The 566,797-nt window shown below is 39.4% G+C and overlaps 17 protein-coding genes and 1 non-coding gene across 37 annotated transcripts; 11 read left to right on the top strand and 7 right to left on the bottom strand.

Annotated features, from left to right (window-relative positions):
- Positions 1-5,463: 5,463 nt before the first annotated feature.
- Positions 5,464-53,294, top strand: nkd2b (NKD inhibitor of WNT signaling pathway 2b). Its single transcript, XM_088601216.1, has 10 exons — positions 5,464-5,805; positions 5,933-5,959; positions 6,100-6,185; positions 45,399-45,459; positions 48,275-48,402; positions 49,062-49,157; positions 50,044-50,191; positions 50,640-50,724; positions 51,153-51,280; positions 52,030-53,294. Exons 1-10 carry the CDS (start codon positions 5,781-5,783, stop codon positions 52,635-52,637), a joined length of 1,392 nt encoding a protein of 463 aa, XP_088457342.1. The 5' UTR covers positions 5,464-5,780; the 3' UTR covers positions 52,638-53,294.
- A 30,777-nt stretch (positions 53,295-84,071) lies between these two features.
- Positions 84,072-127,201, top strand: plekhg4b (pleckstrin homology domain containing, family G (with RhoGef domain) member 4B). Of its 3 annotated transcripts, XM_088601209.1 has the most exons (24): positions 84,075-84,340; positions 95,802-95,999; positions 97,072-98,380; positions 103,761-103,967; positions 105,351-105,474; positions 108,653-108,746; positions 109,600-109,686; positions 110,021-110,137; positions 111,184-111,282; positions 111,906-112,048; positions 113,824-113,962; positions 114,640-114,762; positions 114,884-115,075; positions 115,836-116,671; positions 117,041-117,290; positions 117,438-117,527; positions 118,137-118,361; positions 119,224-119,394; positions 120,748-120,925; positions 121,050-121,166; positions 123,714-123,983; positions 124,097-124,314; positions 125,777-125,839; positions 126,699-127,201. In XM_088601209.1, the coding sequence occupies exons 1-23, from the start codon at positions 84,272-84,274 to the stop codon at positions 125,819-125,821; spliced, it is 5,301 nt and encodes a 1,766-aa protein (XP_088457335.1). In that variant the 5' UTR covers positions 84,075-84,271; the 3' UTR covers positions 125,822-125,839; positions 126,699-127,201. The 3 variants fall into 3 exon arrangements, with proteins under 3 accessions (XP_088457338.1, XP_088457335.1, XP_088457337.1); XM_088601211.1 differs by lacking the exon at positions 125,777-125,839; XM_088601212.1 differs by lacking the exons at positions 124,097-124,314; positions 125,777-125,839 and having other exon boundaries at positions 84,072-84,340.
- A 154-nt stretch (positions 127,202-127,355) lies between these two features.
- On the top strand, positions 127,356-132,893 carry lrrc14b (leucine rich repeat containing 14B). Its single transcript, XM_088601213.1, has 2 exons — positions 127,356-129,440; positions 130,302-132,893. The coding sequence occupies exons 1-2, from the start codon at positions 128,536-128,538 to the stop codon at positions 130,951-130,953; spliced, it is 1,557 nt and encodes a 518-aa protein (XP_088457339.1). The 5' UTR covers positions 127,356-128,535; the 3' UTR covers positions 130,954-132,893.
- Positions 132,894-133,284: 391 nt separating this feature from the next.
- LOC148651203 (uncharacterized) lies at positions 133,285-142,701 on the bottom strand. Of its 2 annotated transcripts, XM_088601215.1 has the most exons (8): positions 142,461-142,701; positions 140,690-140,869; positions 139,962-140,072; positions 139,153-139,209; positions 137,790-137,897; positions 135,116-135,234; positions 134,354-134,399; positions 133,285-133,976 (listed from the first exon to the last, which is right to left on the bottom strand). In XM_088601215.1, coding segments are annotated over exons 2-7 (558 nt in total). In that variant the 5' UTR covers positions 140,852-140,869; positions 142,461-142,701; the 3' UTR covers positions 133,285-133,976; positions 134,354-134,398. The 2 variants fall into 2 exon arrangements, with proteins under 2 accessions (XP_088457341.1, XP_088457340.1); XM_088601214.1 differs by lacking the exon at positions 134,354-134,399 and having other exon boundaries at positions 142,461-142,695.
- Positions 142,702-145,738: 3,037 nt separating this feature from the next.
- On the top strand, positions 145,739-152,279 carry LOC148651202 (uncharacterized). Its single transcript, XM_088601208.1, has 8 exons — positions 145,739-145,812; positions 146,551-146,600; positions 147,794-147,955; positions 149,418-149,516; positions 149,827-149,883; positions 150,455-150,577; positions 151,073-151,189; positions 151,767-152,279. Exons 3-8 carry the CDS (start codon positions 147,794-147,796, stop codon positions 151,833-151,835), a joined length of 627 nt encoding a protein of 208 aa, XP_088457334.1. The 5' UTR covers positions 145,739-145,812; positions 146,551-146,600; the 3' UTR covers positions 151,836-152,279.
- A 3,012-nt stretch (positions 152,280-155,291) lies between these two features.
- uqcrb (ubiquinol-cytochrome c reductase binding protein) lies at positions 155,292-158,982 on the bottom strand. The gene is made up of 4 exons (XM_088601207.1): positions 158,830-158,982; positions 157,627-157,698; positions 156,374-156,540; positions 155,292-156,009 (listed from the first exon to the last, which is right to left on the bottom strand). Exons 1-4 carry the CDS (start codon positions 158,846-158,848, stop codon positions 155,932-155,934), a joined length of 336 nt encoding a protein of 111 aa, XP_088457333.1. The 5' UTR covers positions 158,849-158,982; the 3' UTR covers positions 155,292-155,931.
- Positions 158,983-159,313: 331 nt separating this feature from the next.
- On the bottom strand, positions 159,314-165,935 carry mterf3 (mitochondrial transcription termination factor 3). Of its 2 annotated transcripts, none has more exons than XM_088601206.1 (8): positions 165,791-165,935; positions 164,540-164,838; positions 163,866-164,018; positions 162,424-162,613; positions 161,597-161,744; positions 160,865-160,936; positions 160,604-160,765; positions 159,314-160,203 (listed from the first exon to the last, which is right to left on the bottom strand). In XM_088601206.1, exons 1-8 carry the CDS (start codon positions 165,793-165,795, stop codon positions 160,009-160,011), a joined length of 1,224 nt encoding a protein of 407 aa, XP_088457332.1. In that variant the 5' UTR covers positions 165,796-165,935; the 3' UTR covers positions 159,314-160,008. The 2 variants fall into 2 exon arrangements, with proteins under 2 accessions (XP_088457332.1, XP_088457331.1); XM_088601205.1 differs by having other exon boundaries at positions 165,888-165,923.
- A 59-nt stretch (positions 165,936-165,994) lies between these two features.
- On the top strand, positions 165,995-191,517 carry ptdss1a (phosphatidylserine synthase 1a). Its single transcript, XM_088601204.1, has 13 exons — positions 165,995-166,420; positions 168,995-169,086; positions 170,149-170,193; positions 170,517-170,641; positions 171,318-171,476; positions 175,137-175,288; positions 177,389-177,530; positions 179,306-179,418; positions 180,862-180,927; positions 183,752-183,851; positions 183,961-184,029; positions 185,617-185,683; positions 187,061-191,517. The coding sequence occupies exons 1-13, from the start codon at positions 166,110-166,112 to the stop codon at positions 187,153-187,155; spliced, it is 1,536 nt and encodes a 511-aa protein (XP_088457330.1). The 5' UTR covers positions 165,995-166,109; the 3' UTR covers positions 187,156-191,517.
- Positions 191,518-192,262: 745 nt separating this feature from the next.
- On the top strand, positions 192,263-194,390 carry LOC148651198 (E3 ubiquitin-protein ligase NHLRC1-like). Its single transcript, XM_088601203.1, has one exon. It carries the CDS (start codon positions 192,333-192,335, stop codon positions 193,572-193,574), a length of 1,242 nt encoding a protein of 413 aa, XP_088457329.1. The 5' UTR covers positions 192,263-192,332; the 3' UTR covers positions 193,575-194,390.
- Positions 194,391-196,235: 1,845 nt separating this feature from the next.
- On the top strand, positions 196,236-300,316 carry kif13a (kinesin family member 13A). 7 transcript variants are annotated; one of them, XM_088601195.1, is made up of 41 exons: positions 196,236-196,612; positions 196,885-196,975; positions 231,607-231,619; positions 233,039-233,099; positions 238,072-238,164; positions 238,986-239,166; positions 240,604-240,771; positions 246,423-246,510; positions 247,185-247,319; positions 248,441-248,553; positions 250,052-250,163; positions 251,261-251,473; positions 252,679-252,789; positions 253,148-253,282; positions 257,269-257,399; positions 264,851-264,937; positions 266,117-266,292; positions 268,368-268,578; positions 270,008-270,170; positions 271,902-272,045; positions 273,747-273,896; positions 276,401-276,565; positions 276,825-276,998; positions 278,599-278,750; positions 279,203-279,335; positions 279,752-279,898; positions 281,368-281,400; positions 283,795-283,894; positions 284,864-284,990; positions 286,024-286,079; positions 286,431-286,555; positions 287,765-287,941; positions 288,627-288,719; positions 290,186-290,338; positions 291,909-291,986; positions 292,310-292,354; positions 293,077-293,188; positions 294,551-294,702; positions 295,552-295,671; positions 296,990-298,115; positions 298,968-300,316. In XM_088601195.1, the coding sequence occupies exons 1-41, from the start codon at positions 196,552-196,554 to the stop codon at positions 299,183-299,185; spliced, it is 6,123 nt and encodes a 2,040-aa protein (XP_088457321.1). In that variant the 5' UTR covers positions 196,236-196,551; the 3' UTR covers positions 299,186-300,316. The 7 variants fall into 7 exon arrangements, with proteins under 7 accessions (XP_088457321.1, XP_088457322.1, XP_088457323.1 ...); XM_088601196.1 differs by lacking the exon at positions 281,368-281,400; XM_088601197.1 differs by lacking the exon at positions 295,552-295,671 and having other exon boundaries at positions 196,237-196,612.
- A 3,357-nt stretch (positions 300,317-303,673) lies between these two features.
- Positions 303,674-329,923, top strand: nup153 (nucleoporin 153). Of its 2 annotated transcripts, none has more exons than XM_088601193.1 (22): positions 303,674-303,830; positions 309,178-309,406; positions 311,357-311,605; positions 312,255-312,388; positions 312,656-312,784; positions 314,759-314,875; positions 315,195-315,239; positions 315,320-315,373; positions 316,411-316,557; positions 316,641-316,693; positions 317,001-317,130; positions 317,774-317,890; positions 319,622-319,720; positions 320,209-320,293; positions 320,596-320,721; positions 322,210-322,839; positions 323,835-324,023; positions 324,879-325,769; positions 326,217-326,540; positions 327,195-327,464; positions 327,685-327,862; positions 328,770-329,923. In XM_088601193.1, the coding sequence occupies exons 1-22, from the start codon at positions 303,753-303,755 to the stop codon at positions 328,858-328,860; spliced, it is 4,365 nt and encodes a 1,454-aa protein (XP_088457319.1). In that variant the 5' UTR covers positions 303,674-303,752; the 3' UTR covers positions 328,861-329,923. The 2 variants fall into 2 exon arrangements, with proteins under 2 accessions (XP_088457319.1, XP_088457320.1); XM_088601194.1 differs by having other exon boundaries at positions 303,676-303,830; positions 309,181-309,406.
- A 3,101-nt stretch (positions 329,924-333,024) lies between these two features.
- ndufaf6 (NADH:ubiquinone oxidoreductase complex assembly factor 6) lies at positions 333,025-350,857 on the top strand. The gene is made up of 9 exons (XM_088601191.1): positions 333,025-333,618; positions 335,733-335,832; positions 338,890-339,012; positions 340,148-340,204; positions 340,588-340,690; positions 345,033-345,166; positions 347,782-347,883; positions 349,320-349,376; positions 350,644-350,857. The coding sequence occupies exons 1-9, from the start codon at positions 333,425-333,427 to the stop codon at positions 350,770-350,772; spliced, it is 999 nt and encodes a 332-aa protein (XP_088457317.1). The 5' UTR covers positions 333,025-333,424; the 3' UTR covers positions 350,773-350,857.
- Positions 350,858-385,121: 34,264 nt separating this feature from the next.
- Positions 385,122-388,589, bottom strand: LOC148651194 (histamine H2 receptor). Of its 2 annotated transcripts, XM_088601190.1 has the most exons (3): positions 388,459-388,589; positions 387,184-387,327; positions 385,122-386,696 (listed from the first exon to the last, which is right to left on the bottom strand). In XM_088601190.1, exon 3 carries the CDS (start codon positions 386,499-386,501, stop codon positions 385,479-385,481), a length of 1,023 nt encoding a protein of 340 aa, XP_088457316.1. In that variant the 5' UTR covers positions 386,502-386,696; positions 387,184-387,327; positions 388,459-388,589; the 3' UTR covers positions 385,122-385,478. The 2 variants fall into 2 exon arrangements, with proteins under 2 accessions (XP_088457316.1, XP_088457315.1); XM_088601189.1 differs by lacking the exon at positions 388,459-388,589 and having other exon boundaries at positions 387,184-387,595.
- Positions 388,590-405,737: 17,148 nt separating this feature from the next.
- On the top strand, positions 405,738-436,443 carry plekhf2 (pleckstrin homology and FYVE domain containing 2). 7 transcript variants are annotated; one of them, XM_088601185.1, is made up of 3 exons: positions 405,738-405,903; positions 415,930-416,078; positions 430,421-436,443. In XM_088601185.1, exon 3 carries the CDS (start codon positions 430,431-430,433, stop codon positions 431,175-431,177), a length of 747 nt encoding a protein of 248 aa, XP_088457311.1. In that variant the 5' UTR covers positions 405,738-405,903; positions 415,930-416,078; positions 430,421-430,430; the 3' UTR covers positions 431,178-436,443. The 7 variants fall into 7 exon arrangements, with proteins under 7 accessions (XP_088457311.1, XP_088457310.1, XP_088457312.1 ...); XM_088601184.1 differs by having other exon boundaries at positions 415,927-416,078; XM_088601186.1 differs by lacking the exon at positions 415,930-416,078 and adding an exon at positions 410,930-411,070.
- A 45,470-nt stretch (positions 436,444-481,913) lies between these two features.
- On the top strand, positions 481,914-516,630 carry LOC148651192 (T-cell differentiation antigen CD6). The gene is made up of 14 exons (XM_088601178.1): positions 481,914-482,138; positions 494,170-494,247; positions 498,606-498,920; positions 499,806-500,120; positions 500,456-500,764; positions 503,753-503,809; positions 504,854-505,000; positions 507,782-507,898; positions 508,819-508,932; positions 509,574-509,648; positions 510,673-510,801; positions 511,980-512,069; positions 514,051-514,203; positions 515,515-516,630. Exons 1-14 carry the CDS (start codon positions 482,087-482,089, stop codon positions 515,664-515,666), a joined length of 2,103 nt encoding a protein of 700 aa, XP_088457304.1. The 5' UTR covers positions 481,914-482,086; the 3' UTR covers positions 515,667-516,630.
- A 995-nt stretch (positions 516,631-517,625) lies between these two features.
- On the bottom strand, positions 517,626-525,580 carry cfap418 (cilia and flagella associated protein 418). Of its 2 annotated transcripts, XM_088601179.1 has the most exons (6): positions 525,347-525,575; positions 524,254-524,356; positions 523,806-523,861; positions 523,628-523,693; positions 520,379-520,474; positions 517,626-518,683 (listed from the first exon to the last, which is right to left on the bottom strand). In XM_088601179.1, exons 1-6 carry the CDS (start codon positions 525,496-525,498, stop codon positions 518,524-518,526), a joined length of 633 nt encoding a protein of 210 aa, XP_088457305.1. In that variant the 5' UTR covers positions 525,499-525,575; the 3' UTR covers positions 517,626-518,523. The 2 variants fall into 2 exon arrangements, with proteins under 2 accessions (XP_088457305.1, XP_088457306.1); XM_088601180.1 differs by lacking the exon at positions 520,379-520,474 and having other exon boundaries at positions 525,347-525,580.
- A 352-nt stretch (positions 525,581-525,932) lies between these two features.
- On the bottom strand, positions 525,933-526,014 carry trnas-aga (transfer RNA serine (anticodon AGA)). The gene has a single exon. It is a non-coding gene; the product is annotated as a tRNA-Ser (tRNA).
- Positions 526,015-532,520: 6,506 nt separating this feature from the next.
- On the bottom strand, positions 532,521-555,405 carry mylipb (myosin regulatory light chain interacting protein b). The gene is made up of 7 exons (XM_088601177.1): positions 555,153-555,405; positions 553,245-553,435; positions 539,963-540,148; positions 538,337-538,534; positions 537,721-537,885; positions 535,466-535,889; positions 532,521-534,194 (listed from the first exon to the last, which is right to left on the bottom strand). The coding sequence occupies exons 1-7, from the start codon at positions 555,237-555,239 to the stop codon at positions 534,015-534,017; spliced, it is 1,431 nt and encodes a 476-aa protein (XP_088457303.1). The 5' UTR covers positions 555,240-555,405; the 3' UTR covers positions 532,521-534,014.
- Positions 555,406-566,797: the final 11,392 nt, after the last annotated feature.

Below are 566,797 nucleotides of genomic sequence, written 5' to 3'. Positions count from 1 at the left end.
TCAGACGAATAATTTCTGTTCTAGTGGTCTGCACAGATCAACTGCAATGTAATAGATAGGAAATACTGCAAAGCCACAAAGCTTCCAAAGATTTCCTAAGTGCTTATAAAGACAATGTCCTCTGCTCACCAACAGTAAGACTGCCTGTCCAACATTATTCCACTATGCAATGTTGTCCTAGAGCAAAATGAACATTATTCATCACATCACCACATCAACACTTTTCTCACTGGTTTTGATTCAAGGCATCTTTCAATAGCATCAACAGGACAATGAAATGCATTATAAAACAAAGGGTTAACAAGTCAAAATATCTGGCAGCTTTCACCTACAAAAAAACAGAAAGACTGAGGGCAAATGTTGTCAACGACATCATGGAGCTCTTTTAGAAGAGGTCAGAAAGTGGAGCAGCGTCAGTCAGTTGGCTGCAAAGGAAGATATGGAGGTTAATTCCACACTGGAAATACTCCACTTTTCAGCTGTGAAGCCCTCCTTAGGAATGTAAAAAAACAGAGAGAAGAGGGGTGCCGAAAACAAAAGAAAGAAAAGAGAATATCTGGGGGTTCAGGTGGCAGAAAGAGCAAAATGTAAATCTGACATAAATCCCAGGGGGAGGTGTGAGAGGCAGCTGTTTGTGAAGTGAAAGGATTTAAAAAGAAACAGGTGCATCACTGAGAGTTGGGAGAAGGTGTGAAACCAATCTAACAACGATTTTGACCTCCAATCTCTTTCTTGCAGAAGAGTCTTTGCATCCCTGTTGAAGGACACAGAGAGGTCAGTGTAGTCATGCTTGGAAGAGGTAAATGCGGGCTATCAGCCCAAAGAGCTCTTTGATCTTTACAGCTCTGGAATTGTGTTCCCTGAAACAGCGGGACAGCCTTCTTCCTGTTCCACCAACCTACAGTAAATGGCATGGCACGTTTATAAAAGATGCATTAGTTGAAATTCCTGGACAAGCACGGTACCCTCTGAGTGGCAAGATCTGTGGTGTTAGATAAGTATTTGGAGGATATGCCAAAGATTCTATTGCAGTGAGACATTCCTGGAATGGGTGGAGGTTGTGGATATGTAAGAGATCTCTGGGAAAGAAGGTTGTGCAGGTTAGGTGGTCAGCAGTATGAGATGGATGGTCTGTAGGTCTGTAAAAATGATTCCAGCTGAAGGGTCAATCCATAAAATGACCTTGTATTGACAGGGTGTTGGGGTGAAAAGGCAGGACAAGTGAAGTATAGCTGTGGCTGGGGTTGATGAAGGAAGAGCTGTATTTGACTCAGGTGAGGGCCCTGTCAGTTATGTGGAAAGGATATCCCCTGTCAGTGAAAAAGCAGTTGTGAGGAGCACTTTATCATCAAAAATGTTCAGCTGTTTAAATGGCTCCATGTGGTTTTTTTTTATGAGTGTGGTCTGTCATGCTAGTTTGTTATTCCAGCAGAAATATTTTTTAAAACCTTTTTGCCAGGAAGTGTAGGTGGTACCACAGCACATATTTTCTAACATGATTATATATCATTGTAGTAAATAAAACTAGTCTTCTTCTACTCATTATCTCTTATTTAAGATTTGGTACATTTAATCTAAATGAGTTAAACTGCATATTAAACAATAATGCTAACAAAGAAATAAAGCACACATTGTGCCAAAAACTATTAATAGCCAAATAATGATGACCAAATGACCATTTGTCTCTGTGTCAATAAATTAGATTTTGTGTGAATATTCACCAGACAAAGTATTAGGAAACCCTCACCAAATAACCTGTTGGGCCTCTGTGAGCAATGAAAACAGTCGAAACAGAATGCGAGATGCATTCCACAAGGTTTTTAAATATTTGCAAAACAAATATAATCTTTCTATTTAGATGATCCATTCATCTATCAGAATTGATTTCAGTCATGGCTGGGTTGTGGGTATGTTGTGTTGAGATTAAAATCCACATTCCAACAGTTTTACCAGTTTCAAACACGAGGGAGATATGGGGATTTTCCTGAGCAAGATAAGGATAGGGCCACTGAAAAGATCCATTCATTTGACTTTCTAATATTTTGGCCAGTGTGTGCATATGCGTGCCTTCTGCTCAATTTGGTGCTTTACTGAGCTCCTTCTTTTCTTTCACACATGGACTCCAGCAATCTCAAAATCCACATAACAGGAACTCAGGAATGCTGAGCTTTTATGGGAAACAGAGTTTAGTCACAAGTGAAAACCAGAAAAATTACCAAGGGAACATTGTGCTCTTTAAAATGCTCCTTCGATTTTTTTTTATCCTTGCAGATGATTGCACAACAATGGTGGTAAAAAATGTTTGTCACTCTAGTGAAGTTTACCGAGATATACGTCTTTGAATACATTTCACTCTACTGCTTGATTCTATAGCAGCAATTATTTATTTAGAATATGTAGCTTTTTAATAAGAAGAATAATAAACAGCTTTTACAGAGCACTTCTACCCAAAGGATCCCAAAGAGTTTTACACATATGAGAACAAGAGAGAATGGGAGGCAGGCCAGTTTGTACAAGCTCAGAAGATAATTTAGCCAAAAGACAATGGTTAGCATCACTATTTTTATGGACAGTACAATTGGATTTAATTACCTTAGTTTAATGTATTGCAAGATGGCATCTGTGCCTGAAATGGGGCCAAGGATTGGAAACTGTGGTTAAATGGGAAGAATCTCACCTGCTGGACCACTAACACCTAAGTCCTCCCATCCTAGTACTGAACCAGACCCAGCCTTGCTTATCATTCAAGAGCTGACTGTCTTGAAGGACCAGGGAACAAAGAAAAGACAAATCAGCATGATTGATTTATGACTCGTGGATCATCATTCTACCGTACTAAAGGTACCTGTCTGGAATTGAATGAGCACTATTGAACTGGTTGTGTTCAGTGCATTTCCATAAAAACACTATCTCTGTACCTTGCGGGGTGCGTAAGTAGCGTACAGTGGTACAGGATATCGTTACCCATTAAGTTCCAATAAAATCAGAGAGCAATCTCTGATTCTAATGCCCCAGTTTCCCTGTTCTTCATGGGATGAGCTCTCCTCTCTCCACCACATCCAGGATTCGATCCTGGTTGTTTAAAGGCTGTGAGAGCAGGGGGTGAGCCCTGTTACATTTAGATGTTTATGTTAATGAAGTTATTTTCATTTCAAAATATACTTTGGAACACCAATGGCAACAAATATGACATCTTGCAAGCATGAAGTGTATTAATCAAACCTTGTCAAACCCTTACTCATTTTATTTTCCCTTTATTCACTTCACAGAGTCTTGAGCAGTTTACAAAAACACAACATGGCCGTTTTGTTCAGAATAAATAACATTAATATCAACTAAAAACAATCAGAAACTATCATTAGAAATTATTACTCACCACATGGGCCTACTTCATGCCCATATGGTAATCAACAAGTACTCAGAAATCCAGAGTGCAGTTCCATGAGTCCTGTTGCTAGGTCATCCTTGTGACAAAACAGAGGATCTTAGTGGGTGTTTGCATGGATCCTGAAGAATGAGAAGGCAGAATGTTTGATCAGAAATAGAATAACCCTTATTTGCAATGCTGACTTTAGATCTTAGTCCTGCCAAGTGTCAGTGAAAAGAGGAAGACCAGACTTCTTTGAGGATTGCTGAATGGAGTGTAACAGGTTTCTTACCCCTCTCATAACTTTCAAGCAAGCCAAAGGTGAGGGATCACCCCTCAGCTCCACATTTTACACTCAGAGTCTCAGTACATACACTTGTGGAGCAGTAACAGTACAATAAGCAATACGTCATTTAGAGCAGCTTACTCTGAGTGTGGGTGCCCATGTTGCTCCTACAGGAGTCCATGTCCACTAGAGCCCAGACTCCCCATCTCCCATCTCAGTGAGCCAATAGTATTTCCACAGAGTGCAAAATTGTGTGGAGGCTGCTGATAATGACAGATGCTTGAGCATTCAGTTCTGAGCTTAAACTGTGATGCATGCTGTTTAACCAGTAGTAAAATGCTTCTGACCGACTGGCACATAGCAGCCAACTCCTGCATCTCCCCAGACTCTCCACACTCCTAAAGACTACCCCTATTTATACCCTCCTCCTGCGTGACTCTGGGAGAAAAGAGACTCAGATCTCCTCTTGAGTTCAATCAGCCCACTGGCTGTCCCTTCATTTACAATATCTCAAGAACATAAGAGAGGATACAAACGAAACGGTCCATCTAGTCTGATTAGTAGTTAGACGTTAATTGATCCAAGGTTCTTATCCAGCGGTTTCTGAAAGAAACCAGGGAATCAGCTTCAAAAACATGGCTGGATAGCTTGTTCCACTCTCCCACAACCTTTGTGTAAAGAAGTTTCTCCTGGACATGGTTTTAAATGCACTTTCTCACCCTCTGGTCCGTGTTTCAACTTGTTTGTGTCTTTGAGGATTTTGAGTACTTGGATGAGCTTCTCATAGCTTTCTGTTCAAGACAAGAAAGGTTCAATTCCTTCAGCCTGTCAGTCTAGAGACATTGTCTGTCTCCCACAGTGCTGTGTGACCAGTTCTGAGATTTGACAGTTCAGCCACACACCCTGCCAGAATTCTGACTATGACTATGACACAGACTATGACACAAGGTGTTCAAAATTTCCTTGAATCAGTAAGACACTAGTGGAGGGAATAAGGGAGGGAGTGGAATATCTATATCTTAGAAAGCAAACACTGCATTTCCGAATATAACTTATTTTAGGTGTCTCCAACCTGACTCCTGAGATTTATCAAATTAAAAATGTAGTTAATTTTAATAGAAAGAAATGTTAAATAAATTAATATATTCTTATTCGAACAGATGGTTTGATTAACTGATAATAATAATTATTATCATTTATTATTATTTATAATTTACACGTCTTTCAAAATCTTTAGCAAGAGATTACCTGTAAAACTAACTGGACTGGTTGTCAAGGACCAGAGTAAGAGACCCCTGCCTTAGCCTGTCTCCACTTATTGAACGCCTGTGACTAGTTAATGTTTTTTTGTAACTGGTTTGCTTTGGGTGGCCGTTTTTTTATGTGTGATACTTGGTAAAATATGAGTTATTCATATCGGCAATGAAACAACAACAACAAAACAGATTTTCTGGAATGTTTGTTAATGACAAACTTAATGTTTGTCGTCGGTTATTCTCAAGAGTTGTTAATTAAAAGGATGAAGGCATTTAAATGCGCTATTGCTGTCCTAATTTACGGAAGACTTCAAACATCACTTCTGCGTCGTGAATTAAAAAAAAACTGCAGAATGTTTGTAGTTGCAACATACAGTACACGCAGAGAGAGCAAACCGGGAGAAAACAACACAGGGACATAAAGTATGTGTTACAGACCAGTCCGTTTCTATTTTCTACACTGATGAAATGTCTCCTTGCTAACACCAAATTTAAATTTGTTGCTCAGCATAAAATGAACTATAGGAGTCACCAGGTGGCGTTCTCAATACTGTCAGTCAGCCTTCCAGCTTTGCTGTGCAGTGTTCAACTGCGCTTTTAGTTGATCAGAATTAGCTTTGCAGCAAGTCGCGACGCGAGTGTCGGGGTTATTTCGGAAATCTCTCTCCTTCTGACTTGATGTGTGAACCTTTTTCCGTTTAGCGGAGTAGCACCTGTGCTGGTTGTTTGTCCGAAAACAACCCGGCTCCGATGGTTTAAAAAGATTTCTGGGATTTGTTCGTTGGGATCTGCATTTCTAACACCAGACCAAATGACCATCCTCTTGGTGAAGGGTTGCTCAAGGAACTTGTAGCTGACCAAAAGCCAAAGAATGGGGAAACCCCAGTCAAAACACGGTGAGATACAGTAGCGTCATAGTATGCTGTGTATGTTTTAGATTCTTTAAAAGTTAAACGATTGATTTTCACGTTTTAAATGTGTAATTCCTTTCTTTTTTCTTTCCATGCTTCGCTGGGCAAGTAGCGTGTAAACAGAGAGAGAATCCCGAAGGTGAGCGGTCTCTGTTTATCGCCACTTACTATGTGATATATTTACGTTGACTTAATATGAAACGTTAATAGATGCGTTACTCAGTTATATTGTGTTTTCTCTGCTTATGCGTTGTATACATCCTTCTATCCTTGTATTAGGACACAGTTTTGTGGTAAACGCACGGAGGGGTTTGGAAGAAGGCGAGAGGTACGGCGCTCCAGAGCACAAAATCAAAGACGGACAGGTAGGTAACTAAAGCGCAGTCTTCGTTTGAAAAATAGTTTTAGATTTTATGCCGTATTTGAGCGGAAATGTGGTAAAAGCTGTGGCACAAAGCGTGAATGAAGATAGTACACTTGTTTTAGTATCCGTTATTTTAAGCATGCTTATTAATGGCAACAGTTCCTAGTTTTCCATGTATTGATGACAAATATTTGTAATCTTAATATAATTAGACAAATACCTTTACCTTAAGGAATTCGCAGGTGGGATTACAAAACAAGGGAAATTGATCATTTCAGTTTATAAAGAAGTTTAACAGTACAAATCACCGCCTTTACTCAGTTCAAAGGGTACACTGCATAACTAAAACCGATGATAATAACACAATTCTGACAAAAATAACTAAACTGGCCAAAAACCAACGACCAGTTTCAAGTTCAAGTTTTTGTTGATACTTGAATTGTTCACCTTAATTCTTTACAAATGAGTTCTGTGCAAATCCAAATGGGTGTATAAAACGAGAGACTACCTTCTGTCTAGGTTTTGTGTTGATTTGCATGCAGGTCTTCTGGTGTGTGGGAGACTAACTTCTCCTCCTTTTTAATTACACTCCAATAAAGCATCTCAAGCATTAATTGAAAAACTTAAAGATTTCCCAGAAACATTTTTGTTTTAAGTGAATAAGTAGATTCAGATTGCTGAAAATGAATGTCTAAAATTATCTCCTAATTACTGCCTATTATGTGTAAAGAGGTCCTATTAAGAAACCACACTTTCAAAAAAAAGTTTGCCTAGGGTGCAGTTTCGTTCTATAATTATAAAAACATCGCTGTGTGGTTGTGAGACTGGACTTGGCTACACTGTTATAGACTGTCATAGATGGGTCTCTGAGGAGAAGATGAAATAATCATGTTTTTGTTGAATTACAAATTCTTCACACAATTACCATTTATCCTCACAATTCCATTAATGCATGAATTGTGTTTTAAAATGAGACTACCTATCTCCAGTTTCTATGGAGTTCCATATCACCGCCTAAAGTTTACACCACAGAATATGAGAGACCTTAGGTCCACAGATCTGTTGGTACAATAATAGATCTTGAAGCCTTCTTCAAATTAAATGAACAAGAGCTGGCTGTGCATTTCAAGTGGGCTTTGAGAAGAGGACTTTCATTCAAGAATCCCCTTGTGCTTAATTGCTGCCTCAGAGCAATGGGAGATGTTTTTGCTGCTCTTTCATGGAGATGGGCATTATTAAAGCTGAAATGCATTTGGTATCATTGGAATGTCGTAGAAGCATCATGAGGTGTATTCCAGTATACTGTTTATACATACTGTAGTATGATTATAGTGTGTACAGTATATTAAATTTAGATATATTGCATATTTTCTGCATCATCATAAGTTTCTGTTCAAAGTTGGAGTATGAATGAAGGCTTCCCTGCAATTCTTCTGATAGCCTCATCTAATCTGTTTCCCCAAAGTTTTCTTTTGTCACTTTACATAAAGTCTTGATGACATTTCCTTACATTTACTGTATACAGAACTATTTATCCCCAGTAGTTGGCCCAGCTTTGCTTGGCTTCTGAGATCTGGCAAATTCAGGCTAGGGGGTGATAATGCTGTTGCTTCTATCTCTATACCCATGTGCCATGTGAGTGTGTCTGGATGTTAGTGCGTCAGATGAAGTAAGGCCGGGGAGTGTCAAGCTCATCGAGGCCCTGTGAATATTTTGAAAATGGTAGGCTGTCACATCAATACATTAGAACCCTTTCCCCATAAGCAATGCTTGAGAACTCTAAGTTATACTCTCTGGAGTATAGGACCTAACTTGAAAGGGTAAGTTATAAGGGGCAATGACTGCGGTCAGCTATATTTTTCATTTTAGCAATATTGGAGTTGTATGTCACTCACTTCCTTTATTTTTATATACAATCTGGCTTCGCTGTGGTACACTGTTGAATATCAGTATGATGAAACAGCTAAACACTACCTAAGTCTGTTTTTTTTCTGGTTATTATTATTGGAATTTCATGGAAACTAGTTGACATTTCAATCTTGGGATATGTGGGCTGAAATTTTCATTTTGCAGCCAGTTTCAAGTCCTGCTTTGCACTCTCTCTACTGTTGTATTTAATATGGGTTGGTTGTGAATTTTGTCACTTTAAAATGTGGGAAAACTTAAGTATGGATTGAAAGATGGCACCCTGGCTGGATGCACAGATTCTTTTGAGTGAATCTGAATTGGGACTTTTCACAGTTGTTTGTTTTTAAAAAAAGGAGTTTAATAAAGCATTAGCAGTGGACTTTCACAGGCACGCATTACTGATTTCTGATGCTGACATTTAAAAGTAAATGATCGAGCTGAATGAGATTTCCAGGCTCCTAGCACACAGCCAAATGAGTTGGCTAACTTCCCTTTCAAGCAGCAGAATGAACCAGATGCTTCAGAAGAGCTCCTTGGAGATATCTCAACACCTCGTCTTGCCAGAACCAGATTGCTTTCACTGCTCACATTAAGCATTACCGCAATGGCATACAGTATCTTCCATATTTGTATAGTGTAAATCATGCAGTGGTAACAGTCATCCTTCCATTAATTACAATGGGATACTTTATGCCAAGCCCCTCAGATTCCTATAGTTTGCAGCTATATATCTTACCAAGGGTAGCCTGGTGCTACTCACATCTTCTACAATATGAGCAGTCTTGAATGTTAAATGAACCTCATAGCAATGCCTTGAGGCACAGGGACCACATTTTCACGTAAAGATCCTTTGCAGTAAACGATCAAAAATGAGCTGCATTAGTTTTCATTTGGTCATTTCTTTGTGCTTCTTAGTGGTTTTATGGTCTTATCTTTAAGTCCTAGAACTCTCAATTCTATTATAAAAGAGTAAATACAGGCTCCTAAGGCCATATCTGGTAAAATCCTCCTGCAGGAGTCGGAAAACCTAGAGGTCACGGTTTTGAATTTAGCTGTGCTCCTCTCTGGCTATTGCCGAGATTTCCTGATGGTAGACGCCCACAGAGGGATTAGGTGTGAAAGCCCTCAGCCTGCCGCAGTGCAGCATGGCAGAGCAGCAAAACTTCCTTGGTCCTCCACTTTGCAGTCTGTGCTTCTTCCTAAACGAGCCGGTAGCTCTAAATTGACTCAACATAGTAAAGGTTTTAATTTGGAGTGCAAGGTTTCCTGTAGTCCAGACATTACTGGTTTGAAGTAGGGTGGAGGTGTACAGCCCCATTCCTGGAGGGCTGGAAGGTTTCTGGCTTTCTTTACATCTGAGCCCATAATTACTGAATTTAAGTCTTATTTGCTTAACTGGACAAGATGAGGGCTTTCCTTGTTCTTAAGAAGTTGGAGATTTAAAGAGGATTATAAAACCTGCCTGATGGCCCCTGAGGACTGGAGTTGGACCCTTCTGAAGCAGGGCAATGCCTTTGATTGTGTTTCCCCGAGAGCATCTCTTGTCACAAGCAGAGAGGTGGTTTCTTATTTGCCTTGATATCATTAGCTTCCTATACAATAGCAACCTCTGCAGATTTCATACCGGTGACATGCTGCCTATTCTGTGCTGGAATGAGGACTCTGGTAAAAGTGAGCTGAGCTGATCGGGAGGGGGTCTACAGAGAGTTCGGCTTTAAAGACGCATCGTCTGTATTCTGCTTCTCCTGGTCAAGAACTGCATTTAATTCATAAATTGTGCTTTGTTCTCCATTCATTTTAAGAAGTATGTCTTTGCATTTTTTATACATTGAAATGGTTCATTTGTTTCCTGCTGCTGAAACATTGCTTTTTATTTGAAAGATGAGTGGTATTGAGAATTTTACTTATTGATCAAAGACCGCTTGCCTCAAATACAATGGACTACAGAGTTTTACGAATGTGAGTGACGGGAACTCTTAATTAAATTATTTGTCTCTCAGTGAAAGTATGGACTAATTCCATTCACATATCGCATTGTTCCCTCTTGAATTTGCATTGAGTTTGTTTAGTGTAGTGTAGCTGTTCCATGAATTAGTGAAAGATTTTCAGTGATGGCTTTCGTGGTAAAAAGAAAAGACCCTTTTAGTGTTTTGATATTTGTGCCCTATCCATGCCACACCAAACTTTGTTAAACTCAAATTCCATTAACTTATTTCCTTCCCTTTCACTTCAACCCTATCCTACCCCCACTGCTATGTGATTCCCGCCTTACAGTTTATGCCAAGTGTTGTTCCATGGAAGCGATGACATCAGGTTTTCATTATAAATTATGTTCTGTAAAAAATTAATGATTTGCAAATCCCATTTGTTTTTCTTTTGTTTCACTATTGTTTTTAGTGCTTTTCCACGGGGGACATTTATTAGAAGCTGGCTAGTGTACTTGTGGGCTCCAAACCCTTGAAACATTAATTAACCCCTTTGAAACATTTTGTTAAATTCAGAACAAAATTTAATAATTGCTCCATCTATCCAGGAAGTATAAAGGCATTAAAGTGATGTTTTATGCATTCATTACACAAATTGAGTATGTCTCTTTGAGGCCTGCAAAGTGATGTAGGAAGGTCTGATTCCTTGATAACAAGGTTTTGTACCCTTCAGTCTTGGTCATAATTGAATTGCTGTAAATGTTGTAACGGCACAGTAAAAACGATAACTGCACTTCGATTATGTGATGGATAAAATACAACTTTAAAATACTTTTAGGAGACTCTGCAGTGTGGCAGATATTCAACAAAAAGATGGTATAGAGTCCACAAAACTGAGAGAAAAACAGAAACAACCTGATGTCAGGTCTTGAAGTTATTAGCTTCTAAGGCTTAGCTTTTTTTAGGGGCTAAATAGTTACTGATGCAAGTGTACAGTAGTTCAGCGTTGTCTGCAGAGGTCAGAATCCAGAGGTAGTTTCCCATGATTAGTTAGAGATCATATCAAAATACATGGCTTCAAAGCTAGCTTATAGAACATTGTACAAAATGGATTCATTATCAGTTTTTATTAAATATTGCTCTGGAATAAAAAGTATATTTAGAATCTAGACAGTTTCATTTGAAATTGTCCTGGATGTCAGGATGTCAGAAGGAAGTAGACAGCTGAAGAGCATTTCATTTTGGAGTCTTTGAAGTAAAATTGGCTCTGTTTCAACTAAAAAATATTCAAATTGTAGCTGAAATAAATGTTAATAATATCTTATTCATCCTGCAAAGTTGGTTTGAACCAAATGCTAGCCTCATGAAGCTTAATAGAGGCTAAGTCTCTGGCATAAATCAAATTTGCCCCTTTTGCATAATTTTGAGCCATAGATGTCAGCCCAATGTCTGTGTGCTTTTTTTTCTTTTGTCCATAAAACAAATGAGTTTTAATAGTTTTAAAGAATATTAGTGTCATACAATACTGCCAGGCCAGTTGTCTTTGCTTATAGTCTAGTTTCAGGTTTCGACTGATAGCATAATGAAATTACTGGTTTGTTTCCTGGTCAGGTCACTTGTGTTGCTTTTTCTTTGAGAAGTAATGGAGAGAATTGAATTCAGCATTTGGCTTCACCAGTTAAAAATAACGATTACAGCACCAGAGATCCTTTCTGAAGTGCAAGGCTAGCTCCCCCAACTCCCCTTTTCAAAGGTTCTTAAGTAAACGGGCTGTGGGTTACTGTGAGGGGAGCAGAACTGTTTGAGAAACAATCTGCATTGCAGGTCTTGGTCAGGAAGTCACAGGTCATTGAAAAGATCAGCTGTCTGTGCATCAATAGCCCGTGGAGCCCAAAGAGAATATAAATTACACCAAGAACAGAGAATTTAAAGAGTGCATTTTTGTTGTTTTTTCACTTTTTCAAATGAGAAAGGGCTTTAACAGACTTTTTCCTTGTAATTACCAACATATGTCTACTTTTAAACAGACTAAACAGTTTTGCAGTGACCTGCCTCTTTAGTTGATAACCCCAGTTCCAATCTTTCAACTAATCTGATATTGTAGCACATCTAAAACATCCTCTGGTCAACGTGACACACCAAATGAAATCTTTTTATTCAATTACTGGAAACATATTGAGACTTAATTTTTAACTTCTAATTGTAGGACATGGTAGTTTCTCTTACGCTAATGGGTATTGTTATGGAAAATAAGCCTTTTAACAATGCCATACTAAATTGCTGTTAGTGTACTTGCTACATTTTACACTTATTGCCAATTGTTAAGAAATTTATACCGGAGTGATGGAATGTTAAATATTCCACTTTCTCTTTGAAGCTCATTTTAAATCTAGATTAGCCAGGTTTGTTCCGAGTTTTTGAGTAATTAACAAGTTTAAAATCCTTGTTAGTGTATTGATTTGTCCAAGTTGCACTAGGAACAGATTAGAACAAGCGTTCTGTGTGTTTTGGCATTTGAATAGGTTTGTCAAGATAGGGGGTTACTTATTTTCAGGAGGAAGGGAGGATCCTGTATCTTGTTTTTTCTTTCTCAGAGCACAGTTAGGTAATCGGATTCCACAGCTGTGTCACATAAACTTCAAAGGGCCAAGAGGTGAATTATTGGAGGCTTCTTCTATCAGTGGAGCCTCAGTGTCCAGCCCACATTACAGCTGCTCCACCTTCCAGTCTCCTTTGCCCAGGGAAATTAAATGAAAGGTTTTTTTGGTCTGGGTGGAGGGGAGGATAGGTCTTTCGGTGGGCTTTATTTTGGGCACAAGACGTTTCTCACTTCATGAAAGGTTTTTGTTGTTGGAGCAAGAAGTGAATAGCTTTGCCCGTTATGCTGTGCTTTTAAGACTGTAATTATTTGTGCCCCGCAGACAACCAACACTTACAGTATTTGAAAAGATATGTCTACTCTATGAAACCCTGTCTTTCAATGTGTATATTTAAAACTTGTTTTTCTTAAAACACAAAGGAGTAGTCTGGCTTCAGAAATGTTCAAAAGAGCCTATTTAATTTCGTATTTCCTAATTTATCATAAAGCCTATTTCGGAAATACTGTGTAAGGCAGTATTGTAGTGCACAGAACCAGGCAAGTCTTTTGAAATATTTTAAAATACTTTCTGCTTTTGTGTTGCACAACCTGAGGTTTGTTTTCTTTGACTGTATTAGGTAGCTCTAGTTTTGTCTCTATTCTTTTCACTATAGACTGTGAACATCTTCAGTGTACGTAAACCTTTCACTGAAAAAATATTGCTTATCACTGTAGTGGCCTACTCATTTCAGTGAAATAAATCTTAAGACGGATGTTTTGACAGCTTTCTGTTGAAAGAAAAGTAGAGGGCCTTTGTGGACACACACCCAGTAGATTCAGTAGCTCATGTTTGAGAAGAAGTCTGAAGATTCATATACTGACAGATTAGCACAGGTGCATGAGCCACACAAGTTATGTCTTCCCTTTTGGCAGTGAATGGAAATATTTGCTTTGAATAACAAGAGGTGAACGATGAAGAAGAACACAAACCAGGAAGGCATACACAACGCCTCATCTATCTAGTAAAGTGCAGCGTCACATGGAGTAACAGAGTTCATCTCAAAAGTTCAGAGCGTTTTGCTTTATCACCAGTTATACAAATCCAGACAATCTTATTTAAGCAGAGAGATTTGCGCTCTCCATGAAGTCAGATCTATGTGGTATATTCAGTAAAGCAAAGTGTCTTGTAACGCAACCACAATGCCATTGCTATCTTCATAAAAAATACTTTGCTTTGCAGGTATGGTAAAGATCTAAGAAAGTTATCCATATGTAGTACCTATCTCTTTATTACCAGATCTGAGAATAGAGTACTCGTTGATAGGTAAAGCAAATGCCTCTGTTGTTTTCGCCATGTCCATCAGCACAGCTCAGTCTGGAGTGCAAACACTGAGCTTTTTTTACAAAATGGTCAACGTTTTGTAGGCTGTTCTCTCAAGTGCCAGAAAAGGCAGAACTCAAGTTATAAGATGGAAAGAAGCTTAAATATCCTTCCCCATGATACATCAGAAGCCACAATATTGGTAGTATTAAAAATACTACCAATATATTTTGGTATTAATAACTGGTATTATTAATGTTTTAAATGTTCTTTTATTCTTTCATCTTTTACTTACATCCTCAGTGACACGGATTGTAACAAATACTATTGAAACCATTAAAACTTCTGTATTTGGCAGCTACACCAATATATATTCAAACGTAATTCCTAGATAAGTCACATTCTTTCAGAAAAGAAAGAAAATCTCAATTTAAGAGGGTGTATTTACAAAACTTAAGATCTTGGTAAACTTTTTTTGCAAGCCGTGTAATTTATAAAATGCTTACATAAGATGTGTCAAGGGGTAACACTAGACAGAAGAAGAATACATGTATATAAAAGTTTTATCCAGATATGTGCCTGTACTGAAGATGTGGTAATTGCTCATTGCAGAGGAGATCTGTCTCTGAGCACTAGCACATCTTTTAACTTAAAGTTTAAATTTGTCAGCTAGTTCTATTTGCTTTGGAAAAACTACAGGATATCTGGATAATTTAAAATGTCACAGTCAATGATGTGTACTCTTTAAAAAGCTGGGAAGTTAATTCTTCCTACTTCATTACTTTTTGTGCTATTGTAGAAATATTTGGTTCAATGAAAACAATTCATTGATGTTTTTTAGGCATATTTTATCAGTCAGAGAGCTAGAAATATTGACTTGGTGTTTAATGAGGATTAGACATTTTGTGCCTTAATTGCAGTTATTGTAAGGTCGCTTTCTCCTTTGGGTTGAGTTGGAAACATGAAGGAGAGATCATTCTGAAGGGTGGAGAAATAAGCTGTGTATTTAGGGAGGATGTATTTCTGGGGTGGGGGGTGGAGGGGGGGGGCGTGTTAATGTGTAAGTGTTTATGAAGAGTTTGAGTCAGTGGGAGATTTGCTGCTTTTTGAAACTGGCTCCACTAGAAGGGGAGCTGCTAGCTTTCATCTTTGAATGAAAAGCATGTGGCTGCCATCCAGAACAGCAGTGTCTTTCATCACTGCAGCCCCAGACATCTGTTCTTGGTTTGTGCAGTGAAAATCCAGCGAAGAATGAAGGGGCTGTTGAGGGGGAGGTGGTGGGGGGGGGGGGGGAGCATTATAGAAAGTACCTTCCTAACCACAACATTGGGAGCAGTATACCATAAACAGGTAGGGAGAGACATGTGTGTGAAAGAGGCTGGTTGCCCGCTCTGAGACTTAGCCATTTCCTGAAAGCAGATCTTACAAGACATTTTGCAAATAGCCACATGCAAATCGGACGCGTCCCTGTAGTCACCTTGAAGGGAAATGCTGGCCGGCTTTGAAATGCGATAGTTTAAATAAACTCTGGCTTCTGTGGATTTCGAAGGGGGGCAATGTTTCAAGGAAAGGCTCTCTATAGTGCAAGCAGATTGTGTTTATTTATTTGAGGGTATTTATATGGCAGGCACTTTGAAGTTTGTTTGCTCACTTCCAGTAAAGCCCTGTTGCTTGTCGAAGTGTGCTTGTCAGAGGGAGAGGAAGGGAGGCATGTTAACCTGTCTGAATAGGGAATACAACTTTGAATACACAAATGATTTAGCTACCTGCTTGCCTTAAAACTAGTTAGCGTTTTAAGGTAGAATCATCAAGTGTTTGTCAACTTAGCATAAGAATGACTCTAACCTTGTTCATGGGTTTGTACTGCTCAGCATGCCACAATGGGCAGAGTATGTATGTATGGGCAAAGTTTGTGTTGGCTGCTTCTTTTGATAATAATAACCTGATTTACATATTCTGCCCCTGTTGCTAGAAGCAAGGTCAGTTTGCAAAGTAGTTCTGAACTGTGGTAGCTCAGCTGTTTCTCCTTTTCCCTGTTTAATTGCTTTATGGACATTATTTTAGCAAAGAGATATACAGGCTCCTTACCTTAAACAAAACTTACAGCACAGTATCCTTTGTATTGGGAGAAAAACAGAGGTTAACCCCCCCCCCCCCCCCCAGTCCTGGAAAAAGATTTAGGTCTGGGACCTGCTGAACAGTCCCTTTGAATACTGAGATTTGCGTTTGGAGAAATGTCAGTGGCACCAATTAGGGTTAGTCATTTACTTATCAAACATTTTAACATCCATAATTCAATAAAATAAGTTCAATATCATTATACGTTATCATGGTTTTTGTTTAAGATGGGTTAATGCTGTTACACTATATGAAAAGCTGGAGAACAAGTCTGCCTTCTAAGTGCTTATTTATAGCCAATTTTGTTCCAGAACCACACCTTAATCCAGATGAAGCTCTGTCTTCAGTGAATCACTGTGGTGTGTCCAAAGATTTTTTTTTCTTTGTAGCTCTTAAGTAGTTTAGTCATTCCTTTCAAAATCCATGTACAAAGCTAAGCATTAGAACATATTAAATGCTAAAAGAAGTGGTCTGGCAGTATGAGTTTGTTTTATTGTAATGGCAGGTGTAAACCTGAACTGTTCCAGTCACAGAGCAGATGTTCCTTAAAGAGCTGCTCAGTGATTGAGAAAAGAAGTGTTAATCACTAAGAAAGCCTGTGATGGGATGAGATTCAGTATTTTCATATAATGTCAGCTGTCTTCAGAAACATGGCATTCCAAATTGGTCCATTAAGCTACTCTATTTGAGAAGTGGCTAACAGGGACCCAGTTCCATATTCAAAGAAAATTATCTCAAATATGGTTCCAGAACATTTTAAACAAAAGCTTTAGAGATCTCCAAAGCTTGAGTTTGCAACCAACTGTCTACTCTTTACCTTATTCCAGTGGAAGGGAAAAACTTGTTTTTGGTATTCTGACTGGCAATGAAATGCACAGTTCATGACTGAAATATTCTGCTCCACACTGAAGAATTCTGAAGAATTTTATCTGTTACTTTATTTTTTATGCACCAGTAATTGTAAACACGCTAATACACCGTGCACTGTACACAAAAGAAGGCTTTATAAAGCAGTGCTTTTACAATGCTAAAGATCTGCCTGTAGTCTTCATGAAAAAAAAACCTTTCGTCATAAAGAAACCATGAAAAACATAAACAGGTTTTTTATCAGCTGAGATGATCTAATCCTGTTTATCACTGCAACACATTTTTTTAGATAATTTTTTTATTTTGGTTCTAACAAGGAACATCAAGATAGCAAAATACACAAGAAAGGATGCAAGACATTTTCCCAACCCTCCTCAGACCCCAGTGCAATCAGACCTGCACCCTTGTCTCATTTATTCTAGTTGCAAGTTGCTCCAGATGTTCAGAGTGGCATCGCTAGCCTTATGTATTCTGGTGGTAGAAAGTGCTAGAATCATGCATGATGTCTTCGAAATATGACAACCAATTCTGTATCGGCAGGCTATGAGGAAGAAGCCAGTCTTGCACGTGATCATTTTTTAAAAAGTCCATAGTTATTCAATTTATCTGCTGTGAGACTTAGATCAGTACACTACAAATCTTGAAGATAGACTGACAGCCATTTCCAGACTGCAGGAAATACTTTCTCTGTTGTTAGGTTGCATTTTAGGATGAACACATGACAGACAAGATGCTATATTTTCAAAAACTAGGTCCACAGAAATAAACATGTTTCTGGAGCACAAAGATGTATATCATGTAATGTACATATAATGTAATATTCTAAAACTAATTGCTTTTCTAATTTGACCAGTGTTCAGTGCTGATCTGAAGGTGTGAGTTACGTGAATTTGCAACAAGCTACCCAGCCATGTTTTCAAGAAATGACTGGATGGCATCCTTGGGTTGCTTAACTGATGGCAGTCAAGTGAACTAAACAGGCTGAACAGCCTCCACTTGAATCATCAAAGATTACGCTGTAGTTGGATTGTGAAAACAAATGTGGTTTTGTGCATAGTCTTTTCTAACACTGATATATACAGTAGGGACACATTATAGAACCATTAAATAAGACTTACAATGTGGTCTTTGTGTGTGTCAGTCCATTACACCTGACTTCTCAGCTTACAGTAGCTCAAACCTTTTTTTTAAGGAGTCCTGAAGTTGAGGCTCTGATGTCATATGGCATTAGTGAACAATCATTCATAGATTTTAATGGGTTTTGAAGTCCCGCCCAGTCCTGCCCCACCCCTCCAAACACACACGCACAGAGCAAGTTGGGGATACATAAGGATCCCAGACATTTGCAAAAAAAAACAGTTTGTCTTTTAAAATCCTTTCCAATGTTTTGTGATGCTTCAAGGAAATCCAGGTTGCTTCTGCAAGTGAAGTCACTCTTTCTCTGGACCAGAATTTCCACAGCATTGTCCACGATACCATACTAAGGAGGTGCTGTCCTTCAGATGAGGCACTGAACCCAGGTCCTGATTACTAGATCATTGAAGGTGATCCCAGGACCCAGTTTGTAAACTGAGAGATGCCAGTATTCATATCCTGATTACAATCCACTTTGGCTACAGGTGCCAGCTCCTTGAGTGTTGCATGTTTTCAAGGAGCCCTAATATTTTTAATCTTGTTATTAAAACTGGGCAGAATGCATTTTCGCTTTGTGCATTTTTGAGAAATTACAGTAGGACTGCACTTGCACAATGCTAAATAACTCTGATGTCTGCTCCTGTAGTTAGTTTATCTGACAGTTAATTATGGTTCAGTTGATTTCTTGCTTAGCAAATTATTAGTGAATTGGAAGCAAGTGACCTTTGATCTCAAAGTGTCTGCTGCCAACCCAACAGGAGTTGTATGTTTCGTAAAAGGAGAAAATAATTTGGAAAACCCCAGCCCCACAAAAAAGGAAAATCCCAGGATCTGTACTTAATTTGTCCTCTGATTGTAACGAAAATCAGTCTTTCAATGATGTTAATTGTGGCAAGGATTTCACCAGCAGCACCAGAGCAAAATCCAAGAAAGACCAGGCATTTCAGCAGCAGCTGACATCTGCATGGCTCATGTTTAATAATGGACAAAAAGTCAGGAGTTCAGTCTCTAGAAAGGTAGAATCTGCATTTCTCAAGGAGGGTTTGTTGGCTGTCGTACATCACAAAATTTCCAGGTATGTGCAGCGCCATATTAAGTGATTCGGAACGAGACAATACTTCCAGTGGCATGAAGCAGTCCTATTAAATTGTAAACAAGCAGGTTTGTGAATACATCTCTTTTAATCCAAAAGAAATATTGATTTAGAATCTGAGACACTTTTGCCGATAAATAGAATGGTCATGTTGGAAATTTTCTGCGGTGAAATATCTGCTGCACAACCTGTACTTATTTGCTTGTACATCACATTACATATAGAAAATCCTGTAGCTAAGGTCACTTTATTAGCCCTATACAATTTCTTGCATTAGGAATTTGTCTTTTCTCATACCCCAACCTGCTCTCCATGAGACACACAGACAGGGGGAGAAGCTTGGGGACAGAGCACAGGGTCAGCCGTTTACAGGGCACCCCTGGAGAAGTTGGGGTTAAGGGCTTTGCTCAGGGAGTAGTATTTCTCTGCCAGCCACAGGATTTGAACCGGCGACCTTCCAAGCACAGGCGCAGCTCCTTAGCCACAGAGCCACCACTCCGCCTGTACCTATAGCTATTACGGTGACTAGTGGGCAGGAAGGGCCACACCATGTTGCAGTTCGTTGGAACACTTGTTCTTGTCCGTGGCGAGTCCAGGGGGTTACAACAACATGGAGACTCATAGTACTTTCACAAAGTTCACGATTTTGTGCTTAATTCGAAATTCGTACATTTTTCTATGCTGTCAGTGAATTTATTTTGTTACCGAGGCTTAATAACCGATCTGGAAAATTGGGGCTGCGGTTCAGGGGCTAAGATTCAGTTGGCGAAGCAGTCGCTAACTTGGTGCTTTTACTTGCCGATCTAGTGTTGAGATCGTAGTCAGACCTACTGTACTGACATGAATCCTGTAACCTGTAATCCTGGATGAATCCTGTACCCATGTCCTCCACCCGTCACGCTCAGAAAGGCAGTCCCTCAGTGTCCGCGGGGCTCTTGGCATCACCCGGAGGAATTATTGGTTCTCTCTGACCATACTCAATCCCATAAGCACCTGGTGTGCCACAAAGCTTGCTGGGGTTTGGAAAGGAACATCATGGGATTCCTTCAAGCCCACATCAAACATTGCTCAGTGTTAAATGGACATTTACTGATTTAGTCTTTTGAACTTTATTAGGTCCTTTTTGAACTGTTCCTTTGGTTTGGTTTTGCATTTCTGTGGCCCTGTTCTTGGTGTGCAGGTGCTAAATTGCATGATAAGAATCCTTCAATGCAGGTTTTTTTATAAATTCATACAGAGGTGAAGATTCTATAAACTTATGCATGATCATTTTTAGCCATTATGCAATTCTTGTCACTCTAATGTGAATAAAATCTGCAAAATGTTACCTTTACTAACCTTACACTATAAATATTCTAATAAATTCCTACTGCTTCCAGTAGTACAGATTTGCTACAATTTCTTAATAGCAAATAAAACAGAATTATACCAGTACCTTATTCAAGGCAGGGGAAAAAAAACTTTCCTCTGTCTTTCTTGCTAAATGTGCTCTTTGGAACATTTATGGTTACCTTCAGGAAGTTTGGGAAGCTTTCCAAATCATCTTGTTACTAAGCAAACCACATTGCGTTTTCAGCCACTGTAACGCTTTTGGAACATGCTTCTGGTCAAATGAATGTCTAATTTTCCATTTTTCATTTCCTTCTTATACATTGCTTCCCTGTATAATTATGAGTAGGAGAGTTGTGCACTTCAGCTGATATTGGTTGTATGGCACTCCAGTGGAATTAGATTGTTACCAGTTGACATGATGCGCTGTTTCAACAGAATGCTGCTTTGAAAAGAATAGTCATTTTTGACACGTTTGATCACCCTGTATAGATGGATCTGCACGATGAAAGCTGCTTTTCTCTGTGCTGTCTGCTTCCGTGCACTTTGGATCATTCCTTCAAGATGCCTGCTTTGAAGATAACTGAGGAATGTATGAGTGGCGTGTAGAGATTAAGCTTTGTCAGAAAGCATACTTGGAAAATGAGTATCTTTCCATGGCACCTTTCGCGATGAGCAACAAATCTTTTGCAAAGGCACCACCTACCACTCTGTGCTTGACAGCCTTTTCTGGTCATGCAGTAGCCTGGCCTGAGCTTGTACCTACTTCACCTCTGAGGGGAAAACATTTTGGATTCAAAATAAGATGTGAAGGGACATTTGCTTTATTGTAGCTCCACAAATCGACAGTTATTTTGCTGTGGAAAATTCCATGTAAAAAAACCCGCTAGAAGTTCAATTGTATGCTGTTTTTTTTGCAGTGTTGCCCTCTTCAGGGTGGGGGTTAACTGTTGTATTGGAATTTAGAATAAAACGCCCATTGCTTAGTTTTGACATTTCCGGCAAGATCTGTTGGAAGTTATTCCATGTTTGATCTTCTTGACTGTCCAGCCAACAAAAACTCCAACAGACTTCAGAGTTATTACGTTTTAGTGTGTAAGATATATTTCCACAAAAAACAGTTCAGTTTAGAAAGCTTTATTTTGCAACCAAGTGGATTTAATTCTGCATGTCTTCAAGCACTGGATGGATATTTGTTTTAATGAATTACATTCCATGTTTTGTATAAATGGCTCGACTATGAATTGAAGGAATTTTGGTGAAGGAAATGGAGGAGAAGTCAAGGAAACCTTATGAAGTGGTGAATAGTAGAGTACCTTTTTATACAAAAATGCAAACATCCTTCATCTTAGTTGTCTTGACTTTGGGAGATCTATGGTTTAGCTTAAATCTTAACCAAAAGGTTAATTTTACATTTCAAACGAGACTTCTTGTTATAAAAGGATACATGCAAAATATCTACAGTAATTTTAACCACCTCTGTTATGAGAGATCTGTTCTAACATTTTAAATTGAATTCAAGCAGAAATATATATATTTTGTAGTTGTGAGTATATTTCGGTAAAACTTCTGCTTTTCATTGCTTGTTTGTAAGAGTTGGGTAGTTAAATTCTGACTATTTTCTACTTCTGGGGTTGTACAGTCTGGTCACTCTAAATCTTCCTCTAAATTCTGGAAAAAAATGCTGTGAAATGGTTTCTCACCTGATCTGCTGTGTTGGGGGCTGTGGGCGCACAAAGTCTAACTCCAGGTACATTTTGCATGTAGTAGTGGATGAAGTGGGTCTCCTGTATGTAAAGGGATTTGGGCTAAAAAGTACTATTTAAATGCTTGTATAATTAATAGATCAAAACTCACAAAATAATATAAGGCTGACCTGTAAGCCCTGCTGGGCTGTGGATCTCTGAAACCAGGACTGGCCACCTTTGGACTTTAGTTGCATTTACAGCACATAAAACTGAAATAAAAGTACTGAGTGGATCTTTTCCTCGTTACAGCCAGCAAAGAATTGCTCTTAAAAACAATTTAAAGTAAACAATGATGTCATACTAAACAGCTACCACCACAGCCAGCAGGGGTGTGCATAACATCTCTCAAACACTCCTATGCACATATAAATGATAAAGCATAAATAAATCTGTTGCAGATTAAGTGCTTTTCACCAGCCTTAAAGGAAACCGTGACTAGAAAGTTAAAAAAAACAAGCCCGCTCAGATGAAAACCTTCTCCTATTATTGTAATGGCCCCTTCCTGGACCCCAGCTGCACATATGTAGGTATTATTCAGGTCATAAAACTACGTTGTCACATCTGAAACTGTTTAGCTGTTGAAATAGAGACTTCAGCTTCAAAGCATTCAGTAGTGTTTCCAGACAGCACTGGGCTGGCACATCACCTTGAAATGAAATTCCTCTCAGATGGAGAGCATGAGGAAAATATGCCTTTTGTTACTTAAATGCTCTTTTTTATATAGCATATATATATATAGGTATCTGTGTAACACACATGGCTTGCAGTTCATTAAGAAAGAATCATCAAGGAGTTCTGTAAAACTGAATCGTGCGTGCTAGATTAAAAGGACTTGATGTTTTCTTTATTATATGTCTTTAAGAATAGGATAACATGCTACTCAACAAATTCTTCCAAGGAAAGACGAACAATAAATTTACCTTTTTGTAGTGAAACATTTCTGCAGTTCACATAGAAAAACTTGGCCTTGACCAATGAGGCAACATGTTTCTTACTTTAAATCATGCTGGGTGATGGGGAAGTTTACTTGGAATAATTCATACCATGGAAGACATCTGCAAAACATACCTACAACAGACTGTGATGTAGCTGTTTCTCTAGGATTACGAGGACTTAATAGGAAATATTAAACGGCAAGTTCACTTACCGTAACAACACTTTTAAATTAAAATTCCAATTGATCCATTATCCCTGACTAGCCTGGACTTCCTGTTTTAGAATTAACAAGCAGGCTGAGGTTGTACATGTACAGTAAGTCAAAACCAATATAACAACTTATGGCTTAATGCATAAACCTGCACTTCACAAATATCTGCCCTTTCCACAACTAACATAAGAATGGGGCCACAGTCAATGAATGTAAGTATTGTGATGTTCATCAGTATACTGCTGTATGTGGATAATGTGTTCAGAGTATCCCTTTCTTTCTTTAACCTACCCTTCCACAAAGTTACATGCATTCTTCCGTTGCTGTCTGGTTGCTTTATTATTAAAGAGAAATGGTAACACAGGAATGTCTGGCGTTATTAACCCTTTACTGTGAATGTTGACCCAGCATGTAGGTGTAAAGAAACAGAGGTTCCCCTGTTAAAAAGAACAAGTACAGGGACTCAAAAGGAATGATCAGGTCCATCTGTTAATTTGGGCTTTTAAAGTATTTTTTTTCCTAGTGCAGAAGATTCCCATCATTTCTTCATATAAGGATAAATGCCTTTAAAATATTACCAGCTAAATTAAATAGTTGCTGAAACTTGAACACAAACAGAAAGGCTTTTCTTGTAGAAAATATGTGAAGTTCATACATCAAAGCTCCCATTTAGGATCTCTTTTAAAACCAAGGGTTTAGGACACGAAAGTCGCTTCACTCTTCTCTTTGAAAACGTACTGTTCTTCCTGCTCTGTTGTTCTTTCAAATGGCGTTCCTCATGTAATTGCACAGAATAGAACAAGTTGAACTAAAGAGATTTTTGCAAACAAAGAATCCATATTAAGAATTCCATAAGTCCTCATTCCAATGGTATTTCCCTTCTTGGATTCTTCTTGGGTGATTTTTGGATCATTCAGTTGCTAGCAGCAAACTTGGCAACCTTTAAGTTCTTCTAAGCAGCCTATAACCTTCTATGTCCTGATTTGCATTAGATGTTTTTCAGAAATAGAATGCTTTGTTTTTGTCACTTGTGTTCCGAATTAAAGACAGTCTGTTTCAAGTTTTCTAGGCATTTTGTAGTAAGAGTACAGTAACCTTAGGAAAAGTCACTTTTTCAAAGGGTGATTGCTTACAAAGCAAAATACAAATGCAAAACAATGCTCTTTTCATCTGCCAGCTTATCGTTTCAAATTTTAACACAATATAAGAAAGTAATGGGCCTACATATAAAGCACTTAGCCCAGCTCCCTCATGCAAGACGGATAAGGGTTTTACTGATGGTATCTCCCAAGGAATGTGAGTGTATCATTAAATGTGTTGAACTCTTACCCAGATGTGTTGCAAGAACTGAAACTGCAGCCAGATCTTGAGTTATGAGAAAATCTACTTGACCATTTTGAAATGCTTTTTAAATATGAAAATTCAGTCCTGCATCCTTGCTACTTTACATTTACCAGTTCCACTGATGGGGCTGTCCTGGTGATATACCATGACAGCATTGTTAACTCAGCTGTTCTTGGTCTGAAGATCTCATCCAACCATTACATGAATAAGCCAGGGTGTAGGAATTGACAAGAGGGTGGGGTCGCTTGTTTCAGACTCCCAGGAGCCTTTGCACAAAGAAGTGTGTTCTCGGTTTGAAAAGCATTTCCCTGTAGTTTTCAGTAGTATTTCTGTTTGTGGTTCACTGTTGTCCTTGAAGATGAAATAGGTTATTTTTGCTTCCTTTAAGGATTTTATCAATCGGATCCCCTCGTAGTCTTCTCTGCTTCAAACTTCAATGATTTTAGCCTGTTTGTACTGTATATGAGATTCTTTTCTGGACAGATTCCAGAGCAGCAATTTCTTATAGTGTATCGATGTGGCCAGAGGTGTGCACAACATTATAAATGAGGTCTTAGTTGTGCACAGTGTATAATACCAAAGTACATACGTTTCTGTATTATTGGATTGAATTGGAATGAGAATTGACTTGGTGGTCAAATCCAGATCATTTCTTCCTTCCTACAGTAATTATTTAGAACACGTACTGTATGTATTTTTTCTGGGTAACCACCAGTTTGAATTTCTAAATTTTTTGCCGTGTATATATAAAGATAAAGGAAAAAGACAAATAATTGCTTTATTTTTCATTGTCTTTGTCTGAAAGGGGCTATCTTGCAGTCTTTGCCAGAATTTATTGCCTCTGCTCCAGTAATGCCCTTTTACTGCCTTTGCAGTTCCACTGAGTCTCACCCCAAGAGGCTTTTCCTGCCATAAGAGCTGGAACACAGACTGACATTTTTTTTGTTCATGGCAGTATTTGCCAGGCAATTATTTTTGACAGTGTTTTTAAAATTGTTCCCTGAAAGTAGAATTTGGAGCAAATATTGGATATTAACCGCATAGCCTTTGCAATTAAAAAAATGCATAAAATGGAACTGGAAAATCAGTGGTTTTAACATTAACCCTGAAAGTGTCAACTGATCACATAAATCCTCTCCAGCTGTGACTTTCTGATTTTCACATGGATAACCAGTAAGACCTCAGAGGCTAAAACACATTTGAGGTATTTCTCCTGTGATTTTAACCGAACACTTTTTAAAGCAATGTACAAAGTTACTGAGTAACCTTTTGACGATTGTTTTCAAATTAACCTTAATTAGGCCTTTCGTATCTTTAGTGTTCGATTTATTTGATTCCTGAGTCAAATGTTTCCAGTTTCATTCTTAACTTAAGACGCATTCTTGAGCAGGTGTAGGTACATGATTTGAATCAGTTAATGTTCTTGAAGGGGAAGTTCTTTCTTGGTATAAGATGCTGTGTCTGATAGAATTTCAATTCTGCATTTTTACTAAGGAAATGTGGCGCAATGCATCCCAGATGGAATCTGAGTGGCATTATATATCCGATCATAAAGTGCACCATTATTTCAAAACTTAAACAGAGTGGTATATCAGGGTGTAGGATCATAGTGAGCAGAATTTTGAAAGAGATAAGGTGATTGAATGATCAGGGTATTGGAAAGAGAGTGCTGATGAGACTAGTGTCTTCAGGAATGCTGCTGAACTGGAAAATTATACTGAGATTTCCACTTTAAATAGCACAACAATGATGTGATTGATGTGTCAACGAAAATCCCATGGAGATCCATTTTAACAGCAAAAGCTGTATTTGTATTGTGTGAAACAAAGATTCCAAATCCAACAGCTGTATATCTAAAGGGTTAGACTATCATCATTCAGAAGGGAGGGGGTCAGGCATGCTTGATGAGGTGTATCACTACCCTGGTTAGACAGGAGACCATATCTGCACTCCCCAACTAGGATATTTCAGTCTTACTATACAGTACAGTATGCACAGTAACCCTTAATGGAAGGTGGGAAGCACTCATTCACACAGTGCAAAACAGACTCTTCACAGCTGAAAGCTTTCAACAGTTATTGTAGATCTCAAATGATTTTGAGCTATTGATGAGTTAAGTTTTTTACAGTCAGGGAGCTTTATCTGGCTCTCTCATAGGTACATTCATGGTTTTGGGATGATGCTCAATTTACCCTTGAATGTTGCTGAAAGTTTGTGAGGAAGTAGGTTTCAATGTATGCTGGGTTTGATTTGTCTCAACATGGCTCAATCAGAGGTCCCACATTCCGGTCCTGTAGGGCTGTTGTTTCTACAGGTTTTTAACTCCCTTTAAAGCTCCAGCAGTTGAGGAGCTGGTAGAGGCTGTTACCTTGGTCCAAGTAAGCCAATAACGGCATGATTCGGGTTAAGAGCCCACCTATACCATCTGTATAGGAATAGGACCAGGGACCTGCTTACTAGACACTTAAAAGTGGTTTGTGTTGTGGACTCTTGTCTTCTGGGACTCAACATCTTGAGAAAGCTTTCCTGCTGCAGTTTTGCAGATTAAAGACCCAGCATGGGTCACTGGAGTTTTATAACTTTATAATATTCTCCAGGCAGTGACAATGTTTACAACTGCAGATGAGTAGTGTGTAACAGGATTGAAAGAACATGTGGTGCTAAACCATCTTAGATGGATTCCTGGCCAAATATTATTCTATATTTGTGGTGTTATTTAGCTTTTGTTTAAGTCATATGTCACATGGAATTGGGGTTTGTGCCTGAGAAGATCTTCCAGGCAACAGGTTTGACAATCTGTTAATATATAAAGTGTGATTTATTTATTAAAATTTATTTGTGAAAAGTTTAGCAGTTGCATTGGAATTAAAATATTGGTAGGAATGTTATGTCAGCCTTTATAGCAGCACCTAACTAAAAAGCTAGAATATGGTGTGGCTGGAATATATGATTGTTTTTGCTTGGATAGGGATGCCAATGTTTAATGTAGTTCTTCAGGATAAACAGAAACAAAGTAAGGAAACAACTACATTTTGTAAATAAATCTTGAAGTGAAAAGGGCACTCTAAATATTCCAGTTCCCATATACTAACCATACTTTTAGAGATACTAGTCAATCAGTTTCTCCTGTAGAGTTTTAAACACCACTCACAAGAGAATAGTGCCAAGGTATGCCTCAGGACGTGAGATTTCAATATTGGGGTTTCCAGATCAAATGGCTCTGGCTGTATATTAAGATGGCTGAAATCCTTTACATATGGCATGACTAAACATAGAACCTTAGCAACAATTTATCCAAATATTTTTAAAGGCTACAAATAGTTCTTCCCCCAAGTAACATATTTCCTGTCAATTAAAATGGTCAGCTGATATAAGAATCATAACAATTCCACTGTGTATGCCTTATTTAGGAATTCTAAAATGTTGCTTTTTTTGTTCAGATTGGTATGGTATTTGGGGTTTCTCCCCCCTGCCTGAGAAGTCATCTGGACAGTTATTTGTACAAGCCTTAGGAACAGCCGATAAGCACAGCTGGGCAACTGTACCAATTCAACAGTCAGATATTTTGCTTTGTTTTCATACCATACACACAGTATGTGTACAAGATTCTAAAGACTGGGAACGCCACGAGCTACTGAGTCATGTACTATATTACGGAAACTTGTATTGTCCGTCTTTTCTGTTTCCTGTCCATAAAGGTATATTTTTAGTCAGTCATAGGAAAGGAGGCTGGTGAACCTGTAGTGACCCCTGTTCAATATCATGGTGTTGAGGAACTTCGCAGCTTGGAGTTAAGCCTGTTGCTGTACGAGTGTAAAAAAATGAACTCCTGCAAAAGCCAGACATGGTTAATGGAATATACTGTACCTATTGTAGGAAATACTGTTGGATTTTGGGCAAATTACATAGTATTTAGTTGCTGTAAGGATGATTATGACCACCAGTTTTAATGTAAAAATACAGTGAATAGGAGGCACAATTCTGAAGGCTCTGGAGCAAAGAGAAACAGGAAGTGATGGAGAGAAGCACTTCAACATAGCACCATTGGAGATAAAAGGTCGTAATGTACCATGCATTTTTCTGCCTTTGCAATTTTGTTCACAATCATTTCAGAAGCTGTAAACTGTGTACATAGCCAAATAGTAGAAAGGACAAAAGAAACAGCTGGAAACCATGTGAGAAAAAACTTAAAATGTGAAAAGAATGAGCAAGAAATTTACTGAAGATATATTCAGTATGTAGGCAGTTTTGTATGCCTAACATACCAATCACAGAGTCAGATAAAAGCATTATCGTGGGTGAATATGTGGGTAATGCAAAGTTCCTATCAATAACACCCCTATTTGAGCGAATGCCAAACCGCAGCTTTGCGCTTAGTCAAATTTCCTGTGTACATTTACTCTATAAAAACAGCTCCTCAAATTTCACATTTTGCTCAGTTTAACCTGCTGTCCAGCTCACTGTCATGAGCATGAAATCAAGGATTAGCAACCAGTGTGTATTTAATGGGTATACGCACATATGGAATATGCACCGAAAACAGAGGGATCGAATGTCTCTAGACTTGTTGGACTACTGTACAGTGACTAATAGTCCTGAACTCTTCAGGGACCAACTATGAGCCTGAGTCATGTAACACTGTGTGGCAGATGTGCATGTCTCTGCCATAGCCGTTTGGGATGCCTCCTGCACTTGCCTTATCTTTTCTTATCACCAGCTGAAAAGATTAAAGAGGCTGTGGAAAACAGGGATGAAATCTGAGCCTTTACAACAGACTGCATGCTTAACTGAACATATTCCCAAGGAATTAAAAAACGGTGCAAAATTAGCTGTGAATATTGCACATATTCCTGCCTAGTGTGAATATGTCATGAGGTCAGTCCTTAGCCATCTGTTATACAAAAATATTTCATTGCACACAAGATTTACCTATTAATCGCAGTGTTTTTCTCTTTTCTTAATGTAGGACTGCATGGCTTCATATTCTTACTGTTTAATGGTACTGCTGAAAATGTGAGGACTGCTGTTTTGGAGATTCAAATTTGGAATCTTTTTATATATTCTTATATATTCTTATATATAAACGTGTATATTCTTCTTTGCATGTGTGTACCTAGTCTACAGATTTTTTTACATTGATTAACGACTAGGCATTTGTGGCTGGACCATGGTGGACTGGAGTGGCTTTGATTCTTGCATAAGTACTCATAAGTAAACTTCCCAACTGTAAAAAAACTGTCCGTCAGGAAAACCGAAAGTAATGGTACTGCTAAAAAATGGTGAGGATGGAGGTTTTAGAGAGGCAACACAATGGGAGTCAGATTTTAATTAAATTTCACATTCCTGAGCTTTAGTATAGTTCCAGTGACAATTGTTAAGTTTTGACTTAAAGGTTTTAACTGCAACGGAATATGAACATTGCTTATAAGTGTCTTGCATTATTGATTAATACTGGAATAGTCAGCACAGACTGTGACCTAATTAATGCAAAGTGATGCATTGGAGCAATACTCTATATAAAAGCTGGTAGGATAAAATTCTAAACCCACTAGTTACTTTGTCACTTTGATTGCAATGAAAACATCTTAGTGCCAATGACCAAGTTTGTGTGATGCCTTCGTAATCAGTGTCACTTTCTTCCTTGGCTCTCACAATGCTGTTTTGAAGTTATTCCAATAAATCATTTTCCACAAGCCTCATTGGAACATGTTCAGTGAAACAAAGAGGATTGTGCTGATTGTGTCTTATCTGTACACAATGTGAAAAAGTCTCATGCTCTGGCATTGGCTTGGAATTTCTGGTCCAGGGAAAGAAGTGTGCCACTTTTTGGTTTCAGGATTCTCAGTTTATAATTGGAAGGCTGTGGGTTCAAATGCCAGGTGACACAGTGCTGCTGTACTTCACCTTAATTGCTCCATTAATAGTTGCTAATGTTTCATTTGGCTGAATGAATAGGTGCTAATTCAAATTGCTTTGGCTAAAAACATCACCCAAATTAGTAACTGTTTTGTCCTTCTAATTGCAACACTTTGTGTGCTCAAGTGCTTTGAGAACAAAAGAATATAAAAACAACCATTTTAGAAACTCATTGCATTAGTACAAAAACAAGCAGTGTAAAAATAAAACTATTAATATTCCTTTATTTTCTTAAATATTTGGTAATATTAGTCGCTTACAAATAGTCTTTATTTTTACTCCAGATAATTTTCCAGGCTGATTTAACGGAATGTGTGTGTCTGTCAAATATGCGCTAAAGCAAAGACATTTTCAGTATCTGGCTGTATGCACTTTTTTTGCAGTTTCTTTTAAATCTAAATTTAGTGATTTCTGACTTTTTCCGCTGCCTATCTTGCATGTTTCAGGAAACATTTACCTTTCCACTGTTGTTTGACTGTTTATGCAGCACATTCCCAATCAATGAGACAGGGTTTAAACAAAATTTTGCTTTCTAAATTTAACTGTGCTTGCTTTTCTGAATCGCAGCTAGTCCGCATTAAAGAGTACATGATGGTAGAATCATGATTAAAAGTTGTTGATCCTCCTGCCCCCTGAGCTAGTTACTACTTTAACCACTATACTTGCATCGTCCCACATAGATCAGTGCTCCTTCTGTTCAGCTGTAGCCTAACCAGTTTGTCCAGGTAACAACATCCAGTCATCTTGAGCTTTAACAAACACTCTTCAAAGAGGAGGGCCAGAAGTAGAGAGGACTTCATGCTTTTTAAGAGCTTAGACTGTGAAAGCTGTTTTTGTCTGAATTTGTAGCAAACATGAAGATGTGCAGAAATATAACAGCTATTTTTAAATGTCCTACCAATGTTTTGGTTCTTTTGAATAATTTGGTAGGAGCATATCTATGCTGCTGCAACAGAAAAAACATGTACAGTACTTTGTTGCTTGTATGCCTGATTACTTGATGAATCCCAGCTGGAGGCGGTCATCGCAGATTGAGTAGCAAAGTGTCAGTTGTTTCTAAGGTTCATTCATGGTCTGTGATCCGCCTCAGGTACTGGAGTGTTGCCCCCCTTTTTAAAGGGCCTCTGGAATGTGGAACAAATCCTTTAAGCTTTATCAGCTTTTGCATTGCGTTTACAATACCATTGGCATTGTAGGCAGGCTGGGGGCTGGGAGTGGACCTCCAAGAATTTAGCATGAGAGCCAGAAACAGAGCGAACATCCTGTTTGATTTGAAGCTGCTTTCCCACACTGCCTTTGATATGCAGTCTTTATTTTCTGTAGTTTTTCCCCTTTTGTAATCCCTTTCCGTTTTATTTTTGAGACAGTTCAATATTATCAATTGAAAATAGAACGTGTGAATTGGCACAGTTTATCTCTCATGATAATAGTATTATATCCGTTGTTGTCATTTGTCATAAATGTTCTTTTGGCAGTTACTAGCCTTTTCTTTTTTATAGAATAATGTATACTGCAATGTGAATTCAGACTCACCAGAAAGAACTTTATTAAAACTCCTCCACTGTTGTTTGCCTCTTTGTACAGCACATTTGCAGTTAATACAATAGGAAACTATGAAGAATAAACCTTCCTCCAATCATTTGTGGGTCTAGGCAAACTTTCTTATTGGAAAGGGACAGGAGTGGGGTTAATATATGCATGAAATATGATGATGCATTTAAAGTACTAACAACATTTCCTTTTCCCAATGCCATTGGGAATGGAAAAAACATAACCAGCCTTTGTGAGGCTGCCATGGTGATATGGTGATATGCCCCAGTTGCAGGGTGATATGCCAGCAGCCATATCACCCTGCAACTCACAACTGGCAACCCACTGAAGCTAAGCAGGTGTGAGCCTGGTCAGTACCTGGATGGGAGACCTCCTGGGAAAAACTAAGGTTGCTGCTGGAAGAGGTGTTAGTGGGGCCAGCGGGGGGCGCTCACCCTGCGGTCCATGTGGGTCCTAATGCCCCAGTATAGTGACGGGGACACTATACTGTAAACAGGCGCCGTCCTTCGGATGAGATGTAAAACCGAGGTCATTAAAAATCCCAGGGCGCTTCTCGAAAAGAGTAGGGGTGTAACCCCGGTGTCCTGGCCAAATTTCCAATTGGCCCTTACTAATCATGGCCTCCTAATAATCCCCCTCTATGAATTGGCTACATTACTCTGCTCTCCTCCCCACTGATAGCTAATGTGTGGTGAGCGTTCTGGCGCACTATGGCTGCCGTTGCATCATCCAGGTGGATGCTGCACATTGGTGGTGGTGGAGGGGAGTCCCCATTACCTGTAAAGCGCTTTGAGTGGAGTGTCCAGAAAAGCGCTATATAAGTGTAAGCAATTATTATTATTATTATTATTATTATTTGTGTCATATATCCCACATAAGACTCCATCTTTCTCTTATACATACATACTCGCAATCCTATGGCACTTGAAGGACTGGTTTAAGTAAATAACTTCCTTCTGAATCTGATTGAAGTTGATGGGTCCAACTAGAAGTAACCAAGTATGAGGAACCACTGCCAGCTATGCTGTGGTGTTTATTCTAGTTATGTAATAACAACAAAAATGAATTGCCCTTATTATGAAAACACTTTTAAATAGTTTTTTTTCTCATTGTGGAGTTCTACATGTCTGTTGTCTTTGTTGAATTAATAACCACATCTAACTTCATTAGTCCAATAAGGATGTGTCCTAAGCTAGTTAATAGTTTAGTGTTCCAGTATTAAAACAGTACTAAAAGCGCAAGAGAAATGCTTTGTTTTTGTTAATACTAACAGCAACAACAACAATAAAACTGTAGATGAATTGCCTTCTTTTCCTGCTTATTCATTTTGTATATTTAGCCTGTTCTAGCTCCCTGAAATGATTCTATATTTATAAATCAAAGGAACAGGACTGAGCTCCTACTATCATTGTGGGGCACACGAAGTACAGAAGAAATCCTAACAGGACATCAAAGATTGATATGCCACTAATGTAGGCTTACACATTGCACTAAGCAGCTGTTGTTTTGCCGTGACTAAAGAGAATTTAGAATCACTTCATGTGAAGCCAAACGCTTGACTCTATTTAACTGCCCTGCACAGGGTATCTGAAAGACATCCTTGTGCAGTCCAGATGACATGACCTGGTGAAGATTTTTACTTAGATGTTTACAAAGCTGCTTTCAAGCAGACCACCAAAAATAATTTACAACACGTAAATTCTCTAGGAGAAAAAAAAAATGGAATTATAACAGACACCAAGTACAATGCCCATCATGGTGAACACAGATTAATCTTAATGACACTAGTTTTGTTCTTTCAAATGACACTTTCAGAAGAGCTTTTCTTCTATAATCTTAGCTTTATGCAAAAACACAACTAACTATATATGAATCAGACGTTCAGGACACCTGAAGAAGGCTCCATAGCTGAAACATCGTGTCTCTTTTCTTAAACCTTTACCTGTTTCATATATGGATCTAGCCCCTCTTAGCTTATTCATCCAAATATGACATAAGTTGAATAAGTTTACATGACAGTATTTTGTAATATCCCTTTAACACCTGCATGGCATCTCCTTATCTGATTTGGAAAAGCTTTTGAATGTTATGCGTTTTTAAGATGGTTATGGAGCTGTGTTGTTCAGAAAACAACATTGTTCTAGTCTGCACCATTTCCTTAAAAGATGGATTACTGACCTGCCAATAAAAACATAAAATGCCACCACTGTTTGGATTTTTTTTTATTTCACCAGTATTGAATTACACCAAGAGAACCTCACCTTATGTGACAACAGTTCTTCTTTTAAAGTTGTTTAGCTGTGCTAACTTTCAAATACTGAAAGAATTGATAGTAAAAAATACTTATGAAACACACCATAAAAGTGCAATTGTTTATGTTTTGTACATTTTTGTTTTTGGAAAATCAATTGGATGATATTCCCATTGGCTTAGTTCTCAAGAGCATTTTACAATTAAAATCATTCATTTAATTCAGTTTATGGCTAAACAGTGGAATAAATACAAAGGAACAGGTAAAGGTTTATTCCATGCTGAAAGGTAAAGAAAAGAAACAATTGTGGAGCTTCCTTCAGGTGTGAGGGAGAGAGGGAAAGTAGCAAATAATTTAGGCATCGGAGAGCTAAAGACTGAGAGGGTAAGAAGGGGTAGAGAATAGTGAGGACATTGGCAACAAGCAAGTAAGTTAGTATCCAAACTCAAAGAGAACAGGAGGAGAGGTGTGGAAAGCTGAAATCTGCAAACAAAAAGGAGGATTTCGTAGTATATATACTATATTACTAATACTATAAGTAGTAGAAATAATGCAATTAATAAGAATTACACAAAACAAGAATATTCAGTTTGAGCAGTTTTTCATAATTGCTGAAAGCACTTTGTACTGAACCTCAAATAAAAGCTGTCAGCTGTCCTGTTTTGTGAAAGGGGGGAATTTTGCCAGCATACAGGTTTCAGCTCAGTGGTATGTTTTTAATTATTATGTAACTGTATTGGCATTTTCAGTTTTGACCACCCACCAGCCTGAATTTTCCTGAAACATCTGCTTTCAAGAATGAAGGGGTTTTAAAGCTACAGGTCCATTGCTAAACATTGGGATCTCAAAATAGTTTTGAGGCATTACAGATTATCAGTATTTCTGGTTTCTAAGCCCAGGAAAAGCACTTAATGAAAGTTTTGTTTTTAACAGGGGAGGAAATGTATCTTTATCATCCAAAACAAATCTCTTCTAGGGCAAATAAGAGATCAGGATTTATTAGTTGTTATCATTATTCTTATGGTATATTGCCTACACCTTTCGGATAAGATTTTATATTATTTTTAGTGATGAATCTGTACGTTCTAGCTTGTCCTGTTGTGGTAAGATGATAAAAAATGAAAGTTTACTTTTCTATTGAGTTTACATTTTACCCAAAAATGCAATGAAATGAATGGATTTTGATAGTCTTTTGTGTGAAAAACTCTGCTAGTTCAAAAGTATCCTTTTTACCATTTTACAGTCAAGTCACCTTTGGCACTAGAGATGTTGATTATCAATCAGTTTTACGAGCTGTATCGTCCCGGGACTTTAATAATAGATCTTATGTCCTCAGACGATGTAATAATATATAAATCCTTTGTGTAGAGTCTAATTGCTACATAGTAATGAATTATTTTTTTTATTAAATATTTTCAAATTAAATTTTTAAATATGCTTTGTGTAGCACCCCACAAAAGTGCCATAAATAACTTTAAAAGAGCCTAAAATAATCCTTGGAGTTTCCTTTCCATCTGATTATAATTTACAAAGAGAAAAGAAGCCTTCAAGAAATAACCACCCTTGACTTTTCTAAGCCTAGTATAGTTATATGCTAAAAGACTATACAGTATATATGGTGCATTTGAATTGGTCCAAAAGAAGAAGTGTTGTCATAACAGAGTTGTGGCCATTAAGGCGAGAACAATGTTTTTCTCAACCAGGCTGACTCCTGCCAGGAAGAGTGCTGGCCCAAAAGCTTTGATCTTGGAAGAGGAGGAAAATAAACCAGTGGGAAAGGTGCTTGGCTCACTAGGGTCAACAATGAAGGAATTGGGAGACCACAGGCTTTCTCTTCATAGGAAATTACTGGTGAAAACTGAGTTGTACACACTCCCCTTCTCTTCCTTCCCCCTACCTTTCATTCACATCTGGTTTTGTGTTGGAGAGCTCAGGCTCCTCTGGAAATAAGACTTTTTGTTTTTTAGTGGGTTCTCGTTCTCAAGTTACATTCAGGAGTCCTGAATAAGATATTTGTTGACAAAGTAGTGTTCCCCCTTGCCACACTTAAAGCCCTTGGCCTGAGACAATGGCCCTTTCTACAGTAGGTATCCGGAGCTTCTTTGACATCGTCACTGGGTCAGGAAGCTGTCAGCCACAGCAGTGATTCTCCTCTGTGACCTGCTGTCAGAGCTCAGATACATACTGTACATACTGTCTGTTTCAAGCTGATGCATATTTCCAGTCATTCCAAAAAAATCAAACTTGATTCTGACCTGTTCTAGAATTGAAAAGACGTCAGTGATAACCAATTAGCTGCAGACCCCTCTGTATAATTTTGTAAGCTCTAATAGTAGTGTTTGAAATAAAGGAAATGCAGACAGAGTTGTATGAGTGATAATAATCAACACGAATCTTACGGGTAAATCTTGCTGAATAAGTGCTGTATCTCTTCATGGTATTTTTTTTTATTCAAACTTTCAAACAAGCAGAAAGATTTAAAACAATATAATGTCTCTAGATTCTCAATTAGGATTGTTTTCAGAAAGGCCTGAAGGAGTTTAAAAATGGATGTCTTTTGTTCCTTGGATATTAAAGTCATTATGGGAGCCTGCTTTGCCTACAAAGGCATTCCTTTCATCATTGTGTCATGCACCTCAAACTGGCCAACGTAAGCAAAATGTCTGCCTTTGATGCTGTTGATCTTTAGGTATTATATAAAAATAGAAGATCCTCTGTAGGACGGCATGAAGGGTAAAATCAAAGGCATTACGTACATTTCCATCAACACCAGAGTTCAGGTCTGAGCAATGTACAAATGTGGTAGAAAATTATAAAATGTTTAAGTAGTGTACTAATTACTACTGTGTGCTTGAACATGTGGGTGATATGTGACAAGATATTTGACAGTTCATTAAAATTGTAGATGGACTAGGCTATAAATAAGATTTTTCGATTAAATTCAATTCATGTTTTGTGTTGAAAGTGCATAGTAAATATCTTGAGAACTAAACCGTTTCCATCAGACTAGAGCTGTTGCATTTTTTAAAAAAGAAATGCATTTCTGTACCTTCCCCTGACCAATCATTTATTATAATAATAATAATAATAATAATAATAATAATTGCCTATTGCCGCTGACACATATACTGCTGTTTCTGGACACTCCATTCAAAGCACTTTACAGGTAATGGGGACTCCCCTCCACCACCACCAATGTGCAGCCCCACCAGGATGATGAGACGGCAGCCATAGTGCACCAGAACGCTCACCACACATCAGCTATCAGAGGGGAGGAGAGCAGAGTAATGACGCCAATTCATAGATGGGGATTATTAGGAGGCCGTGATTGGTAAGGGCTAGTGGGAAATTTGGCCAGGACGCCGGGGTTACACCCCTACTCTTTTCGAGAAACGCCCTGGGATTTTTTAATGACCGTAGAGAGCGACCACAGGATGTCTGAAAGCGTGCCTTAAAACACAGATTGCCAACAGGATCACAGTTCTGCTGCTGAAAAAACAAAGTATTAAAACTTGGGACCTTGTGCTGTACATCATAAACTAACATCATAGACTGAACAATGACTGTCTAGAACCTTATAGTGCTTTGGTGGCCCAAGAGATCCAGTGATATGACAACATCATAGCCTTGAATGAAATTAGAGGAACATGGAAGTGGCTAGACTTTCTTCTGGAAGGGAAAATCCAAAGACGAATGTTGGTTTAATGGATTTGGAGCCATCAACATTGAAAAACACTCAAACGCTAATTAGCAGGGGACCCAATAGGCTCCTTTTCTACAGAAGATAAATTCAGATGATAAATCCTAAAGGAGAAGAAAACTTTTTATTTGGTGATTTTAACAACAAAGAAGTTTACTCCGGTAAGCATTTGGAAAGGAGAATGTATGGGCTCATCAACAACATTTTGTTAAAATACCAGATACAAATCTTTCTGTCCAACATTAAAGGTTCAAACACTGGCAACTGATTAACTTTATGATGTGTGCAATCACAAAGATGTCCACATGAAGTATGCAAGAACAGGTGCTTGAAACTGCTGGAATATTCAGTTATGTCTGTCAAAAATCACTGAAGCACTGAAGGATCTGACCAAAAGAAAACGTTCTGAAGAATGCATTAGTGAATTAGCTCTCAAGGCACAACAAGCCACAGAATAGTGTTTATACCACTTGGAAAGGATTCAAGACAAATACTGTCACTGGAGCCGAATCCGACTCCTGTGGAGTGTGTTGTTAAAGACCCTATGCGTGACGGTATAATCCGGAAGTGTCTGGAGAAGCACATCAGGGAAGACAAAGCAAGGTTAGATCGGGTCGACAGACGGGGCGGTGACCGGGGAAAGGCCGAGCCAACAAATCCAATAAAGTCCAATGGGGGGGGGTCGTCAGAGCGCAGTCCAATGTCCAATGCCGGGAGGTCCCGCCGAGACGAAAACAGTTAAAAACAGGAAACGGGGAACTAGGAACACAGAAGGTTAAAACCATAATGGGACAAGGTGCTCCAAGCCCCAGACTCAGAGGTCAGGACGTTTGGGGATAAGGCCTTGCCCTCGGATTCCTCCTGAGCCCAGTGGATAGGCAGACCTTCAGACGTCCATCTTCCAAAGCTGAGCCTGGAACTACGGAGACACCGGGCTTAAATAAGGGAAAGAGGATGAGACACAGGTGAAACTACTTAGCTAAGAACAATACAGAAAAAGGTAGGAGCGCCCTCTAGAGGAGGGATGAAGACTGTGACAAATAACTTTATATCTGGAAATTAGTTGCTTGGATTTTCAACGAAAAAACTTGGTTAGTTGGAAAAAATGACCAGGTGAGTATACCGATCTGAAGCACAAGGCTTTCTGTGTACGGAAGAGGAGTCCAAACTCCATGTTTGAAACCAAGTCGAAGAAGCTGAAGGTACAGGTTAAATGGAGAAATTGTGACAATGTGGTAGACAGACCCTACAAAGGAAATTCAACATTTTCAATATAATCAATATTCATTAAAATTACTAATCGTTATTTACTATCCCAAGGACCAGTACAGGACACAAGACCTGGGGAAGTGGAAGGCATGATCTAAGAAAGTGGGGCAGTGAGCATCTTTTGGAAGGAGCAATATGAAGACCTGTTCAATCAAGAATTCTTTGTCAACACTTGTATTCAGTTCTGTCCTAGTGCACACAATTAGGAACAACCTTGGATCTCTGCCAAAGCCTAATGCACTTATAAGTCATCACACAAATGAAAAACAAAGCACAGGAGGTTATAGGGTTCTAGCTGAAATTAAGAACTGTGGACGGGAACCAGCAATACACCTCCACATCAGGCAGATCTAGAGAAAAAAATCATAATCCTACATTACAAAGGTGCCATGTTTGTGACAACTGAAAAATGGAACAACTCTGTGGAAATTAGAGGGATCATTCTTCTGTCCATTGTAGGCAATGTCTCATTCCTTTTGCTGCTCTTTAAGAGAGGCGTTAGCTGACCTGACTTTTATAGCAGCATGTCAAATAAAGAATTTTGGGATTCTGTATTTGACTAGAAAGCACACCCTTTCTAGTATTATGACTGTGAATCATGAGGGTTTTTTTTAGATATTGATGTCCTCCAAACCGTTTCACTTTATGGAAGCAGAAATCTTCACTAGTGGGTCCATTACATATCCCCTTGAAGTTTCTTACCAATTGGATTGGGTCTAGCCCAGAAAATATGTATTTTGATCTGAGGAAACGTCTTAATGTTTTCTAGTCCACAAAAGCAAAAGTGTCTTGACTTGGATGTCATGTGAAGAGTGTACAGAGAAACCGACAAACCTACAGAGCTTTGTTACTGAAGTTGTTGTCTTTCAGTGCTTATTAACCCATTCTGTTGGTTTATAAATATTAAGGCCTTATAAAAAATGTGGCTCCAAAAGAACCGCTTTCATGGGTCTTTTTGATGCCCCGTGCAGAGGTGCTGACTGAAGTGCAGCTCCTTGAATATGGCTTTCTGACGGATTGATAAGCCATGCCTGGTGTTGTGTGACAGGAAATGTAGAAACAAAGATCTGTAGTGTTCTTAAATGATGAAGACTGGGAGGTCGAGGCAGGCTAGAGAGCTGCCTGGTGTCACCTGGTTTTTAGCAATGAAAGCTTCGCTCAGTAACTCAATCCTACTTGAAAGACTGTCAAAAGGCTGGGCTGAAGGATGCTTGGCAATGATGCTGCATAACATAAGAACAACCAGCCAGCTCCTTCTGTACTTTGTTTTCCAAGCGTCTGTCACTGTTTGCATGGTGTCTGATGCATGTATCAGTTGTACAATACAGTTCTTCACCTTTTTTGTGCTTTCTCAGGCTTGTTGCTACAGATCTGGAAATATAAACTTCTGCGTTGAACTCCAGCTCTGGCTTTCCTTAGTCTAATCTGAATACCATGCAATTTGATAACCGCAGAGGGTGCAATGGGTGTGTATAAGACAATTGGATGTGTTTTCTGTTGTTGTAGGCTGACTGTATTCAAGAACCTCATTGTTCACACAACCTGAGAATGAAAAATAGATTTTTAGCACAACTTCGTGTGGATTTCATTTGCATAGTTTTAAGTGAATGTAGTGACCGATGAAGCCAAAACAATATAGTTATTGAGTCACACTGCCACAGCTCTTTTTAGAACACATTTTGACAAGAGGAAGCCTTTGTCAGCCCTCGATGTCTGCTAAACATTTTTCAATGTGAGACAGTGCATAGATAACCAAATCTCCCGCTTTGCAGTATATGTGCAATATTGCTAATCTAGGTCATTTAGCAATAAAACAAGTTTCACTGCTCTCTTTGGATGGGAAAAATAAGAACCCCCCAAAAATTCAAACTTTAAAACCATGCACTGATGCAGTCGAAAGAGAATAAAATACATAATGTTATGGTTTATTTGAGGCTTTAAGTATAACTGACAAGGCATGTGAAAATATGCTAAATTGTACAGATTAATTTCAAAGTCAATATTTTAATATAACTTTTGTAAGTTTTATAATACTCATATCAGGAGTTGTGATTAGTACCATCCAAAACATCTGGGTTGCGAAAGCATAAAGAAAAAGGAAGATAATATCCCATAAAATATAGATTTAGGTTGGTCTTATAACACTCGTCAATAAAATCAGCATGAATGCATGATCTTCTCCATTTGACTTGTCTTCCAACAGTAAATTTAAAGTTATATAAGAGCAACCTGGCCATAAGAATATATGAATATTAGTAGCCTACGAATGGTGTTTGCTAGTTGAATTGTTTGACCAGAAAAATATAATTTTAAAAAAACTGACAGGACAACTATGGATTTAAATTTATGGGTGTCGCTCTAGTTTTAAAAAAATCCATTTTTTTATACAGTATATTAGTTTTTATTGGGGAAGTATACATATAAACAAAAACAAACGAGCAATTTACTACATTATTATGAATATAACAGAAAGTGTATCAGTTTTACTCATGGGCAGTCTGGCTTCCTAAAGAACTTAATCTACTTCATATTTTTCTAAAGATCAAAACATTTTAGTTCAGTTTTCCTGAGTTTGTAAGCCATCAGCTGTTGTGCACCCTGTGCTATTTAGTTTTATTGATTTTAGAACTAGGAAAGATAAGAATGATGAATATGCTAATGTTTTAGGTCTAACCTGAAATTATAAACTTTTCTATATCTGTGATTGTACAGTATAACTGGTTTGGTAACATATTACTTGAGCTCTATCAATCTGCTTTTTTTCTGTTATAAAGACCATGGTTGCATTTGCACTTTGAGAGCTTAAAAATAAAAGTACATCTTATTGTTGAGTGCCATATGCTCTGTTCAGTGTACAATGGCATCATCACAACCAACAGTGCTTCATTGTTAATGAGATGGAAACCCTCGTACCCTCAGGTTTATAGCTGTTCTCGGTTAAACATATGGCTTGCACATTTGTGCTTCACAACAACCCAGTGGGCAATATTATTTAATTGTATACTGAGGCACATTAAGAACACAATAAATACTTTTGGTTCCAGTGCTCATTTGTTTTGTTTTTTAATGCTTCTCAGTATAAATGACACATGACTTGATGCAATTAATTTTACAGTAAAATCTGAGTTAAATGCTGGAAGCATACAGTATTAAAAATAGGACTTTCTCTTTCTCATTAACCTGTTCTGGACACTTTTCACTTTATGATCACGTTGTTATAAGCAATGTTTTCATCAAGCAAGATTCACTTGTGAAGAGCTGTTCATATGTTAAATTTAACAGCAATGTAATTTTCTCATGATTATGACATTTCAAGTTCTGATTTTGTACAATGGGTGTTTCAGTCGTAAATCTGATCCATCTGCTCCCTGGGTAATAGTAAGGTAAGGGGTTGTGATGGTATGAAACAATCTTGCCAACCATGGTGTTGAAGCCAATGCAGGGCTTCTTTAAAAAAAAATTGATAAATTACATCTTCACATCATTGAGGAACTAGCAGTTAGATGAGCTATTTGGGCCAATAGGGATATATTATGAGCCCTTTTATTGATTCCATGCTCAACTACTTTATCAGTCTTATTCAAAGACGCATTTTTAAAGAAGTAGAAAATAGCCACACTACTATTGTCGTCTATAAGTTTGTGTTGACTCATCTTTCCCCTTAGTGTAACTGTTGTGCAAAAGGTTGTGGATGTGATCCTGATTTTAAAGGCTGTAAACTTCGGACGGTGCTTGGCCCAAGGACTGATCCTAGGGGAACACCAGATATTTTTGCCTTTTGAAGTTTTGTTTTCACTTTGAGAGAGGAATTTTCTTTATTCAAAATCCTTGCCATTGAAAAACCAAGCAAGCAGTGATATGAGACACACATCTGGGATACCCTGGCAGAATCAGTATAGTGAACTAGCAAATAAACATGAACTAAAGACATCTTCTGTAAAATGTAAACGTGGTGTATTTTTTATCCTTTCAAATATAAGAGAAATATAAAATTTTAAACTAGCTTCGAAACAAATCAGTTGGCATTGAGTGTATTTGTATTTGTTTTAATGTCTTTTTAATTTCTAAATTTGAAACCAAAAGCTAAACCGTTTACCCCAGATTATAATCCAGTTTCCACCCTAACACCACCTCCTTCCTTCCAGTCGACTTGCGTAATTAGAGAGGGCTTGAATGAAAAGGGGTCTAGTGTTTAACTTGCTCTAGAAAAAAAAAGTTGCAGGGAGATCTCCTGCTGGGGTCCTTGATTAATGGCAGCTGTTTTTTGGAGGCTCGGAGACAAGCCATTAACCTCTGTTTTAGGGAGAGCTGGACTTTTCACTGGCCTCTGAAGGCAGATAATTGTATGACATGATGGAGTCTCACCATGGCGGGGGAGGAGGTAATCAAAGAAAACAGACTTTGCTCAGATGAGGTTATGTCTCTGTGTTTCACTGATGCTTTTATCCAGAGCCACTTACATTGGTATCCATTTGACTGTTTATTGCAGTAATGTGCAATAGCAGTGCCCATCCGGGACTTGAACCCACAACCTTCCGGATACAAGTCCTAACCTTTAGTCCATGTTGCTGCCTGCAGGCTCCTGGCTGCTTCCCAGGTTGAATTCCATTGTGCCCCAGCCTGGCCACTGGCACATGAGCTCCTACTCAAGATGGTTAAGGGAGATTATAGGGTTAGGTTTCAACTGAAATTCCTCCAAAGCAGAAAGTAATTATCACTTCTAAGATTGGTAACTGGTGCTATCAGACTTAACACTGTCATTAAGCTTTTAAGATGTATAGGAGTGTATTTTGTTTTCGACTGATGAAGCAGGCAGATGTTCGTTTTTGCCTTTATTGAAATGCATTTATGTATTGTAAAATGTAATTATAGTAAATAAACTTTATTTTTATCGTTAGAATTTCAATGATTACTGCCTGGAAAACATTGTATTACAACTACATGCTGGAAAAAAGGGGAAACAATTATGAACTGCACTGTATTTTAAGTAGCCCCTATGTATTTAAATTGTTTTTATACAATTGTACAATATCATTTCAATATTTTCAGTTCATTCTGCTGTTTTTCTTAATAAACTGTGATGATTTACCACAGTCAATACCAATGCAGTGAATGTAGATTTAATTTAAAGTGTGCAGATTTATAAACCCATTGCTGCCTTTGTAGGACACAGAATGCTGTATTTTGTAACTGTGAAATCCATTTCCTGTATCAAAGGTCAAAATACAAAAGTGACATTTCAGGTTTGTAATGCTGAATAGATCCCTTTTGAGGAATCCTTTTTCAAGGAATTGCAATTCAGTTACTTGCAGGTTAGATTTTGCCCATTAGAAAGGGTTGCTTGCAGAGATAGACAGTGCATCATCTCATAGTGGTCATAGACTCAGCACAGTCCCATTTCACACACACTGGCTTCAGTCTTTTATACACATAAAGCTTTGTTTAAAACTTTTTAGTTGTTTTTGTATTTGATTCATGATCTACATTTTGACCAATTATAATGCTATTAATCAGACTGTCACTGATGTATTATAACATTTTAATCATCAAACCTCATTACACTTTGGCAAATAAAACCATAATTGTACTTTTTCAAGTTGATAAATCATGCACTGTGTCAAGTCAGTTTGTCTTGTGTTGAAAAGATGTTACACAACAGGCCTTTTTCTCTCAGAAAAGCACAGCTCTTTCCCCTGTGAAGTATGAATAGCTAAAGCCAAATGCGGTGAACAGTTTTCAAGGAGGATGAAGATAGAGTACATATGGCTCTTTGGATATAAAAGATTTCTAAAACTTGGACCAGGCTTTAAAGATTTGGCTGCAGTTGCAATCTTCTGACCCAGACAGTGAAACACAATAACCATGCAGATGTTCAAAGAGTTTAGTGGGACTCATTCCCAGTTCTCACATCTCAGACCTTTCGGTGTAGGAAATGCTTATGCCTGAAATGTTTGTTTTCATTGTGTCTGTGGTTGAAGTCCTGTAGATTCACTTACACCCTCTCTCTCTCTGCAGGAGTTACAAAGTGGAGAGCTGAAAGATGGCCAGTTCTTTGAGCATCACTGTCCCCTAGAGGGTAAATAAAAAATTACAAATTTCTCTGTTTATTTTTTTCTTTTACCTAATATTACTCAACTATGCAAATTCAAAGAAAATCTTTAGAGACAGAGTGCGTTAAGGGAGAAACTCTGTTGTATTTTATTGATCAGTTATGAAGTTAAGATTTTAATTTCACTATTATGAAGGAAACAGCTGAACAAAACAGAAATACTAGCTATTATAATAATAGGTCATAATGACTTAGTTGATGGTGTCATTTTCTTAACCACATGTTTTTGTGATGAAAATAGTAATTATTACTTCTAAGATTAGTAACTGGTGTTATCAGATGACACTGTCATTAAGCTTTTAGATGTACAATATAGCAGGGCTTTAACTGTATTTTTCTGTCTGTGAATGATGAAATGGGCAATGTTCATATTTGTCTTTATTGAAGTGTATTTAGTATGTATTGTAAGGTCTTTTTTACAGTAAATAAATGACAGTTTTATCATTAGAAATGATCAGAATTATATCCCTTCATTGCTTCATTTCAAGGGCTCACATCAACCTCGTAATCTTATCTGCATAAAGTTACATACTGATAAGGATGCATGCTTGTCTGAATGTTTAATTATAAAATTGTAATGGTGACCTAGTTTTTAACAAAGTGGCCTTTTGTGGGCTTATAGTGGGGGATTTGAAGGACTTGCAAAAGAATTGGTTTGCTAATTGTGTCTCATAAGAACATTGGTTACAAACGAGAGGAGAGTTCAGCCCAACTAGTTTCATTTTGATTATTAATCATTTATTTGGAATCCATTCATGTTTACAAGTTGGCTGGATACTTGTTCCACATTCCACAACTCTTTAGGTAAAGACATTCTCAATATTGAATGCAGTTCCACATACAGTAGTTTTCACTTATGTTTTAATGTTGATTCCGAAGAAGTACACTGGATAGTAAGGATTGGTAACAAGTGTGACTGTTTTCAAAGGTTTGTGGTTTTTTTGCCCTTCCACAATGAATTTAAATGGTTATCAAGCAATTATTGTTTATTCTGTAAAATTCTAAAAAATAAAGAAATATTAAGAGAATGTTTAGGGAATTGCTTATTTTTTAAGAACTCCTCATTACACAAATCCAAATTTATTTATTGAATGCACTGGATATGCACATCTTATTTGTTATTCAAAAAACATCCTCTTCCTGATCAGGCTAATTATGCTGATTCCGAAAACAGGGTTACAGTTTAGCTCAGTGTAGCACATTTTGTAGTTTAGTTTGTGTCAGATCCTTTGAGTAAAAGGTCAGCCACGGTTTTTAATACTTTTTTGTTAAATAAAATTGTTTCGAGCCGAGTCAAACCCATTGATGCCGGCAAGGAAAGGGAAAGGGTGCGCAGTTGGAATATCTTTTAAAATAAAATTCTAAACTAAGAGAAAATTCACTTCCTCGGCATTTGCCCTGTCATGTTCTATCACACCCATCTGGAAAAATATTAAAGACTGCATTTCCATGAAGTGTTTTTCCATTTTATAGAAAGCCTTAAACAGGGTTTTGACATGTGTACAGCATGGATATTAGCTGTGCTAGCATGGAACTTTTAACAATCTGTGATATTGTTGTTCCTGATTACTTCTGCTTACATATGTGCCCATTTATTACAATGTGTTACAACCAGTTGTTAGTTTGTGTGTAGTAAGTGCCACATTTAAACTGGCACTTTTCCATCCTGTTTGGTTTTCTTCATGGGTTTTTGGTAGTATTTCTGTTTAAATGGTAATAAATGAGTACTGTACATATTCAGCGTATGTACAGTTTCAAAGCAGTTTTGCCTTGTGCCTTGTGCCAGTTTTAAAGAAGAATTCCTCACCAGCTGGCTGAGGATTTTTCTATCTAAATGAAATACCTGATATAGGAGTGAAGCAGTAAATTTCTCTCCCTTTACACATCCACACCATGGGCATCATGCCTCTCAGATAAAAGCATTTGAAATAGGCAAAACATATTTAATGAAAATTCAGATGAATTAGAATGACTCTGGGTGAACATTCCAAACATTAGAAAAACACCTTAAGTGCGTTCAGAAGTTTGCCACATACCATAGTGTAGGAAGTTTCTTATTTTCACTTCACTTTTTATCCCAGATATGCTGCAGATATGAGCAGAATTAACATAAAACACAGAGAGCAAGCTGTGACACCATTCTGATTAGAATGTTTTACAGTGGAATCTGCCAGGATTCCCATAAGATTCCACAGCTCTTTCATCTGGAATGCTCCCAACACCAAAAGAACATTCCTTTATTCCTAATGTTTTAAAAAATGTAATATACAGGTATGATCAATAGCTCAACTGCATATTAATCTGTAGAGATTTTTTTTTCTTGGTGAATGCAGGGTTACAACTACTAGCAAATCTGATGTATGGGCTGAATGTCCTCCTCTTGTTGATATGCATTTCAGTGTTATTAGTGAATCCCGTGGGAATATGGTGTTCAAAACCAAGATAGAAAAGTGGAAATGCTGTATAATTAAAAAGAGTGTTAATTACAGAATTATTCTACAGGTTAAATAAAACACCAAGTCTTATTTAGTTTGAAAAACTGAATATAATTACTGCTTTCATTAAGTACTGTATATGAGAGTTAACAGTTGAGTGACCTAAATAAGGCAAACAATGACTTGCTGGTCAGTGAAAAGAATCAGAATCGCTTTTATTCATCAGTACGTGCCAGGTACAGGAATTTGCCTTGGTACATTTGGAACCTGCTGAACACAAAATCCACACAGGTGCAAAAGGAGCATTAACATTATAAAGGTGCATGAGCTTGTGTTTTGTGCTGCAGTGGTGCTACCGCCAGAGAAAGCTGAGGGGTGTGAGAGTTACACCCAGTATATTCATCAGGAGGATGGGGAGAAAGAGATCACGAAGGACCTCTGTAAAGGGAGTGGAAGAAAGAGGATCAACCTAGATGTAAGTTGAGATGTCACATTTCCAAATGCTAGTCTGTCTTACAGAAGGAAGAGCCCAAATTGCTTGTGAACATCAGTAAGAAATGATGGATTTATTTTCTGTAATAGATGCTTCCCCCTCCAGTTTTTACAAATGACTAAAGGGTTTTCAATTAAGGTAATTTGAGTTATATAAACAGAAAACCTGGCAGTGCAATTACAACCAAGACAGATGTCCTTCCGCTTTTATATAGGCTTTGTATATTTATTCCTTCTTCAGAATGTTGCTCGCTCTGTTCTTCAGTAGTCTAGATTACACTCCCACAGTTTATTTTTCTAATTACAATCCAGTTACAAGATATTGCCGAACTGAAGTGCCTGCCAAAAGACCTGTAACCGAGAATTGTGGTTAAAATCCTTTCCTGGAGCAGGAAAAAAGGCAAAAACAAAGTGCAGGACTTTTTCCAGGCGCAGGTGATCAGAGTTAAAATGTTGGCCTGAAATTCAATCTTTGTCCTGGATCTTGCGGAAAGTTTTATAAAAGCTAAATCAAAATAAACTCAGCCAAATAAAATCGAACGTATCAGGATTGCACAAAGGTTCCTTTTGTAGAGAGGAAGAATTATTTCTTCTTTGCGGTCTCTTCCCAGTGGAAATGAGAGTTTATTTTTGTGTTCCTAGGAGCTGGAGTGTGACGTGTCTGTGGAAGATGACAACAGGCAGGAGTGGGTCTTCACGTTGTATGATTTTGATAACAGTGGGAAAGTCACCAAAGAGGTGAGGTGCTGCCCTAAGACTCCACATAAGACATTCAAAGTTTCCCTTTTTCTGTGTAGGAAGCCATGTTTAACCAAACCTGGTTAAAATTCCAACTAGATACCTGTCCTTATAGGTATGTTACCTTTTAGTCATGCTGTTTTCTTGTTACAGTGCTTTGTGACAAGTATTGGGGAAAAAAAAAACATTTCAATGCCATTTTTAGTCCAAAACAAATTGGAAAAACCTAAATCTTAAAAATTCTTGTGGTTTTTGTTTTTGAGTGAGACACTGGACTGAAACTTGGAAGAGTATGGTGAGGTACAGAGTTTGTCTCTAGGCACTCTGTTGTACCATTGAGCAAGTACATCAGCCCAGTTGATCCAGAATACCTTACTGAATAAATGAGTACCAGTGTTCTTGGCAGGGGGGTTGTAAACTCTTAAATGAACGAGTTCGAGTGCCCCCATCCTGGGAAGGAGTCCTACATTCCCAGCCCACTTAACACTACAGAAACTGGGATAAGATCCAGCTGGGTGAACCACCAGGCCTGAGAATTTAGAGAAACTGAAAAAAAAAATGCTCATTATTTTTTATCCTGGATGTATACCACAGACCCAGTTTATTGTAATGGGTTTGTTTCCAAAATAGCCTCAGCTAAAACCTGGAATTAAATTAAAGAGAGAAAAGAAATGCATTATATACTGCATCTCAAACGTTTTGAACTCCTACAGATACAGACTCTATACAGACACTGAATATTTTTTCAGCAAATAATAATTTGGGGCCTTAAGAAGAGGTGCCAGTTTATTCTATATATATGTAAGCAGTCTTCATTGAAAGCCAATAACATCCTGAATCTCACACACGAAAGACCAATGTTGCACCATTTGCATTTGCATTGCAGGACATGTCCAGTTTAATGCACACCATTTATGAAGTGGTCGATGCCTCAGTGAATCACTCCTCCAACAGCAGCAAGACGCTGCGAGTGAAGCTGACTGTCACTCCCGAGCCCTCTGGCAAGAAGAAGGACGCTTCTGGACCTGGGCTCGGTATGTTGCCCTGCCAGGGGTGTGATTTCCTGGTTGATTTGCATTTGGCTGATCATTGCTTTGTACTAGGCCATTAAAGAGGCTGTCCGTCTGCTGATTATTGTGAGCTGTTGGGTCCTGCAAACTGTGTGTGCTCTGGCACTGTTATTGTTGGCACAAAACTACAGGAAGCTGCAATTTATTGCACCAGTCCTGCAGTTTTCATAATATTTTGTAACTATTAAGGATTTCTATTCCCAAGAAACTATCAAACTTTTTGTGATTTTTATACTAAGACCTTCGTATTTTTTTTACCAAGTGTATATATTCTCATTGGGTGTAGAGATGAGTTACTGCTATAGGCCATGTGTAGCATGCAGAATTTTAATCTTTGAGGGTGTTGAGGTGTCATTTTGTAAGGTACCAGCTTTTGGCTAATCTTCCTCTTACTCCTGTGCTTGGTCTCTAGATCGGGAAGCTGCCCGCTGCAGAGGTGAACCTGCACACCTGGAAGATGAGCGCTGTGGGGACAGACGACTTTCCACTCAGATCAGGTAGTGGGATGTGCTGGGTTTGCCGTGTGGGAAAATAGAAAATCTGTAGATAAGATCGCTTTATTGGCCATATACAATTTCTTGTATTAGGAATTTGTCTTTTTCCCCAACTTGCTCCCCATGAGACACACAGGCACACAGACAGGGAGAGAAGCTACCGTGCCCCTGGAGCAGTTGGGGTTAAGGGCCTTGCTCAGGGGCTCAACGGAGTAGGATTCCCCTGCCGGCCGCGGGATACGAACCAGCAACCTTCCAGCCACAGGTGTAGATCATTTTAACATCAGTGGCCAGTTTACAAAATGGGGGGGGGGGGGGGGGGGGAGAAAATTATTGTGCATTACCAAGGGCGGAAAAGACAACTGTAAAGGAATGGCATTTTTAAATTTCTCGAGTTAAACAAGGGGGTGTCCTCTCTGGTTTTCCCACAGAAAACCGAACAACGATCAGCCACCCCACAATGAAGGCAACCACTACTGTGTGGATGAGAACACGGAAAGAAGAAATCATTACCTGGACCTGGCTGGGATAGAAAACTATACATCCAGATTTGAAGCAGGTACAGCTCTAAAATGCAGTCCTTGGGATATACAGTATATGAACTGTTAAAAGGATTGTGTATCCAGAAACAAAATATTTTTAACTATTGGGTCATAAACTTTGTATTGGTTCTGCACTGCTGTATGCCTATTAGAGGGTGGAGGTAGAAGAAAATGTATTCTTTGGCTGAGTGGAGGTATTATTTTAACTATGAGAATAATTAAAACCACAGACCTAAATCTCCACTTTTGTCCTGCTCTGTCAGGGCATTATGGGAAATCCTATTACTTGTCACAATCCAAAATACTCATCTAATTAATGAAAACTGTTTTGTTTCTTTTAAAAACACTGCACCAAGTCACATTTATGTCCCACATGAGTAAACGGTCTGCAGACCTCAGGTAGTTGACAAAAGGAACATTTTTGACATTTAGCCTTGAACAACAAACATTCCAGTGTCCTGGAGTTCCTTCCTTCTAAACGTGATCATTTGTTGCAAAGGAACAAGTACTATGTTTTCTTTCTTCTCTTTTCAGCATGGAATAAACCTATTACTTGTTCCTTTGCAGCCTACGCATTCTGACGCAGCTACCCACGTGATCATCTGTTGTTATATCTATTTTAGATGGCACTTAATCACACATCTAGACCAACAAGTGCTGTCCAGTTCACAGGGAAGGTTTCAGTATTATTGGAGTTGAAGGAAATGGAATAGAGTGGAGACAATTCAATATGAACTTGGTTACCACAATAACAATTCTCTTTTAGGGTCCCCACCACTGCAACTCAGACAGGAGCAACATGGGAAGAGTTCGCATTCACAAAGCCGTTCGCGGTCTCAGGAGGCCGAGGCTCACAACATCCAGCACCGCCGGTCCCAAGTCCTGGGCGATTACTTCCCTCTGCTGGGAGACCCCTTGAACAGGGGCCTGGAGGGGCAGCTGAGGGGGAAAGGCCTGGAAAAGCAGTTCCTGAAGTCTCCCAAAGGCACCTCCAGGGGGCCGGGAGTTTTGGGAGGAACTGGTGGGGGCAAGTCGAGCAAATGCCACACCTACTACGCTCCCCACGCCACCTCACAGGCTGGAATCGGGGGGCAGGATGTATACCACCTCCAGCCTCAGCAGCAGCCCCCGCCCTCGGTACAGCTGCCCCAGCAGCACAGCCACAAAAAGCTGCGACCAAAAGGAAGGGAAGTTCTCTCCCCCTCAAAGGGCAGCCACTGCCAGCCGGCCGTGGTGGAGCAGGAGCCGAAGCGCGATTATTCGGCGGCCCTCCACAATGGGGGTTACATCATGCCCGTGGTGCAGAGACACGAGCATCACCACCACCATGAACACCATCACCACCACCACTACCACCACTACCACCAGACATGACCGCCACCTCCTGCTGGGACACGCCAGGAATACAGCACTGCCACCTTGTGGGAACGGGCAGGGAAAACCAGTGTCCAGACTAGAGACCTCTTCCGCACACTTCTTCTCATGGTTTCATTTACCAGTCAGCCACCCTGTGGTGAAAGCCTTGGAAAGTGTGGGACAGCAGCTGGATATGAAAATAACCCATTTAAGCGCGTTTATAGAAAGCGTTCGCTCGTTATTCAAAAACGTTATTGAAAGCATTCGCTCGTCAAACCTATGAAAAGGGTTTCCAGATCCTCCTGCTGGAATCTTTCACACCTTGTAGAAAACAAAATTGGTGCTACTTGTATAGTTCTTGCCGAGACGGAAGTTGTGATCTTGTTTCTTGTCCCAGAAGGATGAGAGTAAATGTTGAAAGCTGTTTTTATGATTCACCCCAATTTGTTTGCTCGACAAATGGATCTCAGGTGTCAGGTGTTGCAGGTGGAAGCCTAGCATACTGTAGACTGCTGACTTGGACATTTGAAACTTGTTAATCACCACTGCCATTTAAATGCAAAATATCTTTTTATATATAAAAATCTACAGAAATATACATATATAACTTTATGTAGTTATATATTACATATCACTGTGTCTTTTATGTATTTTAATAAACTTGATTATTAAAAATAGTGTTCTTTTTATTTTATAGAGTGAAATGCCTTATTAAATGCAACAAGATTTTAAGCTTAGTATTAGTAAAGTTATTTTTTCATTCACTGCTGTTGTGATGTTTTTGATCAAATCTGATGGCATTAATTTGCCCAGTTCTGTTTCTGTTGTCCCCTCTCTATCACATGGAGTGCTGGGCGTCCTAAGTGGAAGAGGTGTTCAGTTTCGTGTTCTTATGGGCACCAGCATTTTGTTCCTGGAGTGATTTACAAGACCTGCAAGCCAAATTATTAGACCCTGGTCCTGGAGATCTGATCTTGTAGCTCTGTATTCAACCATCAAGTGATAAGGACTTGGATTGTAGGTGTTGTGCGTATTAATACGTTTATTGTTGAAGACAAGACCAGAATGGCAGAACTAACATTTTCAAAGGGTGCTGACATTTCAATTTAAAATTCTCTAAACTTCTTACTTTTATTTAAAAATATATTTTTAGTTATAAAGATCCATTTTTTCTAATTGTTTTTAAGATGAGTATTTCAAAAATTACATCGCAAAAGGGCTTAAAGGATTTGGCCCCTTGTTTCTATCGCTATCTCAGGGGTAGCCCCTCCACCAATCTGTAGTGAGCATGACTTTTAAGAAAGCAGGTAGACCTACAGTATATTCTAATAAGCATGTTCCAGGCTCCTGAAAATCATTATATCAGTGGCAAATATACCTCCGTCGATGGTGTGTAACCTTGTATATATTTATAATTGAAGTGCACTTAGTATAACTTGCTACTTACGTTCAGTGGCTTGCAAATTATATGTATTTCCACAGAATCATACTGTATCTATCAAGCAACCATATGAAAAACAGCATATGAAATGTCTAGGTTTTGTAATCTAATGTAATTATTCAGTCCCAGTCCTGCTCTGTTGATTTCATTCCAGACTGGACACTTCAGGACTTGAATTGAATCACTTAATTGGTTTATATTAGCACTGTTTCCAGCCTTGACTCCTAGTTCATAAGTTACTTATGAACCAGGTATAGTGCAGTACTCAAGCACCAGGTGTCAATAGTATTGTAAATTAAACAGCACTAAAATAATGAGCATTATGGAAAAATAAAGTCTAAGGATACATGATCTGGGGGACAAAATTCCTGAAGATATAAAAATAAATAGCAACAAACCGTATTTCCATTATTTAAATTTTTATCAATTATTTTAACTCCTTGGCAATCTATGCCTTGAAGTTAAAACATTAACAAGGTAAGACAAGACAAACTTTTTTTATGTAAATGCCCTCATTTTTGACGCTTGTCATTTTGATTGATACACATGGACAGATTCCTTCCTTTATTTGGCTGCTATGCTCTGTGCTCCAGTTACAGTAAAAAGACAAATGGCATGCTGGATTTTCCTTATTACAATAACCAAAGTCACATGTACACAATTGCTCGTGGGTTCATGAGCTGTCTCCTGGTCGCTTCATCCTTCATCCCCAGTGCTCCCTCTTCACTTTTGCTATTCCTTGTACTTGACAAAGGCATCTTCCATGTTGTTCCCTAATAGATTTCAAATACTTCAGGGGTGATAAGGAAACCTTTAGTCTGAAATGAGAGCACACAAATTTCTTGGGTGCCGTATGATAATTACAATACATGACTTCCAGATACTGTATGTAATGGATGATGTTCCTAAAATAGCTCAGTATTAGCACTGGTTTATTCACGGTAAACCTTTCATTTAATATTGTTTTGCCCGGCTTCTCCTTTTGTTTGACACCAACATGAATTGATTACAATGTACATCATTATTTGCCTAAGCAGATGAAAAACCTTGTTGCTAAGACTTCATTTCAGTTCACAGACCCCAACAGAAAACCATCTTTTACAATTTTGATTATTTCATACTCCTTTTATATATCTGTGCACTCTGTCATACCAATATTTTTACAGGCATTACAATGTATAAAACAGAACTACAGGATCTTATGCATGGCAATATAAGGATTATAAGGGGATTGTCAACCTGGTTTTTAAAAGAGAGGTTTTGCTTAAAAAAATTAAGAGTTTTTTTAACAAGCAGCAAAAGTAATAGAAATGCACAGAGCATGTGATATGAAAGTAAAAATTGACTATTGAATCCAGACTTCTTCTGGTAGGAGCAGAAGAGAAATAGGTTGCTGATATATAAATAGAACAGTTCTGGAAATCTGGAAGCTCTGTAAAAGGATGTAGACAGATCAGTGTCATGGTGAGGAGAGGTAAAGTACAGAATATTTTGGCTTGGGAAGATCTTTGATTTTCAATTCCTTGACACATTTTTTGAAATGGTCTTTTTCCTCCTTCAAATCAAAGAAATCTGTTTATTATAACTCAACTCATAACACAGTAAGGGTCTTGCCCAGAGTTCTTGCAGCCAGCCCCAATACACGGTTGTACAGATTTAAAAGCATTTCACTGTCAGGCCTCCATTGCCATCTACTGGTCATGTCCATTATGTGCAAGGAGGTTCTCCTAAACTCATCTGTGTTCTCTGGGATGCTTTCTCTGGCAGTAGCAGTTACACCTTTTAATATCAAACTGCACCTTAAACTATGACATTTACATTCCAAATCATATTTCTAAAATTGTTTTGGTTTTTAACATACTAGTGCAGTATTTGTATTGAAAGTGTTGATGTTGGCTGCACTAAATGGTGATTTAGAAACTAGCTAAGGATGAACTGCGCAACTTTGAATCAGGCAGAGGTATACTGGTACAGATGGCCCATTTAATGTGTAACAAAAGCAGATCTGCATTAATTTAGAAGGTATCCCAAATCCAAGTGTGTGGGTGACATACTTCCCCACACACTAGCTGATTTATCTCTCTTCAGGCTATTTGCATCCTCATCTTTCCTTGAAGGATGACTCAAGTGGCCAGAAAGTACCAAGACTCTGTAACCAACCCAGCCTCTTTTGATACAGTTTAGGGATGGTGACCTAGCTGATGTGCTATACAGTATGCAGATTTCTGAGAAGAGCACCATCTCAGAAATGTAACTTTTCTGCTTTCCCCCAGGCATGATGCCACTGTCCCATGGTGATCTTCCCAGAAATATGCTATGAACATAACTCTCCACTTGACTTTATACTCAGCTACCCAAGAGATTTGGGAAACCCTTTTGGCTGATGTTCAGGCTGCCTGTGACACAGTGGGAATTCTTCAAACTTTTATTCTATAAAAACTAGAAGAGCCTTTAACAGTAAATCTGACCTGATAGTACATTAAGTGATTTTATTACTTTAATTTATTTATTTTTGAAGGGGTCTTTCAGTTGACTTATTCAATATCTTTTACAGTACTTATTTATAACTTCAAGGGTTTATGATCCAAAATCAAGTGAGACTGATTGTGGAAAGAAAGCTAAATGGGCAAATATTTACCAAAATGGTGGCTTTGCGGTTGGGACAAACACTAGGTGGCACACTGATACAAGAATCTGATGTCATAGGGCACTGAGTGAGACAACTGTTCATCTCTGCTGAATTTGTAATGTGACACTGCCACAGCAAAGTAAAAATCAAAAGCGTGACACAACCATATCAGTCTGAGTCCAGTGGTGACTGGGATGAGAGCAAGTCTGGCACTGAAAGAATGATTTTGTAAGCAGAATTTGGTCACAGGTGACTTAAGAAGGGTTCATGGGCAGTGAAGGGTTCATGTTTGCTGTGAACTGTCCCGTGCACTCTATATTAACGGATAATTATCTCTAATACGGTATGTCTGCATTTATCTTCAATTTATGTCATGTTATATTAAGTAAGGTTAGGTTAACATAACATTCAATAGGCCTTTGTCAAAACAAGTATTATACATGCTTGATCTCCGATGGGAAACATAGTAAGACAGTGGTTAGCATTGCTTCCTTGCAGTGCCGGTGCTCTGGGTTCAATACCTGGGGTTCTATCTGCGTTGAGTTTGTATGTTCTCCCTGTCTTTGTGTGGGTTTCCTCTTGGTGTTCTGGTTTCCTCCCACAGTCCAAAAACACATACTTCTGGGACAGGCGGTCCCTGGTGTGAGGGTGTGTGCCCTGCTATGAGTTGGAGTCCGATTCAGGGCGACTTGCACTAGTTGCATGCTTTGACGAGCTCCAGGTTCTCTCATGACCCTGTACTCATAAAACAGTTAGAAACTGGATGTATGGATGAGCACCACATCATTTGGAAACTAGCGAAAATAGTTTCCTCTGTCTCAGCTGAAATGAGACTTTCTTAACTTGAAGAAATGTTGTTGTAAAAGGTTAATGGTTACCAAAATGTTTTTCTAACAACAGAGTTCCAGTACACCGAACATAGAATAGAAGTTAAAGTTTGGTCTGTTGTCATTATACAAGAGTTCACGAGTCATTGTACAAGAGTACAAGAACATCTAAATGGAAGGGATTTATAAATTAAAATTATTCATTGCAGAAAAATGCTGTATATCAGCTGCAAAAGTATTATATAGGTTACAAAATACACCACCTCATCCCACCAAGATGGAGATCCTTGTGTGAACCACAATCCCAAGAATGCTATGGGGAAAGAGTGGCTGCTCATAGTCACCTGACCGGTTGGAAGAAGACAATTGGTCAGGCGATGATTTAAAAACTAGGAAACAGAGGCTTTGAAGGCTGGTTTGATTAGATGTTTCCCTCAGAGAAGGACTGGTTGTTGGACTGTGGAACCTACATGTGAGTTTCTGAAAGATTCTTGGAGAAAGATGTGTTTTGAAGCTTGTAAGCAGCTTAGCTGCCCCACTACATCAAGCGGAGTAGGTCTAGTTAAGGGCACATATTAAAATGGAACAAAAACTGTGAAGGATGAAGTTAAATGAATCCAAGATGATAATGGACAGATGTCTAGTCAATGAGGAGGTAATGGCTAATAAACTAAAAATAACTACTCAGGTAAAATAAACAATTAGAACTAAAGAATTACCTATACAGAAATAAAATGTTAGGACAAAATCAGCATGGATTTAGAAAACTGGGCTGGACCAACCTGTTATATTTTTCAGAACAAGCAACAGCAGTAATGGAGATGTATATGATATTGTATGGGATATTAAACCTTTTGATAAAGTTCCAAATAAAAGATCAATTCTGAAATTGCAGGTTTTGTTTTGTATGTAACTTTTCCTGCTATATGTTATTTATTTGGTAGGCTTCTATTTGCAGCCAGCCTTACTCTTGGCTTTTTGATGTCCTAAGTACTTGGGGTGTTCTGCAGGGACCTCTGATGGGACTTTTACTATTTGGTTTGCATATTTCCTCTTGGTCAGATCACGATCATGGCCTTGTGTTTCACTGGTACGCTGATGACACTTAGATCTACAAGCAGTCTGAATCTTCTACTGTCATTGTAGTGTCTGCACTTTACAGGTGTTTCTATTCTTAAGATATAGATGCCAAAGAAATTTAACTTAACTTGCAAGCTACCATCATCTTTGTAAAGCTGGTGACTTCAGTGTTGTTTTCTGTGCTGAAACGATTCCCTTGAGGGAATTGGAAATTTTGGTGTTACCTTTATCCCTGTGCTGTAATTTGGCAATAATAGTAGTTTCATCACTAATGTATCTTTCTTCTATCTGTGAAACATTTCTTGGTTAAGTCCCTAGCTCTGTCAAATAGATGCTAAAATATTGATACACATCTTTATATAATTAGGGAGTACTATAACACCTTACTTACTAGATTATCTACTAAAGAAACAAGCATGCTTGTACAGTATGGCCAGAATTCTACAGGTGAAAACTACTCTGCATTAGCAAATGCCTGTTGTCTGTAATTCTGTCGTGTCTTTTGTGAACCAAAGAGTGGATTTAAGGTCCTGTTCACTCCTGAAGACTATTGTAAGGGTTAATTGTTTGAGTAGACTTCAACACTTAATCTGAGATCTGCTGATTCTTTCTGTGCTAAAAATCAGGCTCCACACATGTAGCTGTCGATCTTTCTCATGTGTAGCACCATGTCTGTGGGAGTCATTGCTCAAACACTGAAGGTGTCGATATTAAAATGTGCTTTAAAGATCTATGTTTTATATAAACTTTTAATGAGTGTATATATTATGTTGTTCTATTTACAGTTATTTTAATAACTGTTATGTTTCATACATGCATTATAGTACAATACTTAGATTTTTTTTTAAAAGAGCCTTTAAACAGAATGCATTTCAGCTATTAAATGGTTAGTGAAGGAGAAACACTTTCTTCCACGAAGTTGTGACTGTCAGGAACAGATTTCCCAGTCAGGTGATCAAGGCACAAACTTTGAACTCTTTAAGGAAGTGCTGGAGATAATTTTAGATTAGCTTTGTTGCAAAACTCCCAAGACTGGCCAATGGTCACTTCTCATTTGGAAGTTTTCTTGTGTTCTAAATTTGTACCCCATTTCCTGAAATTAATATAAATAAAAAATATTTAACCTTCACACAACAAACTGAGATCTACAGACCCTTCCCTACACGGACACCTTCATGAGAATATTTGAAAATTAGTCTATTGTTATCCTCCACTCCTTTCCCTTGATGAAGTGAAAACAACTCAGTTCTTTAATTGCAAATTTCAAACTAGGGGTATTTTGTATTCAGTCCCATATCATTTTTAACCCAGTCTTTTGTCACTATATAAATAACACTGTTATTCAATTTGCTTTCAGATCCCATCCATTTGTATATTTTCAAATAAAAGGCTCACAGTGTCTAATTAAACCCAGCTGTGAAGATATGCTTTAAATTGTTTATATAATAATAATAATCATAATAATCATAAACTTTATTTTATATAGCACCTTTAAAGGTGGCTTCTCAAAGCACTTTACAGCATGACAACAACAATAAATAAAAAGAATACACAAGATAAAACACAATTACAATATGCAGAGGAGACCGTGGATGGTAGTACTAAGAAAAGCAGAGGGGTGAAGAATGGAACCAGTTAAGTAAAGGCTTTTCTAAAGAAGAGGGTTTTGAGTCTGGATTTGAAGGAGTTTAGAGAAGGTGACTCTCTGATATCCTTGGGGAGAGAGTTCCAGAGCTTGGGGGCATAACAGGAGAAGGCCCTGTCATCCATACAATGTAGATGGGCTTGGGGGACAGTAAGGAGACCAGAATTAGAAGAGTGAAGGTTGTGAGGTGGGGGGTAGGGCGATAATAGTTCAGACAGGTACTGAGGTGCCAAGCCATGCAGAGACTTATAGGTGAGCATGAGGATTTTAAAGTCCACACGGAATTTGACCGGAAGCCAGTGCAAGGACTCCAGGATAGGAGTAATATGATCATTTGTACTAGACCTGGTCAGGATTCTGGCTGCTGAATTTTGGACATACTGCATATAGATTACTGGCAACTGTAACTAAGGAGGCAAACTAGCATAAGATACTCCTGCAACTGCAGAGCTCTAGAGATAATGAGCTCAAATGGGTGAGACACTGTTTTAGCTTTATTTTAACAGCCTTTCTATTAATATGATCTCTCTTATATTGTGGTATTTATCATTTAAAACCAGGGTCAGTTAACAGAGAGCAGTAAAAAAAGATCATTGCACTCCACTCTTCATTAAAAGAATGGATTTATTTGTAATGCTACAAAATTAAATGTCCTGCTGTTAATTGTATGCTTGAAGCCGCTGACCAGAAACAACAATCTCCGGACTTGGTTCATGTCTCACAGTGATTTTTGTGGCTTAAGAAACAGGACATTTCCAGTTCTATGACATTACAAGCAAATTCATTCTTTGATAAAGAGTGCAGTGCCACTTTTTTTTTTCCGTTCCCCATTGACTGACCCTTGGTTTGGAATTCCTCTATCCCATGTGAAATTCCCAGCATTGCTATTTTCCTGCTGTGACCTGTGTGGGATTAACTATTAAGCTCGTACACTTGGGGAAAGCTGTCACTGATGCTTCATGCCTCATTATTGTGTTCTGCTGGTAGTGCACTGAGTTGTGGGCCATTCTTTCAGTGGAGCCCATCAGTGATTTGTTCAGGGCAAATAAGAAGCCCAGCAGTGGCAAACAAAGAGGCCGTGAAAGGAGAGGGAGGGTCAGCTAAATGCAAATATCCACTTTCTGCTCCGGGAGCCCTCCCCCGACATTGACAGCTGGCAAACCTCCATCCAATATAGTGGAAGAACAGGGAGTTACTTCTGCTAAGTCCCCGTAACAGAATGCAAGTGTCGAACTGTCTTGCAATAGATCCATTATTGCTGGTAATTTGATCGTGGAAAGGATAACCTTTAAATTAATGAGTGGTAAACAAGGCCGGAGATGGACAGCCAGTGACCTTTTCCAAGCGTGAGAAGAAGGAATTTGCCTCTTTCTTGCACCTGTGGAAGAGTTTTATAAAGGTAAGAAGAAAGATGAGGAGAGCTTTGCCTTAAACCAGTTTGTGATAATTTAACTAAGAATGTTGTGTACCCAAAAATATAGATTTAGTATTATATTTGTTCAAATGTTTTTGGAATGTTCGGCTAAGCGAAGCGTTTTAGAATGTTATGTTAAGTGGTGCGTGTATTTTTCTCAGTTTCTCACTTTTTTTTTTATCTGAGAGGCTGCTGTAAAAAGGGAACTTATCAAAGAGCAATCAGATTCCTATCACATACCGACCGTAAATTGTATATTTTGTTAGTGGCAATAAATGGACAAATAAATAATTTCTTCTAAAAAAAACAACCATTAATGCATTAAAATCCCATGTGTTAGTGACATGAAAACATTTTTGGAAAACTTTGGTGGAAAGACAGTTATGTTTTCATATAACTCCCATTTGTTTATCTTATGTTGCACATAGATGCTTTGTGTGGTTGTTTTGTTGAACTAAGCTGCTCTCACTGGGGGAAACTGATTATTTCAGTGTGCTGATACTCTGACTTTCAGCAGAAGGAGTCCTTGAGAAAAAACAGTACAATACAAAGACACAGTGGGAGTTGTCTCCAATGTAGGATGCAAAAGGCAGAGGAGTGGAGTTTTAGGATATTAATCTTTGCTATTTAAAAGACTTGCTTTCAAACCAGTTCAGGCAAGAAGATGGTAATAAATGGTTCAAGACAAAATTAAATTCAGGGGTGATTCAGGCTTTGTGAATATGACTGTTAGTGGCAGGCACTGCTGATCCTTTATGATGATGATATCCGAACGGGATATTCACTATTAGTGCATGACAAATTGATTTGTTGTTAGAGTATATATATATAAAAAATGCAATCTGAGCAACAGATACACATTTTACATACCCTTTGTGTGCTGAAATGATCTGCAGTTCTGTGTGGCTTGAGTAAATGTTTATGAGGTTTTCCAGCAGAAAAGCTTCTCTTTAGAAGCACATCAAAGAGGCTTCAACATGAAGGCTTTCTCAAACAATTGCTTCATTCTCTCTTTGCCCCCAACTCCCCCTCCCCTCAGCACCACCAATTTCCACTTGATTAAACTCCAAGCTTCTTGAGTGAATCTGGAGGGAAAATGGTTGACTAATTCTAAGACTGGAAGTCCAAACAAAGCCGAGAGATTCTTTTCACTCTAAATCAAACTCAGAGGGGCAAAGTCTTCATTGATTTTTGACCAAGGGTATGCAAGGGAAAAAAAATAAAAGCCAAAAGAACCAATAAAAGTTTAAATATGGAAGTTTAGAGGTTTTTGTCTTTTGCCACAGATCCCAAAACATACCCTGCTAGATCCTCCATTAAGGCCTGTACATATGTAATCATCACTGAAACAATAACCGTTTGCATGGTAGACCTGGTTTTGTATGGCCGAGGAATGGACTTTACCTATGACCATAGTTTTTCTAATATTTTTAGAAATGGCTGCAAACAGTGAGCAGGAGTCACACAATGCAAGCACTGAACTATTATCCAGCGAGTTGCTTTTCTCGAACAGTCAAAACTAAAAGCTTCATGTGTGACTGGAGAATGGTGTAAATACAGTGAATTGCATCACAGAGCATTGTCCCACACATCAGATCCCATGTCCATTTAGAATGACATGTGGAGTAGGTTAGACGCAGCTGTGCTTGTGCTGGAGCTTGACAGGTGGCACTGGTCCACAACTCCAGGAATCTAAGAACATCACGAGAGGTCAGAGGGCGACTGCAGCTGAGAGCCGTTTGTGCTGTTCATGTGGTCCCAGCCCTCCTCATTGGAGTCCCATTAAAATAGCCAAAGGGAGAATTTACTTAGGAACTTGGCTCACCTTTTGACATCAACACACGTGGTGGTAAAAGTTCACAAGACAGTTCCTGTGTGGTTTCAACAATGACAGGGCACCAATGTATTCTCCCGTCTTTAAAATAAGAGACTTGAGTTTGGTGCTATTTGGAGGGAAGCGGTCAAAAGCAACAAAACGATTAACTTACAAAGACTGCGGAAGAAGAACACATGAAGAAGGCTCAACAGCTGAAACATTTCTTTAAACTTTTCAACATGGAATTAACCACATTATGTGCTCCCTTGTAATGACCATTTAAAAAGCTCTAAAAAAATCTAGAGCTGGACATTGCTGTCCTCTGGCTAGATGAGGGAAATTGCACCACTGAGGTTTTCCACATTCCTTAAGTGCAACTGAAATGCTTGTGTCAACCTGATGTATAAAAGCCAAACAATATCAGTAGTGTAAAACTGCCCTGGAACACTACCAGAGGCATTTAACAATGCTCTTAGAATTAAATATCTACAGGGTACTTTGCATTTCTATAGAACCTTTCTCTCTTTCAGAGAAATATACATAAACTAGGACTGTTGCCAGGTTTGAAAGAAAAGCATGTAGGAGAATGAGTTGTTTTCCCATTTTCAACATAAAATCATTTTTAGCTTCAAGCCTAACAAAAATTACTCCCTAGGCTTCTCCAGGGTTCAAGGCAACATTACATCCATCCTGAACTGAACAAGCTGCAGGCATTTCGGAATCTATACCTTACCAGTCATCTGTGTGAACGTCTTGTCAGGTCACACCTACAAGAACGGAAAAGCAGAACATTACTGTGGAATACTGTGCAGTATGATTTAAAATGGTGAAACATCAAGCAAACAAAACTTTGATAGTGTGCACGCTAGCAAAAAAGAAGGAAAGCAGCAACAACAACTACTATCTAAAAAACACTGTACAAATTCCCTCCCTCTTGCTCTGGTTGCTTAGCAATACCGGGCCCGTGTGGCTCCTGAGAGCAAGGACACTGAGATTATTATAGTCCCTTTCTTCACTCAGGCAGTTGCAGTGATTTTTCTTATAACTACTGTCGTCCGTATAGTAATAGTACACAGTTTTATGATTTTAAAAAACATGAAAAATAAAGACTACAATCAATGTACTAATTTTTTTTTTTGAGTCAATTTTTTGAGGCACCAGAAATGTGCTACACAGCAGCACATTGAGTTTATCAGAATGGACTTTGTCATGTTTGGAACAAATTAATTATGCATGGCAGATGACATTCAAATAGCTTTTATGCTGGAATATGTTTTTAAAAAACTGAGTATGAGGGAAAAGGAGCATTTTGAAATTGAGCATTTTGCATTTTGAAATTGTCTGGGGACTGCAGGCATGTCTTAAGGAACACATTCTTACACAAAAGAGGTTTGTTCTAGACTAAACAGCATTGTTAAGCCTGATAATATGAGAAAGAACTGTTTCAGAAGGATTTAAACAGGAAAATATAATTATACTGATAAGAAGTGGGCCAGATAAAATAAACACTATAAAGCGCTGAGTTTTGTTTAGGAAGGTCATCTTTAATGCAAAAAATAGCCTTGAAGGTTTATACTTGTATTTACTGCCTCTACATCAGCTGGTCAGGCATGGCAACATTTGTTATATTCTTGCAATATCGAGGGGAGGTCCGTCGACCTACAGTATCAATCCAGCATTTGGTAGTTCGTAGCCAATTGATCCAAGGTTTTTATCCAGTTATTTCTTGAAATAATTCAGGTACTGGTTTCAACCACATGGCTGGGTAGCTTGTTCAAGACTCACAAACAGATGTTTAAATGAAATGAAGTTAAACAATTCTCCCCTTAAAAATTATTATTAGCCATTCTTTTGTCATTTTTAACCAATTTTCCGTACTTATCTGTACCTATTTATACAGCTGGGTGTTTAACTGAAGCAATTTGAGTGAAGCACTGAGAGCATAACACCAGGGGACCTCAAATCACAACCTAATTCTGTCCTACTGTACAACTGAGTAGTGTATATAACAAGCATTTGTTTGATTTAAGACATTACAAAGAAAAAGTCATGTGATTGTGTTTAGTTTATAGATTGAGGCATCTTGTAAGAAAATCTTTTCTCTCATAATGTATTTTTAAAACTGATGTTCTCAAAACATTATGTTGATATCCTGTAGCTTTAAAGTTCTTTATACATTTACCCTTACCCTTAAAATATCAATCAATACTGGGAAGATTTTCCATTAACTTTGAATCTAGTGTATCATCAATGTGGCATGAACAGGCATTTATTTGTTATCAAATTAAGATCTCCTACATATACCCTTTAAGGCATGAATTATACATAATCTTTGACACAGCAGAAAAAAAATATTAACATAATTAGCACCAGTTAGGACATGCAATTGTGGTTTATTTGTGAAGTGTTTGGAAGTACTGTAAGCTTAATACATATTCATTAAACTATATTTGTGATTTGATCACAGAGGTTTAATCAGAAGTGAATACCTAGTGCATGCCAAGTAGGTGATTTAAAAGTACTATATTTCAGTCTTCCAGTGTACTTATAAGGCCTTGCGCAAAAGCTGAGTCTTAAAGAATTTGATTCTTTTGCTCATATCGAAAATCAGAGGAAAGCAACATTTTTATAGAAGCCCTTGGGGTGGAATAGGTATTAAATATTGCATCTGTGCTAGCAAAGCATTCTTGTGTGACACTGAAATATTTCCACAGGTTCTTTTCTTCTTACTCCACTTTAGGGAGACTTTGCATATTTAGTTCAGTTCTGACATATTTAGAAATTGGCATATAGTAACAACAGATGCAACAACAACTAACTACACAAAGTAATTTTAAAATATAGATTAAAGTTGGACTCCAGCAGCATAAAATATTCCTTTATTTTAATATTAAAAACAATATAGTTACTTTTCTCATTCTTGCAAAATAAGATTACCAAAATAAGCCTTATTTGTCATTGTCTTTGTTGATTTTTCCTGAGATATTCCCCAGCCTCCTGAGAGGTACAATTAGTCTCATGGAAACAGGAAAGTACCACCCCTTCACTCTCTGCTGACGTTCACAAGTCGGGGGGAAGCATATTAAGCACACTGTACCAGTGAACGAACATAATTTTACAGAAAGTTTGTCATGTTTCCACTCTGAGGAAGTGTGTCACGTCACTGAGAAAGACTTGGATTTCTTTTGCTCCAATGGAAAATGCCACAAATGTTTTTTTTTTTAAATTATGCACCATGTACATAAACAAGGAAAGCAAGGAATTCACACGGTTATAAATCCATTGATTCTAACCCATTAGTATTACTTTTCAAGAAGTATTACAAAGCTTCTTGAAAGAGCAGTAATTCAATTACTGATATGAAATCAACTGAAAATTAAAGCTTTGAGCTGTCCTTCAAAGAAGACATTTTAAAAGATAGTGAGACCAGAGTATTACTGAATAATAATCTGAATCTCTATAACATATACCACGATTCCAGTATTTACTGTATTTTAATCCTCCAAGACATTTGAGGTATACAGTAATTACCATGAACTAACGCACAATTTTCAGTTACATAACAGTGAAGCCGGCTTACATTAGTCCGTACAATAATTTCTAACTGCAAATGCATGATACTGACTGGATGTTTCAAGACCTCTGCTTGTAGCAAGGCAGAATACTGAGATGCACCAGCCATTCTGTGGTAATGAAAGGAAATTAATTCGAGCTTTGCCTCTTTAAAATGTTTTGCTGGAATTTGGGTGATGGGAAGTCAAGCTTTTCTTCAGCCATTTAGCAATAAGAGTCTCCGCTGTTACGATCCCTTGCATTTATGCAGTCTTTTGTGTAACTCAAGCATTGGCAGGGCATTTCCAAGTGTGTTTTTCATGGGCACACACTGTTGCCCAAAGCTAATTGGTCAAACATTCGAATGACTGCTTAGTGTTTGGTGTGAACACTTCACAAAGTGTCACTGCTGATGGCTGAAAAGGAATAAAAGGCAAGAGTTGTAGTCCTTTCAAATATATTTCTTCTCTCCGTAACTTCTCTCTGTTACAATCAAAGTACAATAGTTCATAAATTAATTTAAAAATAAACAGTAGTGGGGAGTATGGCTTCTTTCACTTCTGCCACTAAAGTGGGCTACTATAATGATACTGTATGTTTTGTAAAACCCTTTTCTGCTAAGACTTGTCTTGTCCAAGCTGGGACAGTGTTTGTAGCAGAGCTACTCTGGACACATTATTTGAGGTACAACCACCCTACCCACATGTCTTCTGACTGTGGGAATAAACCTGAGTACACTTTAAAATACCGTGGACAATGGGTAGAATGTACAAACTCCATACAGAATGTGCTCAAAGCAAGAACTGAACCCAGGGCCCAAGAGCTGTAAGCTCCCAATTTTTGCTCTCTTACATAGCTTTTACCTATCAGAGCAAATTGGCTTTAAAAAAGCCATGTTTGTGAAACTTTTTTTCATCTGTTGCATAAAAAAAATTGGTGCACATTCTCTTTTTTTCTGTTTTAATATTGACACACCTCCATGCACCACATTTAGGGAGGAAAAATAGTTATTAAAGTTTTGCTAACCTAGACAGAAACATACTGTATGCTGCACTAATTAAGAGGTGTAATGGTTTTTCAAAAAATATTATAATTACAACAGAAGACACCAATTACAATTTGTTTTATGACATACAAATATATTCCTTTGCAGTTGAATTATGTGATTCATTTACACTGAATGTTTACATGCCCCTGGCAAGTTGTCAAACATGACAGATTTTTCAGCAAGTCTCTAATTTGTCTCCAAGGTATACAAATTAAAGAGCTTTCCTGGTGCCAGGTGTGCGGAATATGTATTTGGGTTCTCTTTCTATTATTGTTTGTCTCACATTTAAAGTTTCTCTCTGTGCTCTGTAGGATAGTTAGTGGTTCCGTTTAGTACTTCTCTCAAACCAGATAGCATAAACTTGTGTAATTGCCTGTCTTCTCTTGTTTCTCAGACTTTTCTCTCACGTGTGCATACATGGGCTGTTGTGAAATAACTACCCATGCAAATTAGCTTCTTAGTATCAGTTGAAAAAACAGAGTGTGTAACAGTATTTTGCCACTAATAAGGACCCCTATTTTAGTTTTCCATTTCCTCAAGGGGCACACTAAAATTAAGGACAATGGTCTTAAACAATTCCTCAGTGTAATCACCATGTAACAGCTTGCACACCATCCGTTACAAAGTGTTATTTGAGTTTTAAAGTGATTCTGTTTTTTTTTTTTTGGTTCCCATCTTTCAGAAAGTTTGCCATGTCTTCAAGTATAAAAAAACAAAAACTCTGTAATGGCATTTAAAAACCTGGCTTTCCGTGAACGACTTTCAGAAAGGCTATCAAATTTCAGCTGAGGAGGGCCAAGTCACCTGCTTTGCACTTGTGGGAGAACATGGGTAAGAGGCTAACACAATAAAAGGCTGAGAAAATTACCACTTTTATTGATTTAAAGGCAGGGCATCATTCTTGAAGCCACCTGGGAATGTACACCTGGGAACGTTTGGAAATGATGCTTTTAATTCCATGGCAATCTGCACTGACATCTGTTAATTTCCAAGTGAAACTTCTGCCTGTGAAAACCACAGAGACTGAATAGCAGAGGGAACGTGGGGTGATCAGAGGACCTGCAGAATAAGTTACTTATCTGAATTAGAGTGCAAAGAATGTATTTATCTGTTTAATAGTTTTACTAATTTATCTGTAAGTGTTGCATTTTCTGAATGTCGCACATAATGTTTAGTGTCCGTACATAACCTAATTAGAAACATACAGTTTCATAGACTGTAGATTCCATCTTCATCCATATATCCAACTGGTATCCCATTCTAGGTGAGAACAATCCTGTGCTTCCTTGGTTGTGCCCTTTGCTTCCAGTGTTGTGTATGGGCTGCTACAGCTCTCAGTGGGACAAACATTCTGATAATGGGTGCTCATATGGAGATGTACTGTATACAAGTGATGCGATTTTTGAATTCCTCTTTACAAAAAATATTCTTTGCATTTTAAACATTAAAACATGCATTCATCTCAGATTTAATGCACATCATAAAGAAAGTCACTGATGTTATATTTAAAAATCTTTCACATTTCATATACACAGTGTTTATCAATAGCTGTCACTCTACAGGTGTCATACTGTACTTTGGATTTGCTTAGGAAAAGTCAGCTTTAAATGGTTTTGTTTATATTAGAATGACAAATGTACAAATCTCCCCCTTTTGACTTCCCTGTTTAATTGTGCGATAAAAACATTTAATTTTCAACAAAACTTGAAATCGTTAGCCGCAAAAGAAAGTGTGATGTACGAACAGAGCAGACTTGAAATGTTAGGCTGATAAACAAAAATCTCAACAAAGGAATTAATTTATTGTATTAATGTATGTTATACTGTTGTATTGTAGACTAGAAGATGGCACAATACACAGCAGTACTTTTTATAGAACAATAATGAAGGTTACAATCACTGAAGGTTACGAACATTAATCTCTTACACACTGTTAGATTGAGATGTTTGAAGAGTAGTTTGTAATTAATTGATTGATAAATTAAATGTAGTTGTTATCACTCTGGATTATCATACGAGAGGACTAACAGCTGCGAAGTTCTGCTTTACCTCTGTTGCCCTAACTTGTAAACCTCAATGAGGTTGCTTCCCAAAATGCTATTAAAATCACAATCCGGCCCCGTCTCCTTCACATTCATTTTTCTTTTACATCTCTTCTCCACCTGTGCTGCTCCCCCTTGCTGAATTTCACTCTGCGTGGGGGTCCTGACTTCCTCGTCCTGTGGCCAGGTGCTTGGGCTTCAGCCAAGCCAATACCTTTCGATAAGCGTTTGTAACCCCTTTTCTGCAATGTGTTTTGCTTGTTGTTTCATTTTCATCGTGTTCTTTTTCAACAAGCATTCCGTAACATGCAGTATACTGTAGTGTACATACTGTATATCTCAAATGATTAAATCAAATCTAATTTTTACTAACACAGCGACCTTACTCTAACACAAAATAATTTATCAACATAAACCTGCACAACTACCTATAATATTAAAAAATCAGTTGCTTGCCTATTCTACTAGTGTGAGTGAAAATGCGGCCTAATAGTCGACGAGGCATTTCAGGGGGCATCTGAAAGAAAAATGTACTGTTGACAGCAATCCTTAGTCTTTTAGAGAAGTATGATGCATGTATGAAAGAACAACCTCTGGGCTATACTGAAATGGGTATCAGAACAACAGTGTGTGGACGCACTGTTGGTCAAGTTAGATCAAGATATCAATAATGTTGTGAAAGTTTATACCAAAGAAAACAACTTGGATAAAATGGGGATGCCCACTTCTAAAGCTGAAAGAATTTTGATATTCAGAGGGCTTGAAATATTTGGGGGGCTAAATTTTGTATAAGAGTAGTGAAAGAAGCAGTGTTACTGATAGACAATTTCTGAGTTATGTCACGAGAATCAGTCTCCTTTGATCTGTTGAAAACAAGGAAGCTATTCTGATTTTTCTGTAATATTTCTTTTTTTATGTGAAGACCACGACACATTTGTTAATCTTCCCATGCATGAAAAGGGTCTTGCTCTGTTACTGAATGCTACTTGGATTTGTTTCTTAATTTTAAGGAGTCTTTTTGTCTCGATAAGAGTGCCATTCACTTAGAAATATCACTGACACTTGCTTAGTGGTTTGTTTCTCAAAGTTCCATGTAAAAATCACTTCTGCATTTACACTGTACTTAATTTGTTTCCTACACACATGCCGTGAAGTTAAGAGATGTGTGGGTTGATTTTGTCTTTTTACATCAGGGTTTGGAAATCTCATTTAAATCTTTTCCACTTCTTCCACACATTTTGTTCATTCAGCCCTTTCAAATGTCAGTAACAAAAAGGATGATTCCGGCTGTTTTTCTGTTTCCAGGCTGATATGTTTTCTATTGCATGATAAACAGCACTGTTTATAATATTCTCATCAACATTCCTTACAATATCCTAGGTCATAGCACTTTTGGCCTCAAGTTTTCTACAGCAAACAAAGTTTCCAGTGTTACAACACATACTTTAAAAACATGACTGAAGTCTCATAAATAAGGCAGATGTTTTTTTTATGTGAGAATATAATAGTATGAATACATCATGTTTTGGTATTGTGTTTTTTTCAAAGATAAATGAATACCTATTCCTACACATTAATCCATCCTATTTTTTAGTAGAGTAATAACCCAGAGTATAGAATGCATGCATATAAATGGGCAACTGCTGTATTTGAGAAAACAAATTTTATAAGCCCCATTTACTTCATGTATTCTTTTCATCACCTCTTTTGTTTATTTCACTTTACATTCACGTTACTTTTGAACCGTTTGGTTTATTGCTTTGAACACTAAAACAACCAAATTGAAATATACTTTATGAGTACAGTATATCCAGCTATGTATTGCGTACTACAGTAAATGAAGATAATGTATACCTATTGCTCACAACTGAAAGATAAAAACAGAATTCTAATTTCTAAAAGCAACGTTTTATTTTTCTTTTGTTTGAATGACTGGATGATCCTTTAAGCACCAATGTGTGAACTACCCAAAAGACTGGAGTGGTCTTCTCTTGTTCCTGACATTTCTTGCATCCTTGTGGTCATTCTACTGCCACAGCTCTGAGCTGTAGATTCTAAATGTTTAGAATAAACCAAAGCTTTTTTTTTTTTCACTTTAACCCCTGTCTCATACAAATAAAAGAAAACACACAAACGTCCAAAATATGACAATTTTCTCTTTTTTGTGGACTAAACGGATTTATACACGTACAGTATGATACCGGTGTGGCTCCACTACTGATTTTATTTTTTTTATTTTCATGAAATAGTTACATTTCCCCTCCGATTTTTAAAGACATTTAAAATATTTTTAAAGACAGATATGGTAAAATACTTGATGCTTCACAACTTGCAGTTGTTCTAAAATGTTACACTTTGGAAATGGGATCCTTATTTTATTAGCGTGGCGCAGTGGCTAGGGCTCTGAATTCCAGACCAGAAAGCCGTGGGTTCAAATCTTACATGATACACTGCTGCTGTACCACTGAGCAAGATTCTCACTCGAGTTGCTTCAGTAAAACATCTGCTGTACTGTATAAATAAGTTCTCTGCAGGTCATGGTAAATCACAATGTAATCTTTAAATAGGTAAATCAATTGAGAAATGATACACCGAAGTGTTAAATATAGCCACACGATTCTATACGGACTACTCCAAAAACAAGTGAATTCTAAAACTGTGCATTTTTGTACATATTCAGCACTCCCTCATGGTTTAAGAATGGTGGAGAGGAATCTTGATACATCTTGACAGAAACTGATAAAACAGATTAAAAACAGGAAGGGTGTGAAGATATAGTACAGTGGAACACCTTTGTAAGGGCTGTGATGGATGCATCAGACTCCTTTGAAACTTTTGGGTTTCTCAATGAATTTGACTTTTACGTCCGAGTTTACATGTATGCAAAATTGACTTATAGGAGTACCCCCAATCAAGGATTCAGTTGAAAGACTTCTCTCTGGAGCTGAGAAGTTCAGCTTCTCTTCTTTCACCTTTGAACTGATCACTTTTAGTGGATTCTGTTCCAGAACTCTCAAATAGAACACCACTCTACCAGGTAATGTTTCTTTGATGTTTCCCATCCATGTAGTGGCAAATGTGTGCCTGAACAACTGGTCTCAGCCCAGGATAGTGGAGGCCTCCCTCTCAAAGTATTTTAATACACAACAGGATGAAAGGAGAGGGTGAGACACAGGTCAGAGCAAACAGACAAACAGATTTTGCAATCTTAAAAACAGTAACAAGGACTCTCCCATTCATGGGAATGTAGCAGATGGAGCCAGCCCTGAGACTAAATAAAGAATGTCACATTTTTCAGGATAAGGTTTCAGCCATTTTTGAGACGTCCATACCTGAGCCTGGCCAGGCACTCTTGACAGCACAGGAGCCACATTGTTCTAAGGGGAAGGTAATACAAACTGAAAAGTTATCAATCGAATGTCAAAACCAGCTACAACGATTTTTTCCATAGTTGTTTCAGTCATTTTACCCTAAAGTGGAATCTCCACCTTAAATTCTTACATTGTTTCACCCAAAGAACTATATTATTAAGAAAATGCATGTATTTCTACAGCAGGCTGCTTTAACATGTTGTACAACGCACAGATTGTTAAAACTACATTGTATGGTATTGAGGGCATCCTAATCATAATGTTTCTCTGTTATCTGTTAGAGACCATGATTCCCTTATCTAGTTTACAGCGTCATTAGTCTGAAAAATAACTGCTGCTCTCTAAAGAGAAAAAAAGCAACAGCATAACTTTCAAGTTGGAACCTGTTTGGTTATCTTATTATGAGTGTCCCCTGAGGTTTTCTAACAAGAGTGCTACCAAAGCACTCTAGAACTGATATCTCATGTATACTACTGAACTAAAAATGAGCTTTTTATCACTTATCTCACTGCATTTAACCTAAGGACCTTAAACAACTTAGCTCCTTATATCGTAGTAAATGCTGCACTCCCTCTCTGCACTAAACTGCATTATATTAAGCATTGCGTGATGGAATTCTTTTTTTCACATTTTCTGCATTTCGCTGTTGTGTTATTTTGTTTTTTCTGTGACACTTTTGTGTATGTTTTTTGATTTTGCTGACCCAATGAAAAATGAAACCTGTTTTTGTTTTCATATTGCTGAGTTCTTCTAGCTGTGCATTTGGCAGTGAGGAACTGGCTCAGAACATAATGTAACATCTTAATAAACAGATAATATAAAGTTGTTTCAGTGTATAAACATTCACACACAAAAATTCTAAGAGTTATGACAAAGTCAATGCAGAAAAATAAATGTAGGATTTTTCAGGACAGCACTTTACACAGAGTTCTGGGAATTTCTCTAACCAGATTGTTGGAACCCTTTCCAAGGGCTCTTTTAATCAACAGCTTGATGGGATATTTGATTCATGAATCTACAGTACTAGCAAATAAACATGCGAGAGTGGCTGACTGGCTATTACATTTCTAGACTTTGTAATGTCTTTCTGTCCATTCAGTGCTTTTAACACAGAAAACAAAGTTTCTTGCTTTCCTTTACAAAAAAGCTGAATGTGATCCTTGGATCAATTAGTTACTAACTACCAAACCAGCCACATGGCTGCTCTAATTTATAATCATTCCTAGTTTCTGCTGTTCTTATTACAGGTAAATATCATTATCATTACCGCATCACATATTCTTAAACAAATGTCATTTTAGAATTCACTTTCTGTTAAACATGCCAAAATTAAACAAGCTATTGCAGTTCATATGCTGAGTCTTTTTGTAGTTACTTGATAAAAACAAACACAAATTCTATCAATTTATGATATGTATTAAATAACAGAGTATGAAGTGGGATGTTGGTGTGTAAATTGTGTCCAATGTACTATATATAATAACCTGATGTTTAACTATTCACACCTTTGGTGAATTTCCCCAACTAGTTAAATTAGTATACTTATATTGCCAGCAACCCTATCACCCTGCAACTCACAACTCACAACCTACTGAAGCTAAGTTAGTGTAACCCTGGTCTTTACCTGGATGGGAGACCTCCTGCGAAAACTAAGGTTGCTGCTGGAAGTGGTGTTAGTGGGGCCAGCAGAGAGTGCTCAACCTGTGGTCCCTGTGGATCCTAATGCACCAGTATAGTGACTGGGACACTATACTGTAAAAAGGCACCGTCCTTCAGATGAGATGTAAAACCGAGGTCCTGACTCTCTGATGTCAAATTTCCCACTGGCATTTACTAATCATGGCCTCCTAATAATCCCCATCTATGAAATGGCTTCATTACTCTGTTCTCCTCCCCACTCACTGACAGCTGATGTGTGGTGAGTGTAGTGGTGCACTATAGCTGCTGTCGCATCATCCAGGTGGATGCTGCATATTGGTGGTGGTGGAGGGGTGTCCCCATTACCTGTAAAGCACTTTGAGTGGAGTGTCCAGAAAAGCGTAAGTGTAAGGAGTTTTATGATGATTATTATTTGATGTTTGATTTGATACTACTAATTTTCTTCTGGAGAATCCAAGGACAAGTGAAAGACCTTAGAAAACACAAAGTATCTGACACTTGGCCTGAGAATCTGCCCCAACATTAAACACCTAAATTAAAGTTAAACATGAGCCCATACCATGCAACTCATTCACTCCCAATTTACTGGGTGTGATTTCAAATGCTGTTGACAGTGTTGTTCTCTGTGCATGGGAAACAACTGCCCTGTGTTCTAATCTCGCACGTAGGCCTAATGAAATGAAGACAAAATATCTTTTACTGCACTTGAGCGAAACAAGTTTTTAAATCGGTAGTACACAATGCCTTCATGCTCTTGTGGGACATGTCCTGTGCCGAATTACTGTTTGGAAGGGAGTAACCCCCTTGCAGGTCCTTAGGGGCCCCAATGTGTGTTCTCAAGTATCTGTGAGGTGGGAAGAGTTACTGTTTGCCTTGATTCACTCTCATTATTGGCACAGTTGCACAACAACTGACAAGATACGATTTCATTTATTCTGCAACATTCTTTCATCAAGAGATTCTATGTAAATAACAATAAACTGTAATTAATGTGGGGGTATTGCAACACTCATTTTTACAGCATTCTAGCAAAGTTTCTGCAAAAGCATAAAGCTAAAGTTGTCACTTTACAATTGCCACCCCGTGTCTTCATAAACATATTAAGAATTTTAAGTTGTGAACTTGAGGCAAAGACCACATCCACAACATTTTTGTAATTTTTCATTAATTTGTGTTTTTGTCTGGCAAACAATTGCAAATGTTCCACACTTTGTGCTTTTAGAAGGTAATCTTGTTCTAATGGTTTTTTTATTTGTTTTTTTCCCCAGACTGTTGAGATATTGTCAGTTATCTTATAGGCAAGAACATTACAAATTGTTAGAAATAATAAGAATACATTAGAAAGGAACCTGCAATAAGAGGTAAAGCATTACAGATTGATGGGGTGCTCTCATATCCCCAGGTATCTTAAGGAAATGTTGTTTATTACAATGTGTTCTTCAGAGAGCAATCTGTTCGCTGCATTCCCAGATCACATGCTACCCATTACCTTTTACTGACAGGAATGAAGAATTCTGATCAGACTGCTGTTATGGAGAGATGGTACTTAATCCAAGAAGTATACAAAGTAGTTTAAAACCTCAGTAAGACTTAAACAGCAGCTATCAAATCAAACCAATTATCACTGCACAAGACAACTTGTAATCACCCCATTATTATCTCTGCATAGCTAGCTCAACAGCATTCTTGCATCAGCATCAGCAATTGCCTATAATTTCTCCACATACTGTAATGTTTATATGTATCGTCATACTGTATTTTCAACACTGTTGAGTTGAATTTCTGTTGCTGATTTTTTTTGCAGCCAGGAGTAAGTACAGATTTCAACAACAGACTTACAAGGGCTCTGTGATGGCTTCTGTCTTAATTTGTGGACTAAAGTTCTCAGAATAATTATTCATTTTTTTATTTCTGCTTCATAGTAACATGCTTTTTGGAGATTACTGTTACTCTAGACATAATCATTCAGATCATCAGCATACAACTCTGCAATTTCAATATCCTTGAAACAAATGAGTCGCTAAGGAGATAAACACAATAATGAATTTTCTGATTTTCGATTTTTCATCTGATTTATTAACCTTGTACAAAGTACTAACTATGTACTCAAATTTGTATTTTTGAGAAATGGTTGAGTTCAAATTCAGAGATAAGATCAGTCAGATTCAATGATGATGCTCATCATGTGGATTTAGTTTCCATTTCTTACATTATTGATGCTTTCTCAATTAGTGTTACATTACATTTCTGATTCCAGTTCACAAATGTAACAATCTCAACAACAAAAATAGCAGTGCAGAATTCAAATCAGGCTAATGTATTGGGAAAGTGTTAAAGGTGTTAATGGGAGTGAGTGTGTTGTACTTTAATTCCACTTGCATGTTCAGATATAATTACTATTTGAAAAAGACTAACCAGCTCCACTCCTGAAAAAGTAGTTTTACCTTCCCCCTTCCCCACCCCAAAAGAAGATCAGGAGTTCAGAAAGATGGGCACATTTCACCGTCCATGTTGCTGTTAGATGTATTGTGACTTTGGTGTGACATTCCACAGTTTGCTGAAGGTGTGAACAAGGCCCAGACCACGCTGAGATAACACTGCTGAATAAACAGAAGGACCTGGTGGCTATTTCACTCGAGCAGGTTCTCATCACAGCCTTTGGATAATGACATACTAGCTGTTTTTCTTACAAGTAAAAACAGGACCCACTCTGATGTATAAAATACATAGCTGTCTATGGCAAACAGATGGCTGGACCTGGTCTCAAAACAGATTACATCTCAGATGACTTCCAGTGGTTTCCATAAATCAGGACGCGAGATGTGCATGTTTTCTTTTCCTTTGATATCTTTCGGTAGGCACAGGTTTTACAAGAGAGAAGATTCGATAATTTAATGCTGGTTCTGGGAAGTTTGTCGCTGCTTAGACTGGGCTCTTGTATGTTTCAGGAGTTGAGTGACTAATAATGTTTAAACTTATAATTACCAGGGAAGTAGGAAGAATTCCAGAGGGATGCCTTGCTGACAGTGTCATTTTGAGTTTATTGGCATAGTACTGTAAATAACAGCCTGTCCTAAGGATATAACATCATTGCCAAAACAACAGATAGACTGTGCTGGCGGGATATTCATGCTTATTCTGTGGGTGATCTTCATCGCTGAGGACACAAATAAAAGTCCATGTTATGTGTTGTTCCTTTGTGAATTCACACTTGGTGAATTATACAATTAATTATTGCTATTCCTGTAACCTCTCCTATATAAAATTACTTCTTCGTACAAAAATCTCTATGCATTGGCTAGCCTTTCTTTGCCAAGAGTGAGCTACATTGATGCAATTGCTATAAATTGCTATAGTAAAGAAAAGGGACACGTTCCTGGGACATTTCCTTATAACAATATAAAAGGAGGATTTTGACATACTGATTTTATGACAGTGTATTTATTCATTAAGGTTCAGTGTTAATGATAATATTTCCGACGCAGCAGTGTTTGGGTGTTTTTCATGAGAAGATTATTTTCTACCTATTGAAAAAATAGGTAAGATGGTTTTTGATCTACTTCTAAATACACAATATTTTCATGTGTTAAGGTGTTTCTTTCTTTTTGTATGAATTGATTCCCTCTAGGAAATCAATGTAATATAAAAGTCACACTTCAAGTTCATCCAACATTTTGTACAACAACATTCAAACTGAAGTGTTTGACACATTACTGCACACAAATCTTATAAGAGTATTGAGAAATTGTTAGTTAAGGGGGAATTGTTATTTACAAATTAAATTAACATTTTAAATCCTTTCATATGAAGATGTAGAGTTAGAATGGTTTACGAAAAAGACTAGTTCCCTTCAGATCTTTGTCTTTTTGTACAATCTTTGGTTCATTCCCATGAAATAAGACGAGAAATGTGTGTAACTGTGTAAATGACTGGAGAGAGTTTACTTCTCTATACACTCCTAAAAGGGTTGATAGTGTGACATTTCTAATATCTTTTCTAAATGTTGGTTCATTTATATTAACCAAAAAAAATCTTTAAAAAATTAACAAAGTGCTACAGCTCCCTTCAGGAACATACAGTATCCAATGTGGTGCACAAGGTCTGCTGGTTTAAATCCCGAATATGCTGCCAGTTTAATGTGTTGCGCAGAATCTCCCAAAGGCTGATGCACCACTGGCAAAATGTCATGATATACCAGTGATCCTCAGCTCCAGTCAGTGCTGCGAAATTGTGACTGCAGCTGTAATCATTGTGGCTGTTAGTCTCCTGTCCCATGTGAAAGCCTTGCTGTTTGCACTCAAGGATGACCTGCCTAGTTTGTTTGGGAAGTGCTGTGTCCCTCTCCTTAGCTGTATCAGTGATTAGGTAGAACAAAAAGAGCAGAAGCTGGCTAGTCCAAATTTAGTTGAAGTATCTGTTTATTCCTGGTGAAGGATGTGATATCCCAGAAACACAGGAATCAGCAGGGCAGAACATTCTAGACAGAACACCAGCCTACCCCTGAGCACACACACACAAATGTAACAGCAGACAGGGAAGCCTTAGAGGTACCAAGTACTGTAATCTAGTCAGCATGTCTAAGCTACTGTAGGCCACTTTCCTCTCACAAGCCATGGTTATGTCATCCAGGTTAATTGACATGTTTAACTTGTTCTTTGTCCTTGTTTGTGTGTGTCCTGTCACGGACCGACATCCCATACAGGCTTGAACCCATCTTGCAATCCATGTCTGCCAGTTTGGGCTCCAGCCCACTGTGACCCAGTGTGGAATGAAGCAGTTATTGAAAATGGATGGACAGACACCTTGATGTAATAAATGACTGAATTATCAAGTGTTGTCATCTTATTGTAATATACTCTTTCTCACTTCGGTATTCAGCAGTCCCTAACAAAATAACTATTTTTAATTTGAACAAGGTGAGCAGGATTTTTCACAAAGGTTCCTGCCGTGTGAAAATAAGAACACCACAATGCAGTTTTAAACTCCTGTTTTCCCAGCCCTTCCTGGCTTTTTAAGTACAGGCCATGTGCATGTCTGTTTGTGTTAAGCCACCAGGCTCTGAAGTGTTTGTGTCTGCTCCCTTTTATGCTCATTGTACCGTAGTTGTGCCAACAAAGCTGCTCCATTTAAAAATGCATGGCTCTGTCAACTCTGGTGTAGACAACCCTTCAGAGCTAGTTTGTATAAGAACTCTTACTTCTATGGAATTTGCTTTTACGTTTTAAAGATACCTGGAATCTCCTTTGATTGACAGTAGCACAATGAAACTGTGTCTTGACAGCGATATGCAGATAATTCAGGACAGCAAAACAACAAATATATTTTCACAGTGCAATATTCGCCTTTAGACAAGCTTAAACTGTCAGTTTTCTCTAATACTTTAGTTGTTTTGCTTGCATCATGTAGTGATTTGGGATTTGTTTCTAGTGTATTTTATTTTTCTCGATGACAGGTGAAATATAACCTCCTTCTTCCAGTTTGTGCTACTATAAACCAGACACCCTAGAACATAGGTGCAAGAGGGTTCTTATTTTTTGTACCTTTTTAAGTAAGGGTGGTAGATCATGCTGCTTTCCTCTTGAATGCCTCATGGGGCTCTGATCATTTATGGTGGATAGTTTTGTATGACACTGCTTTAAATAGTCACAACATAGAGGTATACAATCAAAAAACCAAAGATAAAGCACTGCTTTTATCTAAATAATTAATCCTGATGTTCTTAACAAAAACACTGTTCCTCATGGGAGAGTTAATTGGCTGTCTAAAATCTCTTAAATGCTGTTTACCAGCAGCATCCGGAAATCCTGTTATTGTAAGTTATCCTCTTGAATATAACCTCTTTGTTGCACAACCAATAAGTGATGTTTGTCATTTTTTCAGTTGGAATACATTTTTATTCACTATATTTCCCATTTGGAATTTCTTATTGACCTTTTTGTGATTTCCAAAGATATCCTTATAAAAGCAGAATCAAACAAACAACTTCTAGTTACTGTGTAACTGAGGTAGCAGCATTGCAATTGTGTTTCTGAGCAGCAGTTCTAGGTTTCCAGCTTCACTCATACTAGATAAAAGAGGAATCATGTTGTTCAGAAATTGCATTGGGATTCTACTTAATTTGTTAGGCTGTAATTATTAAGTAGATTAACTTAACCATGGAAAGCAAAAAGTATTCTCTTCACTTTTGGGTTAAAAAAATTAGATATTAAAAATCTCTTAATCTCCATAAAATAGCAGGTTGCAGCTCCTAGCAAGCAACTAAGACAGACTGAATGGCTTACTCTCATTTTAACATGTTTTTATGTCCCAACATCTGATCTTCTCTAAATCATTCTCCCTTGAAGGTATTCTTTCAAAGACAAAAACACTATGTAAAAACAAACCCTTAAATATTAAAGCCCCAGCTTTGAAAAAGAAGTGAATACTAAAAAGACAATTTTAAGATAAATATTGATTTGTGGGGGAAAATATCAAATGCAGCCATAATAAATATTTTAGAAAATATTGTATTTCAAATGTCTCTACAATGTTATGTTGAGTATAAAGTAAATGATAGTATTTAATTATGTAGCAGTCAGGTAACATTGAAACTGTTTAGTGAGCATGTGCAATGGTATCCTTTACTAACATTATTTTAATAAAAAACTAAATACAGTTTTGCTGTTCCTATATCAGTAATAACATGAGAAAATTAATTTTCAAGGGTCTGTGGGACAGTGGAAAATTTCTATTGATTGTAATCTAAGCAGTGCTGATAAAGGAAATGACTTTCAAAATACCAAACAGAAGAAAACATTAAATCCTAAAAAAGAGCACAGCTGCTATTGGAAAATGCATCGTTCATATTCCCCAGGTCTCATGGCTCTGGGTGGATTTATGTTAGATTTTAAGATTATGAAAATGCAGCTTGTAGTTCTTAGTGAATCGGTTTATCTGATGGAAGAGGGAAGCAAGCTATTTTTATCTTTCACGTGATTGGAGTTGTGGTTCAGGACATATAAACATACACTTCAAAAATATAGTTAGTTCTTCTTAAAGCTTACTCCACATAAGGAGCAGGATAACTCTTTTAATACCATAAAAAGCCAGCAGCCATATCACTCAGCAACTCACAACTAGCAACCCACTGAAGCTAGGCAGGTATGAGCCTGGCCAGTCTCTGGATAGGAAACCTCCTGAAAAAGCTAAGGATGATATTCTGACAAGGAGGAAACTCCCTCCTAGAACTGTAACAGTTGTTAAGGCAAGTTGTGGACCTACACATGATTAAAAACAAATCAGTGTGCATGCAATATATGTTGATTTATTAATATAAAAATATATACTTATGACATTTGTGATATTGAAAACAAATGGTCAATTTTAAGATGCATTTTCTTTGCGCTGATTTATTATAAAAGTAAGCTGTAGAATCCTGCTTTTTCTATTGTTGAGAACAGTCAAGGAAAAAACACCAAGAGACTTGACCTTCCCTTTAACTCTGTTGATAGCTAGACATCTCTCCCAAGTCCATAATACTTACGCAGCATTTGAAAACTTTTTGCTGCTCTTGGGCAAGGCAGCGAAATGTAGCCTAAACATGTAAAAAGTATTTCAGCCTAGGGCTACAGCTAAATTTGGAATGACAGGGCTTGTCTGGCCTCCTGCCAGAGCACTTTGATAACAGCACAGAGGTGAGTCATGCACTGCAACCTGGCAATATAGGCACATATACAAAAAAGAAGACAAAATATTTTTACTCTTTTGACAAAAGAATTAACAATAACAATGTGTGCTGACCAAGGATATGTTTTTCCCCAAAGTGGTTTAACATCAAAATAGCACCAGGAGTAGTGTGATCAGTTTCTAGAAATGTCCAGAAAATATATTTTGTTCCTGCAGGAAAAACAGTGATGCACTGCAGTGACGCATTGTCCTTATAAAAAGGGCTTATTGTTGCCCAGCCTAACCAACCTAATTTTACATCTTCTAAATCCACTATTTACTCATGTTCGTGTTTCATATCGTCAATATGTGTACAAGAAGAAAAAGAAAACATGTTATACTGATTTTCCTGCTAGGAATTCCTGCGATCTTATCAGGTAGCCTGCTTTAGTGCCATTTGTGAGACCGAATGAATTAAGAGGTGCAGGTCAGTGTAAACGCATTGAAAAACTGTATTTGGTCATTTTCCATTTGTTATTAGAAATAGCTATATACAGTATCACACCTGTGGTTTTATTTTACATGTCATAATTAAATCTCCTATCTCATCTGATTTCATCATTTCTTCTGCTGTGTTAGTTTGATATAAAAATGTAGGATAAAAAAAAGGATAGGTAGAATTAAAAAAATAAAATTTTTAATCTTTCTTACAATTTTACTTACAACAACGAGTTCTTTAATGTGTCATTTTGTGTTTTTAACTTTTATTTTGAGTTGAACATAAACTCCATGGGTTGAGGAACAAATCGTGTTTGGAAAGCAATACTGTTTCCTTTTTTTCCCCAAAATTCTGGGGAAGGCATTCTGAAATATTCTCACTTTTCAACTTGACAAACCTGTTTTTGCTTTCGTCTATTAATGTTGTTTTTTTAACTTTGTCAAATAACGCAGTCTTTCTATAGGAAAGGTAAGCGTCCTGAGAAAACTGTTGATTTATCTGCTCTGTACTGCTAGATATATTTGTCCAAATCAACGACATTGTTCAGCATTGTGCGTACTGAGTCATATCTCCTTTGGGATTCCAGGGCCTTTTCTTTTTATAAGATCAGCAGTATTAGCCGAAACCCAAGTCCATTTGTTTTTAGCACAAAAGGGAGAGGCAATCACAGTTCCCCTGCAGGGCATGGTGATCACTGTAGCATTGTTCGGATGGTGGGTTGTGTGCTCTTCAATGGTGAAGGAAGTTGCATCAGTATGCATAATGAAGCAGCAGGGAGTAGCTTCTGCCTCAGAAACAGTGCTGCCTCTCTCACGCTCTGGCAGGGCTTTTTCATATTCACAGCTCAGGGCAGCTCAGGCAGAGAGTGTGCTATGAGACACACACAGCATGAAAAGAGGACTAAAGTGAGACTGAGAACAGACCTGTGACATTGCTCTGGATCTCATCTGCTGGGCTGGATGGCGGTGGTGTGCTTTACCTTTTAAATGCTGTTGCTTATCAATATGAACAACAGAACCAGAATCAGGACCTGTGATAATTACCTGAGCATAAAGGTAAGCTGCAAACACCTCCCGTGGCTGTCCGTTGTAAGCAGGTTTTTGTCGATGCCTACAAAATAACATCAGTTTCACCAAGTGGTTTAAATCATTGGGTTCTTAAGATACAAATTATGTCTGAATAATTGTACTGCTGTGGAGTTGCAAAACAAATAGGGTCACTGGGATGGTTCAATCTGAACTACTTTTTAGTAAAACTAAAGGCAACGAGAAGCACAAACAGCTTTGTTTTCTGTCCATAGGAGAAAAAACGCATATTGTCACTAGTTGACGGGAAGAATTTCACTTTTCACAGAGACTAAGCAGCTGGAATGCAGGGCTTTATGAACTAGTGCAACTCAATTACACATATAAGCCTAGACACCATGTCTCACCAAAAAAGTGCCTCAAAACACTGTCTCTTTAAATTTAACAAATGTTTCAGTACTGAGGGCCAGCAGTGCAAAGGGAGACCTGATGGATCTTGCCTTGCTTTCACACTCAAAATCACACAAAGAGAGTTGTTTGAATTCTTCCCCGTCTTTCATTTTTTCTTTAAAGGAACAGTCTACCTGTCATGTCACATACTTATCTCGGTGTACCTTTTCACACGGCCCATCGAAGTGAAAAACGTCTGGGTCTGGTTTTTGCTCATTGATCTTTCACAAATGTTTAAAGTACACAATTTATTTAGGATTTTTGTTTCTTTAGAAAACAAACCTTTTTTTTATTTCACAAGGTAGTGCATGCACATAGTTTCCAAAGATTATTTATCAATATGTTACAACATATTTTTCATATATTCTGGAAATTCAGAATTAATTAAACTTGTATGGATTTCCAGTTTTAAAAGAACCAAATGTGCTTTAGGCACATTTGTAATTATTATAATTGTTTGTTTTAAAACCAATCTCTTTAACCATAAGAAATGACTTTGTTTTAACTATAAGTCAAGATTCATCAGCGTTTAAGATCCCAGTTAAAGGAGATTAAACTTTATGTTTATGTTTTAAAATGTGCAGTTATAGAAGAGGTGACTATAAATCATAAAATTAGGAATTTGAATGAACAATACTTTACCAGTAGTGTGGCTGTGGGCTCAGCATATATCTTATTAAGTGGGTCATGATGTGACATAATCATCAAGTGGCATTTCGTCACAGATGAAACATTATATTCCTTTTCTTATTTATATGGGCTTTTTGGGAAGACATCGGGCAGTTTCGTTGGCTACCTTCAGTCAGAGACAGGTACCTTTAGATGTTCTCCTACTTAAAGCTACCATTAGGCTTACAAATTCATTGTATTTGTGACCTCTTGTAAATGAGAGTATTGGCAGGGATGAAGTGTATTGAAAGGTAGCGTTGTGAGTAATGACATACAGTAGATACCCAAGGCTGTGGAAAGGGCTGATACAGCTCTTTTGTGAATCTTGCTAATGCTGTGCTGAATGTATTGGTCCATAAGTACTTATTCATGACACTGGGACAAATATTTTTTAAAGCAGTCAAAAAATAGCAAAAGAAAGTTCTGCATTAACAACAGGTACTGTACTTTGGATGGTTTCATAAAACAAAAAGCAACGAAGAAGAAGATTTTTGCCTACTATTTTTCTACAGGTGTTATATGTGTCTTTATTACCCTTAGGTTAATAAAGAGGCTTTATTGAGGATTTGTTTGTTCTTGTGCAAATTGCAAGCAAATTATGTGATGAAGGAATTAACTCTTCTTTTTGTACAACAGAATCAGTATAGAAAACAGTATGTGATGCCGAATTCACAAACCACTGGGAACAGGACACCCAGGGGAAAATTTATACGGACAACCCTTGGTCAAAATTATGAACTCACAGATGTTTTTTGAGTTTTGAGGACAGCATATCAAATAAGCAAACAAACTGCACACATTTTGAAGTATAAATGACTAAAAGGATCAAATGTATATTCATTTGTACACGAATATGGATGGACATAAGAAAATGTGGATGGATGTTGGATGGACAGATATCTGGATGGATAGATAGAAATGGGTGGGGTGGGATGGACAAACACCTTTCAGACCTGTAAATCATACTGAAATCCATCTAAGAAAGGGTTCCTCCATAGTTGGAACAACTGGCCTATGAAAATGTTTGAAAGAAAGAAGGATGGGTATGGTTTTCTGATATTTTTCTTTAAACTTGCATTGTTAAGCGCCTTGGGGCAACCTTGTTGTGAAAGGCACTATATAAAAAGGAATTGAATTGGATTGAAACTCCTCCACTAGATTTTTGTTACACTGTTGCAAAAGAACTAGCCAGCAATGCTTGTTACATACTGTATTATATTTTGCCAAGGTTAATAGACTTTTGTAACTTTAGCAGTTTATGTCCTGTACTGGTCAAAATTTAAGTTAGATCTCCAGTTGTGCATTTGAATTTGACAACCTGTGTGAGCTTATATACAGACCCAGTATCAAAAACAAGTGTTAATCTGCCTTCGTAATCAAAGGTGGCAGCACAATGAAGGTAAAAACCACATAATTATATTAAATTTAGAAACAAAGCAAAACTGTGTCATATGTATAATTTTGTAGCATCTCAGCTGCTACAGAAGTGAGAACAAAAATCGTGACTTTGGAAACCCAAATATAAAAAAAGGGATTCTCTTATGTGATTTGTGAGCACCTTTTTCAAAACTGCAGTAGCCTAACAAATGTACAGTAGACAATGTTCCAGGGAGAAGTAACCCTTTGGTTGAAAAAGGAACTGTTGTAATAACATGAACCAAGAAGGGACTCTGTGGCACTGGACTATAAAGTTCAAGATCTGCACCTGGTGTCACAGTACAGCCAGTCCTGGTTTGTCGCTTTAGAGTCCAAGTTTATTAGCAAAACACCTGACCACAGGAAATGGAATGAGCTGAGCTGATAAACATGCACGTCAGTGAGAGCAACCCTGCCAGAATATTATTTCACAAACTAAACTATAACATTCACTCTGTCCACACTTCAGCTCAGCACATATTGTGTGCACATTTAAGTTCTTTTACAGTGTAAAAACATTTTCTCAGTTTTTTCATGATCTGTTATTGTTTTGTCACTGGAAATCACTCCCATTCTCTGCTGCAAGCAGCTCTCAAATAGTGGATTTCCTGGCAGAGTCACTGCTTCCTTCAGATCCATCCCTAAGCCTCCAGGATGATCCAGGTCACACTATTATAATGGCCACCCCAGCACTCTGACCCTTTTTCCTCTTTGGAAATTCTGCCGTTTGCTGTTTTTATTAATCTAGTCATAGTGACACTGAAGGGCGAAGCTGTGCCCAACAAGCTGACAACAGCTTAGTTTCAGTCAGCAATGTGTCTTCGAACTGCGTTGCTTTTAAATTTACTTTAATGACGCAGGTTTCTGCCCCCTGTCTGATGAGCTAAAGCAGGCTCACCACACTTGGCACTATGTGCTTTAAAGTTTTCATAGTAGGTGTCGTCTTTTCAGTTCCTTATGAAATGTGATAATTGAATCAGAAATTACACCATTTTTTGTGATCTTAGTTGTAGGTACTGTGAAAATGGCTTCACTTTATAAAGTATTAAACTGTTTCATATTAAACCATGTTACAAACTGCCAAACCGTTCTTTACTCCATAATTGTAGTATTTTCACAGATGTCGTACACAGCTCTTCGTGCTTTTCAGAGATATTTACAGGAGTGGCCAGATGTACAGTTCTGGTTGTTTGCTTGATACAGTGGTTTAATAAGATGCTGATCATTGGAGAAGTGTCAATCTAGTACCCTTTTTTTCTCTACCAGTTAGATTGTGGACCTTGCTTTTAGAATTTAGCAACAGCTTGAACATATTATAAACCATGTGAATTATGTTTGTGTGGGAATTAGTTTAATTAAAATCTACAAAACTGCGGCAACAATTACTTCAATTATAACTGGAAGGTTTAATTAACATCTATAAAACAATAGTAATGATTCACATCAATTATTACTGAAACATCTCCTGTTCCCATGGTCTGTATGGAGAACTCAATCATTACTATTGTTCTTGAAGCATAGGAACTAAGGTGGAAACAACATGCACAGACTTCCTGTGCATCACAGTTAGACATAATTATAATTCTTTCATATGAAAAAGCTCTGTGGACTTCTGCTCATTAGTGTAAATAGAAATGAAAAGGTGGGGATAGGATGGCGATGATTTTGACTTTAAGCATAATCAAGTATACCAACGTACCACTGCTCCTGTTAGCTAGAATGCACACTGTGGACGACTGACCAGGAAAACACCCTCCTCATTCAAAGGGAGCACAAACATTTAATGGAAAATGGCTGAAGAATGTGTTTCCAGAGGCTAGAGCTTTTCTTTTCGGAAGGCACATCACTCTGTCTGACTTTAAAGTGCAGTGAACTTTTTGAGTCATCACTGAATTGCAATGGAGAGAGTCTGTCATTTGAATGCAAGCTTTTCTACAAATCATGAAGATGTTAGATTTAAAAAGAGAATCCCCAGTGTGCTGTAATTGGTAATCAAGTGTTTTGTCTGTGTTTCATTAAGAACAGAAATGGTAAGAAACACATTGTGCAAAATATGTTTTTAATGTAAAAATAGTAAAACCCTCTGTGGTATCCAAAACAAAGACATCAAAAAGAGAATCAAAACATTTACGTCTGTATGATTTTTTAATTATTGTTTCAGTGTAGACCAGAATAATCGAATGGACTTGATTAAAAAAAAAATGATATAATATATAATATTAACTTAATTTATCTTTACAAATTACAATCTTTATTTCACCTGCAGATTCCCTGTATTGTAAGATGACAAATCTTTAACACTATACAGTACATTATACAGAACATATTCTCAATATTTATGCTGTATACATGTGTCTAATTGACATAAGAGGAACTATAAAGAAAGTGCTTCTTTACCAGACTGTGTCTAAATAATCAGAATGACAGAAATGCACAAGTAGATATGGTATTTTGTTATTGTTATTACATTGTGTTGTGATTCAGTAAAGGTCATACCAGTGGTGTACGAACATCAAATATTCTTGTTCTCCAGTAGCCACTGTACATGGTTAGTTGCACTTGTGGTTACAAGCAGCCTGTTTCTTTAAAAAAAAGAAAAGAATTGTTCCCAGACCGTCTCTGGTTACACTTCGGTTGATACTGCCATGAGAACCAAGCCTGTGAGGTTTTATTTCACAGTAATGACATTGTACATAATACACACATCTATATCTTTTTATGGCTCGATCAAAGACATTGTATTAATGAGACTTTTGCCAAGGGCATTTGTTAGGTTATAGTACTTTATTGTCTTTTCTCTACAGGACTATGGTGCTGCCATGAGGTGTTGCTTTCTTATGGTTGGTTAAAGCTGCTGCCCATACAAAGCGAGCAAGTTGATAGCTTAACTCTTATAGTTTTAGCTCCTTCCTCAGACCACATTGTGGGAAATACATATTTAAGGTTTTTGCATATAAAGCAATGGGAATCGCTTGTGCATGCTCACTGCATAGGATCAGTAATGTTGCTGAAGCAAGTCAGGTGGCAATCAGCTCCTGGTTGAGGTGACGCTTCTACTTGAATTGAAGTCAAGAGCAACCATCACGTTTCATTCTCAATCAGCCTCCAGTGTGCTCTTCAACACAAACACTAAACTCTTCTTCCTCCTACCATGACTTTAAACTTTAAAATTCCATTTAAAAATTAGGAGTGAGTTACCTGTACAAAAGGCTTGCTGCTCCTTGCAAGCACTTACTCAGAGGTGCAATGCAGTTATCCTTAACATTTTTCACATACTGTAGTTGTGCACAGGTTCACAGGTTCCAGGTCTTCAAATGAATCTGGCTCATGTGATTGGAAGTGGATTTAAACTACTCTCTACTTGGTGGAGCTGCTTCAAGCTTCGGTGCAGTTTTAATCCATGATTCCTTGTGTCCCTGACTTCATAAATGTGCCTGGGATTTGATATGGACTGCATTCCTGCCTTGTACTTTGTCAGCAAACAGAATGCAACATGTATGGTGTATACAGTTAATCCTAGTGATGAAAAACTAGACAAAACTCAAGTCATAAGTACATACAGGATGGAGGTTCAAGTGCTTTTGTTGCTATTCTTGTGTGTCTGAGAAGCAGCTAGTAAATATTGAAGCAAGGGAAATGGGTTTTAAAAGAAACTGAAATAAATCAATCCAAGTAGTGCTGGGTAAAATCGTTTGATAAGATAAACATCTGTAAGCAAATGTATGAACAGAAATACTGTGTGTCTTGTTGATCCTATTTGTAATACTGTTTTTCTTAGACTTTATTTTGCAATGCAAATAACCTATTGCAGAGAACAGCAACACCCCCAGATATTTCTAAAGCCAGGGAACGTAGGGTAGATGGGCTGTTTTTTCATCCATTTGCTTTCAATTCCAATAACAATAAAGGAAACCAATAATGTCTTTCGTTCAGTGACTACTGCAGCTTTTAATCATTGCTTTGCACACTTTGCAGAATAATGCTATCTAATGATGTGCTTTAAAAAAATGGGTGGATGGAATTTTGGATTCACTGACTAACTTTACTACCAAACTAGGAAGTCAGGCTGAAATTAAAAATTTATTGCTGCTATACCTCTTGCTCATCTGTGTAGGATTTTCATGTACTATAAATAGTTGGAACTTTAGTGTCCCATTTTCAAGCCACATGTTTGTCAGTAATGGGGGTGTTTCAGTGACTTTACATAAATTACATAAAATTACATAAAGTCTTAACTTATTCTGTCTATAAAGCACATTTGTTACTGACAATGATACAAAACTAATTTTGATTGTTTTTCTCTGAATTTTGGATATTACTTTTGTCTCCATGGTTGTCTGCAATGAAGTACTGTGCTCACACTCATTCTAGGTAGAATGTTTTTTGAGTGAAATCAAAAGTACAGTCGAACCACTTCTTTGTCAGTGAACGGTTTAATACTAGCAAACAAGTTAGTATTTGTTAGGATCTTATTCCTACTAGATTTTCTTTGATCTAAAGCTGTAAAAAGTGTTTCAAATTTAAACATTTCCATTCCTTTCTTTTTTCAAATATTTGCATATAGGTTAAGGTTAATGTAGTGACAATTCTCAGAATGATATTAGGTGTTATAGCCAATTCTGCTAACGTAGGTGGTAGTGTTGTTTGAGCAGCTGTCATGCAGACAATAAACTATTGATTCCTTGCAGTAGAACTGTGGGATATACCACATGCCCAACTACTTTTTCAGCATGCAGACAAAAAATACAAATATAATCTGACCAAAGAAAAATGAACTCTTATCTCATGTGCACCCTTTTTCTCAGGAAGCTACATTCCATCTATGTTTTACTTTTAGCTATGTGATATAATTTCCTATGGAAACTGACCCCCAGAACAAGTTGTTTTGCATTAGTCACAAAAGGCTGGCAGGCACTCAGCTCTTTGGCAGAAAAATGCAGAATCTGTGGCGGGTCTAATATCCCTGCAATTGTACCCTATATGCAAATGAGTTCCATTTCATCTCCCTATTAAAGACTTTTTTTTTCTTGTTAAAGGTTGAAGATGACTTAGAATTTCAAGTAGTTAGACTTTAGCAATTGAAACTAAGTGCATGCAACTACGATATCTATCTTTGGAAAATTATTAAATTCTAAAACAAACTATGATTGCTGCTAATTAGACGATTAATGGGTTGTCAACGATACTATCTACATTACTAAGGATGTTACTGTATCTTTTTCTGGAACAAGCAAGCATTCTCCAGCCTCCACAGTCGAAAAATCTTGGGGGTAATTTCATTTCTCTTTCTACATTTTAGAGTTCTACGTGTTCCTATTTAACCCACAGACTGATGCAGATCCCCCTTGACCTTATTTTGTCGCACTGCTGCTACTATGAACATTTGTATTTCTGCTCCTCCTCCTCCTAACTGTAATACTAATGGAGGTGCCTGACAAGAGTAATTCATCATCCTAGCAGTAGTGGCAAAGAGTAGCTTAGTGTTAATTTTTAGGTTTTGACTGAGAATTTATGTCATTATTCCATGCATTAAATTTGACATGATTAAAGTAATTGAAAACAGGTTCAAAACAGACTGAAAATCAACTGGAATATACAGTAGCCTTCACTTCCCTGTTCTAAATGTGCATTTGCAGGTTGGATATGCTGTGCCCATAAAAATGAAAAACATAATGGCCATGAGAAGTGATATTGGAATAGTCCTTACAAATACTTGTCTGCACAAGCCGAAAATGTGTTGGATTTTCCAGGCCTTTTGTTTCGTGACACTAGCGTCATGCTCACAGGTGCTTCCCTCAAAACCAAGCTGAGGACATTTCCTTGAACCTCCGCTATCCTGTTGTCTGATCTGACGCCAGATGTTTTGGGCCGTCTTTCAAGACACGTGACTCCACAGTCATAAAGAAGTGAAAATGTCGATTCGGCAGAAGAGCCAACGGAGCACTTCTTATCACCGCAAAACAAATACTGAATGGCCATGCAGTACAAAAAAATGAAAAATGGCAGTGACTTGAAGTGAAAAGCAGCTTGACCGTAATGTTCCGTAATTAGCAGAGTTTTAACTGGGAAACCAAACTGGTCAAAGGTACATTGAAAGAGACATCACTTAGCAAAAAATGTTGAAACCCAGGAGCTCTGAGGCAATCAGGATGAAGGGAAATGGTTGAACTGGGTTCAACTTTCAAACAAAACCATAGCCACATGCTGGATTAGTACCATCTGATGGACTGGAATTCTACTTTGCTCCCTGGGCCATAGGGTTCCAATGACCTTCATCAGCATTCAGAAGCGTCTGATGATAGCTGGAAATGGAATTATTGTGGTCTAGCACTAGCAAGGCCTGTTTTTGATCCTGTGCTAAGCAGTGCGTATTAGATAAAAGAAATACAAACTCCATGAAGATTTTTAATTGACAGTAGACCAATAAAGCATATTTATAAACTTCAGCCATTTTTATAAAAAAATCAAACATCTGAATGACTTGAACTAAATCGCAGGGGAAGTGAAACTACACACCTGAAACTCTACAGTACATCCTCCTGTTTAAATAGTTACCTTTGGATACAGTCAGACCCAGGAAAGTCCCCACAGCAGTCCAGACTGAACTCCCTTTGAAGTTACTTTTTTTACAGAAGGGTTTGACAAATGTATGTGGGAGAGCTATTGGCTTTTGCTTTGTTCAGGCTTTTCCTTTACTAATCAAAAGTCCTTGGTAACAGTGTATTATTATCAGAAAAAAAAGATTTACTGAAGCTATGGATAAAAAAAAGTTTTATCTGTCCAAAACTGCATGCACATGTATTACATATGTCAAAACTCTGAAAAACAGTAAAATTTTATATATGAATGATTCTCACACTTTAGTCAGAATAAACACACATTCATTTAATAAGTTATTTCTTCTGTATTAGAATCAACCACTCACTTTCTATAGCATGTATTGTTTTCATTTGCATGTATTTCCTGGTAATGATTTGTGTAAGTACTTTATACAGTAGTTCAAGTAAAGTAGGTAGCTGCGTCAGCATGCGTAGGCAGCAAAGGAATAAGTAAAGGTTTATTCCATGCTGAAAAGAGAAGAAAACAAAACACAACGTTTCGGCAGTGGAGGCGCCTTTGGGTGTGAAGAAGCCAAAGAAGGTTCCACAGCCAAAATGTTGCTTCTTTTCTTCTCTTTTCAGCATGGAATAAACCTTTACTTGTTCCTTTACGCAGTATCTGCACAGTTCTGAAGGCCGGCTATATCATATCGTCTATTCACTCTGCTCTTGTCAGTGTTTCCTCTCGCTCTGGCATTCTGCATCATCTACAATGTCTTACACAATTACTAAATCGTCCAGTCTAAGTCAATGATAAACATAAGAGAGAAGTGTGGTCGTACACCTTCAACACACGAAGAAGTGTTTTCTGCATTAAGAACTGTGACAGGGAATACTGTGCTTCCCTACTGTTCTTTCATCCTTGTTTTATTATTTCATGGTTACATAAATTATTCCTAAAACTCATATAAAACACCATAGACATACAAAACCTTTCCTCACTTTCCCAAACTACGGAGCAAAACACAGTTTTTAAATAAAATCGGTAAAGAAATGAAGCAGATCTGTGTTGCATGTTGGCTGGTTTTAAGTGGGGAAGGGGGTTACAACTAGTGATTTTACTTTTGGACAACATTATGTAGTGTAATCCATAGAACAAGTCTTCTTACCTGCTTAAAAAACAAACATTGTTGCTTTTAAACCTTTTTTACTCATGAAATCACTTGCATTCTGCTGAGGTATAAGGTTTTACTTTCAGCAACCTCATCTGTTGTTTCCATGTTGTCCCATGAGATGCTTTTCAAGCAGGCATTGTTTTGTGCATCTGTAACTTGGTTAGTAAGCGAACTACCAAAGATTGAGACACCGAGTACACCCTCTCCCTTCACCTTCACTATGTTAAACTGAGCAGACAGCCAAGTTAACAAAGGAGGTCAATGTGGTCTTTCTTGGACATTTATAAACCTTACTCAATGAATATTCTTCTGGCATTCTGTTTAGGTACAGCAATACTGTTTTGGTTCAAATATAACCATTTCTAAAAGTTACTGTGGTGGGTACTAGTAAGTAACTAAAAATGTGCTAAAAAAAGCATTGAAATAATAATAGTTTATTTGCACATTATTTTGTCTAATACTGCAGATTTTGGCAGACAAATGTATACTATATTTAAATTAATTTCAAAATCTTCAGATACTACACTATTAAGGTCATGTAATGTATATGCATGTGCAGGCTCATAGGTTCTTAAAAAAGACCACAGTCAATTGATTTGCTATGTCTAAAAGTGAAGACAAACTGTGTGATTTTCAAATATACTGCTGTCTTATGCCTTGTTTTTTAATCTTATCTTACACAATATATGGATCACTTTCTCTTAGGATTGAAAGAACTACCTGAAAGCATTTCATCTTTATTGCAACTCAGCAAAAGCTAAGACAAAGGATACCGTGTGTGAAATATTAAGCACCAAGTGAAGGTTAATTCCACACTGAAAAGTAGAGCAAGCCATGCATAATTTCAGATGCTGAGCCTTCATCAGGTGTGAAGTCATTGTGAGTTAATGATCAATTAAGTAATTGCTTTGTTCAATTTAAAGAACTTTGATTTAAATGACTTTAACAAATGACCTGTTTAATTGGTCATGGTGAAGGAGACTCAACACCCAAAGCATTAAGTTTCTTCTTTCTACTATTGACCTATATCTGTTTCACGTAGCTCGATGTTAGGCACCCAGTTAACAATCCCTTCTGTGAATAATGTGGCCATAAAGTGGATCTGATGAGATCCCAAGATCAACCAATACCTAGCATGAGGGTGTCGATAAATGAAACGCCTCCTTCCTAATCTGAAGACCCTCTCAATCTGTTTCAATACTATGAGCTGCTGAGCACCTTCCCTTGATTTTTCTTGCTCAGGACTCCGAGTCGCTCGACGCCTGCATACAGAACACCCTGTCGGCACTCTACCCACCCTTCAACGCCACCGCTGCCACTGTGCTGTGGCAGCTGTTCAGCGTGGTCGAGAGGTCGTACCGTGGCGACGGGCTCCGCTGCCTGATAGACTTCCTCGTCCCCGCCAAGCGAATACTGCAGGCCATTCAGCAGGAGACCTGCGTAAGTCGAAAACCGTCGGCACAACAGACCCCAGCTTTGTTCTTGGCTCCACAACAGTATGAAAGTGATCTCCCTGATCTTGGGACAGCATTGCTTCAAAGCCTCCTTCTGCAGAGAGTCACATTGAAACGTAATATTTACTCTGAGGCTTTTAATTGTTGTGAGATATAGTTCTGTGAGCAAACCATGAAACCTCATTCCTTCTTTAGTCCTGTGGATAATGCTCACAGGTAAGCAATACTATAATTGATTTAAGGGAGGTTTAATAGCTCTGTTCACCTGCGAGTATAAAATATTTCAACAGTTCAATAGGGCTTTTTGTATTTAGTAGTACATTGGAGCTGACAGTTTTGAAATAAAATTTCTTTGCAAAGTTTTTTTATCTGTAGTCCTTAGGCCTATCCATTGTAAAAAATAAGGCTGCAAGGCAGGTTCTTTCAGTTCTGGTGCACGGGACTCCAGTGTCTCCCAGTTTTTATTCCGGCCTGGTCTTGATTAGTTAACTGAGCATTTATCTGAACTCGCAAATTTAAAATTAAATCTAGCCTAATACATTCCAGGCCCAAAGTATCTGCTTTACAGATCATAGTCACTTACTGCACCTTTGTCATCAAAGAGCAGAGAGGGTGGGCTTGTCCAGGAAGAGCAATCAGAAAAACAGACCAACCAGAATGGTCTCTCTTCCATGTAATTTACAGTCTCTCTTCAAAACATGACAATACATCTGACTTCTTCAAGACTTGACTTCTTGTGGCCAAACCCTGAGGTGTAACAAGGTGTTAATAAATACTTTTTAACCAAGTAAGCACCAGTTACTAACAAATTGCAAAAAGCACTAGGTGTGGAAAAGGTAACTAACGCAACTGAAACTTTTAAACTTTTTTATACTTAGCTGGAGGTTAATTGTTTTGCTACAGCCCCTTTGAGATTTTCCTATTTTCTCTTCTGGTTCCAACATTTTCTTCGGTGTTTACAGTATATCGCATGAATATGAAAAATTAATACAACTGGCTACTATAGAAATAGATATAGAAATGAATATTAATGTCTTTTTTTGTTTTGCTTTTTCCAGGCAAAATTCAAAGGGCTGATTTTCTACCATGAAGGATGGCCTTTGTGTATTCATGAAAAGGTTGTGGTGCAGTTAGCTCCCCTCCACAAAGTTAGACTGAAGCAAGGGGACTTCTACTTTCAGATTGTACCACTGGGGAAGCAGTCGGCAAAGCTGGTCATAAAATGCCTTTCAAGCTGTGTCCAGGCTATTGTGGAGATACCTATTCCAGAAACAATGTATGGGAGTGTCTTCACAACTGAATTCCTGCAAAATGTAACTTGCGAAAAGAGCATTTTCCCACTACAAAACTGTTTGCTGACCACGGGCACTGTTGTTTACAGGACACCTTGGAAAAACATTGTCAACCCATTATTTATCTCCACGCCTGAAACCATAATGCAGAATTGCAATGGCAACTCCTTTTGTGATTCGCAGATAAGCTGCAGCACAGAGGTCATCAGTTTGACAAGTACTGTGGAAAGCCAGGGCTCTCTTGACAGTGTTTATTCAGAAAACCCGGATTCGACGGTGGGGGAAGCAATTTTGCACGATTGTCAGAGGAATGGAGGGAATAACAAACCAGCAGAACAAGAAACCAAACAGGACTCCAACACATCAACAAATGAAACGGAGACAGACTTTAAAAACACAGATGTGATTTCATTGTTGTTACCCAGCAATGAAAACAATAATGGAAGAGCAGAGCCAGTTAAGGCCTTGAAATGTGATGAGAAAAGTGGCACCAAGTGCCTTTCCTTCACCCCAGATCTGAGCAACTTAGGCACCAGAAGGAAACAGCTCAGGGATTCTACGCATTTTGAAACAAGACGCCTGTTTCGAAAATCCTACATGGAGGCCTTACAAAATCCAATGAATCTTGGATCTAGCACAGAATCGATATCTGAGGAAGCTGCAGAAAACCGTAGCAGCTCCCTGGCTCAAGATCCCACTGGAAGAATCTCTCAGAACAATGAGTCTGAAAAACACAGCCCAAAACGGGAGCACCTTGCAAAGAGATTCCCTGCTGGTGAACTGTCAAGGGGGGAGACTCATAAACATCACTGTCAAGTTCCCAGACCCCTTACACCACAGGGAGACCCTGCGTTCGGGGAGCACAAACTGGAAGACAAGCGTTCCAAGTCTCTGGAGAGGACGCACAAAACCTCACAGGTTAAAGGTCACAGGGCACGGTCATCATCCGGGGGGTCAACAAGTCAGTCTCCAAAAAAACTTACAAATGGATATGCCCTGAAACTGAGAAAGCTTGATTTTGAGGGGGTGCTTCCCCACATGGAAAAAAGACAGAATGATGCAAAGGAGGACTTAGGTTTGTATTTCATCCATTTGCTACGCTGGTTTAGATCACAATTCAAAATGGATGTCTGAGCCATTATAATATGAAATACAAAGCATTAAATGAACTTATGCATGACATTTGACAACAGTGTTCATAGGTCGCAGCTTGATCTTCTCATACCTCAGAAACTAAGCATAAAAACATGAGAATGATTTCAAAAGAGAAGATTAATTTGTCCCATCTAGTCTGTTTGTAGTTAAGAACTTATTGATCCAAGGATCTCATTCGGTTGTTTCTTGAGGGAAGCCAGGGCACTGGCTTCAACAACATGGCTGGGTAGCTACCCTGCACGTAAAGAAGCACCTTTGTTCTGAACATTATCTTCCATGTAGTTTCCACTTGCGTCCACGGGTTCACATTTCTGTGTTCATTCTGAAGCCTGCTGGGTGGACTTTAATTGAGTTGTCAATGCTGTTGAGGATTTTGAATACTTGGTCGGGTCTCCTCATAAAGAAAGTTGTGACCTGCTGAACGTGTGGTGGCACTCTTCCTTCTAAGGAACGAAAAATAAACAATTTATCACTGAAAAGTAGAAAGAGGAAACACAATGTTTTGGCTGTTGAATCTTCTTCAAGTGACACCTGACTCCTGGGGATTTTAGCCCCAGTCTCCTAACTAAATTCCCCTATGGAACTGTACAATCTAGCTTCCGTAAAGATCCTCCTAAATTCAGGTAGTGAAGCACATCTTACTTCACCTGTTCTGTGGTGCAGTGTGCTACTGGCTCATGCCTGCCCTCATCACCCAAGTGGGGGATTAACTGGGTCTTCTACAAGAAGATCCTTCCAGATGAAAAGCGCTATATAAATGCAAACAATCATTATTATGTGTTATTTAAAATGTAATTGCTTTCCCTAAGAAAGAATGGGCTTTCGTAACATTACACCCATTTACAGAGAATGCAACATCTATACTGCTGAAAGTGTTACTGCAGGGGTTTCATTTTTTATCATCATAAGTTCCCCAAAAATAAGGTAGAACACATGTAGAGACAATCCTTAAGAAGTATTTCTTGTTAGGCAAGGTTGCATTAGATCAAATGATATGACCTAAGGGTCAAAAATCAAATTTCATTTTTAGCTCCCATTGTTTTGTGGTTACATAGATTGTTTGGTTGGGTGCCACTCCACACTATAATTATTACTCAGAGGGTAAGATGGACTACACCAAGGAATTGGTTTTGAAGAAATTGTGATGTCAGCACATGTAATTCCAGAACATTCTTTTTCATGACCCGTGATAAACATGCAACACTTGTGTGGGCTGATGCAGCAGTAGGCACTGTCCTGCCCTGGAAACTATATCTCATGAGATCAGGCGTGGCCTAATTTACTGTCCCCTTTTCCAAAATACTGTTTTGAAAGCCCCAGGTGTTTTCTGTCAGTCAAGGGAGTTTGGAAAATGACAATAGCCATCCTGCTGCTTTTTTGAGCTCCAGCTTCCGGTAATTGAAAACATGACTATGCGTTATTCATATGTGTCTTCAGTAGTCCTGCCCAGGAAATATGTGTAATTTGGAAGAGGCTTTAAATCTGTTTTCCTTTCCACACAGAACAGAACTGACAGCTTTTCTACCTCAGACCTGACAGCTAACACACTAAGAAATGGAATGTAAATACCATAACTTTGGTAAAATGCAAATAAGAGGATGACAGGAAACATTTGCTCTATCTTGAAATTCTGGCTGATAATAGTTTACTGACCCAAACCCATCTAGTCACTTGATTGAAGGGTGCTTCAACAAGTAGCTGGGCAGTTTGAAGCCTCTTTTGTTTTCTACATGGATGCTTGGTTCATTACTTCAATTCTAATTTTGATGGACTCCATTGCTTTGGTTTTGTGATTTTAGGACTTTAAATATGTTTGCCGCATAGCCTATCACTTCAGGATTAGGGAGATTCAGCTTTATTTGTCCTTTTAATGAGATCTTACTGAACATGCATTCTATGATATAAAACTTAATTAAATTACAAACTTTGTTAAAGTATTTCTACAAGTTTCCCCTTTCACCTTGTTGATAAACCAACAGGTGAATAGAGACTAAAAACACTGTCCTCCTGCCTCAATGTGAGGCTACAGCCCTCTTAAAAGCAAGTCTAGTTCAAGGTAGTTGCGTGCCAATGGTGCACTGAAGGGCTAAGCTCTGCCCCAGGGGCTTTGCTCCATTGTTTTGTTACAGATGGAAGATGAAGTACAGCTTTTCCTGCATTTAAAGGTTACCTGTGACATGCTGTAAAATGAACAAAGATTTCTGAGACTGTGGACACAAACATGTACAGATATGGACATATGCCTTTGATCAATCAGATTCTGATTTTTATTTCGCCATGAAAAAAGCTAATCAGAGCTGATCATTTGTAGTTACAGTATAATAACATTTGTTAAGTATAGTACAAATTGGAATAGGAAAGCACAATTCTTAACTTATTATTATGCAGGCTGCTATTAATGTACTGTACATAATGGTTCATGGAAGTATACAAAATGAAACGCTACAGTATAATATTAATCCAATACTGAATTCATTTGTACATACAGTGTATGATGTTATTCAACACAAATTGTAAGACACCCATTTTTGCTCATTTTTGCTCCTGAAAAACTGTTTGGGTAGAATACAGAATACACAGAACAAAGAATGGGTATGGTTATGAATAAACCAGAATAAACTATGTTAACTCAGGACAGGAAATGATTTCTGGAAAACAATAGGACTAAGCGGCAAAAGTCTGTCTCTTGTCCAAGGCAGTAACTGGAATAATAAGTTTCCAGAAGTTTTAAGAGCATAGAATCTGCTTTCCCATGTGGCAGAGTTTACAGGAAGCTTTCATGGACTAGTAAAGGGCATTTCGCACAACTGCCTGTTCCCTGATCTTTACACTTAACCCATGCTGGGGAAAAAAAGAAAAGAAAAACGTTGGCCATCATCTGCTTGGTTGACCACCAATAACTGACAGATGAAACCTGCGAGCCTATCCCTTGCTTTCATTTTTTTGGAATGTTTCTGTGTCATAAGAGGGACTCTTCAGCTTTTTTGTCTCCTGGCTAGCTTCAGTGCCTTTCAAAACAACTGATCAGTAGGACATTGTTTTAAAGATGCCATCAAAAGAAAAAAGAAATGTATTCAAATGTCTCACAAAGTTGTGAGCACACATCCAGTTTTGCAGAAAATGGTTTTCCTAAAAGTTTGAAAAAACACTATAGAAGTAACGCCACCTCTTCTGAACACCATCCTCCAAATAACACCTAACTGAGAAAACATCTGAAGGCCAAAGTTAGAAACACAATATTCTTTGAATTATCTTCAGCTGCACCTACATCCTGCAACAGAATAGAGACATATTGACACAGTGATGGTACTGATTTTGTTGTATCAGTCAATCAGAACTGAAATCTTCTGCATTGTTAGTCTTTGTTATAACATGTGAACATTACACTAAAAAATGAAGACTTAGAGCCTGAGGCCTGCTTTTTGCTTGGCGTGAGATCCCACACAAAGCCGACTGTTGAAAAATTGGTGAAAAAATGTTTCAAAATGTTTTTAAACTCATACAGGTACCCAGGTACAGCATGTTGATACTGTCATGATGCCGGTCTTTCAGGAGGATCACAAAGTTCTGTACAAAAATAAACACAATAGACATATTTTTTCTATTTGGGGTGATTTTTAAGGGTTCTGAAACATGCAGCACTGTACTATATATTGCCATTTCTATTAACAGCCATCCCTGTTATCCTTTCCTACTTCAGAAATGTTTTTAAACGTAGCAGTTACAAGTCCACAGTGCTCAGTTTCTGGTGTCTGATGATGGGAGACTGTTGGGAGACTGTCCCTCTGACGTTAATTGCAGGTGCTTGAAAAATTCTTCAGGCTTCACTACAATGGAGTAGTTGGTGTTTTAGCAGGCGGTACAGTCTCATGTTGACAGACAACAGACTGGGAGAAACATCCCAGGCACCAAACCAAGCTGAAACATTGAAAGAGAGTGCAAAAGGCTTTTAACTTACATTTAAAAACTCGTCAGGGTATGAACAAGGCAAAGAAAAATTGCAGGCAGGACACTTTTTTTCTGAACTCTTCCTGCAACTTAAAAAAAATGAACACAATTCGCATACTTAATCAAAGAAGGTTGAAAATTCCATAAGTGAGACAACAAAAGACCCATTCATTCTTTTAATAACAGCTCACCAGTATTAACCTGAAGCAGGCTATCCTTATTTGAACATAAAGAAGTGGCTGAATGGAATAGGAGTTAAGAAATATGGAATAGCAGTGCAGTGCAAGTCACTTGACCTAACTAATTGGTACTGTGACGTTCTGGAAATAAAGCTACACTAAGTGACCAATATTATTCTGAGCTGAAGAACCTGCTGATATTAAATGGTGTAATATGAAATAAATCATCAATGAGCATTCTTTTACCTGTTATCCAGGTCTTTCTTCTACTATGAGATTTATTGAAGATGCTTTAAGAGAAGTTAAATTAATAAAGTGATAACATTGGATTTGTCAGATGACACAGATTGTCCTAACGCCAAGTGTTAAGAAAAACACTGGTCAGGATCTGTAATAGAACATTGCCATGTTTTAAGAAAACTCGAACCATGGCAGTCCAAATGAAACATTTGTATAATTAGGTTGCTGGAGTAAGAAACAGAATTAGCTGTTGTGAGTCAAACGCAGTGGTAAGATTTTGAGCTTTTACACCATTTCTGTTATCACCATGTTTCTTTTAACTATATACATTACATTTTAACTTACCTAAACTTTGACCTGATTTAAAAGAATATGCACAGAGTCATTTTTTTTTATCTCAACCCAAACAATAGTTGCCTTGTGCTGCTATTTGAGGGTGTAGTTATTACTCATGCGTGTTTTATAAAACAGTAGGAAATGCCTAATCTTCAGTATAACAAATGGTTTAACCTTTGCAGGATGCTAGAGGTGATACGTAAGCACTGAAACTGTACGTAATTACTCAGAATATGCATTGTGGCAGTGTTGAAGTACTCACAGATTCCCAAAAATGGAACCTCATACATACTGTGTGTGCACTTTAGATAAGGAGAAAAAGAGAAAAAAAACGATAGTAATGAATACTGGCAATGAATACTGGAATCCTGCTTTGCTTCCTGCAAAACCTATTTATTGTTTTCCTTTTTATGCATTTTAGATGTGATTTTATGTTTTATTTGAAAATGTCCTCCTACCTGGAAAGTTTTTGATATATAGGAATGACATTACTGGTGTAATACAGCATAAATACTGTATAAATACAGCATCATATTTGGACTAAACTTTTCAAGTAATAATATTTTGAAAAACAGTCTTTTTTTCTTTTCTCATCAGTTCTCCGTGAGAAAGGTGTAGAAGGGGAACTGGAAAGCAATAATCACAATGGTGAAGTCAGCCAGACCGCCAGCATTCCGAGCAGGTCTCCCAAAATTGAATGTGCAAACATGACTGTGTTATCAGAAGATGGTCTTTCTCATCTACCTAGAGGGGCATCAGAGATCAATCAGGAGCTTCTCGTTTCTGGAGCAGTCATTTTACCAGGTATGTTAAAGCTGTAAATAATACTGCAGTTTTGCCTTGGCTGTAAATTGAATGTAGATTACAGACTACTACAGTCTGTAATTTATATATTCCTATTCCACTATGTCCAGGATTGTTTGACTTGTGTGCTAACTAAACCTACTCTACACTTGCAAGTAGGCAAACCCTTTGTGAGTTGTATTGGAAAAATTACAGTAGACCTCAAAGGTCTATATCAAGACTGGCATGGTTGAACTCAAGATTATTTCAAGGACGTATTATATGACTATAGTCCAGTTCTTAATCAGAGTGTGATCTGCTGATTCGGGCCTTCTTAGTTAGCAGAAGACCAGGCTTCTCTTGTGCAGCAACAGATTTCTGGACCCATTAGAGACTCTGGCATCACTTTCAAAATTTGCTAGGACCTCCATTTCAGCTGTGTTCTTGTTGCGTGCCAATAATAATAATTATTTGGTTATTAGTGGTCCATTGAAACCCAATATTGGGAAGGAATAATTAAAGACATGTCTATATTGTTAATTAATGTATTTTAAAGTACATGTATGTGTAAAAACCCAGAGCAGAACTGCCTGACACTCTGCTGTGTTGCTGATGCCCACATGGACAGATGTGTTGGCTGCAAAAAGAGCTGACCTGCCAATAGAGGCCTCCAAAGAGCCTCTAACTCCTGTAAATAGTCTCATTAGGTGTTAATTATGTATAAGATTAGTGGTAAAGGGTTGAGGGTGGCTTAGTGGCACTGTGATTAGAATTTCTGCCTCGCAGTGCTGGGGCCCTTGGTTTAATTGCTAGAGTGCTATCTGTGTGGAGTTTGTATGTCCTCCCCATATTTGTTCAGGTTTGTTCTGGGTGCTCCAGTTTCCTCCCACAGCCCAATATCATACTGATCATTTGATTGCCTTCTGGAAAAATTGTCCATTGGTGTGAGTGCCTGTCTAATAATTGTTGGTCCTGCAATGGACTGGTGTCCTGTCAAGGATGTACCCTGCCTTGTGCCTGTTGCTTGCCGGAATAGGTTCCGGTTCCCTTGCAGCCTTGAATTGGAAGAGGATAAGCTTGAAATAGATGGATGGTAAAGGGTTGAATTCCACATTCTTAAATGGGCTTATGTAGTGGCATTTATTATTTAAAAAGGGCATGCACAGTGCTATTGGTGTGGGTAAAGCAGTCTGGAAAAAGCATTTGGGAGACTGAAAAAAGCTTTTGGTTTGGTGAGAAACCTGGATGAGTTCTAATGCAAAGCCTCCTCTTTACTTTGAGGGCCATGATGAGTTTGTGATGGCCATCACATAACACTAATGATAGACACCCTTTCTGTTGATCATGCAGTATGTGGATGCATCTTGGTGGACTTTTATCAATTCTTTTTTTATTCTATCTCAGGAAATAGAGACCGTAATGGGCATGCAGTTATGCAGGTCTGCACACGAACCAGGATTTGGCTTAATGAAAACTGCACAGCCAAAGAACTATTTCGCTTGATAATGTATTACTACATCACTCTGAGGTAAGGGAACTATGTCTTATTTTTAACTGCAATGTACTGACTGATGTTGGATCACCTCTGTCTGCTGAATGTTTTTTTTAATTTGTCATGAGACAGTAGATTTCTGATAACTCATTGAAAGAATTTGTGTTCAGGACCGTCAATTTTTGCTTTGGTTGTTTTTGTGATTGTAATAAAGTCTCACATTGGAAGCCACCTTGTGAGAACCTCAAAAATTAAGTGAAGAACTGCAAGAAAAAAAGAGTTACTCTGCTAGAACCATTTCATGCAAAATATTATTTGTTTATGCAGGATAAATTAAACCATTGGCAGGAACACAACATGTGAGGACACTTCTGGATTTACCAGGCCAGGCTAGGGTTAGTGTTAAAAGAACCATCCAAGTTTGACTCCATTTATACTTCTGGTTTCATTTGAAATGAGCAAATTGAGAGGGCTTACACATTGGAATGGGTTTCTTGACACTTTTAATTGGACTCCATTTTGGAATACCATTACGGAAATGTGCAGTGCAAGACAAGCAGCCAAATAAATCAAAAGACAAAAAAATTAAAGACAGGAGAAAAGCATCACTCATCCTAAAGTTCTCTTATGGCAAAAATACAGCAATTAAGCTAAAAAGTGTCTAAGTATTGTTGGAATCCTAACCCTAGCTGGGGTTCAATCTGAGGAATTCTGTAATGCATCTCAGAAAGCTCTCCATTTCTAAGATTTGAAAATATCCCTCAAACCACAAAATATGGGCCTTAAAAAACAAATTCATGGATAAGACATTTTGAAAATATGTGCTCTTCAATATTTTACCTTCTTTGGGCTTTTGGGCTATGTTTCATTCAGTTGAAAGATGCTGTAAAATGGTATTTACATGAGCCACGGTACGGTTAGGGTTACAAGGACCATCCAATTTTGACTCCATTTGTACTTCTGGTTCCACTTGAAATAACACAATTGAGAGAGTTTACACACTTTTAATTTGACTCACCTTAACCATGTGCAGAGCAATAGAAGCAGCCAAATATATCCGAACAAACAAATTAAACGTTAGAAATGATCACTTTTCCTAATGTTCCCTTGTGCCAATGAATACAGCAATGAAGCTAAAATGTGTCTAAGTACTGTTGGAATTCTAATCCTAACCCTAGCTGTGGTTTAATCTGAGGAATTCTGTAATCCGTCTCAGAAAGCCCTTCATTTCTGAGATTTGAAAATGTCACTCAAACCATAAAATATGGGCCTTAGACATGCAGATCCATGCTAATAACCTTAAGAAAATGTATCGTCTTCGATATTGTACCTTCTTTAGGGTATTTTGCAAACAGTGGAAAAATGGTATTTACAGAGTATGCTTACCAGGCCAGGATAGGGTTAGGGTTAGAAGAACCAACCAATTTTGACTTCATTTATACTTTGGGTTCCATTTGAAATGAGAAAATTGAGAGAGTTGATACAATAGAATGGGTTTTCTTAACACTATTTAATTTGACTCAGTTTTGGAATACCATCCTTGAAATATGCAGTGCAATACAGCTGCTAAATACACTGTAGATCAGAACAAAAAAAAAAGATGTTAGAAAAGAATTTACTCTTCCAAAAATTCACTTGTGCCCAAGTACTGTTGGAGTCTTAACCCTAACCCTAGCTGCGGTTCTATCAAAGGAATTTTGTAATCCATCTCAGAAAGCCCTCCATTTGATAGATTTCAAAATGTCTCCTAAACCGCAAAATATAGGCCTTAAACATGCAAATCCACACATTAGACTTTTAGCAAATGTATCCTCAAATATTGTACCTTCTTTAGGCTATTTTTCTTTCAGCTGAAAAATGCTGTTAAAATGGTATTTACACGTGTATATGCCAAGCTAGGATTAGGGTTACAAGAATCATCCAATTTTGACTCCATTGATTCTTCTGGTTCCATTTGAAAAGACAAAATTAAGAGAGTTACACAATAGAATGGGTTTTTTTAACACTTTTAATTTGACTCACTTTTGGAATATCATGTGCAAAGCAACACAAGCAGCGAAATATACCAGAACAAAAAAATTAAAGATGGAAGAAAAATATTACTCTTCCTATAGTTCTCTTGTGGCAAGAAATACAGCAATGATGCTAAAAAGTTTCAAAGTATTGTTGGAATCCTAACCCTAACCCTAGCTGGGGTTTAATCTAAGGAATTCTGTAATCTGTCTCAGAAAGCCCTCCATTTCTGAGTTTTGAAAATTTCCCTCAAACCACAAAATATGAGCCTTAAAGATGCAAATTCATGCATAAAACCTTTTGAAAATGTCTCCTCTTTAATATTGTATCTTCCTTAGGCTATTTTTCATTTAGTTGAAATATGCTGTTAAAATGGTATTTGCTGTAGGATCTTGCTGAAGGATTTTTATGGTTTGAAGTTGTTTTTTGAACAATACATGAAGAGCTCATATAATGTAGGAATGCTTCCTTTGACAAATAACTCCAAAATGTGTTCATAATTATACAAAAATATTTACAAGCAACAGGTCTCAGACATCCCACCATGCCAAAAGACCAGATTCATAGTTTATTGGCTTTTTGCCCTCGTAGGAGTTTCGATCTTTTGAGGTCACTATACCTTGCCTGTTAATACATTGTGTGAGTGTACCCTAAAAGATTGACTTGATTTAATTTAAAGCTCAGTCTTTTAATAATAAAAATTAGAACCTGCATATTTGACACAGCTGTTCAAAGCCTCAAAAGCAACTTGTTTGCGAACCTGTATGATTGGTATACAGTATGTACGCTCTGGGATCCAATGAAAACTAATCACAATGAAATGCACTTTGCATTGAACTGTCTGTTCACTTTAGAGACACCTCATCAAAATCTGGACACTTTAAAGAATGCAATTGCTTACTGGTAGAAATACTGTTTTTCCTGCAGATTCAACCTCTGACCTTGCTCATTCTTTTTCACACACAACCCTTCCCACTGCTTCCCTTTAAACATCCCTCTGGCTATGGTTAGTAGCTGGTTGGATTGTAAATGGTACACTGGAAAACACATGGTCACCTAAAAGCAAAGTCCGAATGGTTCTTTCAACAATCATGTTGAACAAGTTTCAGATCAATTGTGGATATTTAAGAAGGCTGGAAGCTAAGTTCTAGTTGAAGTAAAATGCTCTCCTCTGATATCCCCACTTCTTTTTCTTTAACAGAAAAGAGAAGCGTGATTTAGGTCTAACAGTTGTAGTTGATGCCCGAAAGCACCAGCCTATTTCAACCCTTTTCGCAGCACTAACAGAAGTCCAGGTGAGGTTTCAATGCAATATTGCTTCTTCTTTTAAACCTTATTGAAAAAGTACACAGGCTAAAATTAATTAACAGAAGGAGTCAAGACATACTGAAAGGCAGGAAATGTTTGAAACAATTTTAAACTCTTCCAAACATTTCTAATTTTTGACGTTGATTTTCATTGTGAATTTGTTGGTATATCATTCTTCAATGTTAACTTATGATTTTTTTTTGGAATATGATATTTTCTAAAGATTGTGTGAGACCTTCGCCGAGTCTGCCTCTTAGTCTCTCAACTGGTTTTGTAACATTTCTGAAGAAAGAGTCAGTTTTGGCACTGGCTTGTTCCGACTTGTTGGTAAAACCGCAAGATGTTTGAACACCTACTGTATGAGTCATCAACATAACAAGTAGAAGTGGCTTTGTTCATATTTCATCATACTTTAAGTACATTCTTTTACTGCAAGAATGTAGGGGATCCTTCAATGTTCTATTTTCAGAATTTTGCAGTTTGGGATTCCCTTTGGAAGAAAGGGGCAGACCATTGACACCTACCTGTCAATCAAGTCCAACAATTTTCATTTTCCAAAAAGGAAATAGACAGCTTCTATGGGCATTTGAATAATGCAATTTTACAATGGGATAATGCTTATATGCTATATATTGTATAGTCGTCAATCATTTTATATTATACATAACATTTCCCGAAGACTTCGATGTTGTTTACATGATACTGTACCTTCATCACTTCCCATTTGAACAATTATTTACTGCTTTTCTCTCTCAATTAAATGTAAATGGTGTCTTTTTTCTCCACTGATATCTCCTCCTTCTATGCTCTTTTTCTTTTCTTTTTTATGCTGCCTCAAAGACTTCGCTGCCAAATGCACTTTATTCTGTTCTACTGCTTGTGGACAAAGATACAACATGCAAACCTGAAAGAGACACGACTGTACAGGTAATGATTTCCAATAATACCAGAAGCTTTTGAAAAGTAATAATTCATAATCGAATTAATAGTCTTTCATGTGTCTGTAGGAACTGACACATTATAAATAAAACAAATAGAATGTGGACTTTTACAAAACCACAACAACACAACTAAAATGCTGAAACAAATGTGTGTTGAGTGCATTTATCCCAATAAGGCTAAGCTAAGTTTGTACTCCGGGACCTAACTTGATGGCCTCCATACACAGCAAAAACCTTAGAATTAAATGTTGATAGAATTAAATGATCTTGTTGAATAAAAGAGGAGCAGGAAAAGCATGCTATATTTTCTCCTTCCACAGTACGAACCGCTAACGTCCCTGAAGACACTGTACAAACACATAGATTCCAGTCAGCTCACCAGAGAGTTTGATGGGACTTTTCTCTATGATCACAATCAGTGGATACAGTTCAGAAGGGTAGGTGTAATTTACTATATGTAGGTATGTCTGTTTTTCTCTTTACTAGGTTAAAGGTTCATCTGGGTTTGACCATGTTATTTTAAGGGGACGTGCTCAGCGCTGCTTGCTTTTGGAGGGTGATTCTTTGTCACAAACATATATTACTGCCTCTGAGCCTGAGCAAAGAAGATAGGCTGTATTGAAATTGAGACTGCAATTCGTAATGAGTATTCACAAGCGTTGGTGAAGCTTACTTTGAAAAATTAATCTGTTACAGCTACAAGTTACTTGTATAAGACTTTACTTTTTAAAACTAACAGGACAATGGGGAAAATTTATTTTAAAATGTCAACAGTTAAAGTGACCTACAGTATTAATAATTTCAGCTGCAATGCAAGTAATACATTTCCTCTTAGAAGCTACCCCCCCCCAACTTCCCATGAAAAAAGTAATCGCCTACACAGGTAGTTTGTAACTGTAATGGATTACTTTTTAAGTAACTTTTCCACCACCGCTTAACCAATATAGGCTTTTCACATGTACTGTAGCATTCTTTTGCTGTTGAGCAGAAACAAAGATTATACAATCTTTGTACATCTGTCATTTCATCTGCTTGTTCTTGTTAGACTGGTATTTGTCAAAAGAGCTAATGTTTCCAGTGCATATAGCTTCTTGGAAATGTGAATAGGAGCTGTCACTTTTAAAAATGAGGTCCTCAACCAGACAGAGTACTCTGCTTTTGGTGGCAAGATAATACTTCAGAAGTCACTCAATTCCTCAAAAGGTTTTCACCCCTGCCCTGTCACGGGACACTGTTTTGTTCAGTGTTTACTGAAATGTGATCCCCATTAGATTACAATGGTCTAAGATCCTTGGTTTTATATATTGCCAAAGAGTTTACGCAGCCATTTATTAATTAAAGGACCAAACAAAAGAACATGTATGAAGGCAAATCACGGACAATCCAAAAGCAGGCCATCTACGTCTGAGCTAGCCAGTATAAACAATACCAGGCTGTAATGTTTCATAATATTTAATTTTATTAATTGTTTTCTGAATTGCAGAAAATTGAGCCCTTTGCAAGCAGCTGTAATGCTGCCATCTCCACCCTTCAGAGCTCCATCTCAACCCTGAGCTCCCAAAGTCCTCTCTCCACTGCCCAGGTCAGCCAACTCCATATGTCTGAATATCACTTACTATCCTCAACTTGCTCCTGAAGAAGACTGAGCATGGTCAGGTTCATTTGTTCCCTGCCAACCATTAAAAATTAAAAATTAAAAATTAATATGTATATTGAACATGTATATACAGTAGACATTTTAACAAGTGAAAGTGAATGCCGTGCTAAATGTTTCTGTTGTTGACCCTTCTTCAGGTGTGACGCATTGATTCTTGGCACAGTATTATCCTTTACTGGTTCCTTTGCCACCAATGCATGCTGACCCAGCTCCCCACTCAATCATATGCACATTTTAATGCTGGAAAAATCAAAACTAATTACAAGTGCTTTAGAAAACGTTTGGTAATCATGTTTGTTTTTCAGTCTTTAATGTAAAACATACTTTTGTATACATCCAGTGCCTTAAAACACGCTCAGTCCCTTTCAATGATGTTTTAATTACACACTTTACTTTTAAATCAGAACTTCAATGTTCAAATTGAACACTTAGCGGGTGCAAGAATTTAAATGTCAGCAGAACATGCAAAGACAAACCAAAAACCAAACAATGTTGACAGCAGTACTTTTCTGAGTACAACAGTGGAAAATAATCAATGGCTGTTTTAGGAAGTTGCAGAGGTGATCAGCAGACACAGACTCCTCATGAAGAATGTCCTGGATGACAGGCACTTGATCCGGCTCCGACTACAGGGAGGAACCAATCTGGCCAGAATCAAGAAAGAGGAGTTCTGTGAAAGTGAGAATCACAGGTGGGAGACAGCAGAATATAAGGAAGATTGCAAACGAGTGAAGGTTGCTCAGCCTGTTTAGCACACTTGGTTGCTAGTGGTGGATTGATCTGACGATCACACCCATGCGTTTTACATTCACAATATTTATTCATCTCGTAGACGCCATTAGCCAAAGTGACCTACAGTACTCTCACATCTGTTCACTTCTTGAAAAAAGCATGGGTGTTGTCTTTGACAACATTGGCCAAGTAGCTTGTTACAAGCTCCCACAACTCCTTTGTGCATTTGAACAATTGCATGTTGTTATGGCACATCAATGCTGTATATGTGCCCCTGTCAGAAACACATCACTATGTGTACAAACATATCAAGTTGTTTAAAAATATTTGTAATCAGCAAATAACAGCTGAATAACATCCATGCCATTTCAGTAAAGAACATTTTGTATTTCTCTTATTGTAATCATTGATTTGAATTTAGTGGATGAGTAAACGAATTAATCCCTTGCAACAATTAAATAGTAGATGAAATGCTCAACTTAATTTCTTACATTTTAGGGGCATCTTTGAATCTCTGTTCCATCTCACATTAATCCAGGGAATATGGGCTCCAGTTGCCACAAATTTTCCCAATCATCAAAGTTCAAATTTGGTTAATAGATTAAGAACCTTTGAAAGACATATAGTGAATCTGTAACATGAGTATTTTATCGTTGGAGAGTTTTTATTCATTTACAGTATAACCATGTTCTTGTTGCGGAGTTTCTGTGCCTCGACTCAAGATGCCTCTGTATGAATTTCCATTTGCAGGGTGGATTGGAGTTTTAATTAAAATTCTATGTTACTCTTCTCCAATCACAAAGCAGCAGCTCCTTTCCCCAGTGCCAAACAGTAGCTGGCTGAATTTTAAAGCATAGCCTTTCATCTTGTAGTTTAAACTTTATGAGTCCCAGTTACAATTGTTTGGAAACTGGCTGCCATTTTGGCTTTTGATTAGCATTGTAATGGCTGCCACCAACACACCCCAAGAACCTTAAAGAATCAAAAAGCCATTTAAGAGTCTACACTCCTTCACAGTCATGTTAGGTGGTTTTGAATGCCCAGGACTGGTTATATTTTTCTAGCTGGCCCAGACGCTCCAAGATAGCTCACTGGTGAGATTTCAGCTGCTGTTTTTCTTAGCTGGAAACAGCAAGAGAATTGTCAGCTCCCTAGCTTATATGGTAATGTAACTATATAAAAATACATTGCACTGACCTTCGAAAACTGCATTCCTATCATCCACTACATTATTACCTAGGTTTGTGGTATGCAGTGTGGTATAATTATGAGGAATAATCACCATATATTTTCGAAGAGGGAGCTCTTGCTCGTCAAACTTGTTTGAATTCTGCCAGCAGTCTACTACAAAAGAGAAAGGCTGACGCACAACATTTTTGTAGAGATGTGATAATTGTAGATCCTTTAGTACATTATGTCACTGGGCGTCTCCAAGACAGCATTTTGCAGAAAATCTTGGAAAGACCTAAACAAATGCAATCACTAAGAGACGGATGTGCCCATAGACAGCTGGATGTAAATTTAGGGAAGGTAGTTTCAGATAACATGTTTAATCTTCCCTACATTACACAATTTTAGAGTACTCCAACATTAATGTATCACATTATTTGTCCTAAATCACTAAAGCAAGACAATTGTCTTTAGAATATTGTATCTGGGACTGTACAATGTATTTCCCTTAATTTATGGATGATAACTAATGAGCCTCATTTGTCTTAATTTTGGTGTTTACAGGGATGCCATTGATATGGTCACTGCGTTGTACAATCAGGTGGATGAAGAAGTTCATAAGCTAGTAATTCTGTCCAACAAGTCTCTGAAACAGTTGGAGAGTCTCTTGGAGATACGTAGGTTTGAAGAAGGAAGTAACCAGGTAGGACATTGACAACTCTACGGTTAAGATATTCAAAAACAGATGAATGTAAAGTGAAGCTTTTTACACTTGCCAGCCAAAATATGAGGAACAACTGGTCTGAGGTATAGACCCTCTCAGTGACAGGCAATGAGTGGTTGACTTTAGGGACATGAGGAAGACTTCTGTCACCTTCCCCTGGTCAGAAATGTCCACAGACCTCAATTCTGCTGAGAACCAGTAAAACAAATTGATGTTATCTCCCACACATCATTACTCTAATCACAACATCAAGTGTAGGAGATCCTGTTGGAACACTCTGTTAAGACTAGACTTTCAGATAAGATACATATTACATCCTATTCCACCTGCTCTCTCTACTTGCAGAGCCCCATCACAGTATTCAGTGGGGGTTCCCAATACTATGGCTGGTGAGTTTATAAGCCCCTCTATAATAACTTCTTTCATGTTAGTTTCATGGCTGATTTTCATCCTGATGTCAAAAATACAGAAGGAAGCATCCCCGTTTCAAAAGTATTAGAAGTACAGTATATTCTGAGGCAAAGGACAGGGAGCATTAGTTTGAAATTGAAGGGATAGGTTTTTGAAATGATGATGATTTTGTTTGGAAGTTACTGTGAACTCTCCCTGAAATCAGCAAAGTCAATGTGAGGTAAATTTTGTTTTTTTCTCTACAGATAAAATTGTGGTTTTCTGTGGAGGGAGAGAAGTACCTCGCTCCTCTGGATTCTATGACTATGTCTTTAGCTGGTCTGAAGCAGATGCGACAGAGCTTAGCAATGTTTCTCGAGGAGTCTGCAGTATGTATCTATGGTGGAAAAACTGCTTTTTTAAACATACTCCTGTATTATCCTTATTTAACATTGTCCCTGAACATTTGTATTTGTGTGTACAAAGATTAATTGCACCCTGTTTCCACAGCAACATCAGAAAAGGGGGATGCAGCTCATCAAGGAGTCCAAAGCCATCGCTAACACCTCCCTTTTCAAAGATGCTCACCTAGAACAAAAGGTGCAGGACTTTAAACTGCACTTGCACAACACCATTGGCAGAATCGAGAGGCGAAGGACTGAGCTGGAAATATTGGTCAATCTGTATGAGTTTTATGATACGGTAATTTTTTTAATGTCTTGATTCATTTCTTGAGTGTCATTTTTATAGTGTTAGGTTGGTCATAAGAAGTCACACTGTGTAAAATGTTCTAAATCATAAATGCATTCAAATCCAATAAGCCATTGATGTCTGTTAAGAATTTCCAGTCTCTTATTGTGGTTGCTGCAGCTTTGAGTGGCTTATTGTGGTAACAGCTCCATCCTGGCTAATTAGCCTTAAATTTTCTGTTTAGCATAGGAGCAGAGTTGTTGCCCATACTGTATACTGTATGTTCAGTCAGGAAACAGTGTCTTCAGTGTTATTTGTGTAGTCTTAGCTAATCTGCAGAAAGCATCAGTTTGTATGATGGAAGAAATGCCCACTTCTTTGATGTTCAAGATAAATATTTTGCTGAGGCCTTGATATACTACGTACTGTATCTAATACTATGAGAATATGTGAGAACATTCCTCTAACTTGGGTGTATGACATTATATGATGATGTAATAACTCATTTTTACAGACAAAAATATAATGTTAGTGTACTAATTCTGTCTAATATACAACTTAAACCTAAATAATTGCAGGGTAATACGATTCAGGCAGGAGAATTTATCACAATGAAGGCTTTTGATTAACTTTGCATTGATATATTACTTTTCAAAAAATGTTTTCTTCTCTTTTTCCTTAAACCTTCTTTCCAATCCAAACTCAGGAGTCATCTGCCTGCTGCCCTTACATTGTTTGGCTGTTGGTAACTGGAGTTACTCTGTTTTTCTAGGCTGACCAATGGGTGGAACACTGCAATGAATACTTTAGGAAACTGAATGTGGAAGACAGCACTCCCAGGCTCTCTCCAGCAGAGATTCAGATCCTGCAGGACTATCACCGCGAGGCTAAAAAGTTCTCGCCAGAGAATTTCCACACTCTAAATGAAATGGTGTTGAATCTCAACAGCCCCAGCAAGCTGAAGGAGTGGAACAGCCACTGGATGAAATGTCAGCAAACCAGACAGCATCTGGAAGAAGTCTTAGCTAGAGCCACGACGACACCCAAAAGCTGTGGGCTGACATCGCCAGCTGACTCCAAAAAAACTGAAGGAAAAATGGGAGTCAGACAGCCTTCATGTCGACGTGTCAGTGACAGTTGCATAAACCCCACGCAGACTCAGGAGTCCAGAAAAATGAGTCCTCACGGGCGCGAGGATGTCCCATTCTCTAAAAGCCACTCTTTGTTTCTGGCCCCCTTTCAAGCTGGGTCCGAGCAAAGCGGGCCGAGCCCGGCTGTGTTTGACGACACCGATAGCGACTGCACTGTGGACTCCTCTGCCTCCTGCTGGTCGGAACCCGTGTGCTCCCCAGCGGCGCGGCACAGGAAGCAGCCGTTGAAAAAGATGATGAAGAAAAACGTCGGCCATGACGCTTCCTCGAGGGAGAGTAGCCACGGGTACACGGGTGTCTACATTAGGGGGCTGGAAGTGGCCAATAACGTGGCCGCAGAAAAAAAGCTGCAAAGGCCTGACGTGAAAAGCCCGCAGCTGTGCCGGAGCCGCAGCCTGTCCTCCCCTCCCAGAATGCACAGCAGACGCTCTGACGGAGACGTCAGTAAGCAGAGCAGGTACAAGCTCTGTAATTTCCCTTTCTCAGTTCAAAAATCTGGCTGTGATGGCTTCTCCTTCATTGAAAAGAAGCTGGAAGTGCTCTTACTAACTGAAAACTGATTTGTTTTGAATTTTCTGTCTGGAAGTGACTTAGAAATATCAGGAGAATAAATGCTATTTTTAGAAATAGCACCCTCACAAATATCAAGGACAAGAGATAAGCCATAATAATAAGCCATAAATAATTGTAACATCATGTTATCAATTTATTTCCTTTTGAATTTTTTTCATCAAAACCAAATGTAGAACAATGTATTGTACAAGAATACTTATATACATGACTGCATGCACTATGATGTAACCATGATTTTGGTGTTTTAAAACAGCAAAATGCAGCACATTATGGATGAAATGATTTCCACGGAGAGGGAATATGTTCGATCACTTGGTTATATAATTGAAAACTATTTTCCGGAGATGGAAAGGATAGACCTGCCCCAGGATTTAAGAGGAAAGCGCAACATCATCTTTGGAAATATGGAGAAACTGTATGATTTTCACAGTCAGTATTTTCTCAAAGAACTGGAGCACTGTGTGGAGTCCCCGCTGTCCGTCAGCAGCTGTTTCCTTCGACACGTAAGTTTCTCAACTGTGCTTACAAGCTATTATTCACGTATGCTGTAGGTGCATTTCTAAATCTAGTTCCTTATTTACGATGAGCATAACAAAATGGAAATTGAAAAACATCCAATTTTATGATAGAAAACACCTTTTTCTTTGAAGGAGGAACAATTTGGGATGTATGCTTTGTACAGCAAGAACAAGCCACAATCAGATGCTCTGTTAGCCAGTCATGGCAACGGCTTCTTTAAGGTGAGTCCAAATTCGTAAGCTTCATCCTGGCCAGTCTCCTAATGTGATGTGAAATGTAATCCCACAGTGCATCAGGTGTCACTCTACGAGTCCAAATAATACTTTTTACAACGTTTAACTGAAATATGTCTTTATTGGCAAGCTGAGCTTGAAGCCGCTACTAATAAAAATATGTACATCATTTACTTCTTTTGTAAACAAAAAGGGAAAACAAAAATTAAATTAATAAATACAGTTCAAAGCATGAAATTTAAATCAATGTTATGTTCAAATTGTATAATGCACCGCTAAGACTTAATATCGACTGTTATGTACAATTTGCCCACCACACGTTCACAAAAAGATAGTGCTGCTCACAAATCATTCCAGACAAGATTGTCCATATACATTCCTGGACTTTTTAGCTGAAAGTGTGAATAAATAGCAGAAGAAACGTGATCATACAGATAACAACACCCTTAGAAACATGATTCAAGTCAATACAATTCTATCACCAGAAGGAAGGCCATGGCTTTGTAGTAGCCAGAACTGCATTGCAAACATTCAACCTTGAGCAGACTGGTCAGTTTTTCATTTTGTTTCTAATCCTCCATCTGCTATGGTTTCTAGAACAAGCAGCTGGAGCTGGGAGATAGAATGGACCTGGCCTCCTATCTGCTGAAGCCCATCCAGAGGATGAGCAAGTACGCGCTGCTCCTGAAGGACATGATCAAGGAGTGCAGCAAATCGCAGGACCAGGAGCTCACTGACCTGCGGGCTGCCGAGGAGATGGTCAAGTTCCAGCTGCGCCATGGCAACGACCTGCTGGCCATGGATGCCATTCGAGGCTGCGATGTGAGGCCAACTATGTTAATCAGTATGAGTACGGGAGAGGAGAGGTGTGGAGGGGGTGGACTGCTGTGGGTTATCTGGAGAGCTCTGGAGACATATATACAGATATATAATCTTTATTTTTTAATAATAAAAAAACATATGTAATACACCCTTTCAAGAGAGGGCTAGACAAATGCCCAGAAATACATGCAATAGAAGCTCACAGCTCTTGGGTCCTGGGTTTGATTCTGGTGGTTCCCATCTGGATTTTACATGTTCTGCCCATGTTTAAGATAGCATCTGCTAGGTGCAGCATTTCCCTCCCACCATCCAAAGAAATGCAGGCTAGATCAATTGGGGCAACTAAATTTTCCCTGTTTGTGTGCATGGGTGTCTTGCAATGGACAAGGGGGTTGTCTGGACTCAGGCATTTTACTTCACAAACCAGCTCTGGCTCAATACAAACCTTGCTTGGAATGAGCAGCTTTCAGCAAAAGGATAGATAGTTTCCTAAAGACAGATGCCAAATGCGGTCTTCTTATCATGAACTGGAGATATACATTTTTTTAATAGTTACTGCAAAACAAGCCAAGAGACCAGATTGCCTTGAAATCTACATGCTACACAAGTGTTATTTAACTGTTATAGTGAGGGACAGATTTTGAGACCAGTAAAATAAATCTAGACAGCCCGATCCTGATGTAAGAACCAACGCTACAAGAATATTTGACGTTCTTCTCTTACGCCAAGGTCTTCTAAAAGCCGTAGATGTGTATGGTTTCTCCTCAGCCTCAGAAGTCAGCTTTATCATGGGATCCTGTATCCCAAGGCCTGGCAGAAGTTGTGGGTCTGCAGTGCTGACGAGTTCTTCCTTTCCTTCCAGGTGAATCTGAAAGAACAAGGGCAGCTGCGGTGCCAGGATGAGTTTATTGTCTGGTGCGGACGCAGGAAGTACCTCCGGCACGTCTTTCTTTTCGAGGACCTCATTCTGTTCAGCAAAACTAAAAAGATTGATGGGGGATATGACATCTACATTTACAAACAGTCCTACAAGGTACAGGACAACAGAAAGTAAAGCTTCGGTGCAACAGTCTTCTGACAATGTAGTGTGAGACTTTCTTGATGATATTAATGGACAAGTCCAGATGGAGGTCAGCGTTCAAGGCAAAAGCGCAACCGAATTGCTAGAAATCTTATTAACAACTGACAGAGGTTCAGAGCTGGTCTTAATGTTTCAGGAGCTTAGCCTTACATGCTACCGATGTCTTATTGAAAATATGAATACAGACAGAAGTGACTCCTTTCACAGACAGAAAAGAGTGACCTTTGACCCTAACGTGCAGAGAACAGTACAGCACTGTGAAAACGCAGACTTGTTTTCCCTGTCTTGCGTCTCTTCTCCATTATTTAGTAGCTGTTCCACTGAATTTGGTGTCTTTGTGCATCTCAGAATTCGCATATGAGACAAAATAAATACTTTGGGTCACTTTTTGAGAAGTCATCCTTTCTCACACACCAAAAGTTCGTCCTTTTGTTCAGCAGCTTTTTGTTAATTTTTGGGCTTTTTAGGTGAGCCAATCATTTTGAGTACTTCTCACTCCTTTCATGTCTTCAATCATTTGTCCATTTTGCACCTCTTTGACATTCCATTAGTAGTTACTTAGATTAGTAGCTGTCTGATATTATTGTCCAAAGTGAATTACCTTGATACCCAATTAGCTGTGCATTTTCTTGGGGTGATTAGTTTAAATCAACTTGCTCAAGGCTAGAACAGCAGAATAATAAGAATAGTCCTTACATTTACATAGCGCTTTTCTGGACACTCCTCTCAAAGTGCTTTACAGGTAATGGGGTTTCCCCTCCACCACCACTAATGAGCAGCCCCACCTGGATGATGCGACGGCAGCCATAGTGCACCAGAACGCTCACCACACACCAGCTATTAGTGGGGATGAGAGCAGAGTGATGAATACAATTCATAGAGGGGGATTATTAGGAGGCCATGATTGGTAAAGCCCAGGGGAAATCTCACCAGAACACTGGTGGTAACACCCCTATGCTTTTCAAGAGACAGCCTGGGATTGTAATGACCACTGAGAATCATGATCTCAGTTTTATGACTCATCCAATTTTTTTTACAGTTTAGTGTCCCCATCACTATATCAGAGCATTAGGCCAAACAGACCACAGGATGGGTGCCCTCTGCTGGTCCCACTAACATCTCTCCCAGCAGCAACCTTAGTTTTTTCCAGGAGGTCTCCCATCCAGGTATTGGCCAGGTTCAACCTGCATAGCTTCAATGGGCTCCAATTTTTGAGTTACAGGGTGATATAGCTGCTGGCTAAACCCACTTGAAGCAGGACCCAACTCAAGCCCTATCACTATTCATGGACATAATGTTTTGCAGACTGCAGAAATCGGAATGACCGAAAATGTGGGCGACAGTGGGCTCCGGTTTGAAATCTGGTTTCGACGTAGGAAATCGCAGGATACCTTCATCCTACAAGCCAGCTCAGCGGAGGTGAAGGCAGCTTGGACGAACATAATAGGAAAAATTCTGTGGAGACAAGCACTGCGTAACAGAGGTAAATATCTATTTTTGGAACCTCGATCAAAAATCTTTTGAAATTATAAAAACACAATTAAAATAACCTAATTCATGCTGTGCACATGTATATATTATTTTATTATTATAATTTTGTTTTGTAGAGCTGCGAATGCAGGAGATGGTCTCAATGGGAATAGGCAATAAGCCTTTTATGGACATTAAGCCCAGCGATGCTGCAATAAGTGACAGAGCAATAGATTATATCATGAAGGGAACAGGTAAGTTAACTGTTAAGCAAGAACTGTGTTTCTTAACTGTTTTAGCTTTTCACAGTCTTAGCTATCTTTAACTGTAAGCACTGATTGCCCCTGCAATTAGACAAAAAGCCCAAAGAACTGTGTTCATTCTACATATTTGTGCTCTTTTTATATGTGGTTTGTTGATCACTTCAAAGTTAAGTTAAAAAAAATCCCTTTGAATTTCATTTTTTTGTTTTCTTTGTTCTGGAGCTTCAGTACAGAATCCTGGGCAGTATGCAGGTACTTATCCATTTAACCAAAGAAACCTGAACTAGGCTGGTCGGAGGCTTTTAAAAACATTTTCTGCACATAGATGAAGAAATCTATCCTCTATTGTCTGGCTACAGATAGGTGGCATTGCCTGAACATGCTCAGGTTGCAGGTGTTTCCTGTTTGTATATCTATAACACATTTGAAGTTTTTGATGTTTATACATTGAATATTATTGTGTCTGCACACATACAGAACATCTGCTGCAGTCAATGTAAAATGTGTTAGCTATTGAATACACTGCCGAGGTCCCCTATATTCACTCCTGGCCCTGGTGTGTCTGTTGATCCGGAGGGCAGTCTGACAACAAGACCACCGCTAGGGGCCGCCAAATTCAATTATTAAAGACTTTGGAAATACTTCAAAATCTATGTAATGGAATAGTTGTTAATTGTCAGGACTGTTGCGATTTTCCACATGGGATTTGTTTGGCATTTTTATAAAAGGAGTGTCTTTTAGCACATACATGAAGTTGTAACAAAGGGCTAGTTGTTTTAAAAAAGGTAGATAGTGTTGATGTAATGTTTATTAATATCTATGTTTTATTTTGGAGCTGTTCTTACTCATGTTTTAATATCTGATGAAGCTAGCATTTAGCCCTAACTGTTGTTTCATGTCAGGTGGTTATGTTAGAGTGGTTGATGCAAGCAGGCTTTCTGGTACTAAACGTGGGGATGTATCACACATACATTTAAGAAATTCACAATAAATAAATTTTGTCTTGCAGTGTGTGATACAAAAAATAAAGGTTTTAAAATCATAATGAAAATATGTTTTAATGAGTGTACTGTTTTATTATATACAGTAAAAGTTGTTCTATATAAAACCACTTTGAGAATATGCACCTTTAGGAAACTGACAAAATGACACCAACTGCATGTGAATAATGCCTCCGATTAAGTGTTTTATAAAAGTAACAATGATATGAACCAATCATGTTCAAAGAATAAAGACCTGAAATTCATGTCACTTATTAAACATGTATTCAATCTTAAATTATACAATACATCTGAGAAACAAGAAATCTAATATTATACCTCCATAATGAATGATCAGAATGACAATCATTTCATGCTATTATTAACAAGTATAAGTAGCTATTTGTTATTTGTAGTAGCTATTAGTAGCTATTTTCTAACTTGGTATCAGTAGCTAGTATCCATAACCTCAGTGAAATCTTTTAAAGATTGTGATGCCATGGGGGCCACTGTCATCACATGGGCATGGAATATAGGCATGTTACAGTACACAGACACACTGGGAAACAGTTTGGCAGATAACTGTGTTTGTATTTGAAATATAAAATATAAAAGTTAAATAACAAACTATTTGAGCTCCTAACTTTTAATTTCTCTAACTAAATATTGGGGCAACTATTCTGGCACCATCATGTTTATTATTGAATACACTGTTTCAGACAAAAATTAAAATAATGTTTTACCTTACTTGTGTTCTCTTTTAACTTTAACAGGGCCTTTTTTTCTGTTCAATCTCCTCCTCTGATTCTAAGTCTATCTGTAGTTTGAATTCTCTCTTCACTTGTCAGGTCTTCCAATAATAAAGGTTCTCTCTCTCTCCAGTCACAGACCTCCCAGTAGTTTGTTTTCTCTCTCCTGTCTCAGGTCTTACTGCAGTTTATTTCCTTCCTTCCTGCTCAGGTCTTCCTGTGGTCCAATTCATGTCTCCAGTCTCAGGCCATTTTGTAAGATGCTAAAGCAGTCCTAAGCATCTTGAATGCAACAGCCTTCTTTCACTCTGCACTTCTGCCAAGTTGGAGGACACTCACCACCAGCTCAGTACTCAATTTATATAGGCTGGAACAGGGCACTCATCTGTTTCCTGTTCCAGCAATTGCAGGGTAATGCTGGCATTCTCTCACAGCCATCTTAGTGATGCCAAAAGCATCAGTAAACGGGATGATTCATCTGAAAAAGTACTGTACTGCTAGGAAAATGCCCCTCGTGGCATCACAGCATGTATTTAGCAGTTAACTTTGATCAGTGAAACAGATGTGTATACGTACCTTACAAAGGACTACTGAAAGATATAAGTGGCACTCATTTTATCTTATATTTGTTAATGGACTTTCAAGACAAACTACACAAGAACTACACAGTACCTACAGCAGGTATAATCATATAGGAACAAAATCTTCCTTGTAAGATATCCACAGGTATGTTGACTGTGATGTATGTGTTGGGTTACTGTTTAGATCTGGATCTTTTTAAATTCTGTGTTGATTCCTCCTTTTTTCAGAATCCAGAACTAGAGCCTCTATAGCAGTGTCTTCCTTTGACCACTCCACGCCCTTCAAAAGGCCACACTCTACCATCTCCAACAGCAGCACCTCTTCCTCCAGCAGCCAGTCCTCTTCCTCCATCCTGGGGTCCTTAAACCTGCACATATACCCTTCTCCGTCATATGCTATAGCCAACTGCCCGAGTTTAAATCACTGGTCATACGACATCGGAACATGCATTGAAGAAGATGAGCTGGAGCAGGAAACAGGAAGCCAGCCCTCCATGAGTGAGTGATTATTCAATGGGATTATGATGTCTTTCTTTTGCCTGACACTTAAGCATTTTCTGCTCTCCACTAACCCAGGTTGCTTTCTCTGTCTCTTGGTTTCTCAACAACAGTAACCGAGAGTTCTGAAACCTCCTCTCAGTGCACCTCAAGTGACAGCGTGACTGGTCTGAGTGGTCTGACTCTGGCCAGCCAAGCACAAACTGCTGATACTTTCTCTAGTGAAGGGACCTCCTTCCTGTGTTCGTCGCCTCCCTTGCAATCCCCCTCCCCACCACTGTTTCAGAAAAATGAAGATCTCAAACAGCCCAGCAGTCAGTACATCACAGCAGTGAGTATATTTTATCCTTCCAGTTGAATACATCCTTATCTGGCATAGAGCTGCTGAATACCACCTGCCGGAATGCAAACATGTCTGCTTTTTGGAACGGGTGATGGGGGACCTGACCTTTTGTTATTATTATCTGCTGAAAGATGTTAAAACAGTTCTCCCAAGACCACACTTTTTTACGCTGTACTCATACAGATAAATCTGTCCATTACACATACTCTCCTCTCATTATGAGAGGTCATTGGTGTTCATATTTAAACTTCACATAGAACTAACTCATTACAAAAACCAAATGTCCTTTCCTGTGCCCTGCACAACTGTACTATAGTTCAGAATCTCTACCAAGAAAAGAAAAGTGGGCCATGAAGTATTCAAAGACCTCCAAACTAAAATGGAAGATGAGCTTGTCTCTACTTTGTACCATTTTCACCATTCTTGGATATAAGAATGAGATTCTATAACCCCTTCATCTTTAATACTTTATTAAGTTCTTCTGGTTAATACAGCTATTTATGCTATAACGCAATAGTTGTGTTCCTGGAAATCACCAAGAGGATAATATAATACTTAAACATAATAGCAATTTTATAGAAACCATTGGTTCAATGGGAATCAAAGGTATGTTTTCTATAGTAATTGGTCATATTTTAAGTTTGAATGTGTCACGAATGCATAATATGTGTTTTTTGTGATCATTAAAAAAAAGAGAAAAGATAGTTCAATAATGACAAAATTCCTCATTGGATGAAGGAGAGGCAACATTTTTCCTAAAAAACATTTTGAACAATGCTCTCTTCTAAACCCAGTAGCAAAAAATGATATCATATGTTCTTGCATTTCTCTCATATCACTTTATAACCTCAAGCTTTTGTTTCAGAGTAATTGTTTCCTTTTCTTTTCAGTTTTTCCACATGCATTAGCTTCATACTCTTGCCATTCATTATAACAGCAATGTTCTTATAAATGTTTTCGAAGAATGAAAATATAGTGGCTGAACGCTGATACACAACTTTGTTGCTGCACTGAGGCTGCCGCACAATCTACTCTACTCGTGTGACTGATTCCAGTATACTTGAGTGGTATTATAGACAACATGGACCCACTTTATGGGAAAAATGTTCCCTAATCGATCAATCATTTTACAGTCAATTCATGTTATGGAAACTTAAGTTATTGCAGAAATGACTCTTCATTTACTACTGTAGGATAACAATTTAAAATCCCAAAGAATCTCATTAATACAGGTTGATGTAGTTTATTGATTCAAGTAACTAACATGCTATTTCATTGTTGTGCATTAGCAGCTAGACCAGAGGTTCCCCAATGTTGGGGGTGGGGACCCCCACACCTGCTGGTTTTCATTCCAACAGAGCTCTCGGTTACTTTATTGAACCTCTAAGTGACCCCCTAATAAGACAGCTACTGGCCCTAACTTGTTTATCTCCTCGCCTTTTTTTGCCAGAGCAAGACTTCTCATATTACAATAGGCCTCTCTACAGTGGTCTGACTGAAAGGTTTTGGCTCAGTAAGTAATTGGTTTCATCAGCTTTTCTCTTTCTTCTGAGCCTCACTAATGGCCAAAGGACACAACTCCATTCAAAATACTAATTGGTGCACTTGACATGCTTTCATCGGCTATGGCTGCCTTCTGCATGACTTTGTTAACGAAGGGGTTTTATTCTGGTAAAGGGGAGCTAGTGATGTACAAGTCACACCACTTTTAAAACATTTATCTCTTCTTATGTTGTTATTAATGTTTTATGAAACTGTCATGTGGAAACCATTCATAGTGAGGTTAATGCCAAGACTGTGTAGCATGGATTTCAAAACAATTGTGGAAAAGTTATCTCTGTGATGGCTGTATGCTGTTTACCCGTGGTATTAAAATTACAAACTGTTAAAGAAAAATAAAAAACAGAATTGTGCAAGAAGTACTCATTTTAAATACAAGTATACACCAATAATGGGAAATGTATGATATAATGTGAACAATAGCTCAGTGTGGGAGAATGTAGACTTGTCCCCTTGTTCGTGTTGTATTCACACATTTAATCTCATTGCTCAATTGTTTTTCCCCTTATATCTGCTGTGTGGGCTTCTGAGCACCTCTTACTGTAGAGGCTTTTGTACAGGACACTGGATGAGTCCTACAGTCCTAATGATTGCTAGCTTAAATCCATTAGTCTGTGGTCTCATTGACTGTGTCAGGAGACCCTGGAAGTGGCAAAAAATCCTTGTTGTTCTACAGCAACACCCTCACTTCCTCCAGGTGGTTTTAGTAATATCTGTAATTGGTTTTATATGGGTTAATTGACAAGTTTTCAGTTGCCTTTGTGAGATCACCATTTCTGAAATGTAATGCATTAAATCTTTTACTTTCACAGTTATGAAAAGCACCTGTGATGGTTCCTCGTGACGAATAGGAAATTCACAGCTTGAACATGTCAAGAACCACCAAGCTAAAGCTCTTTCCTAGTGGGATTTCTAACATATTGGACTGAAAGACACGTGCAGTGCACATCTTAAAAAATAATAAGAAATGTAAAATTGTTATTATTGTTGTTGTTGAGACTGGTGAACATTTTAAAGAAGATTATTAACTATATTTTGACATTTTTAATTCTGTTATAAATTAAGAATCTAATTTCTATCTCCTACTAAAAACAACCTTCTGGTACGTTATGAAAACTGTATATTGACTTAGTTGCCTAGGTCTTTATTATTGTTCATATATGTGTTTTTTTATCTCTTTTATAAGGAAACAGAAATAGCACAGGACATATTTTTGCATTATGATTAGTTGACAGCTTTGCAACTAATCCAATAATCCTGCAGCAGAAACTGTATCGTTTATCTGTACAGTGTATTAAATAATATTTAAAAAGGTCTCAAGGTGTGTATTAATGTTGCCAAAGCCTCAAAGAGAAGCAGATAATACAAGGAATATTGGTAGATATGTTTGTTCTAATTTGTAAGGCTTCATAGCAGATGTTTTCTCACTTTCACATTTTATATGACTAGAATTGCATGCTGCTGTGTGTTTATAATAATTATAATAATTGCTAACACTTATATAGCACTCTTCTGGACACTCCACTCAAAGCGCTTTACAGGTAATGGGGACTCCCCTCCACCACCACCATAGTGCGCCAGAACGCTCACCACACATCAACTATCAGTGGGGAGGAGAGCAGAGTAATGAAGCCAATTCATAGATGAGGATTATTAGGAAGCCATGATTGGTAAGGGCCAATTGGAAATTTGGCCAGGACGCCTGGTTTACACCCCTACTTTTTTTGGGAAACGCCCTGGGATTTTTAATGACCACAGAGAGTCAGGACCTCGGTTTTACGTCTCATCTGAAGGACAGCGCCTTTTTACAGTATAGTGTCCCCGTCACTATACTGGGGCATTAGGACCCACATGGACTGCAGGGTGAGCGCCACCTGCTGGCCCCACTAACACCTCTTCTAGCAGCAACCTTAGTTTTTCCCAGGAGGTCTCCCATCCAGGTACTGACCAGGCTCACACCTGCTTAGCTTCAGTGGGTGGCCAGTTGTGAGTTGCAGAGTTTATTCATTACATGAAATCACATGAAAATGCACCACTTTACGTGGCATTGTGGCACAGTGGTTAGAATTGTGGCCTGGCCCTGGGTTCAATTCTCAGGGTAATAGTTAGTGTGTAGTTTGTATGTTCTCCCTGTGCTCATGTTGGTCTCCTCCAGGTGCTCCGGTTTCCTCCCACATTCCAAAGACCTACTGGTAGGTTCATTGGCTTCTGGGAAAACTGACCCAAGTGTGAGTGTGTGTGTTTGTGTATGTGCGTGCCCCGTGATGCACTGGCATCCCATCCGGAGTGTATCCTGCCTTGTGCCAGTAGCTTGCCATGTAAGCCTCTAATGTCCACTATGGTCCTGTGCTGGATGAAATAGTTAAAAACAAGCTGTCACAGCTGTCACATTTTATTATATACAGAATGACTGACTTCCAGAGCAATTAGAGAGAGGGTCTCTTTGCACTTCACAGGAAGGTCTCAGTGTCACCATTACGAAGAGTCAGAAATAGAACTCTAACATGTGATCCCTAGTCTGAAATCCTGACACTTAACAGTTTCTAAAAATAATCACACTGCTCCAGGCAATGTGCAGTTAGCTAGCAGCTGATCTGTACTCTCTACATGCAATAGATGCAAATAGAGTCACATGGACTGTGGTAAACAATGAAGACCTTAAAATTTCTCTCCGCAGTGAGTTTTGTGCAGAACAGCCAAAATGCCCAGCAGAACCTGCAGTGCATCTCTCACAATCTGTATGGACTACTTTTCAAAGCTAGTTATTTGGAAGAGAAGGCTGATGTCATTCACGATCTTGTTCAGAACTGGCCCTTGACGGAGCTGAATCTAGGAAAACTCCTGGGAAAAACCGTGGATTGCGAAGAGGATTTAACGGGCTGGACCTGCCGTGGTTGCCTGGAAGCCTGTCTGAATGGCTTGAAAGACTATGTTCTTGGCAGTTCTACTACTTATGCTAAGATACTCCGTTCAGTGGACCTCACTGGAATAAAGGATGTCGAACACCAGTTTTGTAAGTGCAAAACATCTTTGGGGAAATGGGCTCGAACGGAGATGGTAGCCAGAATCTGTTATGATTTACTTGTGGCATTGCAGTCTGAGAAAATTCATCTATCAGTGTTTGACATTTCCATTGACATTGCAATGTACATATTTGTGACCAGTCGGAGTTATGAGATTGTGGTACAAGCCCTCTTACTGAGGTGCCACTGTCCCTTGAAGATAAGATGTGTGGGCTTCAGGGCAGACAGCCTGGCTTTGACAAAACTGTTTTACATCATCAAACTTGTTGAGCCCCTTTCGTTGCAGAAGCTCGAGATCGTTCACAATGTCCCCTTAGAAATGACGCACGTGGAGGTGCTACTCTCACATGTTTCATTTTCGAAACTGAGATCGCTGACTCTTCCAGCCAAGACATTTGATGTTCGCAGGATGGGACCCAATGACGAGGGCGTCTTATCCCATATCGGGGAGCTACTGAGTCATCTCACTCATCTCGTTGAGCTGCAAATTGCGTTTTCAACACTCACTGGTCGAATTCGGAAACTGCTTAGGTAAGATCCCGACTTTCACCTGTTTTCCTTTCTTGATAGTACTGGTATTTCTCATCATTTCGACACTCCAACGAAAACACAGGATAAGCAATGCAGCCCAGAGAGTCCAGATTTAAACAATGATATAAATGCTGATGTAATAGGAGTAAAGACAGACTTTTACAGCTGTAATCCAGGCAATGAAGCAACCATACAAACTGTGACGTTTTCTCTCTGTTTGCCATGTAATTAAAGCCATTTGAAATTCAGTCAAATCAAAATAAACTTCTTCTGATACTATGCTTCCCATACTAGGTGTATGTGAAGTCCTGAGTCCATTAAGGTAACTCATAGATATCCCCACCAAGCAAGTCTCTTTAATGCTTTGGAAATCCATACTGAGAAATCAATCTGATTGTTAAACAGTTATTTCTAATTGAAGTTTCATTATGTTGTTAAAACATCCAAAACATCTGCAGTATGAACATACGCATGTTCCTGCTTATGACAGAAATGGGAGATGCGAGTTGGGAAAAAAAACAGCGATACAATAATAAGATAATTAGTGTAGAATCCAAATCTTCTTTAACATGATTGAGTCCATGGGCATGTCATAAATTTATTGTGACTGTGAATGCTTTATCCGCTGCAGCTGGGTCTTGAAATTTAACATAGCCTATTATTAAAATAACTCCAGCCAATTGAAGGTCAAGCATAAGCTCTGTTAAAACTGAAGTCTTAAAAAACGGCATTAGTTGAGTTATAGTGAATTGCTAAAATACAGCTTATGAGGTTCACAATGCACAGACATAATTACATACTGCTACAAAAGAAAAATGTACTTTAACATAAAGCATTGGTTTGATGCTTGGTTTTTTCCAGCCCGCTCAACACACCACTTCAGTTGCTGGAGGTCGCCAGCTGTGGGCTGAACCACGCGGACATGGCTTACCTGGCCAACAGCATTCATGCCGAAAACCTGGAGAGCCTGGACCTCAGTGGCCACGATGTCACAAGTCTCTTCCCCTCCACTTTCTTCAAGCTCCTGATCCGCGCCTCTCTCACCCTGAAGAGCCTCACTCTGGAGGAGTGCAACATCGAGGACAGCCACGTCAACATGATGATACAGGCCCTGCTGCCGTGCAGGAAGCTGAGGGAGTTCAAGTTCCTGGGTAACCCTCTGAGCTCTCGGGCACTGAGACACCTCTTCACCGTGTTCCCTGATTTCCCTGTCCTCAGATACATTGAGTTCCCGGTGCCTAGGGACTGCTATCCTGACAGTGTGGCCTACCCGCTGGATGAGGCCTCACTGGTTAGATATGATAAAAGGAAGTACGAGGAAATCAGAGCGGAGCTTCTGTTCATTTTGCTCCAGGCAAACCGTGACGACATTGTGGCAAGTACACCCCTTTTCGGCACGTTTGACCCGGATATTCACGAGACGAGCAGTGAGCTTGGGGTTTTCATGCTGCAGTCCTTCCGGGATGCACTCACCCACTTCATGGAGAGCATTTCGCCGCCGGCTGAGGAATGAAGAAAGAATAATAGGAAGTTCCCAGACCTTGGTTTAGACCAAAGGCCCCCCTGTTTTTGTCTCTTTATAGTAGCAGCCCGGGTAGAGGTGGGAGACGTTATTCAACTGGTCCAGTTAAGCCAGTAACGAACTGGTTCAGATCGTTCAGAGCTGAGTTGAGGTGAAAACACGCAGACACACCAGCACTCCAGGACACGGATCGGACATCCCTGTGTTAGAGGCTCACAATACGCATTTCTGACGGCAGGTCTTCAGATGTAAAAGTGAAAAAGACTATTGCATAAAAACATTGGCATTACACATTTTTGAAAACAGTAACATTTTGTATGCACTGATGACATTATTTGCTACTGCTTTTTTTTGTATAATGTTTGTGCAAAGTTTCTGTTACATCATGAAATGTTCCATTCATAAAAACCCTATCATACACCTGGGCCAACTGGCACATTGGCATGGGGACTCCGTGCAGACTTGCTTGGGCTGTATCTCCCAGCCCCCATTGATTTTTCAGTCAGGCACACCCCACATGAGCTCCTTCTTTAATTCCCTGTCTGTTCAGTTTCCGACACTGAGCCAACACTCAAGCGTTTTTCTTTTTTTCATCGCGGTAAGAGCGCTGAGTAGACCGGGAATCCTTTTTCCCTCCTACCGTCGTTCCCTAAGGCTGCATTTATTCTCCTCCCCAGGATGTCCACCTCAGACACGAAGGGAAACTTCGCTTCCCCCCCCATTCCTCCGAGTCCCGCTGAGCTCCTGCACTTGGAGCTCGGCTTGCCATTCATCAGCGTCCCTGTACGTCAGGGACAGGATCATAACCTCCTGTGCTTCTGTTATTATTTGAGACACTTTAAATCAAAGCTTTATCTTCACTGTTGAAAGGAACAGTTTTTTAGAACAGGAGTCTAAAGCTCAATTCCTGGAGGACTGAGTGTCTTCTGGCTATTATTCCAGCCAGAGCAGTCAATTAAACACTTAACCTAATCATTTTCTTGGACATATACAAAATTTGTCTTAAGGTATTTCGCAACCTATTGCATTCATCAACTTCATTAAATGTTACCTATAAAACACCTCAGAGCCTGTTTCACCAACCACATATCAGAGAAATGGAGTGGTACAAATCCCAGCAGACACTAGGCCCTGTTAGCCTTTGGCCTTTTTTCTTGGCATTTGCCTTTTTTCTTGACATTTGTAACAGCCATAATATAATAATCACTTAAGACAAAAATAAGCGTGTTACAGTATAGTTCTGGGAGGCAAGTACTGTATTACATTAAGTGATTAGTACATCTAGGCAAAAACTTCATGGAGTATTTTTATAGGATTGAACAATTATTACATGAATGGCAACATTTCAATCATATAGTAACAGAATCTGAGCATGTTAGGAAGGCTTATTTCTTTGTTAATTCAGGCTTTGGAATTGATATAGTTTATTATTTATCAAACAGAAAAGGAAGAAATATGATTTAATGAGCTTTTGGTTTGATCTGTGTAAGTCTATGTAATCAACAACAAAACTACGGTGATATGTCCAGAGGAGGTGTCTCTGTCAGACTGTCTGAAGACACTTGCTAAGCATTTTTTAATGCTTAAAACTAAGGCATCTACATTGCTATAAAAGGGATGGAATATTATACGTTTTAGTTACCCTATTTTGCATACTTTCCATTGTAGCCATTTCATTAGGTCAAAGAAATTGAACATAATAATTCAAAACATTTGGCAAACCTCTGAACTTAGCCTCTCCTGTATTTCTCTTGTAACAGAGCATGTATTGTATGCTCCTTGGCCACCCATGTTTTGAGAAAAAATGCTTTTGTTGTTGTTTTACTTGCTATATTATGTCAATTGTATTTTGTGGTGAAATGGGGAAAGAGACATGATACTGAAGTCTTCTGGATTAAACTGCCCTCATTAAAAAAGAAAAACCCAAAGAAGGACCATTTTTTCCTCCTCTAAGGTATTTGTTTCTTTGATTTGATTGTGTTAGTCTAAACCTTCAGCAAAAAAAATAGCCTAGTCATTTATCAGAGCTCAAAATGTTTGTTTTTTTTACATTTATGAAGTATGGTACCTTAGAATTTGGAATTTCAGCACCACCAGCTCTGTAACCTTCAGAGTGAAAACAATTAGAAAAACACTGATTAACACATTATCCAGGTGGTGCTACATATTTGTGGTGGTGATGGGGATTATCTGGGCATTACCTGTAAAGCAGATTGAGTTTAGTGTCCAAAAAAAGATCTTTATAAATGTAAGGATTTCTTTCTTTCTTAAATACAAAGAATAAATTGAGAAAGATGTATAAACTGAGGTTGGAAATAGGAATCAGAAACAAATTCAATAATTTTATTTGTAGCAGTTAGTACAGCAAAAAATACAGTGGTTGATATACCAAGCACTGAGCACTCAAATTAAGCAAAGTATTTAACTACAATGATTTTAAGTTGGCGTCATTCTGGAGCCAGGATCTCTTGGGAATGAAATCTTAACTGATCTAGGTTGTTATCCCAAGCCTAACTATTTGTGACTTGATTTGTAATTGAAAAAAAGTGAATCAATTGGGGGAAAGTGAGTATATAATAAAAACTATAATATAGTTTCCAAAATCACAACAAAACAATTTTTATATTCAACATATTTGTCAAATGCCTTAATGTGTCTCCAACACAAACTAGGCCCATTCATCATATTTTCAAAGCCAATGACTCCCTTAAATGGCTTAGTCTTCTTTTTGTTTTATAAAAACAATTATAATTTACACACACTGAATACATCATCTCTCTTTGTAAAAGTCTGAAGGAACATTTATAAAAAATATTAATGGCAGCTTAAAGAAAGAGACCTTCTACTGCATTTGCTTTCTTTAATACAAACCCCTTTTAACAGTCTGAAGCTTTCTGACAATTCAGAGTTCGATGACCAAATGTGCTGAAGTTCAAAGATGCAGGGTGAGCTTCTGTGTAAGGAATCCTTCAAAAGTCACAGAGAATGCAAAAATATTCTACAGCCAAGAGTCTCTGGAGAAAGAGATTCAGCAAAATGTTAGTTTTGTGTATTTACATCTGCAACAGAACCTTTTACCTCTTTACAGTCTGCAATTCTATGCAAACTCTACACAGAAGGTGCCCCAGGCACTCACTGCCACCCCACCACACTGACGACATTAAAGCCTATTTAATTATTTCTAACACTAATTCAAACTCAGGATTGTACAGATACTGACAAGAGATTAAAATACATAAATAAAATCAGATCTCACACCAATCTGAACACTTTTATGGACGTATCTCCTCACAGTATGGTAGCAATAAGTAATAAATCAGGCTGCACAATTAATGAGACAAAGTATTAATTTTCAATGATTTACAAGCACAAATATACAGCATCTACTCACATTATGTGCAGCTATTTATAGAACTGTGAATACCAGTCCCTGTCTTCTATAGAAAACAAAGGAAACAGAACTCAAACCTGCAGCTGAGACATGAATACTGTAGAAATCCATTTCTTATCAATTAACGGTCGTAAACAATCACAAATACTAATTAAATGAGAACCACAGTCCATCACTAAACAAATTAGGGATTTCTTTAGCCTGGTAAATATGACAATATAGGAAATAAAGATTTTCACAACTATAGGTGACCTAAAACCCCTAATTGGTCTGTTCAGTGCTTAGATTGCCTGAATGTATTTTTGTCTGTCAAAAGAGTAGCCCTCTCATGGTGCTGTTTCTCTTCAGACTTTCTCTATTTTCTGACTCTTATCTATTTACTGTATTGTCTAGTTATTTAGTCTTTTGGCCTGCTTTTCCTGTGTACCATCCCCTAGAAGAATGACTTAATAATTTATCATGATCTATTTGATCATAGATAAATATTACTAAAACTGGCTACCTGGACTTGTGGCTCAAATGGCAAAATAAAAGGACAGCTGTGCAAAAGCTCCGAATGATGCTCACTGTCTTACCTTAAAATATGAAGTACTGTGAGATTTACTTAATGATTGTTTTACCTTCTTTATACATAACAATAGCTATTTACACTGAAATCTAGCCTGAAGGTATGGAACAGAAAGTTTTGACACAACACATTTTTGCACAAGATCAGCATTTTGCACAGTTCTGCAAAGGAAAATAAGTAACACCATGACTCACCATTCTGGTGCCTTTATGTGACGAATCTGAGTGCGTGTCCAAAATGTCAACGGAGCAGTAATACACATCTCCAGCAGAGTCAAACACAGGATAACACCCTTAACTTCTGCAGAAATTTTCTGTTTAATAAAGAGTCAGTTCAATAATTCAATACAGAGCATCAAATGAAAACATTAAATTAGACTATAAATTTCAAATAAGAGCATTTGGTGTACCTCTATGAGTCAAGATGGAAACCTTGATTTTGAAATCTTAAAATTCCTCTTTTCACATATAAACAGGAAAAGTGGTTTACTCTCAACATGGCAGGCATTTTCTAAACTCATTCTCTCTGTATAGGAGGTACCCAACCTCATTCTTCAGGGCCCCTGTCCAGCATGTGTTTTTGATTACATTACAAATCCAGATTGGTAAGAACAAAGAAAAGCTTCAACTTCTCCAATTAAGCAAATAATGAGTTTAATTAGTTAATAAAGTGCTTAGGTGGAAGGAAAACCCTCTGTATCCCCCAAGTTGTTCTCCCCTGCTATGTAAAGAAATGGTGACATGGAAATTGATCTAAACCTGGGTAAAGTTCACACTTGTGGTGTGGTACTGTGATATTAGACTTTTTTGGACTATAAAGAGGGCCACTGGATGTCGAGTATCAGTTAAAGGGTTCAGCCTCCAGAGGGCGCTAGTGGCGCCTCTAGAAACAGGCAGGGCGTTGGTCTCACTGGTGTGAAGCCAGACTGACTATGTAAGATCAAGGCAGTGCTCAGTTTAGGTGGAATCAAGGGAGTTGGACGCTCGCTGGCAATATGTCAGCGTATACATCCAAAGCTCACGGGGAGCTAGAACAAACCAGCTTTCGTGGTGAGATGACGGGAGAGTTTTTGTCAGATGACAGATTCTCGCTGACGGGCCTCAAGGAGAAGCTCGCGGAGGGAGTTTTCATTAATTACCCCGGAAAGGGCAACTTACACCACAGTCCCAGTCCAGACAGCCTGATCGAGGGGAGAGTCGGACTGTCTGAGCGATAGACCCTCGGCGGTGAGGTGTCCACTAAGGGTGAGCAAGACACGGGGAACTTCAAGGGACCGGACTGTTGTGGGAAAACGTTAAACCCACGGGTCAGGAGTGAGCGGGCTAGGAGTAGGGAGACCTAGACCTAGACGATTGAGGTTGATGAGAGCAGGGGAAGCTCTCGGCGGAATATCGGCTCACAGGTAAAAAAGACTGGTGCAGAGCGAGACCGGCTAAATGCAATCGTGGGACGAGGTACTTGACACCGCTACTCTTAAAACAGGCAACTGCTTGGTTAAAACGGGAGTTAATGTAGCATATCTCCTCCACGCTCGCATACCACACATGGAGATCCGTTACAGACGAATTTTATAGATGTATGTCCGTTTTTTTTAATAGTGCATCATCTGTTTGTATTAAACTATACATAGTATCTTAGCTTTTCTCATCCCTGGTTCTATGTCTTCTGGTTTTCATTCCAACCATTATTATTGCAATAATCTTACTGAACGTTTCGTTGTTTAAAATTGTTGCTCCTGTAGCTTCTAAATAATTCTTATTGTGTATCGGTTAATGATGTGCAAACGCAGGTGAGACTGACACTAATAAATTCACTCTCATTCCAAAATTCCCTGTTTCAAAGTGAGCCCATTCGTTAAATTCCACCAAATCGCTGATATAATAAACCTGAGTGAAAAGGGAACTGAAGCCCAGTACCAGACACAGGGTACTTACTAATTTCTAACCTTGTTCTACTATTCAAGTACTGCCTTAAAATACAGGCAAACTGTTCAATTCAAGAGCCTGGTGATCCATAATAACATCAAAACTAAGATGAAATGAATCCAGAAGACACAGGGGTCCTCCAGGATCAGGTCTATATTGGTCTCTTTCTGGCAATTCCTCTCCACGTTATTCAGATCAAATGGATGAAACATCAAACAGCTCATTATGGCGGCTGAATGTTGTACCTGAAATGCACACTAGGATATAATCCAATGCTTGCATTTTCATGCCTGTATTTAACAGAGGCAGAAATTCTATCATTCCACTTTATATTGTTGTCTGGACATGTTCTTTGAGAAAAGGTTTTAAATTGTGCGGCATCACTGGTTGTGCATTAAGACTGTAGTATTGCTGTGTTGGGACGGATGTATTTTTAGAAATTAATCTTAACTAAGTAGTAAAAACTGTTTTTCTCAAGGCATAAAAAAGCACTTGGGTCTTAAAAATCGCATCAGAACGAACAGAAGCATAAGAGCAGAGGTGTATCCACAGGACATGGCAGAGATGACTATTGTCTCTAAGAAGACAGTCTTCTGGACGTCCCCAGACAGAAAAAGAAAACATACTGTAATTGCAAACATGACTCTACATGTAATACCAGCAAAACCATCCTGCATTGAATAAGGTGCCACAGAAAAGACAGTCATGTAAAGAATAAAACTGATTGGTCAAAGAAAACTGTCCCCTCCAACTACCTAACTACCAATACTGGATGTTAAGGGCTGCTGTACTGTTACAATATGTACAGTATACATAGGTACCGAAAAGAGCATTTATTTAACGTGCATTTTCAGGAGGAGGAAAGAAAACAATGCTTTACAAAAACCTCTTAGGGTTACTGACCACAAAATGAAGTTAAAATTTACATTCTTGCACTACTTACGTTTATTGAATGTACAGTGTACACGGTCCAAAAAGACAAATCAACTGAGATCACCACCATGCCAAGGCCTGCAATCAGGAAACTTCCAAAGTTCATCCTTAAACAGATCTGCAGAATATAAGAATATTAAGATGTTGCCTTTAATCTCATTGTTGAAACCAATTGAAACCAACGATTTTTTTCCATAGATGATTATTAAAGTATTTTTAAAATCAGGATTAAGCAAAAAAAAAACTAACTCAAGTTAAATACAACACTATTAATATTCAGTTCCTGTTTAGGCAGTGTAAGTTAAATACAACACTATTAATATTCAGTCCCTGTTTAGGCAGTGTATAACACATTTCAATTTCACTGAAACAAACACAGAGGTACTGTATCAGATTCAAGTAAAAACATGTGAAGGTCACTGTAGAGTGACTTCAGAAAACATAACTCAGCCCTAGGGAATATATAAAATGGCTTTGGACTAGTTAAATCTCAAATTCCAGACCATCATGCAGTCTTCACCATTGTAGGCACAACTATTACAATACAAAACTCTGAATTTAATTTAAAGATCAGGGCTTGAACTGTCATTTTCTTTTACCATAGTTGTATAGTATTGGTGAAGCAATTTAATCAACACTGCTTTCATTGCACGCAAATACAGAATCAAATCACTATTACAGAAGTGTTTTATTTACTCCTTTAACCAGCCCTGATTACCATTAATCTTGGACTACCTAGTTTCAATTTAGGTTTACCAGTCCAGAACTGATGCTAATCAAGATCCTTAATCTTCCAAACACAATTTTGTTTTAGTACTGCAAATTCTATTATTGACGAAATAAATAAATGAAATGTATTTAATTCAGGGATGTGGTACATAAGGCTTCATAATGTAATTCACTGATATTAAAGCATGTAAAGCAGTTTGTAATAATTAGGACTAATTTGAAATATGGATATGTGGAGCACATCCAGGTGGATGCTGCACATTGGTGGTGGTGGAGGGGAATCCCTATTACCTGTAAAGTGCTTTGAGTGGAGTGTCCAGAAAAGCGCTATATAAGTGTAACCAATTATTATTATTATTATTATTATTATTATTATTATTATTATTATTATTATTATTATTATTATTATTATTATTATTATTATTATTATGTGATCTACCACTTTCAATGACATTGAATCACAACTTAACATTTATTTTAATTAAAAGATATATTTTAATTATATTCTAACAGTATATTCATATACTGTATTGTTATGACAGCAGACTGTTGTGGATGCCGTATTGAAATTCAAAATTCAGTACCAACCTGTCACAACTTCATTGAAATCAGGGTCATGGTATTTATAAGTGTACAGTACTTACTGGCAGGACTCTGGGAAACATCTTTACCAGGACAGAAAATAAGCCAGAGAAGAAAAACTGGTGATATAAAAACAGAAAAGGTAAACTTCATGCATGCTATACAAGAACATCAATACACAATATTATACACAATCCACACCTCCAAGAATAGTTTTGCTGTCTACAGAAGTGAGAGATAATAAGTAGTGTGAAAACAGGCACCCTAAAGACAGCTTTCTGACTTAAGTCAGACTAGGTCCTGACTTATCTGTTGCTGCATTTGATGTCTTTCTTTTCTCTGCTAAAGTGTCAAAAATGCATACGGACTGTCTGTTAATAAACGTTTCATAAAAAAATAAAACGTTATTTATATGCAGAAAGAGCAATGACTATATTAAACAGATCGCATAGGGTACTTTTTAATAATGATCATTTGAATTTTAACAGTGTAAACTGAAGTAAAAAATCTTTTATTTTGTCCCTTTTTTTGTGGTCTTTTAAATGAAAAGTATGGTACTGTATACCTGTCTGCTTTCTCAAGAACGTGTATGTGTAGTTTTAAAGGACAAAGAACTTGGAAGACAGCACAGGAGGGTTGCTTTAAAATTCTAAAAATATTTCCCAGTGATATAAAAATTATTTTCTATTTGCCAAAAAAAGCAGCTAATTGCAAATAGTAGTAAATCGTAAGTGTGATGAGTATTATCGTAATCATAAGATAAACTCAGTGTCTACAACATGTATAACACACGATAAATGTGATAAAACGACGATCAGTTCAACGTTAATTGCTTATTACTTCACAGAAACAATCAATCACTCAAGCTTACCACAAAACCTGTGACAAAGGGCACTTTGAGTATTGTGACCAGGGAAGTTGAAGATACTGCCAGTACAATGCCCAAGCCAAAGTTCACTGTCCCGATAAGGATTTGAAGAGCCTGGAAAGAGCATGAAAGGCAGACTATACAATAGTGAAATTAAATACTACAACTTGTACAAGCTCAGTTTCTATTTTAAAAAGTAGGTGGTCAAGTGTGGGATACTGTACGCTTACCGTGTGTGTTACTATCAAAAACAAGACAGATCCTGGGAAAATGTCTTGAAATGTGGCGTGTAGCTTTCAGGACCAATTCAAAGGGCTTTGTATTTTGCACGCCACACGACTAACACCTTAAAATCTACAATCTCCATAAATAATAAAAGGTAAACCACTTCTATATATATATACGGTATATACAACGGTCATGGGTAAAAGCAGAACCAGTGTTTAAAGGTGACAGACAAGGTAAAAAATAGGGTTCATTTGTTCTTGAAACGTGTACGTTTCCTGAAGATTTTTAGTATTAATTGCATACAAGTTTGTTTCCTAGTTAGACACAGAACCCCCACGCTAATTTAAAGTGATAAAGTTTTAAGTGACACCAGGTAAAACTGGGATGTCTTTTTAACTCAACATTGAAGAAGGAGCAGTGTAGCCAGTAATTTGGGAGGCTGGTGTTAGGGGTTGGGGCGTCCTCATCCGTCTTTTACACATTCCGGAATGGAAGTTCCTTACTCCTAGTGCCGCCGGTTCTTTATTCAAAAGCATTTCCAGCGGTTGTCTCCTACTGGGAAGCATCGCAGCTGGCTCGTATCTTTTTAGGAGTGTAGTATCCCCCTCCTCTTCATCAGCAAGTTCAATCGTGTCGTCCGTTGCCGCACCAGCAAACGAGGCCATGATGAGAGAGGCTGATGACTAAAGAAAATACTTCACCAGATGCGCAAGCAGTGACTTTCGAGCGCTTGAACGCATTGTAAGCTCAGTGTCATGACAAAACAAACCTGTAGAGGTTATTGTGCCATACTCTGAGGTAAAGCACACCTACGCATACTGTATATGCCCTGAAACGCAATAACTAAAACTATGAACGACTTGCTGTTCACCCCTGCACGCATTACAATTGTTTTCATGCTTCCTAGCAATCAGGTTTTTTTTTTTTTGTTAAGTAATGGTCGTTTTTCCGAAGACGAAAACAAAAACTAGATCATAAAACACCATTTTGCCGATTCCTTCGGTGATTTTCATTTTACAAGGCTCAATCATAAATTGAAAAGGAGGCAAGGAAGCTGTTTTGTCTCATAAACCTCATTTCCCCTGTCAGAAATTTCTGTTCGCAATTCTGAGATCTGAATTGCTACAGATTAAAACAAAATTCCCTTACAGGGTGTGTTAACCTGATCACAAACACCCCACACCTGTTAGCGAGGCTACTGCATCAGTTACAACAGGCTCGGTATCACTCGGACGACAGCCTTAATAATAATAATAATAATAATAATAATAATAATAATAATAATACGCATTCATCGTATGTTCTACGTGAACTGAAATAAATGGTTTTATTCTTTCCCATATCTCCTGATTCTTTGAGATGGTTTTATCCTTTACATCAGAACAAATATTAAATTCTATGTTCTGCTTTTCTGTTTTCACGTGCGGCTATTTACTCTTTTCTCGTTTTAGTCACATATTTTGTGTCATTGTTGTTTTAATGGGCCTTATTACCTTTCTATAAGGAAAGCGTTACATCACTGAACGTCCTATTGTACTTATGTATTTCACTTTATTGTAATGAGTCCCACAGCTAAAGACTAGAGATTGTTCTATGGTGTCAGGGTCTCGGAGTTTTAGCCCCGTATGAAGAAAAACACAGACTTGGGTTTAGAAAAAAACTTTTTGTAACACTTCAACTTTATAACATTACTTCTGAGCTACAGTGATAACAAATGACATTATACATTTTTATCTTACATACACAATTAAAATCCGACTGTACAGCGCTAATGCACTACTTGTGTTGTGTTTGAAGTTTCCAATAAATTATATTTCGTGAAAAAAATCATCATTGATACTTGTCGGTGTCAATTATCATTTTTCATTGTCTAGCTTGTTCTGCGGCAGGTTGTATGCGGAGCCAGGATTGCAACGTAGGACACGAACATTTCTAAACCGCTTGCAATACACAACAGAAAAAAGCTTAATTTACCCTCTGCATTCTCCAAGTTTAAAAAAGTACATTTCGACAGTTATAAAACTGCTAACATTTTAAATAATACGAATTAATAGGGATTAAATCTAAATGAGCGCACGTTGAAAACTACCGCGGTCTATTGTGCGCTTTGAGCGAAAAGAAAATTGAAAATGTGAAAAAATATATAAAACTTATCTTCGCTTTTGTCTAGCAAAATCGACCGGAAAAAAAATCAAACTCTTATCTGTCAAAGTCTTGAATTATGTTTAAAATTACGTAATTGCGCCCAAAACGTGAGTTTTCTTAGAAACTTACTGCAATTGCTGATCTTTTCCACAGCACCACTGCTTCGCTGTCCAGTTGTACTGAAATGACATTATGGCCCCAATCTCTTCTGATTTCCTCTCTACCCACTTCCTCGACTATTCTAGAAGCTCTAAAGGCAGAAAACGTTCTGTGGTTTAGGCCATATACCTGTAATTAGAAGAACAGCAGCCAGCACTGTTTCTAAATGTCGTGTGCTGTCTGAAAGAAAAGCTAATGGGATCTATTTAAAAAAAAGTTGGTGCTGAAATTAGTAAGTACTGTGCCGTGATGGATATCAAATGTTGAGATGAATATTAAAGAGTTGTGAGAGTCAGGAACGAGGTTCAGCGACATTGTCGAATCTAACACCCCCTTCTTCAAGAAATACCTTATGATGAGATCCTCCAATGAGCTAGTAACCAAACTAACTTGTAAATGTATTTTAATTTGAGAACGAGACAAGTAATTTTCTGGATAGCGACTGTGAGGCAGGCTTATCCCCCCTAATACATTTTAGACCAGATATCCCTTAATTCAAGACACTAAAAAAAACGTAGTGGGGGACTGGGAGATTAATTATCGGGTTTAAATACATTTTTGTCTATTTTGTCCCTGCCAATTTAGGAAACTTATTTTGATCAAATTAAAAACTTAAGTTTTAAACTTAATTTAAAAAACTAAAAGTGCAACCCATGAGGAATATTCTTTGCTGAAAATGTAAATGTTGATTTGCTGATCTCAGAACAACATAAACTATCACTAAGTGAATAAGAAATGATTACATTTTCTTTCAAGAATATTACATTAATTACGTGGTAAAGTAAATATACTGTATACTGTACGTGTGATTAGGAATCAAGTCTATATTAGGACACAGTGATATTTTTCAAGTGCTCATATAAATAGCATGATCTTAGTCAGTCTCCTCTTATTAGTGATGAGTCTCATCCTTTTCACAGTTTATTGTACTGTTATCAACGTTCGGGAATCATCAGATTAGGCTGTGTAAAATTAACATTCTACGCAGATTGACAGAATTAATAAATGTCCCACAAATATCGTATTAGCCTGCGCTCAACGGTCCTATTATATTATTAACTACAACAATAAAGAGCCACATGTTTGACAAGTCAGAAATCGATAAGCGCGATCCTAGCAGAAAAAAAAACGTATTTCATGAAGAACAAAGATGCAAAGAGCGCAGTTCTTGTGCTCTCTGATGTGTACAGCGGTTGATTCACTTAACAGATTCACTTTGATGAGGCAGAGAGGAACTAAATACCTGCAGAACGGTTTAAAGTTTCTCAGGGCGGGTAGAATACAATCATCAGTCGTTTTAATGATCCGCACAACTCTAAAAAAATAATCTAACAGAATCGTGAAACCATAAAATTAATTACCGTAAGAGGTGAATTGTAAGAACGAGGTTAAAATGAATGAGCTTTGTTGAGGTTTGAACAGGAAGGCACGTTATTGCATCGGTGAACCGTTAACTTCCAACACACCAGCTCTTCACTTATACAGTCTTTGGACTCGCTTTCTTCCAGTTCCCGACACGAGTCTGTACTTTCTGCTCGAAGACTGTGGAATGATCTTCCAGCTCATATGAGACATACTGTACCATGTCAGTCAGCACTTTCGAATACTTTCGAGCCTAAAAACTCACTTCTATACTGCAGCTCTTAATTCTGCTTCATTATTGGGTGATTAATGCTATTTTTAATTGTGGATTCCCGTCTCTTTTGTTTTTATCGTGCAGTGCCTTGAAATGTTGTACCATGAAATGTACTGTATTAAAAAGATTATTCTGCTACTTCTTCTTGTAATCCTTCACATGTATAGTTGTAATTAATTGACTACATATTATGGAACCAATAGGCCTCATATTTTAGAACAGTTATATATTTGCAAATACTAATAAACAAGGTACAAATTGCTAAGCACAGAATGTCACCATAGTGATTAGTCTATGAGCTGTGCAGATGTTCAGTTAGGGCTCATATGGTTATGCTAATAAGGCCAATGGTTCCAACACCCTTCTACAGAAAGCGATTTTTTCTGAGGTTGAATGAAGTGCGTATCATCTCTACCTCGCCTCATAGCAGCTACACTCTCGCTTTGTCTGATCACCGCAGTGCCCACAAACTACACAGAAGTGAGAAACACGGTTTGGAAAAAGAAGCGCTCTGCGCGCTCCAGTGTCACACCTTCTTCATCTGATCAAAGATTTTTTTATCATATGTATTTCATTTGAGACTTGGGCATGTTTTTTTTTTGGTGTCTGCATTGTTTTAAGCACAAAAACGTAGAGAAGGACAAGTAAATAAATATTCAAACATTCTACAGCTACTCTAAGCTCAAAGCCCTTCAAATGTTGATACCCTATATTCTGGCATAACAAAATACAAGGATGATGAAAAAAATAAACTTTTATGTACGAACGTTTCGATTCAACTTTTAATTTAGTATTTTTTTCAAGAGGCTCTCTTTAAGAAGGGAACACGTAGGGAATAATTTTACGCTGAAAAGGAAACAAAACATTTCTGTTGTAGATCCTTTTTGGGTGTACTGTATAAGCAAGACTCGACTGTGCGGTACAGTATATGTACGAACAATTTAAATTATAACAAAGCACATTATTTTTCATACACCAGAAGGAGTATTCAAACACGAAACGTGTTTTTTTTCTTTCATTATATTTTTACAAGTCCATTTGGACAGATTATTGTTCGCCTACAAACATACCTTCAATTCTATCTCCAAAGTGTACAAAATGTGCCGAAACAATGTAACCAGTTCCATTGAGGACTAAACGAACACTACCATTAAAAGCTAATATGTAATCTACAAAACCGAGAGCCGATGAAGAAATTTTGAAAAGGTATTTTTGTTAAATTATCTGTTAATAATCACATTATCCTGTTTAGGATTTGTTAGGGAAATTGCTTTGACTTCTATTGAGTGCTTGTCGTGGACATGCATATTTCTTTTTGTATTATATATTCAATCCTCTATGGCCAGCATGGGCTTTTTGAAGATACGCACTATTTAATATAGTCTTCTATAGACTTGTGTATATAGATAATATCGTAATTCAGTACACATAATTAGACAAAGTTAGATTTCAATACAAAACTTCGCATAAGTTCTAAAATTGCGTTTCATAGTTTACTGTCTAGAATTCGGACCCACTGTTTATAAATTAATTGAGCGATTTCATATCACTTGGCAGATATTATTTCTGTGTAAAATAAGACCCTTTCCTTATCCCCCTCCTACTGTGATGTAAAAGGTCTCGCTGACTGACTACTTCAATAGAGCAAGAACGGTAACACATGTGACACCAAAGACTTGACTGCAGGTAAGACAATCGATACTTTGTAAATATGTATTTGACGTGAACAAAACCTTCCAAAATCATCAACAAGTGCGTGCGTGACACAGTATTTCCCTTTCTTCTGAATGAGCACCCTATGAAGACTTAAAAGAACAAAAAGTCCTAAAATGTACTTTTACCTTCTTTATGATTCAATGCTTTTTTATAGGATAACTTCAACGTTCAATCTGATTAAGATCTCAAGAAATTTAAAAGTCCAGTTAGACGAAATAATGTTTGCGATCTTAATTTAAGGCCGATTTACATTATTTGAAGTATGTCTTGAACGAAAACGAAACGACTTTACCAACTGGCAGATACAGTATGAGAACCATTTGAATTAAAATGAACAGAATTTGTAGTTTAAACAAAAGTGACAGTACAATACATTTTCAATCAAATCCTTGAACAATAGCGGACTATTGACTTAAAGTATCCAAAACCATAGCCCGACGGATGAGCTAACTGTTGTGTTGTGAATGAACGCTTTTTTGTCAAATTGATTATACAGTAACTGCTTCTGGAGAAAGATAGCTTTACATTGTTTGGTATACAAGCATTACATTTTAAGTTACAATAAACACATTATCTATTCTTTTGAAAGGTCGGAAAACAAAAACGTGTTAAAAGCATGATACGCTACTGCTGTGCTTAAGATGTGTTACAACCACTATGCTTTTGAAATGCTGTAATTTATTCCAAATTTCTCTTCTGTTGCTGTAGGAGTCTATATTAAATAATTTTAATCACGTGGATCCTTCACATTCCCAGAGGTATGATCTTGTCATTCTTCATTTTAATGTTTAATCTACAAATGTGACCACTGTAACATTACCACCTTCAGCATTTTTGGACAGTAGTCTACAATTAGGTAACATTCGGATCTTTATTGCAGTGTAGTAAAACAACAGAAATACAGTATAAAAGATTAAGAAGACTCCTTATTAACATGTATATTGGAAAGCAATGTACTATAGCGTATTCAGAATTTCACCACAGGGTAGTTGTACGGTGAGCTACTGCAGTAGCCTCTACTGAAGACTTATCTGACCAACAAAAGATACTGCGCAACTAAATCTTTCTTGCAGATAAAGGGGACGGTTGACATTTCAGGCTTCATTTTAGGTGTTTTTCACAACAAACCTTTATATTCAACATGCACACATTAAGTGAATGTCCACAATACATAGCCTAATTAGTTTGAGGCGACTTAAATAATTTAAGTATGGATGCCATGGACCAAAGCAACTGTTCCAACGACATCGTGTTCATATATAATCCCCAGAGCACAAACCCACACATCCAGACATTAACGTCTGACACATGCGCTAAATGTATGGACGTTATGCTTAGTACTCGTGGAATTACATTCTACATATGTGTCATTTCAATCAACGAGTAAAATTAGTTTTCATCCACTTTACAGAAGGGAATGAATCCTACGATTTTGTGTCTACTAAAGAGAATTACATCTTATGAGTGGAATAATGTGTACAGGTGGGTAGTTGTGTCAGCATGTGTAGTCCGCAAATGAACAATAGGTTTATTCCATGCTGAAAGAGAAGAAAGAAAACACAACGTTTCGGCTGTGAAGCTTTCTTCGGGTGTATACGTAGAGGGTGTACGAATAATGTGTACGTCAACCATGTATTAACTATATAGGCTAATAACCTACTGTATATTTATTCAAGAGAAACAAGGGAAGGAAAAATGAAAAGTACTTAACGAGGTTAATAGATTTAGTAACGAAAATGAAATATGGGTTAACGCAGGTGGCCACGAGCTGGCGAGAAGACTACACACGTTACGGAAGCAAAAATGACACGCGATTAGTGTCGTGTTTATACCATGATTTTTCCTTTAAAGCTTGCTCTATATAAAAGTATGTACTTTGAGTTTTTTAAAGGTAAAGCCATCTGCAAATATTCAGCTAAAGCATAATGTTTTATTTTTGCACTCTTTGCAGATGGGGGGTCTCACGTACATGTCAGATCATACTATGGTAATCACAATCCCTTTCTCAATGTTCAGCGATGAGACAGAGGATGTCAAGGTGTTGGAGACATTTAACTGCGTCTTTAAAGATGCCTACAAGGTGTTTCTCAAAGGGCAGCCGAAAGCTTTAGGGGTATGATATTTTTTTTTCTTTGCCTTGTTTGGGTTTCAGTATAGGTTTAATTAAATATTCGTCCATAATGGGTGTTATCTAAATAATAAAATATAAAACGCTAGAAAAATGTTTTAATTTAAAACTACTCAACAAGTTTATGAGTATATGTTATTTGCTGGTATTTAAACTGTTGTAGATCGGTCTTTCTAACTTTTTTTCTCATGTGGATTTGGTTGACCGTCCTTTTTCATTGTTGTGGTTGAAGACCGCTTGTTGTTGGCCGATGTATGTCTTGTATTCAATTTTTAATTTTGTTCATGCAGCTTTTCAACTATGCGCCTATACAGTAAGTACATTAACGCATGGCATGAAAGCAAGTCTACATTCTAGAAATGTAGTGAAAATGTAGTTTAGAAATCACATGTATTATTAGAATTACATCACATACATTACATTACATCACATACAAAAGTGCTTTAACACAACCAGATTATTTAAAAAAAATGTTTATCCACAATACTATACACGCGCTGTGTGCGGTGATGCACAGGGATGCGCGTGAACCAAAATATATCATATTAATCAAAATTGTATATAACCTATAGTATAAACTATATACTATATGTTTTATAGACCACTCATATTTCATTATAAAATCTACAGTAGCTACTAACATTGTATATCCATTAACAGCATTAAAAGTACAAAACGCACGTTTACCAATGCCCAATTTTTTATATTTTACTTTGCATTAACAGAAGGGTGGACTGGCGCCCGGACTACTCCAGTGCTTATAATCTTTGGCTTTCAGAAAGCAGAAAATAGTGTTTTTACCGTCTCGCTCTGCAACACGATCGTTTTGTGGAGAACACCACACATTTGCCTGTTTACAACAAGGAAGTTATTTTGTTTGTTATTTTTAACGAACTGGTTATGAATTAAGAACTAGTGACCATTAACTACGAATGTGTCTGTGTGATAGGGAAGGAGGCGTACTGTAGATACTACGTTTTACGCACATTGATTTCTACAGCACAGAAAGCAAGCTTACTAGAAGCGATGTTTTTATTCAACTCGCGTTAACTAATTATAAAAAATCTGTGATTTTTCCCTTAAAATTGTTAAATAAAATTGTACACGGACAGTCCTCATGAACATATACAGAAACACAAGTTTAGAGAAGAGCCAGGCACCTCCAGTCGAGAACGGATGCTGATACAACGTCTAGACTTACTGTATAACACATACACCTAAAGAAAGTCAAATTAAATATCACTGCAGCAGTTTAAACAATGAGAACTATGTTAAATGAACCCTACAGGTGCGTAGAGGAACTTAATGTCTTCCCTCTTATTCCTCTGAATGAATTTGTTCACCTCTTTTAATAAAGAAAAGTTTCAAGTTATAACAGAAATCTAAGACATTTCAGACATCATTGATATTTTTTTATTTTTATTATTTCTCTTCGTTTTAATTTCAGACAGCTCAGATATTCATTGGATTGCTAAGCATCAGTTTTGGACTGTTACTGTATCAGTATGATATAGGATCTCTCTTATCCACTCTTCCCAGTATGCTGGTAAGGAATTTTCTTGCTTTAGATAAGTACCAAAATGATCACTCTGTAGCCTAAATCTGTAACAAAACTATCGCACTTGCGTCAAATGTTTTTTGTTCCAATACTTAATTTTCTAGTTTTCCTTATGTTGTAGAGTAACAACAAATATTCAGATTTCTGAATAATTGTAATACAACTTAAAAAGCTCAAGAAATCAGTGAACCAGAAAGTGGTACGTCTGACACAGCAACTTAAGCGTTTACACTGTATCACTCTTTACACAACATGGTGTTTGTGAGACTAAAGTGTCTGTTTGTTTCTTTTATATAAGTTCATTGTTTCTGGAACTTTGTCATATTCTGCAGGAAGTGCTCCAAACATGTTAGTGGTAAGTACATGCAGTATGGATCTCTGTCCTTTGATAGCCCTTGGTCTCTCCCTTAAGAGAAGTCAAACCAAATGGTGTAGCCTTGTCAGTTTACAGCACTTGTACGTGATTTTCAATCCGAATGGAAAAACCGCTGGTGGTCTTGGATCCTGGATTGACTTTTTGAACCTCATATGCAGAGTATTATTCAGACTTCCATTTTCTGTCAGATCAAATATTACTAAGTAGCGAGTAATGCTGTCTGTTTTTGTAGGTGGAAAACGAATTCGTTTGTCTCTTAAAGGATGGATTATAAGAATTTAAAAAGGTCACAACTGACAGAAGGGCCCATTACCGAGATTATTATACAGTACTCTTGAATAGAGGTCTTCAATTAATCCATACATTACTCCTGTCCGTTTGTCTCAGAATTTCTCTCTTTCCTCTGCTTTGAATTAAACCTTTAGACCCCCGCCAGTAGGATTTACATCTAAAAATGTTTAACTGATCTAGCAGCCAATGCCTGACAAATGTGAATTTATGTCTTTTGAATTTGGGGTTTTCCAACTTGTTTTGTCTCTCATATTTCCAGATGAAGACATCATTCGTCATGAACATTTTAAGTTTCTTCTGGTCTATAGCTGCTTTAGTTCTGACCATAATTAATGTTCCTTGCACACGTCAATCAGACAGCAATTGTGAAACCATCAGAAATGTAAGTGTCACTCCACCAATACTACTTAGAGCAGTGACCTGGTTTTACTAAGATTTCTCCCATCCCAGTAGTAACCAGACCCAGCAATTTTTAGTTGCTGGTTATACCTTCTCTTTCTGGTTACTGCATTTTATTCAAAATGGCTTGCATTCACACCAGCTCATTCAGCAGAGTATTATAGTGGAGTTGGGTGTAGGCTACAGCAACAGCGTCACACCTACGCTTTTAACCCACAACCTCCCAGAATAGTAAACCACACTGCTGCCCTCTTCCTCATGAGACTCTTCATCCTGTTTTCCATCATACTTTCTTCTTATTATGTGTAATTCTATTGCAATGTTATGTTAAAATAATATCTGGTAACGTTTGGTGCATCACCATCATCATCATCATTGTTATAATCATAATCAGTATCATTATTTTGTTTATAAATTGCTGTATGCTGTATGTAATTGCTATATTTTGTTATTGCTGTTTGGTGCTGGTTTGTTTTAGATGATCAGAGGAATACAAATAATGAACGCAGCTCTCCTAGTCCTTGAGGTGGTTATCGATGTGGTGTTGCTGCACTGGGAAAGCAAGGCTGTGTTCCGTCCGCACTTTAATGTTCTGGTACAGTACACACTTTTACAATATCAATAACTGTGTCCCCTCCTAGTACAAAAAAATAATTTAATAGTAATAGTCATGTACAGACTTTGATTCTGAATACCAGACAATTACATTATCTAATTAAAAAAACACATCTAAAATCATTGTCAGCCCTCTTTTGATGTGATTATGTAAACGTTTAGTAGGATACATTTAAACTTTAAAAGTTACGAATTACAAATGCTATCATTACATTTTCAATATACATTCTTACTAACTTACTAATTTACTCCAATCTTGTCTGATTTTAATTTATTAAAGTGTTTTTCACGTTTAATAACATTAAGGATGTTAGTTATAGAAAAAGTTTTGCTCCTGCTCAATTCTTCTCAAACTGAGACTGAAATGACGTCTCAAGTATTCAAAGTCCTCCACTTACTCTTTCACAGGGGACACGAGAGAATAAACACCCGTGAGAGACAGAAGAATAAATTATTCGTGACAATCGTGACAATTTGCAATTATTGCAGCTAACAATGTTGTAGCCAAATGTGGCTGATGATTGATTTGTTAAATGGTTGTTTTTGTTTCTTTTCAGCCTGTGATTTATTTGAAGCAAGATGTAGCTGAGAGATCAACAGCACATCCCAGCTCCTCTTCAAAATAATCGCCTAACTGCGGAACTGTATGGCGCTTTAGAATATTATGAACTGCGCTTGAATGACTGCAGAGAGAACAGGCTTGCACTGTGGACAGTGCTCTTAAAATGCTTTATAATGTCTATATACTGTATGTTTTTATACGTTAGTGCTCAAGCGCTAGACTGTCGCAAAATAATCCAAAATCCTTTGCTCTAAAAGAAATAAAAATTTAAAGGCAGGGCAAAATTACAATACAAAAGAGATTTTGTTTTATTTTTGTCCATTTACGCAGTTCTATCAAAATAGAGATAACTCAATGTTAGCAGGAAACCAGCAAATGTTTCACTGCACCCATCAGTCACCAGGTTATAATCCAGAGAGAGAACCGCAGTAAATGTCTGTAAATAGTGTTATTCAGAAAGACGCTGTTTTAGAAACTAGGAGACGTTCCTTCATTTGCATATTAATAATAATAATAATAATAATAATAATTGCTTACACTTATATAGCGCTTTTCTGGACACTCCACTCAAAGCGCTTTACAGGTAATGGGGACTCCCCTCTACCACCACCAATGTGCAGCATCCACCTGGATGATAATAATATAGATAACGTTTTTCTCTCTTTCACGAAAATATGAGTGAAACGACTTGCTTAAGGCTATAACGACAGTGTCTGAACGGGGATTTTAATCAATAACAACGAGTTGTGGTAGTAAACCGAAAACCCTTTCCACTACTGCACACTGCCACCTAGAGAGACAATGCGATTCTTCACAAAAATTCCCTTTTTCTTCGTTAGGGCCTCATTTCACGGGAATGGGAAATCTCTGGGTGCGGTTACAAAGTGTAGCCGCTAGGTGCCTATACTCTAAATTACATTTCAGCAGGCTTTCCAGGGCAATAAATTAATAAAGGCCCTGGAAAATTAAGGCATCGCATTCCAGTGCGGATTCAGCCACTAGTTTGAATTAGCGAGGATGTATCGCAGCTGAGTTCAACACAACCCCCTTTTTAAAGGAGTGGCTTAGGAACAACTGGCTAGGTTTTGTTGCAAAGAGGGCAAGGGTTGAAAAGTTTGTTGAACAAGGGCTAAGGGTTGTTTTAGATCCCTGCATGTTACTAGTGTGTAGGATACAGTTCTTTAACTGTGAGGAGTTAATACCTAGGAGAGAACAGTATGCTCTTTGCTGCCTTGGGTTAGGAAAGGGTTACTCTGCTATATTCTACAGCCAGTGCTGTGGAAAGGAACTAGAGAGTCTACATATAAACAATTTCCAAAAATGAGGGGTACTAGCAGAAGGAAGTAACAGTGCTGAGCACTTTTTTGAATTTGAGAATCTACCTACAACCAAAATCTCTTAATATATAGGAATGATTGCTTTTAAATGATGTGTAGTGGTAAAAATCTGATTTTTCTCTAATGTCTACTTAAGAACTGCCCCAACTATAGGTATAATAAATAAGCTCTTTTTAAACCAAGGTGCTGTGTTGCTTTTGTAATAAGACATAGCTACCTAGTGTGCTACATACTTGTAGGACATTTGGCCTCCTAGAATTAAAGTAATTGTTGATTGAAATATGGGATAACTGAATAATTATACATGAAATGTATATGTTTCTCAGAAGTAATACCCAACTAATGTTGCAATATCAAATGTATTAATATGAAAAGAGCACTTTTGTCCATGTATGAGGATATGATTTAGAGTTTATCTGTACATATAATTTACTAAAGTTGTTTTTAAGTAAACAACCTAGAAAGTGTTTTTTTTTTTTTATCCACTAGTCAACAAACTTATCCATGATGTGATATTTGATTATGTTCCACAAATCTCAAATGTAAATCTATGGACTGAGAAGAAATTTAAAGAATACCCTTTAACTGCTCACAGAGATATTAATCATCTTTAAACACAACACTCTTTTGCTGCAGCTTTATTTTCAAGTATAGTAGTGTTATTTAGCTTGAATTGAATACATTTTGGTATAAGAATTACATCCAAACATCCAAAAAAGCAGCCTGATCTACTCAATACCAAGGGCAGATCTCATCCATATGTACAGTTCTGAACCATGTCTGTGAGAATTATATAAATGTTGTACATGAATATTTTTTTCCATATGTGCATGATCTCGTGCCTACATTCTTGTCTCAACTTCATTTTAGAAAGACACTTACCTTCTTTAATTTTTTTCTCCTGATTCCTCTTGGGCTGCAAGTGCAACCATAATTTTAGTTCTTTGGCTTTCTTTAGTAGGTCATTATTCTTCATATACAGTACATCTGTTGAGGTTATGACTTATCTAGAGAGAGAGTCCTCTGGTTGTGTGTGAAAGAGGAGCTACAGTACAGCTGATGCTGAATATGCTGATTTAAACTGACTGCACCTTCTGTAGCTTTTAAACTCTTATTCACCTACTTCACATGTAACAGGAAAGAAAATAGTGTTGCAAATGCCCGCAACCCTGTAATGGATAAAGTGAAAATGGATGGATACATTTTCTGGAACGCGAATACTATAGTTATAGCTTATGTACTTTCACAAAAAGGTGTCAATTTGTTTTAAGCCCTGTCCCCAGCAATACAAGCTTGTGCAGTGAGACTTTGCAACTTGCCAATCACATGAAAGCTTATTAGGTGCACTTTTAGCCAATGAGGTCTAGGTGGAACAATGCCTAATCAGATCACCTTTAAAAAGGCCTTCATTCAAAGCTTAGGTCACTGCAAGAAAAAGGCCACACAGTCAGTTTTCTGTGCATTCCATAATACCTTAAATGTCACCAGAAGCAAGGGAATGGGCCATTGGCATACTGCAAGCAGGCATGTCATGTGCCAGCATTTCCAGACACTATGGAGTAAGCCGCTCCATAGTTTAAGCAGACCGGCAGGTCCATCTGAGAGATCATTTCAGATCTGCAACCTGTACTGCTGCTGCTGACAAGACAGTGAGGTTCCATGTTGCTGGCCTTAGAGCAAGGGAACCTGTCAGAGGCCCTCTGCTCACACCTCTTAGATAACATACTTGATCCTCTTCACAGATAAGTCACTCTTCAGCCTGTTTTGCACGGACGGGAAGGACAGAGTGTGAAGGAGGAGGTGTTGTGGTTGTTTTTTTCCATCAGTATATTAGTAAACACTTCCCTGTACAAAGAATGACTTTCTTTGTGGCAGAAAAACAGTTAAAACAAATAATTCTGAAGTGTTTTTCAATATTGGGAGCTTAAAATTATTCTCACACAACAAAACAGGTCAAAGAAGGAAACACTTCAACTACAACAGACATCCCCTCAAACTCTTAAAAGAAATACCTCTATACAGTACATCAGAAATGTTGTAATAACAGATTTGATAACTTAGTATTTCACTTTAAGTTCTCATCTTCACTTACTGATTGGTAAGTTGGAACTAAGAGCCAGCCTGTTCATTATAAACCACATATATAAAACTTGAATGTCCACAAAGTCATACACACAAGAAAATACACTGACAAAGATTTAATTGACACTTTTTCTTCATTCCAGAGTGCAGTCGACAGTATTAATGTTACCTACCATTTCCTCAATGAATAATACCACATTTCTAGTAGACACATTTTTCCAAAAGTGATGTGCTAGATAAAGCATATTGAAGAAACCATGTGCATTATTTTTCCTTCAATGCCCTGTGTACGCAGTCCTCCACAAACTTTAGTAACGTGGTAGGCCTGGAACTGGACTGAAAGTGGCATGGCTAATCTCACAGCTCAATGGCTTTATCTTTTACCGAGTAAGTGGAGATTTACAAAAGGTTTTCCCCAAACATCAAAGTAATTTCATCAATCAATCATAATTGAAAGTAATTTCATCAATCAATCATTATTTAAACCCAAACTGCGAATCACAAGTAGTACAAGAAGTCATCCGATATTATTTTACTGGATGTATTGAAGTTTTAATCATATTTGTCCAGCATTAGTAAAGACATATAATCTCACTGAATTAAAAAAAAAACATTATGGTAGCATGACAATTAGAGCAACTCTAAGAAAGCAAAACTTTATTAATAACAGCTCCTGCGAGAGTCGCAATTCAATATTACAACAGGAAAAAGATGGCCAAGAGTCACTGCCTCTGCTTCCCTTTACTTCTTAGACCACTCCTCCTTCTCCTTCCGCTCTCGAACGACCTCCTTCAGGTATGGCTCCAGGTAATACACTTCCTGCAGAAAAGAGTTTCGGCAATTCATGAACTCTTCCCTGGCCGATAGGTTGAACCTTTTTACATAAAAAATCCACAAGACATAAGAGATGGAGTGTACCACAATGGACAAAACTCATACCATAATTAGGCTTAAGATTCTGCTTATCCACCCAGCCATATGCCAGAGCTTACAAGGTGGTATAACTCAGGTTATTCACACCTTGTGGTTGGGTGAATAAGAATAGCATTCTGATTAGAAAAAGCTTACATATACCATGAGGGTTGCTGATGACAGCAGATTATCAGGTTGCATTTACACTGACGGTTTTCTTTCCTAACAAAAACTGTCACAATATTATTATTCTGTACTGCATGTGGCTCACCTCCTCATACTTAGTCCACTGATCTTGAGGCAGAACCTGCTGCTTCATTGACAGGTCAAGAGCTCTCTTGATGCGGAACATTCTGTCATTGTATACTTGTTCTGGGAGTCGCCTTAGAGCCTCCTTCACGTCACTGTCCTCATAAATGGTGTCATCCCTCATTAGCCCTATAACGAAAGGACGGAGAAGCACAACTCTCAGATTTATTACGTGTAAAGTTCTTAAAAGAGCTGATAAACCATCTATGTTTTTATTTTCATTCCAGCTGAGCTCTTTACATAAATCAATCTCCACCCGAACCAACAAGAATGGTATTCTATGGTTACATAAGAAACGGAACAGAAAAGGCACCTTCCAACAGGTTTAGGAACAGAAAATAATGAAATAGTTCATATGACTTATTATTGTGTTTATTAACGGTTAAATTATTTAACTGGGTGCTTAGGTGGAAGCAAACCAGCAGGCGCGGCCGTCACCCCGATCAGGACCGGAACCCCTGCCATACAGTCAAGAAGGCAGTACAAGTATCTTTCTGCTTAATGCTGTTGAAAAGAATTGTATTCGGTAAAATGTAAGTGCACCGCATTTTAAAACAAAAAGTTGTAACTTACAATTAAGTAGTAACACCCATTCCCATGGGAAGATGAACTGCATGGAATGGTGTGACTGATTTACTTCCCAGCACTTTCCATGCTTTAAAGTCTTTCTAGGCAATTTTCTTTACGGAAAGGTCAGCAAAACTGAACTTTTTCCTTCCGGAAATGGCGATACAAAACAATACAAATGTTTGTTGGTAAATGAAATCCAACTAATTTAATTGACAATCCTGAAGAGCAGTCAAGAGTATCTGCCTCATTTTACTCCTTAACATGTGAGAGTTCATCTACAAAACAAAAATCTATCAATCTACAAATCGCAAAATCTCGAACATTTTCCAAATCTGGTGTGGTTGAGTCACAAAACAGACAGAATCAAGGATGATCCGCATATGCCAAAGTGTTTTTAAGCACGTCTGTCTGATTTACTCAGAACTTCATATTAAAATAAAATGAGGCACTAATGCTTCCAGAACAAAAACCTCAAGATCAGATTGCAAACATCAACAGCTAATTTACTACATAACTATCTTCAGTACAGTTCTGAATGCCCATCATTCATTTCAGTACTACTTATTTTGCACTAAAACAGATAGGAGAGTGTGCATATGTGTATGCACAACTGTAAATCTTCCACTACCTCATGCCTTCACTTACCAAGCTTGTTGAATCCTGCAGCATTGTAGTACCACTTGCGGAATCTGAACAACAACCGGCTTGTTGCTGAAACTGAACAGTAAAAAGTATGTCAGACACTCCTCGAGCTTGTGACCTTTCTCTGGACCTCTGGATAACGAGTTAAGCTTCATTAATTGTAGGATACTATAGAAAACCAGCTGTATTTCAGACACTGATCTCTGGTCTAAGTCTTTAGTGTCATGAATATTTCTGCTTGCCATTCCCCCTATTTTGCAACGTCAGCAAATTTTGCTTGCTAACTACACCTAAATCACTGAATAGATCAGGAAGATGAAACAGCCCTAAAACCCATCTCTGAGTTATACCACTGCATAACTGTATAAGGTTAAGCCCCCTAAAATAATGTCCTGTTCAGGAACACATTACTGTTTTAATGTGAGAATTAATATAGGCTTATATTTCTGGACAATAAGCAGCAGGTTATGGAGCTTTTGGAACAAAAGATACATTTAACTTGTTTTTTTACTTTAAATGTAAGAAAACAGCCTGAGCAGAACCCTATATTATTTCCTGCAGAGAATTAAAAAGTTGCCACAAAACATACGACTACACAGTAAATTAGAATTAGAGTAAATTCCCACTTAAAAAACACAGTATATCTGAAATATGCGATGGGATGCCCAGTCATTGGAAGTGTAGATTTCAGTACAAATCATAGTTACTGACAAATATTACGAAGCCGAGTCATGGCATCATTTCAAAACGATTTAAAAGGGAAAAAATCTAAATGAATCATCTAAATTAATCGTCTCTTTGACATAATGTAAATTCAAATTGAACATATTCTATAAAGTAATTATTAAAATGCTCCACCACAGAAATGTAGCACGCAGTTAATCCCAAGAGCGTCAAGGTCAGAGCCGATATCAAACTATGGAATACGCGGCCCTTATTATTCAGAAAGCACGAACGATATTAAAATTAAGGAAAAAATGCGTAAACCATGATAATTTACTTAAGACAGGAGATACTGCCGCTTGCAATTGCCTGTCTCTCCAGGGACATAGAGGACACTCGAAATACAATCGACAGAGACAAATATCAGCAAACATGAAGGGCGAAGACATTTGCACTTGTTGAAACACTCAAATAGCCCTTCTGTGAAAGGTATACGCGTGCAACAAACTGACAGGTAAATGTATAAATGTCATTTTTGCTCACCCGGTGCCCTCGCCGCCATCTTTACTAGAGAAGGAACCGCGGAATTGTGGGTAATTATGACGAACGGTCAAGCGCGTTCTGGAACGGTACTCACAAATCACGTGGTGTTCACAGGCCGCACCATAGAAGTTCTTTCTTTGCCCAGATTGGCTCTCTACTACAATTCAGTTATGTACCCAGCTCATCCAAAGAAAAAAAATCCTCCATTTATAGAACACATTTTCTCCAAAAGTACTTCACCCACCACTGAAGCGCACAACAGATTAGATGATAAAGTGAGAAATTGATTTATCATTTGTCACCGCTGCCTCCCAAAGAATGCGATATCTCTAAAGCTAGAAATCCGTTTCTAGCTTTCAAGCTTTCAAAAACATGACAACGGTCATTAAAAAAAAAAAATTATCTAGATGAATTTAACCGCATGAAGATATTGTAACCACAGGGGTGCACGGCGAAAGTAAAAATGCGCTCTCTCGTTCTGCAGTTTTACACAGATGTTTATCTTTTAATTGCAAAACAGCATAGAATAAACTCAACCACAAAAAATAAAATATACAACTGAGTAAAGAAACATGACACAAAAACTAGAGACATCAAAAAATGGTTAGGGGTTTCTATTATTTTTGTGAAAGTTCATTGTAATAAACATTTCTGATTTTTGGTATGTTATTTAAAGGATTGTGGGGATCCTCTGTGTAAAACATTGTCTCCCCGTTTTTGGTCTTGAATAGTGTTGAATAGCCTTAAACCTACTTTCCATTTGTGAAAACATATTGGTACCCTAGGTTAATTGGCTTCTGGCTAAAACTGGCTATGGTGCAAGTGTGTCTGTACTGTATGTGTGTGTACCCTGTGATAGGCTAGCATCCAGGGTGTATCCTGCCTCATGTCTGCTGCTTGCTGGTCTAGGCTCTAGCTGTATTGGATGCTTAGAAAATAGATGGATTGTTGGAGTCTAATGTGAACTCCCAAGCTTCACCTCCTCCACTGAAGCCAGATTGTGAGAAAAGACAGATGCATATAATATCCTGGAACATGGCACTACTAGTAACCAGACAAGCACCATGGGCCAAATGATCTCCTCTAATCTGTAGCCTTTCTCATGTGAAGACATATACCTAGATGAGTGTAACTGGATGTGAAAGAAGGGAAGGACGGCTAAATAAAAGTATTTTGCAGTTAAAGTGTCCTTTGAAACATTTCAAAGTCCTCCAGTGATGCCATGGCAACCGCTGTGCAGAACTCCTCATCAGGGAGAGAGACCAGCCTGTCCAATGAGACATAGTTGGGTTCAGTAGGATCATACTGGGCTCTGCCCAGCTGTTTCAGGAACAAATGTCTCTCTTTGATTCTCAGCAGTTTAGCGTTAAAAACCTAAAAAAGACATACAAAAATTAAAACTCAAGTCTTCAACAATAGATAGAACGATAAAAATGAATGAGGCTTTTGGGTGTGTGTACTTCATTGCTCATACTCCTGTGCATACTGTACCTTATGAGCTTGTCATCAGACAATATCATTATTTTATTGTAACCCAAGTGCAAAAAAAGCCCAAATATGCAAAATAAAGTTCACCTGAAAAGAAGCCGTGCTGTGCAAGTCCAATTATATTGAACAATGCATAGATTTGCACATACTCCTGTATATAGCATAAATCAAGTCATCAGAAAACTTCTAGTCTGTAACTTAAAATCTCTTGCAATCTTTTACCCACAATACTAAATAGTATTCCTTAGAAAAATAGTACATTTTAATATTCTACTGTCCAGGTTACCTGAGGGAATTTGACAATCAGCGAATGAGGAATTCCCATTGTGTTATGTAGGTAGTCAAAGATTCCTGTAAGTTTCTTCTTGTTAGCTGTTAAAAGCTTCGGAACTCTGGTAACAATGTGTTGAATTTCATTTTCCTGAAACCCCAACTCGATTTTGCACACCTGCATAAAACAAAAAGTGATTCATAGATTAGGAATGTCGACCAAGGAAGGTTCAGAACATGTAACAGGCCACCATCAACTGGTTTAGACGCGTCTTACTTTGAGGTTTTCTTTCACTGGCTCCAAACTCCCACACAATAACCGTGGAAGACGGGTTACAAGATCCCGTGTCTGAAAAGCATGAAAAATGTAAATGTAAGAAATAATAGACAATTAACACAACTCCACCTGAGACCAATCGCGTACATCTCTGAGGATCTGTCCTTGAACAATAGGGGACGATGTGGGACCACACCCTGGACAGCACACAAGTCCATAGCAATGTACTGTACTGTGCACAATTATTCAGTGAAGTCTCTTCCCAACAATGACGTGATAACATTAAGTGTTAAATGTCTCAGTCCTTTTCTATGTAGTAAAGGAATTCTACACTTCCCTGTGCCCTATAAGCAGATGGTTGAAAGGCCACACCTGTGCCAAATTCAACCTCAACTGTGTGTAAGCAACTTCTAAAAATTAAACATCAAAAAGGTCAAAGACTCATCAGAACTTCAAACTTCTAGAGCACAGATTTTAATCTAAATAAAGCATGAATTTAACTGTTCACAATATACCTCAGTGCAATACTGTAGATTTCCAACATGAGAAATCTGTCAATCCCTTTAACCTAAACGAACACGTTGTACACACACCGAGAAAAATGGTTTATGGGAGGGCTGTTTTCACCCAGTTCAAAAGAAGGTGTGCTTTGGGTGAGGTTTTTTCTTGCCCGTGAACTCAATATTGATACGAGACGGGTCACATTTTTGTGGTCCTGTACACACATCCCACCTTCTGCACGTTCAGCCCAAGCTGTTTCTGGAAGAAGCCCAACCTGTTGTCCAACCTTTCCACACTGAAGTTCAACAGAAAAGGCGCCTCAGACACCATTCTAGCAATCGCTTCGCTGCTGAACTTCTTGACCTTCAGGTATGATACCCTTGAAAGAATTTGAACAGAAACAACATTTTCAGAGCAGTGCTATCACAAAACAATGATAGTGCGTGCACAACGTAAGAGCAGAACTTTTAAAGACGTTTTAAGCGGAAGCTTTCTTAGGTTTTACAGTTCTCTGATCTGTATTTCTGTTCACGTTTCCTGACACTGTTTGATGTTTGAAACATTTGATTACATCTCTTAAGAATTAGGTGCTACATTTCTTTTTTGTTTCAGTGCATATGCTGTAAGAAAACCAGTTTTTAGAGTGTGACGAAGTAGTCCCTCTAATTTGTTGATACACTGTTACACAATAAAATGCCCTCGTGTGCCTAGAGTAGAGGAGCCACATCACAGAGAATGGCCGTGTTTAAAAAAAATCACACCCTTAATGGAGAATAGGAAACATATTTCAAGGTGTTATCCTTAATTTGGAAAAACAAAACAATCAAATACATTTAAAAAACTGGGATGGAAGTTATTTTGCAGGCTCCCAACAATAATACATTTTTATATAACCATGTGCTTGGGCACCCTCTTGTCACACAGAAGCTTTGGACACTGAAGAAGCCAGATTTCCATATCTTCATCTTTTTGAGGTTTCAAGGCTGGCAGCAGCTGTTTAGGCCCTGCACCTCACTAGCTGGTCTTAAGCGGGCTGTTTATTTCTCGGCAAGGCCTACCTCGCCTGCAGCTTCTCCATGCTCTCTGTGAGGATGAAGGGGTTCTTTGTGAGGAAGGGCCCAAGTTTTGTTTCCTCCACGCCCACTTCTTTGAGAAACAGCAGCCTTTCCTTCACATCGGCGTCGAAATCCAAGCGCAGCAGCATGTTCGCGACATTCGGGCGCTGCTCCAGTTTGGAAAGGTCAACACCTAAACAAGGAACAAAAAAAATTATTTCATCGACGTTTACTGGCAGTTTATGGGTATGTGATAAGTTGTAAAGAAAACTACACTTTATAGCTTCTGACAACCATAGTTTGTCAGTGGCTGCTACAGATGGAATCTTATTATTTGTAAGGTATTACAAGAATTCAAGTGAACACACATTTCTGCAGTAAATAACTAGTGAAATGTTGGAGGCATTCTTTCTTAAGGTACTCTTTCCTTACCTTCAGCTGTAAGTACTGAAGCTCAGAAAAAAATGCTACGCTCTTTCAAAAGCTGTTATGGCTATTTATGTCCTTTTCGTTTTCCATTTTCACTGTATACACAATTTCCTAAACATAATTTTAAAACCTCCCTATTAAACCAACAACCACAGCTCTCCACACAAAATAGCCATCTCTACAATGTTGATAAAGAGAGAAGTAAACTTGCACCTGGAATTCAACAAACTTCTGCAAGGAGTAAAATTACCGTCATGTTCTTGCAAAAGCATGAGGCTGTATGGCAGTACTTTTAGGAAGCTCCCTACTCTTAAAGAATTTTGGCTAATGGAAATTCGCAGACATAAAAGAAACATGCTCTCCAGCGCACCAACTGGACAAAAATGGCTTATGGCAGAGCTGCATGGCTGCTGAAACAATGTGTTTCCCACAGTGAAAAGCAATCATCATTGTACCAGCAAAAAGCTGAACTGATGTTGTTAACTAAAGCAGTGAGTTCAGATCACTTTATTGGGCATATACAATTTCTTGTATTAGGAATTTGTCTTTTCACATACCCCAGCTTGCTCTCCATGAGACACACAGACAGGGAGGGAAGCCTGGGGTCAGAGCACAGGGTCAGCCATTTATATGGCGCCCCTGGAGCAGCTGGGGTTAAGGGCCTTGCTCAGTGGCCCAGTGGAGTAGCATTCCTCTGCCAGCCGCGGGATATGAACCGGCAGCCTTCCAGCCACAGGCGCAGATCCTTAACCAAAGAGCAACTGCTCCACCCAGAAATGAGGTACAGAAATTACGTATAGGAGTCAACTGTTATACAGCAGTGATAATGCCAGCAATAGGAGCAAGATACAATAAAGAACAGCATTGCAGCTTTTCTGCCTATTAATAGCAATGGAATGGAGAAACAGGTTATGAAACGCGCTTTAGAGCTCTGCGGGTATCTTCTTGTAATGTCTTTCAGAAAGACCCAGTAATCCCTCCCCTGGCCCCCGTTAAAAGTCCGACACTTCCAGTACCCAGGAGAACAAGTTTGCTGAGCGTCTCAGATTGGTCCACATAGTCCCTCAGCGTGACGGACACCGCAGGCAGCACCGGGTGCACACTGATCTGCACGGCGTCGTCCTCGCTCAGCTCCGCGAACGGAGACAGGGGCGGGGCCGCCTCCAGTTCTAAACGGGGAAAAGAACGCCGGGTCAGCCGTTCGGCACGGACTACATCCACAGGGCTCCACGTCACCCTGAGCAATGACATCGTCACAGCCACAGGACAGGTTTACTGCAGGCTACTGTCCTACGTTGAAGTCACCGCTGAGAAGACCTAGCAAACGTCAAGAGCACAATCAGCACAATAAGTGCTGGGCTAAAATCTAGAGACCGAGAGGGAATAAATCACACCACGTTCATCCAAATTCGTTTTCATTGATAATGCTTAACGGCATATGATGTTGTGCTGCCGTTTCATTGATAAATTATTAATGACTGGTAATATTAAGTGCTTTCGTTTTTCCTGCACAAACACGTTTCAAAAACGAATAAACGCTTAACACAAAAAAACACAAAATACTTGTCTATATTAATAAATAAATGATGTTTAAAGATGAGTAGTTTTGCGTTCTATTTGTTTTGAAAGTTCATTAATACACTGATATGGCGTGTCCCGGTCTATTGGGTTACGAATTGACTGTATTTACCCACGCACTGACTCTTGGGGATTGAATTCGGCTTCACTTCTCCCTGGTGGTGACTGTGGTTAAAAGGAACCAACAAGTTTCCCACGGAACTTGCTACAGCCTCGTTCCCGCTGTTGGGCTGCGCTGTGGTACAGAGCCTATGACCTCTGAACCTCCACCGCCCAGAGCTGAAGGCACTGTCCTGTAGAACAGGGGTCTGCCCAGCCCTTGTGCTGCGCAGCCCCGATGAAAGACTTCTCATCTGCAGAGCCAAACATCTTCGGCAGAGTTGCAGACTCGCAAAAACCATAACGCAATTCCTGGAAAAGACAACACATGTGGGATTGATAAAATATTTAATCACAGGGTGGCTGTAAAAAAAAAATAACGTGGTTACACATTACTCAAAGGAAATCGACGTTTTGGGAAATGATGGCAACCAATTGCAGCCCAGTTTCATTTCACTCTCACTCTGTGCTGTAAGAATCTAAACAGGGTTTATGAAACTATTGGCAATGAACGAGGTGAAGGAAGAAAACCCCAATCTATCCAAAAGTGTAGTGAAGGGAAAAATCTGTCGGTGACGAGTAGCGATCCAGTACGGATCTCGAGAGTGACCCTGCAGCCAGTACAGGTGTTCAAGGTGTTTCTTCAAGAACAGTACAACTGCACATCGGCACTAAAAGGTTTCAGGGTGTGCGCAGCTGCTCAGAAACCCTTTTTACTAAGAAAGGTCATCAAAACAATTATTGAACCTGTTTGTAATTCTTTACAAATACATTTTTGAAGAACTGATTCCAGTAATGCCAACATCGGCCTCATCGCCTTGACATTTTGGAGACGTTCTTGGCGCCATCTATAGAAGTGAGCGTTCATTACATGCAATCACCCCGGCAAACTATTTCGTTTTTCATTTTTAAACACCGACGCATCAGCATTTAAAACACACCTTTTCAAACTAAACAGCAGCAGAAACCCGTAATTATTACTAGATATAAATACATGTTTTTCATGGCTGCATTCCAGTAGTTTACCATTTATTCCCATTTCAACCACTGATCTTTGGTTTTAACAATCTGTAAGTCGCACGACTTTCAGGCACAGTAAAATCAACAGAAACGCATTACATTAACTGACATTTGCACCATTAAAGAGTCAGCATTTCAGCTGGAATGCATAGGTGAAAAACTATTAAGACTAACATCTTGAAAATCTGAACGATATTACTTTTAAAAGCATACATTTAAGTCATAAACAACGGTCACAACTTACAACATCAGATCAGCGCAATGGAATGTCAGCGTACAACATTCAAATTACTATTAAATCATTCCTAGGTTATTCAATAAAAACAAAAAACATGGCCTACTCGGTTGTACGTATCTGCTTTTGATCAACTTCACCCACGTGTGCTCTCTGACTCTTCCGGGCGGAAGAGTTCATAAGCGCCGTATACTAGGGGGGGTGAACTGGGAGGTTTTGCCTTCAGAATAAACAGGGATGGTAGAAATGGATACTTTCAATCCTAAACCTAGCGTTAAAAATTATATAATAATTAATTAACGCTTTAGAACGGTGTTGCGTCTCTTCGATGTGCCTTAATATTGAACAAAACTCTCCTGTCCCCCTCCGCCTGTCGGTTTGGACAAGCCAGCGAGTCCCACTGACAGGAGCGGAGCCGAGGAAGAGCAGCAGGGAGGGGGCAGACGGCACCATCGCAGAGATGGCGGCTGCAATGGGGTGTACCACCCTGAGCAAAGATGATGTGAACTACAGGCTGCATTTCCGCATGATCAACGAGCAGCAAGTGGAAGATATCACCATCGATTTCTTCTACAAGCCGCACACCATCACCCTCCTGACCTTCACCGTCGTCAGCCTGATGTACTTCGCCTTCACCAGGTGAGCGACCGGCTTCGCCCCCGGCCAGCGGTCCGTCTCGGTCGCGGGAGGGGGCAGCTGGAAGCGCTGCAGCGCCGCGAGGCTCCAGCTGCGCTGCGTAGCTCCTATTTAAAAAAACAAGGAGGAAAAACACTGTAATAGTTGATTCGTTTACTGCAAACGAAGTCGTGAACAGAATCGCAGTTAACGGTTCATCTTGCCCCGTTTTCTGTGATCGAACCGTGTTGTTCTGAGGTCCTGTAATTGGCAGTTACCATGGTAATAATGTATAGACTACCTGCGTGAGAGTCCTGTGTGTATGTACATATGTATTTAGTCTTCTAATAATTAGCCATTCCCCAGGATGCACGGGGGTGTGGAACATGTTTAATGCATGCAGAGTCCTCATGTTAAGATTTGGCTAGCTTACATGAGCCGAAACTGTTACAAACATTCACGTGGCACATTTTTTCAAACCCTCTTAAGATTGATGGTACAACTGTATGTACAATTGTAAAATATATACGTACATATTTGTAGCTCTGCGTGCAACTTTACAAGAGAGGGAAAAATCCCGTTAAGCTTGTGTTTGTGGACCTCCACGGCATGAGTATTGATCCACGTCAGTAGAGACGCTGTTTTTTCCCTGTACATTTTAAAGTAATTTTCCGTGAAGGAGGGGAATCCCGAGTTTTGGTAGTGTGTTCATAAAACACACAGAGGCGTGTGTTTAAAGCAGCGGTCTTGAACGCTTGAATGGGAAAGACGGCTATGCAGCGGGTTTTCGGGGCTCTCTGCTCGGTTGGGTGACAGTGACATTGACCCCCCCACCAGCAGCACCGCCCTGGCGGTTCACCTTCACCGCCGCCTGTCTGCGCCTGGGGGTGTCATGGCGACAGATGTGTCAGCGCTGCTGGTGGGTAGACGGAGCTTTGAGGAACTGACCTGGCACGCACGGGGCCGCCTTCATCACTATTTATATACCCCCAGCGCTTAGTTTGTTTCCACTGAGGTTTTTGGCTGCCAGTGGTTATAGAGCAGACATTGTCCCGGTCCGGCTTGTTTTACTGCTGCTTGGAACGAGTTCCTGCATCACATTGATCTCTTATGTGAAAGACAAAATCCAGACGTTGAGTTCGATGAAAATAACATTTACTCTGTGCAACGTTTAAGAGATTTTGCTCTTTTGTAACGGCATAATTAGTCTGCTGGGCAAGAGGGGTGGCTCCTTGGCATAGTATTTAGCAATGCTGCTTCGCAGTGCTGGGGCCCAGGGTTCAATTCCTGGGGTGCTATCTACATAGACTTTGTATGGTTTCCTCCCACAGTTTAGAGATCTACTCGTAGGTTAATTGGCATTTTGGAATATAGGCTCCAGCTCCCCCACAACCCAAAACTGGATGAAGCTGTTAGAAAATGGATGGCTTGTCAGGGAAAGGCAAATAGGTCATTCTTAACAGCACTGTCTCAAGTTCTGAAAGAACTTTTCTTGGGAACAGTGTCTGTTTCTAATGGCTGTAGATGGGTATTCATTCAAAACGTACAGTAAACAGTTGAGGGTACAACAATGTATGTGATGATGAAGTGTATCTTTTTTGCAACAGATCTGAAAATTCCAAGATTTAGATAAGCTTTGGCAATAATCTGTATTTGTGTGTGCATGTGCTCCTCTATGGAGATTGGTGGAGAGTATGTGTTTTGTATTAGAATATAAATATCCTATTTATAATCCTTCACTAGGTAACCTGCATCAGGTACTGTAGCACTCATTTCATGCAGATGTGCCCTTTTGTCTTCCATGTATTTTCAACAAATAGAAAGAAGGTAATATTCCTTATTAACAATCTTGTTGGCTGCATTAAGTTGCTACTTAATTATAAAAATGCTAATTATTCTTTGGGGAGTTGCATTTTCCTCTCATAACTCCTTAAGTCACATCCAGAATTGCTGCCTTTTCCTACTTGATTTGCAATAGGAATTTCTTAGCTTAAATGCTTTTTCTATTTGAATTTCAGATCTCTGATTATATTAAAAATAACCCTACTTTAACTGCCATTCAGTGAACCGGTGCAATGCTTCTTGTGATTCGTAAAATTAAGAAATTGTGCAGACATAACTGATCTAGAGTTGATCATGTCTGTGAAGTTTGTTGTATGATTAAAGTAACAATTACTAATGTACTGCCAAATAATGTATCCTGAAAAAAAAGACTTTTACAGTTAATATTTAATGGCCAAAAGAGATCTTCCTGTATATAATGCATCAGTGTTCTACTCCCACAGACATGCAGAAAATCGATAGGACAGTCCTCACTCTGTACCTTAAAAACTATTAGTGATGTTCTCGGTTTAGAGCTTGATATTAAAGTTCATTTACTGGTAATGTTCCAGATGAATGACCTTTAAATTTAACTTCATTGTCCAAGATTGTTTTTGTGATAAACATATCCAGGAATAATATGTACTTTCTCAAAATAACAATGGGCCTGTTTCATTGTGAATTGTATTGTGTTAAAATGGTACTTTACTATTCTGATTCATTATGAAATGATCAGTTTGGAGTATGCCTTATTCTTTCTTTTGTCCTTTTTGAAAGGAATGACTCAGACCCAGACAACAATCTCTGGATTGGGCTCATTTTAGTGATATCCTTCTTTCTCATCATCAGTGTACTGGCCTTTCCTAATGGTAAGTGCTTGTAGATCTGCTCTGTTAATCAAGTAGCTTTTGTAAAAGTCTACCACAATCACCAAGCTCCATTTTTGGAGCAGTCTCTTGTCTCTGTTCCACAGAACATTCAAACTATGTTATTATTCTACTAATGAGGTTTAAGTGGGAAAAATTTAGCTTTCTTTCCTGGGCTTAGTTTTATGTGTACAGTTTGTTAAACCCAATGCATCGATAAATGAACACTGGAGAAACATATGAACACTTGGGGAGGCCAGTTATCATATCTTATTATGACTTAGAAGTCCATGCAGCTCGCCAAAACCAATTTCCTTCACACACCTGCCCAATTAACATGGACATTGATTCTTTAGTACATTCTCAAATCATTATGCGAAAGAAGCCACTTACCTAACTATTAGAAACACTAGGCAAATGAGTAAAGAAATGGGTTGTGTTGCGTATGTACAGTAAATGTCAACAGTTCTTTAACTGGTTGGTCTACTCTGGTCTGTTTCTAGAGCAGTCTTTTTTTAATGTGGTGACGAAAATTGCACATAATAGTTGAAACGTGGTCTTGCTGGTGCAATGTGCGATTTTGAAATAACGTCCTTTAATAATAAATGCTGAATTTGCATTGCAGTTCTAAATTTTAGGTTTGCCGAGCTTGTCTAGAAGATGCACATGATGTGTCAGGATAGACTGAGACTTTTTTCTTGTAAGTAGCTTCTTTAAGCTACATATTTACTATGCATCAGACAAAAAGCTTATAACTATTTCAGCATGTGTCCTTAAAAAAAGAATAAGGATTTTAAAAGGACACATGCTGAAATAGTTATAAGCTTTGTCTGATGTTCAAAATGTGATCAACATCCAAAATCCTTATTCTTGAAGTAGTTCAGGTGGGTAGCTGTGTCAGCATGCGTAGGCTGCAAAGGAACAAGTAATAGGTTTATTCCATGCTGAAAAGAGATGAAAGAAAACACAATGTTTTGGCCATGGAGCCTTCTTCAATGCCTGCGAGGATATTAAATACTTGGATCAGGGCTTCTTTTAATCGTCTACCATATCATTGTGTTTTAGGACCATTTACTAGACCACATCCAGCAATATGGCGCATGGTTTTTGGTGAGTACACATTCAAGGCTTTTACAGAACAAAATCAGCTCATTCTTCAAACTAGACACTACATGTATACATTTGACTCTAAAAATAAACATTATAGTGTTTAAAAATGCTTTAAGCCCTTGTTTAATAACTTTCATAGACAATTTTCAAAAACAGTTCAAATTATGTGTATTTAATAAATAGTCTTAAAGTACTACAACAGTCCACATTGTACCATTGGAGGATTCTAATGTAATGGTTATTATTGATCCAATTACCTTATTAAATAAAGTTACTCCCTGTGTCTCTAGCCTGTAGTGCTGACAGGAGTCTTGTTTCTACAGGTCTGAGTGTCCTTTACTTCCTCTTCTTGGTGTTTGTGATCTTTCTGAACTGGGAGCAAGTCAAAGGGCTGATGTACTGGCTCGACCCCAATTTGCGCTACGCCACTCGCGAGGCTGACATCATGGTAAGTAAAATCCCGCTCCATCGTGATATCCTGTTTCAGGTGTCCCTACCAGCAGGGTTTGAACCAAGTGCTGTCTTCTGTACTAGATATGCGCTGCATAGAATTTGTAATGAACGTAAATTAGGGAATGCAAGTGGATGTTCACCCCACCAGCGTGGTTTTTCAGTCATTCACTTGACTTTCAGATGAATTTTACCTGTAATGTGAAATATTTTGCCTGTTTCATTATTAGTAGGTTCCCCAGATAGAACTGCCTTCTGCACTTAGTTTCCTTATAACCTGTGAATCATAACCTATGATTAACACTTCCAACTGAGCAGTAAACTAGATAAATTGGGCTTGTGCATAAAAAATAATAAAAGCTGATTTAAAATGACGAGCCGTGTACATTTAGACATCAGGTTTTTTGCAGTGAATGTGTGTTCTGGCCTTTGCTCTGAGAATGTAATCCAATGAAATGTGATTAGCGTATTTAAAGAGATAATACCAGTTCCTAATAAGAGGTTTCTAAAGGACTCTCAGTGTAGATGGCTTTGTTGATTTTTCCAAGAGGATTACTGAGTATATGGCAGTACTGTAACCCCAGAGGCGCTAGGAATGCAGACTGGACTGTTTCTTTTTGACAACATGTACTGTTTAAAACAAAACTGTCTCTTGTCTTGTGCTCGCTGTTTAGGAATACGCAATCAACTGTCACGTCATCACCTGGGAGCGGATTCTCAGCCACTTTGACATCTTTGCCTTCGGACACTTCTGGGGCTGGGCCATGAAGGCTCTTCTGATCCGCAGTTACGGGCTGTGCTGGACGATCAGCATAACCTGGGAGCTGACAGAGGTACCGTTCTGCCAGTCGAAAAGAGCACTAATCTAGCAGGGCTTTCTAAGCGTCCTTAAGATCGGCAGCTGAGTTTGATGATGAAACTCTGAGGGTGTGCAGGACAGGTGTAGCACACCACTGTAATGGAACACCTGGCTTGCATCCATGAGATATTGCCAGTTTGTGGCAGTGATTGAATGACATATCTTTTTTGCCAACAGTTATAACGTCATCTGCAATGCTGGAAAGTTTTATCTAGGATGTTTAAGCTGCAGCTGTGAAGTTCTGTTGTGAAAGATTGATCTGCCTGAAGGTGCCTGATAAGAAGACACTATACAGTATATAAAAAAAAAAGAGAAGAGAGATCTGTTAAGGGAGCAGATTTTGTTTTCCCCTTTGCAGGTGGGTGTTTGGGAAACAAAGGGCCACCTTTAGAGATTTTAAGAAATAACATAAATCTTACACTTAGAATGCAGTTTTTCAAAAGAACGCTTTGTGTAATGCTTTTCCATGTTCCGCGAAGATTATATGCAAAGATTACCGAGGCCTGATGCAAAGTGACCTCTTTGTAGAAGCTCTCAAAAGCTGCCTAACTGGAAACAAAAAGAGGAAGTGGCATGCAGTGAACTTGTGCAACACAACTTGGCTACACTGCCTCTTAAGTAGTCTTTCAGAAGAGTTGTTGACTGCAATGCTGTAACTGGAGCAGAAAATGAAAAGCTCAGGGAAAACGAGTACTTTAATGGTCTTTTTAATTGCTAACATAATCATTCTTCTCTCAATCTAAATTCTACAGTTTTAAAACTAAAAAATACTAAAAACTAGAGTTTTTGTTGCTTGAAATAAATAGCTGTTGCATTTTTTTTTAAATGAAGTATAAAGACATCGGGTAGAGCTACAGTAAGACATCAGGTTTTGAATTTGCTGAAGCATTGCTCTTTGCTGCTCCAAAATTTCAAACTGCTGTAAAAAGTTTGGCCAACCTTGTCGATCCTTGTTCGTGAATCTCAATCTGGCACTTGGTCTTTTACAGTCATATCCTCCTTCGTACTCGTGGAGCTGGAGGTTTCAGATTTTGCTCTGTTAATAAGCTTTTTTTGGCCTTGCTGCCAAACCCTGACTGTGACACAGGAAGTGACAGGAAGTCAGCAGTTGATTCAGTTGTCACGTGTCTCTGTTGACTGTATTGTATTGGAACAGGCAGAAAAGGTGCATAAGTTTGGTTGATCTTTTTTTAAAAGGGAACACACCGTGTTGCCACAAAGAATATGATTTAATGGGATCAGCAGAGAGTTGAGAACCATCTGTCCTTTTATTATAGAAAAAAAAGAAATGTGCATAACATACATGTACACATATTCTGGCTTGTATAATTTATCAGATTTTCTTTTAGAATCTCTACAGATGTCACCTAAGGAAGAAAAATAATTTGAAATGAGCTGATAGTCCTTTTAATAAAAAAAAAACTTTGTATTGTATTATTTTACGAATTTGTTTAGGTGGAGTTAGTGAAGTTAGTGAATTGGGCAGGAGCACTGGTTCTTTCTCACAGATGTTCCTGCAGCATACTGTGGCAAACAACACGCTTGACACAGCATTATTGTTGGTATTCATTTGGCAAAAAGTAACTTTATACTGTTGTGCTTTCTAAATTACGATAGCATAAATCTGTACAGTTCACTGAAATGTAATAACTATAGAAAGCATTTTCGTTTTCATCATACACTCCATCCTGTGTCTGTAAGAGTGAGGAGCAGTTAGAGGATTTAAGTCTTGATTTTATTTAGCTTAATAAGGCATTAAGACAGCATTCATTTGCTTTAAATGTCTTAGAACAAGAGAAAACAGCAGCCACTAGTTCTCACTGTACATGACTGTGTGTTTGGTGTTTGTCTGGAAGCTGAGAGCTGGAGGGAGTTGGTCCCTCTGGTATCCTCAGGAATGCAAGGAGTGGATGGAAATTACTCTCCCAGTTGGTTTTCTGGACATCACTGAACAAATGTCTGTCCTATTATTCTTTTTTTTTGTCACTTGCTGTGTTATACAGGCCTGTGTTTTCATTCACTTGCGCTTGAGCTGTCTGGCAACATCAGTATTTCTTGATTATTGGCTTCACTTCCCCCTAACTGTTAGGATTGTTCACAAACCTTTCTGTAAAGTTGGCACAACAGGAGACCCTGTGCATGTCTCTTAAACGCATTCCTTTCTGAAATCCTCTTTCTCTGCATCAACTAAATGGTGAATGTGCTTTTATTTTGTGTAATGTGCAGCGTGCCAACGCCACGCCCTTTCAAAGTACTGCACAGTTTACAGTCCCTGTAAGAAATGCCGAGATTTGGAAAAGTTCTGACTAGTCCAATTTGGCAAGAGCATTTGTGGGTGTGAAGTAAACAGGCAGTGTTGTCCTTAAGGAAGCGCTGAGATGGCGTCTCCAGGGAATTTCAGCTTCCTTAAGGCTGGTGAGTGAAGTTGACCTCTAGTGTAGGAGGTTGTTGAGCAGGTCCTGGGTGTACAGGATGATGTGAGCACCACGCATGTACTTCCCTGTACATGGGTTTACCCAGTGGTAGAGTACTGTACTTCATGGCCTTGGCAGGAGTACAGGAATTTCAGGGGCACACATACAGTACCTTCATGTTCAGGGAACTGTGTCTTAATAAAGCTGTCAGAAAAACATAAACACAAGGTTTAACCAATCTGATCTGCTGTGAATTAAAGTTGATTGTTATTTGTCCTTCGGAGCCATGAGTGGCATTTGTATACTTTTACATTTTATTATTTATAGATTGGCAAAATGGTTCTTGTAAGTTCATTGAAAAGTTAGTTTTCCTATTGGGGGGAAAAATACAGTCCTATGGGAACCTTGTTTTTTTGTTTAGCTTTTCTTTGAGAAGTAATAAAAATGTTAAATGTAATTGTTTATTGCCAAACCTAAGTGAGGAGGGCTTTGATGTGAGTGTGCTCATAGATCGGTTTTTAAGTGGCAGCACAAGAGCAATTGACAAGTGAAGAAACTTGAAATGTGTTTTGAATTGCTGTGAACAAAGTGGTAACTCCGTTCTATTGTGAACAAAAAGACACCACAAAACACAGTGTCCGGATGGCGCCCGGGCTGGGCACCATCTGAGTTGGATGCTGCATCACTGCCATGTATCCAAGAGGGACATCGTGGATATAGCTATCGTTTAGGAGGATTTTGCTGGTCTACAGAGATCTGCATTGAGTACTGACATACAGAAGGCATGATGGCTGGATTAATACCCTTATTCATGTATTCCTTTTTTTAATTCTATAATGTTAGCATGCCCAAAGGGGTTGGGCAGCCAGTTGACCTTGGACCCCCAGAGGTTTCTTTTCTCCTTACTAAGGAGTTTTTGGTTCCTTTCCTGCAGTGTTTTCTGGTCTTTTCTGTTCTGTATTCACAACATGTATGGTCACTTGCTTTGTTAAGCGCCTTGGGGCAACCTTGTTGTTAGAGGTGCTTTATAAAAATAAATTGAATTGAATTGAAAACGATCCCACATGTCACCGTCATGTGAGAGAGGAAGGTGCTGCACCTGTGTCTCAAATCCTGAGGCACTGCCTTGTGAAACTGCTGGCTCTGCACTTCCCTTCCTCTAGGGGGCATGTCCTGACCTGAGCTGTGAATCCTCATGTTCCACCGTCTTTGTTCAACAGCTGTTCTTCATGCACTTGCTGCCCAACTTTGCCGAGTGCTGGTGGGATCAGGTCATTCTGGACATCCTGCTCTGCAATGGGGGCGGCATCTGGCTGGGAATGACCGTGTGCCGCTTTTTGGAGATAAGGACATACCACTGGGCCAGCATCAAGTAGGTTTGCACCTTTTTTGGCGGGGTTTACAACCTAGTGAAACCCACCTCTGTGATGGGAATGTTCTGTTTTTTTATCCTAATAAAAAATATACAGTTTGATTCCTTTTTGTGTGTGGTAAAGGGTTAAATTATACTAACATAAAAACACGATACCTGCCTCTAGCCAGATATGCACAAAAACCTGAGATCAATTACAGTATGTCTTTCAGCATCAAAATGTTCCTTCTAGCATTTTTATCATCTTCTGTTTAATGGCTTGAACAAAAGTATTTAATATTAAAATACTGCTTTTTTATCATTATATTTTTCGGTATTGCAATTTGAAAACAGCCTGATCTAAAACCTTTTTTTTCTTCATATTTTGCCAATTTTGAGAAACTGAGCAGCTGCTTCTCTGAAGTAACAACCGTAAAATTTAGCAGATGGTGCGAAAGTACTACTGTGAACAGTGATAATCGGATTTCACCATAGGGGCCTCTAGATCTCCAGATGCATGTTCAACTATAACCCTTGATTTTACCGATGGTGTGTTTTCCAGTTGAAAGACTGGAAGAATGAAGGTTTTAATGTGTTCTACTGCAGCTGGTACGAACTCTTGCCAAAAGAAGCATTAATTCAACCTGAAATAGTTATGCTACACGTTACAGATTTGTTGAGTAATAAGTCTGTTGAACCAGTAGGATGGGAAGAGCCAGCATAGTCGCTCTGAAGCTGGTTGCAAATAGCTATGTGCTCAAAATAGTCTGAGCGTGAGCAACACCTTTACAATTAAAAATGTCAATGGAGAAGGCTGGTGCTAATTAGTTATTTCAGATAGCAAAAGCTTTGGTTGGTAAAATGGTCAGCCTGTTCACAACTTGCAGATTTATTTTGGGTATTATTCAGTCTGATGGGATTGACATTGTTTTAACTACCTAATGTCTGCTGATCTGCATTTTATTGTCTCGACAATTTTGTGGTCTTAATTGAACATTCTAAACACCGATTTGAAACTGTTCATCCTTAGTTCATATCAAAGGTTTGCTATTTCAGAAAAACAGAGTGAATGAAAGAATGATAAACTTCAGAGAAGTAGTATGTGGCAGGATAGTTATGGAACTAGCAGAGAATGGACTGAAACAATTTAAAGAGAGTTGAAGCTTAATAGTCCTTAAAACACAAGGAATTTAAAGCTATATGTGATCTGTATTTGAATATTAGTTGTTGATAATGATCAAGATGAGGGGCTGCCCAGAGTGAATCCTGTATTGGCCTTATCAATTTTGGGGTTAATGGAAGATCATGAGTCTTCACTTTGAGGGACAGCCAATGGTAATGGTTAAATGAATTCCAGCAGAACCACTTAAAGCACCTAATGTATAGTGATTGACTGAGTGTGGCTCGCGGTTGTAGAATAACCATGTCAATAAGAGTTGAATATGAAGGACTAATGGAATCAAACAATCAGAAGAGCCTTCGATGATAGGAGCCTATCTAACATTTTGTGCTCATTAGATTCTGTTTCTCCATAGTCCTAAGAGCGGGTACTTGGCTCAAAATGACACCCTTAGAAAAACAGTCCATTTCAGTTTTGCAGCATTAAATGCTGAAAAGATGTTACTCTGCAAGTCAGTCATGCCAAGAAAAAAAAAACAAAGAACCCACTAGGAGAAAAGGTCAATGTTTTCCTACCCAGGATTAACCTCTTTACCTTCTTCTTAGTTCAGCACCTTTTCTTTGTCAGCTTTTAGAATGTCATTTTTGGACAGATCTGTACGAGCTTATTAAAGATATGAATTGCATTTTCTATTGCTTTATTTAGTTTGCTTATACTTTCTCATGAATCTTTAGGGCAGTGATATAAAAGTATTTCTACCGCGTTTCACAGTCATCACTGCCAGGATGGGGCGCCTGTGCCCTTTGAGGGAAGCTCCGAGTAAATATTGAAATAAGTTCTATATATAACTTTATAATAGTGCGCTCTGGTCAGTGGCGCGTGTAGTGGGGGAGGGGCAGAGTGCCGCAGATGTTCTATGTCGACGCACATGTGCTGAGTGATAGGAAGGGCCTGGATGGCTGAAGTAACCAGTGGTTCCTCTTGGTGCCCGTCTTGTCCAGGGACATTCACACCACCACGGGCAAGATTAAACGAGCAGTGATGCAGTTCACCCCCGCCAGCTGGACCTACGTGCGCTGGTTCGACCCCAAGTCATCCATTCAGAGAATCGCTGGAATTTACCTCTTCATGATAATCTGGCAGGTAGGCTTCACTCCACTGTTGCGCACCATCCAGCAACTGCAGATCGGGCGGGAAAATTCCCAACAAATCACAGGAGTGTTTTTTTCCTTTTTAAGATTGCAGAAATCGTTCTCCCAATCACTTCTCAAAATGCCCTGTGTATGCGGTAGACTGGCATGCAGGTTCTAGAGCAGTGGAAACAATACATTTTGAGAACCAAGGTCCTGACTCTCTGTGGTCATTAAAAATCCCAGGGTGCTTCTCGAAAAGAGTAGGGGTGTAACCCCGGTGTCCTGGCCAAATTTTCAATTGGCCCTTACCAATCATGGCCTCCTAATAATCCCCCTCTATGAATTGGCTACATTACTCTGCTCTCCTCCCCACTGATAGCTGATGTGTGGTGAGCGTTCTGGCGCACTATGGCTGCCGTCACATCATCCAGGTGGATGCTGCACATTGGTGGTGATGGAGGGGAGTCCCCATTACCTGTAAAGTGCTTTGAGTGGCGTGTCCAGAAAAGCGCTATATAAGTGTAAGCAATAATAATAATAATAATAATAATAACTGTAAGAAATTCAAAGCCTTTGAAATTTGTGTAAGGAAGCCTCCCAGATTTGGTAGTATGAGCCTCTTCTCAATTTGTGTTGCCTCTTAAAGTTCTGGAATACTGTGGATGGCCCTGCAGTTTGCCTTTACATTTACCTATTATTATTATTATTATTATTGTTATTATTATTATTGTGTTTAGTTTGCATTATTATTATTCTGCCAATAATAGACATAGCAATCAAATTTTAGATCAGAATACTAAAAGGAAATCCAGATCCAATTCTTGTAGTCATGTCTTTGAGAATTGAAGAGGAGATATCAAGATTTCTCTGATCCAAAACATCAAGGTCACTCTGATCCTACTTGGAAAGTAGATTTAGCTTAGAAAGGATCATTTAAATTTTATTTGAATTATAATAAAAAAAGACATTCAAAGACTGCATCACATTTGTAATTATTTATATAGTAATAATAAGAATTAATAATAATTCCTTACACTTATTTAGCGCTTTTCTGGACACTCCACTCAAAGCGCTTTACAGGTAATGGGGACTCCCCTCCACCACCACCAATGTGCAGCATCCAATTGGATGATGCAACGGCAGCCATACTGCGCCAGAACACTCACCACACATCAGCTATCAGTGGGGAGGAGAGCAGAGTAATGAAGCCAATTCGTAGATGGGGATTAGTAGGAGGTCATGATTGGTAAGGGCCAATGGGAAATTTGGCCAGGACGCTGGGGTTACACCCCTACTGTTTTCGAGAAACGCCCACAGAGAGTCAGGACTTCCGTTTTACGTCTCATCTGAAGGACAGCGCCTTTTTACAGTATAGTGTCCCCGTCACTATACTGGGGCATTAGGACCCACATAGACCGCAGGGTGGGCACCCCCTGCTGGCCCCACAAACACGTCTTCCAGCAGCAACCTTAGTTTTTCCCAGGAGGTCTCCCATCCAGGCACTGACCAGGCTCAAATCTGCTGAGCTTCAGTGGGTTTCCAGTTGTGAGGTGCAGGGTGATATGGCTGTTATATAGATTTGGTATTTTGTGTTGTCTCCCTATGCAGTTGATTTTAAATATATTAGCAGTACATTGGTAAAGTTTTGAAAAGAATTGATGCAGTCATCTCTTATTGATCATATAAATGTGAACTTATCCTCATAAGGCAAATGAGAACAGGGTTGTAAATATACTGTTTACATTTTGTTCTTTGCGTATAATGGCCACACTTCGTATTTTTCAGCTTACGGAGTTGAATACATTCTTCCTGAAGCACATCTTTGTGTTCCAAGCCTGTCACGCTCTGAGCTGGTGCAGGATTCTCTTCATAGGGATCATCACTGCCCCCACCGTACGGTAAAGTAACCATTCTGCCTGTCCTTCCTTCATTGCAAGCTGCTTTTGGGTTGAGAGAAAGTCAAGTCTGCCTAGGAAGACACCCAACAGTGCCCCTTGAGATGCTTAGAGTGGCTTCATGTTTCCACCATGAGGGGCAAAGAAAAGCCCTTCTGTTACCCTACAGTATGTGTGTCCATTGTTACCCCCTGTTGAAAACTGATCTTAAAGCATTTCCTGTGCTTTGTGAAAACCAGGGTCTGACACCAGACAGTGATGTCAAGCTGGATCGGTGCAGAGGCCCATTGTATCTGGACTGGAAACATGTCAAGATGAAAGTCAGGTGTATACTGTAGTACAGTTAAACCTTGATTATAATAGACTTCTGATATAAGGGACAGTCTCTGATATTCTTGACTTTTGTCAGGGCCCATCGGACATTTGCTAGATCAACAGACGGTGTCTGTTTTACCTAAATATATCAGGTATTGATTCATTTAACTATTTCTTAACAGTAACAGCAGTGTATATTTTATCATTCTGGTTATTATGAATTATTGCATTCATGATCACTACATATAAATGACAGAAAATGAAGAATTCATAATATGAAGAATGGTGATGATGTTGTGGGTCGATATAAAGGCTGCAGCAAAGAAGTGTACAGTGTGCAGTGAATTGAGAAAAAAGTAGTTCTTGCATATGAAGAACAGTAATTTTTAATACAGCGTTGTATTCAAACTTTTCAATTTATTACCATACATTTTGTAATAAATATGTATATCTGTGCAAATACATAAAACGTTTACAAACATTCTCTAAGCAATTGCATCCGTCTTCCCAGTCTGTTCATGCTCTGCCTTGCAGCAGCATACGTGGTCTTCGCCCTTATACCAAGCAGTGTTTCTCATGTTTACTTCAACGTTTCATTCACTGTGCTGATTTTACCAGATTCACTCTGCATTTGTTATAATCATCCACAATCAATGCAGCTGGCAGAAAGTACAATTATCTTACAATTGATAATCTTCCCTTTTAGTGGGATGAAAGGCTTCATAAGAGCCGGAATGTGAAATGTCATGTTCAATGAAAGCATGTTATTTATCATTGCAGTTTACTTGTATGACCTAAATCAAGAAAAACATTTTTACATCTATTTTAGGTTTTGCAAACTGTAAACTTAGCACCAGGTTTAATAGCACCAGTGCTGCATGCTTTCAAGCTTGTTACAGTATTTTGAATAAATTCACCAAGGCAGGTGTGTAGAAGCATAATAGGTTATTGTCTTTGTGCTTTATATTCTTAAGAATAAAGTCCCACAGCTAATTTAACCAAGATTTTTAATCTCTTCCATTGTATAAATTAGCATTAATCTTATTGTAACAGTGCATGATGCAATGAAATAGGTACTTGGGTTAGCTGTCAGGAATGTTAATTCAGTCTACCTGTTTGTTTTTATTTCAGGCAATACTATGCATACCTCACAGATACACAATGTAAAAGGGTTGGAACTCAGTGCTGGGTATTTGGGTAAGTAAAGTTAATCCTTTATGAAATATTATTTTGAGTGTGCAGTAAGCATTATTTTTACCTGTGTTGTATTATTTTGGTTTTAAATATTAATGAATTTGTTAAGAATTCATAACAAATGAATTTGGGCGGTGCAGTGGCTCTGTGGCTAAGGATCTGCACCTGTGGCTGGAAGGTTGCTGGTTCAAATCCTGTGGCCGGCATAGGAATCCTACTCCGTTGGGCCCCTGAGCAAGGCCCTTAACCCCAACTGCTCCAGGGGTGCCCTATAAATGGCTGACCCTGCGCTCTGACCCCTAGCTTCTCTCCCTGTCTGTGTGTCTCATGGAGAGCAAGTTGAAGTATGAGAAAAGACAAATTCCTAATGCAAGAAATTGTATATGGCCAATAGAGTGATCTTATCTTATCTACTTCCCATAATCATAATCAGTATATTTTAACTTGTTGATGTAGTAAACCATTACATTAATTTAATATTTCATACAATTGTAGGTGAAGTAAGATTGCTAAGGGGGATTGGCCATGTTTGGGGAGGTAGAGAGCCCCCAGGACAGTCATGTCTGTGATTTTTCATAATGATTTTCATACAGCAGTAGTTACAAGAAGAAACAACCCCTCGCATCAGCAAAATGACTAGATCCTCTGTCGGGGTGAAAAATGATGTGATCATCAGCCATGTGGGAGTAATGTTTTGACAACTGAGTGACTAAATCATCGTCTTATGCGAGTCTGAGTACATCGGAGGAGGCAGCGCAAAGAGTGGTGGATTGTTTAATATACAAATAAAAGTTGTATTGGTCCATGACGAACATGAAGGAAGATAACTTGTATGGAGATGTTGACTTGAGCATAATGATGGCCGTTTCATTATTTAAATCTAATTGATGGGCACTGGAAGAGACATGATGTGGAAAGGAGACTCCTTTTATCACAAGGATACCTTTGGGGCAGATGAAAGGAAACCTTACTTTTTTGCCATTCATTTTCTGTTTCCACAAGCCAGTTTAGAAGTGACAGTGTTTCAGCAGGGGTATTGCAAGACCAGACAGTGCTAAGATTACAATGGCTAAACAATCGCAACAGTATATCTGTGGGATAGGCTCACCAGCACCATCAGTAAAAGCACGAACTGGCTGGAGTTGCGCTGGAGTGGTAGAACATCTCACAGCAGTCTGTCCAGAGGCTGATTGGGTCTGAGGCTCACCGCTGGCAGGATTGTCATAATGATCAGGGACTTTATACCTGATACAAAATCTGTTTAATGTATTTATTTTAATGGGATGTTCCTTTTTGTATGCAAAACATAACTAATTATTTGATATATATATAATTTCTGTGGCTGTATAAAATTAACAAGCAGAGGTACATTTGACACTGAAAAGCAGAAGGAAAAAACAATTCTGTGATCATCTCAGAATTTTAAAGGTGGCTCAACAGCCAGAACTGTTTTTTATCTCTACTTTTCAGCATGGAATTAATCTGGACTTGTTCCTTTGCAGGCTGCAAACTGAAACTTTTAATTTGAAAGTGTTTTAAATATATGATTGCATCCATTAAACCTGGTTAATGTGTTTTATGCATCATTATACTGTAAATGCCATGTTCCTGAGACACTCATGACTTGAAAAAGTACAGTTGCCCATAATGTAATTTCTATAGCAATTGATGTTTTAATTTCCACAGCTACAAAGCAAACAGATTCAGTGGTTAAGATCATACAGTGAATCATGCATCAAGGTCCTGTATTGTAGGAGCTTAATTATTCAACAGAGAGGACTGAAAGCACTTGGGCATCCTTACAAAAGCAGGACATTTTGCTCTGTTTCCTCAAGTGCTTTCTCTCTGATTGATGGTTTCCATTGGAGCGGATTCTGGAAGGTTGAGGAGTGGAATGAAGGAATGATGACCATATTTAGTTTAATTGACTAGGCCTGCATAACTTCGCAAAACAAAGGACCTGTTCTTATGTCATTCCCTAAATAACATAGGCTCTTACAGATTAACGTTCCAAAGTTCAAGGCGGGCTGTGAAATGTTCTATCCTTTGTTAAAGATTCTATTTTTGCAGCTGGTTTCAACTGAGACTGAGTCTATCAAGAATGTTAATATCAATGAAGGAGTGTTAACCTTCCATCTAGCTTGGTATTTGTATAAATATCTTTCTTAACAAGTAACATATGACAAGATGTCAACAGCTGTAACCTCAGTGATGCTATTTTTGTCATCAATGTCTTATAAGTTAAAATCCTCAATGAACTGTTAGTAATATGTATAGTCTTGCATTGCGGTAGGTCAAAAATGAATTATCTGTAGGCTCAACTTGCAGGCTGAACCATCGAGAATCAGTTCTTCAGTGTAGGTTTCAGCAGAAGACTTAAAGAGAGGGAACTTGAATAAAGCTCCTTAGTTTAGTGAAGTCACAGAAGGTAAAATATATGGAAGACTGTGCTTTTGCATAGAGAATACTATTCATCTGCGTTGTAGGTTGATTCAGAATGAAGGCTTACTGAAAGTCCTGTACATAATATGGGGCAGTCTGGGGTCTGGAATCTATGATGACATGCAAAAATCAAGCAATCTTCAACGCACAGTACATGGAGCCAATATGGCATTGTTAGGAAGCATCATTACACAGGACGGAAGATAGCACTGGGTTAGTGAAGATTAAACCTGTGTATTTGTTATTTGCCCATCTGATTTATAAAATGTATTCCTCGATTTATCACTTTGAAGTTACGCAAGATGTTACATCGGAGAAAGCCTTTGGAGTTGTTACCTGGATGTCTGTAATGGTATTCTTCACATAATTCTGTTTCTGTCTGTAGGGCTATTGCGTTTCTGGAAGCCCTAGTCTGCATTAAGTTTGGACAAGACTTGTTCTCCAAAACCCAGATCCTGTATGTTGTTCTTTGGCTCCTGTGTGTGGTAAGTGCATTTATTTTCCCGTTTGTGTTCAAAAGTAATCACTCTTGTCCCATAGTGCCCTGCTGCTGCAGTGTCAATGTCTGATATGCTTCCCTTGATCTCCATATAGGTCTTCATTACGTTCCTCTGTTTGTACGGAATGGTGTGGTATGCAGTACGCTCAGGACAAAGGCAGAAGGTGAGTAAAGAATATCACTTTAGTTTTTGTTTCAGACCACAGTCTGTTATGTCATGGTTTAAAATAGGATCACAGAAAATTGTATGGGAATGGATTTGGCACCTACCTACCTTCTGTGCTTTCATTTTGTCTTTCTATCAAAACATCTCAGTACGGAAAGAGAAGACTCTTGTTAAGTCTATCTAACCACTTATAATTCCACATCAAGTGGGATATGGGATTCAGAGTCATGTGAATCATGTGTGAAGCTTGAGCTGTGGTCTTGGTGTCCTGAAAAGTGGCTCACCACAGATTGACCGACAGGCGTGACTTTTCAGAAGTTTTATTTTCAGAATGGTATTTTCCTGAGCAACTACACTTAGTAAACCATGTGAGTGAATGAATCCAATACAGTCCAACTGCACAGTAAATAACATTACGTGAGGATTGGTCATGTTAAACGTGAAAGTTCTTTGAGGCACCTGCAGTCTGTGCTTCCAACAGGAGTCAGTGTAAAATCCTGAAAAAAAGCTTTAAAAAACAATAGCAGACCTATTTTGTTTCTCTCTCTTCAAATGAAAGAAAACAAATTTGGGAAATTGGCAAAACACCTGCTGTTGCAAGGACAACTTTGTACAAAACCTCATATAGTTCGTGACTGTGTGTCTGTGTCTCATGGAGAGCAAGTTGGGGTATGCAAAAAGACGAATTCCTAATGCAAGAAATTATATATGGCTAATAAAGTGATCTTATAAGATCTTAACTCTCACAAACTGGACAGAGTTCTTAACCTAAAGCAGGTGAAGTAGAGCAGTCGAGTTGGGACTGTGGTAATGGGGTTGAACCACCAGAGGGCAGTGATGTGACAGTCCCAGGGATACATTCCTTGCATGCCCACTAGGGTAGTGGGGCAATTGCTGCACCTACAGACGCCAGCTACCTATACAAGCACTTAGGAAAGAATCTGAGTTTGCCTGCGAATGTCCTCACAGTCCCTCTGGACCGTGAATACTAAAGATCGCAGGGTGAGCGATCATTGGAAAAACATTTACTGAAAACGATGTACAATCTTCGGGTGGAGTGGAGTCTGGTAAAGACTTGTTTTATTGAGTAGCAGCCTCTGTCTTTTCCGTGTCGGCTCACCGGTAAGAAAGAAGGTGGGCAAGAGTGAGTCTGGCCATACGGAATTGACCAGGTGAGGATTTTCCACATCTACAGGGGCAGTAACAGGGAGTGAAATGGACAATGGAAGGGAGACCACTGGGGAGGCTAGGGAGTAATATAGCCCTCGGGTTGGTTCATGTGCAGAGTTCGTTGCTATGCTACCACCTAACGGGGGGAATCTGTTACACAGGGCCTGTCTGAATCCAGGACAGAGTACAAAAACCAGTGTGAAAAGATGGAATTAATTAATAATTCAGTTAAGGGTTCAGGTAGCCTAAATAAACTGAATAAATACGTTGTTCAGCTGTTTCTTGAAGGAAGCCAGTGCAATTCCGTAACTTTACGGATAAAGTGCAAGCTTTAAACTTTTCTCCAAAATATTCACGTTTCACTTTTCCCATTTTACTTGTTTTTAAGGGTGTCATTTTTATTTGAATTTTACAGAGCCTTTCTGAATGTGAAGAAAGCACCTACACTGAGGCACCTAGTTTGCAGTATGAAAATCTTAAAGGTTTGTGTTACGAGCCCTGCATGATTTGAGCAGGCATTTATAGATTAAATCTGCTCTCCAAAACCTTATTCGTACTTTCCATTATCTTAACTAGAACTTAATTTAGCAAACATTTGTGTGTATGTTTTTATAATTATTTAAATATGAACAAGTACTATACACTACTAATATCCCTATGCAGTTTAATTAAATGTCAAATATCACCTACAAATTTTAGTTTTTAACTGAGAAATTGGCCAAAGGTAAGTTTAAAGACACATCTGTCAGAAACTCTGAAAACCTGGTACTCTGCTATACAATAGTGGCCAAATTTATGGCAAGATCTAGTGTTTTTTTTATTGTTTTAAGTAACTGTTGCCATTAGTTTTGTATAATTTAACACAGCCTGTTAGAAATTTAAACTCAATGGAATGTGATTTCATTAGTCATTGAATCAAGGCTATCATCCTCAGACCATGTTCATGTGTTTGCACATTTGAGGATGGGAAATCTAAATTTAAGCAAGTTAGACAAATGATCTTTGGTGATCCTGAATAGGAAACATGTACACATGTGGATCACATCACAACTCATTGTGCTTGCACATGGAGGATATTTTTGGAACCCTGGCATTTTTCCTGGACAAAATCTGGACAATTATTATAAACTGGATAAACTGAGTAGGCCATTCATGTACCTTCTGTTTATTAATCTCTTAATTTAATATTTTGATTCATTCTACAACTAATTTAACTTGGGCATCTGACATTCATTCAGTCTCTCTTTACTTGGCAGACTGTAATATTTCAAAAGTCTCAATAGATTGATGGAAAAACTGGTAGTGAGAACCTTATGTACAAAATAAAAAGGTCAGAATAATTGAGTTCACACAGCCTATGTGACTATTCAGGACTTAACTTTTCCAACCTGCATGTCTTGTTTAAACTAGTTGCTGCCCATGATGACTAATGTTGACAGAATTGTGCATTTATGATTCTTAGAAGATGTGGCCTATTAGACAAACATTCGCAAGATTAACTACAGGAATTGAAATCTCAATCTGTTTTTTTACAGGCAGGGATATGTGACAATGTTATGACCCAAAAGAGGAGTGTTGTAGTGAAGCTGAGTGAGAAACGGCCAGAAAAGAAAAAATCAGAATGAACTTTTATAGCTGTATATTTATGGGGGACAGCAGCTTATTTTGGGAGGTGAGGAAGGGAGCGGTTTTGTAGCTTTTACAGATTGTTGTTTTAAACCAGGTGGCCAGTGGAGAAGATAAGGCGTCTTGGCACAGTATCTTATCTTTACAAGGAGAGTTATTTGAATTACAAGAGTAAGGTGAAGAAATGCCCTTCCAGTTTCAGTGTCTCTAGCGTTGTCTTCTAATTCCTGCAGGTGAGAAAGATTCCTTAAACACTTCACACACTTCAAGACGGAAGAAGGGATCTTCAAAAACCAAAGTCACCAATGGGTTCAGTGGAAAGAAGTAAAGCCACACTGTGTTCGGGGCTGCCGTAGTGTGCCAGACAGACCGAGCACGGGCAGGGGAGCGGACTGCCGAGACACACTTTTGGAAACTAATTAGCCTTGATGCGATGGAGAGTAATGCATCCAAAGTCAAGGGCTGGTACCTTACACAGAGGCACCTTTGAGTTGAGACCTGCTGTTGTTCTTAAAACGCAGCATTTATCAGTCTGTTACAGTGTGTTCTGTCCCCTGCAATCAGCTTGTCACAAATCAGTATGTGTGTTCGTTTATTACGCTTTTAAGCAAAATCCTTTTTTGTAATGTGAACTGAAGTTTAAACAAACGGTTTGACTGAATGACTGGTTTAAGAGTGCTGTGGTAAGGTTTTTTTTTTTTTCCTGTTTTAGACTGATCACATAAAGCACACGCTTCATGCACTTTTTTTCTGTACTGCTAGCCGGATCCCTCTGGTTTAAGGACATAAGAAAGATGGGAAATGAAAGCAGGCCATTTGGCTTAGAGTCAAACATTTTGTCCCAGTGTTTGTTGAGAGAGCTCATAGTTTCACTCTCACCTATCTCGCTGGGAAACCTGTACCTCATACCCACAATAGTTCATATTCTCCTCTTCTCTGCCCTAAGTAGATTACCTTTAGTTATTATTTGTGATACTGAGTCCTTGTTTAACTGTACAGGGCTTACTCTCCCTGTACATATTAGGACTTGATTTGGATATAATATATACTCGCCATGTCCTTTGTTCTAGGCTGGAGAGATTTATCACCTTTAGCCTGTTTATATCTGGAAATCAACAGAGACCAGGAATTATTCTTATTGCTCTTCTTTAAACAATTTGTAAAGTAACATCCTTTGAAAGGTATGGTGACCAAAACTGAGCACAGCATGTTAAATGAAGCCTTACTAGTGCATTGTAAAATATGAACATAAATTCCCTTGATTTACATTTCACACTTTTTCCACACTTAATGCTCTTCACCCAAGAATGTTTCGCCCTGTTAATGTTTATGTCCTGATGAGGACGTAAACTTGAGTCGCCCGTGCAATCTGTAAATTGCATGTTCCAGCTTCACGTGTGGATCACTTTCTACAGAGCAAAGTTAAATGTAATTTGCCATCTGTCTGACCACTTTGTCTGTCTTTGTAAATCCTTTGCAGTTGCATTTGTATTGGTGGCTTCCCTTGTATTTGTTTCACCTGCAAGTTGAACTAGTTTGCTAACGATACCAGCATCTCTAGACAGATAAGTATAAGTGGTGGGCCGATAATGGATCTGTGAGGTAGACCACTGCTTACAGCTACCCAATTAGAGGTCAAGCCCTTTAAAATGACGCTCTGTTTCCTACGCATTTACTACTTAAAGAAGATCACCTTTCCTTTCTACCTCGATACTGGCTGTCTCCTAAAAGAGTCACTTGTTCTTCTAGTTAAACTTTCATGATAGTTTTCATAACTTCACTAGTTACAGTTGTAACACTAGTGTATAGGATATATCCTTCTCTGGAGCACAGTGCCCACTTCTTTACCAGTAACCCACCCACACTGCAGGTCCATTAGAAAAGTGAGATATTACTGCACCAGCTGTATGATGAGGGTGAATTAGGGAGGCTCGCCTGTTTAGCCAGGATTCACACCCTTTACAAACAGTGCCACAGGTACTTGAATGGTGAAATAGTCAGGTTATAGGTTAAACATTTTCAACAGCAAGGTGCCTGCAGTCACTCTGAGGGGGGGCACTTGCTTTGACGTTCTGATGCAGAGGAATGAGCGACACTGTGACACACAGGCTCCCCAGTGTGGTGAGCACGCTGGTCACCTAGTTAGCTTGACCAATTTGGCCTGATCTTTTGCTCGTAGTGGTGTGCTCACAAAATTCTTACATTGTTTTTTTTACATACTGTACACTAGTTACATAGTTAATGGCTGAATTTGTATGGTAGCAGAGGTCAGTCAACTGTGGCTCAAACTCTTGGATCTCAGACTGGAGATTCTTAGCTTCCCGGCAGCATTGATAGATGAAGTCGATGGACTTCATGTATTCATCCGGGATACCCAGCTGCAGACCACACACTACAGTAACCTTTGTCAACATAGCAGTGTGCAGTGAGCTTACCATCAGTCACTAAAGTGGAACTCTAGCAACTAGACACTCCTGACAAATCCTCACTCTGGGATTTACTCTGGTGAGGTGCTATGAATTGAGGTCTCCCAGGTCAGACAGGCCTTATCATTGGTGGACTGTGACTGTAACTTCTTGCCAAGTGAGACATTGCTGGCTGTGCCTGTGTGGCACCAGGTTTGATATTCAGCTCATTAAATCACCTCATCACCTCTGGCCAATCAGCTCTCACTAATGAGGTGATTTTGTGCTGATGTGACAGTCTCCTGAGTCTGTATCACTCGAGAATACATTGGAATGATGTAACACTTAATATCTAAAATTCATGTACTTTATTTTGCAAAAATCATTGATTCTTAAATAATGGCATTTCTTTGGATGCTAAAGTATGTTTTTAAAATATCATTTTTGTTAGCAAAATTCAAGGTTACAAAAAATGTAGTCCTTAATTATTTATTGCACCTAATTGCTTTACACTAAGTGAGTTCTTGGAGCTCACAAGAAAAAAAAAAAGATTCTACTTGAAAAACGGTAACAAAACCAGAAATGTTAACTTTGTACATAGGGATGTACCTTCGTTTCTTTCCACTGTTTCTACTTAAATTGTTTAATTTCATCTGAAAATGAAAGTTTAAATGTAATGTCATGATACTGTAAGCTTGACAAGTCTGAATTACATTTGAATATTTTTATATGGAATTTGGGCTTTTATTATCAGTCATTCCAATTTCTTAAACCATTTTTAACTGAATTGTGTATTTTTATGTAAAATTCAAAAGAGCAATGAATGGCAATTTCAGACAATGGCTTAATGTGTCTCAAGATACAAGACAAATACTGAAGAATGCAATATTTGTGAGAGAATAAGAGTTGATCTGTCGAGATTTTGGTTATTATTATTATTGGTAATTGTTACAATAATGCCTCTGGAGATTCACAGACAAAAACAGAACTTCCCAGGCAAATATGTCAAGATATATTCATTTTGTTACTGACATTCACATAGAACACAATCATAAAATCGAAGCAGCTTTCATTGTTGTGGGCCTGCAGTACAAAAACACTCAAGTTTATTGTTCAGTGTTTAACAATCTGAATTGTTTCTTTTCTTCATCTATCCCACCATGATCATCTGTAGTATTAGGTGTGTGATTATAACACCTGGGAAAGTCTAATTTCCCATGCAATAATAAAAATGAAAATGTATAAAAAATCCGAAATTAATGGCTCACACTTTCTTTTAATGGGAGTGAGGCGAAAGAGGGGCTGTCTCATTTCATCCCACAACGAATCTTTCCCATTTTCAGGAAAAGGTAAAAGATGACGCAAGTTTAAGAGAGGGTCCTATAACTTGCCACTTGGCTCCCTGTGGTTTGAGAAGTCTGAAATTGGCCTTTTGGTTTCTTTAAAATGTCCTGCACTGTCTTCTTTTGGCATGCTCTGGAAACAAAATGCTTCAAGGAATTTTTTCTGCCGTCACTTGCGATTTTGTGTCAGTCAATCTAAATTTAAAGCTGAGAGAAGCTCAACAAAACTGCCGTTTTGCTGTTTGCATGTAAATGTGGCAAAGTTGATCGATGTTGTCCTCTGTGTAAAAATAAAATCAAAAATTTGGAAGTGTACTGAAGCGATGAGTTTTAAAAAAACAAAACAAATACGGATGGCACAGCCCTGTTGAAATGCTTGAGTGTTATTTTTTCTGGTTGTTTTCACAGGACGAAGCGGCTCTTTTAACAGTTATTTGCAGGGTCTGTGCCAATGATGTATAAACTTGTATTTTCCTTTACAGTATTGGTCTGTAGTCAGTTCCTAGCTGGCTCTGTTGGTCATGGGATTATTTAAAACTATTATCTTTCCAATTACACTTTCTGGCTTAACTAGATAATGGCGTATGCTAAATTGGGAAGAATCCGCTGATGACAACCGTATGGAAAATATGCAAAATTCATGGTCTGTGGTGCGGACCAGTCTGTGCGCATAGAGAAATGTGGATCTGATATGGAAAGAGAATCCAATCTGTAAAAAGGTTATGGTCTTTTAAGTGGTTACAAAGGCCCTGTTAGTTATTTACATCATGCAATTTATCTTATTTTCCCCAGCATCTACAGTGGACATTGTAAGGCATGGGTGGGGAACTGGCCAGTAACGAAATCTGAATATTTAAGCCTGTGACTGTATCCTCAGGAAAATACAAATGATTTTGTATGTACTGAAAGTGAATGACTTCTAAAATAAATTCATTAAATCTTTGTGGGGTTCTTCATCTGGAAGTTATTTCTCTTTATTAAATTGTAGTTGTCTGAGCCTAGAAATTTAAAAAGACACTGGACTTGACTGATGTACTGTTTGTTGGCACCTACTGATTTATTTAGAGGAATTTTAAGTTACAAAGGCAAGGACAGGCTAAAAGGTTTTTAAACTTGTTTATTATTGTTAAGATGTTTTGAAGCAATCCTGACATCGCAGGGAACAGTTTAATTGTTCAAGAAAACATTGTCCTTGTGGCTTGACAGCTGAAGAGGTGGGCATGCTGATGCAAAGTTACAAAATTGTAAAGGAACTGCAGTCACTTTTTAGGTGTGGCAGATAAAAGTATTCTAATCAGTATTTCCAGACTTTTGAGATTTCTACAGTTAAAACTCCTTTCTGTTTTAAATTTGCAGATCCACACGTACCAATGTAAAAGAATAATCCCATTGCCTGTTACACAGTAAGAGCAGTAAATTGCAAAACTGACACACATTTATCTACCTTTTTTCACAACTTAATATGTTGCTGCTTTCAGACACTTTACCGTTAAAAACAAACACAAGTTAGAGATGAGACTGGTTTTGTGACTCTGAAACTGCTGCACACAGGGATTTATGACTTAGCATCTTTTAAAATGGAAATAATCAAAATGGAAAGATCTCTTATGTGTAAATCACATCGTTCCCACAAGAGGGCAGCAGAGTACAGGTTTAGGCTGTAGTTTATGTTGCAATCACGTGTCTCTTAAGACCTGCCTGACTGAAGGTGAAGCAAATGTTTTTTTTCCTAGCGCTTTCCGAGTCTGTCGTGCTAAATGCAGCCCACAGGCAGCATGACGGAGGCAGAGATCGTGTCCGCAGGAGGAGTTCGCAGCAGCAGGCAAAGCTGCAACACAGTGAGGATCCTGAACGAGATCGAGACCAGCCTACTGGAATGCAAAGTGTGCTTTGAGAGATTCAGCGTGGAGCGGGGCAAGGGCAGGCCCAAGAATCTGCCTTGCGGTCACGTGATGTGCTGGGAATGCCTCAGCTCTCTCGCCCACCCTCGCTTTCAGAGGCTGGAGTGCCCCTTCTGCCGCAGGCTCTGCAGCCCCGCGGAGGCGTCCGACTGTCTCGTGGTGGCCCACCTGACGGAGCTGCTCGGGGGCAGCCGCCCTCCCTGCGCGGGTTACAGCGCGGGCGGGTTTGCGACTGTGGGCCTGAAGCTTCGCGGGGCTTTCGGAGGCTGGGGGCGCTTGGTGAACCCCACGGGAGCTGCCCTTTTCGGCGGGCGGGGAGCGCTGGTAGTCGTGCATGACGGTAGGAAGCGGGTGGGTATCTTCAGCCTCCAGGGAGAGCACCTCCACGGGTTCGGGCGCAAGGGGACGTTGCCCGACGATATCTGCTACCCCCTGGACGTCGCTGTTACGCCCGCAGGCCACATTATTGTGACCGACGCCGGGGATCGCTCTGTCAAAGTGTTCACCTCCGCGGGAAGAAATCTTTTGACCGTCAGAGAGACGTTCAAGTTGCCTTGGGGAACGGATGCCGACGGTTCCAACCGCATCTTTGTCACGGATGCGGACGCTGGGACCCTTTCTCGCCTGGTGGTGGATTTCTGCACAAATCTCGTCACCGGTCACCATGTGGCCTCCTCGAAGCTGTGCTGCCCCAGAGAGATCGCATCCTCCAAGCTCACAGGGTCCGTAGTGGTAGTGGAACATCTAAGAGGTTGGGAACACAGAAGCAGCACAGCCACAAGGCTCAAACTGTTCGATAGCCAGCTCAGACTGCTGTCTCAGATCGACACCTTTGGATTCAGTTTGGTGGCTCCAGTTCAAATGAATGTCTCCGCGGTGGCCTTTGACAGCGAAGACAACGTGATTGCAGCTGATGGCAGCCGGAGAGTGGTGGTGTGCTTGGGGAAGCTCAGGGAATCCCCTTCCTTTATTCCACTCATCAACCAAGGGCTGGGTCGCCCTGTAGGACTGATCTGCACAGCGGGGAACATGCTGGTCGTCTTGGACAGCAGCGAGCAAGCTGTGAAAATTTACAAAGATGGCCGAGACCAGCTGTGAACCACTTCCAAGAAAAATTTAGAGTCATGCAAACTGCAGACTGAGCATATTTAAGTGCTTGGCACTTTGTACTGCTTGTAAAATTTCCTGCTGAAAACTAAGAAAATCGTCACTAATAAAATTTTTCATAGTAAACATTACCGTCATATACAGTAGACAAAAAAGTACTGTAAATACTTGTGAATGGAGCATAAAGCATACATAAATATTTCTAAGCATATGGTCTTTGTATTTATATATAGGGTAAACTGTATTAATATATAATATGTTAATAGTATAAATACATTAATATTGCTTACAATGACATATCAGTAGATAATTTGTTTTATACCACTAAAAATAATTTATAATAATATTGTATAATTAGAAGACTAACGTTGGCTTAACAGTTTAAAAAGACGTTCTAGGTCTGTGCTTCCCTGTACTGGTTTTGGACATATTGCCATTTCTGGTACAGTATGTATTTCAACCCAGCTCTTTCTTAATGAACCTCATTGAAGCTTTAATTGAAGTGTTTTCACAGTTCCAGCTCCTCGATGCAAGATTAGATTGGGGAGCTGTGAAGAAACAGTTGGAGATTAGTTCCACAACGAAGAGTAACAAGAACAAAGGCAACGTTTGGGATTTGGAGCCTCTTCAGGTATGACTGCTTCTCCCTGGAAGCACCCAGAGCTGGGCTAACAATTACCATGTGCCAGATGAGATTGAGGACTCCTCCCTTTTCGGATTCCTGTTTAAATGACCATGTGGAACTTAACTGAAGAGTCTGTACAGCACTGTGCATGCTTATTAAAGGAGTGCTTCAGAAGCATCATACCTACTTGTTTCTGTGCATCAGTCTTAAACAAGGTGAAAACTACAGCTTTTGTAAGATGTCTTTGAAATAATACACACGAATGAAATTATTTCTGGAAATAAGAACTTTTAAATGAGAAACTCGGCTGTACCAGAAACTATATCAAAGAAGGCATTCAAAGTCCAAGATTGTGAAACACTTTTCTGAGTTACACTGACTCCTTCGCTCCATCTATTTATCAGTCCATTAAGAAAAGCTACTATCTGGTTTATTTATTATGAAAAGACCCTTATGGCAAGAGTCTATCCCCAGGAACATTGGATGCATACTGGGAATACAACCTGGACGGGATGCTAGTCCAATGCAGGGCACACACACCACTGAGGACAAGATGAGGACGGCATGTCACATATGAGAAAACCCATACCGCATTGGGGAGACCATACAAACTCCACACAGAAGATGCCCCATTCCAGACTTGAACCCAGTATCCAAGAGCTATGAGGCAGTACTGCAAGGCTGCCAAGCCTTCCTGCCATGCATTGATAGGATATTAAAATATTGGAAGAATGTAATCTTCAGCATATGTTTAGAATGTACGGAGAATGACACTCAAGTGCAAATATGTTTTTTTTTTATTTTCAAGTGTGATTTTTTTACTTTGCAGTTTTATATAATAATAATTAATAATAATAATAGACATGCATTTTACATGTTTCGCCATTGTTACTGCGCTTATTCCGTATTCGGTTGGCATAAGCGAGTGCCTGGCTCTGCAAAACAGTTCTGGTCAGAACTGTGATTTACAATTTGCAGATTATCACATACAGTACACTAATTTGCACATTCCTGGTCAAGAGGCACTTTCTCGGGCCGTAGACAGTACTAACGTACAGCATCATCACTGATGGAATGAGAGCAGAAGGTAAGAACAACGAATGGCAGTATAAATACTCCTCCATTGTCCTAATTGTCTCAAATCCCATGCGATATAAGGCCACATTTAGTAGATATACTGTAGATACAAAGTATTCCGGGACTCGGAACACCCTGGAAAAGCCGGACTAGACACCCGTCCGTCTCACGGAGCGCGCATGTACAAAGGCGGATAATGGAAAAAGTCATATTTACTCGAGCAGTTTATAAATACAAGGCTGCACGAAAACGTACGTGAGAATCTACAGATTTACCATCTGAACCTGTCGGTTTCCACATTGGTATAAATAAACAGTGCGACGAAAGTACTCTTAATTTTTGTATTTTGGAAGTGTGCAAAAAGCCTGTCCTAACACTTTTAAAGTACTGACAGCATATTCGCAATCAATTCCAACAGATCAGCACTGGAGTAACATATCTGAACATCTTCTGCAGTTTTGTATTACTTGCTATTTTACGTCGTTATGCCTGTGAAAACGCAGCGTTATTAAGCGCTACATGTTTGTTACATTATAAAAATAATAACAGTAACCATGTTTATTTAATTTATATTTTTAAATATCATACTCTATTTATTAAATATCCACGTTTATTTATAGAAAGTAATAATACAAAATAACAATACATACCCACAGCTCCGGTCTGAGTTGTCCCATTTTTCTAATCAGGTGCAGCAACAGTGACATTTTGGTCTTGTCTCTAAATTCGCAATGGGATGACGATATACTCGATCGCAACAGTAAGAATGTAAATCCTCACAAAAATGTTCACTATTCACAGCTGACATGACGTTTTTTGCGTCTTGAATAAAGCTAGATAGTAGCGTGTTTCCCCTCACGCATCTTCGTTCGTCTTCGTATGTTTCCGTGATGTCCGAGTGCCTCTCCCGTATTCCGTTCTTCTCCGTGTATTCCCGGTGGCCTTTGCTTCCGAAGTTCAGTTCGTGTGTTCCCAGAATCCGGCTTTTTCGGTCCGCCGGAGTCTCGCCTGGTGGTGCAAACTGCTCTCAGTGGAAGATGGCGGTGGGGATGGAGTCTAGGATGAGAGAGGATCGGTGGTAAATTTAGCTCACTGAAAGTAAAATATGTTTAATTTTCTGTTTCAAGTGGCCTGGAATGGATCTTGGGAATATATTGTTTGCATCTACGCCCGATAACTGACTTGGAACTAAAGCACTTGGGGACTCTGCACACTATCATTTTTCCTAAGTCCAATGTAACAGTCTAGTGGAGGAAAAAAAAGTGGATGAAAATGTCGGATAGTAAGGTAAAAGTTGCTGTAAGAGTCCGGCCAATGAACCGGAGAGGTAAGTGTATTGTACTTCACCATATTCTGTCTTCTGTAACCCATAATTACAACACCCTTTAAAAACTTCTTTAGCTGCAAGATTTGTAACGCAGTGTAGCAGCATCTTCTGTCTCTTCAGCAGTTATGCAGCAAAGGAGTGATGCGATTTATCTGGGAGTTGTTTTAGGGAGAAGTGAAACGGCTAGGCTTCGGGGATGTGTGTTTTGTTACTGTGTGACGGCTTTAAAGCGCTCCCTGCTAACGCACTGTCCCTTTCGACTGTCACCGCAGAAATTGAGCTGAACACGAAATGTGTTGTGGAAATGGAAGACAACCAAACCGTCCTGCACCCACCGCCATCAAACTCGAAAGGGGAGAACAGGTAAAAACTGCTGTGTGATAAAGCATCTACTTTGGTTAGTGTCCCTTGTGCGACTTAACGAACTTTTAGCGGTGAGTCCAGTCTTTGTATGTGCCCGGGCGATGGGGGAAATCAGTGATTTGACATTGATCCTCGCATTTAGTATTATTTAACGGTTACCGTCGATACAACCTGCGATTTGGCTTAGAAACAAAGAGGTGAAAGGCTTCTAGATTTTACTGTTTTGGATTCGTTTTTTTGGGGGGGAGGGCTTTGTATTGAACGAAGAAGGGATTGCAAACTTGGATGTACAACATCTGTGCCCGCTGCTGTAGATCAGCGAGACCTTGACGCACAAGAACTAAATGCCGGATAAGCACGCATGTAGTTCGGTTTTCTCGAGGCTTAGAGTACTTCTATGTTGTGTGGTCATTCCCCCCAAGTTTTAGAAGCGAAAAACAACAACAACAGGTGTGTTAAATAACACTTCACGCGCCTCCTCGAGGCCGTTTTCAATGCTGTGCGACACGGTTCTCCGCAGCGCAGTGCAGAAAATTGACCACCAAGCCCGGGATACAGAGAGTTGCGGAAAGAGCCGCTGGCTCCCATCCAAAATTCCAATGCAACAGGCTGTAAAAATAGATGGGAGAGAGGAAAGGGGAGGCCGCTCGTGTTGTGCACTGTCCCTTCCAGTGATACCTGTTAGAGCCGCCTCCGACAGTTTAACCTGTATCAGCTTCTAAAGTCGCCAAGATTTCGAGTCCTTTGATTGTGTTTTAATTGCGGTTTTTTTTCTTGCGAAAGGGCAACATTGTAAAGATAAAGGTAACCTCAGACAACTTGGGTTATATTTAGAAACCCTACAAAGCGGTAGTTTTCCGCTTGCTTTCACTGGGTTTTTGAGGATGTACATAGGAAGTATATGAGTATATAGGAATGGAATCCTGCATAGTTAGTAATCTTGTTTTTGGGTATGTAGTTGTTTGTATAGTATTTATAGATCGTATATATTGCTTTTGAAAATTTTCTTTTAAAATTAAAATGGGTTCTCTTTTCTGAAAAATGAGCCTACATCTGTTGCGGTTTATAGATCTTGTGGTTAGATTTGACTTTTTTGCCCTCCGGTGAAATTTCACTAATTGTGTTTGGACTCTACTGGAACTTGTTCATTGGAGTGTAGTACTGGTTAGCAAACTCTGAAAGGAGGCTTTCAGTCTGAGCGAAAACAATAGGTGTGTGTCAGATGATTTATGGAGCAGGAAGAGAGCTGTGTATCTTGCTCATAATTGCAGAAATGAAGGCTTTACATTGTATTGGATCAGAACGGATGTGCTAGTTACATACTGCTTAACCAGCAGAAAAACGGGTACATTATTTTGCAAGTTGGAGCATTGAGCTCAAGTCAATTCAGCAGATGTAACACAGGGCAAGTGCAACTTTATGTGTAGGAAGCCATAGTAAAGAAATTGATGTTGATATGCACAGACTTTCAATTGACTATCCTTTTGACAGAAATGACATATAGCAAAGGATCACAATTGATTTCCATAAATATTTGTTGAATACGATCTGTCAATGACAACATCTTGTTGAATTTACAAGGATTTTGTCTTGCCGCTTTCTCTTATACTGAATGTCGGTGTGACCTAAAGTCCAATTATTGTTACATCCATTTATTTCGATTTTTAAGATTTTCTGTTTTGGGGAGATTATTTAATGTACATTAGAATCTACCAGGATGTTCCGACTGCTTAACATTTAGGCCTTTGTGGTTTGTTTTGAATGCCAGATTAGAAAAAAAAAAGCTCTCAGATGTTGGCTAGTGAGTGTTTAGCCGAAAACTTTCAGATAGATTTGGAAAACTCTTTCTAAAAGCCTGGCTGCAGTACATTTGCATCTGAATTTCTATTTACAAAATCCTGATTTGATGTAACCTGGAATCACAAACAAAGACTGACCAGAGAAGATAAACAGCAAGTGAATTTCCATGACCCCCAGGCAGGTGGAGGTTGTGGTTTTGCATAGTCACATTGGAAACCGATATTTCCTTTAACCATTAATGTAGGGAAGGTACATGCTGACTGTGAGACAGTGCTGTGTGAAGATACTCACTTTCAAATAACTGACAACTGTACCATCTTGTAATGTGCAGTCACTGACAGGGAAAATGGAGTGTATCATAGCTTCCATGTTTTTTTCCCAACCTAAACTTGCCCGACAGCACTAGTACTGGCAAACATCCTGTCTTCAAACCATTTCAAGCCAGCGTTACAAGAACTGGGTTCCTTTTAAGTCCGCATGTGGTTTTGAGGCTTCACTGAGTAAGCTGTTGGCTCTTCATGAGCTGGGCTCTTGCAGTGCAAGTGAGAAAAATATCATCAGTCTCGAAATGTTATAAAGCAATTTGCAAGCCATCTCTCCAATAAACCATAATTTTGCTTCTCTCCTTAATTGTGTCGTGCTTGGAATCTGAATCATTTTGGCTGAATCATCACCAATATTTTTAGAACCATATCTCGCAGTGTAACTTAACACAATCCAGTCCCAGGCTCCAGCATTTTTCGTAGACAGTAAAGCCTTTGTGCTTCTGTAATTTAACAAATTTATCATTTCAGAGAAACCAACAGGCAGTGATGAATTTTTAGACCACTTCTACACTCACAAGTCCCAGAGAAAACAGAATGTGGTATGGGGCCATCACTCTTCTGCAGAGACTAAGTGTATGTGGGGTTATTTTTAAAGTGGATGTTGATATCTGCTCTGGGATGTCAAGATACTACTACAGAGCGATCTGCTCCCCTCTCTCCTCCCACACACTCTGTAATGAAACACAGGGGTTATCACAGCTGTACGCTAAAGCCAACTTCAGACACATTAAAGTATAAAGCTTGTGATGGAGGACCAGCATTAAGATTTAATAGAACTGCAAATGGGCCTTGTTAGGGTGTATAATATATGCAGGCATGCTCATCTGTTTGCAGATGTTCTGATAGTAACATATATTAAGTTACTGAGGGATTGTAGAGAACTGCAAAAAAATATATTGTAATGGAGTCTCATATTTAAGTTTTCCTTTGTTTGCTTACTAGAGTGTGTTGTGTGCTTGGACATTGCTACTCTATCCTGTGTCTAAAATCTGGAGAATTGTTTTTTTTCTGCAATTGATATATACTACTATATGCTGTCAACTGTGAAAGTGAACACTCAAGCATTTTGTTTGATAGCAAGATGTCATAAACTTCAGAACTGTTCAGCAAAGTCCTTTCTTTTTAAATTAACTGTTTTGGACTCAATTGAGCACTCACCTCATCTGAGACCAGAATGGAGCAAATAAAATTGAATGGCTGGAAAAGAAAACAAAGTCATTGTATCGCCTATATTCGTGACGCAAGAATAAAATTAACTATCCAGCCCTGGTCACATGTAGTAGTTTCACTGGATATCAGGTAGGGATTACACTGATCACTAACAGTATGTGATACTGATCATACTAAACTGTGAAACCAGATGTTTTTAATTGGCTTTTTCCCAGCTTGTCCATCCTGGATTTGAATTTATCCCAGATATATTTTGTAACTTTTGACCATTCTGTACACCACCGCAGTGCTGTTTCCCCACAGTAACCACAAGTGCAACGTTTTGTTTTGCTGAAGCAACAAGCTATTTGTTATAGACTAATCTTATATAATCTTAACACGCTGAACAAAATTGAAGTAACTAGGTTAATCTGTGGTTGTCCAGTTAGCCTTTCTCATGGTAACACTTGAATGAGGTTAAAGAACGCCGTCATTAGTCTTTTATAAACACTCGACCGCATGATAAAACAACATGCAGATAAACCATACTGCAAAATAAAGTTCCCCTTGAACATACCAGGACCATTGTTACTGGGCTGTGTCTGCAGACAGTCCTTGTCAGCTATCAAGTCCTTCATGTTGTCTTCTTTCTAACACTCCCACCTGACTCCTCTCCACCTACAGGTCTGGCTTTAGCTTTCAGTTGAAACTGTGTCTGATCATGAACCGCTACAGTATATATTACCGTCTGCCTGTGATATCATTTTCTAAGGATGTTGTTGTATTGTGTTGATTACTATGTGTGATAGGTTTATGACCATTTGTAGCCTCGTTCAAGTAACCTTTTCACAGCTTTCATGTAGTCATTTCAGAAGTGCAGGGCACAAAGTTTGTGAAACAGACAACCCAAACAAGCGGCCCTACTTCTACTAAAGTGTAATGAGGAAATTATCATATTTCAAAACTTAATGGGGCGAAAAATGGCTGATGGTCTTGACTTGGGTGCATTTTTCAAATGCAGTGGTAGTCAAAATCAAGCATTTTGTTTAAATAACGTATGCAGAGCTATACTAGTGGACACCAAATAGAAAAGAAATGTAGAGGAGGTTAGAGAAGATTGCTCAGATTGGTAAAACATTTTGTGGGTATAATGTCTTCATTATGGAAATGAAAAAGAGAGTTTTCAAAACATTTATTAGATCTAAGAGTTTCCGTCTCTGTGGTTGTTGTCAGTTTTTTAATTATCAAATGTACGTATTTACCAAAAGTAACACAATTGTATTTGAACGTTTTAATTAACTTATAAAGGCTTGACACCTTTGTAAAGATGGTCTAATTTGATAAACTGTGTCTTGGGAGATCTGGCGTTTGCCACATATCTCTCCTGTTTGAAGAAATCGTTCTGTTCTCATCCTAGGTTTTAAATCTTTACCATCAGCATTCCTCCTACCCTTTCCCCCTTTGCCCATGTCTGTAGTTGCGTCAAGTTACACTGTTGTGTAATAAAGCATATAGTTTGCATGAAAACTCCTTTTTTTCTTTCCCCTTGTTTGTTTATAGGGTTGTGCTCTAAACATGATACTGAACTTGTGGATGTTTTTTTAGGGTTGTTATGTACATAAAAAACATACCAAAGAGATTTTAGGACCAGCACCATCGTGACTCAGCCTGTCTGCAGTCGGAAATCAGTTCCTCCTGCTTCTCGTGTTGCAAATGATGATAAACAGAGCAGCCTCTAGCAGTTTGGCTGTTGTCAAGAGAATTTCAAAAGTTTTTTACAATACTAATAATAGGAAAATACTTAAATGCATAGGTCCCTCTTTTTTCTATTCAAAACCTGTAATTTCAGTCTACGCTAGAATTCACTTTTGTAGAGCACAGATAGATGCCAGTTTCTGTTTCAAAGTCAACACTCTTTGCTAAAGACATTGGGAGCTTCTTTTGTGGAGGGGAATGTTCAGAAAATTAACAGATGACTGACAACAATGTTTTAGAGACCTTTGAAAACATGAGGTTTGCTTAGTGATGCATTCATTCTTGGGTGCGTTTTTTCTAAACTGTCGATGTGCACAAAATACACTTTTTCCTAATTCAACTTTGAATATTAATCACTCTCCAAATGTTTTTAATTATAATTCCTTATAATATATGAAAAGAAGTACAGCGAAAAAAAATGCTGATGAAAGTGCAGACTTTGGGTTCCTTTTCAACCACGTTTATTGAACTCCTGTTTTTGTTTTTTGATGTTTGTGTGAGCTATGAAATTCTCACCCTGTTATGTAATGTTTTGAGTAAACAATGTCGAACGTTTAATCATGGTTTAGAAGGTTTCACAAAGTATTTGGTCATGTTTTAGAAACATGTTTTATGACGTTTAAATTAATAGTGCTGAATGTGCGGGTTATGGCCTCCTTTTAATCCAATAAAAGAAATTGAGTTGTGTAATGCAAAGAAGAGGCTGAGTCTCTTCCTTTTCATATGTTGATTTTCACTCCTGTTTTCCTGCCACAAATATGATTGAGGATATAATATTTTTGATTTTTGATAGCAGTTCAATATGTAAAATGTTTGAGATATTTTATGTTTTGTAAATTTTCCTGTTGAGTGATTTAGTTCAAATGTTCTTTTTCAGTGTTTGAGGAGAAGTGAATATTCTTAATATTAGTGACATTTTCCTTGTTTTTACAGAAACAGTTCTGTAAATGGCAGAATAAGAAGGTTCTTTGTACTTAAACAATAATCTAATTTAAATGCACTTGAGCAAAAACCTGGGCCTGTGAATCACTTGAGCATGAAAAAGGCTTTCTCTTAACAAAGTGTTCATGGGGCTTTCAACATAAAAGGACCTACTTAGACTTCCTTTCTGTGTTAGCCTTGCAGCAAACAAAGTTTTAAAATGGAGTCTTCGAAGGCCAAAATTCAAAACTGAAGGAATAAATGAAGTTTTGTTGCACAAATTTAAGGATGTGTACATTGCTAAGAAAAGCTGGACTATTTGCTTTAGGTAGTCTGTCATTTTAGATACAGGGCATTGATTTTTAATATTTTGTATATCTAACAGAAAGGAATATTTAAACACAACTGACGCACTTGATATACTTAGGTTTAACATAATAATAATAATAATAATTGCTTACACTTATATAGCGCTTTTCTGGACACTCCACTCAAAGCGCTTTACAGGTAATGGGGACTCCCCTCCACCACCACCAATGTGCAGCATCCACCTGGATGATGCGACGGCAGCCATAGTGCGCCAGAACGCTCACCACACATCAGCTATCAGTGGGGAGGAGAGCAGAGTAATGTAGCCAATTTATAGAAGGGGATTATTAGGAGGCCATGATTGGTAAGGGCCAATTGGAAATTTGGCCAGGACACCGGGGTTACACCCCTACTCTTTTCGAGAAGCGCCCTGGGATTTTTAATGACCACAGAGAGTCAGGACCTCGGTTTTACGTCTCATCCGAAGGACGGCGCCTGTTTACAGTATAGTGTCCCCATCACTATACTGGGGCATTAGGACCCACATGGACCACAGGGTGAGCACCCCCTGCTGGCCCCACTAACACCTCTTAACATGTTGTAATCACAAGTCTTTAGTCTCTTAAATTAGACAGATCTGTTAATTGGTTGCACAAAAGACCGGCTCTCAAAACCTTTTGCTTTACAGGCTTAAAAAGAAGATAGGTTGTTCTGTTTTTTTCAGTTCAGCATAATTATTTGATGTAGTTCAGGTGGGTAGCTGCTTCAGCATGCGTAGGCTGCAAAGGAACAAGTAAAAGGTTTATTAAATGCTGAAAAGAGAAGACAGAAAACACAACATTTCAGAACAAGGCTCCACAGCCGAAACGTTGTGTTTTCTTTCTTCTTTCTTCTTTTTTCAGCATGGAATAAACCTATTACTTGTTCCATAATTATTTGATTCCTTCTTAAAGCTGTTAAAGCCACTTGCTGATTATAAGTATTTTAAGCAAAAAATCCACAAGATTTAGGATTATTAACAATGATTTTTGGAGAAGCAGTTGCTTTTTTTATCTCAAGAAAACAAAATATTGTTTTCAACATGTATAAACACAGAATATACATTGTGTTACAGACTTTCATCCACCAGTTCCCATTTGCTTGCTATTTTTTAAATTAGCTAAAAAATTGAATTTCTAATGATTATTTTTATACCACTGATATGGAATTGGCAGTTCTGTGTTTTTCAATTTTCGGCACGCAGTTACAAACCTGTGGCCGCACACAGGGGAGAATGAGGAAGTGTAGACGGACCCCTCTGCCACCTTCAAGCCAATCGCCTGTTGATGCATCACAGAGAGCACCGCCCTGTGCCAAAGGTTCAATACTGATTGGAGGAGAGGTGCGTCACTCACTGACTCCGAGGCTGTCAGGCTTGCTGTGAGGCAGAGAACTGAGAGAAAGCCTTAGTCATTTGTGTCATGCAACAGTTTTTTGCGGACCCCATGCGGACGACACAATCCAAAGTAGTGAGGAAACACTGGGGAAAATGTCATGCAGGAGACGGGAATGGAGACAGCGGGCGTGTCCTTGGTGCGCTGGTATACGGGGAAGGTGTGGCCGAGGCAAAAAATCCAAAGAATAAGTCCATAGGCAAATCCAAAATAGGGGCAAAAGTCCATGGCCAGGAGATCCATCCAAGACCAAAAGATTAAAAACAGGAACCGGGTCGGAACCGGCAAGGGGAACAGAAACGGGCATAGAAACTTAAAAACATAACAGAGCCAGACGCAACCAGGTCCGGGGCTCGCACGATATGGAAACCAATGCAGAGCCTCGAGTGAAGTGAGCGTCTGGCTTTTAAGGGTGAACTGAAACGAGGTAGGAACAAGGAACAGGTGCGGGGAATGAGGCAAACGAGGAAGGGCTGGAGCGCCCTTAAGAGGAGGGGTTTGCGATCGGGACAATTTGTTCCCACTCTACCACTGGCAGGGTGCAGGAAATTGTGCGACACTGTTTAGGAAGGCCAGGTCACAGTCACCTAGTGATATGATACAGACTTGCACCTGTGATCCCAGAGCACAACCCAGAAGGTTTTATAGGGAGTCTTCAGTTCACCAATAGTCGAAGGCTGAATAAAGAGTGAAAATATCTCAACTGTGAATGAAAACCTGAAGAATGTATTCTAGATCTCGGGCGAAGGGGAGGCTGACATTTTGGAGGGAGTCACATCCTGCGACTCTGCTGCATAAGAGAGCTCGGTCATCTTTTCTGTACTGTATGTTCTCCTCTCCCTGGGGACAGAAGACCACTGTTATCTGTGCGTCACCCCAGTGCTATTTTTACTCCTCATTATTGACAGCAGCTAAGAATGCAAAGGCAGCATTGACGGAGGGAGGGCAAATTAGGGAACGATGAAGTGTTCAGTCTTCTAGAAGTGACCCTGCTCTGAGACCTGGAGAAATGGCTCCACTGCTGTTTCTTGGCAGGATGCTATGTAGAGGATCCTGTGGCCAGTACCCTTTCGAATTCGAATTCAACAGAGTTTTAGTTTGCTTACACACTTCCCTGGGGAGGCCTTAGAGTAAAAGGGACTGAAGATATTAGTGCTGTAAGCCTATTGTGTCAGACATAACAGGGTCACACTCCTCCTGTTTTTAAAATTGTTGTCCACTTCGGATGAAGCACTGGAAAACAAATGCCTTTAAAGATTGCCTGGAGCAGAGGCCTGGCTTGGGATCGGCGGTGACTGCAACAGCTGAGCTCAGTACTCGGGAGCCTCTGGGGAAACGTATTGTGCAGGAGGCCTATTGTAATACAAGACGTTACTCCCCCCCCCCGAATGAAAAAACAGGCACTTCTGTTCTAGAGTCTCTTCTCTTCAGAAAATATTTAAAGAATAAACATGTAAGAAAACAATCAATGAGCTACATGTGTATTATTGTGTTGATCCTTTGTGTTTTTGAAGAGCCGGGATTGTTGTTGACTTGTTACCTTTCTTGGATTTCAATTAATATTGTTTAATCCTAAGATTGCACATGTGGAATGTGTTTCAAAACAGTCCCTGTAACATGAGGGTGGTCCTGCTGTTGGCCACTTAAAGTTTAAGGAGATTTTTAACTGTGCTAACTATGCTGTTGTGTTTTTACTCATTTTATGGCTAAAACTTTTACTACTAAATCTTACTCAAGCTACTTCCTTTGTGTCAAAACATAACTGGATGGCATAATATGGTTAAATGTATTTGAGATATCCCTAAATATTTCATGTGGCATGTGTTGAAAGAAAAGATTTGACCATTTAAAATGTAGGCTTACAGTCTGTTAAAAGTTTTTTTTTTTCTTTAACCACTGGGAAGAACTGTTCTGAGTGTAGAAAGTGAGCAAGGCTCTTAAGCGCCACACCCTGATCCTTAAGCAGAAGTTATTATTTAACAGAATAGGAATTGAATGTGTTTAATTTGAAATGACTTCCTGTTGACAATACCGTAAATTTAAAAATGCAAATGTAAAGCGTGTCTCCACTACAAATAATACAAAAATAATAACTTATTCTAAAATGGAACTCAAGTAACCTTTTGTAAAAGATATTCGGTAACTGATTAATCCTCAGAAACATTTGTTGAAATAGTAGTTGCTGATCATAATGTGTGCTTTCATTCATCAATGTATAACAATATAGTCCAATCAAAATTAAAAGTATGCAGCAATAAAAATAAAGATAATATATTATCTTATGCATTTCAGTCATTTCTTTGATTTGATGGTTGGATTTAATAAATCTTAATTGCCTAATGATTTGCATCTTCAAGACCCCTTTCCTCTTCACTTCACAGTTTGAGGATGTCATTAACAGCTGTCATTGATTGAGTTGAGGGCAGGACAGCTGGCACAGTGTGATCTGCAGCTTTCGTGTTGATGAACAGGCCCCAAACAGGTGAATTTAACCTGAATGTTAGAGAAAGTTATATACCATGCATTTCTTATTTAATCTCCCCTTAGTGCTTAACATACAAATATAATTATGATATGTATTGAGGAAAAATCTGACCGGCAAATGCAGATTTACAGGGCAAATAAAAATGCATCAGATTTGGTTGCATTTAAACTGAAATGCACACATGTTTGATGCTATTATCAGTGTAAACAGACGTGTCCATTGTGACCCAGCCTCTGTCTGCCTGTGGTGCAGATGAGATCACATGTTGCACTTAATGTCAGATTCAAAGGCAGCTTTTCACTTAGGCTGTTTTATTTTCATATGCTTTCTCAACCTGTGGTGGGCCATTCGGAATGTTTTCTTTTGTGTTATTTGATCCCATTTCTAAGGCTTTGCACTGTCGCTTTAAAGCAGCTGTCACTGACCCCTGTGACATCACAGTCTTCTGTTTGTCTATGAGATCAGTGAACTCAGTGTGACAGTGAAGAACTGGGGTATTGTCTTACTTTTTCTGTACATATTGTTCTGTATTTGTGATAAATTATAACATGACCTCTCAAAGTGCTGTTTAAACTTGAGAAACCTGGTATTGGGCACCATTTTTCTGCTGACATGACAGCTGTTAAAAGGTGTTTCTATTCAGGGCTAGTAAAACTATACTGTATACTAGTGGAAGATATTTTTGTAAGAGCGCAGTCTTGACAAAAGGTACTGTTGATAGCCTATGCAATAAAGCTTGCCCTTGTCAAAAGGGTTTACAGAAAATAACAAGGAGTAGCCTGATGCCTGCAACAAAATTATACTTCTGTGGAGCAAGGCATTCTTTACTTTTAAATTTGTAATTCTTAATAAATTACCAGTGATTAGGTCAGTCGAATTTTTCTGTCTTAAAAATATCAGTAAATATCATTTGAGCTTAGTTCTGTAAAATACCCATAGATAACACAAGTAAACAGTTACAGTTACTAAAGTCATGCTATTCATGTTGACAGCAAGGATCTCACTCACACATCAAACATGATAATTAATCACTAGCTAATCATGTTATTCAGTAATACAGCAGACTTATTTCTTTGGTTTAGGAAGCTTAGGCTTTTCCACTTTGTTAATACCAATTTTTAAGTGGAGGCCCTGTCCTTCGGGCTGTAGTTTCATCATAGGCCAACGTCTAAAGTTCCCCAGTGCAGCAGTCTGTCTATGATGGGGATTTCCATGTAACCCAGAATATCCCTCCAAGTGTCTGTTGCACTCAGTGATCCCAGGACAGCAGAGTCAGCTGCTTAAAGAATTAGTGCTCTTAATTATACGTTTATTTTAAAATATTTTAATAAATGAGTAGTATTAAAATTAAAGGGCTTTTAATTGCTTCTATTTTTGCCTAGAGGGGTATTGTTTTAAATTCATTGAGGGTGCCATTTTAGCTGTTCTGAACTGTATATCAGTGTGCCTTAGGTCATGCGTACTGTATAGCTGGACTATTTGTTTTAAATGGCTTAAATGCCATTTTTCTTTCGCAGTGCAATCAAGTGTAATATATTTGAGTGTTAAAGATAGATTTGAAGCATAAAGTTAAAGCAGTACATTTAGTTATTACCCAGAAAGTCCTTTCATTTTGTTAAAGCTGTGGAATTCTGATGAGAAATGATTAAGCATCTTCTATGATGCTAAATGGAGAAACAATACTGTACATCCATTTAAACTGGTAGCAGTGTTTTTACAGGTACCTCTTTCTTGATTTGATTGGTAAAGGCCAGGGTGAAATTTTGTCAGGACAATTGTTTTGTTTTTCAAGTTTCTCTTTTTGGAAAAACACTTTGGGATTTTTAATGACCATGGAGAGTCAGGCCCTCAGTTTACGTCTCAACCGAAGGACAGTGACTTTTTTTTGTTACAGTATAGTGTCCCCGTCAATAAACTCGGGCATTAGAACCCACACAGACCTCTGGGTGAGCGCCCCCTACTGGCCTCACTAACACCTCTTTCAGCAGCAACCTTAACTTTCCCAGGAGGTCTCTTGTCCAGGTACTGGCCAGGCACATACCTCCTCAGCTGCAGTGTTTTGCCAGTTGTGAGTTGCAGGGTGATATAGCTGCTGGATATTAAGATGATTGTAGCCATCATTGATCACTCCCATCAAAAATCATCTGTAAAGCTACAGCATGACCATGAGTGGTTTCAAAAGTGCCGCTTGTAGAGGAATGCTGGCTGGTTGAGGGTTTGATAGCACTACAGAGGAAAGGACCCAGATCTGGAAACAAACCACACGAGTTATGTCTTCAATTAGCCTGCACATAAAATGTTTCTGGAATAAATTTGAAGCAGCTTCATTCAAGCTCCTTTTGTTAGGAAGGTGGCTGACAGTCTAGATAGCTGAAATTATATGGCAGTTACCTTTATCTAACAGCACACCTCTGTGTGTGAGCTCTCCTGTGAGGAGAAATACAATGTGTGGTGGTACACTAGCAGATTGTAGACCCCTTACTTGTTTGAGTAGGGTTTGTTGTGCAGTTTGTTTCAGCCTGTTTAACGCTGAAAGGAATGAGGGAGTGCATCTTTAAGAAGGATTAAGGATTATTTTAGTGGCCATTCAGGCTGTACTGATTGTTTAACTTAGATACAATGGAGTTGGAAATTACATGTCCCCTATGAACTTAAAATGTTTATACACAAAACTTGAGCACTACCTAAGAAAATGCTCAGCAAAAGCATTGTTGTAGTCAGTGGAACTAATGGCGTAATCTTGTACACTATTTACATACTTATATTTAATATTGGAAAATACGTTTAAGATTAAAGTTTAATTCTTCGTCTGTTTTACAATTAAAGTCTTTTAGTTTAACTTTTAATTGAGGAAAATGGGCAATTTCTGGTGATGATTAATTAAATTGTTAACACATTATTTTTAAATAATCATATCTCCCTGTGCAACCATCTAGAAAAAGTGGTGCAGTAGTCTTAAAATACTGCTTTTTCCCCATGTAATTATCACTCCCTTGCTAGATATACATTTTTTAGGAGTAAAAAGATACATTCACTGAATAAAATGTACAAACGTGTGTGTGTTTATTGTGACAAAGTATTAGCCAAAACACAGGGATTGAGTAGTTCATGAAGTGTAGCAGGGTTGGTAGGAACTACCTTTCCCACAATGCCATGGGTGAGAATGGTGGCCAATGGAATCCTTTACCTTGTCAGGTTAAATCCGTGTTTAGAGTTTATAAGAGTGTGGGAAACCAGAGCTCATAGTCTTTTGTTTGAGAACATGCAGCCTGTAGCTCTGTGGGTGATTAATCTTGTGTACTCTTTTTTTGGAAAGTACTCTTTTTTTGGAAAGGTTTTTGTGAGGGAAGGCATGAAAATCTGGAAAGAATCTGAAGTAAAACCTTTTTTTCTCCTTTTGTAATATCATGTAGCCACACCTCCAGACCTGTCCTCCACACAGGAGCGTCTGTGTTAACGTCTAGATAGGACTCCAAAGGGGGTCATTTTGATGTCCTGCTTTTCATTTTCTATGGAGTTTGATTTTTTGGGGGGATAGTCTAAATAAAAGCACCTTAGCCACAACATTGGAAAGAGATGACTGAGACTGCTGTGTCACTTCACAAAGCTTTCATATTTATGCACTTATATAAGGTTACTGTAACAGCACGTTCACATGGCAACTATTTCATCTGAACAGTTTCAACAAGTGACACTGACAATCTAGTATTATTAATCTTTCCTGAATAGAAGGAGACCTGTAATTGTGTGCAGCAGAGGATTTCTGAATATGTTTTCAATAAAGGAGTTGCTGAATTAATGTCATCTAATGTTTTGTGCATGAAAAGTTCACATACAAAAGTTGCCATAGCACCCTCTATGATATAGGATACCATGAATAAAAGTAGTAAGTGCAAAACGAAGGGGGTATGCTAACTGCTCCTGTAAATATAAAGGGATGATGAAGCTTCAGTGTATTTGCTTCTTCAACAATTTTTCAAGAGTGTTAAAACTCTTAAGTCGTGATTGTTAAGCTTAGTCAAAACACTGGGTTTTGTGCTATACTAAATAACTTTTCCCAGCACTATCCACTACTAAACAAAAGCACTGTTTGTGTGGCAGAGAGAATCAGAAGCAGTCTACATCTGGAAACCCTGGCATGGTGCTTAAGCTGATGTGCTAAACTTACAGAAGAAAAACATGTTCTTCCAGACTGCATCCCAATCAGACTACCATCCAGTTTGTCTAGTTCTCTAACCCGTGTAAATATAACTGGAATTAATGGTTAAAATAAACAACCTGGTTACGTCATTAACTCATTTTTACCAAATGCGTTTGATATAAAACTTAATGATCTATTGAGAACAACAATAACACTTAACATAATAGCTGGTTAAAGCAATTGGACTGAGACTGCAGTAGTCCCTGTCTTAAGAATGTTGTGCTTTAAGCAATACCTGTCAGCATCACACATGTTAAAGGAGAGATTCCCACATCATGCTGAGAACGTTTTAAAAGAAACGTGGAGCCCTGCGCAGTGGCACTAAGGCAGCACAGCCATCTCTGAGGAAAGCGAACCTACTTTCTGATGCAGGAAGGGCATTTTTCCCCCCAAATAACAAAAAGATTAATTATTTCCAGTTCTGCAGGTTCATTTCCTGGAGGTTTGTATCTTCTGTTTCTTTTTTTTCTCCAACGTCAGCAGCTAATTAGACAATTAGACAATTAACCTAATTATTTTGACATACAGGAGATTTCCTTAAGGTTTTTTCACAGCTGATAGCTCTAAACCCTCAGTCATTAACACTGCAGGCACTTGTAAAATGCCTCAGAGCCTTGGAAAAAAGCTGGCCCCCCAGGAATTTGGTTTTTCTCTTTTATACTGAGATGTTCTCTAACCCCTCTTCAATTGATTGATTTGCCTTTGAATGGAGCACACATATTTGAAGATCAAGTGGAAAACACAAACACATAGAGGCCTAATGTTGTACTTTTTTTTTTCTCTTTGTTTTTTTCCTTCACTTTTTTTCTTGTTGGAAAGGTTGTATAACTCAATGCTACTGCATTTTTAATCATGTCTTCCCTACCACCCTGGACAAATTAGCCATAAAATAACATAATTTAAAGTAATACATTTCAAACACATTTTAATATTTTTCTTTGTTGTCTCTGAGGGACCAAAAAGATGGTTCTGTAATGGGACTGTGTCAACCAAATGAGTTTAGATTTAATGGCAGATGAATTCAGAGGGAATTCCTAATATTGTGGTCAAGAATTCTAATTTTGTGGTATGACAGTATTACTTTAGTAGGTGTTACTGTCTTTATATTTAAAATTATAATTATAATTATAAAAATAATTATAATTTTAAATATTTAAACATTTAAATATAAAGACAGTAACACCTACTAAAGTTTGCTCTTGAAACAGTGAAAAGAAAACCTTTTATACTGCTCTTGATAATAAGGCTCACATTTCTTAGGTTGCATTACCACTGTGGTGCTTTGAGCATATTCACTCAGCAAACGGCTCAATTGCTGTGCTGTTATACAAGGGGGATTCTTTTTCAGAAGCATTAGGACCATCAGAAATCAATTGCACCTCAAATGAGCAGAAAATAATTTACCTTAAGAGCTCGGTATATGACCTATATTCTTGAGTGCCCTTCTTAAAGTGTGTTGCCCTGAATGTCTTTGTCAGCTGTGTATAGGGTGTATTGTAAAGCATAATTCTTAAAATCATATTTCTGTTTTTAAAAGTAGTTTTAAACAATACAAAGGAGATTTTGTGGTAATAACAGCTGAAAAATCTAGGCAACAAAAACTGTCAAAGGGGAATTAAAAGTGCAAGTTAAAAAAAAATATGACCCATATAAAAAATAGGTAATCCTAAATTAATATCTGAGTGCTTTTGAGGAAAATACTTCATGTTCCCAAAGATGAACTACAAGAGCAAGATTATGGGACTCAAATTGTATAAATACTTTTTGTCATTCAGCAGAACATGTAGCAGTCACAAAAAATACAGGATGTTTATAGTGTAACAATCATTTTCATTTTATTTGTGGAATTGCCAGTATTGGGGTTTTAATGATGGAAAAACGATAGTTTTTCAAGCATGTTGATTTTTACATTGGGACTTTGTGTTGATATAAGTCCGCAACAAGTACAGGAAAAGAAGGCAGTGCACCTGGCTAGATGTCTACAGAATATGTGATCTTGTGAAAATAAGCTGGTCCACAAATGCACAATGTAAAACAAACGATTAGACAAATTAAAAACACCACATCATTGTATGTTTATTTCTAAAATGCATGTACATCTTTTAAAACTTCAGCCAGCTTCAGCCAAAAAAACACTCTCATTATTGTGTGATTTGTTTTCTTTGAAGCGTTTGTCATGCCAATAGAAATAGTATCAGTGCATACCACAAAAAGAGCAAGCTTTTCTACCGTACCTGTGTTTTAAAACATGTGGCATCAAAAACAAAGAGTTCAGGGTTTTACATTTCTGCCAGAAATATGTTCTTGGAAAAGGAGTGTAGATTCTTTTCTCCAAAAGACACTTAACCTGAAACATCTGCAACTTTGTGGACTGTTTGTATTAAATATGGCCTTCAAAATGTATATGACAAGACTCACTCACTTTGTAAATGAAATCAGTGGTTTTGAGTGTGTTTTGTGACCTTTTGCAAGAGCTGGTTCAGAACAAAGGTCTTTAATAATAATAATAATAATAATAATAATAATAATAACAACAATAAAAATAATAATAACAACAACAACAACAATAAAAATAATAATAATAAAAGACAATGGAACTAAGGAACTTAGTGCATTAAAACTGTGAACAGAAGGCACTTTTTTCCAGAAGGTTGTGGGAATGTGAAACAAATGATCGATTCTCTGGCTTTTAGAAAACATCTGTAAAAGATCCTCAGATTAATTTGCTACTGACAACCAAACAAGCTATAGTCCAATAGCTTCCTCCTGTTTGTCAAATATCAGATGTTCTTAAACATCTCATAGACTGAGCCATATGTACAGTATGTTTGTTTTTGTCGTATGTATGCGTTTGTTCATTTTCAATGACGCTACAAAGGGGAATTGTCTTTTTTAATCTGTTTAAACTCTATATTCCTTGTTTTTTTATGGATTTGCATGCATATTAAACATCTGCAATAACTTTAGTATAACTTCTCTCTACTGCCGTTTTACATGTAAGGAATGACACCTGAAAGCAAGTGGAATGTGTTTGATATTGGTGGTTGTTCAAGGGTGCTGTGCTCAACCTGTGATATTAATAATGCTTTTCTAGACTGTCCCCAAACCCTGTAGAGCAGGAGAGCTGAAAAGGAAGGATAGCGACAGGAAATAACCAACCAAGCAGCTCCAACACTTCACAGGAGACCCAGCGCCATGTGCTTGTCAGTGTGGCTTATGCTCCGCAATTAAGAAAAGTTGTTCTTTTGGTGCAATCAAGCTTATAATTTCCCTTTTCTGTCAACACTGTGATGCTTTTCTCTTTTTTGCAATCTTAGTTGCTTAAATCATGGAAGGAGTATTTTTATATTTCCTCCTCTCCGTAAAAGTAAATATAATGCATTAAGCTGTCTTCTTTCTGGGTTCTAGGATATTAAGATATCATGTTAACATGATATTAACATAACACTCCACCCAACCTCAAACATTTTTACAACTTGTTTAAACTGGACTTGAATATCAGTGTAATCTAGACCAGCACTTTCATTTGTGCATCATAAATCAGTCTCCAAAAATATGTCCCTGGACAGAAACATGCAGTACAATCATACTTCACAGCATAAAATTCTGGATCATGGGGAGTTCTTGAGGCCTTTGATTATTCACTAATTCATAATCAGGATAATGTTTTTTCTTGCTGGATGGTTCCTTTCCCCTTTCTGATTTTCTATCCCAATTTCTGTGCCTCAATATGCATTGCATTTGTTACTGCAGACTTTAAAGCAGAACCTCAGTGTTTTATTTTATTTTTGTAATCGCGCAAGTGACAGGCCCCAGTGAAAACTGACAGATAGATTTTGTAATGACTTTGCAGAAAGGCGCCCAAATAACGTATCTACAGTACATCATCTTGTATTCTACAATAATTCATGATATTAATGACCAAGAACACTTACTGCTACATTTTGAGAATACTTAGACATTGCTTATGTCCTGTGAAGGTTGCTGTGCCTGTATTTTCAAGGATTAAGGGAACGTAAGTATACTGGTTTCTGACAAGCAGATGACAAGACAAGCAAGTCCTGGAACTGGTGCTCACTTGCTTATTTTAACCCCTGATTGTTACTGTATACTTGGAGAACTGAAATATTGCATTAGCAAAGTGCACGCGTAGAATATTTCTTCATCGTCAGATCACGTGTAATGTTAAGTTTAGAAGCTGTACTAAGAAGTTTCCTGTTGAGTGCCCGAGTTAAAGAAATATTTTTTTCCTCCACTGCAGCCATCAGTCTTTCCATTTAGTAAGATGCTTCTGTGGAATTTGGCCACTCTTCAGATCTGAAAATCTATTTCATTTGTGCCAGTAAGGAAACTCTTGTATGTTGCTGATAACTACAAAGTCCCAGTGGTGTATTCTCGTTGTTTGTTTGGAAGGTGGAGTTTTGTTTATGGAAACCTTTGCCCAAGATGTTGGTTTGATTCCCTTCAGATAGTGTCACGTAAATACTCTTCCAGGCTGTTTTCATAACTGTAATTCCAGTTAAAATGTGTCGTTATTCATGACACGGAGAGAGAGAAAAGCTGAGAGTTTTCATCTTACAGAAAGTGTTACAGTTGTTCTTCGGTTATTATGGTAATAACCATACTTGATGTTGTGTCATCGCTCTCTCAAGACGCTGAAATCTTAATTCCAACATTTTTTTTTGTTTCTTGCTAGCTATTTCTAAAGTGTGGTGACCGCAACATTGTAACAGCAACTGGTTTTCATTTCATTATTCTGTCGATTTTTATGCTTATTATTTATGTTAAATATATCTACAGAGATAAACGTTAATTAAACCAAGTCAAATTTATGATGGATGTCTGCAACCTTTTCAAGGTGTAAGAATTAAAGACAAAGGCTGTTGAAGAAGATCTGCCCATGTATTTTAAAGTTTTGCACTCTGACAGTCCAGATTCTTTACTCATTTCTAACCTCTTGTAAATGTTGCATACCCCAGTTGTACAACACCTCACTTTATTCCTATTCTGATACAGTTTTAACACATCTCACCTATTCCTTGCCATGGTGGACACTGGATGGCAAAGTTACACACCGTAAAATACATCTTTTGAGCAATAAAGCTCAAGCAGATTGTAATGTTTTTCCTCTGTGACGTTGCCAGAGTGTTGAGTGTCTCTTAAGCCAAGTGGAGCTCATATAAGTGGCAGCTGCAGGACTTCCTGTCCCTGAGGGACCAAAGAGATGGCTCTCGAATGGGGCTGTGTTAAGCCAAATGAGGTTAGTTTTAGTGGGAGACGAATTCCGTCAGCCTCCAGGCTCACTTAAGGTAACACCCAAGTGAATCAAGAAATTTGTCATTTTAAAGAGAATTCACAAATTCTGAAAATGAATATAATTCAACCAATTTAGGCATATATGTATACATTGTGGCAGCAGACACATCACTGAAATTAGTACTGTACATTCTTTTATGTAATGTTGGCAGTGGAAATGCTGTAAAAAGGTGCTTATTTCTAGTTCTGATTTGGAAAGAGAAGAGTGTGGAGTATTAGTGTCTTGTCTGCCATGATGTAGGCTGATCTCGCTATCCAGTGCTAAACGGGCAGCAGTCTTGAAGTCTTGCTTTTGGCCTTTGTTGGCTGTAAATGTGTAGTTTACCCTGCTACTATCTACAGATCTTTCTCCTGCTATGGGGTGCTAGAACTGCATCTGTGTAGTTTACTGTCCATCTGTGTTGTCAGACAAAGATGAGAGTGTCATTAATGTGTGACAGGAGAACCCCCATGTTTTGGAAACCTTTTCAGTGCTGTTGCTGGGGATTGTGTGTTTTTTGTCTGGGCCGGGGTGCCAGATGGTGGTCTTTACTTGTGTTTGTTTGGAAGCGCAGTGGTGCTGGAGGGGGTGGAGGGTAGGCCCTGTCAGTACCCTCAGGCAAAGTTGTGTTTGCAGGCAGTTTCAGCCCCACTGAAAGCAAAACCGCACAAATCAAGCTGAAAGCTGTCAATGCCTATGAAGTGTTGAAAGCAGCAGTTAGTCTGAAATTACGGAAGTTAGACTGATTTAATATTAATAATCTAATTTAATTATTTTCCTCAAATTTTCAAGTTGAGTTCAGATGTATTACCTTACATTGACACAATATGACTGATGGGTCAGAAGCACAGGTAATGACCTTTATTCATGCAGGTAAAAAAAAAAACACCTGAACCTAAAGTCAACCTATTTATGCCAAGTTGGATTTTGCTTTCAGAAAATGGTAATAATAACACACACTGTACTTTACTTTGTGTTTACCTGATGCACATCACTTTAATTAAATGTGCCGGATCCATAGATGGACTGATGCAGCAAATACAACAATGACAGGTACATTGTAGGAGGTTTCCTCTGTAGCTTCCTGTAGTAAGAGTTGAAGCAAGCTGTGTAGGTTAATAGAGTATTAAAGAAGAAATGGGGAGAGTTTGATTCAGGTTTCAGCAGAACGCAAATGTTAAATTTCAACTGTAGATGTAGTGGAGTGGCAGACTTTAAGTCCAAGAGGGAACTTCATTTGTTCATAGATATTGCAGTAACATATGAACCCCCTCATGCACGCATGCACTGTGATGGGAACCAAGGAGCTGCTGTTGTTGGGGAGGAGGGCAGGATAGAGGAATATGAAGTGAAGAATTCTGGGAAAAGGGTAACTGTTACCCGTATTTATACAGTACCTAGTTGGGTGTAGTGAGTCATTAGTCCCAGTTTTTCAGCATCTATTTAGAAATCTGGTTGCTTCTTTACACACAACAGATCCAGAAATGGAAAGAACTGAGGTCTGGAGCCAAGCAGAGGAGGGACCCAGATCGTCCAGATGTGAATACGGGTTAGCGCAGCTGCCTCGGATCTTGGCTCCTGCTGGGGCACCTGAATCATTCTTCAGTGCATGTGTGTCTGGTGTGTCTATGTGTCCGCTGTGCGATGGACTGGAATCCTTTTCCAGGGTCTAGTACCACTTCATGCTTCTGGGACAGGCTGTGAGTTGCGTGGACCCCTACAGGAATTATTTCTGTTAATGGATGGATAATTAGACAAAGGTTTGCTGTTTGATAAGTAGAGGGCCCCCAGGCTGCCTTTGTGATTGATTAGCCATCGGGTGGGATTGTAACCGGTGCATCAAACCTTCGGAGAACCCCTGTAATATTGGGTGAGCCAGACAAATGTGTGCAACAGAAGTAGATCTTCTGGTTTGGAAATAATTTTACTCTAATAAGTTGGATGTTTTTTTTTAGTTGAGCACATCAGGTTTTTTAGACTCTCCGCGGAGATCAATGAAGTGTTTCATGGTGTCCTCCAGCCAATGACAGCAGGGCTCTTACACTGTGGGTAGTTTTCTTCTTTTTGTGCCAGGAGAGAATGGGAGGTATCAATATACCTTGCTCAGGCAACATTTTAAACTTACTGCTGAAGTTTGTTGTAGTGGCGACTTTATTTTGCCTCAAGTCTCACTTATTCAATTAAGAAGTTATTCTTGCTTATTCAGGCTGGGCATGAGGCCACACACTTGCTGGCTTCCTGTCCAACTGAGCTTAATTACATAAATTGGAGCCTTAATTGAATTAACAAGTTGGTTGGTTGGAATATTTCCAAGTCATTTTTTTCTGGTCAGAAATTTGGAACTTATGGGGGAAAAAAGCATCTTCCAACATGTTTAAGAGCTGAGAACAACCAAACAGTTACACAAGTATTGTAATATTAATTGACTTAATAAGATTTATGTGAACCTAGAGCTCGGCTCCGACAAACGTGAGCAGGTGTGTAGGCCTCTAGGACCAGGATTCCTCACCTGGAGAACTTGTGATCCCTCTTCTCACTGCAGTGTTTATTCTGAATTGCTGTGTGGGCAGGGATTCAGCTAATTTTCTTTGATAGCTTTTTGCAGAGAGAAGCTTGTCTTGCATGTTCCCTGTTGCTGATTATTATGGTGCACTGACTCATGGACTTGGTAGCCTGCCTCATGTTTCATGTTTATCTGTTGCCCGGTTACCTCTATTACTGGGATATAAGGTTAAAGAGAATAATAGGAAGTCATCACTCTAAAGAATTAACTAAACCCTTTCTCACTTTTCTGGCTTAGTTTTCTATGGGAATCTTTCTTTCCAGCTAACTAATCTCTCTGATCTGGCCAGGAAATTACTTAATGCTGCCTGTTCTAGTACTTTGGGGTTCTCATCGGTATGAAGATAGAAAAACATTGGTCGTCTGTACTGCTGCCTCTGTTCTAGATTACATTATTTGAATCGAGGTAAAGACTGTTCCTCAGTGTGGAAATTAAAAATATGTTGCACTAAGCCAAATAAATTCTTACAATATATATGTTAAATCTAAGACCTGTTTACGTGCCTGAAATATAAAGTGGATTTGGATTTTGGCTTTCATTCATTTCCCCTTATGAGGCACTAAACAGCTCCAAGACTGTGGAATGATCACCCAGCCCATATCAGATAATACAAGTCAGTCAGCACTTTTAGAGTTTGGCTTTTATAAATTACTTTTATACTTGAACTTTTACCTCTGTCTAATTTACGGTTTTAATTTGTATTAATTAATGGCATATTTATATAATTATCTTTCTTTGTTGATTATTGTCTTGTAAAACAGCAGTTACCTTGTGATGTATCATGAAAGACACAATTAAGATAATTTACAGGTTATCAAAAAATGTATAGTGTGATGTTAAGGTGGGTCAGAGAAACCTGTTTTTCCTTCCGCTTTCTCCGTAGTACAAAACTGAGGGGTGGGAAATGAAATTAGCTATTGTTTCTTAAAAAAAAAAACAATTAACAAGTTATTGCCCATTCTAAATTGAAGGTCCAGCCATTGTGTTCCAAGTTCCCTAAATTTTGGTCTCCCAATAGATTCAATATATGTAACAGCCCAAAAGTTCACGGCATTGAAAAGATGATTCAGGTAGACCTTTTAAGATTAAATCAATTACTTGTGGTTTGTGTAGCCAAGCCTGTGTGGAAAAGATGAGAGAGTGAGAGAACAAAAGAAAAGGTGAGAGAAATCCAAGCACACGTCTTAACATGATTTGCCATTGAAAAAGTGGCCCTGAATCACAGAGGTAGAGAGTTGAATTAAACATTTTTTTTAACCTGAGTAATTCTGGATATCTGCTTTGAATGCTTAAGATATGTCTGGAAGGAAACTGAAACTGTTTGGAAGTTAGAGGTTGTGAAAGGACTGCACACTGAGACAGATTTGCTGAGCTATTTCTGGTCACAACTGGAGGCAAATCAGAGGAAACTACTGGAAATCAAGATCACAGACTCCCAACTAGAACACGGCTCTGTATAAGTAATTTTTCAAATTCTTTTTGAAATGGAAGTCTTTGCACAAAGACTCATCTCGTCCAGAATGAAACGTTTTCATTAAAATACATATGTGGTTTGTGTATAAAAATTGCAGGTAAAAGAAATGGGCAGCATCCTCCCTTAAAATGCTGTTTTATCGCTATGTTTCCTTCCTGAACTACATCTGGAAAAGGACTTTAGGTATAGTCTGTGGCAACAGTTGCTAGGATGTTTGGTCTGGCTTTAGTTATCTTCGGTTTAAATACCGTATGTGGGACACGAGTAACCCCCTACATGTCCACAGCACTCTTGTTGCTTGTTATTACTCAGCAGCTTTGGTGTTCAATTTGAAAAAGTCATTATCATGATGAAAACATGGGAACTAGAAAATTAAAAATTGCTTGGTCAGATAAACCAACAGTAGGAAACTGTTTGAAATACTTTATCTTGATTCCTTAAGAGGAGGGAGCAAAACTGAAAGAAATGTCTCTGAAGATTGTGTATTTCTTCAGACAATTTATTATTTTCTTGTTGTGGTAAGAAATAAGCTCTAGGTGCTGAGAAAGAAAGCACCTAGGACTGTAAGAACTGCTCAGACTTCAGTGTCTGCATTGTTATTTTAACCCTGGGATTGTATTAATAAATGAGTAGCAGCAAATCAGCAAGGGCTTTAGCACCAGTGTCAAACTGATGGCATCCTCGGGCATCGTACTGTGAAGTTCAGAAGAGATCTTTGTCTGTCCTTTTTCATCATCATTTCACTCTGTGTCAGTGGGCTGTAAGTCCTCAAAGGTCGGGGAGTTCTGGTAATCCTCTCATAACTCAGTTTAGCTCTCCAAGCCTCCCCCGAGGACTGAAACACAATCGTCTACTGACAGAGAAACCTTCGAAAATGAAGGAAAGCGCAGAGTACAGAAGGTTTAGAGCTATTTATGTAACTCACACCTATGTGAAAAAATGAAGCGTATTCTGGCGTGCACTTAAGCACACAGTATCTAATTACGTTGGGAGAGAGGAGAATGAATTAGAAGCCTGCTGTGAGAAAACGCACTGAGGAAGAGTGCCTTTTTGGATGTTGTTCAATACCGGGCTATACTTGGAACTGGCAGCTGACTGGAATGAGTAAGTCTGCCCTGGAAATGCTGTGTTGTGCTCCAGCCAATGGCGTCTGTTGCCATGTGCTCCTGGACAAACCACACAGATGAGTTATTCTGTAGATCAGGGCCCGCATGCAGCACATGCACAGACTCACTTTCCCTTTGAGCTGCACACTGTGAACAGAGCATTCAGTACAGAAAAACAAGAGACTTCTTGAAAAAGAGCTGTGGACTTGTGAAAAAAACGCCTTAGCCACATTAATAAACTTGACCCCTTTAAAGTGTGAGGATGGAATTAGTTGAATATCAAGACATGGCTCGGTAATATTTTCCTGATAAAAAATTGTGATATACAGTAGGACATGCTTCCTGTTACAGTACTGTTATATTCTTTCCCAACATTTGTCGCCAATAGCTATAAAAATGCTTTGTAAAATGTTCTTTTCATTGTACTGAATGGTAAAATATGAATGTATTTATAGTAGAGGTATAGTATAGACTGGAGCAAAAGAATAAAATGTGTTGCTTGACATTGGAATATTGGATCTAACGTGGTTTGATTCTGGCCTGTTATATGTTCAATGAAGATCTTCTTCTCTTATTAAGACTTTCATATATTACAGTAGGTTTAAAATATGTGAGATTATGACTGTACTTGCAGTGAAATGAGAAAGAGGGCTGTCATGTCCTTTTCTAGTTCCTTTCTTATTGCATACTATATGTGCTCATATAAACACTTCTCTGCCTTGGAAAGGGCTTTCTGCTGTGTTGTGCTTATACAATTTTTTTCCTGTTCACATGCAGACACAGTGTACACTGGCAGGGAGCTGTCATATTGGGGCCCAAGCTCAAATAATTCATGGTCAGAAGGAAATGCCAGCATATGGTGCAGTGGAAACCCATCTGTGAGGATGGAAAGAGCCCTTATCACAGTGTCTCATTGAAATGTTTCCACCTACTTGGCTGAGTTGCTCCAGGTGTGACAGTGTTATCACCAGTCAGCGCTGACTTTTGCACAAGTTGATTTTACAATAATGTGCAGAACTGTTACAAATAGTCCAAATAGGCAAAGTATCACACAGCACACTGCTACTTGAAAACCTTGAGAGACTACCTGGTGAAAGTCACCTCTCCCCTTGAATTCCCTCATTAATTATTGCCATACTCTTGCCATTACTTTTACGTTATTTGATGTGAATGTTGAACGTTGTTTTGCGCACAGCATTCCACTTTCAGTTTGGATGGAGAACAACACAAAGATGCAGGTTTCATCTCCTGGATTGTTCTAGAGTCCAAGCTTTTTTGGTCGTCTGTCTCTGACAGCTGACAACTTTTGGAAAGTGTAAGACTGAGTCTGAAAAAGGATCAGACGGGTTTCAGGAGCAACCATAGTGCATGTGTTTCAATAACTTTGCCCTTTATATTCGCTTCTCTCCTTTCAGATGTTCTTCTCAAACATCAGTTCAGCCTTGGTAATGTACTTAATTTTGAAATGATCTCTTAATTTAAAATATTTGTATTTCTTTTTAATTATCTGCAATTATTAGGTAGGAATCCTTCCAAAAGCGTCTACCCGTTGAGCGATGCATCTTGTTGTGTGCCACGATCACTGTTTTACCTGGCACCTTGAGAACTCAGGCCAGCTAATTGCAGGCCTACTCCTGGCAGCACTGAGTCAGCTTCTCACTGCTGCCCCCTGGAGGTTCCCAGTCACAGTTGGCTAGGCTGCTCCCGTGTTCAAAGCGAAAGCCTTTTCCACTTGAGCCAATTCGTAGACCCAGAACTTGATTTAACAAATGTGAAATTTCTAAATAGTAATGTAGGTAATAGGAATGATTGATGGTAGTGGTGTAGGTTTGTGAAAGCTAAGTCTTGAATTTAAAACTTTTAAGATTTTCCTTAAATAGATTGTGGCTCATTAGAACACATTTCCCTAATGTTTTCTTAAATAATGTTTGGAAGGATATAAAGAGATTTATTTGAAAATATTAGAAAGATATCAACTGTTTTTTGTTCTCAAATAAGAAGCTGGTAAATTTTCAGTCATGATTAAGTAGTCCATTTTTCAAATATAGGCAATCTTCATATAAACCATACAAGGATAATCCCAGTCACATGGATAACCGAGAATGTACTAATTTACTAATTTGTTTGAGTAGGCCAAGAAGTGGTTTAAGTGTTGTCATTTTTAATATGGGTTCAGTCATCTTCTGTCCAGCTTAATGATTTTTTTCCTTCTCTAGAGCTAAGAAAAGGGTCCGTCCTAGATAGATGATGCTGTTTAAAGTGACGGGTTCTCAGTTAATGACCCACTGCCCTTAATCCTTCGTCTCAGTCTATGACAGTATCTACCACACCAGATGTTTCTATGAGCTGCTCTTCAAATGCAAATCTCAGTTGTAGGATTTTATCCATGAAACCCCATTACGGGCAGTTCAAGATGTGACTCTGAAAAGTTTTTATAAGATTCAACTGAAGATGAAGGGATGAAGATGATTGATAAAATAGAAAATGTGAATTTTGATTCCCTTAACAGCAGAATTTTAATGCAACCTAGTGTTTTGAGACCTGTAAGAACTAGGTCAGTAGCACCACCCCACTGAGATGAATCTGCATCCGTCCTTTACAAAGAGCACACAAAGGTTCTATTGCCCTGCTTGGGTAGCAGTATAGTAAACTACAGTAGTGTAAAAAAACAGAACAGTATTACTTGCAAATATTCTGCCATTGCTGCAGCACATCACTCTCATGTTTTATATCTTTGGTATTTTTTCATATCTTTTTGGCACTTTTCACTGAGCTGCACAGTCCTTGTACTATGATTGATCTAGTTTACAAAACCCTTGTTTGCAAACATGGCCTGAAATGAACTACTGTAGGTAAACTATGATAAGGACTGCAGATAGGTTTTCAGTAATAAAATCTTTTTACTTTCCCAAATCTATTAAGTGTACCAAGAATATCAGGTTCCATTTATCGTCGTCCCATGTACCTTTTTAATTCAACATATAATAAAACCATCAGACCAGATAATATAGTTGTGTGAGAGACCCACAGCTGATTATATTTATTTGTGCAAGATGTGTATTGAATTTAATGGATAGTTCTCCTTCAAATGTTTGTACAACCCTCAGTATGGGTTACATGTTAGTATAATTCTGTTCTCCAATCTCTTACACTTGTTTCAGTGTATTAGAATGTGATATTTATATATTTTAGAAAATCTATTGCAAGCTTCAGGTTTTGAGTCTTGATAAACTGAGCAAGCTACATTTTGTTGACCTGTTTCTTCCCCGGAGCAAGTTCTTGTCTTTTGAAGTTTGTTTGAAGATCAGTTCTTGATGCATAACCAGGGTCTCCACGCCTGGTTCTGTTTAAAGCAGTGATACCAGGAGATCTGGTAAACTCTGATAACTGGTCAATATTGAACTAGTCACTGGTCAGGTCACTAAAAGCACGGCTTGACTGAAATCTGTAGATTTGTTTTCACTCCAGATATGGCCAGACATACTGTATGGATCCTACTCCTCCGGGATCCACAATATCCTAAAAACACTTTTAAACTCTTCAGTGTTTCACTCATCCGAGTGTAAATTGTTTGCTAGTATATTCTGAATACAAAGTAAAAATTTATGGGAGACATTAGAAAATTACAAATTATTGCATTAAGAGTCATAAATAAGTAATTGGACCAGGGAGATAGCACTCTCAGCAGAATGAGACGTTGGATAAACATTTTCATTTGGCCTCTTTGAAGTTTAGGGATCTGTATTTTCAGTCCAGCTGAGACATTGTTTTTTTTTTTTTCAAACATATTGGCCACATGTGTTTCTTCTTTTAAGCTCAATGAAGTTTGAAGCGTGATAGCCAGGAACACATGGGGCTGAATCTGTCGCTCCAACATAAATCTTATTGTTCTGTAGTCTGGATAAAGCATTTAGGCATTTCTGATAAATATAGAAGACTAAGCACATGCATCTATTCCCTGTCTATTAAGTATGAGTACTGTATCCCAGTTGTATCAGACAGCCTTTCTTGTTCTGCAGAATTCTATGTAGAGTGCACGCAGTGTGTGGTCAGTAACTTCAGTTTCACTGGGGAAGAGGCAACGTCGAGTGACTGTCTTTGTGAAAGGCCTGCATATTCCACATAGAACCTGTAAAAGAGTGTTTCATATTGTGTTTTGGAATTTTTCTTCAGGAAGCAGAGGAATGTTCTGGATAATGATCAGAATGCATCTGACGTCTGCTTTAATTTAGCTGTTAATGCTGTTCAGTCAGATAAAGTATTTCAGACATTTTACCAGGTGCTTGTCAGTACTGTTTGCAGACTTATTTCTAGTTAAATTGGTCTCTTTTGTTTTGCTTTTTCACTTGATGGTTTGAAGAATCCAGATATTCAGTGTCCCTTCATTTAAAAAAATCCATCCGTGACGGAAGAGCAGAAAGCAGTCTATTAGGCTTTCAAAGACGGGAAGAGGGCCCAATTATTTGAATGAGTTCAACCGAGTTGTAAAGTATGACAGAGCTGAAACTGCAGTGGAAGGAGGGTATTTTTCAGGCAGGCCAATACCTGTTCCTCCTGCAGGGCTCTAAGCCTATACTCTCAGCCTTAGAGCAATTGGATTTTTAAAGAACGAAAGCCAAATTGATGGCGTTTTATCTTTGTGAAAGGGTGAACTTTCATTATGTTGAGAACACATTTGTGGGTCTGATATAAAAAGTTGGTTTTCTCAGTTTTCTGCAGTTAAGCCAATGGTATACTGAAGCATTATTACTGAAGTCTGATAATTGTTTTAATTGACTTATATTATGTGGTCAAGTTTTTTTATATTTTGACTTGAGCTATGAATCTCATTAAACTGATTCCACAAGTGTTTTATTACCTAAGAAACAGTGCTAGAATTAGATCACCTCTCGACTTGTCCGATGCCAGGGAATGAGTTTGTGCCTTTATTTCATCAGACGGGACTGTCCTGTCATGGCTACAATACAGCTTGTGCAAAATGAAGCTGCAAGGATTCTCATAAAATAAAATGAAATCAGTCCTGTGTGGGTTTCAATGCCCTGACATCAAGTATGTTATTGATCTTAAACTGAGTTTGCCTTTTCTGGTTTTGTAAGGTCTTACAGAGGGGAAAAGGAATTGTGAACTCCCACAGGTCAAACAGTGAAATATGTTTCCTTACTGGGTTCAGTCGATTCCTTTACTCTCTCAGTAAGCCACCAGTCTTCCTATGTGAATTACTGAAGGCAGCTAAACTGTATTTCTTCTATCTTGGCAGAATGACCATGACATTATGATTTCACTGATTTGTTCCATTTTTGTAGTCTTAGAATTGCTGCATGAGCACTGTGGGGTCTGTATTAGGATCCTAAGGCAAAGGGCTGTTGTACTTTGTTTAAAAAAATTGTTCAGGAGAAGGGACCTTAAAATTTGAAACGGATTGGATTTAAGAAATTATTTGAATATGTACTTTTTGCCTTTGAAAAGCTACAGTGAAAGGTGAATAATACCTCCCTGGTTGACTATGGCAGCTAAGCTGCGATTAGTTCTTAGGTGAAATATGAAGCTCACGACCCTGTCCCTGTTTAATCCCAGTGTGGAATGAATTTAATCATGTTGTGAATGTCTCCATGCCCTGAGAAGAATTGGAACAGAATCTGGTCTGTTGATCCTGGATGTCCCAGTTTCACCTCTGTTAGTGTTATTGGTTTAAGTCCCTGTAGTAACATAGCAGACCTGAATGTGTCCATAGAAATGCACACCTTTTCTCTCTAAATGTATGGGACATTTCAGTAAAATAAAGGCCTGCCTTCCATAACCTTGTCGTCTCTGACTAAGACCTCCTCAGAAACTTCATTGGTGCTCCTTGCTGAATTCCATCATCATGAATACTAACATGATGTATTTGTGATGCATTCTTGCATCTCGCCATTTGCCTGTAATTGAATGCGACAGTGACGCTAGTCTGGACAAACTCAGAATGCGGAAAGTTCAACATTCTATTTAATTGGGAAACAGACCAGGAGGACCAGGGAAATGTTACACATCAAGATGGATATACATAGTAAGATGCTGCAAAATCAGCTTTTGTTTTCTTTTTATAGTGTTCTGTCTTAGCCAACATTAATAGTATTTTTTTTAATGAACGCCATCTTAAATAGTAGAGATGACAGTTCTAAATAGCCGTCCAATTTATTCTGAAACTTGATTCGTTGTGGGTAAATGTTTGTCAGGATGTAGTGATTGCCCAGTTTGGGTACCTGCTTAGACCGTAGTTGTGATATACCTTTGTCAAACATACAGACAGAAAAATTTCCTTTGAAGTTATAGTGAAGGCTGACAAACTGGAAAATTGGCTACACAAGGCTGACACAGCAACTTTACTGGATGTATGTTCTGACAGCCTCTTCCATGTACTGTATGTAGCAGGTCAAAGAGGTTATCCTCTACAAACTTGCTTTAGTTGATGATGTGAGAATAGTAACCCATTTCTTGCTGATTTATTGTCTTTCAAAGAACAGGGATCACACACAGATTTTTCCTTCATGGATGATCTATTAGTTTTGCTCTGTTATCTCACATTAATTGGTAAAAATGAAGACATAATTAAAAGCTTTGCACTTTTGAGAACCAGCAGTCATCAGGATGATGTTTCTGTAACACTAAAGGCTTTGTTCTGATACCGGTCTGTGCTAACAGAAGATTTCCTTTCTGATTCTTGTTCCTAAAATGTCCTTTATTAAAGGTGCTCTGTTTTAAATACATGCCAGTTTTTTTCAGTAAAGAACAACAGTTCAGTTACTGAAATCCTCACCAGTGCAGTAGTTGTTTTATACCTATCATTCATCCATATACTGTAAGTCCTGATGCACATTGTCAGACCCTCACAAATTATACCAGGAATTATAGGATAATAATGTTTTCATTATGGCTTTACTTGACATCTTTTCTGCTGTGCCAGCCCCTGCAAATCTTTTTCATGGAAAGTTGATTTGTGTGCTCTCTGCTTTTCAAAAAAAAAATGGTGACATGTTGCTTGCTTCGCTTCAGTTGATTCGGTTGGCCTCAAAGCGTCCCAGATGGCATCCGGATCCATTTTGAAAAGGCCAAGGAATCATGCCCTGAAAATTGAGCTTAAGCCAGACTGCGTCAGCTGCTCGTACCCATTGCTATGCAGCCACCAAGCTGCAATATGCAGTAGCTTTATAGGTAGAACAATGTTTCTTTCGGAACATAAAGGGGCTCCGTTAAATCAGCCACTTACTCTGCTAATCTCACGCTGTGTTACCAGGCAAAAATGTTTTTTTTATTACAGCAGTGACCCTGTAACTCACCGCAAATGTAGAGCTGCAAGCCTTATTCTAAGAAATAAGTAGATGAGAAACTTAATAAGGAACAGGGTCGTTGGTTGTTCAAAAACATGCACGCTAAGCTTGTGAATCAAGGTCTTTTTAATATAGATGATTCTTGTGAATTGTTTGGTGTATTTAACCGGTTAAATATTCTTAATAAGTAGATGTTTTTTATGTTACATTTATCCCTTTTTATTTCTGGACTTGATGGAGATCAGTCATTGTCGGGAAGAAGAGATATTTCTACTGTGACACTGGCACTCTTAATTCTTTAATTTGTTCTGCATTGTACATATACAGTTACCCACAATTTATCCATGGCCTTACCATCTCCAGCCAAATTTGTTGTGTGGATGCTTGCTCTTAATGTTCATCAAGTTCAATGTTGTTATTTCTCCTTTCTTAAAGAAAATGAACACTCAAGGATAATAGAAAGCTTATACAGCAACACATTTTAATAAAAATCTGCTACCTTGAATATGCAACCTTTATTTTATATATGTTTTTCAAAATGTGTTTTCGAAAAATGTCTGGATTCTGCAAATACAAAAAATGATCTTTTGTGTAATCTAAAAGGTGCTGTAACCAAGTTATCAAATAATTACATGTTTCTTTAGAGGAATTGTCCTAATATATTGTAATGCTACATGACCAGCAGCCATATCACTCTGCAACTAACAACTGGCAACCCAATGAAGCTCAGCAGGTGTGAGCCTGGTCAGTACAACTAAAGTTGATGCTGGAAGAGATGTTAGTGGGACCAGCAAGGGGTGTTCACCCTGTGGTCTATGGGGGTCCTAATGTTCCAGTAAAGTGACAGGGACACTTTTATTAAAAATCCTAGGGTGTTTCTCCAAAAAAAGTAGGGGTGTAACCCCAGCATCCTGGCCAAATTTCCCATTGGCCCTTACCAATCATGGCCTACTACTAATCCCCATCTATGAATTGGCTTCATTACTCTGCTCTCCTCCCCACTGATAGCTGATGTGTGGTGAGCGTTCTGGCGCACTATGGCTGCCGTGCATCATCCAGGTGGGAGCTGCACATTGGTGGTGGTGGAGGGGAGTCCCCATTACCTGTAAAGCGATTTGAGTGGAGTGTCCAGAGAAGCTCTATATAAGTGTAAGCAATTTTATTATTATTATTAATATTAATATTAATAATAATAATAATATTTAACTTGGCACATCATAACTAAGTAGCTCTGAGCCACTTTGCAGACTAAGCAAACAGCTGATAATGGCACATTTTAAGATAAATGGTATAAAAACTAAACCTAATTAGTGTCTGGCCGTTGCTTGCTGTAGTATTTTAAAATCAGGGTTGCATACCTTTAGGTCTGAGGGCTCTGGCAATGCCTGTGCTTGTCTGCCGATGCAGGAACAGGTTCTGACAGTGCCCCTGGCTGCCACCTGCAGTGAACAGCGTTAAACACAGAGCAAGTTCCTTGCAATGGTCAAGGCCAGGCCAGAGGCCGAATTAGTGCAACACAATAGAGTCAGTGGGGCATTAAGAGTTTAAAATTGTTTCCTTTTGTTGTCGTTCAGTATCCCAGGCTGGAAACACTAGTGTTTGGGGTTTCATCGTAACAACCATTAGAAATCTTATGCTTGCTGACAAAAGAAAATTGATGCTAAAAATGTATAAAGCTTTGCATTGTTAAAATATTTTGTTGAAAACATATTCATTTGAGCTTCTTACACTAGAAAAAGATCTTTAACGATAACAATCTGTATCTGACAACATATGAAGTACAAGATTATCTCTTTGAAAATATTACATTTTTACTGTTTATGATAATATGTTTTGCTGTAGTTGACTATGGTCCCAACTTATCTTATTATAAAAAAAAAATTAAAGGGCATTTTTCGCACATCATTTAAGAGATGGAAAGCATTCTAGACACATTTTCAAGGATCTTTAAATATCCTTCTTGACATATTAGCTACTTGTACTGTCTGTAGATTTAATATTGTGTTAAGAATTAATTGACATTTAAGGGTCACTGTCAAACGATTTATAAATAAGAAAATATATAATGTATCACAGTGAAAGATACTGTAAAATAACTAATAGCACAAGCCAGAATGCCACTGACTCCTATTTTAAACAGAAACACCAATAAGCAGATTTAGGACTCAAATCAGGGTTTTAGCATAATCTTATATAAAAAGACTCAAGATGTTGACTCAAGAGTCTTTTTGTTGCACATACATTTTTAGTCTCTGTGACAGAGACTGCAGTCCCAAAGTCACACTGATTGATGTTTCTCAGTGCCTCAGCTGTAGTTCTCTAAGCTTCTGCCAGTCATTTTGCAGTGTCTTCCTCATAGTCTCAGCTTCTGAGTTCTCTGTACCTGCAGTTTCTGTAATGCTGACAAAAGGAAACATTGTGACTTTGTTGCCTCTGTCTTCTTTTCCATGATGTTCCTGGGGTCCCTGTGCCACACTATCCTGCACATTATTCCTCTCTCAACTTCCAGAAAACCTCCCAAGGTATGTACAGTAAAAGGCCTACACCAGTGTTCATTATCTCGCCATATTTGAAAAAATGTACAGTCATTGATCAAGCAGCAGTGATGTCATTATCACTGCAGTAATTGTAAATGTTGGAACAACTTGTTTGCTTTTCAAAAACAAGTTGAGGAAAAAACAACTGCAAACACGTCTGACCATCAACAATCATATGAAATCTGGAAAAAATTACGGGGGGCAAGGGGCTTAAGGCTGGGACAGTGGTGTTATTTTCACCAGGTGTCTGCAGTACCCTTGCAGCGATACAATAGCACAGACACTATTAGCCAGCAGCCATATCACCCTGCAACTCACAACTGGCAACCCACTGAAGCTAAGCAGGTGTGAGCCTGGTCAGTACCTGGATGGGAGACCTCCTGGGAAAAAAAAGGTTACTGCGGGAAGAGGTGTTCGTGGGGCCAGCAGGGGGCACTAACCCTGTGGTCCATGTGGGTCCTAATGCCCCAGTATAGTGACGGGGACACTATACTGTAAACAGGTGCTGTCCTTCGGATGAGACATAAAACCGAGGTCCTGACTCTCTGTGGTCATTAAAAATCCCAGGGCGTTTCTCGAAAAGAGTAGGGGTGTAACCCCGGCGCCCTGGCCAAATTCCCCCCTTGCCCTTACCAATCATGGCCTCCTAATAATCCCCCTCTATGAATTGGCTTCATTACTCTGCTCTCCTCCCCACTGATAGCTGATGTGTGGTGAGCGTTCTGGCGCACTGTGGCTGCCGTCGCATCATCCAGGTGGGTGCTGCACATTGGCGTTGGTGGAGGGGAGTCCCCATTACCTATAAAGCACTTTGAGTGGAGTGTCCGGAAAAGCGCTATATAAGTGTAAGCAATTATTAATTATTATAATGGAATAACATTACCTGACAATAAATTACCTTATTCTTCAATAAAATTTCAGTGCACCTACAACAAAAAAAAATTGTCAAGAAAATGCAAGAAAATGACCAACTTTAGGAATGTGTTGTATTTATAAGTGATACATTTCTCTTGTTCAGTATATGTCATCGTTTCCTGATAAATCAGTGGCCTTGAGGTTTTGCATTTATTGGTTTTGGATTTATTTGTTTTATATCTGGCCTTTCCTGATCCCACTTGAATTCTTACCGTCACCTCCGGTATAATGGCTTGTTCGTAAATCTGAAATCTGACATTTTATTTAGATGTTAGAATAAACTGGTTGTGAAAACTGTGGTACCATTTCCACTGCTCTGCAGAGTAAGCCTTGGATCTATTTGTGCAAGCTCTGTCTTGTCACCGTCAGCCACACGGCAAACGACTCTATGGGGCACATATGCCCAGACAAGCAAATCAAAGAACCTCCTTGAGGATTTCAGCGGCATTCTTGAACTGATACTCAGTGTGTCTCTTTGTCTTTCCACAGGTGTTTGCCTTTGACTATTGCTTTTGGTCCATGGATGAATCAAATGTTACAAAATATGCAGGTGAGTCATTCATTTTATTACAGTGATAGTGGCCAGGAAAAATTATGAGTTTCATGCCATGAGAGGAGTTCAATCTTTTTTTCCCTGCAGATGTATGTAAGTTACACATTGGAAGCAAAAGTTCCTAAGCACTTCCCAATTGTCCTACAAAAAAAACTTTTTCCTACTTTGTTGTTTCCCATTTGATTTAATTCACTGATCTCTGTATGTTTTAAAGGTAGGTGATAGTGGGTTTCTTTTTGTTTGTTGATGGCTATAAAGGGTGTACATGAAAGAAAATGTTCTTCTCAGTCTTTTAAAAGAAATTCACCTACAGAACACCAATCCGACTTGTAAAGGTTTTTCTTGTTTTACTTGTAAAATGACATTTGAGTATTTGGAAGTATTTTCTAGATCTCTATACGGTATGTAGGATACATTCAAATCATAGCATAGAATGCACAGGTGTTTAATTCTTACAGTATGTAGTCTGAACTGAGCAAGGTTTTTTTTACCAGCTTTTCATCTAGTTGGCACTGTATTGTTGCACAAGTATGGTTCACAAGGATTAAGTCAGTTAAACATGTTTATTGAGTGTTTTACTCTTAGTAAATCATGCTGAACTTGTTTGGCTGAAGGCCAGCCTCCTGGATATACAGTAGGACGAGGAAGCTACAGTAGGACCCCCAAGCAGAGTGAAAAGTGCGCAAATGGGAGCTTCGAAGGTGAAGAGGGAGTGGAGGAGGGATGCAAAAGATGAATGTGAAGGAGAGAGCTGTGTGTATAGTATCATAGTTGTTTTACATGCAGGAAATGACATTGGGAATGATTATGATTAACGGCAGCTGAGGCAAGTTAAACTTGGCTGCTGTCACCCCTCCTGGAGTTCTGTTGTAAAAGTCTGGAGTCTGGAGTAACATAACAGCTCAGGTGTGGTCAGTCACTGCAGGCTTGGGCCCTGTCACGTCCATTCTGAGTCTAGATGAGTCTAAATCCAAACTGAATGCTAGCTTCCAGAAAGTTCATTCCGGTGGCTCATTGTTAGAATCCTAGCTGGTAGGGTGTGGCACAGTGGGCAGTTGCTCAAAAAGCTGACGACTGTTTTAAGGGAAAACAGATGGCCCTTTTTCAAGGGGACTAATAGGACTGTGAAACTCCTTGAACACTGAAATTTTTCTCTTGGGTATTCAAAAGGCTGCCTACAGTCTTTAGCCAAAACATACTGAATTAAAGGTAACATCACAACAACACTTGCAAGAGTTTTTACCAGTGGCATCTATAATGTAGCTAGTGTGATTCAGCAACCCAGTAACCTCTAATTTCTGTATCTCCTTTTTATGCTTTTAAAAATTGACTAAAAACGTTGCTACTTTAATTTATATTTTTGATAGTTTTCACTCACAGAGAAAATGTAAGAAAAAGTGATTATTTAAAATTAAATTGAGAAATTGGTAAGTTAGAAGTGTCCGGAGACAAGTAATAAATCTTATCAAAGCATTATAAAGCTTCAACATAAATCTCCTTAATTTAAATTCCAGTTTGCTATATATCCAAGCAGCATTTGGTTTGTTGTTTTCATGTCTTCACTGTGTTCTACTGAGGAGGACATAGGAGAATCTACATAAACACCATTCATGCACATACTCCACCCATGTGATAGTATAGTGTGTTTTGCTGCTTCCTGTGTGGATAACATGTTGACATTAAATTTCATTTGCCAGATGTCTGCCCATTCCGTGATTTTGTTGTTTTTTAGAACTACATTACATTATTTCTGTTTGCTTCTCCCACAATTTTTATGTGCAAATGTACAGTAACTAGTTTTCTAACTACATCAGTCTCAGAATCATTGATAGAAATTTAAGAAAGAATAAGGGGCCTTAAACAGATCCCTCCTGGTTACATTTCCTCAGATAGAGATTATGCCTTTTAAGTTAATTTACTGTTTATGAGCCAGTTCTTGAGACATGTGCCTGGATTACCTTAGGATCCCCACAGCTTTCAGTTTGCATATTAATGGTCTTTGTTGCTTGTTCAAAGATGTCTTTTTAGTTAGTCAGACAAGACTTTCCTTTTCCTTTCCTAAATCCAACTCGACTGTCTCTGAAAATTATTTTGCAAATAGTCTTCTGGTTTAGCTCTGTTTTCCATAATTATACCTGACTGTCGCCCTTTTCTGGGACACATAATATGCAGGTCAAGTAAACACACAGCTATGGGTTGCTAAATGTACAGTGTTTGCTGTGGGTATCCTAAAAGTATAGGTTAGTAGAATATGTGCTGTCTTGTGCAAAGGTGCCACTTTGAAATTAAAAATCTGTTTTTTTCCAGATCAGTTCATATGGAAAATGCCAGCACTGATGTAAATGTCTGTTTTGCAGGTTGGCAGCTTCTAATAAATACGGATCAGAAGCTGAACCTTTTCTGACAAACACATGAAAATAAATCCATTGTTTCACAGTTGAATAAATTTGATTCCTGCCGATTCTTTAATCTCAGGAGCTCAGCTTTTCTGTGTCACAGACAGATATTGCTTTTTCATGAGGACATAGGGACAGTAACTGTGTCCTTGGATGGCTTAATGCTGAAGGCAGTGCTGTTATAGAGATAGAGATTCCTGCTTGCTGGGAATGATTAACTTTGTACACAAATATTCTGTAGTTTTTCCACCTTTGGTCTTGGGTTTTTGTTCAGCTGAAAGACTGACCGTTGAACAGCCCACTCTGTTGGGTGACAGGGAGAGTCCCATTCTTCCTCCATTACTTTGGAAGTACTTTACTTAATTATCGTCCATGTCTGACCTTTCTTATATTTTGAATTCTGACGCACGAGGCCTTAAAGTCATGTGGTTTAAAGAGCATGCAGCACCGAGCGCTGATATATTTCAGTTCAGAATTTTCACCCCCTACCCCCAAGTGCGTTAATGGTGCCATGAGATTGTGCAAAGAGGCCTACAGATGTGTTTCACAATGCCAGGCAGTTCTTTATTTATCAGCTGGTCACTAGGAATGATTTGCATTGTTTTCCTCCTTCACTCTAGCAGCCAAAGGGCGTCTGCATGTCATTTTTTTCTCCCACTTCTAGATCGTGTTAGTGGGACTGTCTGCTGTTTGTTCCCCATTCTTGAGCAGTGTGTCTATGTTACCCCAAGCTTTCCGTTTAAGAATTAACCTCTTAGGAGAGACCTTGGCAAAAGATTTCTGGATATCTATTCCGAAACATGCCTGAATTATCTGGCCTTCCCACTGAGATGGAATACAACAGATGCTATTATGACCGCCAAGCAAAGCTGAGAAGTGCTGACAGGATGTGAGACAGCCTTTGTTTGTAAAGGTGCCCTGTTTGACACCATTTTTATTTGTGTCAATGAGAGTTTGCAGTGGCCTGTTCCCTGTAGTCCCTCGTTAGACCTCGTACTGTAGTTTTAACATGAGTCTGCATGTTCTCCCCTGTGTCCCCTGGGGTTTCTCTTGGTCCTTTCTGTCCTCCCTCCTCCCAGAGACACATTGGACAGGTTGGACTATTCTAAATTTGCTCTATTACACTGGCCCATTTATGGACTCTTTTTTTCAGGGCACTTCATGTGTGTATGTTGTAGAGTTGTGGATTCTGGTATCAATATTCCAGCGCAGGAAGTTATGACTATTTTTAACAGCTGGTTCTGTATTTACCAATCATTTTTAAACTCCTAGAACTTGGGTGGTCTTAGCCATGCCACCAAACTGAATACAGTGGTGTGGTGTTTTTCTCTGAATACAATGGCGGTGGTGTCTTTTACTTGTTTAGTTTAATGACAAGACCACTTTAGCTGATCCTCTGCATCAGTAAGAAGTCCCCCGGCTGCCTCTTCCAGTATCTGTTTGCTAATTCTTGACAGCTGAGGTGAGAGCAGTGCTAAGAGTTTACTCTCTCTCTTCCCGCTGTGATTATCGTGTTAATCTTATTATTATAGTGCTGCTCTAACCTGTTCCATGCCTCTGATCCTCGTTAACTGCAATCAAAAGGTGCACTATGCAGTAAGCTGCCAAGGAAGTAGACCCCTTGCATTGGAAAAGTATGAATGTTGGGAACCATTCTAATGGGAACCATTGGTAGGGGCAAAACTTTGTGAAGCTGTGCAGGTAGAGCAGGTAATCCCATTGTAATATCTGTAAGTAATCCTAAGTGGGTTGTTGAAACTGGCATAAGGTAGTCATGTGTACATATGATTGAAACCAGGAGTCATGAAGATAATGCTTATAAAAGAGCAGGAACCATGAAAACCACCAGTTTGGCTATGAAATTTTATTAACCTTCACCAGTCTTTGAGAACAGTGAAAGTGCTAAAAGTTCTTTTATTGGTGCTTTTGTGTGTCGGGAACATCAATATAAGATTTTTAAGGAGTTATAAAGCAGTGCCTTTTCTGCTGCTTTTGAAATGGGATTATCTTAGGTTTCTTTACAGTCTTTATGTAGAGGTTCAAACTGGGAGCTGTGTCATTGTGTGAGCTACAGAGGAATGAGCAGAGCACATTTAATAAAGAATGAAGGAGCTCCATGTTTCAACCTTTCATCACATCTTCTTCAGGTTAAAAACGGCTAAACCCTGGGAATAATAATACCATTTCACATTTTCTAGATCATTAAAAAGGTTGCACAGATCTTTGAAATGTAGTGCTTAGATCTTTTATTGTATTTAGAGTCAGCCAGTTTATAGTCCTAATTTGTTTTAAATGTGGCGAGTTTGATTAATGACTGACCAAGTTAATGACCCGAACCAACTTTAAGACAGTAAATACAAGCCACTTGGTTTTTTGAGTTCTTTTTTTATGTGCTGAGAAAGATCTGAAGTCTAAATATTTGAGAAATGTCAACATATGTCCTCTGAGGTGTTATTCTGTTGTGTTTAATAATTTACTGCCTTATTGGTTTAAAATTTTACTGAACCTCAGATTCAGCCAGCATTTTCACATGGTGTAGAATTGCATTCACAGCTTATCTCCCTTATTTTCAGGTCAAGAAGTAGTATTTAAGTGCCTTGGAGAGGGAATACTTGACAATGCATTTCAAGGCTACAATGCCTGCATCTTTGCCTATGGGCAAACAGGTGAGGAATGGTTTCTTTTAATGGTTTATTATATTGACTTTCCTTGATGGCTTTTTTTCAGCTGATGACACAGGGTAAAACAAGATTGTCAAATCATAATAAACACTACAGCTTGTGTGTCAGAACCACAGAGCCTTGTATGCGCTGCAGCAGGAATTAAATATGACTGCAAAAATGCAGGACAGTGATTCCACAGTGGAACAGCACAGCAGTTTCACAATAAAAGGATCAGCACATGTGTGCTTTGAAACGGTCTTGCAATATCTTAAACATGTTCCTGGCGGCAGGGATGAGCTTGTGGTAAGATGCTCAAAGTACCCACTAGATAAATAGTATTTTCCTGACACGAAATCAGCAAAAATGAAGAAAAAAGCAAACTGTGTCTGTTCTTTCCTGAAACTACAGTGTTTTGTGATTCTTTGCGTTTAATTCTGGCACCTTGAACAGTTTATTGTGCTCCCTAAAGCCAAAACACATATATTTCATGATTTCTGCCTGGAAAACTGTGAACATTGCTGTGCTGCTTCCTTGTTAGAAGGATGAAAAGTGAAATACCATTAGCCTGAGTCATTTCACCAAGCTTGGATTTCACTCCATCAGGTGTTACTACCTCTTCTTATTTCCTGAAGTAATTTAAGGAGGAGAAACAGGAAATGTACATTATACATTACTCAATGTAGTCTAAGTATACAGTTAGATTAAGTCATATCTGGGGATTGTACAATGTTACATCTTTTTTCATTATACAAGGAGCTGGAAACAACAGCTTTGTGACCTCTTACTGCTTCCATTTACCCTGGTGTCTGGTGTTGTCATTGCAGGTTCAGGCAAGTCCTTCTCTATGATGGGCAATGGAGACCAGCCAGGCCTTATTCCCCGTCTCTGTTGCTCTTTGTTTGAAAGGGTTTCAGAGCAAGACAGCGAATCACACACGTTCAAAGTGGAGGTTTCCTATATGGAAATCTACAACGAAAAAGTGAGAGATCTGCTGGATCCTAAAGGGTGAGTCAGCTTAAACTCGCACACCCACAGCCTTTACTGGGGGGAATAGTATGATATTTATTTACTATTTTCTATTTGGAGGGTATCTCTCATTACCTTTGTGAACTTGCGTTTTTTGGGTTAGGCTTCACATTGATAATATCTCTATACCGCATTTGTTTTTTCTTGGGATTTTTTCTGTGAGGGGAGGATAATGCACTATAAATAGAAGAGAACAATGCCCTGTTCTCCAATATACCCAAGCTGAAATAATCCTACCCAGGTGGCACCCCCCCCCCCCCAGAAAAAATAAAATACTGCCGTTCTTGCTCAGATGACAGCTCCCTCCCTGTTCAAGCCACTGTAAATGTGCCCGTCTCGGCAGACTCAACCCGTGTTTTTATGCCGCCCAGGTGCCTAAGGCAATATTTTTAGTTCCGCTGCCTCTTAATTTCAGTCTGTTTTGATTTAAGGGCAAAATGTAGGTAGACCAGATTGGGCAAAACCAAAACACAATTCAAAATCTCTGTTTGGCAGGAAGACAAAAATAAAGAACATGCAGCCCGCATGTGTCAGAGACTGCCAGGTGCCATTAAAAGAAAGGGAGTACAGGATTCTGTTTCCCACCAGTTTCCAGATCTTCGCAAGCTGGCAAAAAGCTGCCCTACAATCCTCATACTTATTTCCATGGCTGAAGGACTGTCTATTCCAGCATTCAGTTGAGTGTTCACACCACAAGGACAAAAGATGTCAGCTGCTGTCTTTAACAAATGTTTGACAGTTTGAAATAAAATTACAGTTTTACTAAGTTAACGATGAATCTCTTATTTTTGTGCTACTCTGCAAATAATCTATGTTTCTGTATATAATGAATATCTGTAGTTCTCTCTACAACCTACAGAAATATTATATTTCTCCACTATTGCATTGGTCCCCTAAGAACAGGGTTCTAGCCTTGAATAAATGAGCAGTGTTTGCTGTTCTCCCTTCTCCTAGCCCCCATATCTAACCCCATGTCCTCTCCACATGCTATCTCTTTTATAGCTTTTAGCTAAAACTGAGATACCATGAAGTAGTTTCACATTTTCGATTTAGCAGAGGTCGCTGGGGAAACACGGTTTATCATGTCCCAACAAAAAATCACTGCGGTGCAGGAAGTGTTCTTTTTGGTTCTGAAATGAAATCTAGATTCAGAGTGAAAGCTGGAGCTCCTTTTCAGTTTTGTGATCGCACTACAGATGCAACGAAAGCAATTTTATACACGTCGGGGAAGTGACACATGTACTCTTTAACTGGATGTGTTACTCAGAAGTGCTGCAGGTGTTTTCTAAGCACAGGTCTGAAATGAAATCTGGTCTCTGACATGTCTTTGTCTGAGGCTGTCCCATCCCCTTCAACAAGGCCTGGGTGTGTTGTTCAGCAACGGTACAGCCTAACGTATCAGTGTTCTTGCTGCAGTAAGATCAAGAAGCAACAGATATGTCAAGGAAAGAGCCATTTGAATACTAGGAGCCCTGTTCTGGAGGAGCGGACCTGGAGACCTCAGCAGGTGAACAGGAATGATAGACAGAGTAGGGGCAGTCTGGGAGGGGGAGTATACTCTCACAGCTCAAGGTGGAAGCCTATGTAAGTCAGCTCTTGTTTGCCCAAGAGCCTTTGCTTTGCTGCATGACAGCTTTATCTGAAAGCAGCTGTTAGCAGTGAGCCTCACACAGTTGGATGGTGACTTGTGTGTTTTGTAAAACAGCAACATTCCCCAGGCTGTACCACTTTCCCAGTACTGAGAAATAAAAGATCATGATCCGAGGAACCCAAACAGTTTTTGTGGAGACAGCATCCACGTTTTTTAAATTAAAATTGCAGCATCACTGCAGTTTCCTGTAGTTGTGGAATATTTATTTGTGTTTGTTCTAATTTTATTCCATTCATTCTTCTCTTCTTTAAATCCTCAGTTGTGAAATAACACAATTAAATAAGTTTGATTTTCAGAAATAGGAAAGCCCTCTTGGATTAGGAGTTTATAGTATGGAATACACTGTGGAAAACAGCTGGAGAATTTCTGCACCTGCATGGTTCGTTACTTTAAGAGAATGTTTTTAAAAGAAGTCAGTTTGCTTAACTTCTTTGCACTGCTTAAAGCACTTCAGGCTAGATTTTTGAAAGCTTGGAGGCATGTTTCTGAGACACTTTGCTTCATGAAAACATTCATTTTCTCCCGAGGAGATTTGCTATAGCAGGTCATGAAATGTAATTATCACACTGTCAAAATACTCCACAGATGAAACATTATATTTTTTCTGATTTCCTTCTGCTTTTCAGCGTGGGAATGGCCTTTAGTTGTCCCTTTCAGCTCTTGCACTGTTGCACACACCCCATCAATTCTCTGTAAAAGTGCCATGTAAAAAATCATTCAACTTCACTGTAGCCTTCTTTATTACCAAAAGAAAACGGATCAGATTGAAAATCAAACCAAGTATCTGGTAGTACATTTACTGAACATTCCAGCAATTCTTGACAGATAGACTGCTGATAGACTGGCTTGAGAGGTAGTTCCTCCAAATTGCATCCAGCATATTACTTCTTGAAGTGCTGCCTCACATTACACCTTCCCTTTCTTAAAAAAAACATGCACAGAATGAAAAAAATAAGTGTTTAATGTGTTTCCAAACACATGAAGACCAGTTGCTTTTCAATCCCAAATATCTCGACACAGTACAGCTGAGCTGCTGCTTTTCCTTGATTCAGAGCGACAGGTAGTGCTGGCAGCCCTCTACTCTGCTGTCTTAATCACACAGGCAAACTGATAGAACTCCAGCAGTACGTGTTTGATTGTGATGGCAAAAGATGGGATACTTGTGATTTGTGGATACTTTTTTAAATTTCAGATCCTTGTGCTCTTCAGCTGTAGTGCAGGTTCTTTGTTTCTGTGCAGCTGGCTGTAGCTTTGGGAGTTCCCCCTAATCTAGCCACTGGCATTGCCAAATAAAACAAAGAGGGATTATAATATGGATCTTGTTTATAATCTGGCACGTCTGCAGTGCCACAGACTATCACAGTGGGTAGCCCTTACATAGTGATGGTAAGTACTCTGCTTGATTTAAACCAAAAGTTCTACCATGAGAGGAGAAAAAAGCTAAATTGCTTTGCTGGTCTCGCTGTTCTCCCGACCCTGTGAAAATGTTCTGGGATGTGCTTGCAGAGAGTGCAGATGAAGCATATGACAAGCACATATGCCATGGGAGAGAGAATTAAAATGGAAAGGGAAACAAAAGGGAAAGAGGACCCCAAATATGTGCGACCATGATTGGTAGCAAGGGGAGTTTTCAAAACGTAAAACCCAGCAAAGTGCTTTCATTTAAGTGAGTGATTGCAAATGCTCATCCAGAGAGAGAGCATAGCTCTGAAGTCTTAGCCCATCTTGTGGTGATGTTGTAGTTCTACGAGATTATAAACACATATGAAGGTTCACAAGTCCTTTTCCTGAAGAGAAGTGGTCTTTGGAGTAACACTTTACTCCCAAAACACATCAGCCCAGCTGTACCTGAGGTATTTGACCATGATTCACCCTTCAGACCACGCCCAAATCTTGCAGGATGTTTGGGGTACAGGACAGCCCTCTGTCAAGAAGCTCACAGGTGTGCTCAGTGGGAAGCAGGTTGGGTAAATGGTGGCACAGCCACAGTGTTCTCTCTGAGACAGGGGAATGATGCGGCACTGGGTCAGTCAATCAAGTTTATTCTCGTACAGCACCTTTCAAAACTGAGGTTTCTCAAGTCACTTTACATAAATGATACAATAAAAGACAGTACACTATAGAGAATATGTAACAAAACCTTATATAATTGTGAAATTAAAAGAAATAGATGTGGGATTGAAGGGCATCAAGAACAAGACTTGAGGCAAGATTTAAAAACGTCAGCTGAAAGTGTGTTTTTAATATGGTCAGGTGTATTCAAAGGACGGGGGGCTTCCGCTGAAAACGCGGTCCATTAACGTGCAATCACAAGTCCTTGGAAAGTTTAAGGGGCCTAGAGCCGGTGGAATGAAGTGAGTGAATGGAGGCATGTGGGGAAAGTAACTCTTGAAGGCGTGTTGGAGATAGACCATGCAACTCCCGCGGGCCTCAGTTGTGTGCAGCTCTGTGGAATGTGAGGGTTCTGCTTCTGCCAGCTGCTGGTGCTGACTCACTGCAGGTAGCTTAACACAAGTATCATTATCCATTATCGGACAAGTCAAGTCATCGATTAAAAGTTGTTCACAGAAGAAATATCCAAACCCAGAAGTAGTGTCGATGTTGTTTATTTCTTGAATTTTTTTCAAATAAAATCTGACTTAAAAATATTTTTGTGAGTCCCTTAGCAGCCAGTGTAGCCAATAAAAAGCTACATGTATTAATATATGTGATGTAAATATTGCGAAAAGACAGGTCTTAGGACATTTTTGGCCCAAGTCACTTCACTGAACATCTGTTGCTAAATGCTGAACAACTGTTCCTTTCAAAAAAGAGCTAACAAAAGCACAGTGGAGAAATAACAGTGTTGCAGCTTGTTTTTGTACAAATTAAGCAAACATCTTTGAGGTAGAGCAGTGGTAGTGACTTTGCTGCCTCGTGATTTTAATATGTGTCCATCTTTGTTTTATTCTAGGCCTAAGGTATTTATTGTCTGCAGGGGAATCTGAATCAAAGCAAGTTTGTTTTTGTTGGATGTAAATCTTTCAATAGGGTCAGTTCCTGTATATGTACTTACAGTTTTAGAAAAGCTGTGAAGCTGGAAATTCAGTGGACAGGTTTCTGATTGTTTTTAGGACTTTGGGAATGGAGAACTGTGGTCAGATGCCCTTATGTACCAGATTGACAGTAAATTTAAAAGGTGCTTAAAAGGTGCTTTCAGATTAAAATGTAGTAAACATACTGTATATATAATACGTATGCAGTGCTTAGTTGACTATAGCTTATGCGTCAGTTTACCTTCTTTTCTTAAGCGTCAGCATGATTTTAGATGAAAAATATGGAAATAAGAGAATTCTTTAACAGGAAATGGTACAGTTACTTGACAAACATCAAACTATGCCTATGCGTGCACACACTTGCATAAGGAGACATAAATACAGCATGGATCATTTGTAATACCACTATTGTCTAATTCATCTAATTTAATAAATATTGTTAAAATTTACTTATCACTGGTACAACTGTCAAGCACAGCTGTTATGGATATTATATATCAATTCAGGAGTATTGTTCCATACCTATTATGTGATTAGAATGAAGTGATTAGAAAATGGATGGATGGGTTTTCTGAAGTTCCTTGAATCTTACACCTCTTTTCACCCTACAGTTAAACGTTCTATGAAATGTTTATATCTCATAAGGCTAAACACATATGCAATGCTTTCCTTTAAACATTTACTATAACTGTGCTATGATGGAGAAGTACTCTCTAAAACACCTCCATCTGTACACTGTTTGAATCTTGTACTAAAATGTAGACTCATTCTCTTGTGTGCTGGTACCACATTGTGTCCTGAAGCAACACATTGTCCCTGTAGTTATTTCCCTGAGCTCTGTTGCCTGTTCTCTGAAGATCTTTTGGATATGGGTTATAATGACACAAACCACTGAAGGAAGGAGTAAACCTGTGTTTTTAAACACTTTGAAAACTCTTATTTTCTTACAACATCTGCTTTGAACACCAGAGTATTGTTTGCTGTAAAACATGCATCAAGAAAGCTTGACATAAGAGACCCTCTTTGAGTGTTTACCCATAAATACTGTAAATGCACTTCATGCCTGAAGTCTCGTCAAGGGGGTGAGAACATGGGTGGCAGTGATTTTTTCCTCAGCTCACATACCACCCAGGAGAGCAGTGTTACAAAAATATGAGGATCAACTCACATCAATTGCCCTAGAAATAAAGGAGAATAAAGTTTCAGAGTAATTATGGTTTGTAGCATTTGAAATATTTCTGATTTATGTCTCCAGATTCTGTATTTACCCATGAAGAAACTATTATAACTAAATAATAGCACCAGACAAATCAGATTACTGTCTGGAAGACTGAGTTTAAGACATTTTGAATACAGACACCTAATATATTTTGGCCTTTTCATTACTATAGCAGCAGTGTCACTGAAAGCTGCAGGGGGGTAGCTCACACTCGGGGTGCAACTTAATTTGGCTTTTTGGAATAAAAGATGCCCATGTAAGAACCTGCAAAACCATTAGTGGATATGTCCAATGGGTTTTAAATACATTCCTGAATTGAGTGTTAAAAACTTTGAGATTAACCAGCAGCAGGAACTAATTAATGAAAGAAAAACAGTTGTGTTCTTTGTTAGTTAGTTTTACATTGAAATGCAGATACTGTGTCACAGTTACAGTCAGCCTTATGTGCTGCAGTCCTGTAACAGAGGTTCAAATCTCATTCACAGATCACATTAGGAGGTTTTTACAAATCTGTGAACGTCTTGTAACATAACAAATCCTCACATTTTCTATGGAATTGCCAAACCCCTGTAAGAACAGCTGCATTGCATCAGTAGAGCAGCCCTTATAGTTAAACTGTGCTGAATCTCTGTCCAATCTTTGTTAGTAAAATGGTACATTATTGAGTTAGGTTCTGTGTTATGGTCAAACATATTACCTCCAGCTGTGGTCACAGTGCATAACTGAGTATGTAAAACCACATGCTCTTTTTTTTCTTTTGTAAACATTTTTGCTTTTTTAGTGGTCAAGAATACTTCTGTTGTCTTGTGCAACATGTTTATCATGGTGGCTGTCTCAATTAAAGGTTGACAGTTAAAGCTGTGGAAGTAGGTTGACTCTGTTTCTCCACCTTTTTGATTATTGGAGCATCATATTATAGTACATTTGTGTTGCATTGCACATTGTGTGTGGGCTGAAACTGCATATGTGTATGAGTTCCTGGTAAAGAGGAGGTACTGAAGCTCAGATGATAGTTTTATCAAAGCACGACTACATCTTACCTTCAAGGTCCCCACTGCATTCCTAGGTTTGTGTTGATTGCTTAAAAGCATTGGAGGGGAAGAAAATGAACGTGACTCCAAAATGAAGTCCCCAGAAGCATAACCTTTGCTGTGCTTTGAGAAACCTGTATCTGAATCTGCTTTTTGCTTGACTTTTTTGAACACGTATGTGATACAGGAAGATGCCGAATATGCAACCTATAAAAGGCAAAAACTAATCATGAGGATTCAGAGCTCTTCTTGTAAAGATGGGACAGTTTCACCATGACTGTTTCTCATCCTGGTTCCAGAAGCAGGCAGTCCCTCAAGGTTCGAGAGCACAAGGTGTTTGGCCCCTATGTGGATGGATTGTCGCAGCTCGCCGTCACCAATTTTGAAGTAAGGGCTTTTTTGTTTGACACTCTTGTCAGCTCGTTCTTATAGGAGTAAATGTGTTTTTTTTTATTGTCTCTTCTCTCATTTCCGTGTGCGTTCTGGTGCATGACGTTCCAGGTGCGTCTCATTCAGGGAATCTAAGCTTCAAGATCAGGTTTCCCTTAGATTTCTTCCCTTACTGACCTATTCCCATCAAATGTTTCGGCCAGTTCGGCGCATTCAATGACAAGCTGAGGTTGTTTCCAATTATGTTTGTAGCCGGTGTTACCGTTCGGACAGAACACATTGTCGTAACGTGCTCGAAATACGTAGATCTATCATTAGGAAATTCGTGAGTGGCGACAGGTGACGTGGCTTGAGATTCTTCAGACTTTGGTGCGCGTATTACCTGATCTGAAATAAACTCACTTCCGTTCAGCTCCCAGCCACCTGGAGAACCTGTTTGATCAAATGGTGTTGTCCCGCACATCAGTATGTTAAAGCTCTGCAAAGACGTGGATGTGGTGGGTTGTTTAAAACCCAGGCCTTGTCTCCAAGTCTGGAAGTCTGAAGGCACCACAGTGTGCCTTGGCAGGGTTCGCCAACCTCATGTCACAGCTGTAAAATACTGCGTTGGGAAAGCAGACTTGTGACGAACGGTATATTAACGCCGTTTTCTTTTTCCTTTTCTCTTCTAGGACATTGAGTCGTTAATGTCAGAAGGCAACAAATCTAGAACAGTGGCTGCAACCAACATGAATGAAGAAAGCAGCCGCTCCCATGCAGTGTTCAGTATTATAATAACCCAGACGCTCTATGACCTGCAGTCTGGGGTATGTTGCAGATTGACGTTTAATTTTGACTTTGTTTTACGAGTTATTTTTCGTTGTTTTGGACAGTACCAGGGGGAAAGTGATGAAATCGCTGCCTACGTATTTCCTTGAAAGTTACTGTCTTTGTTTTATACTACAGTACCCGCAAGTGGAGTCTTGAAAGAAAAGAAACATCTATTTGATAACCTCTCTCCGGGTGTTTTTTTTTTTTTAAATGAATGCTCTCAGTACAAGGAGCATATTGTTGAATCCTCCATATTTATTTACTGTTTCAAATGGGTTATGAATTTCAAAGGCTCAATTTTGAGCACAGACATTTAATTGTTTGTTTGGTCATAGAAGGTAGCAAAGCTGCTGAAATCTATCAGCCAATGATAGACGTGCCAGATGTTGGAGCTTCCAAACACTGAACATTAGCAATTCAGTCAGCAGTGCTGCGTTACCTCCAGGCTGGGCTCACCCTATTTAACGGGGTCCAGCCTGGGAAAAATAGCCGCTAGCACAGCAATGACCAGACTGGACTTACCCTATTAAGTGGGATCCAGTCTGGTGAGCAGGGCGCATAAGGTAAAAACAAAACAAGAACTGAGTGCATAACAAAAATGCATGTGTGTGCCTGCCCCAGTGGAAGTGCATGATGGGACAGACAAAAGGAGAAATGAAATGAAAAAGAAAACCTTACACGGTTGCAATCCCCTCTGGGACTGGCCTTGCTCGTCCTGTCGGAGGGTGTCCAGTGTGCCTTTATAGGACCCGCCCAGCCGGGGCTTATCAGCTGGAAGCCAAGACAGCTGGGACTACAAAGGGGAGGCGCCGCCCTACGACCAGGGCTCCGCCTCCACACTGGACACGCCCCCACGTAATGCCACACGACTGACAGATGTCTTGGTGTTGGGTCTGAAGAATTGGAAGCAAAGCACCATTGCTGATGTGGGTCACAACATACTCCCGGCCAGAATTTAGTTAGATCATCTGACTGCTGTATGCTGTATGCTGACTGTGCGATATCTGCTCACTTAGTGTGCGCTGTCTTGACCACATGATCTCTGTGCTGACTGTGTGCGCTCTGTTCGCATTGTGTGCACTCTGTGCTGACTGTGTGTGCTCTGTGCTTTGTGCAGAACTCCGGAGAAAAGGTGAGCAAAGTCAGCCTGGTGGACTTGGCTGGGAGTGAAAGAGTATCCAAGACCGGAGCAGCTGGAGAAAGACTGAAGGAAGGAAGCAATATAAACAAGTGAGCACAGCTGGTTGCTATACATGCAGTGTAGGGTGTGTGACATGCTAGGAGGCCTGTCAGAGTGGCTGAATTTGATTTTCTGTCTTCTAATAAAAAAAGAGGAAAAGATTGTCATTCTTATTTTTTTAGTATCTTGACATCCAACTGGTGTCTGGAAGAAAAGGTTTCATTGACATTGTGGATAATATATTTTTAAGTGTGAGAATGAACATAGAAAGGACAATAGAATCACATATTATGTCATAAAACAGCACTGAGAACGTTCAAAATTGTGGTTTATTATAACAGTCTAGACTTCTGAAGATACATGCTGATAATAGCAGTGTTGAGATCTCTAGTCTGGAATATGCCCAAATAGTGTAGCAATGCCAGCAGTCACCCTTAAAACATGCCTCAAACCAGGTAGATGACAGGGTTCTGGGCAATGTGGACACACTCTTCTTGGAGGGTGTCATGGTGTACCTCATCCAAGTGGTAGGCATGTCCCCAGATGTGGGCAAAAAGGCTCAAGCCAAATGATTGGGATGCCAGTCAGGGGCAGGTTTACTTACTGGTGGAGGCAGAATACGCAAATAACAACTCCAACAACCAGTTCATCAAGCAGGAAAATGGCAGAAAGGTAGAGTTTAGATGACCTCTAGCCTCTGACCAAGTGCTTCTTGAACTTGTGCCAGAGGTTCAGTAAGCAGCAATATCAGCTCATCTTCAGTGCCAAGACAGGACTGAGAAGAATATCTTAGAAGATGTACAGTATGTAACTTAAATACATAGATATCATGATAGTAAGCATTCCTATTAACTGGCTAAAAATAAATATACATTCCTATCTCCATATTTAGTGGCCTGATTGATGGTTCATGCATATATAGTGCTGCTTAAGAAAATATAGTGTCCATGATTGTCAGTGAGCGTAATGTATGAAGATGGTTCTCATCCTACTGGAACTGGCATCTGTAGTAGCAACTGGTGCTGAGATTGCCCTCTGGCACCACCAAAGATATTTGGTAGTTGAGAGTTGCCTGCCTACAATATAACACTGGGGCCAGTCAAGTGATCTGCCAGACTAACACAAACAATGACCTTTTGCTCATTTTAACCCTCTCAAGTTCTTGGCCATGAGGTGGCTTGTGATCCATCAATATCAGGCAACTACTGTATGTCAATTTTGGAGACCACAGAGATGCATAATACCAGTTACTACTAGCTAGGCTAGAGATTCCTGTCAATTCCTGTGAGTGTCAATGTGTGTTGTGTGATGCAGGAGACTTGTGAGGGTTTTGAGGAACAGGGCTCAGTCTGAAAGATAACCTTTGGCAGTGTGAGACACTGGTTTGTTTTCTCTCTGTTGTCGCTCCCAGTCAATTTTGTTGTGCCTTTTTGGAAGAAGTAATAACTTAGTTCAGCCTCCCATCTGCCAGCCAACAGTGAAATTCTTTGCTCTCAGGTTGTCCCTTGTTTTGCATGTCAGTAGTGCTAGTGACCTCTCCGTTTCCAGGTCTCTCACCACTCTGGGATGCGTCATCTCCGCATTAGCAGACCAATCGGCAGGAAAAGGGAAGAACAAGTTTGTGCCTTACAGAGACTCTGTACTCACCTGGCTCCTGAAGGTGGGTCTCCTCTTCATTTCATTTAAACTGTCTGCACTGGTTATTCCATTAGACTCTCTGTAGACACAGAGAGTGGATCTAATGGAATAACCAGTACAGACTCTGAATGAGCACTCTGAATGTTTGATTTAATGTTTTTGCCATGCTGGCTGTTGTAGGAGAAACAAATCTGTTGAGATATTGCAGAAAATATTCAGAAGAGGAAAAACACATTGCAAGCTCCAGTCTCAATCTTGCATAGCTGCCAATCACTTTTGCTCTCATCTGGCTTAGGAAACAAGTATGAGAACATATTTTGATAAAATACTTATATATTTATACTGTATTTCACATGAAGGAAATAATTTCTACACACAGTAAGAAAACAATGTGCTAAGACCATGAGAGCTCTCCAATTTCCTTTACACAATCATTCCAATCACTACATCAAGTTCAATTTCAGAAGAATAGTAAGTTGTGTTAATTAGCCTAAACAACATAGGCAATTTACTTCCAGGTGTCACGGTTTCTCTTAGCACATTTCCATCCGTGTCCACACTTCCTGCCAGATTGACTTTGAAATAAGAGAGGGCCACTTGCTATTTTCTGTGCTGAACGGTTCAGTTCATGCAGTCTGTCAGTACTAGATATGCCTGTTAACACTTGAGTGAGACTTATTTTTTAAAAAACAATCTTAGTCAAACAAGTAAATGCAGAAGAGAGAGGTGTTCCATTAATTGTTCTTATCACAGAGGTTTAGTTTTTAGGATTTAGTGGTAGTGTTAGCTTTTATAAACCTAAAATGCTAAAAATAAAACAAGAAAATCTTGCAATTGATCATCCTTTGTAGGCATTTTACTTTGGTAAGTCAATACTTCCAGCAAAGACAAGGGGTTTGTCTGCCAGTACTAAGAGGCTTAGGAGCAAGGCGAAGTATCCACAGTTGATATCCACAGTTCTTTATTCCTGTGACAACATCCATGAAGAAGATCTCTCGATAAAGTAAAACTCCTGTGAGTACCTGTCCACTTTAATGGAGGGAAAGAAACGGTTAGCCAAATGGATACGCAGACACAGCCTTTCCTCGTTTACGGATGTGCACTTTGTGTCTTCCCCAGGACAACTTGGGGGGGAACAGCAAGACGGCCATGATAGCGACCGTGAGCCCTGCTGCAGACAACTACGAGGAGACGCTCTCCACCCTGCGGTACGCAGACCGGGCGAAGAGGATTGTTAACCATGCCATAGTGAACGAGGACCCCAACGCCAGGATCATCAGAGAGCTCCGGGAAGAGGTGGAGAAACTGAGGGAGCAGCTGTCACAGGCCGAGGTGAGGGAAGGGAGAGTGCCAAGAGCTCCTTTACATCCAAAGACCACCTGCAAAATAGTGAGAATTTCACGTCGAGATTCTATTCGAGAATACTTAGTCCGAGTTAAGCTGGTCGGTGAAAAGTATGCAACAGATTTTCAGATGGAACTAACAGAACTTGAGATCTAGTGTATTAGTATGTAGTAGATCTGAAGTTTTTCTTGCCCATGTGACTGTCGCGGTTCCATGCGGTCTCGTGCCCTCCGCCATGAACCCGGGTCTCCGGCATAATGCAAGAGGGAACCAGCTGAGTGAGCTAAAGGAGACCTCCCCCAGCCCAGGCAGCTGAGGTCCCTGCTACACGCAGGGAGGGCGATGACATCACCGTGTCCAAACTAGCTCCGCTACACCCATTTGGGTTTCTGATCTGCGTCTCTATCTCTTTCACTTCTGTCAGGACATGACTGGCTGAGCAGATGAGGCATCAAGAGCGAGTATCGTTTTTTCTGAGGCAGCTAGGCCTGTCTGGGTGTAATGGTTGATACTCAAGATAGCAGAGTGCATCTACCCCTCCATGGCCAGTGAGTCTTGTAAGGGTCCTGCCAGCTCCCAAACATGAGATCGCACTGCCTCATTTCCCCTGGATGGGGCACTAGTCTATCACAGGGCTGTGGAGAAGAGGACCATTTTAAATAGCCAATCAAAATCAAGCCAGCATGTCTCTGGGACATGGGAGGAAACCACAGAAACACAGAGTTTGAATATGCAGACTCCATATAGATGCTGGAGGCTAGAAACAAGTCCAGAAGCCGTGAGGTAGTAGTGCTGTTAAGTCATCATTCAACTTGGAACAGAAGACATTAGCACTACTCTCTAGCGAGGAAAACACAAGTCATTGTTCAGTGATAAAAATATTAACTTTGAATGAAGGGGAAATCAAGCCATAAGCTCTCTCCAGGTAAAGAGAAAATAGAAAGGAGGATGATTTTCCATTAAATTTGCCTAAAAGCCGAACCTTTGTGATAAAGAAACACTTGGTAAAATTAGATTATACAGGAATTTCAGAATATTGTCTAACAGCTACAGATCTCTTGTGTGAGCAACCTGATTGCCCATTTATTTGAAATGTTTTTCAAGTTATGCTGTTATGTTATTTTCATAATATGCTGGGCCTAAGGAGCTTTGAAGGATAGTCTTTTCATAAAACACAACCCTCTTGCCTCCAGTCTATGAAGGCCCCAGAACTAAAAGAGAAGCTGGAGGAGTCAGAAAAACTCATCAAAGAAATGACTGTGACCTGGGAAGAGAAGCTTCGGAAGACAGAGGAAATTGCACAGGTACTACTGGCTTATTGCAAATTCATTTCGTAAGGGAAAATAAAAAAATGAGCACTTAGTATACTACAATAGCAGCCAAGAAAAAACACAAATCCTTCACCACGAGCAATTTTAAGATTTTTTGAAAAAGCCATAGTAAAAAAAATTGCTTTCGGTTTCCTGTGTTAAGAACGTGTCACTTTTTGGTAAGAATCTGACAAAAAATTATTCAGAATTGAACCAATCTTTTCCTTGCTGCTCTTTTTAGTGGCTTTGTAACTGGTGCCTTTCAGCTCTGAGAGTGGGTGGCAATGCCAAAACTTTCAGTGGCTTGAGACTAATGACTGACGGATACTGTGGGTAATGTTTTTTTGTGCAGGAGAGACAAAAACAGCTGGAGAGCATGGGCATTTCCCTAGAGTCATCAGGGATCAAGGTCGGAGAGGATAAGTGTTTTCTGGTCAACCTGAACGCTGATCCTGCCCTGAATGAGCTGCTGGTTTATTATTTAAAGGTAAAGAACGTTTTATTTTCACTAGTGTTAAATGACTCACCACCAGCACTTAATTTCAGGCAGCTGTTTTCAACTGTCATTAAATGTTTTTTGTACTCTACCGGTCCAAATAGTGACAAAAAAACTGAACAATGGCGTTTGTAGTTTATAATGTGGAGTGTTAATAAAAACAGAAATCTGACCTCAGCCTCACACGATCAGTGCCCATCAACAGTAAAAGTAATCACAGTGTAGTAAACTGAATGCTGGACAAGGCAGAATGAAGTAGTGGTTGACACGGTACAGTTCCTTTTATGGGTTATTATATGTTTTTTTCCTTTTGATACGCTCATGTTTGATAACTGTCTGCTGTATAACTGTTTGTCTGCACCACATTTGCAAGTGGGTGAAATTTGGCTGGAATAATGTGATTAGCACATCTTAAATCTCGGCTCGTCTGGAGTTGGCAGTCAAGTTGGCATCCGTCCTATGGGCATGCTTGTGTAATGGTTTTTTTCTCTGAGAACCCTATTCATGTGGCATTTCTCACTGCTTGCTTTTTATTTTTGCAGTCTCATTTGTCTTTTTTGTGTTAGCCATCTGAGTGCGATATGGGAGGAGCCCTTGTACAGGCCCTTGAGACCAAATGTCCCACATTATGTGGGCTATCTTTACACGTACAGCAGTACAGAGTTCTGTCACTCATTGAGCTTTTGTGAATAAAGACATTAATTGCATCAACGATATCTGGAAAGTTGTTTTGGGAGAAGAAAGTGTATTGGCCAAATTTGACATTCTGGAGTGTTTTCGGGTTGCCGAGTGACAGAACCAGTACAGGTAACTGTTCTGAATTCAGATTGTGCCCCTGTGATCTGCACGTCACTAGTTTAAGCTTGGACTTTAGCATTAACTAGCTGAATCTCTCCAAAATCGTGATCTCTCTGGCTTGCCAGTTGCCTATGATCCAGGGCCATCATTGGTCCATTCTCCCTCTGGTGCCTTAAATGTTCTTGCTGTTGCTGTGGGCAGTAGGAAACAGAAGTGGGCACGCAATGCCAGAGCCTGTCCTTGGATATGGTTGACTGGGGTGATGCAGAGCAGCCAGGATGGGCACACACTGCCTGCTTCAGCTGTCGAGCTCTTTTTCCTCGGCGTGAAAACGTGGCGTGAACAAAGGAAAGCTGGTTTTGACGCATGTGCATCATGTCGTTCTAAATCCGTGGTATTTTTGGGGAATTTGTACACAGCGAGTTTACAGTGTTTGCAGCTTCAGCCAGTATATGGCCAATATTGAGTGCAAACCCGAAAGACACTGTCGAACCCTGGGTGGGAGAGTGGAGGAGACAAGTGTAAAGGTCCGCCACCATCAGGTGAGCGATACCAGGAGCACCTTGTTTAAAAACCTTGTTTAGTCAAAATTAAAACTAAGGATGCATTCTTGTTTGACTACAAACTCAAAACTCATGAACTGTTTTTGCAGTGGTTGTGTTATGACGTTACATTCACGATAAACATTGTAAGCAAAGCACTTTAATGCAGGAAAGTGCACCTTGTGGCTTTCACACACACATCAAGTGGCTCATCAACTCTATTTTCCCTTTTATGATTTCCTTTCCTCATGCGTTCTTAATGATGTAGTTGAAAACAAATTGTGACTTCAGCTCTCTAAATCTCGACTGTTTTAAAGTATTTGACATTAAATTGCAACAGCAGCCTCTGTAGACCTGTACAAGAAATTTTAGCCTTTTGAACTTCAGTAAAAATTCAACAAAAATAAAGTATTCTTTTAGGTGCCTGGGTATATTATACTGTATCTTTATAAATACAGAATATCAGCCGAGTGTATATGTGCTTCAAAGACCTAACACAAGAATTGGGATTGAGAACTGATTCGTACAATATTAGACAGTTGTGGGCTAAGCCTGTCATTGACAGGTCTGCCAGGAGTCTTAAAATAGCAGGCTTAAGACTTAATATTGTTGAGAATTAAGAAGATTCAAAGACTTTTCCAGTATATTCCTTAACACATGGTATTTATTTAACAGCATTTATGAAAACGGGGATAGACAAATGCTAATTTAAGAGAAAAAAGGATGTGAGCCTTTGTTTGAATTTCAGTCCCCAATTTCACAGTCTTAGTAACGTACAACCTAATGCAGAAATGTGTGTACAGCTATGGGCATCACATGGAAAAAAAAAGAACGTTGCTGCCCTGGAGAAGATTTGAAGACGAGCCGCTGGAATAATTTATGATCTGGAAGGTCACGCGCACTTCAGTCTTGAACAGAGAAGTATGTGAGGGAGGATTTGAGTCAGTTGGCGTGGTGGAACTGGTGGAAAGAAAACTGCGCAAGCAGATTAACAAGGAAGCACTTCTTTATGTTAAGAGCCTTTGGTGCCTGGAAGAAAGTTCACAGTCATATGACCACTCCCCGGGATCTTCTAGATCGAAGAACTGATTGAAGTGCTTGGAGTATTTGTTAGAAAAATCACACTATTAGCAACCAGATGAGCATGATGGGCTCTGCAGCCTCTTCTTGTTTGTAGCCATTCTTTTGTTCTCGTGAAGGAGACTTTTAACAATCAGTACTTTCTAAACTTAAACTAATATAAGAACTGTTAGAGCAAAATGCCCCAACTTCCATGGTGTTTGAGGGGGCTTCTTCTGTATTCTGAACCTGAAGGTTGAAAGTAAACTAGAAGCAAAATTTTTGGAGGCTGACATTAGGAAAGAATAGGTTTTTCATGCAACTGTCAGAATTAGGTAACTGCCAAACACAGCCCACACATTTTGTAGCACATTGCTTTGTCAGGAGTACCAAAAAATGAATGGAATGTGTTCGCTTTTTGCTGAAAAAGGTTAGCAACTGTTAGCAAAGGTTAGCAACTTCATGCAACTGTCAGAATTAGGTAACTGCCAAACACAGCCCACACATTTTGTAGCACATTGCTTTGTCAGGAGTACCAAAAAATGAATGGAATGTGTTCGCTTTTTGCTGAAAAAGGTTAGCAGCTACATTCCGTCTACATCCTTAAGATAAAAAAAAATAGAATGCAGGTTATTGTGATCAGTGACCTTCCTTTCTTATCTTGCTCACAAAAACATGCTTAAGTCCACGTAGTGGCCAGTCTTTTTTGCTACAGAGTAAAAGGGCTTATCTGCCTGGGCATATTGTACTGTATCTTTAAAATATCAGCCGAGTATTTTATCCAAAGAGACTAACAGAATGTATTTTAAAAAGATTTGCACACTACAGATTGCACAATGCACTCTTGCTCTAGACTGACAGCTGAAAATGACCAACAAAAATCTATACATTGTGAACTGTCCAAGTGAAGAGATGCGTGTAAAATATCCTGTGTGTATGCCTCTTCAGAATTATTCTTTCATGTGAACTGTAAGGGCCTCCACAATCCTTCTGTTTCTTCAGTTGCTGTGTGAGCAGCACAGCTCTGTGGGTCTTCTCAGACAGCTTGCCTTTGACGATTGTGTGTCTCTGCTCTTTAACTGGGGAAGCTATCTGTGGTACTGCCTGTGCGCTGTAAATGCTGTCAAGATAATTGCTTGCTATGATATCTTTCCAAAAGTGATAATGTGAACAGTAGATTTAATCCAGGAGTCCTTGAAAATGAGCACTGAAAGAAAATACTGGCAGTAGTGTTTTTCTCTTCTTGAATTCAGCCTGACAATCCTTCCTGATTTAGCCTGACAATTCTGATTTGTAAAGGCTGAGAGTGCTGATCATTAGCTAAATTCCACAATAACGAATTTTCACAATCATGAATTATACAATATAAAAATATAAATTGAATATAAAATATAAAAGAATGACAAAATATAAAATTATGATTTTAACAATTATTCAGTACTTCATTAGTTTTCATGTGCATTTATTTACCATTACCTTTTTTTTAAAGTACAAATTGTTATTAACATTATTTCCACAGTAATATAGGATTTATACTGAGCAGCTTTTGTGTTGATTCGTTGGTTGTTTTCTGTCCAGGAATACACCAGAGTGGGAGCTGACACATCTCAGGATATCCAGTTATTTGGGATCGGAATTCAGCCAGAACACTCTGTTATACAGATCGCAGCGGATGGAGACGTGACTCTCACCCCAATTGAAAATGCCAGGTATTTTGTCTCCTTTGAATTGACCTGTCTGTTGTCTCAGATTTTGTGTCCACCTCTATCCCTTACTTTACAGGATAATAACTGACACTTTGTCTCTACCCTCTAGATTTTCACTAAATCCCCTTTGGTTATATGGAGTGTGCTAAATGGGTTTGCTTCATCCTCGAAGGAGTTTCACACACTGCCTTTCAGATGAGGATTTTGCTTATGGAAAGGGTCACTAATGTGAAGGGACTTCTTCTGAAACCATGTGGTTATTTTTAACAACTCTTGTTCCCAGAAGACAATACCATCATAATTATCTTATTAGTAAAAAATGCAATGTGCTGTGACCTCAAACATTGCAGTTTATTTTGTGTAGATAAGCAAAAGTAATTTAAACAAGCAGTAAATCATAATTTACAATATTAAATGTAAATGCAACAGTAACAATAATAATAAATATATATATATATTAATTGTCACTACTACATTATTAACCTTAGGGGACAGTTTTCCAGGTATTATGAAATACACAAAATGGAAACAAGAAACTTCCTTCTAGTGTTTAACTCCCTCTGAAGTAAAATTTCAGCTAATTTCTTGGATTTATCAGCAGAAAAACACTGTAGTATATGTGGATTTTGGAACATTATATAACATTTCTGAAATTGTATTTAACATGCATTCAAGCATTGTTTAATGACACTTATATGAAGTTAAAATATAACGTTGGCCTGGAGGATCAGTGTGTCTGGAGCAGGAGAGTCCAGTCCTGGTCCTGGAGGATCAGTGTGTCTAGAGCAGGAGAGTCCAGTCCTGGTCCTGGAGGATCAGTGTTTCTGGAGCAGGAGAGTCCAGTCCTGGAGGATCAGTGTGTCTGGAGCAGGAGAGTCCAGTCCTGGTCCTGGAGGATCAGTGTGTCTGGAGCAGGAGAGTCCAGTCCTGGTCCTGGAGGGTCAGTGTGTCTGGAGCAGGAGAGTCCAGTCCTGGTCCTGGAGGGTCAGTGTCTCTAGAGAAGGAAAGTCCAGTCCTGGTCCTGGAGGATCAGTGTGTCTAGAGCACGAGAGTCCAGTCCTGGTCCTGGAGGATCAGTGTGTCTAGAGCACGAGAGTCCAGTCCTGGTCCTGGAGGGTCAGTGTGTCTAGAGAAGGAAAGTCCAGTTCTGGTCCTGGAGGATCAGTGTGTCTAGAGCACGAGAGTCCAGTCCTGGTCCTGGAGGATCAGTGTGTCTGGAGCAGGAGAGTCTAGTTCTGGAGGATTAGTGTGTCTAGAGCAGGAGAGTCCAGTCCTGGTCCTGGAGGATCAATGTGTGGGCAGGAGAGTCCAGTCCTGGTCCTGGAGGGTCAGTGTGTCTAGAGAAGGAAAGTCCAGTCCTGGTCCTGGAGGATCAGTGTGTCTAGAGCACGAGAGTCCAGTCCTGGTCCTGGAGGGTCAGTGTGTCTAGAGAAGGAAGGTCCAGTCCTGGTCCTGGAGGATCAGTGTGTCTAGAGCACGAGAGTCCAGTCCTGGTCCTGGAGGATCAGTGTGTCTAGAGCACGAGAGTCCAGTCCTGGTCCTGGAGGATCAGTGTGTCTGGAGCAGGAGAGTCTAGTTCTGGAGGATTAGTGTGTCTAGAGCAGGAGAGTCCAGTCCTGGTCCTGGAGGATCAATGTGTCTGGGGCAGGAGAGTCCAGTCCTGGAGAGTGATCTCAGAACCATGCTGAGTAATACAGCTCTCTTAGTCCATCTGCATATGACATTCTAGTTCTTGTTCGTTTGCTTCTTATTGCTTTAGAGCAGGAAAATCCTATCTGTTGCATGACCAAAGTAACAAACTTCTAACTAATGCATCAGATAATTTAAATATGACTTTCTATATTTAAATGTACATTCCTAATGATTCCTAATGATGCAAGCACTTTGCTGACCTGTATTATCGTCTCTCTGCACTAGTCTAGTTGAAGAATTAGTTACTTACATTTCTTCTTGTTGTATAATACCACCAATATTAAGATATTAAGAATGTTCCCCGCGTTCATCAGCCTGGAATGTACTGTATCTAAGGCTCTGTTTTCTGTAGATTAACCAGGTCTTTATCCATGTGTGCACATTGTCTGGGAATTCGGCAGCTCTCAATTTGTGGATTAGTCTTTCAAGCGGTACCTTTAGGCGGTAGCATTGCCACGGTTTAGCTTGATCTACTCAGAAACAGTGTTGGGTCTGGTCAGTATGGATAGAGAAGAAGAGCAGCTTGCTGATGTATGTAGTTTTGGTGAACCAGTAGGCGGAGCTTCTCTCTGGACCAGAATTTGGACCAGGAGCATATACAGCTGTAGGATGCGTTATCTTCCAGATGAGACATTAAGCCAAGGCTGACTGCTTACTTGATCATTAAGATCTCATTGCTCTTTTAAAAAGAGTGCAGGTGTTAAACCTGGAATCTTGGCTAAATCTCACTTTGGGCTAGCCTGTATAGGCCCATTGTAACTCAACTGGAGAAGCTATTACTCACTTGTCTTCCTGATCTGCCCTGTATTGTGGCTGTCCCTTTCTATTTGTATGGATTGTGGTGTCTCCGGGGGAATAGTTTATGTAAACGAAGGTCGTACTTACACCACACTTTACTGTCCTCCGATCCATGGCGTTTCTTCCAACAACTGTCTTCCTAATACAGTCCGTAATCCGTTCCCTTAGTCCTGATTCGTTCCGAGTTCCAAAAGTTCGTAATAAAGACAATCCGCGATGTATCCTAAACCAGTGTCCGTAATCCAAAATCATAAACCTTTCTCCTTGCAGTCGTTCGTTAGCCCGATCCTTAACATCCACCTCTTTCCACTCTTTTCCTCCAAAACGCATTCACCTTACCGGCTTCCGCCCTGTTCACTGCCTCCGGGCCACTTATATTCCGGTTCCTGATGCGTCTCAGCTGTGTCTCGTTGTTTCTTAAGGTAGACCCTTTCCATCTACTGGTCAGCTGATTCTTTTTGTCCGCCATCTTGCTAAGGTCAATCTCTAGCATTTTCAGTGTTTCGTTTCGGAAATACCTGTTAGAGATGACCCTTCCCCGGGTCCTCTTACATTCCCTCCCCCTGAGATCAGCCCCGACCTCGGGCGATCTAGAAAAAAACAAACAGTGCATTCGGGAGAGGGCGTCTACATTTCCTTGTTTCCTTCCGGGTCTATAGACTGTCTGAAATTGAAATCTTTGCAGACTAAGACCCCATCGCGTAATTCGATCGTTTTTATCCATATTTTGCAACATCCATGTTAACGGCGCATGATCTGTGTATAATATAAATCGTCTTCCCAATAAATAATATTTCAAATAGTCTAGGGCCCATTTGATTGCTAGACATTCTTTCTCTATCGTGGAATAGTGTTTTTTGGCCGGATTCAACTTACGGCTGATATAGAGAATAGGATGCTCCAGTCCTTCAATTTCTTGCGACAGTATGGCTCCAATCCCAGTGTCTGAAGCATCAGTTTGTACCATGAAAGGCTTATTGAAGTCTGGTACCTGTAAGACGGGTTGAGAAGCGAGAGTTGTTTTTAAGTCTCGGAAAGCCCACTCTTCAAAGTCGGTCCATTTTATTTTCTCCGGACAGCTCATCTTCGTCAGATCGTGTAGAGGGGCGGCCATGGCTGCAAACCCTGGGATGAAACGTCGATAGTAACTTGCCAGTCCCAAAAACGTTCGAATTTGCTTCTTGGTAGCTGGTTTGGGCCAGTTCTTGATTAAGTATACCTTCTGATCTTGGGGCATGATCAATCCTCTCCCGATCGTATAACCCAGGTAATTGGCTTCCCTAGCCCCCAGACAACATTTACTTGGGTTGGCCGTTAATCCTGCTGCTCGCAACGCTCCAGTTACTGCTTCCAGGTGTTGTAGATGTTGTTCCCAGGTCGTGCTGTGGATTACAACGTCATCCAAGTAGGCAGCCGCAAAATCCCGATACGGTCTCAAAATTCGGTCCATCAATCTTTGAAATGTTGCGGGAGCGCCATGCAAACCGAAGGGTAGGACCCTATACTGATATAGTCCCTCAGGTGTGGCAAACGCGGTTTTGGCTTTATCTTCTTTGGCCAGTGGCACTTGCCAATATCCCTTCGTAAGATCAAGGGTGCTGATGTATCGAGTGTTACCTAATCGCTCAATTAGTTCATCTATACGGGGCATGGGGTATGCATCAAACCGCGAGATCTCATTTAACCTCTTGAAATTGTTGCAAAATCGAATAGTTCCATCCGGCTTGGGGATCAGAACTATCGGGCTAGCCCACTCACTATGGGATTCCTCGATTATTCCCATCTCCAGCATTTTTCCTACCTCTTCTTTAATCAATTTCCTTTTGGCTTCTGGTACTCTATACGGGGGTAGCCTTACCTTTCTCCCCGGTTCCGTGACAATCTTATGTTGTATAAGGTGGGTTCGACCAGGTGTCCGGGAAAAAACATCTTTGTTTTGGGATAGGAATTCTTGTATTTCCTGCTTCTGTGCCGGAGCCAGGTCTCCCACTGCTACCGCACCCGTTTCTTCTTCCAGAGGGTCTGGGGAAAAGTGGGTGAGCAGAACTTCGGAGCCATGCCATTTTTTCAGCAAATTGACGTGGTAGATTTGATGCTGCCGTCTTCTGTCATGTTGCTTGACCTTATAGTTGACTGGCCCCACCTTTTCCACTACTTCATAAGGTCCCTGCCAGGATGCCAAGAATTTACACTCTGGGGTTGGAACTAGAACCAGTACTCTGTCCCCAATCTGAAATTCCCTCGCAACTGCTCCCCTATTATAAATTTGTTGTTGTTGAGCCTGGGCTTTCTCCAGGTTTTCTTTCACTAAGGGAACAATAACATTTATTCTTTCTCTCATCTGTTCCACGTGCTCAATGATAGTTTGTAGAGGGGAAGGTTGATGTTCCCATGATTCTTTGACCACGTCCAATAGGCCCCGTGGTTTCCGAGAGTATAATAATTCAAAGAGGGAAAATCCAGTTGAAGCCTGCAGCACTTCCCGAACTGCAAACATGAGATACGGGAGCAGTTGATCCCAATTTTTCCCATCCTTTTGCATCGTCTTCCTAAGCATGCTTTTCAGGGTCTTATTAAAACGTTCTACTAGACCATCGGTTTGAGGGTGATAAACAGAGGTTCGGATCTGCTGTATACCCAGTAGCTTACATAAGTCTCGCATGACTTTAGACATAAAAGGTGTTCCTTGATCAGTTAGGATCTCTTTAGGGATTCCGACTCGAGCGAACAGTTGTACTAGCTCCCTAGCTATGTTTTTGGCGGTGGCAGCTCTAAACGGAATGGCTTCGGGGTACCTGGTAGCATAGTCCACTATTACTAAAATATACTGGTGACCTTTGGTGGTTCTGATCAGGGGCCCCACCAAATCCATCCCAATCCGCTCGAAGGGGGTTTCAATAATTGGGAGGGGAATCAAAGGGTTTTTATAATACGGTTGTGGCGCACTTTTCTGACACTCGGGGGATTCCCGACAGTACTTCTCAATGGCCTTATAGATCCCTGGCCAAAAGAACCTAGAGAGGAGTCTCTCGGATGTCTTCTTTACCCCCAGGTGTCCGCCCAGGAGGTGGCTATGGGCCAAGTTGAGGAGCTTCATCTGGTAGGCCCGGGGAATGAGGAGTTGTTCCACTTCTTCCTGTCCCTTCTGCTGCACCTGATAGAGGAGGTTATTCTTAGTCATAAAATATGGGTAACTCACTGTATTAGGATCAGTACACCACTCCCCGTCAATTTTCTTGACATGCCCCCACGCATGTCTCAAGTTCCCATCTTCTAGTTGGGCCGTCGCAAACTTACCACGACGTTCAGGGGGTTCCCAGTTCGGTAGTTCCATATTTTCAAACTCAACTCCAAGTTCAGTTCCGCCTTCTTGGGGGTCCGTCTCATCCGGATCGTCGGTAGGGGCGTCACCACGGTCTTCCGGGCAGGGGATTGGTCTTAGCCTAACTGATTGGACCGTGTTCCAAATCTGGAGGAAATGGGGACAGTCTCGTCCAAGTATGACAGGGTATGGCAACTGCTCAACTACTCCTACCTTTGAGCGGTAGGTCCCCTCTTCTGTAGAGATGCTTAATTCGACCGTCGGATAGTCCTTGGTGTCCCCGTGGATGCAATTAATAGCTATTCCCTCTGTTCTCGGAATCTCTAGTTCTCCTGGAAGTATTGTAGGGGTCACTAGGGTCACAGCACTGCCAGAGTCCAATAAGGCCTCGATGGGTTCTCCCCCTATCTCAATTTTCGTAAGATGGGGATCCTCGCGGGTCGGGACCCGTGCTGTAAGGTAGTTGCATTGGGTTTCACCTTTGGGGTCTACCTGCATGGGTTCGGACAGGCCGGGGCAATAGCTGGCCAAATGCCCTTCTTGCTGACAATTAAAACATCGCCGGGTTTCTTTCCATGGCCGGGGCCTCGAGTCAGACCTCCCCCGAAGGGGTTTTTTAAATTGTATAAGTTCCGGGTAATCACTATACTTCATTGGCCGATACTTCATTCCGGTTTCCAGACTCCTGGGGCTTCTTCTCTCCTCCTACTGAAAATCCCCCTTTTCCTCCCTAATCAGGGCCTCTGTGGCATGGTGTCTGTCCACCAAGTCCACGGCCTGATCTAATGTCTGGGGATCCCCTTCACTTACTTTCCTTTTCAGGTGCACAGGCAGACTCCTTACAAAATGATCCAACACCACCCGTTCTACCACCTGTCCTGGGTTTAATTCTTCTGGCTGGAGCCATTTCTTTGCCAGATGTACCAGGTCAAACATCTGAGACCTCGTAGGCTTGTTCATCTGGTAGCTCCAATTGTGGAACGGGACTGCTCGTATTGCCATGGTTACCCCTAGTCTTGCCAATATCTCCTTTTTCAGAGTTTCATAATTCTCTGCACCTTCCTCCTCCTTTTGGGCTTCTCCAATTAAATAAGGGGCTACTCTCCCAGCCCATTGTTCTTTGGGCCATGCATTTCGAGCGGCCGTTCTTTCAAAGGTGGTTAAATAAGCTTCCACATCATCAAGCTCAGTCATCTTTTCTAGCGTAATTTGTTCCGCCTGGCCGGTGCCGCTCCCCGCTACCGGGGCCTGGCAGATTTCTTCCCCTAATCTGTGCAATTCGGCGCGTACTAATCTTTGCTCCTCTATAATTCGTTCGTTAGTTTCTTTTTGGATTTGGTTCGCCTCCAGTTGCGCTTCGATAGCTTCTCGTTGTCCTTTTAATGCCTGGAATTGGGCGAGGGTGGCCTGGGACAACTGCTGTATTAATTCTTCCATAGCGTTTCTTCAGAGATGACCCTTCCCCGGGTCCTCTTACAGGATGAAAAGCAATATGTAGATGTAAGGTTTTTTTAATAATAATATTTATTTTTACAAATCAAACAGGTAAGTTAGGCGTCATATACTGTATCTCTTCTGACTGTATTTTGACTACATCCTAGCAAGAGGCGAAGAACCTGGTTTCCACTTTCTATGTTAACAGAACCTGTGTGAATGGCACCATGATAGACTCTGAAGTTCACCTGTGGCACGGAGACCGCATCCTCTGGGGCAATAATCACTTCTTCAGGTAACAGGGCTGCAGCAACAGCTTGTTGACCTTTGTGTTTGGTTCCAAGCTGTTGTAAGACTGAGAAATGAAATAGAATAGGGAAAGAAATGTGATAGGAATTGCTGAGTTAAGAATATATATATATATTATGTATATGACTAACATATTGTATGTTTCTCACATGAAGCCATGTATGTCTTCCCTTAGCTGTTAACTCTGAAGTACCATGTGCAATTAATCATAAGAAAGGACAACCTATCACTATTTTATCTGTAAACACAAATTAAAGTTGTAAAGATTTTATACATGGGTTTCCAGTCCTGCAACTGAATTGTTACCCTTATGTTTTTAGTTTCCTTTTACTTAAAAAATATATCTCATATACAGTACATTGTCAATTACACTTCAGAGCTCCTTTTGGATTTTATCAAGTTTTTGCAGTGACTGAGCAGTCTAGTCTGGATCGTGTTGTCTCTGTTTAATGTTTTAGAACATCTAAAAACAAGTTGTGACTTTTGTAAAAAAAAGGTATGCAAGTGAATTTTTTTCAATGTTAAAATGAAGCCATAAATTCCTTCAGGAGATATCCAGAATTAGACATAATGCAGTAATTTGCTGTGAACAGACTAGGCTGCCTAGTGCTGACAGTTTTTAACAAGCCAGGGGGTTTGGGGTTTTGGCCCTCTAACAGTTTGCTGTACTGGGCATTTTAGTTCATTAATATTTGTGAAGAACTAAACACATTAGGGCTAGCCCAAATTTAAATCATGACCTTTAAGGAGACAGACGCCCCACTGAAACCACATGGAAGCTGAGCAGTAAAGAGTGGGGCATTCTAGTGGTGAATTCTGGTGGCTCAATAAATGCTACTGTTTCATTTCACAGACAACTGGAAGTCAGAATGCAAATGTAAGGAATTATCTTTGAGAAATGGTATTAGCTGAGCACTGATATCAAATAGATAAAAAAGATAGAAAAAAAACTTCCAGTGAAGACACTTTCAGCAGTGAAGAACGTAAACTTAAATGTGTGCTTTTTCCAGTGGAAAAGACTAGAGATAACTTTGCAGAATGAAAGGCCAATATTTTGCATGGTACATACTGTAGATTCAGGCGGTCATTGTTCTCAAAGTAGTGGACCTGAGGAAAATGCTCCCAGTACTTGTCTCTTCAATCATGTTTGTGCCCCCTGCTGTAGGATCAACCTCCCCAAGAGGAAGAGGAGAGACCGGTTGAAGGAGATTGAGAGAGAGTCCATGAAGGATTCCTTCTCCGATCATGATGTGGAGACAGCCAGCGAAGCCTCTTCCGAGCAGGACTACAACTATGAGTTTGCACAGATGGAAGTCATGATGAAAACCCTGAGCAGCAACGGTAAGGTCGCTTTATTAACAATCCTGAAACCATCCACGTCCGATCACTGACACCCACCATTCACAGTTTTCCGAGGAAAACCTCGATTGCTGCTGTAAATGGTGCTGGTGAACTAGAGGGTGGAAATTTTAATCTGAGGACCAGAATTTCCAAACCACGGTCCCAGCATGGTGACTGTAGACACTGTGCTGAAGTACCATCCTTCAGACAAGACATTAAACTGAACTTCTGACAGTTTTGTCTTTAAAGATCCCAAGGCAGTGTAAGAAGAGGGGTGTTGGAACCGGTGTTCTGGCTAAATTTCAGACTGGGCTGAAACAATCTGAACTCTGTCATAATTCAATTGGTGTAACAATTTTCGCTTCTATACCCAATCTGCTGTGCAGTTGGGCTGCTGGAGCACAGCTAACTGTAGTGAGTGAAAATCCAAAGTCATTGGCCTGGTTTTACAAGCTTAATATATATTCCCTTTTGCAGCATTGGACTTGAGCCTGTGGCTGGCCCAGCTCAACGTAGTGAATGTAGCGTAGCATTACCTGCCTGACCTTGCTGGCAATATGTTGTCTCTTACAACAGTAGAGGGTTAATCTCTCTCTCTGTCTCTCATTGTTAGTGAACTGCCTCTCAGGCCAGAGCATGTGCGGTTTGTGTTTCTGAGACAAGTAATGAGTAATGAGTGTATTTCTTTCAACACAGATTAGGTTTGTCAAACTTGTGGGCTGACTCAGTGGGCTGAATCACAGGCCCTTCAGCAGAGAGCTTGGGTTTGTTTGTGGCTGGCCCGACTCAACTCTGTACAGCCCTACCCTTCTTTATTATTCAGGCTGTGTCCCTGTTGCAGATTGCCTGTAAGCGTCTATCCCTCTGAGCCTCGTTGCTGTAATATGTTTACTTCTGTGTGTTCTGCTAGCTGGCCTACGGCTCGGTTTCTCTTGGATGACTTAGAAATTAAGAGAAGGGTGGGTTCCTTTCTGTGTCTCATTGTAGCTCCACTATCTCTGGGGTATAAATGAAGAGAGTTTCTGCTAAAAATGTGCAGTGCCCCAGCTAGACAGTGTAAGGAGTGTCGCTTGCAGTTCTGTTCTCCACTTTAATAAAAGTAACACTAGAACTGTTCGATTTTGATTCTAAGCCTACCCTGCAGATGAGGTTTACCTAAATTTGTGACAGGACTCTTGCAGTGTGTAACTTGCACGTCTGTATGTCTATACAGCAGACTGTTGTAGCTAAGCATGGCATGTATGTCCTTTCAATTTCATGTTCTGTGATTATTGTACAGGATAATGCATCTTGGCTTGAACATTATTTCATACAGTGGTTTAACCTGATTGCCTCCATTACCATATGTGAAGGCTCCTGGCCAATGATGGTGAGGGGAGCAGCTTGAATTAATACAGTACCTGCAGTCTCATGGCTGTAGCATGTTGCATTCTGGGAAATGATCAGCTCAGGAAACCTGAAAGCATGGTGATCCAGAACAAAACAACAAAAAACATTTGCTGTCATCTGTTTGGTGAAATAATTCAGAACCTGCACACCAAATTGCAAAGCTCTGTGCTTTAGATTTCAGGCTCGAGTTGTTTAAATCTGCTTTTTTTTTGGGGGGGTGGCATTAATTCACCATGATGTTCATTTCCAGGTTTGACAAGTGAATCTATGTCGTAATGTCCTGCTTTTCTAAAGTCCAGCCATTAATGCTTTAATCCAAAGAGGAAGCACTTTCTTAAAAACCTCAAGTTGAAAGGCTGTTACCATGTTATGCCACTGACGGATGCCTACTGTAACATGCAGTGTCCCTGGTTTGGGTTGTGCTTGTCATTAAGCTCCTTAGTCCTCCTCTTATCTAAATCCTTACTGCCTGTTGTGATCAGGACTGGCTTTTGAAACATTCAAAATCTTCTTTTAGATATTTGAATATGCATATTTATACAGTAGATTCAGCAGCAGTTGCTGACAACAGGCCTCGAACTCCCGCGGCTGTGCCAGTTTCATGGGCGTGCCACTGGGTGCTGATCCTCCCGGGTGAAGGCGGACACGTGCTAACGCTCTCTCCCCCCCCTGGCCCCGCGGCGCAGACCCCATGCAGGACGTGGTGCAGGTGCTGGAGAAGCAGTACCTGGAGGAGAAGCGCACGGCCCTGGAGGAGCAGCGGCTGATGTACGAGAGGGAGCTGGAGCAGCTCCGGCAGCAGCTGTCCCCCGAGCGCCAGCGCCGCAGCAGCACGGACCGCCTGGCCTTCGCCACGCCCACCGCGCAGCAGAAAGTCAAGCTGTGGTCAGAGGAGCGGTGAGCCCCCCCTCGCGCTCGAGTCCCAGCCAAGGCCTCTGGGTGTCCTAGCACTCGGGACCTGGGCGCACGCAGACCGGAGGGGGCGCATTGATGAAGCTGGCAGGGAGACGCTGTTGAACATATAGGGGTTCATCCTTTAAGAAACCTCCCACCGTCTCCCTACTCGAAAGAGCGATGGAGCACATGGCCGCCTCCGTTCTTACGTCTCGCCAATGCAGGGGCCTCTGGAGAGGTCCACAGTGATGCCTTTCTGCATCCTAAAATCACTAAAGCTGTGGAGGGTGGATATCATCCCTTCGCAAGCGAGCAGAAACGGCCCACAGAGAAAATGTGAAACTGGCTGTCAATGAAGGTTCTAGAAAAGGTTTGGTTTTGGATCAGAGATGTTGCACCAATTGTCAGGGATTCAGATCAGAATTTAGACCAGTGCGCTGAGGACAGAGTTGTTGATTATTGACTGAAGAAAGTAAGGGGGAAAAAACAAACATTAGAACTGAAAGGCTACGGACGCTGTACATATATTTATCGTTTTATACAGATGAGTGAAATAGAAATGTTTCCTCCTGTGGAACATTTGCAATAATTAACAAAAATCAATTTCGTTCCTTTAAATTTGTCTTTTCAAGAACCAATCTGTTGGTAAAACGAATATTGTAAAACAGCTAGGGAGCCTAAGCATAATTTGTTTCTCTGGAAATGGTGCTTAGCAGGCTATTATAAGAAACAGCCACATTGAGAATATATCAGAACTACTCTGAATTGATAGATTAGGGTTAATAGATTAAGTTGAATCTACTTTAAAAAAATCAGACTTCAAAGACTCTTAATTCTGTTCAGACTCTGTTTTATTATCAGTTACAATAGATGAGATAAAGTACTGGTAACAACGAGATAGTTACCAGTAGCATTCGTATTGTAGCAATAGCCATTCAAAAACAAATGCCTTAACAATAAAGTTTTTTTTGTTTTTTTTAATTGTCTATGATAAATATACATATATTGTTATTGCTCAGATCAGTGAAATATTGAACATTGGTAGCGCCTGGAGTAGTGCAGTGTTTTGGAAAATCCGCTGTGCCTGAGTTGGAAAATGCCTTTTGGCTTGGAGCATAGTGACAGTTCCCTTGTGAAGAAGCCGCACTCTTGATTACCTCATCTAAGCTGGCTGCCAGTTTCATAACATAGTTAAAACAGGGTCTAATGACTACCCAAAGAATGTCAAAACAATGGAAATAGTGAAAAATCGAATGGTAGTTTTAGTTAATGTGGTAAAAAAAATGTAGCTAATAATTTGTACGTCCTAAGTACATTGAAACAAGCTTAGGAGAGGATTGGTTCTTATTCCGGATAAAAATTTCAAACCTTTTTTTTCCCCGTTTTAATACTCTGTGTAAAAAATAAACTCTCTCCTCTCCTTCCATCCCAGCGATGAGCTCTTTCGGCAGAGCCTGGCCAGGCTGCGCGAGCAGGTGGTCCGAGCCAACGCCCTGGTCCGAGAGGCCAACTTCCTGTCTGAGGAGATGACCAAACTGACTGACTATCAGGTGACCCTGCAGATCCCTGCTGCCAACCTCAGCGCCAACAGGAAGGTAAGACCACAGCCAAGGAGTGTGGCGATCCATCCGTCCGTTTCCCCAACCTCCTTATCCAATTCAGGGTCACGGGTGAACCCCCAGCTTGCGCTGGCAAACAATGGGCAGAAGGAGGGATACATCCTGGATGGGATCCCAGTCCATCGCAGGGCACACACAGGCGTGCACACATTCACACCAGGGCCGGCTTTCACACAAGCCAGCTAGCCTGCCAGGGCGTCTGTGGACTGTGGGAGGAAATTAGAGCTCCTGGTGAAAACCAATCAGAGAGCACCCTGGGTCTGGAACTAAGCCCAGGGCTCCGGCAGCCCAGAGGGAGCAATGCTAACCACTGTACCAGCATGCCACCCCAAGTCTGACAATCCAAACAGTTAAGATCTTCTTCTTCTTCTTCTTCTTTTTCACAGCCTTAGTCCCAGACTGTCCTGGGGTCAGCTGCTTTGGTTGCTCTTCTCCACTTGTCTCTGTCGAGCACATCTTCCTCACTCACTTCACATACCTCCATATCTTTTCTCACACAATCTATCCATCTCTTTCTAGGCCTGCCTCTTCTTCTGTTACCTTCCACCTCAAATTCCATTACCCTCTTTGTTACTTCCTCAACGTCCCTCCTCATGATATGTCCATACCACCGTAACCTCGCCTCTCGCATCTTCTCAGCCACATCCACCACCCTACATCGTCTACGGATTTCTTCATTTCTGATCTTATCCTTCATTGAAATCTGTAGAATCCATCTCAACATCCTCATTTCAGTTCTTCTCATCAAGTTCTCTTCCCTCTTTCCAATGCCAAGCATTCAGCTCCATATAGTAGTACAGGTCTAATCACAGTCTTGTACATTTTGCACTTTAACTTTCTAGGAATTTTCCTGTCACAGATTATTCCAGTTATTTCTCTCCAATCCAAACAGTTAAGATATGCAAGCGAAATTAACATTTTGCTCTAAGTGAAAGTTATGTATATTAATATATAATTATATAATGCAATAGCTGTGTAATTTTAACAACATTTTCAGATACAGGGCCAGACATCTGTTAGTGCCTGGATCTCCTGTAGTTGCCTTTGCCCTGTTGGATTATGATGTGCTGACTTTGACCAAGCCAATGCTTGTACATTTTGAGAGCTCACTAATTTCCCAGAAAAGCTCTGTGGAATACTGTCAAATTCTAATAGCAGAAGGTGGGTGGTTTTTGTCACTTTCAGGCAGTTGCTGTGACTCCTACAGAAAGCAAAAGAGAAATTTCAATGGATTGAATTTTTTTCCTGGCTTTTCAGTGCACAGTTACAGAACATAAAAAGGTTACAATCTTGTCCCATCTTGCACTATGATTTCTAATACTCATTGGCTTCTACGTGGATTTTGTAAAAGGTGCAGGGGGCAGCTACAGTATGTCAGCATGCAATAGCTGAAAAAGGGAAGCGTAGAACCAAGGAAAAAACATTTCAGCTGATGTGCCTCTTCAAGTTTTTCATCTTCATATCTGAAGAGGGTCAACTCAACAGATGAAACATTCTTTTCTTTCTTTATACTTTACAGCTAACAAAAGTAACCTTTCCTTTTTTTGAAAAAAGGTTTATTGGGGCCACAATACTTCAGCCCACGGGACGCATACATTGTTTCAGATGATCCCTTAAAAAATGGCACAGTGAGGGATTTAAGGAGGCAAATCATTTCTGTGTGTTTTAATCAGGTCCCTCTTCCTTCCCTGCTCCTCTCTTTCACAGCGAGGAGCGATTGTGAGTGAGCCGGCTATCCAGGTGCGCAGGAAGGGGCGAGGCACTCAAGTGTGGACCATTGAGAAGCTGGAGAACAAGCTGGTGGACATGAGGGACCAGTACCGAGACTGGAAGGAGAAAGCGGAGGAGATAGTAAGTGCATATGGGCCTGCTCCCTCCCTCACAGCCTTCCCTCATTCCACAGGCAAGACCATGGCCTTCGGTATTAGAGCATTTCCTCACCTCTCAGTCGGCTGATGAGACGAACACTAGGCAGGGTGGTAATGGTTTAGGGCAGTGGTTCTCAAACTGTGGTACGCGTACCGGCAGTGGTACGTGGAGTGCCGCCAAGTGGTACGCCAAATGACCCTGGAACTGTGTCATGTGCGCTGAAAAATCGGGACGGGTTTTCATATTTTGTATTTTAATACATGTCGAATACGCAGCCTACGTACTACGATACAGTGCGCGCTAATACTTCAGTGGACACGAGATACTCTGTAATTCTATACCACTCTATAGGAATGCGTGCTACGGATGCAAGTGACCAATTGTATTTAAAAAAAGCTACTGTATCTCCAGCAAATAGGGAGAAAGGAGAATGTGCGTGATTTTGGAACTATGCCAACGTTCTAAACACAGGAATGCATAGAAATACGTGGTACGAACACAGGTAATCTTGTGAGCACACGAAAGCGTGATAACAGAAAAATATTTAAGAACTGTTCTAATTTGACAAAAATACACAGAGCGTCTCTGTGTTTCGCTCCCATGCGCATGAAATAAAAACTTTAAATAAATACGGAAATAAAAACGGAAACGCGGAAAAATGCAAGCTTGCGTATTGCTAAAGCAGGTAAGCTACACTATTTTTGAAGAACCTTATTTACCGTTGGCAGAAGAGCTGACACGTATTATGTGTAGAGAAAAAGCTGCTAAACAGCTCGACCTGCTGCCCCCCTCCCCCTGAAAGACACAGTCATTCATAGAATTATTGAAATGAAGGATTATATCAAAAGTACACTGATAGAGCGCGTTAAGATGAGCAGATGTTTTTCACTGCAATTAGATGAGTCTGTAGTCGATTTGGCCAATTTGCTCGTTTACGTTAGATACGAGTTTGAGGGCATGTCCCATAAGGACTTTCTGTTCTGTAAACCGCTACCAACAGGAACTACAGGAGAGCACATATTTCAGCTTCTGAATGAATTTATCGAAGAGAATGGCCTCGACTGGATAAAATGCGTCTGAGTTTGTACAGACGGTGCTAGAGCAATGACAAGCCGACATAACGGTGTAGTTGCACGAATTAGAGAGGTTGCTCCAGAAATTAATGTACGCATTACAACATCCACCGCGAGACCTTTGCCGTCAAGAAAATGCCTGACGATTTAATATCTGTTAGACTCGGTTGTGAATTGTATCAAGGCTCGAAAAATTAATTCACATCTGCTTTGCTCAACTAAACAGGCTCACCCCTCTCACTGAAATGGTGCTTTTTTATTAGTTGTTGTTAATGTTTTTTTTTTCTGTAAAACACTTTGAGAAGCCACCTTTAAAGGCGCTATATCAAATAAAGTTTATTATTATAATATTTATTATATGTATGTGTGAGTGTGTGTGCACGCGCGCTCATGTTGGTCATTGAGAGTTTCTGGGGTTCCTATGAGATCATGACTTGTAGGTGGTACTTGGATGCTTTGGTTGGATTAGGGGTGGTACTTGGTCCAAAAAGTTTGAGAACCACTGGTTTAGGGAAATAGCGTTAGGAAAGTTGACGCAACCTTTTTGAAAACCTTTGTAACTGAATTGCGTACGTAACATTCAAAAATGAACTTCTCTTTTTTCTCATAGAGCAGCAAGCAGAACAACAAACGGGGAGACCCCTTCTACGAGGCCCAAGAAAACCACAACCTCATTGGAGTTGCCAATGTATTCTTGGAGTGTCTTTTCCATGATGTCAAGCTGCAATACGCAGTTCCTATTATCAGTCAGCAGGGGGAGGTAAGGAAGACAAAACGCAGCCGATTAAAGCACCACGTTCTTAAGGTACAGTGATGCAGGTTTGAGGCCATTAGTGTTGCTGCCTCACTGTTCCTGGGCCTTAGGTTTGCTTCTGAACTGGGGCACCTTCCATGTGGAGTCTGCATGTTCCCCTGTGCTCCTCCTCCTTCTAAAGAAACGTTGTCAATGTTAACAGGTCTCTCTAAACTATTCTTGAGGGCTTGTGTGCATATGCCCTGCAGTGGATTTCAATGGAGTGAAACAAACACTTTAACAACACATAAGATAGTGTAAGACAGGAATCTCCTGGGGACATTAAATTGTTATAGTTGCAATTTCATAAAGTGGAAGTTTGTATTGTTAAGTATTTAACCAAGTGATATATATAATTTCTAATATATAATAATACTAGAAAACGATGCAGACCCAGGCTGGGAATTGCTTGTATTGCTGTATTTTACCATGTGAGTGGATGATAATCCATCTCATTAGTGTATCCCACACATTTGAACTTACTGGTGATGTTTTCTGTTTCTTTTACATCTTCATCGTCATAGTTCTGAGATCCTGATTAGCAGGTAATTGGGGACACATTGAGTGATGAGTATAAATAGCTGGAAGCTTTTGTGTGAAATTGATGCTCTGAAGCAGGTCATCTTTGACTCTTTTTTGTTTTTGTTATGCGAAACGCAATCTAACGGTTCTTATTTTTCACATTTTATACAATTGTACTATGTACCTGTAGAAAACACAGTGCATGTAATTTGTATTTCGTTTTTCTTCATTTATGTGAAAAGTTTTAATTTTTGTACTACTGTTTCTACTTCATCCACTTCCCAAAGTTGAGTAAGAAAGTGTTTTTCGTGGAACTTTCAAAATGGTCATTTTTAATGCGAATGTGTGCAGAGGTCCCAGGGGAGATAGCAACAGAAAAATGGTGGAAACTATGAAGAAAGCAGAAGCTGGGAGTGTTTATTCAATCCCCACTTTCTAATGCGCATAATAGAACTAGCCTCCTTAATTGGAAAGCTCCAAAAGGGTAGGATAAGAATTGAAAGTAGGAGGCACTGTGTGTCTGAAAGACGTTCTTTATGCAACCTCTACAGAGGAGGATGTGAAGGGTACAAATGGTACTGGCTTTGTCTGGGCAGCGCTGTGTAGTGAGCCTGTTCAGCGCCATCAGTATGAGCTCACTGTTTGGAAGCAGGATTGCTGAACATTTGCAAGTGACTGGCACATGCTCCAAATGCTGGGCTTGCATAACCTCATTTCGCCACTGTAACCTTCTCTGACCTGGCTGAGAATTTTCCCAGATTTTCTAACCAAGAAACCATCTGTATTTCAGTTATGAAACTGGAACAGAGGGATATATTGATGCCTAACCTCAGCAGTGGTGCAGTGCAAGGCAGGGGACTCGAGCCAAATTTGATTAGTTTTCTCCTGGCTGTTTGCAGTCCTTTGTACTCTGTAAACCTTTGCAAAGCTGATGTGCTGTAATGAAGAAATTCACAGACTGAAATAATACATCAGTTTTTAAATATTTGTGAGTCAGATGCAGGGGATGCAGTTGTCTTTTTGCATAGCTGTTTGTGTTAAAGACAGGTGATTAAAGCAGTGATATATCGCTACAGGTGGAGCTGACTATAAAATATAATATTGTTACAAATAGTGGCTACGAAATGGAGAAACATCGAGAAATGACTGAGTGGATTAATCATTAAAAAATCAGAACCTCCAAGTTGTAAACCAAGCATATACTTTACCTGAGCGAATTTTATTAGAGGCACCTGGGTTTTTTGTACTCTGGCACAGCTTTGGTGAAAGGAGTAATAATTCAGATGCACTGGGTTAAACAAATATTTATAAATAAAGACGATACACATGCGGAACAACACTGCCCCCAAAAAACCCCAGACTGCTACCAAGTATTCAACTCTTATATCACCACTACAAAGGCCAAAAGAAGAGAAAGCTGCCTTCTAAACTGAACAGAATACAACCTACAGTTAAATGTCTGTTTCTGTAAACCTGGATGCTACAAAATGAATGGGAACCTATCTTCCTATTCTAAAAAATGCATTCACTAACCAGGAGAGGCCTTTTTTAACCAAGCTCTCTTAACAAGGTTCAAACACTTAACTCTAATCTGGTCTTTATGGATGATGTAGACAAGGAGCTCTCGTCTGGCACACGCTTTATTTTGTGTCTCCTTTCTGTGTTTCTGTCTCTTGTTGTGTCTCCCTTTCTGTACCTGTCTGTTTTATGCTGTGAACTTCATTAAGGTAAATCAAGGTAAACTTTAAGATTTACGATTGCTTTGATCACTAAATCTTGGACCCCTGCATCTCAGCAACTCCTTGCTTTGAAGCTCCTGAGAACTGGAAATGTTGATACAGCCAGGTGTTATCTAGATTCTAAAAGACACTTCAATATTTACAATTGCTGTAGCAATATAATACAGAGCAGAGTGCTACTGTATATTAATTCATGAATGTGCTGTTCAGGTAGCAGGCAGGTTACACGTGGAGCTGATGCGGGTGAGCGGGGCTGTTCCCGAGAGGCTTGTCGGGGGAGACGACTCTTCCGAGAACTCTAGCGAGAGTGGGAGCTACGAAATTATGGACAATCATGGAGAAATTGTCCACATGGCCAAGAAACTCACATGCAGGGTAGGAAGGCAGTATAATCTTATCTGTCAGTTTTCCTACAGCTTTAAATAATCTTTGTAATAATAATAATAATAATAATAATAATTACAGACTAAATACAGAAGATAAAATTAGCTATGATGTGTAAATGTGAATTTGGAAAAAAAAAATTCAAACCGTCCTCATTGATTGTAAATACAGTAGTACTTTTCCTAAGTTACATTTTGCATTTTTTATCTGAATATAGACCTCTGTTTCACATCTTTCTCATTTCTTGCAGGTAAAGATCAAAGAAGCCACAGGTCTGCCGCTGAACCTGTCCAACTTCGTGTTCTGTCAGTACACCTTCTGGGACCAGTCTGAGCCCACAGTGGCCCCTCCAATGGTGAACCCTGACAAGCCCTCTCCTAAAAACAAAGACGTTCAGTTCACTGTGAAATTCGAACACTGCAAGGTAAAAAGACAGTACTTCTAGCCCTTGAATATTGAATCCTTTCATCCAACTGTGCTGTATTCTGTTAGGGGGATCAGGAGTTTTTTGGTTAATTGTTTTAGTTTGGAATACAGTGTAATTCCCTTCCCCCTTTTCCCCCAGTTCTAGATCACAGCTGCATGATTGCAACTCCTGTTCATACCCTCAATGCATCATGCTAGAGCATGAGAACGATTATTTATAAAGGATTATTTTTATCTAATAGGTCCAACAGACAAAGCCCTCTACGCATTTTTTACATAATTTTGCCTATAATCCTGTTAATGCAAAGTCTAGGAATGCATTGCATGCCGCAGAGCATAACTTTTAAACTGTTTTTGTCTGACATAATTAGGGCTTCTGCTTCTTTGTGTTTATTTTTGGAAAACCCAAGTTAATATATGTAGTTTTTTGGGGGACTTTTGCTTTAGCTTTTAATAAACATCATTTAAATAATAGCTATTGTTTAATAGTTTCTAAAAGTCTGCTCCTCTTCTGTTTGTTTCTGATGGCCAGGTTTTCTAGTTTCTAGTTGTTCTTGGCATAAATCATGCACCTTTTTACAATGTGCTTCCCGTACAAAAGTATAAATAACACTTTTTATACAAGTACATAACCATTAAATGCTCTTCTTTTCTGCATACTAGATCCCAAGTGCTATATAGTCTAATTGGGTATAATCTCAATTAACTGTTCAAGGTGTTTAGGGTTTATATACAGATTAGACTGCAATTGTTCATTAACTGTAGCTGAATTAGGAGGTACAATTATGACAGTTATCAGCATGTGGACACTCAAATTACCGCAGTTACCATTTTAAAACCCATCATGCGAGCATTAATCTGTCCAGCCTCTGTTAGGGTGGGTTTATTTAAGAAACTCAAAGTATTAATACAGACTTTTTGGATCGTGGTGTCTGAGTTAATCAACTGAAACTGAAAACCAAAAGAATTGTAGACACAATTGAGTTGACTACAGTACACTACTGTATTTGTTTTAGAAATAAATGATGTTACATATAAACTAACTTCTACTGAGCACAAACAGTAATTTAAAACATTAAAGGTAAAACAGTCATACTTTTTGTAAGATTAGGGACAGATTATAATTCACAGATTTTATTAAATGTTTAACAGGTTTTCAATTTTAACTTATAAACCGCAGGCATCTGAGGACTGTTATAATCCCGACTTTTAAGAACATCTAAAGCATTGTAGCTTTTAATTGTCGACAATTTTTACTGACCAGGAAACCGAAATGAACCAAGAACAATTTTGGTGACTAAGTGTTGTTAAGGAGATAGTATTATGGTTTTGTTTGTGGCCCATTCTGAAAAAAATGGTTGAAAACAGTGGTGCACCTAAACAAACTACAGCGCAGTGCTGTGATATTTCCTCTTCAGTCATGTTGCCACACACTGTCATGTCACCCATTCCAAACTGAGAGCTACAGTAGTTTAATAGCTCTCCTAAAGCAACGCAACAAAGGTTATCAAGCCACTCAAACCTGGAACAGGTGGCGTGTTCGGATCGGGCTTTGGTCTTGGGTGCTGAAACAGCCTGCTTCCTCTTCTCTCCTGAAGGACTATGTGGTTCACGTGACAGAAGAGTTCCTGGAGTTCATGTCAGAGGGGGCTCTCGCCATCGAGGTGTGGGGTCACCGATGTGCCGGGAACGGCAGGTCTCTTTGGGAGCTGGACGCCATGCAGGCCAAAACACGTACTCTCAGAGACAGGTACCAGCCTCCTGACGCTTTGCATTTTAGGAACATAAGAACAGTTACAAAAACAGAGAAGGCCACTTGGCCCATCTGGCCAGTTTGGTATTTAGGATTCAATTGACCCAAGAATCTCAACCAGGTATTTCTTGAAAGAAGCCATGGTGTCAGTTTTAACAACATGGCAAGGTAACTTCAAAACTCCCACAACACTTTACGTTAAGAAATGTCACCTGTGCTAAGTAGCTGCTCTATAAATCATTCACTTGTGCCCTCTGGTGTCTGTTTCGCTGTTCATTCTAAAAAAGGCCACTGGGTTGACCTGGATGTTTTGTCTTTTTTTTGTTTTGAAAAATGATCATATACATCACGGAGCCCTATTAGAAGTTGTGCAACACTGGAACTCTCATCTGGTATACCCACATTTCTTCATGTATAAACCCACTCCCTGTTCCTCTCCCCCTCTCCAGATGGAGCGAGGTGTCCCGGAGGATTGAGATGTGGGTGTCCATCCAGGAGCTCAATGAGCTGGGGGAGTACACCGCTGTGGAGCTGCACCAGGCCAAAGACGTCAACACAGGGGGCATCTTTCAGCTCCGCCAGGTAAACACACTGATGTCTCTGCGCCGACGTTTTTTTAATTTTTAAATTTTCAAACTTTCGTGGCAGGCTTCTGGATAATTTTCAGAAGTTGTGCCCGTGCGATGGAATGAGCTTATGTTTTGAAACCCGGGATTCTTTAGTCAAGATGTCTAACTGCCGTTTTAAGCTCAGGATATTTTGGTGGGGGTTAGGGTCGAAGGTCCAAGTGAAAATTTATTCAGTATTGAACTTCACAGCTTAATTGCACCTCTTGAACTGTTCATGCCGTAACATGTTGCTTCATGGCGGAGAATCAGAATTCTTCTCAACCTACTGGTTTTCTTTCTGTGTTGTGAGTTGAGGTCAGGGGGTATGTACTGTGTTTCCAGGGGGGGGTTGTGTGTGGGCATTTATGCACCACTTCATCCTGCTGTCAGGGTCACTCTCGGAGGCTCCAGGTGGCGGTGAAGCCGGTGCAGCAGTCCGGGACTTTACCCCTCATTGTGGAGGCCATCTTGTCCGTGTCCATCGGCTGTGTGTCCGCTCGCTCGGTCAAGCTGCAGCGTGCCTTGGACAGCTACCAGGTACAGTCGTGCTCGCTTCGGTTTGCCCTGGACACTTCACCCACAAGACTCAAGGCTTGCAGGCTTGATTAAAAATACTCTGCATCAGCAGAAACTCAAGGAACAGTCATGAGTCTACTTGAAAGACATTTAAATTGAAACTGAAGCCAAAAACCAGCAGAAATGCATTAACTGGGCAATAACATGATGTTTTGTGTAATAATGACATGGAGGCCATGAAAGCAAGGTGTGATATATGTCTTAGTACCATATTTCATTCATGCATACAGTATTAACACAATTTAAAGCCATGCATCATGGCATGATAATTTTGATGTGACTGACAAAAATCAAAGTCCTGTTCCATTGTCATTTACGTTACAATCCTTTATCAAGACAGATGACTGTATATGACTTCCTCTTGCTAATGAGAGAAGTAGCCACCTTTTTCATTATTCTTGTAGTTCATTGTGAGATGCTTTTATGCATTTTGTTTTTATTCTATTTTCTTATCTACTTATTTAACTTTTCTTTTTAATATGTTCAGTGTGGCATCATATTATTATAAAGAAGTGTATTTGCACGTATAAAGTCAGATTATCTGCTTGTCTGTAGAGAATGCTACTGTATATAGTGCTATATAAAAACGAAATATGTATTTAACAATACTTAAATGATAAATTAATATAACAGTATTTAAATGTATTTAAATATGTAGTTATAATATGCTATTTAGTTTGAAAAGGGGTTTTCTGCATTAATCAAAATAGCTATTCTATACTGATGCACAATAGAAATGCAACACTCAGATATAATGAATATGAACATTTTAAACATGTCACCATTCTGCTGCTGTGCAAGTTGACCTGGTATTGCTTACGCCATAGAGACGGCAGTCTCAAAACAATTACGTAGAAGGACAGGACCTTCCTGGGCCATTGTGGTGACCCAGGATGTGATCCGTCTATCCCAGTGCTGAATATTGCAGCAGATCATCTCAGTCTTCATGCTGCTTGTCTTCATGCTGATAACAGTCAGGCACTCTTATCTAACCAATCAACTTACTTTGCAACTTTTTTACTGTGCATCAGTATACCGTATGTTAGTAATAAGATACAGGTTACATCTTAAAATTGAATCAGACACTAAAACATCAAAAATAAATATGGCATTACCTTTATATTGGCAAAATAAATCATGCTTAGTAACAGAAAAGCTAGGACTTACAGTATTTCTGCAGACTGTGACATTTTGCAGCGCAAACTGCAGTTCATGTGAAATAAATCGACGAGATGTGTTCCTCTTTTGCTAAATAACGAAACTATTTGGAAAACAATAAAATCCTGAAAGAATTGCAAGAACTGTGATTCGTATCGGATGGATGTGTTACTTAGAACAATCTTCCTGGGATATTCTGTGTATCTGAGGATAATGGTGATGTTTCTCCTGCTGCATGCTGTGTGTTTACCGAGTTTATTTTCTTCTGCCAGAAGGAGGATGATGCTGATATGGATAGTTACCAGGTATAGTGCTAGCTGCTTCTGCTGATATGAATGCTGTGGAATGAAGCACACAGCTGCTAATGTCCAACCATTCATACAGAGGTGGAGCCAGGGGGTGGGCAGGAAGATATCATTTCTTGTGCTTTTATCAGTGAGGTCACAGGCACTGTTCATATGTATTCACCCCCAAGTCACTTACACTGAAAAAGTGTAAGCCCTTTTGGGTTACATTTACCTACTCTTTGCTCCGGAAAACACCATTCATTATGGTTTCTTCAGGACCATGGAGGATTTAACCAGACCTGAAGCTACAGAGCTGTATGTATGAGTAAAAATATAGCCAATCAAAGAGAAATAAGCATTACACATATCTTTGTAGCTTCAGATTTTTCCTTTAAAGCCCTAGATTTGGAAAATTGATGATTGCCTGTCTAAACCTTGGCAAACGACAATGTGATTTCAGTACCTTCCTACAGATTTCATGACCGTGTTCTCCATCTGTACCTAATAGGCTCTAAACCAAATCATGGTCATACTGTCGCATTGTGCTGATATAAAAGATCTTTAATATCATTAACCCCTTTTACTTTTTTTTGTCATTTAGTAGGGTCCACAGCATTTGTCTTCTTTTCATTTAAAGCTACTCGACCCATAATACAATTTGATTTTATAGCTTATTTTATAGTTATAAAATGTTATATTTTATAACTGGAGCAAAGGGGGTAACATCCTAAATTAAGTACATGCTTGAAGTTTGTTTATTGCATGATGGAGTATTAAAGTTGATCAAAGTTGTCACCACTGGGGATTACACAGCAAATAGCAAACAACATTTTATCAGGCACCAGACGCTGAAGCTGTTCAGCACTGCTGGTCAGTGTAGCAACCAGATGAAAAAGAAACTACTAAAGAGATTAGATTTAATCAGAAACTAGCCCTTTTTGTTTCTCAGACACTGGTGACTTCTGAGCAGCTTCTAGTTAAATTCTTATTCATTTTGCAGAACTTTTAATTCATTAATTGAATCTCCTAAATGTTAAATACTACATTTTATATTTATTTGTTTTAAATACACATTTTAATTTTAAAGGGACATAATTTGAAGGTCCATTTCTCTCTATGAGTTACTTGATCAAAACCACAGAAAACTGTTTAAAAGCACATGTTCAATCATATGACTATAAATCAAGGAACATAGTAAAACACATCTCATTCAGCGTCAGACTAAGAGAATCTTGCATAAACCCCAAACCAGGACCTTTCCCCGGCAAATAATTCTGACACCCAAAGTATCAATGTAGAAACATAGAAACAATTGTTTGTTTTTTGCAATTAAGTTCAGTTAGATAGTTCTGTACTTATAGAATAGCAGAGGGTTGCTAACGGATTGCACACATTTCCACGTAGATATTTGTAGACCACGTGCTGGCCAGTCAGGGAATTTCCCTGAAAGGAGACCGTCCTGGCTTTGCAACTCTGACACAGCTACCAAGCACTTAATGGCCACTGCAGATTCACCTACTAACTTCAGCAAGCTGAATGCTTTTTGCCGTCGTGCTAGCTTACGAACTACAAGAATAATGTCATTCACATTATGAAGCCTGGCTGCATGTCTCATTTGCATGGGGAGGTACTTGAAACTCTATGGGACTCTAATCTGAAATCTTAACAATGGCCCACAACCACAAGCACTTTTACAGAGAAATCAGTTCAGGTAAGCTGCTGGCCGGTGAACACATGATTACAGCTCTTCCTTGATGGGACTGGAAAAGTGCAGGTCATTGGATTTGTCTCCTGATGAGTCACTGTCTTAGCTGGAACTGAAAATCTGCAATAAACCTTGGAAAAAGTGAGCTTGAAGCATTACCTTTGTTGACGCAACAACCAGTTGAAACATGCAGTGATTCTTTGAAAGATTTACTAAACCAGGAACAAAGCCACTGATTAAAGAGCACTTTTCTGTGTTGTTTTAATGCCGTCCAGGGGAGGACTAAACAAACTATAGGAGGCTCTGTCTCAGATGCACTCTTTGTAAGCCTCTGTTAGTTCTTTTGTTTTGTTAAAAAATATTGTAAAACAATACGGTGATCTGGTACATGATACAATACTGAATAATGAAGACTCACACATCTCAAAATTTCTTTGACAACAGTAGAATGTGCTTCTAAGATGGAGATGAAATAAGCCCATCCCAGATCCATTTAAAATTGCACTGCAGTCCAAATTTGAATTATATTGACTTAAGGCAGTACAGAATTTTGTTCTGTGAAGTGCTTGTCCAAAAACATGCCACGAGCACCAACTTTTCTCGAAATTCCACCTTTCTATTGTCTACCCTCCCCGTTTAGCCCCGTCCACCCCCACAAGTACCGACACTGACATCTCTGACCTTGGTTGCTCTTCCTGCTTTAACAGGAGGAAGACTTGAACTGCGTCCGAGACCGGTGGTCAGAAGCTTTGATTAAACGCAGAGAATACCTCGATGAGCAAATTAAAAAAATAATCAATAAGCAAGGTTTGTGGCCATTGCTGTGTATTGTTAAATCTCTCTCTTGTCTGTGTGAAACATACCGGCTACATACTTTTAATAATAATAATTGCTTACACTTATATAGCGCTTTTCTGGACACTCCACTCAAAGCGCTTTACAGGTAATGGGGACTCCCAACCACCACCACCAATGTGCAGCATCCACCTGGATGATGCGATGGCAGCCATGGTGCGCCAGAATGCTCACCACACATCAGCTATCAGTGGGGAGGAGAACAGAGTGATGAAGCCAATTCATAGAGGGGGATTATTAGGAGGCCATGATTGGTAAGGGCAAATGGGAAATTTGGCCAGGACGCCGGGGTTACACCCCTACTGGGATTTTTAATGACGGCAGGACCTTGGTTTTACATCTCATCTGAAGGACGGCGCCCGTTTACAGTATAGTGTCCCCGTCACTATACTGGGGCATTAGGACCCACATGGACCACAGGGTGAGTGCCCCCTGCTGGCCCCACTAACACTCTTCCAGCAGCAACCTTAGTTTTTCCCAGGAGGTCTCCCATCCAGGTACTGACCAGGCTCACACCTGCTTAGCTTCAGTGGGTTGCCAGTTGTGAGTTGCAGGGTGATATGGCTGCTGACAATATCACCCTGCAACTTTTAAAGCTTCCAAGAACTTCAAAGTTAAGATTTCTAGCGACATTGTTGATTCTTCTTGGATCCCATTCACACAATATGCACTCATTGTTTAAATTAGCTGCAGAACGCCCGATTCTATACAGCACAGCTCTGCAGTGTGAGATTGATATTGTGCTGTCAGGCTGCAGTATTTCTGTCCTTTCTTCCCATGAGTTTGCTTAATTTGAACTTGAGCGCAAGTCTTTGATTAAAACGTAAGCATCAGTGGACCGCAGAGAGCGGCAGTCCCGGTCTAGGCCGCGAGGCCTTGCTCGCGCAGCGAGGTGACAGCGGCCTGTGTCCCCCCCTCCAGAGAAGGCCGAGGACGACATGGAGAGAGAAGCTCGGCTGGTGGAGCAGTGGGTGCGGCTGACGGAGGAGCAGAACGCCGTGCTGGTGCCCACGCCCGGCAGCGGCATCCCAGGAGCACCGGCGCACTGGTAGGCGGCCGCCACAGGGCGGCTTGGCGCTCCTGTTGTTGCCTTGTAATCTCCTCGGCTGAACCCGAACGGCTTCCCGGACTGAAGCCCTCTGTTTCAAGGCTGCTGAGGTTCGGCAGCACACACGTTTCTGGCCCCACTCGCAGTAATCTCGTGAGCCTGTCAGGGTTTTTTTTGGGGGGGTTGAAAAATAGTAGCTGGTAATTCAGCAGAGGCGGCCTCAATTAGTTGGGTAAAGTATTTTTGATCTTCGGCTTTCCCTGCCCTCTGGTGGACGTCGGGGGGGAAAACTATGAAGGCTATCTAGTCGGAGAAACTTGTCTTTCTTGCCTCATCTTTAAATGACTGTTGTCTGCAGCTATGCTTCAGCAGCTGTGCATCATAAATGATTAGTTGGGAGCTATTTAAAGAAACACAAGTCTCAGATCTGGTTATATGTTATAGAAATTCTACCTTTTTTCTAAATTCACTTTCACAAGCACACTCAGCGACTGTGTATTTCAGTGCCAAGTGTCATTGCATCTCGCCCATTTTTATGTGAAGCAGGTATATTGTATCTGAAGAGTATTACTAATATGTAATACTAATATAGCTGTTTGTTGGTTATACTACTTTATTTATGACTTTTATTAATTACAACAAATCTCCTAGTATAAAACCACATGTGGATTTCCACTTATTGTAGATGTCATGCGATGACGCTTCAAATTGTGCCTCTTATTCTAGTGCCTGAAAAGCACAGAGCATGTAATTAAGTTGTTTTAATTGTTTGGAGTCAAGCTGTTTTAATACAATTCTAGCAGCCAGGGGCTTGAAACCAGTGTTGCAGTTAGGACACATTTGCGCAGGCGGAAATGAAATTTTCTGTTAAAAACTTAAAGGGACAAACTGGAAAAATATGCGTAAGCTCTGAAAATAACATAGCAGCCTTATGTGTTTACTTATTAAACAATAACAAGGCTGCAGCCTTGTGAACGTGTATTTATATGAGTGGTTTCCACACTTCACTGCAAGTGATTTTTGTTTGTCCTAGGACCCCGTCTGCAGGAATGGAAGCTCATATCCCAGTTCTCTTTCTGGACTTGAATGGTAATGTCTAATATCGTCACTCTCCATTGTTCTGTTGCTCGGGACTGGTGAGCTATTTGGCCAGGTCATCAAAGCCTTTTGTCGGGACAGTGGCCAAATCTCATCAGTCGTATTTACTGTTATAGCCTTGACTAATGCAGCCTGGGTGTGCTGACCTACATTTCCATGCATTCATTTTGCTGGGGTTTAACTGTTGGGATTGTCTCAGTTCTTTTGGAGAAAAAAAACAGTGAATGCACTGCCTCTGTCAGTGCTGCCGTTGTTGCCTGAGATATTCTCGTTACCCTTTCTCCGAAAAGGAAGGATGCCTGCGAAGGTGCTGAATAATTTTCTTGTGTGCCAATCCTGCAGCGGACGACCTGACCGTGAATGAGCAGCTGACAGGGCCTCACGCATCGGGGGTCAACTCCATACTGCCAAAGGAGCACGGTAGCCAGTTCTTCTATCTGCCCATCATCAGGCACAGCAATGAGGAGGTACAAGCACACAGACCTTGAAATACAGAGTGCCATATTGAGACTCAATCCAGTTCCTGCCACCTCATTGTTTTAACATTTGATTCCTCTTAATTAAAATTACCCAGATACCTCTCTTTCTAGTCTTCATATGGCGCACAGGAGCCGTAGACAACCAATTGTAACATAATTTGAAAAGCTGAAAGAAAGAAACAATTTTATTGGGATGAAATCCCATATCATTTCTGTACATTTTTTGAGCAATGGTAGTGTGCATCAGAAATATTTGATGACAGTTTGGACTTACTGATATGGTAAGGAGTGCCAATCACCTCCTGAAGACTATAGTCGGGGAATAATTTATTTGCTTTCTTCATTATTTCATGCATTTTCCTTGTGTTGTTGTCGATAGCCTGTATTATTACTAACATATTGGGAGACGTGCGTTTCCTGTGATGTTTACAGTATTGTGCTGTGTTTACATATGTGTTGTTTTTTTTGCGCTTCAGTGACATCTGAAAAGATCTTTCTAGAATTAATTTCCTTCATTTTAAGCACTCAGTATACAACATTGTCAAGAAGTAGCATTGCTGAAATGATTTTCGGCACAACCAAAAAGTCGTAATATTTGCATATTGGAGTTGAAGCAGTAAGCCCTTCAAAGAATAAAACTGACAGGATTTATTGAATTATGTGCGGGATACATTCTTGAAAAAAAAAAAGAAAAACGCAGAAATTAAAAATGAATTCCCCATAGGAATGCATGTAAATAGGGAGGAAGTGTTCCAGGTTCAGTCCCAATCGAATAGATGAGCTCCCAAATAAAAACAATGACACATATTTATTAATGTTGTACTAAATATTGTTTATATTGTTGTACAAATGTTTTAACTAAATATTAATTATTGTGTATCAATTTCATCTTAAATGTCAAGGTGAAGTAGCTATTTTCTATCCTTGTACTGTCAGTGAGCATTTTAAATGCCATTTGTGTTCCAAGTTAGGTAACAGTAAATATTTTTGAACTCCAATAAACCAAATTGGTACAAATCAAGAGTGCATCAATCGAGAACAGCCCGTAGTACAATATTAAAAGTGTAAAATCTTGTTTTCGATGTGAGCAGTAAGTCAGTGCTTGAAGTTCTGCCTTTACCAGTCACCATTTCAAACAGTTAATCACCATTTCAAAGTGCATTTAATGCAGTGATATACGTTTTTGTCTTTTTCCAGGTGTTAGCAGTTTGCTCCTGGGACTCGTCCATTCATGACTCAGTCCATCTAAACAGAATTACTCCACCGAACGAACGGATATATCTGATAGTAAAAGCAACTGTTCAGCTCAGTCACCCTGCTCCTATGGAGTTAGTCATAAGGAAGAGGATTGCTGTCAACATTTATAACAAGCAGGTGATGTAAAAATTACACCTTTCTGTATCAAGACAGAGGCAGGTTGTATTATATTGTATTCATTACAAATAAGAGATAAATAAAAGAAAGGAGATTGTTGGTGACTTTCTTTTCTTTTCCTAAACATAAGCATGTAATTAGTACATATAAAACTCATCCTCCATGCTGTTATGCAGAAAGCAGCTGTTGTTTACTTGTGGGTGGGGAGTGCTAAGGGCTCTGGACTCTGAACTGGAAGGTTGTGTTCAAATACCAGTGGAAAACCGCTCCAGTATTCTTGAGCAAGGAAGCTCACTCAGATTGCCTCAGTAAAAAAAAAAGTAAAACTGAATAATAAAGAAGAACACTAGGTGGTAATTTGGTAGTAGGTATTTCACTGTATTCAGCTATCCATCAATTGCAATCCGCGAATCTTAAGATTTTGTTTGATTGACATCTCTTTTTAATACGGATTTGGAGTAAAAGAGGCATTCTGAGATTATGAAGTGAATTGTTGTTTGTAGCTTGGTATTGGATTCCAAAGAGAACCCTGGAGTCGATGTGAGATTCTTTTTGCAATCTTGGCATTCCACAGATACTAGAATTGCCAGTAGAGGGCCAGGGAAAAATGACCAAAAGGCTGTTAGTCTTTTTCTAGTTCTCTTTCACCATAAAATTCAGTGTTAAATGTTTTTTTTTATTACAGAGTTTTACCCAGAGTCTGAAAAGAAGAATGTCTTTGAAGAATGTTCTCTATTCCTGTGGTGTCACTTATGAAATTGTGTCTAACATACCGAAGGTAATTTAATTGTCTTCTGCGACACCGTCACAATGTTGCACTGTGTATCAGATATTTTTTTAATATTACTTTCTCTCTGCTATGAATATAATAATTACCTTACAGTAACAAATTGAAAGACTCATTGTGAATTAACACTGCAGAATTTGATCAGTGTAGTGCATTGTTACAGTATTTCCATTTTTACTATTTCGCTGTAACAAGTTTGTGATACAGTCCACAAAACTACTGTACTTCCAGTCATTTAGGAGCCTCTAACTGGACAAATAATAACTACAGTATATAACCAAATAGTCAAATAGTAACTGAGCACTTCCAATGCCCCCATATCGGACTCACAGTGCATTTTAACAGGTTGCAGATGTGGATGCATTATCACTTTAAAATGTTTAAAATGTGCAATCATACTAAACCTAATTTGCAAAGAGCTGTGTACATACTGTATAGTACTAATGCCTTTGACTGGGCTTCTACAAAAACAGTACATCTGTAACAATATGGTTGCTGGATAAATGTGGTCAAAGGTAGCTTTATAAATGTAGCTTTTACTGTATGTACTGTATACTATATAATATTGTAGCTTTCTATTTCATAACCTCTGGTGCCTCACTGCAGTCTCTTCCTCCGCAATGTTGACTTCTACTTAGAACACACAATTTTGAATGGCGCTGTTATTAATGTGCACTCTGCACTATTTTAAAGGGGAACTGCAACGCTATTTTTATGTTTTGGGGTTATAAAGAATCAGCATTGATGAGTGCATTTTAAACCACAGTAAAAGTAAAATGTACACAGTAACTTGTAAAACCTCCAACTTACATCACAAAATAGACTATAAGTTCCAGGTATGCGTAGCTCCATATACAGCGAATCAAAACAAGGCAACAAAACGTCCGGTGACGTGTTGCAGCCTTATTACATTGTAAACAAGCAGGCTTGTGAATACATCTCTTTTAATCCAATAGAAATATTGCTCTCAATTTCGAGATGGTTTTGCTGACAAATGCTACTTACTTTTTAACTCTGCATGCAGATCATGTTGGAACATTTCTGTGGTGAAATGTCTGCTGCACAACCTGTACTTATTTACTCGTACACCCCATTAAATTAGTCATTACGATGACTAGTGAGCAGGAAGGGACACAATTTGCAATTTGTGGGAAGTCGAATGAAAGTTTGTGACAACAATGGTGACTTATTGTACTTTTTCACTAAAAATTTGAAATTTGTTCATTTTTTCTATAACATCAATTGAATTGATTTTGTTACCGAGATTTAATACCTGGCCTGAGAAATTGGGACTGCAGTTCCCCTTTCAGCTGAAAAGCACAGTCATTTGAAAAGGCCGTCATCAAACTGGTGCAAACCTTAGCACACAAACGCGCACACCCAAGCCCACACGCCGATGTCGTGCTAGGAGGTGGGGCTAGGAGGAGCCAGTAATCCCCTGTTCCCTGCCCGCCCAGGCCTCCGAGGAGACGGAGGACCGGGAGACGCTGGCTCTGATGGCGGCACGAGGAGAGAGCGAGGGCTCGGCAGACGGAGAGACCTACATCGAAAAGTACACGCGCGGCGTGCTGGAGGTGGAGAACATCCTGAGCCTGGAGCGCCTCAGACAGGTCCTGGCAGCAATGCAGCTTCTGCTCCTGCTTTCTGCTTCCTCTTGTGTCTGCTGTTCCATCTCTGTGCAAGTAGAGAGCGAGCAGCTAGTGACAAGTGACCTGACAATTTAAGAACGTCAAATTATTCAAATTCAGCGTGATGCAGTATGTTCATCGCATGCATCTCTTGTGCTGTATGTAGTGTGTAGTGGCAATGAGACACTTATTTAAATTGCTTTATATTTATTACAGAGCAGCTTTTCACAAAAAAATGGATTTCTGACATTGTTACATATTGAGAGTGAAAGTCTTGTTTATAACTCCAAAATGTTTTGTGGATTGTCACCACACCTGTATTACAGGAACATCCTAGTTCCTTCCATGATACATTACTACAGCTAGTAAGAAAGATCAAAATAATCTAACGTAAATGATCATATAAGATAAAGGAGGCAGTTAATCCTAAACAATCACTGTTTACAGGGACAACATATTGAACGATGGCAATGTATAATGTGGTTTGTTCCTGTACTGGGTATAACAATTGTTCAGTGGCTTTGTGCACATTACAGGACCACAGAATTGTATGTTCAGAGGTCAAAGGGGTGTTTTTCAATAGGAATACTGCCAGTAACACAGAAGTGATTCAACTGAACAGAACAGTTTCTGACAGGAACAATATCACAATATCAAGTATCACAGGATGGCCGCCTAACACATGGAGTTATATGGAGTACTACAGTACTTCTGGTCAGGATCTCTTAAAAGACTGGAGATGGATTGCACATGCAGACTCCAGCCTTATCATATAAACCACAAGCATAAAGCATTTAATGTAATGCTGCATTTGTGCAGCTCTGGTCTTAGTATTCTTACATTTGTGTTATTCCTAGTGGCTGACATTCAGGATAGAATTTTTCTCTGTGGACCCAATCGGACAAAAATCATATAAAAGTCTAAAAGAGCAGACAAGTTTGTTTTTATTTTAATGGCCAATTACTTTTTACACACCACTATTTGGAAAGAACCAATTTTTGGAGCTCACAGCAGCAGCAGCTCCCCTGAATTGCACAAGGGAGACAAAGACGGTGATCATACTGCCTGCTCAAAACAGCTGTCCATTCTCATCAGCGTCTTGTGTGCCATCTCTGTGCCGTTGACCCATTCCCACAGAGTGTGCTTTTAGACGTCAGAGGACTAACACAGCTGTCATTGCCAACTCTGCAAGTTGACCAAACACAGCAGCTCACAGTACTCACACTGATGTCTGGACTGTAGAGCCAGCCTGTCCTGTAACCGTTACCTCTACTGGTTGCTCCAAACACAAGTTTGATAAAATGGTCTGTAATCTTAATATGTCAGCTTAAGACAGAGACTTGAGACTTTCCTATGCTTTATCTCCCACTGCTAACACACTGACAAGTTTCCACCAACGGAAATGCTGTACTGCCAAAGAAGCAAAGATCCCAGAATTTCCCACTGGAGGTCAGACAGAAATTTAGACCTGTGCTCTACATCTCTGTAGAGCAGCATGTCGATGTATCATCAACAGTGGGAGCTGATGGACTGCTGTTTTGTCTTCATGTAGGCTGTCACAGTCAAAGAAGCACTGTCTTCAAAAGGAAGGCACATCCGGAGGAGCATCAGCACACCCAACGTGCAGCACGTAAGTCTCACAACCTGTAGGTAAAGGAAGCCTTGTGACAAGTGCCTTTTCAAGACTGTTTAATTGATATAATTGATATGTTTTAAGTGGAGAGTTTGGTCCTTCTGATTCATTAACCCTTGACAGAGTTCGGAATCGACCATCACTCTTCCCAGTTGTCCAGAAACATGTAATTTAATTGACCCTAAAAAGTAACAATAGCAATAACAGAAATTATTTTATCAGTTCCTGGCCTGTCAGTGAATTTTGTTTCCTTTGATGCGAGAGTGATAAAATGATGATGTGTTTGGCTTGGCTTTGACCTCCCTGGTGTCTGTGTGCAGGTGTCCTGTGGCAGATCTGACCTCACTGAGGATGATGACTTTAAGGTAGGAAAGCTGCTAAAATTCTGAGAAGAGGGGCAGGTAAGTGAAAGACAACCAGAGGCGCGGATTTCCATGACAAACTGTGATGTCATTCAGTTCCAGAGAAGCCTTGGGCCTGAGGCTTTTATAAGTTCAGCAAATTCCAAACGGCACCAGAGACTCAGGAACAGTGCTAATTTGTAGTTGATGTCAATTAATAATAATTAGTAAGTCATTAATAGCTTGGATGGACTGAATATCCCATGTCTGTCAGAGACGAAGAGTCTTAAAACATTCTGTGTTGGCCGTCTGCTACGGGCTGCACTGCTGTCACTGGAGCAGGAATATTACTCTCATAATCTTTTTTCCTCTGTCATTCACCGGACAGCCAGGTGTGACTACAAGTACTTGCTGGCCCTCAGAAAGTATATCCCCTGTATATCACTCAAGACTACATTTTTGAAGTGAGCTCACCTCATACTGCCACTAATATTAATTAATATTGTTACATTACTTTTTATAAGGCATACTTAACTGAGCAGTTCAATTTTATATTGAGCTTTTCAAATTTTGTTTGTAAGGAAACATGAGGTACAAGTTATGTATAGTCAAGATCTCTATCGAATTTCTTTCTGCTCATTTCACTTTTACATCGTTAGCAGCAGTAAAGCTGAAGCAGCCCCTTCTGCAGTGAACATGTTTTGGAGATGACCCGTCATCTTCCCAATTGCTTTCCTCTATCACAGGGCCACTCAGAAAGCCATCTGGATATTTCAGACTGCTTGTCCAGTTATCAGGACATATCTCTTTATGGAACTCTCCCCAAGGACTCACCCCTCAAAAGTAAAGAAAATCACGGTAAGTGCCCATGAAATTAACCTTTCCAGAGCTATTGTACCTTGTGTAGCGAGTTGCCTTGTGTAGCAGATGCTTCAGCTGAAAGCATTCGCACACAACAAAAATCCATTTCACATAGGCCCTTTGTGCGTCTGACATTGAACTGCACGGGCTGCGTGGTGCTTTGCATTATAAGCATTCCCCATTAGTGCAGAAGGGCACACGCTGCATCAGAACACTCCTCCGCAAGCTGCTTTGCAGAGCTCTGGGACAGTGTTTTATCTGGAAAGCTCTCAAATCACATGGATCATGAAGGGATGGAAATCCACACTGGGCTGCAGGCTTGTATTTCCTTGTTGAAAGCTGCTGCTTGATTTATACGGATAGTTCTGCATCATACAGTACAGCATGGGTCAGCTCCAGACCCAATTGTTTGCATCACTATTTGGCCTCTTTCCAAAATTAGCTTGTAGTTCATTCGATTGCTCTAATCAGGAAGAAGAATAATTCCATGTGCTTGTGTAGGGCTTTTCATCCCAAAGGAACCCAAAGCTGGGGTGACACGCAGCACCCCAGCTACTTAGCAGATGCAGCAGATAAGTTACTTTACCTCCTGGAATTTAGGAAGGCAAGATTGTGCAGCCCAAAGTGAAATTAAGGGTTAAGGCTCTTTTCTTGCAAACAGTGCCATGGGATCTTTGATGTCCCACCACACTGGGTTTGGAGCTTTTGGTCCAGATGGATAAGTGCCACCTACTGTACTGGTCCAGCAACACCACTTGCAGCATGGACCTGGTTTTGCTTGGAGGTTTCCCATCCCAGTCTATGACAAGATCAGACTAGCTGATCTGAACCCATTTCATGTTTCCCACAGTTGATATTTTTAAAGTCACAATCCTACAGCAGTGCCTATAAAAGTCATGGAAAGAATCGAGTTATCCTGTTGTCCAGTTAGGGAAATAATTGTTGTCCCATTTAAGTGTTTAAGAGCTCAAATGGAAAATAAGACTCCATCCAATCCATTTCATTTTTGCTGGAAAATGTCTTGAAATAAAATTTCACATTGTATACTTTAGTTTTTTAGTTTTATGTCAGATAACATTTATTATTATACTAAATTGTTTTTTTTCCCTAAATGGTTCTAAGGCTGTGGAATATTTTCTGAAAGTCTCTCTTAAAATATTCAAAAGTCGTTGTAACCTAAAGAGAACATCTACAAATTTTCCATCTGCCTTGTTTAGGGTTTTTTCGCTTAGATATTAATTCATGGAAGAAAATGGGGAAAAAATAAATAAGTGCTTTACTGATTGTATTTCTCTATATTTTCATAAAACTTGTCTTAGTTCTTTTGAAGGAGAAACTTTCATTGCTTGTTTTTCTCAGGTTGTGTACCAGAAGCTCCCCTTTTCTTTAATGCAAGTCCGTTTAAAGCATTATCACCTCAGCCACCCAAATTCCTAAAGTCGTTAATGCCTGTCAAAGAAGAGCACAAAGTAAAGCATTCCCTGGAATCAAGACCTCTCCTTGGACAAGAGGTAACACACTGATCCCCCCAGACAGTCTCTCTGTGGGACTGCACAGAGAGAGACCCCGTTTATACTGCATTACTGATAGTCACAGCCAAGAGAAGGTACTTTCCAAAATACTGAGCACCCATTTTCAAAAGCAGGAACCTCCTACTACCCTTTGTATTGTTGCTATTGTTATTTTTGGCATTATAGGTATTAACTTTCTCCCTCAGTCCATGACGGCACTCAAAAATGAGTATGTTTGAAATGTGCAGCAAGTGTGAACTGTGCACTGTCAAGTGCAACAGCCTAGTCCAGAGGGAACTGCTGATGACCTGAAGCAAGCTAATAAATTTAATTGGTTGCAGGTGCATGTGAATTACCTCATATATCAAGAATAGTTAGTGCTCTTAAATCTTGAATGTATCCAGATGGAAATGTAGGAATAGGAATTGGGTTAAGAAATTTGCTTCCTTTATTTAGATATAAAAAATCATTTTGAATATCCCTAAAACATTCTAGAGGCTCTACAGAAGCCAGCTGTTTCTCTTCCGCCATCTTATTTTGGCTAAGGAAAACGACGTTTCCACTTGGATGCACTGCGGATGAGTGCAAATGCATCACCTCGCTAGAGATGTCACATTGCCCTTCCCATCCTGTTCCAGCCAGCCCAAGATTTACCAATGTGTTCTGCCTGAGCCTTGGCATGAATATGTACTGTGCTGTCACATGGGAATGGCGGAGTAGTGTTTTTTGTGTTGTGCATGCCTATCTCGCCATTCGCTTTTTAACTGCATGTCTCAAGTGTTTTGAATTAACCTGCCCATTGCCTTGTTTGTGTGACGTTTTGCTTGTTGTGTGTCTCAACCATTGCAGAGCATGCCTCCATCTCAGGATAGTTCTAAGCTGGCTCACAGCCCTGACAGTGTTGTGTCCTCAGGATGTATTGCCAGCAGCATGCAACTAGATCACTATAACACACAAGGAGCTAAGATTGTAAGTCCCACATTTACTGTCATGCTACCAGCTAGTGGGTATAAGGAGGGCTTGCTCATATGCAGTGTCTTGAGAAAGCTGGCGTAGTAAATGTTCACTACTATGGGATACAAATAATGTTACCTAGATTCTCTTCTAAAAGGCAGAAGTTTAATTCTGCTGCTACTGTTTTTATATTTGTATATTTCTTTGTGAAAGAAAATGAGTAAAGGAAAGCTTTCATTGGAGCAACACTTGTGTCAGTCATGTAACACATATAAATAAAACCCTTGATCTGAATGCTGTTAATAATTTGTATAGCTTAAAATGAAAAGCACAAAATTGAATTTGTTGAAGACCAAAATTAAGATTTAAATGTATTAATTTTGATAGGTACTCCTAAAGTTGAGTAAAAATTTAGGGTCAATGCCACATCACTGAAAATTGCTGAAAACTTAGTGACACTGGAAAGTCTAAAGATGATCAGAAAATGATTTTTTTCTTCTTAGGTGCAGCCTACACATACTGTAGGAACTGTACTAAATAATTTTGGGCCTCTTGGCAGCCAATAGTGTCCCCAGTCCTATACTGTATGTATATGTGCATTATAAATAAAAACAACCATTACTATCAACCTCATCCCATTTTTCCAGAAGAATTGCCTTTGTCACCATTGTTTTGATGGAGATTAAGACATGTGGAATCCAACTGCACAATCTGCAGGTTCTGCCCATTTTTAATAGCACTCAGATCTGAGAATTGGTCTGGCCTGGATAGGCAATGGAAATCTTCCTCTTGTGTTCCTTTAGCCAGTCTCTCATTGCCCGACACTGGAACACAGGATAATGTGTTCATTTGACTGATATTGTACCTATTATTATGGCTTTTGGATGTAAATGTGAGAATTTCTAATAAGCAACAGGCCTCAGGGCAATAAAAGTTTAAAAACGGTCATTAGGCTTTGTAGACTTTCTGCATCGAAAGTTCAGCCCTCACCAACTGAGGAGGATATGTTTATGAAGTAGCTTATGTGATGAATCTTCCAGGTATTTTCTAGACCTGCGGCGCAGAGCCTTTTATTTATGCTCAAAGACATAGGCAACAGTTCTGGGCCTAAGAAAATGCGTCAGCCTTCTTGACAAAAATCCAAAGATTTTAAATGTTCTTATTGGAAATAAGTATACAAGGGGCTACAAATGCCTTTTATAAATTAATTATTTTATTATCAGTGGTCTAAAATGGTGAAAACAATTTAACATATTATCCGAATATCTCTCCAAGTTTCTTAAGTTATTCTTCATTCTGTTAAACTGTATTTCTTTGTTTCATCAACCTTTAGGATTCTGAAGAAGACGATACTGATTCGGACAGCGTGAGCAAGCCCGGTGTGGGCTCTCATGGCCTCCAGAGTTTACAGCCTTACATTCCTGAAGAATTTGCAGACTTTGATGTTTACAATGCCAGCCTGGAGAGCAGGGACTTGTTTTCTTCCAAATCTGAGCTGACCAGCTGTCGAGTTTTAGAAAAAGAAGTCTCCCGCAGCCCCACTGCCAGTAGCATGACCAGCGGCTACTTCTCCCACAGTGCCTCTAACGCCACTCTGTCTGATGTGCTCTTCGCTGGCAGTGACAGTACTGACCAGCTGGCCAATCAGAACAGAGACACTGAGCCCTGTGACCCCTCACATCTGGAGAGGAGGCTCTCCTTCAGCCAGGACCAGCTGGAGCACGTTGAGGAAGCCCCACAACATGCAGCAAAATATTTAGTTGAAACTAAAAGTGCCTTAGAAAATGAGTCATTTCCATGCAAGGAGGTTGCTGAACCCAAAAGTAGGACTCCCTCCAGAACTGCAACCATTTTCTCCTCATGCTCGCTAAATTGTCAGGACAGTAGATCAGCCTCTGCAACACAAGCTGCTGATGTTGTGCCAGATTCATCATCGAACGAACATGCTCTGTGTCTCTCCAGTCAAGAGTTTACAGACTTCAAAGGCGCAGATGATGAGAAGGACATTGGGCAGTTTATTGACGAGCAGTGTGAAGAAAAAGGCTTTTTGGCAGGTCAGAAAGAACTGGATCAAAGCTCTAAGTGTGGTGCTATTAACCAAATCCATAGCCCAATGCAAAATGGCCGACAGTCACTGTGTGCCCCTGTCGAGGCCTTGCAGAGCACACAAAGGATGACCGATTACATGTGCCTGACAAACTCGAGTGAAGAACTGACTGCTGGGGTGTCTGTGGAATCAGGTGGAGACTCTACCCCTCCAGCTACAGACACATCCATGAACAAGAATCATATGGACTCCTTAAGCAGTGATGAGGGTCCTCCTTTAAGACACTCTCCTGAGTGGATGGCGCCAGGCGAACATGTGTGTATTGGAAATAAAACTGGGACTATTCACTATGTTGGTGCTGTGGATTTTGCAGAGGGAGTCTGGGTTGGAGTGAAGCTTGACCTTCCAGCTGGTAAGTGGTTTTGATGCTGAGGAACAATTAAGGACAGTTAAACACATACTTGTTGATTAGTATCACCAGCACAGAAGTGCTCATATTTACAGTAATATGAAAAAAAAAATACACACTCTTAGGATTATTTTGCAGCAACTGATTCTAATTGCCTTCTTAACTCATATGGAAGCAGTAAGGGTGCACTTACGTTTTCACACAAGGCTTCTGAATATTGACTGATTATTTGCTTGATAAAAAACAACAAAGTAAAATTTGTGCATTATCCCTCACATGAGTTGAGATTTATCTACTGCTAGGAGTTGTTGAGAACTAGATGCATATATGTCTTAATTTATAAAACCATAGAATCGCAAGGGGGTGTTCTTTCTTTTTTACATCACTTTACATATAGTCATAGAAGTACTACAACGTATACAGTGTCTCATTTATACTGAGATACAGAAGGATCTTGTATCTGCTGTATGATGCTAAGGTGTTGATGCTGACACAGTTCCTTCTTCCCATCAGCTTATAACGTTTATTATTGTAAATGAGCAGGAGACCGTAAATTGTCATTTGTATAACTTGTTTTCACTGGTAGAGAAAAATGTTAGCTCTTATGTTGATGTAGCTCTTGAGCTGCATGCTTATTTCAAAGTCTTGTTTGGCACACCATGTGTTGTAAAATTATCACTTATGTTTAAAAGTGGTCTACATATTTGTGGACAGAGAGGGACTGAAGTTCTTAAATTAAAAAGGAAGTTCTTCTTACTCTGAGACGAGCCATCGCCACTGAGGCGGAGAAAGAAAGTTTGCGTTGTGAAATATCTATCCTGTGGATGTAAATGTTTTTATTTGTTGTGTTTACAGGCAAACACGACGGCACTGTCCATGGGCGGGAGTATTTCCGCTGCCTCCCGGGACACGGCGTGTTTGTGAAGCCCACCCGCCTCTCTCCAGCCCCCAACAAGGTCAAAGCGCAGGACAGCGTACCCAGGTCCCAGTCGGCCGCCAGCACCAGCGGGAAACGGAGAGGCGTCGCCACCCCCCCGAAGACGCAAGAACACCGCCGCTCGTGGGTCAGCTGATCCTCGGCTTTTGCTCTTGCTACGCCCCCTGCTGCGTAGAGAAACAGTGTTTGGTTGTGTATATTGGAACCTGATTTGTATATTCGGAAAGGTGACTGAATGGTTTCTGCTGGGTCGTGACTTTGTCCTTTTATTAGACACCAGCTAACAGCTAGTAGTTGGTGCACATTATACAGATACACATGTACTTAGTTTAAAGCCCACATTTTATAACTTTGACATGCTGTATTAATTCTGAATTACTTCATTGGAGACGCCTATTCACTCAGACAAGCTTACCTCCTGAGAGAATGTGGGTTTTCTGTTAGAAACTATACCACTGTTAAAATTGTCTGTTTTCCTAACTCCTTGTCTGTATGATTTTAAATGTTGTGAATTGCCAAAGAATCTGTTATATCTGCTGTCCATACCCTAGTTTGTTTGTTTTTTTAAAGGGAAAGCTCTGTGCCATATTTCCCTTGATGGCTAGGTATTGTAATGCCTTTTGCTTCTCTGTGTTTCACAAAACACTCTTCCATGACGTCTGTCTTCCAAAAGGCCGCTACTGTGTTGACTAGGCTTTTACTGGAATCCGTAAAAACTCAATCACCATTCATCATCCAGTGCCTCAAGGCATTTAAAACACTAACATTCAAACCTGTCTGCCAGGTAGATACAGGACTGAGAAAAGTGTTACTGCTACAAAGAGAGCTTCAGTTTTGTTGTGTTTTGGAACAAGTACAATTTCCATTATGTAATGGTACTTAGACTCTCCTAATTTAAACTTTTATGTGGAATGGTAGGGTTGGACAATGATGGGGAAACAAAAAAAATGTATGTATCATAGTTTTATATACTTGGATGATAGTGGGTCTTGTGTGCTCTGCTTGAAAAGTATTGCTAAAAGTATTTTTAAACAGATTTCATCACGAGGAGCTGCAAAAACAAACGGTCTACTGTAATTTCAAGTAAAAACCCAGGACCTTATTTTAAAAAAGCTGCTCTCCCCGAATCGATGGTGTAAATAGCCCCCTGTTTGGACATAGTGTTTACTACACTGTACTGTACAGAATTGTAATTTATATTGTATTTCACCAACTCTATTTAATTGGTACAGAAGTGTTTTAGAATACAGAATGTTTACAATGTAAATACTGTTCTTGTCTTTTTTTCTTCATTCCATGATAGTCATGAGCATTTTCAAGTTCTCTATCTGGTACATTACTCAAGGGTCACCACTTATTTTAAGCAGTCATTATGTCAGAAGCCAGTTCATCTTGGCATTCATAAGATATTTCTGAAAGGTAGATGTGTCAACTGCAAAGAAGCAGGTAAAGGTTTATTCCATGCTGAAAGGAAAAGAAAAGAGATGCAATGTTTCAGCTATGTTGCCTTCTTCAGGATTTTGACCACATCTAAAACGTTGTCTCTTTTCCTTTCAGCATGGAATAAACGTTTACCTATTCCTGAGACATTTTCATTTGTTTTAAATATATGCACTGAAGCCAAGTACAATTTACAGCACAGCAAAAAAGAGCTGTTAAAATGACTAAGAATCGGCACTATGGCTTGAGCAATGCCTGTTAAACACTGGGCTCTCCCTGCTAGCTGCTGACTCCTTTCAGAAGAACTGTGATATTTCAATCTATTGCCTGCCACTGCTACGTAACAAATAGCTTATCTGTTCAACACCAACTTCCTCAAAAAATAAGATAAAACTAGTTCATTATGAGAGTATCACCATATACAGCAATATCTTAGGACTCAGAACCATGCTTTTAATTACCAAGTAAAGTCATTTAGTGCTGTCTCCACACAGCTCCTGCCTACTTTTGAGAATAAAGAAGAGACATCACTGTGTTGAACCACAGAGTATCTAAACCTGTACTTTTAATTTGCCCATTCAGGATTAAATGAAAGTCCAGAAAGTTAGCCAAGAACCTGCACAATTCTCAAGTTGGACCGCACCTGGAGTCCTATGTTGATTTCCAGGAGGGTTCTGAATAAAGCCTTAGGTGATTTAGTTGCATTGTAAAAATTCTTAAATTAAAACTCTGGTTGTATGACAAAGCTTCATCCTTATATTCTTAATACTGCTGCTACAATTGTTCTATTCCGGAGCAAGCAAACTAGCCATATTGTAGAAGCTGGTACCCTGGTACCAAACAGCTTTATGAGATCCCTGGATCATTTATCTACAAACTACCGAATGGATTAGATGGGCCAGATGGCTTCCTCTCTTTTGTAACCTTTCTTATGTACAGTAGAAAGCAAAACATTTTTTTATTCTTCACCTACTAAAGGCTCATGCATAAAATACAATTACCCCCTTCTGTCTGGACAATTGTATTGAGAATCCTGCAGTCTGACACATATTATATTGTTATACTGTAAGAAATATTTGAAAGAAAAAATCACTGTCATTACCAAAGTTCTCAAACACATCAATCAGTAGTGTCTTTCTTAGTGTACTTCTTCTTGTGAATCAGAGTGACAGTTCAGTAATGGCTGTGTGAATCGGCTTTTCAGATTATTCTGGATGTCTATGGGTTTTTATTACTTATTACTTAGCTCTTCCGTTAAAGGCCGTCTGAAGAGCATCTCCCAAAAAGGCAGTTCATGAAAAGGTTTGTAAGAAAACATACAGTATGCTTAAATGGCTTATGGCCACTTCCTAAAGGCTGAATATCTTCACTGACATCAGATATGTAATTTACTGTATAATTGTGTGTGCTTTCTCTGAAGCTCTGTGTACAACACCAGTCTGCAGTCTTGCCAGTATAGCCCTGAACTCTTTGCAGCACGGATTCATATCCATGATCTGTAACTCTAGCTGAAACCAAAGGTTTGTAGGACTGTTTTCTCACTCAGTTCAAGTAACAAGGCTCACTGGCATAGAGGCTGTGCCAGAGGATGACTTCATTACCTTTGAATGTAAAATCACTCTTAAATACTACAAGGACCTTAAAAAGGATATTTACATACTGTATAAATACATAGATCCTTTCATGCATACTGTAACTTCCTACATCTCACTATTACCATGTCATATGTATTTGTGCCTTCTTCCTATGTGGACTTTTCTGCACAAAATTATATTAAATTTCACTTGATGTTTTTCTGGCATTGGTGCTTTTGAATTCCTGCCAAAGGACAGAAAACAAGGTATTTGCGGCCATGACTGTGGCAGACACAGTAGTGTGTGTATATTCCACAGGACTGGGAAGGACCTCAATCCTGACTGTTCTGGTATGTTCCCTGAAATGGTTGGCCAGTGTAAATGGAAGGAAACTTTGTTCGGGAAAGATCACTCTAATCCACAGATCTCTTCACAATCCGTGCTAGACACTTTGTGACGCAACAGAAGACACTGTATTGCCAGTAAATTCATATCCACTCCAGATCACCCAGAGGGCATTGTGCCTGTCCTGCAATTCCATCCACTGCATTTCTTGCGGAAAGCGTCCTACACTATCACATTTGAGAATCAAGACGAATGCCCTTCACAGTAATTCAAAGCGGTAATTTCAGTTGCCATATTTCTGGCTATCACACACCCAGTGGAGTTTACCTGCCCCAGTTTAGGGGGCAAGAGCAGATGTGGGAGACTGCAACTGGGTTGCTTTCTTGCCTGCCTTAAGAGCAACTTGCAGGCAAGGCCAGCTTGGAAGGTATCTGAGAATGGCCAGCACCTGCATGGAAGGCATTCAGGAGCTCTTCAGGTTTCTTGTACTGTATTTTCAGAGTCAGAGAGTACTAGTTGTACTCCAGCTCCCCAGGGGAGTTAAAATAAAATATATGCTGATTTTTTACCTCTGGTGTGTTGACTGTGCTTGGGTGATGTCACAATGCCTCCGGAGATTTTATTCTTTATTCAGGCAAAGTACACTGAATTCTCACCGTCATCAACTACATAGTATGAGGAAGTAATAAAAAAAGGACAAAAGAATGCTTGGGCATAGCATTGAGATTGCAAAGGTTAAATCAAGTGTAAGTAACGTTTAAGTTATACATTAGATTGCTTTCACATGGAATAGTTTAAACCTTTTGTCAGCATGCTAAAAAATGCATTTAGAGGTGAGCACTGACAAAATTAGTGTTTCTAGCCTGGAACATGGGAATTGAATTGAGGTACTCAGAATAGCGAAAACCTTCACTCAATCAACTCAATTTAAAGTACAGGTAACAAATTGTGTCACTCGTAAAATTCTAGCAGTAAAACCTATTTGCTCAAACGTCGTCAAGATAGAAAGATCTGAACAGGTCGGTGTGCCCAAATTCCTTTTTGTACGTTTCAAAGGCGTGTCTATAAATGGTAATATTCCGTGTGTACGTAAGACAAATGTGATTAACAAAGAATACATCTAGACGAATGTATGATTTTATCCGACGCATTCAGTTTTTTTATTTTTAAAAAATGAAGTAAACTCTTCCACGAGGCGTACCAGAAAACAGAACTTCAGGTCCCACAAACCCTTGGCATACGCCTCGGCCGCGATGCATGTCGGTATAGCGGCGGGCCAGGCTTCTCGGAGGCTGACGGGAGAAGAGTATCCGATACCGAGCGGTGAGCTGTTGTGAGTAAACCATGGCGGCTGCAGGAGGAGGGAAAATCAGAACTAGGAGGTACCACATCGCTTCGAAACCTTACGCCAAAGGCAAACAGGTAAATTGAACTCTGCTTTGTGGCTAAAAGAAAACGGCGGTGTCTTGCTCTCTGGTGGTAGTCAGGTGTTGTGTGTTTGTAACGGCGTCTTGCGGCCTGGTCTGCCCCATCCTCGGAGGCCTGCGCTCTCTGGTACCTGGTGTCTGCGGCCTACTGGGCGCGCAGGCAGGCTGGGCACATCGGGGAGGTCGGAGAAATAAGGCAGCCCGGGAGCACACTGCGAGTAGCGGTGGCGTGGAGAGGCAGTCGGGGTGCATTATTTGATTGTCATTAAGCGGTACTTAAAGTTTGCATCATTCTGCGATTTTACTGGTGTTCTCTTCGCTGATTTTTTTTTTGTTTATTTACTTTTTTTTCGGGCGCTAAAAATGTAACATGCGTCCACCCTGGAGCGAGTCCAGGCCCCGCATGTTGCTTTAAGACTGTAACTCTTGCCGGAGTGGCGTGCACACACTCGCCAGGTGGAAACAGGGGAAAGCCCCGATAATTTCGCTTCGCGGAATTAATCCTTGAGACCGCCGTGTTCCGTCCTTTTAGACGGCGAGTCAGGGTGATCGGTGCGCTCCTGTGCTCCGAGCATGTGGCTCCGGATCTCGCAGTGCAGTGATTGCGATCACGTCGTAAGCGGGTAGATCGCCGAAATTTTGCGGCATTCGATGTTCTAACGCCAGCGGGATAAGTATATTGTATTCCTAAACCTTTGCACTTCCCAATGTGAGGTTTAAAGTGTAATCTCCGTTACTGAGGAGTATGCGCTAACCAACCCAATTAAAAGTGGTTTATTCGTGGGGTGCTGTATTTTATTCTGTTTCGTCTCTCTTTAAATATCGTCATGTCCGGGCACCCAAAAAGCTTGAAAAAGAACGCCCCCCCACCTTTTAAAAACATTAGAGTATAACAATTTTGTTATATTTAACTTTTTTCAATTCCATTTAAATCTCTCCAAATTCTGGACATGTGGATTCTGTCAAGAAGAACCCGAGTGTAGGTTTGTATTAGATGAAGTCATTCCACACGCTTGAGCTGTGAGTTTTAAGTCACACTGAAGCATCTTGCTGTTAACTCGCAACCTTTGTTTCAAACTTTATCACGCAATTTAGGATTTCACCAAGGAGAACTGTAGTAGCTAACCTAATCATTAAAAAATACAGCTGGTTAACAGATTTGCTACTGTTTGGGGATTTTTTGTGCTGTTTTCATCTTAGATCTGTCATGGTTACACTCATGATGCAGGTACAAAAATTGGTTTAAATAGGCCACGTTCATGAAAAGTTAAATTATGCAAGACTGGACCTGTTACATAATATGCCAGTTCATCTCCTGGATGCTTCTGTCTTAGGAATGAGGTTTAATTTTTTTTAAAAAAAATCTGCGCCTTAAGTTGCAGGATATTTTTTCTTCTTGTCTGTCCGGGTCTTTCGATGCGCTTTCACTGTGCCGAAAGTTGTCGTTGTCCAAAATACGGGGAAGGAAAATGCGTAGTGAAAGAGAACTGAAACTGGACTTCTGGTTCATCTAGTATCCGAAAGCTGTTTGTTCCTAGTGAGGGTCACAAGGTGTAAGGTGAGAAGGTGAGACTCGCTCTGGATGATATGTTGCAGGAAAGACACACATAGGGACAATGAGAGAGTCGGTTATCCTGACCAGCGTGTCTTCGAGGAAACTGGAGCACATGGAGAAGACTCGTATAGAATCAGGGAGAAGACATATACCACACAGAGGGCACATTCTAATTTAAACGTGACAGGCTAATGGTGTGGCCAACCTATGAGGCAGTACATCTTTTTTAAAAAAATGTTTTTAATGTTTCTTTATTAGCCCTATACAATTTCTTGCATTAGGTATTCGCCTTTTCGCATACCCAAGCTTTTCTCCATGGAGACACAGGCAGAGAGAGAAGCTTGGGGTCAGAGCGCAGGGTCTGCCATTGTACGGCGCCCCTGGAGCAGTTAGGGTTAAGGGCCTTGCTCAGGGGCCCAACGGAGTAGGATTCCTCTGCGGGATTTGAACCGGCAACCTTCCAGTCACAGGCGCAGATCCTTAGCCACAGAGCCACCGCTCCGCCCCTGCATTTTGCATCTGTATCTGCATCTGCATCGCCCCTTCCATCTGCAATGGAAGCTTTGAATCGGGTTGCATAGTTTTTTGGGACTCCCATCATTTATACATGGCTTAAATGCCACATACCCATCATTCAGTGAGGTGTCCCTGTGCCATGCAGTCCGAATACTCTGTGTTGCTATGAGTTCTGTAGTAACTAGACACTCCTGCACAGATTCTCCAAATGTGATCATTTAACTAGAGAACATTTTGAAGAGGGCAACAAATCCATATGCATCTTAATTTTGTTTTCCTCTGTTGTGTTGTCTTAGAGGTTGTGTATTTTTTTAAAGGTGCCAGACGACTGAAATATCAGGCAGCTATTTGTAAATTTAAGTTATAAATTGTCCCCTTCACCAAATTAACATCTCTTTGAAAACGCATCCCAAATCAGCTCTTATCATTTACTCCTAATTATTCTTTTTTATCAAGCAGAGGGCTGAGTATCCGAATTTTGACAGCTCAATATGTACTCTTGAATTTCAGGTTAGAAATTTGGTATAGGGTTATCGTCAAAGAATTGGTGATAGTTAAGGTTAAAGTTGTGATGAGGAGTGTGGATATGTCAGGATTCATTTTTTAGTGTAAGTGTAAGGTACACGTACAGGTTGTTTTATTCCAACTTTTTGTCTCAACCCAGGTTTTGAGTATGTAATGAGCTTTCCAGAGGTTCATATCAGCATCTGCATCATCTGACAGCCTTTGTGCTTGCATTCATTCAGGCATCTGCATCAGGGCCACACAGTCCTGTTTTAATAATCTACTCATTGCATTTAATACATAGCTCAGAACCAGCTTAGTCAGGAATGTACTTTCTTACAGGTCAAGTTGTCATGCTGTCTGGCATTAGTACAGTTTCTGTTATCATGGAGGAGGGATATTTTTTTTTAATGAGCGTCATTATTCATGGTTCCCAAACTAAACATTTTTTTTTCTATCATTCAGTTGTGAACCAAAAATTAAGGTAAAACTAGTTTTGATTATGTATTTCTTAATGAAGTATAATAAAAAAATTTACAGCTAAAGAAGAATAATTCATTGTTTACCGGTGTCGGTTATTGATCAAATCAAAAGTTTTCTTTTAATCAAAAAACATGTCTTTAAAGTGTTGTTGCCTTTTTTGAAATTGTAAAATAGCTCAGAGTCTCTTTATTGAGATACCAACATAATTATAAGCTTTTTTCATTCTCTGGCATTACCTCCCAAACATTTGTCTTGAGTTAAATTCACAAGAGTTAATTTGGCAGCATTATGGAAGGGCTGCCAATGCACATTTTGGACAAAACCCTAGTTCTTATTTTTTCTGGTTATTTTAATTCATAACATGGAGCTTATATAAACTTTTTCGTTGAAGGAAGCTATCATTTTCAAAGTGTCCCTTTGTTGTGATGTACTGCTATTTTATCGGCCGAAAGGGTTACTGAGCTGATTTCAGCTAGTACGGTTGGGATTTGGGAATATGCTGTAGAAGCTTTCATTCCTGTTCATTTTGTGGGTTGAATTTTTGGTTCAATTTAGTGGTTATTTTAATTGAGGGGATTTAAAAACCTCTCTGAGATTGTGGGTGTGATGCATTGTCTTTCCCCTAGGTCCTGAGAGCAGGCAGACTCAGGTCTGAAACGCACAGCTGACCCAGATTCCTAACTGCATGTTTGTTTGGAAGTTTGTTCAGACTCTTTTCTAGCTGAACCCTTGGCGTTTTGACAGTGCCCTCTTGTGCCCCAACGTGCTTGAATTTACTGGGTTGGAACAGTTTCTTCAATGAAATTTTTTAAAACTAAGGCCATGCAGTTGCTTTAGTGAAAGACTTTACAGGCTCATGAAAACATACATTTTAGTACAGCTGCCATTAAGACAAAGCTAAGGCAGTGCTAGCAGTCTGTGACAATGTGACAAGCGTTTTTTATTTGAATATTCAATCTTTATTAAAAAGCAGGCACCCTTGGTGCTCTCAGCAATACTTCTTTGCAGATGCGTGACTGTGGGGTGTTTGTATTTTCTCACGCCACAGCTTCTGTCCTGCTCCTGTACACAAACATCTTAGGCAGGGTTATCAAATGTATCAATTTTTTGTTAGTCAAAATGTTAATTCAGAATTCAAATATTTTTCCTCAGCACTAAACTGAAATCCAGATGTATCTTTAGATGGCTTCTGCAGCAAAAACACTAGCAAAGGGGTTTTGCTAGAAAAGTTTAGAACGAACCACTTTTTTGCCGATATTCCTTTTTTCTTCAAAACGTTCTTTAGACGTACTCAGGTAAATGTGACCGTGTCCTAGTCAAAGTCTTTTTAGTGGCCGATAAAATGGTTAAAAATATTTGATAGATGCCTTTGTCTAACTTTTGCACATACCTATTTATGTTCTACGTACAGTTTTAGTAGATACTTGTGTTTTTTTGTTGCCACTTTTGCTTTAAAACATTCTCTCAGTATTCTTTCTGAACTTCTCCATGTTTCAATTGACATGATTTTTTTCACACTGATAGTTTCATGAATGGTCTGAATATATTAAGTTTTATTTCAAACCCATCTCGATACCTGGCTTTATTTTATGTTGCAGCACTTAGCACAGTATGTGCTGAATCTTATGATAGCAAAAGCTCCTTTATGGAATGAATGTGACGGTGTAGCTGTAAGCAGAGTAAAAGCCAGTGTACAACTTACTTAGAGCCCCGTCAATGATCTCCAGGTCCAGGGCTCTAGATGCTACTGCATACTGCTGCTACTCACAATAGGCTCCCTGCAAGCTAGGCAAGTGTATTTTCACTTGCATGGAGCTGAGGCAGTTATTGGCATTTGAAAGTGAGGTTCCAAAATTTTAACTGGTTACACATTCAAAGGTCAAAGTGTCAACCGACAAGTTTTTTACTGTTTGAAGAGTAAAACTGCATTATAATGTACAAAGGTTGTTGAAAATAAATTGGGACATTGTATATGGCTTTCCAATATGGGAATCTTGAAATTCTCCACCTATTAGAGAATAAAGTTTATAGGTATTATAGCTCAGGATCCCTCTGTGCTTTTGGCATAATGCTGTGGCTACTCCGTGTGTTCCTATACGTGTTATTTCTGAGGCAATTCTGATAGGCAGATTACTGAGCAATTGTGGATGCTGTGTTTTATGGTTAATCGTTTTCTTCACATCCTTATTTGTCTGATTCATTCCTTGGTTTAATCCATTCCTTTCTTGAGGCTCTTTTTATGCAATCTTGCTGAGCCGTCCCTCCTTATTTCTCTCCTGTACAGCAGCAAGGTATTATAAGCAGAGTGACTGACACGGTGAAGAGCATCGTCCCAGGCTGGCTGCAGAAGTACTTCAAGAATGGTGAGCCGACAGACACGGAGACGGAGGAGGTCAGGGAAGGGGCAGATGAGCAGGAGACTCACAGGAGCAGCCGAGATCCCAGCGATGAGGAGGACGTAGTCCACCTTCCAGACAGGACAAGCACCCAGGAGCCCACTACCAGTAATGCAGGTGAGCTGTGTACTCATTGCTTAAGTGAACTCTTTGACCTAATACAGGTTGAAATATGCAAGTGTTTTTTTTACACACTCTTCTTGTTAACAAATCTTTAGAATTTGAATGCTGCTGTTTAAAGGGTTATAGTGCTCAAACACTGAATGCTTCACCAGCAACCTACGGCCATCTTCCCTTGTGAGAAACTGGTTACCAAGTGATTGCGACACAGCCCACAAATGGTTAGTGGAGGTCGGGTCACTATTTGGGTTTACATGGAAGAATTGTTTTATATTGTTTTCCTTGGGATGATATCAAGTTTGGGCTTGACTTAAAGGGTTTGAACAGTGGCATTTTGTGGTACATACTGTGCACCAGCAAGACAAAGAAAAAGAGCTGTCATATACCCATTTGTTTTGCAGGTGACCTCCAGTTGCCTGTTGTCTTGCCATTAAAGTCGTAATTCTTTGTAATTAATTGATCAAATAGTGTCTTGGTGGTCTGAAAAGCATCTGTGTGAAAAGACAACTGTAGTTTGGATTTTGGAAACAAAATGTAGCCATTTCTCCATATGTAAAAAAGGCCGATGTTGATTTAAAACACGTTGGTGACCTTTAAATGTTTCCTAATGCCGGAAGGCATTGATCTTCTGTTAAAAGAAACACTAAACCGTTGTTTTGGCTTGATGGGTGAAAGGAATTGGTCTGGATTTCTTTAACATAAGACGTTAATAAATTAACTACCCATATGACGCATAAGAAGCCCTGTGACGCTTTAGTCATTAAATTGCTGCAAAGCTTTTAATACACAAGCTCTTTTTGGTGTGTACTTCTTCATTGTGTTGCTTTTCTTATCAGTGATTAAGGTATACAGGCCTGTAGAATGGTTTTAAAATCATGTGCTTGATGGAAATGTGTAAAGTGATAATGTAGTGTCCATCTACAAACAGAGTGACAAAACTCAGCTACGTAATTATAGATAAATCTGAATTTTGTTAAATGTAAGTATATGGAAACAATTAGAACTAAACAAGAGGATCACCTATTTGGATGTAAGATTCTAAGGGAAAACCGAGGTGCATTTAGAAAAGGTAGGTTTTACTTAAGATTTAAAAAAATACTTAAAGATTACTCAAGTATTTTGGAACAAGCAATAGAAATGGATACATGGCGCATAGGTATTGTTGTGTACTGAGCTTTTGTAATGTTTCTCGTAAGACGTGATTGGATTTTGAAATACTTAAAGTATAGTGTAAGGGGTGATTGCTCAAGTTGGTTTTGTAATAAGGGGAGCACTACAGGGATCTATGTTCAAACCACTTCCTGTGTTCTATCAATCTAAATTCAGGTATAGTGAACTAAATCAAGTTGGCAGATTATACCGAAATGGGAGAATTGGTACTAAAAGCAGCAGGTGAAAATAAAAAATATATAATATCTAGACTGGGCAAGCACGTGGCAGATAATTTTTAATGTAGACATACAGAGTTTAAGGAGCCTACTTGAGTTTTTATAGTTCCATCTTGCTGACAATGCTGGAAAGAAATAAAAAAGGCAAAAAAAGATAATTATACATTGAACTATACAGTATAGTTAATATTTAATGTAAATTATAGTTTACGTTACAGAATGTTATATTAAAATTATGCAACAGACTGTGAAGACTACCTTTGTGATTTCCTGTGTTCCAAAAATATTATGTGGAATTAAGTCAAGAGAATACCAGATGCATTGTTGGTTTTGGAGGAATGTCCTACACTGTCAGGCTGTCAAAACTAAACCTTTTTATTCTTGACCAAACGGGCCAGTTACGCTGTCAAAGCCAATTCTCTGAGTACGTTAAAGATGTGGCCGGATGAGTTAGCTACTAATGATAAAGAGGAAGAGAGGACCTTTCCTCTTTGTGACCTTTTTTTATGTTCGTATTTTTTTCTAAATATTTTTAAAAATGCAAATGTGCTTCTTTCAGAGCCCTCCACCAGTCGGTCAGCCTTGAACTTCCAGGACGTTCTTGCCAGGCCACCCCTGAACCGCAGTCACCTGAACCTTTCCACACTGGACTCGCCTGCGCTGCACAGCCAGCCCTCCACATCCACAGCTTTTCCCATCAGCTCCTCGGGCTTTTCCTTGGTCAAGGAGATAAAGGACTCTACCTCTCAGCATGAAGACGACAACATCTCCACCACCAGTGGCTTCTCTTCAAGGGCCTCTGACAAAGGTATGGAGCTCTCTTTTCTTCCGTAAGGGTCTGAAATTGGTTTCGTGCAGCAGGTTAATCCTGGTTGATAACATGGGATGTCATTCAGAAACATTTCCCTGGTTTTGTTTTCTCCACTGATATTAGTGGAACCCCGATTTAGGGTTTTCAGGTCACATTAACATTAGTGTTAGTCGTAAATGCAAATATATTTATAGATATTTAAATAGTATTCTGTCCAACTTTAATTTAGTAAATGATTATTAGAAAATAGATATGAGACCATTTATACAACTGAAACTTATCCACATTGTTTTTAAATCATTCATTATGAAAGTGTAACTGGGAATAATTTACCACCAGCCCTCATACGTAAGAGTAAAGACGTTAAAATGTAGCCAGGCTGCTTGAGATTTGTGGGTACAGTGGATTAATTTGAATTTTACCTTTATTAACTCTGGTTATGGTATATGGAGCATTATGTATTGGTTCGTTTTATCTAAAGTCTGTATGACACTGAATGTTTATAAAGTTGTAATTTGCCCTCAAACTGCAAAATTACTGGGATGTCAATGGACTATGTCATTATTTATGTGGGGGGGATAGTATTTTTAATAGAGCAGGGCTATGTCCACGGTCCCCCCCACATTCTGAGTGTTTCCCTTTCCAGATGTGACCACTTCAAAGAGCACCTGTTTGCCCCCTCTGTGGTCCCCAGAGGCTGAGCGCTTTGTTCCCCATCAAGCAGGAGCTGGTCTGAAGAAGCCAGCCTTCAACCTGTCTGTGTTTGGAAACTCTTCCAGTGTGAGTTCTCCTTCGCTGATCCTTAACTCTTCTCTGACCTCAAGCTGCCTTCATAATTTTTCTCTAAACTGTCTAGAGGTGATTCACCTCTTTAAAAGTTTGAGACTTTTAAAAAGCATGCAAACATCCATTATAAATGATCGCAATATTGTGCTTCCTTTTTAAACTTCAGATGAGGTGAAAGTGTCTGCTGTCTTTAATTGTTAGCACTTGTTAAAGGCAGTTAAACAGTCCTTCGGTGTTTAATTATCATCCTTTTTTCTTCAGACCCTTGCAAACAATTCAGTACTCAACTCTACTCAGCTTGGTGACTCTCCCTTCTATCCTGGAAAGACCACATATGGAGGGGCAGCGGCAGTGAGGACAAGTTCCAGGATACGTGGCACGCCATACCAGGTAAAGTCTCTCCGCGGGACTGGACCAATCTAAAATACTTGAAAGTGCAGATTATTGTACAGGAGCAATATTTTTAGTTGATTTAAATATCAGAAAAGGTAGAAGTTTTGAGATTTTGATATGTGAAAACGTGCCGTCTGGTCATTGTTAGCTTTCAGGTTACTTCTCTACTGTACACACTTGAATGGCGTCCGTTTAAAGAAGGTGTTACTTCTCGACGTTCTGGGAAACAACCTGATCCCAAACATCTCAGCCGGCCTTTTCACAAGTTTCTATGAACAAGGGACCGTTTTCATTTAAAAACGGTTCTTGTGGTTCATTTCCTGTTTAGTTATTATCTAAAAATGTTTCCACATACATGGATATTTTTCTTAATGTGTGTTTTCAAACTCAGCCACTTGACTTTGAAAATGTTCCTCTTAATTTTCTGAATCAGGTTTTGAGTTTATCGAACCAAAATCAAATGTTTTAATTTTCTAAATGTCCATACTGACATTTGTATGTGGTAAAAAAGTTCAATGAAGAAATGTTTTTTGATTGAGGGGATGAGAGATTGGCCTATCCATCTTTCATTTTTCTTCTGAGATTGCCATGGAGTCTTTAGATATGAATCTGCAGGTGGTGCTTTTAGATAGCGATGATGTGGAAGAACAGGATTTGGGCAACAGAGGGTAGGGCTGGTGGTAAGACTGGATTATATGGTCTCTCCAGTGCTCTGTTTGGTAGTTTTAGTTTTTCACTGGACTGTGACAGAATTAGAGATTATATCAAACTGGTATACAGTAAATATGGTGGAATTGGTTGGCTCCCTGTACTGCCTGCAAAATCCGAATTACAGGTTTCATTGTTAGAAAAATGTTATTTCGTGGATTTTTTTTAACGTTTACACTAACTGTGAATTTAGATTTTATTCTTCAAAATGTGACTTTCACGTTAACATATTAAACAGCACTGGAAAGTGTTTAAATGTAACCTGTAAAAGCAATGTTTTTTTTCCTCATCCATCTTGTTTCGTGTATGCAGTAATACCAAAATGTAACTTACAAAATAGCTGTTAATTATTTGCTTAACAGTGCACATGGGAGAGTATCGTGTCAGCAGTGCAGTCAGTTATTTAATTTTACTATCTGTATTTTTTTTTAGCTGCAACACCATTGTAGCTTGGATCCCTCTGTACTACTCTTATCATGAGTGTTCTTTGTGTAAAATTATACTTTCTCCTTTGGTGAATTTATTCAGCATCTTGTTGTAGTTGGTTTAAACCAAGAGGTTCAAATTTAAAAAAAAATACAGAACTATCCCAATCTGATTTTTTAATTATGATTTATCAGTATGTCCATGTTAAAAATGTAGAATGTGGAAAGCTAAAGGATATTTGTCTTTTCACTCCTAAGCACTCATCTCCTCTCCTTAAAATTAAGCTTCGCAGTCAGTTCTTGCTGAAACATGTCCACCTGTTGTATGTTCATCAGTATGGAAAATGACAGCTCTCTCTTCAGCTGTTCACAGAGTACAAGGGTACCCTGTAATTCCAGAATCCTTTAATCCAGTTATCTGAAGCTGATGTTAGAAGCTCTGTAAAACATTTTTTTTCAGGAACTCAGATGGACCTTTCTCATTCTCATTGGTGTTTGTTGCCCAACAACGTTGTGTGCCAGAATATCAGTGGAGACAGTTATGTTTTGATCAAGGTCACTTTGTTGTCAAACACTGAATCATTTAATTTAGTTGGACTGTAGTCTTAAGAATGGGCAAGGAAAAAGGTAGTCCATGACTGCAATGAAAGTGCTTAGATAATGTATTATGTAGATAGATCATGTTGATAGTTTCTGTAAGATTAGTAATATTTCATTTTTAGTGTTCGTTTGTGTTCATTTGTCAAAAATGATAAAACAGGATTTCACTGAATCTAAATTTTACTTTATTTATAAAGACTGGATTTTGAAAAACTGACTAGGCTTTATTTTTTTCTAGGCTCCTGTAAGAAGACAAGTTAAAGCAAAGCCAATTAGTTCTTCATCTTGTGGAGTAACGAGCGCCACTGCTCGAAGGATTCTGCAGTCTTTGGAGCGGATGTCAAGTCCTTTGGCAGTAAGTGTCTTCAAAAGTAAAAACCTTTGTCTCTTCAATGAGAATGAACTCAGAAGGTGATTCATCTATTTTTTAATTATAATGTGTCTCTCAAAAACTGTCTGAAGATTGAAGGGTGCGTGGACGTTTTTCTTTCTGGCCATTGTGCAACAAAGGCTTCTACCTTCGCCTTTGGGTTACCTGATAAAGCTCTAAGAATGTAGCGTGAATGTAGACATTCTTTTGAATACGGGAAATAGAATTTGTGTACAATTTATTTTTCAAGATTTAAATGCTGAACTGAACAGTTTTGCAGTTTAATGTTTTTATTTTTTTACAGGATGCTAAAAGAATCCCATCATCTCTACCCTCACCTTTGTCCACAGTAAGTAGGATACGGTCTTAGGATATTTCAAATATTAGTGCCATACTTTTTTTTCTCTAATTTGAATTATTTCTTTACAGTCGCTGGATAGGAGTGATCTCGATGTTACAAATTTCCAGCCGAAAAGAAAAAAGGTAAGTGTCTTCAGGTCAGTTTGAATGAGTATTATGAGTATTAGTATTTACAGAATTATGGCTTAATTGGAGTGTTGTTATAGGGTTAGTTTTCTTTTGGAGTATGTTTGGAGAAATATTAAAACACAGAAACTCTCCCACTGTAAATAGGAGTTAAGGTTTAACTTGGCAAAGTTGCCTATTGAAAAAATTGTGATATTTCTGCACAGCTGCTTTGCAGCGAGCACAATTTGTACTTTCATTCTCCAGCTCCATTTAACACGGCAAATGTGTTCAGTATCTGAAGTGTTCATATGTGCCTATTGAAAAACATTAGTCAGAGGCTTCTGTGAGCAGCTGATAGTCATTATCAGTTTGTGTTAGGATCTTTGAAGAACCCCTTCGAGACCCACTTGGTTAATACAAGCTGTAGTTGCCCCATACAGCTATAGTATTATAGTTCTATGCTAATTTTTATAACTGACCTTTTAAAAGGGGCTCAGTTATAAGCCTGGAATTCCTGTTAGACACACCGGTGCTGTACTTTTAAGCCATGGTACTTTAATCCAACGATCCGGTCCTCCTGGATGACAGTTCAGCAGTCGTGCAGGTCTCTTTGCCTTCAGCATGTCAAGAACCTGAGAGAAACGTTTCTTGGTACAGTTCAACCAATAATCAGATTAGGTAATCAAAGCCTGTAGATAGTGTGACCGCTTAAGGCTGGAGTTCTGCACCCTAATCTCCAGCGTTATTCATTTTAAGTAATTTTATGCCTGAATTTAAGCTTTCCAATATTTAGATATTCCTCTTTACATCAACATTATGAATGTAGAATTTAACACAATGTTATGTAATCAAAATGCAATATTGACAGGCTTATCACTGTGAAAGGCATAAATATGGAAAATACTGTCAAGAACCCTGACTCCAGAAGCACAGTACATTCAGATATCGTTATCCTGTTTAATTTCATCTGCACATCTCAAAATTCTGCTGTCATTCATCCCTGGGAATCTGAGGTTGTTTTGGTTCTGTGATCATCCATTTCTGTTTCCCAGGTTGATTCTGCCCACCCTCCTGTTCAGAAGCTCGTGACCCCAACAGTTGCCTCAGTAGCTCTGAACAAATCCATTTCTTTCAAGCCCTCTTTGACTCCCTCTGGTAGCCTGAGCAGTTCACGTAAATGGAAGGAAAACCGTGACCGGGTGAGTAAAGATGTCGGAATGTCATTAATCCGTTCTGAAGAGTGTCCTTATATGTATATGCTCAACATTTGTCTGTTCCTTAGGCTGGAAGACAATCAAACAAAGATGCTGAAATAACAGTAGAACCCCCTCAGAGGTGAGACAAGTACATTTGTAGTGAAATACTGCCATAATGTGAATAAAAAAAACACATCTCATTGCCTCCTAGCTAATATTTAAATCTTTGAGCGACATTAAAGACTTAGGTCAGTCATGCAGTTGAAGATAATTAGCAAGATGAAGGAAATGTTTCTTGGTGGACATTATTAGATTTATAAGCAAATAAACAAGATTCAGCATGGCTTTCTCAGACTTAGCTGGACATAATCTTTAGTATAAATTGTTACCTCTTCTCTAGGTGTCTGTTACATTATGTGCTTCTCATCGTTTTTGTTTTCCTTCAGCACAAACAGATTTTCATACCCCCTGTTCAGCACTCCTGCAGCCAATGGCACAGGTTCTAGCAGGGCAGGTGGTAAAATGAAGAGGGAGAGAGCTTTTCAAAACTCTTCCAAGCATACTCGGGAAAATGAGGTAAGTATGTGTCATGAAGGTGTCACAGAATGCAGGTCATCAGAAAAAATATTTAGTCAAGCAAAAGCGTGAATAATTATTCTGTTTGTGGTGTTCCAAGATTTGCTTAAACCGGAGCTGCTTTATAGTTTTAGATCACAGTCATTCAACTGTTAAGGTAGTTTTAAATTGTCTGTATTGTTTTTAACTATTTTTTCCCACTAATTTCTAGTAATTTATTAAATTTCTACATAACGGTTAATACCAAGATGACGCAACAATTTTATTAAAATCTGGGAGACGCCTTTCATATCAATTTATAACTGTTTTATGTATATATTTTTCCACTGAATTGCTAATGTACATGGAAAAGTATTTGGCATTGTATATTTACTATCAGTAGCTATTAACATCCCTTGTTTTATGGACTGAGATTTAACACATGACCTGCAAGTATGTTAAATTTGCCATATAACCATTTGGTTCTACACACAATTCACAGTATCTATACTCAACATTGTGATGCGTGTTTAGGAATGATGACTGGCAGGGTTTTCATAGCTTTGGCTGGTTGCCTTGAAGGTGTTATAATAGCAGTTTTAAAATACATGTAAGATTTCTAATCTGTCCAAATAAGTAATTGGTTGTTTTAAATGTGCTATAGACTATAGAGGTGCCTGATCTGCCAAACACCTCGTTGCCCATCAGTACATCAGCGCTTCCCACTTTTAGCTTTGTCTGTCCTCCATCTACTGCTGCAAGTGTGCCCGCTACTAGCAAGGTAAGCTACTAAACTGAGTCTTGCAATATCAGCAAGGAAGCAAAGATTTCTTAGCTATCATTCCAACCCTCCAACATGGGGTACAGATTTATGAAATTCTAAATATTCTCAGGTCTGCATCCTGTAGTAATATATCTTGTACACTAGTGGTATAAGAATTGCAAACTATTAAATGTGCAGTAATTGCATAAGAAGGGAAATATTCAGTTAAGATTTTGCTTAAGCTGTGGAGTCTAAAGGTTTAACTGTTTAAGGTGCCACTTTCAGAACCATTTCACACACTTATCTGTAATTAGCTTATCATTGCATAATTTTTCAACAGTCTTTCCTTCACAACCCTTTTCCAGTGTTAATAATTTGGTTTGCCTTAAATCTGCTCCTTTTACTGTTAATTTCATTATCTAGTGTAGACACGTGCATCATTAGATTTTACAATGTGCACCAAAGTTGTTACACTTGGGACAGGTTACTGCAGGTGCAGAAAGCCTTAAATCCATCTTTCCCAGCAGCATCTTCCATACAATGATGTGCTATGTGCATATAGCCTGCCACTTTTATCTATCAGCATGGTCCAAATTAGACGATCAAGTCATGTAAGTCCTCTGCACCAAGCTAATAATTATGCGAAATGGGTTATATGACAATTTTTCAGACTTTCTTCAAATATGAATAGTGTTCTAGTAACCAGTACACTGTTATTTTTTGTCATGAATCATGTCATCCAGAGATTCCAAAGAAAACGTCTAATGCCGTTATTGTGGCAGAAGGAAGATGTAGTGTACCATTTTGCTGTGCAATATGTTGTACTGTATTTGTTTAAATATATTGTAAGAATAATATTAACATTTCATATTCTGTGGGTGTGCATTTCATGTTAGCCAAACAGGAAAAAATAGCAGTGCATAATAAGTTAGTGTGCGATCCTGTCCTAGTTCTATGATATTCATAGGGATAAAGCTGAGAAGCATAGCTGCCTGGTTTTATTTTGGACTGCTTTTGTAGAATTTGTCCAATATTAGTTTTTCTGTGGTATGAATTAACAAATACTGGAATAATGGTTGCTATTTTGGTGTTTACTTTATGTTCTACTATATGCCAGCTGCCATATCACCCTGCAACTCACAACTGGCAACCCACTGAAGCTAAGCAGGTGTGAGCCTGGTCAGTACCTGGATGGGAGACCTCCTGGGAAAAACTAAGGTTGCTGCTGGAAGAGGCGTTAGTGGGGCCAGCAGGGGGGCGCTAACCCTGAGGCTCATGTGGGTCCTAATGCCCTAGTGTAGTGACGGGGACACTATACTGTAAACAGGCGCCGTCCTTCGGATGAGACGTAAAACCGAGGTCCTGACTCTCTGTGGTCATTAAAAATCCCAGGGTTTCTCGAAAAGAGTAGGGGTGTACCCCGGCGTCCTGGCCAAATTTCCCATCGGCCTTTATCAATCATGGCATCCTAACAATCCCCCTCTATAAATTGGCTTAATTACTCTGCTCTCCTCCCCACTGATCGCTGATGTGTGGTGAGCGTTCTGGCGCACTATGGCTGCCGTCGCATCATCCAGGTGGATGCTGCACATTGGTGGTGGTGGAGGGGATCCCCATTACCTGTAAAGCGCTTTGAGTGGAGTGTCCAGAAAAGCGCTATATAAGTGTAAGCAATTATTATTATTATTATTTTGTGCTCAGTATAAGGTTCTGGCGTTCTGTGTGAGTGTCATTGTCATTTATTCTCAGGTACCTTCTGCCACATCTAGTCCAAGCTGTGCTGCTTTCACCTTCTCCTCTCCCATTGTCAAAGCAACAGAGCCAAACCTTCTACCTCCTTCACCATCTGTGAGTGTCCTAGGAGTTAAAATTACTGAATAATGATAACATGAATTCATCCAAATGTTTAAAAGGAGGAAATGTCTAAATGCATTTTAGTTTGGATCCCAGAAGGCCAAAATCCAGTTAATCTTACCTTTCTGTTATTTTAAATTAAAAAATATACAAATGGCACTCATGCAATAGTTCAGTTTAATGATGCAATCTGGGGTTGGGCTGCTTTGTGAAATGCAGAACAGTATTTCACTTTTGGACAAAGGCCTTTTGGGAATACCTTTTTCTGTTTGTGCCAAGCAGGTATCTTTGTGCACTCCTATTTAAAACCAGTTTTGAATGCTTAACATGATATAAAGATATTAATGTGCACAGAAGCTAAGAGTAAGTTTTTGATAATGTATAACAAGTACTTGAAGGATTTACTCAGAATTAACCAATTGTCCTAAAATTTTGTAAGTGCATTTTGGTTGTCTGACCATTGACTATTAATCATCCTTTAGGCTGGATTTACATTTAGTGCTCCTGTCGCTAAAACTGCTCCTTCCAACTCCACTGGCAAGACCTACCCCTCATCAGTGACACCAGGTGAGCAAACCACAGGCAATATAGCTCATATTGATGAATGTCTCTAAAAGTGTATCATTGCCGGTACTTGTGCATGATGTTAGTTTGTGTAGCTTTATTGCCTTTTGATTTAACTCTTAGCTGAAGACATACTGTTGAAAGTATCTCTATAAATGTTCTTTTTGTCCTATATCATGTAGTATTTATCAAGTATCCTTAGCTACTTAAGAGTCATTGTTTTTTTGTGGTGTGCTGAAATTACAGAAATACTTCTTGGATTGCAGCAGAGTTATTAAAATGCTAATATTTCTCTATTTTTGCAGTTAAAAACTCTTTCGCATCATCTTCAACTTCTGGCTCTGCACAGAACAATGAGGTGTTTGAGGGTCCTTTTAAGCCAGCCAAAACTTTAAAGGAAGGCAGTGTATTAGACATCCTCAAGGGATCAGGTAAGTGGTTTCCTGTTGGATTGGTGTTGTGAGCCGACTACTTTATTTCCAGATTTTTATACACCTACCTACTGTACAGAAGGCTGTTATGGGCCTTTATTTATCTTTGGCATAGGCCTATTTTAAGCTATGTTTACTGTGGCAATAACCATATACAGAAACCTTGAAGTGGTTGCTCTGTATCACTGAAGGATGACCAATTTAAGAAAACCATTTGCACAAAGTTTTGTAATTTCATTGCAAGCAAGCCAGATATAACAAGTTTAATTCATCCTCCTTAAAGATGTAATTTCTATGTTTGACCACATTCTGTGCATAATAAACGTGGAAAGTGAAAGGAACAGACAGTGAGTGAGGATTATAAAGCAGTTATGTGAATAAGTTCATTTTGAATAAGGCTTTTTCTTTAATCAAGAAAAGGCTGGCAAGGTTGCATAACCTAGAGTTTAGTGTTTGCAAATATCAAATGTTGAGTGACAATGGGTTATGTCTGAGCTGTCATTTCCCAGCTGTGACTGAAATTCCCCTAGTGTTGATATGCAATTAGTTGAATGCCTTTATAGTTGGGTAGGTTCTTCCATTTTACCACACGACTACTGAGAAGGTGTCAGAGTTTGTCCACTCCTCCAGTTGGTGCCACCTCTTAAAGGTTCTGTGAGTTTGTAGCTTGTAAAAGGAAAGGCTCCGACAGTGTTGGAAAAAGTGTGGTTACAGGTCCTCTTTCTTCCTCTTTTATACAGGGGTTTTATCATTAGATTGAAGTGATTGGCAGCTGTCAAATAAGATTTTTGTACTTGGATTAAACATTACAGCTATAGACCACTGTGTGAATTAAATGGCTTTACGCAAATGGAAATGGGAATTTGTGCAGAGTTTTTAATGAGATGAAAGCTGTTAGAATGGATGTGGTTGTCTTGTTGGCCCAGTGATCTGAGTTTAGACAGCCTAATAAATCCAAATTATTTGTGGCCAGACGGCTTTGGTTTTCCTCATTGCGACGGTACCCAATTGCTACATAGGCCAGCCCTTGACGGCCGTCCAATTCTTCTTTAAAAAGAAATTCAGATGTCCAGTTATTGGTGTTGCCTTTCATCTTCTTTCTTTTCCTCTTTAGGGCATGACCTTGATCTGCTTGTGATTGTGTGAAGAGTTTTATTTTGTGGTCATAAGGACATTAGTTTTTAGCTTAAATATCTGGCCTCCAGAGATATGCTTTTTAATGCAGTTAGAAATCTCTCTGCTCTTGGGCAGAAGGGCCATTTATGCATTCTACAGATGCCATCCTGCCAAGATATTTAATGAACTTCCCATTTTCCTGGCAGAGTTGCTACATTTTGTTCCCTGTATTCAGATTAAACAGCCTTATTCGAAATGTTTTCTAGAGCGACAGCCAGCTGGGTGAAAGAATGGTCTGAGAAACAAACAAATCTTTTTGTAAAAAAGTAAAGCTAAAGCAAAGATGTGACTTCCTATATTCAACTCTTCCAGGTTTTTCTTCTCCTCTGACATCCAGAAACACCCCTATCCCGGTCAAGCCTTTCCAAACAAACACCAGTGGAAACTCTCCTGCTTCAGGCATTGCGCTTGGGGACAAGTTTAAACCAGCAGCTGGCTCCTGGCAGTGCAACACCTGTCTTTTGCAGAACGGTCCTTCTGATGGCAAATGCGTAGCTTGCCTCTCTGCTAAACCAGGCACAGACTCTTTCAAACAGGGTTCCGGTTTCGGCAGTGGCAGTAAATCTTCCATAACGGAGCCCTTGCCTAGTTTTGTGGACAAATTCAGACCTGCAGCTGGAAGTTGGGAGTGCGACACTTGTTTAGTACAGAACAAGTCTGATGTCATTAAATGTGTGGCATGTGAGACACCCAAGCCTGGCACTGGAGTGAAGCCTGCCTTGACCATGCCTGCTGTTTCAGAACCCAAGTCAACAGCAACTTCCTGTGGCTCCTCAACCAGTAGCACTGTTGCTGGCGGCACAGTAGTGTCTACGGTGTCTTCAGGGGTTGGGTTTGGGGGACTGTTCAAGAAGAAGGAGGGTGCCTGGCAGTGTGAGGTGTGCCTTGTGGAGAATAAGGCAGAAGACAGCAAGTGTGTCGCCTGTCAAAGTACAAAAGCAGGTAGGCTCTTTATTTATAAACTAGAGATAGGGACATAACTTCCGATAATACTCAAATTCAAGTAGTGCATATGTGTTAATATGTACTACTTAGATAATACTTTATTAATCACATCAATTTACGTACGGGATTAATAAAGTATTATCTATCTAAGTAGTTTCCTGATCCACTTTAAAGTGGCATGTGCAGCTCCCTGGGGGATTTTTTAGAAACTGGATTTTTTTTTAATAAAGTGCTGGTCTCCTAAACAAGGTCAATATTATGCATTACATATGACTAATATGTTTACTGTTCGGGCTTTAAAATCTTTTCCTTCAGGCATTTAACTGTTTCTGCAGAAATCCCCGTGCTGCAGAATTCCCCAGTAACTGGGCTGTATTAGGAAGGGCTTACGATCCTTACTCTTACCCCACCTAGCCACTAGGTGGTACTACACAGCTGTGAATCACTATCTGCTTCTTCCAGTTTAGAGTTGCTGGGGAGCCAGAGCCTATCCTGGCAAGCAAAGGGCACAAGAAAGGGTACACCCTGAATGGAATGCCAGTCTTTTGCAGGGCAGACACACAGACACACTTTTCCTAGAACCCAATTACCCTTATCAGTATGTCTTTGAACTGTGGGAGGAAACCAGAGCATATGGAGGAGAAAGACACACAAAGGGAGAGCATACAGACTCCACACAGAACCTAAGGACTCGACTCGACTCTGTGAGGCAGCAAGGCTCACCACTGTGTTGCTTCTACCAGCAAATATTCATGAAAAATACTTAGATGTCCTGGAAAGGAGCAGACTGAAAGTTTGAAAAATTGACAAGGCTTGCTTAATATTCTTAGTACAGAATACAGTAGTTTGGGGAAAAAATCTTAAGTGTCAAACTCAAATGAGTGCTTTGAATGCTTGGTCTCAATTTCCGGAGGTTTATGGTTGTGAGAGTTAAGTGGAGTGTTTTATGGTCTTTTTGTGCAGAAAGCCCTGATGAAACTTGTCTTTGCTAGGTGCAGCTCCAGGTGACACAACAGCTGGCCCTGTTCCCTTGGGGGGGTCGCTGCAGGGATTTGGTGACAAATTCAAGAAGCCGGAAGGGAGCTGGGACTGTGATGTGTGCTGCGTGCAGAATAAAGCTGAGGCCACTCAGTGTGTGGCCTGTCAGAGTGCCAGGCCAGGAGCCAAGGTGGAGCCCAAAGGTATGTCCTCTAAAGAAACTCTGGATAAAAGCTTGTTTCTGCATTGCTTACACTTATATAGCACTTTTCTGGACACTCCAATCAAAGTGCTTTACAGGTAATGGGAACTCCACCAACACCAATGTGTAGCACCACCTGCCATAGTGTGACAGAATGCTCACCACACATCGGCTATCGGTGGGGAGGAGATCAGAGTAATGAAGCTAATTCATAGATGGGGATTATTAAATGGAGGCCATGATTGGTAAAGGCCAGGGGGAAATTTGGACTGGATGCCAGGGTTACACCCCTACTCTTTTCGAGAAACACCCTGGGATTTTTAATGACCACAGAGAGCCAGGACCTCAGTTTTACGTCTCATCTGAAGGACGGCACCCTTTTACAGTATAGTGTCCCCGTCACTATACTGGGGTATTAGGACACGCACAGACCACAGGGTGAGCGCCCCCTGTTGGCCCCACTAACACCTCTTCCAGCAGCAACCTTAGTTTTTCCCAGGAGGTCGCCCATCCAGGTAGTGAACAGGCTCACACCTGCTTAGCTTCAGTGGGATGCCAGTTGTGAGTTGCAGAGTGATATGGCTGCTGGCAAATTGGTTGGGTAAATTTTGTTACAAAGGAACATAGTCTCCCTATTAGAGCTAAGATTGTTAAATAGCCCTTTGCCATTGACGACTGAGACATTACATATTCAGTCCTCTGGCACTTGTATTCTCTATTGAAGGTGCTAAATGACTTGTTTAATTATCTTTGGAAGTAAATGGTAGAATACCGCCTGCAAAATTAATTGAAGGTCAGTTTAGTATAATGGTTGTGTTGATATAGTGACATACTGCTTACATTTGTTCTCTTGTAGGTTTTACATCTTTGTCATCAAATACTGCAGCATCTCCCTTCACTTTTGGAATCCAGTCATCCTCTGCCACAGAATCTCCTGCAACTACAAACACAGGGGGCTTTACATTTGGAGACCAGGGGGGTATAAAATTTGGCTCCACCACAACAGACTCCAGTGCATCATCTAATAATGCGTCATCTGGTGCGTTTGGAGTAAGCTTTAAGTTTGGAACGAGCTCTTCTGCATCCACAGAGACAGATGACAGCAAAAAGGGTGATGCTCAGGCCTTCGGCAGTGGTTTTAAATTCGGCATCACAAGTGGCATTACATTTGGCACTGGAAATAGTGCCTGCAACCACACCGAAAACAAATCGGAATCGAAGAGCAAACCCACTCTGGAAGGCTTCTCGTTCGGACTTTCCACTCCAGCCAAAGCTGAAGAAAAGCCCACTGAGGTAGGCTTGACATTTGCAGCTTCGAAGGAGAAGTCAGAGCAGGCAGGATCCGTTCCCGCAGCAGCCGCCGTTTTCTCCTTTGGGAAAACGGAGGAGAAGAAAGCTGTGGTAGAACAGACACCAGCACTAAGTTTCAACTTTGGGAAGCCTGTCGAGAAGGAACTGGTGGTTCCGGTATCTTCTACCCCAGCTCCAGCACCCGCTCCCGCTGCTCCAGTTTTTGCATTTGGGAAGCTGGAAGAAAAACAGGACACTGGGAACAGCTCTTCTGGGTTCCTTTTCAACTCGGGAAAGGAGGCTGAGAAGTCCGCCCCGCAGCTCGGCTTCTCGTTTGGCAAGACCGCTCCACCCAAGGAGGAGACCAAGAGTGCGTTCTCATTCGCAAAGCCTGCTGAGAATCAAGACGCAGCCGAGCCACCCAAACCAGCATTTGCTTTTGGAGCTCCAACTGCCGGTTAGTAAATTCACATACATGCGCTATATAAACACTGAATTTAAGGTCTGTCAGGTTCTTTTTAAATCCTGGCCACAGTTTGCTATTTGTGTCATTTGTCGTCGTGCATATCGACAACTTCAAAGCAACGAGTGCCTAAGAACCCCAATTAAAAAGGTAATTTAATTAATCTTTTTAAGGGAATCATGTCTTGAACAGCTGTAGCCTTTTTCTTAACTTATTCTGAATTCTAAATCAAGCTCCAGAGTTTTAGGAAAATGTGGACTCAATATGCTTTATGCTCTAATAGATTAAACAATTCTAGTGGTTCTGCATTATGGTCAGTCATAAAACATTCAGCATTTGCTAATGTCACAGCTTGTTGTTTTGTCAACCCCCTTTAGCAATAAAATCTAATTAGCACTTTTGACTTTTTTTTTTTAATGTGTGGTATCTGATGTGTTTCAGATCAAGGGGCTCCTAAGCCTGCTTTCAGTTTCCTAGCGGGTGGATCGTCCTCCACAGCTCCTGTTGCCCCCACCACAGCCGCCAGTCTCTTTGGGAACGCCAGCAGTTCCGCCACATCCAATCCTGCCCCAGCCTTTGTCTTTGGGCAAGGCAGTTCCTCGGAGGGCACCCCTGCCAAGACATTCATGTTTGGATCGCAGGAGACCAAACCCCCTGCAGCTCCTGGTGCTGGGACAACAGTCCAGCCCTTCATGTTTGGTTCGAGTAACACAACCCCCCCATTCAACTTTGTGGCTACGGCCCCTTCCACAGCCAGCTCCACAGGTCAGCAGTGTCTCTTTTTGGCGAAAATGAGATTTTTAGGACCATGTTGTTTCTGCAGTTTGTCTTCTGTTTAAAATGTTACTCAGTTACTACGTGAACATGTAATGTGGGTAATAACTTGCATGTGACACATAAGACTACATATGCACACTATCTTCAGTTAGAACAGTAAAAAATATTATACTTGAGGTGCTAATCCGTTTAAAACAACTGATGCAAACTGTTTAAATGTAAAGGAAGTAGGCAGAAGCCATTTCAGATCATTTTCAGACTGCATTGTGAGATGTACTTGTTCATACATGTACATAGATTGCAGTACTTAATTTACAAGTGAACCTTCTCTTCTTATTATCATAGCAAGTTGGTTTATGGCTCACTTGAAAGCGTTCTGTCTTGTCATAAGCAGTTTAAAGAAGAGCTGCAGAGTGCTTTTAAATCTGGAGGTTTGTATAGAAAAGTGAAAAGATTTTGTAACTGAGACTGTGAACCTGTAAACCTACCCTTACTTGTAGTTGGCACATGTAACATATGGGCATTAGCACCAGTACAGTCATCTTGTTTGTTTTCATAGAAATCTTGTATTAAAGCCCATGTTTGATTAGCCTCTTTGCATATTGGAGAATCACATTCCACTTTTTTCAATTCATTCTGTAGGCTCCTCTGCTCCTCCATTTGTATTTGGCTCTGCCTCTTCATCCTCGTCAACCAGCGCCCCTGCTTTTGGTGTGAACCAAGCGCCTGCTTTTGGTCAGGGTTCCAGCCAGCCTAGTGCTCCTGCGTTTGGTTCAGCAGCAGCTTCTCTCTTCTCAGCTGGTTCTCAGCCAGCTTCCTTTGGGTCCCCGGCCAACAGTCAGGCTCCAGTGTTTGGGCAGCAGAACAATCAACAGCCTGCCTTTGGCTCCACAGCAGCACCTGCCAATCCAGGTCAGTGTCTGAAGCACAAATAAAACAAGGGAAGATTTTAAGTAACTGCTAATTTGCACTAATATATATTTGTTTCTCCCACTGCATTTGCAAAGACCTGAATGTGTCATAAAAAGCACATGTGATTTGAACACACCTAGTTTCCTACACAGAAGATGGTTCATTGTTTGTGACTGTTTCTGTTCAGAAAGTCATGGTTACCTTTCTCCATTATTGGCAGGTGGTGGGTTCCAGTTTGGGGCCACTAGTGCTTTTGGGGCCCCAACCAGTGGTGGGGTGTTTACGTTTGGAGGGCCAGGTGCATCTTCAGGCCCTTCAACAGCCCCAGCTGTCCCGACACAACCCTCAGCGCCCACTGCAGGCTTCAGCTTCTCCCAGCCCCCAGCCTTCAACATTGGGTAAGCCTGGTTCACAGAGCTTTGAGAATCACCTTTGCAATGGTCCCATGCATCATCACAGTTGAAGAGCAACAGGGTTCCTTTAAAACAAAAGTTGCTTGTCAAATAAAAGTGTAAAAGTGACATTAATTTACCTTTCAAATTCAAATTTACGAATTTGAATTTTAAACTTTGTGATTATGAATTAGTTTTAGGAAGGTTGTTCTTTTAAAGCTATGTGCAAATTTCTCGCTATCAGCATTAAGTAGTTCTTATGGTAGTGCATTTATTTTAAACAATCGAAACCAATCTATGATTCTTGTTGGTCCTTCATAAGTGTTTTTTGTTCCTGGACAGGAGCGCTTTAGTGTCAAAAATGTAAATTGCTCAAACTGATTTCCAAATGTAATCTCACACTTCAAGCATGAAAATGTAAGCAATTTTTAAAGCTCGAAAAAACAGAAATGTAATGGATTACAGCATCACTATAACCCCTCCTCTGGCTTCACAAAGTGTAGCCTTGTTGGAAATCCATTTACGGTTTCTTGTGGTAGAATAGCCTTAGGATTGATCTCATTCTCTCACCATTTTATCTTTTTGTATATCTCAAAATAAGTAAAAAAAAGTGTTTAGTCAAGACAGAGTAAGACGGTTGGCTTTTTCTTTGTAGTTAATTAGAAGTTGTAGTTTTTTCTGCTCTGTTAATTGTTTTTTTAGCGATTTATTCATAGTATAGTTAGTTATACACGTTTTACAAAAAGCAGTTTCCTGCTATAGTGCAGGCTGTACATTGATTAGCACTGCCCTTTTTCCTCGAATAGTAACCTAATGTTACTAGCATCACAAAATTGTGGGGTCTTAGTACGTGGAGTGGAGAATACTAACATTTATTCTGTCCTTAATCTTGGGGTTCTTTTTCCATCTGCAGATCTGCTAAGAGTTCATTCAACACACCTACCCCTGGACAGCATTCAATTGCTGGACGGAAGATTAAGACTGCTGTTAGACGCCGGAAGTAAAGGAAAAGAAACCCTGAAATAGACACTGAAGTACTTAAGATTTAAAACTGCTCATTTCAAATAAATCTGGTGCCCTGTACTGGTTTGTACCTCACTCTCTGGGCTCTGCTGAGTCAGTTTGCCTAGGACCATCTCTAGTCAGCTGAATCTTCGTCGCTGCTTGTTTTCTATTCTCCTGAGCTGCAAGGTGATGGATTAATAGAGGGGGAAAAAGATGAAACATGACAATATCAGCTTCAACAAAAGCAAATGTCATTTAGACCTAAGCGATGTCGGTAATGATTTAGCATGGTCTGGCTATCCATGTAGCCCACAGCTTGTTGGCTTTTGTAAACTGATACCTCTTCATCTGCACCACTATACAGTATAATGTTCACAGCAGGTTTTTATTGTAACTATGCCACAGGATTTGTGTACAGAATGAAATGTGAGATCAGTGGCTGAGACTGATTGATGTATGATGTGTGAAGTAAGTGAATGTGTAGAATTGGGGTGTGCTTGGGTGTCCCGTGCACTAACATGACTGTGGAGAGGGGCAATGAACAGATGCCTCTCCCTGAGGACTTTGTAAATCTTTACTTCTCTGCATCTCTTAACGTTTTCTTTTTCTCTTTTTTCTCATCAACCCGCCTTTTCAATATTTTATTATAAACTTCTGTAAATACAGTATGGTTGATTTGCAATCTATCTTTATCTGAATATGTGAACTTGAAATTTTTAATTTTTTTGTGTGTTAAATCATTTTTTGTTCGGTATTGTCTTTAGATTTTATGATGTAAATTCCATTATTCAAAGTTGCCTAAATCCATTTAAGTAAACCTTAATGCGAATTGGGAATTCTTTAAAGACTTAAGGTATATTGGCTTTTCTGATCCACTTTTGTTTGGACCAAAACCAGTATTGTACAAAGTATTAAGTATATATTTTTTTATCTTTTGTTTAAATGGACTGTGGTGACTTTGGATAATAAGGAAGACAATTTAATATTAAAGCCATGTTTATTACTGTATGATTAACAAAGTAAACCCATGGGGCAATTGCCATCAATAAAATTATGAATAGAGGGATGTGTGCTTCTTGAAGAGCTTTACTGTTGTCTAGACGGCAGAAATCCTTTTTGGCTTCTAAAACTCTAAAAAGAATGTAGTAGCTGTTATCTGTGGTAGAATCTTTCATTAAAACATTTGGTTAACATTTTTTTCCTAAAAATTACAATGAGGTAAAAAAAAAATTGTCAGGAGAAATTAGGTCTAACTGAAATAAACAGTAATGAGAGGGGAAAGGTTTACAAGTGAGTTTGCCTGTCTTTCCCAGAGCAAAGGGAGACAGGTCGAGAACCGCTTGGACGTTGCGACAGTAATGCGGTTTCTCCTGTGTTATGTCAGAATCTCATGGGCTGGGTCTGAAACAGTGGTTTATGGCTTTGAAACAGACAGCTTTAAGAAACGGATTTGAATTGTATCAGGTGTGTAATCATGAGACAATGGACAGATGAGTTTCAGAAAGGTGCTCGAGGCACAGGTAGTCAAGATTTCGTCTTCTGTTAGGGGTGAAGAAAATGTGAAATGCTGGGTTGAGTAATGAAATTGTACAAGTCCAAGCAAAGTAAAATATTACAAGAACATGTCCAAGGTTCTTCAAGAGCCAAGTGAAAGAGAAACAGACATGCTAAAACTAGTAAAAAAAATTACAAAAAGAATAAGTGAAAAGTATGAAAATGTTGGTTTTATTAGGCTTCCTTGTACTTGAAATAGTAGTAGTGGAAAAATTTAAAGTACCGTATCAAATATTTGCTTTTTCAAATTTGCAAATGATATTTTTGAACTAGTGTTTAAAACAGTGATTTTCAGGTTGCTGTATAAATGTTACTACAGAAGCGGTAATTTGGAGCCACAAACATTTCGGATCTTGTGTAGCCATCATGGAGAAGCAGGTTTAATGTGGAGAAATATAAGGTATTACAAGTACCAAGAATGCGATGTTGACTGCTAAGGAGAAAATATTCCAGTAATTTGGTCCTTAACTTTCATCTTGGAAAGCCGTGTATGAATTTGTAACAACTGCAAGTAAATCTTTAGCTTGGAATAGAGTACAATCAGTGGGATTGAGCTCATTAAACCAGGGTTGAAGCAAGTCGTGTGTTAACAGCCTGGTGTGTGCATAATGCTTAAGCAATTTTTATGCTTCTAAATTGGATATAAGTGCAATATTCCATATTATTCCAGTAACCCATAGTGCCATAAAATATTGTATCTAGAGACATTTAAGGTACTAATTGCCAGCGCACTTAACCTCTATCAATCTATGGTGTTCAAGGTATTCTATCAATCTATGGTGCCTTTACGCATTGTACATTTAATAGTTCTTGCTGCTGCATCTACATCATAGGATTGAATTCACAGAAGTATTGTGTGTAACAATTTATTAACATGTTTTAACTTTCGTAGATATTTATTTCATTGCATTACTTTTGTAAAAATGCTGTTTATTCATGTATTACTGTGTGAAATATTTCAGAGCACTGAATCCGATACCAAGCGTATGATTGGACACTAAAAAATGCCTACAGTGACTCTTTAGGCGTTGAGCAGATAAAGGTGAGTGCAGGCTGAGCTGTGATTGCAGGTTCAAGCCTGAGTCATTTCACTAGTTGACTGGGTATGTTACCGAGGTTGTAGAAGGGATTTAGTTGGCCAGGTCTCTTGGCAACATCGTGTTTGAGCTCCATGGATGATCAAAGCCGTGTAGCACAACATTGTCCTAGAAAACCACTTATTCAGGCTAAGAGTAGCTGCTCCCCAGAAGAATAGGCTGCAACACAAGACAACATCCCGGATATCGGTAGGTATCCCTTCCAGGAACACTAAGATTTGCCCCCCACCCGGCGCGTTTTTGGAATGGTGAAGGAATTCTGATCCTTCTAGAGAATAACAGATCTGGGAAGGACATGCAACATTACAATGTACATTACAACCCGTACATTACAATGTCAGATTTAATCTCAAGAAAAATCTTGAACATCGAAGGATGGGTTTTTTCATCCCGAGACGTGAAATTCATAACGGAGCGACTTCTGCCTCCGTGATACTGATTAAATATCAGTTTAATCAGGCTGATATGGCTGCTGGTGATTTGCCAGCAGCCATATCACCCTGCAACTCACAACTGGCAACCTACTGAAGCTAAGCTCCTGTGAGCCTGGTCAGTAGCTGGATGGGAGACTTGGGAAAAACTAAGGTTGCTGCTGGAAGAGGTGTTAGTGGGGCCAGCAGGGGGCACTCACTGCGGTCCATGTGGGTCCTAATGCCCCAGTATAGTGACAGGTACACTATACTGTAAACAGGCGCCGTCCTTCGGATGAGACGTAAAACCGAGGTCCTGACTCTCTGTGGTCATTAAAAATCCCAGGGTGTTTTTCGAAAACAGTAGGGGTGTAAATTTCCCATTGGCCCTTACCAATCATGACCTCCTAATAATCCCCATCTACGAATTGGCTACATTACTCTGCTCTCCTCCCCACTGATAGCTGATGTTTGGTGAGCGTTCTGGCGCACCGTGGCTGCCGTCGCATCATCCATTGGTGGTGGTGGAGGGGAGTCCCCACTACCTGTAAAGTGCTTTGAGTGGAGTGTCCAGAAAAGCGCTATATAAGTGTAAGCAATTATTATTATTTATTTTTAAATCTGTGACACTTTCAATTTATTTAAATGATTGAAATGCATTTTTAAAATTATATCGTTAACGGAGTGCCTGGTTGTTGCAACATTATAATGTATCGTCGTTGCAATGATTTCAATCTAGAAAAATACTGTTTTCTTGAGTCAGATTGGAGGATTACAATTTCGGGGTTTGAAGCCCCAAATATTATTGTCGACTGATTGAACTCTAGATATAATTGATCAGAAAAAAACAAATGTAGATCAACAGTATATTGTCAAAAGGAATTAGGCTCTTGCCAAGAAACGAGGTGTAACGTAAATGGTTTAGTTGAGCGGTGCGGAAACAAATCTGTATGTTTTTGAGGATTACAAAAATGTAAGACTTGATTTTTGCAGAGCAGTGTGAAGCTGGGACATCACGCTACTGAAACTGGTTTGCTACTGTCCGTGAGGTACCACTAACCGGAAGTTGAGAGCTGACAGAAGTCACCGCTAGGAGGAGCGGATTGCGAATACAGGATTTTGAAAATAAATTCCAGTTGCTTTCCCAAAATGCAGGCAGGGTCTCGCAAATATGTAATCAAGGGGAATATAAGGGAAGCTTTAGGTCTAAGCTCCCAGAAGTTGTGGTAGCTTTGCACACCATAAATAGTTCTACCATGTTGATAGTAGGTTCTTTGAAGGTGAATGTGACATTACCGCGATTATTATTTTGCGTTCTTTTTTATATATATATACACGTTAAATTACTTCATACATTCTGTTTCGCAAAAGACCGGCTACAACAAAAGTTTTTTTATTGTTGTTGTTGTTGACGGAGGATTTGTAAGGTGTAAAACACTAGAGGACAAAAAAAACACTAGAGGACAAAGGTCAAAGGCGAAGGGTTACCGATCCGTCTCAACATGGCAGCTTGCATTTGCAGCAGGAGTGGATTTCCAGCGTTTAGACGTTCTTCGTTTCCCTGCCACGGGAAAGTGTTTTCGCCATCGGTGCATTTGGTGCCGAGATTCACAGTGCCCCAGTGCAGCACTGTGATCAGGGAGTCTTCGAGCGGACAGTCCCAGCACAGTGAGAAGTACTGCCTTGAGCTTGTCAGGTGAGCTCACTTGGGTTCTCGGAATCAAAGGTGTCGAGTTCTGGTTCCGGAGTGCCTCCGTGTCTGTGGTCTTAATCCCTTTTCCGCTCTCATCATCGATCAGATCGTGATGGGCTTAATAATGACGAATTTAACAACTTCTCCGAGCTCATAAATTGCCTCATCTTTGGAGAGAGATAGAAACCTGCACAATCTTTCGGTACCTGTATTGGACACACAAGCCACAGAGCAGCTGATATTTGTAACCGCAAAATAGTTTGTCTAGTTGCCAGCTATGTAGACGTTGTTAGATATGTACGCATCTTTAATGTGGTGTTGGTGGACGCACCAGATTGAGTGTTTACTCAAAAGTGTGTTGATTATTTCATAAATTGTGTGCTTCAGAGTGTAATCATGCTTGATTCACTGCCCAGTCAATGAAGGACAGTATAATATTTAGATTAATTTCTGTGAAAAATGTAGAGTCTCCATGTGACCTCTTCCTTTTTCAGGAAATATTGTAACCTGGAACTGTACAATAACGTGTAACGTGGAACTAGCTCAGGCAGGTATTTGTGCTCATTTTTATCTTGCTGGTTTTGTGGTGTCCTGGAAGACCCATGTAATACAAATATACACGCATAAAGATATTTCCAGCATACCTATAATTAATATGATAGTTTTGTAAATATGTAAAAAAATAGCATATTTTGTTATCCTATTATTATTTTACTGGGATACAGTTTTCAGTGTCAGAAGTTGATGTTTAATAATAATAATAAACTTTATATTTTGGGGGGGGCGTCTTTAAAAGTAACATCTCAAAGCACTTTACGGTACATGTAAAAAAAACGGTTACTGTGTCAAATATATCTAAGAATATCAAGTTACAGAACAAGCATGTAAGAAGTGCAAAGAGGTGCAACAGATGATACATGGCCATTAGGAAATGGTACAGACACTAATTAAAGACAGAAACATTTCTGGAAAGACAGGTTTTGAGTCCAGATTTAAATGCACTTGGGGTAGGTGACTCTGATATCTCTGGGGTTAGAATTCCAGAGCTCTGGGGCAAGGCGCTGTTATCCATAGAATGTAGACAAGCTTGGGGGACACATTGAACCCATGTCAGAGTCCGAAAGTAGATTGATAATAAGTCAGCCAGGTATTGAGGTGCCAAGCCTTGCAGAAGCTTATAAATTTGCTTTTGTTTTATTAACTGGAGCTTTTGGTTTTTGGGTTGCTTGTCAAGCCAATCTGTATTTTAGCCCTCCCATGTGGAAAACATCTGAAGGAACAACTTTGGCTAAGATAGTTACAGCTTTAGGTGACTGAAAAGTGTCCCTTGGATTTTAGATAAAGTTTATGACACCTGGGAGAGTAAACACTTCTAGCATCAAAGCAGAGAGGATGTTTGCTGAGGTCAGGGAGCAAAAATAAAACATTTGTAAAGTTTTCCTTAGTATACCTAGGTATGTTGCAGGTTAATGATTATCAATGAGCAGTACAGAAACACTCAATATAAGATCACATTAAGAGCACAGGAGAAACAGGGAAGGAAACTAGAAGCAGGGCAGAAGGAGAGAGAAGAGTCTCTCAAGAGTCAAGAGTTGGGACTTGAAGCTTGCACCGGACGAGAGCCCCTACTTCATGATCATCCAAAACAAACCTGACTGGACCTAAGTATTTGAACCTTGTTAGAGGTTAGAGGTTATAAAAAGGATCAATGTAGGTTTGTGTCTGTTTCTGATTGTCACATCGTTCAGTTTTGCATGTAACAGGAAGGGAGGCAAGACTTTTACCTGCATAATAAGTACTCTGGATCTGCGCCTGTGACTGGAAGGTTGCCGGTTCAAATCCCACGGCCGGCAGAGGAATCCTACTCCGTTGGGCCCCTGAGCAAGGCCCTTAACCCTAACTGCTCCAGGGGCGCCGTACAATGGCAGACCCTGCGCTCTGACCCCAAGCTTCTCTCCCTGTCTGTGTGTCTGTGTCTCCATGGAGAAAAGCTGGGGTATGCGAAAAGACGAATTCCTAATGCAAGAAATTGTATAGGGCTATTAAAGAAACTATTATTATTATTATTATTATTATTATTATTATATTCATAATGACTCTTTTGATTATGGTGACAGGGTGAGAGACTATGAGGGGTTCATCTGTTCCCTGTTAATGCCTGTGGCCTTGCGTCGGTCCTCCATTGCACTGAGAGCTTTCAACGTGGAACTGGCTCAGGCAGGTATTTGTGCTTATTTGTATCTTGCTGGTTTTGTGGTGTCCTGGAAGACCGATGTAATACAAATATACACGCATAAAGATATTTCCAGCATACCTGTAATTAATAGGCTAGTTTTGTAAATATGTAAAAAAATAGCATATTTTGTTATCCTATTATTATTTTAGTAGGATACAGTTTTCAGTGTCAGAAGTTGATGTTTAATAATAATAATAAACTTTATTTTTTTGGGGGGGGGGGGGGGCGTCTTTAAAAGTAACATCTCAAAGCACTTTACGGTACATGTAAAAAAACGGTTACTGTGTCAAATATATACAAGAATATCAAGTTACAGAACAAGCATGTAAGAAGTGCAAAGAGGTGCAACAGATGATACATGGCCATTAGGAAATGGTACAGACACTAATTAAAGAAAGAAACTTTTCTGGAAAGACAGGTAATACAAATGTCACATATTTTACACTATGTTCCTTCAGATTATGAAAACGGGTGGGGCATAAACACAAAGTCTATATTTTAATGACTAGATGACTAAAGACCAAATAAAACATGATCTGAAAGCGTCCTGGAGTGGTGGCTCTGTGGTTAAGGATCTGTGTCTGTGGCTGGAAGGTTGCCGGTTCAAATCCTGCGGCCAGCAGAGGAATCCTACTCCGTAGGGCCCCTGAGCAAGGCCCTTAACCCCAACTGCTCCAAGGGTGCCGTATAAATGGCTGACCCTGCGCTCTGACCCCAAGCTTCTCTCTCTGTCTGTGTGTCTCATGGAGAGCAAGCTGGGGTATGCGAAAAGACAAATTCCTAATGCAAGAAATTGTATATGGCTGATAAAGTGATCTGGTCTTATCTTAAGCACTGGAAGAGTTATTTTGACATATTAGGGGCTCTGTGCTTCCATGTTTGGCCTGTGAGGTTCTATAGTTGATTCCAAGTTCTTCCAGTGTTCATGTAGGTCTTTATGAGGTGCTCAGGTCATCTCAGAGAGACAAACAAGTTAGGTTTGGCTACTCTGAATTGTCCCATTCCTGGCAAGGAGAAGGTGAGTTCTAGCTAGGGCATTTCATGTCTCACACCATACAGAAATACAATAGATCAGATGAAACCGGGCAGCCAGATGGCCTTCTCTCATCCATTCTGGTGACATTCTGACATCCTGGAATGTCTGTCCAGGCAAAGGAAATGTGAAGGATGAGGCACAAGTAACGTGTCTTGTGCTGTGTCTTGTGCTGAGGCTTGGACTGACGCAGTGAGTGCCAGCCTGGGTGTTCTCTCCTGCCATGGATGGAACAGTATTGCCTGCTGGTTCCTCTGATGTCTACCAACAGCACCATGCGTGACTGTAGTGCTCAGGACACATACACGTGATATCAAAGAAAGCCTTCAAAAGAATGACTTAAACAGTAAAGGTTTGCAATAGCAAGCCTTTATCATAGAGATTAAAAAAAAAAAGATGGGTAAACTAAGGTAAATAAGAAGCTCTATTAGAAGTACAAAAAAAGAAACAAATTTGGTTCTAGACCTATAGCTGGTCGTTGAAGAGCCAGTCCACCTTCAAAAAACTGGCATGCCAACAGAGTTTACCACTCGGATCTTGGTGTGGTCACTGATGGTCTGACCTCAGACAGCATCCTTCACCATATGATAATTCTGCTTTTAGAAACCATTTGGGTGACCATGACTCTATGTAGGCCCCGACTAGCTCTGTTGGTAGAGATGAAACTCATGATCTCAGGGTAGTGGGTTTGTCTCCCATGTCGGGCACCAGGTCCTCCATGTTGGAGGTTGGGCACAAGGCAAACAACCCTGTCCTGTAAAAAACTAATGCTACGGAAACAGCAACAGGATGTTGCTGCCCCTACATGCCGGAAGGCATAATGGGCAAACATCCATCCATCCATCCATCCATCCATGACTCTTACGTGCACTGGGACACGCTAAAATAGGGAGGAATTTTAAAATTGCCCCTAAATCAAAAGGTATTAATTTGGAAAAGGCTTTCAGCCCTCGAAGACTGGCCTTTAAAGCCCTTGCACAGTAAAGGTCTGCTCTTCTTGCCATTGATCGGATTGTGTTAACGCCTGAACTACAGTATGTTCCTGATTTGTTTGAAAGTTCCCAGTTCAGGTAAAGTTTGAAAATTGGGTCCACTGGTTATATCTGAAATATTAGGTCAGCCTTTTTTCGCTATGCATTTCTTTTAAACAAATCAATCATATTTTCTTACTTTTCTGTGTGCATTCTTATTTTCCTGTGAGCCACACTTTAGCACGGAGTAAAGAGTAGCAGGATAACCTAATAGTTTTTTTCTTAAGATGGTCTACTTGGAGTGACACAAGAAACCTTATTAATCTAAGCTGCTTGTAACATTATTACATTCAGTTAGCCCAGCTATATTTCTCTTTGCATGCATGTATATTTTAGCTAATATTTTAAAGGGTAAGAGAACCAACAATGCACATTCTTTTACATAGAATATGTTGTATTTGATGTGCGTCCATTACTTATGTGCCAGTCATATAATACATATAAATTTATCTTTGTGAATTCAAGGAGGGTGATTATTTAATCAGTCTCTTAATGTGTGTTCAACACTGTTAGAGGTCATTGAGCATGAACCATAGTGCTGTATGAAAACAGACATTAGTAGCTTTATCATCTGTGAATGGTTTTCCCTTTAAAAGATTATTGTGTTGACTTGTTATCCATTAGAATAAATTGTCAGAAGACGTATTGGTATTACAAGACTAATATGAAAGCCATCTGTGGTGAAAGGCAGGGTTTTGGGAAATGTTTTAATGTGCCTCTGTTTAAGGTGCTTGATGAATTCAGAGTTAATGTTGTGTTACAGGGTGGTGTGCATTTACTGGGTTTGATGTGATTTTCAAATATCAATACATGTGTTCAAAATGATTTAATGAATTACAGTCCAATGTGTGTCAGATATGTGTGTCCTACTAAAATCATAACCTCTGATTAATCTGTTTGGTAGCAATGGCATTGGCGAAATGTAAGTCTGTGAAGTTCGTCTGAGCAGCCCTGAATCTTACTTGTGTATCCAGGTGAAGGACGCAGTGTCGCAGAAGACTATAGGCCTGATGCGGATGCAGTTTTGGAAGAACGCTGTGGAGGAGATCTTCAGGGATGAGCCCCCACATCAGCCAGTCACAGCTGAACTCTGGAGGGTTTGTGGGAGCTTTTACAAACTTACAGAGCTTTTTACTGGTGGGGTCCCCAAATTCTTCAAGCCAGGTGGTGTTCATGCCTTCTTTGAGATTTCAGTCATTTTAAGATCTGCAGAGAAGAATTAAATCACATTAATTAAACCTTAACGTGCATTAGCAAGCCCTCCCCCTGGAGACCCATTTACTACTCAAACCTTAAACTAGCAGATTGTAAGGAACTGGGAAACGTGCGCATGTGATCAGTCACAGCAGGAGCCGCCAGCTGTGCTGTCTGATGTTCATGTTTGCATTTCAGACCATCCCGAAATTACTTCTGAACCTCTGGAAACTGTGCTACAATTGTCTTAATGAAATTGTTTCAAGCACAGTACTGTAGGTTAAACTTTGGTTATTTAAATAGGGCCAATGGGGACTGTCACTCAGGGCAAGGCTGGGAACTGTCACCTAACTGGACCTGCTTAATCCTTTACTTCTGCTTTGAAGATGCTAGTACTGAGATTATTTCCATAAAACCTGCTGCACCGCAAACCAACAGGTGCACTGAAGACCACAGTCACGAATCTCTGTTTCACTGCATTTGCTTAAGAATTTCTGGCAGTGTTGTGCGTGCCAGTACATACTATAGAGTTTAACTAAAATGACCAGGTGCAAAAAAATAGTTATTCTCTTGTCAGTTCTTTACAGGTAAAATTCAGCAGAATGTTTTTCTTTTCTAGTTTATGAGTTTCTAATGTAGCACATTTTATAGACTTTTTTGTTAAATAATTGCATTTGCAGGGAGTTTAATAAAGAGGAAATCATTTTTTTTCTCTGTGAACAAATGCTACTTGAAGTGATAAATGAGTGGGGAATTGAAGGCTCTTGTCTATTCTAGGCATCCTTGCAAGAATGTTTGTATCATAAAGCTCATTTGTTTAACACTTTCTCGATATAACAATGCCATTCAATGCCTCATTATCACTGCATTGTACTCCATACATTAAATACTGGTGCGCTCACAAATTACACTTTCAACGTGTTTTGAAAATTTAATTTTCATTGTTAGCTTTTGATGATCAGTATACTGTTGCTTCGCAATATAATTATGGGCTTTCTAGATTAGGGTGTAGAAACTAACATACTGTTTGTTCGACAGGCAGTGAAGAAACACAGTCTGACTAAGAGGTGGCTCTTAAGGATCATTAAAGAAAGAGTGAGTGAAGAGTGCAGTAATTTTTCTCCTGGTTCTTGGCTTCTTTTTTAATGTGAATGTTAACTGAAAATTGCATTTGGATGTAACGGGGAAAATTACTAAGAAACAGACATTTTAACTTCAGAAGTACAGATAGGATCCTGTAAAGTGCTGTAAAAGGGTTTAAATCCAAATTGATCATTTTCCACTTCAAACTATACAAAAAAGGATGGGTTATCAGAACTGGCATTTTAAAATAAGCAAATGTCGTCCAGTGTGTTATCCTGCTTTTTTGCCTTTCTCAGCCTTTATTTGACTTTCCTGGTTTTAAAAACTAAATGTGTGGTTTCTTGCTAGAAGCTATGATTTAACAATGCTTCTGTTTGTATGGATGTATTTCACAGGAGAAAGATCTGGATGATAGGGCTTACAGAAGCCTTCCAGAGCTGGAGTCCTACTCAGAGAACACTCAGTCCTCTCTGCTGTATCTGCTTCTGGAATCCCTAGGTAAGCAGTGTGTGCCCACAGCTTCACTCAGGAAGAGTTATATTTTTTCTAAAAATGATTACGAATCAAATGTGTATTTGTCCTCAGCCTTTAAAATGTACAAAACTGAAAGTTTTATTTTTTCAGTGTCTTCATCAACTACTTGTTTGGAAGTCCTGCATTGTAACCAGTAGTTCCTCCCTTGCACCTCTTGTAACTCTAGATACTTCTCTTGGGTTGCCTGTGAGTTATTCTTGTACACTTTGATCTGAATTCCAAAACTTTTTACCATCAGGATGAATTAACACCAGTATTTTCCATTTGAGAAAACATCGCAGAAAAAGATCGGAACTAACACAGATCTGTCAGGATATTAAAGTTATTAAAGAAATTTGATTTTTTTTTACCTTTACCTAACAGATTGTACAATTAACACAATTTAAAGTTTTATATATATTGAATTTTTTTCAGTAACCCCCACAAAAGCTACAGTGATCAAAATCTAGAACATGACAGCCGAGACTACTGGGTTGTTGGTTCACAGTTGGTAAGAGTAGCTGTTTGAGCAAAATTAACACTTTTATCCAAGAACTTGAAGTTTTTTTTTCTATGTTGATATTGTCTTTATAAGGTTATTTTTTATTTAACAAATGTGTTTCTCCAATAATGCATTGGGTTTATTTTTTTTGTAACATTGAAGTCAAAATAGAATGATGCACTGAAGCACTCCTGCTGGGATTCTGTTTCCTGCTTTCAACCTCTTTTTGTCCAGAGATGGAGCTTGTGATCTAACACAGAGCTTGAATTGGGAACCAGTGGCTTAGAGGATGTGATTTAGATTCACTAATATAAATTCAGTACTGAAGATTGTGATATTATTGACAACTACTTAAATATTATAATGCGCTGTTCAGCACACCGTCCTTCTTTTACCAGGTAAAAGAAAAATTGTTGAGTGTTCCTCCTGCTAAATCAGCTTAAGGTGCCAGTGTACAGATTGTTAGTTTTTCTGAACGCAAATGTCCGGAAGCAAAGTAGTGGTGCTAACAGTAGTATCTTGGTTGATGTCTGCTCTGGGCTTGAACAGTCTAGCCTACCTAAAGTTCCTCCTGAATTCTAAATAAGCCTGTTCTCTCTCCTCCGTCTGACCTGCTGTGCAGGCGGGCAGCTGGTTCCGAATGGATGCTGAGGTTCTCCCAGGTGGGGCTACACTTCAGTGGTGAATTAAGTCTGTCCCCCTTTATATGTCATGGACTTCGGGGTGAAGCCATATGTTAACACGTTAATTGAAATAATTAATGCTTTATATGCAAGTACGTGAATCAATTTGTCATACACCCCAGTATGGGGTGGTTGGCTTACAATTAGAAGGTGGACACTGTCGACTGCCATTGCGCTTAAACAACTATTTCTGCAAGTGTATGATCATTTCAGAGTTCCCTCTTTGGAGATGCAACAGGACCCTGCTATATCTGTTTAAACTTTGAAAACGATTGTGTTTGCCTAGAATTACAGTTTCTAAGTTACTGGTGTACTAGCCAGTTTAACCCCCCCAAACTAAAATAACCAAATCCAGGATCCTGTTGCTTTTATCCCCAATTCACCTAGGAGATGGAAACATCAAGAAGTTGTTTTAAGATTTTAAGATTTTCATTAAAATTAAGCTTGTGAAGGAAATAATGGTTTGCAGTTTCCTTCAGATACCTGCTGTCAGCACATGCCAGATGGAAATGGATTAACACACAGAGCAGAGATGAGTTTGAATGTCACAAGCTTTTAAGCGCTTGTCTTCAGCCCAGAGAAACATATTTGCATACTGTATGTCTTGGTTTTAATACATCTAAATGGATGTAGTCAACACCCTGCTGATAAAAACACCAGTAGGATTTGCTTTAACATTTGGGATGAGCGTAGCTCATTGAACAAGCAAGTTTCATAAAAGAAACGAGGAGACCTCCTGTAGGCTTGAAGTTCCTGTCTCCCTGTGAAGTTCTGTTAAACAGGCTTTCATCTCAGCATGCCTGAGGTTCTCTCGGCATGGAGAGAGAGCTGGAGCCCTGGACTGTCTAGTCTAGTGTGTCATTTCATCTCTTTTTCCACGAGAAAGTGTCCAGTTATTTGTGTTGTCAGCCAAGAGGAATGGAATGACTCATATTTTGTTTTTATTTTTATGTTTTATATATTTCATCTTTATTATTTGTGGTCAGAAAGCCAACAGCACCTTGTAAACCGCAGCACAGTATATTTTACTTTAATGAGAGATTCTGGAGATCTGCAGGAAAAAACAAATGGAGGGGTCTGGCTTCCTTCCACGGAACCAGACTTTTATCAGTCAGCAGTTTTGTGGGTATTGAAAAGTGAAATGTCAGAGTGCAATTTCTGCCTGTATTCCTCTGTTTTGTAACAGCCCTTTATTGTGGTGGTGTACAAACAAAATAAACATATATCATCAACCCCAAAGATAGCTAGGCTGGGCCTTATTGAGAGCTCCTGCAAACAAATAAACAATTGCTGTGGCATACATTTACATACCTGAGGGAGGGAGTTTAAACAGAGTCTTTGAGCGGTGTATTAGGAAAAACAGTTGCGCAAATGCAGACATAAGGTAAAAATTGTTATTTTTCTGTTTACAGTGCGGGGATATGCTCCAAAGCAAACTGTATGCCAAAACAGAAAGCATAGCTCTGTATAAGCACCAGTTCTCTTCTTAAGTCCCTCTCTAAATCATAACCTGGCATCTAAGCTTCTCTAGGTTTCTCCTGGTTGCAAAATTATTTTTCTTCCAAAATTAAGTTTTCTCCAAGAGACTCTAACGAACTCATATTTGAGGTCCATGGGCTCACCGGTCGGTCAGTTCTGTGCTTCTTTCTCTTCTGGATAATACAGGAAATAGGACCTCTCCTAAAGCTGAAACTCCATGGAGTTGCCATGGAGAACTTGTCACAAATTAATTAAATCCCATTCCAGCTCTGGCTTTTATAAAAAAGAAAACCATGATGAATGTGTATCACCCCATTTCCCTGGAAACACAGCTTCACCTGGGATTCTGTGTTTTTCTTCATCAATGCTGTAATTGCTAATTCAATATTCATTACGTCCTCCCAGTTCTCATTTATCCACAAAAGTGAAGCTACAGCTGAAATAATTTGCAGTAGGTGTCAATTTTGTAGCCCCTAATGTACAGTAGGTATTTCTCTTTTTAATGTAAGCAAACTTGTACTCGAGAATCAGCAGCAGAACATGAACCAAGGGATACAAGTGGTACTTGTAGTAATTGTGGTACAATTTCAGGGAGGTGTCTTTAAACCCAAGAACATGAGGCACTCCTGTGGGAATCTGGAACAAGCCACCCAGCCCTGTTGTTGAAAGCAATACCACAGCTTCTTTGAGGAAACAAATGGGTGTTGATTATCAGATCAATTAGATGCTAACTGCCAAACGAACTAGATGGATTGAATGGCCTAATCCCATTTGTAACTTTTCTTGTGTCTCATATGAAAGTGGTTTTTAGCAGTGAGACAAAGGCTGAAACTTGTGAGAGTGATTTAGTGTTGTTGTTTTTTTACCCTCTACATCTGTGTTTGACATTGATTTTTTTTAACACAAAAAAATTAAGAGAATGTCAAATGTCAAAGTCGGAAAAGGCCAAATCGATTAAAGTCTTTATTTTTTCCAAAAGGCAACCTTTTCAAAAGTGTTCTCTTCAGCTGTTGGAATGACTAAAATTCAGCAGTTGAATAGAAAGAATTGTACGGTAGGTTATGTCACTTCCACTACGTGCTGAAATAAGATGGAACCTCTCTACTGAAAAAAGCTAGCCTCCAAGTTAATAGATTATACCTATCTTTGCTATTCTAAAGTAACACGTTTACACTTATTTATATTTTATTCATCCATCCACCCGAACACAACTTATTTCTGGCAAGAGCTACAGCATATTTAATTCATGCAATGATTCTTCATATTTAATTCATGCACTGTTTATCAGCTTATTTCTGGGTTCATTCTAGGCTCTCCTGAGTCTAAGACCTTGTTTCTTAAATAGTGTTTGCTACCCCAACTTGTTTGGGGTTGTCCGCTGATTTCACATTTCAAGAGTACTTTTAAGCAGTGGGTCAGTGCTCCTTCACAGGGAATCTCAGTTATGGGTTTGGATTCGGATTGGTCAGTATTTTCTCTCGCAGGAATTACACTTGTTGAAAACGTGTTGGAAAGACTGCTGGTGGGACGTATGGCTTTTTCTCGTCTCCAGCCATTCGAGAGTTTGGAAGCCCTAGTTGCCGACGTGACATTGCGGACGGCTGAGTGAATTTGCGAGCAGGAGTTGTGATTGTTGAACCCATGCGCTTTTGTCTCTCTCCAGGCGTGAAGGATGTCCATGCAGACCATGCTGCCAGTCACATAGGAAAGGCCCAGGGAATAGTCACGTGTCTAAGAGCAACCCCCTACCACAGCCGGAGACGCAGGGTTTACCTCCCCATGGATATCTGCATGCTGGTAAGCACCGGGGAAAAAACTGGCCATTGAGGTTATCACCTCGGACAGGAGCTAACATTCCCAGCCACAGGGCAACCAACAGTGCTTCCCAGATTTCACCTCCTTATACTATGAACCAGGTAGAGAAACATGGCATGAAGCTGAGGAATCACCATTTTTGCATTCGTAAGGCATTCATTCAACTGTGGTATTGCTCAGCTTTTCTTTTTAATAATTTAGAGAGATTTCATAATTCTCTTTAAAGCACAACTCGCGGGAGATCCGTGTGTGATACGGAGGAGTTTTTGTTTTTGCTTATCAGATTTACATGGCTTTAAGTAAAATAGTTCAGTTAGGGGACGTTGCCTTTGCTTCAGTTTTCCTCAACTGTTCAAGAAGACAGGGGGCACTGTTGGATTTCACAGATCACATATGCAGCTGGAACACTCCGTCTGCTAGATGTTTTCAACATTAATTCAAAGACACAAGATAGTGTATAATTTCCAATATGGATTATAACAGGACTTGTTAGATAACGTTTCTTTTTTGTCATATTAACAATTTATTACACCTTTATTATGTGACATTCAAGCTGTATGTACTGTACATCACTGTTTCAGCTAGTTCAGCAAAAAGGCTTCTCCCTCAGAATACATATATCACTGCTACACTCCAAGATGCATCATTGGACTTCCCAGCAAAGACGGCTCTGAGAATGTTTTGCCAGACGTTGCTTCTAGCAGGAGGAATAGCTGAGGGCCAGCTGTAGCACAAATTGTGAGCAAGAGATGAAGAGGCAGGAAATAAAGGCGCGAGGCACCTTTTGAAAGCGGGTTGGAATCGCCTGTTATTGTTGTCGCGTACTGAGCTGGTTGTTTTAAGGCTGGGCAACACACCCACCTGTCCAAGTACATCTGGTCCTACTTGAATGGCCTCATCTTAGTCTGATGCACTGCAAGCTGCCCAGAGCCCTAAAGGAAACTTACATCTGATTGGAGAAGCAGTTGTGGTCTGTAAGTTAGGGCTCCAGCCAGCTACCGCCCACACAAGGAACTTTGTTTAATACTATTAGGGTGACGATGTGCCAGTTTGACTATCTGCACTTGCATTCCTCATTGCCGAAAAAACAAACTGCTTAGATTTATGTTCAGAACCCTCTTTATTCCGTGAATCATTTTGGCTTCCCTTGAATTTTTGTCAGTGCTCTCACTCTCCACCTGCCACTGCTGTGGGGCTGTTATGGTTTCCCTTCTCTCGCGCTTTTATCTTCATCTCTCTCTGTCATGGGCCGGCCTGAAACTCTTTTCAGTCGCACTACAAAGGCAGCTCTAGTGAGCTGCCCCTGACCGGTGCCAGAGCCAGCACGCAGCCTTGGGAGCAGAGCGCAATGCAGCCTGTCAAGGAAACAGCACTTTCTTTCACTGCGCTGAGTTTAAAAGTTTGGGTTGCCTCAGGTAAACCCGACATCTGACATGTTAACATCTGTTTCATGTTCTTAAGCGCAAGTAAGAGTTGTTTCAATATACAGTTATTTATGGTCCAGATTAAATAAGTTACCCAGCCAATAAAAAACATTTAATTAATTAAATAATACCATCATTTTAGCCATTTTAATCCATAAAATCTGTATATATCTTGGTATTATAAATTGGTCAGCTGTGACATATGTGACTGTATTGAACCCATTTTGTTGTATGACAGGTATAATATACAGTATACACACTATATATTCACCATTATCCAGCCATTTTCTACCCTCTTTATCCAATACAGGGTGACGGAGGAGCCAGAGCCAGTTCAGCACAGGGCATACATACATACATTATATCATACTATATAATATATACAAATAAAAATATATCATGTATGTTCTACAAGTATAATATATTTGACTATACTACAAAGTATAGTCTTACTATAATGTATATACTGTACTGTGATTGTGTTATTCTGAGTGTTATATATGAATATTATGAGAATTTCACCTTTTATTTCTGTGCTTATACAGTATGTTAGAAAAATATCATTTTTTCATGTTCAATCTCCACACTTCAGGTGAGCATAATTATTGGGGCTGCCAGGTGTTTCTTACTGGTCAGGTGTTTCCTATTGCATTGACTGTACACATAAAAGAGCTGTAAGTGTGTAGTGTTTGATTTTGCCTTTGCTCTCTAGCCAAAATAGCACTTTTGACTTCACTGTCCCAGTACTTATGCAGGGCACTGAGCTACAGGTATAGGGGTAATGAAACACTAGGGATGCAATGAGCTCATTTGAGTGAAGAAACACAGAGATTGACATGAAGAAGTTTTCGCATTGGACCCATGAGGAATCATGAAAATCAGCTGAGGGGCTTCCAGAGAGCGATTTTTCTTTTTTTTTACAGATCAAAAAAATATGACTCTTAAACATTAATTGTAAAAGCTTTAATCCCAGCAGGAGACAATGGACTGTAGGTATGGAAAACGGAACCTGTGCATGTATTCATTTAGACGTACGGGACTGTAGTTTAGGTTTCCTTTTCTGGAGTCTATCCAGGGACTGGAGAGACAGTGAGAGGGAGTCGAGAGTCAGGAACGGAGGTGAGCCGTGTGTGGTGTGTGCTGGTGAACCTGTTTCGTTTCGTTTCTCCTCAGCACGGCGTTTCGCAGGAGGACTTCATTCGGGGCAGTGGGGAGCAGAAGGTGCGGGACGTGGTGTTTGACATTGCCAGCCAGGCTCACGTGCATCTCCATCACGTAGGTGCAATGTTGATTGTGTTCACAGAGAAAAAAAAAAACAACAAATCCAATTGTCTGTTCCGCGCGCCCGTCTACACTCTGTGGGTGACAGAGCCTTTCTCCTGCTCTTCTCCACAGCTCTGGAATTCTGTCCCCTAGGATATCAGCAAGTCATTTTTCCTGAGCCCTTTCAAATCTAGTCTCAAAACCTTCTTCTTCAGAAGGGCTTTTATTGAACTGGTTCTGTGTCTGCCCTGTTCCTTTCCTACTGTATTCCAAACCCTAACTGTAACGGTGTAATTCTGCTGTGTTCTCTCATTGTGTATTCTTGTCTGTCAAGTGTTTTGAGAAGCCACTTTTAAAGGTGCTATATAAAACAAGGTTTATTATTATTATTATTATTATTATTATTATTATTATTATTATATATCTATATGTTCACAGGCCTTGGTTACTTCAGTTTCAGTATCCCAAATATAGGCACTGTAAAGATCTGGAAATTGTTTTCCTTTTTACTTTTCGCCTGGCTTCAATCACCAGAATGAATCCTTTTTTCTGTGAGTGTTTCCCATAAGTGAAAGCTGAGCTGGAGCCTGTGGACTGCAGGTGTGCTGCGCTGCTCGATTGTGCGAATCAAATTCGTTTGTAATTCTCTTGGTCTTTCTTTTGAGAGCACTTTCAGAGTAAACAAAACTACCTGCTTTTTGCCCCTAGGTTATTTTTCTGAAGTTGGCTCACTTTGTGCTGTGACAGGGGTTGTTCTATTATTCCAGACAGAATCCAATCATGATGGTATTTTTGGTATTGAATTACTGGTACTTCAGAAAACCAATTGAATTTCCTTCGTTATATAAGGTGCTGTGTAAAATGTTTAGAGACCCAACTGAGACATATCTGGATTTGCTATACATATATGTTCTGAGCATCAGCAATTTACTCTACTATTGTTTTCTACTATTATAACAGATTTGGGAGTCATTCATACAGCCTTGAGAAAAAAACAAACTTGTCATTAAGCAATCTTTAAGTCACACTAATCAGAATCGGAAAAAACCTGGAGAGCAGCACCTTGAGATAAATTACGCAAGTGGCCAATATGAAGAGCTGTAGGACCTAATCCATCAAATTTACTAATTTGTACCATTTTGCCTGTCAAATCTAACAGACTCATTATCAGACATTCTTTGTCATTAACATGCTTTCTTCCTCTCTAAAGACCCATAAAGCTAAAAAGCCACTTTTTGTAGTACAAAATAGAGATGTCTGGAATACTTCAGAACAAAACTCAAATCGGTAGAAGATTAATATAGAATGACCATTATAGAAATAAAAAGTGTGGAACAAGGCAAAATATCTAGGATTTACAGTGGACACTGCTGTATATACTGTATATTATTGTTGTTTCTTCATTTTTATTCTCATGCTTTGCTCTTGATTATTTTCCGTTTCTTTAGGCCAGATCGTTCAGCAAAAATGTACCTTTGAATGCCTCCCCAGCCTTTTTGCAAACGGTGAGTCCTAGATGCACTTCTGTTGTACAAATGAGCAGGCCTGTCCATGCATGCATTCATAGAAATGACTCACACAAAATAGATGCACAATGCAAAAGTGACTTCTGTTCTTTCATGTACAAAGTACAGTATGTACAACCTACAGTAAATGTAGATCAATTCAGTATTCAGAATTCATTTTCTCAATTTGGTAAACTAAAACATTTCAGCTGCAAGCAGATTTCTAGGATTGCTGCTGATCTGACTAGATAAACACTAAATTGGCATTTCCAGTGCAAACAAAAGAGAAATTCAAAGCATTTGGGCAGGAAAATTAAAAAAAGAAGTTTTTACATATTTGGAACTTCACTAACATCGTTGTTGTTCTTTGAAGTCAGAAATATATCAGTTAACATTTATCTTCTGGCAGTTAATAACATTTCCAAATAGCTGATCGGAGAGATCTGTTTATAGTGTACTGTAATCAGGTGTTTCATTTCCATCTAAGCAGAAGTTTTCATATAGTTCATACATTAATGGAAACAATACAATATGTTTGTTGCCTTGCATGCTGCCTTAGTACTTAGGAAAATCAAAATCCAAATGTAATGAAAACTGTCTTAGGATAACTTTCACAGTAGAGATCTACTGATTGTTTTCTTAGTAATGTTACTGTATACATGTATATAGTAATAATTTGTGCAGTGTAGCCAAATACTAAAATTCAAAAGAAAAATAAGTAAAACTGGACCAACAACCATACATATTTCTTTTCCACCCCACCTGTATTCTTTTGCTGTGCTATAATTTCATGCCACTCTGTTTAAGTCCCTGTCAAACAAACATTGCTGATAAAATTGGAAGGAAATGAGGGAAAATGAGTTTTCACCTTGTAAATCTTGGTTTGCACCTCTCGTTTAGTGAGCTACAAACAGAGAAGAGTTTACATGAGGCAACATAGTGACTGCGAAGCTTGAAGTTCAGTGATCCTACTGGAGAGGAAACGGAACCTCACTGTTCTTAATTACATTAGGCCAGTACAGTACATGTTGTCCGCACATTAAAAATAGTATCGAACACATGCACGCTAATAAAAGGAATGCAGAGATCTCTGCAGGCACTTAATTTTTTTTGCTTTCCGGTACAATGTGAAGCCACAGCAGAGGTATATAAAAAGACCTCTCCAACAGCCAGCCCTTGCTTTGTTGTCATTATCATGGCATCTCTCTAGCTATTCTGGGTCACTTTCGGTTGCTTCTCAATTAATGAAGAGTCTTGTTTGTTGCAGGTGGCACTGGAGGACTATTTAGAGAGAGTGAGGAGAGTAGATTTTGATGTTTTTCACCCAAGCCTTCAAAAGAGAAACCCTCTCCTTCCACTCCAATTATACATCAAATCGTGGAAAAGAACATACTGACGTTTGTGTCTTTCCTTATTGTTGTGCCAGAGACGGAGTGCTGCCTCAGTGACTGTGTGACGTGACTAATAAATCTTAAAATGTATTGGTGGAGTTATCTGTTTCCTTATGGTCTATTTTTAATGAGTACTAGCAAAACTGTCAATCTGTTGACATTGTGGATGTGATCCTTAAGAGGGTATAAGACATTTAATAATAATAATAATAATAATAATTCCTTGCACTTATCATAGCACTTTACAGGTAATGGGGACTCCCCTTCACCACCACCAATGTGCAGCACCACCTGGATGATGCGACGGCAGCCATAGTGCACCAGTACACTCACCACAAATGTGTCCAGGACGCTGGGGTAACACCCTTACTCTTTTCGAGAAACCCCCAGGATTGTTAATGACCACAGGGAGTCAGTACCTCGGTTTTACCTCTCATTCGAAAGACGGCGCCTTTTTACAGTATAGTGTCCCCGTCACTTTACTAGGGAATTAGGACCCACATAGACCACAAGGTGAGTGCCCCCTACTGGCCCCACTAACACCTTCCACAGCAACCTTAGTTTTAGATACAGTACTGGCTGATCATCAGTGGGTTGTCAGTTTTGAGTTGCAGGGTGATAAAGTGGCTGGCAATCTCACAGGGTTTCTTTATAGTAAGTGTGCTCTCTCACTAATATTTTTTAAACACAAGTAAAAAATCATAATCAAAATATCAATATAAAATAGTGATGTGGGCATCTTATGTGTGACATCTGCTGTTAAGGCATTCTTGTTGGGTTTTGATTTTTCTTCACAAATGTAAAACTACATTTTTTGCGTAATTTATGTGATGGAGAAAAGTGTACTAAAGTGGAAATTTCCAAAGTGCATCTTCATTGTTCTGCTTAGTCTGAAATACTGCTTCACTTAAATCATTTCTAACTGTTGGTGTGCCTTCCTTCTACCAGTTCTAACAGGTCATCCGCCTCATGGTAATTAGCTAGGATTTTTGTGAAGTCATTTATTATCCCTGTCTTTTTATTGGTGGTGTTTTAAATTTCTTAAAATGAAACAATCCTTTCAAATTACAATCACACATTTGTGTTTTTAAACTCAAGTTCTCATGGAAGAGTGATTTGCAAGAATTCAAAGCTTCAAACTGTGTCAGTCATAAAAGAATAATGCTCTTCAAAAGCTTCTCTTTTGTGCTTTGTGCTTTTAATCGGAGCCCATAGAATTAATTAGATACTTTTCCCTTTTCTAATCTTACCATATAGTGAGATTTCCACTCCAAACTCTTGGGACAGCAACATCAAAATTCCTTTCTTTATAGTCAAGCAATTAGTATTTGTAATCATGAGATTAATGATAGAACAGGTTTTATTTTATTCTAGGGTAATTCAATGCAACCTTATGATCATATTAAAATGAAATCATACTTCATATTTCACCCAGTGATTTCTAGTGACAAGTATTGGAGTAAATTGATGTGAAGTCATCTGGGTTGTTCATCTCTTTGAAGAAATAACTGCTTGATGTCTGTGACATGCCTATGTGAGTTCTTGCCTATTCTTGGCATGTTCCGATTTCAGTTCTTGATTTACCATGTTGGGTTCTAACTCAGTTGACTTTAAATATAGAGCGACTTGGCCAGTGTGAGATTTTTCATGATTTTTCCCTGATAAACGAATTGGTTGCATTGGCCTTACAGTATGTTTTGGCTCATTATCATGCTGCATGGTGAAGCAATGCTCAATAAGTATGGAAACATTTTTATAGGTAGGAAGCTGCGTCAGCATGCGTAGGCTGCAAATGCAGTAAACATTTTTGTCTACTTAAGCAGAAAAATTGTTTCTGTAAAACTCTGGATTCATTCTACAGCTGTGATGATCAGTTACAGTTCTTTACCAATGCAGACAACTGAGCCAGTTCTCAAGGCAAAACATTACATTCAATACATTCACAGGCCTTGACATTACCTCCACCCTGCCTCATAAGCAGCAGTATTCATCTGAGCCTCCGCAGTTAACTTCTTTTTTCACACTCCAGCCTCTCCATCACTTTGGTGAAGATATATCTAGTTCTCATTGGTCTACAAACAAACCTTCTCCTGGCTCATCTTTGCCCTTTTGACTCAATTTTAAATTGACTTCTCTGCTCGTCGTGTTGATGGGTAGGTGAGTTTAAAAATGTCCATAAGCATTTGTGGAGTCGTCTGTTGGTTAAAGGTGCTCTGATTAAATACACAGAGAGGAAAGAACAGTTGTAATAATTGTTTTTTAGATTTTATCTTGAAAGAAGTGTTGTCCTGTGGAGAGAGTCTTTGAACACCTCCAAAATGCTCCAGCTTTTATTTCACTTTGCTGTGTTAACAAGCCCTGCATTGTGCAGAGAGAGAACTTGCCTGTTCTGTCGATCCTTTTCTTCTTTGTTCTTTGTGCCAAGCTGCCAACATGCTGCGTCTTGTAAAGCACCGACTATAACCGATTTAACGATGCTTTGTGCATTTTATAAATTTGGACAGATGCTCCATGCTTAGAAATAAAATCATAGCTGAATGTAAACAAAAATCCTTTTAAAGCCTTCTGCTTTGATGTCACCACTTAATCACTTATTGACCTCTTAATTGAGCTATTTTCCTCACTAATTATTGACAATGGTTTGCTGCTTTCAGTCTTTGACTTCAGAGGTACAGGTGTTTTATTTTTAGATGTTTATCGTCAACTTGTTTAATAAATTATCTCTTTCTTCGAGCTGTGTAAACAGCCCTTTGCAGGTTGCCAGTCAATGACGTCCTGACGGGGGTGGAAATTATGCTTGATATTGCTTTTATAAGCATTCTGAGCTCAACATTGGCACCAGCAGCTTAAATTCCAGACACCTGTAGCAGCTCCCCAATAACCAGGATAAAGTCACCTGAACTGGCTGATTTAAAGAATGTGCAACTAGGTGGTGTTAGGCACTTGCTATGTTTTTCCACTTGGTCTGGGTATTAAGCGGAGTCTGGTGCATTATCATAAAAGCAGAGATCACCAGAGGTGAGCTGACATGTTAAAAAAACAAAATATTTACCCCCGTGCACATAATTTTATCATCATCATGATAGAAGAACTACATTAGAATCATTTTTCAATGTAATTAAACGATCTGCCATGTTACAACGACTAAAACCCTCCCTTTACTTCTAAGCCCTTTAAACACAGGCAGGGTCATCACTGAGGTAAAGACAAGTCCAAGAAGGCAGGGACAGATTACAAGCTGAATATCAGCTCTTCTGATCGAATACCATGAGCAGCCTCTTTGCAAGATGTTCAGTCATCAGACACTCAGCAGGGCTTAGCTAGAAGCAACAGTGACCCTTCTTGTCGGCCATAGAATAAAGAACTCCCCCAAGCTGTCTTTTAAGTTTTTTAACCCTCTTCAGAAATTCAATTAAAATTAAAACACCTTATCAAGACTTCATATATTATATAAAACGGAAGTAGTTCTGATACCAAGCACAAGGTACAGGATTAATGATGATCTCTAATCCTGTCCAACCTTTTCAGATTTGAAAGCAAGCAGTTCCATTAATGTTTCAATAAGTCCAAGGACCTAGGAGCCAAGATGCAGCAAACTCCATAAAGGCATTTTATCAGAGAGCCAAAGTTTCTATTTCCTGATCCTAGATCACGAGAAATCTCTAACCAGACCTAAGAACAAGAGGTACACCAGTAAAATTAAGGGAGTTTTTAACTCCTTCACCACAGAAAGGCTAGATGGTGATGAATTTTGTAAGAGAAAACCCTGCTGGCAAGTGATCCTTTATTGTCAGAATGAAGATCTCTGGCATTTGAGTCAGAAGAAACTGTTGTATAAACCTAAGCCTCAGAATAAGCTAGTTGTGTGACTACCACCCTTGTCTGTTTCTGTAACTTTCACTGCCATCTCTTTGCCATGGAGTAGGGGTGGGTATCTTTCTGGGCATCATTCCATAGGTATTAGAAAAAATCATATTACCAGTTTTTTAGGGTCTAAAACAAAAAGGTTATTAGTCTTATTTTCCAAATATTTAGTTCAGTTAAGCAACTGAGGGCAGAAGCAGAAGGAAAACCAGATTATAGGAGTGATCTGCAAGGACTGGAATTGCCCTAGAACCTGAAACGTGGCAGATCCACATCAATAAATTAGCAAATCCCTACAGGCTTCACTGAGCTTTTCTCAATGGCCGTATCCTCTCCTGCTTCTCACAGGATAGCTGATCGATAAAATCCATCCATACAAACATTTCTGGCAGAATAATAAAGAAGAAACCTGTCAAGGCAGATCAATGAAATAAAATGGTTAATTGAAGTGTGAAAGAAGACAATTTGCTGGGATTTGCAAACTAAAACTTAGAGACTTTATACTTTTCGCTTGAGGATTGCAAGCAAAAGACAACTTCTGCTGTGGATGACATTTCAATCAAGAAATGTGTGTTCCAAAATGACACCTGACAGAACAATTCAGAAAAGGGGAAGCATTTTATTATTTTACTTAGGTTGCTGTAACAAGAATAAAAGCCTCATGCTGTCCACCATGTGAAATATTCAGAATACAAAAACGTAGTAAGATTTAAATTCTAATATTATGCTACAGCTCTTGAAAATTGAAAGGTTTTTAAATTGTAACAATCACATACTAATGTGGGAAAACTGTTTTCAAAATAAGTCAACTGTTTTCAAAACAAGTCATTCACATGCAGTCACAACATTGTTCAAAGAACCTGAAGAAAATGTGTATTGATTGATGAAAAAATAGTGTAATTTTATTTAAAGTGTCTCATTCTTTGTCTTGCAGACAATATGTCCTAATTTATATATGTGAGGCACCTGTATCTGTGTGCTGAACAAAAGCTTTTGTTAATAGGTTTTGCTTTGGTACCATAAGAAAGGTTATGAATCTGTGACTGGCAGATTACCTTGAGATGGAAATGAAGAGACTTTTCAAAACATAAAATGCCTGCTAGAATATTTTACAATAGTCTAAGAGAATAGTAAACCCACAATACAATAATCCTTCATAGAGATAGAATTCTATGAAAACGTCGCTATAACTTGGCAATATCAAGCATATTGTATATACTGCAATGGCTATGTCTCAATATATACAAAAATACCAGGTGCTCTTTATAAATCTCGCTCAATGTTATTCACAGGAAATAAACTGCATTGGCCAATCTTTGCCATTTGGCTACAGGCACACAGGAGTATCTCACAGCAGTCTGTCCAGAGGCAGATCAGGTCTATGTGTCACTGCCAGGATTGTGTTAATGATCAGTGAGGTCATATCAAGTGCAAACTTTGTTTTCAATGACAAGTGCGACACTGTCAAAACAGAATCTTCATTCTCTGATCCGTATTTCTATTGACATTAAGTGGTTTCGTTTGATATCCATGCTGAAAAACAGATGTTAGTGAATCCATTAGATCTGAGCATTATTTTCTTTATGAGTAGTTTTGTGAGACATGCAGCCAAAGTCAGTGAACTCCAGGGAGATACTGTATGGCTACTGCTGAATTTTAACCATCCACAAAACATCATGTTTGTTCAAATCTGATAGCAATTGCCTTAGTAATGATGCAGCCATAGCAATTTAAATAGCCTTTAAAAGCTGTTTTAGTGGTGTAGTGAATAGCAATGATAAATTAAAATTTAAAAAATGTAAGGCTTAGAAAGTTGCAAATATACCAGTGGCTTCAGACTAGGAATTTCAAAATGATTTCTGTCCCGGCTGCAGTGCACAGCCCCAGTGACATTACATTCACTTAAGCTGGTACAATTGTAACATGAAACTATATTTTTACCATTTGTAACATTTAAAAAAATGATTACATTGCAACTTGGTCTAAAAATAAATTATTGAGTAATGCCATATAAATATATGTCGGAATGTATTTTTCTGCTCCTTTTTACTGGTCCTGACTATACAGTTTCAATCAGCCTTTTAGGAAAGAAGCTGTATTTTTGCTATAGTGAATGAAACGGGTAAAATGCTGTATAGAACAAAGTAACTGTAATGAACCAATAGATGCCGGTGACGCACAGAGCTAAATCATTGCTCAACCCCGAGTCTTTAAGTGCTACTACATAGCTGTTTACTTCACTCACCCCACCAACACACAGAACCTGATTTGTCCTGTTGTAACTTTTATCTGTTGATGTACAGTATACACAAAACAATTTGCACTATGAGTACTACTGTATAGAGAACAGAAGCAAGTAATTGTGAAAGAGCAAGAGCTCTGCAGTGTTTGCGATTTGGGTTAAAATGCTAGTAGCTTTACAGCAAACAGTTAAAATCCCCATTTCTTACAATGTCTTCTGTGCTGCACTATAATTTTAGCATAAGAGGCATCACTAGGCTTTTGCAGACATCTGCATAGTGCTACATTTTTGTTCTGTTCCAGATACGGTAAAAGCATTGATTATCCATTGTTTCTCCATGCCTTAGTGTGAGATGGAAATGTACGGATTTAAATCAATGGGCTGTACAGCCTGCTTAAGAGTGTGTTCAGGCACTCTTCAATTACTATACAAAACTTTTTAGTCTTGAATTAGAACTGAACCAGCTGTATGTGCTGTTTTAGCTATTTGTGCAGGTAAGTGTTTAGAACAAACTGTTCGAAGCCTACACCCCTCTCTTAATTATCACAAATAGTTCTGTGCAATCAGTTCCGTTACATTTTTTTCCAGCAATAGCTCAGTTCTTTACAAAGCAGGAGGGCTATGGATGAATTTTTTTTTTTGGAAAATAGGATGCCTGAATTTGCCAGCCTTAATGAGGACTAAATTGAACTAGACATAAGTCAGAATGTGTACCACTTCTTACAATCATCACACATAGCTGCCAATTATCAGAAACAAGGGTTCAAATATAAGGCACTGGTTTCTCCAAAAGATGTTGGAGTTACAGCTTGTAAAGTCAGTGAAAGTCTCATTAGTTGATCATCCATCCATTGTCTAACCGCTTCATGCAGTACAGGGTCTTGGGGAAGCTGGAGTCTATCCCAGCAAGCAACGGTTGCAAAGCAGTTGAGAGAGGACATCAGTCCATCACAGCGCATTGTTAATCATCATTAGTATTAATAATTAATAGTCATTAGTTAGTTTAGGACGTCCTGCTGACAACACCTGCCTTCATACAGTATATCATATTACATATGTGATTCTTCTAACAACCAAACTTTTCTGTCTTATCTAAGTGTGGGCGTGTCATTCGCCTCTGTGGGGTAAAAATCAACAGTTGATTGTATATTTTATCCAGATATATATTTATCTTTTTCTTTATCATCATACATGCGTGCGTTTTCTTTTTTAATAGATTCATGTTGTGTTAAATGTATTGTGTATTGTGTTATTGTGTTCCTCTTCCTGCCTGCACAGCAAATTTCCCATTTGGTACAATAAAAGGAAGTAAGTAAGATATATGCTTGTCACAACTTATCACATCTAGACCATCTTGGATCCTTCTTTTTCATTTCAGCCCATGGAACTAGTTCAGATTCCAAGGTTTTTTAGAGACAGAGTGTTTTTTATCTTCCTCCGCACTGCTTAAGAGCTTAGTCTCGCTCTTTGAGTAAGATGACACGGTTGTCAACCCAGTGCTCAGCCTCTTTGTTTCTCCTCACTCCTCTGTTTTGTGGCTTAGATTATCGGAGCACAAAATAGTTTAAGAGCCAAAAGTTACAAACATCTTGCTGGCAAGTATAGATTAGATAAACCAAGTTAAGGGTTTTTCTATCATCTGTTACTTTGCAAATATATTCATCAAGTCATTTAATTTCACTTTGGGGACAGATGACCCGATTCATGAATACAAAGAGTGTCTAGTATCTAGAGGACATGTTTTGGATTTCATTTTAATAACAATTCAGAAATAAGAAAGTGTAGAAACTACACTAAACTGTAATCTCAAAGGCACTAAATTTAGCAAGAGGACAGCAACAGTATCACAAGATACAACCTGACTTCTGATTTATCACCATATGAAAAGACTCAAAAACCACAGTGCATCAAACAGTAGATTAAAAATAGTTTTAGTGTTCCCGTACTTATCTTTTCCTTTGTAAGTCTTCCAAAAAATAATACAATACCCTCTCAGGCCAACCTGCAAGGTTGTGTAAGTGCCAAACTGTGCCAGCAGCCATATCACCATGCAGCTCACAACTGGCAGCCCTGACGCTAAGCAGGTGTGAACCTGGTCAGTACCTGTATGGGAGACCTCTTGGGAAAAACTAAGGTTGCTGCAGGATGAGGGATTAGAGAGGCCAGTAGCGGGCACTCCACCTGAGGTCTGTGTGGATTCTAATGCCCCAGTATAGTGACGGGTACACAATATACTGTAAAAAGGCACTGTCTGTAGGATGAAACGTAAAACCAAGGTCCTGACTCTCGGTGGTCATTAAAAGTCCCAGTGCGTTTCTTGAAAAAAGTAGGGGTTGTAACGTTGGCGTCATGGCCAAATTTCCCATTGGCCTCCACCAATCATGGCCTCCTAATAACCCCCATCTATGAATTGGCTATATAACTCTGTTCTTCTCTCCACTGATAGCTGATGTGTGGAGAGCGTTCTGGTGCACTATAGCAGCTGTCGCATCATCCAGGTGGAGCTGCACATTGGTGGTGGAGGGGAGTCCCCATTACCTGTAATGCACTTTAAGTGGAGTGTCCAGAGAAGCGCTATATAAGTGTAAAAAATTATTCATTTTTTCTGTTCCAGCCTACTGGTGAATGAGCTTCCCGTTACCCTTTTAGTCAACTTTTAACTTGGTTTCAATGATTATCTTGAGATTCCCAGGTCACCACAAGTTGAATAAAACCGACTCCATAAAGAGTTATCCTTATGAAAAAGGAACTTACCACTGTACTACTGGTTCTTAGTCATAACTTTGCCAAGGTTTGCATTCATCGGTTTCTTTCAATGTTCCTGGTCTATAGATTGAAAAGTCTGTTTAGAATCATTTAATCATTTATATATAATCATATAATCATTTAATTGTCACGCGTAAGAACGCATTGTCGTGCGGATAAATAACAGATGCTTATAAGGGGAAGGAAGGATTTTCTAAAACTCATAAGTGAAAGCAATTGTTTCTTCAGGACCAATGTTGAAGTACCACTAAAAAATAGATCTTTGGTTTTAATTCAAATTTATTTCTCAGCCTGCTTAGCTTCTGTTATGCACCTGTGGACAGCACCTGTGCTGTTGGCAAGTTTTGAAAATGCTTCACTTCCTGACTTGATCTTCATCTTTGAAGTGATCACTTGACAAAAGACATTCTAAATAGATAAAAGATTTTTACCTGCACTCAAGATCAGTCTGATAGCTTGACTACCCAAAGAATACATTAACTGGGTAGCTTTTTTTCCCCGTGTCACAAAACTTGATAAGAAAACATTACGTGGCATTGTACCACTAGAAAGTCCACTTGAGACAGAACGTTATATCGTTAGGTCCCATGTGGTACATAAGCTGCAATATCAATTCATTTAAGGTTTGGAGCTCAAATCATTCATTAATATAGTTGAGTTTCAGGGCAACATTAAAACATGCTCTGCCGCAAAGTATCCAGAGATTATCGGCACAGTTGGCTGCCTCGCCAGTAATGATAATTATACTGGTAATAATTTCATGATTTTCTTACACTGGATTTGTATTAACGAATTAAAACTGATTTCGGCAACATACATTAATATATGTTATCTATTTACGGTAGTAGTTCAGCTGGGTAGCTGCGTCAGCATGCGTAGGCTGCAAAGGAACAAGTAATAGGTTTATTCCATGCTGAAAAAAAGAAGAAAGAGAACACAACGTTTCGGCCGTGGAGCCTTCTTCAGGTTGCTCACACCTGAAGAAGGCTCCACGGCCGAAACGTTGTGTTCTCTTTCTTCTTTTTTTCAGCATGGAATAAACCTATTACTTGTTCCTTTGTTATCTATTTAGTTAACTACAAAGATTAACAAAAATGCTTTTAATTTCCATATATAGTAATATCCTGATGGATCTATGATAAGAATGATTATTATATTTCCCTTGGTATTTGTTTCAAAGGAATCTATCAAAACTAGCAATACAAATAGAATGAAGTTATATTTTCAGAATTGAATTTACAGAAAATAACAGAAGAAGTAAATTAGAAACTTCCTGAGTGATTTTCACTACCCTTCAAAGACAGAGAGCCAGTTAGTGACTCAGACTCATTCACTGTGTAGGTGATGTTTTTTCATGGCCTGACTGCTCAAAAACCCTTGCTTAATTAAATCCCAGCGGTGCTGAGGGCTGCACTTATCAGCTGCTCATGTTCTTTAAACATCTTAAGAAAAAACAAACAAACCATTAATCACTGCTTAAAGGCAAAACTAAAAAAAGCACAACAAATGAATTAAAATCACCATGGTAGAAGAAATGTTCTTCTGAATCTTCATGTTCATTACAATTTGTGAGGCACCTTATCCTCAAAGCATCAGAAGCTTTAAATTCGGCCACTTAACTTATAGTATGTCTTGCAGCCATAGCAATCACGTGCTCATCCTTTAAGAATTTCTGGTCTTGTTGGCTAATCCCTGTGACTGATCAGCAAATCCAGCCAAGCAGAGTGAAATTGATCAAGTTCGAAGCCAATTCAGTGCCTTCCAGAGTGAATCTGGACCTGCTAGGTCCTGCTAGACCTAATAGATGCTTCTATTTGAATTTAAGACATGCAGCAATTTCGAATCACAAGAACGTTTGACAGAACCATAGATTGGGCTTCTCAAATTCCATCTAGAAATTGTGGGGCAACTTTACCCCTATTGATGAAAGACATGATCAACATGACGATATCCTGCAAGATCACTTCTATATGACAGACATTAACATTTTTGGTAACCCACACAGGATGTATGATTGGATTAATGTTAGATTATTGTGTGTGGTTCCACTGGGAAAGAAAGAAACTGTCTCTTTATCCACCACTGCTGCCAGTGGCTTAGGTTTGTTATTCTGGGGCTTTACAGGATTTATTCCTCTACTCTAGACTCAAATATGATGCATAAATCCTTTATATTTAATGTTCTAAAAAGTACCCAAACTCAAGATCTAAATGAAGTATGAAGCTGTATAGCTTTCTCCGGCTCCCAGACATGAGAACGAAATGAATGGCATTTTAGAACAATTGCAAATACTGCAAAGATTTTTAACAGTGGTCACTTTACTTCTACAGTTTCCTGAGGCACATGAGAGCTCGTACTCACTCATAGTGGTATACTTGATATGATTTGACCTGATTTGTCCGTTATGTTTAGAGTTTGAAGCATTTCCATTCACATAATGCTTTTCTCCTTTAGCAGTGTTAGCCACAGTGGTAATAAAGACGTTTTGTGAAAAAATAATACCAATTAGAGAGGTTAGAAAGCAAGTGTAATTTTTTTTGCCTGTTGGATAAAATTGCATTCAATGACATTAGCACTCCCACACTGATCACACAATGAAGGATGAAGGCAAAGTAATTGGATATGTTTTATCTGTGAAATGTCAACAACAAAAAAACACAGACAAGGAACAGCACAGCCAGAACAGGAAGTATGAAACGTTTTGTAAACAAAAATAAACCTACCACATTAGTTTAACCCTTAAGAAGTTAAATGAAATGTGTTTGAGCCTAGGAGAATGCTTCGTCTCTTGACCAATTGTAAGTCACTATGGACGCAATTGTATGCAATTGTGCAACAAGTCACTATGGATAAAACTGTCTGCCAAACAAATACATGTAAATGTAAAACTTTTTACAAGCATAGACATTATAGCAACTAAACATTCACATTGCCTTTAAGCAGACTCCAATGCCTGCTAATTGCATAATTGTTCTAGTCAAGGGAGGTGGGCTGGCATTATTGCAACTGTGTTGTTAGATTTTAGTACCTTTTAGAATTAAATGGTTTTAAGCCCCACTCCCTTGGTCTTTTCTTACTTTGTTAAGCAAAACTGGAGGAGTGCTGTGACACTGTGACACCCCAGGTGCCAGGACTGTTACATTGAGGTATAGGAGGCGAGACACACCAACTTTTGTTTTTGTCTTTAGATAGAGGACTTTATCTGCCATATGTAAGTGTACAATGGGATTCTTATTCATGCTGTTCTCTCAGGACAAGCAATGTGCAGCAGACATTACCATATAGATACATACAACATTACAAAACAGGAAATAATGAACACTACTGTATGTGCAGACAATAAACAAACAGGGCAATAAATACAAACAGAACAATAAATATGTGGTAGAAAGTCCAAGTGCAGAGTACAGAGTTGTGTTGAATATTGAGGCATTGAACAGTTAACTATTAAGGATGCTACTGCCATAGGGTAGAAGCTGTCCTTAAGTCTAGTGGTCTGTGCTTTAATGGTGCAGTACAGGTTGCCAGAGCGCAGAGAACAGTCTGTGGCCGGCATGGTTGGGATCTTGAATGATGGATTGGGCTTTATTACGACAGAGGATGGTGTGATTCTCATGGACCGATGGTAAGTCACATCCTATAATCCTCTGTGCCACTGCCACAACCCTTTTGTAGAGCTTCTTTGTCCTGTCTGCTAGTATTGCTGTACCAAACAGGGATGCCATCTTAATTAAGATGGCGCTGGTCCGTGGCGACAGCTCACATGTAACTTTTGCCTTTGTCCTCTAGTGTAAGGAAGGTGTTTTACTTCCAGAAGTGATCATACCACACACCAGGACATTTGCAAAGTTGTTCAGAGTGTGACAGTTAAGCGATGGAAGCCCTACTTACCAGACCTGAGCCCCAGTGAACATGTGTGACGTGAGCTGGGGTAATATGTACCATCTAGGACTCAGGGACCAATGAACAGAAACATACTCGTCCAGGCTCTGAGACAGGAAGGGGGTAGAATCCTAAACGCCAGCATCTGCAACTGTGTGTAAAGTATGAGTCAAAGCGGTACAGCTTTCTTTGCTTCCAAAACTGGCTGCACACAAAATGTCATGTCTTTTCAGTCTACCTGCTACTAACAAAATACTATTTTCCGCATGCTAACTTTATTTTTTTTAATTATTTATGGAAAAATTTACAAATACAAAATATACAATGCAAAGTAAAATAATTTACAACAACTTTCATCTTTCAGTTTTTGATTATATTATTTATATAATTAACTATTTACATTATGCCAGCTTGGATGGCAGGTTACATCTAGATATATAAATAGCAAAAACAGAACAAATAACCAACGATCTAGACAAAACACTCTTTCATTTTCTTGAGGTAGTTTTCTAACTAGCAGTTAAAAGAATTCCTAGTATATATCTATCCTTCAATTCCATGTAGTCAAAAGTAAAAATATCCAAATACATAAAAGAGAATTCAAATGGTATGTCTAGGTTTACTATATTAGTAAGTGCAAAATGTATGAATTTCCAATACTGTATTATTGTATTTTTGGGCATGACCAAAATATGTGTGAATATGTTGCTACTTGTTTTCCATATAACCTCCAACATTGTGAGCTGCTTCCTTTTAGTTTAGCTTGAATTTTGGGACTGATAAAAAAAGTCATTTTTTTCCCCAACAGACATTTCTCCAAACGGGTGGAGCTTTTCTGAAATCTGCAGATGTTCTTCCACTTTTCTGCACCTCATTATAACTTTAAGAATTTGTTGCAGTGACAAGTGATACGTTTCTCTGGATGCTCAGTATATTAAAGCTGATATGCATCTTAATAAACTAATGGAGATGTGCGCTAATGTCTGCTGAGCTACATTAGGTCCTCATTAAAGGCACAAGCACATCAATTCAGTTCTTAAAATGCACAAAAGGGAACTCAAACAACTCAAGCTTTGCCACTCAGTGCTTTGAAGAGTGTGAAGAACATTTTGATTCAATACTTTGATGTTGAAGAAAGTCTGTCAAATGGAACAAGTCTGGGGACTTAAGAATATTTGAATAAAAGATAGTTAAATATTAACATATAATTTGCAAGCACAGGTACTAAGTAATTTAAACAGGTCTGTGGTCTAATGAGATTATCCATTGGGCTGCTGGTGATTTAATGACAAGTTAGAATACTTAAGCAAGATATTTATTTAATCCTTTTCTGCTGTCCTAGCTCCTGCAAGTTCTAATCAAGGATAAGCAGTCAACCTGGCAAGTTTACTGCCTAAGATTTCATCATGGAATGCAAAATTGTCTCCGTTTCATGTTGTGACATTGCCACAAGGAGCACGTCTTTGAATTCACTGTCGTGCTCTGTGCCCAGCGCAGAGTCCTCTGTTCAAAGAAGGTAAGTGCACTGTGTGATCAAAGAAAAAGATTTCTTTCTCTCTGTCATGTCAAATAATGAAGGCAACACAAAAAATCGTGCTTTCGGAAGTGGAAATGTGGGCCTACTATTTCATGCAACACACGACGCAAGCCTCTTGATCTTCTTTCAGTCCCTTTCGACAATTGACAATTGAATCTTAACTATTGTTTCAAGATGAGGGGTCTGTTATATAAATGTAATTTTATGACACCAATTTATAATATCAGCTATAACACCCCTTATTGTCAGACTTAAAAACATGTTTTATTTTTGTTTCAATAGCTGGGAGTAGCAGACTGAGAAAGCAGAGCTATAGGAACACTCAGATGAGCAAATATCTATTTACAACCTGTTTTTACAAGCTTACAGAAATGACTATTTACACATTATTTGTAAAGAGGGTCCTTGAGCTCAGATCTTCTACAGACCAAAGGTACCCTCACTTGTCCCCTCAACTGTAGACCAACCTTACTGCAAGCTAAAAGAGAGACAACAGAAGGATGGTTATTTAACACCTGAGCAAGATATTTCTTTCTTTAAAAGACTTCAAATGCCATTCTGCTGTCTAAAACCAATGCACAGTTATGAGAAGTGTAGACCAGGTGATAATTCCCAGTGATACAGACTCTGCTTGACAGGTACGTAAGGGAAATAAGAAGCAAAACTCTTGGCCCCTATATTTAGTTCCCGTCAATCAGACCAGATATATTTCTTATTTTCTCCAAACAGTGGGTGCTTTGTATCTGAAGAAAGATGGAGCTCACTCACATGGTCTTGGTCTTGTTCTTTTTCTCTGCAGAGGGTGATAGAGACTGAACTGGTCTGACTTTACTTCTTATATACTATGCTGGTCTTCCTGGATGAGCATATTCACCCAAGCCATCAGAAGCCCAAGTCTGCTAAAGCTACAGACCTCCTGTTGGTGGAAAGTTGCAGAAGACTTTCTAAGAAATGCCCTACCTGAGCTGGGACTGTGCATTCCACAGACTTTTCCAGGTTAAGTTGCTCCCCACATTGTTTTCTGACCTTTTCAGGCTAAATATTAACCTGACATGATCCTAAGATCAAACTGGTGCTTTTAATTGTTTTAGAGATTTTAGTTCAGCCATATGGCTTGCTAGTATGGTCCAAACTCTCACACAGTAAGTGTTTCCTGTTTTCAGTCCTAGATGCACATTGTGATGCCCTGACGAGCCCCAATTACTTCATCCAATTCCACGGCGAATTCCACACATGGGAGGAGCTCGTCAGGACCATCCTTAACAAGATCAGGCCGGGCTTATCAGCCTCATTAGGGAACCTCACACACTATTTAAGCCCTGAGGGACAGTCCCTCAGGGCTCAATCATTGAGTCACTAACTTTGTTGTGTGTTTGGTCTCTATTACAGGTATTTCCAAAGAATTAATTATGATTTTCTCCCAGTTTTCAACTTCTAGTTCCCAGGTGCCACCACCTCTAATTGCCAATCTACTCTTCCTGATCTTCTCTCAGATCTGTCTGCCCTTCCTGTGCAACTCTTCAGCCTGCTGTTTTCCTACCTGTTTCATCTGAGCCTCTAACTCATCCACCATTGCTCTGCCTATTCACCATTATTATATTGTCACCACCCAATAAACTCCATTATCTTCACTACTAAACAGGCTTCCAAGTTGACTTTCTTGTGCCCTTTTTTCATCCTTGGCCCTGCATAACACTATCAACTTGCACTCAGTTCTGAACTCTATTTATCTAATAGACTGATCAGGTCTCATAGAAAGTTTGTGCATATCACCCACTTGTCTTGGGGCACTAGTATTCCTGATCCATCTTTTTCTGAACTCCATTGTTTCATTGGTTTTCAATCACCTCTTAGCCCTAAACAGGGTCACAGTTCCAATTGACATAATTGTATTTAATTTAAAAAAATCTTGAATGTAAGCAATGTTTAATTGTTGAAAAGGATCACAAAATATATTGACATAGAGTATTTGGTAAATTGCAAGACATTTGCATTTAAATGTAATCAATTTCAATTCATTTCAAAAGATTCTTCTAAATTAAAATCCATTTGTTGTGAGAAAGTGTAGCTATTTACTTGGCTTCAAGTTCAAGAGCAGCTAGTAATGTCCTTTCTTTCAAGTAATTGCAGTGTTAATGGAGAACATGTTATGACTTCATTTTAAAAAGGGTTTGCAGCAGATCACACCCAAGACTCGGTGTTGTTGCCCCCCAGCAGATTCTAGAAGCAACTGTTGAATACTGTTTGTGAGCAGCATGTTGATACTTGAAGGAGGGGGTCATACCAGGGAGGTTTTTGGAAGAAAACAAGGAATCTTTCCCATATTGTTCAATTGCCTGTGAAGGTGAGACATTTCAGTTATTGTAATTATGATGAGAATCAAATCTGTCTCCAAATCCCAGGAAGAGCCCTCATATTAAGGACTGTGCAGGACCTGTAGGTTATATTTTAACAACTCTTGTTTCCAACATTTTGTTTAACATAGGTTTCCTTTTCTAGGCTATGGTACACTTACCATTTCAATGTGCATTACAATTTGAACTTGCAGATTTATTCTTCTCTTACTCTTATCAGCATGACAGCTTTGGAACTCCTCATTTTAACTCTGCACAGGTTTTCTTTTTCAGTGGTTTGTGTCACAATTCTTTGCCTTCTGGTAACTTTGTGAAGTACAAACGCATACAGAAGGAGGAAGCCTAGAAAAATATCCCTGTCTCACCATGAACAATACAGAAAAAAATAGATAATTGGATACTAATGTTCCAAGTACAACATGCAGGTAGAGAGCTGTAAATATTACAGGGAGAACACTTAATGTGAAGAAGAGGCCAATAAAAGTGGCTTAGGTGTTGATGATAAATGTTTTTCATCTCCTGTGGACAATGTGGAGAAGTAATAAATAACATTTAACAGTTTTAAGAAATAAAGTTAGATGTGTAGAGTTTTAAATGTGGGAATGGGGATGTACAATGCCCTGTCATTCCAATATTATGATATACTGTAGAATGCAACAGTCACCCTTCACTGGCACAACTTCACAAATGTTAACCTGACCAGGTAGTTGGTAATCTGTTCTCTTTTTGCAAACATTTGTGTTAGTTCACAAGTGTTTTCCATTTCTCATTAGACAAAAAAATAATTACTGCCACCTGTAGTATGATGGGGCTGTTTCTTTAAAAGTTGTGTTCCTTAGTTTTTCATGGTGGTGTGATATATGTGAAATTATGATGAAAAATGTTGTGGCATTTGTTTGAAGAAACTTGTCCTCTTCCTTCAAGAACTCTTGATTTTCTTTCTTGTAAAAATAGGAAGCATTGGAGATTAAACTTGTATAGGTTATAGTTAAGTTTTTGATTGGTACGTTGATTGTCCATCCAGTGGAGTAAATGAAAGGCAACAGTAAAACATGTACCAGAGGATACAAGTGGAAATGGCATGGAAGTGTATTTAAAATGTTTTTTTTTTTTCAAAGGGGTGTAGGAGTCTGGAACAAGCTACCCAGTCCTGTTGACAAATATCAGGATATCAGCTTCAACAAGAAACAGATGAGTTATGATTAATCAGTTGGCCATTAGCAGCCACATGAGCTAAGGGGGCTAAATGGCTACCTTTCACTGGTGACCTTCCTTATGTATTTCAAGATCATGACCTACTTTATATTACTGCTGGGAAGACTCTTTTTCTTGGGGCTGGGATACTGGCTGCTGTGTCATCAGCCTGTAAAGCATTCTTAAAGCATCCTTTACATTTATAAAATAAAGGATTGCCACCCTCTTGTTATTTCTAAAACATTAACAAAACTGACTAAGGCAATACACTAGGCGGGAAACTTTCCTCAGTGTTCAGAACTCTAAGCTCCTGGTATACCAGTTTCTTGACTCTTTCAACATACTGTACCCCCCCTCCCAGAGGAGTTATTGGTCATACAATTACAATGCAAACTCAGTCCAGGAAGGGGCTTGTGAAGCTGTGCTTTTGACTTTCCTTGCCTTTGCTGGATTCCTAATCCACACCCTGCCCAGGCATTGCCGCTAGGTGGGCCTGCTGCTCAGTAGGAATGGGTAGGGTGCCGAGAAGGATGGTGACTCATGAGGCAATGCAAGAACATATACCTGTACGGTAATCCTTGAATTCCTTCTTGTGGAAGTTCTCCAGTTTAAACCTTTAAATTCCCTGCACGTTTCTTCCCCTGGGCCACCTTTTTTAAAGTTGCATTCGTGAAGCGGTCAAGTGCACTTTTACATTTACCCAAGTGTAACTGCAGAGGGAAATGTTATTGTTATATCTCTATATTGAACAAACCATGCAGTAGCTTTTAGTCCAGAAATGCTTTCAGCACCATTAGTAAAATTCTGAGATAGTAGCTTAGTTCACCAAATGCTGGCTTTTCTTATCAACTTTGCTGCTGCCCATCTTTGATCATTGCAATGTTTTTGATGTATTTTTCTTGACTATTGAACACTTCATATAACTTGCTGGTACTGTACTGCATGTGACTGATGGCAAGAGATGTTTTTAAAAAGCAACACATTTAGTTGGATCCAATCATTTGTTGAATTTTAAATATCTAACTTTAATTCACAATATAGTTAATTATAGTGAATATATAGGTTTTTGGAAGTGTTTCACAATCCCCTGGTCCATAGCTCCAAGAAGTAATTATCCCTGCTCTAAAGGAACATTGCTAAGTCTTTTGAGAAGAAATAAGATACTCATTTGTTTTCACCCTCACTGCTCCATTAAGATTGCATATGTCCAAACATTCTTAAATGAATACCATTTAAACAGATGAAATATGTTTTTCGTTTACTTTGAAATTCCATTAAATTTTCCTTTTGTTACCTGGAATATAACATTAAGCTTACAAGCTTTTATGTACACAGAGAACAAAATGTGCCACAGCTTAAAAGCCTTACATGTCCTTGCCTAATAATACAGTTCCCTGAATCTGTTTTTTTGAGGCAAAAACATGATTCTCAGGCTGTACTTTGATATGCATTTTTTTCCATTTACTTTTTTTAACATTACTTTTGTCTGATTGCTTTACCGCAGCGATAACCCTCCACATTTTGAAGTGTGAGATGAATTGTCAAATCATAGCAGTCTAGCCAGCAAGAAATTAATGTTTTCTTCAGATCCTGTATGTCTTATACATACATATCCCTTCTTTGACAATTTTATACAGTTAAGGAGAGACAAGTTATTGTAATACTGCTCCCTAAATTTCTAAATGCTCATAGTGTTTTCTCCATTGTTATTCTTGGGTTTTGTGAGGATCTAGATTTTGGCAGAATGTTTTTTGAAATCTTATTCGACATCTCTGATGCAAATGTCCTGTATTATTAAAATAAAATACAACACATTAATCATCATAATCCCTTACATTACAGCACTTGTCAAAGTATATAGTATTGTGTTTTGGGATATTAGCACTGGTTTAATGCGCTGACATACCTGTCATTCAGAAAGACACCGAACTATTTTTATGATCTGGACATGTTAAAATATAAGTTTCATATAACATGTTGTGACTACTTTCCTTTGCAGTTTATGTGATTTACCATTTAAGCTATGATTTGTCGTGTTGTGTTCAGAATCTGGGAACGAAGGTGTTTGTGGTTATTGATCACAAGGAATCTGTGGTATTTCTGCTGTAGCCATCAGGTGGTAATTTTGGGTGTACTGGAGTGTCGCAAGACTGCCCATCAGATGGTGTTAGGAGAAGTGAATCCTTTAGGTTTGTAACAACCTTTCCACCACTTGTTGTGATCAAACTGTTTTATCCAGTAGTCTGTTTTAAAAAACAAAAACAATCCTTCATTCTCCTTCGCACCCAGTTGTTTATTTCCAACAAAAGATAAAGCAACACCAAACACCGTGTTGTGTGTGATGAGATTCATGCACTCTCTTTCTATTTAAAATTTTGGCGACTGGAACACTTATTACTGTGTTGTGGACCACATATATTCATTAATTTTTAAAATAGTCAAATTAAACAATCTAAACAGTACAAAACGTTTAGTAAATAACTAAACTCCCACTTAACAATACATACACAATTGCATATAACCCAGCTTTACAAGAAGTATCAAAATCCAGTCAAGTATTCTATGCAAACGAGCAGATAAAAATAGCCCCACCAAACACAAAACGCATCACTAGCAGATACGCAGTGGTTTCGCACTCAACTCCCACAAGATCTAGTGTCTTCTGATTTTTTTTACCACCTACTGTAAGTTCTTGGCTACTGTAGTTGCTCTGATTGTTTAATTAATTGCATATTTGTAATTTTTCCAATCTAAAGAGTGTTTTAGACAACTGTCTTTAGTGAACTTAATGGCATACTGTACATAATCAGGCAAAAAAGACCTTAATAAAACTGACTACAAGAATAAATGTTACCTGTTTAACTACTTGGGTTGGAACAGAAACAAGAAGAAGTATCCTGTGGTACAGTATAGTACAGTAAATACTTCCTGATGTTTCTGTGAGGGACTTCTGAGTAATGATTTTGTTTAATAAATAATTTTGTCCCTCATCAATAGCAATATCAACCCCACAAATGTGAATGCAGAACACTCACTACATCAAGACATGTTAGTGCAGGAATGATTTAAAAGTCTGTTTCCCTTTTAAAGGTCTCTTATAATTAAATATTGCGGGGCACATGGGTGTAGTTAATGAAATGAATCTCCAATACATCATGTGTTATAATAATTGGATTTGCAAAAATGTAATGAGCCTTTTAACTGTAGATCAAAAAAGATATTTTCAACTGCCCAATTAATCCGAAGCAAAGGGGAACATCAGAAACTGTTCCTTAAGTACTACTTTACTGCATGACTCCAATTTAATGAGACTATTATTTTGTATTTGATTCTACAACAACAGGATAAATACAAAATTAGATGTGAATTTTCTTGAAACAACAACTAGTTATTACATTTACTACTTTTTCTCTGTCCTGTTTCACTTGTGTTATGGGCATTTGTTGAATATTTACCAAAATATCTCATTTAAAAATATGAAATACTCAAAATCCATTCTGCCACCTATTGGTTTAAGGAGGTTCAGGTTCCTCTAACTGAGCTGCTAGTTACTCCCAGTACAGATTCTGTTGCAGGAGATTATTCAAAAACAGAAAACCACAGGAGTAAAAAGCTCAATGTAGGCAAGTCATAAACAAGCATTTTTATTTTCAGATTTGCCTGAAAGCACAGGTAGAAAATACATCATTAAAATACACAATTTAAAAAAAAAAGAAGAAAGACGCAAGTCAGGTGAATTGTCTCCGGGGCAGAATGCACAGGTTGCCGGTACTGTAGGGTAACAGAAGAGAAAACCAGTCTAATGAAGCTCCACTCTGGCTGACAAAGAGGCATCCTAACACACGAGAAGGGAGACTCAAGCTCATTGTAGAAAAGCAACACTTACAGCAACATAAAAGCTTACTTTTTTATTTCTCTCACATCTGTAGTCTTCTATCTTGCTCAGACAGCTGTGGAAGACAGCTATAATAAGACTTGCAGGGTAAGAGATGTAAGCTTGTAACTAGGTAAGAGTTAAATATAATATCCACTATGCCACCATTCAGTCCATATATAATGCACATGTACAAATAAGAGACTGATACTGGCTAATAAGAAAAAAGATTCAAGGATAGAGAAGGTTTACATTAAATTGTTGTTAAACTATTCTAATATATTTATGATTGAATATTTATATTTTAAAAGCAATGCAATTTTATAAAACCAATATACAGGTGCGTAGTGTACTGTAATCTATATTCATATAGAGGATTATATTAAATTATTTAACATTGCACTACATTTGTGGTCCAATACAATACAATTACGTATTTCTTAACATATATTGGCATTTAATTTTAGTATATTTGAGTATTTCCAGATCTAGGGACCTGGGTACAACATAATATTGCACTGCCCACTTCACTTTTTGATCTGCCCAATCAAATCAGAAAATACTATCACAGTGTTTGCTGATTTGATTGGGCAGATCAACACAAGACCTGCACCGTAGCAACTGGGAAGCGCTGTTCTAAAATGCTGTTAGATTTTTTAACCAGATCAGCAGACAGAGATGAGAGTTCACATCCATAATAGCAAACATTATAAGGAGAGTTTCCCAGGGTCACACTGCACTCTTCATTAGTAACAGCATCACTGATCCCCTGCAAACTGTGAGAGTACAGGAGTTCAAGATTCCAAACACTGACTTGCATGTTGTATTAATTAACCAACAGTCGGTTTAATTACTTAATCAGCAAGCTTTTTATGTTAAAGTACAGCTACTTAACACCTAGCAGTTACTCTAGCAACTTAATAACACCTTGTTATAATCATATACATGTCATCCTGCCATTTCTTGAAATCTCAAGACAGTACCCCCAGCTGCAAGGTGAGAATACTTAAGGAGGAAAATACATTGATTTTTAAGAATTGCATGGGTGAGCTGAGGCATAAAAACTGAAAAGTATATTAGTGGGCTTTGAAAAAGTGTGGTGGCATTCAGAAACACCCCCAGTGCACTGTGTTTCTTTTGCCCAATCCTTATTGATACTTCTAATTTCTACAGTGGTTTTCAACCTGTGGGCCGCGGCCGCCCAGTGGACCGCAGAGGTACTGCAGGGGGGCCGTGAATTTATTGTTGTAATCAGGGCCGGCGCTACGGCACCCTGGCCCAGATTTAAGGGGGCCCGTTGCTAACGTCATTAAAATGACAGTTTAGAACAGACCATCCGTAAAATAAACGAACGAGGGTTCGTATGTCTGGGGCGGGGAACGCTGTGTATTTTCCAATAGCAATATTAGTCTGGCATATTTATAATGAAAACATAATGATCTATTGGAAAACACGGCTCTGCGGATGATTTGTAATTGGTCATTGGCGCGTTCATTCCAAAATATGTAGAATTGGATTACGCGACCTGTTCCCCTGCAAGACTAAGCAAGAGACAAGCTTACATCGAACTAAGCTGTGTTCGTTAGTGTGCAACATGAAAGCGATCCAGAAATGTAACTCAGGCAGCGAGAAATGAAAAGAACAGAAAAGTACATTGGAGAGCAAAAGTTTAAAGTGAACTTTATCAGTTGCTTACTGGACACTGCCATCAGTGAGACAGAACGACGTTTTTCTTGAGCGAATTCAGCCGTCTTTTTGGGCATTTTGTTTGACATTAAAAATAATTCAACTGAAGCTGCAACTAACTTGCCTTGCTTCAGGAGACATGGCGGAGATTTGGCAACTGAATTAAAGTTTCTGTCTCATCTGCGCCCCAGTGAAGTTTACACTCCGTTTGAAGTACTGCAGTATTTGGTCAATAAAGATATGAAATCCGCGTTTCCAGACACAGTGATAACATGTCAAGTGTTTTTTAACAATTCCAGTTGCTGTCGCCAGTGGAGGGATCATCCTGTAGGATTGAAAAGTTGTGGTTAATGGTCCTGGGGATAGGAAGTGTGTTAGGGTGGTAAGCAAGCACCAAAGGAATGCGGTTGTTACGGCGGGAGTTCCTGATTGGGTTGATGGTCCGGGGGGGTGTTTTTGGCTTGGGCAAGGGCCCTGTCAATCACACTGCTGGGGTATCCTCTGTTGATGAAAAAGGAGTACATTTCGAGGGCTTGGTTCTCGAAGTCGATGTCTTCGCTGCATAAATGTCGTAGCCTAAGGAACTGTGAAAAAGGAAGAGAGTTTTTAGTGTGGTTGGGGTGAAATGAGCTGTACAGGAGGTAGCTGTGTGAATCCGTGGGTTTGTAATAAACTGATGTGGACAGTCGGGGGTAGTTGATGGAGAAGCTGATGTCTAGAAATGGAATAGTAGTGGAAGATATGTTAACCGTATATTTGAGAGACGGGTGGAAGTTGGTGAAATGGTGCAGGAAGAACTCAAGCAGATCGTTGGAGCTTGTGGCGGCACCGACACAGTCATCAATATATCGTTTGTAGAGGTCAGGGGCATAGCCAGTGTAGGAAGCAAAGAAGCGTTCTTCTACCCAGCCGACAAAAATATATGCATATTTGAACGCATTCTCTTTTCTTTTAAATTTTCTCCATTCATTGGAAGTTTCATTTCACACCTCTCTGCACCCATTCTGACTTCACACCTCTTGATTGGCCTCTCTTTCTGTCCCCTGCTCCCACCTCTCACTCTCCTCCCTCCCAACCTTTGTTCTCCCACTACTTTACCTTTTGCCTAGTACCCTGTCTCTCTCACACCTGAAGAAGGCTCCACGGCCGAAACGTTGTGTTCTCTTTTTTTCAGCATGGAATAAACCTATTACTTGTTCCTTTGCAGCCTACGCATGCTGACACAGCTACCCACCTGAACTAATGTAGTATAACTAGCCTAACTACGCTTCATGTCATGGATAAGTGGCTTGCGTTTGGTTCTCTTACGAGGACACAGAGGAAGGCCCATCTACTAGCAAAGAAACCGCTTCAGTGTCTTATACCGATAACCCAACATTCAAACCCAGACTAAAGTGAAAATGAGAACTGAGAACGAGCCGCTGCTGCTGTGTACTGTGTTCTGAAGTGTTATCAAACGGGGCTTTAAAGCCAAACAAAATACGTTTCTGCAGCACGACATCCAGCATTTGGTACTGTATGTATCAAAGAGAACCAGCCCTCTCGCTAAGTGAGCCAGGAAGAAGGTGCGTGTGTTTACAGCCGGGTTTGTTGCAAGCTATTGAGTGTGCATTCCTGCGTCCATTGGAAAATCTACGTGTTGAATATAATGTAACGGATGGGAAGTTAACATATACTTCTGATTTATCATTATTTTGATAGTTAATGTGCATATTTTTGTTTCTCAATTTCCTCACAGAAGGCTACCCCGCACTTGTGTAAAAATATTCAGTTCCTTTTGATTCCGCTCGCTCAGTTTTGTTTCTGACAAGGGTAACGTTAAGTACGAGAGAGATCATAATTAAGAAAGAGCTGTACTGGTGCCTTAGTTTTTACAATATTTTTCTTATTTTTATTTATTTTTTGTGAGGTGCTGGCTGGACTCCTTCTGTAATCAATAAAAGGTATTTGTAAAGCCATGTTTGTAGCTTGTACAGTTATGTGCGTATTTTCTCTGATTACCGGTGTCGATTAGGCTACTGCTGAGGTATAGATCTAGCCCGTTTCAAACGGTGAGGACGGCCTGGTCCTTGTGTGGGCCACGGAAGTTTTTATGGGCGGTCATGTGGGCCGCGTGCTGTAATAGGTTGGGAACCTCTGGCCTAGTATGATAATTGAGGACCATAGTGAGCTGTAGGTGGCCAGCAGCCATATCACCCTGCAACTCACAACTGGCAACCCACTGAAGCTAAGCAGGTGTGAGCCTTGTCAGTACCTGGATGCTGGAGAGCTCCTGGGAAAAACTAAGGTTGCTGCTGGAAGAGGTGTTAGGGAGGCCAGCAGGGGCTGCTCACCCTGCGGTCTGTGTGGGTCCTAACGCCCCAGTATAGTGACGGGGACACTATACTGTAAACAGGCGCCGTCCTTCGGATAAGATGTAAAACCGAGGTCCTGACTCTCTGTGGTCATTTAAATCCCAGGCGTTTCTCCAAAAGAGTAGGGGTGTAACCCCGGCGTCCTGGCCAAATTTCCCATGCCTCCTAATAATCCCCCTCTATGAATTGGCTATATTACTTTGTCCTCCTCCCCCCCCCCCCCCCACTCCGACGGTTGGAATATTTCTTGGTTGCAGTTAATGGCAAAGTCAGCTCAAAGATTTAGTTCAAACCACCAAATGGAGACTGGTGTGCCGACAAGCGGATCCTGCTGATGTGGGATTAACGCTAGGAAGAGAGAGAGAGAGCTGTAGGTGATGCCATAATTTTTGTTTTAAACCCAGGACCTGAATAATTGGTTATTAAAGATACCATGTCTCTTGTCAAAGGAGTAGTGGTGTTAACCTCAGTGTCCACTCTGTGCTTTTACAGTCTGGCCTCCCATATGTTCCCTATTCAATTGATGAAGCAGCTTCTTACTTCTTCTGCCTGATCTGCTATAAAGAGAGGCTGTTTGTGCAGAATGGCTGCCTTGTGTGGATGGCTGAAGTTCACTGAGGGATGAAACTGAAGGGCTGCATAAATGCAAGGAATTATTAATTACTGTTTACAGCCAGCCTGCTGGATCCAGCAGCAGATGTTACTGTTTTGGGGGGGTCTGTTGACATCTGAAATTAAGGACACAGAGTGCAGAATTTTCTCCAGATTATTGGTTTTCAGATGCCATAGGCAGCCTTAGGTTAAAGCACATGAGTCCCATTGCTTACATATTTATTAATGAACTAAAGCTGTAGGCTCAGATCTTTGCAAAACAAGAAAAAGATGATTTGCGAATCATAATTCCAGATTTTTATAGTTGACGCATTTGTGTTTCGTTTAGCATTTTTAAAATTTTTTGAGACTACAACGTACAAAAGATACACCTCACAAATTAACCACTGAATGTGAAAAGGGCTGAACATTTTCTAGCCATTTCTTTCAGGCAGCTTTAGTCATATTGAATTTAACCTTTCGAATTCGAAAACCACAAACCCATCTGGAGAATCTTCCTGCATTGGTTTAAGAGTTGAAAAAGCATTATGAGGTATTGATTTACAATTCATGGACTGTCCCCAAAGAACATGCGGAACAGTCTCGTGGCTTCAAGAGTTTGGTGCTTGTTTGGGCTGTTTTTGAGCACTCTGAGGTGTTCCTGTCTGAGTGCGTAGTCAGTCCCTGTCTGCTAAGGTGACTCCATGGCTCTGATCCAATAGAATGATGTCAAGGTTGAGGCAGAGTTTGGAAAGTCAAAGGGCAACACAGCTTGAAGTGAGCAAAAAAGCTTGTGTGACATCACCCTCCTGCTCTCTCAAAAACATTCAGATCCAGTCTTCTGTGATAAGGAACTAGTTCTTTGGTATAGTGGTCTGAGGCTCATTTGCTCTGTATGGTACCTCAGAGGTGTTTGTCAGATCTGTCAGGTCAACATCTGGCATACATAAAGCATCTGTGAGGTCCAACCACATATGCTTTGGTAAACCTACAATTTCCAAGCCTCCTGTTCTCCTTTCTCGTGTTATTAAATTAAGTAAAATCAGGTTGTGGTTTTAGGGTCTTTAGTTTACTGAAAAATGAAATTCTTTACTTACAAATTGCCATTCTGATGATATTGAACTGGTGGAAAAACAATGATGGCCAGTGATTTGTAACTTTAACCCCATCTTTTGCAATAGCAGTAGTACTACTCGGTCAGATAATTTTGTATTGAACTTCACATTATACAGCAGGACCAAGTCAAAGTGTTGCTTTCCCTTAGGTTTATGAGAATTAACAAAGGGTTTGGGGTCAAGGAAACTAACAATGAAAGGAGACAGCTTCATTGTCATACTGTATGTTATAACTTCATATTGATTCAATAATTCAGTCTACCTTTTCTTAGTGATGACTGCTGAAAGTGAACATTTAATTATGATTTTAGTCTCTTAACCCTTACATGCCATTTTATGTAAGCAGCATTGATGGATGATAAAAATCAAGGAAAATAAATCTTTGTATTTGTGGGTGAAATACTTTCCATTTTCATGTGGGAATGCTTGTGATGTTATTTGCCATGTCTAAATTTCTCTTTTCAGATTAAAAGCATATTTATTTTCTCCAGTCTCTCAGGGACAGATCATAGTATGGAGACAGTGAAACATTGTTGAGTGATTGCTAGGAGAATTGTCAGTCAAATTCACAATTTCCTTTGCAAATCATTGTGCACATTGCACATTCTCCTAGCATGCTGCTTGAGAAGAGCACTCTTGTCTGTTTGTCCAAGCTGTCCCTTAGTTACGGTGTCAGTCCATTAAAACTGGCCAGCAGCCATATCATCCTGCAACTCACAACTGGCAACCCACTGAAGCTAAGCGGGTGTGAGCCTGGTCAGTACCTGGATGGAAGACCTCCTGGGAAAAACTAAGGTTGCTGCTGGAAGACGTGTTAGTGGGGGCAGGGGGCGCTCACCCTGCAGTCCATGTGGGTCCTAATGCCCCAGTATAGTGACAGGGACACTATACTGTAAACAGGTGCCATCCTTCAGATGAGACGTAAAACCGAGGTCCTGACTCTCTGTGGTCATTAAAAATCCCAGGGCGTTTCTTGAAAAGAGTAGTGGTGTAACCCCGGTGTTTTGGCCACATTTCCCATTGGCCCTTACCAATCATGGCCTCCTAATAATCCCCCTCTATGAACTGGCTACATTACTCTGTTCTTCTCCCTACTGATAGCTGGTGTGTGGTGAGCGTTCTGGCACACTATGGCGGCCGTTGCATCATCCAGGTGGATGCTGCACATTGGTGGTGGTGGAGGGGAGTCCCCATTACCTGTAAAGCGCTTTGAGTGGAGTGTTCAGAAAAGCGCTATATAAGTGTAAGCAATTATTATTATTATTATTATTATTATTATTATAAAACACCTTCATTTCCATCCATATAACTTTAAAAGATTAGCTCATGAACAGTCCTCTTAATACAGTAGTTAAGATGTTAGGGATAAAAATAATTGCTTACACTTGTATAGCGCTTTTCTGGACACTCCACTCAAAGAGCTTTACAGGTAATGGGGACTCCCCTCCACCACCACCAATGTGCAGCTCCACCTGGATGATGCAACAGCAGCCATAGTTTGCCAGAATGCTCACCACACATCAGCTATCAGTGGGGAGCTAATTGGACAACAGGGTGAGCACTCCCAGCTGGCCCACTAACACTTCTTCCAGTGGCAACCTTAGTTTTTCCCAGGAGGTCTCCCATCCAGGTACTGACCAGGCTCACACCTGCTTGGCTTCAGTAGGTTACCAGTTGTGAGTTGCAGAGTGATATGGCTGCTGGCTAAGTGGCATAAGTGCCATTCCATTAAATGAATTCAATTAAATCTGCATATTCTTAATTTATATTATTTGTGAACAAATTTTTATTTTTTTCCAACAATTGAACAAACTAATAAGACGATGTAATAAATCTTTAAAGTCTATCTGACTATGGTGTATTAAAAGTCTCCAACCCAAGTGATTGCATTTAAGTACACAATCTTGCATCACAGCAAACCGGAGATGAGGGTTTTTGTTTTTTCAAAATCAGGGATATAAAAGTAGTGTTGACATCCAAAATGATCCTTCCTCATTAGCAATATACAGTACATTATTGGAGAAGCTTCACATACTTTTCATATAGCATATAATATTTAGAATAAAAGAAGCAAAATCTTTTTGCGATTATTTGCATGATAGTAACATCTCTTGGTCCAATATAATGGCAGGAATGTCAATAAAAAATAAATGAACAAAACTGTCATGAAAATAGAAAAGAATCCCACTTTTCTAGGCTTGAATAAGCATACAATCTGGAAGGATAAAACAATTTAAACACACATTGAAAAAAAATCTATTTATACAGAATTGGAAGATATGCAAGAATCTCGTGTGTCACTTTTAGATAAAATAAAAATACAGAAAAAAGTCAGATTTTAGCTCCCAAAGCAAACAGTCCTGTAACAGCAACTAACGATTTGTAAATAATCTTAGTAACGGAATGTGGCACAAAATTAAGGAGAAGACCTGGTCTGTCCTTACCACATTCGCTGTCATAGCAAAGGAACGCTAAAGAAAATGAAAATTGGAACCCTTAAAACAAAGAGTGCAATTATTCCATCCTATCTGAATGAAACTAATCTTTCAGATCTCAGGAACCCCTATGAATGAGCAAACAGATGCTGTTGACCAGCTTGGAGGACTTAGACTACAGTGAGAATATACTGTACATACTGAAAGGCTGTGGTCCAGTTGTACAGTATGTCCTCGCTCTTGGATCTTTTGTGATCCAGGTCACGCAGAACATCGCACTCAGCAGAGTGAATGGTGCCCTTCAGTCCCTTTTATCTTCCAAAAGATAGTGTCTATCAGTGCAGCAAAGAGGTTTGTTGGAGCCTCTGGAAAAGTGGTCTTTTCATGTATACAGTATGCATATACACGTATACTGTAAATAGAATATGCAAGAAAACATTCTGTGTTTCTTTTTCAAGGCCCAATCCAGCTGTGCCAAAGTTGGAAATTATATAGGAACCATGGACCATGTTTTTTCAGGAATACCATTGGGATTGTCCTGCTTCATTCCTCAGTTTCACTGCGTGAGTATTCCGTACCTTTTTCTGTTTTCCTTGTTCAGCCAAAACCATGTCTAGTTTCGGGATTTCTTGCTGAACGTTTGACATCTGAAAGTTTTAGTCCACGCTTGTCACAGCGGTCTGTAAGCCTGCTCAGCATTAAGAAGCCATTCTATTCACTCTGTCAGGGCAGCAGCTAATTAAAGTCATTTCAGGAAAATCAGAAGCTTTTGGTTTCTCCTAAATTGGGCAAGAGACAGGTGAAGAGTCTTTTTTCTGGACCCTGTTTACCAACACAATAAAACAATCGAGAGCAGCAGCAAGACAGGGCTGCAGGGGCTCCAACGTCAAGTCCACTGTTCACATGAGCACTCGTGACTTTGTTTCTATATCTTGAGCCAACATCAGTCCAGGTACCTTCTATGCTCTTGCTGTCCCAAAACCAAGCCCTGTGAAAGTTCCAAAACTTAATTCTCAGGATTAGTCACCTTATTCTGGTAGGTCCATTCTTGCAAATGGCCTACATTTTTAAAGCAAAAAAATATGCAAATTTAATGAAGAGAAAACTGTTGGTAAAGGGCTCCTTTAAAAACTCTTCTGAAGGTTTTTAGTAAGACTGTTAAATTGACACTGAGAATTAACCTTGTGAAGTTAATTTGCATATAAATTAGGGATAGACATCTGTTTATTGGGCTCTCATACTTTGCTCTGGCAAAATATGACGGGATTTAATGCTTCGGCTTTTTCCTTTAGAGTAAAGACCTCCCTACCAACCCTCATCCTCTAATGTCGTTGAGCACCAGTGGACTACTGGGCAGTGATCCCAGTTTAGATTACTTCACATGGATTCTGTCCCAGGAATAGGCAAAAAAACCTGCAGAACAGAAAACCATCAGTTCCATTCAAAATGTGGGAGTTCTGTGCGTGACCCCCTTGTGTGTTTACCTTGGAAAAGGGATTTGGTTCATTAGAATAAACCTAACGTGTTCTTCTGGCAATCTAAGGTTTAAGAATTTTCTGGAGGCAGTGAATTTGAAGGCTGCTCAGCACCATTATAACACTCATGAAAGGTTGGCATTGTGAGAATTCCTGGGTATCTAGCACAATGAAATGGTGATTCATCTGTAAAATCATTTGGAAATGGAAAATCCCTTGGAAATCATGTAACGCAATGCAGCATGTTAACTAAAACAGACTTATTTTAGGATATTTGCACAGATTCACATAAAAAGAAAGTAAACTGCATTTCTACTGTGGTCCAGATCACAAATCAAGCTTTCAACAAATCAACAGAGTGAATTTCTGATGGACATTTTGGGGTTTCTGCTGTTTTAATGAAATATCAAGGTAGTCAAACAGAAAATCATGCAGGAGAATTTCTGTGCATTTTTAAGAGGCTCATCAAGTCCTTCTATTTTCTGAATTTTCTGCCCTTTGCTCTGAATAATTAGGCTTTGCTGATTTGTCTTCTGCTCATCTTAGCCTTTGCTCGATCAATGCACTAATTACCTCGTTTTTGGTTTTTTTTGTGTGTTACTGATAATTGAGCAGTGTGCAGTTATTAACACAATTTGAAATCACAGTCATTTGGTTAACCTTTCTGCGCAATAAATGTTCTGCACTTTTTATGTATTTTAAATAACATTATAGAACAGCTTTTGCTTGACATTTTGAACTGTTTATTAAAATGTCAGCTCTCTGGAGAAATATTCAGACTGAGCATGTACAGTACAATCCACACTATTTAATGGAGTTTTTCATTGTTAGTTAATGGTTACACTGGCAGGGCTCTTAAAGATCTCTGTTTCTGTGCACTGGGCTATGTTACACGAGATGCAATAAGATCTAATTATCTTAGTTAGATAACTAACCTGGTTTACCAACAATGCAGAGCACAGTGCAATGAATGCCTCAAGGATAACATTTCTTATCATACTGATAACACAAGCCATCAAACAATAGTTCTCATTTTTAAATGAAGGGCGTGGGACACTCAATGAAGAAACCTTAATTCTAAATGAAACAACCGGTAACTCCGACTTCTAATGTGCCAAATTCATTCAGAACTTTAAAAATATTGGGGGATTTTTTTCTGGTCATTTAGTCATTTGAAGTGACGCTCTTGAGAACAAGAAAATAGCATAGTGTGACACATCCATATTAAATTACACTCCTGCCATCTACAGTATCTATCCATCCATTGCCTGTCTGCCTTATCTAATACAGTAGCACAGGGGAGCCGGAGCCTGAACAGGGTGCACAGGGAAACACAAGGCACACACAGACACAAACGTGCACACACTTGCACCAGAGTTACTTCAGACCCTGGGAGGAAACCAGAGAACTCGGAGGAAACCCATGCAAACTCAGGGAGAATAAACTCCAAGCAGATAGCACACCTGGTCCAGAATTGAATCCAGGGCCCCACAGCTGCAAGCCAGCCATGCCAACCACAGTGCTACCATGCCTACCGCTCCTGATATCCTCTGATAAAAATGTGAAAAGTTACAATTCCCTGACAAAGCCCAGTTGTGGAGTGCCATTCTCTGGGTATTGTCAAAGACACGTGGTACTCCTTCCTTACACAAAGAGCTGTGCGAGTACGGTATGAGCTGTCCTGCTATGTCAGTGAAGCAGATCCCCTGCCTGCTTACAAGAAACAGCTGGATGAGATCTTCAGATCACCTAGCTACTGGCACTCAAAATGTACTAGATAAGTCACAGATGAAAGAAGACCATTCAGCCTTTCTCACATTCTTTAAAAGTGGGAACTTCACTGCTTAAAGTAGTTCAGTGGCTGTTTGTGTGATGGCTGATGTGGCCTCATCAAAACACAAATCCAGGAAGAAAAGGACGAGGCCCGATATTCAACTGCCCCAACAGCCTGTGAGCTGTGGGATATCTCAAGATGTTGCTGCACTTGGTTCATTTAAAACAAAAGAAATACAATGCAAAAGAGTATGAGTGCAGGTTAAGGCACTGAATATTAACGTAATTGGTATAACAGCAAACCAAAGAACACTATAACACTCTTATTAGATCATGCATCACATTAACATAAATTGGGCTCGTGTTTAATAAAGTTGTGATTTTATTTTACAAGTGACCGACCTGACCTGGTAAAGCACGTTGAGAACGGCAAAGAGCTCAATTAGTTACAGAACACTCTGCATTTCGAACTCTCCATTAAAACTAATTTACTTTCTGCACTTTCTCTCACTGCAGATGACCCTGCAAATTGGCTAGAAATGTTCAGATCGTGAAGCACTTAAAAAAAGCAACTTCATTTGCTGCGTTTTGCAACGAGCTAGTGGAATTCTAGCTCTTTATTCCCCTCTAGTGGTTACCTGTACTCACCTGTGAGGAATGATTTGAAATCAGAGGCTTGTCACAGTCTATCTGCTCACAAAACCGAGAGAATCTTCTAAAACGCATACCTTAGTGACGTAATAATAATTCTATTTATTATAATCACCTTTTTCGTCTTTAGACTTAAACCACTAAATATGAAGAATGAGTAAAAAGATTCGAAAATTAAACCGCACATTTTCAAAATACTGTGATATTATATTTATGTAGGTTATTTTGATAAATAAAAAAAGCGAATGAAAAGTGTTCAATCACCTCAATTAGATCAATTTATTATACAGTACGTATATACATTAGTTTACAAATGTAGAGCAATATTCTATATATTATATAACACATATTTCGTTAACACAGACACGGACATATAAGGGACAGAAGATCGATTCTCGGTGAAACAAAAGTAACAACAGAATAAGTACGTAATATTTATCCATTTTCAGAGATTTGCTGTAGTTGTAGTGAGTTAGCACCATACAATTAAACTCAATAGAAAAGAAATCGAACATTTTTTTTATTTCATGCAAATATGGGGCCTTATAATATCGTCAAAAACAAAAACTTCATTGAATTGCAAAAACAAAAGACCGCAATAGTTTACGAATAAATACAAAAATCCATCATCACTCCCACCGGATCTGTACTGCTGTGTTACACAAGACAACCGAAATGCAGTTGAAACCTATTTGTGCTTCTTGTACGACACAAATTTTACCATCTTTTTAACGAGCATCATTGCTAAAAAAATACGCCCTGAAAAAATACGCCGTCGGTCCCCTGAACTACCTTAAAAACATTACGCACTGAACCGAAATCTTCATATCGTTCCCTCCTTAATCTTGCAGTCTCTCTCCGAGTGCCCTAGTATTGCTTTGTCTTATTGTTCTTACTCTCCTGGGTGCTGACTTGCCACTATCCTACCAGCTGTCGCTTAGAGACATTCTTTGTATGGGGCAATGCCAATAGCTGGTGCGCACGGTGCCTGAACTTTTGATCTCTTACGCTGTAAATGATGACATTCCAGCAGCTGTTTGTGCTCAGTATCCAAAACGCAAAAAACGAGAAATTGCACCACTCGTTTCCAATGACATTCCCCACGACAAACACGGCGATGGGAGTGAACGAAGCTGTGAAAGCCAGAGTTAGAGTTCCTATTGTCTTGGCGGCTTTGATGTCGGAAAAGGTGGGTCTGGCGATGGTGTGGTTCTCGGTTTCAGCCAGGTGCTTTCTCCTTTTGGAGTGCTGGCGGATGGTGGTTAAGGACAGGAGGTTTATGACCACAGTGCCACCCAGCAGTGTGAAGTCGAAAGCGGGGAAGAGGAGAAGAATGTTCCAAGCGCTGGTAGTAGGAGGCTCGCTTTTCCCCAGTGCGTAATTGCACATTCTGCTGCACGCGTTGTATTCCAGGACGATCTCGCGGCTGAACAGGACCGGGGACACCGCCAGGAAGAAACTCGCCAGCCAGGACAGCACGATAAGGATGGTAGTCCGTTTCCTGGTGATGACCACGTCTTTGTGCAGTGGCTTCAAAATCGCGATGCTGCGCTCAATGGAGAGCAAGAAGACAGTTGTAATGGAAACCAGCGTACAACCTGCGAACATCGGGCCGATCAGACTACAAGGGTGGAAACTACTCGCAAGCGACGTGTTTGTGGCCAGTTCTAGAGTAGAGTCACTCACCAGAAACGATATTTCGGCATAGACTGAAAAGGGGACCACAAACATACCTACCGCGAGGTCAGCAACGGCCAGAGACGCTTTGAGATATCCTTGTGGGGTGCGGAAGTGCTTGGTCCCCAAAAAGACAGCCAGAGTGACAGAGTTTCCGAATAAGATAGCCAGTATTAATAAGATCATGAAGACTACCATTAGGATTTTGTTCGTTAATGTGCAGCAGCAGACGCTGCAGTGAGTTTCTCTTGGCTCCTCCAACATTCTCGCAGTGGATCCAAAAAACAGAGGTTCACTTCAACTTGATTTCGCTCAATCATCCACACAGCGGGATGGAACACATGCCGGGAGATCCGCCAGCCCCAGTGACTACATCACCCCTGCTTCCCAGCATCTCAGTCCATGCACAATCGTTTTTCGTATGGGATGTTACTCCTAGTAGGGAATATAGATTCAGACCTGCGGAAAGCAAATAAAAATAGTATGACGTTACACTGCCCTGTATGAAGTGTAGGCACTACGTTGAAATGAATAAATACGTCTTAATCACACTCTGCCGTTACAAAAGGGTTAAGTTATATTAAATCAATTAACAAAACCATTTGTTGAAATTAACATGAGACCCTGATGTGCTTTAAATATGTACCTGGTAGAAAAGAGTCTGGAAGCCCAATAAGAAATCCACTTTATAACCTTGTCCCGAATTTCTGTTGAATTCTTCAACAACCGGTTTTAAACATATCTTGGTATTTACCAAGTTTAAAATGTATTTCCTAACATATTTATGTCTGTGCACGTGAAATAAATTGGCAGACAGGTGAAGAGCTAGAAATACGTATCTGGTGTTCATGTGATTCGCTTAATTCGTAATGAATTGAGTGTGGATGTTTTGTAGCTTAAAGGATGAGTGGAACTTGAAGAAAAAAGAATAAAGATGTAGACATACCTTTTGTTTCCTAGTCGATTTTCGGGTAGTCATAGAAATGCCTCAACTTGTATGATGCTGGAACATGAAATCCAACTGTACAAAAGCGATGAACGCGTGCTTCTTGCAGCTGGAGTGAATTCTTTGATTGGATGTCGCTGTTCACTGTAGTCCGGAATATACACATCCTGCTTATTCCATTACCGCCCTGCTCGCTAAAGCAGTGCGTCGTACACTGTATAAGATGATATCGTCATCTATTGACGCTATTACCGTAATAAACATTTTCTGCAGCCGTCCCTACTAAATGTGTTTTATGCACTTCCAGCTATACAAATGTTTCGAACTCCTCGTTAAGGGACGTAAGACTGACAATAAGACACAAGGGAGCGTTTATGAGAAATAGTATGTTTCTTAAAGAAAGCCAAGTCCCACAATTTTCATTTTTTAATGTACAGTACATGTGCAACTATCGCAGATTAAAGAACCAAATAATCACTCCCAAACTCCGATTTCTAGTCTTTACTGAACATCTTTGTTTCATTGAATAGGTAATCATGTTCTATTCACTAAGTATAATAACAAACGTATCCTTCTTTCTCTACGAAATGCACAAACAGAGATCTCCAGCCCTAGTCCTTGGGAGATGCGATCCAGCAAATGTTTTAACTCACATTTTTCCAAAGGCAACCTGTACACTATGGCTCAATTAAACAAGTTATCCGTTCAATCAAGAGAAACCAGTACCAAAGGTATTCAGAATGTGGTCCAGTATGATCTATAATCTTAACAAACCACCCACTCAATCGGTCACTATAAATAGGATCATAGTCTTTAGAAGTCGGGGCTCCCTACGAGTATTGTTACTCCCGTTTTACAACCTAGCAACGTTTGTGTGTTTCCTTATAATTTGGAAAAATACATCTAATAATGAGATGTCGATTCAGTAATTGAGAATTCAATAAATGTGTACATTGCTGAAACAGACATTCCATATAAATTAAACAATTGCCTGGAAGAGTATACTGTATATTTAAAACCAAAGAATACTTGCAAGGTTTTTAAGAATTTCGTATAGAGAATAATGGATACAAGGGAATTAGAATTTCAGCACAGGGAAACGATAGGTGAATGCTACAAAAAAGGAATGCTTTATCAATGAACTTCTTTATTAGCTTAATCATTATGCTACACGCACTATAAATTTACTTGTATGATTGCCGTCTTTGTCGCAAATCTACTCCCGTGATAAAGCTGATTTTCTTTAGGTAAAAAGAAAAATTAAAGAGCTGGTACCTTGTAGGTCTTCCAGGTCCTAGGTGTGATTCCGGCCCGGAGCGACGTCTGCGTGGAGTTTGCATGTTGTCCAGGCGGGTTTTCCCCGGGAGATTAGTGTTTCTCCTGATCGTGTCAAGACATACCAGCACCTGCTGCGTTAAATGGCGTCACCAAACTGTCATCCAACGTGTTTGTGTGTGTTCCCTGCGACCGACTGACGTCCCGACCAGCGTGTATTCAGCCGTGTATTCATCGCTTTGTGACAGGTTATGCTCTCCACGTCCCTAAGCAGTACTAATTAGTGGTTGAAAACAGATGACTGAACAGAGGTCACTACCTATAGCCGCACATTTTTTCACACCGAAAGTTCATGAAATACAAAAATATGATTCACTTTCATGTTTGAAATAATGGAAAAAAACACGTATTTTTAATTTGTCAACTTTGAAATCCGTTGTCTTGAACGATAAACTGTACTGTGTGAAAATGGATTAATCTTGACCTATTAGAAGTATTACCGCCAATTCACATATTGGAGAATGTGTGAATATGTGTTTTAGCGGTTACTTAGTAACACTTGTGTTTAGTGTATGTGCAAATAACCAATTATATTAGGTATTCAATACAAAGATGAAGGTCTTTGACCGAAACGTCAGCTTTTTATTCTTTCAGCAAAAAATCCCTCGATCCATTTTCTAACCGCTTCTTCCAATTCCGAGTCGCGGAGGAGTCGGTGCCTGTCCCTGCAAGCAACTGGCTCGGCAGGGAACAGACACGACCACAAACCCGCACACACTCGCAACAGGGCCAATTTTCCCAGAAACCAGTATGTATTTGAACAGTGGGAGGAGAAAAACACCTGGTGGAAACCCACGCAAACACGGGAGATCATGCAAACTCCCCAGAAATTGAACCCAGTGCCACCGAGGCAGCAATGGAAACCACCGTGTCTCCCTCAGCAATAAATACACATTTTATTTCAGATAAGTCCAGGAAAAGACACATTTTGATGACATGCGTGTTTAAAAAAAAACTCTAAAAACTATTGTCTGACGAAAATTACACCTCTCCCCCACCTCAACACACCTTCGAGAAAAAACTATATTATGTTTGGTGGAACATGTACGCAGCATTTCCAAAAATATAAGCGTGCAGGTGTATCCATGGTGATTTTGTCTTGTTTTAGTAGTGCATGACTATGCTTTAGAAGAAAAAACGATCCACCGGCTAAGTGGATTCCCCAAAAGACAGAGCAAAGAACAGTCTTGATTTTCTTTTCTGTGCTTGTTCTTGACCGGCCTCCTCAGTCACTGGACATCTGGGGGGGGAAAAAACAATCAATACACGGACGGGAAGAACAGAGAGAATACGTTTTAAAAAACAAAAAATATAAAAAGTCAGAATGGAAACCTTGAGGATGCCAACAGAAGATCGGTTAATAGATAAAAAATAGGGAGACACTTTGCAATCAGTTCAGCTTTACTGGTGTCAACACATAGTCAAAATCCAAAGAAAATCCTGATGAATTATATTAATCAGTAGTATAAAGAAGCACCCTTTTAATACAACTAAATTATAATCAGTGGTAAACTTTCTTGTTAAGTATCATACATTAATTAAACCAGGATAACTTGTTTTTTTCCTCCATGGGCCAAACATAGGGAAACTGTCCATTCCATGGTAAGTGAATTAGATGGAACATTAGTCCGACACTTTGTGACATGAAATTTAGTGTATCATCAGGTTCCACTACATGTTGCACATATGTGGGAATTTATTATATACTAGTCTCCTTATATCAGAAGAAATCCTATACAACAAAGAAATACAGAATGGCAAGGAAAGGTTGCTTGTATAGTTTTCCATGATAAATTGTTTCTTTGATTCAATGAGCAATTCTGTTATTGCCCTTGCTCAGTCATTGCCTTTAATTATGAGCAGTTAGGGAGCCACTATTCAGATATTGTGACCAGCCAATGCTGAATAAATAAAGGCTTAAATAAGACAATTACCATTTATTGTGGCACAGATGGTGCACTGTGATTTTCTGCTAATATTGTACTGTGTTATTGTCTTTAATTTTATTTTCTCATTTCACATTGCTGGAAAAAATTCTGGTATAGCTCCTCAAAACACTCACTTATTTTTTTAAAAAATTCTGGCTCAGGATTAATTTAAGGAGATGTTGTGTTGTGTTTAAAACCTTTCTTGCCCAGAATGCAAGCGATTGTGGGAAAAATTAGGAAATGCAGATGAGTTTTGTTACAGAGAGTCACTCTCCTCTGTTCTTAAGTCAGGCATCCAAAGAAAAATCTGTTCAGTAAGCGTGAATATGCCAGGCATAATGGAACTGAAGGTACCTGACCTTCATTTTCCCCTGGGAAGTTAATTCCAAATTACAGTGGGGTCGGTAGAGTCAATTAGTCTTTCACTTGGCGTAGATGGGACTCTGAAAACTGTACATGAGTGGGTGGCTGGCTGCAGCAGACAGGGAAGCTAATAAGAGCTCCAGTATGAAAAGGCAGCCTTGGAGGAGGCCAGGATACAGAGTGAAATCATGTCAGAGGCACTGGGGTTGTCCTCAGCTGATTGATCACACTACACAATCACAATATTGACAGCTGGAAAACCCTGACTTACCCGATTAAGTAACTGGCTGACTATCTCAGCTGTGTGGGTTCCTTTTGTTTAAACATTTAGAATCTGACAAATGTAATGCTTCTCCCAAAGCACGGCAAGCATGTTTAAGGAAAATCTCCGGCCAGATTATTAGAAATCCGTTCATAATGCGTAACAAGAATAACAAGAGCAGCTTGAGCAGGATGGGAAATTGTTGGGAGTGTTGAAGTGCACTAGGCTGTGCCATCGTCTTGCCTTTGGCGCTGGTCATTGACTGGTGCACTTGTTTTGTTTTTTTGTATATAACTTTTACTTGTTATTAACATTTACTTTCACTAACCAGTCCTGCGGTCTCTTCTCAGATGCATCATTTTACTGTTAAAGTTCAGTTTGACCTAAGACAGAGCATGCTGAGTCAAGAGAAAGTAACGGTTACGCAGCAAATGAAATTAAAGGATCGACACATTAATGTGGAAGACTGTCATCTTGATTTCAGGAAGAGCAGTAAGAAGCTGTCCTGTTGTGAATCTAAGACTGTTATATTCTAAAATCTCCTCACTAATGAAAGTGTGTATATGACCAGTACATACTGTACAAGCATCAAGAGAATTCTTCTCTAATTCTGTACAGAAAAATCGAATTCCAGTATTATAGAGAACATATAATATGAACAATCTAAACAATATCTTGGCATCTTATTTTTTCAATTAAGTTATTACCAATTGTTGGGATCACAAATTCAATGTGGTCAAATTCCCATGAATGACTATTATTATGCTAATTTGCAAACGATCAAAACGATTAATATGCCTTCCAAAGGTCAAGTCAAAACAAGGAGTCTTGACACTGACGGTGCAACACAGCTGTGGTTGTAACACCTTTTTTAAGGGCATGACAGTGCTTTCTTTCAAAATCTTCAGATCCCAATTCAAAGTGCTTTATTGACTCGATTACCGAACAGCGGTATTTCAAAAGCACACGACATATTACTTGTGATTGTGAGAAGTAATTTACCGTAGCAATTTACAAAATGTGAATAACAGGCAATCAGGAGCCTGATTCGGAAGTATTTACTGTTTTGCCACAGAAAGGGAAAAATAGCGTAATCATATGCAAACAATGAAATACGCAAAAGACAGAAAATATCTCTCTGACGCTTCATCCACATGTTCTTCTATAGGCGTGTGTTGAGACTATAAAATGTTCCGTGCTCTGAAGATGTTGGCTTAAGACAGAACCCCAACTGAGTCTGAACCGTTGCAGGTGATTTCTGTCATTTAATTTCATACTTCATGGCTCTTCCTGTATGACTCATCTGAATTTCCGAGACCATGACTGCGGGCCGCAGGCTTTAATTCCATGAACTCGCCATGTGAAAAATGCCAATGAGGACTGATTTAGGACTAACAAAACGAGAAAACAGGTGGTCATTACATCTTTCGCATCGCAGGTAAAGGAATAAAAAAGTGTTTCCCTGAGAAGCCAGTCACTAATGCCAAGCTAAAACCAAAATAAATAATCACTCAGAAATGTGGATGTTAAAAAAAAGTCAAAGATGCAGGACTGGAGGTTTGGCATCAGGCTAAAAAGGTCATCTTCTGCCGATGTGTTTTATCGTAAAGTCTTCGTGGAGTCGTGGAGTCTTCTTAGGTGAGTTTGCTGATTTTCTCTCATTCTTATCCCTTACATTTAAAAGGATCCTTATTCTAGGGGACTTTAATATACACATTGATTCAACTTCCTCCAGTCTGGCTAAAGACTTCCTTTCTCTTTTGGGATGCTTTGACCTTGCTCAGTTTGTTTGTACCCCTACACATAACAAAGGACACACCTTAGATCTAATTATTGCAAATGACTCCTTTGTCTCCCACTGCTCCCCCCTTGATCTAGGCCTCTCTGACCACTTAGCCATTCTCTTCAATCTGGAATTACCTGTTTCTAACACTTCCCCCTCACGCTCTGTAAATTTCCGCAACTGGCGATCAATTGATCACCCAAGGTTTGCAAATTCTGTTCTGTCCTCCTTATCCTGTTTCTCTTCCTCTGACCCTCTAGAGGACAAAATACAGTTACTTGACAATGCTCTTTTATCTACCCTCGACACCTTTGCTCCTTTAAAAACTCGAACCATCTCCTTCTCTCGCCCTGCCCCCTGGTACAATGACCATCTGCGTTTCATGAAGGCAGCCTCTCGCAAACTTGAGCGTAGGTGGCGTCTTTCCGGCCTAAATGTACATTATCAGGCCTGGAGAGATTACTTATCTGATTATAAGGTTACTATAGAGTCTGCTAGATCCACCTACTTCTCTCACATCATTGAAAATCACCAAAACAATCCCAGACATCTTTTCTCCACCATCAACAGACTGCTCAAGCCAAACTGCCCCACCACATTACCTGCCTCATCACAACTTTGCAACACATTCTTAGATTTCTTTAGTTCTAAGATTGACAACATCCGGCATCACATTCTCTCCACTACGGATATAATTTCCACACCTCCTCCCTCCTCATCCAACTTCTCTGGTTCCCGTCTCTCCAGCTTCTCTCTTCTTGACTCAGCATCCCTAAACAAACTAGTTACGCGCATGAAACCCACCACATCTATTTTAGATCCCATTCCCACCACTTTATTCCAGTCCTGTTTCTCTTCTCTCTGTCCCATTGTCCTCAATATAATACATGAATCCTTGAGCACCGGCATTGTACCAACGGTCCTCAAAACTGCTGCTATTACCCCAGTGCCAAAGAAGCCTAACATGGCTCTCGACAATCTTAACAACTTTCGCCCCATCTCCAACTTACCCTTTCTCTCTAAAATTCTAGAACGTGCTGTCACACTTCAGTTACATAACCACCTCATGACAAACAACCTTTTCGAACCCCTCCAATCTGGCTTCCGTCAACTTCACAGCACAGAAACCGCCCTAGTCAAAGTCACCAACGATCTCCTAATAGCTTCTGATTCTGGTTCTCTTTCCATACTCATCCTTCTTGATCTCAGTGCTGCCTTTGACACTGTTGACCATAACATCTTGCTTTCTCGTCTCGAGACTGTGTTTGGAGTCTCTGACACTGCCCTCAAATGGTTTAAGTCTTACCTCACTGATCGCTGTCACTTTGTCTCTCTCAATGGGTACAGGTCTGAAATTGGTCTTGTCAAGTCTGGTGTCCCTCAGGGCTCAATACTGGGCCCCTTGCTCTTCAGCATTTACATGTTCCCACTTGGTCAGCTTTTAAGATCACATGGCCTCAGCTTTCATTTTTACGCTGACGATACTCAAATATACATCCATACCAAACCCGACACTGATGTGGCTGTCTCTATTCTATCTAATTGCATCTCTGACATAAAAATTTGGATGACTCAAAACTTCCTTCATCTTAACTGTGACAAGACTGAAGTCATGCTTATTGGTACCCCCCATCAACTTCGCAAAGCCAGTCCTGTAACCCTGTCTGTAGATGGCTCTGTACTTGAGCTCCAATCAAAATTGAAAAACCTTGGGGTTATATTCGATTCTGGCTTAACATTCGACCCACATGTACAGCATACTGTCAAAACATCTTTTTTTCACCTTAGAAATATCGCAAGACTACGCCCTATGCTATCATTAACTGTGGCTGAAAAGCTGATCAACATATTTGTATTCTCTCGAATTGACTACTGCAATGCTCTGCTCCCTGGGGTATCTAAATCTACTCTGAACAAGCTGCAGTATGTCCAAAATTCAGCAGCCAGAATCCTGACCAGATCTAGTGCAAGTGTTCACATTACTCCTATCCTGGAGTCCTTGCACTGGCTTCCGGTCAAATTCCGCGTAGACTTTAAAATCCTCATGCTCACCTACAAGGCTTTACATGGCTTGGCACCTCAATACCTGTCTGAACTTTTATCGCCCTACTCCCCACCTCGCAACCTCCGCTCTTCAAATTCTGCCCTCCTTACTGTCCCCCAAGCCCGTCTACATTGTATGGGCGACAGGGCCTTCTCCTGCTATGCCCCCAAGCTCTGGAACTCCTTGCCCAAGGATATTAGAGAGTCACCTTCTCTGAACTCCTTCAAATCCAGACTCAAAACCCTCCTTTTCAGAAAAGCCTTTACTTAACTGGTTCCATTCTTCACCCCTCTGCTCTTCTTAATACCATCTTCCACGGTCTCCTCTATTGTTATTGTTGTATTGCTGTAATTATAATTGTGTCCTGTCTTGTGAAATTTTTCTTATTTATTGTTGTAGTCTTCTTATTTATTGTTATTGTCATCCTGTAAAGCGCTTTGAGAAGCCACCTTTAAAGGCGCTATATAAAATAAAGTTTATTATTATTATTATTAAAGATATCCGAGTGGGTTAAAGCAATTTGTTCACAAGCCTATCATACAGCCTATCTGCAGTGCACTGTCCAGCCAGCAGATGACTCTGTTTTTGTTGATGTCTATTTGAAATGTGCAACATGTGAGATTGTACCCGAAACAAAAAAGTAAAGAGGTGAAATAACTGTGGTTTTGCGTAGTGGGTTTGTCATGCCTTCACCGCGTTTTGCTAATTAACGCTTCTAATACTGTAGTGTGTAACAGTAAACACTCTTTAGAAGCACATGTTATAGTACATCCTGCGGTCCGATCCGATACGAGAAAATGTAGGCGTCTTAGAACTGTGTAGCCATTACAAAAGTAAAAAACAAACAAACGTGTAGCTAAAGGTCTACACCTAGTCTCACTTTATTTAAACATGTTCCATCCTTGCCTTTAACATGTGATGTGGTTTTATGTTGTATGTTTTAAATTTGTTTCTAACGTGGCGTAAGGAGGATGCCTGAACATTTGTTTTAAAGCCTTAAGATATTTTCTAAAATGATTCAAAATAATTATTGTCTCTCGGAATGTGACCTAAAGAAATCACAAAACCAGATGAACATGAAGGGTGTGGGGGACACTTCAGTTACAAATGAAACGCAATACGGAATCGGCAATTGAAGGCGATTAGTTCTTCTGGGCATCGTCAGAAATACTGGAGTTTCTTTGCAGCGCTCCCCCAGCCAGCCTCGCTAGCAAATATCAGCGCTTGGCCGAAAGACAAAGAGTTTTTCAAACCGCACAGAAACGTGAGTTCAGCTTGACTGCAGCCCCTTGTCTGAAACTGAAAATCCATCAGTTACGTACTATACTGTAGACTCATTAATTTCACGAGTGTTCTCAAGCGCTCTAAAGAATCGGTATTCGGAATTTTTAAGATGAAAAGGGTTTCACTTCTCCACAATTCCACTTATTTTGAAGTGACCCTTTTCTCTGATCTATTATCCGTCTTTTAATTCTGTACATCATGTGTCTATATACTGTACATGTTGCACGGGGACGCAAAAGGGCAGTCGGTAACACGGATTTTCTTTCTCCCGATGCATCTGTTTTGTTAAATTAGGGCTTTCTTATCTAAAGGTTGACTCATCACATCGGGTACGGTTGAGTCATCGGGTACGGCAGGTCCTTGGGTTGAGTTTCCGTGACCTGTCGCGCCATATTAACATACTTTATGGACACTGTTCACTTTGCTTTTAAAAGTGCTTCCCACTGGTTAGTGACAAGTATAAAATGCACTTCCGCTGAGGAGAAAGAGGACTCTCCCTTCTTCATGAAAGGAATGGAAAGCGAACAATTTTCCAGTTCATAAGATTATGAATGCGGTACATTGCTATACCGTGCGTTTGGAAGTCCGAGACAACTCGTTTGAAGTAACTCAATAGCGAAGCAGTCGGCTTCCACTTTGAGTCTTTGCAATTTTGAAACTAATGGATTTAATACAGGAACAATGCAAAGCAACATACTGTAGGAATAGTTTCTCCATCAAAGTAATACCTTAAAAACACTGTAATTGGTACTGTGAAGCTGGTTTGAAAAACTGTTTCATCTTAATTGAACTGGAACTTAAAGTAGGTGATAATCTTCAGTGTCAGAAACAGCTCTTCCATATATTTAGTGAGTTGTTTGTGTAAGGACCAGTAGGAAGATGCAATGATTGACTGATAATGGAAACTGTGAACAAGATTGGAGTGTTCCTAGGGCCCAACCTACTAAAATGGCATCTGCTGTCAACAATGAAGAACACACACTTGTCTCACATTATGGGCACTACAGCTTCACAGCAACCACCACATTGAAAATGACAGTGATGCACAGCATGAGAGGCAATTTGCTTGATCACACACAAAAAGAAATCCATTTATCCCCATAGACCATATACAGCATTACAAGAACTGTACAATAAAATTTTTACATAAAAGCACAGCATAAACTGCACTCCTGCGTGGTTTACAGAGGTAAAAAAAAAAGATTTAAGCTTAAAAGGTAGATTGATGCAGAAACACCTATTTTTCTACCGCTGTAAGGGAAGCATGGTGGCACAGTTGTTAGTGTTGCTGCCTTACAGCACTGGGGCCCTGGGTTCAGTTCCAGACAGGGGTGCTGTCTCTGTGGAGTTTGTATCCTCTCCCCCATTCACGTGGGATTCCTCTGGGTGTCTGGTTTCCTTCGACAGCCCCATTCAAATTTCTACTGCAGATGGAAGAGAATGATTAAATAACATTGCAGAGAAGATTTGACACTTCTGCTTGAAAATGAGGATGTGAAAGCAGCAGGCATTAAACATCTTGCACTTTCAAAGCCATGACACTACCTAGAACAAGTTAACCGAGACCGGTTCTGTGAAATGCAGTGACTCTCACATGCTCTTGCCTGGCTGGTTGTAGCCACACACATTATGTTACCAGGTGACTCCAACTCGTTTCCTTCTAAATGCAACTTTCAACACAAAGTTAAGCAAGCTGATGCACCATATTGTTGTACTTTATTATGATACTAAGAATTTCTCAGTTTTTCGTACCAGCAGTACATTGATTATAGCCAGTTGTTAAAACAAGTTCATACCGTGAATCCATATCAGTGACTGAGTTAGTATGATGTTTTTTTTTTAAATGTCCATGAATTTTGAACATTAATACCCACAGAATATACAGTATCTGTGAAGGCATTGCATTAGAAAAAGTTAATGGATCATACACAGGAGATTCTGATTGGCTTTCCAAAAATCCACGAAGACTCTTGAAGAAATAAAATGAGCCTACATTTCATCAAGAAGCCTTTTTATCACAACCAACAAAAAACCCACAGCTCACGACAGCAACAACAAAAACAATCCATATTATAACTGTCAGAAGATTTAGATTGGCTGCTTTTGAAGTACGTTTTAGTCGTCCAGGAACAGCCAGCTGGAATTAGCCGGCATTGTTGTATAAATTAGATGTTGTCAGTACCTACACTGAGTCATTACTGTACTCATGCACTGTCCTGAGATGTCTGGTGCACAGCAGGAAGCTGCAAAGCGAAGTGAGCTGTGTCAGTCTGAATGGCTACGTTTGTGCTCCAGAGACCAGACCGTGGAACAGTCTGCTGAGTATCCAGGTGGATGCTGCACATTAGTGGTGGTGGAGGGGACTACCTGTAAAGCGCTTTGAGTGGAGTGTCCAGAAAAGCGCTATATAAGTGTAAGCAATTATTATTATCCTCTTCGATTTTTCTTTTCACTCAGCACGAGTCTCTGTCTCTCTGTCATAATCATTTGTGCACAAAATCCAAATGTATTCCAATAACAACGTATAAGAAAATTATGGTCACACATTAAATATTGTCTCCTTTTATGAATAAATGATCTATGAAAATGTATACAATTTTGACTGTATAATTTGTGAATGAGGGGTTGCAGGCAAACTCCTCTCACCCCTCCGCCTTTGAGCCACTACTCTTACCAAGTGACAAATTCTTATTTTTCACATTCAGCTTCAAAGAATGATTAGCAGTAAAGGACAAGAATATTTATCCCACTATATCGTGAGAGATAGGGAGTATAATCAATCTACTGACATCACTATTAAACAGTTTCTCAATTCAAAAACTATTTGGAATAGTTTTTGCCAGGCTGGAGCTTGTCCCAGCAAGCAATGGGTGAGAGGCAGGACACACCCTGCAAGGGATGCCAGTCCATCGCCGGGAACACACACACACACACATGCACACCCTCACACTAGGGCCAGTTTTCCCAGAAGTCAATTAACCTACCAGCATGTCTTTGGACTGTAGGAGGAGACCACATGAACATGAGGAGAACATGCAAACTCCACACAGAAAGCTTCCCAGGGCTTTTGTCCAGGTCCCTGGCACCGAGAGGACGCCTGTAGCGACCTGTAGCGAACATATGCACTGTAAATCTTTCCCTATTCATGAATGCCAGCAACACGTGCCAGCAGTGTGTTCAGATGCGTGGGTCTCCTGGGCAACAGCAGCGTCCTTCAGCACCACTCGTTACATTTCAAATGGACACGGGGCAGGTGTTTTCTATTCCAGATCCAAAACTCTTCTGGAGTTCAGGGGTTCTTTTTGATTTGGCAATGTGTTTCAGGCGGCTGCCATCCTGAAAAGTGAAGCTTCTTCTCCATAGTTTAAAACCTATGGGGTATTTAATGATTAGAAGGAAACACTTGCTTAAGCAGTTTTGTTTCAGGGAAGGGAACACTGGTTCTTAAGGGCTGAAGGATATTTGAATTTTTGCTCCAAATAATCTCTAGATTAAAACATCTGTGTTAGTGGAACACATCGCCTTTTTAATTGATCATCGTGCGGTAAGATTGTCACAAATTAAATATTTATACACTATGAAACCTGCTGGACTGGGGCTCTCCAGAACCAGGTTTGGAGACCCCTGCAGTAACTCTTGTGTTCAGTAGTTGTCTTGGTGCACTGCTGCTGTTCTCTTCCACCACCCCAGTGTTTTCCTTCATTCCAGAATCAGAGCCTAAACTGAAGCAAAACCACCTCAATGCTCAGCCTTTCATGCTAAGCCATTCATTATGGTGCTCATGTTAACATTCGCTCCCAATTTGGGAAACCAAAAATGGGAATCTATATGTATCTGTCTGGGCTCACAGTATGTCGCTAATGAGTTATTATCCATATCACTGTGCAATGTGTGATGTGCAGTATTATGCAATTTATTTGGGTTATCTAACTAGAAGAGTCTTGTTCCCTGGTCTGCATCCACTGAAGTCCTCTTTGTCTCCTATTTCTAGATATTAATCTTTTCTCTTACTGGAGCATCTCCTGATTATCTGGACTGCTTTCACCTTTGTTTTGAACTGTGGTGCCTATTTAAAGGACTAAGTGGAGGAGGATTAGTGTGACAGCAGAGAGGCTAGCATGATCCTCTTAACTCACTCTAGAAAGGTCACAGAGCTGCGAGGAAGACCGAAAAACCAGACATTTCCTTTGTTTTCACATGTGTCAGTGGAAACCTTTCATCCATTAAAAAAACACAAATTCTTATTGTGTTTCTTATGCAGTATTTATCAAGAAATGATATATCACAATGTCAAGGAGCAGAACATACTGAATAATATCTGCAATTATAACACATGAAGACTTGCACGAATAATCTGCAACATTTGTGTTTTCCTGTTTTAGTGTTCATGATTTACTTGGTATAAATATCGGGTGCACAGCAAAGTAATAGCACACAATGTACAGTAGATCCGTATAACCTGATCTCAGGCCTTCAGATATAAATAATAATAACTTTGTGTTTATTATTATCATCAGAGTCACCTCCATCCATTTGTCCCAAATGGGACAAACACCCCATAGACACTAATAGAAAAAACTATTAAAAATGTGTCCAAGGCCGAAATAGGCCAACATCCATTATTTATCAGTATGCAAAAGAGAGCAATCAAATATCGATTACACCTGAGAAACAGCAAGCAGAATTTGAACCAAAACAACACACTGATGAGCCAATAGCTGAGCCCAGAGAAGAGCCCCCTCAGCCAGCTGGTCCTGAATATCATTGACACCAATCAGCCTCAGGAAAGCAGAGCTTCATCAATCAAAATCAACCAAATCACAGCACAAACCAAACAACACTACCTTACCCGCTGGGGCACACACACAAACACAACACAAACTGGAATTCTACAGAACCCTCAACAGAAATACACACTAGCTGAAGCAGCAAGGAGAAACAGACACTGACAAAGTACAGGTTCAGTGACCACAATCTAGCCATAAAAACCGAGCGACACAGGCAGACCTGGCTGCCCAGAGAGGACAGGCTGTGTTCCAACTCCCCGCAGGGAGAAACAGACAGAGATGCACTTTCTATTTCATTGTGACGAATATTCTGGGATCAAACAAATATTCTTCTAAAAAATAACAAATCTAATCCCAGACTTTCCATACCTGCCAGAATCAGAAGAGTTCCCAATCCTACTGGGACAGGAGGGAGGGAATTCAGTTGAGGTGGCCACGCAGTACATGATCTCCTGTCAAAGCCTGAGGCACAGTGAGCCTGTCTCTCAATAATGCTTTATTTGTTGTATGTAAATATACTATGTTGTATTTCTATTAGTAATGTACATAGATGTTGTATTGATTGCATATGCTTAGGCAACACTGTAATTTACCAGTCACGCCAATAAAGCTGTTTGAATTTGAAACCAGAGCACCCAGGGGAAATCCACACAAACATGTGGAGAACATACAAACTCCATATAGATAGCACCCCAGGTCCGTAATTGAATCCAGGGCCCTAGCACTCCAGAGCAGCAGTGCTGTCCACTGTGTCACCATGCTTCCCATACAAGTTTAATTCCTTGATGTAAAGAGTATAACTTTTGATTTTCTTTTTATTGCTTCCCCAGATAAGGTTTTCATTGATCATTTTTTCAAATTCTGTGTTTCCCATCTTCACATCCCCTATCTGATTATTTTTTCTATGATCTTACACGTAAGAGAAGTGAGACTTACTAGCCTCTAATTACATGGTTCAGTTTTGTCACTCTTTACATAGATGGGTGCTATATTAGCAACTTTCCAGCGAATGGGTGTTACACAAGTCCCAAATGATTTTGCCCATCCCTTTCTGCTGAGTAGTTGTTGGTCTGTGGATTTATTGCTTTATACCTCTTTAATTTAAATATTAAACTATTTGTTTATTCAGGTCCATTCTCCTTATTTCACACATTGTATGCAGAAAGGTGAGTACTTTCATCTCTGTAAGTATGGAATTGGAATCTCGTATTTTTTAATGTATTCCAGGACAGATACTGAACTGAGTGAACCCACTGAGTCAGGTCTTTTAGTCCACTGACGATGACAGGATGTGACAGGAACACTGTGGTTTGATTTTAACTCCATTTCATGCATTTTTAAAAGTAGGAATGCCATTTCAGTGGCAAATGATTTAAATAATAAACTTTTTGTTTTGAATCTTTCTCTCAAAATAACTGTACTTTATAAGCAAGCGAAAAGGAATTCTGAACTTAGTGTCACAGACAAAATTTAAGAGCTGCAGAGTAAAACCTAAAAAGAATATTTGATTTAGACCTTCAATACAGCCTTTAAAAGACATATATTTTGGCATTATTTTATACCTGTTGCAATTTACTTTTAAACATTGCCTTGGGAAACCATTAGAGGCATTTTCTTATGTGTACACTGTGTATGATGTTAGTGAGTGTCAGCTTCATCAAAGTCAGCAGTTGTAGTCTCCTTCTCATTAAAAACCTATTCTGTACTAGAGGGATTCCTCCTAACATATTCACTAATAACAGCTGCCTGAAGAAGATGGTCTCAATGTAGTCTGGAGTAGCATACAAACCAGTAAACAGACAACACTACTATAATGACATTTATTAATGCACATCTTGTACTGTTATGGAAGAAGAGCAATGATGCTGTGTATCACACTGCTCATCCTCCAGTTAATGTGGGGAAGCAGTAAAAAAGGAGAAAAAATGTTAGTCAAAGGCGTAGAATTTAAACGATAGTTTGTTATTTTAATTTTGTGTAATGCATTAGTAAGACCTCATTTAGAATAGTGTGCATAGTTGTGGTCAGCATGTTACAGAAAATAAATCACTGCTCTGGAATCAGTCCAGAGAAGAGCAACCAGATAGATTATTGGGTTTAAGGGAATGTCCTACTCTGACAGGCTGAACGAACTGGACCTTTTTTAATCCTGAACAAAGGAGACTATGAGGGGACCTAAGACGGGTGTCCAAAATTATCAAGGGCACAAAAAAGTCAAACCAACAGACATCCTCAGAATGAACAGTGAAACATGAACTATAGGGCACAAGTGGAAATTGCTCTGAAATGCTGAAACTGTGACTGGATGGGAAGAATGACCTCCTCTGTTTTGTAACTGTGCTTTAAAACAAACCAATACTTAGTACCCTGCCTAGATATGTTCCTTTTTAAAAGCCTTTGGTTACTTTTAGGGTTAGGTTTGGGATTCGGGTTAGGGGATTCTGAATTGATAGTCAGGTTTAGGGCTATTCATAGATTTGGAATAGTATGCATAAATGTACAGGAGTGCTCAGTATCTGTGCTGGCCCTCACCTCAAGAGAGTTCTCATTTATCAGCCAGATAGCTGTGGGGGTTGTCACTTTCCCCCATAGCCAGTTATGCACATTTCCTCAGAAAAAGACTTCTGTAGGCCAAAAACTGAGTTGCCGTGTGGAGCTGTGGGGGCGTGACTGTGAGAGGCCAGCGGGGAGCAGTCCCGTCGTGTTGTAACAGGAATTCCAGGTGCTCCCTCAGGGGGGGCTTCAACAGTCGTGCACCATGCCAGCCTGCAGGCAACTAGTTCTGCGCTGGACTCGCCTCTGCAAGTCCCCCCAACCCCACTGGCCTGGGAACCCGTTCCCACCTGCTGTCTCCACGTCCCACACCTGTGAGAGCACGTCCAGCTCTTCCACTGCGCCGTCGCCGTTAACCATCGGCCGCGCCGGAGCACTGTTTAACATACAACAATTACCCGTCTCTCCAGATATTTAATTGGAATGCACAGGCAGCACGTTTGAACATTTTGTTCAATGTGTCGCTGCCACGCCAGAAGCTCCCCAGAGGGCCGCCATCTCTCTTCAAAATGACTTTTAATTTCAACCTTTTCATCTTGCTCTTGAAAGATAATGATCACTTTTTTAAAAATGGGTTACATAAGGCATACCGTGTGTCAGACTGGACACTCATGGTTGAGTGCCCCCCATCTTTCTCAGGGTTCTGAAGAAATTTGAACCTCCTGCCCTCACACTCCTACTCTGTATACCTTCAGTTCTAGTGTTGCGTTGCTGCAGTGTATTAAAACACTATGTACGTTGTTAGTAAAACATTGCTACAGATTTTCTGGCCACAAGTGGACATACTGTATTTAACTTATTTGCTTCATTGCTTTAACATTTATAGCGATCCTAAAATTAGGGAATTATCCCTGAAAGCAGCAAACCTGGCTTTCTGGATATATGTTTTTACAATTCTCCTAATTTGTAATTTGATAGAAATGAATATATATACAGTAAATGTCTATGTATATTACACAGTATATATGACTGCGAACTATAAACAAGTAGCTTTTAGTCCCACATTTGCATGTACAAATTGATGAGTGGCACATGTTATGAGATTGTTAAATAGCAGGAACAGTTCAAAAAAGGTGTGTATGCCAGTTTGTAAAGGTGGCTGTGTTATCTAATTTTCATGGGATATTTTAATGCATTTCACGAGGCACCATATTGAGAAAAGTAAAGAAAGCCTTCCAGGCTTATAATATGGCTTCAAGTTGTCTGTTGGGTTTCACATGAGCCGGCAATGCTGTTTGTGGACTTAGTAGAGAGGCTCTAGATGTTGTGGACTTAGTAGAGAGGCATATATGAGACAGAATTACATAACAGATTAAATACAAACCATATTTTCTCTGTGCAGTAAAACTGTATCACACTATGAATTCCAAAACACAAAGGGATCATTAGCAACATGTTCCAGGCTCCCTAGGTAGTGAGATACCAAGTCTCCACTTTTGTTTGCTTTTCAGTGCTGTTTGCTTATTGGAAAAACAAACACCAACTTTATTTGTATTTTATGCATAGTTGACGTTAAACGATGTTTTTGTATTCGAAAAACACTTTTATAATTCATCCAGTTAAATGATGTCCAGATGTGATGTTTTAAGAAATTCGTTTTTCTATTATTATCTGCTGTATGTATTTGACATTTCGGCTCATTATTACAGTTCATTACTAGCAGCACATATGTTAAGCGGAAGACGCCTGGATCAAATTGTTTCCAAGAGAATAATGTAAAGAAAAACAGATATTAACCTTAAGCTATTTCAAAGATTAATCGTTCTCGCAATGTCCAGATCATGCAATGTCATACGTCCATTTACTCCCGGCAATCTGAAGGCCAGTCTTTTCAGTTCTGTAAAAGATGGGTTTTTTTTGTTTCCTTTTATCTACGTAGAATTAAACAGATATATGTTTTAATAAGGCCAGATAACGTTTCCCTTCCGAAAACGCTGAACTGTTTTTTTTTTCACCAGGGGTCAGGGGAGCGCTGACTTGAAACAAGGCACGCGCGATTTAGTCATAGTCACACCACCAGTGTGGCCGGGTATGCCCTCCCCAAATAAAAAAGAAAACACCACATGGAAAATACATTGAAACAAAAATGACGGAAAAAAGTGGCACACCCTCCAGCCAGAAATTCCCGCTCGTCTCAGCCTTCTTCAAAACGTGAACGCGCAGTCACATCCCAGCCTTCCTGCTGCGCGCACGCTGCGTGCGCGGTGACGTCACGGCCGCCGCCACTGCGGGAGCCATGTTGTTATTGCCCGTGAAGTGCTAAACTAGCTCCTGGGAAAGAAGCGAGGTGGAGGTAGGGGGGCATCAGACAGCGAGTTTAGTCTGTATCAACGGAAGGAGTAACAAGTGGCTTGGAAGTTTCAGCCAGAAGCTTAAATTGGGTAGGTGAGTTTGATTTGTTCTTGCTCAGTGTGCGTGTGTGCGCGCTGGTTTCTAGCGTTGCGCTTGCGAAAGTAGGGGTTTTGAACTTCTCAAGTCAATTTCTTCCTAAACTTCACTACAACCAGCGACACTTGGAAATGTGACAGTGAAGGGGTGGAGGGAGGTGGGGTAAGGCAGTGAAATTGAAAACGAAGTTGCTGATGTTTCCTTTTCGGTTTGGGTGCTTATTGTGTTGGATTAATCGGCCGAGGGGAGTCAAGTTACAGAGTCGCGGGCTGCGAACTTGAGTGAAAGAAACTGGAGACTTGAAAAGCTGGAAATGGATGCAGTGCTTTAAAGTGGCGAAATCGAACACCATTCACGAAGGCTGGGTGGGGATGAGATTGGGACCGAGGTGATCGGTCAGTATTTCCACATGTGTCTGTGAATCATTCGGGGATCAGCCCGGTATCTTTGACAGGGACAAGTGGCGATCCCGTGTCAGCCTCCCAGGATAGCGGCTTTGCTCGAAAAATCAGCCGACAGTTCTGTCGGTGGTTTTCAGAATTCTCTGTCTAGCGTTGTCCGAAAAAAACAAAACAAAAAACGTGTCGTGTGAGCCCGTCCGTGTCCTGTCACCAGAGATTTAGCACGCCTTTCCGAGGAGTGTCCCTTCGTCTGGATGGAAGGAGGCTCGTCTCTACAAAACTGCTTGCGCTCCTGACCTGGACTGGGTGTCCGTGGTGTGATCGCCGTGAGCAGAGTTAAAAACACGCAGCACCGCGTCTCCTCTCGGGATATTGTCGATATGACCCGCTCGACTGGGTCTGGACCTGTACCGTGAGACCTCCTGGGCTAGTAAGAGTTCAAAAGCACACTCTTCGGACCTTACGCCCCCTGCTCTGTGGAAGCGCGCTTTCTGCCTCTTCCCGAGCAGAGCTGGACTTCAGACCGTGTCTTCAAATCTAACTCGTGATGGAGTTTGGTCTGGCTTTCCAGCGCGTTTTAAAACAGCCGGTATGTGTTGGACGTGGTATGGTGTTGGTACTGTATCTACACTGCTGCACTCGCCACGCGTCTTAACATCAAGGACCCCGGTGAAGGATTCAAATGTTCGTTATACAGTATATTGGACTAGGGTAAGGATTGAAAAGATATGCAGAGGATGACGATTTCAATGAGAAGTTTTGATTGGTGGTGGTAAACATTAACCAGAGCCCTCCTTCAGCCGCTCTTTTGCATTATTTATGTGAAGCATACGTATTGAGCCATGTCTAACTTAGCGTAGATAGGTTTTCTGTAAAAAAAACAAATCTTACCGAGACACTTTAAAACATTCTGATGAGGCAGGCACCTGTGGGAATCAGTTTTCTCATCAGTATCGTGGTGTTAAGGTGGATACATTGAGATACCTCTCATATAATTCATCGACCATCTTTCACCATTTTTTTAAAAACTTCCCCTAAAATAATGCTTATGACTCGCACATCAAAGCTTATTCTAGTTTATGGGCAGCTAAGCTTGTCATAATTAGCATGTTTGGGGTACTTTTGTTTGTGCAATGTCTTAACTGAATTATTTGAGATGTAAAAAGGTTTATAGCTGACTTTTCCCCTTGTGTGCACAGGCAGTTTTCAATGCACATTTCTATACTAATAGGATGGTGGTTGTTTCTTTTTTCAGTTGATATGAGCATGTGAAACTAATGTATAGAACATCTGTTATCGATATCCTGTTCAGAACCCAAGACAGGTTACAAACGAGAGGGGGCATTGAAAATGAAATCTTTAGTCTAGCCAGGCACTGTCCCGATGAGGTGATGGGATGATACGTTTTGCTGACCGTGTACATTCATGCCCTGCTTGTACAGCAGGACCTACAGTAATTAGCATGTTAAGAGTTTGAATGTTGCCTTATGGAGTCAAGACTCTCTTGAAATCTGGAAGAACACAGAAATGCAAAAGGAAACAAATTAATGATAAACTGTTGGCAAATTTACAGGTCAAACTGAGATGAAAACTGTGATAGGACACTGAAAATTTTAAAAAGGCATGTTGGTTAATTGCTCAAAAGATGGGGAAATTCTGCTACTACTGTATAATCCTTTTCAGGCTTAGGTGGTTCAAGACTGCAATTACATTTTAAAGTTTTAAGTGTCTATAAGGCTTTTTTCACTCACACCTGGTCTTACATACGAGTATGGACTTTTTTAGATCTTTGTACACGTTTCTAAAATGTAAATATATGTTCCCATCAGTATTTTCTGTATGTTGTTTACTGGATGTAAAAGAGGCACTTTACCTTTCATTTGCTAAAAAAAATAGACTTTTATTGACAGTAAAAATATTTAGTTATTGTTTATGCAGGTTTAAAGGAGGATCCAGAAATAAAGAAAATTGTTTGAATATATCAGAAATATTGATAATTTAATCATTCTGACATATTTCTAAATAGAACCTACCGATGCTTTCGTGTAGATTTGTGGAACGGTGAGTTTCTTCAGAGCAGTTGTAGTCCTGAAACCTTAGATACCCACCAGCTCACCAGCCACCACTAAACCTGAAACAGTGTGGGCTGTTTAACAGCATTTGGGTTGACTAATTAATTGCAATGAGAAGGTGTACAATTGTACTGTCTGGTGTCCCTGAAAAGATCTGGTCACAGTAAAATTTTTAAGAAGGGTCAAGATTCTTTACCTGCTTCACTGGATTGTTTTGAAAGGGGAAACATTTTTGCATGCTAATTTAATGCTGTGATTTTCAGTAGTGCAGTTAAAAACGACTGTATGTCTCTTAATAGAAACCTCAACAGGGAGCCACAGTAGAGAGGCATTTGTTAATAAAATTGACTTTTAAAGTAGTTAAGAGTCAAGTGTACTGTTCGCATACATAGTTAGATGAGTTTGACAGACTAGTTTTTGGTTTGCATACCAATTATGTAGGCTTTACTGTGTTAACAGAAATTATCCTGTGCATCTTAATGTTTCTTTATCATTTTTCCAGTAAAATTAAATTACTTTGTCTTGTACTGTATTTGACACTGCATTAGAATTGTGAAAGACTAAGTTCTGTTGCTACAGCATATCAGAGATATTTTCCCGATTCACTAATCCTACTTCACAGCGTTATGAAAGATAGACACATTAATACTGTATGATGAATAACTCTGCTGTACAAATGGCTAAAGCACACTAGATTTGCACTTTAACATATTCTTCTGTACTTTTTAATTGTCTTTCCTTGCATAATTGTAAGTCCCAGAGGTAAAAGAAAAAATCTTAAAAACTCCCCTGTGTTCAAATCTTTCCAAAGTATTGTTCATAATTTTTGTCCTTCAAAAAGTCAGGCATGGTTTCTAAACAGTTAGGCAGTGATACATAGTGGTCACGGTCACTTTGATGTGAAATCACCCTCCAAATCTTCTTGAGGACTTAGTGTGCTCCTGTTGATAAGATAATGACACCAAAAAACAAGCGTTTTCTTTGTCAATAATGCAGGAAGTTATGACACAATAAAGGCGGAGTAGAGTCCTGATGAAGTCAGTTTTTGATGTCCTGCATGTTGTGAGTGCGGAAGTCGGGCAGGCCTGAAAACCACAGTCTCATCATTTTTCCTAGGATAAGTCTGCCTGCATGTGCAACGTTAAATCAACACCCAAGGAGGAGCAGTAATTGATTTTGCATAGTTGGACCCAGTTGCTTCCCATCCAAAGAGTGGTCTACTGAAAGCCTAGGCAGTGTGTACTTATAGCCTTACAAACATAAATTATAAGTGTAAATATTCAGTATTTTTATGATTCTATAAATCGATATAGTTTGCTGCGGTTTTGTCTCTGAACTTTTTTGAGGCTCCTTTTTGTTTTTTGCAGACTTGTACACAATGTCTTTCTTTTTATGGTTGATCTTCCTATCTGTTGTGTTCCTTTACATTCTCAGTTGTCTGCCACCCACCTGCTTTATAGTTTTCATTGTCGATTATTAACATATTTCCAGTCTCTCACCTTTATGTGAGGCCTTTAGTTTTTAAGGTGACCTTTAATGTGGGCGTTTTTCCTGCATGAGTTAGTGCGTTAACGTACTCGAGCTTTTACTTTTGTGAACAAAAATTCACTTTTCACGTGGTGAGTGTGCTACCCGTTTCTCTGTTGCAAAAGATTCAAGTGGTAAAGTGTTTTCAGGTGTCTTCTAGAGAAAAGAAGAGCCCTGTGCAGTATTTCCATATGAGGGGATTCTGAGAAGATAAGAAAGGTGACAAAGGCCATTTGCTCAGCGGGTTGCTGTAGCTAGTAGCTGATCTAAGGATCTCATCCTGGTATCTTGAGTTTTCTCTAACTTTACACTCTGTGTGAAGAGGTACCTCCTGGTTGGTGCTAGTGTCAGCATAATACCTTTTCTTATCTTAGTTTGCCTTTTTCTTTGGGGAGAAAAATCATTTTCATAAGGAAGTTCTTCACCTGTATCTGAAAATCCATCTGAAACACTGTATTGTTTCTATTGGTATCTAGTGGTTAGAATTCGGTAGTTAATAATGGTGTTGAGCTTTTAGGGTTGTGGGAGTCTGAAACAGGACATGTTGTGGAAGCCAGCCCCCTGACTTCTTTCAAAAAGCAACTGGAGGCCCTTAGATTAATTAGCTGTTATCTGCCAAATGGGCTGGATGGGCCAAGTGGCTCCTCTCATTCTTAAACTTACTTACCTGCCAGCAGCCATGGGTGGGAGACCTTCTGGGGAAGAAAAAGGTTGCTGATGGAAGAGGTGTTAGTGGGGCCAGTAGGGGGCGCTCACCCTGCAGTCTGTGTGGATCCCAATGCCCCAGTGTAGTGACGGGGACACTATACTGTAAAAAGGTGCCATCCTTCAGATGAGATTTAAAACAGAGGTCCTGACTCTCTGCGGTCATTAAAAATCCAAGGGTGTTTCTCGAAAAGATTAGGGGTGTAACTCGAGTGTCCTGGCCAAGTTTCCCATTGGGCTTTACTTATCATGGCCTCCTTATAATCCCCATCTCTGAATTGGCTTTATTACTCTGTTCTCCTCCCTACTGATAGCTGATGTGTGGTGAGCGTTCTGGCGCACTATGGCTGCCGTTGCATCATCCAGGTGGGGCTGCTCGTTGGTGGTGGTGGAGGGGAGTCTCCATTACCTGTAAAGCACTTTGAGTGGAGTGTCCAGAAAAGCGCTACCTAAGAGTAAGCAATTATTATTATTTTATTATTATTAATAATAATAATATTACGGGGAAACAAATCCTGATACAAAATTAGAGATTTCTGAATCAGTTGCGACCTACTCCTTCCAAACTTGGATTCTTTGAGGTCACTTCTCAGCGCTGTTTTTTTATTTTATTGTCAGACTGAAAGGAGTCTTTAAAGGAGCTGTTTGTTGCCTGTGGTTAAAATGTTTGTTCTACAGACATGTCCCCTTTCCTGAAATCATGATGTTTTCGAGAGCTGTTTTGCCAGACATAAGCAGGAGATTTGACCTTGCAGAACCCGGTTTTAGAAGAGCAAGACAAAAATTATTAAACATGCATACATAAGTTATGCCTTTTCTTGCAGGGTGGTGACTTGTATGACATTGCTTAATGCAAGCAAACCAAGAATTTACGCAACATTTTTGCACGTTGGTCTAGATCCAGTCTAGTGCTCATTTCTTTAAATCCTCAACACAGGACCTCAGGATGTTGATATTTTGGCTTGTGATTTAGTGTTTGGCTGTATCAGAATTTTTAAACCATTAATGGCAAGAAATAGGGCATGGCATAGAAGGACTGATTTAAGTGTCAATGAGCAGGGATGTCATTTTCTATTAAGTTTAACTGGCAGTACAGAGAAGTTGATCTGTTTTAGGGTCTAATGGATAAGGCTGCAGCACACTTGGTGGTGTTTTCTTGCTTGTTACCTTGTCTCAATAAAAGGTAATTAGCTGTTTTTTTGTGATTGGTATAATTTGATTAAGATCCTGCACCCCAGAAACCCTACAGTAGCTCAGACTCTGGTATCTGGGGCTGTGGTCAAAACGGTGAACCTTTGAAGGCTTGCTTGCTATAACTGGATAAAGAGAAAGAGGGGTGGATTACCATATGATCTGGGCTTTTAGAAGTAAGCCCACCTACTAAAAGGGCATAAAATTAATGATTGAATTGTTCAGCCTGTTGTCGGAATCATAAAAGCTTAGCATGTTATTGATTGGATGTGGGCATGGTTTCTGTGATCTGCATTGCTGACCAATGATGTTTAGTTGAGTATTTTGTTTTAGTTTAGAGCTGGGATCAGAAAAGTGGTAAACGTTTTTTTAGAATATGGTACAATATATTTTTAGCATCTGAAGATGATTAAAACGATTTACTTTATCTCGGAGATGTGTCTTATCTATGGAAACGTGCAGTGTAGTCCTCTCACTGCATGGCATGTTCGTTCAGTGCACTTCATGTGTAAAGGAGTGTCAGCGGTGTTTTAACTCCAATTGTCTTTAGTGTAGGGACCTAGGAGTAGGCCCTCCGCGTGGAAATCGAGCTGCAGAGCAGGCTTGCACTGGGTTCCAAGTCAGCAGCGCTGTGCCGTCACACAGGCGTGAGTGGGCAGCGTTGGCAGCTGTGCGGAGCAGTGTGTAGGGCTCTGGGCTTGTAAGTGAAAGCTTCTAGGTTCAAATCCAAGGAGGGCCACTGCTTCTTGTACTTTAACCAAAATAAAATTCACAGACAAATAGATGGGTGCCAATGTACTGAAAGTGGGATGAAAGCATCAGCCAGCTCACATCGCAAAACTTCACTGCTGGAGTTAGACTTCAGTTACCGGTCAAAGCAATAGTGTTAAATGCCCCCACTCCCTCTCACCATATTATGATCTCTCCTAACGTCTTCCTGTACCCACAATGACTGTACTCCTACACCACTACACACATGTAAGCCAAAATTGTACTGTCCCCTCGATAGCCCAGTAAAACTATACCGGTCGTAATAATATTTAATATTTATTAATTAACCATACTATTTTTGCACTGTTCCAAGAATTACCTTGCACTGTTTTTGTCCTGTTATATTTTCTCTGTTTGCGGAAATTTGCACAGTTTTGATCACTTGATTACATGTTCTTTATGTTATGTTATGTTATTGTTACTGTCTTTGTTACTGTCTATTGTCATATCTTCTGTCCTATTTATATAATGCACCCGAGTGACTAATGAGAAACACTTTTCATTATACTATGCACCTGTGTAAGTTTAATGACAATAAAGTTGAATAAAGAATAAAGTCAAGACTGCAAGAAATGGCCGGTTTTGTCAAAACCACCTGCCAAACCAGTTTGATAGAATGACACTGAGAAAAGAATAAGGGCACTGTGTGACATACACAGTCTTGTAATGATTGCAGTCTTGCAGGGTTATGCTGTGAAAAAAGTTTGGGTTTTTCTTCACCTCTCACATCTCTTGTTCGTGTTGTAGATTAAGCTTTAGGTTTTAAGTGTCAACAAAAAAAGGGTTACTCTGTTTTGGTTTTGGTGTTTCTTATGTTTAATATACATTTATGTAATGAACGAATGCTCAGTTAGAATGAGCTAAAGGTGCCAGAGTATTTCACATTGCCCAAAAGGTGCGGTTGTTTAACACAGTCTTCCTGTACGGTGTTTTAAAAGGAGCCTGAGTTCCTTGGACATACAGTAAACTACACCAGTGCACCTGAAAACCTAAAAGTCATTTTCCTCTTTGCAGTTAAGCTGGTCTTGCGGTATGCTGTGTCTGCCCATCGGCAGTGCATTTCATTGCTGAAAACAAACAGGCATTTTGTGTATATGTTTCAGGCACAGTCACTTAGTGGCATTTTCCTTAGTTGCAAATTGCTGGGGTTTTAGTGTGATAAAAAATACCACAGATATGATTATTTCTATTGCTGTACTTGTTTCCGCTTCAGATTCAGAGAGGCCTTTGACTGTTTCGGTCATGGCTGTTTAATCCAAGTGCAGTGTTCATATGATCTTTTGGAGGTGTACAGGTTATGAAGTTACGCATCTCTGAATGTGGAAGTATTGCTGGTTAAGTACAGTGAGGACCGGAAGTGACTGGACATTACGATTAATCTAAAATGTGCTTGGGCAACCTAAAGAGGAATCGCCTCTTGATTTTCGGGGGGAACAGCATCTGTTAAACAAGGTGATGTTTGGCTGCTGCTGTTACGTTTGAGAGCTGATTCTGAAGCCTTTTTATTTAAATTCCCCATTGAGTTCCTATGGTTTTAAAAACTGGGGGGAAAGAAATGAACACTTAGGCATATTTTAAGCAAAGTGTGCTTTATATCTAAAATGGGCTTTATGTGAATGCAGTAGAAAGTTCCGAAGTATTTCAAGGGCTGCTGCGTTAAAAGCAGGCGCATTCTGCTGAATATTCATGATGAGAATATCCTCTGGCAGGCTCAGTGCGTGATGCAAATTTCTCACCAGTTTAACTGGCCAAAATGAGAATCTCATTAAACAAACGCTGAAGGCAGATACTCAAATCAAGGTTTCTGTATTTGAATACAGGCCAGAGGAGCAGCTTTGCCGAAAATCAGCCCTGCCTGGCCAAACAAATGTGTGAACGCTAACAAAATGTCCACAGGAATCTTTATTGAATTACTGATTTGTAGTAGGACGCTGCAAGATCATTTGCCAGCTAGCAGCCACGATGGCACGTACAGCCCTCACATCCCACGCACTGGGGCCAAATCTCCTTGGTCTGAAACTCCCGCGTTTCCGTGAAGTCTAGGTTGATTAACAAAAAAAGTAACAGACAAAAAATTTTAAAATGATTATAGAAACTTGCGCTTTCACTAATTAACCAATGTGTTTTTTGTACATGAATGAAAGAAACCATCAATAAAAAATAGTAAACAATTGCAGTTTTCGGTGAAAAATTTCACATTGTAATGTTGTAATAATGTTTCTTTATTAGCCCTATACAATTTCTTGCATTAGGAATTCGTCTTTTCGCATACCCCAGCTTTTCTCCATGGAGACACAGACACACAGACAGGGAGAGAAGCTTGGGGTCAGAGCGCAGGGTCTGCCATTATACGGCGCCCCTGGAGCAGTTAGGGTTAAGGGCCTTGCTCAGGGGCCCAACGGAGTAGGATTCCTCTGCCGGCCGCGGGATTTGAACCGGCAACCTTCCAGTCACAGGCGCAGATCCTTAGCCACAGAGCCACTGCTCCGCCCCGTGTTAGGGTTTTGGCCCCTTGAGTGCTATCTTAGTAAGATGTAGAAAAAAAACACTGTTTCCTCATAGCTGAATCATCGGCTGACAGCAAAATTTTGCGTCCCTTCGTCGCTTGCCACTAGATTTTTAAAAGTGAAAAAAGACTTTATGCCTCAGTGGTTGTAAAATAAGAAACAGCTCCTGAATGAGCAAAGAGAACACAATGGTGGCTTGATGTAGACAGAAAATAGCAAATAGAGACACATTTCGAGCACAAATCTCTTCCTCAGGCAGGACCTGAGGCCTACATCCGTGATGAATTCCTTATAATCAGACTAGTAATTGTAGTCAGATATCACATTTTACAGGATAATATTGTTCAGTTACAATAATAAGATACAGTAGCTAGTTAATTCACAAGCTAATACAGTGGTTACCATATAGCCTTAGGTTTTCCCTGTGGGGAACCCAGCAAATAGATACTGTTTGGGAGTTTCAACAGGTGTCTGACCTAAAGTGAGGGAAAGCAAACTTCTTCTTCTCACCAATTTTTGGAATTATGTTTTACTATAATTAAACCACAAATAACCCCTGTTTTAATGCACTCTTGTTTGTGTGAGCATGAGTCTCCAGCATCGAGCTTAGGGGCCCAAGTCTGGCAGGTTTTATAGATCACCACCAAATTCCTGCTCTTTCACACCTTAAAACAACTTCACTTTGAGTCACGAAGTAATCAAAGTAACACAAGTCTAAAGGCTTTCCTACCTTCACGAAGTTCCCCTAATCAAATATATTACTTGCTTAGGCTCTTCATGTGCTCTCCAGTTCGGTTCAGCGCATGTTCTCTTGTCCGTCTGAAATGCCGGTTTCCGTTCAGCAGTGAAGGGTCATCGGCAGGAGCGCACAATTCCCCGCGTGTTGCTGTGGATGGGCGGACGTCATTTGGCAGAGGCGTCCTGGCACCACCACGTAGAAGAGCCTTTAGGGATATCGAAGGACACGTCGATCGTCAAGTGAACTGACCCCCAGGTGCTGTCCGCCTCACGGTGAAATGCACCGCACGAGTGTCTGTGACTCTGTCAGAGCAAGCCGGGGCTGAGTTACAGTTGCAGTTCCAAATTTGGGAAGGAAACACGAAAAGGAATTTCTGGGTACAAGTTTGTTTTAAAAAAAAAACAACCTGCCACAAACCGAATTGCTTTACAGAAACAATGTCCAGGAGCTGGGGAACGTTCCCTTATGATTATTTATGCTGTGATTTTTTTTTCCAGCTGCTTGTAGGCTGTTCTTTATTTTTATCCTTCCAATAGAACTTGAAATTAATGAGCCATTGTGATATAAATGCCCGTGCCAGCATTTTGCAGACTAGGACACTTAATGTAGGGAACATGTTTGCCAGTACAGTACGTAAAGGGTAATGATGCCAAGAGTTAAGGAGCTCAGATGTGAGACCAGGGTATTTAGCACAATGGGAAACGATTCTAACTCACTGACAGCCCAGAGAGGTGAATAAGAGGCACCCAGTTGAGGACTGAGAAATGACACACGGGCATCTGAAGTTATCCCGAGCTTGGATTTGTCAGGTCTGGCCCTGCAGCACACTTGTGTCTGCTGCCTCGAGTGTTAAAGGTATCGTAACAAAACTCGCACGTCACACATGGATTTGTGGAAGTTACAACTTGACTTTAGTTTGGTTAAATGTTGGGTGCACCTTAAAACAAATAATGTGCATCTGCAGTAAAGGCACTGGAGAGGTGTAAACTTTGCATTGCAAATCTTAAGAATGGCAAAACCCGGGATATTCGAGAGTTTTTAAAATGATTTCTGCAGGGAGCTTCGTGTGATTGTGCGCAGTGAGCTACACAGCAAGCACATTTTTCGAAAGCGGTTTTCTGGAAAGGCGGAATGATACTGTATGCTGTTAGTCCAGTACGGGAGCCCAGTGAGCTGGAGCCCAGCCCGGCCAGCAATGGCTGCAAGGCAGGATACAGCCTGGAGTGGAGCCAATTCGTCAAGGGAGACGCACGCAGGCAGCCTCTCATACACACATACAACACAGACGTGCCAGTTAACTGAGCCAGCTCGCCTTTGGACGGCGGAGAAAACTGCTGCACGCCGACGAAACCCACATGGCCACGAGGAGGCTCCACACAGACAGCTACCCAAGGTCCGAGTCGCACAGCTATCCATGCCACCATTCTGCATCCAAGTCTTTGTTCTTTGCAAGTTATCATGAAAATATCGTGGCATAATTGTAATTTTGACAGGTATTTTATTGCATTTTACATTTACATAATCCAACCATCCATTTTCGCGGCAAGCAAGGCAGTTTCCGCCCTGGACGGGACACTAGTCCATCGCAGGGCAGACACAGACGCGCACAAACTCACACCTAGCACCAGAAGCGTCTCAACCTCCCAGTATATTGCGGACTGTGGGAGGAAACTGGACCGCCCGGAAGAGACCCACGCAAACAGAGGGGAGAACATACAAACTCCCCGCAGAGTGTCCCTCAGGTCTGCAGTGAATCCCAAGGAGGGCAAAATTTGCCATTTCCTTCCCATGTCCTTTCCAGATGTTCCCTCACAAGAGTAAAATGGGAGGAAAGGAAGATGGACACATGAAGACCGCATAGCAAAATGCCAATTATATTTAACAGTTTTTAGGAAGCAAGAACAGTTGGAAGGCCAGTTTCATGTGAACAGCCGGTCGGTAATGAATTGAGATGTATGGTGTAGATGGGAGGCTCAGAGTCTCAAAGTAGTTCAGAAATTGCCAGGCTTTCTAAATATATCTCGAAACTGCATCATATTATTTGTCCCTTGAACAAATATGGGTGAGGGTGTATGAATATCCTAAACAGAATGACAAATATAACATCAGTACATGAGATTAAACATTTTATCAAGTGTCGAGTTCTTGAACAATATGAACCTGAAGAGTGTCAAGAACAAGAAAGCTGAGACGAAGTGATTTTTGGATGTCAAGACTTGCGTCACCAGCACAGTCGCATTTACCACTGCTTATTTGAATGTGGAGTATTTTTAAAAGGATTAACACAAATTTTGTACTTTTCACAGTGTTGAAATGTAAAAGAGGTGAGGTTGCTACATAATATTTATTTTGCACGGTCAAAGGAATTCCAGTGGTTTGTAAAAGTACATTTTTAAAATGGCAATTAAAAAGATGTTGTTGTATCAGCACAGTTGTTTCAAACGAACACAGTAAAAATAGATATTTCAGAAAAAACATTAGTTTTTTACATAAAGTCTCTCGGGGTAAAGTAAAATTTGAGTTCTGTAGTTTTAAGGATTTATTTTTATGCTTTGTGAAAATAGTAAAATGTGCTACATCTGTAACAAGATAAGGCTAAGAATTAATTTTGGAACGGATATGTATTTTTTAAATGCCAGAAGCTAGATTTTATCTCTTCCTGTGAATGATAAAATCTAGCATGCATAGGTATGTTAAGTAAACAAGGAAGTTTTTTTTATGCAGGCTGTTTTCCTTTAATCTGTGTATTTTGACTCAAGAAGATGTGACGATTTTACTTTCATATTCAAGTAATACTTGAAGTACTTTAACGTTTTTTAGACCAGTCTGTATAACTTCACTGGATCATATACTTAGTCAGCCAGAATGAAACAGCATGTATCCTTAAACCTGTTGGTAATTCCACAAGACATGGAGCTAGATTCATGTTGAAATGCAAAGAATCTTCAGCTAAAATTGAAGACACTTATTATTCATCTTGGTCAAAACTGGTTAAGCTGACACCCTTAATTGCAAAGCTCTCCCTTTCGATGGATGTTTTACGAACCAGGAGTTACCTTTTATGGTGCTACCTGGAGGGCCAAATGTATTGATTTAAGGTGAAAGGAAAGCAGACATCTTTTGGAAACGGCGACAATTGTGGCAAAAGTGTGAGTTGTGGAAAGGAGATGTGTCAGGACATACTGTTTCCTTGGGCTGCTGTGTCTGGTTATTGCTGTGGGTGAGCCTGTCAGCCTTTTGACCTTGCAGCTTCACTCTGCAGTAACTCTGCAAGGCTTGCAGTGCCAAAGAGACCTGGATGACTCAGCAGCACACAGTTTGAAGGACATCTCCTTCTCTCCTGGGCAGAAACGAAAGTCTTAGCGATTGGCGCTTCATTGGTAGCATAGAAAGTCTAAATAGTCTGTTCCAAATTTTATATAAAAAACTTAAAAGATACAACATTTTGCTGAACATTTTACGTACAATTTTACTGCGTCCAGTCAGTAACATGTTATACCAATGTTGGTGTTTAAAAATGTGATTTGCCAGGTGGGCGCAGTTTGCATATTTTCTACTGGAGCATGTGAAAAGGTGATCAAGTCAAATTGCTTAATGCAGCCTCTAAATGAAGGAACAGCATCGTTGAGGCCCTTGTGTGTGTAACAATTTGTGGAGGCTAGAGGAATGTCATTCGCTGTGATGAGGTGGAGACAGTACAGGGATTTCTGTCAAAGCAGTGAAATACGTCTGACAGACAGCAGCCTCAGACACACAACTGTGCACCGAACTCAAGTCAGCTGCTTGTAGTGGACTTAAAATCTGAAGGTGGAAAGCTTTGTTAGGATGTACAGTACTGTATAAAACAAGCTTTAAACAGATGCAGTAGTGTATACAGAAGTTTAACATGTGTTAGGATTGTTAGGTATGACTAAGCAAGCATTGTTAACCGATGCAGCACAGTCCATTATATCACTTACACTTTACTTGCGTCGATTGCAACAGATTGTCTTTCGGTTTTTTTAATATGTAGCAATGTAGCAATTGTTTCTTTCACAGTAACAGTCTGAAGACAAGAAATAGATGAGTGCGCTGAATATTCCTCTGGTGTGTCTGTGGCTGAGCACATTACTGAAGATTTTTCCTTGGCAAATTTGAGATTGCTGTGAAGTCAATGGGAAAGTGTTGTTATTGCTAATTGAGCCTTTTGAAAGTGTACACATTACTTTAACCCTAAAATTAATGTGTAGAACTGGTTTTACATACAAAACCAGTTGTTTTTTGTAACACATCATAGTTAGCCTGTAAAACTAATAGTAGTTTAAAAATATGGATTTTTATGTTTCTGCAACTTACTCTGTTTAAAACCTGCAGACATGCAATGCATGTGTATCTACTTTTCAGTTGTTAGAAGAAACATTTTTTTCAGATTAGTATTCCAAAGTGTGAAGTTGCCTTGATGTTTTAATGAATTATTCTTAATTAACAAGACTGGCCTTTGCAATATTTTACTTCTGTCTCAAGACTTGAAACAGTATGATTAACTCTGCCTATCAAGAAAAAAACTCTAAACACTCTGAGGGTGTTTTTGGGTGGGTGAGAAGACATCATTGAAATTGGTGAAACTGGTGTGTGGTGCATTCTGAGAGTGTGGAAAAAGAAAACTTTCTTCTTTCTCCATTTTACTCGGTTAAATGAAATGCGCTTCTGTCACAAGATGCAGTTTCATGAAATGCGTGAATTTGCGGCTTTATTAATGCTGCCGATCCGAAATTCTGTACAATCAGTAAATTCATCCAAATCAGGTGATTACTGGACTGCAACATATCCAACAGCTTGGTTTCTGATGAGTGTTTATGAGCTAAAGTTCCAAATCTGAAATTAAAAAACAGCATTAAAAATATCAAGGAAAAAAGAGGTTAAACATAATTGTCGTGAACACCGAGGCTAGGTACAGCCCCTTATCTCCACTATGAATTTTCACAACCATTCAGTCAAACGAATCAAATCCCTTTGTAGTGCTTTAGTTTTTTAAAACCCCCTCATCTTTGTTATTTATTATTTAAAATAAAAAATGGTTCTTGCTTTGCTGTTAAGCCCTGGTGAGATCAGTCTGTACATTTAAGTTGTGATAAATGTACTTTTATTAGATGTTCGAACATCATTTAACAAGCCAGACATTGTAATTCATGCGGACAGTTCAGGATCAACGCGCATTGTTACACGCTAAAATGAAATGACATTTTTGCAATTCAAAACTTGTAGTTGACACCCTGAAAACTAGTGACACCCCCAAAAAAATCCTTTCTTGGATTAAATTATCTAACCAGAGTTAAGTTTTTTTAGCAGTTGGTGATCTTCTCAACTTTTTTCCTCTTTCAAACGTGTGATGAATCCTTTCGTTTGAGAGCAAAAAAACATGAACGCTTGAATTATTCAGATATCCCCCCTTTCATCTTGCAATGTGCATCATTTTATAGAGACCTTATTTTAGGCTATGTGATTGGGCTGTAAGAAGACTAACCAAACCAAATCTCAGAGGGGAAAAAAGACTACGTCAGTTTTGTGTACCAAAAAATCCTTTTATCCTCGTATCAAAACGTCTGCCTTTCCCTTAAGTTGCCGTGCTCTTGAGGTGGGAAAGTGCCTTTGGAGAAACTGTGGAAATGAATAGCAGAGCACTCAGTTGATTTATGTTTGAGCTCTGGTCCGTCACGGTGTGCAATTCTGGGAAGGCCCTCCGCGAGACGAGTATCTCCAGGCCGACAGTTCATGACGAGCTCTCCTGTTTTATCACACAGTCTCTCAAAACCACAAAAATGGTAAATGAACTATAAAAAGACGACTTCGAAGAAATGGAAAAGGCAGATCATGTAGTTTTTCATTATTTAGTTCTCCGGGAATGGAAATGAAAATTTGTAAATGGAAAGCAGCAGCTGTTGAAATGGAAAATGTAAGGCACGTCACCACAGGCTTTAAGAAGGGATATAGGAGGCCTGTCCTCTTCATCAGGTGCATGGTTTGTATGCGTTTTTGTGTTTTCATTCCCCTGTCAGAGCGTGTTCATCAGAAGGGATGATTTTGTTAAAAACTTACTAAACTGCGTAAGATCACACATAAGCACTACTATATCTATATCTGGCAAATTGTTAAAACCATAACAGTTTTTCTTTTTCAGATTTTGTCCTTGCGTGCAAAATAGTCATATAGTTGGGCTATGGTAAAATACAGCTCAGAGCTTCGTTGATGTTATCATATGCATAATCCCCGTTCATATAAGTGTTTCCAGCAGGCAGGGTTGTGATGGCTTTGCACTAAGTGGTACACACCCATTCTTTCCCTCATACAATTTCTTACAAGCTTTAGCTGTGTCATATCCTTTTGTGTGATTATCCTTATTTTTCCCATCTGTGTTTGGAGCCAGTCTTACTTGTGGAGTGCTCTGTCATCACCAGCAATGGAAAGTAAAGTTCGTGTTTCACTGATGGTGTTCACTCCAGGGGGTAGTTATGTGTGGAAACGTTGTTTTTGTAATGTAGGGAGAACATCATGTGCTGTTAATATTTGTACAGATCTTATAGTTTTAATATAAATCTTTCAGAATGAAATCTTTTCTGTGGTCTGTGTAATCATTAAACTGACCCCATGTGTTATCACCAGTATCATAAGCTGCTCAAAGTAACGATCAATTTTGAGAGGTCAGTTTGTTCATTTCAGTTTTGCGATCTTGCGTCGTTTTATTGAGTCCACAAGACAGACTTCGATTTTATTGAAGTCTTAAGCTTTGAAACGGGACGGCACTGGGAGAACTGTAAATCTTTCTGTTTGTCTTGCAAAATAAACTAAATAATATATAAAAGCAGTTTGTACATTTATGCATATACATGTCCCAGTAGATAGGATCTATTTTTGTTGTGTGAACTCAAATCGTGCAGTGACATTTCAGTTATGGTTGTTTTAAAAAAAATACAAACTTAATTATCTTTTCTGCTTTTTGCAGGAAGCTGGAGGAGGGTTTCACAGTCATTCATTAACCATGAAGTGTAGCTGTTAATTACCTCTAGGGATCACTGTGCTTTGGTGCACTTAACTATGCATTGAGTTAGAGTACGTTTCTATTAGGAAGCCTGTCATTAACTAGATACTGTAGTCCTGGTAAAGCAGCAAATAAGTACATTCATCTGCAATGCTTTTATATTGTTAATTAGCATGATACAGCCAAATCATTGTTTTGCTTAAATAAATATGGGTCTGATAAGTGCGCGAAGCTGTGAAAACTGATTTGCTATTAACGTTGCCTAAACCAGAGCTTCTCTATTCTAGTCTTTCTTGGTAGGTGCGTGTTTTGTTTGTGTTCCAGCTGAGTTTTTAATTGCAGTCTTATCGGACCCTTAATTGAAGCATTTTCTAAATTTCTCCCTACAGTTTCAGAAATATCCTGCTGTAACTGTGTTGTGCTCAACAGAACTCTGATCAGCCTGAACTCCACTTGTTAGGAATTAGATAAGAAAGCCGTTTTCATGTAAATATTTCACTTAAAGGGGTTGAATACCCTCTGTAATTTCAAGCTCAGGTGAAATAAAAGTGTGACAAGACAGTGTCCTTGAGGAAGGGGATTGAAAAGCCCTTAATCACAGTAGTATGTGGGTTTAGGGCAGGGGTGCTCAGTCTGGCTCCAATCTACAGTGTCTCTGTGGGGTTTCAGCTCAACTCTTAATTGAACTCAAGCTTGTTATTTGCTTAATTGGACATATCTAACAGCTTGGAGACCCCTGGTCTGGCGAATAACAAATGTGGCAAAGTGTAAGGCGGTTGAGGGCAGTGTCGAGGCTGTGATGTGTGAAAGCAGTCGATATCAGCTGCGACATATGGAGAATGTTCCTGGGGCCTCAGGGATGGCTGTGCAACCCAGTTCAGTCAGTCAGCAGGGCAGTGCTGTCCATCATGCTGTGAGCTACCCTGGGTACCCTTATGGCTTTGTAGAGGATCCCAAGCATATCATTTACAAGGTGTCCCTGTCAAAGGTAGAAGAACGGGGAGGACACAACCACATCGGGCTGTGTAGCTTATTGTGTGATTGCAGTGGTTAGGGTCCGATCCCTGGTTGTGTGGTAGCTGACTGGATACTTCTGACAGGAGAAGGCATACTAAATGTCAGCACTGGGAGCACATCCAGATCCAAAGGCACCGGTGGCAGAAATGTGACTAGTTGTGCTTCAGAAAGTCTTAGACTTACTGAATCCATACCATAACTTTTATTTAATCCCTTCCTCCACCTCGACTGGCTTGGAAGATAGTGAGATTCCCCTCGTTAATAATAGTGCTTGTTGAAGATGGAGGGGAAAAATATTTAGCGTGTGTAATTGAAAAATCTGTATGGAACTCAGTCTTGTACAAACAACATCACTCTCTTCTATTATCCTGTTAATAAGGTTGCTGCTTATTAACAGTTACTAGTGCAAGGGTCAGTGCAAGAAGATTGGCGTAGTATGGTAATGAGTTTTGCAGGATGAGGCAGAGCATTTAAAGCTGCTGGAACGGGCTGCCGCTGGTCACAGGGCTTGTAGCCATGAGCCATGATGTAAACATGGCCATTACACTTGCAGAATTTGCCATTCCAAATAGGGCGAAATGGGGAAAAAAAACAGTTGCGGTCTGTGTACGTTTTTTCTTGTTGTGCTAATACTGTACATAATTGTGATGGTTTTCTTAAACAACATAAAAACCATTAGCAGGTAAAATAGAGACTTTGGTATCAATTTCAATAAGAAAATAGTTGCAGTTCAGCTTTCAAAAGTATTTGATACTAACTTAGATCAATTTTAGGTGTCGACTATTTACATCTGTGGGAGGTTTATTTGCAAAAGTGTAATGCATGGTATATGAAAATATAAAAACGCATGGCTTGTGTAACCAATAGTTGATTTGTCTCGTGTATGACCTGCTGAGAACAGATTGCTGCAATGTACCATAGGCTGCCAGCTGCTTAAAGGCAGCCTAGGGTTTATTTAAAAATAGATGATTTAATTTGTAAAATAACATCTGCAATTTTAAAGCACAGCAGTGTTTTGCGGATGCTGTGGAGATGCAATCATATTTCAGCAGCGGCTTTTTTTTCTCTCCATCTATTGCAGTCTGCTCTCTCTAATCAAGGAAGCATACCAGCCTAGATGAACAGTGAATGAGGCAAGTTTACAAAGATTAATGAGATTCCTGTTAGTGTATTGCTTTTCGTAGTTGTGCAGAAGACCAAAACTAAAAATAGCGTGCTCTCTAGCTTTCTGTGTACTGTATAACATTTCATGCTTATTAGGCGAAAACTAGGAAAGACGTCTCCAGATCATTGAATACGTATTTCCTGTGTAAAAGCTCAGCTGGAGGAGACTTCGATCTGAAGATAGGCAATGACTACATTTATGGAAGGTAGCGAGCACCATTTAAACTGGTGAGTGCTCAGAAAATACACTGTATTGTTGCCCAGATTAATGTTCTAGTCGATGAAACTGACGTGCTGGTAGGAAGAGCATTGAGGGTAATGTGTACTTTTTGTACATCTAGGAATATAACCTTTTAAAGAATGATTACAAGCAAGGTCACTGATTGCTTATGTGTATAGATTAATCTAAAGACGTTTTCGCTTGTTTCACCATGGGTGTAATTTAAGGAAATATCTGAGCCTTGGGCTCGACAGGCTCCTGTTTTTCTAATCTTCCCTTAAACCGAGTCCAATGTTAAGGCAGTGTTGCTGGTTGTGGCTCAAAAGTGACATCTGTACGAATTAACTTTTTTTTTTTATTTCCAAGCCGAATGATGGGGCAGCTGAGTTTTCATGGTCTAGTATGCAGAGATGGAAAGGCCTCTTTTCCACCACAGCCGCCTCGAGTGTCCCCTTTGTTTCTTGCTTCCTTAATAGCATGTTCCTGTTCAAGAGGCAACAGCTAGACGAAAACTGAACTGAAAGTGAGATTTTCACACAGTGGGAAATTACATGCTGGGTGCTTTTTTTAGGAGCGCGCTGTAGCCTACATTTTCATTTTCACGAACTGTAAACTCTTCATTTTTAGTCAACTATCATCGACATCATTTTTAGTAAACTAGCAAACTAGTATTAAGAAGCGTAGCATAGGTAATCCCATGATTCAATTTTTTCCCCAGAAAATTCGATTTATAGGTACTGTTATGGGAGCCCACAGAATGTCATGGATAGTATGAATAGCATGCCTGTCTGCTGGTTTGGTGAGTGAAAGAAGTGACATGTTTGTGTTTTTACAGACCTTGGGGGAAAAAAAAATCCAAGTTTTTTTTTTAAACTTTCATCAGCTCCCAAACTGCTCTGACAGGTAGCAGAAAGGCAGTAGGAAACGCAGCGCTTTTTAGCAGGAAACACAGCAGAAACGGTTGTCTACATGCTAGTCTTCTCTTGCTGGCAGAGTGGTTCGATCATCTTCAGTGTTATTGGTAAACCCTTGTAAAGAATCCTGCAGAGAACATGATGAGAGAGACTTGAGTGGTCCAGAATACGTTTTATAGAGCACGGTATCCAGGGGATTAACCTTGTGCCCGAAGAAGCAGAATGTTAAACATTAAAGATCAGCTGAAGTGTGTGTGATCTCGATGAAGCTATAAATGTCATAGTCCGAGAAACGTCGGATGCTGTCAGCAACTGTGCCTTGCCGCCAAAGCATTCATAGGCTCACTGTGTGGGCAGGCCCAGTCGTTTGCTCATTCTGATATAGCTGAATATGGCAAACTCTGCGATGAGACTATCTAAAGGAATTTTGTTGTTCGATTTTTTTTTATTCTGCAGTCGTGTGTTTTGGTTCTGAACATGTCGCTGCAAGACCAGTCGCATTCATAACTTCTTGCTTTTCTTGCTGTGAGTGTTAAATGATAGGGGTTAGAGAGAAGGTCCGCGTCAGTTTTAATGTTCAGTTGAGCAGTCTTTTAAGATGAGTAGAGTCTTTATTGGAGCAATAGGTGGACATATCTGCGTGGGCGTATAATTCTTTGGTGACTGTATAATTCACAGACATGTCTCGGAGTGTAAAACACAAGTAGCATAATTTTTATCAAGTCTATTTTTAATCTTTTTTTTTTTATCTGATAAAAATGGGTGGACACTTTTTGTTTTGTGCAGAAGAGAATCGGTGTTTTTCCACTTGCTGTAGCTCGAGAAGGATAGAACAAAGCTCAGCTCCAGATTCCCTCGGCGCCATGCAGTATGTGTTGCTACCACGTATGTGTATGTTATGTGTTACTACCATGGCAATATACAGCCCTATAACTGAAACTGTTTCTGAAAAAGTCCAACAGAGAATTTTCCTTTTTTACTGTTACAGATTTTATTTTCCAGTTTTCACTGGTAAACCTGAAAATTAGATCTAATTTTCAAATGTGTTTTAGTGGCTTAAAGACAGTTAAAGGCATTAGGGGAAGAAAATTAAAACTGACTTTTCTTAGTTTGTTCAGTCAATAGTTTGGCTAAGGTTTCGGTTGTGTACTCACAACATTTTATTTAATTTTAATGGCACTCCAGTACTTCTGTTCCTAATGGACAGTACTTCAACCATGAGAGAGAGAAGGGGACACAGTCAAATTGGCACACTCCTATGCAAGCCTGTTCTGTAGACGGACTGGGGCGGTACTACAGGAACACAGTGTGCGGTTTAGTTGTGGGTAAATTAGCTCACACTTACCAGCTCAGCAACTGCAACACAACATTAAAGTGGTGTCAGCTTGATTGAAAGAAGACTTTTTTTTTTCTGGCATCCTAAAATGAAATATATCGAGCTGTTGTTGACAAAAGTATTGCATCATTTAATAAAGCTCACATCACTTAGAGGGAGGGTCTTCGGAACTTTTGGAGTTAAATCATTGATAGTGAAACTGAACTTTTATCTTTTTAGCAATATATTTGACATGCGATTGATGTTGTCGTACAACACTGGGTCAGAATTCCTTTAGCATAGTGTGTGCACTTATATTTTAAAGTGAGTGCCCACTCACACTTTTCTCTTGGGGAATAGCACATTCTGTTCCACGCAATTGGAAACCCACCATTCTGAAATAGAATGCACTGATGTCTTAATGGAATGTTTCCAGAATGCGACTGTTCATGCACTTACTGTACAGACCCCTTGAACATTCCCAGGATGATATCAGGACATGTTCTTTAGGTTCTAGTTGTACTTTTCAGTATGTGCAGTGCCCCTGACAGTGTGGGCTGAATATGCAATGTGCTCATATCTCACATAGAAATTCAGGGTGATTCAGTAATGTCCATAGAAGCCCTTGGCAGTAAGCTGTTTTTTTTTACATGGTTATTATCAAACTAAACCCATGAAAAGGAGAAAATTGTATGGTAGAGTAAGGTAACTTTTGTTGATGAAGTGTGATCCAGCACCGACGGCAGCGGCAAATAAGAACAACGCCCCCTTTTGTGACTAACAGCCATGCAGAACCAAAGTCATCAGAAGTTCTGTTCTGCGGGCTCCGTTTTCCATGTCTTTTTGGTCAGAGTAGACCAGACATTCAGAAAGGTCATTGCCAGTTACATTTTCTAACATGCAGTTACATAATGTCTTAAATTCATATAGGATCTTTCAGCCCGGAGGAGTCCAATGTGCTTTATATATAGAAAGGGCTGTAGTGCAGCTCCCACCTGGGTGACGCACAACAGCCATTCTGCACCAACACTCCCACTTCACAAAATTCTGCACTAGTTAAATTAAGGGAGATATTTAGGGAGATGAGTCTTCAAGCACAGTGACATTTATCCAGTAAAACAGGGTTAACTCTCCTACTCTACGGAGCTTATTTATATTTATTTTTATTTTATATTTATTTTGTATTACTGTACGTATTCTAATGTTTCGTTTATTCTGATGTCTGTTTTTTTGCTTGTCTTGGGCTGCTGTAACACATCAATTTCCCTTCGGGATCAATAAAGTCTCATCTGTCTATCTAGAATCATGGAGACTTCAGTAACCGGGTCGTCAGGACCTTAGTTTAATGTCTTATCTGAAGGATGGCACTTCCTGTGCTGTTTTCGACCATCTGCTGATCCACCAACACCACCTACTGCACTGGCCTGGCTTTGCTCACTGACCATTCCCCAAGCCTCGTTTAGGCTCTGGGATCAGATCAGGCTACAAGCTGGCCGTGCTGCTGTCTGTATGTTGGCTTTTTTTGCACCAGCCTGTGACTTGAGATTGCAAGGCAGGAGCCACACCCCAGAAGACGCAAATATCGTAAGACCGTCATTTCTAAATGGCAGAATCAGCTCGGTGCAATTCATTTTCTGTGCTGTTGTGTCTGTCTAAAACAAGCTTCAGCTTTTGACGAGGGTAAGCAGAATCAGAGGGTTCTGGAGTCAAATCCCAGATGTTAAGTTTTGCATTTAATTTCCAAGATTGATTGGAAAGTCTGGTTGGGTAAACCTACTCTGGTGCTGGTGATTCATTCAGATGAAGAAGATTAACTAAATGCCAAAGTCTGTTCATCTTTCTAAGTGTTTTGCAGTGTATTTTAGTAATCGTATTTCATCACAGTGCTGTTGTTACTGTTATAGTAACATAGGAAAAGTGTTTGTACTTGTTACTGCGTGTTATATAATTGCATTATTGTTACGTGGTAAAATGTGCACAGATCTTTGTGAGTTTAGAAGCTGTGTATAAACAACAAACTTTTGTGTTGGAAAAACTGGGCTTTTGCTGGAGTCCATGACTACACAGAATCACTCCAATTAAAAATACCTTTTACTTTGTGTTGCTTAATGTGTTCATTTTATTTCTAAAATATTTCTGAAAAAGCTTTCAGTAGTTGGGAGAAGGTGCATCTTGCAGAGGCTTAAAAACAGGAAGGACATCTGATTGGTTTAGTTAAAGATAGAGGTTTGTGTTAATGCGGTTGATTTACCAAAAATACTTCATATGCTCCATACATTCAAAAAACAATTAGAACTCATGAAGTGTGTTAAAGTCATAGGCACAGAATTATTTCTTTTGTGTGCTGACCCATTTTTCATGCTTTTTAGAAGAGCCTGTAGTTCACTTTGATGAAATGTATCGTGGTCGCATGTGCAGCAGAACACAAGATGCCTGGGGTCAGTAATGTGCAAGATGATTTTCAAAGTGCAGTGACCCCGATAGAGCTTAAAGAAAATTAGTATTTTCTTTTCAAATATTTCTTGTGAAGTGCATTTCACACTGAATAATTGTAAGGTCTTGGTAGACGTCTTATAGTAGTTTAAAAATGTAAGGTTCTTGGGGTTGATAATGCGCCTGACTCTTAGTGGTTACTGCACGTGAACAAATAAAACAGTCCTTGTCACTGTACAATTCAGTTCTGGGTCAGTGCATGAAATCAAAGAGCTCAGCTGAACGCTTGTATCCTTAAGCCCACAATCATCAGCTACACACCCTGCTGTGAAAGTGATGTTTTTTTTCTCCAGAAGCTGTCTTTAGAGATAAAACAAATGGATTTTCATTATAATTCTAACGTCGCCAACCTGATGGTGATTGAGATGTCCTGAACAACCACAGCAGGGGAGAGAAATAATGTTTTGAGAGGTTGCTCTAGATCTCTTCATGAGCTGCTCTCTTTGTTTTTTGTTGCAGGTAAAGAAAGATGGTGGATCGCTTGGCTAACAGCGAAGCAAACTCTAAGCGCATTGCACTAGTGGAAGGCTGCTTTGGGACAGCCGGCCAGCCCCTGGCCATTCCCGGCCGCGTCCTTATCGGAGAGGGAGTTCTGACGAAACTCTGCCGGAAGAAGCCCAAAGCCAGGCAGTTTTTCCTCTTCAACGACATCCTGGTGTATGGGAACATCGTGATCCAGAAGAAGAAGTACAACAAGCAGCACATCATCCCGCTGGAAAACGTCACGATCGACTCCATCGAGGACGAAGGAGACCTGCGCAACGGCTGGCTCATAAAGACTCCCACCAAGTCGTTCGCGGTCTACGCCGCCACGGCCACGGAGAAGTCGGAGTGGATGAACCACATCAACAAGTGCGTGTCGGACTTGCTGGAGAAGAGCGGGAAGTCCCCCAGCAGCGAGCACGCGGCCGTGTGGGTGCCCGACTCGGAGGCCACGGTCTGCATGCGCTGCCAGAAGATCAAGTTCACGCCCGTGAGCCGCCGGCACCACTGCCGCAAGTGCGGCTTCGTGGTGTGCGGGCCCTGCTCGGAGAAGAAGTTCCTGCTGCCCAGCCAGTCCTCGAAGCCCGTGCGGGTCTGCGAGTTCTGCTACGAGCAGCTGTCGGGCGGGCAGGCCGCGAGCCTACCCGCCAGGTCGGACTCCTACAGCCGCTCCTCCAAGTTCCCCGCCCCCAGCGTTTCGGACGACGACGACGAAGACGACAGCAGTGACTGAAAACGGCGACTTCCTTTGTAATATTTAGGATATTCATATAGGATTTTCTGCAGGGCTTGTAATTAGCAAGTGCTGGGTTGCAGGGCTTTCCTAGTGATGGTGCTCCAAAATTCCGATGTCTTCTTGCTCACGGGAAATTTGTGGAAGGCGCTTTTTTTTGTGCGTAGGGCTGACTTCCTGAAAAATTCACAGACGTGTTAGAAGGTGAGAGGGGTGTTAGCATTTCTGGCTTACTACAGACCTGAGACTGTTTCTAGAGATTAACAAAGGATTCTCTTCTGAATGCCACTGGTTTATCCTGCTCCTTACTTGGTGTGAATTTTCTAATTTACCTCAAAATCCATGGGAGAGGTAGACGTGACAGATGTGCCCCCAAAGAATTCCTATTGCTGATTTCAAGCTCTGAATAGAGCTGCTTTTGGGGAAAGATGTTTGCTTTGAAATGCTTCAGTTATTTTATTTTTTTCTTAGCCATATTTTTCTACCAATGAACCTTAAATAAAGCACGTGCCTCAATGCTGGCTTTTCTGCAGGGATATGAACTTTAGTAACTTGTTTTTTGCAGACTGTACATATTTCTACTGTAAGGCTATCAGGTAAACAAGTGGTGCATTTTGCTATATATATGTTTTTTTACCCTTTATTTTCCTTCCTGCCTTTTATTTGTCGAACTGTGATTCCTTCAGACAAAACCCTCAGTCCATGAAAGTAATCAAATATGCAAAGAAAGGCAGTTGCAGGTAAACCAACTTTTTTTTGAGATAACAGGCTACTTTAGGCATATGAATTTCTCTTTTTGGATTTCTTGCTTATGACAAATCAAATGGAGGCTTTTACATTTTTATTTGGAAATTCTAAAGTTGTATTTTTATGTAAAGTTCTCTTTTAAGTCATTAATGCTGGTAAAAAAAAAAAGTTATCAATGCCTTATATACCACACGCTGCCTTTTCAAGATGCGTATAGCACAATAAAAAAAAAAAATATTTGAATGATGAATACATAATTTTGAGTTTGGCGGCGAGGTACTAAGTTTTTTAAATTAGAATTTTGCATTTGTAAGAGAACTGTAGACATGGTCCACATCACAAATAGATTTAAAACTTGTCCATACTCTGGAAAGGCAGTTTAGTTCGCAGTCAGTGTCAGTTTATGGGTGGTTGTTGCACAACATACTTTTATTAAATATATTTTTACAAAAGTCTATATTAAAATGTATCTAGCAAACCTTAATTAAGGAATAATAGTTGTCCTAGTAGGACAATGTGAAATCTTACAAAAATGCCATCTTTCTCTCAAGGTGTTTAGCTTAGTTTCTGTTTGACTTTCAAAGTGAAGGCGCAGCAGAAAATTCGTTGATAGGATCTAAATGTTATCCAATTAGAAGCTTTGCAGTGAATTGGTTTTACATGCCTCTTTTGACACAACATACAGAGCACTTGAATACCTGTCATGTTAGATCTTGTTGCAAATCCAACTGTTTGTAACTAGTTGATGCCATGCACATGTTCCTGAGACCATTTGCAATGGTAGATAAAGAAAGGTGATGTATATGTGACTGAGGCCCTTGGGGGTAACTGTAACACCAAATACCTTCAGCCTGATAAACATTTAGTTAAAAGCAGCTTGATCTAATATATCCAAAGACAATGTGAACGAGTCGCAGAACTATTAGTGTTACCCTGGCGTAATTCACTGCAGATAGTGTTGCACAAAGCCAGCCACTTGTAGAAGTCTGAGATATCTGGGGCGCATTCTAAAACAGCAAAACGGGGGGAAAAAAGCTAAAAGGACAGACAGTGTGTAGTAGAAACATCCAGAAGTGGCACCAGTTTTCTTCTTTTTCTTCAAAAGATGAGCTAAACATTCTGTAAAAGAAGGACTCATTTGCCGATTCAGCAAAATGACGTAAACGTTCCTGGAAATGCTAACAAAACTATAATAGTTGTCTTCGTTTAAATTAACCAGTGAAGCTGCTAGGCCAGTGTTTCCCTTTTCTGTACTACAATGATGATGATACTAATAGGTGTGACACTATGTAACTGTATGTTATTCCCCCTGTATCAGATGTAATACATTTTTACAGGGAATGACTTGCAAATAGAATTGGTCCTCTGTAAAGTTTTTATTTTACACACATTGGTCATTTTAAAGAGTTCAACAAAGGTTGTCTGAGGTAAGATAAAAGATGAGCTCATATGTAGAGCTTACTAGGTCTGGGAGCTGCGAGGACTTGAATCATGAAACAGTCTACGTAGCATCTCGGAATTCTTGTAGTAAATTACTCAGTGCCTTGTCCATTGCTGGAGTAATTCGTTGTTTTTAAAAGTTAATGTTTAATTAATTGAACAAATAGCTGTTTTTTCAATGAAAAAAAATCCACCTTTTGGGTGTATTCCATGGAGGGTGTTAGTGCAGCATTTTATTTTTCTTGATTTAAAATCCTTACATTAAGTTCCTAAGTGACACAGGTGCGTTTTTGTTCTCCCGAAGACATGCATGTATCACAGTGTGTTAAAATTAGGTTTAGAGCAAGCTGTTTTTTAAGTTACTGTTTAGTGTCTTTTTTCCTAGCTTATAAGTTTAAATAGAAAATGTTGTATGGCACATTTCTTTTCTTCTGTCAGCTTGTAGGGAAGCACAAGGCTACCGTTGTTGCTGAAAGCTGTTTGCAAGGGGTGTACGTATTTCATCTGCAGCTTATGTAAGCTCGCACAGTGCTTGCTGTGTTTTATTGGGCTGCTCTTTTGATCTGTGTTGTGTCCTTGAATCTCAGCCTGTCCCTGTGAGATGATGAAGGTTGCTTTGCCTTTGTTGCTGCTGGAGCAAGTTCAGTTCTGTACCAATCCCAGTCCTTTGTGACTTCTCTGATAAGGACCATTCTTTATCTGAGAAGTCAACTGCTATGCACCAGAATGACCTGAGAAAGCAATCTGCACCAAATAAAATCTTACACATAAATCTGAGAGGATTTGAAACAACTTTGGAAAAATGTTTTGAAGTGTTATTTGTAAACTTCCACTGAGTTTTTTTTATGTAATCCGTGCTTTGTTCAATGGATGGTTCTTTTTCTTTGTCATTGTAATTCTTGTTTAAAACACTTTTGGAAGGGCTGATTGTAACCCAGCATATTCTTGTTAGTTACTAATAATCTGAGAAAAAAATATATTGTATTGTTTATGTGATACGCATCTTTTTATTCATTGCACCTGCAATTGCATTTTACATAGCCATGTGATGCAGATAATGAGGGGGGACTAGGGTGTAGGGCCAAACAAATACACGGAAGAATGTTAGCTTTCCATGTCTGTTTCTTAAAAAGAATTTGCACTCCCCTGTGAGTCCCAAGAAGCTCACTTCAATAATCTGAAGAAGCAAGGAAATTTCCAGGGTCTTCATGTTCTTCTGTAGGTGTTCCAAATGGCACTGGATGGTTGAGGCAGCTTGCACTCATTTGAGACTGTTCCTATAATAGGTTTTGTATTCAACATCAAACTCCATTGTCTTCTTTTTTTTTGTAGGGAGTGCTGAGAATGAGTCTATTCATATTCCTGGCAAAGTTGTATGTTACCAAAGCAATCCATCTGCACAGTAATAGCCTGTAGAACATTTTATTGTAGTTATCAGAGAATATAGTTTGTAATATAGATCATGGGTTTTTAAAAAGAACATGTTAACATAATTAATAATAATTTGAGCGAAGTTGTCCTTGGACTCTGTTTGATTATGTCAATTAAGGGTTCAGTTGTGTAACAGATCTCAACTGGAGCTGAAGGCAGGTGTTGTACAGGACTGGAAGCCCCTGATTGTAGACACTTTTTATATAGCTTTTATTCTTACAGACTCAGTCAGGAATGAAGGTTATGTCTATGGACATCCTCAATGACATTTGTACCCAGATGGTTCCTTCCACTAGAAAATCCCATCGTATTGGCCGTTTCATGGGGTTACAGGTCTAGATAATTTTCCAGCACTTTTGGTCTTTTCTTGCTGGCCCACCTGAACAAAACCAAGGGCCTTAAAGCAGAGCTTGATTTTCATTTTGTAAAGCTGTGCCAGAACCAAGCCTTACAATTTCGACCGCAGAAGCCATCGGGTACTGGCTCAGAGCCAGGGTTCAGGACACAGCGTGTCACAGGCACTTTGAAAGAGAAGAGAAACTGGGGCCCGTTTCTTGTGTTGATGAGTGCAGGAGTGTCTATAAATAGGCATTTTTGAGCAGGATGGTAGAGTTCACAGAAAAAACAATTAAGTAGAAAGTGTTTTTGAAGGTTTTTTATGTTGGCACATATTCAGGTGAAATCCCAAAACAGATTCAGTTTAAGTGTGTTAAACTGGTGCCGGCACTTAATAAAGAACACTACCTCCTTTTCTGCAGATGACTTTTAGGCCCGTCTTGGAGTTGCTGCACAAACCGTGTGGCCACTCAGAGGAGCAGGTTGTGCAGGGCCCTTGTCTGATCATGATTCTTCAGATGACTCATATGTGTTTCCATCTGTTTAGAAAGAATCTTTGCAAACAGTTTTATGTTATGAGCTTGACAGCAGGAGCAGCCTGCAGCTATGTTGCAGCTGATATAAAGTCTCCATGAAAAACTATTTTCTGCAGCAAATGGCAACGAAAGATTTACAGAACTTGGTACTGGAGGGCCAGCTTGACCCCATACCATTAGGAAGAATTCACGTGTAAAGCCATGTAAAACAGGAGATCTTCACCTCTGCTTCGATGGAGACTTGGAAAGTAGTAGGAGTTTCTAAGAAGCTTAACTTATATAAGAGTTAGCTTGAGGCAGTTTCAGTGGGCTTAAGAATTCCTCATTTTGTACCTGCTTCAGGAGCATAAGAACATGAGGAGAGGTCTTATTCTTCTTATTGGGGATATAGAATATAGCATCATTATCAACTCAGCTGAAGCTCAATGTTCATTTTGTTTTGATCTTAGTGCAGGTAACCTATTATGACATTCGGATGTATCTATTGATGAGCTGCCTTGTCTTGCAAATTAAGATGTCTCCTCTTTCTCTAGTGAGGTTATGAAATTAACTTTTCAAAATGGTCACATTTGTAGGCTTGCTCTCCATTAATTACATTTTTGTTCTGTTTCCAGTTACAAAATCAGAGTTTTTGGGTGCGAAATCTCAACTGTTGTTTTTTTTTTTTTTCAAATTTGACTCCTAACAAAGTATTACAAGTACAAGTACAAAGAGCCCTTAACATAGTATTATAAGATTGTGGCCTATGATGCCCAAATAAACATTTTGATTCTTAATGCATTGACATTATTTTTATTTGAATTAATATCGTCTTCCCTCAATCCTAGATTTAGGAAACAATTTCAGAATGGTCTAAAAGTAATAAAAACTACCACAGGCAACTCAAAATACTGACACATTTTCACAGGAATACAGAAATCAGTCAGATAGAGAAAATACTAATTCTGTGTATTACATAGCAAAGTTTTGGAAAAAGAATTGCTAAAACAATACAATTTAAAGTGTTTTAAGAGAGAGAAATTAAAACTCTGTTATATATCTTGTGCATCATGTTGGCTGGGACAATGAATACATTCTACTCTTCACACGCCCTTGACTTACCAGAAATTACTTTTCAAAATACACATAAGACACTAATGAGTAATTTGTCACCACAAAGTGATCCGAATAACTCCTAGCAGATGATAGTTGATCCTTTCTTTCAAAATTGTGAAATGGATGAACAAAGTCAAGCCAATCCGTTTCCTCTTATCCAACAATGAGAAAAGGACCTGGGAACAGAAAGTCTTGAGTCCTGGAACAAGCTATGTGGTCATGTTCTTAAAACTGAAGGGCTGGATCCATAATTTACTAAAAGCGAAATCGCCAAGTGGGCACTACAGGTGTTTGTAAGCTTTCCTGTTAGTATTATGGCAGCCCGGCATGGCCTCCTTTGTCATTGTTAAAGTGCTCACTGTAGGGACCGTCTTAAGGTATTGCACTTTTATAACAATAAGAAAATAAATCTTGAGAAGTGTGAGGTTTTTAGTAGTCTTTCTCACCAGTGTGTTAAACAGATTACCTATTGTCTAATTTGGTTTACAGATAATTACATAATTAATTAAAACAGCCCCTTCAGCTGCTAGACAATGGCAATAGAGGGCTGATGCACAGAGTGAGGAACTGCTTCAACATCCACGCAAAGTAAAATAAGGTGGTTTGGGAGGGGTATTGTCATAGTGGGAATGCGTACTGTAAATCCTAGTCCCTTAAGAGAAGGAGGTTTTGCTCTTTGGGCTTCTCTTAAAGCTACTGCAGCAAGAGAATTTCTAATTAACAGATGACAGCTTTACTCACACTCAATATACAAGCCTGAGAAAAATTCGATTTACTTGTCACCAACCTCCATTTGAAGAGTTTTAACAGTCAGTCACCAGCTACCAGCTGTTCTGCCTACTGTTGTGTCTCTACTGACTAAAGTGTCACCTTCTGTTAATTAAGAATCACAAGAACCTAATAGAAGCAGTGTAGCTGCTGTTTTATATATATGTATTTGTACAAAGGTATAGTAGTGGCAAGTCCACCCCGCTACCATCACATCATATACCGCAGAATATACAGCTGTATGTGTGATTAAAAGACAGTTCACCCCCCATTATATGATTATCAAATTAATGCAGTGGCTTTAAGTTAATTAAAATAACATTGACTAAAACAACAGTAACCACAGTCATAGTAATCCATTAAAATAAGACAACATGTATCCCTCTTCTGTGGCCAGTGGATTTCTGAACTTTCTTTGCTTTCCCTGCTCCATGATTAGCATACCCCATTGTAATGAAAAAAGCAATAAAACTTTCTTTGAGCCTATAAAGTCCTCTCTAGTCATTCCCGATGCCGTTGTAACATACAATGAAGAAGTCCTCGTAGCGATACGGACACTGTGTAGAAAGTTCTTGAACTGGGGGGCAGGGAAAGACTCGCTTGCTAGATTTCTCGTGATCGTAGTCTGTTGTGCCACTGATTTGAAAGTTGCGTTCAACTGCCTTCAGCTCGGTTCATCCCACTGTGCTATCCTGTGTGTGTCCTGTGTCAGCCACACTGAATCCTGACTAACCAAAATCGTGAATCTTGATTTCGCAGATGTCAAGACTCTACTGTACTGTGAACAAACATCTGCAGAAAACAATATAGCTTGTTCTTGACATGAACTGGGCAGTAGGTTTTCCTTTTATAATGAATGGTGCAGCAAGAGAGGTACTGAAGTCTGTTGCTCAGCCACTGAGATAAAAAGCCACAGCTATTTATCTTGGTAAAAGTGGGCTGGCTGTCTAGCAAATCTGTTTCCTACGGTCCCAAGAGAGCTTTTCTTCTAGCTTTTCAGCATCATTCCATCTGTGTAACTAAGCAATTGTTCTTGAAGGAGCATCCTGCCAGTGAAACCTTTAGACTGTCGCAACAAAATCACATCTGCTGTGATTTCTATCGCATGCCCTGCAGGGGCCTTGTGAACAAAACACAACCTATCAGAGGTTAAAAGGATTCTACAGCATGATTCATTGGGGGTCGATCATTCAAGTCTTGGGCAACTCTTTCTTCTTCCCTCCTTTCTTTCTTCTCACTCGTAACCCAAAATGGGATCCCGTACTTGATGGGCCAAATGGCCTTCTCTTCGTTTGTAGCCATTCTCTTGTTCCCGCTTCTTTCCAAGAGTGTAAGCTTTGCAGTGGGAGGCAGCAATGTGAGCCAAGATGCCAGTGTGTGGTCAGCTTCCCAGCCGACTTCAGTTCGATTGGTGGAAGTGGTTACTAGCACTCTGCTTTTACTGTACCCTGTGGAGAGAACCTTGCAAACATGTTGACTTGTGCTTCAACACTGCAACAAACGAAAACATGTGTTCTTTCCTGAGCAGAAAATACCTTGATTAAATTGCGTTTTGTGCAAAGCAATTAGTTCAATTTTAAAAACAAAGAAATTGTCAAAGAAAGATGAATGGTGCTTTTGTTTCTTATTAAGGGTAATTACTGTACATAATAAATCCACCCATCCATCCATTTTCTAACTGCTTTTTCCTGTACGGGGTTGTAGGGAACTAGATCCTATCCTGGCAAGCCACAGAGACGAGGCAGGATACACTCTGGATGTGACGCCAATCCTTCAGGGGGCACACAGAGACACAAACAGACACTCACACCAGGGCCAATTTTTCCAGAAGCCTGTTAACCTGTCTTCGGAGTGTGGGAGGAAACCAGAGCACCAGGCAGAAACTCTTGTGATCACAGAGAGAACATACAAACTCCATGTAGAAAGCACCCCAGGTCTAGAGTTGAACTCAGTGCAGTGAGGCAGCAATGCTAACCACTGCACATTGTGCTGCCCCATAATACAATCATACAATAAGTAGTACTGCAATCTTTGTGAGTTAAGCACTTTGTACAAAAAATCAGATCTGCTTGTCTGAATGCAAATTCCTTGCAAACAATGTTTTCCCATTCATTTCTATTTACAGGTTAGCCTTGCTGCCTCACAGCTGCAGGGTTCAAGTGTGCATGTTCTTCCCAGTGTTTTCATGGGTACTCTGATTTCCTCCCAGTGATGTCCAGGATTGATCTTCTGCTTTGAAATGGCTCTCACATGGTTCATTCCCATGTGTCCGTGAAGGAGGAAGGGGGAGATCCACCTCTTTTGTCTGCCCTGTTACATAGTGGCTGTGTTGCCTTGCCGCTCCGCACTAGAAACAGAGAACAGGTTGTATGAATGGATACAGTAAACCAGTGGTTCTCAACCTTTGTACCCCCTGGAGGGTCGGCCAGGTCCTCGGGTAACCATTAAGATTATCGTAGGCATAGAACACTAAGAAAGGGGTGTTTTTCTTTTTTTTTTGCATGCATGTACGTATGTGCTGTATTATAGTGGAATAATACATCGTAAACATGTATATATCATTTGACATCTAAATGATTTCAGAATTGGCTGGTAAATATTTTACTAAAAACGTAGCACATGAAATTCCAGCATTTTGGATGCGATGCCTGAGGTACCCCCCGGTACATCTTGAGGTACCCCCAGGGCTACGCGTACACCCGGTTGAGAACCACTGCAATAAATGAGTCACTATGCAATTGCAAATGCTCTGTAGTTGATCTTGTTTGAAGGGTGGTACTTACGGAAACAGTTTATGCTAAGTAAGGTTGTCTCTGCCCATGTCAGGTAGACCAGAGTGCTGTCTGATTGAATTGTTTTTTTTTAAACAACCATTATTACTCAACAGCACTACTACCTTCTAGCCTGATCTGGTCAAGTCTCAGGAGTTAAGCAAGGCTCTGTCCAGTCAGTATTGCGATGGAGACCTCCAAAAGACATTTCCTATATACTCTGAGAAGGTCCCTGAACTTCACGTGACTAACTGCAGCGTATTTGACACAGGGCTTTGGGTTTGTCTCTCCACCAAAGGGCAGGGCATGCTTTGAGTAACACAAAATGAGTCAGTGGCAAATTCTGGATTGAACCAGAATTTTAATCCAGAACCATCCCAGGCCCCTCCTGGAAATAAACCCTTGAGCCTTATTACCAGACTGCCTCTCCACCCTCAGATCAGGCGCTGTGATGCTACATCTGAACCAGTTACCTCTGAAGCTCAAAGCCATGCACGAAAGAATCAAGCATTGCAGTTAGCGTAAGAAATGTTTTGCTTCGGGGGACTTGAGCACTGTTCATAGCATATGCAGAGATCAGCATTCTCGGCGAAGATGAAACAGCCATTAGTGGATTTCCAGCAGCCACACATTTGAAGGCACAAAGAATCCAACCACTTGCTAAAGTGCTTTCCATTCATTAGCAGGGGCTTTAGAATATAATGAACAGCTTCTGCTATTTCTGTTTTTTTTTACCTTGTGCTACCTCATATTGTATGTTTTCTGATAGGTGGAATTAGAAAGGAGCAGGCCGTTGAAATGAGCAGTTTTTATCTCTGACGTTTCACCCGTTGAGGAAACACTTGCTACTTTAAGTATTGAGAAACATGCAACTGCCTGGTATCGTCAGACCTCTTAGAGAAACCGGCACATGCTACTGACAAACAGACACAAGGACCAATGACTAGATTCATAAAATGAAGAATTGTTTCATGCAGTTTTGTCAAGCCTAATTTGTTAAAACGCCTCTTGCTATTAAATTGAACCGCACAGACGTTCAACAGAGAGGCAACAGGGGTTTAGCTTTTGAATTCTGAGATGCAGACAACCCATATTTAAATATCTTTCAACAGACCCTCATCCCCTCCCTCTTTAAAAGATGTTGCAATGAGTGCAGTGAGTGTGTTTCATAGGTTGACTTTGAATTCTGCTGGGGATCAGTCTAAAACACTATTTCAGTCATTTCTTTGGCCTCCTTGTCATCCAAATAAATTGTTTTTAATTTACACATGTGAAATTGTATGTTTTTTAGAAATGTTCATTCTAATTAAGTGATGTAAACATCCACAGAATTGATGGTGTTTGGGGAAGAATGTTTAGTGTCATTTTTCTCACATTCAAACTCATTGTGTTCTCATGTGGCGACGTTCGGAAAGCTAGTACAGCAACATTAACTTTACATGATCTAATTATTATGTTTCCTCAGTGGGCGCAGATGATGAAGAGAAGTGATTAAAGTTGTACTTAAGCCCGTGATTCTTTGCCCTCATCCTACCCCTGATATTGAAAAAGAAATGGAGATTGTTTTGGTGCTTAGCTGTTTGTCTGAGCTGCTTTGCAAAGATATTCATTTATACATGTAACATTGCATTTCATACTTTATTTATTCTTCGTTCTTTGTTTTTTCAGCACCGTGAGCAGATCACATTCTCAAAATCCTTTAAGCCTTGTTCAAGTATCACTTGAGAATTTCATTACTTACTGCACTGTTCAAGTAAAACAGGATTTTATTTGTCACACAGCCTCCTCTTGGCTCTAGTCATACCATGAACCTGCAGGAGTAAAACCCATTTGTGTTACCAAGTCTGTCAGTGGGTTACAACCTAAGGGCTCTAGACTCTCTGTGATCTCACCAGGTCACATGACTACCACAGACAGGTCACAAAGCTATTCATTTGCATTGTGAGCTCGCTCAGGTGTTGGGCGCTTGGTTAAAGTGGTTTTCCTGTCATGACCATGCTGGTTAGAGGCAAACCCTTGATGATGTACAACAGCACTGTGAACACATTCCCAGAGCCCGGTTTTGTCTTCTTTTTTAGAATTCCCTTGATTGGAATACTCAAAACAACAAATGTCTCATTTACAGGAGTACAAGGCTATAGCTCTTTATGAGGCCTGCGTGTTACATGATCTAAAGATGTCATAGCACAGCAGTACTAATTTGAAATATATGTAAAGAGAAATAATGTTGCTGTTCATTTTGTAAAAAAGTGACAGAAGGAGCAGTCTTATACCCTCTTGCAAACATTTAGACACAGACAGAACAATACAACAAGTGTCACCTTAGGCAAGCAGCACCATAAAGCAGATTAAAGTGCTGTTCCCAGATTAAAGCTGGCTCTGGCACAGATGGACTACAGCGCAGAGTCAGGTCCTGTCACTATCACATATTGACTATCCTCAGATGAAAAAGTACACACTGTAATATATCGTGATGCAGCTGCTGGTTTAAAAGGGTACTGCAAACAAGGAATCTGTGGCATGAGTTGCAAATTGGAATGGTGGCACGACTCTAGGGTCCCAGGTTCAATTCTCCTTCTGTGTGGAGTTTAGACATTCTTCTGAGTTTGTATTGCTGGGTGTGATCACTTATCCTAAGCTGGTTCTCATCCAGGGCATGTACAACACAGGCTTGTGTTCTCTCTTTGGTGAGAGCTTCTAAGACTCTGGGACTCTCACCAGGAAAAGTAGCTTTCTAACAGTATATGGATGGTTCTTCGGAGCCAATTGCATTGAAATGTCTCATGTATTTATTAATATATTCATTCTCCTTTCCCTACGTGCATATGTAATGTATTGTATAGTTGTAAATATTATTTAGGTGATATCTTAACTTGTGAACAACACATGTAGTGCATAAATGTGCAAAAGTGCAGAGTGGTATAATAAAGACTTAAATAATACAGCTTTATTAAATAAGCTGATTTTTACAGTGGGGAAAAAGATGCAAGATATGTCTGTGTGTGATAGTGTCACAGGCTCATGTGCATTAAAAGTACCCCTTAACCTGATATGCAGTGCTTACTTTGTGTTATGCAACAAGGAAGTGACTTAAATACACTGAACATTTTTAAAGTGAATGATGTTTTTAATAGTTGCGTTACAAAGCATGGCAAAAGGACAGTTTGGTTTTGGGGGAGACAGTTCCGGCTGTGCGTGGATCCACAGAACTTCCTACAAACAGGCCTCACTTGTTTCACTTTTCATTCAAAGAAAGTTTCATTCAAAATGAAAGCTTAGCGCTTGTTCCTGCACTGACCGCATCAGGTGCAAATTGAAACACAAACTATTTGCTGTCCCTGTTCCCTTAACTCTGCTTCCTTTCTTTCTTCCCAGCTGCCTGCGGTCCGGCGGCGTGCCCAAGATGGAGGCTGCTCCATGTAACAGCCCAGGGTGTCGTAGTTCAGGCAGAGGAAGGGGTGTGTTGAGGGGAGCAGGAAGCAGAGACGTGCAGTTTAGATGGCAGAGGACTGGGAAAAGGACAGTGATAGGACTGGAGTCACTGAGCCTGTCAAGCACATCTGTCTTTTAATCCCCAAGAAGTCAATGATAAGTGAGCAGCTCTGGAATAGGAGCTGAACCAGGAAGAATCATTTCTATTTCTGAACAGTTTCTATTCAAATCAATTGAACATTACCAGATCTTATGAACTCGCCTGTGAAGAACTGGAGTAAGAAACACTGCATTTGGGTATTCTTGCTACAAGGCCTGGGTGCAAAGTAAAAAGCCTCAACAATTACTGGCACCAATAAACCCAAGTGATTAGCAGGTGATTAAGGGTTCAGTTGGAACACAAACCTGCAGACACAGGGGTCCCTTGGGAACAAGACTTAAAATGACATGAATTGTCCCTCGGTGTTCTAAATGGATTATTTTTGCAGACAGATTTTACTCTCATTATGCTTTATTTAATCAGGACGAAGCACAGACAAAAAGTACGCTCACTGCTTCTTTAACCACTCAACCAACACATCAGGTTTGCCATGAGAACAGTGTGAATCGTTTCATTTCAGATTCAGGCTCTTATGAATCCAATGAACTGTCATATAAAAAGGTCTTATTTCACAGTTCGTTTGCCATAAAATGGCAGATGTTCCTACTGTATGTAACTCATTAACAACGGTTGCAGTTGGCTTGCAGTGTGACGTTGACATGACAATCTAGAAAACTTGTATGGGAAGGGAAATGAATATACAGTATGTGCTTGACTGAAGGCATAATGAATGTAGAAAATTCAAATTAGGTGACTGGTAAAATATGCTTTGGCATCTGTCTTCTTTAGTAACCTTCTCCCTTTAAGATATTTTGGTTTTTAGCACAGAGGTGCTTTTAGCAGATTTTGCAGTTGAATGTGTGAAACTGTGGATGGATGTGCTGTGTGATTTGTCCTACTTGTGAATGATTGATCCAAAGCACATTTTGCCCGGAGGCTGGGCCTGTTAATGGCAAGGTTGCATGTCGCCCGCGAAAGGCAGTGAGAGGAATCTTTAAATATCGCACCACAATAGTGCTAATGATGCAAGAGGCCCTCTGATCCTGATTATATTGAATATGCACGGCACTAGAAACATAAATAGAAACATTTTTTGTAACAAAAATAGTTTTCACTAACACAGACATTATCCTCAGTAACTGCTGTGGAATACAAAACGAAAATATACTTTACCAGCAACATCAACCAAAAGAAAATATTGTTAAAGGTAGACAAATGCTGTAGCTCAACATGGATGGATAAATTTCATAGCAGCGTTCCCTGGTCAGCCCTGGAAATTCCAAGATCTACTCTGTGTTTATTTATGAATATGTGAACTGAATTTCCCACCTTCTGTCAACACTTAACTAAAACAAAAGGAGCCAGACTTTTCTTACTCTGAAACGTTTGTAGCCCTTGATTACACACAAAAAGTGTTTCAAAGCTGACAAAATAATTGTTTAAATTTAGGCCTTTAAGACTACCTATGTGTTTTGCTTAATAGCCAGGGATCTCATCCAGCAGTTTTTTTTTAAAAAGCCACACTCCTACAACTTTGCGTGAAGAATTGACCACTGCTGCGAGTTTTGAATGCACTTCCTGTAGTTTCCACTTGTGCCCTCTGGTTTGTTTCACTGCTGATCCAGAAGAAGTCCACTGGGTTTTTAATATTCAATCAGGTCCCTCAGGTCTCTGTTCAAGGCTCTAAAGATTAGGCTCTTTTAACCTGTTAGAGGAGGACTGTTCTTTAAGGCTGGGTATGTGGTCATTCTTCTGTGTACAGATTTCATTAGAACAACAAGGAGAAGAGGCCTTTAAGTCCATATTGCTCATTGGGTAATCCTTTTTGATCAAATGTGCACACAATATTCTAAATGAGGTATATTCAAGTGTATTGTATATCACTTAGCATCCTTTGAAATTATGTCTACACTTTCAGTTTCAGTTTATAAGTAGGTACTTCAAGTGTTTCCCCTTCTGTATTTATAGTTTGTTTTTGCTACCTGCAGATGACAATTTGCATTTGCCTAGTTTGGTATTATCTGTGAAATTGACTATTTCTGAAAATATACCAAATCTAGATCACCCATATAAATCAGGATGAACTGTGATACTAATATAGATCCTCAATTCAATGCTCAGTACTCAGTGCTCAACGAGTTCAATTTCTGCTCGGAAAAGCGTTCATCTCTTATCTGTACCCTGTTGTGTACGGTATTCATTAATCAGCACTCAATCCCAATGCTGTCTCCTTTCTTCAAAGTCGGCTTTCCTGAAATTGTATTCTTTTGATTTGGAGTCCACTTACTAGTTTCAAAGTATTCTTCAAAGCCATGCCGTATTGATCACAGTTTCTTAATGACACTTTCACATCTGGTTTCCTGGCTCTTGATTGTGTGAAAAGACTAGATCAATGCAGGCATTCCTTCCTTGCTAGGTGATTTGACAAACTAGTCTTAAAGTAGTTGTTAACTATGTCTACTATTTCAATTTCGGTACCTGACATCCCCGGTTTCCCCCCCCCCCCAATTTAAGTAAAGAGAATTAAAATCTCCCATTTAAACCATTTCTTCTTTTACACAAATGTTCTTGATTTCATTATAATTGATATATGAATTGGGTTGATTTTATCAGATTCCTAGCACAATGCCTTTTTAGTTTATTTTTGCACATTTGACCTACACAGATCATGAGATCTAAGTACCCAAGTTCAATGTCTGTTCTTTTTGATGTACAAATCTTCATCTCCACCATTGCTTAGGATACGTTCCCCTATGAATGTGGGATGTGCTGGTTCCTCCATCTTTTTCTGCACTCTCAGTTCCTGCAGCTCCAGTGAACTCCTTCTATCAGGAGCTGGAGCTCAGGGTCCATATTATCACAGATGGCCTTAGGCTGTTGCTGTTCTAGTAGGATGCTTCACACGTTGAGCTGGGTTTGAGAATATTTTTTTTTTTATTTAAGAATTAGGAGCCCATCCTGAAGCTGTTGGGCTCAGCAGACCCAACAGAGTATGTACAGTACAGTACATGCCTGTGTCAGTGCGCTTCCAGGTTGTTTTTTTTGTACTCTGAATTGCTAAGCAGGCCACCGTTTTCCACTCTAAGTCTCTATTGAAGGCCAGCTATCATTAGAAATTCAATGTAATGCAGCCACAGACAAGATTCCTCAGTTAATAATGTCAGATTGCTTTACAAGTTGGATATCTTCATCTAAAAGGAAAAGCATTGAAAACTATAAACTACAGAATAGCCCTGTGAACACTGTCTCTAAGTTTTTTTATGAAAATCAACAACATGTTACACTAAAGCTGGTTTAAAAAGCAGCAGTATTGGTCATTAACACACATTTGGTCCTAATTGATAAGGTACTTACAGTATGCAGGCAATGTGGCTATACTAAATGTGCAATTGACAAAAACCACTATTACTCTAACTCAAACCAGTTGAACAGGAAATAAGACAAGAAAGAGACACAATCTTACCTGGAATACAAACTCATTTATTCTTTTTCTAATGCTGTTTTTCCAAACGATATCGCACTTATCAATACAAATTTGCGAGTAATCTCATGGTACAGTACAAGGCATGACTGACAAATATGCAAACATGAATTTGAGCTGGTGGATCATTAGACAGAATGCTGGAAAAAAAACAAAAAGAAAATGATTATAGTCACTGGGAAACATGCTGTGTTGTCCCCGTTTGTTTGGCCAAATTCTATCCCAGGAGCACAGGAGGCCCCACACTCCGAATGGGACATTATCCATCACAGGGCATGTATGTACACACACAAAGGGACAATTTACAACCCATACTGAAGCAAGATGCAAACTCCACGTACTGAAGAAGGTGTCCTCGCCGAGAATCAAACCTAGAACTCAAGAGTTGTGAGGCGCCGTGCCACCGTGATTCCCAGTTTTCAGGAGTCAATCACAAGAGGAAGGTGTGAAATCTTCGTGCAAAAGCAGGTAACTCTGAGACTTAAATCCACGAGATTAAGTTAGAAATTGAGCGGGAAGATCATTAATGGTATCTGAAAAATGCTAGTTTCCTGAAGGTCATGAAAGTCATAAAACTAAATCCCAAACAGGAAAAGGTGTAGAGAATAGTAAAATACTAAATAGACACCAGGTTTTGAATACTGTATTCTATATATTGTGTTATCTTTATGCAGATGGTAAAAAATGAGAAACATTTTCTCCTGATTACAGAACAGTTCTGAAACCAAAACAAATGAAATGTCTGTGTGCAGAAGATCCAAGTAGGAAGTAATAAGGCTGAAATTAATTGATTATTATTATTTGTAAGTAATTAATCCAGTTAATGAATTGATTCCCTTATTCAGCAGGGAACTGTAAAGCTGTGCATTTAGCAAGGTAATAAAATATATTGTTGGTGAAAAATATTGTCTTCAATAAGCCCCTACTCCTTCATCTCCAGAGCCCTGACATAAAGAAGCAGACATGTCTCTTTCTCCACACCCGGGCAGCGCAAGGCCTGATAAAGCATTACCAGATCATCCTCCAGTCCATTTCGCTTGTCAAACACCAGCAGCCCTGCGCACTCTTCAGAAGCGCTTTGGGCTTGCACCACAAACATTTTGTTTCAGTTTTATTTATTTTTTTACCTCAGCCTTCTTTCTTCAGGGGTTCACCCTAGGTTTTTCTTCCCAGCTCTGGGTTGCAACTGGTAGTCCTAGGTTTGCTATGTAAACCAACATCAGTGATTTCAGTGTTCCAGACACACTCACACATCATTTGATGATAAAATCAGCACACATTTATCTTACATTAATTAATAAAATGGCAGGGGATACCCAAATGAGGTCCATCAACTAAAACATTAGAATTAAGCTGAAAGCTTAGTGCTGAATGCTTTATCTCAGAGGGAAGACTGCCACCTGCTGGTTCTAAGTTACAGCTCATTGTGTAACCTGGAGCACAAACCTGTTTTTCTTGGATTCCATTCCCATTGAGCTACTTGCTACTCACCGATTGAATGTATTTTTTGTTAACAAAAAAAGGTAAAAAGTTACCAGCCCTGGCACTATTATTGATTTTTGTATCCCCTGCCTTTTTATTAATGTAAGATAAAGGTGTGCTAATTTTATGATTATTTTTTACTGAGATACAGACTGACCTGTATTCAGGTGTCTAAAATGTAGCTACTTCGCTCAACGATTGCTTGAATTCAGCATAATTCCTGTTATACATTCTCAACTGGTCGCCCATCAACAGCAGTTAAGAAAACTACAGAGTTGCTACGAGCCCTGAATTAGGTCATCGAATAGACCTGGGATATGGGCTTTTTTTCGAACGACCACAGCCCAGCATTTTTGAAACCAAGAACTTAGGAAAGAGTTTAAAAGGGTCTGAGCAAACAAAAAATGTAATTAAGGGGCTTAATAAGCCTTGTTAATAAAGAACTCAGCTGGAAAGGAAACTAGAAGAGACAGCTGTCCCAAGGCTGGAAACCACTGTTAGCTCTCCATTTCTTCTACCATTGGGGTGTGCAGTTTTGGTTACAGAGTGCCTCTGTGTTTGCAGGTTTTCATTTCAGCTCACATTTAGTGACCTGGTGTGAACCAGCTCTTTATTGAATCAATTTAACAACTGCTCCCAGCTCTTAGGTGCTGGTGTGTTAGAGAGGGTTCAATCACCTGCAGGAACACAGCGAGACTGCCCTGATTGCAGTTCCACTTTCTGAGGCACAGAGCAGTTTGAATAGAAAAATCTGTCTTTAAGCTTTCACAAAGTCAAATGAACAACAAAAAAGTTAATAACATTAACATTTGCACTGAGGTTTCAGAAAATGTATCCAGGACAGAAAAATTGACACCTTTCCTTTTTACACTCAAAAGTACACAGTAGGTTTGTTGTTACCCTCTGCCATGCCAGAAAATAGAATGATAAGAGAATCACAAGAACAGATTTTTGGAAATCAGCATGTTTTCACAACTTTTGGGATAGTTTACACAGGATGTTATGTGACATGTTATTACTGTAATCATATACAGCAGTGGCTACAGCAAATTCACAGAGGTCTCTTTTTTTATTCACAAGATGGAAACCAGAAATATTTGAATGTGCTGCACAGTGCAGTCATCATTAAAACTGTTGCTCATCCTGATAGAGGCATACATAGTAGTTTCACGTGTAGTCTGACACAAATTAATAACAGGGCTGCAGTTTAAAAGCATAGACTGTCAAATTACAGTTCTGCAATTTTCACTTCACTTGCTGCTCCAGGGCTTTAACATCTGTTAGTTTAAATATAATAAGGAGGTAAATTGGTAGTGGAATATCTCAAGACGTGCCCTGGCAGTGATATCATGTAAAGTCACATATGGAAGAGAAATCACTCTGGTTATGAAAGCAGCTCTTGTCCTTTCAGACCATGAAAGTCATCTTGGAGCATGAAGGACAAAAAAGGTTTTGTTCTCCACTTCCAAAAGTTTTTTTTATTTATGCAGGATCTGATCCTGATTACACGTTCTCTATTTGACACTCCATATTGTGCTAATTCAGAACATTTCCTTAAAGGTTACTTAAAATCTAACATATAGTAGTTCGAGCGCTCAGATGTGGCCAGTAATATGAATCCCATTTGGAGACTTCTGTCCCTCCACCCAAAAAAGATATATTATATATAAATATTTACATATTTTTGGGGTGGTGTGGTGGCTCTGTGGCTAAGAATCTGCACCTGTGGCTGGAAGGTTGCTGGTTCGTATCCTGCGGCTGGCAAAGAAATCCAACTCAGTTGGGCCCCTGAGTAAGGCCCTTAATCTCAACTGCTCCAGGGGTGCCATATAAGTGGCTGACCCTGTGCTCTGACCCCAAGCTTCTCTCCCTGTCTGTGTGTCTCATGGAGAGCAAGTTGGGGTATGTGAAAAAAACAAATTCCTAATACAAGAAGTTGTATTTGGCCAATAAAGTGACCTCTCTCTCATAATACAACAGTAATATGAACAGAAATACTAGATTTTCCACGTTTGACCCAAAGGCCTTGTTTTTGTGGTGTTCAGATGCTGCAGTGGGCTCATTTCCTAATGTCACCCCATCACCTCTCTGCGACAGCGACTCTGAAAAACCAGCTGGAACTTTTTTTCCGTCACAGTGCTGTAGAGATTTGATTTCATACCTGCTGCACCGAATTTGCATCAGCAGTCCGATACAGAGGTCGAAAAGACAGGCTGTTATTATTAACACAACGTAATTCTGGAACAAAAGTAGATTTACGATTAATATTTGAATATTACACAGGCGATAGGTTATGTCTCCTTTTGATCACAAAAGTTGTGAACTTTGGGTATTTTAATATGCTTACTTCAAGAAAAGTATAAAAGCTGCCTTTAAATATCAAAGATCCTTCATTTTTCCCTCTCCATTTTCCAAAACAAAGACAACTCTTTAATTTTTCTGAACTTTGGCCACATTGAAGAAGATGCCTAAGCTAAATTGTCTAAGATAGCAGGTTACATAAAGAGGGTGTTATTTTGTTGACAAGGCACGCTTACAAATGGAAACCACTTATTATGTTTATGGTAACAAAAATGAAACAAAACCTGAAGGCACTATAGAATTAATGTCTGTTGTGACAAGCAACCAAAACTATTTTTCTGATGCTGCAAGTCACTAGTACTTAATGTCAAACAGAATATTTTTGCTGCTATTGTAAGGTAATTTCTGTAATGCTTCTTTATTATTTGTGTATGCTAGTATCAGTATTATACCCATGTTACAGAATTGTGATAATAATGTGTAAAAGGCTGCAAACAAGAGGTGGCCATCTGGCCTGTGTTGTTCATTTGGTAGTTAGTACTGTAGCTAATTGATATGATGGTCTCACCCAGCCACTGGCTTAAAGTAGCCAGTGTATCAATTCTTACAACATGGCTGGTTAGATTGTCCCATATTCCCACATATGTCTAATAACATAAATAATAAATCTATAAAAGTTCCATAAAACCATAGATCTAAAAACAAGTTCTCAATTTTAAATGTTTTTCACCATTGTTGTCTGATAGTTTGTGTGTCACTGCAGATTCTGAAGATGTCTACTGGTTTGACTTTGTCAATATCTTTTGAGGATTAGTTCTTCTCTTCTCAAGTCTAAAAAGATTCAGTTCATTTAGCTTGTTAGAGCTAATAGTCAGCAACGCTCATTCTCATGCTTTCCTCAGATAATCATTTTTACAGTACTTATTACTGATAAAATTACATATTAGAAAAGCAATTTAAAAAAAATAATATTGAAAGGCTTTGAAATGTTATTTGCCCAATTATAAGGAAACTGTTGCATCTGGGGATAATGATCTTTGAGCATTATCAAAGAGCCAAGTTACATCATTTTCAGTTTGATTCTGAAAGATGTTAAGTCTTTTGTGGGTCATGTGTGCTAGTTTATGAAATATTTTTTTAAAAAATCAGGCTGTGAGAGTGAGACTAGTCGGCCTGGGCAAAGTCACTATCTGTGATACAGCATCTGCTGTGGCCTCCTGGGTGCTGGGAGACATGCAGTGCTGTAGGTGACAGATGTGCCTCTCCTCCAATAAGCATTGATTCTCAGGTACTGGGCGGGACTACCTGTAATGCGTTAAAAGATGATTGGCTCAAAGGTGGGTGGTGGAGGCATCTCATTGTTCCCCGTGTGCGGTCATGAGGTTGAAGAAATGGAAAACACACTCAATTGGCGATTGCAAAAATACATAATTTCGTGATTTAAATGAAAAAAAAAAATCTTAAGAACCACATAAGTTCAAGGCAAGGAAACACTGAGCCACAGGCACCTCCTAAGTTATCTTGCTGTGTTGTGAATTTTGGATTTTTAGTTTCCAGCAAAGGGGAATAAATAAGGGACAAAGTCGTTTAAAATATTGTGACTTCTTTATTACCAGGCTCCAAATTTCTGGTCTGCCCTCATACAAATCTTCCTCCAGCAATTAAACCGAGCTGAACTGTAGTTTCTCTTTTACTGTAGGGCTTCGCCTCAGTAGGCAGCAATTAATGTCTTGAGCTTATGGGAATCTTGTCTTGCAGTGTCAAGATGTAATAACTGCTTATTATTCATGTCAGAGTCACAGTGTTTCCACCCACTCGAGCACAGAGGCTTCGATTCCAGCTTTCCAGATGAGGTGGGAAGTCACAGATGTGGATCTCTGTGATAACGCATTGATTGAAAAAGACACTTGACCTGTTCCCCCAGACACATTTTCTTCAGGGCCGTGCCCTTTTGCAAACCATGGCTTTATTTCTTGGCATCTCACTGACAGGCCTATAAGGAAACCCACCACAGAATTACATGAAATAAGTTCATCTTAAGGTTCAGAAGGGTGAAACAGAGTTGCAATTTATTGCTAGAAAGGGCTTTATTGAACATCTGCTATTAGTTCTGCAAATACACCTTGCAGTAGCTCACTACAAACAAAAAGAAAAGCCACTGCTAACTCACACAGTCATCCCACTGACTGTATAGGGCCACACACTGTGTGTATGACCTCCCAAAAATCACTCAGTTTGTTAAAAATGTTGTACGCCCAGGAAGCACAAGAGCAATCAAGAGTTAACTTTCTCCTTCATGGGTCTCTAAACATAATGTGGGTCAAGAGTTTTGATGGATTCTCCAGAGTTTTATGTTATTTGACATCTGCTTGTGCAAATATATGGCCTGGTCAATTAGGTCATTGTCCCCCAGCTTCTTCAGGTCAGGAAATGACCTCTGCTGCATTCTTCTCATCATCTTTACAATGTAAAGGTCACAAAAAGTGCCTTGCACTGAATGTCCAAATGGTTGCATACCATTTTGTGATTAAGTGTTAAGCAGCCCATAAACTGCAAATTACTGTATGTTTTACTAAAAATAGCATAATGAAAGGTTATGCATTAAACATGACGAACTAAAGTGTGATATTACTATTCCTTAACAGTAAATGACTCTTTGTCTCAAGATGTTAAGGATGTTATTATTCAGTGATGATACTGTATATTTTACTGGGAGATACAGAGCCTTGAACCATAAAAAAATCAATAATAGTTCCACTTCAAATGTTAATTTAAGACTCACACATACTGCAGTTATACAGTGTCTCTACTGTATATGGGAACAATAATTTAAATTGGTTCCCAAACAAATATCAAGTCTTCCCACCACAAAAAAAAAAGTTGAGTTAAGAATCTTTGAACTCAGTACACAATTTAGAAAACAGGTACAATTGGAGAAAAAAAAAACAGCTGCCTCAATTCACAAGGACAGTTGTCACTTTCCTGCATCAGTTCTGTCCTTAAGTATATGTAGAAACACCAAAAGTATGCAGACACCTTATGTTCATATATCAGGTGATACACAAACCTTCTGCACTTTTACAGCTTTCCTAAAAGAATGAGGACATCAGGTTACTGGTGGGTTTAGAAAACTTCCTCATCGATGTCTGCAGTGTGAATGAAGGGTACATTATTCAGGTATGTAAAGATTAATCTGCAGATTATAGTGAAGACAAATGGACAATATTATTCTCTTCCCTAGGCCTTTTCTCTCTATACTATACAGTAGAAAGACATGTTTATAATTAAAGATCTTTCATTTGTGATACACTTCTGTGATCCCAGAACAAATTTAGGGGTAACTGCTCCTACACGTTGACCTCTGATTGACCGACAGCAAGCATTTTACTTTGTCTTCACTGACTTCCTGTTGTGTGGTCACAATGAATAAATGCTATGAAATGAGCACTTATACTGTATGTCTAAAAGTCTGGACATACAGTACATTAAGCTGAAACATCAGAAAAGTCCACAAAGAAAGAGAAGAAAGAAACAGGACCCCTCACCTGCCAGTGTTTCAAATGTCAAAAGGTAAAAACAAGGTCCTTGAAAATTTACTTGTAGTCCTCAGCTGCCATCAAACAGTCTGGGGACTAACAAACGAACTCGTAATGGGTTACTCCTGTTCTGGGATTTTCAAGTGTCATTTGTTTGAAAGCTGAAATAGTGGTTTAACACAGTGTGGGCAGAAGTGGAAAGGAGGTCAGAACTGCGACATTATGTGCCCAAGGAAATAAATGCTGTACCAGAGAGATCAGAACTGCAGCTCCTTTGCTATGTTTTGTGAAAAAGAACAAAAAAACAAGGAGGTGGAAACGCACATGACCTTTTCCATTGGACGTGTCATCACCCACACACAAGTTAACTGCATAACAGTAGGAGATGAAAACTCTTAATACACAACCAAGGCGTTTACTGGGCTTTTTAACTGATTGTGACTGAATTAATGTGGAGACTAAGAGCCCAGCAGCACAGTTTGGTATTGATAAGACAATCTTATTATTATAAAATGATAATTATTTCAAAGAAGCTCAGGCAATATAAATCTACTTTAGTCGCTCAGCCCCAATTTACTAAACATAGACAAAGCACAACATAACTAACAACAACGACCTCAAGCCAGATAATTGTTTTGCCTTTTGAGCACAATTATCATAATATCTGAGTCAACATTATTCGTTTTGTACTATACCATTTCAGACAAGCTTTAGGAATGGAGAGACAAAGAGGCTCAACTTCTTCCATCAAAAGTTGTATTTGTAAATGTAATCATTTACTCAGGAAACACCATGTTCATACCATGTTAAAATTCAAACCAGGTGCATTTTTTGTACATTTCTGGTACAGTCTTTCCTAGCCCAGAGAATTTTCAATTCACTTTGCTATTGAACTACCAAGTGAGAAAGATAAACTCAATGGTCTCATTTTCAGCCTTTCTTATGTTCCTACTGTGTGTATAAAAAGTCTTCTGCTTATTCTTTTGATTGATAGGTGTCTTTGACATGAAGCCATCCAAGTTCTATCAGCTTCTCTGTGACCTGTTTTTAGCCATTTCCTTTGTTCTGGAGAGGTGTGGTGTGGAATAGCACTCTGCAGTGAATTAAGGTCTGGTTAGAAAAAAATATCCCTGAATACCTGATTTATTTTTAATGTTGCTGTTGCATAAAGTACTTTATATAAATCTAGGCTATAGGTGAGGCATACAATCCACCTAGAAAAAACATGGTCTTATTCAGCATCTCCCCTCACAGAATACTGGTGAAGTTTAATCAGAGTAATTATAGATAGGATCCGTTATCGCCATAGTAACTCACTGCTATGCTGTGCTGCTGCTACTAATATACGGATGGGAACATGAAAGTTTAAGGTTGTTTGCACAAGCAGATTTTGTTTAAGCATTTGTAATAAAATAGTTGGTTTCATATAAAAACATAAACAAATTATACCCAAGGTATAATCCATCATATCTTGAGTTTTCGGTAGAACAGTATACAGTATCATAGATGTTCATTAGCCTTCTCCTTTGTGTCAGTACGAGAGTCATTGTAGCCTTCTAAGACATACTGAAGGTCTGTTATATTTGGGTAAGTCGGGACTGAAAAGATGGAAAGCCATTTTAGTAGCTTTTTAAATTAAAGCTCATTTTCATTGGGTGCAGGTTTTTTTGTCTCGTATGGCCTCGTTGCTAGTCATGTTAAGATGCTCATAACTTTATGCCATATGTGAAATGAGAGCAATTGGATTTTACACGTTTCCTGGGGCTCAGTATTCATGTTCTTTGATGGGTCTGTTTTTCTAGTTAAAACTTTCATTATTAATACCCTTTGGCATCTTAGAATTAGATCAAGATTTTCATACATAACTGTTACTTACTAATATAAAGTCAAGCTTCTTATTTTGTATGACAAAACATGCTGTGCTAGTTTGTCCAAATTTAAGGTTGTAGGGGGTTTATACTGTATATGAAAAAACAGAAAAAAATCACTGAAAGAACTTTCCCTTTGAGCAAGTAGTCATTTGCAGTTCTGATGCGAGCTAGCTCTCCAAAATCAAAGTTATTTGAAAAAGCTCAAAGGATGTTTCCAAGTAATTCATTTTCTAATACTCTCTGAAGATGACCTCAATGTTCAGAGCATTACACCTACTGTAGGGTGGTACGAGAAGAGCCAGGTAGGTACTGGAAATGTAGCTTACTGAGATCTTCAAAATAGTGTAGTGTGACTTCCGGAGGATAAAGGAATGTACTGTAGTAAGGCTGTTCCAAGACAGTACAGGAATTTAATAAGTACAGTTTCCTAGAATGTAAGATTAATCACTAGGGGGTTCCTGTGTGGCTCACTGGCCTCTACCCAAAGAGTATGAGGAGTGGTCATCAATCACAGGTCCCTTTTGTAAGCCAGCTCTCTGTGCATTTGAGTCTTTGACCCACCCTTGCCTCTCTCTGAAGCTACATCCTTTAAAACTACATTGACATAGTGGAAAGGGATGCGTATGGCAGTCCAGAAAACAGGGGTACTCTTTCCTCTTAAGACTGACAACAGAATTCCTGGCTATGCTGCTAGCCAGCCAGCTGTGACAGACAGCTCTCACTGTCTAGAGCATCACTAAAACTGCTGGTGTTGATAAAAGGATGCTGTGTTCAGTTTTTCTGTTTTTTTTTTTTTAATTCATAGCACCCCATAAAAAAAGATGAAGACTCCTGAATGTAAAAGGCATTCACACTTGAAAAAGTTTGGAACTGTTTTTGATCAGATAACATCCCTCTCTGATGTCAGACGTGACCTATATTATTAAGCGTGGGAAAGATTAGTCATTGAAAACATTAAAATACAGATCATAAGCAAATAAAAATTAAACTTGTTTTAAACTTAGTTCTTATTTTTTTGTAAAAATTAATAAATAAAAGTAATCTTTACCCTCACTCACAGAGATCATGAATTCTTGCACCAGATATCATAACATGTTTTAAAAAGAATCTCAAATTTGTGTGAAGTACAAAACATTTTCTAAAGTTACTGAATGATTGTAATAAATGGTCATTTATGCATCATATTAAATATATTTGACTCAGCTTAAGCACTAAAGGTATTGTACACGATTTAAACAATTAACCTTTCAAATGTTAGGTCACATTTCCTGTTCCTGCCTCTATTGTGCCAGATCTGAAGCATAAGAGTATGCAAGGTTGTTAAATAGTAGCTTTGACTCATAAATGGAAAAACACAGCACAATAAAGGTATTGCAACCTAGAGGAGAGCTTAATTGTAAACATGTGTTGTCATATTATTCATAGGGATTTTTCATCAAAAAGACATAAAAAAGTCTTAAAGCTCCAGTTTTTTTAAAAATAAAATCTAGTTTTTCTTGCCCATCATGCAACTGTGAAACCTAGACAACTTTTTACCATATTCTGGCAATAGGTGAGTTGAAACTCTAAGCCTATCTAATCTAATACCCAAAACATGCAAAAGTGTTCTTCAGAATTAATCCTTCAAACCAGTTTCTGGTAAGAGGAATGTGTTCCAAAGTTCTGTGTATTACAGTTATTTTACCTTTCTATCATGATTGGCAAATTGAAATAGAATGATGCTGGAAATTACAGTGATTTCAGACCAATCGGTTCAAGCTGCTTTACAAAATTTTGTTACATTTGTAATGGTGATGCAAAAATTAATTTGCGAAATGACTTTACCAGTTTGACTGAAGGCCTTTTCTACATTTAACTCAAGGCAATTTGGGATTTAATCACAGCTTTTGTAAAAATTCTTATTGATATTCCGTAAATACTAAATCATAACAGGCTATCAACACAATGTTATATCAGGATTCTTCCAAGCTGTCCATTGAAAGGAGAAAATGGCTTAGAAGAATGTTATGATGAAGGATTTCAAGGACAACCCATTCAGGATTTTAATTTGTTTTCCATGTTGATGAATGACAACCGGTGGAGTTTTTTTTTATTTTAAAATTAAGATAAGGGGTTTACCTTCACCAAATCCTTTCAGGAGTACTTAACAGGACAGAATTACCAACAACTTGCATGTTGAGCTTTGCAAATCTTACTTCAATGGCACGATAGCCACAGATAACAGTTATTGCACATTTAACACTGACTGAAATGTTACCTATAAATGAAGTGAGATTCACAAAGCAGTACTCAGGAGTATTTCTAATTTTTGGTCCATTCAGTGGTTGCCACAACATCTGCTATAAATCTGAACAGGTGTGCAATGAAAAAACGCTTAATCAGAGAAAAATTAACTCTGCTCTGCTCTCTTAAAACAACTTTAATTGACTTTCATGTTAAATGTGTACTATTATTATCAACAATATTAAGGCTGGCAGGACACAATCATGTAAATCATTTGAAGTGAACAAATACAAATGTTTTGATCTTCACACTCCACACATGTCACTGAACACAGCAGGGGTGGACTATGGACTGCAGTATTGCTTGTTTGCTTTTGATCATTGTTCAGTCGATATAATGTAGAAAGATTAACTCCAAAAACTCTCCAGACCTGTAGCGAAATCACACAAGCTCCTTTTATCCCTAAAGATCTTTAGAAAATGGATCAGATTTGGAACATTCACCATAACATGAACAGGCTATATTAATATTGCTATATTACTGTATGTACATTACACTTTCAAGCCTCTGAAAACTACATGCACAAATCTTCTGTCAGGGACCTGGCACAAGACTTCTACTACCCAAAATTAATACGAGAGCAAAATACATTCAATGGCAATTAATGAAGTTGCATATTACAAAGAAGCAATAAGTTCTCAATGGTTGTCCTTAAGTATTTGGCAACAGATAATCCCAAGTTGGGCTCACACTGTGGACTCAGACATTGTTTCTTATGGGAGAAGTATATTTCTATTGATTCTGAAGCACCTTGGTCTGGCACAGGCTCCCACTGCACAGTGAATGTGATTAAATCTAAGTGTTCAGGTTTCAACCAAAAAGGAACTGTGCTCTTGAGTTCAATTAAACATGTTTTGTTCAATATAACAGTCAGGTAATTGCATATAACTTCTAAAAAATGAAAATAATTAAACATGAATTCAACATCGTTCACAACAACAAGGGATGCAAAGTAATAGTAGTCCGGAGGGCTCTGAAAATTGAACGGCATGAAATTGGGTTGAATGTTTTCTCAAATACACATGAGAAAGATCTGTTGTCATTTGGTAGTTGCTTTTCTGAATTACAAAAATAAAATGTGATAGTACTATAGCAAAGTGATGTAACACATTCGTATATACTGTATATGAACAAATGCACATTAATAGAATCCATAATAAGATAGCAGAATTTGGTCCTCTGGCATTCACTATACTGTACAAAATATTTCATTTTTGCTTCCGAGGAGGTGTGAAAATGCTACAATGCGCATTTCACTTACCAATTTTTCCCATTTAATTGTTGGTAGATTGATCTGGAGATCTCATTAAGATTCTGTTTAATAAGTTAATCACACAATCTGTATGGCTTTTCTGTTCCAAACATCCGTTACAGTTCAGTAAGAAAAGTGTCATCTAAATAGAGTTTGTAAAGAAGGTTCGGGAGACATGACAACAACCAAGTTCAATCAAACTGTCAGTAATTAGCAATCACTCCTGATGTCATTTCCTGTCCTAAAACACTATAAATACTGTACGTGAACCCCTTCTCTCCCTCACATACGTCTTTTTGCATCTCACCTCCACCCCATCTCCACCTCTGCAGCTGCCCCTTAGTCACTCTTCCTCACTCTGCATGGGGGTCCCAGTCTCCTCTTCCTCTTCCCAAGAGGTCAGCCCTCAGCCAAGCGGGTTAAGCTAAATTTTGACTAAACATTCCAAATTCTTTTCAGTGCACTTAATTCTTGAGTGTTGTTATTCCTATTGAATTGGTGTCCTAAATAAATTTCAGTTTCATTTCCCTTCAGGTCCTTTTTATTTTCTTTTTTTGCTAAGCCCAAAATAGCCAGCTGGATTCAACTTTCTTCCCCACTTCTTACTTTTCAGGAATACCTGGTAGGACTGAAATTAGAGACCCGAGTTTTACACTTGGCTGTAGGCAGAATCGTTATCTGCTTTGTCAATAAATACAGATTTGCAATCGAGCAGAGCTGCTTCCAGTTTTCAACTCACTGACTGGCATCTCCAGCACTTTCTAAAACACCACATTGTGCAGGTGATGACTTTAGACGTTTGCCAAAATATTTAAGCTTTTACTTTAAAAAGGAAGCCATACAGAATAAATAAATAGTTAAATCAGCTGGAAGCAAGACTGTCTGACATCAAAAGAAATCAAACCTCCCATCACTTATCCATAATTTGGATGTCTTAAAAGAAACCACTATCATGTGAACTTGTATGATGATGTTTGCTTAGCAGTATCTAATGTTTCACTTATATGGCTTTTGAATTCATGTGCTCCCATCACTATGTAAAACAAAGAAAACCGTATTAAGTGTGAAAACCATCCGACTGGAGATTATGAAGCATTGAGTTTTTTTTTCAGTAATAACTTTGAAACGAAAAACAAAATTAATAGTTCAGCCCAAAACATTAAAATTCGAAATTAATGAAAAAGGATCCTGTAAGAGAAGCAGTTGACAGTTCACAGTCTCCACAAGTCTGCTACACTAAATATATTTTCTAAATTATCCATTTTCAATTCAAAGTAAATCTATTTGCAATACAAAAACTTAAAATACCTGGATTAAGCAAGTAACAGCTTTACAGCACACTTTACTAGTGGACTGCTTTTTAATAAAATAAAGTAGGAATCGGTACCAAAGGCTCAAATGACACAAAACAGCTTTCTGGGCTTTGAGTTCAGGCACCTGGTCTTTATTTTAAAATAAGGTTTTCTTCACTTACAAATTTCTCAAAAAGAGCATAATGGTTCGTCTTCATAATAATAATGATACAATTCCAAGACAGTGTCTACCACTATCCTTCATCTGGTGGAGAATAACAAATCTCCTTTCTTAAAAGCCTACAACAAACATCCTTTTATACATACCACCCTCTAATTCAACGCTTGTGAAAATGTGATAGCGCACCATATTACCCGCCCACACACAATAAACCCACGAGAGAATGAATTCTGAATATTCAATAATACGATTAGAGGGCGACACAAGCAGGAGCTCTATTAGGCGACCTCTAGTGGCAAGTTTATGGAAATGACACTCTGATGGGACTGTCACTTTTTAATACAGCAGGCAAGCTCCGTGAAGTTGCCCCCCCTACAAACGGCACAAATGATGAAACTTACCTAATTCGTTAGTGCTGCGTTTACGCCGGTTTGTGCCGTTGAAAGTAGCGTTCGGTCTGCTTTCGTTTCCGAGATATAGCGCCTTAATTGTCGGGGTCATGACGTCACTTAGCCCCCCTACAACGGTCGTAGGGGGACCGAATTGGTCCCATTCGTTAGTGCTGCGTCTGTACCGGTTTGTGCAGTTCAAAGGAGCTTCCCAGCTGCTTTCGTTCCCAAGATATAACGCCTTCTTTTTTCGGGTGATCAAGTGACCATGCACGGCGACCTTGACCTCCAGTGACCCCGTGAGCCGAGTTCAAGCGTGGGCTGCGGTGGATTTTGCATTTAATACCACTATCTTCTGTGCGTTAGAAAATAAAAAAACATAGATCTTACAATCACGGCGATTTTACATACATTACAACCAGTTTTATGTTATAGATGGTTAACTTGTTAACTGTTTATTAAAGAACTTAGATATGTTAATAAACATGTTCTTTAATTTCACATAATTTCACATATTAACTTCTGTTATGTGAAAATAAATATATATATATATTCCCAATATTGCCGCAGTCTGTATGTGTGAGACGGTAGACTTTCCAATGTTGCTTCTCGGATGTGTTATGAACTACTTGTGTCAACTTTGTGCTGTACGTAGTGTCCCTTAAAAAACATCCTAGTTTTTTTTCACGTTGAAGAATGTGCTTTGCATAAAAAGTGCAACAGTGGTGTTGTTGTTCATAAAGTTGCAAACTCAAGCCTTTTTTAAATACGTGGCTCGACAGACGTGTCGAATCTTTACACGTCCCTTGGTGCGCATGTTTATTTAAGCAGACAGCGAGAAACCGATTACTTATTCAGAGTTTAAAAAATGACACCGATACGAAGTATTAAGACGTGCTCGTTAGAGCGTCTTTGTAAGAACGTGCGATTGTTTGCTATTGTTCGCATTTTAAGACTACACCCGCAACTCTTCAGATTAGGGTATGGTATTCATGACAAATGTAATTTTCCTGCTCACACAAACGCACAGAAGATAGCGGTATTAAATGCAAAATTCACCGCCGCCCCAGGTCAGACAGAGAAACAAAATTGCAGAATTGTTATCATCGTACCCGTAACAGAGCTCTTGAACTCGGTAGACGGGGTCACTGGGGGTCAAGGTCGCCGTGCATGTACAAATGATCAGCCGAAGAAAGATGGCGCTATATCTCGGGAACGAAAGCAGCACAAACACTACTTTCAATGACACACCGGCACAAACGCAGCACTAACGAATGAGGTGGGGTTCATCGTTTGTGTTGTTTGGGTGGTTTGGGTAACTTCACAGAGCTCAGCAGGGAACTCTTATTTATATATATATACAGCTGTAACGCTTACGGCCGACAAGCACTGTGTGTAAGAGCCGGCGTACCAGAGCGGGTGACGTCACCGCCCTTCCCTGTGATAGCAGGACCACAGCTACTGGGCTGTAGAGAGATCTCTCTTTGGCTCACGGGGCTAGGTCGCTGCAGAGAGACGCGGAAGTCCCGGGTTCGAGCCTCCAGTCGGGATGGGGCCGACCAGATGCGGCAAGGGCGCCCGCCTGAGCCCCCGCTGCGTTACATTGGTGTCAGAAGCGGGGCGGGATAGCCCTTCGCCGGGGACGGCGATTTAAGCGGGGGAGAGTGTAACGCTTACGGCCGACAAGCAGTGTGTAAGAGCCGGCGTACCAGAGCGGGTGACGTCACCGCCCTGTGATAGCAGGACCACAGCTACTGGGCTGTGGAGAGATCTCTCTTTAGCTCACGGAGCTAGGTCGCTGCAGAGAGACGCGGAAGTCCCGGGTTCGAGCCCCGGACGGTGCAGGGGCCGACCTAATGCGGCAAGGGCGCCCGCCTGAGCCCCCGTTGCGTTACATTGGTGTCAGAAGCGGGGCGGGATAGCCCTTCGCCGGGGACGGCGATTTAAGCGGGGGAGAGTGTAACGCTTACGGCCGACAAGCACTGTGTGTAAGAGCCGGCGTACCAGAGCGGGTGACGTCACTGCCCTTCCCTGTGATAGCAGGACCACAGCTACTGGGCTGTGGAGAGATCTCTCTTTGGCTCACGGGGCTAGGTCGCTGCAGAGAGACGCGGAAGTCCCGGGTTCGAGCCTCCAGTCGGGATGGGGCCGACCAGATGCGGCAAGGGCGCCCGCCTGAGCCCCCGTTGCGTTACACAGCATAATATACTCATAATTATATTTGGACACATTTTGGATAGGGACCATTGATTGTCTCATTTTCTAGGATTAATATTTTTAATCCCACAGAGCAGCAGAATTCTTGAAATCAAAGACTGAGCGCAGAGTTAAAATGCCTTGTAAAATAAGTAGATCAGCACCAATTTGCCCTAATGATCAAGGGCCCCGCTGGAACACAAACAAGAACACAGCAGACACAGAAGGGCCATTAAGGAACAGGACAGAGACCCAGTGCCATGGAGGATTAGTTATTTTATGAAAGAAACCCTGCTAACTTTGACTTTATACGAAAAAAAATCCAGGCCTGCATATATCAATTAAAATAAAAGATTAAAGAAAACTAAATAGTTAAATAACAGTTTACACCAGTGAAGTCTAGGTAACATTTGGAGTATATACACAGGTGTAGTATTGCAGTGGAAATATATATGAAAACCTACATTATGTACTTTAAAAAATGATTTTCTTAAAAGCTTGAATCACATGAAAATCCTTCTTTTGAAGGTTTTACCTTGTCACTGTGAATATTTAGTAAGCACAAGGAACAAAGGCATTATATCTGTAACAGACACAGTTATGTGAGATCAGCATTGGTAAACTGGATTGTATATATCCAAAAAGACAAACTTTTGAAGTTTTGCCTTTACATCTTTCAATTAATACGTTACTTCAAATCTACTATTCCTTGTGAAACAAGAGTCACCAAAACAAATTCTGACTGCCTTTTCCACATGAAAGTCATATACAGCCTTGGATGTCTCCAAAGACAGAGAAGAAGAAAAAAGGAGCTGTTTTACAATCTGTCATTTTCCATTTTAAAAAGAAATAAATAATACCAGGCAGGCAGGAGCTGACTTTCCTTGAAGGAGATACTTTTACTAAATTACTTTGACAGTTGTTTGAATTCAAGGTGCAGAAATTACATTTTATAGAATTGAAAAAAATTACACTTTCAATTTTATTACAAAACAGCCATAAGACACAAATTAAGTTGAGGATATTTATAGCAGGAGTTCAGAATTTATTAATAAGTAAGATTCTGACAGAAATTGGATACCTCAGTTTTCACTGACTGAAACCGACATGCCTTTGGGAGTGCAGTGATCATGTAATCATGTGGACCAACAGAATTATTCTCATTCTCCAGGCCCCCAACTAAAAGTACTTCAGGTCATTCTTATTCTTATGGATATTATTTACATACAGTAAATGAAAAGGAGGACCATCTTTTTTTGATTGAACCTAGTTATTAAATGAGTTGCAGTGGTTGTGATGAGCTCTAATATGCATTACATTATTTTTACAATCTATTTTTCTTTTCCAAAGCAAGCTACTGCTGGCCCAGTGGTATCGGATCTGTGTCAAATCTTAGTGAGGTTAAAGCCAGCTGTGGCCTTCTTCTGATACATGTACATCTCCTTGTGTATTCAGTCTTTTACCTTTCACGTGACAGCTTATGTCAGGAGCGAGTCCTAATAACACATTCACGTTTTTCTACTGAGGTAGAAACTGCACTAGTACTGTACATATCTTACATTTTGTATAAGTCCCTTATACAGATTAACTACTACAGTATGAATTTCCATTGCACATTAGAATATCTGGGTGCCTATATGAGCTCTCCATACTGTCATGTAGAAAAGAAGAATGGCCTTTTCCATTTGAAAAAGTTTCTGTGGCTGTGCACCTAAAAGATTCAGTAGCAGTAAAGCAACATGTAACCTCACCACCAGCTTTCTGATCGTTATGCACAGGAATGCAGGTGATTCGTACCTTGTGGATGTTCTGAGCTGTATCAGATACCTCTATGCAGCTCTATACAGATCTAGATTTAATTGAATAGTTCTTGATAGATTTAGTTTTATTGTAAAGAGATCTAGTTTTAATTTAACAGTATTGGTAAGTTGTAGGCGACTACTATTAGATGAACAGTTCAAGATAGTTCTTGTTGTAGGTAACTAGTTCTAGATAAGGATTGTTGTAGATAAACAGTACTAGATTAATAGATATAGCTATTCATAGGTGAATAGTTCTAGATAGATTTTATTTTTTCCATGGTCCAGTATAGAACATAGTAATGTTATTTAGAAACCATTGAATAATACAGCAAACAAATTGTAGAAACTAAAATTCTTTAGTAAATGTACTGTGGATAAATGTCTATGAGAAACTGTGCGATAAATTGAACTAAATTTAGCACAAGGAAAAGAAACATCTACTGTAAGACATCCTAAACTCCCTCAGTTCCATCTCATATTTTAATAACTCAGCTAAGTATTTAAGCCAGATGCTCCAAAGTTTCCAAATCAAAGGAAACATACACAGCCGACTTACAATTTGTGTGCAAGAGACATTACTAAAACATGATTTTGTTAAAATATACATCTTCTTGTAGGGTCTTTTCAGTTAAATAAGCCATCTCAGAGAATCTGGGATCACTACAAACCCAACTCAGGCTTGACCCTTTAAGTCGTCTTAATAATTTAAAAGGATCCTAATGAAATATTGATGAATTGTTTGTGGAACACACAGTTATATCATAGCACTTACTAAAAGTCTGAAACTCTTTTCATCTCTTTACATCTCTTTTACATCTCCAAATTGACTCTGACATTACTGAAACAAATGCACCAATTTTGTATTTCTTTAGTGTTAGCTCAATGAATTGGTAACATACAGAATAAAGCCTGGGCCACACTACAGTATGATAACTTTTAGTAGGCACCATAAACAACCCTAATGAACTGCTGTATTTGCATGTGGGGGCTGGAGGTGATTTCCAAAAAGGAAAGGTACTTTCACAACTTGTCTGCTATCATCTAGACCCAAGGGTTCCTAGTTCAAAGCCTCAGGAGCCAGAACCCAGCAGGTTGGCTCTGTCACAGCTGTAGGCAGTGGAGAAGGAATACACCTGCCCAGATAAACCTACAGTATATTCACTAGGAATTCAGGAAGCTTCACTGTCAGAAATAGCTTTTTCAGAGATGTTGGAAAAAATTATATTCGATAGCAGAAGATCTCAAACATCTCTCTTTAATAAACCCTTTTCACGTTTTCACTGGCTTTTGTTACTAGGGTAACGGCAAAGTAAAAATTATTCATATTCGTACATTTATCTCCACTTGATGGAAAACAATTGACACTGGCTGAGGGTCAAACATGAAGCTTTCAGCAATGAACCACTGAATTACATACAGAGGACAAGAAAGAGAGACCATGAAAAATATACTTCAAATACGAGCAGACTGTGTTATTTTCTACATAGAAACCAAATACAAAATACATTCCACATACATTCCATTCATGTAGCCAGTTTTTTATGTTTTCATTGCTGCTGTTTTTATAACATGAAATCTAAAAAGTTAACAAACAATTCAGCTTTTTCTGATGTACTTTAATAGAAGAAATATTGTTATTTCTTTCAATAATTTATTAATTTATAATTGTCATTTATTAAAATTCTACACCCAATGAACAATATATGAAACATATGTTACTGTATTGATAGGCTTTGATGTCTTATTACATTAAGGGCCATTATTTTTTTTAATTAAATCTATTAATGATCAATGAATTTATCTTTTAATGAAACAAGTTTAGGGAGAAAATTTCCTTATCAGAGCCACAAATCATTCTGGTTATTGGAGCTTTAAGTGGATCGAACGTCCTACACTAGTGCACTACAGAATAATCCTCCTGCTTTACTGGCCAGTTACATAGCTGGGTGAACTGGAACAGCTGGGGTAAAGTACCTCACCGAACAGACAATAACAGTCTGAAGAACAGACTTGAACCCACAAACTGTGAGACCACAGACTTACCTGACACACTACAGCAAATATTTGGGAATAAAATGCCATCTGTTTTTGTGGGGGATTAGAATATTTTGATCTTTCAGAGGGATTGGGGATGCTATAGATTGAGGAGAAGCTTTTAGAATACTTTGAACTCACATAAAGAAAATGCAAAAACACTGCAAGAAAATAATAAAATACCTACAAAAGGGTTTTTAGTCTAAAAGTAGAGGAATGAGGGTAGAAACAATGTCCCTTTTCCTTCACAGTAGATTGCCGACACAGTCAAAACATGTATATGCAAAATTGCTTCAAATCAATGGGAGTTAAAATTTTCACAGGCTCTGAAAATGAAAATTATGGTCTTCTGTAAATTGCAATGTGAAGGAACTGTGTGGCAAGACCATAATTACTGTTTTTAAATTAAGAACACAGCCTCTTATTTTAAGACATTATGAATCCTGGAGTGCTACAAATAAATACAAAAAACATGGCAACCATTTGAGCTCTTGATAAAAATTAAGCTGGACAAGAAATTCAATAATTATTTGACAGGCTGGCACTTCCTTGACACACTTAAAAATACCCTGGAGAATATTTTCATGCCAAAGAAAATATTTCTCAATGAGGCCCTGCTGTGCTGTTCCCTGGAGTTTGCCAAGGCCAGCAAGTGAAACTCTGACATTGTGTTCATTCAGAAAGGTCACATCATCACTTGTAAGTCCTGTGCAAGTTTTAGCTAATTATACTGTACTGTATATATCAAGGCTAAAACAAAACAAGAAATGAATCATTTGGTGCCTACGGAACAAGGAATGCAGACATAGTTTTCTGGAAGAAAAAATAAGAGAGGCTGAAATGGTCATTAAACTTATTGCAGACGCACACCCTCAAACATCTTTTTGCCAGGTTCTTGCTGTCTGACAGGAGAACAACACGTACTGTAGATAGCAAGAATACTGAATCCTGTCGAATCTGACATAACTTAAACCAGTCAGTAGTTAAAGGAAAAGACTCAATCTGGGGAGAGGCTGGCTCTGTGCATCAGAGACGGAGATGAGAAAGGCTGGCAGATTACAGTGTCAACCTTCAGGAATCTGTCCACCAAACTCCGCCGACTGGAATCTAGGAGCCTAGGCTATCGGGATGTCACTCTATCGGCCACGGAACAGATTCCTACTTCTGGGCTCCTGGAGAAAGGTGGCTGCACGGTCCTGGTAGATAGCCCACTAGAATAGCCCAGCAGGTTGGCCAGGGATGAGCCACCGAGGTCCACAGCTGTGCTTCCCTCGAAAGGCTTCACTGAGTGGAGGGGTCCGACCAGCACGGTGATACCCTCAGAGGGCCTGGGAGCTGGCCGATTTAAGGCGAACCTCCTAAAGGGCAGTCTCCCGAATCCCGAGACCAGGCCTAGCATATGCTGTCAACCCAGTCTCCCAGGAGACATCTCCCCGACGGAAGCGCCTGGGTGGGGCTGGAACCAGATACCTGGACGCCCTTTGGCCTAACCCAGGTCATGCTCGTGACCGTCCTCTGGTCCCCTCCCAGCTTCCGGAGCCTCACGGTGACACAGCCGTGGGAGGAGCTCCTAGTCAGAGCTCGCGCTCGCCGGAGTCCAGGAAAGAAAAGCTCTCCGCTGGGGCGCTGGAAGGCGGCTCGGGAGACTGGAAAGAAAAAGAAAAGACAAACAACCTGGCCAAGGTGCTGCAAGGACGATAGTGAGGAAGAGCCCCGAAGTGCTGGACAGCAAGGCTGCCCTGAAGAAGAGCCAGGAGGGCGGCAGAGAAGAGCGTGGCTGGAGAGAGGGGCCAGCGTTCAGTGGGAACGCTATGGCCGAGGGCTGAAGGCAGCAGGAAGACGGCCCTGGGGTCCTGCAAGGCGAGCGCCACCCCGGGGTGAAGTCAGGAATCTCCAGAAATAATAATATAATTATAATCTTTATTTTATATAGCGCCTTTAAAGGTGGCTTCTCAAAGCGCTTTACAGGATGACAACAACAATAAATAAGAAGAATACACCAGATAAAACACAATTACAATATATAGAGGAGACCGTGGAAGGTGGTACTAAGAAGAGCAGAGGGGTGAAGAATGGAACCAGTTAAGTAAAGGCTTTTCTGAAGAAGAGGGTTTTGAGTCTGGCAGAAGCGCTTGTGAGAATGCTCCGGTTTCCCAGGGCAACCGCGAGCCAAGTGATGCTGCAGGACAGCAGTCAGAACATAAACAATATATTTTTGACATAGAGCTACGTACAAGGAGTGCAGTATTTCTACTAGATTTCTATTTCTATTTACAATTAATGAGTAGTTAATGAGTAGTTCTGAGCAGCAATAATCTGGGCAACCAAATGGAGTACTATAATTATTTTGTATTGATTGTATTGTATTGACTTGTATTTTAATCTACACAGCTCTTCTAACAGATCTTCCAACAGAAAAACAGGTTTGATATTGTAGATATTCATTGCTTTTCCTACCCAGTTTCAAAGTCGATTAACTTATTATGAATAAATAAAATAAACTCACTGTGAGATACTGTACAATTGAATAAATCTTCTCCATCAGCATTCTACATCTCAGGATTCGCTTACCAAAACATGGCAGCTTGATACATTCTAGAGACGAACAGAAATGTGAGATTATGTATGCGGGTGGCACAGTGGCGCAATGGTTAGCATTGCTTTCTTGTAGTCCTGGAGCTGTGGGTTCAGTTCTGGATCTGAGGTGCTATCTGTGTGGAGTTTGTATGTTTTTGCTGGGTGCTCCAGTTTCCTCCCACACTCCAAAAACATACTAGTAGGCATGTATTGTGCGTCCATTCGGGGTGTGTCCTGCCTAGCACCCATTGCTTGCTGGGATTGGCTCGGACTCCCCCGCGCCCCTAAATTGGATGAAGCAGCAGTGTTTCTTTATCAGGGTTTTAAAGCGGTTAACCCTGCTCCTCCCAGCAGGTTTTACAGAGAGCCATTGACTCATCAATTTCCAAAGACCTAGGATAATTTAACTGTAATCAGCTCTTAAGTTACGCTTTTTATCCAGAGTAAATACATAAATAATCAGTCCATCCATTTTCTAGCTGCTCCATATCACCCTGCAACTCACAACTGGTAACCCACTGAAGCTAAGCAGGTGTGAGCCTGGTCAGTACCTGGATGGGAGACCTCCTGGGAAAAACTAAGGTTACTGCTGGAAGAGGTGTTAGTGGGGCCAGCAGGGGGCGCTCACCCTGCGGTCCATGTGGGTCCTAATGCCCCAGTATAGTGATGGGGACACTATACTGTAAACAGGCGTCGTCCTTCGGATGAGACGTAAAACCGAGGTCCTGACTCTCTGTGGTCATTAAAAATCCCATTGGCCCTTACCAATCATGGCCTCCTAATAATCCCCCTCTATGAATTGACTACATTACTCTGCTCTAATCCCCACTGATAGCTGATGTGTGGTGAGCGTTCTGGCGCACTATGGCTGCCGTCGCATCATCCAGGTGGATGCTGCACATTGGTGGTGGTGGAGGGGAGTCCCCATTACATGTAAAGCGCTTTTGAGTGGAACAATTATTATTATTCATCCAATTTTGGCTCACGGGGAGCCAGAGCCAATCCCAGCAAGCAATGGGTGCTAGGCAGGATACACCCTGAAAGGGACGCCAGTCCATTGCTGGCCACACACACATGCCTACTAGTATGTTTTTGGAGAGTGGGAGGAAACTGGAGCACCCAGCAAAAACATACAAACTCCATCTACTGTAGATGGCACCCCAGCTCCAGGACTACAAAGAAGCAAAGGGCCACTGTGCCACCCACATACATAATCACACATTTCTATTCTAATTATACTCTGTAGAAAATACAGATTATACTCTTTATATAGCAGCAGGTGGCTTGGGCTAAACTGAAAAGAAGTTGAATCAGAACCACAAGGGTACTGGTAAGAAACTATATGAGGACACTGAGATAAGGAGACTGGGATGTGCTGGATTGGGGATGGAGTACAGTGTCGTTATGTCAGCAGCTGAGTGCAGTGCCTGCATATACTGAAGCATTCATCCCATACAACACAGCATAAGAGTATGAATGTGTATGAAACTGAAGTGAAACTAAATTAAAACAGAGCTGAACTGTAAAGTCTCCAGGAATAAACACTCCGTCAATATTCTTACATGAAACAAACTACCGGAAGAACAAAGATGTTCTTCGGACTGCCTCAGGCAATGGTGGCCACACAGGGCTCTCCTTCAGCTCATCTTGATGTGTGCCATTGACACAAAGGGGGAAAAATTGAAACATAAAATCTCAATGCAATAAGTTTGACGAGGTAAAAACAGTTTTAAGGTGCAATAAAATTAAAACTTTTTCTGTCCTAAGGGATGGGATTTTAGTTGGATTCAAACTGGATTCAGCATTTTTTATGAACTAAGTCTCAGCTGAAATCTTTATACCCACACCAGTGTGCCAGATTTATTCAAGTTTTAATTAAATATTACTTGGTAGTACAGGTGCAAAAACTAAAAACTAAAAAGCAAATGATCTAGATCTAATTGCTTTATTTAAAAAAATAAACGATAGAAATACTGCTTTACAATAGGCACTGCATAACAGTAGGCTGACATTTCATGCAAAAAAACAAATACTCTGATAGCCTTTTTGTTTTTGTGCCTTAGAATTGTGGCAACAACAAATTTAAAAAAGGAAAAGTTTTTCCCCTCTGAAAATTAATAATTTATATTTTGTCAAAGCCTGTCTTGGTGGGAGCATAACAGGAGAATGCTGTCCTTTTTATTGTTTGGAATACAATCCAAGTCTTCACACCCACATAAACCTCTTTTTGTCAGACACACAAGTTACAATTTAAAAACCTCATTCTACAATCCAGGAAACTGCTGTTGTTTATTAGAGATCCTACATTGGAGACTGAGAATCCCCTTGTTTCCTTGTTGATCTGAGGCGATGATTTTTTATTAACAATCAATGTGATAAAATCCTACAGTATATGAATTGTGGGATGCCACAAACCAAAGAAAACTAATTGTATATCCATTACCTGTTACTGGGAGTAAAAGTTTGTTTTGTTATGTCTTTGATTACATATCAAAGATACAGGACTCGCTACAGGTTTCAGCAGAGAATCTATATTTTGTCCATATATACATATTTAAAAATCAGAAAAACACGTTTTATGTTCAATATGATCAGATAGAAGGATATTGCTACTAGAATTGCATCTAGAATATTGTACCAAAAGACTTTTCTATAATAGATTTTCTATAATAGTTTCATACACTGCCACTAAAAACAGCAGTTTCCCCAAAAGACAGAATTCTGTCAGACGGAAAACATTTCTTTTGTCTGTTTAAGGCAGTGAAATATAATTTAGGATTCCACTGACATACCAGTGGCACAGGGGAAATTTGTTCTGTCTACTTTATGATTAATCATATTGCACACACACACAAGGCAGCAATAACAGTGATTTTTGGCCTTTTTTTGTCATAAAACCATGGCAGTGACAGTTGGGCAAGAAAGTTCAAAAAGGCTCTTCAAAAACAAAGTTTTGTCTCCCTTTGTACCATTCCAATATCAAAAGAAACTGTCGGAAGAAAAACAACTTTGAAATAGCTGAAGTGACAGGGGGAACAACCGTCAATATCAAGATAAAAACATTCTAAAAGATTTAGAGCCTCTGAGTTTTGAACTAATTTTTGGTTCAGGTATGTCAGCTAAGTGTATTGGTCTCGGCACAGAGCAGCAGCTCCTGTAGTGCCAGGGGAGAATGGGGATGGCAGACATACCCACCCACTGCTCACCCACTGGGGTGATTGTGATCTGCCACACTGCCAGGCCCACACAGCCTTCAGGAGACCTGCTGGCAATGAGGCAGGGGATCTCTCAGCAGTGTCTCTGCAAGGCTCCAGGCAACTGGGTCGTCATAGGAGCCAACATTTTGCCAAAGGTAGAAAGCCTTGACTGACTCATCCCATCAGCACCACTTGGGGAATTCCAAGACCAAGCGTCACAGGTGAGGAGGAGTTCTTTAAGGCAGCTGCAGTTTCTCCCCAAAAAGGCTCGTCTTTGAACCTCCACGCAAGTTCTTTATTCATGACGCAACTGTATTATACGTGGTGAATTAGCCTGCAGTGAAACACTTTAATTATCAGAATACTTAGTGTTTCAAATTCATTCAAGAGTTTTTTTTCTCAGATTATATTGGAACTAAGGAAAGTAATATTCACATTGTTCTTACAAATGCTACTTTGATATACAAATCATTGTGTCTTTTGTTAGGATCTCACGTTTTTGTAGCCAGTATCCATAGTGACACAAAGGAAATGTATATACAGAAAAGAGCTTTTAATCAGCAACCGTAACGTTTTTACACAAAACAGATTACAATTTAATACCACCAACTGGAGATGAAAAGAAGGCTTTTAAAGACAGCTTTTTACTGCCTTGAAGTTGATATCTCATTCAGGAAAATCAAAGTTAAAAATAAATTGAACAAGAAGCAATAGAAATCTAGCACATCCAGATTGACAGTTCAATTAAGAGGGTGCATCCTGAATTTCATTCAAATGTACAGTACGAGGAAGAAGTGCACCCTAGCTATCAGAACTTGTTAAATTTATTTTTAACACACTTAATTTTAACACATTATTTTCTGAACCACTTAAAATAAAAACAGCCAAAGCCAGGGATCACTGAATTACGGTATTTAAGACTTTGGAGGTCACGTCTCCATAGTAAAAATGAATTTATTTCTTTGCCTGAGCTTTTATAATTTTATGATGCCTACTGTATCTCCCTTACATAAGTGTTCCCCTTGGATACTGAAGATTGCATTTTGATCCTATAATTACCTATATACAGGTATTTGCGATTTGGCATTTAGTAGAGAGACTCACAAACTCTCAGAAGACAGGGCATTTAAACTCTTCTGTTCTCTATAGTCACTAACTCCCTACAGATAATTATCCTTCCTTTTTCCATATTGAAAGAACAAAGGAATACACATTTTACCACTGTGGTAAAAGTTGAAGGGGGAATTAGCTGCCACCTGGACTTTTTGCAGGGGAGGACATTTTCAGACCCAAAACAAAATCTAGCCAGGCCATAAAAATAGTTTCTTGATCATTGACTCTACTTGCTCTTGGCAGACTGTAGTTAGCATTCAATTCAGTTGCCTGATACTGTTGTTAGATATGTTTTACAGAAGTAGTGAGTGATAAAATATGTGATAAAATACACAAACTAGAACATACAGTAATCTAATTCATCTTTTCTTGAGGCAGTTGGACAATTTAACTCCTCCTCCTACTCCTTTACACCCTTTTCAAACAGCTGAAATTCTTAAGCAATAGATATCTGCTTAGCACATCTCTATTTAAAGGAGATTAAATTATATAAGTTGAGAGCACAAGATTACACGTTCAGAGTAAAACAATAGATTTTTTGGTGAAGTATTTGTGTCAAGCAACGTTTCTTTTTCAGGGTTTTAAAATGGTTGACCGTGCTCCAAGACAGCTCCACCCAGCAGGTTTTACAGAGAGGCATTAGCTCATCAATTTCCAAAGAGCTAGAATAATTTAACTGTAATCAGCTCTTAAGTTTAGCTTTTTAATTAGTCAGCATTTTTCTAAATTAAGCCCTTTTGAGTGCATTCTGGGCAGAAGTCCCTCAAGGGTCAACATTTCTTAAATTGAACAAATGGCTTGCTTAACTGTTTAGTAACTGATAAGTGATCTGAAGTTCACCCTGGACAGGATGCCAGGCAGACAGGTTAGCAGACACATACACATTGACACCAGGACCAATTGTCCCAGAAGCTAATTAACCTACCAGTATATTTTTTGGAGTGTGGGGGGAAACCATGTGAATATGAGTAGAACATACCAATTCCACCCATATACTGGAGCACCCCAGTTCTGGAAATGAATTTGGGGCTCCATCACCTTTATTAGAAAGAAATTAAAGGGGTGTTGGGTTAGCATCTTAAAATAATGAACAATGCAAACCTTGAGGATCTGGCTCCCCCAAGACCCTGTGTTGGATAAAGCAGTTAGAAAATGAGTGGATTGAGTCCCTTTTGTATTTATTTTTTACCACATGCAATCATTCTCTTTACCACCAGGTGATGCTGGAGTTTGGCCTCAGCTCCCCACAAGCCTCTTCTGATTATGCAAAAGCTAAAGGTGCTGTTGTAGCAATTGCAAGTCCCTTCAGTGTTGGACCAGCCACTACAGCTTGGCTCAATGCTGCTGGTACAGTATATCTCAGTCAGCTTCCAGAAGAGCCTTCAGCATGGTCTGACCCACATGGGATTCAGGCTTTCTCAGTTTAATTCTGAGATATAATTCAAGACCTAGCAAACACCTGGCAGATCATGTTGTAGACAAGAGGAGGGTTTAGAATACAGAAGGTAAAACAAGCTAGGAATCCAAAAGACTTAGATGTTTGTTGACGTGTCGTTTACATCTCCTAGAAACCGTGGAAAAGCAATTTAAAACTATATATTCAAAAGTGCAGTATTCAAATCGAGGTGATGCTATGATCATATTGCACTAGTTAGGCCTCATTTAGAATATTGTGTGCAGTTTTGTTCACCAGTTTTTAAAAAAGATATCACTGCTCTATAATCAGTCCAGAAGAGAACTAGATGCATTTTGTGACTTAATGGAATGTCCTATACTGGCAGGATTAAAAAATGAGCAGAGAAGAATGAGACCTGATACAAGTATTCAAAATTCTCAAAGGTCCCGATCCAGTCCATGCAGAGAACTTCTTCAAAGTACACTGTGAAACACAAACCAGAGGATTTAAGTGGAAATGACATTGAAGAGCATCTAAAACTGAAAAGTTTAAATTAAATATAAACTGAAAACTGGAAAACTGAAAAGGCACTTTGTTTTCAAAATGTTGTTGAAGTTGATACTCTTTCTTCAAGAAACAGCTGGATGATATTCTTGGATCAATACGTTTCTTGTGTTCCTAACTACCAATGGACCAGATGAATGGTCTCCTCTTATTTATAACCATTCTTATGTTCTTAACGCTCTGAGGTTCTAAAATTACCTACGTAAACCAACTAAAGGAGGACTTTAGTGGAATGAAAGTAAGAGGAGTTTCTGAATCTCTAGAAATTCAATGAGAAATTCTTAAGCTAAACTACATTGTTACATTTGTACCCACCAAACAAACACAAAATGCTGTGTTTCTTCATCTGTAATTAAAGTTATGAATATTTAAAAATGCAAAGTAGAGTCAATAGTGTTTCCCCCTGTCTGGATCTGTTGATGGGTCTCAGTAGGAGACTGCTGTGCTTCAGTTTCCACAGCATGTCTCCCTTACAGGGAAATTTGTTATCTTAGTGTAACCTTAATTTTAAAGCTCATCTGTGCTGTCAGGAGCATCACCTGCGATCAGCCTCCCACTGAAGTGTTTTTTGCTTGGTGTCAGAGAGCAGGCTATATTTCCATGCTCTCACTAGTCTCAGTCTTTGTCTACAAGTTCATCCTTTCTGTCAGTATTGAAGGGCCTGGACTTGTCACCTTTGTCATCTTAATACAAGTAGCCTGTAGGAAACCTTCTACAGGCAATACAGGCAATCCCTGCTGCTTCCTTTTTTTCAAATTTTGAATCACCATCCATTTATTATATATCACTCAGTTTGGAACTGCCAATTATTTTAAAGCTTTCTGGAAATGACTCCCACATCCTCTTAGGAGACATGCCATTTGATCACCTGTGGCAACATGTGTAAGCTCCATTCTGCCTTCACAGGCAAGAGAGTCCTGATTGGAAAAGTGACACAGCTCGAAGTGATGTCACTGAAAGCTTGCAGGAAGTGACTGGAGTTGTTGTTTTCTGGAATTAATCAGACAGGGCTCTCTGGGATTCCCAACATTGACCTGCCTCTCCCGGGGAAAACCTGGTCACGGAACAGTGAGCGAAGAATGCTACTTCTGGTTTGTGCTCCAGTTGAGATGTTAATAGCTAATTGGTTTCAATCTTCTATTTTTAAATTTGCTTTCACCTCTTGAAAGGTTGAATGGGATATGAGAATGACATCAGCCTTGTACCAGTTTTGGAGTTTTACTATTGCCCTTATTTAAGTGTGTCCCTTGAAGTGTATCCATCTGGACATGTGCACTGGGAGAAACACTGGGAGAAACAGTTGGAGACAGTGTCACCCCCTGTCTGTTCATCATCAACTGATCAGCTAGTAACAGCTGTTCAGTTGGAAATTAGGGTTTGCAAGTTATGTAGAGACTACGACAAGCTCCGCAGACTGAAGCAGCTGGAAACAAAGAGATTGAAGTGCAGAAATAAGTTAACCACAAGCAGGAGATGAATTTAAATCATTCATAAAGTGTAAAAGATGATATTCAGTGATCATCAATATTATAACCAGTGATTTAGTGATAGAGACAAGGCCTGTACCAGGATTCTAAACTAATGTAAAAGCCTTTCTCCTTCAGACTCTTCCCTAGACAACAATGCACTGAAGTCCCAATCAATCCAAGCATAATATTGTAAAAACAGCCTTACTAATCAATAATAATGGAAACCTGGATGAAAATGATATGCTTTCCAACAAATACAGCAGCTTTTTTGGAGATGAGGGCATCAGTCAATGAAGACAGCTAATCCTCTTCATATTGCTAGACACTTCTCAGAAAACCACACAACTCAGAGAAATCAAGCTGGAGATTTCTTACAATACAGATGCAGCCAGCAGCTCGCCTCTCACTCGCTCTCTAAGGGACAGCAGCACACTTTTATTCTTGGAGATGAGCAACATTTCCATACAAAAACGTACAATTTTATGATTTGTTAGTGATAGTCTGTTGCCAAATACAGTACAAAGTCAGACAGTTAAGGCGGTGTACCTGTGGTCAACCTTGGCAATCAGCCAAAGTCTCTGTTCCCACTTTGTATAGTTAAACCAGACACAAGACACAAAAAAACACTGTTCGTGAAACCCTGGCTGTCTGGAGCACAGAAACAAATCTTGCAGAATTTGCAAGTTTAATTTTTTAACGTAACATAATAACAAAGACGAACTCTGAATGCCTTCACTCCCTCCTGTCAAGGCCTCGGGAATCTGGAGAATCTCATTCACACAGCATCCTGAGCAATCTGGCTTATTCTAGCACATAGCAAAGCATTATAAAGGTGCTTAAGGAGCTGATAAACAAGATAATTCAGAAATAAAGTAGGTAAAGTCATAAGCCAAACCATTTGTGCCAAAACAACCGAGTAAAGCATCCAGCCACAACCTGTTACACCTTAAGTAAAACTATATAGAGCCAAAGCCTGCTGTACATCACAAAGACATATCTGAGTTTGAAATGCTCAAGCCTGAGCATGATTAGCATAATGCATTGTCAGTCGAACATGGACTATGGCCCCAGACATCTGCTCTGCAGTAGTGAAATTTAGACTTTTTAACTTTGAATGACAACCTGAAGACCAGCTTAAAATGCATCACTCGTGACGTCCACTCATGGTGCCCAGCTGTTTTCAACATGAGGCAGACGGGGAAAAACATAAGGACCATACAGAAGCAGGGTGGAAGCAGAAGCAGGGTGATGTCCACTACAGTTCAGCCTGATGCAGAAGGAGCAGGTCTTCGGAACATCAAAGACTGCTCTTTTATTGGGCAGGAGCACAAGGCTCTGGAAAGCGCCACTTGTCCTCCGACACCTGTGTAGGCCAGGGCTGTTCCTTCCATGGAGAGCTGGGACTATATCACACACTATTGTCCACTTCAGGCTCCGAGACCAGACACCAAGATGCTGTCAGATTTTGTGCTCAGTGAACAGTGGTCAGGGAAAGACCATCATCCCACTGCACATCCAGTCCACACCAGCAGGGGAAATGACAAAAGGGATGGAAACAACAGCATACCAGGCCCCAACGGGCATAACACCAATTGGCACTAATTTTTACACAGTAAAAGTAAATTTACACCAATTACTAATAAGGGATTAAAAAAAAACTAAAGTCTGCTACCACCAGCAGCCCACCTTGACTTTATCACTACTATTCAGAAGCAATTTGTAAGCTTGCAGGCCAGAAGAGCTTGGAACTATACCTTCAGCTATTGGGGTCATGTCTCGAGTTAGCTGTGTGATTACTCAATCTAAAGCAGCCTGGCAGGCTGTTGTAAGCAGAGAGCGATTTAAAGCATCTGGAACCTGCTTAAATCCTGCAGCTGACACATTAAACAACCTGGCGAACAGTAATAAATGTATGAGCTCTGAGCCATTAATCGATGTCCTGCTGCCCAATATCATGATGCCTGTAAACCATTCTGCCCTGCCCAAGTCATTTGCCATATTTGACCTTGGAGTGCCCAGTTTTCCCCAGAAATATTCTCAATATCAACTGTAGAATTTATGGAGCTGAAATGTCCAACAATCCAGTCAAAAAGATCACGTTGGCAGGTTGACAGATTGACAGGTTACTCCTGACACTTGTGAAACCTTGCCTTTTGTTGGGCAATCATATTCAGAGGGCACAACAGTAGCTCCTGTATCCAAGAGAAATCCGGTGGGGAGGCCTCCAACCTCACATTCAACCCAGATACCTCTCCCAGACACTGTTGTCAAAGGCCTAACAGAGGCCCGCATATCCTATGGTTTTAAAAGGATTCTGGGGCATTTGCTCCCTCCGATCTCTGGAGGCATGGCCAGCTGTAACAGGGCTCTCTTCTGTTCCTCTCACGACAATCCCTCCTGTTGTCTATTCTGAAACAAACAATGTCGTCTACACTGTCCTCTGTCAGTGTCACTCTGTCACTCTCCACTGTCCTGCACTGTGAAATGGAGTTTATTTAACTAAAGTTCGGGAGGAATGACAACAACCACGCTCAATCATCCCCAGCCGTCAGCGGTTAGCAATCTCTCCCTTCGTCCTTCGTCCACTGAACGCTATAAATACCAAAAGCGATATCTCTCTCCCTCGCGTGCGACTTTTGCATCCCACCTCCACCCCAACTCCACCTTGGTTACCTTGCTGGGGCGTCCTGGCCTCCTCGTCCTATGGCCAGGAGGTCGGCCCTCAGCCAAGCGGGTTGAGCCAAATATTCACTCCACAATAGTTCGCCACTCTATGATTTTGGGGCGTTGTCCTTCCTCGTGAAAACAGGTTGGAAGCTGACTTCATGGCCTCTGGCCTCAACTAATCCAGTCCTATTCCTAAAGCCATCTTTAGGGTATGGACTACTTCAACTCCGACCATGACCTTTACCACCACCACTTGATTGAACCACCATTATCCTAGTCACCTTACTATTTTCCACATTTTGTTTTGCTTAATCAGTTCTCTTCTGTATGTACCTTCTGTCAACTTGCCTTAACACAATCTTCTGCAATTCCGGCTTTGTAGCTCCAAAACACCTGTGACATTGTGTATGTGTTTATGTCAGGAGAATCACACTCCGAATGTGCTTCCTAGCATGTCCCCAGTCCATAAACTTCCTTCACTTCTTCATATTCAAGGAGCCATAGGCTGGGATTGATCCCTGGACTCAGGAGCTGTGAGGCAGCAGTGTTAACATGACATCACCATCCATGTCCACATAAAGTTCAGATAAAGTCTACTTTTTGTTTCCAAAACATAGATCTGTCATGATTGTTATCTTAAAACCAAAAGACTAAAATGCCTGTAGGAAATCACCAAATAATTGTTTTTCTGCATAAAGAAGGATAAAGTGAATGTGATAAGCAGAACAATGTAAAATTGCAGAGACATTTATACGTTAAAATGTATAAAAATACTCTTTCGAATGTCTTTGTCATCTGACAGGTATTACACTGAGAGTCAATTATGTCTTAATTAAATTATTTACAAGGAAATTCTGAAGTGTGAGTGTGTTGAAAATGGCTCAATCTTTAGGAAGACAATGGCAAAACAAAAGGAAAACTTCAGTTTTGAGCAGTGTGCTAGAAGCAGTCATGTGCTATGGAAAGAAGTGCTTGCAGCGAATCCACTCAGGTTAATAAAGAACAACTGTCGATAAAAGAGGAAACCACGCTCTGCAGACACACAGACACAAAGAAGAATAAATGATGCCAGCAGGAGACTTGACGCTTTCATGATAAGAAACAAAAGTTTTTTTTCTAACTTCTAGAACAAAGACACATGAGAACATCTGCTAACTGTTTCGACATGAAATGGAACTGCTAAAGCTGACTCTCATAATTCAAGCTGTGGTTCTCTCTCAAGGTAACACAACTTAAATTCTTAATTTTTCACCTGTGACTGTCACTATTAGTCTTGGTGCAATGTAGCTCCTTCTTTCTTTCGTTGCTGGATGCCTGGAACCGGACCCTTCTCTAACTCTTTCAATTTAAGGGAAACTCACATGTAGATACGTATAACTAATCTACTGTATATAATGGGTTAGTTGTGGTATTTCTTTGCTAAAAACTGTTATTAAGAAATCAAGGCTTTCGCTGTGCTTTTTCTGAAATTCTGTAAGAGATTCTATTGTCTTAAATGTTTTTACTGTGTTGTGATAAAATAGAAAAATGAAATATTTAAGTATATAATCAAAGATTATGAAAAAACAGTTGAAGCTTTTCTTACCAAATTAGGATGATAGTAATGCTACTTGTACCTCAATCTTTTTACCTTAGAGAAAAGAAAAAAAATAAAATTAAATGCTTACTTTGAAGGATGGCTTCTTATCACAAACTGCAATGATAATCCTACTACAGGGCTAAAGTAAACGAAAGAGAAGCTAAGAAGCTATTTTTAGTCATTTTTGTGTAATATTCAATTTAATTAATATTATTAAAATTGTTGTAAGATAAATGGAGTGAATGAGTAAATTGAGCGGTTAATGTTAGTTATATTTAAAATCCCATTTGATTGTATAAGCAAGCTGAATTCATTTATTTTACAATAATTACGTTTGGTTCCCTATGGGTTTTGAGAATTGAGCATAGTTCTTTCAAGAGTTGAGAGTTTCTATTTTGAATTCAGAACACTAATCATTTCTAATGTGATACTAATTCACATTAATGGGATTAGACTTGCAAAATTTGACATTTTATATTTTTCACTTGATGGGTGAAATCTGTTTTTCTCCTTCTTTGGTGCTGGTATTAAAATATGTTGCCATACAATCATACACAAAAGCATCTTTTAATAGCTGTATTGCTGATGTTTTTTTCTTCCTATAATATTCACTGTGTTCTGTTCAACCTCAGTCTTATACAAGACACTACAGAGCTTCTAGAAAATAATTGTTCTGCTTGCTTTGAAAGTCCATACTTTCTCATATAAAATATACTAAAAACAAGAAAGGAAACAAAAAAAATCAGTCCTAACTTTATGGGAATTTGTCTATTGTCATGGAAACACAAATGCTTCTTGGGTTCTGTACATTTTTAAAGGTCAGAACAAATCTCCTACTATTAAGAAAAAAGGCACTCATCCTGAAATGTTCTCGATAGCACGTTATAACAATTCAAATAAATACCAGAAAGAAAAAAAACTAAATTAAGAAGCAAAATAGTTTGGCTTTATAACATCCAATACAAGGTCATACTTATATCTTAACTGTGCACTAAAGGATTTCAGGATAGATCATTTTAATTTTCACTTTGTGTCTCCTATTTTAAATAAAAAGAAGCAATTCTGAAATTGAGAAATCCATGTACGTGAGCATCTGATTTCAGGTTAAGGAAATACCGATTCCTTCAAGCACCGCCTGTACAAAATGCACAACTCCATGAAAAAGGAGCTATACAACAGCAAATGGAAAACAGAGTATCACACAAAATGTCAGTTTATCTGAAAAAACAAAAAGTTTTTTCAGATAAACTGACATTTTGTGTGATACTCTGTTTTTTAAAAGTGTGAAGAACAGCTTGTTGTTGTAGTTTGTTTCTTAACAAGATACAGCTAATTGCATTAATTTACTTTGGGAAATGGGGTAGCCAACAATAACAACAAACAGTGCAAAATCCACTGCAAATGTCAGGCGTATACAGTATGTGCGGCCAGATACATACTGAATTGTTGCACAGAAACGGTGTGTCTGATTTTAAGTATTCAAAATGGCGATCAGCAGAAATACACTGTTGCCATTGTGCTTTTCGTTTCTATTGGATGGTCTACATTTCTGTTTCATTCACAATTGTTTTTTAATGCATGACTGGCACCTAATCCAATCACAACAGGTTGCTTTTTCTCTGGGAGAGTGCAGATTTTGGAGACCAAGATGCCAGAATCTCTTCCTGAAAGTGAAGTTCTGGTTGGATTGATGATGGTTCAGTTCACCGTCACATGAACCTGTCTGGGCCATGTTGACCTCTCACTGTTATTTGTGCCTATCATTTCAATTTCAAACACTGAAGGGATCAATAAACACACAAAGTGAAAAGGGTAGAAATGAGTAACTTCTTAACACAGCAAAACATTTGGTGAAATGTTGTATGGAACACAGTTAAAAGTGAAAATGAATTTAAAAGGAAAACACAGTGTAAGTACTATTCTGGCTCTTGATGACTGTTTTCAGAGTTTGTCTTCCTGGAATGTTTCCTTAACATTCCTGAAATCTAATTGAGTAAAGGTCTAAATTTCTGAATTAAAAATTCTGAGAGAAGACAGGCATATCAAAAATGTATTTGAACATTTGCATGTTATAAGAGAGCAACAAATTTCGTTCATTAACTCAATGGCTTCTCGTGAGCATTGTTTTTCGAGTATTGGTCCAATTGCAACCAACCTTAAATATCTTTTCAAACATTTTATTGCAATTTTACTCAATTCCTTAAACATTTATTCTGGCAATGAAAAATGAATGCTTGCATTTATTAGTCACAAATTCGGATTTTACTCATCCGGGGATCCACGCACGCAGACTTATTGCACAGTGGCACAGAATAATTAGTTGGTGCTTTAATGTTCAGGCTCCACTTCGTTAATGGACTTTAGTTGGAATTTGCAGAGATTCTGAATCTTTAGCATGTGGGTATGCTTTGTGTCGATGGCTGCTCTGTGAATAACCTATATCCTCAATATTATTAATAGAATTTTAGTCATAGAAAAGAGTTTGTTTGTTTCAGACATGGCAATTAGCTAATTTGGAAAATGTTGTGTGGTTAAAACCTGTTAACATTACAAAATCAAAGAGATTATTCTTCACAACCTGCAAAGTTCAAGTAAGTTAGACCCATGCAAAGCTCTGCTATTTCGTATATGTTTTGTTTAATGCAAACCAATAATTGTCTGCAAAAACACAAATCATTATCTACATTGATCGCATGCTATTTAAACAGTAAAACGTATTGAATCGTTTTTCTTGTGTTTTTTTGTTATGTACACAGTGGTTCCCTTTTTCTCCCCCACAGTTCAAAATCACAAGAATGTCAGCATTATCTTCAATAAAAGGCAGATTAATGGATTTTATTATCTTTCATAGTCGCATATGTTATCACACATTTGCGCTAGTACAAGATAACTTTAAGTTGAATATGGATGTACTCAAATTCTCTTTCTTGTTTAAGCTAAAAGAAAGGCTGGTTGAAGCACACATTTATTTCTGGTTCTGCATTGTTTAACTGCAGATTTCACTGGAGTTAAGTTGATCCATGCCAGTCAACCGATTTTAGAGCTAATGGCAAGACTCACATGTACACAGTACAAATGAGGAAGAAGATCAGATTCCCTGCCAGTAATGTGCAGCAACTTGTGTAAAATAATGTGCCGATGAAAACTGAGGGTGTTGGAAAGAGCAGAAACTCATACAATTTGGTAATGGATACAACTTTCCATTTGTAGCCTTATTTTTCAGAATTAATTGAATTGTAGCTGGAATTGTGCACCATGTGGTGCTAATATTTTACTCATTGTTCTTCCAGATGGCCTCCTAACGCTCAGATAAGTCATACAGTTCTGTTTAATCACAGCTTTATTGGTATTTTGTGTACATTTATAGAATCCACTGAATTTGTTTTTATGCCTTGAAAGTGCCTGTGCTGTAAGTGATTAAATGTAATTTAACAAGCAGAAAAGTAGTCTTCAAAAAGAGATGGCTGTTGGAAAATCCTGTTTTGTAAAAACTTAAGACTAGAGAATGTGAAAGTTAACAATGTTGGCATATTGTTACATCAAAGAAAGAAATCCAACATTATTTTAAAACACTGATCTAGAAAACAAAAGTTCTGCAGATTCCTTGGCATTCTCTGACTCATATTCTGAGGAAGTGGGAGATCTGACCTTTGTCTTTCATTTGGCCTTTTCAATAAAAATATTTTTTATTTTAAAATGGGGCTTGAATGACACAACATCTCAAGGCAGTTTACAATAATTTAAAATTTCCCGCTTTTAAGATGTTGTCCGGTCAACTGGTTAGTTTGAAGGCAAGTTGCACTGTTTAGAATTATTCCTGTATACTACAGCACCATTCATAGCATGACAGACATTTATTAAAAGTAAACTGCTAAGAATAGAAGCCAAAAGCAACTGCATGAGCACTCCAGGCATCAAAGACAAAAGGAGGGCAAGATTTAGAGTTTAAATTCAAATCCTGGGCTAGGGTTTAATTGGTAAATTGGTGAAAATTACACAGGGGAAAGATAAGCATCTGAGTTATATACGGAGTATCTATAAGATCAGAGCCTTTTGAGGATACAAAAGAGATTGAAATATGTGAGCAGAACATGGATCATAGACTGCTTTGTCTTGTATTCTTAGATAGGGAACATAGCTGTTCTCAATGTAGTGATAAGTGGAAGCCCATACTTCCCACATCTCATACAGGTTTCTAATCTTTTGTCTGTGTGTGACCAAACCTACTGACAGGAAAGGTAACAAACGGAAGAAAATCGTTTGGTTTTGCTCTGGAAAATGGCTAAATTCGCCCTACAATTCCGAATGTAACATTTCAGCAACTTGCCTCCCCAAAGAAGCCCCTCTGACAGAGCATGGCAAGCATAATGCTCTATCGTGAAACTGTAGCCCTGCATATGTTTTTTTTTCCAAACATCACAAATTCACTACTTACAAAATACTCCAAAAAACTATGTAAATAAGACTCAAAAAACAAAGCTTTACACTCCAGCGTGTCACACACCAAATGTGTGTAGTCAAAACTCGGTGCTTATTCTCCAGTGCGAGCGACATTTACATTTCTTCAAAATGAATCCCAACACAATATAAGATGCAATAACTAGGCATTTTTCTATAAAAATGTTTTTTGTTGTATTTTGAAGATACATTCATTAACAAAAACGTCCAGAGGATCTGTCCTTTGGGTACTTGCATTTTTAAGCTGCGTCCATATGAATAATTTTAAACAGTGAGAAACACAGCTCTGAACCTTTTCAAGATAAACTTTACTTAAAATTCACAATTTTTTTTTACTGGACAGAAGAATAAAGGAACAAATGAATTTCCATCATCTCGATACATACAGCACCAAGAATAAGAAGCTTTTATAATGTTAGTTTATAGAACAACTCAGACGGCTTCATTCCTCTGCTTCTTGTAATTGAACCACACATGGAAAATGTATGGGAATATAGTTACAATATGTGGGGAAAATTCAGATTACAGTACTTGCCGTATCTTGTGAGTCTTAGTAAGTATCAGTTTCATTACTGTCTGAGAATAACAGCAATAAAAAAAAAACAGCTCTGCACATTTCCATGTATATTAACCAGCTACCTTTACCTATAGCCTCTGAAAGTGACACTCTCAGTCAGTGCAGAAATACACTTCTCTTATACTTTGTACTTTGTTTTTGTTCTCTGGAATGGAGACCTGTATTTTTAAGGACATTTCTGGTCTGGTACCGTTTTATTTTTTGAGCCGTAGCTTTGAGAAGCCACCAAAGGTGCTATATAAAATTAAGTCTATTATTATTATCATGAAGAAGAAGAAGAAACCTAACATTTCATTTATACATGTTTGTGAGAATCATTCATGCATAAGAAAAGAGCGTTTGAGTGCTCGGGTTTCACTTGCAATCACATACAAAAAGGCCACAAGGACCGACAAAACACAATTTGTTAAGTAAAGGTGGACGATCTAGGTTGCGAGTGTGTTCTATATGTATGTTGTAATCACAAAAACAGTTACATTCACAACATCCCTTCTTGACACAACCTTCAGAATTTAAATGACACAATTCAGTTCTAATAGAGATAAACCAGAAAGCCATTTCAATAGAAAACTGTGCAAATCAATCAACAATTTTGGAGAACTTATATCATTGATTATATCTCTTTTCCATTTGTGATGAACATAGTTCGTTTGAATGATTGCCTTTTAGTTCATTATTTAATTCTTATTAATAATAAGATCGATGATAATAATAATAATAATTAATAATAAAAACCTTGTTAAACTTCAAAATCAAACTTTATCATTTCTAATCAGAGGAGAGACCACTTAAAAAAACTAAAACCTAACATATATTTGATGTAATGGTTACTGTTACAGTGTTCCTTGTGTATGTTCTGAATATTGATTAAATAATCATGTAACGTGTTTTCTATTCTTGTACTTAAGACAAGTAAGAAACAAAGGGAAGGCTATCACAAGGCTATCCACATGAGACTGCATTGGTATCGCAGCAGCGTGCTTAAGTACATTAAGTGGTCGCAATTATTTAGTTTAAATCCCTTGCATTCCTTTTAATACCCTTTTAATTGTATACATGAACAAGTCAATATGTTCCCATACTGTAGGTTTTAAACTATTACATCTGTTACAAAGTATTGATTAAACCTAACTAAAAGCTAAGTGATCTAGATACAACCATGTTCAATTTTTTATTTAATGCAATCCAATATTTTATGTTTATAGCCTAGATCTCTGCATTCAAGCTTTATGAGGTCATTGTAATTAAAATTATACCTGCCTGTAAATAATTATGCATTGAGATCATTTCAGATTCTAACATCTTCTGCTCACACTTTCATAATTTACATTAAAACTGGTAAAAAAGTACATCTTGGCCACAGTGAGTGTGGCTTATAAGTTCCATAAAATAAAACTGAATTTTCCCAAACCTTCACAGCTGTAAAAATATATTTATTCAGATAGATTCTACAGTAGATGATTTTATGTTTGGAAATATTAGGATATGGGGTAGAGGGTGATTGCAGATTCCTTGATTTTTCTGAAAAAGAGCAGGTTTTAGAAGTCAGTGCTGTAGTGAGATTGAGTTAATTCTTCGATAAACCGACAGTCACATTACATTGCATGAAAGGCGAATTTCAGTACACACCACAGAAGGCTCGACAAATGTTCTCTCTTTTTCTGTTTATCAGCCTGGACATGACCCCTGCTCTTTCCATTTTAGTAAACTAGTCAATATGAATTAAAAATAGAAAACCAATTCCATCTATCAGGCAGCTTTCCCGGAACCTTTTCCAGGAGTTAGATAATTTCATTGGATTGTTCACATTGTCCAGTAAGTAGAAGATTTTGCCACTCTAAGGTGAGAAAATACACAGACCAGATCGTTGGTCATATAGCATTTACAGGTTAAAATATGTCGCTTTACAGACAAACTGAAAACCTGTTGTTCCTGTCCCGTTTACCAGGGGTCCCTACTGGAAAATTAGAGACAGCAAAGTTAAATTTCATGTTGCCAGGTACAAAACAGCTTTCAGATAAATGAGTTCATCCTTGCACAATCCAAGTAGCTTTTTGACACTGCATTGTTTTAATCGGTACATCGAAATGCTGGTGTGTTTTAATCACTTGTTTGAAGGCAATGCCAACTAAAGTAGTTTAAGAGGAGTCCTGCAAATGTCCTTACAAATGTCCAGTTCTAAACCAATATAAATTTTCATTTTTTAACAAACCTGGGGCTCACAGTCTCCTGATCCTGAAGATTATAAGTAAAGATTCCTAGGTTCGGCAGGTATCTGTAACGCCTACAGCCAGACTCATTAGGAGAAAGGATTGAAGCCCTATTTGGAAAAAAATAATTTGCAAAACATTTCATTAAAACAATTTATAATACACAACCACAACATGACTTGAATGTACAGTGGTTACTTTCAAAAAGTAACATAGTCATCTTTGCATTTTTGTCATTTTTTAAATATTTAAAAACAGAAAAAGATTCACGTCTGTTGAGGCATGACATAATAATACCATTAAGGGTCCTTTAGGCATGAAGTGACTCTAGTCTTGGGTGAAGAAACAGATTTAAAAATGGATTATTTCGAAATACCCATGTACAAAATAACCAAAAGATGTTACAGAAGTATAGCAAACACTTTCTTGTCTATTTCTTGCCTTGAAAGTTTTTTTTTTGTTAAAAAGCATATTTGTTCATTTGTGAGGAACTAAATCTTTATTTATTTGATGGATTTGCTGTTTGATAATAGCTCAGCATTCTTACTGTTGCATACTGTACTTCATCTAAAATAATTTTAAAAATCATCCATATTGCTTTGGTTGTTTCTTATATTATTGAACACTAACACAGTTTTTCTTTACTTTGAAACGATAACAGACAGCAAGACCAAATGATAAGTTGTTTAGCTTGATTAAAAATATTTAGTCATTGCCTAATAACCTTGTTTGCTTTCTGACTTTTTGTGAATGAAATCTGAGATATGCGGCTTGGTGGTACAGTGGTTACTATTGTCCTTGGGTTCAATTCCAGACCTGGGGTGCTATCTGCATGGAGTTTGTACAGTATGTTCCCCCCATATTTTTGTGGGTTTCCTCCAGATGCTCTGGTTTCTTCTTACAGTCTGAAGACACTGGTACAGTAGGTTAATTGGCTGTGGTTTCAGTTTGTGTGTCTATGTGTGAGCTGCAATGGACTGGCATCCCATTAAATGCTGGGATATGCCATGGCTCCCCTGTGACCCTCAATTGGAAGAGCCAGTCAGAAAATAAACAAATGTATTAAAAACCCCTATTGCAGAAACCTATACTCATAATCCAATCCTTTTCCTCATGAAACAGATACATAAAAACCCATTAGGGAGCTGAAAGGAAACCTACGTCTCCTGGGGAAAATCTGAGCATGTGAGCACCACATCCCTGCCTGAGATTGAGCCCAGGACCCCAGATCTGTGAGGCAGAAACTGTAAAATGTTTACTTAAAACTGACCAAAAAGTTTCCAATGGGCCTACTTTTCCCAAAAAGATGCAGAGTGATCAAATAACAAAGGGTGTCACCGGACAGTAATGTAATTGTGTTGAGAAGTGGACTTAGGACTGAGTGCGAGAGGGTGGAGGGAGTGTTAACAAGCTGCCAAGCCGTACAGTATTGTCGATTCCCTGGCTTCTTTCAAGAAATGGCCGAATGAGATCTTCCGATCGTTTCGCTGTTAGTATTCAGAAGAGCTAGATGTGCTGAATAACTGGCCTGCTCTCATTCTGAAGAAGATCGGATTTTAAGCGTCTTAGATAACAAGAGCGGAAATGAGGCCACCTTCTTGATGACCTATTTTGCTGATTGCTTACTACTAATCAGTTTTCCTAATTTGGTTCCCTGGTGCTCCTGGAAATCTTAGTTTCCTGAGCTGTTCCCAAAGTTACATACACAGGGCTGTGGTTCACTTAGATATTTCTTTACAATGGAGATTTATAATAAATATTTTTTCTGTTTTTCATATTATGTCTGCCTTGTGATCTCAACGTCACTGCCAAAGAGATTCAAGAGCAGACAAGGACTGTGTTCACAGTGGAAAATAAATGAAACCAACCCTTTTCTTCTGTGGGTTCTCTAATCTCAGCCCTTAAGTTCTGTATTTCCCTTTGGTATTTTTCTCACACTGACGTGTAGAATTATATCATCTTGAAGAGGTTCCCCATCGCCTAGTGATATCACCTTGCACTTCACATCCTTTGCAAGAAATAAATCATGCTTAATTTATTGCCTTAATAAAACAAGTCTTTCCACCTGTAAAATGGACAATTTGAAACCTTTTTGCTCAATTATTGAAATTTAAATTGCAAAGGCTAACCACTATACAGTATATAAGATACATTTGCAGCGATGCAGTTCACAGTACTTCTTAAGCCTCATCTTTGTCAAAGCAGGGGAAGAAGAATAATAATACATGATGTGGCAGCAGAGAGACTAATCCTTGACCAATTTCTAAGGGATCTGTGGACGGCAATGGAGACAATTACTATAACTATTGAGTTCTCTTTATACTGAATTTCTACTTCCCATCCATCATCAGAAAACTGTGGAGTTGGCAAACTGGGGCCTATTGCACAAGGTGGGTAGAACATGCAATCTCCACACAGATAGGCCCCTGAGGTCAGAATCGAATCCATGATCCTTGGACTGTGAGGATGCAGTGCTATCTACACAGTCTTTTTATCTTTACAAAAGATAAAAAAAAGTTCTTAATTAGATGATGAGGTAAAGGTTCTTGAATCAGTAAAGAATTAGCAGCAGACTAAGTTGTAATTGTGTCACTTTGTCTGGGCTCTTGTTTGCACCATTTCATATACTCTGTGCTGTGTTTTACTGTTCCATTTCTTCTCAGGGTCCTGTTCCATTTTGTTTCAGTGCTATATCCTTGTTTTGTATAGCTGTGGACTTGGGGCCTTATATTCTAAAACACCTAAGCACAAGTGTTCTTAATATACTGTACTGTAGGTCCCTTAAAGGCTTGGAGGCTTGGCTTTCAGAGGGGAAACTGGGAGAGACATCTTCCCTTGTCTGGTCGGGATTTCCAGCTGAAGGAGAGTCCCAGATTACGTATCCTGTCAAGTGCTCAGTGATTCTCTGTTTCTACTTCAGTTTAGAACATACACAGGCAGACTGACAGCTGTCAGTTCCCACTATATAAGGCTTCTGAGAAGCATCTTCATTCTGTGCAACAAGGAATGGATCAAAAAACGAGTCTGTACTAGATTTGGAAGCGTGGTTGTGTGGCTGTCATCACTGATGCCTCATTGCCATTGAGTTTGGGATTAGATTCTGCACAGGGCATGGAAAAACATGTATTCTCCACTCTCCACAATTCTGTGTGGAGTTTGCATGTTTTCCAAGTGTTTCTGTGGGATGTCACTGAAAACCTGGTTTCCTCCCTCTGTAAAGAGTGCCAAGTCTCTAAATTGCCCCTGTGTGTGATAGGATGATGGGTTGTCATACTATCCAGAGTGTCATCAAATCTTGACTCTTTGTTTCTGGGATCAGCTCTGAGTTGCTATAACTGTTATCTATCAGGTACAAGCAGCTTTCTGACAATGGATGTATACTGGAATTGCTTGTGCATTAGTTGTAATGAATAAGTCTTCAGTTTTTCAGAACGTGTCTCACCTGTAGATTTCTGCTTCCTAACCTAAGTCTGTCATAAGCATTTGCAAAGAATTGAAATGCAGCAGTACCAAAGTTAGAAAATAATGAATTGTGCGTATTCTTGTTGGTTGTTCAAGCCGCACAAATCCAGATGAAGATTTCCTTTATGTTTATTCCAAAAAGGTTGAATCGTACAAATATCGGGAGCTGGAGTTTTTTCTTCATCAGAAGTGAATAATAACTTCTCATCGCTTTTAAGCCTCTGAGAAGTCATCTCAGGGGAAGACAAAGCAGAGCAGACAGAGCAAAGTGGAGGCGTGCTTTGTGCAAAAAGAATGAAAGTTGCACAAGACAGGAATCACATTATCAACCGCTTCTCATTCTGATGTATATTTAGATAAACATGTGGCTTCTAACTCATTAGTTTCCAGCACTGGGCATTTTTATAAGCTTGTGTACAAGACTAAAGAAAGAAATAACACAGGCATGAAGATGCACAGGAAGAAATACTTTAGATATTCTAATTGTAACACTCAGTTAACTATATCTTCTCAGACAGACCACCTTGTTAAAACCCTTTTATATAAAACTACGAGACCCCCTGTTATGTAAATAGCTTGAATCCTTTATAAGGAATAAACCTTTGAGCAGCAAATGATTTTTAGTGCCCTATGACCCTGGACTTACACCCTTCAAGGTTGAAAAAAGGGAAAAAATGTTCTACTTTATTGCCTATATATCAGTAATAAACAGTTTTGTTTGCAAAAGTCTTGCCAAGAGTAAACAGCAGATGTTTGAGCGTTCCTATTGAGAAACCACTGATTTCTGCACTGAAGACTAGGGGCAAACCATCACGTTCACCACACGGCCCCTATTCTCTGGGGGGGGGGTTAAAACAGAGCTTTGAAAAAGAAAGAAAGGCCTGAGTATCAATGGCAGATCTAACAATTTCAATAATGTGAACACTCCTGGGCCCTGATATTTATACTTCTATTCTTCTTTTTGCAGCATTTCAAAATAACTCATACTACCCTCAAAACAACACATCCGAAGCGACAGCTAACCATACAGACACTGCCAACGAAAGTAAGTTTGCTTTTCATTAAATTAAAGTGACATACCCTTATTAAACAGGGGCTTGATTCTTGCAAATGTTTCTGTTTAACGCTTAATGTTGCCTCTTTCTCCCATCATAGATCCTGGGCTTTATTGACCCGTGACTACCTGACAATAGTCCTGCTTGATGATCACAACATCCACATGCACACTGATGACATTCCTTATAGCCCACAAACACTCACTCAAGTCATGAAGTGCAGAAGCTGGGAACTTGAGTCAGACGAGTATGATTGGAAACAAGGGGAGGCCATCTGTCCCATCTAGCTTGTCTGATTTTTTGGCAGTATCCTAAGGGATCATCCGGCCACTTGTTGAAAGAAATAGGGTTTTGGGTTTTAAAATCATGACTGGGAAGCTTGTTCCAGACTCCCACCACCCTTTGGGTAAAAAAGTGTCTCCAGTTCCCAGTTTTAAATTCACTTCCATGCAGTTTCCACTTGTACCTGGTTCATGTTTCACTCTTGATTGTGAACGCATTCAGTGGCTCTAGCAGTGGCCTTTGAGGAGTTTGAATACTGATCATTAAAGTGAACAACAGGAACAGTTTCTGAGCAGATATTGGGTTCCCATACTGTATACTGTGTTAGTAAAATGTTTTTAAAAAGTTTCTTCATTGTATTTTGATAAGAATATAGCTATACCATTTCTCAAATTTAAGAATACAGTCTTTCCAATGGACAATATACTGTATACTGTATGGCTTTCTGTGTAATGATTTAACATAAAGTAATTCTGCATAGACTTGAAAACATTTTCATTTTGTTTTGTTTAAAAAAAATGACCTTATTTGCAGTTACTAATCCCTTAGAGCCATTCTCTGGTTTTGTGGGTTATACAATAAGTTAAACTATGAGCATAGCTTCAGTTTAATTTCATAAAACAATTACTTCAGCAATAATGCGTTTCCTTGGACTAAGACACAAGACACCGAGCAGGGCGCTGTTGGATAAAACATTTACAATTCTAAACTATTAAATATTGAACTTCCGATTGTGAAAAGGCGATAAAGAAAGTAAATAAAATACATCAAAGGGTTCATGATCTTAATACATTCAAGGCTATGGAGACTGTTATGGTATTTTAATTCTTCTGAGATATTAATCTTTTGTTCTTTAAAAGTGAATTTAAAATGTCCTTGGTTTTTGTTTTTTTTAAATCTGCCTGGGTTCTGACACATTTTGAGGTGATGCAATGCTTTAACCAAACTGTAGACAGAGATGTTGGTCTGAGTCACATCAATTGTTTTCACTCTTTAGCCCGAAGGAGCATTTCTACTTATGATTCATGGAAAAGGCCACATGATTTAGGTATTAATGAGGTAATTCCACTCGTTTAGATAAATAAATCAAATTGACAAAACTTTCTTGCACTCCATTTGACAAATCATCAAACACATTCTACACAAAGAGAGAAAAGTTTTTAATAAGTGCACAAAACTCTCTACCTCCTTTCAGAATTAACAACATACTTAATGACAGGAGATAATTAAGGAGACAAACTATGTGTACAGCTGGACCACACTTTACATCTGCATCTATCAACTATATACCCCAGTATATGAGTAATATTTGTCTATTGTTTGGTAATACACGATAACTTTGAACATATGAAATCAAGTTTTTGAACCCTTCCAACAGTCCATTTGATGGTTACTGCCCTTGTGTGTGTTAAACCCTTGTTAAATGGGTTGTAAAAGTCTCTTCCCGGAGTGCTGGCTGACACTGGAAAAAAAGGCTATAGGAGCTCCGTAAATAGAGAGTGTTGTGTGTGCTACCCAAGAACATTCTCTTGGTTATTGCTGCACAAACCCTGGATTCGCTACAGTGCATCGTGGAGCGAAACAGACTGGCCGTGACAAATTCGCCAACAATTTGAGAAGTTTGATTGCCTATTGGATAGTGGTAATGTTTGAGTGAAAATGATGAAGCAAATATTTCAAAACTGCACACAAAACGTATGATGTGGACTTTCCCGATAAAAGTAAGTTACAGAAAAGCAGCAGTCAGTTTTCACGAGGCCTAATACTGTACAAGATGGAAAGCGGCAATCATCGCAGGGTTCTGTGTGAACCACGTCCTGGCTAAACACAAAAAAGTCATTCAGGGATTGAGAAGTAATAAAAAAAAGTGTTTGTTGAGGCTGCTGACTTGCTGCTTGGAGATTTCAAAAACAAACATTTTTGGCAAGGTTCAGACAGCTGTTGCCTGAAATCAAAGAGTTCCTCAAGTGGTCTAAACATGGTGAATATGCCCAATTAGAGGATGACCAGTTGCTTCTGGACTTAGCATTCCTCACAGACTTGACTGAACGGCTGAATGAGCTGAATGTCGAGCAAGGACAAAACAAAAATGTCATCGACATGATCAGCAGTGTCAAAAAAAAATTACAAGTTTTCTCAAGTAAGCTTCTCAGTGCCAATGCCCACATTAAGGTAGGATATTATTTTTTCTAAAATGGGGAACATTACTGGTTCACTGCAGCAGGAGTCACTTGCTTTTATTTGCTGTAATTTTAGTGATGGGTATCGTTATTGTACTGATGTGCCCACAGTTTGTTTTCCTATATCAGAACTTCAAATTTACATTGGTAGATTGTGCTGGACTGGCAAATGAAAAAGTAGATCTTACATTAAAAAAAGTTGGGCACCCCTGCTATAACTACTCCTGTCGGTGTGCCTGACAAGTGTATTCTATGGTTTCAAACCACCAGAAGCTTTGGAGTGCTCAATTTCTAAAAACAGCATTTTCACCCCATGTCCTCTGTAGTTTGCAGACAATGGCACGTTTTGACATTTTTGCAGGAAATGAGTCACAGGAAGCTGTGGTGAGCTGCAACAAATTCAAATTCTATCTTGATACTCTGCCGTTGCAAGAATCTTTGTATTACCGAAAGGAAGCTTCTGGGCACTGGAGATGGAAGGTCTCACCTCACACAGTACCATCCTCTAATAAGTACTCACTGCCTGGCTAGACTGGGAAGAGCAAACTGCCCAAATGTGTTCAATTACATGTACTGTATAGAGGATGTCTTTGTCATCTTAGATTATTGGACAATAACAGCAACAAAGGTTAATAGAAACAATAAGAGTTGTTTTTTTATTTATATTTCTATCCTTCGAAGACACTTTTTACAAACTGCCAAACATCAGACCGTCAGTTCCTGGCCAAACAAGGCTTGTCCCAAAAACTGTTTTGTTTAGTAATATTATTTTTATTTGCCCTACTTGTCGTGTCCAAATAACTCTTTTAACATTGATAAATATACTGTGGAATTTGCCATAATCTATTTGACTGTTTTGCAGGAGGTTTCACATCCCAGTAACTGGTATTATTGGTTAGATGAGGAAACAGTGTGTATCTTGTGTGACATGCAGGAAGAACTTGGAAAATGTGAAAGATCACATTCGATGGTACTGTACTACAGGTGGCTAAGAGAACAAATTAAATCAATCCAGTTACAGAGAAACGTATTTGTTTTCACACAAAAATGTTATTTTCAGAAAATCATTTTCAAGTACAGTATCTTAAGGAGACTGACTATTTGGTGCCGAGTACTGAGGCACTGGTTTGAAATTTCTGTTCAAACAGTACAGAGCCACTTACTGGTCCACTAATGTCACAGTAATGTTGTTTTCTTTTGATATCCTTTTTCTGCCATGAAAGTGCTGACTAGATGTTGTCTTCCTGAGTTTCTAAGAATTCTCATTAGGTCAGGCTTCAAAGTGAGTTATCATGCATAAAAATCATATTTGTTTTTTTAAAAAGATTTTAGATATTAGACATAACATCCATCATTGCTAACCAGGTATGAGTGGAAAAACATACACATTTTGAAAGCTGTTGTACCTGGAATTTTAGCTGATGAAACAAACCTGTCACCTTCTTCACATATTATGAGTCACCTCTGCAATATTTAAATCCTCACCATTTTCTCAAAGTTGCAGAAACAGTCCAAGATTTTTCAGCCTTTGTTAAAATACAAAGGGTTTGAATCATCTTCTGTCACTGCTTCCATTGATGTTTCTGTGCTCTGCTCACTAGGGCTGTTCATGGCTTCACATCAGGCCTCCAGGACTCATTAGGTCACACTGCCAGACACTGATGTGTTTGTGCCTGCTCTTCTTTGTGCTGGTGTTGTGCCACAGGTTGATAAAGTAAGAAAGACTTTCCCCTCAAGGAATCGTATGTACTGTATTTGCTTTGATGTGGGAATGTAGCGTAACTGGCACTTCTAATATGACATTGTTATACAGACTGAATATTATGTCCGATTACTGCTAAACAAGTATTAGGAAGTAAATTGTTCCTCTGCTTTTTCCCATTCAGCTGAGCACCTCATCTCTATATTTAAATTATCAAAGACATGCTCTGGGACTCTAGAGGTTCTTCACAATGGGACTTGGATTCCAGTAATACTTACTCCAGGATCCAGTAATGAACCTGCAAACAGAATCTGTAAAAAACTGGGATGCGGAAAATACTTTCACCGGGATGATAATTCATCACAATACACTGATGGAGAAAACAGAGAAGTCCAGAACACCTCATACCAGATGGAATGTATCTTTGAGAGCCTGGATGTTCTGAAATGCAAACATGTTTGGGAAAGAAATTTTACAAATGTGACAGAGATCTTTTGTGGTAACATCAGAGTTTTTATGTCCTTTGTTGCCGCATTCCATAATTTAAACAGAAGGGCTATTGTCCTGAATTTCTATTAGAACAAGGTTGTTCAGATATAAAGAGGTAGCATGTTTAATGTTTGTATATCCTCCCTGCATTAATGAGGTGGTAGGAAAATGCTGATGTTTCACATTGTAGAGCGTACACTCTAATTACATGTTGCTGAGCTACAACAGGGATTGATTTTTACTAACCAGCAAGTTGACTGAGACACAATTGCAGGATTAAACACAACCCATAATGAGTGTAATGATTCTTACAGGCCTGTATCGAGGCAAACCTGCGAGAGAAATGGATGTCCAAATCAGCCCTCACTCTCACAGTCATACTTGAGCTCAAAACAGTAACCCCAATAATCATTAGTTTGACTTTTTGGTTCTGCTGGTAATAGGCAATGGTCTACATGTAGGATCCCCCTACATGCTATGTTCCATCCACATACTGTAATTCTTTGCTTGTTAGCAAGTTTGCAGAAGAATAAAAGTAATCACAAAACAGATTCTGGAATTGGGGGCTGCATTGCATATGACTGCAGCTGGAGGAAAACCAGCCTGTAAATGTATGTAGCACAACGCAAATATTTTGACCCTATTTAATTTTTTCTAATTTTAGGCTTTTAGCATCTGACATGTAGACATACTACAGCTCTCCCCAAATCCCAGAGTTCTAGCCGATAATCTGAGAAGAGATCACATTTCTTAGTTAAAGTGTACATTTCTTGAAATAATCTTCAAATAGGCACCAGTAATTCTACTATACGACCGAGTTTGAACAAGGGCTCCAGAGAGCTATAGGTTATGACACACTGCTGTTCTCTTACTGGTCTTTTTGCTTGTCACTCAGGACACCAGGCCGTGCGATTGGCGGGAGGCTCCGAGCGCTGTGCTGGGAGAGTAGAGGTGTGGGAGGAGGGACAGTGGGGAACAGTGTGCGATGACGAGTGGGACATCCAAGATGGGCATGTGGTGTGCGCCCAGCTGGGCTGCGGATTCGCTGTGGAGGTGACACACAATGCCATTCCCTTCGGAAAGGGGCTGGGACCAGTGTTACTGGACGACGTCAACTGCACCGGCACGGAGCCCAATCTATGGAGGTGTCCTTTACAAAAGCTCAGTGGGGACTGTGGGCACAAAGAAGATGCTGGAGTTGTGTGCTCAGGTACAAACAGCTGATGTTTAGGAGCCTGAACCATGTAACCTCCCATTTGACCCCTGCACTCTGCATTGAAAGCTGTTGAATTGCAACTTGTAAAAGGGTTAAACAGTGAGTAATAAGTTGCTTTACTGAAAACATTTTAGAAATGCATTATTGTGTACAGTAAAACACTATACTTCTAGGTATATGTCTATTTGCTCTTTAGCAAATATCCTGTGCCAATGTCTTTTCATAGTACTTACATCTACGATACACACAGACAGATGTCCCTTGTGTCTGTGGAGGCGGTAGAGGATGCGCTGTGTGAGTTCTGATGTGGTTTTCTGCCTCTTCCCCAGAGCACAAGGCCGTGCGGTTGACCGGCGGGTTAGACCGCTGTTCAGGGCGAGTGGAGATCCACCGGAATGGGAGCTGGGGAACAGTGTGTGACAATGGGTGGGACAAGCAGGAGGCAGGCATGGTCTGTGCCCTGCTAGGCTGTGGCCCCCCTCAGGAGTACATAATTAATCCACCCTTTACACACGAGAGTGCCTTAAAGTTTTTTTACTACTGCAAAAAAAAACACATCGAACTGTGGGACTGCACGGAGCTCATCAATCACGTATATACCTGCACAGACTCCAATGCTGCAGGGCTCATTTGTCAAGGTAAGTGTGGCATTTGTTTCAGTGCTGTGTGGAAACTTCAGCATTTGGTACCTCCTGCTTGCTTGAAAGTAAGATTCCTTTGCGAATGTAAAAAGAATACAAAATTCAAAATATCGCATGTATTGTTGAAAAATGAATGTCTGACCTCTGGCGATTACTAAGAACCTCATCTTTCCAAAAAATGTATTTGTGCACAAAATAATTCATGTGCTGAATATAACATAGAAAATGTGGTTATATATTTTAGAAATGAAATGTTTTCCCATCACCTGCAGTAATTATTTAATACGAAGAAATACAATTCACACTAACATTTCCAACATGAAACAAAATCAACAAAATATTCTTGACTGGTAGAAAATCTAAAAATCATTTAGGTTCTCAAATATGAAGATTTATTTAAAATTCCAAACTGTATTATCTATGTTGAACTGCTGTATCTTCAATTTGCATAATTAATTTTAAAACTCTATAATTCTAAACTACATTTTAGACAGTTTCCAAACATTATTCATCAAATGGCCATAAACGTAGCTTGAATTGAAGTATTTTACTAATAGGAGGTTGGGTTGAGAAAATTCCTGTCACTCACTAAGTAGAGGTTACAAATTAACAAGACACCTCTGTTATACTTCCAAACCCACATACAACCTAACAAAAATGGTGATAAAAGACACCTGCAGATGGTTGAATTCTTCCAAGACACACAGTATCAGTCCTTATTTTTGGGGTTCCCTAGTCCAACAGGTTTCAAAGGTCATCAATAAATCATAAGTTTCTAAACACGTGACCTATTTTATTGTAATCAGTCAAGTAATTAAGATTACTTAATTGAACAGTAACTTATGGTAGGGGAGGCCAACTCTGGTCCTCAAGAGCCATTGTCCAGCAGTTTTATAGGTCTCTTTTAAATCTCCAGCATTTTAAGAACAAGTAAGGCTTCAACTTCGTTAAGCAAATAATGAGTTCAGTTAGGTCTTTAATGACTGAGGCAGTAGGAAAATCAGAATCCTTCTGATCCTCTGGCACTAAAATTGTGACCTCTGATTTATCAAAGTTTGGAGTCTATGTCAAAAGGTGACCAATCCAACTAACTTGAATGGGCCTGTCCAACAGCAGGACTATTACCCCATCTTAAACTAACTGTAGCCAGGCTGGAGTGCAGGGCTCCCGTTGATAAGAATGTGGATGCATGGTGTTCTCAGTGCACAATCAATCAGGCAGTCAGCCCAGGGGTTCCCAGCCCTGATCCTGGAGGTCCCCTGTCTTTTCGGATGCTTATTCCAGCCGAGCATAAGCTTTAGCACAAGCTAATTCATTTCAGTTGTCTATCTGGGGCATGTTTCCCAAATTGCTTTAGGGTCTTCAGGTTTAATGCAATTTAGATGCCAAACTGGAACAATACACTTGAAGCTGGGGACTTTTGAACTGAGTTCAGAACCAGCCAAAAAAAAATGGAAACAAGGTAGCAGGACAATCAAAGGCATCAATTATCTCCAGAGATCAGCAGCTCAGCTCGATCGAAAACCAATTGGTTCAAGATTCCCCAAGGATCAGGACTAATGAATTAGCCTATGCTGGGTGGGAGAAAAATAGAGACTTTTATTGAAGGGCTGAAATGCAGGGGGTGTGGACTATCTTTACTTTTGTAAGAGCTGATTCCCATACGAAAAAACATTAATTTAACCCACCAATGGACCCAGACTCCCACTTGTTGATACTGCTTAGTCTTGTCACAACCACTTCCTAAAACATTGAAGGAGTCTTTGTCTTTCAATATTAGATGGAAGTTGCTGTTTTCTAAAGGAAGCTTTACTGAGTAATGTGACATTTGCTAATGTTCACTAAATTCACCATTTACAGGTATGTCTAACTGTGACAACAGTCAGATCATCTGAAACATATAAGCAGATGTGTGATATACTGCTATCTCCTCCCCTCCAGTTGCACATATATGGCTGCAGGCACACTTGCAAAACGACGACATATGTGACCTCAGTTCATAACTACGCAATTAATCGTTAATAAGGCTCACCTGGTGGCAGTGTAGTGTGAGTTGTTAGACCCCCTGCTGCAGACACTGCTGCTGTTGTACATTAAGAGAGGTGCTTTACCCCAGTTGCTCCTGTCCAACCATTTCTATACAGATGTAACAGTGACCACTGAGGGGTAATCTCTGTGATGGACTGGTGTCTCATCCGGGGTGGGGGAATCACATTACAGAAGCCAGGATAAGCCCTGGCCCAATGAGTCATGCGGCTTTGGAATGGCAAAGGATCATTTAACCATTCAGGAATACAAATACATTCATAAATTAGTGACATGATTGAAAAAGATCTACCAACAAACTCCCTAATCTCACTGTACTTTTTGCTTTTAAACATTGCTTAATTGAAAGAAGAAATCAACCGTGTTCAGAGCAACAAAATAATACATTTTCAAGCATTCTAAATGTATTTGTCAAGTAATTCACACCATCCTTTGATTTACAGCCGTCCTAATAAAGGAAAAACACATAAAGTTGCCATCACACTTTAAAAACTTACAATCACATTTTAAGTGAATTTGGTCTAAAGCAGCCAGTGTCACTCCTTCATGCAGTATATTTTCCAAGAGGAGAAAGTTACCTTTTTCAGGGATGCAGAGATATTTTTTCGATTTAGGGATTATGATAGGGAAGAACAGATTGTCTTGTCTCTTCCTTTCATCACATGGTGCATGTCATACGTGCTGTGCCTATGATTGTGAGAAAAGGCAAACAAATCTATTGTAAATGAAAGACATTGGACTAGGAGACAAGACACGTGTGACAAGTGTTCTGAAAGATATGTTGCACATATTCAAAGATGCAGTTAGTAAAAATGATCTGCAGTTTGCCTCTTTACAGAACTTAAATCTCTTCTTCACATGTGTTTAAGGCCAGTTTCAGTGTAATAAGGGGTCTATTGTCTGTCACTGTTTGATGGCCTCTTTTTTTATCTTCTGCAGGATCACTTGGTTTCCCAAATATTACAACACCGGCACCTACCAACAATTATACAACAGGTAAAGGTTTCAGTAATTCCAATGTGTTGTAATTAGACACTATAGTGAAATAACTTGATTTCTTAGTCATATTTAGATTAATTTATATAAATGAAGGTTTAATAGATATTTTATTAATCATCCATTATAAATTGATCTTCTGATGAAGGATGTTAATAAAACATCTGTAGATATTCAGTAGTAAGGAAGTTAGGATTAGCATAATCACAACTGTATCCAAGTATGTTTTTTTAACATTGTACATTAACTATGCATTGATGCATAGTAAATTGGTCATTAACAGAATCTCTATTACGCCCTTTTTATACAATTAGACAAAGAAAATAACTTTCTATGTTAAAGAAAGGTTTAAAATATTAAACATAGAGCACTTCAGCCTGGTTTTTAATCATTTACACCTCATGTGTACAACATAAAAGTCCTTTTCTTTTGCATTTATTTGTAGATTGCAATCTTATGATTTCCTTTTGATTAATATTGTAATTTTGCATGTACTTGAAATGTATCACATGTATTCATGGCGTGTTCCACAATTGTCCACAATCCTCAACATGAATAATGATGTGTATGTATTTTGTACATTGTATATTTTGTACCTTTAATCCACATCTGAAATTATTTAATCCACATTTTAAGCTTTTTTCCAACAAAGAATTAGTATTAAAACCCCCAATAAAAAAATATGAAAGATCTAAAATACTTATAGTAATTGTGTGCACCTTAATTAATGTAAGCTTGCCATACAAAGGGGTGAATATGTACAGTATGAAATTAGCATAATTTAGCTTTTGCTGACTTTTAACTGATGTTAAATATCATGCTGATATTTCACCCATAAATATGTAGAAAGTAAGCGTTCCAGGTGTTATTTAAAATGTTTCCTTTAAAAATTTGTATAGATAATTTGTAATTGAATAGACCTGAAAAAAGAGGCAAATCTCTTTTAATAACCCTGTGATGAGTTGGTGATAGCTAAATCCAGTGAAAGCATCTTTTTTCAAATCGCTTTGTTATTTTATTAATGCACGTTATTTTCTGTTTCAGGGCCTGTGACCACAGCAAGTAATGAAGATGAAAGCACAGGTTTCGTTCTGTCCTTTCCTCTGCTGGGCTGTTTTTTGCTGTTGTTCCTTCTGATCCTGGCCTTAATAGTAATTGCAGTGCTCTTCGGAAGATACCGGAAAAAAGAGGGTGAGTGAGACAGGATTTTGTAATAGTTCAGAAACACCAGTGCTTTCTTTCATTAAATTAATATATGATCTCTTACCTGGAAAAATCATACATGTAAAACTGGTTAAATAAGCATATTGAAATCACAGTGGAGAAACTTAAAACTGTACCTAAAACTAACTATACTTAAATCTTAATTAAAACTGTACACGTAGATGTTTAAAGTAGTTTTAGAAAATAATTAACAACATTTGTTTACTCTGGTACATTTTCATATACAGTAGATGAAAACAATGTTAAGATTATAAAAAATCACAAATGAAAACCAATTACTTTATTTCTTACAAGTGTAAGAGAGGCAGAAGGTTATATAATTATCTCATGTTACTGTAAAACGTTAGATATCCTCTACATTTCATTGCACTCATCACTGAATGTAACTTTGTGTACATTTTTTAATGCCGAGTAAAAGTTACAGTTTTTTAAAGTTTTTGCTGTTTAAAAATAATGTTGGAGTTTGTATACTCTATTCAGACTTGCCTGGTGTAACTTAAAACCTCTTCACATTTGAAGAAAGCGCAGCTGATTGCATTAGGCACAGAAACAGTGTATCGCCCTTGGAAAAGTTAAACTCTAGTTTTATTTTCCAGTTTTCATCCATCTTAAAGAAATTCAGGACAGCACAGTCCAACAGGGAGTCCTTTATGAAAAATATATTCTCCAAATTAACCTCCGTTGCCTAAAACGCATGTACACTTTCACTCTAGACAGAATTAATAGGCATATGCTGTAGCTTAAGTATTCAGTAGGAATTAGAACTCCTAAGAGGCTGAAAAAAATAAGACAGAAATGACAAATGTCCTTCTAGATCCATCTAACTCTTGAGTGCTAATAGGAATTGATTGTTGTAATTAATCTGAGTATCTCATTCGTCTTTTTCTTGAAAGCCAAGATATCATCTTTGATAACACGACTGAGTACTGTAGCTTGTTCCAGACACCCACAACTCTTTCTGTAAGGAGGTGCCTTTCATTCTGTTTCAGATGTACTTCCCCTTAAGTTTCAAACATGTACTTTAGGGCCACCAATTCTGTAACATGCCTAATTCTAATAAGACCAAATTCTTTGATTATTTGAACACCTCTTTCCTTGCTTTCACAACAGACAAAAATAATACTTCAGATATACTGTAACCCTTTATTATTCACAGTCTGAAGAAGTATCAACAATTCCTTTAATGTGGAGAAAAGTAATACGAAACGAAACACTGGATACAAATAACTCATAGGATTTACATGTATTTCAATAACAGGTTACCAGATATCTAGTTCGGTTTCTTCTCCTTCCACCACTGGTTTTTGAAAAATACCGTACAAGATGTGATTTGTAAGTGCTCGGTTCACTAAGCCAAGCTTACGACAAGACTTGTTGATTTGTAGAAACACTGCATTGTGCCTGCAACGGTCTACTTTCACAAACAGGCTATTAACTTAGATGTGGAAAAGTTTCTATCATGAGACGAACACATGGAACACAATTCCTGGGAGCTAGAATATCACATTTCCTCAGGGCTGCTGTTCACAAACAGCAGGCAGCAATATAAATATCAGTGGAAACAGGGTGCAAGACTTTTACCAGTAGGAAGTGAAATAACAAGAATCTGTAGCAATAGCTGCTCCCTTCTACAATGCAAAGGAGCAAAACCAATGTTTCAAAGCACGGTTTTTGTTAGCAGTGCAGGGGGAAATTCATCTTCTAAATAAGGTCAGCTTGAGGTGGAAGACTGGAAGGCTGCAGTATATACAGCTCACAGCTGGGCAGCCATATACAGTATGCAGGGAAAAAATGACAGGGAGTAATTATTTAGAGAGATAGCGACACAGGAAGTGCAGGCAGATGAGTAACTTTGTGTCTGCCTCTCCTCCCCGCCCCACCTCTGGTGTCCTTAATTCTTCTGCGTCTCATTTAAAATGAAAAACAAAGAGAACATGACTTCCTGGCAAAGGCTTCCTGTTAAGTAAGTTCAGAGGCTGTTTTTCTAAGTTAGACCTGCCACTGACAAGATGATAGGTACCCAGGCTTTCAGCTAATTGAAATGCGAATGTTCTGTAGATGAATGATCTTCAACTATTAATTAACAAATGTTCTGAAATTGTGTATTCCTGGTGTTACTTATGATTCTGTGCTTTCTTGTAGTTGTATTATCCTTATTGTTACATATATGATGTTGTATCATTATAATTTTTTGTGACAGCTGTCTCCTTTAAGACATCGTTTTAATTGTATTTGTCATGAGGTTAATATTGCTATGCATTTGCAAAACACATACCTCATCATGCAAATGACCCCAGCAGGCTGGAATCCTGTCCTGTTGAACATTGTATTGTATACCGATTTCATTGCCTGTGAAAGAAAGTAAAAAAATAATTTTGAGCATGGTGTGTGAGGGAAGGAGGGATATGAGTTTCTATGAGCTTCAGTATTAATGTGTGTGAATAAACCCTTCCAAATAAAGTTTCAAAACTGATTTTGCATTATGTTTGCAATCAGCTGATAATTGTGAATTTCTTGCTCAGTTCTGTAAATGCAAACCAGCTGTTATTGTTCCTTTGTTCCAAGCTGTGTTTTATTTCATTTACGGAAAACAATAAAATGCACTTTTGCAAAATTTCAAGGTTTTTGGGTGCTTTTTTAAACCTTTTTTGTACCAAAATGTATTGGGATGTCTTGAAAAACACATGAGGTGACTGCTGTGGCTAACTGAGAGTGCTGCTACTGGAGTTTTTCTCCTTGTCTCCACAGTGATGCCTGTCCAGCTGAACAGTACTGGCCGCCACATTACCTCAGAAAGACAGGACAATGATTACGACGAGTCTGTGGACCTCATCAAAGTCACAGCAAACAACCCAGATGGCCACGGTCAGTCTCCGCTCATCCCCTCTGAGGCTCAAACCTAGAATTGAAAAAAAAAACCCACTAGAATCAAAAAGGGGTCAACAGAATTTGAAGAAGAGAAGCTCCGTTTTCTCAACGTTTTTTTTGTTTTCTAAAACGCTCCTAATTTCTGCTCCCGACCTCGACAGTATTATTTAAGTGATTGGGTCTTTACTAAGGGAACGATAAAACGGGTTAAAATTTCAGCAGACCAAAGCGGGAGATTAAGGGGTAGGATTGTGGAGCTGAGTCAGTGAGCGAGCTAGGAAGGGACAAGCAGAGGTCAACTCCACACAAAAGCAGAAAAGTGCAAAGAAAAACTTGGCTGTTAAGCCTTCTTCTGGTGTGGTCTTTCATTTTTCAAGACTTTCAAGTCTTACTGTTACAAATTTACTGAAACACTAGGTTTTTTATAGTAGTATGAAATTCCAGTGAAATGGAGTAATCGTGAAAACTGTCATATGCACACATCCTCCCACTAATGGAGAAGGAAAAAGCTGAGTATCTTTCATTTCATCTTTCATCTCATACATTCTACATTTAGTAGCAACAGTTTAGTGATCTGGTTACGGGAAGTTCTTTTGGTGTCCACACAATATTGCAGTTTGTGCATCTGAGCTTATTCATATTGGTTCACACTTTGTTAGCGAGTGTTTCGCTCTTGGTGAGCTCAGATTAAATTGAGCTAGCATCTTAGGAAAGACCCTGTGAACAAGAAGGAGCTTTTTTATCTGTGACAGCGACGTTATAGACGTTATATGATTCTCTGCTTCTAAGACCCCTACAGTCAGAGCTTATTTTTTCTGTGGTTCAAATTAGCCAAGAGAAGGCTTTCTGCAATTGTAGACTCAACAGTCCTCCTACAGATAAACAAATGTGCTGTTCCTCATCATGCTGATTTCCAGTGAATCCTGAACTTCAAACAGCCCCGAGCAATGATGACACCTCCTCATTTGACTCCGATTACGAGCATTATGACTTCAGCGCAGAGCCTGCTGCCGCCATGTCCACCTTTCAAAGTAAGAGGCCAGCAGCTGCAGCCTCTGTGTTGCCCTTCTTCTCTTCTCTTGTTTCTGCTCCTTCTTTCAGATACAGATGTTCTGATGCAGCAGGTTAGTTCTTAAAAGCCTACAGCTTATTTTTGGAAGGTCAAACACTGTCAAAATAAAACGAGCTGCCTTTTAGCAGGGGTAGGACCCCATTTAGAGATGCTTGCGGAGACAGCTGGCAGATTGTCTGTTTGTTTACTCTGTTTTTGGTTGTCATTGACACTAAATGCTATCTTAATGTACTGTAACAATGTGGGTGGCAGCTTCTGCATTATAAACCAAATGTGCCAAATTGTACTGTTTCTCACACAGTTCTAAACCAAATTCAAGCCATAAACTTTCTGCCAGCTGTGTTTCAGGGACACCCCATGTTTCCGCAGAGTAATGCTTAGTTAAATGATACAGCAGATATATGTATTCGACAAAACACCAAGCATCAAATGGAGCAACTGGTAGCTTGCTCCTCATGAATCCTGCAGGGGGATATTTCAATAGTGAAATGAATGTAATTACTCTTTGCTTTAGTCGGCACCATTTGAAAGCTATTTCTGGAAGATCACTCAGTAACCATTCTACTTTTATTTCTATTTTGTCACCACTATGGTTTCCAGATTCTTTGCGGAACAGAACGGAAAACAGGAGCCCTATGTTTAATTCCATACCACTGTGCAGTCTGGCTGAAGAAGGTGAGTTCACTTGTTTATCAAAGAAGGCCAAAGGTCTTCAACAAAAATGTATCTGGATCGATAGAAGTCTCAGACATATTACCAGCCTGTGTTCAGGTCAGAGTTCTTCTCATGACCTTTCCACAATCTTCTTTCTTCAGCTCTCCAAGTAGAGTATGAGTTTTCATTTCATGTTGCCATTTTGCTTAAATCCTTGTCTATTTTTTCCAGATCTAAGGACCGTGTCCAACATTGCCTTTTTCCAGCGATGATCTATAGCTCTTAGGTGCAGGGCCATTTCCTTTTCATTTTGTTCTTGCCTCACAAAAGCCATGTTATACTCTAGTCCATTCTTCTCTACTTAATACCACTTTTCTTGCTATTTCAAAGAAATGTTTTTGGGTTCCTCCTTCGGGTGTCAGTGGTTTTTTGGATCAGTCATCACCAAGTATCAAACAGGATATTTCATGAAAAAATAAAACATTTACTCACTGAAAAAAATGAAGAATGTTACTGAATAATTTTGTTTTTTTCTATTCAGCACAGTCAGTTGAGTCTTAATGACTCTAAAAACAATTCTTTATCTAGATCCCCCAAACTCTGTCAAGGTGATGGCAAGAAAAACATTCCTCAAACATTTGTAAGGTTCTATTGTATTTCAGGTGGCTGAGTTCATCTCATAAATCTTATAAATTATTAATTCAAAGAGAAGAATTTGTTTTACTTTTAAAACGGTATTAAAACCTCCTTTTGAAATCTGATGCAGTAAAATCCTATAATTACAATACTACTTGCTACTACAGACACCAACCTTGTCTCTAGCATGGTGTACAAAACTTCAAACAGTTGTCTTTTTTCCATAACTGTAGGATTATAAGTGACCTTTTAGAAATCCGTCACCATAATTGTTAATTTTGTCTTTGACATCAGCATGGGCTAACTAGGTTATATTTTTTCACTAAATAAATGTTCTAGAATTCAAATGATCACAGCTGACAGAACATAATTTTTCCTTTCTGTTTTATGCATGTATTTTATGCTCCAGAAACTCCAAACACTCTCCAGGTACCAACATTTACAAATCCCAACATAAATGAAGACACTTCAAGCACTTCTTCTGGAGAAAGCAATTTCTATAATAATTCTGAGAAACAAAAAACATTGAGCCTACCAGGTAAGCATTCATCATTCTGATGAAATACTGCCACAGCATTAACAAAACTGAATCCTCTATCAGAAGACACTGATGGACACTGAATCTTTATGAAATGTTGACATGTACAGTATACTTTATATAATGCCAAAGTGCATTTCTGGGTTTTCTTTTTATGAAAACATCCAATAGGAAGTTGTGATTAGCATGGTAAACTAAGAAATCCAAAAATGTAAGCGTCATACAGTATGTGTGATCCAGAAATATATTGAAAGCCTCCTAACATGTACACCAAAATAAAGATAAAATGATGAAAGCTTTGAGTTTACTGCGCTGATTGATGGCTCACATTTCGGAAATGTTAGTTTACCATGCTGTGACCATGATGGTCCAGTTCTGAACAGATACAGAGCCTTCTGGTTTTTACAACTCATCTCACACTCAGTACAGTGACTGGCACCCTGCAGCAGCTGGAGATCACCAGCTGCACTCAGTGGCCACAACACAAGAATAACCCACTGAATAACTGGACAGAAATAGCCAGCTCTCCAGCTCAGGCTGAGAAATACAGACAGCTTAATTCTGTCCCCTTCCTCTAGGGCTGCTTTCAGTTGGGGTACTGATATTGGTCATTGTGTCCGAGATTCAATTCTGTGTCCTGTTGGTATTGAGATACTAACATTGGCCATGGATGTATGAGTTTTCTTTTAAATGGATGTATGGCATAAATGCTAATTACATGTACTGCATTTTACATGCACTTATATAGCTGACTGTGTGTGACAAGGCCCCAATGTTTTGAAGATAAAACATCTTTGTGTGAGTTACAATACATTTGAAATAATAGCATTATTATTATTGAAATAATAACTACATGTTTTAACACGGAACTACTACTTTAAAATAAAATTAGTCGGACTGAAATGATTGAGTGCCCCCCAAATAAATCTGTGCACAAGAGATTTAAGAGAGATTATTTTGTTTTGATTATAAATACGCTTTATTCTGCATTATTCTGAACACAATTATAAAAAATCGAAGCCAATACAAGACACAAAAAGCAGATGCAGAACTGTACATTACATTTCCCAGTCTGATTCTACCGGGCTAACAAGAGCGACACTTGTGCTGCGTGACTGCAACTGAGCCCACAGCTGTCATGGAGGTGTAGAAATGTCCTAATCGCAGGTCTCATTCAGTTGCAGAAGACTCCTTCGATTCCTCCAGCACCTCGTCAGGAGAATGCTATGAAAACACAGACCAGAACGCTGACCAGCTGCCAGCACCAGGTCTCCCACTGTTTGTTTATTTTCTGTCAAAGCTCACCAGACGTTGTGTTCTCCAGGCAGTGACCACGATGTGCACAATGGGTCAAGGCCCCTTGCTTCTTTGATCACCAAAAGGCCACAATAGGGGCAGCAAATGGAGGTTACCTGTAACCCAGAAAGCTCAAACCACAGGGCTTCTCTGGTGTGGCCAGCCAAGGAAAACCTCAGCGCCGATGATGCTCAGTGAATGTATGAGGGGTCTCCCTCCCTGAGCCACAGACCCAGGGGTCAGGTGCCACGGCTCAGAGCTGAGGAGGTGATCTCTGCACCAGAGGGTCCAACCTGCATGCAGAACAGGAACCACATGGATGACCACACCTCACCTCTTAGAAACCAATATGAACCTTACTGTTCAATTCATTCCACTGAGCCCATTAAGAGAAATCACATTTCCTATTTTGTTTGCATGTCCCACTGTTTGTTTGTTTTTTTGAGAGCACTTCTTCCAGCTGTGAAATGATGTCTTTGCTTCTGCACAAATGAGACGCTCTCCAGATACTACACTGACCGTGACAAGACAACCCGCTCCTAGTATCTGTGCACTACTGCAGCCCACCCCAGCCATGACAAACCACCTGGGCAATTAAAGGGGTTGGGTTTTAAAAGTGGCACTGTGGCCCTAACTGCTGTTTACTCCTCTAAATGCACATTTGCAAACAAATGAAGAACCTGAGCCAGAAGCTGTGATTATTAGAAGGCATGTGTTGGGCAGGACAATAGCTCAACTTACAAAATAATGAACCTTCGGTATCCTACTTTATTTTCATTGCTGTACCAATTAAAAGAATACTTACAGAGATAGTTCAGGTGGGTAGCTGTGTCAGCATGCGTAGTCTGCAAACGAACAAGTAATAGGTTTATTCCATGCTGAAAAGAGAAGAGAGAAAACACAACGTTTCGGCTGTGAAGCCTTCTTCAGGTGTGTACTTACAGAGATTCCCCCCTTTTTACTTTGAGGGCATTCTAAAACTAAGAGATTTTACAGGCATCCTAAAACTATGTTTAAAGTACAGTATTGGTACTGAAGGCATACAAACACATTTTACAGATATTTTTTTTGTTTAAAATTTGTTGGCTTATTTAAACAACAGTATTGTCAGAATTGTGCACAGTGAAATTATAACAACTGTTAAATTTAATACCCCATCTCAACATCACATCAACAAACAAATTTGCTCCACTCCAAGACCTGGAGTCTTGGATTTGGGATCCACCTGTGGAGCCATCTTCAGGTGGACATGTGTGTAATTAGCTCCCACTGGTGGACATGTGTGATGTTAGCTAACTCTGGTGGACTTTATATTATATTACCAGTTCCAGTTCCACCAGTTCCCTCTGGTGAATATGTATAACTTTATCTCCCTCTATTGGACATGTGTGTTACTAGCTCCCTCTAACGGACACTGTTATATTGGCTGTGACAGGTGCGTGCTGTCATTATTCATGAACCCAACAGTACTGTATGTCCACCAAAAGTTGTTATGTTGTCTGACCAGGCCAGTTAATGTTATATTACATGTATTACATGTAAACATAACCTACCGCTCTTCCCTCTGGACCAGAATTTACAAACCAATTCCCCAGCATGGTGACAGGGGACATTTTGCTGTTGGAGGTGCTGTTTTATGAGTCATTAAACTGAGATCTATTTTGCTAAACCCCAGTGTCATGGCTATATTCCCCTCTCTTTTTTTCCACAATATGTCTTACTTAAAGTTCCCCCTTAATTTAAACTGGTGAAGCAGTTTCTCTTCAACTCTACTTGACTGCTATACAAATGCAATTAATTAGCAATTAAAACTATCAATGTATTATTAATTCTGCATTGATATAATGAGCTTCTCTACAATGCCTTGGTTTGCTCAAGAAGAAGACTTATAGATTGTGTAAGTCCTGAAGAATGTGGTGAAGTTTAAGATTTCTTCGTTGTTTCTTTTAAAAGACATTGCAGGTCCTTTATGGTCAGAGGACACCAGTACACTGCTGCAGCCCTGCTCCTACCTGACTCCAGGTGACTGCCTGATGACCCCTGTGACAAATGACCCTGAGTACTACAGCTGTCCTCCACCAGGCCCCACAGCCAGCGCTGATCCAGGTAAATATCCAGGTCTCCTCTCCAATAAGTATTTTAGGGATCACACCAGGAATTTGGAGCAGCACTTTATTAAAAGAGTACCAGAACTTTGTGACTATCAGAACACAGAGACTATCAAATCCATATGAATGACAGCACTAGGCTCTTATTTTAGTGCTTGAAAAGTAATTGAAAAGTAAGTCCCTGTTGAAATGAAGCAATAATGATTCCTTCCAGTTCCACACAATACAGTAAGTTATCATACAGAGTGAAGCTTCATAACGCGGTGTGCTTCCCCCTTCACCAATGCATTCGTGCACAAAATTGTGGGTGTCCTCTAAAGAACACACAGCATGTTCAGAAACATGAGAGCATATTATACACTGATTTATTCTTAACACTTACCCTTTCCTCTTTAATACCTTGTACACATTATAATTACCAGTTTTCATACAAACCTAGTGGTAATTTTTTTTGTAAAGCTTTGTGTGTAACTGGATAGCCAAAACAAATAGTAATGATTGAGTGGATCTGTTTTAACGAAGGTCAAAAATAATGGGCAGTCTTACACAAAAGTAAATAAATCCAAACAAACCACCATAAACTGCAGTATTTTATATGAAAATGAAGGGTAAAAAAAAAAAAACACAACAGGCATTTTGTTACCACCTATTAAATTATGTTCAGAGGTATCATATCATCACATACGCTGAATATTTGGTTACATAACTTTATCGTTTAGTACAGAATATTTCCATATTTCTTTTTCGGCCTCAGGACCAGCACATCAATTCTGAAATGCCGCTTTCCTTTTCTTTCCTTAAATTGGAGAGAAAACAAACTTTGAACATAATGCACTGGTCTCGCTTAAAAGGTTTTTTATGCGAAAGGTTTGCTGTCAATTGATGGCAAAAAGTATTCTGACATTTTGAGAGAATGTATGTATTTTCACTTTGAAAGGTGAATGAAATTATCCCAACATGTCATTTTGCACCCATCTTTATTGTAATATATGGAGTAACGGGTGGAGTGGTGGCACTGTGGCTCAGGATCTGCGCCTGTGGCTGGAAGGTTGCCGGTTCAAATCCAGCGGCCGGCAGAGGAATCCTACTCCATTGGGCCCCTGAGCAAGCCCCTTAACCCCAACTGCTCCAGGGGTGCCATATAAATGGCTGACCCTGCACTCTGACCCCAAGCTTCTCTCTTTCAATCTGTGTGTCTCATGGAGAGCAAGCTGGGGTATGCAAAAAGACAAATTCCTAATGCAAGAAATTGTATATGGCTGATAAAGTGATCTTATCTTAATTCCCAGATACTCAAATTGTGTTGCAGGAGACTCTGCTGATTCTTCTAGCACGTCTTCAGGAGAATGTTACGAGAACACAGCCATTAATAATGACCAGGCTTTGCCTGTCATGATTCATGATTCTGGAGAGTCCTCAACTGATGATGACTATGATGACATCGCAAACTACCACACCTAAATGTTCAGCTTGAGGCTGGCTGCCCTACCTCACACTCTGCTTGAGGGGACAAAGCCAAGATCATTTTTAGCTGCACGGGTATTTCAAATCTTACAGGTTGTGTTGTATATATATATAAGAAAAAGACCTTTTACTTTTATCAGCATCTGTTGTCTTCAACGTTCCTACTACCGACAGAAGTAAAGGAAAAATGTTTACTCACACAGTGACCTGAGAAGTTGCTCTCTGTCAGCTCCTATTCTTTCTCAACGTGGCACAATAGCAGTGTTTCCTCCATCCATTTTCTAAATGCTTCTTCCAATTTGGGGTAGCGGGGGAGCCAGTAGCTATCCCAGCAAGCAGCAAGCACAAGGCAGGTACACCCTGAACAGGACACCAGACCATTGCAGGGCAAACACTCAGACACCAGGCCAGTCACAGCAGGGCCAATGTCCCCAGAAGCCAGTGAATCTACCAGTGTGTTTTTGGACTGTGGGAGGAAACTGAAGCACCCGGAGGAAACTCGCACAAACACGAGGAGAACATACAAACTCCATGCAGAACACATCAGTGGACTGGAATTGAACTCAGAGCCCCAAAGCTGTGAGACAGCAATTTTAACAACTGTGCTACCCTGCTGCTCATAATAGCAGTGTTGTATCATATTAATTATGTAATGGGGAAAATTAGGTCTTCATTTAAGGTCATTCTGGCAGTCTACTGAAGTGTACTGACAGTGTACTGAAGTGTAATGAAAGTCCTGTTGCACAAAACCTCCCAAAGCTATCAAAAACTATAATAAAACAGATTACTTACAAACCTCTTAGTTTCTAGACAAGTCAAATGACTACAATGTGTTTAAATGTGCTTTACACTGATGTCTGCAATTTTTTACCATAGTATTTTATTACCAAATGTGAAAGGCTGTACATTTTATACATTTCAACATAAACTATGGAAATTGTATAATAAAGAGTTTGATAAACGTGAGGCTCACTTTTCTTTAAAAAAAAAGTCCAGTTCCAATTCCAACACCTCCTCCAAACCCAGAGACTGTCAAGTTTCAAGTTTCATGTACAGTTTGAACACTGATGGGGAGCCTTCTCTAAAGCCTCTAGGCATGAGCATCTGGCCAGAAAAAGGCAGCTTCACCCAGATAACTATTTTTACCCAATTAAATCACCTTGAAATTAGTGCATATAAACTGAGTTCTTCCTAAAGACAAACAGATGCCTGATATATTCCTGTTGGGGTGTAATTAGATGACATTATTGTGGATTTATAATATAATTATAGCTTTAAGTTGATTGCCTAATTATGCTTTTGATCATTTTCACTGGAGCAATTTTAAGACACATTTGCCATATGAGCACTGTATGTTGTCATTTATAATCCATGAATTTATCCTAAAATCTGGGTCCGCAACTCCTGGAAAGAGAGAGTCCTGCTGGGTTATAGGCACCCTTTGACAGTCTAAAAGTAAAAACACAAGAAATATCTAGCCCAGAAGACAGCGTGACTCTTCTGAACCTGGGCTGCGTATCTACAGCATGCTATCAGGACATAAAAGGATCATTAATTCTTCTTTCCCAAAATTCCAAACTTCCTATTGCTCTCTCTCCTTCATTGCCACTGTAGGTCTTACTTGGGTACCAGGAGAGCTTTGATTAACCTCTGCCTCATATCCAAGTTGCCACATAGAAGCAATGTGACCTCAAGCCAAAAGATGATGTAGTCCAGGGGTCTCCAAAACTGGTCCCAGAGAGTCACAATCCAGTCATTCTTACAGGGCACCCTAAATCTAATGTTATTTGTAGGTACAGAAGGCTTGATGAAGCAAATGATCAATTTATCAAGTCATCTTGAGCAAATATAATTGAACACCCCACCTATTTAATTGGTTGTAGATTAAATACTCCAGACCTTTAGAAATGGACAATTTACTCTTCTAACAATCTTGACACAAAACAACATACAACCTTTTTAATATTTATAATATTCTTTAATGAACAAATTCATTCATTGTCAAAATGACTTTTGTACATTTTAATCTCAGTGAATTGAGTGAATAGTTCAAGTGAATAATTCAAAACGAATAATTTAAAAAATGTTTTTAACTTAATATCATCTGTCCATGGTAATGCAAAAAAGTACAATATATAGTTTTACACAGGCTCATAAAGGAAAAGGTCAATGTACAATGCAGAATCTGAAAATATCAATAAATATACACAAACCATAGTATTTTAAACAAGCAATATATTCTTTATGTAATTTCCCTACTACAATTGTCCACGTTAAAATATGATCTTGCTTTGTTCTTAAAATGCCTTTAATACTTCTTAATTTATTTAGCTTTAATAGCACTCCAATATTCTGCTGTAAAGAATGTAGTTGAACACTATAGGCTGCTCATTTTATAAAATTAACTGCTTTCAAACATATGGTGGTTTCTGTAGATTGTGCATAATAAGTCAGTAATTGTCACTTTAACACATCCAGTAACGGCAAGCTTATGACAACTGACAATGTGACCTTAACCCCGACACAGATCACCTTTACCACTTCGCTGAACTATAAAAAAATAGGTGAAGATGAAGCTGCTCGAAGACAAGAAATGACTTGGCTTTCTCGTTAAACCAGAAAATCCAATTTATTGCTTTCGGGAGGATCAAGAAAATTCACGGCTCAGGTGGCGACTTTTGCAAACGCCGTGACGTTTTACTTCATCGACAAACGCGTCTCAGACAAAAAATAAATAAATAAGACGCAGTATAAAACAACAAGACGGCAGAGAAGCTGTTATCATACCTCCGATACCTTGCCACTGACAGAGAGGCTAACACGCACGGAGGGCAACCAAAACGGAGGGCAGAGCTCACGCGTGGTGTTTCCCGCAGACCCACCTGAGCTGCGGCTCTCTCCGCAGGTTAGTGAGGCTGCGGACAGATCTCCAGCTGCACTGGCAGGCGTGGGCCCGCACTCCCTGCGCTGTCACCAGCTTGGCCTTCAGCCTGTGGCAGTCCGGCATGTTGTTTCTGAAAGCAAGACCACCAACAGTGGGGCAGTGGTTACTCCCCCCGACAGCGCCCAAGTGCACAATGACAACAGCAAACAGCGCGAGTACCTCTGTGCTGCCCCATGATAAGGTGGCGGCTGGGCTCAGTAATGAGAAGGCCATGCCATTCGATTTGTGTTCTACTGATCACTGGCACTCTTGTTCCAGAGATGATTTATAATACACATGAGAAACGTTGATCTAAATACAGTAATACCATCTGCAACACCTCTTTCTTAATGAAAGAAAATTCCTCACATTTAGGAATAATTTAATGTATGTTCTCATCATGGCTCTAGATTATAGTCAAATAAAACTGTTACAATCAAATTACAAATTAAAAAAAACTATAAAACAAATGTATATCGACATTTAGACATAATACTAAGTATAGCAAACACCCATTCCTATATTAGTTTCCCTAACAGATATCTCCATCATTTTCCATCAGTTATGAGATTCTTTCCTTTTTTTCCCATTGAGAAGCTCTTGTTAAAAAGCTCTGTATCACAGACATGGATATGCTTAGATGTAATCTGAATAGATTCATTTTGGCATTCGCTTTGGAAATCAGCTCTTTTTCCCACTGCCAAGACGGCATCTGACACACATCTTATCAGATCTTGCTAAGACAACTTATCTAGGATGCGTGCTAAGCAGCAGCAGCAACAGCCTTTGAAAAGTTTAAAATCTTCATTTTTACAGATGGTGCTGCATAATAAAAAAAAAAACAGCTTTGAACTCAGTTGTGCCCGATGCTAGTTTCTCACATTCTGAACACGTGCTTTAAACTTTCTCAGGGGGTGTGTGGGTGAGCTTCTCATACTGGGATTTTCTGGGAATGAGGCAGGCGTTCCATCGGGTCTTGGTCAGTGCCAGCAGCTGCAGAAGGATAAATCAGTGCACCGCATCTACAACCTGCACAGCTGGCCCTCCTTCAGGGCTTTCTGATAAACATCTTGCAGAACGTTCTTTGATCATTCACAGCTCATTTGAATTTGGGCACCCAGTTAAGGTGTGGGTTATCTTTACGGATTTGGTAGTAACAATTAAGCCACTCATGGGAAAAACAGAGCTGATGGTTTATTCCCCCCCCCCCCAGATACGGCACCACTGGAATGTATATAATTTTCTTCTCATTATTCTCAATAAACTCTTCTAAAAATAAAATATAAATTTTGTCAGGTTCTTTAATGGAGTCGCTAATCAAGGAGGAAAGCTTGCTCTTGTTTGCGCTAAAATTAACCAGCTCTGGTAAAGTTCTGCTTAAAAATGTCAGGTCAAACCACAGAACACAGACGTTATACAGTCCTCTCCGGAATGATTGGCACCTTTAGTAAAGATTAGCAAAAAAAGGCTATTAAAAATGTCTTTGTTGTTTATCAGGTTGATCTTACACAGGAAATGAGAGAAATCTAACCTGTCAGCGGGTAAAATTATTTCTACAACTGTACCACAGCCTATTCTGGAAAGTTGAATGGAGCTGAAAACGTGTGGATTTGGAACAAATAAAACAAGTGATGATTTTTCTCCAGATAACGTTTGCAGTATTACCATGTCTGAAGGCCAGAAAACCACTGATTCCAGGCAGGTGCAGGATGATGGGTCACTTTCACTTATTATTGGATTATTATTATTATTTTGATTGTATTATTAAATCAAAAATTGACCTTACCTAAAAAACAGGTAATCACAAGAAGGGTCCCATTCATGATCATCAAATGTGAGGACACGGAAATCACAGGAGGTGCATCTTAACTGGCTACATGCCCTGCGGACACAGTTGTATTTGGTAACATGCAGTGCTTTCGTATACCTCACCTTCATCAAAATTCATTTTTTCAAAGGCACAGAGAAATTCGACTGCCTTTCTGAACTTGCAAATATAGCTTTTAGTCCTATTTATTGCTTTTGCTCAGAAACTCCAAGCAATAACTCGCAGAATAATAAAAGTGACATTTTGCCGACTTTGCCATACTACATAAAGGACAATAAAGTCATTAATCTTTTATTTTTCTATTTGTCAGGCTTATCTTTGTACTTTAGGGAGAGGAAGAAGGGAGGTAATGAAGACTCTCTGTAAGCTCTGTGCCATAGAAACCACCCACCATCTAAAAAATTTAATCTATACCACTTATTAAATTCCTAAGTTTTTATAATGAACGTCATACCTGTTTTGTAACATGAAGTCACAGTTATTACTTTAAGAAACAAAGTGCCGCACAAGCACAGATGCTGTGTAAGTGCTGCATGTTATAGATTGAAGTTCAATGTGTTTGTCATGGACACACAACAAACATACTGTACTCTGACTCCTTGTTCTTGAAGTTGACACTGACCCCAGCTGCTTGCTTTCCTGGTCTGACTGTGGACTGGGGAGCCCCTTCATTAATACTGACAACTGGTGATACCTGTCTACCTATTTCTTGTATAAACTCTAAAACTAAAGCAGTGATTTTGTCGCAGCATTATGGCTTGGAAAAATAACCCTTCTGCCTGCATCATATTCTTTAGCTGCTCCCAACATAAAAAGCAATTTGTATGTCAATGCCAGAACCTTCCTGCTTAGGAAATATACTTAGTCATGGCTTCTGTCTATATGGCAGTGACACTCTACTCAGTTTATGCCAACTGTTATCTTTAAGGCTGACAATGTTATAAGTGTGAACAGGTGTTCCCAAGCAATGTATCTGATTTTGCAGTGCTATTGTGTTCAAACTATTGTACACCATGTTGTATTCATTGATTGAGCTTGACTCTTGGACAGCATAATTGTTGTACTGCATTATCACCTTAATCTGACACAAGAATGTGGCCTTCGCTACACTGCCAACCTCTTGCTTTCCATGCTCTGTGCAGGAAGGTGGATCTCCCTTACGATGATGGAATACAAACAATACAGTGCTGGGCAACACGTGGATTTATAAAGCACAGAAACTGCCTCCACTGCAGAAAAGCAGCAGCTGTAGGAATGAAGCTGGCATCAGGACTAACTGAGCACGAGACTTGTTCAACAGGCTCCAGCACACGAGGGCACATCTACCATTGTAAACTTCTGGTAAAACCCAAACAGCCTTCCAACTACGTGGGGGTACAGCAAGGAAGGTTACAATGTTTATGTTAAAAAACACGAAAGGACATTGCATTTTGCAGAAAGGCCTGCTTGATTTTTCTCTAAGGTGGCGAGTATAAGTGGGAAATAATAACAAGCTACTGAGAAGTGTGATTTGATAATCACTTTACTAGTCACTGTGTCTGTGGAAGAATAACCCTGTGAACTAACATTTACATCTGATCAGACATTCAGCTGTTTTTCATCTCTTTGTGATCTTTGGCTGCATTTCCGGTTCTTCCTAAATTAACAAAGCTTGTCATAAGAAAGGTTAGTTTAATTAATATTTAAACCAATTTCCAGCTAAAGTGGTATTTAAGCTGAAAGACCATATTGTACAGTATATACTGTAAATGTCATGCCACAAAATAGTCTTAAATCAAAATGCTTAGGCTGACCTATGATAAAATGATGAAGAGCAAATTCATTCCTTACTACAATTTTGAATACTTTTACTTATTCACATTTACTTGTTTCAAAGCATCAAGATGTCACAATGCCATTCACTTTACAGTATTAAAACGAGTCTCTCTCCCTGCTTCAGATAACTCTGGACAAAATGATGCATCTGTGTAGGATTGCTGTTTTCTAAAAGTTTTCTTCTGAACACAGTGAAAAAGAAAAGGCAGAAAAAAATAATAAAGCGGAAGGTCAAAAAAAGAAAAAAGAGAAATTAAAATCAGATTAAGCATGTGGTTTTCTAATTATTTTTTAAAAAAACTGGTTATTGGTTCTCAGTCCCGAAGACCAACTGCTGGTTTTTATTTGAAATTGAGCTCTGGATTACTGAGGCTATACAAACCATTAAATATATATGACTTCAGCACTTGAAAAAATGTAGGGATGAGAAATTCGTTTTTTGGGGTCTCCGAACTCCTATCATTTAGATCTCATCTTACTCTGGGAGTATCTAGACATTGACTGGTAACTTGTTACCTACAGTAACCATTTAAAACAAAATCTGTCCATAGATCTCTTTGCCATCTTGGAGACAATTCACGTACAGCAGGACAGGGTGTATGAAATAGTTCAAAAAGACTAATTAAGAAAAAAAGTTTTATATTAAAGGGCCCCATCAATTACAAGTCTGTGTATTCCAGGACAGAGCTGACCGATATCTGATATTAAATTTCTCTTTCTTGTGTCTCTTGTGTGATGTCAGATTTCCCTTTTCTGCTCTGAAATACCAGTTAACTTACCAAGAACTAATTAGGAACATAAGAATAGTAACAAGTGAGAGGAGAGACACAGATACACCATTTATAGATACATCATCAAATCCCATCAGAAGGAGATTTTTTTCCCCACAGCTGACATGGCTGTTAAGAGGAAAGCACCATTTAGTTAAAAAACAAAAGACCCAAATTTCTCTTCCGATATCTGGAATGGAAAACACTAAAAATGTCAGGCTTCATTAAGCTTCGAAAGTAAAAAAAGCTTCTGTCAACCACACGGACTGAAAAAGGGATTTCATCTCACGTCTGGTTCAACATACTGGCACTGATCAACATGCAGCCATGTTGCACACGCATGAAAAACTCGGATAAAGACAGAATTACTCCAAATTTCTAAAACAGTCATCTGAAAACACCACAGTCTTACAGGACTTATAAATATCATGAAGCAACAGACGTCCGTTTGAATAGGAGTATAATTCATTCCAATTAATACATTACAAAAAATGAATTCTTGGTATCTGAGATGTTAGGACGTGAGGGGGAGGCTCCTTCTGAGGAGAAGACAGCTGAGGTAAGTAGAAATGCAAACTTGCCAATACTGCAAAGAAAACAAAATATCTAGCACTGTGTGTACCTCTGCGACGTGGTTGTTCCTACACCAAGAGGTACAGCACTGCTTCCTAGGAAGACTGGACAACACCTGAAACAAAAGAGTGGTAGACGCTGAAGATTTTCCTTGTCTCACCTTAGACTGGAGGGTCATTGATACCTGTCTTTCACTTCAGTCTTATAAAGATGGAGAGCCAGCTTACTTTCTGCTTGTGAGAAAAGATGAACTCCTGGTGTCATCCTTTGCTGCCTTATGCTTCTGTGAAGTGTAAAAAAATAATTACTAGAGCAATAAAGTCTCATTTTTTTAAGCAGAAGAGAAGTATAAAAAATGGCAGTTCATTTGATGAACATTACGTACTCTACATGTGCTGTAATAATATGCTACTTTAAATTATATCAAATTACACAAGTCATAGCAGACCTACATCAAAGGCATGGAACGTAAATTCAGTTACAACCAGGTCTGCAGTGGAGACAGTGTGAAATTGTGACTGATACATCCACTAAGATCCATTTTTGTTGTCAACTTACGAAGTACTTGAATGGAATGGACACATTAATAACCCGTCTATAGATGCAGCCACTTTAGTTTCAGGATGGGTTGGCAAATACATTTTTAATTGCCCAAGGACAACTATCAGAACTTACATCCTCACAGAATTTAGGTGGTTCAAAATCATCATTAAATATATCTTCAATCAGATCATCAATGTCCTCGTCATCGTGACTTGTGGATGCATCTTTTCTGCAACTAAAATAAAAAAGACAATGAGTTAAAGTGGTCTGCGATGCTTCCCCTTGGTCCCTGTAATTTGAGAAATAGGTCTAAAATTGTAATACCAGCCTATATTTCACCAGGACAAAATCCTCTCACTGTACATAACCCACATTCTGTGCCTCACAAAAGCTTTTATCCCCTTTCAATATTGTCCCATTTTGTTTAAATACAAGTGATATATAAAAAGCGATTTTTATAAGCTCACTCGCAAAGCTAACTGTTATGGTTGAAAGTTACATTACAAAACTGAACGCTTACCCAGGCTTCTACTGACACCTTGCGGTTAACAGTGGAAAGTTATTTCGAATGCAAAGAGCTTAGTATTGCCAATTTTAGGAACAGTTACACAATTCAAATACCTAGTTTACAAGATTCAAAAATATATGTGGACTGAAGTAACAACACTGAAGAAAGAGGAGTAATTAATAGAAGCATTACGGACAATCACAACACGTATTGCTTCACAGAAATAAAAAAAAAACGAATTCAACTTTAACAGCTCAAGTGGTAGCCCACACGTTTGACATGAGACATGTACCAGTACAGAAAAGCACAGGGCCAGCGAATCCAGCTTTAGGTTTGATCATCTTATCTTCATCCCCGAGGATAGCTTCAAAAGCCTTGAACAAAACTGAACTACACTTTCAAAGTGCGCTCACTGCACTCCTTTTTATTTATTTCCAGTATTCCAGCAGAGTCACAGGAAATGTATTTCTCTGGGACGGTGCTTTCCAAAGGCACACGGTTTTCTTAACAGCAGTTTACGGTTCACAAGCAAGCGTGGCCTGGAGTGCAAGCAATTCACTACAATAAGTAGCTATTTAAACAAAAAAACGGAAATGTGCAACATGTTGTCCGCTCCTGAGCGGTCACAACATAACCAAGCCACACGGAGGCCGTGTCACAGCCGTGATCAGAGTGAACAAAAATCACAGCTACACTTGAAAGTTGGTAAAGACAAACCTCTGTTTCCCCTTTGCGTCTTCAGTTTTACTTCCGGCGTGAGCTGGCGGACGGCTTTTGTCTCCTCTGTGGCAGATCTCGGATGTGACAGGAACATTTCTGCAAAACTTACTCTCGATCTCATCCAACAGTTCGTCCAAATCGTCCGCCATGTCTGCAGCCGTGCTCGCCTTGTACACTATCTGACTGTTGCCAGGAGGCCGCGGGTGCGTGCGCGCACGCACGCACGCACTCATCGGAGTACGGCGGCGTGCACGGAAAGTCCTCCCGTCCGTCAAGATCAAGAGAAACCAGCAGGGAAATGCAGTTCTTATTTAATTTGTTGTATTCGGGATCTGGTTTTTAAAAACATTTCAGTGTCGATTTCGCCACTGTATGGCAACACAAAAAAGTGCGCAGATGTTTTTTTTTTAAAGAAGTGTTGTTTTGTATAGTTTCGGACGATTACAAAATTAAAATATCGCTGTTAAAATACTGTGCCACTCACGGTTTCAGTGTATTGATGGCGTGCTTAATAATCAGCCTTCACAATAGGGATGGGGAGCGGTCGGTTAGAGTTCACAGTGGTTTTCTGGTAAAAGCAACTCGTAGTCGGCAGGATTCGAACCTGCGCGGGGAGACCCCAATGGATTTCTAGTCCATCGCCTTAACCACTCGGCCACGACTACTCGACAGGTAGTAGTCGCTTGGTAATATTGATAATTGCTCAACCACTACACGAGTGCCACCTACCATACGACATCGTGCAACTCGACAAAATGACATTTCTGTAGAGGATTCCTGCCTGACGTTTTAATATGCAGATGTACAGTCATTACTGAAGTTACTGAAAAATGAATCACCTCTAGGTCTAGTTCTGTGCAACTGCATCCGCTGACTGTCTGCTTGTTTAACAGAGCCAATCAGGTTAACAATAACATAATAGTGCATTTATATATAAAACGTTTCGTCCCAAATGATCCTTAAATCGCTTTACCGGCAGAGAGGGAGTCATGTCTCCCACCAGTGAAGAGCATCAACCGCGTGAGTGACGCCCACAGCGGATCGGGTGGAGTAACCGCGTCAGGTTAATCCCTGGAAAGAAGTAAGAAATTACTTTATAAAATGAATTAAGGAGCAATTTGTATGAGCCGGGAGTGGAATTTAGCTTATACATGTTTGTCTTATCTAGGCGGTGTTGTGGAATTTTAAATGAAACATACCCCCTAGGGGAACTGCTCCACCTCTGGTATTATGAATCTTACTCTGGAGATGTAAACGAAAATGAATGCACTTATATTTGATATGACACATTTCTCATTATTCTCCCCCCAAAATTTCAAATGTAGCTTTACAACTCCGGGCTGCTTTTCGCTCGGCCCCGCTCACACATCAGTCTAGGTCGCCCTCTAGCGGAAGCACTGCTGTATTTACGGAAGTGTCCTGTTCACCACACGCGTGAAACGCGGTGTTTCATAGAGGAAAAGTTCATGCAAGTGTGCATCACAGTCTTACTTTACTTGGTAGAGAATAAAGGATTTTTAGGAAAGCCCCCGAAGGAGACGTTTACGACGCCGCAGGGTTAAGTGCTGTTCTGACCGTCTAGATATCCTTATGCACATCTTCAGTGAGGCAACAGCCCTGGATTTGAAAGAACAAGTTAAGGTGAATTCCCCTGAAACGGAACCTTTTTTTTCCCAGATGCCCCTGTCGTGTGATATCACTGATCAGCTAAAATACACAGCTTTCAGCTTTCCTGTCCACAGTTCCCCTAACTGACCCCTGCCACCATCATCTCATACCACTGACCACCCGGTCTCCCGCATCAGGGACAAATCCTTGAATTACAGAGTCACAGTGCATCCTCATCTTGTGAGGGTACATCTCCCTGAACCTGATCATGTGATTCCAGCAGGCTCAGTGTTTGCCCCTCAGGCAGTAGTCTGGATCAGTGGGGGATTCATCAGACTGAGAGGGGCTGAATATCAGCACAGCACGTTCATTATCATCAGATCCATAACAGCAAGACTATTCACTTGTGCTGTCGTGTACACATCTTGGATGAGAATATCCTCAATAGGATGTCTTTACTTTTTTCACATTCAATTAATTCAAATTGCTTAATTTACAACTTTGTTTTACACAGTCCATAGGCACATGCTTCATTGTTCTGTTGAATATGTTGAATCATATATGATACAGTTACAGAAACTGTAATAAACAAATAATCCTAAGTATATGTTAAATTATTTCTTTAATATCTGTTTGAGTAATGTGGTGAGAGTTGTTAAAGCAATTAAATATCTATTCCTGTCATGTGGTGGCAGATTTGGTGTAGTGGACATCTGCATGATAAACCTCTTTAGAACACATTACTATCAATACTGATGAGGAGACTAAGTCTGAGAATGATTCCCAAAACACAGAATGAGGTGAGAACATCCCTGTGATTTTCAAAGCCTTATTTAGAAAACAAGTAGCTTCTTTTACAAGTAGCTACTTAAAATCTTTTTTCTAAAATCTTTGCAACTGACAAAAATATTTTTGGGGATACTTAATCATTCGATGTTGAGAAGAAGCAGTAGATAAAATGGAAAGGGAGTCAGCAGGAGACAGGACAGGAATCTCACAAAGACAGGAATACAGGTGCGTGTGAGAGACAGAGAGACAGAGGGAGACGGACAGGAGTTATCTACAGAGCCCACATCTTTGCTGGGGTACAATGGCGATCCAGGAAAAAGAGTAACTGCCCAGGTAAAATGATGGTTTTTAAAAGGCGCAAACATTTTAAACTTTCACGTGAGGAACCATTCACTGACGTTTTGAAATCCTAAAATGTCTTATTAGTTTGCTTCCATCAAGCAATGCTATAAGGGCTCTTATTTGAGTTTTATTGTATTATCTTATTGAACATGAACGTGGTGAGTTCTAAACAGAACCCAAAGATGATGTTAAATCATTCTAGATTAAAAGGGCGGAGCATGTTACAACTACTAAGAACAAACATTACACCTGAAGAAGGCTCCACAGCCGAAACGTTGTGTTTTCTTCTCTTCTCAGCATGGAATAAATCTATAACTTGTTCCTTTGCAGCCCACACATGCTGATGCAGCTACCCACCTGAACTACTAAGAACAAACATGCATGGTTCTTTGTTTAAAAAATGGTGGTTCCAAATTGGCAGCTAAAAAGATAATGAAATGTCTGAAAGGAGACTGAAATGGAAGATGTTTTTTGTGTTTGGAATTTAAGGTGAAAGAACAGCTAGAATTCTAGGAAGACCATCGTTACAGCAAGCCACTTACAGGAACCAGACTAAAAAAAATTATTGTGGTTTTGAGTCCAAGATGCTATCACCAAACTATCTTCTATCATACTAAATTCTTTGTCAGGATCCCCTGAAAGCCGATGCTTGTAACCAGTGGACTCTGCCCTGGAAGAGTGATGTGGCAGTGCCTGGCACAGATGCTGAAGAAGGCCATTGCTGTACAAAGGCCTTTATTATAATGTTCCACCCCCGACAATTGCGTGAGGCAGCCCTGTTGCACTCGATTGATAACAGCTATATGGCATGTCTGCGTGTAGCATACAATAAAGATAACAGCGCACCCAGTGTGAGGGCCAGCCAGGACATCATAATTTACTGAGGAGAATAGACTGGTGTCTGGCACGTCCACTGCTTAACCACTGATAAGAAGGTTACTATTCAGAGACAGACTGTGCTGCTGTCAGCTGCTTGTATGGGGGCGTTAGGGCATCTTGCTGAGTGATGGGGGGGGAAGGTTTTCAGGTTGCTTCTAAACTGAACCACAACAAATTTGTCTAATCATTGGAATGACTTCCATTGCACATTAAGGATAACAGGGCAGCGTTCATACGATCATGTTCAGTCACAGTTTGATTTTAATGTCTTTAAAGATGGTACCTCCTACAGTAGTGTCCCCAGTCACCACACTGAGGCATTGGGTTTGAAATTCTGGCCACAGGGAAGAGCACCACCTACTGGCCCATCACTGCCACTTTTAGCAGCACCCTGGTTTTACTTCAGTTCCAATACTGCCCAGGCCCAGCCTTGCTCAGCTTCTGAGATCTACTCAAGAGAGTAACTCCACTACCAGATTTCAATATGCTGACTAAAGTTTTGTAATGTTGTAGATCTTGACTCAGTTTTTGAAGTAGTGTCTGCAGAGGTCCAAATAACCTAGTTTTTCTAGATCTAATTATCATGATAGAGTATAGTTAACTGACAAACACAGTGAAGTGCAGCAAATCAGAATATTGTATGCACAGAACAAATCTATTGCTATTTCTAATTTGCGCTGATTTTTCAGGGAACTGTCTGCATTAGAGGTTACCATTTAAATTATGCACATCATATTCAGATCAAGAATTCAGATCAAGATCTTACATTAGGTAATGAGTCATTGGCCGAATATTAAGGGGCAGGGTGCAGAGTTCACACTACCTAATCAATCCGTCAGGGTTAAAAGGTATGTTCCATATAGATCTGGCGATCTGCCAAGACTATCAGCAGCTCTGGCCAGCTTCCTGCAGCTACTTTATCACCATAACCCTTTATTAAGCATGATTAGAGCATGTAGAGTAGATTGGCTTTCTGTCACAAATGGTAGAACTTGCCCTCAGTGTAGTCCCTCACCTTTTCTATAAAGGTATGTCACCTTTATAGAAAAAGTCCTTTCTCGTCCTTCCCACATACAAAATTACAGACTAGTGCAATGACACTTTTGTTACTTATTATACTATGCTCTTACTGTGATTCCCTATTATTTTAATATGCCTGTAATATTTTAATATTACCTCTACAGAATTACAGGTAATGTAGAGCAAAGGCATATTATACTATGCTCTTACTGTGATTCCTCATTATTTTAATATGCCTTTGCTCTACATTACCTGTACTTCTGTAGACTATGGACCATACCCATGGTCCAGCGTAGAAATGCACAGTAAAGGCATGGTAGAACTGTGGCAAACCGCAGGAAAAGTCAAACTCATCATTGTAGACTTTCAGAAGGAATGTGCGACTTCCCAGATTTTCCCACAGCTCTGCACTGGGTGAAAAACGGAAGACAGCACAGAATAGTGGCAAGGGCGTTGGATTCCTACCCAAAAGACTGTGGGCTCAAGGTCTGGCACCAAGGCTTTTTTGGGGTGCAGGTAGCCAATGAGAGAAAGAGGAGCAAGACGAGGGTTGACATTCTCCAACTGGGGGTGGATTCCCACCCCCAGCTCGCCCTGGACTTCCAGAACAGGGATGGGAGGGTGCAGCAATACCAGAAGGCGGCTGGCTGAGGCCCCCACTACAGACACTGATGATGTATCCTTAAGCAACACATTGACTCCATCCACCTGTAGCTATTCAAAAGGGTACCAGCATTTCCAGGACAGCAGTGCTGCAATGGATTAGTATCAGCGCAAAGGATAAACATCACTGAAGAGGACTCTCATTCTCTGAGAACATAAAAACAGTGTTGACATACAGTAAACTTACCAGATAACCCACTAAAAATCCTGTATTAGTTATATTTCAGATTTTTCAGAATCATAAAAGAACAAAAGTGTCCCGACGTCTAAGCCCCTCATGAGAATGGCACCAAGGAGAAGGCAGAAGGTGATACACTGCTGTTTAGGCCAGCTGGAGATGTGAACACTGGCTCAGAGTCCAGAGAGCTGCACCATTGCTTCCTGGAACCAGAAACCTCCAACTGATCTTGAAATGAGTCATCTGTAACCTGTATGAGACCACGTTGCCCTGGAAATGGTAGCCTTCAGAAAGTGTTTTGGGACGAGGCATTAAAACCGAAACAATTAGTTCACAGAGGCAGGCATTCACAACAGTTTCCCCGTAACAGAGCAGTGTTATTCCTTTAGAACTGTTTTTTTTTTTAATAAAAAAAAGCTAACTTTTCTAAATGCAAACTTAATCATGATGCATAAAATGTCATATATCCAATTAACACAATAGCACAAGTCTAATTTATGCAAATGAATAAAGACACCAATTTCTTTTTCTAATGAGCAAATTAACAGAATTGCAAACACTCACTTGGGAGAGCTGTGCTGTTCTTTGGATAGTCAGCAGGCAACAAAGCCAATATAGCATACTAAAGGAAGAGAAGATGTATGCATAAACACAGTATGTCGATTTCCCCAAAAAAGTATGTTTTTACATGTTGGAATTGTAAGCTGTAAACACATCTGATAAAATGGAGGAAAATGAGATAAGACATGGAAATCTTTACATTAAAGTGGAGATTAAGAACCCTGTAATGTTCTAGGAGTAAGAAATTTAAGTGCCAAGGTTCAAATAAGTACTTTGTTGTAGAGCCCCTAATCATCGCCTTTCTTCACAGCCTAATGAACCATCAAAGCAGGAGCTCCATAGAAGACACCAAAGTAACCTGCATCTATTTCAGCATCTATTTCTATTTAATCTATTTGTAAAAGGCAAAACACCCATCAATCCTGCAGTACAGCAACAGTCCAACATAGACTGGCATAGGATTAAAACTGAACAAGAGGATTCAATGAACAGTTTGGTCATAAACTAAACAACTGTGATTATAATCTTTTCAAGAAGCACGCAAGACTTTCTTGGAGTATAAAAAGTATAAGCTGCAGTTTAATTCCCCCTTTTGTCTTCATAGATGCCTGCATTTAATAGGACGCAGAAGCATTTTCTTTTGGATCTCATGACATACAGCCGAGAGATCTCGCAGACTGCACACAGCACTCAAAAGCCCTCATCTATTTTAAAATATGCAAAACAAATATTTCAATTTAATTGTGCTCTCAGGAAATCCAAATGGTGTACAAAACTAAAATGACCACAAATCCATACATTATAAATGGCTCCAGCAGCTCAGTGTACAGCTCAATCCAGCAAATTTATGGATACAGTGAAAAGAGAAACTACTACTAAAAAGTCAGGAGTCCCTGCTTCGGCTTAGGGTACATTACCAGTGAACTTGTAGCCCGTATTTACCCATAGATACTAGGGCCTTTATTTTGGAGGTATCATTCTTTTTCCCTCTTGTGCAGTACATCTCACCTGACGAGAGGTTATAGAAGTTTTATAGCAGGTTACAGAAACTATAACAGCGTTACATGTGAAAGTAAAAACAGCTCAAGCTCCATTTTTTTCCCCAAACCCGCAAAAAAAAAACATCCACCATTTGTATTTTAAAAAACACAAACTTTTATTAATACTTTTCTCTTCAAAGAAATATAAAAGACTGGAGTTATTTCTAAATTTACAGGACAGCATAGTTTTTGCTTCAAAAATGGAAACAAAACCTAGTTGTACAAAGTGAAAAAATAAAGACCCCTGCAATGGCCATACAGTTGTGTGCCATCAGAAAAGACAGGAATTCCTCTTCTATTTATACTTTTGACAAATATGTCTGTGCAAAGAAACAGAATGCATACGGAACACATCGCTGCTACATTAAGGCAAACCCTATGAAGAATAATACACTTAGGAAACATCCTTGGTAAAGTGACAGTGTAGTTTTTTTTTTTAATGCTTTTTTTTTCTCCCATTCACCCCTAGCCTTCAAAAGCAGCTAGTATTGCACTGGCAGATCTACTAGCATCATAAAGATCTCACTAGCTGACCAAAAATAAATAAATAAGAGGGAGTTACAGGTACACACCTGCCAACTGTTCTGAATAGAAATGATTAAAAATAAGGATCTCTTTGTTCTACAAAAAGAAATCTTCTTGCATAAAAGGTAAAAAAAAAGGAGCAAAAATAAACATATAGGTTGGGGATTTATCAAATTCCGATTTAATCTGGACCTTGATCTTGGTTTAACAGCATTTTTACTAGAATTCCACTCAAGTGGTCTCTGCTTGTCTCTGTTAATGGAGTGTCTTTCTGTATTAGTTAGGCTTCCACAAATTTATTCCAGCTCCGTCTACGAAATGTGCTACCAGAATCTGAGCATCATAAAAGCATTTCGCCACCTATGCTAGGAGTGTGAAGTTGGCTTACTGTAAAGCTGGAGTTGAGAGTTTCAGTCTCTGACTAATAGAACACCTGGAGTGTACGGGACATTTCAAACACAGACCTCGGCAGTATTTGGCAAAAAGAAAACCTATTTAAATACTGATGTAGATAAGTCCACTGTATTCCAGATGATTGATCTTGTACTAGGTTTGTACCCTCTCTCCCAGAATACCATTACTGTTGCTTTGAAAACTCAATATCAAAACACACTGGATGCAACAAAATGTACATGTAAATATTGCAGCTCACAGAAAATAGACTCTCAAGAATTGTATGCATAAAACAAAAATATTAAAAGAAAAGTTCTTAAAATGAACTCTAACTGGAGTAAAAGGCATGAGTATGTTTCCTTTACAGAATAAAATAATTTCCTCTTCTCATTACAAACGTTTTGGGCAGTGTGCCAAAAATAAAAGGCAAAATTCTGAAACCAAAAAAGAAACAATTCTAAGAAATCACTCCACTAAATCTTATCAGGTCAACTGATACAATTTTGTTAAAAAATTACACATTTAAAAAAAAAAAACATTTTCCTCATTGGCATTCCTGAATGTTCTTGTAACAGAAACCAATTAATTGCCATGCCGAAAGTGACAGGCAGATGGCGCTGCGGACTGATTGAGATTGTTTTAGCCTGAAGAGAAAAAAAAAAAGGCTTTATGTCTGGCACATCTTGTCGCTTTCGTTGAACTCCCTGGCAGAACAGTTCTGTGGTCCGGCCGCTCTGTGGATCGGTAGCGGTGCTGTGCCTGTCACGGCCAAGTCGAGCAGACTCGTGCAGGTAGGCAGATAAACGTGCTGAATGTGCTCCACTTCGGATCGGCACACCGGGCACAGCTGCGGAACAAAGGAACAAACAGATGAAGACTCGAAAAGCGCACGTCAGCCCTCGTGTGTAAACTGGTGTGCTGCCAGAAAACTGCAACCCTGCACAAGAGTGCCCCTTTGCTAAATCTTGCCCGCGCAGGCATTTCTTTCAACAAAACCATCAGCTGAAGTCCTTCATTTTCATCTGCACGGGGCCTGCAGGATGTCAGTCATGCAAAATGCTACGATTGCAATTATCCCGTAGACAGGGCTACACTTTTGTAAATCTTTACTTTTGGCTGAAAACAATGGAAATAAGCATGAGAAGACCACTAGGCTCTTCCAGCCCTTGTGGTAGTTAGTAGTTAATTGATAGGATCTCATCCAGCTGTTTCCTGAAAGAAGCCAGGGTATCGGCTTAAATTATACGGTAGGGGCATCTGGAACGAGCTACCACAGCCCTGTAAGTAAAGAAGTGCCTCCTGTTCTCCATTTTAAAGACACTTCCACATGACTTCCCTGTGGTCCATGCTTCACTGTTCCTTCAATGCAACACTTGGAAGAAAGCGGTGAGCTTATTACAGGGAGAAAAATCAGCCTTCAAAACTAAGGCTGATGACTAATTCTTTCAACTATAAAAGAAGAAAACCAACTGTAAAAAGACTAACGCCACACAACGCAAGGCTGCTGAGATACACAAGTACATAAGACGGCCAGACTGGCTATATTTTCACAGACTAACAAGCACACGTGCCCTTGAATCTACAATGGGGAATGTCAGCGAAAAAGAGCACTGAAAGCACCTCTTTAATCAAAAGATGCTGTTATCCGTTGCGTCCTCAAGCACGGCTTTCAGTGCATATCATTTTACTTCAGCATATTACTCCTACTTCAGGGTCTGAAACTCAATCACAGCTTAGAGAATATTAATAAACGATGGGATTAGAACAACCACAATTCTACTCCAGGCCAAACTGAGGGATTTCAGATCCAAACTGACGGACGGTACACAGCAGAATACTAGGCAAGAAAAATAACTGGCGCGGGGACCAATTAAGCTTGAACATCAGAACCGGCTAATGTCACCACTGTTCTCTTTGAGCTTCTGGCTGCTGTTATCTCTCCCCTTAAAAGAAACCAAACGCATTTCGCAGCTTGAAAAGACACGCGTGCCTTGCTCCAGCCGTTCCGAAATGCTCGGGAGCTGCAGGGGGAAGCGCTGGGAGCCCGAAGGCCCTCTCCAGGAGAGGAGTACAAGCAGCCGGACGTACGGCATCAGTCAGGGCGCGCGTGCGGCTTACCTGCAGCTGGCTGGCGCAGGACTGGCAGCAGACCATGTGCCCGCAGGGGCAGAAGGCGGAGTTGATCTCCTCCTCGCAGCACAGCACGCACAGCAGCGCCTCCCGCAGCTTCTGCAGCCTCTCCTGCAGCGCCCGGCTCTGCCGGCAGCTCAGGCCCTCGCAGCTGGCGCAGGTCAGGCCGCCCTCGGCCGGGCCCTTGAGCGGGGAGCCGGGGGCGCTGCGCCCGCCGCGGGGCGCCAGGTCCACCGCGCCGGCGCGGTACAGGGCGCGGCGGGCGTGGTCGTAGGCCTCTTTGGACGTGCGCCGGATGTCGAAGACGTACTTCTTGCCCAGGTTGATGTTCTCGTTGAGGAAGAGGGAGGCCAGGTGGCCCTTGAAGTCCCGGCTGTACTGCATCATGACCGCGCTGGTGACCGTGTCACACCTGCAACACACCCAGACCGCACAGCGAGCGTCAGGCCTCCGCTTCTGCCTTGAAGCTTCACCCCGTCTGCTGCTTTCCCAACTTTACTTTACTGTAACTGCTCTCTGGGTTCATTCTGGATTTAAAAGTGAATGCGAGGGATGCTAACGGAACCGCAGTCTCACTAATGACTTCAGAGAAAAGAGCAGCACAAATGAGACATTCCACGGCTCCATTCTTTACCCCTCTGCTCCTACTGTACTTAGAACCACCATCTACTGTCTCCTCTGCGTATTCTCATCGTGTTTATCTTGTGTATTTATTGTGTATTTTTAATTGTTGTCATTCTGTAAAGCGCTTTGAGAAACCACCTTTAAAGGCATTATATAAAATAAAGTTTATTATTATTACTACATGCTAAGGGCACTAGTTAACACGCTGTACTCAACAAGGAGCATATTATTCTTTCAAGCGAGTGCACAGAATCGACGTTTAAACCAGCCTAAAAAGGAGCCTATGGCCAAGTGTACCACTCGTCTCACTTTGGAAAGCTGGAATGGACACGGGCATTGTTTTGGAGAATATTAACATTGCACTGATGAAAACCACCAAGGAGAATAATGGGAATGCCGGGTGTCTGTTTTTAAAATAATATTCTCTCTTCACGGACACAAAACCTGAAATGGACAGCATCTCTTATGCATAACAAATGGCAGGGGGAGCGACAGGATATTAAATTAAATAAATTGAGACACCGGCACCGTGTTCCAAAAAGGAGACAATCCAGTCATTTCTTCCTTTGCCAGTGTCAGGCAAAGCCAAGTCATTTGCATGGGCTTTAATTAGCCTTGATGGCTGCTAGCAATTCAATGAACAAAGCAATCAAGAAAATTCAAGAAGCTTCCCAGCACTTAATTGATTCGAATGCGTCTGAAGGCCGAGATGAGTTGAAAATTGTGGCAATGGTTATTACATGCCTGGCATCCACGGTCTACCATGTTTTGAGTGCAATTAGAAACCCTAATTTGACAGTTCTCGTTTTCAGTGCCCCCTCCTCTTAATTTTCATTAACCCCTCTTTTCCCCCATGGGTACAGACCACAGTGTACTGAAAACTGAGGACAAGAGGCTCTATATTACATAAAGTGATGGGAGAGTGGAATAAAGCTGATAACCCGATTTCTCCCACAAAAGGGCTGGATGAGATTCTGGGTTCGATAAACTGCAGGACTACAGAACAGGTAGGACAGGCTGAATGGTCTCCTCTCGTTTGTAACCTTTCTTAAGATAGGCCTTCTGTCACTTCACGAGACGCCTGCACCAAACTCAGGTTTGAAAGATCGAGTTTATGCAACATTAGCTTCCCCATAACCCATTAATTAATGAAGAATAATAGCCAGGCACCCAAGGGTGGTCTTTGCAAGAGGGAGAAAGGGTTCTGCAACATGACAAAAAGGAGGCGCATGGGAAGAACAGAAACTTTCAGCAAGTAATCCGTTATCACGCACAAATCGCTTCAAACGCCATCTTCACAAATCCAGATGAAAGTAATGGAAAGAAGCACTTGAGTCTATGGAGACAGGAAAATGCCCATTTTGTAATCCTGTCCACTGATGTGGAAAAAGTAGAACGAAACTAAAGCAGGAAAGATGTAATAGCTGGGGACGTTTTAACTGCGCCTCAGTGAGGACAATTTACAGCAAACGTAACATGGCTTTCTTTTAGAAACTTGTCACGAGAGAAGGTCAGTCAACATGCATAATTCAGTGCAAGGCTCTCTTTTCCTCAGACAGAAGCACACCTTTTTTTCCCCCCCTTCAGGTGCAAGTTAAAAATTAATGAGCTGGCAGTACCTGTAGAATGCATGGGTTTCCGTTATTGCTCTGTATAGTCCGCTGGCGGCTCTGGTGCTGATGAGCTTGAACATCAGAACCACGCTGTTGCTGGTTTCCTTCGTGACGGTCAGGTAGACGTTCTTTCCCGACTGAGTTGCGATTTGAATGATTGGGTACGTGATCCTGAAAAAGGGAAACGGATTCAGAATGTACAAAACGCTTCCCAAATGGAAACTTGAGAGGTGCACTGAGAAAAAGCAGGAGGGATTTTTGTACACAAAAAGGGGTGGGTGTCTGCAACAGGCAGCCCAGGAGCCATCAAAAAACAGCTAGACAAGACGGCAGCAAACTCCTAACAAACAGCCTCATTCTCATTTCTAATTTTCTGGGGTCTCTTTTGCTTAGCTGAGCCCTTCTTCAGTCAATTTATAATCGGACAGGCCCCACAGCGCCATACCGAAGTAGAAACCCATGCTTATTACTTTAACACTAAAAAACCAACAACATTCTCCGAATTGAAAGCTACAGTTTTTGATTCCCTGTAGTAGCGGAGGCAATGCTTTTTAATCTACTTCATGTACTCATTTGAGATGTCACACTTGGTAAAAAAATAAGCTTCTGCGTGCTGTCTCACCTGTTCATGACGCTGAAGTCTTCTTTGCAGACGGAGATGCCCTCTGGCCCCACTCCAATCGCCAGCTTCTGCCCCTCTGCGTCCCGTGCCAAGTGCCACTCCACCCCGTAGCTCTCCAGCGAAGACACTAGCTGCAGAACCTGGTACTCTACCGACGCGGGGCTCATTCCCTCCAGTGCTTTGTGCTTTGCAACAATGCTGTCGAGGCAAAAAGAAAAAAAGAAAACACTAGCCCGTCAGCACCCAGCCAACATTTTCCAAGAGGAAATCGAGCAAATACTCCAAGCGGCTGGCTGCCCCCTGGCCACCTCTACATGACCAAAGGTCCTTCACACCTCCCTGCCAGCCAGCAGGATTATCACATCTTCGGGAAACGCCAGGGGCGGACAGGAAGCTAGGGAAGTATGCTGGGCTGCTGTGGCTCCAGACTGGCTCCTCCCACAGGATTTAAACAGACCCGAGCAACATGCCGATCTCTAGTTCGGCCAACATGGAAGAAACCCCAGATGGCGCATGTCGCTTCTCTGAATCCGGTTCTACACATGCAGATCTAAAACAAGGTCACTTTCCGAAGACGGGCCCAAGCAGGACTGTACATTCCTTTGCACATGCCAGGGTGGCGAAAAGCTTTGGTCTGCTGACTGAAAACAAAGCCAGATAAATCATGACAAGAAGCCCCTTTGATCTCTTTGGAATGTTTTTTTTTACATTGGCTGTAAACATACATAAAAGCACGTAACGGCTTTTGTTTACTGATCTGAAGTATCATAACGTTTGGCAATATAAGAAATCATATGGGGGGTGGTTGGGATTTGGTGTTATAGTTATGTCAATGTGGAACATCTTTCAAAAACAGAATCCGTTTCATATTGTTTTTCTTTGAATGTTATTGCATTTATGACCGGTTGGTTCACAATTTCATTATTGACAATAACCGTCCACTTTATCCATCATTGCTCTGTTGTACTAATAGAGAAACAACTATCTGTTCATCTCAGACTTGGAGAACTATTGCAAGAGAACAGTCGCTTATTACATCATACTAACCCACATTTCACAACAAATATTGGAGACTTACCTGCCAAGACTAACAATATAAAAACACCACGATATGAGCTATGGCCATCCTTTACACCACACACCCAGTTACAAAAAACGTTAAACGAACAAAGAAATCCACATTAAATCAAGACAAGAGGGCCATTGCAATGTTCTCCATAACAGCTAAAATACTATGATGCGCTGTGTAACATGTACAACCCCAATTAATCCCATATCTGCTCTACACAATTCACTTTATGCATCTACATGCTTGGAATTTCCTGTGCTAATTCTCATGCAGGTTCTGGCATGAAGCCTTGCTCAAGCTTACCAGAACCCGAGAGGAACAGTGTGTAAACCCACTGCCAAAGCAGTGCTTGCCTTCCCCATCTCTGCAGTTCCTGGGCAAAGAGGTAGCCAGGATGCTAAATAGCACCACCCGAAAAGTATCCTTCCAAACAAGATCCGATAAAAGTACAGGGTGACGCAACTCGTAATCGGATGATACGCTCTGAATCCTTTTAAATTGCACAGAGTTAGGGAATGAATGGAACAGAGGTGATGAAGCCACAAGTCCCAACTCACCTGTTCAGCACCGCAGTGGTCGGCTCGCTTCCACAGAAGTCCTTGTAGAAGTACTTGGCCGTGTTCTGGTTGTAGTCCCCAAACTCCGCCTGAGCCATCAGCGCGCCCAGCTCCTCGGCCTGTTCCGGGGTGCACCGCAGACGCCCCCCGAGAAGGTCGTCTTTCACGTGCATGAAGAACAGGTGCCTGAAGAAGGAGGGAGGGAGAGGAGTCAGCAAGGAGACCCTAGTCCTCCGTTTATGGGGGATGGCGTTTTGAGGTGTTCAATCATTATCCCACAGACCGTAGCTTTGCACTCTTGGTTCCTCAGGCAAATGTCCACACCTGTGGATCCTCTTGTTGGACTACTGCTGCAACAACATGGCACCAGTTGGGTAAAACTAACCTCACACCCACTAACCCATCTCACGTTCCCAATAAATGGGTGAGCAGTCCAGCGCCTGGAGAACCCTGCTTCACAATGAGAGGAAGAGCTGGGCACAAAGGACCCTGAACAAAAACCACTGAACAATGTTTCTACCTTCCTGACCCCCCCCTCATTATGGGTGGTGCTTCATACCACAGCTCAAGAAAGAACTCCCACAGTCCTCCAGCAAAGAGGAAGTTAAGCATTTGTGGAGGAGGAAGAGGAATCACCTGACCCTCAATCTGTAAACTGCCAATTCTCCATTTCCCTGGCTAACACTGCAAGCAAGAAAGACCAAGGTTCTGCACAGAGCCTGCTCCTCAGGAATATATGAGCAGCCCGGCAGTGCTGAGTCCGTCCTCTATTCAGCACGAGCGGCACTGCATGACCATGGGCACCTGGGAAGCCCAGGTCGCCCCTGGCTCAAGTCAAGCCCATGCAAAGCTCAGCCAATTTTTACTTCAACTAAGGGGAACCCCAGTCACACAGCTCAGAGCAAACCACGGGCCTCAACACCCACACTCCGCGCCCGCGCCTTCCGCAGCTCAGCCACGCCCGAGGTCGGGCAGCCACACCTTGCTCGTCTGGTTGCGAGAATCCAGCTGATGCGAGGATCTCATCCAGTCGTGTGCTACCACAACAAAACAGGATAGCCTGTTCCAGACTCCCACAACCCTTTGTGGAAAGAAGTGCCTCCTGGTCTCACTTCTAAAAACTTCCAAAAAAATTCTAAATTGGACCACTAGGCTGACTTTGTGCTTTGAGGCATTTTTAAATACTTCTACTAGGTTCCCCTAGTCTTATCTGTTCACAGATTCAGTTCTTCTAGTTTGTCAGTGTAGAAGATGCAAATAATGGCAACAAACAAACATGAAAAAAGTGTTTAATCAGCAGCTTCTTTAAGCTCAGCTGTTCTTTTCATATTCAGTAACACTCCACACTTATATTCAATTCAGAGCAAATGCCTGGTATTTTGTATAGTGTTTGAATTTTCTTTGCCAATTCTCCAATTTTTAAGAGGAATGGTCCCAAGTTCCCAAGACAGATCATGGTATAGCCTTTTTGATCCATTAACCAGTTTTTATTAAAAGTCAAATCAGTAAAGAATACACGTCTGAACCCATCAAGTGTTTTTTTTGCATATGACTAGCTAGGAGGGAAATGTTCCGCAGTTTGCTTCAGAGCTTCTCAGGTCTATATAAATGTGCAATTGATCTAATAGTCAATCATTGCTTTACTCAAATTCTGCCATGATGAACTGAGGCAATGTGGATTTTATTATAAAAGTAAATTACACTGGGGATTTTTGCAGTCAAAAACTGGATACTTTAAGTTTTAAATGTTACATTTTACTTTGTACAGACTGTAAAAAGTCTCAGGGTAAGTTATATTCATATTGTGTAATGTTTGAAAGAAGTAAATGAGGAAGACCAGCTAACCATATCCTGCATCTCCATTTCTACTAATTCAGCAGTAACTGTTACCTGCTTAAGAATTGTTACAATAGTTAAAGGGAGAAAGGCTACAGTTTGCTATTTTAAACAGTTGCAGCTCTTATCAAGAGGTAGAGTGATCTACAAGCTAGTATCGCTCCTGTATTGTTAGCAATTCCTGACCCCTGCAGCATGCTGCCAACAGATAAGCACAGCTCCCACATGCACAGATATTAACCCTGAAAGCAATAAGGGGTTTTTCCTCCTACGCACTCTAGTTAGAACACAGTTCAATCTGGATGTCTTTTACCAACATAAATGTGCATTTGTGTACAGGCAAAGCATGGTAATATTGACAAAGCATTGGTTTCAAGCATGATTCCAAGCTAATGGATGGCTTCCTCTCATGTGTACCTGTACTTACGATTCAACATCATCTTCATAAACTACATACCACATTCTCAGCAAGCACATGGCCTCCTCCAACATAACAAAACAAGTATAAATGAGCTTAGGCTGCATTTGGATCTTTACCATTTTTAACATGTGCTTTGGACACCTGGGTATGGTGGAAGACATCTTGAAATCTCTTAATTTGGTAAAACTTCAGAATTGTTGCATTTCCTCCGAGTATACCAAATGCAACAATTCTGCACACACCAATGATTATACCTTTCGTCGCCGTCAAAAACCTCTACACTGTGCTCACTACTGGTAGCTTTAACTAGGTTTTGAATTAGGACAGAAAGCGTTTTCCACCAGTTTAGCATGCAAACAGCTTCCCCTACTAGAAACTAAGTTTTATATAACTAAGGAACAAGTAATAGGTTTATTCCATGCTGAAAAAAAGTCTTTTTTTCAGCATGGAATAAACCTATTACTTGTTCCTTTGCAGCCTACGCATGCTGACGCAGCTACCCACCTTTATATAACTAAGTTTCTATAACAAAACTATGTAAAGCTATACACAGTGAATTCATCTTTTTTCAAGTGAAAAGATCAGGAATTAGCAAGAACAATTTCCACACATAAGATGAAATGTTCAAAAGAGCTCAAGCAATACGGAACCTTTAAACAAAACACTTCAGTATGAAAATGAATATTCAGACACCATACATCCCCACACTGCTGTAACCTAATCCTTTTCAACAGAACTGGGTGGAGAGAGAAAACAAACAGGCTGAGAAAAGTTCCCCCCAGCCTGTCTAGAGGCAGAGATTAAGTGAAAACATCACTAGACCAGTTTCTAGCATTTTCCCTGAAGCAAAACACTGTTTTCTTCCCCATCAGCATCGAGTTATTCAGAGTCTCGATGCAGGAGGTGATTGGGGTTACAGGTGGCATCTCCAGCTATAACCCAGGAGTCGGCAATCCAGTTTTACCACACACTGCAAAGCAAAACCTCCAGTCCTCTCGTCAACTCAAGCCCCTTCTGAACTCCTGTCCTTCTCCAAAAAGGAGAGATTTTCTAACCACTTTATCCAATGCAGGATCACAGTGGAGCCAGAGCCTATCCCAGCAAGTAATGGGAACAAGTCAGGGTACCACCTGCACAGGACACCAGTCCATAGCAGGACACACACACGCGCACGCAGACACACACCAGGGCCAATTTTACCAAATGCCTGTTAATCTACCAGCATGTCTTTGAACTGTGGGAGAAAACTGGAGCAACCATAGGAAACCCACACAAACCCACGGAGAAAATACCCATCTCGGAGGAGTTGTAATCCCCCCCAGAAAAATGTAGTCCACATCGCAGCAAGTCTGACGTCCTGCTTCAGATCAATTCAATATCCTCCTCTTAACAAAAGTGGTTATGAAACATAAAGCCAGGCTTTGTGTGGTTTAAACAGAAGAAAAATATCGGCTTTAGATATCCAAGGCCAGGTCCTAGTAGAAACAGATTGTGCAAATGAGCCCGCTTGTTATTTGCTATTCACAGCTGTACAGAACAGTTCTCCACTGTTACAGAGCCAAAGCATGCAGCCACCTAAAATCACCTGGCTGGCAAACAAAACAGACACCTCAAGGTCACTCTCGGTCACTGCTGCAGGAAAGAGCGCACACAAACAGATTAGCTCACCGTTCTGGTGTCACCTGGTGCGCTCAGCTAGAAAAGGGGCTGGAAAACAGCAAGGCTAAGTCTCTCAACCCATTATCAAACACAAACCAAAATTCTGGCACACTGTATCAAAACGGTTCTCCATTCATTTTTAAGCATAATAAGGAGAAGGACTATTAAATTTACTTTCCTATACAATGTGTGTGCTATTTGTCTCTAAAGTTTAGCAAACAACCACTTTAGTCCTATCAAGCAGTAAATAGCACTTTCTCTAGTGCTAAAAATGGCTGTCAGCACTTGTCTGCGAGTACCTGAGGCAAAGTAGATGTCCAGCACAATGCACGGTTTAGTCATGGGTTCAATTCCAATCATGCAGTGGAAAAAAAGCAGATTAAAAAAAAAATAAGGGTCAGCAAAAACAGTTCACCCAATAAGGCGAGAAATCATTGCTTGTCTGTCAAACCTGATCACGTAGCAGTCGGTGTGACCACTAACACTCAACATTCCAGGCAAAACTGATCACCTTTAACAAGATAAAAGCCAAGAACAGAGGCACTACTTTACACAAAGAGTAGTGGCTGGGTAGTTTTAGACTCCCGCATTTTGTCCAAGTCAATATTTAGTTATTTCTTGAAAGAAACTAACGCTTCTGTGATTATTTAGCTACCACCAAACAGTCCAGGTAGACTGAATGGCTTTTCTTGAGATCCATAATAAAACAAAAACACTGGAATTTTAACAGTGTTTGTGGATTGAGCACTTTCAAAACCAATCTTGTTTAGAAGATTTGGCTGCTGGTTGCATTTACGCAAAACCTTAGCATACAGGCACACAAAGACACCAAACAATCACAAAGCTACAGTATTACAAAGAACTGAGTTAACTCTTGAAACAGTATCCAACACCACGGTTAACTGATAACTACCTAAGAAACGGATACTAGTATTTATGAATAGATTTACATTTAAAAAAATTAAAAAAATAGCAAAGCTGGACAAAAGAAGAAAAACAATGCCTGAAAATAAGCACATCCCAGCTCTCACTGGACACATGCAGCTAAAATTCCTTAATTAAAATTAACTGAAGGTCCCACTATGGGTGACTATTTGACTATGAAAGGGCACCTGAAATGCAGAGAGAGGGACAATGCAGATGAGCCATCACACTGCCACTCATCTGTCCTCTTTCACAAGGTTGTCTCTACAGTGGGCCCTTTCATTGCAGCAGTAAGAAGAGTCAGCACACAACTCTCCCCAGCTACAGTTTCATTCAATTCTTTGAGCTGGTCCCTCTAGTCTGAAATAACAAGGTCCTTCAGATGGCAAACCCAAAAGGGAGAAGCATGAATTCACAATGATTAACTGTAAAACTATCTGCCCTCCCATTGTAGCAAGATTTACAGGCAATGTCAGCAGAAAGCCATTTTACGGAACCTCGGCATCTTCACTTTATCAAGACTCTTAAGAGAGAAGCCCATTTCCCATATTCTTCAGCTAGACTCACTCCCTGTGTAATCCTCAGACTTGCGCGAGTAGAATTTGAAACTGTTTCAGCAGAGCTGCTTTTGAAACAATGTTGAATTTCCTTTTATTTGTTGCCCTGAGACTGTAATGAATTGTTTGACATAATAAGGTGTCAGAAGATTTGTTCCATCATATAAATGGAAATCAATTCGTTTTGTCTTTGCAGGGAACCAAGAAACATTCCTGTCAGTTTAAATTTGATTATCCGAGATTCAGAAAGAGCAGGCGGTGAATAATTTGCTGGTGAGGTCTGAAGAAAATGCTTATTTTTTTAGGTCTTGGATCAATCCAATAGGAAATCAAGCCTTGAACCTGGTGTTTTACTAAAGCTAAATGGAAAAAGGGGATAGCAAGACTAGACACAGTAGACAGCCACAGTGAACACACCAGGGCCATTTAAATAAGAGGACCTTGATGACCACAACCATCATTTTTGCTTTTATACATCGGTGCATACCTGGATCAAAATGCTAGCAAGTTGCTTTGTGCGCAATTTCCATACACTACCATCCTCAGAACTGCTTCGATAACCCAGCAAACCAAAAACATTTTTTGCTGGCTCAAAAAATAGTCTTTTGATAGCACAGACACATAACCTCCGTTTAATTTATCTAACACAAGGCCGAAGTGAAGACAGATCCAGTCTTTCAGCCACTGCAACCTTCTGGCAGAAAGATGGTTGCTCACATGAAGATCACCCCCTGCTCACTCTTACAGAAGAGCTCACAATAAGATGCTGGTTTGGGGAGTTATCTGGAAAAACGAATTCCTTTTTATATAGAGAGGTCTAAAACAAAAACAAGGAATTGTTGAAAATAACACAAACAGCTGTAGTTTTATTTCCAAACGTGATCACACAAGAGTATCTGCTTCACATCAGTTCTGCTCAGCTAACTGAGGCTCTGCTAATCCGCCTTCAACCAGTAGCTCAAGTGCTCCATTTCAGCTACCAAGAGCTTCTAAAATCAGAATTGTGAGCAAGAGCTGGATGGAAACTAGTTGATCATTCATGCAAATTTTCTAGTGCTGGGCATTTTAAAGAATCTTCTCAAAGACTGCTTTACAGTTCGTCCAGCTCCTGAGTTTAAATGTGGCCTCACCACAAAAGGAGACTGAACAGAAAAGAAGAGAAGTTAACCTCCACTTCATTTAAACGCTTTAAATTCAGCTTGTGGAAGAAAGGTTTATTCCCGCTTTCAGTGGCTGGCCTTTGTTTTCATCCACACTAGTATAATTGATACAGAAATAAAGGAACACTGTAGGCAACTATGACTAACAATCACTTGAGTAATTAAGAAGCCATCTTCGGGAAGTGTCATTAATAGGCTTCAAATCCATTCACCAGTCAGGAATATTAATTTCTAAGGAATTAACTCTCCTGCAAAAAACCCTTATTCTTTGACGTGTGCCAGTCAGAGTTCAGAGAGTTTATTTAAAGCAGTTCTTTACATGCTCGAGTGTTGTTAAGCACGGTGCCACGTTGTGCATATTTAATAAAACGATGGCTCAGATTAAAGCACTGAAAACATTGTGTTGACAGGTCATCTTTTGTTCAGCTGGAATGCTGAACTCATGTCCAGAGCTGGGCTAATTCAATTTGACAGCCATAGACTTACATGCACATTAGACCAGGTCACTGGTCCATGTCTGAAGGGTTATTGGAGTTAAGAATCCGATTCCGGCCCATTAATACAACAGCTTTTAGCAACATACAAGGGTGTGGTGTATTCTTCACACCAGTAGGGAATATTCAATTCCCCATTTCACAATGAAAACCAACCATTCATTCGACACAGGTTCATTATTTGTTTATGTATGAAAACTTCCCCCCACCCTAGTAAAAGGAAACCTCAATACACAGTTGTTACACTGGACTGGCTCAGCACATGGCATACATTTCTTTGTCTGCTGAAGTGACAAAGCTCACCCTTATGGATTTCTTAGCACAGATGCAACAAGACTGCCAAAGAGGTCTCTTCTCACCAAGAGTTAGGACTTGACAATGCAGGCAAGTCATGGAAGTACACTTATTCACTAAATATATCTATATAGATACATCCCTGAGAATGCATGTCACATGCACATTAGAATCATAAGAAACAAATGGAAAATTAGCAATAGACAAGCACACCTCTTTTCTGCGGAATGGCTTAGCATACAACTGAGAAACAAGTTTAAAAGAAAAAAAAGCTTTTTAATTTTTTTTTGGGGGGAGGGAGGAGAATAACCAGGCGTAAGAAACACAAGTGGCCAGTCTCTGAAAAAAGAAAACAACTGCGGCTGTTAATCTAAAGCCACAGAACTCGAGACACCCCTCCCTGACAAAAAGTCCCTCTTAAGTGAAAACAGAAGTCTCTGCCCGGAGACAGAAGGTGTGGGCCAATCAGGAGTGAAGTTTCATACTTTGCTGGGCTGTGCTCCAACAGTGGGGCTGCAGAGCAGTCAAATAACATATCTTGGAGCTATTAGCCAGAGGTTACTTGGAGTCATTGAACTGAAGTAACACCAAGAGCTCTAAGCCACCCCACTGACACATACAAAAACAGTCACCTTTAATGAGCAGATCGAGTCATAGTTTCCTGCAAAGGGAAGTTAACACCATGGCTGGGTCCTCTAAAAAGTAACACAGTTTGGTAAACTGACAAGTTTCCAGCCTCAGTATTAATCACACTTCACAGCACAGTTCTCAAACTAGCTACAGCAGGAAAATAAAACTGCCGTTTCAGATGCCATAAGAAATTCAGAACCATATTCACAAATATTTCAAATGAAATTAAATGGAATAAGCAGGTATTCCCCATCCACAAAGCAATTGTGATTATCTTGCTCTGCTACAACAACAACAAGGCTTGCAAGTCAATTTTAATTGATCACGCACCTCATTTCCATTGCAAATAAACGAGGACTGAAGGTTACCAACAGTCAAACACACCGCAGGAAAAAAAAACAAACATTCTATTACAACAATAGGTTTTCAAAGCTTTTGAAACCTTACCTCTACCAGCGCTTCTTAGAGAGGGAAGGAGCAGAGATCTGCTAGAACATGCACCAAAATGAGACTCCAAAAAAGAGAACACAAACAGGGGGAAAAAAAAAGAGGGCAGGATCTTTGGCTCAATAATAATGCAAGACCATTAAAGTGCTGCACTTTAAAAAATGTTAAAGATATTTTGGCCCAGAGGAAAATTCACTGATCAAAAGCATACGTGGATAATCATTTCAGGGAGCTCAATGAGTATCCAAAAACATGGCATCTCATACGCTGCCCTATACAGCTGGGTTCATTTAACCACAAGCACTGGACATGTCAGTTTCGCACTGGCTGCAGCCAGGTACAGTAAGCTGCTGCTGAAAGACCCGATACAAGTGAGTGTCTGCTGATCTAGTTGAGGCTCTGTCCTCTCCCCGAGGCTGAAGTGCTGTACCCCAGTCTCCAGGAATGAGGAAGGGGTGCTGGAGAGCCACGAAAGGCCCAGGCTGCTTTCTTCAAAAGCGAAGCCACTGTACACTGGAGAAACAAAGCCCCCCTTGCCTGATGTTGCAAGACTACGGACCCCCAATGCAAGATCAGCGATTTACACAGTGGCCTTCGAATCACATGCCTTACACTCCACACACTATGCTTGGCAAACGAGGCAATTTGCATTTCTATGGCAAACACCATCTTCCGTGCAAATACTCCACATAGCTCTGGCAAAAATAAAAACCCAAGATAAACACACTCGTAAAGAAAACCTGCTGTGCAACAGAGCATATAAAAATGTTGCAAAGTTTACACCTGCTAGATAGTAAAAGATTAATTAAGAAGGGGTTCTTTTCAGCTTATTCATTGCAGATGGGGGCGGTATTAACATAGCGGGCACTCTCAGGATAACGTGCACGCTGATCAGAATGTTAAACACTTTCCAAATGGGGAAAAACATCAAAGAATTGAACAACGGTTACAAACCAAATGCAGCATTCATGAGGATACGGCTGAAAGCTGTTCAACAGCTCGATCAGTCACACAACATTCACTAGAGTCAAAAATTGTCTCTCGCTTCCCTCCTCCCAAGAATTACATAATTGTGTCCAAGAAAAGATTTTTTTGAGACACAAACTATTCCTGGCTTCATTTAACAAAAAAAAAAAAACATGCCCAGGTGTTAACACCCTATAATTTCTATGGAAAAATGAATTTTCACATACAGCAACGGCCATACACCAATTGTTTTTCAGAATGTCACAAAATACCAGATTATGCCAGCAGCGATTAAAAACAAACCTAACCATGTCAGAATACAGAATGAGAAAAGTAATCTTTAACTACAGGCTAATAAAAAAACTTTTTTTCCTTCAGGTGACAGACATAACTCAAGGTTAGAAGGCGTGTTATGTATTCACAAACAGGACAGACAAGAACATTTCAAAACAATATCAAACAGGTCCTTAATCCCTTTATTTCTTAGAAGGAAGTCAAGTTTTCCCACGTTTTAGGAGTACTACTGCATCAGCTGCAATAACAAAAGAAAAACATTTGCCAAATGCTCTTAGCAGAAGCAAGTATTTTTTGGAAACTACTGGCAAACAGTTCTGTAACACTCGATATAATCTTCCCTTCCAATTAAGTGATCTGATTTAACACAATTTAAATGCATTAACATTCAGCAAAACCAAAAATGAAATTTTCATTACTGGTATCAATGCTGTGGTATTTCTTTAAGAAAACCACAGCTACAAGGTCTTGTTTAAGGCCTGCACAGGACCACAGAACTGGTCCTATATTTACCATATACCAGTTTAAATTCCATGCCAGTCACAAATGCTATTTTAAGTCCACACTTCAAGGTAATTTTGTGCATTTAGTAGTGAACACACAGTGCTATGGCCCTAAAGTGCTCCTGTTAAACTCAGGGTCATGATAAATCATTCTGGAGACGAGATTAAATAGAGAGGACATACAATGGATCTTGACAGCCCTACTGCTGGTGTATAACCAAGCCCTTCAAGCCATACGCTTAAAAGTCATGAATAAACAGACAACAGAAAAACTTCACTGTAGTTTAAAAAGGAAGCATTTTCACTTATAGTGTGGTGTGGTTCTAGAAGACAAACCCACATGAAGGAATAGCACTAATCTTGTGGAAAAAAAAGCTACAAGCATAAAATGAAGCTTGTTTCCTCACAGTCTTTAAAAGTTTAAATTTTGCTTTTAACTTATGCAAATCCCTACTTTTGTCAATATCTGCTTGAGCAGACGGTCCTTGTTCTTTTAAAGATCTAGAGCAAACAAACGGAGCTCTTTTACCATTTGGGCTGGTTATAACTTGACCTACAACAGAGGGACTGGTAAGACCTAATTGTCCAAAGTAGTTTAAAAAGCGGTTTAAAGTGAAAACATTAAAAAGTCACCTTCCTCCACTGTGGAGAAAAGTAGCTTAGCCATCAAAACAGTTGTCTTTCTTTCCTGTGAGCCCAATGTAGGTCAAAGGTGAAGAGACAAAGAGGGTTATGAAATCTGCCACCAGACCCCAGCAGGACAGGGAGCTTTGTACAAAGTACAGGCTGAAGAACAAAGGGGGTTTTGAGGAGGCTGAAATGCTCTCAGCTCGCCTTCCAGTTCAGCAGTGACTCAAAACTGGAAAATAAACTGCCGTCTCCGTCTGCGTTCCAGCTCCGACTCTCTCAGCAAGGATCATAAACACCCATCTCCTTTGCTGACACACAAGCTATTCTTTTCTCAACTGTGTATGCTTCCGCTCTGAAAAAAGTAATACATAATAAGCCAGCAACACAAAAAGGCAGTCAACAGACTACCAACGGTGTGTGTGTGTCTTGCTATATCCCTACCCTCATGAGAAGAATTTCCCTGCATGGAACTTAGAGAATAATTTATCTTCCATACTGGTGTGGGTAGCATTAACTGATTGGTTTTTGTCAGACCATTAATGAAACCCCTGCAGACACTCGGTGGTTACCAGGTAACTTTAAAGCAGCAAACTAAAAACAGTTTTAGCTTCTTGTGTGCTCTTATACACTTACACAACACATGTAAGGGCATTGGAAGCACCAAACTATTCTCAATCATCCTTCCCTGTCACACACTAAAGACATTTCTAACTACTGAAAGACTACAAACCACTCGAGTTCCAATGATATACAGTAGATGGAAAATATTGAGTCTTTGCCCAAAAGGTAGGGGATTGGCCAAATATTTTCAAAAACTTTCAAGCATCCATTTCCCTGGGCTTAATGCAGAATACCTGTGTTACCAGTTTTAAAAGATCAACATTTGAAATCGCAAGTACTCATCTTTTTTTACTTGTTAACTACACTGGGAGGGGAGCAATAAAACCTAAACATTTTTAATTAAACAGCTATAAAAATAGACATCCAAATAGGATCAAGTCCCTTCCTACCATAACTTACGATAACGTCACACAGGTAACTTCAGAATGTTCTAGAAACTTTTCCAAAGCTTAATGATCCACCGGCTGATTTCCCCACCTAATGCCTCTTTTTAAAGTGCGACAGCCCCCCCACATTTGCTTTAAAATTGGGCAAACCCCTAAAAGTGCCGTTTAAATTTCTCATCCTGTGATCACAATATCGTACCAAAATGGGATCACCTGGGGATGTTCCAAAAGAAATCACAACTGAAGCGGTGTAATTCAGCTGTGCTTTCTCCTTGAACGTCTATATCTTACCATGATCATGAATCTACAGAAAACACCACTTGAGTTTCACCTCTCCTACCTACAGTATGCTCACCACAACTGGCTTCTTTGCCTTCTAAGGAAGATTTCCAGTTTCTACTGCTCATTTAGCACATTCGAATCAAAGATCATCACAGGAAGAAAGGGAGCTACAACCTCAATATGCTAGAACAAATCTCATTATAATAGGGCAGCACCCTACTAATCATGTCCATGGACTAAGTAGTACAAAAGAAACCATTAGGGCAGCTGTCCAGCGCAGGATTAAAAGGCAATTATTTCTGTGCTGCTTTATTTTTAAAAAATCCAGTCTTTTAAACCACTTCTGTTTTTTTTTAATCTACTACAAATGTGCAAGCAAGTCCCCAAGACTGAACAATTCCCTCCCATCTCACAGTTGTTGAGACACGTTCTTTGATCAAAGAACTAGAAAATCCCTACAGCGGAAGAACAACAAAAGAGCCAGATCTGATCCTGAACTGCCGAACAGTAATGTGAATACTTCTGAATCCGATTTGAAACAACAGAGGAGCTTGCAATTCTACTTGGAGCAAAAGGGTTCGGAATATAAGTTATGACGAACACCAAACTGAAATATAAAATATGGAAGACGTTACTAGTTCCTATGGCAATTTTTAAAGCAGAAAACTTAGGAGGCTTTGGGACCCTGGGGGATTTCTTTAGTTCATGTAGGAGGGAGGCTGTACTTCCTGCTGAGGCTCTCATGAATGACCTATAATAACACACAGACTGAGGTTACTACAGGGCATTCTACTGTACAGCGAACTGCAAGAACTTCAGATGTACTACATGTTCTGCCACACATTTGACTATTTATGACATTTGTCTGGAGAATTCAGCCTACGCGTGTTGACAGGAGTCTCCTACATCTGTAGAACGCATGTATGCAATTTGCAAACTTTTAATAGACAGCATAAAACAGAAAACAAAACAATAAGGCATTGTAATGAATGACGAATGTATATTTACACCTTTTGAGCTTAGTAAAATGCTGAAAAATCATTTCGACCAGAAAGTTTCTTTTTGACTGGAAGCTTCCGTTAAACCAATCTGTTGGGATGCGTTGCTCGAAAGGGAGCCTGGTAGCTCCCATCACCCACCAAGGACTAAAACCTTAGAGAGCAAGAAGTCTGCTGTACCTCGTCTGCTCCTGCAGTATGAGATGAGGCTCCACAAAAAACTTGACTCTCAACTTCAGCCTACAGGGTGTCAGGCTATCCATCTGCTGGGAGATCCTATTTCTCAGATTCAGCCACAGGTTCTCTCCTTTGCTGCCCGAGAACTGCAGCCCAAAGTAATCCACTTCTATAATGCCCAACTTCCTGCAAACCTATAAGTTAAGAGACAAAAACAGAAGAGAATGGTAAAGTTTTAAATGCTAGTTTAAGTAGCATTGGGTCTTTTAAAAAGAAATCTGTATTATTTTTAGGAAGGTTAGGTGGTAGGTCCTTGGGTTAGAGTCAGAGCTAGGAGATCTGTCTGTGTGGAGTCTGCATGTTCTCAACAGGTGCACGGTTTCATCCCGTCTAACAAGGACAGAAGGCTAAATGGTTATGCCTGTGTGAGGTCCTTTATTTTAAAGCTATATTTGTGTAGTTACGTCGATATTTTAGTCTACAGTTTACACACCAAGTTCTACAAGACTTTTGGTTGGGAAAAGCAGGCGGTACGAATCCTCAAGCGCAAATTCTGCACATTTCCTCTACATTTTTCAGCTGTTACCTTATATATACACTAATACTTAGAGGACGTTTGAATTGTTTTCATAAATAATTTAAATGCTAATAGCTTTGCTAAAAATTGTAACCATCATTAAACTCAGTTTATGTAACTGCCTTGCCAATCTGAACATGTACTGGTATTATGTAACGCGTTTTAAACTAGACTGTTTTCTGAAGCCGCTACGATAGATTAATAAAACACGATTCGGAAACCATTTCACACGTTCTGCACTGGTATCAATTTTTAATCAGAAATGCACATGATCAAAGCAGAACATGCTAAAAATAGACAAGCAGTCGCTGCATCCTACATTCGAAGGCCTTTTTAATTGAAACCAGAGCCATGCTAATCAACGCAACGTTTTAAATTAAACAAGACGACCGCATTGTCTCATTCAGTTGCGTATTAATCGATTTACTTAAGTCTTTGGCCATAAACTACAGACCGCCAAATAAGGTACTGCACTGGGTAAGACCTGTAAACCGCCACAAATGACTATTTTGTGACACAGGAACAGGAATAACGTGTAATATTCTTGAAACATAAACAGTTTCTCTACAATCTAACGTGGAAAGAAAACGCCAACTAAACTTTAAATCTCAAAATGTGCCAGATGTTTCCTGCCTTTTTTTTAAAATAAAAAGCAAAATGAATAAAACGCGTTTTGCGGAATGACCCGTAGTAACCCCATCACTATAGTGTGACCTTTTTTAAGTGTAATGGACGAGATAAAAAAACGCATAAAGTTACAGTTAAAAAGAGAAACATTAAACAATAGTATTACAACAACCCCGCTTTAAAACGTACACCATGGTTAAAATAATCCAGAGTTAGCTCGCTTAATTGCTCCAAGACTTAATTTCGTTACAATGACTGTGATCCTAACCAGAAAGTGTGCTGAAAGCGGGCACACGGGCAGTCTTAAAATTAGCACATAAACCCCACTGTCAATAAAAGTTTTTCAAAAGTTTTACCCTTTCCTAAAAAAGTCGAACTTACAGCAAAAGAAAGCTTTGAAGAGATTTAAATACACAAGAGAAAGAAAACCGATGTTCCCATTTTGACCGATAATAATAATGATCATGAAATTGTCCAGCACACTTGGAAAGCGAAAGACTACACGCTGAAATGTACTTTATCGCAGCGATTTTCTGAAGTTGCGGGGGAAAAAACAGACATTTCAAGCGATTCTTGATTCTGGTTGGTTCGGAATGGAAACAGAATCCCTCACAATCATAGCTGGAATGGAGAGAATCAGCCGAGGCGCAGTTTCTCTCAAGGAAAGCGAAACCAGAGCCGCAAACCCCTGCCCGACAAAAGCCTACCTTATTCAGACAGTCTTCTCCATTTGCCTTCGGGTCCACCTCCACCTCCATTACCACCGAATCCGGCCGTGTAACATGGCAAAGCATTTTGGTGATCAATGTTTATCTTTGGTCTTCCCCTCCTTTATTAGAAAATAACAAAACGAGCCTCTGTCTCTTCCTCGAAAAACCCTACATCCAGCCCTTATTCACTTCCCAAGTCCTTCTTCTCTGCTGTCCGTCTCCCAGCTGTATTTCAATGCATTGCGATGCAAAACAGCGCAGACGTCAGCTTTCCCCAGCCCAACCAATCCTATCACCCTACTCATACGGGCCAAAACCGGCGAGCCAACTGCAAGTGCTGTCTTATCTAAGATGGGGAAAAAAAAACATTGAGTAGCAAAAAAGCATGGGTTTACTGTGGAGCCCTCATGCGGAAAGTGGAGACATTGTCTTCAAACGCAGCAGGGAACATTTGATTTTGTTGTTGAAACAAAAAACTTGGGGCTGCCGGAGTATAATGGCGGTAGCGCGTCAACTCGGGTGGGTGCGGAGGGGGAGTCGCGGATGGTTGGGGGTTAAATTCCCATGTGAGACATTGCTGTTGAACCCTTGAGCAACGCTTCACCTGAACTATTCCAGAACAATACCCAGCTGTCCAAATGTATAGATGTGAATGTGCTGCATAATTATAAGGTATTATTGCCAAGCTACTTCGCTTCAAACGAAGGCAAAAGGTTGTCTGCTACCAGGTTTGTGAGGGACCTCTGGGGGCTCTTGTAGACTCGGGGTCCCCTGATTTAGCAGGGCTTACCATCACGCTACTGTGCCTCCCATGAACAGTGACACCTAGATAAATATGAAGTGTAAGTGATGTATTTTTGCATGTGCATTCTCACCAAAAATGATCTCCACAGACAGGAAGAAAGGTTTTCATAAAGTCACCTGGAGTGACAGCAAACAGGAAAACAAATATGTCTTAAGCATATGCTTGCATTCAATTAATCCGTTAATTATAATTACATTATTTCTCATTCACAGGCACCTGAAGCGTAGGAGGTGTGCGAATGACACTGAGCCATGCTTGCAAGAATGCTATGTGTGAACACTGCTCTTTTTTGTAGCTGAATATGAATTTATGCAGCTCCAAATACACTTCTAAAAAGATTGCCTGGGACTCTGTGTGTGTGAGACGGTCTTGATAAGTAAGGAACGTACTGTCAATGAAATGTGTTCAAATTAAACTGTGGCTACTGTTGCCAATTGTACAGATTGTAAAGAAGCATGGAATTACAGCAGTCATTTTGAACTTTACAGTCTACAAGACCAGAAACCTGAATAGTGCTTGACACAGGCAACAAATTCACAGAGGAAAGACTGCACATGGACCTCATCTTTCTGTCAGTGCATATTTTTGCTGCTGTGGCTCTTGCAGGTTCTGGGAATAACTTCAAGCATTTATTTGGGTGGAAAACGACATTGCTGCCCAACCTGTATGAGACAGAACAAAAGAACCAAAACTCATGTTGAGAGCAGTGGCCAGAACAGAACAGTTTAACAGGAAACAGAAATCATTAGTATTTCACAGTTTGTTTGGTTTCTCTCATGTCACACCCAAACACACACTCCCTTCCATTTTGATCACCCTTGTACAAGAGGAATGGGAATGCTCTGAATATCATTACCCCTACCTATATACTTCCCAAACCTTGACATGTTAAACTGAAGTCCTGTGCAATTATTTGGGTTACTCTTATGTTTAGACATTTGCTTTAGATCTAACTCCTCCATTGCAATCTGAGATACAGTGGAAACAGAGTTTGAAAATCAAAGTGGAAGCTGGTGTTCTCGGGGTGCTTAAATGGCCAGCGTGGAGTCGTCCTGACACAAATCAGGATGAAGCTGTAGATGACAGCAGCCATATCACTCTGCAACTCACAACTGGCAACCCATTGACGCTACGCAGGTGTGAGCCTGGTCAGTACCTGGATGGGAGACCTCCTGGGAAAAACTAAGGTTACTGCTAGAAGAGGTGTTAGTGGGCCAGCAGGAGGCGCTCACCCTGCAGTCAGTGTGGGTCCTAATGCCCTAGTATAGTGACGGGGACACTATACTGTAAACAGGCGCTGTCCTTCGGATGAGATGTAAAACCGAGGTCCTGACTCTCTGTGGTCTTTAAAAATCCCAGGGTGTTTCTTGAAAAGAGTAGGAGTGTTACCCCGGTGTCCTGGCCAAATTTCACATTGGCCCTTTCCAGTCATGGCCTCCTAATAATCCCCATCTATGAATTGGCTACATTACTCTGCTCTCCTCCCCACTGATAGCTGATGTGTGGTGAGCATTCTGGCGCACTATGGCTGCCGTCGCATCATCCAGGTGGAGCTGCACATTGGTGGTGGTGGAGGGGAGTCCCCATTACCTGTAAAGCACTTTGAGTGGAGTGTCCAGAAAAGCGCTATATAAGTGTAAGTAATTATTATTATTATTACATGGAAAACTCTACAGGACATGTAGTATAGAAATCCTTCAAATTCAACTTCCACTGTCACGTTGAAAACATGGAGACGAACGCGGGACACAGAAAAGGCTGAGAAAAATCCTCCTGTTCCATTTGCTAACCTAATATTGTAGCCTGATGATGATGGTTATAAACTGCATTACACATAGGGTGCTGTGATGACATGCAGTGATTACAATGATGCAGTTCATGAACAATCGAGGAGTCGTTTTTAAGAGAATGACTCATAGTGTGCGTTTTGTCCGCACAGTAGCAGACTGTGCTCTCCGTCCTGGTCAGACAGAATGTGCTCCTTGTGGCTCCTTGTCTTTGCTGAGAGCGTGCGGACAGAAACGAGTGAGGGAGATCGGTGATTCGTCACTGCGCAGCCTTGATCGCAGCACGTCCAGAGGACTCTAGAATCTGCTGCTGTAAGGAAACAGTTGCCTCCAATAGATACATGTATGCTGAAAAATTCCTTTTCTACCTGAAACCTTTCCATTCAAAATCCTTTACATATTACAATGATCTATTGTTAACACTGTGATATATCTTAAAGGTACTGTCTATGCTATCTAGAATTTATTTCACCTAAAATGTCCATAGAAGACTATCTTCAGTTCTCCTGCGGTACTGTGGTAGGGTGTTATTGTCTACATGGTACAGGTACAGTAAGTCCTTACAGAACGTGCTGTGCTGTGGGCTATTGTCAGAAGAACACTCTTCACTGGCATTTCTTATTATCTGTATGTTCTCTTCATTGTCACAACAATACTAACTGAGGCCTCGGTGCCATCCTGGCTCATGGACACTCAAATATACTGTAGCACTATTTAAAAAAAATCAAGTCTCTTATTTAGAGTGGAGCTTATTTTTGCATTTTTACAACCTTGCATTTTTACAAGGGCCGATGAGAGACAGAGAAGTTATAAAACGGTTGACGTTAATCTTTGAAGAAAGCTGAGCGTGGTCCGTGCACTCTTTTGATTAAAAGAGCAGCTGTCGGGCAGCTGGCTAACGTTATTAAAGAGATGTGAAAGGGACTGTGTTACATAGTGGCTCTGGACCTTAGACATGCAGATATCTGAAATGGGTGCCATGTTAAAAGAAAGAATTGTTGTAAGCTTGGATCCTGAGCAACTACACAAAAGTTCTCCAGCAAAGAAAGCTACAGGTACTTCTTACTTTTAATGGGTAGAGTAATTTTACATGTCCACAGTTTTACACATTCACCGCCTTTCTAGTGTAGATATAACTTACTTTATTACTTTCATTATATTGAATTAAAAACGTAGAAAGTAAAGTCCTTACCAGAGCTCATCCTAGTTTCTGTAGTATTACGCAGACTGAGAGCACAGGCGACCAGATCATAACAGGAATTAACCCCCCCAGCAATGCTGGTCTCCACTCATCCATCTGGATGGACTGGAGAAGCCTGGATAAAGTAACTCAATCAAGGATATAACAGTAGTGTCTAGAGTGAAGGCTCGAACCTACAACCTGTCAGAGTTCAAAAGCCGACCCACTAAACTACAACACTCCTGCTGTAGTGAACTAAACCAATAATGTCATTTCATGTCATTTACCACAACGTTTATACCATACGGTGTCACGGGAAGTTGGAGCCTACCTGGCAAACAAAGAGCGCAAGGCAGGGTACACCCTGGATGGGGCGCCAGTCCATTGCAGGGCCAGTGCAAGCCAATCACACATGGGGACAATTTGGAGGCCATGATAAAGGCTGAGGGAGGAAATTTGTCTCGGACACCGGGATAATACCCTACTCTTATCGAGAAATGACCTGGGATCTTTAAGGACCACTGAGAGTCAGGACCTCGGTTTAACGTCTCATCTGAAAGATGGCACCCACTACAGTATAGTGGCCCTGCCTGCTGTGTGGGTATTAGGACCCACACAGACCGCAAGGTGGGCAACCCCCCGCTGGTCCCTCTAACACCACTTCCAGCAGCAACCATAGCTTCCCAGGAGGTCTCCCATCCAGGTACTGACCAGACTCAACCTGCTAAACTTCAGGGGGTTGCCAGTTGTGAGTTGCAGGGTGATAAGGCTGCTCTAAAGCAATAATAAAATTCAAATTTTATTCTAATTACCAGACTGCTTCTTCTCCTGTTGTGGATTGTGGAAATCCGGAGCCTGTCTCGAAGCATGGGGCATGGGGCTCCTTACTGTCCTCTTCCTGGCTGGGATGAAAGTCTATCTTAGGGCCATGGAGGGACAGGAAGAAGTGCCAATTAAACTCATCCTCCGTGATTTTGGGAGGTTTCCAGGAGAAACCACCACAGGGACATGCAGACTCCACACAGAAGAATGTACTCCTAAAGGTAAAATTGAACCCAGGACGCTCAATCTGTGAGGCTGATTGCCTCGATATACCTTCTGACAACACAACAACAACAACAACAATAATAATAATGACTACTAGCAGTATCTGTATTATTATTATTTGTTAGAACTTTTACAGAAAATTTACAGACCATACAATGCTCCCATTGCAGCAAATGAAATAAATAGGATTTACAATAATGGTTCCATGATCCATTCAAACCGTGATCATACATGAGTTGAGTCAGTCATGTGGATCATTCACAGCAAATCCTAAGTATTCATTCACATTATTTCCTATTTGTTCCTCCTAAAAACTTCCTTTGTCTTTATTTCCAGGAACTGTCTATTTACAGGCACTCACTGAGTCTGTTCCTAATCTAATTACACTTCAATGACTCCGGGGACCCAGGCTGCTGACCCTTTTTGTTTCTATGACGCCAGTGAGATTCTCTGACAGTTTCCGTTTGTACCTCCTCTTAGACATGGTGGTCCTGCTCCTTGTGGTCTTCTCTCCCTGTTCCTGTGGGGGCTCATACCCACTTCCTGTGCCAGACTAAACCAGGGCCATGTTTGATTTCCATAGCTATCATTGAACTGTCCTGCTGAATTTATGTCCTTACATACTGTAAATACCTCTTACTGATTACAGGTAATTTTTCTTCTCTGTAATCCTTCCTGTATTTTTCCAAATTGTAACATGGCTCAGAAATCAATACCCTTCTGCAAATTTTAGACTTCCTGTAAACACTTGAGCTTTGAAATGCTTTATACTTTGTCATTTGACTGGTGTTTATAAGGTTCGTGCCCTTATTTTATTAAAACATGTTTTAATTACTGTAATGTAAAGGAGCCTGGGGAGAGGTTGCTCATGGTGAAATGCCACATTGTAAACTAAGGAGTTAACGGGTAAGGTCAGATAAGGGGATTATTTCAATTATTTCACAGTCAGTAGCGAAGTAAGGACACAGAGTCACGACTGGAAACTACAAGGGAATTCATTAAGAATGGAGAATAGGAAACCCTTTTTTTCACACTGTGGGTGTCTGGGACAGGCATCTCACCCAAGCGGTTGAGGCTGAGACTTTGGGCTCATTCAATAAATAACTGGATAAATTAATTTAGCTGCTGAACTGCCATACCAGGAATATGGGCCGAATGGTCTGTTCTCATTTGGCAAGCTGCTTATGTTATTCAATAAAAATCTAATTTAAAGATGTACGGGCATGGTAAAAATCCATTTAATTAAAATTTGCTGTGTTAGAATTTTTTTTTCACCCCCGTGTTGTGGACTATGTGAAACAGTGCAGCTCTGAGTGCTTTACAAGGACAAGGTTTTCTGAATGCTGCAGTTAAAACAGACCCGGTTGGGAACTGAATTCTGTGAGAATGAAGATTGTCTAAGTTACGAAGAGTAATAAATCTAAAAGGATCAGAGGAGAGGGTTTGTACTCTCCATGATAGGCTTTCTCTACACAAATATACCCGTGGTGTGGTGCTTATTTTGAAAAGTTTTGCTGGTAAGAGCAAAGTGTGCCTGCAGCATCATGTCTGTGAAAGTGCTTTTTTGCCTTTGCTATTCTTACAGGTATGTGAAAATATATTATTTCCTTGTCTCCTCAATTCCAGCCCTTTCTTATTTTCTGTGCTTGTAAATCCTTGTAAATCTCTTTTTGCTCAAACTGTGCCTTTACATAGGGAGAACTTCATGCATGTGATTTCTCTTGCTCAATTTTTTTCTTGCTGAACAGCTGATATGTGTCTTGTCAGTGGTGGAGAAAAAGGATTCCTCTGCACTATGGTGCAGGTGTTTCTCCTTTGCACACCCAGATTGAAGGAAACTATGCTTCTGGAGTCAAGTTTGGCTAAGGGTTGGAAAACGCTTGTCTTTTCAAAAAAATCAGTAGAAAATGACCTCATTTCACCTAATAAATTAGTGGGTACCTTTGTTTCAGATGTCAGTGTATCAGAGAACTTTTTCATACAAGGTGATAGCTGGATCCAGCGCATGAAAAATGTTATACCCATATAGCCTTGCCAAATCAACATTTAGTCCTTTGGGTGCACCGATACTGCCTATAGTTACCACTGCTGCAACACTATGAGAATATTAGTGGGCCAACCAGTAATTTACCCTAGGTTAAATTAGAGTTGACCTCATTTATGGTAACCTCAGTATCACCAATAGAAGTTGAAAACCTATATAAATCTTCCAGGAATAATTCCAATGATTCCAGGAATAATTATTTAATAGTTCCAAAACTAAGTTTTGTATTTTGAGATATCAGGAGCTTTTATTCCTTCTTTTTCAAAAAAGGAAGGGAAAATTTATTGTAACTTTTAAGAAAAGCTTCTGAACTGTCTTTGAGAGCCCTCTATGCTGACTAGAGTTCTGTTTGAAATCTAAAGTTCTAAAGACCCTGAAACCTGAACAGTCTATTTTAACAAGATCTCTTACATCTTTTTTTGAGATGTTACGTCCCTGTATTTTTCTCAGTATACTGTATCAGAGAATAATTCTCTCTCTGGGGCTTGTTCTTTCCTGTTCACTGCTTCATTATCTCAACACTTTGTTTTGAATGTTCTTTACATACTAATAGTATTTTTAATAGTATGTTTTGTATGCAGGACCCACCTATGCCTACTATATTTTACAAAACAAGCCTTTCACTCAACAGAAATGAACGTCGCTTGTCCTAAGAACCCTTTTCCACACATACAAATGCATGGGTGTAAGCCAGTTTCCAGACAGTAACTGTGGAAATGAATGCCTGAAAGCCTAAATGGACACTTTCACACCTGTTCTCCTTATTTATCTGTCAATTAGACCCTCGTTATATCAGCAGCACCAACCTCCTATTAAATTCTAAGTCAGGCACAGGAAACTCAAATCCTTAATTCTGCATTTGTTCTAGATTCACATTCTGTCTCAGGTCTTAGTTGCTTAATTGAACTTTTTAAGTGGGTAAGTGTGTTTTCAATAAAGTATTAATTAAGAGACAGTTGAATGCTGGGCAGCATGGTGGCAGAGTGATAAGCTTTGCCAGCACTGATGCCCTGGGTTCAATTCTCTATCTGCGTTGTCATGTTCTCCTCATGTTCACAGATTTCCTCTGAGTGCTCCAGTTTCCTCTCACAGTCCGAAGACATACAGTACTGATAGGTTAATTGGCCTCTGGAAAAATTAGCCCCGAGCGTGTTTGTGCCAGATGGCCCTGCGATGGACTGGTGTCCTGTCCATGGTGTATCCTGCCTTGCACCCGTTGCTTATTGTGACAGCCTCCATTACTTGGCCCCCGACCCTGTATTGGATGAAGCAGGTACTACATGGACAGATGATAGGCAGCTCTAAAACCTGCAGGACCCTGGCAGTCAATGAGCAGAATCGCGCAACCTGTTCTTACAAGAAAGAGGTCAGGGGCTGTGGCACTCAGGTGGAAACTTTTTGTGAAGAAAATAATGAAATACAAATAGTTTTAATTATGACTTCCATTGTAATTCATTATCAGTCCTGTTGGTATTCCTGCTGTGTTCCAAACTGAATTCACAATCAGCCCCCTTGATTGTCAATGTATTACATGGGTTGCTCGAAAGAAGCAGGCAATTTTATTCCACTGTAGCTGATGAGTGCAATCGCTTTCTTCTGCTGAGCTGATAATAAATATATAACAAGACTACTATCTGGAACAACGCTTTTAAAAATCCTGCATTTTTTATCCAGTTCATTCCAGTGTTGTCTAAGGATCTTGGGTCCCTCAAAACAGTTCACTTGTGAATAGAACAAAAAAGAAATAAGTAGGACATTTATCATAATTAGGAAATATCAGTATAGTTCAATTGGACCCAAGGTACATGCATTCTTGTGGTTATGTGTTATTTGAGTAACCACTGTGAAGCTAAACAACAATTCCTTTCTGTAACCGGCAAATATTAGTATAAGACTTCTTTGTGTGGGCAAATGCGTTTTGTGTTGTAATAATGTTTATTTATTCCAATATGTAACCATCTGAAATGTTACTGTTGTAGACAATTCCAAGGGTCTGCATATACAAAAACATAATGGCCTGAAGACGTATCCAGGAGGATTTATAGTTCTCAGGTTATAACCACAAAAACACAACCACTAGCCCTACCCACTCCTTTTAAATGACCAAACAAATGTTTTACTGCATATTGTGTGAACGTGAAATTCTAAGTTCTTTATCAGTTTTCTAATAATTAAGTTAGTTAACTCGATTACTCTTGCTTGTTTACATTCTAAAGTAGATTAGATCACATGGAGAGAAATGTTTCCACCTACACGTTTTCCAATATATATTTTTTATCTTTGTGGCACCAGGACTCTTATTGAGAAATGACCATACCTTATGCCTCTAGCTCATTAAAAAAATTAAACCGACTTATTCTTAGATGAATTTGATATACTACAAGACTACAAGAGATCATGATGCAAGTATTCAGAATCCTCAACGGCAGTGACAGTGTCAACCTAGTGGACATCAGAATGAACCATGAAACTCTATCCAGAGGACACAAGTGGAAACTAAATAGTAGTGCATTGAAAACTTAAGAGCAGGAGGCACTTCTTTACACCAAAGACTGTAGGAGTGTGAAACAAGTTACCCAGTCATGTTGCGGAAGCTGGTGCCCTGGCATCCTTCAAGAAACAGCTAAATTCTGTCAATCAGCTGCTAACTACCAATTGGACTAGATGGATCAAATTACCTCCTCTCACTTGTGACTGGAGGATCCTGACAATTGAAAGTTAGTTTCTTTTAAAGCCATCTGGCATCCAGTCTTCAAAACTGGGGTGTTGATTTTGTGATCATGGCTCAGTTTTCTCCTCTTTCCAGATTTATGGAATTAAATTAGGCTCCTCATCACATCATCCCAGGCAACATTCAGGGGATGTGTTTTATCTACTGACCCTTAGGGGGCAGTGTCGCTCACCTCTTCCAGATTGTTGTAGCACTCATTTCAAGTTCACCTTTATGATGTCATTTGTCTTCTTGCTTTTGATAAACCAGCCTTGTTTGTGGAATGGAAGGTTAAATGGTTAGCTAAATTAACTGTATAGGTCTGTACAGCACATATTGATTTATTCAGGTGACTTATTAAGTAATCTATGCCTGAACATATACTAGGTATGCTACCAGCACCTGATCCATGAAACAGATTTGCATTTCAGGATGCTGCTGAAGTGCATTTAGAGCTGAATGTTTGTTTTTAGAGATGTTACATGATGATGTTATTCCACTAGAAATTAGTATATTGATGTAACTTTGCAGAATTATGTAGAGGACAGGCATTCCCTAAAGACAACAAGACTTTTGGAACAGAATTGTGAATATTAATATTTTTTAAGTATTCTAAACACTTTTAGCTCAATCAAACCTTAAAACAAGCATTTTAATCACTGTTGTTTCTATCTCTAATTATTTCAATTTTCCTAGTAGATGATAAGATGGCAAGGGATTCTAAAAAGCAACATTGACATTCCCTGCACTTAATTTGCTAACAGTGTAACTTAGGCAGTAATGGACAATGGTACATGGGGTCTCATTCGTGGCCAAATAATTGTGTGTGTAATGAGCTCTGCAATAAGAGAGTAATTTAAGTAAATAAGATGTGTAAATGATATTCACTCTACATTGGAGAACCCATTAGAAAAGTTGCTCCAATGAATTCAAATGCCATAATTTATCCCACTTAATCAGCATGGCAAATAAAACGAGAGACACGCTTCCAGCCATCTTAATTGCTGAATATTAATATCAATAAAGATATGAAGTAGGAAAATGGCTTAGCACTTGAAAGTCCATTAGTACATTCGGAGTGATTGATGAGGATTCCAGTTGAATAATAATATATTTAGGAAAGGATGACTGATCATACTGTTGAGTGCATCTGTCCCACCTTAAAAGAAAATCTTATCTGTGGTTCACCAAGTCACCAAATGCCATTGCAAAGGTGGTTAGAATAGTCTGTGTCAATATAAAAAGCTTATCCATAAAGTTTATATTATACAGAACTTTAGTGTAATTACAGAAATTAACACTCAAGTTCCATAGGCTAGTGTTATACCCCAAGCATACACAGACAGAGAATGGGGGTATAATAATAATAATTATTATTATTATCCCTTACACTTAAATAGCGCTTTTCTGGATACTCCACTCAAAGCACTTTACAAATGGGGTAATGGGGACTCCCCTCCACAAATGTGCAGCCCCACCTGGATGATGCGATGTCAGCCATAGCGTGTACTGTACGCTCAGCACACATCAGCTAGGAGTAGAGCAGAGTGAAGAAACCAATTCATAATAGGGATTATTAGGAGGCCAGAGTGATTGATGAAAGCCAATGGGAAATTTGGCCAGGACGCCAGGGTTACACCCCTGCTCTTTTTGAGAATCCCTGGGATTTTTTATGACCACAGAGAGTCAGGACCTTAGTTCTACATCTCATCCGAAGGACAGCGCCTGTTTACAGTATAGTGAGCACCCCCTGCTGGCCCCACTACCACACTAGCTTTCCCAGGAGGTCTCTCATCTAGGTACTGACCAGGCTCACATCTTGTTTAGCTTTAGTGGGGTGTCAGTTATGCATTGCAGAGTGATATGGCTGCTAGCTTGCATTGCAATCAAGTTCACTGTATGCTTATTTGTAAACAATTTTAAAGAGAATGTGAAAAAAAATCTATATATTGTCATTAAAGTTCCCGGAAATAGTTGTCATGTATGAAATGATACATGTAAAAGTGATAACATTTATCTTCCCATCCATCCATGTTCTAACTACTTTATTCAGAAAAGGGTAATGACAG

This window comes from Lepisosteus platostomus, chromosome 12 (genome assembly GCF_059453375.1).
Source record: "Lepisosteus platostomus isolate fLepPlt1 chromosome 12, fLepPlt1.hap1, whole genome shotgun sequence".
In the NCBI taxonomy this organism is placed as follows: Eukaryota; Metazoa; Chordata; class Actinopteri; order Semionotiformes; family Lepisosteidae; genus Lepisosteus; species Lepisosteus platostomus.
This window is presented reverse-complemented; position numbering and strand designations above follow the sequence as displayed.

Bases quoted from the DNA above. Each gene is read 5' to 3' on its own strand.
- nkd2b (XM_088601216.1), top strand. From the start codon at position 5,781: ATGGGGAAACCCCAGTCAAAACACG. The intron at 6,186-45,398 runs GTAGGTAACTAA...CTCTCTCTGCAG, and splicing joins ACAAAATCAAAGACGGACAG to GAGTTACAAAGTGGAGAGCT. The intron at 48,403-49,061 runs GTAAGTTGAGAT...TTGTGTTCCTAG, and splicing joins GAAAGAGGATCAACCTAGAT to GAGCTGGAGTGTGACGTGTC.
- plekhg4b (XM_088601209.1), top strand. From the start codon at position 84,272: ATGCTGTTGCTTATCAATATGAACAACAGAACCAGAATCAGGACCTGT. The intron at 105,475-108,652 runs GTAAGGGAACTA...TTTCTTTAACAG, and splicing joins TATTACTACATCACTCTGAG to AAAAGAGAAGCGTGATTTAG. The intron at 110,138-111,183 runs GTAGGTGTAATT...TCTGAATTGCAG, and splicing joins AGTGGATACAGTTCAGAAGG to AAAATTGAGCCCTTTGCAAG.
- lrrc14b (XM_088601213.1), top strand. From the start codon at position 128,536: ATGAAGACCTTAAAATTTCTCTCCGCAGTGAGTTTTGTGCAGAACAGC. The intron at 129,441-130,301 runs GTAAGATCCCGA...GGTTTTTTCCAG, and splicing joins CGAATTCGGAAACTGCTTAG to CCCGCTCAACACACCACTTC.
- LOC148651203 (XM_088601215.1), bottom strand. From the start codon at position 140,851: ATGGCCTCGTTTGCTGGTGCGGCAACGGACGACACGATTGAACTTGCT. The intron at 137,898-139,152 runs GTAAGTACTGTA...TATATTCTGCAG, and splicing joins TGTTTCCCAGAGTCCTGCCA to ATCTGTTTAAGGATGAACTT. The intron at 135,235-137,789 runs GTAAGTAGTGCA...TTTATTAAACAG, and splicing joins ACACTGTACATTCAATAAAC to AAAATTTCTGCAGAAGTTAA.
- LOC148651202 (XM_088601208.1), top strand. From the start codon at position 147,794: ATGGGGGGTCTCACGTACATGTCAGATCATACTATGGTAATCACAATC. The intron at 147,956-149,417 runs GTATGATATTTT...TTTTAATTTCAG, and splicing joins GGCAGCCGAAAGCTTTAGGG to ACAGCTCAGATATTCATTGG. The intron at 149,517-149,826 runs GTAAGGAATTTT...CTTTTATATAAG, and splicing joins CCACTCTTCCCAGTATGCTG to TTCATTGTTTCTGGAACTTT.
- uqcrb (XM_088601207.1), bottom strand. The intron at 156,541-157,626 runs GTAAGTGAAGGC...CTTTCGTTATAG, and splicing joins TGCAGGATTCAACAAGCTTG to GGCTAATGAGGGATGACACC. The intron at 156,010-156,373 runs GTGAGCCACATG...TCTTTTCTGCAG, and splicing joins AGTGGACTAAGTATGAGGAG to GAAGTGTATTACCTGGAGCC.
- mterf3 (XM_088601206.1), bottom strand. The intron at 161,745-162,423 runs GTAGGCCTTGCC...AATTCTTTCAAG, and splicing joins ATGGAGAAGCTGCAGGCGAG to GGTATCATACCTGAAGGTCA. The intron at 160,766-160,864 runs GTAAGACGCGTC...TGTTTTATGCAG, and splicing joins CAGTGAAAGAAAACCTCAAA to GTGTGCAAAATCGAGTTGGG.
- ptdss1a (XM_088601204.1), top strand. From the start codon at position 166,110: ATGTGCCTTAATATTGAACAAAACTCTCCTGTCCCCCTCCGCCTGTCG. The intron at 170,642-171,317 runs GTAAGTAAAATC...CTCGCTGTTTAG, and splicing joins CTCGCGAGGCTGACATCATG to GAATACGCAATCAACTGTCA. The intron at 185,684-187,060 runs GTTTGTGTTACG...TAATTCCTGCAG, and splicing joins GCAGTATGAAAATCTTAAAG to GTGAGAAAGATTCCTTAAAC.
- LOC148651198 (XM_088601203.1), top strand. From the start codon at position 192,333: ATGCAGCCCACAGGCAGCATGACGGAGGCAGAGATCGTGTCCGCAGGA.
- kif13a (XM_088601195.1), top strand. From the start codon at position 196,552: ATGAAAATGTCGGATAGTAAGGTAAAAGTTGCTGTAAGAGTCCGGCCA. The intron at 268,579-270,007 runs GTGAGCCCCCCC...CTTCCATCCCAG, and splicing joins AAGCTGTGGTCAGAGGAGCG to CGATGAGCTCTTTCGGCAGA. The intron at 288,720-290,185 runs GTAATTTAATTG...CTGCCCGCCCAG, and splicing joins TTGTGTCTAACATACCGAAG to GCCTCCGAGGAGACGGAGGA.
- nup153 (XM_088601193.1), top strand. From the start codon at position 303,753: ATGGCGGCTGCAGGAGGAGGGAAAATCAGAACTAGGAGGTACCACATC. The intron at 317,891-319,621 runs GTAAGCTACTAA...ATTTATTCTCAG, and splicing joins GTGTGCCCGCTACTAGCAAG to GTACCTTCTGCCACATCTAG. The intron at 324,024-324,878 runs GTATGTCCTCTA...GTTCTCTTGTAG, and splicing joins AGCCAAGGTGGAGCCCAAAG to GTTTTACATCTTTGTCATCA.
- ndufaf6 (XM_088601191.1), top strand. From the start codon at position 333,425: ATGGCAGCTTGCATTTGCAGCAGGAGTGGATTTCCAGCGTTTAGACGT. The intron at 333,619-335,732 runs GTGAGCTCACTT...TTATGGTGACAG, and splicing joins TACTGCCTTGAGCTTGTCAG to GGTGAGAGACTATGAGGGGT. The intron at 335,833-338,889 runs GCAGGTATTTGT...TTGTGTATCCAG, and splicing joins TCAACGTGGAACTGGCTCAG to GTGAAGGACGCAGTGTCGCA.
- LOC148651194 (XM_088601190.1), bottom strand. From the start codon at position 386,501: ATGTTGGAGGAGCCAAGAGAAACTCACTGCAGCGTCTGCTGCTGCACA.
- plekhf2 (XM_088601181.1), top strand. From the start codon at position 430,431: ATGGTGGATCGCTTGGCTAACAGCGAAGCAAACTCTAAGCGCATTGCA.
- LOC148651192 (XM_088601178.1), top strand. From the start codon at position 482,087: ATGGAACTGCTAAAGCTGACTCTCATAATTCAAGCTGTGGTTCTCTCT. The intron at 482,139-494,169 runs GTAACACAACTT...TTCTTTTTGCAG, and splicing joins AGCTGTGGTTCTCTCTCAAG to CATTTCAAAATAACTCATAC. The intron at 512,070-514,050 runs GTCTCCCACTGT...TTCTTTTAAAAG, and splicing joins TGACCAGCTGCCAGCACCAG to ACATTGCAGGTCCTTTATGG.
- cfap418 (XM_088601179.1), bottom strand. From the start codon at position 525,498: ATGGCGGACGATTTGGACGAACTGTTGGATGAGATCGAGAGTAAGTTT. The intron at 523,862-524,253 runs GTAAGTTCTGAT...TACACTTCACAG, and splicing joins CACCTAAATTCTGTGAGGAT to AAGCATAAGGCAGCAAAGGA. The intron at 520,475-523,627 runs GTACACACAGTG...CTGTGTCCGCAG, and splicing joins GGAACAACCACGTCGCAGAG to GGCATGTAGCCAGTTAAGAT.
- mylipb (XM_088601177.1), bottom strand. From the start codon at position 555,239: ATGCTTTGCCATGTTACACGGCCGGATTCGGTGGTAATGGAGGTGGAG. The intron at 553,436-555,152 runs GTAGGCTTTTGT...CTTAACTTATAG, and splicing joins GAGAAGACTGTCTGAATAAG to GTTTGCAGGAAGTTGGGCAT. The intron at 534,195-535,465 runs GTAAGCCGCACG...TTTGTTCCGCAG, and splicing joins CCTGCGCCAGCCAGCTGCAG to CTGTGCCCGGTGTGCCGATC.